At 45.5% G+C, this 576,716-nt stretch overlaps 11 protein-coding genes across 17 annotated transcripts; 5 read left to right on the forward strand and 6 right to left on the reverse strand.

Annotated features, from left to right (window-relative positions):
* Positions 1-46,791: 46,791 nt before the first annotated feature.
* On the forward strand, positions 46,792-268,978 carry Kcnd3 (potassium voltage-gated channel subfamily D member 3). 4 transcript variants are annotated; one of them, XM_057793208.1, is made up of 9 exons: positions 47,427-47,996; positions 53,521-53,608; positions 54,533-55,710; positions 252,357-252,519; positions 259,807-259,908; positions 260,239-260,328; positions 261,776-261,832; positions 262,889-263,136; positions 264,015-268,978. In XM_057793208.1, exons 3-9 carry the CDS (start codon positions 54,605-54,607, stop codon positions 264,214-264,216), a joined length of 1,968 nt encoding a protein of 655 aa, XP_057649191.1. In that variant the 5' UTR covers positions 47,427-47,996; positions 53,521-53,608; positions 54,533-54,604; the 3' UTR covers positions 264,217-268,978. The 4 variants fall into 4 exon arrangements, with proteins under 4 accessions (XP_057649193.1, XP_057649191.1, XP_057649194.1 ...); XM_057793210.1 differs by lacking the exons at positions 47,427-47,996; positions 53,521-53,608 and adding an exon at positions 46,792-46,838; XM_057793211.1 differs by lacking the exon at positions 261,776-261,832.
* Positions 192,792-193,244, reverse strand: LOC130889461 (60S ribosomal protein L31-like). Its single transcript, XM_057793212.1, has one exon. The coding sequence runs from the start codon at positions 193,197-193,199 to the stop codon at positions 192,822-192,824; it is 378 nt and encodes a 125-aa protein (XP_057649195.1). The 5' UTR covers positions 193,200-193,244; the 3' UTR covers positions 192,792-192,821.
* Positions 268,979-273,075: 4,097 nt separating the features above from the next.
* Ddx20 (DEAD-box helicase 20) lies at positions 273,076-281,974 on the reverse strand. The gene is made up of 11 exons (XM_057794234.1): positions 281,670-281,974; positions 281,235-281,329; positions 278,866-279,034; positions 278,195-278,309; positions 277,938-278,080; positions 277,658-277,796; positions 277,507-277,565; positions 275,836-275,918; positions 275,412-275,517; positions 275,205-275,306; positions 273,076-274,539 (listed from the first exon to the last, which is right to left on the reverse strand). Exons 1-11 carry the CDS (start codon positions 281,968-281,970, stop codon positions 273,374-273,376), a joined length of 2,478 nt encoding a protein of 825 aa, XP_057650217.1. The 5' UTR covers positions 281,971-281,974; the 3' UTR covers positions 273,076-273,373.
* Positions 281,975-282,197: 223 nt separating this feature from the next.
* Positions 282,198-298,668, reverse strand: LOC130889329 (G patch domain-containing protein 4-like). Its single transcript, XM_057792981.1, is given in 6 exon segments — positions 282,198-282,494; positions 288,927-289,577; positions 289,580-289,803; positions 289,806-290,229; positions 296,747-296,858; positions 298,544-298,668. Coding segments are annotated over 6 exon segments (1,833 nt in total).
* Positions 298,669-305,737: 7,069 nt separating this feature from the next.
* Positions 305,738-322,253, forward strand: Inka2 (inka box actin regulator 2). 2 transcript variants are annotated; one of them, XM_057794029.1, is made up of 2 exons: positions 305,738-305,903; positions 316,942-322,253. In XM_057794029.1, exons 1-2 carry the CDS (start codon positions 305,847-305,849, stop codon positions 317,782-317,784), a joined length of 900 nt encoding a protein of 299 aa, XP_057650012.1. In that variant the 5' UTR covers positions 305,738-305,846; the 3' UTR covers positions 317,785-322,253. The 2 variants fall into 2 exon arrangements, with proteins under 2 accessions (XP_057650012.1, XP_057650013.1); XM_057794030.1 differs by lacking the exon at positions 305,738-305,903 and adding an exon at positions 305,921-306,028.
* A 4,450-nt stretch (positions 322,254-326,703) lies between these two features.
* Rap1a (RAP1A, member of RAS oncogene family) lies at positions 326,704-396,230 on the reverse strand. Of its 2 annotated transcripts, none has more exons than XM_057793641.1 (8): positions 396,114-396,230; positions 346,720-346,803; positions 344,615-344,683; positions 342,182-342,238; positions 340,971-341,111; positions 338,695-338,838; positions 332,757-332,872; positions 326,704-329,499 (listed from the first exon to the last, which is right to left on the reverse strand). In XM_057793641.1, exons 2-7 carry the CDS (start codon positions 346,774-346,776, stop codon positions 332,786-332,788), a joined length of 555 nt encoding a protein of 184 aa, XP_057649624.1. In that variant the 5' UTR covers positions 346,777-346,803; positions 396,114-396,230; the 3' UTR covers positions 326,704-329,499; positions 332,757-332,785. The 2 variants fall into 2 exon arrangements, with proteins under 2 accessions (XP_057649624.1, XP_057649625.1); XM_057793642.1 differs by lacking the exon at positions 396,114-396,230 and adding an exon at positions 347,988-348,030.
* Positions 396,231-497,835: 101,605 nt separating this feature from the next.
* On the forward strand, positions 497,836-516,447 carry LOC130889330 (melatonin-related receptor-like). The gene is given in 8 exon segments (XM_057792982.1): positions 497,836-498,188; positions 500,180-500,828; positions 504,480-505,091; positions 510,932-510,941; positions 512,677-513,030; positions 514,606-514,672; positions 516,010-516,119; positions 516,422-516,447. Coding segments are annotated over 8 exon segments (2,181 nt in total).
* A 5,279-nt stretch (positions 516,448-521,726) lies between these two features.
* Positions 521,727-524,670, reverse strand: C18H1orf162 (chromosome 18 C1orf162 homolog). The gene is made up of 5 exons (XM_057792984.1): positions 524,655-524,670; positions 523,084-523,144; positions 522,435-522,529; positions 522,153-522,202; positions 521,727-521,885 (listed from the first exon to the last, which is right to left on the reverse strand). Exons 1-5 carry the CDS (start codon positions 524,668-524,670, stop codon positions 521,727-521,729), a joined length of 381 nt encoding a protein of 126 aa, XP_057648967.1.
* A 6,592-nt stretch (positions 524,671-531,262) lies between these two features.
* Atp5pb (ATP synthase peripheral stalk-membrane subunit b) lies at positions 531,263-546,154 on the reverse strand. The gene is made up of 7 exons (XM_057793690.1): positions 546,015-546,154; positions 545,745-545,781; positions 540,587-540,732; positions 538,402-538,565; positions 536,229-536,354; positions 532,806-532,985; positions 531,263-531,652 (listed from the first exon to the last, which is right to left on the reverse strand). Exons 1-7 carry the CDS (start codon positions 546,052-546,054, stop codon positions 531,575-531,577), a joined length of 771 nt encoding a protein of 256 aa, XP_057649673.1. The 5' UTR covers positions 546,055-546,154; the 3' UTR covers positions 531,263-531,574.
* A 173-nt stretch (positions 546,155-546,327) lies between these two features.
* Positions 546,328-553,201, forward strand: Wdr77 (WD repeat domain 77). The gene is made up of 10 exons (XM_057793350.1): positions 546,328-546,531; positions 546,783-546,968; positions 548,193-548,334; positions 548,618-548,667; positions 549,536-549,606; positions 549,729-549,783; positions 550,220-550,291; positions 550,930-551,038; positions 551,548-551,616; positions 552,495-553,201. Exons 1-10 carry the CDS (start codon positions 546,417-546,419, stop codon positions 552,652-552,654), a joined length of 1,029 nt encoding a protein of 342 aa, XP_057649333.1. The 5' UTR covers positions 546,328-546,416; the 3' UTR covers positions 552,655-553,201.
* Positions 553,202-553,338: 137 nt separating this feature from the next.
* Positions 553,339-571,176, forward strand: Ovgp1 (oviductal glycoprotein 1). 2 transcript variants are annotated; one of them, XM_057793348.1, is made up of 11 exons: positions 553,339-553,554; positions 559,310-559,339; positions 559,719-559,923; positions 560,562-560,618; positions 562,024-562,189; positions 562,594-562,718; positions 564,356-564,464; positions 564,545-564,730; positions 566,273-566,389; positions 568,792-568,927; positions 569,828-571,176. In XM_057793348.1, exons 2-11 carry the CDS (start codon positions 559,324-559,326, stop codon positions 570,790-570,792), a joined length of 2,082 nt encoding a protein of 693 aa, XP_057649331.1. In that variant the 5' UTR covers positions 553,339-553,554; positions 559,310-559,323; the 3' UTR covers positions 570,793-571,176. The 2 variants fall into 2 exon arrangements, with proteins under 2 accessions (XP_057649331.1, XP_057649330.1); XM_057793347.1 differs by lacking the exon at positions 553,339-553,554 and adding an exon at positions 558,545-558,778.
* The last annotated feature ends 5,540 nt before the right edge of the window (positions 571,177-576,716 follow it).

The following is a 576,716-nucleotide window of genomic DNA, read 5'->3' on the forward strand; positions in this document are numbered from 1 at the left end:
CAAACACTACACTAAACATGGCATGAAAGTTATTTTAACTGCAGGGGACCAAAGCAAGAGTCTTCAGAATTCTGGTATTGTTTCTTTCTTATTCTGGTTGCTGGTTGAGGACAGCATTCAATTTGTGAAAATTAATTCAACACTTTTTAGGACATGAGACTTTTCTCACTGCATATATTATTTTGGAAAAAAATTGGAGAAAGTTACCTTATGTAATCCTCACCAGCATTCACAAGGCAGGTCTGCCTCATTTTACAAGTGATGACACCGATGTACGGAAAGGTTAAAGAACTTGGCCAAAGTCATATAGTTACAGCAACCCAGTGCAACACTGTTAGGCTCCAGCTGAGTTTTATCTGGCTGGAAAGCAGGTCCTTTTCTCCACACTCATGCCCTCTCTCCCCACCCCCACCACTACACAGGAACTGTGGCCTTCAGACACCCTCTTGTCCTCAGCCTCCTCAGGCCTTACATATGGTCCAGGAGTGTGAAAACCCAAGTTTAGTCTTGGAACCCATACTAAAAGTTAGGCTTGGTGGTTAGCACTTGCAATTCAAATGCTGGGGAGGTTGAGGTAGGTAAGTCCCTGGGGTTCACTGGCTAGTCAGCTTAGCCTACTCTATGAGTCCTTAAACCAATTTGAGATGCTCTCCTTTAAAAAGAAGAAAGATAGATGGCTTCTGGAGAACAACAGCTGAGGCTCACCTCCACCCTTCATACAGGTGTGCATACATATGTGCACACTCACACACGCACACATGTTTAAGTACATACACATACAACCACTCCAAAACTGGAAGGCATAGAGGGAGTGGGAAGGGGAGACAGGGTAGCTACAATGGTTAAGAAGCTCTGACCTGTGCTCAAAAAAGCATTTGGTCTGCCAGGAAAGGTAATCACAGAGCAGTAACAGGAGACTGTGTGCTGCGTGGGTTAACACAGACACCAGCAGGCAAGGTTTCCCTTGGCCTCCCAGTTTGAGGCTGCTATGGAGAGGAACTGGTTCGCATGCCCTCTAGTGGATGGAGGTCAAATCTGGAGCTAGGTATCTTTTTAACTACTTCCTGGGGGTTATGGGAGGGCTGCCGCCAAGGTGGTGGATGGGCTCCATATCCCCAATGACATCGCAGGGTGGCGTGACCAGATTAATTAGGTTTTATTAATAGGCAAGCACTTCATGAATTGTAATTAAGTAGATGTGCATCTGGTGGCCCTGGTGACCGAGGGTGGGGAGAGGTGGCTCTGGCAAGCCCCGGGAGCCTCATTCAATATGAATGCCTTGGCACAGGTCACAGAGCAAACTCGCCCACACGCCGTTGTTAAGTAGCCTGCCTGAGCATCAAGGGGTCTGAAGCCCTGATTTATTCAGGAAATAAGTCTGGACCTACTAGATACTGTGTTCTGCAGGCGGAACACAACTGTGGGTGAAGATGTAGAGAGCGGAAGGAGTTCAGTGTCCAGATCTTTCCAGAAACAAGAAGGCCATGAGGTACTGGGGTCCAGACAGAGACTGGGCAGAGGCCAGCAGATGTGAGACTCCTCTCTCTCTCTCTCTCTCTCTCTCTCTCTCTCTCTCTCTCTCTCTCTCTCTCTCTCTCTCCCTCTCTCTCTCCCTCCCTCCCTCTCTCTCTCTGTCTCTCTGTCTCTGTCTGTCTGTCTCTCCCTCCCTCCCTTTCTCTCTCTCTCTCTCTCTCTCTCTCTCTCTCTCTCTGTCTCTCTCTCTGTCTCTCTCTCTCTCTGTCTCTGCTCTGTCTGTCTGTCTCTCTCTCCTCTCTCGTCTCTCTCTCTCCTTTTTGAACAAGGCAAAAGTCTTTGTGTACCAAGAGGCCACAGGCGCTGCCCTGGCATGCAGCCGAGGAGGCAAGAAGAGACATGGCTGGAGCTGGGCCCAAACCCCACACAGGGTGCAGCCTGGGAGATGGAGAAGACAGGTCGCTCGGCCGGGAGGGAGCCTGGAAGCAAGTGTTTAGACAAGAGGAGGAGGCATATTTAGCTTATGGAAAAACAGAGTGCAGAATGATAAAGTGGATGATGGAAAAAGAGGTCTGAACAATGACATCGGCCCCCGTTGCTTGCATTTCTGAGAGCATGAGGGATTCGAAGGATAAACTTCCATCTAAACCCATCCTGACTTTCCATTTGATCTCTGGGAAATATCCCAGAAACACGTTTTGCATTTTAGAACCTAAGATTGTTTTAAGTTTGCCTTCATGCTGCCTTGCAACTGCGTGTTCCTGTGTATCCTACAACACAGCCTGCCAGAGGACACTGGAATGTTCTATGTATCTTCTCTAGTGTTTTATTATGAAAAACCCTTTCACCTCTCTGTCAATGTAACCTGCTCATTCCCTAACCTCAGTTCTCATGAAAGCCCCTCAAGGAAGCCTTCCCTGGCACCAGACAGAACCATCCACAGCATAGTTTCTGCGTTCGGGGTTGTAACGGGGGAAGTAGAACCAAAGGCCCCAGCCAGGGTCTCTCTGGGCAGAAAGTCTAACAAAGGCTCTCAACCTCAGTTTTCTTGAATTCAGGATGGGGAAGAAGACAGCTCCTTCCTCAAAGGGTTGTGAACTGTAAGGTCCATGTCCACTACAAGCCTGTTGAGGACTCTATATTCCTTGATTATCAGTTCTTATGTGACAGGAGGTGGCAGGTGCTCTCTCTGTGTGGTTGGTGGCCCTCGCTGCTTAGCCTCTATGCTAGCACTGGTGCGGTTGGTGGCAGAGGAGGGATGCTTTGACTCGGCTGGTTGCAGTGGCAGTTTATTTCCTTTCACAGGATCTTGGGGGCTTGTGTCTTGGCCAAGTAGTCACCCCGGGCACAGAGAAAGTGAAATGAAATATTTGGGGTGGCATAGGCATGTATGCCAACCTCAAAGGCCTGTGTGTTTTAATTAGTTTAATTAATGACGGCACCAACTGGCTCATTACTTGATGGAATTAATGGGGATCATTTGTCTCCCCAAAGCAACCGCTTGGTGCTGCAGAGGCTGCTGTGGAGAGGAGAAGAGAGGGCACGTTCCCTGCCCTCGCTCGTTTCTTGACTCCCAGCCTGATCCACCGGCTCCCCAGACAGCTCCCTCCTGCCTCTTCCTCCCTGCAGCTTCCTCCCAAGTCGTAGCTTTTGCCATCAGTTCAGAGCTCAGTTTCACTTGCTTTGCTTCGGGCCAAACATTTCATACCTAAGTACAAATGTGCGCAAGCATTTTAATAAACAACAGATACGACGCCAGGCAGAGTGGTGTGTGCCTGTACTCTCAGCATTTGGGAGGCAGACGCAAGAGGATCGAAAGGTCAATGTCATCGTTCGGTATGTAGCAAGTTCAAGGCTAACCTGAGACAACATGAGATCCTATCTCAAAGAAAAATGCCCCACATGATGATGGTGATGGCAGCAGCTGCTGCAGAACCCTCGATCTGTCCTTTAATATTCTCCTCCCCTGATATGTGACCAAGTCCACACTGGCCTCATCCTCATCTTGTGCCATCAAAGCCTCACAGCCCTCTGGGAGCTCTCTGGAAACTGTCTTAAGAGGAGCCAGTCTCTTGCCTCAAAGGCCAATTTAGGGATAAGTTTGAGGCAAAGTGATTAAGCTGTGAAGTCAGATTCCACTTTGAGACACAGGGACTGTCTCTTTCCCTCCATCTGATGCCTCGGTGCCAAGCTCTTCTCCCTGTCAGCTGGGAAGAATCGCCTTCTGCGGCCAACGCTGAATCCTCCCTTCCTTATCTGGGAGCAGAATCAGAGCATGCTCAGGAAGGACCCGTGTCCTTTCTGAGAATTCCAGAACACACATTCTGGGCGAAAGAAAATTCTGCCTGGAATCCTTAGGCCCCTGGAGCTCACAACTGTGTGCAGCTGTTTGTGGGAAGACACTGAAACTCTCGACCCCCCTTAAGGGCATGTGATGGCCAGATCGGAGCAAGGACTCCTGTGGGAGGGAATCAGACTGTAAATCTCTCCACAGAAATCCTCAACTGGCCCTGCATACTTCCAGCAGTGAATGGCTGGCCACCCAGAAGGCAATGCCTACCACAGAGCGTGAATGAGCCAGAAGCTGTGATGATATAATGATGGGATATACTATCTGACATATTCTAATCACATTTACAGCCTGCTGGTGTTGCTTTATGGATGGGTTCCTTTGTGTGTGTGTGTGTGTGTGTGTGTGTGTGTGTGTTTGTGCGTGTGTATTGTGGGTTTACTCATGAATATATGTTTTATGGCATAAAGACATGGCTCTGTTTCTATGTCCCAGTGTGTCTCTGCCCAGGACTGGATGTCTCTGGGAATGGGTGAGTGCCCATGGCTACTATAAACCTCTCCCTGTGGGTGGTTCCCTTGATCTCTGGGTAGAAATGTGACGATTTTGATTAATCACTCCACATATGAGAGACTGTAAGGAAACAAAATACCTCATGAGTTCAGAATAAATCTCCCACTCTCCTTTAGTGAGAGCTTGAACATTCACTGTCTAGTCCTCAATTACTCCACAGAGCCATGGTTCAAGAGCGGGGCCCATCAAGAGCAACGTTCTGAGGGAACCACCAGGCCATGAGTGTGCATGCTTATGATGGGTTCTGCAAAGGTACACTGTGGTGTTTATTAGAGCAGAAGCTGTCCCCATGGACAGTTTTATGCATGAGTGACAGTGGAAAGCCTGGGGCCTATAAGGTCCAGAAGCAGCTTTGAGAAAAGGAAGAGGCAAGGTGTGTGTGTGTGTGTGTGTGTGTGTGAGAGAGAGAGAGAGAGAGAGAGAGAGAGAGAGAGAGAGAGAGAGCACTCATTGTCCAACTCCCAACTCTAAGGACCCAATTTTCTGTGTCTTCCAAGACACAGTGGATCACACACATAGAATCCAAAGGGGGAGATGGGGTGACATAGACAGTGGTAGACACCAGGCCTGTTTCCCGTCCTTGCTTCCCAATAGTCCAGCTCCTGTGCTGAGCCAGTGTTGCAACAGCAGGTTCTTTGTTAGTATATTTCTCTGACTGGAGGCTTGGGCTTCATTCCCAGTGGCTCTGGTCTCCAGGGATGGAAGCACAGCTAAAAGCAAGCCTTTTTCCCTTGCAAGGTTACAGTGACTCGTTAGGAAAAAGTTCAGCCACTGGATGGGAAAAGAAATCGAATGGAAAGGAAGAAGAAAACAAAACAAAGAAGAAAAATCAAAACTGACTTTCACTTTGGAAAGGCCAGCTGTCTCGCCACGCGAAGCCGGTACTCATGCTCAGCAGTCTCTCTCTCGATCAACTGGACACTGATCGCCTCATAAAGCAGTGTTGAGGCAGCAGGGGCCGGCGGAGAAGCCGCTGGAGGGAGCTTTGCCTACCACACCAGTGCAGATCTCTGCAGGACACAGCTGCTAGCTGAGCCCCACACTGCCTGCCTCTGCCTGCACACTGTTCTCTCATTGCCTCAGGAACCAGAGGATACCAGCTCCTCATTCCAGGGAATGCAGCCTAGAGATAATGTGATATCCTCACCATGGGTAGCATGTGCCCTTGCTATCAAATGCCCACCCCAGTCTTCCAAGGCCACTATACATCAGTGACACAATTGGTTCCCAGAAAGAGTTGAAATTCCAGAGGGAAAACCGGAGCATCTTATCAATTGGAGTCTCTTGCAGAGCTGAGGGAGGGAGAAGTTGCAGAGTAGGGGGAGCACTGACCTTCCTTCCAGAACCCTCTGTACACATGCTCAGCCTGCAAGGGATTCATCTGGTATCCTCAGATGAACAACTCTGACATTTGCTGCCAGCATGAGCCATAAGGCATGGGGCAGAACGGTCCACAGGCTCTGGGGTATGAGGGCCAGGAAAGGGGGATGGCGACACCTTCAAAGAGTGGAAGATGCTGTTAGCACGTCAGTCCAATTATGGTAATGTGCTGGAGTAATTGGCCCTCCAAGGGCGCAGGGGCTGCACATGAGTACAGTAATTGCAGGTTCACTTGGCTCTGCATTCTTTATCCCACTTTGGTGACTAATTATTAGTATTTAGCAAGTGGATATTGTCATCTTTGGAGCAGGTGCAGCTGTGGCGCAGGCACTAGAGCTGGGGCCAGCTAAAGGTCAGCTTCTGCTTGGGGATAATTAATTTTTCTTTTGCAGATCTCAAATTCACGGCAAGCTTGTCTCTGCTGTTTTGCTTCTAAGCCAACAAACAAACAAACCCAAGTCAGGGGAATGAACCTTGCAGTTTATTTCAATGCCCTTTCCATTAAAAGGCCAGAATCAACAAATAGCTGGAAACAACTGGAGGGGGACCATTTGTGTGCCTCTATTCTTTCTAAGGAGAAAGTCAGAGCTGATTCTAGAAAGATACACATGAATAGGGAAGTTAAATGGCCAGGGGTCACCATCAACAGATGAGTATTTTCCTTGAGCTTGTGATATCTTATTTAGTTATTATAACTCTCTATCAGGCACCAGGACATTCTGTTTATGAAAAGGACTATTGGGGATTGGATAATACATTCGTGAGCAAAGTACTTGCTGGACAAGCGTGAGGACTTGAGTGCAGTTCCGCAGCACCCATGTATAAAGGGCTGGGCTCACCAATGTGTGCCCGTGACCCCACCGACTACTGGAAAAGTAGAGAGAGAAAAAAAAATTCAGGGGATCACTGGCCAATCAGGTTAGCCAATCCATGGACTTCAAGCTTGGTGAGACACCCTGTTCAAAAGATAAGGTGGTGAGTAATAGAGCAAGATACCCTATGTAGACCTCTGGCCTCCACATGTATACCCTGGTGGGTGCACCTGCACATGCACATACATGCACACACATGTATGCAACACAGTCAACTTGTGCATACACATGTGCACCCCACACATACATACTATAATAAAATAGGATTAATGTTGAGGGGACTGGCAACGGCAGACTGCTACTGAATTACTACTGTATATCAGATCCTATGTTGGTGAACACCCCTACTTCACCCATACAGTAGCTCTAAACCATAGATTATTTTATTATTCTCATTTCATAGTTGAGAAGTAGAGGCTCTAAGAATTTAAATGTCTCTTAAACTTCACCCCTGGGATAGAAGATGTCCATCAGCACCCCTTACTCAACTGTTATGTTATATTTAGCCTCTAACCTGCTGGGGAGGCTGTTACTAACTTTCCTTTATGGAAGATCTTTATCTACACCAGCAGAGCCTTCTGGTATACCTCAGGAAGCTCAGAGTCTAAGAATATAAGCATCATCCCAAGGGCGTGATGCTTGACAGAATTAATCAGTATAGAAATAGGAAAAGAAATTGCTATAATTCGATCTGAAGCATTCCCCAACAACCAATGTTTTAAAAGTGAAGTCCCCAACTTGGCACTGTTGAGAGTGGTAGGACCTGTAGGAGATGGGACCTAATAGGAGGCATGGCCATTAGGATGTCTTTGGAATGGTTTAAGAACCTTTGCTCCTTCATTTCCTGGTAGCCATGAGGTAACAAGCTGTACTCAATGTGTGTGTCTATCATTTGATGTGGTTGTCCCAGCTACAGGCCCCAAAGCAGTGAGACCAACTTAGCATGGATGGAAACCTCCTAACTATGAGCCCAAACAAAACTTTGCTCCTTTTAGTTGTCATAAGTATTTTGTTACAGTAGTCGAAAACTTACTCAGCAAACATGGCAATGGTGTAGAAATTCCTTCTGTTTGTTTGTTGCTTTCATTGGTTAATGAATAAAGAAACTGCCTTGCCTTTTGATAGGGCAGAACTTAGGTAGGCCCGGAAAACAGAACTGAATGCTGGGAGGAAGAAGGGCAGAGTCAGAGAAGCCATGGCTCCTCTGACTGAGACAGATGCTGGTTAGAATCTTTTCCAGTAAGCCAATTCCACATGGCGATATACAAATTAATAAAAATGGGTTAAATCAATATGTGAGACTTAGCCAATAAGAGACAAGAACAAATGGGCCAAGAAGTGTTTTAATTAATATGGTTTCTGTATGCTTATTTCGGAGCTAAGCTAGCTGGGCAGCCGGGACGAAGAAGCGGGTCCTCCACCCTGCAACACCTGGCCCTGCCTCTTTCCAGAAGCTCTTTTCTTGTCTCAGTCGCCTCACAGCCTTTTGGTACTCAGCTGGAGTCCCACTCATCTTCATGAACTTTCTTACATTTTTCTCTGTTTATATCTCTTTGACTCGCCAACAAAGAGCCAACCGTATTTAAGTCACGGAGATGGCTACATGTGCTTTTGGCTCTGCCCTAGGTACCCAATGACGCCCAGCTGAAACAAAGCTGGGGGGTGGTAGTGATGGGTTGGGCAAGGCTCTTCCTTTTTTAGTTGGGTTGGCACAGGAAGGTCCCTGCTTTCAGGTTAGCTAAGTAAATGGAGGATATTTTTGGAAAGTTTCCTACGATCCACCTGCCTTGTTAAATGGAATCTATCATGGCATATCATTTTGGAGGATGGTTGATGAGACAAAAGAGGGGAGTGAGTAGGCAGGACTGAAAGGTGGGTGGTCTTTTAGAGTGCAGATCTGTGTCCAGGGCTTATTGTTATGGTGGGGCCACAATATTTCCTTCTGAGACTCCTGCTGCAGCCTACATATTGATGTAGCCAAACGAATTTCCCTCTTTGCAACCTGACCTCCTTCTTACTATGAAATGATCTCATTTCAAGGCTAACCACAAGAGGCTTGGCTGAGCACCGGGCATGCCGTATGCCTGGCATTTGCAAATCTTCATGCAAAGTGCAAGTTTTTTTTTTTTTAAGACAGTAAATAATCCTGCCCAGAGAAAGCTTGGAAAGGTCTGCTCTGAGCTATAAGGTGAACAGAGAAGCAATCGCTCTGCCTACCCTCACAACCATTATCTGCTGCTCTTCTCCAAAGCAAAGGCTTAAGTCGCTTTTAATTTTAGATCAGGAACAATCTGATTTGGGGCCAAGGTCTTTCTTCACTGTCCTTCAAAATGTATTAAGCTGTGGTGTTTTTCCACCTCCAGTCTGCTCTGCTTTGGTTTCTTGAATGCCAATAGCTGAAGATCCACCAAGAATTCTGCCTACTGCCAAGATATGCAATACGATTACACTCAGTAAAGATTTAACCCCTCCCTGCTGCCACAGGAGCAGCAGGAGTGGGAGTTACGTATGACCTTCCTGGGATCCAGGATTAGAGTACTTCTAACCCCCTTGAGATAAGGTACTGAAGCCTATGTGGCTGCTCCTGTGAATGACCAGAGACTAAGCCAATAGACATGGCTTTCAGAGTTCAAGCCACTACTCCCCAATTCTTCCTAGCTTCCCCTCTGGCTTTCCTCCCCAATCCCTGTTACACAGAAAACAGCTAGACCCCTGTAAATCACGCAGCCCATGATCAGCATAAACACATTTCCAGGCTCCTGCAGCATCAGCAGACCCCCAAAGCATGTATATAACTCCTCCCAGGCAAAAGGACTAGATTGTGGGACAAATGTCAACATGGCTTCATTTCTGATTCTGTGGGATTCTGTAGACAGAAGCCTGGCTGTTCTCTCGGCTTTATTTGTAACACTCCAACTGGGTGCCCTGGGATTTACTCCTATCTGGAAGCTCTACTGGGATAGATGTGCAAACACACCGGGAGTGAGCCCAGGAGAGCGCCTGTGACTAAGCAGGCTCTACCTTGCTATACACAACATCGAGGCTCTGGTCTGACTCCTTCCAGATCTTCCCCATCCCGGGAGCCGTTCTGAGTCTTTGCTTTGGCTTACTCTAGACTCCTGTTGAACGCTGCACTTCCTGGGTCTGATTCCATCTGTGACCATGGCATCCTGTGTCACATGACCTGGGAATCCTTGTGGCCTTCTCACACTGGATATAGTCCTCTGATAAAAACCCTTTTTGGAACAAGATGCCTCAAAATGGGAGTAACTTCAGAAAATGTCCTGTTTCTGTCTCCCCACCAGCCTCTCTCTCCAGGCCCCTGACAACCAAGAACAGGATGGGGGAGTAGACATGAACTGGAGGGTGGAGATCGGAAGGCCTTAACTCTATGCAGTGCAGGCCCCTTGGGATTCCAGGCCCTGAAAAAGAACCTAAAAAAAATATAACAAAATATTTATGTTTTTCCCTTCCTCCAGACACAGCCTTTCTTGAGAACATCTGACAAGGTTGCCGGTGAACATGCATACCCAGTGAGCAGCCTGCCGGGCTGGCACAGTGCCCAGAAGAGCAACGGTGGCAGCATCAGCCATGGAGGGTACAGCCTTCCTTTACGGAAGCAAGGCGCTGCTCCTTCACTATGCAGCCCACTGGAGGGACAAGAAAGAAATGTCATGAACCCGTCTGAGTATTGTAGGTGCCACGTTTGCCTGGCTGAACTCGGTCCAGGTAGGAGAGCAGCTTCGCAAAACTCTGACTATGTTTCGTGCTTGACTCAGTGTAACTGGGTCTTCAGAGAGATGTGGTGACTCACCTGATTCAAAGAAACAGCATAAGATTTGGACCAGAGGACACCTCTGTGTCAGTCCTGGTACCAGCCTCTCCCCTTAGGGAGACACTGTTGGGGGAGACAAGGTACTGTTTTCTCAGTCCTGATGCTCATTTGAACTGACACGTCATCCCACATACGGCCCTGCCCTCATCAGACTTCATTAGACTCAACACGGAGGAGGGGAAAGGGCACTGGGACACACACACACACACACACACACACACACACACACACGGTAGGAAGTCTGTACTCCATCCCTAAACAGCTATCTGCAGGGCATGTGATGCACTCCTTGGCTCCCCTGGACTAGAAAGCCTGTTCTTTATATGGCTCTCATACCCAACTACTAGCTTCTAAGTTGCCTCTCAAGAATTCTCTACTTCTCTGAAATATCTTTTCTGTCTAGAATCTTGGTTAGAGTATTCAATTACTCATTTTTTGTAGGGGAGGACAGGACAGACTCATGTAGACCCAAGCAGGCACTTCTAAACTTGTTATGTAGCTTGAATTCTTTATCCTCCTGCCTCCACCTCCCATGTGCTGGGACTATAGGTGTACACTGTCATGCCTGGCTTAGGTGACCGAGAATTAAACTCTGGTTTTTGTGCACTAGGCCAACACACTGCCATCTTAGCTGCATCCCAATTCTGTGTTAGAGCACTTTCCAGAAAGTATTTATTGCTTTTAGTGTGTGTGTGTGTGTGTGTCACACGTGTGCATATGCCCAAGAAGGCCAGAGGAGTTACAGGTCCTCTGGAAGAGCAGCAAGTGTTCTTACCCGCTGAGTTGTCTTTCCAGCCCCAAGTAGGACATTTAAATGTCAGTTCTCTCCTAACCACATAGCACTTTCCTGACATTTGTGAAGGATTTTAGTCCATTTCTTTTCTTCTTGGATTTGAGCTTCCAAAGTCCCATGACACACTTTTACACTCACTACCTTTGTCTTCCCTTGTTACTGGGCTCTGGCCCTCAGGCCTCACACAAGGTGAGCATTCTGCCTCTGAGCCAGGTGCCCATCCGGAAGTTATCTTTGAACTCAGTCTTCCTGCCTTAGTCTCCTGACGAACTAGGTTTACAGATCCATATTTTTTTCCTTCTCTCTCTCTCTCTTTCTCTCTCTCTCTCTCTCTCTCTCTCTGTCTCTGTCTCTCTCTCTCTCTCTCTCTGTCTCTCTCTTTATTTGGTGTATTAAGTTCTTGCTATATAGCCCAGGCTGACCTCAAGCTCACCTTTTGCCTTACCTTCTTACCTTCCTTGGGCACTGGGATTACCAACATATACCAGCGAAGTCAGAACCCTCTCTACTTCTTTTATTTTCTTGGACCAAAATTGATTCACTCACCAAATATTTAGTGTGCTTTTTAGTGGTTGCCCATGTAGTAGTCAGCTATTTTTGTAACAATGCTCCATAAGAAACTACCCCCAAATTAACAGTGTGCATCAACAGCAAATGTTTGTTTTTATTGCCCAGAAAGTAACAGGCTGGCTGCATTGGAGCTTCTCCAACTTCCGTGACTGGGCTTAAGTCTGCTTCTCAGTTCTTCACTGTGGTCCTAGGAAGTAGAAACTAGCCATGCAGGAGGTTCTTCTTGTAACAGAGAGAAGCAGCATCGAGAAATCCCATGAAGCCGTGCAAGTCTGAAAGCCTGGGGTCAAATGCAGTAATTCCACTTATACTAACATCTTAGTCAAAGCAAGCCATAGGGCAGCACAGAAAAGCAGCGAGGCCATACTACTGGCCTCACCAGGAAGCCGTGCCGCCCTGGAAGTAAAGAGGGTGGCGAATCAGAAGTGATGCTGAGCAGTTTCTACCAAACTGCAGATAAGCGTGCAAACAAGCAAACCGCTCCTGTGACAAGCTGGGGAAAGTGATATAAAGGAAACCAAGAACACGAGGGATCCATGTTAGAGTGGATGTCCTGAGAGGTCCTTTATCCAAAGTAGTACCTCTTCAGCTGGGGTTTGAGAGATAAAAAAAATGGAGCCAGGTATACAGATAAAGGGCCAAGTGCTTTCCAGCTCGTGGGGGTGGTTTGTCCCAAGGCCCTGAGGAAATAACAATCCTGATGAGACTGAATTGATCCAGTGTGCCTAGAGAGCAGAAAGGATGAAGCAGAAGATGGCCACAGGCGTCCAGTCTTACAGGGCCCCAATTTGCCACTGTCCTTCAGATTTACCAACTTTTTCAATTATGCTCAAACTTTGCGCATACACATACGCACTTCCTTCTTGAAGTCCCTTTATGCTAATGTGTTGTAGCCACTTATATATTGCTGAACAGGCATAAAGAGGGAAGGGAAAAAGAGAAAGGGAGAGGGCAGATTGAGAGGAGGGGGAGGGAGGAAGGCAGATTGAGAGGAGGGGGAGAGGGAGGAAGGGAGAGAGAGACTGAGACTCTAGGCCAGGGTTCTTCAGCCTGGGGAGCTGAGAGGTTTCTGCCCCCATCAAACAACAGTGGTTTTCTGTTGGGAATCAGCCTAAAACATAGACCAGGCCTGACAGACTGCACCTGATCAAGTTCGGAGCAGGCAGTTTTGCACGGGTGCGGAGGTGGGTGGAGTGTATGCACACATTGTCTAAATTCTGTTACTCTAGAAAACCCCGACGAAGACAGGGAGAATTGCATCACAGCAACGGGAAAGGACTCTAAGACAGGAGCTGCAGCTGTCCTTTCTCTACAGCCAGGGCTAGTGGGAAAATGGGCTCAGGTGACCAGATTGATTGCTCTTGAGGTCTTCTTACACCTCACTGTCCTCAAGGAAGAAGCCAGCTGCTGTGAGGTCTTCAGCAACAGGAGGAGAATAGAGGCCACAGCAGGTCTGGACTTCTAGGTGGAGCTGAGAGCCACTCTCTGAATGAGAACCGTGGGAATGAGAGGTCTTGTTTCCGTGGATGTGAAAAGCTCGGGGGCCTCAAATTGCATCCATATTTTAAAAGTCAAGCTCTAGGGTAAGCGTCCATGTTCTTTTATCTCCAAGACCACAGGAAGGCGTGCTTGTATCTCGTCAACCGCTGCCCCTTGTGCTTCTGTTTTCACACAGTATGAGGGTTACATTTAGGGACGTCGTTTTCGTTCAAGGGACCTGCAATATTTTCTTATTCTGTTTATTTCCGCTTCCTGTAACTTCTCAGACCAGCAGAGTAGAGTATTTTACATGGCAACTTCTGTAATTTGCAACAAAAGTAGCTGGTATCTCAAGTCCTGTATTTCAAACCACACATTCCTTCCCCTTTTCCTTGAAGCACCTCCTCCTCCCACTGACCTTAGATAAACAGGTTTCATCTGACTGACAATTGCTTTGGAAACTGACAATTGCTTTGGAAAGGAGCAGTTTATACCTAAAAGAAATAAAGGCGTATAGCTTAGTAGTTGCCATCTGCTGAAGGAGTAAATACATCTACAAAACTTGAGCTTGTGCCTTGTACAAAGGTAAGACTCGGGGCATTTCAGCTACTCACCACTATGATGGCCTTAGTAATCAAACAGTTTGGTTCAATAGATATTTCTCAAGTGTGTGATTGTTCTATGCCCAGAACAGTTGTAGGTGCTTGGGAACAAAACATAGAAAATTAGTCCTTAACCTTAAAAGTTAATTTAACATCCTTGCTGGTAAAGACAGTTGCTGTGGTTATTTGAACGAAAACGGCCTTCATAGACTCATGTGTTTGAATTCTTGGTTCTCGGTTGGTGGAACTGTTTGGGAAGGATTAGGAGGTGTGGCCTTTGTTGGAGGAGGCATGTTATGAGGGTGGGTTTCAAAAGCCTCCTGCCATCTGCAATGTGCCCTCTGCTTCCCGCTTGCCAACCAAAATGGGAACCCTCAGCTGTTCCCGCTGCCATGTTTTTTGCTGCGACATCATGGACTCTAACCCTCTGAAACTGCAAAGCCAACCCAATAGTTTCCTTTATGAGTTGCCTTAGTCACAGCATTTTATCACAGCAACAGGAAGGTAAGCAATTCCATAGTGAGTAATCAAGGTTAGAGACAGGTGGGCTGCATAGAATGCTGGGAGATGGTGAGTGCAGAGGGTGAAGGAAAGGGAAAAACAGCTAGATATAATAACCAGACTATTCCGGGGTCAGTCCCCAAGGAAAAGGTATGATTTGAAAGGGGTAGCTGCCAGTGTAGTGGCAATGAAAAGGACCTATGTGGCATATAGTCCGTTAGGAATGGTATCTTAGTCTATTTGTGCTGCTAGAACAGCTGATCATAGTCCGAGAGGCTTATAGCAGTAGAAATTCATTTGTCATAGCTCTGGAAAATTCAAGATCAAAGCCCCCGCAGTGCCAGTGTCTGGTTGAGGATCCACTTTCTGATATCTAGACATTATCTTTTGGCCTGTCATGACCGAGATGATTTCTGGGACTTTATGTGTAAGGACATTAATTCCATTGACAAGGGACATTGATGACCTTTTCATTTCCTCAACCTCTGTGTTCAAATAGCATCACAGTAAGGATTACATTTCAACATGAGTTTTTAGGGGGCACACAGACATTCCATCTTGGCAAAAGGGCTGGTGTGGAGGAAGTAGAGAAGGAGAGGCAGGAGAAGACACATCCTTCAGCATCTCTGGAGGATTGTTTCCCAAGAACCCCATGGTGTCCAAACCACTGGTGTTCAAGGCTCTTATAGAATGGGACTAAGACATCCTATCTAGGTTATTTTCATACCCATTGTAACGTAAATGCTGTGTAAATGGTTGCTATGCTGTACAGTTCAGGAGAAAGTGGAAAGAAGTCTGTACAGGTTCACAGCAGGTGCAGCTTCTTTCTTTCTTTCAAATATTTTCTAACCATGCTTTATTAATCAGAAGGTAGGCCACAGTGGGTCACAGACAAGAAGATCTAAGGATTAACAAAGAGCCAGGAACCCCTAGGAGTAAATGCCTGGTTTAGGAACAGGAGTAAATGCCCAACTACGGAGGGTCTTCCTCTGCAGGCCTTCCTTAGAAATGCAAGTTAATCATTTGGTTGGTATTCACATTCAAGTTTGAGGCACAGCTCGAAGAGAGGGTCATTGGTTATAATATTGGTTACAGTCACAGTCATGGTAAAGCTCAGGTAACCCTGCCTGAAAGTGTTGGAGAAACAGGTGGAAAAAGGAAGTCAATGATTCTCAGAGGAACTTAGGTATCAGCAGTGGAGAAATAACAGGCTCACACCTTCAAAAAAATGGAGAGAACACAGACTGGTGAAAGACAACAGACATCTTAGAAACTTAATTTTTGCGGGGGAGGTTGGTTTGAATTGATTTTGTGGCAGGAGATAGTTAGCTCAGGCTGGCCTCAAACTTACTACACAGCTGAGGATAATTATGAATGTCTTATCCTCCAATTTCCTCTTCCCAAGTGCTGGGTTTACAGGCATGTGCTTCTTCTACCCACCCACTATCCAGTTTTAACTGGTGCTGGGGATTGAACTCAGAGCTCTGTGAATGCTAGGTAAGCGTTCTATCAGCTGAGCTTTGTCCCTAGTTCAGAACTTTGATTTAGAATAGCAAATCTGAGAAATGAGAAGAGATGAGTACGAAAAGTCTTTTACACAGGCCTGTGCAAAAGAAAGAAGTCGTGTTAGCTAAAAACACATAGTTAAGCATTAAAGATGGGGCTGGACTAGTGGCTTAGTGATTAAGAGTGCTGGCTGCTCTTTCAGAGGGTCCGGGTTCAATTCCCAGGACCCATGTGGCAGCTTACAACTGCCTATAATCTACCTCTGGGGGATCTGACACCCTTGTACAAACATACATGCCGGCAGAACAAAGTAAAAATAAACAAATCATTTTAAAAAATCATAATAAATCCAAGCAGATGGCATTTCAAAGTTTATTGTTAATTTTTACTGTGTGTGTTAGATTGAACCCAGGGCTACGTACAAGTAAATGCTTTGACGGCAAGCTGCATCCCCAGACCCTGCCCCACCTTGCTTCCCACCCCTCCTTTTTTTATCTTTACTTTGAAATAAGCTATCACTAAGTTGCTCAGGCTGGCCTCAAACTCTCTATGTAGTCTGGGCTGGCCTTGAACTTGAGACCCACTTGCCTCAGCCTCCTTACTATACGAGATTACAGATGGCAACTAACATATTCAACTTAAAGTTTAATTTCTTAAAGAAGTCTCTTTCATATCTCAACATCATGTTTAGCATTCTTTCAATAATAGAACTTTTATTTAAGGAGGAAAAGAAAATAATGTAGGCATAGCATTGAGAGCACACCAGGCTTCTGGACTCTTACCTATACTTTAGGACCTTTGGGGAAGATTCTGGAGTATCTGGGTCTCAGTGTTCTCTGTGAAATGAGAGAAAGCTAGAGGGCAGGGTTACAAGTTCTCTTTTGGTTTTTGGAGTTTGTGTGGCATTTAAGTGAGTAGTTCCTTCTCCCAGAGGACACTTAGAGTCAAGATGGAGAACATGAGCAAGCTGCTCATCAAGCCATCCATGGCTCCTGATGGTGAGTGGAGAACGCGACTCTCAACCTGAGTTTGTTTCATGACAAGGAACAGCCCACTCAGAGGACAAAGGGAATCAGACCCTGTCAAGCTCTATTTTTTCCTTGGGCTGACACCCATCTCTTGCCTATGACACCATGTAGAGGTCTTGCCATGTCATTAAGCTTCCCTTGAACATTTTCCATCCCATGTCCTTTCAGCTGCTCCTGGCCACGTCCTGGGGTTGCGGGTGGTGGTGGTGGTACAGATGAGAACAGAATCCAAGGCGGTGTCTGCCTGGTGACATTCACAGTCTAATGGGGAAAACAGGCATTAAACAACAGCTATGAATGATTTATTATAAAGCCGTGAGCATGCCAAGTGCTGCAGAAAGAAATACCAAGGACTGCCGTGGCACTTACCAGAGGAGCTTAATTTAGTCCCTCAGACTGAAGAAGTGATATTTCAACTGACCCCTCAAAGAGGAGCTACAGTGAGATGGAGAGAGACGAACATTCTGGATCAGGATGCAGCTAGGGGAGGGCCTCCTCTTGGATCCGTCCTTTCTCTGTGCTGCCACACTGCCCGAGACTTCAGATGGCAAGCGGCATTTAGGGCGTGGCGTTCAGCTGTTCCTAGTTAACAGACACTGGCTATATTCAAATGTCGCAGTAAATAACCACATCTTCTCATCCACTATGTGTATCTGCCCTAAGAGAACTTGGTTTCCAGCAGAAGGTATGGGCACACACACACACACATGAACGTACACGTGCACGCGCGCACGCACACACACACACACACACACACACGCATGAGTATGACATGATAAAGATGGAAAAGGGAAGGCAGGAAATGGGTATAAGAACCTGCAAAGGAAAGTGTCAAAAGAAACCACCACCAAGGAGACCTTAATGTCTCAAACTTTGTTCTTAACAAGCCCTTTCCCTCTCCTCTTAGCTCCATGCCAGCATCCTCTACATCCGACGTCTGACTCACGCGCATGTCCCGCCATGGCCACGTGCACTCAGTGCTATCACCCAATTCCTTTGTGCTCTGTATCCAGAGTAGAACTGGGATCGTGCAAAGCCCCTTCCTAGCCATGCTGCGGGCTTAGACAGAGCCCGGGGAGACTATCTCCCTGGCGATCAGCACCCTGCAATGTTGTTTTCATATCCCTTTCCTATTGTTGATTCTACTGATCACTGATAACACAGCTATGCTCGTGGGGGAATTACAGAGCAGAGATTTCCTGGACGGATTCACAACAATGTGAATTTGAAACCTAGCATGTGACTTTGAATACCAGAAAAACTACGAAAACCTCACATGAAAAGAATTAGACCTCTCCTTCATCCTCCTGCTCTGAAAATACCTAGATCTGCCCCAGGTGAGCAGAATGCGGTCTCTATGCTGTTCCTAGGCTCTCAAGCAGGCTTATGGCGGGAGATCTCTTGTGGTCATGACTGTGTGCAGACATCCATCAGCTATGGGGACTGTGTACGCAGGCATCAATCAGTTGTTGCCTGCAACTGTGAGCCCCTTTGTTTTGTTTTAATCTTCCAGTATGGTTTTCTTGCTGGAGGCACAAGGTCAGCCCTTTGCCTTACACTCAAAGAAACAGCCATTTGATCATCCTGTGACCTCTCGGGTGGTTGCCCAAGGTGCAGTTGTACACTGACCTGCTCATCTGTGTCTCAGTGTTCCAGGAGCAAACATGGTAGGCTAGTTAAAGAGCTACTGATTTGCTGACACAGAAAGGGCCACCCAGTGTCACAGTCATTGGCAGTGACATTCCTGAGAGGTGATGGAAGGGTATCAAAGTGAGCCCACCCACTCTGCAGGGAAGCCATTAATACCTGGGCCTCAGATGGAGCCCAGAGCAGAGGCAAGGAATTTCAATAGTCTGCTGTTCAATTTAAATCAAAGAGAACAAAAATTAGCAGCTTGGGAGCCTAGGATGGCTACATGGTCTCCTCCTTCCTGTGCTCTGTAAGCATTTTGGTAACAACAGAATGCCTATAAAACAGGGGTTTGGGAAGGAGAGAGCAGCTGCCAGAGGTGTCAATAAGCCAATTTGTGGCTTGTTAGAGTGTTACACTTGTTTATCGGCATTTAACGAGACAAGACATTGATGTTAACACAGTGGGAGGGAAGTGGCCTGGACCAATAGTATCTCTCACTGAAAATTAATTTAGACCCTCTTCTCTTTGTGTCAGAAATGGTAGAGCTAATTCATTACCAAAGTGTTGAAATGCCACTGAAAATGAGCTTGGGTAATAGGGGCAAGTCATCAGCAACTGAACAAAATCCCAATTTAGCTTTCTTTTGGTAACCTCTAGCAAATGAGACACCGTGAAATGATATGCTTCATGGCAGGGAAAAGAGCATCAAGGATTTATTTAATCTGGGGGATGGGAGGATTGCAGGGTTGGGAATGGGGGTGAGGGTGGGGCATGTGCAGATCTTTGGAAACCCTCAGAGCTGCTGCTGATATAGCCCATTGCTGGTAGCCCAGTTCTCAGCCGTGCCCACTGATGGAATTCAACAACTTGTGCTCAAAACCTGTTAGCCGGAAGTGTCCAGGGGCCTGGTAAGGCCTCACTCTTTTATTAGAATTCTGTGAAATCTCGGCCTGGATCATTTACAAGAGATCGTGGCTCCATGCGCTGGTCTCGAGTTGAGGTTGGGCATGCCATTACTCATCTCTCTGCTTCATGCCTCTCATTTAGCAGTAATGCGGGTCACATGACCCCCAAGTTGTAGCGTCTGTCTCCTATTTATTTGCTCTTGGCTCTGTTTTCCTCTGGCTGCTCTGTTTTCCCAGAGAAATTTCAGACATGGAAACTACAGCTTCTGAGGACCCAACTCTAACAAAATGGAAAGAATCATTCAGTTCAGTGCAGACTCCGCCTTGCTGTTCGCCGTGGAGGCACGTGCTGCAGGAAGGACGGGTCGGAGTCATGAGGTCAGCTTAGCCTGGACGACTGAGTTTCTTTTGGAGGGCCCTGTATATTTCCTCCATCCCAACAAGGGGTTATAAGAGCTCTGTTAAAGCCTCAGGGGACGGGGCCATGACCACGACAGCGTTCTGAGTGTCGAGTCTGTGTCATTAGCTCACGACTCCCCTACCCTCTCTCTTCGCCACTTGCTGCAGCTGTTTCCACTCAATTGCTGCGTTCCCTCTAGGTGATTGCGGGTGAGGCACGTGAGATTCACAGGGAATTTCATAGTCTCACAAGGCTCGGGAAACGTGCATGACTTTCAGGCTTCCCCCTGAGATTAGGGGTCCCTACCCCAGGCTTTGTAAAAAGAATGAAGTTTCTTGGCAGGGGAGACTCTTTGGTTGTGTAGCTGCTTGGAAGTTGCACAAGGAAGGTCAGGAGAGCAGAATTCCTGAGCTGTTACCCACGCTGGGGTAAAAACCCAGGATTTTCAGTGATGCAGCTGTGGGGTCATCCGGGCTTCCGTCACTAAACCCAACAAGCCCATTGGTTTGCCACATTGGACTTAGGTTGAACAGTTATTTTGGTTGGCCATTGTCTTTTTCATCTGGAGTTGATAAAATTAGACTCCTCAGAAGGTCGCTCTCTACTTTCAGGTCTTCCCATAAAGGAATGGAATACCCCTCTCCATTCCTTAGCTTAGTTTGGGGTCACGTGACAGTGTAGCAGTTCTGAGCCTAGGTTTTAAGAGGCACTGCATGCTTCTACTCACCAGCAGGTGTTTTAGCCATCCCCACTAGTTGGGACAGGAGGGACATGGCGCAGAAGCTGGCCACGCTCGGTTGACCGCAGGTGATCCTCAGAGCTGCAAGCTGAATAAAGGCTTTCCCTGTATGCTGCTGACCTCTGGGGTGGGCTGAGTTGCAGCAAAAGGCAAATGATAAAGTTCCCTTCGCACAAGGAAGAGATTCTTACATGCAAATAGACCAATTGGAAGGAATTATCTGAAAATAAGAGTCGGGTGTGTTTTCTGGCTGGGGCCGCCCTCTTACAGTAACCTAGGTGGCTGTTGTGTTACCAAGGCCTCTTTCTCTGCTTGGCCACAAAGGCTGCTGGTTAAATCTGTTTCACACACAGATGGCCTGGAAGACATTCCCCTCCCCTTCTGAAGTCTAGCCTCATTTGTCCTCATTCTCTCATGACCTCAAAAGAAAAATTGACCTCGTATCTGTTAGAGACTCCTCCTAGCTTAAAAAAAATAATAACAATTACGTATGGCTAGGTACACGTGAGTGCAGATGCCCATGGAGGCCAGAAGAGGGCGTTGAATCCATGGAGCTGGAGCTATAGGTCCCTGTGTGCTGCATGACTGAATTTAGGGAATCAAACTCTGGTCTGCAGCAAGAGCAGTGAGTATCCCTAACCACTAAGCCATCTCTCCTGTCCCCAGGGATTTGTTCTGAACAATAGTTCTCAAACGTCTGTAAGATTTTTTTTTCCCACTCATGATAGAAAGACAGGCTTCCAAATTAAAAGCTACAAGATCCAAAAGGAGGAGCATCGGAGAATCTTTGTGAATGGGCGGCCAGCAATTCAGACATCCTCCCCTCCCACACCTTCCCGCCACCAGACAGGACTGAGAGCCCAGGCAGCATCCCCTTGGCCCGGAAAGGTGATACGTCTTTGACAAAGCTTTCATGATGTGAACACAGGTCCACGCAGTTTGAATGTGAGCTGCTTGGGATAAATGCCTCCATTATTCACCTTCCTGCTCACGAAAGGCAGCCATGCCTACGTTTTCAATAAGCACAGTTGGCATGCAACACGCGGCCCCCTCTTTCCTGCCGCTTGTGGAAGCGGCCTCTCCCTGGCCAGGCTCCCTGCTGCAAATGTGTGATTACAGGATTAGAAAGGTGATGGAAATAGTAATCATGCCTGTTTTCAGACAGAGCTTTCCCTCGAGGGACCTCGAACCGCTGTGTTCTTATTCATACCTGCAAGGAAAGAAAACCTAGGGGGCACTGCCATAGTTGGGCAAATAAGGCTGCAGAAAGGGCGACAGAGCCAGCTGCTGCTGGCCCTCCAGGCTGGTGGAGAGACGGCTGTCAAGGCAGAGTTTAGGGCCTACAGACAATCAAAGCTCCAGGCTATGCAAACTGGGCCTGGGGTTGAGACATTACCCATTGTGATGGGGGAGCAGCTTTGGGGTAAAGTCAGCAGCAGTGAGCATGCCAGCAGGCAAATGAACTGGCAAACAAGCAGGAGGTGGACAGCCATCCTGACTTGTGGTTGACATTCAAAGAAGTCTAACAGAAGCTCTCTAGATGTTGAGCGGAAGAGAGAAAAGGGGACCTAGAAACAAACAGAGCACAATGGCTCAGGAAGGAGAGGTTTTGGCTAGGACAGGAATCCTCAGAAAGTAAGGACTCTGAAGAACAAGGTAGGTCCAGGCTCAGACAAGCCAAGAGAAGAGGTACGGAGGGTAATCGAGGGAGTCCAGCATGCTCACCGAACCAGGAAAATGTCCTACTGCAGCTTCATCAAAGGCCAGAGCAGGTCCTGCAGTCAGATTGATTGGCCCTGAGTCACCAAAACTAGACTAGACTGATTCTATGGAAACTAGTCTCATTCTATGGAAAGAAAGGTTTGCTTCCAGCATCAAGAGAAAGGCCTATTACTCTGCTGGGGAATGGTGAGAGAGGAGAAGTGGCGGCACAAGGGCCATCTAAGTGTGGGCTTCTGGAGGTCATGGGAACTTCAGATTAGTCCCAGCTAGAACGATGCCTTCTATGCAAAACATCAGATATCAGGCTACAGTCTTGGATCCAGTCCACCCTGTTTCACCATGGATCTTAAGCCAGAAGCCTACATTGGTTGCGCCTCAGTTCTGCCTCAGTTCCTTCATCCCCAGAAGAGACTAGAAACCACCTAACTACCTCCTTCCCTTCATTGCTATGGGGAAAACATGAAATAACACACTCAGTCACTTCGGAAAAAGAAAACTACAACGCTTAGCCACTATTACTCATGTGCCACAGCAGCATGTCTCTACAGGAGTTTCCCAAGGCTGGCTAGCTTAAGGATCATCTAGCCCTTGTTCCTGAGGTTCCAACCCTAGCAAGCCCTTGTACTTCCTCTCCTAGTAAGGACCTCTGTGATATCAGAAAGAGACAGAGAGCCAGAGCGGTATGTTTTTGTAGTTGTTGTTGTTTTACTCTTTGCTTTTTTGGTGGTCCACTACCCAGCTCCCAAATTAATACATAGGGACTTATTCTTACTTATGAATGCCCAGCCTTAGCTTGTCTTGTTTCTAGCCAGCTGTTCTTAAATTATCCTGTCTGCCTTTTGCCTCTGGGCTTTTACCTTTCTCTAGTCTATATATCTTCTTTTTCTTCTTACTCTGTTGCTGGCTGTGTGGCTAGGGGGCTGGGCCCCTGGTGTCCTCCTCTCCTTTTTTTCACTCCCCCCTCTTTTCTCCTACTTATTGTCTCTGCCTGGCAGCCCCATCTATCCTTTCTCCTGCCTTACTATTGGCTGTCAGACCAATTGTTATTAGACCAATCAGGTGTTGGAGACAGTCAAATTAACACAGCTTCACAGAGTTAAACAAATGCAACATAAAAGAATGCAGCACATCTTTGCATCATTAAACAAATGTGCCATAGCATAAACACATATAACACATCTTAAAATAATATTGCACATCACAGAGCCATGCCTGTGGAACTGGTGAGGAGCTGTAGTCATCTGGTCACTATTCTTATGTTAGCTGTGGACAACAATGTACATGTGATGTTATCCACCTGTAGTCACACTGCTAGTTGATCGCAGATCCAGAAAATCGTGTCAGGTGCACAGGAACTCAGTACGCCACTACCGTGCTTACCACCTCCCACCACCAACACCATTGTCCAGCTCTGATGTACTTTCACTGAGTAATTCAATTTCCTACCTATGAAGAATTTTTTGGAATGGGAAATAGTGAGAGGGAAGTCATGGGTAATCTTTAAAAGGGCATTTTTTAGATGATCTAAGGACACTTAAATACCTCTTCCTTTGGGAGCCTCTGCTAAGTACCCATCCCAGACTGCCATTGTACCTCATCTCTCATCCAAATTCCACCATGTTAAGAGTAAATTGCTTCCTTCCTTGCCTCTCTCATCTTCCAGAATACAGGTTTGCTTTCATGTAAGGGAATATGTTTATTTTTCAAAATTCAGTTCACATTGCAAAACATTGTATGTGAAGCCATAGATTTTCTTATAATCTAGAAATCTGTCCCAGATTACTTTAAGCCCATTGCTTAGAAATTGTTAAACAAACAAACAAACAAAACCATTGATTCTAGCTAGGCATGGTTGTATACCTTTAATACCAGTACTTGGGAGGCAGAGGTAGGTTGATCTCTGTGAGTTTGAAGCCATCCTGATCTAGATATTGAATTTTAGGTCAGTCAGAAATACATACATAGTAAGACACCACTAAAACAAAACAACAAAAGCACTAATTCTTATACCGGTTGTGTTTTGGATTTTGTTTTGCTTTGTTAGATATAGGGACTCACTTTGTAGCCCAGGTTGTTCTTGAACTCATGGCAATCCTGCTGGGTCAGGCTCTGAAGTTCTGGGATTATAGCTGTGAACCACTATGCTGTAGATGGAAACTGCACTTTCGTTTCCAGTCATCCAGACCCGAATAATCACACAAAACTATAATAATTATAACACTGGCTAATGGTTCAGGCATATTTCTACCTAGCTCTTACATATTCAAATAACCTATTTCCATTAATCTGTGTATCGTCATGAGGCTGTAGCTCACCAGTAAGGTTCCGATGTCTTTCTCTTTGGGCAGCTACATGGCTTCTCTCTGACTCTGCCTTCTTTCCTCCTATTTCTCTGCTTAGATTTTCTGCTTTGCTATATTCTGCCCTGCCATAGGCCAAAGCAGTTTCTTTATTAACCAATGGTAATAAAACATATTCACAGCATCCAGAGGGGATCCCACATCACTATGCTCAGCTCTAGGTGTTTTATTTAGGGTCTACATGACTGGTCAAGTCGCTTGCCCTCTGGGAGTTTCAGATTTACCAATTCTAATAAGTGGGAGGAGCTACCTGTGAGACTGGTTTTCAATAGTTAATAAAATTCTCTGTGGAAAAACCATTGACCAAAAAATTCCTCTTGTAGAGAGTCATTTTGTGATGCACTCACAACTAACCTGTAGCTATTCATAATGGCTTTATTTGTGAAAGCTAATGATTGGAAACATTGTAAGTAAGCTTGTTAAATAAACTGCTTTTTATAACACAATCTAAGGCATCCACTAAAGCAATAGTGTAAGTACATGTATTCTGAAACAGCACAAACACCAAAATATATTAAGTGGAAAAAAAGTACAAGGTATGTAACACTGTATAAAGCAAGCGTTCTCTCTATGTCAGCAATGGAGAATGTATGTGTGTGTTTACGTAAGATAACTCCAGTTCACTCTGGGAGTTGGTGACATTTGATTGAGCCATGTGCAAATAAAGGATATATTTTCAAAGACTGCCAAAGCAAAGGAGGGAGAATTGAAACACCGCTCACCCACTTGTGTTCTGTAAGAAGCATCTGGGATTATCCCTGTGGTCAGCAGCATGGGCGGTACCAATGGGGGCTACTGCAGCTCTCGGGTCTTCATTTGCCTCTTCTTCTGAGCTGGAACGGAGTAACTTGGCTCTATTGAGATTTGGTCTTGATCATCCATAGCAAATTCATATCCCGACTGTCCAGCAATGTTTGAATAAAGTATTTCCACTCTCCATTACCAGAGCTCTCTAATGAGGTGTGGAAGAGAGCAACGCTCTCCCCATGAGAGCCTGGCACTTGAGTCTAGAAGGATCCTCATTGTGCCTGGGCTCAGTTCCGCCTCCTGCAGTGTTCAGTCTCCCTGTCTAGTAGTGGACAGCCCACTTGACTTTAGAGCCTCAGCCTTTCCAAAGATTGTGATGACTAGGGCCCCAGGTAGGACCCAGGAAGTACTGCTTTTAAAGCAGGAAATACGGTCTCCAGAGCTGGCAGTTTCCTCTGATCCTTTACTGCTTTGCTGGTTCTTTCTAACATTTTATTGCTTCTGTTACAGTTAAGGAGGAGATTCAGCCCCAGGGAAAAGAACAACGAGCTACTGACCTGGACATCAGAGCTAGCCATGTTACTAGGAACTGACCACCAGATTAAACAGAAAGCAAAGTGGGAAGAAATGTTGATTGGAAATCACCGCCCCATAGATGCTGAAATCATACCATTAGTTATGTAAGTTTTAAGCATGGTTATCAACATGTAGGTCATCTCTTTAAATTGAAAAACCTTTGGAATAATAAGCCTAAAAGACCATTTATTCATCTATTCAAGATTATTGAATGTTTATTCGTGCCAGACACTTTACCTAGTATCTAAGCATACAAGCAAATAAGATTATCACTGATTTTAATAGGAAATAGTAAACATAGTAATATATTTAATAGCAAATACAGCAACAGCAGTGGCTAGCATTAGATGTTTATTTATGTGGTAGGAAGATTTCTAAGCGTTTTGTGTGCCTCTTCATTGAATTAGTTTAATAACTATGTAATGGATGTCACCTCTATTTATTGGAATGAGGAAACAGGCACAGCGATGGTAAGAAATTCACCCAAGGTCTCATAGCAGGCAAGTAGGTTAGCTGAAATGTAAACTTCACATCCAGCAGACATTTTTCTAGGAAGTAGCAGTAGCCAGGGGTTGTGTTACTAGATGCTGGCTCTCTGTGGGTGTAGAGAGAAGATAAATGATTTGGTGGTCCTTCGGGACAATTCTTCTCCAGGTTACATTGGGAAGAGCTCATATCTGCATAAGAATTTGAAGAGACAAAAGATATCGCTCAATTGAAGGGAAAATTGCTGGGGAATCAATAAGGGTGGCCGGGTATCCATGAGACAGAAAGGTCAAGCCAGGACAAGGACCTGGTGGTCGGTGCTATGTAGAAAGAAAATTTTATCCAAAAATAACATGATGGGTCTCAGACATTCCAGCTACCTGGGGGAACTAAAGAACTAAATCTGTCATTCGCAACAGTGGAACAAATTAACAAGGAAGGACAGAGTGACAGAAAGAACCCAACTACATGGGTCATCAGCTAAGGAGAGCCTTCAAATACTCAATCACACTTCTACGTCAAGCGTAGCCAAGCTGGGTGGAACTGACCTGAGAAGATGTGGCATAGAGCTTGGCTGAGTGTCCCTAAACTCATCCTAAGTAGCTTGGAGATAGGTTCACTTGTAGACAGCCCAACACATGAATTCAGTGAATTCAGGCTGGTCAGGGGGCACTTTAGTGCCTTCAATTTTGGACATGCTACCATCCTTCCTATGCTACTTCCTGAGATATGGAATTGAGTTTTGAGTAACAACTGCATTCATTTTTCAAATTCTGTCCTAGCTCTTCCTGGCTGGAGTAGAAGTTATATGCTTATAAGAGAAGGTCAGACCTCCATCCCTCTGGGCTCAGTCTTCTAGGAACTGGAATGTGGAAACTGGCAGCTGGGAGAAGCTGGGGAGTGGGAGTAAAAGGCTAAGCTGTCATGATGTCGCACTCAGAAAAGTTAGTGGCCCTTGTTTGAGGAATATGAAAGGCGGAGGACGGGATGGGCTTTAGTCTGCTCTAGAAGAAAATGAAGCCTGTTTTTTCCTTCCTGATTAGCATTTTTATTGCATCCTTCCTATTTGCTCTGCCTGCTCATAATTAAATACTGCCCATGGTGTCTCGTCTATTTTGGTAATGTGCTCTTGGACAGCGATGGATTGGATTTAGATTTGCTTTATGGGCTTCCTTTACTGGTACAGAATGAGACATAAGCTTAGGGTCTCCATGGCAAGGTGGGCTGGATAGGGAAGGGAGACTAGCTCTGGGGTCAGGAGCCTCCTTACCCTACTGCTGGGGTCCGAACTGGTAGCTTGGATGAAAAATAGAAGAAGTGTGTGTTCTTCCTGTCCTCAGAGCAACTTCTATTCATGATGGTATAAGACACAAGGTAGCTCCCTCTGTGCCGAGGGTAAGGTTGAGGCCCAGAGACTAACAGTGACACTTGAAGGTTGAAAGACAAAGGTGAGGAAAAGTAACAAGATTCTCCTGGGTGGAAACACCATACATCGGCCAAAGCCTGATGCTTGTTCCAGTCGCCATACTTTTTGCCCTCTACATGTAACCTAAAGTCACATCTATGTAGTCAAGGCCACCTGCCTTGGGCCATCATATTCCTTTGCCCTTCCATTCCCGTGCCAAGCCTCCAGCATCTTCTCTCTTCCTCTTCCTCCCGTTCTTGGTAGCACCCATTCTATTTCCAGGGAGTCGGCTCACACACCCCACCTCTATTCTTTACTCAAAGCCCATCTTCCTCCTCTCATCAGGTCAAACCTGAGTCACAATAAGAAGGAATGCATTAGATAGCTGAACCTTATTGAGTATAGGTTTGGCCATCTAGATCAGCAGCTCACAAAGTATTGTTCCCACAACCTCAGCAGCAACTTGGCATTTGCTAGACATGCAAATTCCCGGATTCTACCTCGTGGGGACAGTGTCCTGCCATTCTATCTTAATCAGGCACCAGGGTTTCTAGGCACTCTCACTTCTGAGAGCCACCTCTCCTTACCGTTTTCCCACAACTTTCCCTCAGTGGAATCTTTACTGAAATCACATCACCTGTGAACCAGCCTTCTCCCACTGACCCCAGACTCCAGGCTGTTCCACCATCCGCTGGAAAGACCACGGTCTGAAGAGTTGTCATTGTCTACGCTGGCATCTGTGACACTTCCTCCTGGGAGTGTGGCTGTCTCCCACAGTTCCAGTTCTCACCTCTATTCTGATGATCTCCGTGTGTTTACTCCCTGTCCTCAGTTCTAGAAATTTACTCTGACTGCCTATCAGGTACTTGACTTTGAATATTCTAGACAGCTCATTCACATTTTCCAAACAGAACTCCCCAAGTTCACGTCTGAGGTTCCTAATTTCACTTCGTTTCCCATTCTACTTTGTACGGTTCCTCCTCCTGTGTGGTCCAGTGACCACAGTTTCTGCTGCTACCCATCCTTAGGTGGGCTTCCTTCCTCCATGGCTCGGAAGCTCCAGTTTAGGCTGCATGTCCTCTACTTCTACCCTCTCTGCTCAGCACTGTCAGCATTGTTGTGCAAATGCACAGTTCTTTCACAGAAGGGTCTCTGGCCTCTTGCAGTACAGACCTCTTAAGGACTTCCCACCATCTGCTTTCCTGACTGGCTCGCTTCCTGTCTCTCCTTGCTCAGTCTTCTCTGTCGTCATTAGACACACTGGTCATGGTCATACTTCTGAGTACTCGTTCACATCCTTGTCTGCACAAAATGACTTTGGTCTCAGAGAGCCTCCTCGCATCACCCATCTAAGTCAGCAAGTCTTGCCTTATATGCATCCTTCCCAGATGTCTCTCCCCTTTTCTCCCAGTGCTGGGCTTCCAGAGCACACAGCCCTTGCCAGGGTTCTAGCACACATCTCTTTGTACCGCTCATTTGCCATCCTCCTTGACTGTGGCTTCTCCGAGTCTTGGCAGAGCTTCAGTGGCTGTGGCTTCTCAGCCCTTAGTGTGACTGCTGACGCATGGCTGCAGCTACATACATGTTCCATTGCTGGTTTCATTCGGTGACGACACAAGGCTGGGCTCTTGCACAGCTGTAAGAGTGGTGAAAGAACCTGCCCATCGCAAGCCCTCAGCCTCCATGATTTGTCTCCCACCCTTGCTGCTAGTCTTTGCGTGTTAGTTTCACCAGCTCTAGTGTGGTCAGTGGAAGGAACTGCTTGGAATCACTACTCAAGTCCCCTACTGACAGCCCAGCCCACCGCTTAGATTTGAGACTCTCTGCTCCTTCTTTTGGGTTTTTAGCAGTCGGGGCTACCTGATGAATCTCCCTTATGCAGAGAAAATGGGGAAAGGCAGTTCCCCACAACCCCTAGCCTCTTTATCAGTTCCTGCCTCTCACTGGTCCTTCTCCTGAATCTCAGAGCAGTAGCCAAACGGCAATACAGGATTTGGGAGTACTTCCTGCAGTTCTGGATGCTGAGGTATGAAACCTCCGCAGCCAGCGACAAGCAGCGGTACCTGAACAGCTCTCAGTGAGTGTTTGGTGACTAACAGAATACCAAAGAATGTAAGATGCTCTCAAAGTGTTTTCCACTGTTGCTGGCCATGCTTTTCTACACAGAAAGGAGTGAAAGGCAGCAGAAAGGAACATGGAGAGACATGGAAAGAACATTTCTCCACAATTTTCTGTTCACTTCCAAGGAGGACCTCTAGATCAGAAAAAAAAAAAAAAAAAAAAACACAGAGGTCCCCAAGGTGCCAATTCCTCCTGTGTCTTGCTATTAGCCCTAGGCCGTATCCTTCCAAGTTGCAGGCAGACAGACGTAGACAAACTAGCTTGGAGACACCTCTAAGTGAATTCAATTACCATAGCAACCAAAACTACCAGCATGGAGATTCGGCTCTAAACAGCAGCAATCCCTGCATCCCAGAGAAGCAGTCAGTCAAGGGCCACTGCTGGGAGACCAGGGGGTAAGGGAGGGCAGAGGCATCTCCTAATTCACTTAGGCTTGAGGGGTTGTACAGATCTCTTATCAGACTGAAGCAAGCATCTGTTGTCCTTACCCTACGTGGACCTAGAGCAACAAGCACATGCTGGCCTCTTCTTTCCAGGTGTCCTTCCGAGGGTGGGCAGGAGATCAGCCTTCCTACTGCACCTCTTTGAAGTGTAGAACTTCAGAGTCAGAGCTCCCTGACTGGGAGATGGCTCAGCTGGCAAAGGTGCTTGTTGCCAAGCCTGCCAGCCTGAGTTTGATCTCCAGAACCATTGTGGTGGAAGGAGAGCACCCAGACAGAGAGGAGAGAAGGCGGAGGAGAGGAAGACAGAGACCCAGGCAGAGTGGTGACAGTCAGGGTAGAATCTGCCAATCTCACACATCCTCAGGCTCTGTGACTTTGACTTCCACCCTCGCTGTTCATCTTACACATCTACTTCCCGGCAAGTGGTCTTCTAACCATCATACATGTGCAATAGTGCGTGCACGCACGCGCACACACACACACACCTCAAATAAATACTTTTTTTTTTTTTTTTTTGGTTTTTCGAGACAAGGTTTCTCTGTAGCTTTGGTGCCTGTCCCGGAACTGGCTCTTATAGACCAGGCTGGCCTCGAACTCCCAGAGATCCGCCTGCCTCTGCCTCCCGAGTGCTAGGATTAAAGGTGTGCGCCACCACCACCCGGCGTTCCAAATAAATACTTTTAAAGTAATTTTTAAAAAAATGAACAGGAGCGGGCACTCAGAAATCAGATTCCAGCATTTTAAGCCCAGCCCTTGTAAGGGGTCTTGCGCAAACCACTCAGCCCTTCTGCATCTGCTTTGCTCATCTGATTTACGGGCATGACTGCACCTGCTTCATAGAAGTGTTGACACAACTGAGAAACCGAGAACACAGAGAAAAGACCTTAGTGCTGTGTGGTCCACGATGAACAGCAGCTAAGAGTTTGTCATTGCACCCGTCATTGCTATTGTTAATGTCCCTACGGGGTGATGATCCCAGGCTCAAGTTCTCCTGTCCCACAGACACTTCCCAGAGATGCCAAGTTGGTTCACAGCAGGTAATTCCTTCCTTCCCCGGAAGCCAGCTAGAAACCAGAGGGCTGCAAATGACTGGAAGCCTTACTCTCTGGAGGCCTGATCTGAGCGTGTCACCTATGGTCATGCTGAGAAGTTTCTGTGAGGGCAGATCCCAGAAGATTGGAGGCTTCATTCATCTGCTTCTGTCTCCATAAATGTGTTAAACAAGTGCTAGACTCTAAGGCCATTGGGTTAGGGCAGTGGTTCTCAACCTATGTGTCACCTAAGATCATTGGAAAGCACAGATATTTGCATTATGATTCATAACAGTAGCAAAATCACAGTTATGAAGTAGCAACAAAAAGAATTTTATGGTTGGGGATTACTACAACATGAGAAACTACATTAAAGGGTCTAACATCAGGAAGGTTGAGAACCATTGGGCTAGAGCCTTGGTCCCCAGCGAGCCCTTTAAGGGAATGATGGGACCTTAAAGGGGCAAGTTCTAGAAGGGGGAGGTCTGGTTTACAGCAGTACACCCTTGAAGGTGGGAGTGGGACCCGCCCCTTACTTTGTTGACTGACCATGAAATAAGCAGGTTTTTCTCTGCCACAGCGTGCTGCCTCTCCAGAGGTCCAAACACAGCTGGCTGGACCAGCCATCTGCAACTGTGAGCCGAAAGAAGCGTTTTCTCATTCTAAGTTAATCGTCCTGAGCCCTTGCTATGTAATGGAAAGCTGACTGGCACAAGCCTGTGGTCACTACAGTATGAGAGAGCTGCTACATTTGATGAAGGCAGACTCTTCCTCAGTAAAGAGGAAAGCCAATAAAGAACAGTCTCGGAGAAACAAAGGCCTGCTCATGAGAATGGAAGGTGAAGGTGGGCGCCACCTTTGTGCCCTTGTCTCCCGTGTGCCCCAATTTTATTTCCCATGTGGCATGTGAACATCAGGAGGGCAAAGGTGATTCTCTTCAATAAAGCAACGGCCGTTGATGGCGTCTTGTGTCCTCCTCTGGGACATGTGCTCTTTCATTCCCTCAACAATTGTTTTTAATCGTGGCGATGAACCAGACCTTCTGTCAGCTGCTGGGAACTGCAAGACAAATACAATTTGGGGAGCTCAGCTCGGCAGCCAAGAAGACCTCAGACTCCGAGGTCTCAGAGAAACCTGATGTGGTACCATTTGGTAGGGGAGCGTGTAGTGAAGTTGAATGAGGGCAGAACAATTAATTCCATACTGGGCAATGGGGCCAGGCATCCTATGTCTGGCTCTGGAATATAGTTCTGCTCACTGGAGAACTGAGATGGGGGAGTGCAGGCGAGAACAGCAGGTACAAAGAGAAAGTGTGAAAGGCCTGTTGTGCAGAATAAGAAGAGGTGTTTAGGGAGGAAAAAGAATAGGCGTGTGCATTGCGTATGTGTGTGTACAGGCGTGCATGTGCATTTGAGGGGATAAGGGAGAGGATAGAAGACGGGCAAGGGATGAGATCCAAGAGTTAATCTCTCTTCTTATCTCTCAAGCAATCAGCAGTTCTCTAAGCCCTAGATAGTGTGGCCTGCACTGCTAGGATTTGTACAGCTTTATTTTAAAAAATTCTGCCTCCTGAAAGCAGGAGAGCTGTTGGGCTTGTTTGGGGTTAAGCCCAGCCCATTTCTGAAGGTTTGCTTTGCTCTTGGGGCTTAACTGTCCCCAGCTGACAGCTTTTTCCAGCCCAGCCTTGAGAATCCCGCTGGACAGCACTCAGAGAGAGCTCCGACCTCCTTCCTCCCTAAAGGGTCCCTAACTACTCCACCCGCCAACACTTACCCCACTCCCACCTTGCCGGCCCTCATGCCCGAGACCAGCAGCACCGTCTTCCCAGGCAGCAGAGGCCCGACCTGGGCCCTTCTGTGCTCTTCCACACCCAGCCAATCAGAGTCCTGATTTCTTTTACCGCTAACACATTTCTCGCATGCTTCATTTGTCCGTCCGCACTAGTCGAGGCCCTCATCAGCTCTCCTCTGGAAAGCTGCAAGTCTGCTAATTGGTCCCCCTGCTTCCTATCTAGTCCTGCTCAAATCCACCCTCCACACTCCACACTACTGGGTCAGAGTGGGCTTGCAAACACAGATCTGATTGTATTATGCATTTGCCCTAAGCCCAGGGTAGTTCCCTGTGGCTGGCAAGATAGAGTCCAGTTCTTCCACTTGCCACCAGAGATCTTCGTTGACGGACTGACCTTCTTGCTAGTCTTTGCCATGCTGTGTGTGCCCTGCTTCATTCCTCGGTGTCTGCTCTGCTTGGTGTTCACATCATCCCAAGTACCGCCCCCTTTCTGGACTCAGCTCAAGTGTCATCTCTTCCAGGGTAGCTTTCACTCAGGGTGGGCCACAAGCTGCCCTGGAGTCTAGGCTCACCCTAGCGCACACGTACTAACTAGCTCTGTCACTACTACCAACATTCCTGCGTGAGGCTCATTTCTGGTTCCTCCTACGAATAAGTGTACTCCATTCGATTGTTTCAAGTATTTGTAAAGCAGGGGCTGGAAGATGGCTTAGTTGGTAAAGTGCACCAGGACCTGAGTTTGAATCCCCAGCATGCACATAAAAGCTGGGCTGTAGTGGGAGCTGCAGGCCTCTTCCCACAGCCCGGCACATGGCTGCCTGGCTAGCTTATGCCCCAAAATAGCAACACACAAACTATCTTCTTTTAAACACTGCTTGGCCCATTTCTATTCATGTGTGTAGCACCCCAAGGTGCGCTTACCGGGAAGATTCTAGCCTACGTCCATCCTGGGTCGGAGCTTCATCGCGCCTGCTCTGGAGAGGAGAGTATGGCGTCTGTCTCTCAGAGGAGCTGCCCTGCATCTGAGCTCTCTTCTTCTTCCTCCCAGCATTCTATTCTGTCTACTCCACCCACCTAAGGGATGGCCTATCAAATGGGCCAAGGCAGTTTGTTTATTGACAAATGATCTCCCTCCATCACTGGGCACAGTGGTACACATTTGTATCGCCAGTACTGGGGGACAGAGGGCAAAGATGGGGCAAAGAAATGTATTGGCCAGCCAACCTGGTCAAACTGATGAGCTCAAAGTTGAGTGAGAGACCCTGTCTCAAGGTGGAAACTGATCCACGAATATACATTACATCAGCCTCTGGCCTCCACACACGCACAGACACACACACACACCAAATATACATACACACACCTAGCTTCTCTTCACCCTCAATCTTCACTGACTTTCCAGTGAGTTTTTTGTTAAACCTGTACATTAAACCGGAGTGAAGACTTACACCCGACTCACTTTTTGCCATGAGCTTTGTTCCAACAGGGTAGGTCCTCCTAGCTCCCTCACTAGCATACTCCTAGCAGTTAGGAGACATTCAATAAGGAAATGTTAGATAAGTGGATGAATTGTTTAGTTTTTAATCTTTAACTACGTGGAGGGGGCACATACCACAGTGAGCATGTGGAGGTCTGGGGACAGTTTTGTGGAGTAAATTCTCTCCTACCAATTGTGTTCCCTGTTTTTGAGCTCAGGTAGTCATATACTTGGCAGCAAGTGTCTTTACCTGCTGAGCCTTCTTACTGGCCTCAATTATTTATTTATTATTATTTTTTATTGGTGGTTTTTTTTTTTTTTTTTTTGAGACAGGGTTTCTCTGTGTAGCTCTGGAGCCTGTCCTGGAACTCACATTGTAGACCAGGCTGGCCTTGAACTCACTGAGATCTGCCTGTTTGTCTCACAAGTGCTGGGATTAAATGCGTGCGCCACTACTACTCCGCTGGCCTCAATTATTTTAATAAGTGCTTTTCTGAATCAGTATGAATGAACAAAGACTCATTAGTTATTTGTTCACATAAAATATGTATTGCATTCCAGGTTTATTAGTTAAGGATCCCTAGATTATATTATATATAAAGGGGATTTATAAAGATGGCTTACTAGCCAGGTCCAGCTAGTCTCACAATGGCTGTCTACCAACAGAAGGTCCAAGAATCCAGGAGTTGTTCATCCTATGAGGCTGAAAGTCTCAGCTGGTCCTGAGTACATGATGAAATCCCAAAGCAGGCTCCAATGAAGGAAAGGATTTTCCACTGAGATCAAGAGAAAGCAGGCAGAGAGCCAACTTCCTTCTCCCATGTCCTTAAAACAGGCTTCCAGTGGAAAGTATGACCTGCCAACTCAAAAAATCTGGATTAAAAGTGGGTCTTCTCACATGGAATGACTTCATTAAGAACAATCCCTCACAGGTGTACCCAGCCACTTGGGTTTTACTTCATTTCAAATGTGGTCAAGTTGATAACCAAGAATAGCCAGACCCATGGCACCTGCAGGGTGACATGGGAAGGGAAAGAAAGCTTCCAGGAGAATGGTGCCCAGTGGGAATTCCCACGCTCCCTTCTCATCATCATTCCACTTGGCTGCCATTCACCAACGAGGCTGCCAGATATTTCCTTTTTTGCCCACTTCAGACATCTGGAACACATGGGAACCAGTGAACAGTGAACCCGTGTTTGCAAAATGGACTTGAGCATTGCTTGAGAAGCCAGGAGCTTCGGGGATGGCAGCCTGCCTAGGAGGGAAGAAGCTCCAGGGATCTTCACACTCATAACACAGGGCAGCACTGTTCTGTCTAGCTACTTTGAGCTTGCGGCTGCTTGCTGTTGTTTTCCTCACACCAAGGCAGGCCGTCTCCTTTCTTTATGACTCCGAGTTTGATTTAGCACACACACTTAAAAAGTGGAAGAACAACTTCTTAAATTTGCAGTAAATGTATTGTTCAATAGATTTGATTTATTAGTTGGGAGCCATATAAGAGCAGCCGTTGGCGATTTATTGTAGTGTCTCAGGAACCGGAGTAGCTGTCTGGATCTGCTTAGGGTCCCATGAAAAACACCCATGAAAGAAAAGACTCTCAGATCATTGGCATCAGTGGGATTGTAACTGCCTTCCTTTATTCTGTATGACATGTGTTGGCAATGGAAGGAGGTGGGAAGACTGAAGCCCATGGTAAAATGATTCTTGTTTCCACATGGTTGGTTGGTTGGTTGGGGCCAAGAAACAGAGTGGTTTCCAGGCATCCCAACTTGTAAGAGATAGACTCCACTTGTCTCTGTAGTGACTCTGCAGAGAAATTAAGTAGATGGAGTGTGTGTGTGTGTGTGTGTGTGTGTGTGTGGTGATGGGAGGGTGAATCAAGGCTTATACTTTAGGAGGATTCAGAAGGACCTTCTTCGAGACAGTTTTCTTTCCATTCCTGCCCTGACTACACTGTTCTTCTCTCTGGATGGCTGGAAAGTATGGAGAAGTCCTTTGCAGGGAGGGGTGGGGAAGTCTGCAAATGACCTCCATTTAAGTGTTAGATAAGCAGAGTGGGGGAAGAAGGGCAAAATTGCTCCAGAGGGAAGAGCCTGCACAAACCCCCAACAGCTGAAGTAAGAAAAAAAAGTGATGTTTAGCACCTGTATGGGGCAAAGGCAGATGTTTTAGTTAGGCTTTCTATTGCTGAGAAGAAATACCATGACCACAGCAATTCTTATATGGAAAACATTTAATTCATGCTGGCTTAGTTTCAGAGGTTTAGCCCATTATCTTCATGGCAACATGCAGACAGACATGGTACTGGAGAAAGAGCTGAGAGTCCTATATCTTGATCTGCACGCAGCAGGAAGTGAACTGAGTGCTACACTGTGGATAGCTTGAGCATAGGAGACCTCAAACCCCACCTCCACAGTGACACACTTCCTCCAAAATACCACACCTCCTAATAGTGTCACTCCTTAATGGGGGGCATTTTCTTTCAAACCACCACAGTGGGAACAAGGTACTTGCCCTGCTCCCAGAAGATACCATCCATGCCATGTGGGCCATCTAGGACTCACTCTGCTTGAGGGAGTTATATCTAAAGTTTGTTACTGGTTAATTCAGAAAACACAAGACTATAACCAGAAGAGTCACTGGGAAAGGTGAGAACAAAGGCCCAGGAGGCAGGGGAGAGGGCTTTACACATGAGATGACCTCACTGCGGATTTTGGAGAGCAGAGACCATGGCTTCTCCCAGCCTTTCTGTGGGTTCTTGGGAAGGGAAGAGGGTGAATGCAGGTCTTCATAAAACAGCACTGCCTAGGTTAACATTCTATGGTGGTGGAAAAGTTTCTATCTGCTCTATCCAGTGCAGTAACCATGAACTCCACTTGGTGATTTAATACTGAAAGCATGACTCAAACAGTTAAAAACAAAGCATTTAATTTAAAAAATAATTTAAATAGTCCCATGTGGCTAGTGGCTATCATACCAGAAAGCACAAATCTAAGATGTGAGATTCTTGAATGAGGTTCCATCAGATGCTGAGGATGTAAAAGATTCTTAGAAGGGATTCATATTTGTTGTGCCCAAAAGCAGTGACGTGTAGGGAAGTCTAGGCAGTGGCATAGTCAGACTTAGGGCTTATAGCTTCTGTAGAGCACTGTACTGATAAGGGCAGACATGTTATTCCAATGCGCAGCACCCACATTACAACAGTTCCCATGACAGTTTATGTTGTTGCTCATTTCACAGGCCGCAGAAGGCTAGGAAGGTTCTCTCTATGTTCCACACAGTCACCTAGGAATCCAAGCTCCTTTCTTCTTGTGGCTGGGCCTTCATTACATCCTCTGAAACCCTGTTTAGCCACTGGATCAAGATAAAGACAGGGTGTACACAGGGTCATCCTGGGAGTTTTGAGAAGACTGGCCTGTGTTACCTTGACCAAAACTTGGTCACACAGCCAAAACTGACTTCAAATGACCCTGGAAAATGAAATAATCCATCAGTGTCTATTAAAAATAAACAGTTTAATTGGCAGCTGCTACAGTACTCTGTGTGGCTTCTTGTCTCAGTTTTCTGTGAAATAGAAGTAAAGTTAGATTTGAAAAAAGCTAAGGGAAATATAAAGAGCTGTTTTGGTTGATTTTTGTTTCTGTTTTTGTCTCTTTGCTTTGTTTTGTCAACTTCACACTAGTTAGAGTTGTCTGAGAAGGGGGAATTTCAACTGACAAAATGCTTCCATAAGATTGGCCTCTATGGAAGCCTGTAGGACCTTGTCTTAATCAGTGACTGATGTAGGAGGGCCCCGTCTATTATGAATAATGCTGTTCCTGGGCTGGTGGTCCTAGGGCCTAAAAGAAAGCAGGCTGAACAAGTTATGGTGAGCAAGTCAGTAAGCAGCACCCCTCCATGGTCTCTGCTTCAGTTCCTGCCTCCAGGTTCCTGTCTTGAGTTCCATGCTAACTTTGCTCTGCAATGGTGGGACCTGAGAGCTATAAGCTGGAACAAACCCTTTCCTCTCCGAGCTGCTTTTGGTCCTGGTGTGCTTCACAGTAATAGGCGTCCTAACCAAGACGGGAGCCCGGCTGTGCTCTGAATTGACTCCAGCCTCTTAGCTTAGGCCTCATCATAGCACACCTACTGATGCCAAGATGCTTACACATGGAGATATCATTGGCAAGCATAAGTGTGTGTCCCTTTGACCCAAAGGACAGAAGAGAACGTTGGACAGAGTGCAGGAAATTCCAGAGCTTTCCCAAGACCACATTTGGTACACAAAGATACAAGTATCAGGCATTCTCAGTTTCATGGAAAAGAGGCAAGAAGGATGTCTCCTTTGAAAAGGTGGCTTTTGTTGACCATAATAATGGTGGGGTTGCTGAACTATTTACTGATGATATCATATGACACCTGGAATGTGCCTTGAAGTTGTGGAATAGAGGCCTTAGGACACAGATGAACATGCTGGGTCATGAGTTTCTAATGTTCAATGCTAAAATGAGGGGTCATGGAGTGGATCATACAATTTTATCATATATAAAGATTCAAACTGTTTTGAAAAGTTTTGAGAACCCATCTTAACAACAGTTTTGCAGAGAACTAAAAGCCTAAGACCTTGGAGTATAGATATGGGAGCTGGCCTGTCTCTGTTTACCTGTCCATACACAAGAGCAACGAATGAGTTTGTAGCCGAGTCTCCGACAAACTCATGGAGGCAGCCAATGCAGGCTTTAAGCTCTGGACAGCAAATATTTAGTTGTAAGTATCACAGATGTGTAGACGGGAAGGGGTTGGATTCTTATGAAATGTGTCTGTTAGTTTGCCAAAGGAAGTAGGTGGATAAAATTGGTGAACAAATCCCTTTATTACGATTTTTTTCAAAGGCTAGAGACTTAGTTTTTCTAGCTTCAGAATTCAGAAACAGCCCACCTCATGGCATATAATCACATCATTTGGTTCAGTGGACAGAAATCTGTGGAGTTAAGAAACAGCTCCTGGGCTCCTCAAGTTTTCTTTCATTACTTTGGTGAATGCTAGAAATCTCATTGAGTCTCTTTGACTGTCTTGGCTTGTGTTCTGTCCCATTTACGTCTGAAAACTGTTTCACTGGACACGGCAGTCACTTGTATGTTAGTCTAAATGATTTATCAGTTCTTACTGGAGAGGAGGGGGTGGGTAGAAATGGAGCCCTTGAAGAGCTGAATAGATGACTCAGTTGGTAAGAGCATTCATTGCACAATCATAATCACGCACAACCTGAATTCAGACCGCAGAATGCACGCAGAAAGTGGGGAGTGTCTGTGCCAGTCAGTAACCCTAGTGTGGTGGAGATGGAGACAGAAGGATCGCTGGTACTTGCTGGTTGCCAGCTCCAGGTTCAGTAAGACCCTATCTCAGAGGAATAGGCAGACAGCGATAGCGCAGAACATCCCACATCCTTCTCTAGCCAAACACACATGCATACATAGGTGCACACATCTGCACATGTGCACAGATACACACACACACACACACACAAAGGGAAAATAAAAGGAAAGATGGCCAATGGGATAGCTCAGCAAGTAAAGGTACTTGTCACCAAGCCTGGTGACCTGAGTTTAATCCTGCAGTCCCACATAGTGGAAGGAGCAAACCAATTCCCTCAAGCTGTCCTCTAACCTTGAGTATGTTCACACACACACAAACTATATAAATTGTAAATAAATAATTATAATAAATATTTTAAAAAAGAAAACAGCCCTTAAAGTGTACGGTTGCAGAAACAGGGTACCAGAGAATAGAAAGAGGTGGCAATGGGAGAAATGTCTAGGAGGTAGACTCTGATTTCGCACATCCTGAGGTACAGGTGCACACTCATCAAAGAGCTTGGATGACCTGCCTGAGTTCATACACACTGTTTGGGGAGCTCTACCGAATATTATAAGGAGCTGGTTTCAGACTCGTCTAGACTCAGCTACAATGCCCTAACAGCTAACATTTTTATTTGTAATTGAATGTAAGACATGTTTTCATAATCTGACACCATCCTTATGCGCCCTGTGGAATAATGTCGTCATCAGAACCCTTTCAGACAAGGGGGTAATCCTTAGAGAAGTGAAGTGCCTTGCCTAAAGTCACCCAGTCGGTAAATGACAGAGTCAAACTTTGAAACCAGGTCCATCCAGGGAGACTGCTCTTCCCACTAAGCTTCCACTGTCCGGGATTTGTTGCTCTGGTTCTCACACAAGGCTATACTGCAAATCCAGCAGCCTTTGGTCTTGGCGTCTTTAAGCCATGCTTGTCTTTATGACCGCAGCTGCAAATAATCAGGGACATTGCAATTGGCTGTGTCCTGGCTGTTCCCAAGGAGGTGATGTTCTGAGGATGTGATTCACTTCTTGCCAGGGTGGGAAGAAAGGAGCCCCCACACACCAATCTGGCTGAACACTGGCCTGGTCTGCACAGGCAGGAGCAGTTGGATCTCATGTTGTAGCCTTTCCCTGGAAGGGGGTATCATGGGGCTCTTTTCATCTAGGATTGACGCAAATTGAATACCCATGTTCTTTTTCTCTGCCCATCCCCATTATGTCCTCGTGTTCTTGCTTGAGATCTATCAGAAAGGGACCAGGAGACTGACCAGATGGCAAACTTGTGCTATATTCCGTCACTGTAATCAAGGGAACCACAGGACTCACTGTTAGAACAAACCATAATCCAGATGCACTGAGTAGCTCCCTAGAGCCACGCACTGTGTCAGGAATCAGTTGGTTGACACATAATCCTTGCCTTCCAGCACACAAAGGCTAGAATGAGACACCCCTGTGCAGACAGCTAAGCCCACACAGGTAGAAAGAACCATGCTTGGGACACACAGGAAGGACTGTAGAACACCCGAAGGGGGAATAGGTAATTCATCTGGGATACAGGAAAAGTTTTTACCAAAACTTAGCACATGAACCTTGTACTGGGTATTTAAGGTTTGAGTCTGCTAAGAAGAGATTGTTCGGTAGCTACTCCCTCGGAATTGAGACCGAGATTCTCTCCTGGAAGGAAAAGAGAGACTCATAGGAATAAAAAGTTAATGAGCTTAAAGGTGCGGAAAATACAGAGACTTGCAGAGTCACAAGCATATACCCCGAATCCCACCACACCCCATCAACCCCGAGGCTGCAAAAGCAGTGAATGCTTCCTCGGAAAGGAAGCTGTCTGGTGGAGCTGGCTTCAAGTTGGGCAAAGACCTCTAAGGATGCAGTGTTGCCAAGTCCCCTCCCCGCAAGCTGGGTTAGCCTTCCTGATAATCAGCTCCTTTGTGTTACCCATGCTCCTGTATATTATGACAATAAACTTACCGCTTTGCCAACTGCACTTGAGTGGAATCAATCGCTGGTCAGTCACCAGTCCCCTGGCTGGGGTGAATAAACATTTGGTCACTTCTCCCCTCAATGTGGGAACAAACAGAAAGCAGAGGTGGGCATTTCTGGAAAATGCAACAGCATGTACAAAGGCTTGAAGGTGTGACAGGACAAGGTGCCATCAGAAAGACAGCGGAAGAACAGTGTAAGTGAAGGTCAGGGAGGACTGGTGAGAGAGAGGGCACTGATGGTGACAGTCCACCAGGAGAGGGTAGTGAGATGTAGCAAAGAGGCAGGGTGGTCAAGGATGGAACCAGGGTGAGCTCGGAAAGAATCCTTGGCATGAGAAGAAACTTAAACCACAAATCTGTATAAACGCTCCCTGGAAAAGGACAGACAGAGAACCAAGGAAGAATAAGAAATCATCCTGGAAACATGCAGGAGGAGGCACCTGGAGTAGAGAACAGCTCGGTTGGTAAGATGCTTGCCACACAAGCACGAGGACATGAGTTTACTATCTGAAGCCCCCATAAAAAGCCAGGTGCAGTAGTGTGTGCTTACAATCCCCTCTGGGGAGGTGAAGATAGGAGGATCCCTGGGCTTGTTGACCAAACATCCTAGCCTAATTGGTGAGCCCCAAGTTCTAATTATGAGCCCTGTCTCAAAGAATGAGGTGAATGCTATAGAAGCCCCTCCCACCCACCATCTCCCTTCATGCATCTGTAAGTGGTAATGTCTACCATGAGGGCACAGAAGACACAGCCAGTAGCCAGTATGGGGCCGTTCCCCAGATCAAAGTGGACATGCAGAGCTAGATGCGGTGGTTTGAGTGAAAATACTCACTCATAGATACATATGTTTGCATAGTTGGTCCCCAGTTGGTGAAACAATTTGGGAAGAATTAGGATATGCGGTCTTGTTGCAGGTGTGTCCTGGGGAGGGGTAGGTTTGGAGATTTCAAAAGACCACACCATTCCCAGGTCTCCCCCCGCCCCCAACAATGCTGCCGCCCTGCTCTTTGTGCTTGTGGATCAGATGTAAAGTCTCAGTTACTGCTCTAGCACCACGCTTACCTGTCTGCTGCCATGCTCCCCACCATGGTAGCCATGGGCCATAACCCTCTGAAACCATGAGCCCCAAAGTAAATGCTTTCTTCGCTAAGTTGCCTTGATCACGGTGTTTTAGCACAGCATTAGAAACGTAACTAAGACACCGCATATACCCCAAGATTTGCGAGGTAGTACTGGATCCCTCAGAGAGCCTATAGTGCTTACAGCCCCTCTTCCTGCTTATGGTCTACTGTGTCCCTCCTCGTACGCTCATATTCTTTTGAACTGAGAGAAATGGACTCTAAGAGTTAATTCATCAGTTCCTCTGCCCAGTGGTGAGATGGGGGTGGGGGTGAGAGACAGGGATAGGACCAAAGAAAGTGACACCAAGAACAAGGGGCTACCTGTTGAGCACCCCCTTTGCAGCTTCATTACACGGATCCCAGCTGTGCATATGGGTAAGGCAGGGAGGTGGGAGCATTGTGGGCTCCTTCTTCCTGCATAAAACTGACCCCTAGGACATTGGCCTGGCAATCCCCTTTCTTTTCCCTGTCCATACAACCCTGCCTCTGTTCTTTTATTGTCTTCTGGAGATTAGGGACTCAGCTATGCCAGTGAGGTAAATTTGACACAGTCAGCTGTGGCCTGGCATTTGTATTGTCATGTGCACATTGACTTAATGTATATGCACGCACACCCGCACACGCACACAATCTGGCAGTTCTAACTCCTTCCCTAGACAGATTTCTCTGTACTTCCTATCTTGAAAAACCACCAACTGCCCAAATTTCATGCATTGTTCTAAGTATGTTCGCTATGATATTTACTGAAGTGCCACAATTCTATCATTAGACATTGTAGAGTCGAGGGAAAAAAAACAAAACAAAACCAAGGCACAGAGAGGTCAAGCATGCTCCCTAGGGTCCCACGGCTAGGTAACAGCAGAGGCAGGTTCAAACCTAATCACCATGACCTCAAAGTCTATTTTTTTTTCCTTCAAGGCTCACCGCACTCTGACAGGTATAAAGCTTGCAACCCTCAGAAGAGTCCCAACTCCAAAATGCTTGCCCAGCATGGGACAAACAGCCAAAGTAGGACAGGCACAAGGAGTGCGGGGGGTGAGAGTGACCCTTCAGGAAGCTCAAGCCAGCTTCAAAGAGCAAGTTTGAGTACAAAGAGCTGCACAGACAATAACAGCCTGGCATGTCAGCAAAGACAAAGCTGACTTCGAGCAAAGCTGTTCCTTCCTCTAACAGACGCCAGGATGACAGGCTCTGCAAACAGTGGCCAGAGCCTCGGGACTAGTGAAGAATCCTCCCTTGTGCAGCGCTTGGAAAGGACACAGACACACATACGTGCACATGTGTGCATGCACACATACACACTCAGAGTCTTCTATAGGAACACTATCTTTAAATAGAAAAGATAACCTGAAATACACCCTGAGCTTGCAGGGCACATGTACACACGCACACGCGCACTCGCACATGCACACTCACTGGGGCCAGAGTGACTGAACCAACACTTCAGCAGAGCCAGTGGTGAGACGCGCACACGCACACGCGCACACACACACACACACACGCACACTCACTGGGGCCGGAGTGACTGAACCAACACTTCAGCAGAGCCAGTGGTGAGACACGCATGCGCGCGCGCACACACACACACACACACACACACACACGCACATGCGCACGCACACTCACTGGGGCCGGAGTGACTGAACCAACACTTCAGCAGAGCCAGTGGTGAGACGCTCACACGCACACGCGCACACACACACACGCTCACACATGCACGCACACACACTCACTGGGGCCGGAGTGACTGAACCAACACTTCAGCAGAGCCAGTGGTGAGACACGCGCACGCGCGCACACACACACACACAAACGTGCACACGCACACGGGCACGCACACTCACTGGGGCCAGAGTGACTGAACCAACACTTCAGCTGAGCCAGTGGTGAGAGGAGGAAACCTAGTGCCCTGGCAGCTCCTGACTTTCAGTTCCTATTTAAAATGTCTGAATTGGGAGCATCGACAGGCTCCCAAATTAGCTTTTTAAATAGAAGCCGAGAGTTAAAGGAAAAGCGGCCGTGTCATGGGGGAAAAGCAAATGAAAAATCCCGGCCAGGCTGGGCCAGAGGCAGAGGGGGGAAGGAACCAGCAGGCATGGCTGAGGAGATTCCGGTAAGGGGTGGAGGGCGGGTACCCAAAGTCTCCTGGACAATGGCTCTCCCGTCAGCGTCTCGGGTCCAGTACCTCCTTCCTCCTCTACCTGTCCCATTTTCCTCAGCATCTGTAAACAAAACCCACACTGGCTTGAACTAGAAATCCAAGCCTCCCTTACTTTTTGCCAGTTATTGATGACAAAAAGAGCAGTTCACAGACACTTCTTAGACTAGCAGGTAGGAGCATCTGAGGGACAGGATTGGAGAAGGTGGGGCAGGGTGTCCAGTGAGTGTCCTGGCTTCAACTAGGGTTTCCAAAACCCCGGAGGGCACATGTTGTCTCATTAATAGATCACTCCAAGAGTCTACTGCTGTTCCCAGGTAACCATTTGTTTCCTGACAGTTTGGAAGACTTGACTCCGGAACTACCTTCCCACTGCAGAACAACAGCCGGAATGTAAAGGAAATCCTAACCTAGGCAGAAATAAAATTTTGAATTTCCACTGTCGGGCAGAAGGTGGAAAACCAAAGGAAAGTGTCCCTGTTGGACCAGACCATTTCAGAGACAGAGTACCTTCCCTCAGGGGTCATAGCAACTATTAAAAAGTAACAAATTAAAAAAACAAAAACAAAACCCAACATCAAAAACTCTTTTCCAAGGAGAAGAGGGAGGGAGAATCCCTGCCAGGGCCTTCCCTGAATTCTTCCTGGGTTGGCCAGGGAGTGGCAGTGTTGTTAATCATTATTACTGTATGCAAATTAGTATGCAAATCCCTCAGGGTTCTAGGACTCTTGGCAAATGCTAATAGGGTCCACGCCCACCTCCTGAAGGGCCAATTGTGCACCTTTCAGACTGACTACTTGAGGAAGCTTTGGTTAGAGTAAAAGAGCCTATGAGAAGCTCCAAGCTACCAGAGGCCCAGAGTAGCTGACACCTCAAAAACTGCTCTTCACCCTGTACTTCTGGAGCGGGCTCGGTTTGCCACAAGTCAGAAGCGCTACTCTGGACTCAGGAAGGTCTTTTCCAGCCACAGTGCATGCCCTGCCAAGTCCACTGTCACCCTTGCCGCGCATTTCGCATTTCTCTCCATTTGTGTCTCAGCATACACCTCTCCACACTTCAGAACTGCGATCCCCGAAGCCAAAGCGTTCCGGTCCCTGCAGAGGCACGAAGCTGCCTGCTTTGCGATCTCCAGGCCCGGGATTCCCAGCACCCAGGCCAGAGACACAGGGAAAGCCAGTTGGCTCAGCTGCCTGGGCAGCACTACAAACGTACCGCCCCGGTGACGGGGGGACTACTGCCTGGACACTACGCCCCATGGGCGCCCATCAAACTCCCACTCCACATCCTGGGTCGAAGTATTAAGCAATAGGGATCTTTGGGTTTCTGGAAAGGTCCGAAGGCCTGGGCCCGCACTGGGAAGATAGGAAAGTGAGAGTTCACATTCCCAAATCCTCGATCTTAATTCTGAACAACCGTGGTGGAGGACTGGAGCAAATCCCGACTATCTGGCCACGACCTCTCACTCCTGTAGGAAAGCGGCTCTGATGTGAAGGTAAAGGCAGTTTGACACCCCTGAGACCTTTCCAGCTTTGGCACATGCAGCTGACAGTTCAGGGTCAGCTTGGAAGCTTGCGCGGAGACGGGCAGAGCCTCACTAGATGACCAAGAAGAGTTGCTCTGCGGCGTGGACAGTGAATGGGAAACGGACATCCAGTTAAGTGTACACACCCCATGCGCACACACGCCGGTGTTCCCTGCTACCTCTTTCCAAGTCCCCAGCCACACACGCCCCCGAACTCACGATCACGCCGCGCGCCCAGCTCCTCCCCCACTCCCAAGCCACGCTCACCTTGCCACGCTCGCCCCATGCCCACCCTCGCCGGCACACGCGCTCACACCCGAGTCGGCGGCACACTCCACCACCACCTCCAGGCACACCCTAAGATTCCTCCACTCTCCTGGGAAGACGCACCAGGCTCTGCCTAGTCTCCCCGCCCCCCCTCCCCGCTACACCCCCCACTCACGCGAGCGCCCCTGTACACACACACACACACACACACACACACACACACACACACACCCTCGCGCAGAGTCACTCCCCCTCGCACGCCCTCGCCCTGGGCACCCTCCCGCAGCGAGGCTCCCGCGTCCTCCTCCTCGCTCCCTCCGCTGCCTGGTGGCTCTGCGCTCTCGGGCCCGGCCTGGGGCCGCTCGACCCGTGGGGGATCGGTGGGGAGCGGAGGGCGCAGCCTCGCCGCCTCCCCCGGACTCTCCTCTCCGCCCCGCCCGCGCCGCGCCCCCCACCGCCTCCTCAGGAGAGGGACCTCGGGAGAGGCAGCCCCGTGGCCGGCCCGGCTCCGCTCCGCGCGGCACCGGCAGCAGCAGCGGCGGGGGCAGGGAACAAGCGAACCGGAGCTCACGAGCCCGAGAGCGGAGCGGCTAGGCGGGGAGGGGACGCGCTGCCGAGCTGGGGCTGGAGCGGCGGTGGCGGCGGCGACGGCTGGGGAAGGACGGCCCCCCGGACGGACCGACGCACGAACCGACCGAGTGAGGGAGGGACGAGCGAGACTTCGCCGGCGAGGAGGAGCCGCCCGAGCGGCGGCTGCTGGGCGCTTCCCCGCGCTGCTGGGCGCTCTGCGCCTCGGCGGCCCCCCGGCCGCAGCTTCCTCGCGCGCGCGGGGCGCGGGGCCTGGGGCTGGCTTCGGCGAAGGTAAGAGGGAAGCGACCGAGCCTTCGGGAGCCAGCGAGTGCGAGGAGCGCTGCTCCCACGCCTGTTGCTCCAGCTGCCCACGCGGCACCCTCCCACTCCCGCGCCCGGGTGGGTGGGCGCTGGGTCGCCGGAAGGATTGGGGGTGGGGCCGTGACCGTGGGGGAGCAGGCAGCGGGCCTGGGGGCGTTGGTTCCCTTGGCTGCGGAGCCACCTCTGGGCACCCAGGCTCTGAGAGGTTTGGGGGTGGGGGTGTGAACCTCTGCCCTCTTGCCATTGGCCTGCCTTCCCTTGCTGGGTGCCAGAAGCAGCGCCCCGGGATCTGTCTGCAGGTGGCGACGGTTTGCTCCGTCCCTGCTCTTTGTGAGCCTGCTCTTTAGGAGAGAAATGGCTGAGAGTGGAAGCTGGGAGCCGTTTGGGGCGCTTCGCAAAGTTCTCCAGCCAGCGAGCCTGTGGTGCGCCTGCCAGAGGCTGGGGGCTGGTCCAGCTGGTCCTGCCTGTCACATCTTCCACCCTGTGGACCCTAGGAAAGGTCTCTGAAGTGTTATGAACGGCCTCAGAGAAGGGGTTTCAAAGACTCTTTTTCTTTACAAGGTGTTTACACAGGGGATGGGCAGAGAAGTTACCTAGAATCAACTAAATTCCTGCACTTGCTTAGTGCTGGCATTTTATTCGGCCTACGGTATTCTCCTTTCATTCGGGGGCAGCCTTGATAAGTCAGCAACAGGCTGAGGTTCCAGACCTGAAATCAAGGCAAAGAGAAGTCTCCGTGTATTTGACGGAGCCTCTGAACTTTCACAGGGGGATAGACACAATGCAATCCGTAATCAGGTTTTACAGAGTCGTCATGCATTCATGAATCGATGCATTACTTACTCTTACTTCAAGGGAGTCTGAATGTTTATCTAAGAGAAAGGGGCTTCTGGGCGTTCATTCAGTGCAAAGCATGTGTACATTTGCCCATGTGGACACATACTGGCCGGCAGAAAGGAGTTGATGTGTTTAGTTTTTCGTGGTGCTTCTTGAATGCTATAAGACTCCAGAGGAGGAAGGATTAGCAACTTGCTCCCTTTTGCTGTTGAGAAGGCTGAAACAAAAAGAGTTCGGAGGAAACTGCCCTGGCCGTCCTAGGAGTGGCACTGTGGAGAAGGCGATCTGTGTGTCCTAGGCCCATGCCCCAAGGATCTCCAGCTTGGTTCCCGCACCCATTTCATACCTAACAAAATCACACCAACAGACGCAGGGCAGACTCCCTGGGAGCGTGAACCGGTCCCTCAGACCAGCTCCAGTTTCTGGAGGCTCTCTCCTGAGGTCATTGAAGGGCAGATCTTGGTGGTGTGACATTTTTGCAGTTTTTTCATCTGTGCTCAGGTGAGGTATCAGACCCCAGGAAGAGAGGTCTGCCCCCTTTTGATCCTCTGCCTCCAAAACCGAAGCTGTTTAGCAGGGCAGCTGACTTTTTAAAGCAAGATAAAGTGGTTTCTTTTTCCAAGATTTTTCTGCGATCGTCATTTCTGAGTTTTCCTGGTTTTTAATCTCCCTCCTGCATCTCTCCCTTACCCCACTGCTGAGTCTTTCCCACTGTCGAATTCTTTTGCCACAAACAAAAATAGCTTCAGAGTTTTCATTTGTAAGGCATCCACGTCCTAGTAAAACCGTGGTATGGGAGGTGTGTGCGGTGTCATTGGCTGGAAATGGGGCCGCACTGTCGTGCCTGTTGCAGGGTCCATACCCAGGCAAGCTCCAAGAGGCGCTGGCACTGTTAGCGGTGAGTGTTGCATCGACAGCCTTCAGAAGTCCTGTTTGAGCCAGGTCATCCCTACAGGGTTGTGTGGTGGGTGTGGCTGGTATGGGCTCGGGCATGGTGTCTGGTGGGATGGTTGTCCTCTTCCAGACTCAGACGTGTACGGCATATGACCATGCGCACACACATACGAAGGCACACAAAAAGTGGCAAAAGGGTAATTGCTATTTTCTTGGTACTTTTAACCAGAAGGATGGGTTCTGAGTCTCTGGAGACAGTCTGGCACTTGCATGACCTTCTTGAGAAAGGTGGTTCTGGATTATTAGACAGGGTAAAAGTTCACCCTTGAGACAAGAGACTTCAGGATAGATAGGGAGGGGATTAGTGTTGCCTCTCTCTGAACTTTCGGTTATCCATCAGAAAGCAGATTGTGCATTACTCGTGGCCTTGGAAAAGAAGAATTGACTCAGTGAAGAGGGTGAGGGATGGAGCTCAGGGCCGTGTGTCTGGCTGACAAGGTTCTCCAGGGTACCTCCTGAATCCGCAATCTCTTAATCTTTGCCATTTGAACCCCTGCCAGGGCCCATCTCTTTGATAAGGCAGGGATGTTAGGGGTCATGAGTCAAGGGGCCAGCAAGGACCTGAAGCCTTAGCCCTCTTTCCTTCCTAGGAGGGTGAGGGGATTTCTGTGGGCAGACTAGGCCTTGGATTGCCTTGGGTTCCAACTGATGCAGGTTGTGTGTCCTGTTCTGGGCACCAGCCTCATCAGGAATTCCCAGAACTCCCTCTGCTGAGATGAGGCTCAGGCTAATTGCATCCCCACAGCAACCAAGCCAGATGCTCTACTTCCCGCTCTGCATGGGCAGCCGTCATGAGGCTGTCTCAGAGAGACAGGAGATGGAGCGTCTGTGTCCTGGATCCAGGAGAACATTTGAATCAAAAGGTCCTCCTTCACTTTCTCTTTAGGCTCTCGTGTTACAGACGAAGATTCTGAACCCAGAAAGTTAACGGTGGCTTGCTTTCAAAAGTTAAGGGTAGTACTAAAACAGACGGAAAGGTCCCTGGAGCCTGCGCTCTCGGCTGCCTACTTCTTCTAAGGGAACATTAGGATTGGGCTGTACCTAGTTCAGGGAATCCATTTGACAGGGAGCCAGACAATGGTCTGGTTTGAAAACCATCCAACCCTATATGTATTAATTAACTTAACCACTTGGAAGGAAACTTCTGAGGCTTCGACATTTTTTCCTGTCACCAATAGGCAAAAACATCACGGGTTTTTTTTGTGGGAGTAAACTAGACGTTCTATGATGTGGAAAGGTGCCTTGGATAGTGCATGACCTGAGTCAGAATCAGAACTATCTATAACTAATGTTTAGCTTATCTTCGTTTCCCAGGCCCTCACCCCTTGGAAACCTAGCTAAGTATACACTGGGGAGGGGGTGGGGGGCAGGGGTCTCTCCTGGTCCAAAGAAAACACAGTTCATTGTAAGGGCGAATGCTTTGAAGACAACTATGCAATGCAGAGTGTGTTTCTGAATCGTCTCTCAACGGTGTGTGGATTACCTGCTGTCGCGGATGAATGACCTCCACTCTCCTCCCTTCCCTCAGTTCCTATAATCAAGGGCTCATCAGACCCGTGCTGTTTTTCTATCCTCAAAGCAGTGACATCTATAGGAAACGGCATTGTCATTCTCTTTGTCTTCTGCAGCATCTAAACAACCTTTCAGGAAGAGAGGCACTTACGAAGATCCCCCCCCCAGCATGTAGATGGGGAAACTGAGGCAGAAATCAACTCCTCAAGGACACTTATCTAACCTACAATGAGTCTGCAGACACTTAATTCTCAGGATTTCAATTCAGCTCTGTCTTCAGAGTTTACTGTTTAGAGAGAGAACAGCCACCCTTGACAGCCCCAGGAAACAGCAGCAAGGCATAGAGTTAAACAGAGAGCGCAAGCAGCATAAGCCAAATAGCGGTCCTGGCTCGGGTACCTGCTCAAGCACTACATACACTATTGCTATTTGCTGGGCTAGATGGAAAGCCTTTGCCCTGAAAGATCTTTGTGGTTCCCAGGGAATGTCCTGCCTAGCGTGACTCCCAACCAGTTCTGACTATTTATTAATCATTTAGGAAGTCACAGCCACTCCTTAGCTCTCATTTTCCTTATGTGCAAGATGAGGACTACAGTGGTGTCTACTTCAAAAGCAGGGGTTGTTTTGGTGACTTGATGGAAACCGTCCATGAGTGCATAAGGTACGGGAGCCTGGTGTGGTCAGTGCTCAGTCATCCATTCAAGGTCAAATCCCGGACCTGTGTTTCAGGGTTATCAGAATGCTAGGTATCGATAGGCCTTAGATTCTCTTATTCATGAAATGAAAGGCATCATAGACGCTTCTGACTGGGGTTGCTTTGAGGATGAAATGAGATAGCCACGGGAGACAGTGCAATACCTTGCATTGAGTATCTGGCCATTTCTTACTGTTGATACCACCACTGTTAATGAAAGGGATAGAAAGCACCTGTAATCCAAACTTGGCATGGCAGGTGCTTGAACAGAGAGGCAGAGTGCAGAGAGCCTAAAGGAAGGAGAGTCTTGGGAGAAGAGAAAGCATCATCAAGAAGAAGAACAGGTAGGATTTTAATGAGTGGAGGGACAGGGGAGATACTCCAGAGACAGATATCCAGGGTTTGTTTGTGAGCCCGTCTCTGCTCTTGTTGTTGGAGGCCAGGGAGGTACCTGGACTGCCTAGCTGATATGTTAAGCTGGGTCCCTGGATGAAGGTGCTGGAATGTCAGGCCAAGGAGTTAGGGTTTTATTTCACAGGCTACAGAGTGAAGCCCAATCAGAAACTTGCTCTAAGGAGATTGCTCTGAGTAGAATGAATTCCAAGGAAAAGGGAGGAATGTAGGAATGGGGAGGGGAGAGTGAAACCAGAATGCCGGCAGGAGGGAGGACCAAGGGAGCCAATCTTTCATGGTGTTTCATTATTTGGCAATCCTTGGAATAGAGTACAAAAAACATGGTCAGGTGCTGGGTGGTGGTGGTGCATGCCTTTAATCCCAGCCCCCGGAAGGCAGAGGCAGGCGGATCTCTGTGAGTTCAAGGCCAGCCTGGTCTACAGAGCAAGTTCCAGGACAGCCAGGTTTCCATAGAGAAACCTTGTCTTGAAAAACTAAAACTAAAACAAACCATGGCCAGGGTAAGTGGCCTAGGGTGAGGGATGCTGTAGGCAGGAGGTGAAGAGCAGCATTCGGGATGGAGAGAATGTAAGCTTTTCTGTCTCAGAGGTATCCGGGTAGGAAAGACCAGTAGCAGCTCAGGAGCAAAAGCATCATCAGAGAGAGCCTGGAGAAGCGGGTGAAGTGGCATTCCTGGAGAGAGGAAGGCCAAAGTTCATCACAAGTCTGTGTAATAAGTCACCCAACTCCAAAACCAGGCCGACAAACAACACCACAGACTCCCAAAGTCACCTCTGCCTCGTTGATTTCAATACAGAAATAAACCAAGTGCGTTCTAGAGAATCCAAATAACTGAGCTAGGATTTGGCTCTGCGCAGTGCGATCAGTTTAGGATTAGTGGAGTTGAGTGTGCCAACCCCAAACAATTTCCCGTCACTGTTACGTGTGTTTCTGTGTCACCACATGGCTTCCCACAGATGGTATACATTTGGGGATTGCAGAGTCATTTCACTATCATCTTTAAAAAGCCAAATCTGGGAAGGTAAATCTGCTTCCCCAAGCCAAATATAGTTCTCCATGCCATTGTTCCCTCCATCCTCACAGGTGATAGGGAATGTGGTGCACAGAGCTGCGCATGAGGGGCAAGGGTGCCCAGCCCTGAAGAAGCTTCGAAGGGTGCAGTAGAGGACAGGTGAGGGAGCCTGGCATGGGATGGTGTGTTGTTATATAATGGGGAACTCTGGGTTCTGGGCAGATGGAGACAGGAGGCGAGGGAGCTAGGGAAGGCAGTGAGCGTGGCTCAGCTTGCTCTGGGGTGGGAGAGGGACAGTGTGGAAGTCAGGTGGACCAAGAACCCAAGAATGCCTTCATTTGGTTGAGAGAGAGAGAGAGACACGGTACAACCTCACAACCATTCCCTGTCTGTTCATCGTGCTTCTGACGGCTGCAATTGGACAGTAGGTTGCTAGGGCAAGGATCCAGGCCGAGCATCCTCAAGAGTAAGTAGCAATTTGCCAGTGAAAGCTTTCTCCAAGGGAGTCAGAGGGAGAACTTCACTGGGCTCTTGGCTTGCTGGGGTCCCCCACCTTGACAGAATTTTCTAAACCCAGCCTCAGTCTCCTTCCCACCAGGGAGAAATAGAAAGGATGTGTTTACTTGATCTCCTTCATTGGCACCCCAATTTCTGATTACCCCGGTGGATGAAGAGTGAAATAAAAATTAGCATGTTTATCCCACTTTTAAATTCGTTTAATGAGAACTCATTTACCCTCTCCCAATTTAAATTCGCAATAACACCCATAACCTTTCAGAGCTAATTATTACCCATCTTCCCAGATCTCCCTGTTAAAGGCTTTCCTTCCCAAGTACTCCTGGACCCCGCCCCACCCCCACCCCAGCTTGACACTTTATCAGTCAGCTGCCTCTGATGAACTGGCCCTTTGCACAGCCCCTGTGAGGTACTATCCTTGCATCACTATCAGAGTTCCCTATTTGGGTGCTTTCAGTTTTATCTTGCCTTGGAGGCTTGCTGTTTCACTCAATGACCCTCCCCTTGTCCCATCCTCCAACAATCAAAGAAGACTCAGCTCTTTCTCTGATCTTTCCTATCCCCCAGGGGTCACTGAACTAACTTCAAGCTGGTGTGCACAGTGTCTGAGCAGCTACCAGCCCAAAAGCTGGAGTCACCATGGCGGCGGGAGTTGCAGCCTGGCTGCCTTTTGCCCGGGCTGCAGCCATTGGGTGGATGCCAGTGGCCAATTGCCCCATGCCCCTCGCTCCAGCAGACAAGAACAAGCGGCAAGACGAGCTGATCGTCCTCAATGTGAGCGGAAGACGGTTCCAGACCTGGAGGACCACTCTGGAGCGCTACCCCGACACCCTGCTTGGTAGCACAGAGAAAGAGTTCTTCTTTAATGAGGACACCAAGGAGTACTTCTTTGACCGCGACCCAGAAGTGTTCCGCTGCGTGCTCAACTTCTACCGCACGGGGAAACTGCACTACCCGCGCTACGAGTGCATCTCTGCCTACGACGATGAGTTGGCCTTCTATGGCATCCTCCCTGAGATCATTGGGGACTGCTGCTATGAGGAGTACAAAGACCGCAAGCGGGAGAATGCGGAGCGGCTCATGGACGACAATGACTCTGAGAATAACCAGGAGTCCATGCCCTCGCTCAGCTTCCGCCAGACCATGTGGCGGGCATTCGAGAACCCACACACCAGCACCCTGGCCCTGGTCTTCTACTACGTGACTGGTTTCTTCATTGCTGTCTCAGTCATCACCAACGTGGTGGAGACGGTGCCATGCGGCACGGTGCCAGGGAGCAAGGAGCTGCCATGTGGAGAACGCTACTCGGTAGCCTTCTTCTGCCTGGACACTGCCTGCGTTATGATCTTCACGGTGGAGTACCTCCTCCGGCTTTTCGCGGCACCCAGTCGATACCGTTTCATTCGCAGTGTGATGAGCATCATCGACGTGGTGGCCATCATGCCCTATTACATCGGCCTGGTCATGACCAACAATGAGGATGTATCTGGGGCCTTTGTCACGCTCCGGGTCTTCCGTGTCTTCAGGATCTTCAAGTTCTCCCGACACTCCCAGGGCCTACGGATCCTGGGCTACACCCTGAAGAGCTGTGCCTCGGAACTGGGCTTTCTCCTCTTCTCCCTCACCATGGCCATAATCATCTTTGCCACTGTGATGTTTTATGCCGAGAAGGGCTCCTCTGCCAGCAAATTCACAAGCATCCCTGCATCTTTCTGGTACACCATCGTCACCATGACTACACTGGGGTAAGTCGGTGTCACTGGCCTGCCTAGGGTGAAGTTGGATTGGTTGATCACAAAGCTTTAGGTGGTGTATCACGATTGAGGGGAGGAGGTTTGGAGACAAAAGTCCTTCACTCAACTCTTGGAAACCAGGGGAGTGGAGCAGACAGAAAAGGAACGAGTGATTTGTTTGTGGGTGGTGACTTGATCTGAGTTGATTCTATTGGGGCAGGGTGAGGCATGTGTTTTATAAAACATGGGAAATTAAGTCACTATGTCTTTCCTCAAGCAGTGTGGTGTGTGTGATGGCAGGGTGGAGTGTCTCTAAGAACTGTGCAGGGAAGGAAGACAGAGCAGGCGGGTGGTGGGGCAGAAGGCTGGGAGAAGTTGGGTGAATGATACGCAATCTGCACATGCAGATCCCTTCCTGCATTGCTCCTTGGTAGCATAGTTGCAAGCTGCTTTCTCTTCTGCCTCATTTTTCTCTTTTGCTGCCACAGACACTCATGGGTTCAGTAGCTCTTATTAGAATTTCTCCCAATGACCCTGATTTGGGGATTTTTTTTGCAGAGCAAGGCACCAGTTTCTTTTTTTCTCACTAAAGGAGGAGCAGGCTTGTTTTTATCAACTGGAGACAGAAGGGGAATGACCCAGCCTACTTGTGTGCTGGCCAGACAGCACTATCTTCAGAGGGAGAGACAAGTGCTCAGTGCGGTGCGAACTCGGGTGCGAACTCGGGCGACATTTCCCTTCCAGATCTCTGAGTCCTCCACTCCACTGAGGTCACAAAAATACATTTATGGTGCTGGTGTGTGAAGCTTTCCATTAGACAAAGGGGTCCCAGGAAGGAGATTAAAGCCTTCATCCTAACAGGATTAGAGAAAAATAAAGGCAGATTTATGGAGACATAGATTTCAGAGGGGTTCTGCCTCAGCCTCAGAGACGAATGAAAAATCCCTCCACAATTCATACGCCGGCTCTAGATTTGCTTAGAAAAGGAAGCATTATATTGCTGATGGAGAATTCATGAAGCTTTTTATTTGGTCTTTGACAATTCAGTTGGTGGCATCCTGGTAATTCAATTTTTTTTTCCTAGCTGAAACCCTGTTGTGGTGATATAGGTTTATTCCATAGTGCTGCATGTGCTCATTGGGACCAGCTGAGCAGGTGATTGGCTCTTCTAAAGTGATTGCATTTGTCGTTCTGCCACAGGAGAGGAGCAGGGAGGAGCAAGGGATGTCACCGTCCATTTGTGATGGCTATGTTTGATCCAGGCATTCATTCCCTTTACCTCTGTCTGTCGAAAGAAAACTATACAGCCATTCTTCCAAACACCACACACACACACTCACACCATACATCATGCATACACAGGCGAACACACGCCCACATATGTGCTCATCAAATAACTAGCTGCCCACCAGAGTGAATGTCTAACTCAGACTGTGCCTTTCTTGGATCAAATGGCAGATGTGAGCTTTGGGCACCATGAGATATTTGGGATAAAGTGACCTAGGGACTTGGCTTCATGTTTGTTCCTTCTATGCAGACCCTACCCATCCTTCACCTTCCTAAAGAAACCCAGGTATCTCATCACAAACCTCAAGCATGATCCTGATGGGGGATCTATGACTCCCCAGTTGCCTCTTGATGGGACTCGTGACCCCAAAGGGAGGAACTTGTATTGCGATAAATACTAGGCAGATTGATGGGTGTCAGAATTAAAATGGGATCAATAGGAGCGCCACTGGCCATCTGCCCATTAATTTTTATTAGTAGTATAATAGCATCTGGGTGTCTACTGCGTGTCAGCAGTGTGCTGAGCACTTCGCATATATTATCTTTAAGTCCTCTCAGCAGCCTTGCAAGGTAGGAGAAGTTCTGTACTCTTTAAAGATACAGAAGGTGAGGCTCAGAGGGAGTCAGTAAATTTCCCAGAGTCACAGCTGATTTTCAAATACCGCTATACACCTTCAATGTCCTTTCTCCTTGTCCCATGTCCCACTATCCCCGCTCCATCGTGGCCTCCAGTAGAAGCCAGACTTGGGGCTTATTACTTTTTTAGATGACCTCTGAATGTGATATTCCATTCTAGTCACATGATTGGTCAAGAAAGCATCAGCTTGGTGAGTATTGTGTGCCAGGCACTATCTTGGGCGTGCAGAGACTTTACCCGTCACACATTTCCTTCTAGACAGACCAGAAGACTGCATTGGAGATCAATGGCTGTTTTCATAGCTAAACTTGGGATTTTACTGCTAGTTTTACTGTGGGGTAATGGTTGATTTCTTTCAGTGTTCAGCATCAGGGGGTGGGGTAGGCAGTGTTGGCCTCTCGTTTATTTTCTCAGAGGTAGAGCAGGGTGCCGGAAGACTGCAGGAGAAGGCACGGGAGGAGGAAAAGACTCTGCCCACACTGGGCACAGGTGTGGCTCCCTTGCGAGCCCTGAACCTCCTCACTCCACCCCCAAGTGATTAACAGGCTTGGCTCTCTGTCCCAATACATTGAAATGTCTAGCTTCCGAGAGGCAACTAAACGGGCCAGAAAGGAAGCCTTTATTTAGTCTTCTCTTTCTTCTATGCAGACAAGTTACAAGACAGCAGTCTCGTTTCCTTCCTTCCACTCTGACCGTAGCTCCGTGCTAGATTAAGCTACTTTGACTTTGACCTGAGCTGGCGGTTGGCACCATTACCTGGCTCGTTTGTTTAGTTCTACATAGCAGGTGCTTGGCAAAATGCATTTTAATGGAGGGGTCAGTGTAAATGGGGCACTTTCCTCATTTACTTGGCCTGATATTGTCCTCAGTCTCTTCTAGATGTATCTGTCCTTTCTTGAGAGTAAATTGAATATTTGAGCCTGCAGCCCTGCAGCAACTCCAGCCCTGGATGCTGTGTCTCAGCTCTGCTGCTCTGGGAGACAGGAGAGCAGACTTGACTGATCTGTCCACTGAGATGCTACAGGACCACATGCAGCTTCTTGCCCTTACTAGGGGACTTTCTAGCTCAACGCTGGAACGTTTTCCCTCTCTCCTGGCTGGCTTCTATCCAAACCACATTCACTGGATAGTTTTTAGTCCTGATCGACCATTGAAGGAAGTTCTTTTTTTTTTCTGTATGTTGAATTTGAGCTTCATGTGACCAGGAAGGATGAAGGATCAGTTCTGCAGTGGTCCAGTTGCTTCCAGGAGCTCCCAGCATATACCCACCACATCTGTGGCTCCCCTTGCCCTTCTCCTCCCTGAGCTCCCATCTCTAATCAACGATACTGTCTTCAGCTCCTTCTCAAAGCAGTGCCAGCCAACCGATACAAGTGAAAGTGTCTCCTCTGCCAGGCTCCGGTTGCCATTTCTGCCTGCTTCCCACTACCTCACTCAGGTATCAGTAGATGTCCCCCAGGGAAGGATATCCTGAAGCCAATTATCACCATTTATTTAATATTTCAAAATACTTTACGCACACAAGAACAAATGACAGCCCAAATTATCACCCAGGCTTGAAGATGTCTTTCCTTGGCAGGCTCCTGTGCTGGTAGGAAAGACCCCTGAGCTGTGCCCAGGTTTCCCTTCTGCTCCCTTGACAGTTGAGATCCCAAATGCACCATTCAAGGATTAATTTCCGTGTTCATAATTGATGCTATAAATAAAACAAATCCCCAATTATCTCAGTTAATAGAGGAAAGGGATAACGTGGAACTCCCAATATTAAATAAGACCAACATAACTAGTTTGGGAATGTATTATATGAGGTGAGTTATGTCAAAGCAAATTTCCCTTCTTAATTTCGCTTGGCTTTGCTTAGCACTGTGGCTGACCTGGAGCAAGTCCCGAGTAGGTCCTTGAGGTACCTCAGGTTAGGATGTGGGGGAAAGAGATGCTGGGAGCCTTTGGGTGTGCATTCTCAAAAGGGGGGGGTTGCTGACTTCAGGACATCTGAAGTGGACTGCTCTTGAACTTCTTAAAGAGGGCAGTTGGGCTTGAGAAAGGTGGGGGAAGGTATGGAGCAGCCTGCTCCTGACTTACATAATTGTCATCGGCAACCTGTCTGTCACCCCGTGCTCTGAGATGAGAGCATTTCTGACAGTATCCAAAAATCACTTTAACAAAAGCAGAATCGATTGTTTTGTTTTTTTACTTCTTCCAAGTGTGAAGCAGTCTCCAGGTGATTTGCAGTTCCCTTTAAAACCTTATCCTGGAGGGCGGCTGTCTGAGGTCCCAGGAGGCAGGAAGACTCGGGAAGTCAGGGGTGGAGAGAGAACACTGCGGGTTGGGGTTCTGGGTCAGGCTCTCCAGTGCCAGAAATGGAGCTTTGTCTGAGATGTGTTTTTATGAACTCTTCCATTTTCAGTGTTCTGTCTGTACTTCCCCAGGGATCACCATACCTCAGTCTAGATACTGTGTGGGGTGGAGCCCTGACCCCAGTACTGCTCACAGAACATTCTGAGAATGAGTGACCTTTGGGTTGTTTGTTCGTTGGCATTTCTTAACTGATAGTTCCCTGGTGTTGAAATTCCCAAGAGAGGATACAACTTACATCTCAACAAGGAGACTTTGGTTCTTTCCACGTCTGTGGATGCTTCCTGTGCACCAGAGAGCATTGCCGACTCTGAGAATACACAAGTACTATGATCCCATTCCAGCCCAATGTGAATTTGCAAGATAAATCAAACAAGGTGCATCTCCCTTCTTCGGGACAATCTTCCAAAAGCAAAGTTCCACTGTTTTCTCCAAGAAGTCTTCCTAGCTAGTGAAGATCTGGGATTCCTCTTGCCTCCTGTGACAGCCCCGGTGTCCTACCCTGCTGCCAGCACCTCCTGGTGTCCTACCCTGCCGCCACCAGCTCCCATCACAGCCCTGATGTCCTACCCTGTCATCACCTCCTCCCATCACAGTCCTGGTGCCCTACCCTGTTGTCACCACCTCCCATCACAGCCCTGATGTCCTACCCTGCCACCACCAGCTCCCATCACAGCCCTGATGTCCAACCCTGCCACCACCACCTCCCATCACAGCCCTGATGTCCAACCCTACCACCACCACCTCCCATCACAGCCCTGATGTCCAACCCTGCCACCACCACCTCCCATCACAGCCCTGTCGTCCTACCCTGTCACCACCACCTCCCACCACAGTCCTGATGTCCAACCCTGCCGCCACCAGCTCCCATCACAGCCCTGATGTCCAACCCTGCCACCACCACCTCCCATCACAGCCCTGATGTCCTACCCTGTCACCACCTCCTCCCATCACAGCCCTGGTGTCCTACCCTGTCACCACCACCTCCCATCACAGCCCTGATGTCCTACCCTGTCACCACCTCTTCCCATCACAGTCCTGGTGTCCTACCCTGTCACCACCACCTCCCATCACAGCCCTGGTGTCCTACCCTGCCATCATTTTCTTGACTTTGTTTCTGCATTTCCCCCCTAGATTGTGAAGGCTTGAAGTGCATATCTTCAAAGATCACAGGGCGTGATAGTGTAGTGAGCATCCATCCCAATCGCTTGACTAAACAGATTTGTGCTTTGGCTTCCCCAGCTTCAACTTCCCCATTCACAAACCACTTCTGGCCATGTGAGAACCAAACACAGGCCTCTCCAGATATCATCCATGCTGTCATGTCAGGCAGGATGTTTGTGGGCAGAGCAGACAGGGAGAACAAACACTGAATGAAACTTCAGCCTTAGGAGGGCTGAGACTTCTTGCAAAGAGTGTTTGCCGTGAGCCCTTATATAGTATTTGACTACTTAGCCATGGTCACCTTGAGACACTGCAGGGCCAGGGAGGAGCATAAAGGGAACCTAGGTAAGTTCCTACCCAACACTGTTTCCTTCATGCCACTGTTTATTCCCTCAAATACTGATTAAGTTCTAGGCACTAGATTTCAACAGTAAAGAAACCATTCTGTGCAGCTTGCATTCTAATGGGAAGGGCAATACAGTAAGTAAATAAACAAACAAACACACTATTAGGATCCATAGAAGAATAAAACATGGCAGGACACGTAGGGAGTGCTGGGTATACTTACTCTCCAGCAGCCAGATCCCTGGGAAACTGAGCAGAGGCTTAAAATGCTTGAGGGACTTCCTGTTCAGAGCCATGGTGGTATGGTGGTCACACACAGCGTGCTTGAAAGATTCTCCCATTGACTTTCTGATCTCCTGCCCCCTCCGTGCAGAAACTGTATTAGGAATTTCCTTGCTATCCCTCGAATAGCATATTAACGACCCTTCTACCTGACGACTTTTGCATGTATTGTTCCTTCTGACTGGAACGCTCTTCTCTATATTGTGTATATCCCTTCAGGTCTCTGCTCAGCATCTGTGAGGTCTTCTTGGTCCCTTAACATAAAATAGCATGGGTGAGTGCAGCAGAGATCAGGGACTGAAAGATCCTTGTCTATTTAGAGGCAGAGGGCCAGAACATTAGCTCAGTGACTGTTGTGTAAGCATGGGGGCTTGAGTTCAGAGCCCCAGAACCTGCGTAAAATCTAGACACAAGCCGGGCGGTGGTGGCGCACGCCTTTAATCCCAGCACTTGGGAGGCAGAGGCAGGCGGATCTCTGTGAGTTCGAGACCAGCCTGGTCTACAAGAGCTAGTTCCAGGACAGGCTCCAAAACCACAGAGAAACCCTGTCTCGAAAAACAAAAAAAAAAACCAAAAACAAAAAAAAAAAAAAAAAAAAAAAAAAAAATCTAGGCACAGTGGCACACTTATGCCCCAGCACGGGGCGGGAGGGGAGTGTGAAGACAGGTAGGTCCCTGTAAACTCATTGGACAATCAACAAAGTTGGGTTGAGGCACTTGAGGTAAGAAACTTCATCTTAAAAAGTAAAGATGGAGGGAGATCGAGGAAAGGTTGACCGCTGTTTTCTACTCTCTCTTACACACACACACACTTATATGCACTAACAAGTAGACTGCCCCCCCCACAAGCACACTTTAAAAGTAGAAACATCAGGAAGTTTCTCAGGAAGTATTCAATAACCCTTTTCCCATTAAGCCAGCTGAAAAGTTACAGCAGATTAGCCATGAAGATCTTCCATACCCTTGGGGAAAGCATTTGGCAAGAAGTGGCTTGTAGGGAGATTCAAAGCCTGGGGCAGCTAAGACATCAGCTGGGAACAAGCAAGCCTAGAGCACCAACTTGGAGTCGCAACATCAGAAAGAGGGATAGTGCAGGCTGGTGGCAGGGTGGAAAACTGGATGGAACTCACCCTTTCTCCTGCCCAGGCCATAGTGCGAAGTGTGTGATCAGCTGGCCTGTGCTTACACTATCATGAGGAGCCAGCCATGGCTCTGACATGGAGACCTCTCTGAGACTGAACTGCAGAAAAGATTAACTGGCTGGGATGACGCTTGAGTCACTCAGGTGCCTCATACGGTGGGGGGTGGGGTGGGGAGGTCTTGCCACGCCTTTGCTTTCTGAGCTGGCAATTCAGATCACCGCAGTTTTTGGAAAAGGGTTTCCACGCTGGTGTTCATTTCACAGCCTCCCTTCCGGGATGTCTGGAAATCAATCCCAACCTCTCTCTGCTCGGCTTTTTTTTGTGCTTCTTTCTTTAAACACACCAGTAAACACAAACATGATTCTTCCCGAGGAACCACAATTATTCTGCCTTGAAATACTGTAAACAAAAAGCAGAGGGCCCTCCTTCTCCCTCCTCAGCCAGGGGAGAGCCCCTCATCGAGGGCCTGAATGTGTTCAGTTCTCACACCCACCAAGGAATGCTCGTCCTGGGGCGTACATGGCTCCAGACCACACCCCACAAGGGCTGGGAGTTCTGCGCCAAGGACTGAAGTAGAGTAACTTTCCACCATTTTTGGGCACATGAGCCTGCATACAACTAGCTGTTTCAAGGACGCTAACACTGGAATACCCGTTCACAAAGATTCTTCTTTCGGTGATGTTCAAGTCCCTGTTTTTCTTCCGGGAAGTAGCAGACCCCCCCCCCGAGATTTCCTTTGGAAAGAGTGGGTACTGTTGACCTCAGACTAGCTTCTAGAAAAGATTCGCTTTGAGAAAGGAGTTCCTCCTATGTTTGGGGGTATCCGCTCTACTGATCCATGTTTGGTTTCCTGTTTGTCCGTCATGCTTCCTTCAGAGCACACCAGTACAAATGGCAGGCGTGTGGGAAGGTGGGACTGTATGGGAAGAGATCCCAGCCTTGGCAGACCATGACTGGGCACAAGAAGATTGCACTTAACTCATGTAATCATATTCTGGGTGCCAGGACTTGAATGAGTGTCATTAAACTGAATCAGAAAAATCATTTTAACATGAGTGCCACCTCACACGCAAGCTAGTTGATGGAGAGATGGATGAGGCTGGGGACGCCTTCTTTGTAATGTGATGCTGTAAAACCCATCACCTTCATTACTTCCCACCAAACCAATGCATCATAATGCCCGTGAGTGGCAGAACAGCTTGAATTTAATATACAGAAAGTCCAATCAAACAATGAATGGATGGAACTATATAAAGAAACCATTTTCTGGGAGGCTGGCTCCATTCTCTGGGATTCAGCTCTCTGACACATGAAATGCGCATCAATTTTCACCAACTAATGCAGCTGCCGAAATCGCCACATGCGATATTTGCTTCAGAAGTGGCAAAGGGGACCTTTCCCTCCTACGTTAACTGGCTATCAATGCAAAATTGCAAATCTCATTTTCTTGGATTTGCATCCAGCGGCTCCCAGTGGCACAGCAAGGTGCCTTGCAATGGCAGTAAAAGTAGAAGCATGGTCCTGCCTCCATCCGGGAACCTTATCACCCTCAGTAGCACCTCATCATCTTTGAACGATTGGACAGTCACCAGAGTGAGCATTGTAAAAGGCTAGGTAGGAGTCTATCTGTTAAGCAATAATTGTAGAGAAAGGGACATATCTTTGAGGAATGTTGCCAAACTTTGAATGTCTGTGACATTGCTGTCATGGCCAAAGTTGTTTGGACAAATGTTTTATTCTCCATTGGGTTCCTCCTCCCACCATGGCCCTGCGCTTTGTCTTCCACTCCTCTCTCCCAACCAGTTATTGAGCGATTACAAACAGAAATATCAATAGATCAGTCAAACAGAAGAAATGAAAACTGGCTGCTCAACAATCATACAATACTGTCAAAGGCTGCTAGAAAATATTTTTTTTCCCTTCTGGCATGAGATCCTTTTCAAAGCTCTTTTTCCAATGATGTGAATGGCAGAGAGCAAACCATAATGATAGGCTTATAGCCTCTAAGCGGCATCACGAGTTTACCTTCACTTCTCTCTGGACATGTGTACGTTAGCAGTGGGGGATCGTAGAAGAGTTAAACTAGCCAGTATCAAAACCATGCATGTCATAAATCTCATTTGTTTCAGTAAGCATTATTGAATACCCAGTATTTGCAAGGTAAAGTATCAGGAAATGTTGGAGATATAAAAATAAACAAGAGAGTTCAGAGGTACAGTGTTCGCCTAGTATGGGCAAGGTCCATGGTTCAGTTCCCAGTACTGCTAAATTGAATAGGATAGCAGAGAGGGAGGAGGGAGGAAAGGAGAGAGAGAGGAAGGAAGGGAGAGAGGGAAGGAAGGAAAGGGAGGGAAGAGGAGAGAAATCTTGAGAAGTCTGTGATATTGCAGGGGATATGAGTATGTTCACAAGAGTGTACAGGGAAGAAAGTCATGCTCTGAAAAGACCTGGTGTGTATTGGAGAATAAATATTTAATATTTGCTGAGGAATGAGTGATTGGCCTCACAGAAGAGGTGACATTTTTCGCCAGACCAACAATGGCAAGTAGGATTTGAACAAGTGCGAATGGGAGACCCAAGTAAATCGTGAAAGGGCGTGATGCACGGGAAACTTAACTACTGTTTGTTGGTGTTTAGGATAGAAAACCAGGAAAATGGTTTACAATAGGTAGGAACAAAAGGTTTGTTAGAGACTCAGAGGACCCAAAATAGGAGGGCAAGGAGCTCATTTGGTAGGCATTAGGAGTCACGCAAGATGTTCTGGGCGCATTGATAAAGCAGTGCAGGTTCCTGGATGAATGCTAGAAGACATCTTAGATGCAAGATGGCCATCCGTGGAGTGATCAAGTGAGAGGTAAAGGAGGCCTGATCTGAGGCATCTACAGCAGAACTAGAGGACTCAGATGGAAACACAGCCAGGATCTCTGGCGTAAGACTGGCTACAAACAAACACGAAGCTGCAGATACTAGAGAAGGAACAGGTTGGTGAGAACTCACGAGGAAAGGACCATGGCCTTGGTTTTGGATCTGTGTTGCTTGCTAATAAGTCCCGATGGTCTCTGGGCAGAAATGGCTCTAGGGAGAACAAAGGCTGAGAGTAGTTTTTCAAATCCTTGGTTGAAGTGAGAAAACTGGAAGAGATGATTGAAGGGGAAATGAAGGCTGAGCCAAGGAAAGAACCTTGAGGAATTCTTCTTGTCCTGTATCTTACTTGGGTGCTCAGCCCCATCAGGTACATTGTCACTATTTGTAAATAACTTTGTTAAAGATTCTGTCTAGTCTGTCTTCCTGGCCTAAGAAAGTTCACTTAGTTCTGCTGTAACTAAAAGGGAAGACTGGTCCTCTGAGTAAAACAAGGTTTTATTTTTTAGTGTCCTACAATGGTAAGTAAATAACAGCACCCACCAGGGAAATGTTTGTTTATGGGTTTTGCAATAGCAAATAAATGTGTCTGCCCTTACGTTGCCATGTGGATAGGAGATAGGATTGAAATGGTCACGGAGAGACCAAGACCATCTCCGCCGGGCTCAGGGTGATGCTGATATAGAGTGGCCCAGCTTTCCTGGTCTTCTGCAGTGTCAGACTCAGCAACCAAGTTTCAAGAATTTGAGACATTTCTTCTCCCACTTGATTTATTGTTCCCCTTGGAAGAAAATGTTTCCTGCACCTACTGTGTCACTAGAGCTATCCTCTGACATGACCATCATTTGGGCCTTTGGAAAGCAACTAGGGAACACGATACTTTGATTATGCAGTAAACATCCCTCATAGCAAACAAGACACAAGTCAAGTCGTATTAGGAACTTCAAAGAGAGAGGAGAAGTAGGGCTCAAACCCCTGTGAGGTGGGTGTTTGGTCACATGAGAGGGCCATGACAATGTGCCCAAGCTCCCACACTGCAGCCACACTGAGGGTTTTTGGTGCCATTTGAGTTCACTGGGCCTCTAATGACCTACAGTCCAGTAACAGATATCTGTGCTCACAGAGCTGTATTCCAGGCCTTGGAAAGGCAAGGGACATGAATGAGAGGAAGGGGACAGTGAAGGTAGCATGTTAATCGGGACTCTGTAGAGGCTATGGCATTTCAGCTAGACCTTGGAAAACACTGGTGTAAGATAAAATACGTTGGTTTGATCATTTACGTAACAGCTATAGTGAGACTGCCACGCATCCTACCCAGAAGTAAGGAAGAATTTGTAGACAGGACAGAAAAATCCTTAGAATTGGCATTCTAGTAGGAACTAATAATAAACAAATAAATGTGTAAAATAAGAATGAAATATTGAAGTAAAAGCTATAAAGACACTGGACCTCATAGAAGAAAAAGTGGGAAGTACACTTGAAAGCATTGGCATAGGAAACCACTTCCCAAATATAATCCTAGTAGCGTAGACACTGAGAGCAACTATTATAAATGGGACCTCCTGAAACTGAGAAGCTTCTATAAAGCAGAGGACATGGTCAACAAGACAAAAAGACAGACTACAGCATGGGAAAAGATCTTCACCAACCCCACATCAGACAGAGGGTTGATCTCCAAAATATACAAAGAACTCAAGAAATTGGTCATCAAAAAAAAAAAAATCCAATAAAAAATGGGGCACAGACCTAAACAGAGAACTCTCAACAGAGGAATCTAAAATGGCTGAAAGACACTTAAGGAAATGTTCAACATCATTAGTCATCAAAGACATGCAAATCAAAACAACTCTGAGATTACATCTTACACCTGTAAGAATGGCCAACATCAAAAACACTGATGACAGCTTATGCTGGAGAGGATGTAGGGTAAAGGGAAGACTCCTCCATTGCTGGTGGGAGTGCAAACTGGTACAGCCCCTTTGGATATCTGTATGGTGATTTCTCAGAAAAATTAGGAAACAACCTTCCTCAAGACCCAGCAATACCACTTTTGGGTATATATCCAAAGGATGCTCAATCATACCACAAGGGCATGTGCTCAACTGTGTTTATAGCAGCATTATTTGTCATAAGCAGAACCAGGAAACAACCTGAATGCCCCTTGACTCAAGAATGGATAAGGGAAATGTGGTACATTTACACAATGGAGTACTACACAGCAGAAAAAAATCTTGAAATTTGAGGGCCAATGGATCCATCTAGGAAAAAGCTATCCTCAGTGAGGTAACCTAGACTCAGAAAGACAAATATAATATGTACTCACTCATAAGTGGCTTATAGATATAAAGCAAAGAAAAAGCAGCCTACAATTCACAATCCCAGAGAACCTAGACAACAAAGAGAACCCTAAGAGAGACATACGTGGATCTAATCTACATGGGAAGTAGAAAAAGACAAGATCTCCTGAATAAATTGGGAGCATGGGGATCATGGGAGAGAATAGAAGAGGAGGGTGAAGGGAGGGAGGGGAGTGGAGAAAAATACATAGCTCAATAAAAACAATTTAAAAGGCTATAAAGAAAAGGATAACGCTGGGAAGGAAGAGAGAGGGGAGGCCTGCTGTGCAGGGAAGCCTGAGAGGTCTCAGAACAGAGAGGCAAAGGGGACAGCAGCTGCTCCTCGTTTCCTGGGTGAAGGCCCCCACTCAGGTCCTCCAATTGGTTAGGAGTCCAGCAGTTGGTTAGAAGTTGGAGAGTGGCTGTGTCCAGGGTGCAGTGATGACTGAAGAGCTGTGATTGAGCCTCTTTAGGGCCGTAATTCAACAGCGCAGAAGTGACTGTTTGCCATCTGTGCTGAAGACTGAATGAGTCAGAACAGGTTCACCCTGATTGTGAGGGATGACTGTCATTACCCTTAACAACAGTAGCTGATGATGCTCAGCTTTAACAATGGCCTAGGCCTAAGCTCAGTGCAGGCTGTTTAGATGCATCTAAACCCTCCCATTTGCCTGAGGAAAGAGGTTTCACGATTGCACCTGGCTTGTAGTTAAGTCTTTAGGCCCGCTCAAGATTGATGGCTTGTCTGTAGAGAGCCTGGGATCCCCTTAGCACTGGTGTGTGCAACATCCACTCTTGTCCTGTCTGCCTCCGGCCTCTTCTGTCCAAAGGAAACCGGAGTGTTTCCTCAGAAGAGGAAAGAAAAGTCACCTTCCCAGCTTTCTCATGTGCAAAGGAGAGAGATAGAGAGACAGAAGCACCCCAAACTTCCTAACAGGGCAGGGCTGAAGAGTTCAGGTTTTGTGTACAAAAGATGAGAGGGAGGGATGAGCACAGAGTGTAGCAAAGGAAATGTCCAAGGCCAGGGAGAGCACGCCGATGGCCCTAGGCATGTGGGAGTTAGGCTTGCCGGGGCTCATGGAGACACGGACACTGGTGGCAAACGGGTGGCAAAGGAGGGAGGACAGCGAAGACAGGGGTGTGAACTTTCAAAATATTGCAAACTCTCCCTTTCCCCAAAACAAATATGAGAGGAATATCCATACTGCACAAATATCTTCGATAATAACTTTGTCACGATCTCAGACTATTTCTTCCCTGGAGAATTTCTGGTCCCAAGTTGCCTTGTTGTTGGACACCTCTGACTATTCCAGAGGCCTTCTAGCTGGGCCCTCACGGTCCACTAATGGTGTCTTAGCTCTGCCTAATTCTGAGGTGTGGGACACTGGCCCATTAGGTAAGACACTGTGCTCTTAACTGACCCTAGGCCTCCTATTCCTGGTTTTCCACACCCCTTAGGAACTGGCCCTTTGTAGTGATCCGTGGCTACTTTTACTTCCAGAAAGATGGGGCGGGGGAGTAGAGGAGCCCCCTGGGGGATGTAACCCCCGAGGTATCACAGCCAACGCTGGACCCTTCTTGATGAAGCCTTGTGCCTGGTGCGGATGGATCTTTCTTCAGGATAGCCTCATTCCCACTCTGCTCTTGTCTTCAGCAGTGTGGCTATTCCCTTAGCTACATGCCTCTTCTGTGCCATTCCTCCATAGAGAGATGAGAAAGGGCAACACACAGTATGTGAGCCTAGGGTGTTTCTGTGTTACCTTCCTTCCCAGCCCCCCTCTCTTCTTCCTGCAAAAACTGCTGGGAGTTCCCCAAGATTTCTGACCCAGAGAAAACCCCCGTGCTTGTTTTCTGAGCTGTAACTCTCTTGGTTTTACCTCCATCCCCGTCTTCCCCCTTCAACAGAAATTTGTTTCAAGCAAGCAAAGGCCGTGGTGTCAGTTAATAAAATATTCTCCTGCAGCTGGACTGGCATGCTCAGAGCTTGGGCAGAGTTTAGAGAGAGATTAAGAAGCTAAATGCCCACTCCCCTTTCCCCACCCCACACCATGCCTGACTTCCGAATATCTCCATGTAAGGGCAACTTCTCATCTGAGGAGGAGAGACTGCAGAGTCCACACTCAACCTGAGCTGGCTTATGTGGATTGGCCAAGTCCTGTGGCTGGGGTGGGGCTCTAAGGGACTGTGGAAAGGCCCCCAGATTAGAAACCAGGGGAGGTGGGTGTAGGACTAGCTTTGGGGAGTCGTGTGACCTTGGCAAGGTTAGCTCTCCTCTCCGGTCATCAGTGTCTTCTTCTGAACGGTGAGAGGTTTGCACTGGGTAAGTTCTCAGTTTCTAACCAGCTACTAGAAAGCCCCGAGCCTTTCCTGCGTCCAAAGAAAAAGGCTCGTTAGCCTAGTAGCCTGGGTTATCCACAGCTGGAAACACTAGCCTTTAAACGGTCAGATGCTTGGCAACCTTCCCATTCCGTTTCTTTTTCTCTAAAAAGGCAGAAGTTAAGAGTCCTTGACCAAAGTGCCCATAAGCAATGCAAGTCCACAGGGAGGCCTGGCAGGCCTTGCTTGGAGATCCCCATCCTAGGAAGGCTTTAGGAACTTGGTGCTAAGCAGGTAGGTTACAGTCAAGGTCAATGGCTATTGAGGCCCCAGGGCAGAGGTCCTACTGGGGAAAAAAGCAAGGAGTTGCAAATCCAGCTCCATGGGATGACCGATATGACCAAGTGAGTGGCAGCATCAAACATCAACTCCGGGAACAAGGGCCTTTAAAGGGTGAGGTTGGGTAGGCATTCAAGCCTATGAATATTAAACTCAGAGAGTCTAGTTCACTATCTCTCTTCAGCACTGAACTCACCCACCCCAGCAGATGGCATCAGGTCTGCCTACATGATTCTGGGCATGGGAAGCTGCCCCTGTTTGCTGTAACCCATTTCTTTGGAGGGAGAGTCAGTGATTACAGGCCTTTTTTATACAGAACCGGTTCTCCTCCTTTAATCCGGAAGGACAAGGGCTTAGAGGAGTCAGAAAATAGTTCTGGAAAGCAGGAATAATTCTGATCGCAGAAGTCACTTGGAGACTCAGAGATCTGTCCTGGGACAGACTTAGTTGACTGGGTCCCACTGGAGAGTGTGTGGAGACTTCTAGGGTGTGAACCATCACCCGGGATCATTGCTAGGTTTGTGGGGTAAGCAATCAAGAACCTGTGTGCTATGGCTGGCTGACTTCTGCGGGTGACTAGATGCACCCACTTCCACAGTCTTCCACTACTCACTCTATAGACACCTTTATCTCTTCCATGCCCTACCCTCATCACCAACTTATTTTTTGTTTACTGTTATCCTGATGATCTGTGAATGGCCCTTCCTTTTTCTACTTCCCTTATTTCATTACAAGAGCTTCCCACAGGAGCTCGGGGGAAATCTATAGGATGCTATATGCATCTATATATAGTGTAAGCAGCATGACTTACCTTAGTTTAAGTAGTTTGAATGAAACCAACCATTAAATGATCACAGAGGACTGGGGAGACAGCAATCTTGTAGTCTCCCTTGGGGCTGTAAGCATCCCATTGACTTTCTTCTCAGTACAGGGAGATGATGAAAGCCAAATTGGCCGAGGTGGTGACAGTGAAGGGGAAACATGGTAGACATGGGTCTCGGTCTCTCTCTCTCTCTCTCTCTCTCTCTCTCTCTCTCTCTCTCTCTCTCTCTCTCCCAAAGACCTGAATTAAACAGTTCCTGCTTTCAAGCAGCTCTGACTCCTCAGCATGAGAGGCTCTGGTCCTGCATCCAGTTGTCTTTTTGGATGGGAGGAGGTTCTCTGTGCTGCGTTGGAGCCTGTCCTGGAACTAGCGATTGTAGACCAGGCTGGCCTCGAACTCACAGACATCCACCTGCCTCTGCCTCCCGAGTGCTGAGATTAAAGGCTGCACCACCACTACCACCCTGCACTCTGACTCTAAGCAGAGTTCCCAGCGTGTGTAAGGAGCTCAGTGGATGGCCACTGGCTCATTGTAGCCTCATTGTGACCACGTGATCAGCAATGGTCTGATAAACACACTGAGCACAGAACCTTAAACTGAGCAAGATCAGACAGTGAACCCAAAGTGCAGGGGCTGTGCATTTCAGAGCGTGAAGTCGAGGAGGAGCTGCCCATCCAGATAGGGTGGGGCCAAGGGATCTTTAGATTCACTCCACTCTGAGGAATCACAAAGAGATAGAGATGAGCCCATGAACCTGGCCGGAAAGGTGGTTTTGTAGAGCTGAAAAGGAAAGATAATTCCAGGCAGAAAGCGAAAACTGGAGGGGAGAGAGAAATGGGTACCATGCTTACAGGTGTGTGTGTATGTGTGCGTGCGCGCGTGCGCGTGCATGCACGTGCATGTACAGGAGAAGGCCTCCCAGCTATGAGAGTGCCAGGTAAGGTAGAGAAAATTCTTGGGTAACCTGGGCTATCGTCCAAAGTGGACATTGTTTTCTTTTGGCCATCAGGAGTTCCTCTGTTCTTGGGACTGCTGAGAGGTGACCCTTTTCCTGTTCCTCACCCAGGGATTCATCCTCTGGTCCTTAGATGAAATGAACCCCTATATCCCTCCTTTTGTCACAGTGTGCCTCTGTGCCTGGAGAATCCAGAGACAATTGTTGGGTGGCAAGAGAGATTGTTCCTTGAATTTTCAGTCTTGTTTATGAAAATCCAGAGTGCTAGGCTGGGTGGGCTGGGGCAACAGTCTCCAGCTGCTGCTGGAGCTCCAGTGTGCTCTGGCAACAAATCTCCTGCCATGTGGCTGTGCATTCATTCAGAGCTTACACAATGATGAACAGCTGTCAGGTCTGGTCACCAGGCACAGAAGATGACCAAGACGACCTGGAGAAAGCATCACGTCAGCCAAGGAAGGAGGTGAAGTGCAAAGCAAGGAAACAGCTAGCCCCCAATACTCAAGTACCACAGGAGTCCTTTCTCCTGATGGAGTCTGCCTTGGTTAGAAGGCTGATGCCCCTCCTTCCCTAATTTCCAGAAAGCCATTGTCAGTCCTGGCTCCATCCTATCCCCGTGTCTCCCTCTTAGTAACAGCAAACATTTTGAAAATATCACTTTAATCCTACTTAAAAACCCACTCACCCCCAATTTGTGTCACCTTCTCAAATCAACTTGAATGGAATTTCCCATAGAACTGTGTTTCCCAGTGTGGTTACCTGGCTTTGCCTTTGACCTTGCTCTTAACCTGAGGCCACCCAGGCCTCTTGAGGGAGGAAGGCACTGTCAAGGGCTGTTTCCACTCCTCTTGGTCTCCTTGGAAGCTGAGGAGTCCGTGTCTCCCCCATACCTGTATCTCTATCCTTACTGTGTGTTGTGGCCCACAAGTCAGGTGTTGCTTCCGTATACTGAGCTTAGTCTGTCTGAGGGATCATCTCACCCACCTGCTCTCAGGGTCCCAACTGGGAGTCCACAGTGAAAATCTGCTTTGGCGCAGCCCTGTGTGCAAGGGAGGCAGGTCCCGGAGCCTAATCCTGTGACCCAAGAGGATTCTTGGCCCCTCTCCCCTCCCTGCTGGGCCCTGGCCAGTAGCCCAGGCATCTCTATTGGTGTGTAAGTGTTCATTTCTCTCCTGAACAGCAATAGAGTTATAACCAGAGGCAGTTTAAAGACACCGACTGTGGGTAGCATTAGAAATATCCAGGATAGGGTCACGCTCTCTCTCTTCTTCCTGTACACACTGAGATGGTGATTCTAGGAGGATAACAAGCTTATTCCAAGAGCAACCAAGAGTACGCATTGGTAGTAAATCTTTCAAAGAAGAATAAACCATATGTGTGTGATGCTTCCACAGTGGGCGAGCAAAGCCACCCGCCTGGGCTCATCTCAGCCCCGGAAAGCTGCCTAGAAGATAATTGCGATGATTACTGTTGGTTGTTACCTTGACAGGGTCTAGCATGCCCTAGAAGACAAATCTCTGAGCACATCTAGGAGGGAGTTTCTAAATTGGGTTGAAACTTCACTAAATGTGGTTGGTACCATCCTATAGAGGTGGTGGTGTACCATATCCTATATGGAGGTGGTGGCGTGTCACATCCTATGGAGGTTGTGGTGGTGTACCAGACTGGATAGAAGGAGAAAGAAAGCTTAAAACCAGCGTTCATTTTTTTTCTGCTTCTTGACTGCAGATGCAGTGTGACCAGCCATATCATGTTCATGCTGCCACCATCCCTTCCCTGCCATGATAGACTCTTTAACTGTGAGCCAAAATAATCCCTTCCTCCATTTAGTTTCTTCCTGCCAGGGATTTGGACATAGCAGAGAAAAAAAGTAGCAGATAGAATCATTCACAACTTTTGTTTGTCAAGCTCCCATCTCTGTCAGAGCAACTCCCCAGCTCCCCATCTTCCACCTTCCATCTTCCATGACAGCACCGTTTCTGTGCCTCTTCAACCCTACCGGAGCTGGTGATGTGACGGTCAGCGTGCTTCCTCCACACGTGAACTCCCCGGCAGTCGGCAATAGAAGGGCTATTTGTTGGAATAGTAATAGGAAAACCCCTATATGGTAGCCCTCGCGGTGCTCTGGGTGTTCACTATTAACTCACTGTCATGCAGCCCCATCAAGAGGCATTGCCATCTCTGCCTTACGGCTAAGAAGACTGGGGCACAGAGAGATTAAGTGACTTCTCCAAGGTCACACAAGTTCTCAGTGGTGAAGCAAGGTTTGAAACTCGGGCTTTCTGCCTTTGTGGCCCTGGAACCTCTACACCAGACGACACTCCCATGGTCACAGTGCCATGAAGGGGAGCAGGGCTTCTTTTCTGGCACCTTCATCAGCTCCCTTGTGAGAACCTGAATCAGCTAGCTCTTACCTCACAGGTCATCACCCTTAGTATGCAGTGGTTTAAACTTTAAACACTGATTGCTTCTCATGAATCTATGATTTGAGTGGACAGCATAGTTGCCCTAGTCCAACTGCTCTTCTCCCAGGGCCATCTGTGGTCTCCTAAGGATAGTCCAGCATGGGCTTACTCACAGTTCTGGCAACAGATGAGTGAGCACCTGAGGCATCTGGGATGAATGGCTTAGCTCTGGCCCCATATCACCCAGAAGAGCTGAGCAGGGTAGAGCCCTCCATTGATGGCAGTGGCAAAGTTCCCCATCACCGCACCAAAGGTCTAACTCTTGGTGCACAAGTTCTTTTCAAGCTTCTACTCTATCGATTTCACTAATGTGTAGTGGCCAAGTCTCCATTCAAAGGACAGAGAAATCAATCACACCTTTTGACAGAAGGAGGTGTGATGTCACATTGCACAGGGGTGAGGAATGTTGGTGGCCATTTTTTGTGACCTGTCACAGCTGATAAAGACTTCCCATGAACCTCATGGATTGAATTTCATAGTGGGAAACAGCAGGGAGGAATGACAGGATGGGGGGTCTACATGGGAAAAGGCCAAGTGTTTCCACCGAGGTCCACAAGCCCACATAAATGTGGTCTTTCCATCCCTAAGTGTGAATATATATCAGCCATGATGGGACTCCTTTGGTTGGGACTGGGAACACAGGAATGTCCAGAGAATGGATTCTCCTCTCTGCCCTAAGCCAGGGGGTGAGGAGCCATGGATTTACCTAATACTGATTTTATGATTGTACCCAAACCATACCTTATGTTTCTAGCTGGCCTAGCTTCTCACAAGGGGCCTTAGTTACTGGCAAGGGCAGATTGATAAGACATGTTTGAGGGCCACCATGGCTCTGCTCTGTCACCCTTTTACTATATGACCAGGCAGAAATCAATGTGGGAACCTCATTTTTTTCCTCTGACAAATGAAGATTGTCACGGGGGTTAAAATAATGATGTTTATTAAGTGCCTAATATGGAGACAGGCAGTAGTGCATGCTCAACATCAGCCATCCCTGGGGCTTGGGTGAGCTCTGCCGCCCTTGTCCATGGGTGGCAATAGCCAGATGAACAGAGTTGTCACTGGCAAATAACTCTTGGCTCACCCAGAATGCCAGATGGCATGCCAGCAACTCAGGCCAAGGAAACACACACAGGACAAAAGCTATGGGAAGAGGAGAAATGGCACGAGAGCCACCCAAAGACTCTACGGACATCATTCTCACAGCCTGGTGAGATCTGGTTGGGTCCTGTCATACACATGAAGAAGGTGAGAAAGCACCCCAATCAGACTGGACCCCAGAACAATCCACTTCATGGAGGATGGCCTTCAGGTGCCCTCCTTAACATCCTCTCTTCCTACACATCTTCAGCACAGGGAGAGAGAGAGAAGATGTTTAGACAGGAGGAAGGGAGGCAGAAAGGGAAGGTGTTTAGTAAATGCTGGCAGCTGCCAGGGATGTGATGGGACTCACAGAACAGCCTGTGCCCCTTCACTAAACAGAGGTCACCTAGCCTTCAGACACCAGGGAACCAAAGAAAGGACCAGTCCTTATCAGACCAGTCTCCATCCTTCGCTTGAGTAGAGCTGCCTAGAATAAGCGAGGAAACAATTATTTATCAGGGATGAGTTGGGCAGGGAACTGGACATACTCAACAAAGACCAGGAAGCATTATGCCAACTAGGTCTGTTGAGGGTGACGGGGCTTCTCAGAGCACAATAGCCTTGCTGGCGCCAATGCTTGCTTTGTGAGGGACGGCCGAAGACACACACTGCATTTCTGATGAGCACAAGTGGACAGGCCCTCTCTAGACAGCCAGAATCCTGGCCTTCAGCCCCTGGTGGCTGACCAGGAAGAAGCAAAGGAGGCCAGACTATAGCCCAAGTTCCTGAATAGAGAGAGATCTTTGCCTCTGAACTGTACCACCAAAACTCTTTCCAAGGCGTGAGGGTAGGTAAGGCTGCCCCTAACCAGGTCCACCTCCTACTGTTTAGTCTAGGAGAGGGGAAGGGGTAAGGCTGCCCTCGAAAAGAGGGGGCTTCCCTGGAGAAGGAAGCTGGCATTTGAATGGGGTTCCCCCATCACTTGCTAACCTCACTCACTGCCAAGGCCCCAGGCTCCCCTTGGGCTTCTAATTAAGAACTAGAAAGAGGAGCGCTGAGGAAAGTGCTCTGGAAACAGTCTGTTCTGTTCTCTTTCCATCCCTGGGGACTCATACTCATTCCCATCGTAACAGGAGGGTGGGGGTTGGAGAATGAGTCTCTAAAATCAAGGCAATGTCTAGAGTTCATCAGACTTCGCCCCTCACAGCCTGGATCCCCATGTTCTCCACCTCACCACTGTCCCAGACTTCCAAAGGATGGCCCAAGTGTTCTGCTCTTGCCTACTTCCTGGCTTGAAGAGGGTTTTTCACAGGCCATGCTCCTAGTGACCCTTGACTTGAGGCTATTGTGGAGAGAGAGGCAGAGGGCACTGGACCTTATCTGGTCTTTTACTTATATAGTGCCTCTACCCTAGGATGGACTCTGTGTCTGGAGGGTGACTAAGGGCTATGACATGTCCTCAGGGTTGCTCAGTAGGGCTTTATCCAGCACTCTAAGACTGGTGATCAGCTCTCCTAATGAGAAAGGATCATCAGCTCTAGACTATATTCTCTGGCCTTGAAATTTCAAGCCCTAAGTATTTAGCAGGACCCTAGAGGGCTTATCCGGGGTCTTCTGTAAAGCCAGCTCAGGCAGACACAAAGTGTCTGGCTATAGAGTGCTTGAAGTAGGGAAAGGAGAAATTACTAGGGCGCTGAGATCATTTGTGAAGCTTTTATACCTCGGGCGTCTGAGGAAGGTCTTATGCCATCAATCTACCGTGTACCTACCGTGTGTCTCTCTGCACCCAGCATGGACAGCCCAATGTGTCTGTTGCTACAGTTGCTGGTCTCTTGAGTTCCATCTCCCTCCCAGAAGTAGGCAGGAAGAGAATGCCATGTCTGATCTCTGCTGGCTTTTGGAAGCAGGAGCCAATGAGCCCTGCCAGTGTCTTCAGCTTAGATCATAGGAACCTTTGGGAGCTTCTCACTCCTGGGACTCCTGAGAGAGGCCCTTGCCTATTTGAGAGTGGGAAGTGATGGGGGGTGACATGCCTGGGGCAACAGGGAGCAGCGAGACCCCAGTTAATGAGCAGGGGAGCTTTGGCCTCAGGGTACCCAGTGTGGAGCATTTAAACAACAGAAGAAACGACCGCCTGCTTGTAGTCTTTATTCATCCTTGGAAGGAAATATCCTTCTTTGAGTAATTACAGCTAGAATGCTGAGGATTTTATGTAGAGTTGAGAGGGAGCTTATAGGCGTGGGAAAGTGCTTCTGGAGGTATGGGCCACTCTGTCCACTCAAATGCACACTCAGTAACCACAGCCTGAACACTACTGGACATGGTCTCTCTCTCTCTCTCTCTCTCTCTCTCTCTCTCTCTCTCTCTCTCTCTCTCTCTGTGTGTGTGTGTGTGTGTGTGTGTGTGTGTGTGTTTTCCTTTTCCTGTATGCATCTGTCATTGAGTGATAAAATAGAACATGATGAGTGTCATTCTAAAGCAATTACAAGCAAGATACGTAATGGCAGAGCTGGAGAATACGGCATATGGCCTCCGGCAGCCTCTGTGTAAAAACTAATTGGGAGGTTTTGTTTCCCTACTGCTACCCCAGAAAACCAGATCAGCTTCATACTGAGGGAAAGAAGACCCCACCAGAGCCTGACACACCCACTGGGCGGGTGTTGAGGACTCCTGGGCTGTTGGACACTGTTGTCAACCAGAATGGATGTCAGGTGCAGGGTCTTACCAGCTACAGAGGGGTGAAAGATGGGGAGCAATAGGAATACCCCTGAAGAAACAAAGCTAAGCAGCTCAAGTCAAGCATTTGGGGGTCTTTGGGGATCACAGAGAATGGAGCTAAATGCAATGTGCTTTTATTTCATCCGTTTTGATTCTACTTAATGTCTCCATTTCCTCCCTCTGGCTCCAGACACTTCCTCCCCCCTCCCTAGTTCTCTGGCAGTTCCTCTGCTCTTTTCATATATCAAAGAGCTAAGGGAAGCTCTCAGGCCTCCTCCGGGCTCAGTCTGTTGATGACCAACTTTTCCTCCTCTTGCTGGGAATGGCCCCATTTCTGAGAGCCTACAAATGGGACCAGAGCGATATCTTAGTTGAACTTTATCTCAGGGCTTCACCGAGGACTGGGAACATTTCCTGAGAAGAACAGCCATGGGTGTGGCAAGGGTGGGCACAGCTGGTCAGGAAGGCTGCCCTTTATACACTAAGTTAGGATCTTTACTCTGTTACAGGCATCCTCAGCCCATTTCACTCCACCACCCCCATGTCTGCAGTGAGTGGGTATGTGGACATGCACGCCTCTATCTTTCTATGCATACATGCTCGTGGTCTGGGGACAGCGTATCTTCAGGTTGCCAAGCCAATGGCCAGAGTCCATAGAGGATCAAGTTTCCTTTAACTGTATCTTCTGGAAGGATACTTTGATTTGCAAGACAGTGGAGAATTGAAGTCTTCTTTGCTGGGAGCTCCCCAAATCTGACCTCAACTGTGAGAACTCTCTTCTGCCCCTTTCCCTACTCCAACATGTCCTAAGAGAGGCTTGAAAACTCCTATTGGAAACAGCCAGAGCATAAATCATTTTAGGCTCTATGGGTTCTGTATTATATGCCAAGTACTTGGGCTTTGCTGTGGTGGGTGCAAAAGCAGCCACAGATGCCAGGAGAAGGAACAAGCATGGGTATTTTCAGAGGGAGCAGATTCGGCCATGGTTTGCCCTCTAGAGAGGAAAGCTAGTATCTGGTTTCATGCTGCTGTGTGGTGACAGAGGTGGGATCGTGTGAAGCCTGGCAGCTCCAGAGCAGATCCCACCAGGCTACCATACAACTGCTTCATCACGACCCTAGGATGGAGCGGACAAACCAGAGCCAAGAACCAGAGAATCATCTGGGCTAAGCAGCACCTTGTGTGTGTTTGGTGGCTATTAGTAGAGATGGCATTGCATGAAATTGGGAAGTAGCCTCAAGGCAAGAACCCTGTTGCCTTCTGGGGAGCAACTGCATGGTGTCTAGTAGAGGAGAAGGGAGGTATTCCACCTGGTGCCTTTAAAAGCTGAGTTTGTAACTGTGCTGCACAGAGGAGTCATAATCAATGCACTTTGCTGTGGTTGCTTCCTCTTATCCCTCTGTCCTATCCTATTATAGTATGGCTAAACTATATTGGTTATACTTCTGTTAAGGATGAAGAAGAGGAGAAGACAACCCTAGTTGTGAGTTAGTTTCCTCTCTAGAGACTTGTAAGCAGGAGCTTCACCTATTTGGGCCTCAGTTTCCCTATAGCAAGGTGCCTGACCACAGTAGAGAGAGGCAGGGATGTTTTCAGAGAAGGGGGAAGACTGATCCTGGGATGGGTTAGTTGGAAGGAATGTGCTGCCCTCAAGCCTGGTCTTGGGCTAGACCTGCCCTTGAAACCAGGAATGCTGCACGGCGGAGGAGAAAAGTGGGACTCGTGAGCTCAGGCCAGGTTGGAAAGGCTCCCGGAGGGTGCTGAGCTCACAGCCTAGACCCTCCAATCAATAGGGCATGGCTATTTATAGCATCAGCCTGAGAGAAACTTAATTATGATCAAAAGGAGCTATTTAATACCGTGCTTGCCGAAGACGCAACCTCTTGTCAGAGGAAATTAATCAGCACCAGCCGCTGCCCTGGGCTCCCGCCCCCTCAGGTTCCGAACTCGGGATGCACCTGACAGAGCACTGATGATGTCGTCCACTCTCCAGCAAAGTCAACTCACATCCGTGGTCCCCCCAGGGCAACAGACACCTGGGGATGAGGAAGACAAAGTGAGGGTGGGGGGGATTCTTCCTTCATTTCAAGGCCTGCCCCTTTCCTAGCTGTTCCTAGCTATGCACCCTCTTTTCCCCCATTCTCTTCTCTCCTTTCCCGAGGGATTAGGGACCCGCCCTACAAGTTTGGTGCCCTGGCTCAGCTCTGTGAGACACTTCCTGGCTAGGTAGGTTTACACTGCAGTCTCCTCATCTGCAGGTCAGAGATAATAATAGCACCTTTCCTGTTGGGTGGTGATGAGTTATCATAGTCGCTGTGTGAACTGTATCTGACACATACTAAACATTTTAAACCACCAGAAAACTCTGGTTGATATTCTTACCACATCACTTCAGCTGTCTGGGTGTCTGCTACCTCTGCCATCTCAGCCAGATCATGAGCCTCGAGGAAGTAGGGGCGGGGCCCATCTCAATGCCTACTGTAATGTTGGTCATGTAGAGGGTATTTAAGATGTGTTGGCTGCTCAGTTCATTTCATCCAAAGTAAAGGTCGTCCCTATCTTATCGATTCAACTCATTAATTTATTATAGGAACTGTTTTTGAATCCTCAAAACCTTTGCACTAGACATTAAAGATATTAAAACCATTAAATACAAATGAGCCTTGTATTCAAAGCTGCATGGCACTCACTAAGCCCAACATGTGTGTACACGGATTATTATTATAGGGCAATAATAGGACTGTGGCCAACCTCTAGCAGAAACACAGTGGTCACAGGAAGCCTCTTGGTGTAGACGCCCCAGGATAGACTTGAACAATTATAAGTGATAGTGGGGAACACGGAGGCAGAAGAAAAAGTGTGTGCAAAGAAAGGCCTAGATTAATGAAGGCTGGTGCATAAAGTATTGGTGACCATTTTGGCTAGACTCTTAGAACAGCACCAAGGTCAGCATGAGACAACTCTGGCTGAGCTGTCATCAAAGGCAGATTTGGGGGTACAAAGCAGTGAGAGAGAAGGGGGACCCCTGTCACTGTCACTCCCTAGAGATACTAAAGGAATTTCCCCAAATGACAGACTTGGATTTTGGAAACCCAGTGGAGAGAGGCAGCATTCTGATGGGAGACTTCTGCAGGAGCCGGGGGTCTGTTTGCAGTAGGCACCGAGAGCAAAACTAGATCTCACTTGTGGAATAACTGACCTGTGAGAAACCACACAGAAACAACTAGAACACAGCCTGGGGCAGGAACCCGAGTTTGACACACAGGCTGAACTAAATAGGCACAATGACCCAGGGCATCAGAGAGCATCTTTGTTTTTATCTCCCACGGGCCCCAAGCCAAGTTTACTGCCCTGGAGGAAATCTGGGCCAATCTCATGGCTCTTCTGGACACGTATAGGCAGCCCAGGCAATCTCAGCTCTGTGCATCAAGCTCCGAAACCACAGCTTTAACCACCACTAAATGTGACCTACTGCCTGTTCCCCAGTTCTGCGTGAAGGTGAACCAAAAATGCCACCCCTTTTTCTTCCCCTGGGTGTCGGTTAAGGTCCCACAGGGAAACAGCTGGAAGTTAGGTCCTTTAAGGGGGGGGTATTTGCAAAGGACTGGAACCTAAAAAAGAGAACTACATGAATGAGCCACCTGAGGGAGCTGCCATCTCTGGGAGAGAGACACAGAAACAAACGGTGACCCACTGGGTCCCGGGCAGAGAGAATGCTTCTGTCTCTTTGTCCATGGTACCTTGTTGGAGGGCAAAGGAGCCCCTATGTGCTATGGGCATGGCAGAAAGTGATGATGGAGAGGTGAGCTGGAGGGCCAGATGATTCCCCACTGCAGCTCTCTCACTTGCATGGCTTCCCCATGAGCCACCACCCAGCCCTGAAACTTGCTCCTTCCCCAAGACACACATTCAGTAATTCTTTGGAGACCTTTGTCCACACTTTCACCTTGAGACTTATCATCTTTTCCGCGTGAGTGTTCAGCCTCCGTCTCTGCCCTAAGCTTTGGGGTTTCCTTCCAGACATGCACCTCTGAGATGGGACCCTACTCGGTTCCATAGGCAGCACTCCCTCTGCCTGGAAACATGGAGAAGTTGCGGGCCCCTTTCCCCTGCTGACTTAGTGGCCTGTGAGCACAGCTTTCCTGTCTGTATCTGGGCACTAGGAAGGTACCACCGGCTTTCCGTTTCTCCCCATGCAATCCCAGAGGCTTCTTCAGCCCCCAGTTCTTGCCTTAATTGGCAGTCACGGTAACTCCTTCCAACTAACTTCTTTCAACCTCCAGCAACCTTTTTGTCCATTGGTTCCTCGGTGGACTGGAGTGAGTAGACAGTTCAGATCATCTGAAGCTGAAGAAGGTGGCTTGTAGTTCTTGATGCATGGCCTTGTCTGAAACCCAGGTTTTAAAATCCTGGCATAAATTTGTGGTGCTGAGTACCTTTTAAAATTTTTTATTTTCTCTGTTATTACGGGAAGTAGCGTGTGTGTGTCATAGCACACGTGTGAAGGTCAGACGACAGCTCTGAGAAGTCACCTCTCTGCTCCTACTGTGGGTCCCTCAAATCAAACTCAGGCTTTCAAGTTTGTGCAGTGAACTCCTTCACCGCTGAGCTGTCTCAATGGCCTGGAGCAGCTCATTAGCCCCTCAGAGCCTCGTCTGGCATCTCCTTGGCTTTTGCAAAGATTTAGTGAATTTGTTCATTGAAAACATTTAGAATAATGATGAGAATATATTGCGGTAAATGTCCAGCAAAATGCAGTTGATAGCACTATTGTGTTCTTTTTCATCTGATTGAGAAAAGCTTGTGGGGAGGGTCGCCTGCAAAGTGAAGATGCGAAAAAGGGAAGAAGAGTCTCCACACCCACCCCGTCTCTCTGGCTTTCAAAATCCAGTGTGGGTAGCTAGGCTGTGATGGTCCCTTTGTCAAGAGAAGGCAGAAGTTTCTGGGTTTCTCATACTTAGGATTGCACACCCTCAGGGAAGGAGCAGTCTTGCCCCTTTATATGTGAATGGGAGGAGCCAAGAGGGCACACCCTCCTTTTCCAGTAGCCTCTTCCCCTCATCCAGATGTCAACTCTGGTAGAAGATGAAGGCACCTGAGCCGGATAAGATGGGTCCATATCGGGGTTGCCCTGCTTCCATCTCAAGGGTCCTTTCTATCTTCTCAGACACTGCCCAGGGGTGAGACTGCAGCACCCACCTGTGTGGAGAGAATGGAATGGATGAGAACCCTTTTGAAGACAACTCTCCCAACCCCTACAGCCATGCTCAGTACCTCTGCAGGGTCCAGGGACTACAGGGTCTAGGCTGAGAGCAGTTCTTATCTCACTGAGATGCTAGAGCCCAGCAGCGGACTCTAGACCTTTTGCAAGGTGGTTGTGTCCTGTCAGTGGGTCAAACCAGTCCCTAGGCTAAGATGCAGGTGTGTTTGGTTGATTGCAGCCCCCGCTGAGTGGTGCTTTGTCGGAGATATCCTCCAGAACCCTCCTGGCTCCTGGCTTTTATTCTGTTCCTGGACCTGGCTTCTTGATGTCTTTCTGGAGGGACTTTGCTCTTGACCAGCATTTCCTTCACTCTCCTTATTGTGCTTCTTTTGCTTGCCCACCTTTATGGTCCCTGGAGCTTTTCCTGCTGTCCCTTCAGATGCCTTCTCCTAGAGAGGCCTTCCTTTCTACCCATCTATAGCCACTCAGCCCTAGCCCTGTTCTCCTCTCCACACGTGCTGCCACTGCCTCCTGACCCATTCCTTGCTTCCTCCCTCCCTTTTTGAGAATGGGATCTTTGCAAGTGCAAGCGACCTTGTTTTGCTCAACAGGCTGTCTTCTTCAGCACCATGGCTAGTTCCTGCCACATAAAAGATGCTCAGCAAATGTTTGGTGAATGTTCTGTGTCTCCTTCCTTCTCGGTACCTACACTTGAGGGGTTCAACACAGGTGCTAACTTTGGCTTACCCATCGAACCCCCACATACATATGTCTCCCCACCTGATGATGTAAGTTCCCAACTCTAGGTAAATTCATATGCAGATGTCTGGAGAGGGCAGAGTGAGCTGGCATAGGGGCAGGGTGGTAGAGAGAATGTATATGTGTATATAATGTAGACTCAGGCCCATCTGACTCTAGTTCACTTTGGGCCACTCACCAGCTGTGACCTTAAGCCTGTGGGTGCAGACAAGAGATGTATGCAAAAGTCCAATGCCTGCACACAGTGTGTGCTCACTAAATGCAAGCTGTTCCAGACTCTATTAAATTGTAGGGATCAGCAGAGCATCCATTGTAGGGCATTCCATCCTGAGACTGGAGACTTGCTTTCTGATCCCTGGATCTCTGACATAAAGCCTGTAACCTCTATCTGGCTCCAAAGAATCTAAGAAAGAGTCCTTTCTTATGGCCAGTCATTCCCTGCCCTGCTCAATAATTAACTTATTCAACTCTCTAAAAGTACCTGCTGGGTCCAAAGTGCCCAGGGTTGGTTTGGGGGAAAGCCAGGTAAGATGCATGTCCACAGAGTTTGCCACCCAGCCAGAGACACAGCTGTCCAGAGTAGGGAATAAGACAGCAGTATGAGTGGAGGCAGTGTTATCAAGCAGTGGTTTTCAGCCATTAGTGGGTCATGGAATTAACTTAATGGGTCACGACAAGAATTTTTAGAGCAGAATAGAAATATCATAGAATGTGTTGTACCCAGGAAAGAAAGTGATTTCTTATACAGATATTATTGCCATTAGATAGATAGATAGATAGATAGATAGATAGATAGATAGACAGACAGACAGATAGATATGAGTGGATGGATGGATGGATATACAGTGTGTATGATATAAAGCATATTTCTTATTTTGAGTCACAATACAAGTAGACAAGGTGCCTGGTGACCACCATTCTTGAGAATCACACAAAGCTTCCCTGAAGGAAGGTCCTCTACATAAGGCCTGGGATATTAATACCTAGACTAAAAGAGGGGAGGAAAGCCTCTTCTGGGTGGAGGATATTACCCAGAAATTTCAGAGCAGGGAAAGAGTGAACAAGCACAAAAACAACAAAAAAGAAGAAGACTATAGTTTTAATTGTCCCGTAGTTCAGACAGATGTATTCATTCTTACCCACATACTTGGGGTTTTGGGCATGTGTCCTCCTTGTCCTGTCTGCATCTGATTGCTCCCTGGAACAGCCACAGGCCCTTACCTCCATGCTCCTCCCCCTTGTAACTGCCTCCTGGTACCACTGTCACTGTTCCTTGTGTCCCATGTAGCTACTGAGCTGTAGACTCTTGGCTGCATCTCCACCAATCGTGTCCACTCTGCATGTCCTGGTGGCCATGTAAGGTCAGCAGGACATTCCACTGTATCTCTGCTTTTACAGAAGGAAAACTGAGGTTTGGGGAGGGTCAGCTCAAACACAGACTCATCGAGTGAATGGTGAATGAGAACCATCACCATATTTCTAATGTCTTGGAGGTATATGACCATAATGACCCTTGAATGTACAATACACCAAACCTGAAACCAGATCAACCATTCGCCCCTTTGGGATGAGGGTCTGTGAGTTATCCGTGCACCTCCCCTACCAGGCTAGACACCCAGACAAAAACCAAGAGGTACTTGCTGTGGTTTTCTATCTATGTTGAAATATCAGCTTAGGCTCCATGGAAAGGCTCCCAGTGATAGCTAAGTCTCTACTTCTTTTTTCTGCCTTTACTATGTGTGACTGCCCCCTCACCTCTGCTCTTGCTCTTCCTCCTATTCTTGCTTTTCCTTTCCCTTCTCATCAGGTACCCCCCTTATTTCTTCCCCCATTTCCCTTTCCTTCTTCACATTCCCATGGCCCCTCACTGCCTTTCTATGCTGCACATAGTCAGTTGCTCACTGCTGTGGACAGACGGTACCAACCAGGTGTGGTGGTCAGGAAACTTTACTCAGGCACCATCTGCAGAGGGGCTGAACCAGGTCCCCAGAGAGGAGCAGCAGAGCTCCTGACCGAGGAGGGAGGAATGGGATGCATATGTTCTGTGAGTCAGTTTGGCCCTCTAGGGAGACAATCTGGACAGCTGGCATAGAAATTCCCTCTAGGCCTGGGGCACGGTGGGAAGATGTAAGCAGAAGGGCCCCAGAAGGTTCTGAAGTAGGGAGGAGATAAATGCTGCCCTTAAGTGTGGACAGAGTCCTGAGTGCCTCCAGACAAGTCCCCAGGCTTCTGCTTCCCTGTGTACCTCAGGAGGCTGGCTCCCTGCCCTGTGAGTCACAGGCTCAGCGGGTAGTGATCTATTTGCTGCTAAGCACTCAGCTGTGGCTGCTTTTCCAGGAGCTAGAGCCATTTACAGATGGGAACAGTGCTCATCTCTGGCAGGGGAGTCCCAAGCCCAGCACCAGCTCAGTGCCTCGAAATAGAGCTTCCTGTAGGGGCCAGGCAGACATGGAGCCCAGCTGAGGTCTTCCACGTGATTGCAGCCGGCCGGTTCTGTTTGTCCGGTGGGCCTGGTGAAGGAAGTTGCCCAAAGCACCAGGTCATCTTGCTTTGGTCACTTTGTGCTTCAGGGCACACTGGGAACCCACCAAGCATCTGTGAGAGGCACAAGTAGTGTCTGAACTGGTTCTTAGAGATCAAACCATCACCTTCTGCCATTCCTTACGTCTTCCTGTCTCCTGATTCTCTTTCGGCATGCGTAAACATACTGTTCCCACTGAAGAAATATCATCGCACCCCACAACAAGGGTCACATAGCAAAGCAAAATAACATAACGAGTAAAGAAGCAATCACATAATTATTGTCTGAACATAAGATTTTGTGTTCTTTTGATGATTCTTAAGCAGTCGGCCTACCGAGTTATTTGTTAGCATAGGAATATATAAAGCCCCTCCCACCTCAGCATCTTCTTGGAGGAAGAAAAGTCCCCATGATGAGTGTCTTACTCCTGTCAGCTCCTCAGATTGGCAACTGTTCTGCTTCAAAAATACAGGCTCTTTTGTGTCTGAAAAATGCCTGTTAGTCTCCGGTCTCAGGAGTACTAGTGGTGTGATGTAGGAGAAGTCATTTAATCTAAGTCTGAATTTCTTCATTCATAATACAGGAAAAGAACAGAAACAGTTGTCATGGGACTTCAGTGAACGTTCATTGAGATAATGTTTGAAAAAGTATAATATAAACTTCTAAGTGCTGTGCAGATGTTTTATTTAATTATTTAACTCACTTCTGAGAAGTCCTTGCCCTAAGTACTTTGAATGCAAGTGGATTAAACTTTCCAACCAAAAGCCATAGAGTGGGTTAGTAGATCCTGAAAGCAAAACCCAACTGTGTGCTGCCTACAAGACTCACTTTACCTTAAAGGAATTGAAAGCGATACTCCACACAGGCAGAAACGGAGATAGAGAATGGTCCTGATGTTCTCACCGTAACTTGCTTAGCCCAGCTGAGCTTCTGACCCACACTGTCCTAACTTGCATACTCGTTATGCCGTGCTCGTTGGGGGAATGCAGGAGTCGGAGCGAGAACGGAATAGCCGTCTTCTTGACCTTCTCCAGTGTGATCTGAGGTAGGGTGGTGCGTGAGGACAAGAAACATCTCTGGCTGGATATAGCAAAGCCCTTTGCAAACACAAAGAGCAACATAACCTTCAGAGTTATTGTGGCTGGATATTTAATAATAATCTGCCTGTCTCTGGGGGAGTATTGCAAGTAGGGTGTGCTGTCTCCATACAATGAGGTTAAAGGAAACAGGAATGTACCACCCGTGGGGGTGTGGAGGCTTGGGGAAGGTCTGTCAGGTCGCGAGGCCTGGAGACCCTGAACTGTCTTCCCCAAAAGCCTAGCTCGCTACCTGGCTGTTACCTGTAGCTCAGACCACATCTTCCCTATCATGACCACTTAATAAGTACCATTCCAGGCACCATTTTGTTCCCAGCTTTTGCTCAGCACTGGATCTCTGCTCTGTTCAGTTCCCATCTAAAGCACATCTCCTCTCTGTACACACACACACACACACACACACACACACACACGGCAGTTGAAACTGTGTCCCCTGGTGAACCCACTACACTGAGAGCATAGGTCTGCCACAGCCTGTATCACAGTCTGCTCTTCGTACATGACTCCAATCTTCTCTTCGTACATCATACATGACTTTATGTGAGCTAACAGAAATAACAGCTCTAGTTTCTTGAGTTTCACCAGATGCTGGGCGGGAGGGCTGTGTGCGTAGAAACACAGTCGATCCCAAGAGCCCCAATGAGTGGGTAACGTTCTCTTTTCTCAGCCCAAACTGTCCACGGTCACAAAGTGACGTAGTGGAACCAGGGCCAGAGCCCAGTCCATTCAGTACCAAAGCCCAGGCTCCTTATACCACGTGTTCAATGTAGAGAGAGGCTGAAGTGGGTTTGATGCACAGTGCTTGGGAAGACCTCCTTGCTGTAGGTATGAGTCAGTGACATGGTTTCCTCGCCCGGGTCATGGCCCAGGACCTTATTCTAGGTTCTTTCTTGGTAGCTTCTGGTACCTCTTGAGCTCTGAAGCTAAAGTAAGACCCCTGGAACCTCATAGCTCTGAGAAGTGGGAACAGAGAAAGTTGAGAGACTTGGCCAAGACCTGAATCTGTTATTTCCGTATAAATGGCTGCCCTTGGTAGCCCAGAGCACCCGTACTTTCTGTGATTATTATTTTCCTTCCACGGCGGTGTGCAGGGTCAGTCTCTGCGTGGGCTGTTGTGGCTCTAAAGTTAGTACTCCACCTAGCTTTCTTCTTTCGACTGATGCCAATGGAGACCTAGTGCGTGCCACGCACTATTATTCTAATCCTGGGACGCGGCCCAGGTACCCCGGGTACACAGTGTTGAGTAGCAGAGTTGAACCTGTAGAGGGTGACAGCCGGGACTGCCGAGGTTGGCAGGCAGCTGCTGTTAAATGCACTGCCAGTCAAGCCCAGCTTCTACCGTGGCAATGGCTGAAGTACCCATATTTGTTTTCCCTCCCTCCCCTCCCACCGTAATCATCCCCAGGGAACGCATTCATATGTTTGAGAAGGAACATTTACTGGCTTCCCTGTATATGCCAGGCACCATGGGGGGCACACAAACAGCATCAAGCCCACGTCGTGGCAATAGGGGACTGTGGGACACTGTAAGCTGATCCTCTGTCATCAGATCCACTTTGGATAGACACACACACACACACACCTATGCACACACATGCAAACACGCTGGTCAGAAGCCTAAGCCTAGAAGGGAGTGCTGAGGCTCTCTCCAGGCCCAGGACAGGGTCATCTGACTCTATCTTCTCAAAGCCTCTATTGTTCCACTGAAGAGTGTTGGGGCCCCTGAGAAAGGGCCTTCGAAGCCATGTTCCCACGGTAGCAACCAAGAGCACCCTTTGACTGTTATGATTGTGCCCTACGTTTTCACTAACTCAGAACAGGTCTGTAAGCTGAGCGTCGCACAGCCCCGGCTACCTGCATACACTTCTGAGTGTTTCTTCTGCCGCTCTGGAGGCTCCCACTCTGGTGCTCTTCTTCCATCAGGTGGAATGCTAAGAGTGACCCAGGGATCCGACCTCCTTCCTCCTCCCCTGTGATCTCCCTGCCATTGCCCCTGCTTAATTGGATTTTTTTTTAAATGTAGCTTCCCCTCCTCTTTTGTATTTACATAATAATAAGTCTAATAAATAGTTGTCCAGAAGATGGATGAGGTGCTGCCTCTCTGTTTTCCTGACAGATTGAGCCCCTTATGAAACTCGCCAAAGCAGAGGCTTTGCTGCAGCTAATGAAAGGTAATCACTGTGAAACCTGGCTGCCTGGTTCTTGGCGTGACTGCAAGGAGCACGCAACTTGCTCCTGGATTTGGGTTCTAGTCACACCGTTCTTGAGCTTCAGTTTGTTCCGCTGGAAAGTGGGCTGAATGATGGCTGCCCACCAGCATCAAGAGTTCGGGGAGCCTGCAAGAAAATGCTTTGTCAGCTAATTGCAGTGAGGACATGTGGAAGACCCCTGCTTTCCTCAGAGTCCTCCCAAACATTGCCCTGTCTGGGTAATGCGTGGGAGGCATGAGCAGGCAACAGGCTGCAGGCTATAACTCCTCTCCAGGGAGACAGCAGGTCTTCTGGAAGCACCAAGAAATGCAAGTTCTAGCCTCCCCTTGGCTCCTTGATTGCCCTTTGTGCGCCTACGACTTCCCCTATAAAATGAGAGCATGCCATGAGCCACTGCCTTAGTGTCCCCCACTCTGATGGATAGGAGAGAGGACAGCAGTGCCCTGTATTGATGTCGATATTGTCATCCGTGGCCAGTTCAAGCTGTGCAGGGTGCTCACAGTAGCCAAAGCTAGGTAGGAACATGAAAGCTGAAAGGCCTTTGCTCTGTAACTTGTTTTGTTTGCAGGGTCCCCTGGCTGCCTCTGAGTTCACACTAAAGCATAGATTTTTTTTTTTTAATGTTCCCTTCTAAGGAACAGTTTTCCTTCAGTCAACCTGAAATGTCACCTGCCCTGGCCAGACACTCACATCCACATCTGGTACCTCTGCTTCCCTGCTCATAGCTCACTTCTCTGGAAGTCCTGCCGCCTGGGCTTTGCCCACACATTCGTAGCTTGTGGTACAAGGTCAGTGGTTAAGTTCCTTTGCCACCATGGGGCCAGAAAGAGGACAGGAAAGTCCAAGTTCTGTCCCTTCCTACCTAGCTTTGACCAAGCCATTTAATCAGGGTCAGCACAGGAGATCAGTTTCTTCCTGATTTATAATACAGCCCTCCTCCTTCCTTCTGCTACACATGTATCACCTTGTATCTTAGTTTTGGGTTCTCTGAAAACAGAACCAAGAGCAGTATGGGTAGTTCCACACAGCAGGCACAAGACTGACAGGAATAAAGGTGGCGGGCATGGTAGTTCAGTGAGCTATTCATCTTGCCAGATACAGGGGATCAACCCCATGGGCACTTCTGAGAAACCATGTTGCATGGATTAGAGCGCATGGAACTTAGAGCATTGGACTCCTGTCTCCGTTGGCTATCCATAGTGTATGAGGAAGCACCAGACAAGGAAACAAACAAAAATTATCCCGGGTTCCCACTGATATGGATCCAGGGTGGATTTCAGCACTGCATCAAGTCTGTACCATGGGGTGTGCAGTGTGGTCCTCATTGTCAACCACACCATTTGACTCTCTGCTAGATGCACTTTTCTCTTTTCTTTTTTTTTATATATTTGACTTTTATTATTTTATTTTTAATAGTATTAGTTATCACACATGCTAGGTAAGTACCAGGGATTGAACCCACGACCTTGAGGATGCTAGGTAAGCTCTCTACCACTAACCTGCATCCCCAAACCCTAGATATGTTCCTTATTTATTTACTCCATAGTTTTTACTCATGTCCACTGCATACAGACCTGAACCTTTCCAGCGCAGGGTTCATCTGTTCACTCTATACTGTACTTAGAAGAGCACCAGGTATGTGACCGAGAGTAACATCTGCTTTTGAATGAATGTGCAGATTCAAAGGAAAAATACATATCAAATTCTCAGTACAGATAAGATATACAAAGGGCCTGAAGAACACAGTTTCCAGCTCCTGTCCACTTGGGTCCAGGTGGCCAAAGGGCTGAGGCATTTTTCTCACAGCCCAGACCCCCAGGGCAAAGTAAACAGAGCCACAGAAGTCCCCATGAGTGATCTGATGACTTCTGGCAGTAGGTTGAAGCTCCAGTATGGAGGGCCTTCCATCCTCATCACCCCTGATAAACTGAGTGGTGAGGCCTCTGTGACCACACCTTGGGGAACCTTTGTCCTTGCTGATTATGTGTCAGAGGAAAGCAGCTTTCTAGGTCAGAGGCAGTTCCTGCTCCTCTCTCGGAAACTCAAAAGGCCAGATTCCAGCCAGGAGTGGGGAGGCAGGGTGCCTAGAGGTTGCCTTTCAGGAGTCAAGGCAGTGTGGTCCCCGGGTCACCTCCCCAGGGCCCAGGGCTGCTGGAGCAGGCCTGCCCCTGGCTGCCTGTCATCAGCTGGGGATTATGGTGCCATTTGTTCTAATTCTTGTTGACATTTCATTTCACACACTATTAAATGAACCTCTCCAGAAGGGATGAAAGAAAAGTTTGCTTTGGCGAGAGAGGGAAAGTAATGTGTACTCTGGGGTAAAACAAGGCCCTGATTTATTGCTGTGAGGAAAACCCCAGTAGATACGGTGCCAGCCTCCAGACCCCAGGACTCTGGGCTGGGGATCTGAGCCTGGGCTCTTCCTGGTTCTATTTCACTTGAGGACCTGCTTAGCCCTACAGGAAAGAGGAAGGAACTGAGGAAGACTCCAGCCTAAAAGAGGGACCCTACCGGCAGGGAAATCCCCTAGACTTCATGGGAGCCTGAGCAGGCCCCCAGAAGGTCTGTTGGCTTTCCAGAGCTGGACCTGGTGAAAGGGAAAGAGAAAATGTTAGGTTTTATGTGAGAGGCTGGACGGCAGCTCTGTGCAGGCCCTGGTCTGTTTTAGTTAACCCTGAAGATGCTGCAGAGTCTGGACAGAGCAGAACACCTGTCTGCCCGCTGCTCTCCCTCCTCCTCTTCCTCATGCCTCCTCGCTTGTTTTGGGAAGTCTTCATAGAGTACCTACTGTGTGCCTGCTCCCTGGAACCTGGAGCTGAGGACAGCAGTAGCAAAACTATTTCAAATCCTGCTCTTGAGGGCCTTGTGCTCAGAAGGGGAACCGAAGCTGGACAGCAGAGATGCAAGGGTGCTGATGTGGGGTGGGTCCATGAAGGGAAAGCCTGGTTCTCAACCCCAGGGGTTCACTGATGAGGAGTGTGGTTGCTATTAGCTCTTCTTAGCTCTCAGGTGATCTTAATGGGCTCAAGCTTGCAGGGTTCCTCGGGTTTCTCAGGGGGAATAGAATCATGGCTGGGACCTTATTGGGGAGGAAGGTAGGAGGAAGCATGTCTTGCTTGAGATTAAGAACAAGACCTTGCAAGGTGTAGTGGTTCTCTGTACATACCCAGAGGGCTTTGCTCAAATACACATTTTGGCTTGACCCAGTAGGCCCGAGTGAGGCCTGCAGTTCTTCTGACAAGTCCCCAGCCCTGCTAGTTCTGCTGCTCTGGAGACATTGTCTGTGCAGTCATAACCTAGAGAATGATCAGGAATGACCTGCTTCCCCACATCATGTGGCTGCTCCCCTTGTTATTAAGGCACACTGCATCTGTCTATCTGCCGTTCCCCTTGTACAGATGTTAGCTATGTTCTTCCTCTGGTTAGGACCCACTGGTGCCTCATGTCACCTGACAGAGGGGTGGAAGTTCTAGCTGGAGCATTTCCCTCTTCATCCCTGCAGTTATTGGTGTTGCTCTCTTCCTAACTGCCCAGTGCCTGCGGTCTTCCCACTGCCCCTCTTGCCAGCGGAGTGTGCTAACCCAGAGCCTTGGTATGCGTGCTGCTCTTACATTTCTGGTCAGAAGTACACTATTGAAAGAGTCCACACACTATGGGAACTTTCCCCACTCCCCATTACTGTCTATTCTTCCCCTTCCCCTGTGCTATCTCCATCTCTCTCATTGCCATCAGATGTGCGCCCCTCCTATTCGTTGTCTAGTCCCCTGTGTGCTGAAATGCAGGGACTTTTTCTTTTGTTTCTGTTGGATCTTGACTCCCAGCTAAAAACATTATTTGTTAAATGCCTAAGTAGGTTCCATGTTCTTGTGCAAACTAGGCTAGTATCTGGCAGCAGATGGGCGTCCAATACATGTTGAATGAGCGAGTGGACGGACTAATAATAGATGGAGGAGTATTTTCCTGATGTAGCTCAGACACTGCCTCAAGCAGACCTCTTATCTTTTCTCAGGGCTGATGCTTTTGTCTATAGTATGCAAGGCTTCATTTGATGACTTCCAAGGTTTGTCCCTCGCTGGAAGTTCAGGATTCTGCTTTTATGAGGTTTTGAGTCAGTGCGACTTGTCTGGTTGCAGTGAATTATCTTTAGGGAAGAGAGATGACAGATTAAGAAGACGGGTCAGGTCAGACTAAAGGAGTTTGGACTTCAGCTTCGTTCCAAAGGCAGCAAGGAGCCACTGAAGTTTGCCGAGCAGGAGAGTCGCCTGATCAGTGTGGCACTGCAGAGACCGACTCAGCAGGGCAGGCTGCGAGGTAGGGAGAGGACTCCACCTCTGCCCAGCCCTCCATCTGGCTGCTCTACCTAATTGTTTACGGATCCTCCCGTGGCACGGAGGGTTCCATCTATGCAGCAGGCATCCCTGCATCCTAGCAACGTCAATCACTTTGGGCCAGGCCTCTCTTGCCCTTCCCCAAGGAGTCTGCTGACCCCCGCTGACCCAGAGGATGAAAAAGTGCTGGAGCTGGTTGTCTGTTTCAGGACTGGCATGTATGCAAACCTTCCTGAGGAAGAGAGGAGTTACTGTCTGTTTCCAGGAAGGGAATGTCCTGAGCCTCTGGGAACTCAGACTCAAGTCATCGTGTCCCTGGTGTCCTCAACACTCCCCTCCCCAACACACCATTTTCTTTCCTCCCAGAAACCTGCTTCTCTCTTGCTCCTCCGTTCAGCACAGGAGAATCCAGAGTACTCCTCCCCTCCCCCATGTAAGCCAGGTCAGCACCTGCCTCTTGACTGATGCTTGAGTATTGTTTCCACTAGCTCCTGCCTTCTAATTTAGTCCATTGTCATCCTCCAGGCAACAGTATGCCCCAGCCTTCCAACAGGTCTTCCACCCTCCAGTCTCGCCCCATCCATCCATCTCCCGAGTTGCTTCAAGAATCACTCATTAGCCATTCACTCACTCAACGCCTCCGAGTGACTCATGTGTACTGGGAGCTGCATAAGGCACCGGGGAGGTGGCGATAAGCAGGAAAGCCCACTGTGTCTGATGGAGAAGTCAGTGCTCCCCAGCCCTCCTGACAGCATTAGGACTCCGGGTGGCACCGGAAGTGCTAAGTTATGAGTAGAGGGCAGATGGAGAGCTTTGAGAGCGGTCTCTGACGTCGTCAAAGGAGAGAATGGGAAAAGGTCTCTGAGTAAATGAGCCATATTTGTAGGGTTCGGGGACTTGCAGCCATCCCTATTCTCTCAGTGAAGGGGAGATGCTAGGGGAGGTGGCCAGGCGGTCCTTTCTTTTCTGGTCTGGCTCCCCATCCTGGCCTCAGCTTTCTCCTGCCTGACCACATGCCTTGATGACAGCAAGCATCTCCTTGTACACAGCATTGTTGCTTTTGCTGTTGCCTCTACCTAGAATGCCATTCTAGCCTTGCTCCCATGAGCTCTACACAACACGCTGTCTCTTAAGTCCCAGCCCCTTCTATCAGGAATCCCACCTGCTCCTCCACACAGCAATGGGGTCACCCCAGTGTGATCCCTGTTAGCTTCTTCTACCAAACCCTACCTCCTGCCTAGGTACTCTCTGCTTGCCTATACTGACTTATCTCAGAGACAATGGAAATATAAATGTGCCAGGCCAGGTTTAACCAGGACCAGCCTTGTCAGCAGGCTCTGGCCACGGCCTGAAAGATCGCTGAGAGCACCCTGGCCTTCAACACTTTCTTAGGTCTTCACCGAAACCTAAAGCAGTACTGTGGAAAGACACAGAGGGGCAATCTGTGTGTGCCTGTGAGAGAGAGTGTGTGTGCGCTTATATGTATGAGTATGTGTGTGATCGGCAAATCCAGCTGAAGCCCGAAAAGCACAGTTTATCGGGATGATATGTTTCTATGTTTTCTGCATGAATTATACAGAGCAGGCCTGTGCTGTGCATTTTGCTATTTTTATAAGTCAGTCTTGCAGAGTTTATTTTTCTTGAGCTCATTTGTTGGGATAATGACATGTCGTCTGAAAACGTGGATAATTGAAAGGTTGTTAGGGACGGGGATTGGGTCCACCCGGGACCTGGAGTGAGCAGGGATTCCAGTTGGACGCTCACACCCTCTGAGCCCCCAGTCCCTCTCCCTCACACCTCCACGGGGCACGCTCGCTCATTACTTGCTGCAAAGAGGCAGTCCCCCTCTGCTGCTAACACTGGACAAGCAAATGCCCCTAGGGATTGAGTACCCTGGCCACACGTATTCGCCAAAAGATAGAGGCTGCCGCCATACTCATCGTTACTATCATTATGGTTGTTGCCATTTTAATTATTTAATAATTCGGTATTATTGTCATTGAGTGTGTCACCAAAATACCCAAAATTTGTATCTCCCAAGGGAGAAGGACAGGTTTTTCTCTCTCGGAGCAATTACAACCAAAAAAGGATAAGATATTAAAATGATTTCATTTATGTAGATATCGTTCTGTGTTAATGAGTAAAAACAGGCAATTCAATTATTTGGGAGTAAGAGAAGCAAGTGGTTTCACAAATAACCCAAAAGCCAAGAGCGCCGGCAATGAAATCGATTCAGAAAGCTGTCTGCAATCAAACCGGAAAGCATGAGGTGAGTCCGACTGGGCCAATTTAAGGCTTCGGCTGATGAAGTATCAGAAGGACCTTGCAGTGAAGTGTTGAATAAATTAAAGGCCCCAGTGGCATGGGCTGTGTTGGTTGCACGTCTATGGAAAGTCTTTCTTGTTAATTTGAGAAACTACTTAAAAGTATAGGGCTTGAATTTCCCTGCACGCTCCATGCTTATGCATAGATGGATGGGTTTGGCTGTCAGTCTGGCAACCTCCAGCAATACCCACGCTCCTCCTATAAGAATCAAGACGAGGGAACAGAGAGTAAGCAGTTGACCTGGAGAGATAAACAGATAATAATAAATGCAGCTGGGTCACTGAGCATCAAGAATGTGTCAAGCTTGAGATCTCTTCAGTAGCCCTCTTATCAACAGAAGATACGTTCTAAGGCCAACTGTGGCACAAGCCAAGGGGACTAATGAACTCTGTATATGCTATGCTATCTTATGAATACATACTTGTGATAAAATTTTAATTTACAAATCAGACATACTAAGAGGCTGATAATAATTGTTAATAAAATATAGCAGTTACAACAATATAATAGCACTTATGTGAATATGAGCTCTCTCAAAATATTTGACTGCACGATCGTTACCCTCATGAGATGAAATCATGTCTGTATGATGAGCTGAATTGTGACAGGCCATTTCCTTTATTAACTTGATTGGAGTCAGAAATGTATAGGGCATTAGTGAGGTACAGCTTTGGAAGTATTTGTGATAGTATTTTAATGCGGGTGGCACCACCCCCCAGGGCCAGGTCCTGAAATGAATGAAAAGGGGGAAAGGAGAAAGCCACCTGAGCACCAGTGTTATCCTTTTGCAACCTGTCAAGATGTGAAAAGCAGTCTCTCGATCCCGCTGCCATGCCTCCTCCTGAAAGATGGAACATAGCCTCTAACTGTAAGTGCAGATAACCCACACACACACCTTGTGTTGCCTCCTGCCATCTGCTTGGTCACAGCAAGGAGTAAAGTAACGAATGCAGAATTTTAAGTGTTCAGCTACTACATAAAGGCTCCTTGAAAACAAGAACTGCAATACATTGTCAGCCAATCTGGCAGAACAAGGGACTAACAGATAGGCTGTCTATAATCATATAGTGTTCACGGGGATGATTCCTGTCCAGGGTGGGACAGCATAAGACTCACTAAGCCACTCAGAATGCTGTGTAATTTAAACCTTAGGGCTCATTACATTTGGGCTGTGATTGACCCCATGCAGCAGAAAGCACAGGGTGTGAGACCTCACATCCAGGAAGGCTACCAGAAGTGTGTGGACTTGTTTAATAGCTGCAGCAACCCCATGAACTAAGTACTGTAACAATCTAAACATTGTCACACAACTGAGACCACACAGAAGAGCACATTGTTCCAAATGCATCCAACTGGTAGACCACCAAACCAGGGTCCAGGTGCAAATTCTAGAGATTAGACCATCACCCTACTGTTTACATCATTACCGTCATCATCCACACACACAGAATTGTAAATACACATGTATGCATGTGCACACACACACACACACACACACTTATACATTTCTTTATCTGACTTTTGAGAATATTCAGAAATTGGGCAGGATAATGGTCTGATATTATTTACAAATTTGGATTAACTTAGACAATTGGGCATTCACTTGGGCTTCTGAGGTTTTCTTGCCTGGCTGTGGTCAGTCTCTTCCTGCTGCAGTAACCCTGATCCTAGTGCCCTGATTCCTTAGCAGGCAAGGACTTTGGAGGAACTTGACAGCTAATTTTCTAAGGCTTCTGACTGTGCTGTACCTTTGACTTTGGTGACCCATCAATCTAGAGAACAGTTAGCTGAGCTGGGGAAGTAAACTCCTTTGGTGGACTTTACCACTGAAGCTTGTACCCTTGGAGTACAAGCTTGAAGCTCCTTGGGGAGCTGAGTCAGGAAAACTGCCTCCTGTGGCCCTAGCATTACATCCAAATTGTCCTATTCTTCATAGGCCAATTATGGGAAGAGAAACAGTTTACTGTGGAGAATGGCTGTGGTTATGGCTCTCACCAGGATAAAGACAATACTCACCTGCAGGGAAAACAGTCCACTAGAGCTCATAGCATCAACAAGATAGCACAGTGCCCAGAGCTGTGGAGCACATGTGGGCACTGGTAAGAGGTCTTTACTCTGTTGTCCTCTGCCTTGGCCTGGGCCACCCCAGCTAGCTGGAAGACATGTCTCCACCCAACCCGACCCCTTGTCCAGCTCACAAGCCCAAGGTAACCTTGACTTCTCCGTAAGCATGGTCTCCCTCCCACTCAGCCTTCGACTCTGATTCTGTCGGTTCTCCGCTGTCCTGGAAGGCTGTTTCATATCGTGCTAAGTCCCAGGCAGCTTCCCATACACCCAGGGGCATGAAGGCCGAGAAAATAAAAATTCATCTTAGTAGCTGCCTTCAGAGATGTATAATCAAGAGGATAAATCTGCCTCTAAAAACCATAAAATACATTGTAAACATGAGAGAAAAACAGAAAGGAATTTGGTCAATCTACGGGGCTATAGTGACAGAGATAAACGAGAGTTGACTGTGTATTTTAGGGCTGGGTTCCACAGCCCTGGGTGGTCAGGGCAGCTGCCTCTTGTCACACAGAAGGAAGAGCAATATTCCAGTCCTCATGCCCCATTAGTGCCAGTGGCTCTAGGCACCTTCTCTCTCCATGGAGTCACCAGACAAATTGTACTTCTGTGACTTAGTTTCCTAACCTGTGATGCAAGAATGTGCCTATGGATTAAGGTGACAAATGAGATTAAATAAAGTCTCTGACATATACTCAGGTCTTCCCAAGTCTCAAGTCTGTTCTCGGTGCAGCAACCTACACAAGTGTGTATTTAGGTCTCATTTCCTTGAACACAGGAGAGCTACTGAGAGTGGAGAGGAAGATGAGGTAGGAGATGCCTGGATGATGTACTGGAGTAGAGCCAGAGTTAAGCGTTGTGTGTAGTCACACTGGCTTAGTTCTGTTTCTTTGTTGGAAGGGGATTCCATTAGCGTTGACCCTATCCATGGATAGGGGAGATGGAGGCAGAGGCTAAAAAACAGGGTCAGTGCTTTACAGTTCAAGTACATGGCCAATCTAAGTAGTTATAGCTGGACTCCTCTTTATCTTCTTTGGAAAAATAAATAGAAAAGACAAAACGGGGAGAAGGAAGGAAGGAATTTTTAGAGGCCTGAAGGACTAGGGAATGGAAAATTATTGTTCTGCTCCTGCCTCCTCCCTGAGGGTCTTCAGGTGGGTAGCAACCCAGGGGAGCACACTTCTAGGTGTGCCATAGCAACCGAGCCGATCTTCCATCCATTGGCTCCTCTCTCGGGTGCGACACTTTCCGTGGGGATAGCCCGGTCTCTCACGCTAGTGTTCGAGGCAAAGTGCAGTCAGGTTCAACCCAAAAGGTTCCCATTTGGGACTGAGGATTGCTCTTGATGAATGACACAGTCTTTTCCATGCTCTGCTCCCATGACCTGCGAAGGCCCTGAAGCCACATCTAATGGTCCTGGGAACCACATCCGACCTTATTCAAGCCTATACAGAGACACAGTGGTTCCATTAACATATCACATTTTTTCTTTTCTTTAACCCTTATGCAAATCCTGTATGGTAGGGAACTTGGCCTTGAGAAAATTCTCAATGAGATTTTGTGCTGCCGCATGGCAAAGTCTGGAGCCTGACCCCTGTATGGTAACTCTAGCTATACCCCGTCATGTCTGGGTTCTTTTGAAATCTTTTGAAAGCTACCTGTGGTCAAGCTTTCATGTAAAAATCCCCTTCTCATTAGCGACTTCCTGTAGCACTGGCCTTTGGGTGGATGGGTGAACCAGGGAGGCTGGGTTGTTATAAAATAAGTCACCATGTAAGCCTTGAGAACTTATGGATACTGTATGTTTTCTTCTACAGACAAGCAAAATCACACCAAGGCAGCTGTGTGGGTCTACACAGACGAGGTCCCTGGGTCAGACTCATGGATATAGAAAGCAGAAGGGTGGCTTCAAGGGCTGGGATAGTGGCGAGGGACAAGGAGCTAGTGCTAGCCTGGGAAGATGAAGACCTCCTGGATAGCTGATAGCAATTCCATTGTAGAATTGTACTCGATGCCACCAAGATGAACACTCCTAAACATGGGAATACATTGAAAGCAAAACCCTCAATTCAAATGAAGGAGGAGAAGCAAGTCAGGAGTTATGTTTTATGGGTGGGGTATGATGCCCCTCAGTGGTATCCGTATATGAACCCCAGCATCTGTGACTATTCCCTCCATGGCCAAGAAGGCTTAGGCTAGGCGGGTGGTCCTGATGCTGCATAGCAGCTCCGTAAGAAGAACAGAGTAGCCTGGGTTATCCAGATGGGCCGTTGCAACCACGGGGTACTTAAAAGTGGAAGAGGGAGCAGCAGAGCAAAGTCAGAGGAAACACTCATCAGCCCTAGCTAAGGAATGCCAGTGTGGTGCCCTGGGAGGTGAGAGCCCCCTTTGCCTCTGGGGCATCTAGAGCAGCAAGCTGGGGAGCGGAGAGCCATGAGACCCTTTTCCAAGGTCCCCTTCAGCCCCAGGATTCACAGACTACTCATGTGGGGAGGCTTTCTGGTTATTGTCACCTGTGTTTGCAGGTTACTTGGCTACAAGTACAAAGTCCAGGCCCGGTACAACTTACTGCTTTAAACAGAGAGCCCCATCCAGCAAATTGCATTAAATCACCAGGCTTTGTCCGCATTCTGACACCCTTTCTAAATCTGCCTACCTAATTAGCTTCTTCTCAGAACCCCAAATATGATTAAATCTGTATTAAAAATATCTGTGCGGTGTAGGATCAGACACACCTGAGCATTTTCTAAATTTAGCAGAAGGACAATAGGCTCTGGGTGACTTTAATTGGGTGCGTGATTGCTGCGGGAATACATTTTAATTTGGATTTCCAGTGTGTTTCGCGGTCTCTTGTCTTTAAATTTGTAGCCGAGGAAGGGGGAGCCGAGCAGCCGGGCCGTTCATAAGTATCTTCCCTCAGAGCTGAATGAACAACCCACTGTGGCCATCCAGTGGAGGAGGGGACAGCTGCTTATGTGTTCCCTTCCCTCGGCTCAAAGCTCCTGAGCTCGGCTTTGACAGATACCGAGGCCGAGGCTGGGTAGAAATGGGAAAAGCAGCTAACGGACCCTTGCAGGGTCTCCTGTCACCTGGTTTCCTTGGGAGTCCCCAGTAGTTCTCTCTGGTTTCGATGCTTGGGAGGAAGCTTTGCTCAGAGGGGTGTGTGGTTGTTGGGACAGGTGGAGAAAAGGAACCAGGAACTTCATCTCCCAAGCTCTGGTGGGTCTCTGGCTGAGCCATAAAACGGTGCCGTTCTAGAACAACTAACAGTAACGACATTCCTACAGGAGGCACAGGGCTTGGATAACTTCCCTGATTGTATCTGTCACCTTCCATCAGGAAGGAAAAAAGACTGTGTGAGTACCAGGCAGGAACCGTGGTATGGTCAGCCTGTGGTAGGAAGCCTAGAGCCATTTTCTATGGGGTCGAGGAAGTCAAAGAAGAGCAAGGTTTGCACACCCAAGGACCAGAGATGGGACCGGATGAGCAAGTCTGGGCACTGGGGGCTGCTGTGAGGATGCATGGTTTCCCTTCAGGGTGCTCAGCATCCTGCTGGAATTATTACACCAGGTGCTTGCAACTGATTTTCAATTTGCAAAGCAAAACAAATTTGCATTAATCAGAAAAATCCGCAGGAAAGACTGTTTAGATTGTAATGCAGCTGCCAGAGCCATTTGGATTCCAGGTTTGCAGGAGGCTCTATTAACCCCGATGCCATTGCAGGCTTGTTACCACTCCCTCCAAACAGGCACGTCGGAGGGGCACAGATGTCCTTCCTGGTTCCAGTCTGTGTGGCCTTTTCCTCCAGAATACTGGAAAACAGAAGGTGGGGCCATAGGAGACGGATCCATCATGCTGTGACACCACCCCAAGGAAGGGCAGTGATGTGAAGTTTAGCCAGGGCTGTCCCAATGTCTGAGGTCCAAGACACCAAGGGTCATCATCTGTGAGTCAAACTCAGATCCTCTTCTGGGAACTCAGTTCTCACTGCCGCTTTCCCTCCAGGGCTGGTTGCTGTCTGCACATTGCTTGCTTCTGGCGGGTGGAGATCTGTCTTAGCCTGGGCTTATGCAAAGGCAACAGGTGAGGATGGTGGTTCCAAGCCAACGGCAGCCTCTTCTGAAGCCTTGAAGGGGTGTGTTCCATAGCTAAGTCCTCTGCTTTGGTCAAACTTATTTCTGAGTGGAGGACCTCCGTCCAGTGGAGGTTTCTAGAGATTGGGCTTCACAGAGAGGAGTTGTTTCAGTGCCTGTCTCCTGATGTGAAATGGCTGTGTCCTCACACAACAGGTGTTTGGTGGGCACCATTCTAATCTCTTGGTACTAGAGTAATGAGCGCGGTAGAATGAACTCGCTCCCCAATTGGAACCCATATGATAGTGGAGGTTGATATTCTAGAGATAGACAGGCAAGAAAAAATGTCAAGGGGAAATAGAATTATGTAATGTGCAATTCTCTTTGTGTCCCTGTGGTAAAAAGCAAAGAAAAACAGCTTCAAAGAAGAGTGTTTTATTTTATTTGGGCTCACAACAACAGAGGGTTCTCAAGGTCACTTGGTCACATGGTGATGGGAGCATGTGGTAGGAGCTGGGCATTCTGTACCTTGTGACAGACAGAAAAGGACCAGGACAAGAGAAATACTTTAAAGGCAAGGCCTGAGGACCCACTTCCTCCAACCCGGGCCCACCTTTCACAAGCCTGCTAGCTCCCCATGGTCTATGCACATTTTGATTCTATCCGTGAACTAAACCATGGATTTGGTCAGAGTCTTCATAATCTAGAAACATCCTCCCAGACACACCCAGAGGTATGCTTTGTTAATCTGCTAGGGGATTCTCAGTCAATCAGGTTGACAATGAAGATTAATCATCACACTAGAGAAGACTGCTGGGGTAGTGTTGTTAAAGGGAGGGCAGGCAGGGGGAAAATAGCCAAGGCAGGGCAAGTTGTCCTACCACAGAAGAAAAAGCCACTGCCGCAGGCGAGCAGTGATCTCATGGAAAAGAATGACTGAGCAACCCTTTTACCAAGGAAGAGAAACTTTCCAGATAGAGAACAGCCCTGCAAGCAGGAGCAAGCCAGGTTCTTCACATCCAGGAGGGGAGGAAAGCAGGACTGGTCCCATGCGGCCTCCGAGGCCACCGTATGCTGCCCCGTGAGTTGCAGCAGCCCTTCCTGTCACGCCGTCTATGACACACTCGTCCCGTGGGCTCTCAGCTCATATCCATATCTTTGGGGCCTAGCGCAACGCTGGCCTATAGTAAGGATGAGAGACTGCTTGCTGCACGAATGGAGGGAGGAGAAGAGAAGGAAGAAGCTGGGGCTTGCGGTCCTTACATGTAATTCCACTCTCAGGAGGTTGATGTGGGAAGACTGTGGCCAGCTTGGACCGCACAGTGAGTTTCAGGCCTGTCTGGACTGTAGAATAAAACTCTGTCTCTAATCAACTCTGCCATTCACGGTTCATCTTGGAGGGTCTACCTCAGGGCTCCCCCTCTCTGTGTACAGAGAAGTTACGAGTGCCCTTTCACCTGGAAAGGAGTCAGTGACACAGGAGGACACCTGTTAGCAGTCACTTTCCTGGCCCCGTTCCTGGTGAATAGTGGCTGTTGTCAAAAGAGGGAGGTATGTGCACTTGGATATTTCTAAAAAGTGTGTGATAAAATGATGGTCTGTGTTCATGACTTTTCCCGCTGTTGCAACTACATACTTGACAAAGGCGACTTCAGGAGTAGTGAATTTATTCTGGCTGAGGATACAGCGCATCGTGGCGGAGAAGGCATGGCAGTAGGAACAGGAGGCGGCTTAGTCTGTAGTAAGGAAACAGAGACAGGAATGCTGGCACTCAGCTCCCTCCTTCTTATTCAGCCCAAGACCTTAGCCCTGTCCTTCCACATTTAGGGTGAGATTCTGACTTCAGTTAACCCAATCTAGAAACTCCCTCACAAGCCGCCCTGGTGTTAGTGTCCTGGGTGGTTCTGTATCCTGTCAATCAGACAGCATCAACCATTATAGTGCCCATAGCGGAGCCCAGGTTTCAACTGAGAACTGTATGAAGATAGGCTTCTGCGGTTCAGCTGAGCCTTGTGTTTGCCTGCAGATCTTTGGAGGGCCACCTACATGGAAGGGCCCCTTGGCAGGTTAAGTTCAACACCCAGAAGGCAGTGGGGCAAGGAGTCCTAAGTTAGATCCAGGATGAATCCCAACCCAAACTGAAATGCCCTTGCTTCTCCATGTTGCTAAGTCTAATGACAGGCAAGCAAAGGAGGTCCCTTCCATTTCCTGATACCCAGCGCTGGAACCAGAGACAGAGGGCCTGTGACTTCTTCCAGAAACTCTCCTTCCATCCTGGCTCTTTTCCTACAGTGACCAGCGCTGGCCATGCCCAAAGTTTTAACGAGGTAGCAAAGCTCTGGAGAAGTTTTGATCTTTGGGCTCGGCACTCGAGTATTTGCTTTTTTCTGCTTAGCCCAGAAAAGGATGTGTAAGGCCGTTCTGGCCAGCAGGTGGTATCAAGAAAGATCACCCTGAAACCTGGCCTAAGGGAGCAGGCTCTGGGGCCAGGTACACTGGGTCTTGGATCATGACCTGACGTGGCCGGTGGTGTCACTTTGGGCATGTCCTTTCACCACTCTGAACCTTCAGTCCTTGCCTGGGAAATGGAGAGGTGATGATAATTTCTCTGGCTCCCTCTTAGAAGTATAGTGAAGAGTAAGTGGGAAAAAAATCAAGATAAGGCACTTAGCGTGATGATCGACCCATGCTAAGTGCTTCCTAAGTGATTCCTGCCTTTGAGGGAAGATAACAGAAGGAATGAAGAGAAAGGCATGTTTAGGAAAGAAAGGACAGCCCAGGGAGGGACCAGGCATCATCCCAAAGGATGCTTCCTTCGAAAGCAGGTCAGCGGCAAGAAGTAGTGCAAGCCCACTGTTATTGTTGGCCAGGCTGACGATCTAGCCCAGGATGCGGATTGCCTACATCAGCCTGAGTGCTGAGCAGGAGTTCAGAGATGCTGCTTCTGCCTTGGGGCACTCTAAAGGCTTCTCCCAGAATTCTAGAGGGAAAGTCAAACGTCAGAAGATGAAGCTTCCTATGGGACTGTCCCTGCCTGGCTGGCAAGGCGGGGGCAAGCTGTGTCTCCATTGAAACCTCACACTTGCCTCCTAGAGATTGGAAAGAGTGGCCTAGCTAGCCTCCCTGGTTCCTGCTCCCCACACCAGGACTCACCTTATACCCTCCCATCAGGTTCAAGGATCCTAAGCCTTTGAATTTGAACCCTAAACCTGCCAGGGCCTGACTGAGTGACCGTGTGTGATAATTAACCACTGTGTCTCATAGGCCTCATCTTTACTGATAAGATGGCCATAAAGCTCAAATATTACAGTGTGCATAATACCATGCAGTACACAAACTCAGTCAATTGTGGGGATTACTGCTGCTGCCTCTCGTGGTACTGTGCCCATAAACCTCCAAAGAGTGAGAACGGTGTGACTCACCCCAATGTCCCCAACTCGGCTGAGGGAGCTGTTTTGCTAAAGAGCATAGTGAAGAATCACCTACTAATCATCTGGTACAGAACTTAAATAAGTTTGCCAGAGTTACCCCGGTACATCCTTAATGGAATGCGTAATAGTTTCAGAGATGCACAGTAATTAGGCATAAATGGTAAGCTAGGCATGTAAATGAAAATAATTAGTATATATAATAATTAGGAAAAGAAGGCATTTTTGAGATCAGTGGAGAGGAAGGGAGATGCTAAGACTGGGAAATGAGATAGATAGGGTAGGGGTAAGGAAGGCTAATGTGCCTCCGGAAGCCCCTCCTTTATTGCACAGGGAAGGGCTGGTCCATTTTCCAAGTGACGTCATGGCTGGAGCTTACCCCAGCTTACCATATCCAGAAGCTACTTGAACACACATTCCTAAAACACTGGGCTGTGATGTGAGAGGGAACATGGCCAGCTGTCCACGGAAGCACCCATGTGCTACGATAGGAAGGCACTTTTCCCTCTGAGGACAGCCGACTAACGGGGCCTGGAGTGTTGTCGTCCTCAGCACATCTGTGTGGAGTGACTGTACAGGATGGGTGGGAGAGCCTCGGGGGCCGGAGTAGAGAAGAAGCTGGTGGAGACACCTCTGGTCTTCGGGAGGATGGAGAACAAGGAGGCTAACAAAGGAGGTTCTGGAGCCAGGCTCTTGGTCTGGGGCTGCCAGTTGATTAGCAGTTCATGCCTAGGCTTTCTGCCCCATGAACTGGAAATTACCAGGTTTGGATGGGGACTCAAAGAGCTAATATAGTTGACGTGCATAAAGTGCTCAGCCCGGGGCCAGGCACTCAGTCAGCGCTAAATAAGCCTCTCATTAGCCCTTCATGTAACCTCTTCTGTAAACTTGTGGTACCTTTTGAAACCTAATCATGTTTCTCCAAAGCCTCACAGTGGAGGAGTGGGCAGATGGGGAGAATGGCAGAGAGCACGGTGGGAGTCCAGGGCAGAAAGGGGAGCCTGGCGCTCTGATGCTTCCCATTCCTTCCTTCCTTATCCTGTGTTTACTTTGCACCTCCTGTGTTAGGCTGTTCTAGGAGCTGGGGATTTAGCAGTGACCAACATAAGCCAGCTCCTGCCTTCTTGGAATGTGTGGCATAGTTGGGGGACATGGTTAACAAGACATTCTGCCAGCTGCTGGCAAGTACTATGGAGAAGAAAAAATGGGGAGAAAAGAAATGAGTGTCTAGGGCTGGGGAGGAAGAGCCATACTGGCAGATCATAGACTGCACATCTGTGCAGATGTGTGGGTGCTTCAAGGCCATTCTCTGACAGTGTTCTAAGCCACGGGCCAGTAGAATCTGCCGTCTCCTTGCTGCCCACTGGGCTTGCTCAGGGAATGTGTTAGGCTTCAGATGTTCCCATTGCTTTCCAGGTGGGAAGACAGGTGTGAGATGGCCTGCCAGGGCCACCTAACCAGGGATCTGATATCAGATCATGAGAAAGGCCCCTATTACATGCTTGTAGAATGATCATCACTAATGTCCTGTGGGTGTTAATCAGTCAAAGACACTGCACTGAGCATATTATTATTGTGTTTTTGTCTCTTTTAAATTAATCTTTAGTGTAAACTGTGGGTCTCATTATGACATTTTCACACACACCGTCACTGTATTCTGCACGTATTTCCCACTACTCAGGCCCATCCCTCCTCCCCCTCACTGGCCCCTTCCTCCTCCTCCTCAACAATTCCCCTTCTGCTCCCTTGTCACATGCCCATACCAAATCCATATTCGCATGAGATGTATTATCGTCCACCATGGCCCTCTCTTGTTTCCTTTACTTCCTTTTGGACTCCTTCCTCCCCCTCCAGGGTCCTCCTACTTTCATTAAACACATGCACATACACTCACAAATCCATACACACAAACACACACACACACACGTATACATATAAATCCATATACATTTTTAAATCCAGATTCTGTCTATGAGGGAAAACAGTATTTGTATTTATCTTTCTGAGACTGTTTTATTTCCCTTTAGGTAGTGATCTCTAGTACCATCCATTTTTTCCTGTAAGTGACATTATTTTATCTTTATAGCTGCATATTGTGAAATAGAGCACATTTTCTTTACCCATTCATCTGCTGAACAGCATCTAGGTTGGTCCCCTGTCTTTGCTATTGTGAGTAGTAAGTTGGAACCCTTGTACAACGCTGGTAGGAATATAACTTAGTGCATACACTGTGGAAATCACAGTGGAAGTTCTTCAAGAAACTAAAAGGGGGGGGGGCATATAATCCAGCAATACCATTCCTGGGTCCATACCCACAGAGATAATCGCGTATTTTAACCCCTTTAATATTTTTTATTTGGTTTTGGTTTTTTAGAGTTAGAGTCTTATCACACTGTAGCCCAGGCTATCCTGAAATTCTCTGTGTAGCCCAGGCTGGCCTCAAACTTGTAGCAATCCTCCAGAGTGCTAGGATTGCATACCTGAGCCAGCCTCCAGTTTGCCCCTTTAGACAGATCTTCTTATCCTACTTGCAAAACATCATCCCGCTATATGAAACCGAGGCCCCCTGGAGAGCCCTGAAGGTCATACAGTTAGAGCCATGTCTGCCGCCTTTTGACCCCAGCACCTTTCCTGTTAGTCACTAGAGTCTTTGCCTGCCTATGGCATTAAATGAAGAATTCCAGAGAGTGCAATGTGCTTAGAAGCACCAGGTTACATTCCAATTCCTAGGGCTTAGACTTTGACCTAGGGCCTACTACTGGGTTACACTGAACTAGCCCCATCACCTTGCACTGCCCATAATGCAATAGTAAAAGGGCTGTGAGGATCAGATGAACTAAAGTGTCTAGCTCGTAGCAGAGTGTGTGATATAGTGTGAGCTGCAAGTCAGCCTCTGCCCCTTCCATTCAACAACCAGAGCACGAGCCAGCTGCCTGGGTCAGAGGTGACCTCCTCCCCCAGAGGAACTGGTCAGTCTCGGACACTAGGTAAGAGACCTTGGCTTGCTATAAGTCTTGATCGGCATGTCTCGTGGAAACTCGCACCGGGGAGTGCCCACACAAGGGGCTGTTCCTGCAGCAACAAAAGCATGGACAGCTATACAAGGGGACTGCAGCAGGTTTGCCCCTTCCTTGTCTTGCCTGGATCCCTGTCATTCATTTGAGCACAAAGGTCAAAGGGGTATTTGAGGAGAGGATGAAGCATCACCCACCCTCTGAATCTGGGTGGTCATGGGTGGTCGTGAGGTAGAGATAAGATTGCCTTCACCTGGCTTGGCTCCATGAACCCGTCTCTCAGAAATGTTCCCTGGCAGAGGGGGGACATGCAGGGAGGACAGGGCTGTCAGGCAGGAGGATGCTCTTGTCCCTCTCAGGGTCATAGCCAGAAGCAGAATGTGTCCCCTCCAGGGAAATTAAAGAAGCCAGTGCAAAGGAGCCCGAGCCTGGAGGACAGGTCAGGATGTGATTTCTTGAGTGTTCTGTGCCCTAAAAGAGCTCAGAGCAACAACAGCCAGACCTTGGCTCTTCCCAGACCAAGGCCATCCAGAGCCACCTTTGTTCTGGCTCTGAAGTCTGACAAAGTCCTGGTTGGAGTGAATTTCCTAAGCACTGAGCCCCTTGACCATTCTGTTGAGGTGGCTCTGTCCTACCTTGTCCTTGGGTAGCACTGAGACCTGCCCCCACACTTCTAACCTGTGGTTTGGCTTCCTATGTACACGTGGACAACCATGAAAGAAAACTTCAGGACCTGAGCACAAAGGAAGAAATCCTCTTGGGCAATCTGATGAAGCTGCTTCTGCTACCTGAGTCTGCAGACATGTTTTCCAGAAACATCCATTTTCCCTAAGCATGGCACTAGCATACACTGCTGAAACTATTTTATTTATGTATCTAGGATATTTCCTTCCAGACTGTGGACTCCTTGGAAGAAGGTGTTCACTATAGCTCCCTCTCAGATACAAGCTTCCTCTCCATGCCTGAAACGCAGGTACTTGATGAGCCTTTGCCAGGTGGGTATGACCAGGGACAGAGAGAAGGATGGAAGTGCTACGCCCAGCCCTCAGTAGCCAGTGCCAACACAGGCCATCTGCTCGCAACTGATCATGGACCAAGAACAGCCTGATGCAGGTTGCACTGGTGAGCCTTGCCCCAGGGCACATTAAGGGGGTCAGCTCAGGAATTCTGCCGGTCATTGGGTCATTGTCCTCTGACTGTCAGACTTCCCACACCTTCACACACAAAAAAAAGCTTGTGACTCCAGGAGGCTGGTCAAGTAAGGTAAGGGGGCTGTCACTTGCTGCCCAGGATAGAGGCCCCAAGGACCTTCTCTATTGAGGTATGCAAAATAAGGTCATAGGCCTGGATGGCTCTAATATGCAAACATGTGTGGCCTCCCTAGCTGATGGCATAGAAATAAATCACCAAGATGTTACCTTGGATGGTAGAATGGCAGAAGTTAGGACTTGGGCAATGGGAGTGAGAAGATCACATGTGCACCTGGGTGGGATTTCTGTCTGAGCTCCATGGTAGGCCAGGTACATAGCAAGCTCCTAAGTCCTGGACCTCCCATAGGACACTGCCCAAAGCAAGCCGGAGAAGCAGACATGATTACGATGAAGCAGGACACAGAATGAAGACTGTAGCAGGTCTTGGACTTCCAGTCTTAGGCAATAATGAGAAGCCAGGAGAGCCCTCTGCCAGGTATTCACTGACATTAATGCGGGCTGTAGGCTGGTCTGCCCTGTGAACTGTTCCCACCCCATTCTGCACACTGATCTCAAGACAAGGCAGGACTGTGGAGGCAGAGAAAATGGAAGGATGTCATATGCCTCATGAGATGATTGAGCTGAAAGAACCCCTAGGGATCATAAGCCCCAGCCCCTTTGTTTTTCCAATGTAGAACCTGCTGTTGCAAGATCAAACATTTGCCTGTGGATACACAGCTAAGGACAGAGCCAGGCAGGATCACATCTCATGCCTAGAATACCAGTGTTTAATGGAGCCTACAGGGATGATCAGCCCTGAGTATGTGAGCCTGGCTATCCCCAAACATTAGCCTTAAGGGCTGGGCTGTTGGGCCAGTAGAGGACTCCAGGGATGTAAACGTCGATTCTCACGACTACCATACAAAGCAGGAACTCATCGGTAGATGAAGAGTCGTGGTGCAGAGAGGTTAAGGAACTTGTCTAAAGCCATCCAGCTACCAGCTACTAGAATTAGAGCTCCAACCCAGATCTGTCCTCAGAGCCCAGCAAGGTTTCAGCATGCTTCCTGTAAGCCAATCACCGTTCCGAGCTCCTGCATGTGTTAATGTAGCTCTCTCAACATGAGACAAATGCTATCATGTGTAAAAGAAACACGTTAGGCACAGGGAGGTTGGGTATCTTTCCCAAGGTTCTAAATTGACTGTAGAGCAGAGGGCAGATTTAAACCTCGATTCTCGGAACAGAGGAACTCACTGTTAATTCTGGAGTACACTTGGTGAGCAGTTGTTGCATGGATGCGTGAATGGAGGCAGAGACGGATGCAGGGATGGATGGAGAGACGGACAATGTCGTCAGTGCTGACAGTGCACAGTGGTCTGCTGGGTAGCTGAGTCCCTCCATCCCTGACACCAGCATGTGGCCTTTCCTCGTGCACAAACTGAATCTGCTAGCTGTGCCAGACCTGGCTGGAGTCTCAATTTACTCTAGGATTCTAGGCAACCCATCTCAATGCCTCCCTCCAGTCCTTCCTCCTGCTGCTGTACCCCTACCCCCAACCCTACTCATGAGTTAAAGATGCCAAAGGAGGTCGTGATTCACAATGGAGACACTTCCTTAATGCTCATCTTGGATGAATCAGGGCTGCCTAGGAGCATTACTGGGCTGTAAGGCAACAAATGATTGGAGCCAGTGAAACTTCAGAGTGAGTTTCCAGGTGCCTGAGAACCCGCAGCGGAAGCAGGAACTGAGGGGGTTTTACCATTGTTGTGCATGTGCAGGTTGCATAGGCACCGCGTGGTGTCACTCGTTCCTCCACCCTGATATCATAGCGTTAGACATTCACAGATGTTGGCAGGAACTCAGTGCCTTAGGTTAGCCCGCCATCTCCCAACAGTTCGAGGAGGGTAGGGCCAGGATGCCTTTCAGTTCCAAGACAAGGAGGGAAAGTTAGCTATAAAAAGAATCAGGGGCCTACCAAAGGCCAGCAGGAAACACGGGGTGATAGTATCAGAGAGGGAACACTCCACGGGAAAAGCGGGGACCTGTCCATTGAGTTACTCCACTATGAACTAAATAGTAACCTTGGGCAAGTTACTCCCCAATTCTGGGCCTTAGTCAAGCAAGAAATTGAGACCTAGATGATTTCTGACTTAAGATCTAGCAAAGGAAAGTAGAATTCAGAGACCTGAACTTGAATCCCAGCCTTGCCTTATACAGTCAGCTTGGGCCTGAACAGCATTCAATCCGGTCCAAGTTCAAACTGAAAAAGCAGAGGACACTACTCTAAATATTTGGGTTTTGTTGTTATTTGGTTGGTTAGTGTTTTGAGAAAGAGGTCGCACACTGTAGCTCTGGCGAGCCTTGAACTCATAGTGGTCCTCCTGCCTCTACCTCCCAAGTACTCTACCACACAAGAGTGTGCCACATTCTGAATGTTTGAAAGAGAGGAAACTTAATCCAGAGAGTTGGTGACTGGGTATTGGAAACAATGCTGGGTTGGGGACAGGAAAAGTAACAGGAGGTTAAAAGGAAGCCATGGCTCCCAGGACAAAGCTGCACCAGGGCCCCACTTTCCTCCAGGGCCTGCATCTTGAAGCACAGGGGCCCCTCTAAAGCAGACGCATAGAGGGAGTGAGAGCCCCTGGCCTCTTCCTTCCAATCTTGTCCAGTGTCTCCCACGCTGGCTCTAGCTGGACGCCAGCTGATGTGGCAGAGGGGCCTCTGAAGGTGCACCCTATCTACCTGCTTCCTCCCCTGTGGAATGGGGACAGAAGCATCACCCCATCTTCCCACTGTGAGTATTACAAACACAGACATGAAGTCCTGCCTTGATGTTACCCATGGAGCAATGGTCACTGCTCAGTTAGGCTTTGGTGGTTCTGTGGCCATGTGGGAAATGCTTCTGCTGGGAGCACAGGTCTGTGCTCGAACAACCAAGGAGGAGAGCAAGAGTGGAGAAGGCCCTTCCACTGCTCCACAGCCAACACATGACACTAAGCAGTAGATGCCGTACTCAGCCCCGGGGACAGGAGTGAAGATGGTTTAAGACGGTGGCAGACAATAGACTGGATGGTAATTTTTTGCACTAGAATGTTTTTAAAAACAATTACAAAATAATTTGTAAAATTGAAAGTGTGCACAAAGAGACCCAGCTGACCGGCTGTTTCATTGTATTTCCTCCTTTTCCCCCTCTTGTAGTGGGTGCTTCCTGTGGCCCCAGCTTTCCTACCAGTTTCCCTGACTCTGGCTTAGGGAGCTCTGAGCACCCAGGGGGACTTTGCCCCGCGTGTTTTCACGCCCTCTTCCAGTCATGAACATTCCATCCATCCCTCTGTTCTCTGCCTCCCCAGCCTACTCTGTGCCCTGCATGGTCTCCTTGGTGCTCCCTCCTGACCTGCTGACCTTAGCCAATGGGAGCAAGGCAAGAGAGAGGCTAGGTCTGTGCGCCCCTCTGCCCCTTGCCTCTGGGAATGGCTGTGATGAACGCCCCAGCCAGGCCTCTCCTTTTCCCGTTCCCTTTCCACTTCCACAGGCCTATGAGTGGTCACTATCCCAGCACTCCTCTCCCCTGCAGGCCTCCACACCTCATCCCGGTCCCTCCATCCAGGCTTTGACTCTATAAATAGCCCTCTCAACACAGTCACAGGTACCACCTGATGGCGGGTGCTGTGGCTGGGTAGAGAGAGTGCAGGGCCCGTATGCCACGGGGTGGGAGAAGCGGAGTCTAGCTACACTTCTCAGCTAGGACTGCCTCACTTGCATGGTGCCTATAAGCTGCTTTCCTCAGTTAGTTTGCTGCGCTCATGGTAAGAATAACATAATATGTTTGTAGAGATAAGAACACCTCCTTTGTGGGCTCATTACAGAGGCTGAATAGCAAACAAATGAGACAACTCGTAAGAGTCACTTAGCAAAGTGGCTGGTGTGTTCATCATCTTGTGCCCAGGAATTCCTGTGCAGGGTATGCTACCCAACATGGAGTTAGTTACACAGTCAGCTTCCTACTAGGTGCGGGAGATGGGGCTAAACAGTTAAGATAGAGTGGACATTTATTTGGGCCCCCTTCCTCTAGGGTCTTAAAGCACAGTTGAGTCAAAATAAAGGGGATTATGGTTAGTGTCTTATTCTAGTCAAAAGAAGAACCAGCGCGGCGAGGTAGCCCTGCTCTAGTCATGAAAGAAGAAACCGGTTGCTTGGTGATAGGAAACGCAGCTCCTGGGGAGTTGGACGTGGCTAGACTCGGTTGGACAGTCAGGTTTTGAATATTGCATGGGGGAGGACATGCTGGGTGGGACAAGGAAGGAACTAGAAATGGCTGCAGTGGCTTTAGTACCCAGGTTTGACTAACCCTGGGGATGGGCACAAGACCACAGCTGCCCCTCCAACTCCTGCCCTGGCTGGGGTGTTCCGCAGCAAGAGCTGGTTTCGGGAACTGGGGAGGGAAGAGGAGGCAGCACTCCACCAGAGAGGCTCCAGCCTGCCAAGCAAGCTGGTACTGGAATTATTTGCACTCCATATGCCAATTTGCTTTGTCATTGCCTGGCTATTTTTAGAAGCCTCTGGCGTATCTAGGAAACCAGAATCTGTTGACTGTGTTTCTTCAGGGCGAGGAGTGTGATTATTTCTCAGAGATGCAGGAGGAACGTGCGAGGTCGAGCTGTGGGAAGGTAACCTCTCCCCCTTGGGTCAGGGCTGCTGTCCCGTCCTCCCCAGGGGCTCATTTCTGACCTCTCTGCTGTGAGTCCATGGTCTGAGTGAACACAGGCAGGGGTTGGGAGCCTTCATTTGGCCGATAGTCAGAGAGTTCAGGCAGGTTCCCCTCTTATGCCCCCCTCCCTACATCCCAGGACATCAGGTAGAGTTTGCTCCAGGAGCCTCAGGGTTATCCTTGGCTCATTTTTCCCACAAGGAAAAGTAAAGAGCGGAGAGAGGGTTCATGACTGGTGGGGTCAGATGTTTTTAGGTCCATGGCCTCTTACTCAGGGTATTGAAATAAACACCCAGATTAGTGAAAGTAACAAGAGAACTTTATTAAAGCTAAGCAATAAAAAAGATCAAGGTGCACTGTAAGGCAGCAGCAGCCAGATGAGTGAAGACACTCAGGGCCTCTGATGCTTGTTTGTGGATTCCCTTTATGGCGGTCAAGAGGAGGCGGAGTCTGACGACAATGAGAGCAATGCTCTGTTTTGATTATAGAAGGTCATATCATCATTCTTCTACTAGGCATGACTGTTCCCATAAGGAATCTGATTTTAATCATACGCTGCCCAATTATGCATAGGCATGAGATAGTAAATCAGGGGTTCTCCCTAAAGGTCACTTGAGGACATAGTTTTGCCTTATATTACCTATATCCCAAACTGATTCAAACTGGATTGGCCCTCTTATTCTGGGGATGAGGTGTCTTGTGAATATGTTTGGAAAGAAACTGTCCCAAGTTCAGTGGTCATTAAGAAGAGACATTAATTAGAAGGTGTTCTATTATTCAGAAGGGGTATACCAATAGCCTGGCGTAGATGGCACAGGAGGGGTGTATTACGTAGCCCATGCAGGTAAAGGTAGACTGTCAAATGCTTCACCTAATTCAAGAAGAGCCCCAGGTTGCTACACTATTCCCTGTGCATGCTTTGGGTTTTAGATAATTTTGAGTGCGAAAACTTATCTAGGGAAGAACGTGAAATGTCATGTTCCTTCCATCCCATAGCGGCTCTCCCCATTCACACCCTCACAGTTGTCTCAGAGGCAAGGAAGCATTTCCTCTCAGCCCTCCCTTTAGCCAGAACAGGCTCCCATAACATGATCTCGGTTCTGTCCCCATTTGAATCAGAAGCAGAACATCTGCTGAATAGGTATCAGGTGTCAGGAGCTTTTCTAGACGCTTGCAGCCCAGTCCTCATAATGCAATCTCTATAGTTTTCCCTGAGAGCAGGGACTTGCACAGATGAGCAGGAAGTCTGCCAATAGAGACAGTGTGTTTCTTCTACATTGCTAACCCAGTGCTTTTCATTTCTTTTTCTTGCCTTATTACGTTGGCTGCAATGGTTTCAGTACAGCGTGGAATACGGTGGTGAACAGACGTGGCGAAAGCAGATGCTCTTTGTCTTCACCTTTAAGTGTGATGCTAGATGGAGGGATTCGTAGAGCCTATTTTCTAGTTGATAAAATTTGCCAATGTGTATTGTAGTTTTTGGTCATAAATGAGTATAGGATTTTGCTGAAAGCTTTTGCCATACCTACTGAAATGAGCAAATGGGCTTCTTTTTTATCCACTAACAAAATGAACTATACCGAGGAATTTATATGGAATTGGTATTATTTCATCTCTAAATAACTGGTAGAGTTGTTTAATGAAATAATTTGTACCTGAATTTGTGGAAAGGATGTAAATTAGACATATGATTTATTTAATAAAGATATAGGGTCTTCTACTTATTTATTTTATTTTATTTTTGGTTTGGTTTGGTTTTTTGAGATAGGGTTTCTCTGTTTAGCTCTGCCTGTCCTGGAATTTGCTTTATAAACCAGCTGGCCTCGAACTCACAGAGATCTGTTTGCATCTCCCTCCCAAGTGCAGGGATTAAAGGTGTGTGTCACCACTGCCTGGCTTATCTGAGTTCCTCTATGAATGAGTTTTGGTAGTGCTGTATGTAATGTCTTTCAAGAAATTTCATCTACATTTTCAGATTTGTTGATATGAAGTTATTTTTTACAACACCCAGCTTTTGTTTTGCCTTAGGATTTATTTTCACTTGGGCGTGTTGGTGTGTATGTCGTGCGTATACAGGTGGGAAGGTGTCAAATCCGCTGGAGCTGGAGTCGCAGGTGGCTGTGATCTGTTCTCTATAGGTGTGGGAACCAAATTCAAGTCCTCTTGAAGAGCAGCAAGTGCTCTTCATGCTTGAGTCATCTCTCCAGCCCCATGATTAACATCTATTTATTTATTTGTGTGCATATGAGTGTGTGTGTGTGAGTGTGTGTTTCTATGTGTCGGAAGCACATTGCTACAGTGCCTGCGTAGAGTTCAGAAAACAATTTGTAGGAACCAGTTTCTCCTCCCACTCTGTGGGACTTGGGATTCCAATCAACTGCATCCTTACCCGCTGAACCATCTCACTGGGCTGCACGGACCCCTGTGAAGGATGCAGAAGCTATAGTGAAAAATAGCAGGACTTCCTGTTCATCTTTATAAGGAAAACTTTTTGGTCATATTTGCCTTTGCATTTCTGTTTTCTGTTTCCATGCCTTTATTATTTCTTTTCTACTGATACTTTGGTTTTACTTGTCTTTTTCTAGTTTCTTAAGGTAGAGGCTTAAATCATTGATTTTAAGTCCTTTTTCATAGCACAGTTATCTCCTGTCTTGAATTAATCCCTAACTGCTGCTTTAGCTGTTGTAGAGGAGTAAATCTCATGCCCTGTGTTCATTTTTCCCAGTTCCAAATTTTTTCATTTTTCTTTTGATTTTTTTCTTTGATTCATGAGAAGTGCATTATTTATTCTGCTAATATCTGACTACTTTCCAGCTAGCTCTCTAAATCTTATCTCTTGCTGATGTTTTTATGGTTGAAGGAAAGACTTTGTAGTTTTTATTCCATTTTTAGAACTTGACTGGTCTTATAGCCTACTCTATGGCCTGTCTAGGGCAATGATTTCACACACATGCACCTGTGGATTGTGCAATTTAGGGGTAGAGTCCTAACCTAACTTCAGATGGTGGATGGGATTGTTCGAATCTTCCACAATCCTGCTGATTGACACTCTTCTTTCTCTGTCTTTGGCTGAGGGAAGACTGTCTAACTCTAGTGATGGTTTCTTCATTTCTCCTCCATTTCTATCAGTTTAGGCTTCATGCGATTTGAAGTCATATTATAGGTGCATATGCAGTTAGTATTGTTACATTCTCTTGATGGAGTGACCTGGTTTTTAAATCATAACAATATTCCTCTATACCTCTGATAATAGTTATTGTTCTAACATCTGTCAGATATAGGATCTCTAGTTTTGTTTTGATATATGTTCTTGTATCTTTTCCTGTCCATTGAACTTATTGATATCTTTGTTTCAAGTATTTTTCTTTCTTTTTTGTTAAGCTTTTTAAAAATTGCTTTTATCGAGCTATATATTTATCTCCGTTCCCCTCCCTTCCTCTCCCTTCCCCTTCTACCCTCTCCCAATGTCCCCATGGTTCTAATTTACTCAGGAGATCTTGTCCTTTTCTACTTTCCATGTAGATTAGATCCATGTATGTTTCTCGTAGGGTCCTCTTTGTTGTCTAGATTCTCTGAGATTGTGAATTATAGGCTGGTTTTTCTTTGCTTTATGTATAAAAGCACATTATGACTGAGTACATATGATAATTGTCTTTCTGGTTCTGGGTTACCTCACTCTATATGATGTTATCTAGATCGATCCATTTGCCGCAAATTTCAAGATTTTTTTTCCGCTGTGTAGTACTCCATTGTGTAAATGTAACACATTTTCCTTATCCAGGGGCATCCAGGGGCATTCAGGTTGTTTCCAGGTTCTGGCTATGACAAACAATGCTGCTATGAACATAGTTGAGTGCATGTCCTTGTGGTGCGATTGAGCATCCTTTGGGTATATACCCAAAAATGGTATTGCTGGGTATTTTTTGTTTGTTTGTTTGTTTTGTTTTTCGAGACAGGATTTTTCTGTGGCTTTTGAGCCTGTCTTGCAACTAGCTCTTGTAGACCAGGCTGGCCTTGAACTCACAGAGATCCGCCTGCCTCTACCTCCCGAGTGCTGGGATTAAAGGCGTGCGCCACCACCGCCAGGTCTATTGCTGGGTATTGACATAGGTTGTTTTCTAATTTTCTGAGAAATTGCCCTACTGATATCCAAAGGAATTTTACCAGTTTGCACTCCCACCAGCAATGGAAGAGTGTTCCCTTTACCCCACATCCTCTCCAGCATAAACTGTCATCAGTGTTTTTGATCTTGGCCATTCTTACAGGTGTAAGATGGAATCTCAGAGTTGTTTTGATTTGCATTTCCTTAAGTGTCTTTCAGCCATTTTAGATTCCTCTGTTTAGGTCTGTGACCCATTTTTTTATTGGATTATTTGTTCTTTTGATGTCAAGTTTCTTGAGTTCTTTGTATATTTTGGAGATCAGCCCTCTGTTCTATATGGGGTTGGGGAAGATCCTTTTCCATTCTGTAGACTGCCATTTTGTCTTATTGACCATGCCTTTGCTTTACAGAAGCTTCTCAATTTCAGAATGTCCTATTTATTGTTTCTCTCAGTGTCTGTGATACTGGGGTTCTATTTAGGAAGTAGACTCCTGTGCCAATTTGTCAAGTGTACTTCCCACTTTCTCTTCTGTGAGGTTCAGTGTGGTTGGTTTTATGTTGAGGTCTTCAATCCATTTGGACTTGAGTTTTGTGCATGGTGATAGATATGGATCTATTTTCATTCTTCTATATGTTGAAATCCAGTTATGCCAGCACCATTTGTTGAATATGCTTTCTTTTTTCTATTTTATATTTTTTGCTTCTTTGTCAAAAATCAGGTATTTGTAGGTGTGTGTATTGATATCTGGGTCTTTGATTTGGTTCCATTGGTCCTCCTGTCTGTTTTTATGCCAATACCAGGCAGTTTTCAGTACTGTGGCTCTGTAGTAGACTTTGAAGTCAGGGATTGTGATGCTTCCAGAAGTTCCTTTATTGTACAGGATTGTTTTGGCTATCCTGGATTTTTTTGCTTTTCGATATGTTGAGTATTATTCTTTTGAGATCTGTGAAGAATTTTGCTGGGCATTTCATTGAATCTGTAGGTTGCTTTTGGTAAGATAGCCATTTTTACTATGTTAATTCTACCTACCCAAGAGTATAAAAGATCTTTCCATTTTCTGGTGTCTTCTTCAATTTCTTTCTTCAAAAATTTAAAGTTCTTGTCATACAAGTCTTCCACTTGTTTGGTTAGAGTTACTCCGAGATATTTTATGCTATTTGTGTCTATTGTAAAGAGTGATGTTTCTCTGATTTCTTTTTCAGCCCATTTATCATCTGTGTAAAAAAGGGCTACAGATTTTTTTGAGTTCATCTTGTATCCTGTTACGTTACTGAAGGTGTTTATGAGTTGTAGAAGTTCCTTGGTAGAATTTTTGGGATCACTTATGTAAACTATCACATCATCAGCAAATAGTGAGAGTTTGATCTCTTCTTTTTTAATTTGTGTCCCCTTGATCTCCATTTGTTGTCTCATTGCTCTGGCTAGAACCTCAAGGACTGTATTTAATAGACGTGGAGAGAGTGGACAACCTTGTCTTGCTCCTGATTTCAGTGGGATCACTTTGAGTTTCTCTCCATTTAGTTTGATGTTAGTTGTTGGCTTTCTGTATATTGCCTTTATTATGTTTAGCTATGTTCCTTGTATCCCTGTCAAGCATTTTTCTTATAGATAGCATGCAGTTGGGTCTTGCTTTTTATCATCCAATGTGATAACCTCCTCTGATTTTTTAATTGAAATTTTAGACCATTTATATTTAATGAAATATTGACTTAGATTAGTTTAACTCTAATATCTTGCTATTTACTTTTAGCTCTTGATTTCCTTTTTATATATTGGATATTCTATTTAATCATATTGTTGGTATGTTAGCTGTGTCTTTTCACTTTGTTTTTAAGTTCTGTTCTGTGATTTCCAATATACCTAACAACATATCAGCATCTATCTTCATATATTAAAATATTTTGTGTGAATTATAAAAGATCTTACAACTACATATTCTGTTTTGTACCTTTTTTTATTTTGTGATATAGTCATGTTTTTACTGTCTCATAAATCTTACAATACAATAAAAACTTTCCTCTCTAAATAGACAACATTTCAAAGAAAATTATAAAATGAATGAAAATGTATTTCGATTTATTCACATATCTTTTATTCCCAGTGATTTCAATTCCATTGAAAAGATGCAAATTTCTAACTTGTATCATTTTCTTTTTCCCTGGAGAACTTCCTTTAGTTTCTTATTGGCAAATCTAGTGGTGACAAATTACCTCAGCTTTAATATGAAGGAGTATTTGCTTTTCTTCTGAATTTACTTTTCCTGGATATAGAATTCTAGGTTGCCAGGTCTTCCCATTAGTCTTTAAAGATATAATTGTCTTCTGTCTTGAATACTTTATGGTAATGAAGTCTTCCACCTTGCCTTTGTTCCTTTATATACTCCATGTATTTATAATGGCCCTTTCCCACTGACCAATTTCAAGAATTTTCTCTTTATCACTGTTTTTTGGTGCTTTGATTATAATGTGCCTTTGTGTGGTTTGCTTTTTCTTTGCCTTGAATGATCAGTAAATTTCCTGAATGAGTGGATTTGTAGATTCTGCCAATTCTAATCATTTCTTCATTTTTTTCCTTTGTTTCCTTTCTGCCTTGGATTCCACTTGCATGCATATTAGATTATTTGTTAATTTCCTAGGTTACTGATGCGATATATGTTTCTTTTTATTCTTCTACTCTTTGCTTCCTTTTGGATTTCTTTTAAATTTCTGTTTCTTCACACTTGCTAATTCTTCTGGTGTGTCTGATCTGCTGTTTATCTCATTTTTACAGTTTTTCTTTCCAGCTACTATATTTTTGATTCCTATACATTCATTGGGTTTTTTTCTTTTTGATGTTTGTATATATGTGGTATATATCTCTGTGCGTGTGCACATGTGCATGTGTGTGCACACGCATGTATGTAAACATGAAGTTCAGAGTTGATGTCAGGTGTCCTCCTCAACCACTCTCCAGCTTATTCTTTGCGACAAGGTCTCTCACTAAACCTGTAGCTGGACTAGCTGGACAGTGAGTGCCAGAAAGATTCATTTTAAACCCCAGCACTTAAGTTATGGTCTTGTATCACTGGTCCAGCTTCTGCGTGTATACTGGGGATCTGAACACAGGTCTCCATGCTTTCTTGGCTAGCACTTAACCAACTGAGCCATCTTCCCTACCACCTAGGGGCATTTCTATCTTCCATTTTTATTTCCATCATGTCCATGTTTTTCTCTAATTCTTGAGCACTCAGGCTATGTTTGTTATAGACATTTTAAGATTCTCCAGTGCCATCATCTCTGTCATACCTGGATCATTTTTAGTGGATTGATTTTTTTTCTTCAGGTTACTGGTCAGTTTTTTTTTCTTTTATTATTTTTTTCTTTCTTTCTTTTATTTTTTTACACACTTGTTTGTTTGTGTGGTGTTTTGGTTTGATTTGTTTTTTATGGCAGGATCTCATTCTGTCATGCTAGCTGGCCTCAAACCCACTATGTAGTACAAGCTAACCTCTAATTATCCCCAGACCTCAGGTCTCAGTTGCTGACATGATAGATACATGCCACCATGCCTGTACTTTTTTTCATTATATGCTAGAATGTGAATTTGTTTTGTTGGATGTTGGTCTCCACTTCCTTATCTCCTTAAAGGACATCATTATTATCTTTTGGGGCACATATAAGTGAGATCAGTTTGATACTTTTAAAACCTAACTAGGGAATCTGGTGTCTTCCCTGTTTGAGGCTACTTTAGTCCTATTCCATATGGTGGCCATTCTGTGTTGTTTTCTGTTGCTGTGAGAAACACTATAGCCAAAGACAACTTGGGGAAGAAGGGGTTTATTTCATCTTATAGTGGGTGGAAGTCAAGGCTGGAACTCAAAGCAGAAGTTTGAAGCAGAGCCCATGGAGAGATGCTGCTCACTGGCTTGCTTTCAATTGCAAGCTCAGCTACTTGTCTTATACAGCCCAGGTCCTACCTGCCCAGAAATGATAGCATGCACACTGGGATCAGGAACGTGTCCCACAGTCAAATGTGCCAAGGTGTGTTGAGTTGACAATGAAAACTATCTCAAATATAACTTTCTGAGTGTTATTTGATGCTTTGAAAAACTGACGGTGAGGCTCAGCCATTCTGGCTCTGGGGTCATGAACTTCCCAGCCACAGTTCAGCTGGAGATTGTCCTGCTTCTTCAGTGGGTCTTTCTCCAGCTTGGCGGAGTTTCACTCCATGTGTGTTCCAAAGATGTACGCTAAGAGAACACTTTCAGATCTCCAGAGAACATGTTGGCATTCCTCTTTGAGCATTCCGGCATTCTTGTCTTCTTGAACTCCCAAAATCCTGGGCTGTGTTTGTTTGGGTTCTCTTTCTTTGTGCTGAGCCTAGAAATTGGGTAATGGCAGAAAAATGGGGGAAATTATTGCTCATTGTTTGAAAATGTCTCTCTCGTCTACTACACACGACACTTTAGTTGTTTAAGGATGAGAAGGTAGACTCAGCCTCGTCATGGCATTGCGGTAGCACATACTTTCATTTCTCCTTATTGGAGAATTGAAGAAACCAAGGCGCAGAGAGCTGAAGTAATTTTCCCAAAATGACACTCTTCATAAATGGCAGAGTTCTTATTTGAGCCCTGGTCAACTCTCTTCACTAAATTGTCACCTCCTCAAGGTCAAGGACCTTGCTTGTCTTGGCACAGGGAAGTGGTACGCAGTAACTGTTAAATGGATAAATAAATGATCGATCTAAGACTGAAGAAACCCTTCTCGGGAAGGAGAGAAGAAGCAGCCTTTCTTATCCCATACCCAGATCGTGGTTAGGTTTACGTGGTCCGACCAGAATGCCTGGGCTGATTAACAAGCCGTGGAGGCTTCGAGCTGCAGCAAATATTTCTCAACTTCCTCCTCTCTCCACCTTGTAGACACCCCTGTGTGTAAGCAGCAGCTGCTGCTGCTTTCGAATACCAAATCTGCTGTCTGGCTCCCACATTGAAACATATCATTTTAATCATGTTCTTTCAAGCCAGGAAGCCAATTTGCATTACAAAAGTCAAATTCCTTTCCCTGGTGGCAGCCATGCAAAAGGCCTGGCTTCCTTTTCACTTTTGCCCCGGGTGGAAGTTCTAGACATGCTTGAGCTTACCTCGGTCCAAGCCAGCGCCACCTTACAGAGCACACGGGCTCCCCACCCTCCCTACTTCCTACCCTGCATTCTTCAGGATGAAGGAGGAAAGGAAGCCAGAATCCTCTCCCAGTGTTCTTATTCTGAACCACAGATCTATTTCAGATGATGCCAGAGCAATTGATTGAAAATTATATGCCCATTTTCCCATCTGCATAATTTTGCATATTTATTTAATGGTCAAGTAAACTCATTTCAAGTCCCTCATTGCTTCTCTTTCCCTCCTACTATTGACTTATCTCCTAGGTCTGGCTCAGCTCTTGTGGTCTCTGTTCTTACAAGGGAAACAGGCACCTCCCAGGAGGCCTCTAGAAGCAACCCTGGTCCAACATCCCAGAGTTCAACTCTTTGTCCTGTGACCCGAAGTTGTACAGGTCAGCTAAGATCTGAACCAGACTAAATGACTGAAAAAAGTGGATGGTGAGGCTGGGCCTGCTTCTCAGGAAGATTTCAAGTAGACAGGTTGTCCGGCCACCCTGCAGACAAGTGTGTCCCTGGGGACGAAGCTGCTGTCACTGTGGGTAATTGGATTCCTGCTCCCCAGCAGGACAGGCACTGGTAACCTTTAGGATTAATTACTCCAGTCGACCTCAGCTGCCTGATCTGGCTGGCTGTCTTCCCTGTTCTTGATCAGAATGCCCCAGGGGCTCAACGGTGAGCAACTGTGTTGGGACTGAAGCAAGCCCAGAGATGCTGGCATGAAGTCTGCTTGAAGATGCTGTGCCTAGCTCTGAAGCTCATTTCACCCACAGGCCTTCCTGAGGCAATTAAAGGGACTATTATGCAGTAAGGTATAATGAAGTCAATGGCTATCCTAAAAAGGAATGTCAAGCTGACACCTCCCCTCGCCAATCCAACCCCCATGTGCTCAGAGGAGGGGCCAGGGGCTATATTTCTTAGGTAGGTGGCTGAGTTTGGGAGTCTCTTGCAGTGAAAACCGATAGCTGGCTCCCAGGCCACCAGGAGTTCACGCCTGCTGTGTTCATTCCCCAGGGCATAGATTTGAAATAGGGAGCTATGGAGCCAGTGCCAGAGTAGCGTGCCAAGAGCACTGAGATCCGAGGCCAGGTATAACAGTGGTGGCTGAAATCCGTCAAGTGCTTATTAGGAGCAGACACCTAGCCTGCCATTACCTCATTCCAGCCTCCCAACAGGCCTCTCGAGGGCATGCTGCGACAACCCGCATGTCCTAAAGGAGAAAACAAAAACAAACTGAGCACCGTTGCCAGTCAAGACCGGAAAGCCTCTCATGCAGGGTATTCAAAGCACAGCATGTCTGTCACCAGGCCTCCTGACCCTGGGAGATCCTGCAGTGAGACTTTTCCATTGGGAGCCACGGGTGCAGGAAAAAAGCAGGGGCCATGGTGGTGTTGGGTTCTGTAACCTTTGTCACAGAAAACAACTTGCGTCTCTCATGCATTGTGAATCCTGAGACAGTCCAAGCACTAAGGTCCCTGTGCTCTCCAGCTGACCACTTTCTCTGTCTCCCTCCTCAAGCAGATCAATAATCTGTCAGTCAGCAAATTCATGTTGACACCAAGTGTCCCTCTGTCTTTGTCCCTCAGTTTAATTGGGAGGGGCGCCAACATTTTGCCCATCACCAGGGCCCTCCTACACTACCCTCTTTTCCATCCGGCCTCCACAGTTGGCAGTGAGCAGTGTATCACGAAAAGACTTTCCTGGAAAGCCTGATTGGCCACTCATTTGTTTCCGCTGCCACCTCCCCAGCCCCCAGATGGCAATGGGCGTTTCCATGACAACATAATGGGAAGCAATCACACCTATTGTGGGGCAGGACTGTTGACTTGCATGAAAGAACATGTGTGGGGCTGAGGAGAAGAGAGAAACATAGACCTTCTTGTGCCCAGGAAGAAAGGATGTTAATTCTGAATTGGGAAGCTGTCTTTGGGATTCTAAACGCCACCCATGCTGATGGAAACCTCATCACTGGCCAGCTCACAGTTTTCTCCTGCTGTCAGAGAAAAGGAGAGCGTGCGCACAGAAGGGGCAGAGGAAGAAGAAAAAAGGCACAGGACCTGGAGTTTACACTTATTTTAACCCAAAACTTAGCCTGTTGAGAAGCTCCCTGTTGCTTAGGGATTTTCTAAAAACCGTTACTTTATTCTTATATCTTCTCCCATCCGTATATCTACGTGTATCTGTCCCTAACATCAGGATGGCTAGTAGACCTGATGGGGAGGGCTCCCCATAGAATAAGAGAGTTCTGATTTCTCTCTCTCTCCCTCATGTCTATGTGTGGTGTGTGCATGTGTTATGAATATGTGCACACCTGTACATGTGTACTCCTATCAATGTTGAGTGTCTTCCTCTATCCATCTCTTAGTTCTAGACACGAGGGTCTCCCACAGACCTGGTGCTTGATTAGACAGACTGACTGGCCAGCAAGCTCCAGGAATCCACCTGCTATGTCCTCCCACCCCCAGTATTAGAGTTACGGATGTATGCCACTGTGCCTGGATTTTCATGGGTACCAGGGATCTCCCCAACCCTGCTTTCTTTATTTTTGAAGGGGGGAAAAAAAGGAATGAAATGAAATCAAAGAATGACTCAAAAGAAGTAAATCGGAGTTATATTGGAAGGTATCACTGGCTCCCAAGGATAGAACTCAGGTGGGTGAGTGGAGGAAGCAGGGCAGGGAAAAGAAAGCAGGATGGGGTGGGACGGGGTCCACACGTCACTTGTAATTACAGCTCTGTCCCCACTCTTCCCGCCATTAAGAATAACAGCACCAAGCCCAGTGAAATGGTAAAGCAGGTAAAATCACTTAGCTCCAAGCCTGACAACTTAAGTAGTCCCATCCCCAGAACTCACACAGTAAAGGAAAGAGCTGGCCCCCATAAATTCTCCCCTCTCTCTCACAGGTACACCACAGCACGTGTGCACGCCACTCTGCCACACACGACTCCGCCATACACACACTAAATAAATCATATTAAAGACAAACACGAGAAGGCAGCAGCGGCAGACAGGCCCCCAGACTCTGCTGCCACACAGTAGCCCGCAAGTGTCCGTGTGGGCTCTTCACCCAATTTCTGTTTGCCTCCATCTTTGCTAGAGGAGAACTGAGAAGTAAGCTTGCTCAGACCATTCCGCTAGTGTTGACTGTTAGTCTTATTGTGTCCCATGAGCCCCTTCTCCCCCCACTAAGCCTTGATTTACCCGCCGATGAAATAGGAAACGTATTTACCCCAAAAGCAGTTTCTTTGAGAACAAAATTCACTAACATTTAGTGGGAAGGTCTTGCTTGCCTCAGACATATAATAGATGTTAGATGTCAATCAGATAGCTCTCAAACGCCCACACTTTTGTCCCTGCATGTGTCTTTAAAATGCCTCTGACAAGCAATCCTTCATATCCTCGTCTTGGATTATTAAATATTTGCAGAATGCTGAACTGTGGGCTGGGTGTTGTGGGGAGGCAGCAGTGCAGAAAGGATGTCCTACCTCAAGATGCATCCTGGGTCACCTAGAAAAGCACCGTGCAAGCAACAACTCTGTCCGTGCTGTGAAATGCAGGAGCCCTGTTCTGCACACAGCTGGTCCAGAGAAACTGCTTTCCGTGTATTAGTTGAAGAAATGAGTGTTTGAATTTCAAGATAATGATGTACAAAGACACGAGTATATTCTGGAGACATGACAGGGGTGGGAAGAGCTTGGCTTTGAGCTTTTGAATGGTAGGCAGAACACCAGCAAACTGGTTGCCTTCTGCAGGCTGCTGCTTCCTCTCAGGATCCATAGCTATCCCTCTGGTCTGTTGGCTTGCTGTAAGGCCCTTGAGTGGGTCAGGAATGCAGATATTGACCGGTGGTATTTGCATGCCTCTGGCTCAAGTGGCTGAGGTCAAAATGTCAGTTAGATCTGTAACCATCTAATGGCTTGATTCGTGCGGTTCTTAAGTAGCGTCAGTCCTTCACCATGTGGCCTGCTTCTTGACAGGGGGCTGGCAGGTGATTCCAGAGCAACTGATCTGAGAGACAGAGAGAGAGAGAGAGAGAGAGAGAGAGAGAGAGAGAGAGAGAGCAGCCCCCATCCCTAGTATGGATGCCATAGTCTTCTTATAACCACCAAAGTGAGCTGCCAACATTTCTGCCAAATTCACCTAGTGAAAAGCCAACAAGACCAGTCACCATACAGAGACAGTGCCCTAGATGTAAACACCCAGAGACCACAGGGCACCTAGTGGTGAGGCTTTACCCCTGCCCCATCATTTTGCCCATGTCGAGAAAAAGGATTGGCTTCTCATTCCTCTAAAGACAACTGCTAGGACTCTCTGCCTGCAGCTCTGTGGCCAGCTGTCTTCTTGTTCGTTCATGGATCTTTATTGCGCACTTGTGCCCCATGAAGTACTGCAGGTAGCTGGATAAATAATTGCATTTGGGGGACAGGAGCCCAGAATGAGAGGACACAGGGCAAGAGGCCAGAGATGTTACCCACTAAGTGAATTCTCAGGCTGAGGACAAAGAGATGTCAGTCAGCAGTGAGCGTGGATGTCTAGCTAGCAGGGAGAGGGAAAGCAAGACGTCGGAAGAAAGAAAGAATGGGGTACAGATCCGAAGCTGATGGAAGTGGTGTAGCGGTTACCTGAGCAGGAGGAGGGTGCCACACAGGTGAATGGGACTCAGGAAAAAATTAACCCTCAACACAATTTGGACTGAGGATGAGGGCGCCTCTCTAAAGTTTAGGAGGAAGCCAGGTTTGAACATCTGCAGAGCCTAGAGAGAAAAACAGGTCAGGACCAGTCCACCGGTACATACAGGGTTAGTGTGATAGTGATGGTTCTGCACACACCACAAGCAAATGTCTGTGCCAGCAATTGATACTACAGCAAAGGACAGGAGAGCCAAGGAGATAGAAACACTCCTTTGGCTGACCTTGAACTCAGAGATCCTCCTGCCTCTGCCTCCTGAACGTCGTGATTAAAGGTGTGAGCTACCACCGCTAAGCCACAGCTCCGTAAACTTTGACTCACAACATCTTTTACCTGAGAAATTTGTATTTAACCCCAAGTATACAAATATATAAAATAGACAGGCAAATCAAACATTTAAAGATAATAAACCATGAAATTACTTTAAAATAATTCATAGGTAAAATGCATAATATATATGTAATTTTAACACTTACTAAAGGCAAAAACAAATTGGCACACTAGTGAAACATATGTGTCTATTTTTACATAAGGTATGAATGTTTAGTATCAGACTGAAGGGCATAGAGAGTCTTCCGTGGTTTCAGGGATTGGTATATATCTTTATTTTGTTTTTTAAATATGTGCTTATCTTTTTGTTGGTTCATGCACTTGCCTTCAGTACCCTCAGGATGTCAGAAGAGGGTGTCAGATCCCACGGAGCTGAGGTTACAGACAGCTGTGACCCTCCTGGCACTGGGGCAGGGAATCAGATACACTGCGAGACCAGTATGAACTCTTAAACGCTTGGCCATCTCCAGCCCTGGGTATATTGACCTTATAATTATCAGCACTGACAATATGTTCACATAAATATGCAATGCGAAATAGCAGAAGTATCTTTAGCACTTGTTACAGAAATTGTTGGGAAGTCTATCCTAATCTCAAGCCAAAAGTGAGCTTTATGAAACTCAAGTCAGCAGCTCAAATAAGTTTTAAAATGTTTAAATGTATTATTATTGGTACATGTCAAAGGAAAATTTTAGAACCTTTAAATTGATCATTTTGGGGGTGTGTGTGTGTGTGTGGTATGTATGCAGGCGTTCATACCACACTCGCTGTATGTGTGGAAGTCAGAAGACAACTTTGTGGGACCATTTCTCTCTATCCATCTTTACAAGGGTTCTAGGAATTGAACTCAGGTCACCAGTCTTGCCTGTCAAGCACCTCTACTGGCTGAGCTATCTTGCTGGCCCATTAAACAGCAATCTTTAAAATCAAACAGTCTAACACAATATAATCCGAAAACATAATAATTGCAAACTTGCCCTCCGAGGAATGACAATAAAAAAAAGCATCAAAAGTTTTTATTTTCTGTAAGTAAACCATTACCCTTCTATAAGAGCATAAAACTACGTGTGTGCAGTAAAAACAACACAAGTCATAACATGCTGTAGTCTGAAATCTGAGCTGACGCTTTTTTATTCCATGTTGCATGGTTTGGCAGTATGCACATTGGGTTCAGAACCCAGGCCGCAGTGAAGCCACACAATGCCACGTTGGCAGGTGATGCCAGAACTACCTCAGATCTGTTACAAATTTGATTCAGAAATAATTTGGGGGCATTGCTTGTTCAGAAACTTTTTACCGTTACCAATTTTTCACACATTGAGTTATGAGACTTTCCTACGGATTCACATGCCAGTTTAAGAGTCTGGTGTTTGGACAATTGTTGCATTACTATTCATTATTATTATTATCACCATCGTGTGTGTGTGTGTGTGTGTGTGCCAGTGCACAGGAGTGTTTAGATGTGACAGCATGTAGGTGGAGGCTATAGATCAATCTCCAGTGAGGTTACCCTGTGTTGTGCTTTTTTTTTCCCCGAGACAGGGTTCCTCCCTAGCCTGGAGCTCTCCAAGGCGTCTAGGCTGACCAGCCAGAGAACTCCAGAGATCAGCCTTTCCCTGCCTGGCTTTTTAAAATGGGTTCTGGGGATGGGACTCAGTCTCTCTACTTACAAGGCCCACACTTGACTGATGGAGCCATCTCCTCAGTCCCCAAGTTCTGATTTGAATGGGCTCCAGAACACAAGCCAGGTATTGCCAGGCAAGATGCACCATCCCCTAGAAGGAAAATGTACTCATAGTCACAGATGCTGATTCCACAAGCTGGGAGTCAGAAGGTTTGATGGAGATGCTCTGTTTCCACACTGACCTTAAACAGGGAGGTCACCTCCATGTTTCATGCTCTGCTAGTTCTTCTTCAGACTTAAGGGTCTAGGGAAGGTTAATGAGCGTACTCCCCCAAGCCCTTGCTTACTATTTGAGTGCTTGGCTCTGTGGCTCCTCCTGAGCTTACAGTCCCAAGAACACAGAGCAATAAAGAGGACCGGGCTTTGAAATACACGCCCTCCCCCCACCGCTTCCGCACCTGGGTGGTGATTGCTGACAACTCGCTCCTGCTGTTAGAGCTGAGGGTCTCAACTGCAAACACTGCACTTGAGAATTACCTAGGATAGCCCACACATACACACACTGCCCTCTCTCCTTAGACGGGTCTTTCCCAAGTTGACCTCAACTTGCAGTCCTGTTTCCTCAGCCTCCTGAATGCTTGGATTGCAGGCATGTGCTACCATGCCCAGCTACCCAACAAACCTTCCAAAGTCAGCAGCTGAGGCTCCCTCCCAAAGGATGGTGTGATTCTGCTTCTCAGGGGGCTGGGGTGGGGGCTGGATGGGGCTCAGCCTCACTGTTTCTTTAAACAAACCAAGGGACCCAAAGACCTGCTGAGCGGGAGACCCACCTGTCTCTCCAGAACAATGACAGTTGTTCAGGAGTTGCCCAAGGAAGGCTGTCTACCACAGTCCCCTGACTGATGGAGCCATCATCTCTTACCCACTCTGTGTCAGAGTCAAGCCCAACGACCTGTACCTAAGACTCCCTAGCTGGCCAGATGCTACAGGTTTGTGTTCATTGCCCAGCAGGGGAGCTAGAAAACTCAACACCCTTCTGTCCCTGGGGTCCTTTGGGAAGGCAATGGACCCCTCTGCTCTCATTATTTCGGCTAGAATCATAGCGGTTACTCACAGGTGATGGCTGAGGCGTTGGTACACAGGGTTTCTTTGTTTGGCCCACTGCCTGAGTGTTCTCGGTGTGTGTCTCCCATCAATGCGTTCTGCTCTGGTCTCTTCGGTGGGGTACAGTATACAGGGCACAGCCCTGTGTGGTCACAGATGCCCCATCAAAGGGTGTGCGTGGAGATAAGAAGACCTGGGCTTGCTCTGGAGTGTGCCTCAGAAATCCACTCAAAGAACAAAACCACGCAGTTTCTAAATCAGTCATTTGGGCTGGTTCAGCATGAAAGGCTCTGATGAGCGGGGACTGATTCATCCATTCTTGGTGTTCAGAAGAACCCTGAGAATGCCGTGGACTTCCGGTGTGAATAACATAGCTTCCCCCATAGTTGCCAACAAGGCCACCCCTGAAGTCACACTGTTCCATGACTTGGTGTGGCTATGGTAGAGACACAGGACCCCTGTTTGTCTAGCTGGGAGCCTGTGAAGTTGGTAGCTCAATGTGTCCTGAGTCAGCCTCACACAGCCAAGCCTCTGTCTTCTCCCTCGCTCTGCTTTGCAAGGTCGCCATGGTGACTTCCTGTCCTCAGTATGTCAGGGTCTATCAGAGCCAATCGGCGGCGGCAGGTGCAGATAAGGGTCTCTAAGCAGGAGTGGCTGTCGTGCAGCCTGCCACCGCCAAACACAGCATTGATTCTCGCCCGTGCCAGTGCCCATGAGGACAAGGGAGGCTGTGGGAGGAGGGAGCCCTTTCTATATTTAGCTCCTGCACTGGGTTCGTCCCAGTGGACGCTTAGAAAGAGGCTGACTTCCAGCCGTGAGAAGGTTTAACATCCCTGAATTAGGCACAGCCTACAGAGGGCTGCGGTTTGCCCATTGAGAGGGTTAGAAGAGGTGTATATGAAGAGAGCAAGGGCATGAGAACAACCAGAGCAACTGCCCCTGAAAGCTCCTCCCCCACCTCAGAATCCACACTGCTGGACTTGGATGGAGGCTCTGGGGGGAGGAGGGGCAGCAGAGAGGGCTCAGGGCCTGAGCATGGAGAAACCCAGGAGGGGCTGTTTAGGGGTCAGTTTGGTTCCTGAAGCACTGCCCCCAGTGGAGGCAGAGCTGGGGGCAATTGAGCATTTGCCCTCGGTCCTAGTAATGACCCTCAGGGAGATCCCAACTTCGGGAGGGCAGGGCAGGCTTGAGTGGTTGGAAATTGAGGTTAATGGCCAACTAGCCTGAAAGTTGTGCTCCGAATGCCCCATTTCACACCCTCCAAAGACACATGAAAAGGGTTTAGCACACCAAAGTCAGTAAATTGTTTATTTGCCTGAATTCACCAGGTAATTGCATGTCCCTCTGCTTGCTTCTGTTGTCTGCACTGGGCTTTCTAGAGAGATAAGCAAAGGCGAAATGAGGGTTCTGGTCTCCTGAGGCTCTTAAGCTCTCAGTAACAGAGCAAGGGAAGCGAAAGGATAGGCCAAGGCAGAGGCTCATGATGGGAACTGGAGGAGGAACCGAAAGAGGAGCTTCCAATGGGTCTGCGGGCCTCATAGTCCCTCCTGCCTGTCTAGGGCATGTGGTGTCCCCAGCAGGCCTGGCATTCTGCTGGGATATTGACCATGCCAGGTGAAGGGTTCTCAGCACATAAGACTTGTCCATAGTGGCGAGTGACCTGTACTTTGAAGAACAAGCAGTTCCGTGTGTGTGTGAGTGAGAGAGAGTGTTAATTGTATATCCATAGGTTTCAATGTGTGCAAATATGTATTGTTAGTGATACTTATTGAATGTCCACTGTTCCATCACTCCACTGTGTTGAAGATCGGCAGGGAAATATATGAAGGTAGCAATCATTATTTACTAAACATCTGCACTATATTAGACGCATGACTTTCAGCACATCTAATTGACACCGCACAACAACCTCAAGGTGTATGCTGTATCTCTACTTGACCACTGGAAAAACTAAGGGTCAGACAGGTTAAACTTGCCCAAGGGCACAGAAGACAGAGAGGAGCTAATGCCGCTCAGATTTGAATATAAAAGATACCCTGGCTCCAAAGCTCCAAACCACTGACGGCCATGCCAGAGAGCTGTGAGCACACAGGACAGGCACATTCTCACACTGCTGTGCCCACCAAACCATGAGCAGGTGGGAGTGGGAGTGGAATCTACTGGTCTCTACCCAGGAAGGCGCTGTCAAAGGCAGCATCCTGCCAAGAGCTGCGAGGGAGATTCTGGAGCCCTGTCTTACCCACACTTCCTGTCTTCCTTCTCATCCATGCTTTCCTTTATCCCAGGACAGCTCCTCTTCCTCCAAACTGCTACTCATTGCCACGGCCTCCTTTCCCTGAGAACCGCTGGTTTCAAGTGTCCTGTTAAGTCACTTGCCCCTCACCTGCTCCTTCCTCCACCCTTCCAGCCCCTGAATGCTACATTCTTGAATTTCAGTATACAATGCTCCATATATTCTCTCCCCAAAGACCAGGGCCCAGTTTGAGACTGGCTTCCCCGCCTTATCAGTTTGAGCCCTGATCTGTCTTGGGGTGCTGTCCAGACACCGAGAGCAGGTTCCCACTGCTCTCCATTCTCCTGTGGCTCCTGCATGAGACTGGGCTATGGGAGAGTCTGTATCTTGTGCCTGTGCTTTAGTCCAAGCACACTGGCCAGGCTGGGATTCACTGTCTTATTTGGCTTTGTTGCTGTCTGATAGAGTAGTTTCTGGTTCCTCCACTGTTGCTGCCACAAAATAAAGCTGTATCTTCATTCAGATCTCCCCGAGCTCATGTGGGAGTGCACGTCAATAAACTCAGCACTCAGGAGGTTGCAGAGGAGGATCAGGAGTTCACAACCACCCTTGGCTGCATAGAGAGTGAAGCCAGTCTGAGCTCAGGCCATGCCTCAAAAAACCAACTCAAACCAAAAGCACATGCTAAGTTTCCTTCTTATCAGATCTGAGCAGATATCCAGATGCTTCCAGGTTATTTAAGGCTCTGGAGTGTCTTGGGGAACATGGGGATGCTGCTTTCAGAGACTGGCCATGAGGGCTTATATAACATGTAGGTTCTCCAGCCTCGAGTCAGGTGAAGACTAAGACTTTGGGACTCTGTGTCCCTCCCTTCTTCCACCCTTTTCTCGGATATTTTGAAGACGAAACTCCTGGCTCAGCACAGAGGTAGTATCCTAAACTTGATGCTCTGCTGTTACGTTCATTATCCTGACCTATGGTTCATCTCTCATCTTGGAGCAGCAGCTCATCAAATTCACTAAATTTATCTTGGGGTCCCTATTGCCCAGTTAGGGACCTTCTGTATGTAGCAAGGACACTAGGAATATTGCTGAAGGAATAAATGAAATGCCTTGGTCTCTCAGAATGCAGGCCTGGTTTTCTGTTACAGATGGAAACTTATGCTAATAAGTGTTGATCTTGCCTCAAACTACAAATCAAGCCTTTCGGAAGGGCAGCTGATCTCGCTGCGTGTTGCATAGAATATCATCAATTCTGGGCACACAAGACTTGCTCAATAGAAGCTTGTTAAAATAAATGGAATAGAATACAACATATCACCCTTTGGACTCTGGGGCAACTGCCTAGATACTTAGGGGCAAGTGGCCATTTAGCGCTAAGCACCTGACTTTCTATTGGCTCTGGGAACCGACCTGGCTGAACCGTGGGATTTTGCTCGTGGATAATAGCTAACAGTAACTGCTTTTATACTGGATGTTTAATATGTGACATTGCTGTGGCAAATGCCTTACTTCTCTCATCTCATTTAATCCCAATAACAATCCTTCTACATTCTCTTACTCATCCAGCCAGCCGGTATTTCCTGAGCATTCAGTGTTTGCCAGGCACTGGGCATTTGGTGGTATACAAGATAAACAGTTTTGTTCTCCCTGTTGTACAGATGAGAAAATAGACTCAGGGACTCAGTAACTTGCCTGCAAACTTGTAAGAGGCAAGACTGCACCTATGGTCAGGCAGAAGGGCAGATGCCAGTAATCCCAGCTGCTCACATGGCTGAGGCAGGAAGAGTACTGACTCCCAGGAGAGCAAGGCAGCCTGGGCAACATAGAAAGATTTCATTAAAAATAAGATGGAGGAGGGAGATCCACACGTTTTTCTCCTCCACATGATCTGTGTCGTTTGTAAGTTTGTGGTGGTTTTGGAAGACGGAGATTGCAGTTTGGCTCCTCTAGGCTCTAGCAGGACTTTGTGTTACAGGTGCTTGGCAGGGAACCACACCTGTCACTAGCCCCTTAAGTGATTTCCCTGCATTCTGGAAGGTGATACAGGCTACGCTGCTAGACCCTGTCTGGGGCACAGCATCACAGGTGCCTCCAAGACAGAAAAGAGAAAGCTGTTTTCTGCCAAACACTACCCAATAAAGTGAAAGAGGGAGGGAAGGCTTGGCAAGTCTGCAGAGAGGGGCATAGCACCCTCCGAGTGCTATACCAATAGCACCCTCCGAGATCTCTTCAGAGCATAGCACGGATGCTGCGGTCCTCCCCCAAGAGCTCACATGGAAACTTCAGTCTGCTGCCTTGGAGCATCACCCTCCCCTGCCAGCTATGGGGCAAACCATACCCAAGTGCTATGGCATGTACACACACGCACACGCACTCACACACACACACACACACACACACACTTCAATACGTATCTGGGAAATTCAAAGCAACTTTCCAGGTTTGACTCCTAAGGGAGTCTGGGAGGCAGCTTGTGGGATTCAATCTCCTCTTTGTGTTAGATCCATTGTAGTTGGCCTCGCAAGCATGAACTCATAGAACTCGTGTCTGTACTGTGGTCAGTGTGAATGGTGCTTGGCCTTTTTGCAGACACATCCTTGTTGTCACCTAGAATGGGATGCATAATACCAGCGAGGCCCCACCTCCCCAACCCCAGCCCGAGCTCCAGGCTGAGAAGCAGAACACCGAGCGGTTTCCAGACTCTTCAAGCAGAAGGATGAGAAGCAGAGGGTGGATGGGGCTACCCTGCTAGAGGGTACTGTGGACTGAGCGTCAGTCCTTTTCTGCTCCTCACACTGAACCACCCATGGGATCAGGATTCTAGCAGCATTTCATAGTAGAGGCACTCTAGGCTCAGGAGTCTGTTGTGGCAACAGTGACAAACGAGGAACTGGGCGAATGAGCCAGGAGACTGCATGAATTTTAACAGCAATCCCCATGCTCACGATAAAGCCGTCCTGGGGCTAGTCGTGGGCTAGAGGTTCTTTAGGGGTCACTAAGGATGGGAGGCCTGGCAGAGATTGGACGGCACTCTCTCCTACCACAGCTGTGAAAGGGATGGGCCTAGATAATGTCACCCTGTCCTTTGTGCTCATATGACAGTCAGCCTCACTGTTGACAGGGAAAAGACCGTTTGAGAGGGTGCTGATCCCTCACAAAGCTTAGTCCATAATGAGGGAGACAAAGGGGCTGCCACGTTAGGGGCTGGTTATGTCGTTGAGAACTGAAGCCACCATGATTGTAGGAGTGTCCCTACCCAGACTCCTGCTCCCCAACTTGCTGCTGAACTCCATGACCTCAGCCTTTTCCAAGAAAGTGTCTAGGGTCTCCTCTACCTTTTCTCGTTGTGCGCCCCTGTCCATCTCCCTTGGACCTCAGCTCCTACCTGGCAAGACCTTTAGTTTGTCCTTTGTTAAACAGCAACAAGAACCCAGACTTACTGCCACAGTGCTGACCCACTGGAATTTTTACAACCACATGCTTACATCTTATGCCAACCCCAGGACCTGAAAACAACAGATCCATCCTGGCCCTCAGGAAGCCCTAAAGGTAGATGGCCCTGTGCCTCCAGTGGTAATCTTGGGCATCATTGTCCCGAGATGACTGGAGCAGCCACAGGTATCACGTGTGCCAGGATCTCAGAGGTGTAGCCTTGGAGGTATGATGAGCAGCTTGGGATTGGTTGCCTCTGGCAGGTAGTCCCCAGAGGGCACCTCCAACAGCTGGCTAGACAGGCAGTCCTGGGAGGGCAACTCCAACAGCTGGCTGAACTTCGCAAATTCAGTTTTGTTTCCCATTCTGCTCTGATAAAGACAAGGGAAGACTAAGATGATGAGTTGGAAGAAATAGAGGCCTTCGCTCTCAAAGTGCTCCATCCATCGTCACCACCTCAGGGAGGACCGTTGTGGTCCCTTACTTGACAGACAAGGCCAATGAGAGGATCCATAGCTTGCTGAAGCTGGGATACAAACCCGGCAGTCCAGTTTCGACCGGTGTTCTTGTAAGAACACTCTGAGTTACTATTCTTGTTGCTGACAAGAAGTGGCTAATGAAGGAGCATTTGTATTGGCTCAAAGCTCAAGAGATGTGGTCCATCATGATGGTAAGGCAAGTACTGAGTGGGAACCCACTAGATCATACCTTAGTCAACCCCAAAGCAGAGGAAGTGGAGTCCCAGTACTCAGCTGACTGTCCCCTTTTCTCTTTCTTGCCAGTCGGGCCCTAGCCCATAGGATGATAGTGGCGCTCACATTCAGGGAAGTCCTTCAATGAATCCTTTCAGAAACATCCTCAACAACACTCCCGAAGTCAGGCCTCACTAATGGCCTGCCTGTTTCTTAATGAAATCAAGTTAGTGATCAAAACTGATGATCACAAGTATCTGTAGACTGAGGAGGCTGGATAGCAAGACAGGTTGTATTTGAAGATGGAAGACCTCTGACATCCCAACTTATTTGGTGATCTAAGGCATTTTTTTAAAATAAAAGGTATATCATATTTAACCAGCCTTCGGATTCCTTATGGGGAGAGGGTACTGGGTGTATTTCTCTGTGCACAGATCGTTTAGTCTCTTCCTGTATCTCAGTTGTGATATATTGACCCCTCCACCTTTGACGTTTCAGCTCTGCATCCCAGACCTGTTCAGCTATCCGTTCCAGACCTGAATGCATACCTAGTCCTTCACAGTCACACGCGGAGCCACACACTCCCCAGCCAGTGCTCCTGGATAGCCTTATGCTTGCATTGGCACTTGACATCCACCTGCTGCATATATTCACATAAGGCCTGTGTGCCCACACAGAAGTGCAAGCATCTAAACGTTCACGTCCCTTCAGAACAGTAAGAAGAGGCCACAGAACTAGAGACAGTCGAGAAGATGCTCAGGATCGAGGCCCAGGAGCCTGGTCAAGGCCTAGGGGAGTGAAATTTTTTCTGAGAGCTGAGACAGGACCCAGAACTAACTCTCTTCACTATTCTGTAAGAACCACTGGGCAGAAAAGCAGAAGCCAGGGCTGGGGCCTTCTGTGAGGTGTCGGGCAACTCTCACCAAAAATGTCCCAAACACTGACATAATGCTGACGAGGACTTAAGTCTCTTGCAGTTACTGGGCAGGGCACATGCTGGTAGATGCTGGTGCATGCCCTTTATTAACCAGCAAGAGTTGAATGTCGTTGTGTGCATGTCCGTTTTCTAAGCACAGGGATACAATGGACAGGACACTTCCTGCTACCTCAAGGACCTTGCAGTTGGGTGTAGAGTTGATGGCAGTAGTAGCAGCTTCTTAAGCCCAGAACTTGAACCACTTATATGTGTTGGTGGATTTGGTCCTAGTTATAAACCATAAGGAAAACATTAATAGTATCAATAATACTATATTAATAGTATAGATGGTATTTTGAGGCACAGAGAGGTTAAGTGACATGTCTGAAGTTTTATATTTCATAAATAAAGGGCCAGCATTAGAATCCAAACAACGATTCTCACATTCTCACAAGCCACACAGTGTTAGCCAATATTTGATGACAGTGCTCAGGGAAGATCTCGCCTCCCTTTTTGGCACAATGCTTCAAAGGTTACTGAGCCTTTAAACATACTTTCTTAAGCTCACTTGAGCCCACCAGCTGTCCTCTGAAGCTGAACTCATGATTCCCATTTTAGAGAGGAAATGGATCTAGAAGTTTTAAGTAAAATGCTGTCTTCTAGATAGCTAGTAAATACCAAAGATGGGACTCCAGCCAAGCTGTAAGGTCCAAATGGTGCCATGCTCTCCGTCAGAATCAGGCCCGCTCATTCTTTCTGGGCCTCAGAAGGACCATGCCTGCTTTCTTTTGACCTCTCATCTATGCGCTGCAAACTATGCACTATAGCGTATAAGGGAGGGGTTGTCAAACCCAGTTTTATTTTGTATCCATCCACTACATTCCTAACTTCTGAGCCCTTTTCCGTGCTGCAGGGCGATCACACCTCCTTCCCTGTGCCAAGGGAGGGACTCAAGCCATGAGCTGAATGTGTCCCACAGTGAGCAGTCCTCTAGCCATTAAATATCCTCCTTAGGATGTCTGAAAGTGATTTCGCCCGAGAGTGCGGACAGCAAGGTGGCTTCCTGTACTCTTCCTCCTGGCATTTGACCAAGCTTTCTTTGAAGAAATGCTTTTGCACACCGGATGTGGCGACAGATCCTGGACTCTCCTCACCCCAGGAGCTCTCAGGAGGCATGGTGTGCCAAGCCTTCACGCTGAGCCTGGAAAGGAGCTTGTACCATTCACAGCTTCCGGGCCACCCACTGGGTCCCAGGCTATCCCCAGGGAAGCAAAGGAAGCCGTGGAGAGCAGATGGAGAAGGGCCTCTCAGCAGCCCCCTGACTCACGCCAAATAACCCACTAAGGTGACTGACATAGGAAACATGCCAGGGTTGATATCAAGGCCCAAGAGCTAGAATTCAGCTCCCCAGGGAAAGGAAAATGAAAAATAAGACTAAACTGTCCTCCCACACGGCTGTCATTAAAACAGTGCTTGGTATGTCACAGATATTTTTGCTTCGTCTCCAAATAATTTGTTCTTCCAACTTAAATTTTTTTTAATTTAATTTCTATTGCTTCTTCCTCCACCTCCCCATTTGTTCTATGAGGCCAAGGAGACTGTGGTGTGTATTCCATGTCCCGAGGGCCTCCCCTGAGCATCATAGTTAAAACTTATGCAGTCCCCGCCCCCAGGCTGCTTTTCCCATGAGGCTGAGTCCTCTGTCCTCCCCTTCCTGCTCTGTCTCCTCCTCCCGCATCTTGCTCCTGTTCCTCTCTGTTCCCCTCTCTTCTCTCCAACCTCCTTTATTCTTCTTCCTTTTCCATAACTCCTTCACTTTACCCTTTTCTTCCTTCCTCCCCCCTCTTCTGATTTTATTCCTCCCCTCTCTCCTCCTTAATCTCTTCTCTGTTTCTCCCCTCTCCCTTCTAATTCTTCATCCTTGTTCCTCCTTTCCATTTTTCTCCTCCTTTTCATTGTCCTCCCTCCTCTTCTTCCTTTGCTTTTTAAAAATTTCGTTGTGTGTGTGTGTGTGTGTGTGTGTGTGTGTGTGTGTGTGTGCATGTAGTGGTCAGAAGACAAGTTGTGGGAGTCAGTTTTCTCCTTCTACCTTGTGAGTCCCAGGGATTGAACTCAGGTCATCCTCAGTCTTGGCAGCAAGTACCTTTACCCTCCTCCTCTTTCTTTTTCTCCTGTTCTTCCTCTTCCTCTTTCTAGGTCTTAGGAAGAAAGTCTGTCAGCATTTTCCAGGTACCAGCTACTGTCCTAGCCACATAAAACTGAGTTCCTTTTGTTAACAAGGGGCACACGTGTGCGCGCACACACACACATACACACACACACACACTCAATGCACATGACTGAGTAGCTTCAAGTCAAGTGCCAAGAAAGAGATGAACCTGTGTAGAGTGGGAAGCAAGGCAGCTTTAGCCAGAACTATGAAGCCAGACCTCTGAGGAAGGACTGACAGAAAGTCAGTAGCAGTGGAAAGTTGGGGAACCCTCCAGATAGAAAGGGAGCACTCCACACAGTGAGATCCCCACCCTGGAAGTGAGATGGCATGCCTGTGAAAATAGGGAAGTCTCTCTGCTGCAGAAAGAGTGAGAGGAGCAGGGAAGAAGCTGCTGGCAACAGGAGAAGTCAACCAGACAACAGGGCCTCCTGCTAGCCACAGGCCCACCAAGAGTATGTGTGAGGTGTCATGACATTGGCTGGAAGGCTTCAAGTTGGGTGATTTGACCAGGTTTGTGTGTGAAAAGCCCACTACAGCTGATGAGTGCAAATTGACTTGCGGAGAGCCAGAAGGGTCGGAAGACCCAGCAGGAAGACTAACTACGGGTGGCCTGGCTCTCTGTTGTCATCTCCTCCCCGCAACAAGCTGCAGCTGCCTGTCTTGTTCAGTACCGTTTCCCTCGTGCCCAGGATAGTGGAGGCACTCACAATTCTTTTCTAAGTGCAGAACTCCCGCCTCTGACCAGGTATGAAGTGCTGCTGGAGGCCCCGTGGCCCTTCTCTCAGAGGCACTTGTACAGAGGTCTGAAGACAGGGTCTCAGAAAGTTGGCCAACAGTTCAGGACAAGGCTACTATGTGGTAGGTACATCAAGAGCCCAAACAGAGAGAGAATCAGGGCCCAGATGAGCTTTCTGAACAGGACCAGAGTAAGCTGGAGATTCTGTCTGCCAGGGCTTTGTCCACATGGCTCCTCCGCCTATTACACTTATTCCAACTCTCATCTCACTTGATCACAGCTAGAATGTTCTTCAATCCCAGATTCTCTCTGTTGCGAAGCTTGACCCAGTCCATATGCCCCAGCTTGTGAGACCCTGGCCTTTCTTTCTTTTAAGGCTTTTTCACACAGCTTTTAAATTGTCTTGTACATTTTTTTTTTTTTTACCTCGTGCACACTCCCTCCCAAGGAAGCTGGCTGAGGGAAGACAAAGGTGGCATCTGATTCATCCCTCAGCTCCCCAGAATGTAACGCAGTTCCTGGAACATAGATGCTCAAAAAGTATTTGTGCCAGTGAAGAAGGAAGCTTGTCTCCCCAGTGAAAATAGACAAGGAGACAGACCCTCCCCACAGTTACGAATGCACTGCTCATCCGGCAATTGTGTATTGAGGACTTGCTATGTACCAGGCATTATACCAGGCTCTTGGAGGCACAACTGTCAGCAAGGCAGACAGGTTTCTGCACGTACAGAGCTTATGCAGTGATGAGGGGCCAGACAAAGCCCCGCAAGTAAGCTAGCAAACCAAATGGCGATCAGTATAGTAAAGCAAGGGCCCAAGCATGTTGCGGGTGGAATACTGATGAATCTCCTGAGAAGAAGTTGATGGGATGCCCTAAAGGACATACAGGAGCCACATGGAGCTTCTGTGCCATGGAGTTCACCCCTCCAGCAAGACAGCCCATTCAGTGAGTCCCCATCTCCCTTCTGTATCAATGAGCCTCTTTAAAGCACTCAATGCTTCCGTCCTCTCTCCTACATCAAATGCAGTCCTTTACTCCCCTTCTCTACTTTTCCCTGTCTTTGTTTCTCTTGACCGCCAAACCTCTTTGAAAGAACGGTTGGACTCATCTGCTCAGATTCTCCGCTTTTGTCTATTTCACCTGGTAAACATGTATTGTGTCGCCATGTGTGTGGCGCTTCACGAACACTGCTAAGCGGTTTCATCACCCCTCTGTGAAGTAGGAGGTCTCGGATTAGGAAACAGAACAAAGAATGGCTGAATAACCTAGCAATAGACACAGCACTAGCTCGTGTCAAAGTGCCAAGGCAAGCTGGGCCCGCTCCTGAACTCTCCAGTGTAACTTTTCAATGCCCCGGCTCCCCAGAGCCCGCATGATCAGGGCTTCAGATGCAGCGCTCTCCTGAGGTTTCTCTTCGTGAGCAGTCAGGTCCTGGAGGGTGTGGGCCCTGCAGTCTCATGCCTTGTCTTCCCTGATATATCTCAGCAGTACTTAAGCCACCTCCCTGGTCCTTCCTTCCTCCTTGATGCTCTCTCTTCTCCAGGCTCTGGGGCAGCATGTTGTCCTCATCCCCCTGCTTCATTGTTTGCTCCCCACCAACGGCTTGCTAACTTCTCTTTTTCTCCACCCAGGGATGTGGAGGAGCCTGAGCCTTTGCTCCAGCAGTGCCTACTACTCAGCCATCCCTTCTAGTCCTTTGTCTTGGGATACTCCAGCCACTGAAATGTTGGCAGGTTCAGGCCCACTGAGGAAGGAGAGCAGTCTGTCACTGGGGAGGTCACAGCGATGCAGAACAGTTGGACTCCTGGTGACAGTCAGGCAGCAGAGAAAGGGCTATGCCATGGTCACCCAGCATTTTCTTTCTGCCTTTGTAGTCAGTCTAGGACCCTAACACAAGAGTTAGTGCTGCCCACAGTCAGGTGGGTTCTCCCTCCACAGGTAAACCGTTCAGGAAATGCTCTCGCAGGCACACCCAAAGCTGGGCTCTATTAATGTGCTGTATTTCTTACTCCAATCAAGCTGTCAACAAAAATTTATCACCGCAGCCTTTCTTTCCCAAACTTGACACTTACCGAAACTCTCTGAGCTCTTAGCATCTCTATTTAGGGATCTGGTAAATGTCTCAAACTGAACTTGTGCTCTCTGCCCCGCCCCCACTACACTTCCTGCCCCTCTCATTTATCTCCCGAATGGAAAACTCCATGCGCTCAGGTAGACAAGCCGAAAGTCCTGGAGTCATCCTTCACTGGTCTGCTATCTGGCCCTCCATTTCCAACCTCTCAGAAACGCTGTGTTCCTTCTTTCCGGGCACATGCAAAACCTGACTATGTTTCTCATCCCTGTTCCTACCGCACCGGAGAAAACCACTGTCATTGCTGTATCAGTGTATGAGCACCACGGCCGCCACCGCCACCACCGCCACCACCACCACCACCAGCATCCTGGACATCTTCCCTACTCATCACAGCAGCCAATGTAGCCATTTCCAAATTTAAATAAGAGAGTATCCCTGTGTTCAGGTACAGAGATGAGGTTGTCACCATCTTTGCAGTGTCCCTAACATCCTCCATGATGTGACTCCCATGGCCTCTCGAAATTCATCTCCTGCAGCACTTTTTTGGGTGTGTCTACCTTGATACTTTTTAGGTAGTCATGTCCTCATTAACGGTAATGTGTGTGCTTCATGGCCTGGCCCAGGGAAGAGCAGCAGCATGCTGAAACATGACCCAAAAAACCCAGTCCAGTAGCCATGTTAAACCCAGACAAATCCATCACATCCCCTGACATAAAGAGCCCTGATCTAAAGAGGTCCTGGTGAACAGCTGACCTCTGCCTCCCTCCAGCTTCCCTGCAAACACATCCAAAGAGAAGTTCTGTGCCAGCAAAGCTGCCATCTGTGAGTGACAGGACACCAGGCTGCAATGGCCACCTTTAGGGGGCTGCAGGGCTTCTGTCCTCTGGGTCCCCACCTCACCAGACCCAGGGTTCAGCTTTTGTTCTCTTCTTTCTCTCAGAACTTGTTCCTTTCAAGCCTCCCTTCTCTTCATGCTGTAAAGAGGGTCCAGCCCCCGAGTCTTTGGTTTCTCCACATCTGTGTCTCCTCATTGTCTGTGCTTCCCTGCACACTCACTGTCTGTCCGTTTGTCTGCCTCCTCTACAAACCCTGTTTCTCATCTCTGTCTTTCACCCGCATCCAGTTCTTTTTCACAAGCTGCCTTTTCCATTCTCTTCCCGTTTCACTCCTTCCTCTTCTGTCCCTACCCTACCGCCCCTGCTCTGGTGTCTGTCCTTGGCCTCTGGCCTTTGAAATCAATGATTCAGGTCCTCTGGCAGGTTTCTGGAAAGCCTTGCGCTTCTTCCTTCCCACACCACAGGTTTTACTCTGTCCATGACTCTCTGATCGGGGGCCAGCCCATTGCCAGTCCTGTCCTCCTAGCTCCTTCCCTTAATATGGTGAGTTCAGGAAATACTCTTGTCCCTCCTGTCAAGATGACCTTGACCTAGGCCCACTGTGTTGACTTTTTTGGTGGCCTGTGGTCTCTTCACTGGGGTGGGGATTTTCCCCCTGCTGTTAAGGGGACTACAATGCCATTGTTCTTCAAGGCTTTCTGCCAACTCCCTAAGTCCCCTGCATAAATGGTTTTCTAAGAGTCCATCCACATGACACCTTCCCAGGTCTTTCCAAATGTTGCTCCAGAGCACTTCCGTCTCATAGAGAAACCCTGGGTACCATCTTTTCTCTTTTACAGCCAGTGTATCAGGCAGCTTTCTAAGACATGGTTCATCTCTTTCTCTTCGGTCAGTTTGGAATCTGGCTTGTTTGCTGCCCCTTCCTTTTCCAGAGCCACGAGTTTCCACAATGCCACAAAGGAAAGAGGGCTTCTTCGCTGCTCTTTAGTTTTGGAATCTGGTTAGCTTAGCAGTGCCTGGCAGCGCTATAGGCTGCTGAGCAGGTCTGTCTGGACCCTCACATATGGCTAGAAAGAGTGACCTGTTTTCTGCCTTCGTCCGGATTCACCATTCTCTCTATGATGCCCACTGACTGTATTGTCATTCTTCCCTGCCATCTCTGGGGAAACTTCTCCTGTCCCCTCATACTTCCAGCCCTGCCAGAGTGATAATTTCTTACTGATAAATTAAATGGGATTGTGCTGATGAAGGGGCCTTAGAAACTGGAAAGCATGGTATGTAGCAGTTGCCCTATGGGGTGGTAGGAGATACGTCCTAAAAATCCTTCATGGAAGCCTGAAGCCGGAGATAGTTCCAGCCCTGAACACGGTATTTTTCCCATAAATATACACATAAGTTTTGTGCCTTTTTCATCTTAACTAAGCAGCACCGAGGCTGCAACTTTTGCAGTTTGAGGTACGACTGCAAGACTAGCATAAATCTCTTTTTCCTTCTTCATAATTTCACAGATGGAAAATTTTGTTCTCACCACCGATCTTAGCAGTCTCAGTGTACAGTTCTTTCTCTTTCCTTATTAAAGAGAGAACGTTTAACTCAAGGGAAAAGCTTTGCATTGACCTTTCAATGTATTTGGACTGCTGGCATTAATAATTTTACACTTTGGTCGTTACGTATAGTGTGAGTTCCTGAAGCACAAGCACTGTGGTATCAATTCTCTCTAGTAGCTGAGACAGCAACTGAGTGAGTAACGGGCGGGGGGGGGGGGGGGAAGAGGGGGTAGCATATACAGCATAGATACACATAACAAAAGAATGGTTTGCATCCCAGCAGGATTAGAGTAGTGTGCCCGTTAGTTTTATGTCAACCTAACACAAGCTAGAGCTATCAGAAAGGAGGGAACCTCTACTAAGAATAATGTATCTATAAGATCCAGCCGTAAGGCTTTTTTTCTTCTTCTTCTTCTTTTTTGGGCAGGGTTTCTCTGTGTAACCCTGGCCTTCCTGGAACTCACTCTGTAGACTAGGCTGGTTTTGAACTCAGAGATCTACCTGCTCTGCTTCCCAAGTGCTGGGATTCAATGGGGAGGGCCCAGCCCATTGTGAGTGGTGTCATCCCTGGGCTGATGATCCTGGGTTCTATAAGAAAGTCATGAGGAGCAAGCCAGTAAGCAGCATCCCTCTATGGCCTCTGCATCAGCCCCTGCCTCCAGGTTCTTGCCCTGTCTTTAGTTTCTGCCCTGACTTCTCTCAGTGATGAACAGTGATGTGGAAACACAAGCCAAATAAACCCTTTCCACCCCAGGTTGCTTTTGGCCATGGTGTTTCACCACAGCAATGGTAACCTGACTCTTATTTCATCCTACTACTCAGAGCGATGTGCAATTTTAAATTGGTAGATTAATTTATTTCTAGAATAGTCCATGTGTATTTTTGGACCCAGATTGACTATAGCTAACTAAAGTTACAAAACAGAAGACAGCGTAAGAAGGGATACCTCTGCACGGTGGCTTAAATGTGCTGTCGTAAGCCAACTGTCTAGGCCTGTGTGGTGTTTCAAGTTGGCTTACCCTTCACTGATATTTTACTAATCTTCACTCAGAGCAATTTTACTTCCTGATGGCTGTGAGCAGGAGCGTGCTTGCTCCCCTCCCGGCTCTCTCACAGGCCTGGAGCTTAGCTTTCCGGAGGGCTCTGCATTAAGGGTGAAACATGGGTCTCTGCTCTCTGCAGGGATTTCCTCACGTTGCTGTGGCCCAGCATGGTTGACATCTCAGTTGGATGGTGCTCATCTTGGATGCCTCAGCCCCTTTACACAACAGGCTTAGTGGTGCACATTAGATGTGTTGGGGGGGTCACAGCTGTCAACGATTTGCTTATTGTGTCACCCCCAGCACGTTGACTGAACCCCCCTATTTTCCATCTTGTTAAAATGACAAGCCTGTTGTGAAAAGTCAGGTAGATAATGAGCAAAGTGTGTATTCCATGCCTAGGATGTAGGTACTCAGTAAGTGTAACTATTTTAATATTATCTCACAAGGCAGCCTCTGCAGGGCTCTGAGCTGGAACTGGCCTCCCAATAAATTGAAGAGGGCCTGTTTCTGCAGTGTGGAGCCACACGGAAGTCTCTAATCCTTCTTGCACAAACCCTTCAAATGTCTAGAGGCATCTTTCATGTCCTCTCTGTGTCTTCCGCCATAGAAGTGTCTTCAGTTTTCTCCCCTGGTCCTCATATTTCCCACGGTTTCCGGACCCTTTGTCATCTAGGTCACTGCCTTTTGTGAACATTTGTCAATGCCTCTCCAAAAATATAGCCGGCAGAACTGAAGGCAAGGCTTTGAATTTGGTCTCACCTGCCCAAAGGACAATGGGACAGTGACCTCGATCTGGATCCCGGGAAAAGGCGAAGCTCTCATTAGCGCGTGCCGGTGGGTCTCTCTGTTGAATGGGGACTTAATGGTCTGCAACCAACTGAAAGGTTTTCCTATGACCCCGCTGAGCCCGTCCGCATCATACTTGCCAAGCTAACTTTTCCATGGCTGTGGTATTGGTGAGCATGTGTTCAGCTGCGCTCTATTAATTTTGACTATGAGTTGAGATCTCTTTTTAATCTCAGTGCATGAGCAGATCAACACATTTCCATGTTCAAAAATCAAAAAAGATATAAAGGCAGACAATGAGAAGTCCCTCACAACATCTTGTTCCAGTCTGTCTGGTATTCCCTCTTACTACCTTGATCATGACTACAACACTCTTAGTTTCTGATGTATCCTCTGGTGTCTCCTTTTACAGGTATAAAAGCACACCAATATTAGCCCCTATCTTTCACATCTGTTTTACGTAACTGGTAGCATAGGATACATATAGCTCTGAATTTTGTGGTGGTGAGCAAGATTTCGCCAAACAATACCTGAGGTCCCTTTGACTCTTCCTTCTTTTATCTGACATAGTTGCATGTTTCCCAGGCTTGTGACACTTGTATATATTGTAAGCATGCCATCAGTGTCTTTCTCCAAATGTTGATAGAATTGTTTAGAAAGCTGGGGATCTCTCACCATGTGATGGAGGAGTTACTTTCATTTAATAAAGAAACTGCCTTGGCCCATTTATAGGCCAGCCCTTAGGTGGGTGGAGTAAACAGACAGAATGCTGGGAGAAAGAAGCCGAGTCATAGAGTCGCCATGATTCTCCCATTCCAGACAGACGCAGGTTAAGATCTTTCCTGGTAAGCCAGCTCATGGTGCTACACAGAATATTAGAAATGGGTTAGATCAATATGTAAGAGCTAGCCAATAAGAGGTTGGTACTAATGGGCCAGGCAGTGATTAAAAGAATACAGTTTCCGTGTAATTATTTTGGGGCATAAGCCATGCGGGCGGCCGGGTGCCGGGGACACAGCCCCACCGCTCCTTATTACAACAACCATGGGCTTATCCCAGGCTTGGGATATCATTTATCTGCAAACCCACTCTGAGGTGTATAGGGTCCTGCCGTTCACTGGCACAACAATCAGGCTTGTTTTTAGTCCACGTCTCTTCTTATTCACTGGATAGAACACAAATCCATCTAATATCTCATTAAAGAACTAGCTTCCTACCTGGGTGTGGTAGCACACACCTTTAATTCCAGTACTCCAGAGGCAGGCAGAGCTCTATGAATTCAAGGCCAGTGAGTTCCAGGATATCCAGGGCTACAGAAAGAGACCCATTTAAAAGAGGGGAGGGAAAAGAAAGAAAGAAAGAAAGAAAGAAAGAAAGAAAGAAAGAAAGAAGAGAGAGAGAGGGAGAGAGAGAGGGGGGGAGAGAGAGAGAGAGAGAGGGGGGAGAAAAGAAATGACAAACTTCTTGGGGTTGAGGAAATGACTCACTCAGTGAAGTTCTCCGCATGCAAGCATGAGGACCTGAGTTCAATCCCCAGCCCCCACATAAAACTTGAAACATTGGCCTAAACCTATGATGCCAATACTGGGGAAGCAGAGACAGGAAGACACATGGCACTCATTAGTCAGACAGCACAACAGAATCAGCAAGCTTGGGTTGTGAGAGAATCTATCCTAAGGATAAGGTGGAAAATGGTCGGAGAGCATGCCTGGGGTCACCCTCTAGCCTTTGCACACATGCACACGTGTCCGCACGCACGCACACACACTCACATGCATACATGAATATGTGCAAACACACCCATGTGCAGAACTATCTTACCAATCTATCAGTTTAAAGTAAAAGTTGTCAGCTAGGAAAGTTTTTTTTTCTCTCCTAAAGGACATACGGCAGTGCCTGGAGACGTTTTTGGTTGTCAGCTAACAAGGTTTGAAGGAAACTACAGGGCAAGAGGCCAGGGTATTGTTACATATTTTACAAAGAACAAGGTTTCCCACTGTCTCACATGTACACACCAAAGAATCTCCAGTCTCAGTGTCTTTAGTGCCAAGATTAAGAAGTCTTGACTTAGAAAAAATTACCAAAATTAATTTTGAATTCGAAGATTAATGCCACTTGGCCTTGATGAATCTATGTTGGTCTTTATAATCATTACTTTCAAAAGTTAGGCCAACATCCAATTGAGTTTTAGCAAAAGAGTATCCTCCAATTAAATTCGAACAGCATAGAGCCGGGCATATAACTCCACAGCAGAGAATTTACACAGGATGTATGAGGCAGAATCCCCAACATAAAAAGAGAAAAATCAACTAACTAACTAAGCCAGAACATCATCTAGACTTGTGTATACCTCTCCTCTCTTGGGAAACAGCTCCCCCATGGATACCCTTCTCCACAGGGATGCCTCATGTCTGTGGTGACAGCTTCAGTTTGGGCTCCTTTCACACCACTGCCCCCAACTCCAGCCAGAAATGACATCAAATTCATGGAGAGTTAGGAAGTCATGGGGAGATGCTAGTAACGAGGGAGTAGGTGTCGGGAAGGAGGCTCTTGTGGCTCTTGTTCAGACTTTGTAAATGGCTGTTTCTCAGCTAAGTGACTGTCCCTGATGTAGCATCTCAAAAGCCTTGGCAGGGCTGCAGAAATAGCTCAACTGATAAAGTGCTTGCCTGAGAGGATCTGAGTTTGATCCACAGGATGTACGGAAAAAAAAAAAAAGCCAGATGCCGTGGCATATGCTTGTAATCCCAGCTCCAGGGAAGCCGAGAAAGGCAGATTCCCAGGCCTTGCTAGCCAAACAGTCCAGCCTAACTATCGAGTTCCAGATCAAATGAGAGACCCTGTCGCAAAAACCAAAGTAGATGGCACCATAGAAATGACACTTCGGGTTGACCTGTGGCCTCTACATATACCGGTATGCATATGCGTACCCCCACACAAGTGCATGTCCCCTCCCCCCACAAAATACCTTGACAAACAAAGGAGGTGGAGAACATCCTACGCTTTCTTAAGGAAGTGTTGAAATATTCAAGAAAGATCCACTGGTAGCCAGCACATCCCACAGAGCCCTGGCTCCCTAAGGAGGACATGGTCATCATGCTCCTATCCAGGCATGCCTGTCTCCATAGCCACAGAGCTCCTATGCCATCCACACCTTATTAGGGTCTCATCCATTCAGAGAGAAACAGGGCATTGACCAAGCTGTTGAAGAGCCTACAAGAGGCAGCCTTCAGAGTAGGACAAGCTTGAATACAGGAAAGATCTGCATCAAAATCCTACAGACCTGGTAAAACTAATGAAACAAGGTCTGGTTCTTAATGCCTTCAAAGACCTGCTTCTCCTCCATAAGGACAGAGATAGCAATACCTATCTCCCAGCTTCAAAGGCAGAAAGAATAGTTGCCCTCCATGACTTAGGCATGCAGTCTAACAATACTGAAATTACTGAGTGCTCACAGAAGGTCTTCGATGTACCCTCTAACCCTAAATACAATCCCAAGCAAAGGACCATGGATGTATAAAAGGTCATTGGTGTGACCGAAAATGCTTTGAAAGCACCGCACTTGCGTTCATCAAGGGACACAGCTTTGAATTCCCATTCTGTCGCTCACTGGCTGTGCACACAGACCTTTCTTCCATTCTCTTACTTTTCTGTTTTCTTAGCTCGAAAATGGGGATAATGCTACCTATGCAAAAAATAAAGATCAAATAAATGTTTATTGAGCCCTTGGTTGTATCCTGCCAAGGAGGCAGGCTTCTTGTCATAAATGGCATCTGAGATGGGCCCTGAAGGCTGAGAGGTTGTGAAAACGGAAGCAAAAGAGAAGACACACACACCCCCAAGGAGGGAGGAGCTGGAAGAGCCTAGACTGTCCTGAATACCCGTGGGACTGTCCAGGAGGCTTAGGAGCAAACATGAGCAGTAGACAGATCAGAGTAATCTAACTTCTCCAAGTTTCAACTCCTTCATCTATAAAATAAGAAGAAGGAGAAGGAAAAGGAGGAGAAGCAGCAGAAGCAGCAGCTGCTACAGAGTGAAAAGAAACAATGAAGTCATCTTTGACAGCTTAACTCCGTGGTTAAGGTTCCCTGCAGGTGGTTAATGGCCTGAGATGCAGCAGCAGTAGATGTTTGTCTCACACATTTCGAAATCCCAGATTCCATTCCTAATACTGCTAGAAAAACAAAGAAGACAAACAGTGTGGTACCCAGAGTCCCAAGATGGAGAAGGGCCAGTTCTCCAGGGTTTTGTGTGCCAGGCCAAGGAAGAGGGCGATAGTTTGGGCCGTGAGAAGCTTTGACTTGTGTTTGAGAAAAGGCACATGAATCAAACTGTTACAGGTTAGCTTTTGGTACCTCTAAGAGGTAGGCTGTCAAAGAGGGCCACATAGAGAGGCAGAGAGACCAGCCAGCCTAGAAAATGGTGCCAAGTTTGGTTTTCACCATGTTTTCGTTAGAGACACTGAAGCAAGCAACAGAGACTTAGCAAGGCCCCAGGCCCACAGCTGGCTATACCAAGGTCCTAGGCGAGAGTGTGGGGTTCTCGCCCCTCCCTGTTGGACTCTCTTCTGCCACCCTCTTCTAGCCTCCCTATGACAGCTGCGGTGCCCACCCCCAGTCCCTGTTTGGAGCTGTGATTAATACAGGTTTAAAATAATCTTTGTCTTCTCCCTTTGTCCGCCCCCAGTGAAGCCGCTGCTCTCCTCCCATCCCCTACATCCTTACCCTCTGCTGAATTAGCCACACCCCACAAACCAGCCTGGGTGCTACTTTAGCCTGGTGCCAGTCCCCTCTGCATGCATTCAGACTAGGAGCCAATGACAGAGTTGCCCTTCCAGGTCCTTTCCTGGTCTCCAAAGCTCCACAGTAGTCTCTTCCTAAGAGCTTTGGGTGTGGAGCAGGGGGGCACCAGATGATGACCTTGAAAAGCGCCTGGCCCTGGATGGATATCCCCACTGGGTGCAGGAAATGTTAGCTCACCCTAGTGTGGCGTCATCGTCAGTAATTCCTGCCTTACATAGGACTGTATACCTCAGTTTCTCCACCCATCCTCTGGTTTTGTTTTTCCTTTCTTTCTTTCTTAAAGGAAAATTATTTTCCTTTCTCTGCTAGTAGTTCCAAGCTGAGGGTGTAAGAAAGGCCACCCCATGAAACAGAAGAAGAAAGCTAAAGTGAAGTGACTTTGAGAAACTGTGCAGGCGGCCACTGGATCTAGCAACCTGTGCCGAGTAACTAGCAGTCAGCCTCCCCGGGAGAGGTCATCCACCTCTACCCCACAAAGCCTTTGAACCTCAACACGTACATCCTGCATCTGCCTAGGCACCATGGCACTTTCTTTCTCTCCCAGGAGTAAACCTGATAATTAGCAGACAGTTGCCCCTTAGAGCCACGTGACTGAGTGAACTACGTGCTTTCATATGGCTCCGTGTGTTTATACTCACGGATGGCCATGCAGGCATGGCTAAGGGAAGTCATTGTAAGATGGAGTAGAGGGTATGGACCATCGAGCTATGGGTTGCTAAAAGTTGAAGAGACACAAAGGTCTTTTTTTTCCACGCCTTTTGTTCTACAAAGAATGAAACTGAGGTACTCAGAGCCATCAGGAAACTAATGTACAGGGAGCACTCAGAGTCGTCAGGAAACTGAGGTAGAGAGAGCAGGGAGCACTCAGAGTCATCAGGAAACTGAAGTAGAGAGAACAGGGAGCACTCAGAATCATCAGGAAACTGAGGTAGAGAGAACAGGGAGCACTCAGAGTCATCAGGAAACTGAGGTAGAGAGAACAGGGAGCACTCAGAGTAATCAGGAAACTGAGGTACAGAGAGCAGGGAGCACTCAGAGCCATCAGGAAACTGAGGTAGAGAGAACAGGGAGTACTCAGAGCCATCAGCCTTAGAATGATGGGTCAACTTTCAAGGCCTTGCTCTCTAACCTGCCCTAGAGGCTGTCCAGGGCTCCTGCTGTGCCATCTGAGGTCTAAAAGCTGCTGCTATAACCTGTCTACTGCAGTGACATTGGAGGTGACGCAGCATAGAGAATAGGTTTTCCCATACACAGTGGCCAGAGACAGAGGATTGGGGAAAGATGACGTGCTGGAGAAACAAGCCCTGACTTAGAACCCAAGAAACCAGATATTTGGGCGAAGTAAGGTGCAGACAACTGGCAGGGACTTGTGCCCACCCGGCACGTGGATAGGTGCTCACTTGACTTCAGGCTGAACTGGGCACCCAACAACATACAGGTCACCTCTCTGCTCTGGTGGGTGAGAGAGAGCCAAGGAGCTTGAGTTTGTATCAGCCAGGCTGATAAATGCTCAGTTAATCCTGAATTGCTTGCTTGGGGAAAACAAAAACCTGGAGATGGGGGAAGATGGGGGAAAGGTGTCCCTTTGGGTAGAAAGGAGACTGAGTGTGTTTGATGGCCTGGATGGAGTCAAGCTAAATATTTAATGTTCTTGACAGAGACCTGGAGGATCTGTCCCCTTCTCTAAACAGTAACACGCCAGGCTCCCAGGCTGGGAGACAGAGGAGCTGGCAGCTGCATCCCTGGGAACTGCTTCCAGCTGCTGCTTGGAGAAAGCAGGAGGCCACGCTAGGGAATGTGACAGGGACATGGCAGTGAAGGAATGATGCAGACTGCGGTTGAGGCGCAGGGGGCCAGGACAGAATGAGAACGTTCTTTATTAAAAAAAAAAAAAAAATAGCAGTTCATTCTTTACATTTGGAATAAAAACCTGTTGTAATTACCTAGCAGTGGGAAGGCAATTTCCAGGCATCTTTATTGTTCTGCTCCCCAACCAAATGTGCAAGGAAACATCCACCAGGGACAGGCGAGAGCGAGGGCGCACCGCAGTAACTATGATATTTAAATGTTTCCACAGTAGAAATTTCAATAAGGCTTAAATGAACCATAAGTTGATTTCTCTCTGGATTATTCTTTTCTTCCTCTCCCTTCATTACTTAAGACATTGTGCTCCGAGGCTGTACTCGTATGGCCCTAGCAGTGCTGTCCCAGCGGGAAGCATTATCGGCTGCCCTTCAGAGTTACCTCCATCTTAGTCCAGGTCCCAAGGAACGCGCGCTCCTGACACCTGCCTGAGCCATCAGCTGGGTCACCTGAGGTTTCAGGGCTCCCGCCTCATATCCCAAAGGTGTCATGTGTAGGTTCACCCTGCATGGCTGCACATCCCTAGATCCTTGCCTTCCGCATGAGACAATTTCAAGACAAGAAAGGATCCGGTTCGAAGTCTTGGGCCATCAGGGCCGGTCAAGTGTGGCAGCTGAGAGTGTGGCGGTGAGGTGAGGCTGAAATCAAAATGTTTAGACTTCTCTTTGTCCTCACCATCAGGAGGGGTAGACTATTCCATCAATCTATGAATCTCCAATAGCAATAGCACTAAGGGTAGCTAAAATGCACGCTCACACAGAGAAGATTTATTCCCACCACAGTCCTGGTGGTGATCACCACAATCCCATTTTCAGATGAGTCAACAAAAGCAAAGCACTACTTCAGTCTCTGCCCCAAGCTCTTCCAGGCAGTGCTGGGAGTGGGAGTGATCCCAGATCCTGTTGTGAAGCCCTACTACCTCTTTACCTGCCTCAAGTCATTATCCCAGGAATACTGAACCCTTAGAAATCTGCATTTGAAATGTGGATGAGCTAACAGCAGAATAGGTATGAAGGGAATGGGGGCTTCCTTGGGGACGCTGCTGAGTAATTTTATGCCATCTGGACACAAGATAGAGTCATTTTGGAAGAGGGACCCTTACTTGAGAAAATGTCCCCATCAGATTGGCCTGTGGTCCATGCATTGTCTTGATTAGTGACTGATATGAAAGGGCCCAGCTACTGCGTACAGTGCCAACACTGGGCTGGTGGTCCTGGCTACTATAAACAAGTAGGCTGAGCAAGCCATGAGGAACAAACAGTAAACAGTGTTCCCTGGTGGCCTCTCTTGGAGTCCCTGTTTCTAGATTCCCTTGCCTGTCCTGACTTTCCTCAGTGATGGAGCCTTACTGGAGAGCTGTGTGCTGAATTAAACTCAACTTCCCAAGCTGCTTTTTGGTCATGCTGTTTTATCACAGCAACAGAAACATGAAGACAGGAACCTTGAAGAAATTCAGAGACTGCATACTTGGATGAGAGGCCAGAGGCTGCTCATGACAGTCCCTTGAATTCACCCACTCTTCCTCCAGACACTGCGTGCATCTGGTCACCCAGTAAGTTCCTCTCTGCAAGGCCGAGATAAGTCATGTTCAGCTGATCACACCTTGTGGTTCTTTAGAACAGGCAGAGCCGGGAAAGAACGAAGAGCCCTGAGCATGCCTTTTCATTTCAGGCTTTGAAAAACAGGCCATATCTATGAATGTTTGGCCTGAGAAATGCCTTCATGCTGAGTTTTCTGTTCAAGGCTATATTTCAGGGTCATTTAGGTAATCTCTGGAAGCTGAAAGGCAAGAATATGAATGCATTGACGCAGAACATTTGACTACATGCAGAAGCCCAGCCACCGAGCTCTGGCCGGGTCTCCACCAGCAAATACTTGTAGTGCAGGTATTACTCATATTCTCCAGATAAATAGAACCAAGGGCAACTGGGTAGGCAGATGGATGGATGGATGGATGGATGGATGGATGGATGGATGGTAGATGGATGAATGGGAGATGGATGGGTAGATAGATAGATAGATAGATAGATAGATAACAGATTATGAGGAATTTTTTCTTATAATTATAGTGAATCAGAACTCTCATCACCTGAAGTCAGCCAGCTGGAGATCTGAAAGAGCTGGTGCATGGTTCTAGGCCTACAGTTATCAGGAGGAAAACCTAAAAGCTAATTACTCAGCTAGGTTTTTTTTTCCTTTTTTTATTTATTTATTTTTTATTTTTTTTGAAAAAAAATTTTCCGCCTCTTCCCCGCCTCCCATTTCCCTCCCCCTCCTCCCGCCCCTCTCCCCCTCCCCCCACTCCTCTTTTCCTCCCTCTCCAGTCTGAAGAGCAGTCAGGGTTCCCTGCCCTGTAGAAAGTCCAAGGTCCTCCCCACTCCATCCAGGTCTAGGAAGGTGAACATCCAAACTGGCTAGGCTCCCACAAAGCCAGAACATGAAGTAGGATCAAAACCCCGTGCCATTGTCCTTGGCCTCTCATCATCTCTCATTGTCCGCCATGTTCAGAGAGTCCGGTTTTATCCCATGCTTTTTCAGTCACAGTCCATCAGCTAGGTTTCAAAACCTAGACAAGACCCATAGCTTAGCTTAGAACTGTCAGGCAGGAAGATGTCCTCCCATCCTGGTTTGTTTCTGCTTCTATAATAAAAAACCATGACCAAGAGCAGCGTGGGAAGAAAAGGGCTTATTTCATTTTATGCTTTAGAGCCCATCACTGAGAAGCCAAGGGCAGGAACTATAAAAGCAGAGACCATAGGAGACTGCTTACTGGCTTTCTCTCGATGGTTCGCTCTGCTCGCTTTTCTGTATACCCCAGGATCATTTGCCTACAGGTGACACAATCCACAATAGATTGGCCTTCCCCACATCAATCATTAATCAAGAAAATGTCTCACAGACATATCCACAGGCCAATCTGAGGGAGACAATTTCTCAATTAAGGTTCTGTCTTCCCAAGTAATGCTAGTTTGTGTTAAATTGATGAAAACTAACCTGCGTACCCTCTGATTGGAAGGACAGTCTTTTCTTTTTTCTCATTTTACTTGGATCTTCAAATGAGGGGATGAGCACCACCCCCACAGGGGCAGGCCATCTTCTCAGGCTGCTGCTGATTCAGATGTTGGTCTCATCTAGAAACATCCTCAAAGACAGACTAGAGTAATAGTGGACCAAAGACCTGGGCACCAATGGCCCAGTTGAGTTGGCATAGAAAGTTAACCATCACATTGCTCCTGTCTCGGTGCAGCCAACTCGATATTCTCTGTCCTCGGCCCATCAGCTTTGGTTCTAAGGGCTAAGAATCTAGGGAGGGTGGTTATAGCATCGCATCAGCCCCACTAATGAGCTTGCCCTTTCCTTCCGTTCCCCACAGCTGTTGGCTTCTGCAGCCAGCTGTGCAGGTTAAAGGCAGTGGGAGTGCTTCTCCCCAGTGCCCATCCTGTCCTTTGCCTCCCCAGAAGGAGCTGTTGTTACTGAGGGGAATACGGCAGAGAAGGTGACCACGGGCAGGTGACTATGCACTTGGGCTCCCCTAGTCCTTATTCTTGGCCCAGCTCTACTCCCCGGGAGGAGAGGAGGCTGGTGTAGAAGCAGGGTCTCCCATGTCTCCTCTCCCCTGTGCACAGCAGTCACTGAACTCCTGCTGACTGGAAGCCTGTGTCTTATTAGGCATAATAAGGCCATATTGTGGCTGGCAGGAGGGGAGCGCATTTCACACTCCAAGAAATGGGATTCGGCAGAGAGACAGGAAGAGGTTCCCAGTTCATGCTTCTCTGCCCACTCATCTGCAGGTTGGTGATGGCAACCAGCTAGGGGAGATAAGCGCAGACTTTCTTTCTATCCAGCAATCTGGGTGGCACAGCCCTGGGGCTCCGAGACGGATAGCTGTCCTGGGCACACGTCATCCCTCTCTACCAACTGCCTGACCTTGAACCAGGTGCTTAACTTTTCCATGTCATGTGATGCTTGTTTGGAAAAATGAAAACACAGCACCCACCTCCAAAGGATAGTTTTCGTGAGGATTCGACAAGTTAATATGTATGGAATGGGTGCCAGAGTGCTTGACCCCTGGGGCGGGGGAGCCGATAAATGCTGGCAGTTATGACTCCACTCGGTTTTATACTGGTGGAATATTTGTAACAAACTGGAAGCTGTGGACTAGTTTCACTAGCATCTAAGGACTGGATGCATACTCTGGAATGGATTCCCTTTGGCAGGAAGACATGGATTCTTCCTCTGCATCCATTACACATAGGATGCTGGTGTTCAAGTACCATGATCTTGGTGGTTTGGGAGGACTATAGAAGACCCTCCGTCATCACATCTGTCTCTGGATGTGGATAACTGAAGCAACACCTGTGGGTCCTCGAGGCATATGATGGAAACTGTCTGTTCCAGCCCCACAAACCCTGCACCCGCACTGTCTTCCTTGGGGTTTTTTGATGGTTACGAACAGAGAAAACGAGCCTCCTCCTCCTCCCCTCTTAGAGGCAACTCAGTATGCCCTCTCTTGGCCTCTCCATCTTTCAGGTCCTACATCCTTTCTTGAGTGTTCACATGTTAGCATACCTAAAGTAAGAGTGTTGAGGGAAATGGTTTGATGGAGTTCCAAGCATTTCTGGATGTAGGAGAACTTGAACTTAAACATATTTCTTACTAACTTCACTGTAAATCAGTGATACTCAAACGTTTAATATCTGGGCTTACTGATACAGGCCTGTGATTGCAGCTACCCAAGAAGCTGAGGCAGGAGAATTTCAAGTCCAAGGGCTGCCAGAGCAACAGAGTGATCACCCAGGCCAACCTGGGCAATGGAGTGAGGACTGGCTCAAAACTTAGAGTGACGAGAAGCGGGGAGATCTATCGCAGTAGTAGAGCTGGTACTTACCACATGCAGAGCCTGTGTTCAGTCCCTTGTACAAAAGAAAGGAGAGAAAAATATTCTAAGTGCCTCGCATAGTACATGGCACTTTTTGGGGGGGTACAATATGAGTCGTTTTTGTTTGCTTTTTCCTCTTTTACTCAACCAGTATACCTAGTTCTCTGAAATAGAGGGAATCTTAGAGTCATGACTATGAGGACAGGATCCCAACAAAACATGTTTACCTTCCCCGGAGCGTTTAGCTCAGTGCCCAGCACATGGCAGGTGCTCTTCTAAATGTGTCTGAATGAATGAGTGTGTGAATGAATGAATGAATGAATGAATGAATGAATGAATGAGCGAGCAAATGATGGAACTCTGAGACAGGGTCTCGATCAGTCCCTCTGTGTGTGGAGTTATTATACTTCACCTGAAGATAGAAAGTTGATCCCTGGAGCCAGACTTAGCAGGAGAAAGACCAGAGATTCAATTGGATGTCTAAGCCCCCACCCCCTGTCCACTCCTATTCTAGACAAGTACCATAGCCCATCTCCTCCTCCCGTCTGCTCCCTGTAGCTTTCTTCTCCTTCTCCCCCCAGCCCCCAAGTCCTCTGTTTTAGGAGTGCCTGGGCAGAAGGCAGAGAGCAAAATCAGAGTCTTTCTCTACTCCCTAGTTGGTCTGAAAATAGTAACTAATTCAAAAATCACTTTTCTTTAGCCTCAGAATAGTTGCCGTGAATGTTTAGAAGTGAATTGAGCCTGCGTGGTTTTATTTTGCTTGGGCTAGGATTTAAAATCCACTCACAATTACTGACTTCTAAGCAGCGGGAAGAAGAGATGTCAGTCGATGTGGGGAATTTCCTGAGATGTAAAATTCTCCCCTGAAGAGGGCCTGGGAAGTGAAAGACACACACACACACACACACACACACACGCAGGCAAGGTCCAGAGCAGCCATATAGCTGCAATGAATATTTCATAAGCACTCAGGAAATCGTGTGGTTTGGTTGCTTTGGGCTGCTGCCCACCCAAGCCCGTGGATTTGTCCTGTATCACTTACTCATCAGCAGCATTTAGAATTGAGGATGAACTCTATTGAGACGGTTGTTTTGCAGGTGAGGTTGACAGGTAAAAGGCTTTGCCCATTGGTAATGTGTAAGTTGGAGAGGTGGTCCAGGAGCCTGGTTCACCCCAAAATTTCAGCTTAGTACTCTTAGCCCCTGGACCATAAGCTTGGCCCAAGAAGGTAGCAAGCATTTGCCAGCTTCTGTACTAGGTTAATAGTGTCTTTCCTAAAACTGTGTGCTGCTCCCCTTCCCACCGTCTCTGGTACCTGCACCCCGAACTTAGAAGCCCAATAGCAGACAAGCTCAATGGCCCTGCTTTTCCACTGCCTCCAAGAACATCCATCAGCTGCAATTTCATGTTGAATGGGGCTGTGAGGAACTTCAAGGCCGAGATTATTACATTTTGTACATTACACTTCTGGCAGAGAGCTAAAAATACCCTCCTGGTGGTTGCTAAGTGCAGGTCTAATGGTTTTCCTTAGAGGAAAGAATGGAATTTTAGTTTCTCTGAATCTGGAAGCCCTGTGTCCAGGGAAATGATGATAAGGAAATTGCCAGGGAAGGTTAGGGTGCATCCTTGGGGATGGGGATAAGGCCTGAGGGACAACCCCAGAATTCATTTTTCTTAGGTGTCAGGAAGCATCTCCAGGGACCATTGTCCTCAGAGGGCCTGTGTCCCTGAAGGCACATGGAGGGAGCTGTAACTGTCGCAAAGAATGTCCCTGATCAGCAGGCTCCCTCCCCAGAGAGAGGATGGTCTGAACTTCCATTTTGAAAGCCTCTCTTTCAGTTGTGTGGGATAGCAGTTCGCAAAGCAGCTGCCACAGCCGGGATAATTTAAGGGAAATACAATGAGTGAGGGACAGTCTGGAGGGTCCTGGGGAGATTCACCTGCCTTCCTAGAGACACGAAGATCTAGAATGTCTCTTACCCATTAAATTCAACACAGATTTCCTAAGCGGATAGCCACCCCCACACTGCCTGCTTCCTCGCAGCTGCCCCAGCCTTCTCTCTGACTACAAACAAAAACGTTTGATTTATTATTGAACCAATACATCAGAACTCCCAAGTCTGAGTAGGAAGCTTGCCGTCCTCTGAGCGGTCCTCTTGGGAATGCACATGTTCTGGCTATTGCCATCTCGTGGAACAGCTTCACGCCCTTTCTTTGAAAAAAAAATGTCTAGTCCTCAGGTCACTGCAGCCCACATTGCACCTCTGGAACCAGAATGTCTCCCTGGGACGTTTGATTCGTTTGCTGGAGACTGTTGCCATGGTTTCATCCTCCTGATTACCTTGGACATTGACATGCATGTGAATTTGCCTTGCCTGGCACAGGGCAATGAGTGGCCCAGAGACTAGCTGACGATTGGCTAAGTGGCAGTCCACACTAGCCTGGAGCAAGGTGTGTAGGGCAGCTGCCCTACACAGTTTTAGCATCTGCACAAAGGACAGGTCTTGGGGGCTACTGAGATGTGCTGTACACATACGGCTCTAGGTGAGAGCCGAGGGCTCAGAAAAAAGAAGGGGTACACATGTCACTACTTGGGGGTGGTTGTAGTTTGTCTTGTTCAGAGGAGCACTGATGAGCTCACCCCTTGCTTAGGTCATGCTCCCAGATACAGAGTTCACCCCAAACTACTGGGGGAAAGAAAAGCATATACAAAGAAGTAGAAAACCAATCCGAGACATCATTCTGCACTCACTATACTTGGCTCAGAAGACTTTCTGAAAAATCAACTCTGCCCTCCTGAGGTGAAGATATGACCTCTCAGTAGCCCAGGGACACTTCAAAGAATGGACACCAAGCTCCACGGGCAATTTTGAAAACACAGAAGGAACTTCCAGGAGTATCTCCGGCTAGGATACCAAGCAATCCCAAGGCAGCCATTTGGAAAGAACAACACCGGTGTAGTGTGCCTATTTTGGTGTTTATTAGAACAGCCTGCCGGGCGATGTGGCTCCTTCTCATTGGAAGAACCAGGCAAGCAGTGGGAACGATTAATGCAAAAACGGTGGCTAATCAGAAAGCTCAGCGCTGTCTGGCTGTGGTAGGAAATGTGGGCATTGTACATACCTTACAGCGTGTTTGCCTTCCTAATTATGTTTTGCCTCCACTGCTATGGAAATGAACTGCCCGTCTGGGAGCACACACCAATTAATGGCTGGGTCAGGCTTCTTGGAAGGTTTTGGAGTCTGTGGAGCAATGGGAAAAATCTCCTGGGATTGAACATTTTTCTACAGACAGCTTACCCAGGGTGTAACCCATCTAGGTCAGATGGAGAGTTGGCTGCAATCAGATTCATTAGCAGCCCAAGAATTAAACTACCCCCATCTCCACCCCTGCTGGGTCATTCTCCATTCCCCTCCTGTTTCTGCCAGATAGTTCATGAATCTTGAGTACCAGAGGCTGCCAAGCAGGCAGCTTTGCTTCGGTGGCAAGGGGGCTGGCTAATCTATATTCGCATATTAACCATACTTCCCGGTGAATTTCAATAACTTGAAAATGGGCATTTAGCAGCTGGGGAAGAGAAGGCATGTTAAGTGCTCGGAACAAGTCTATAATAAACATCTGCTTGGGAGAGACCCTCTCCAGCCAGATGCCCTGGGCTTGACTGGAGCCCTGGGTTGGGGCAGCAGCCGCATAGTAAAGTACACTTAGCCTGCTTCTCCAGGTCCAGCGGACAGCCCCAATGTCCCTGTGGGATGGCTCAGGCCAAAGCAAGCACTCTCTTATTCATAAAACTGAATTTCCAAGGCAGACCTCCCCCTGCCTGCTACCCCAAATGAAGCCACTAGCTTAAGGCTTTTTTCTCTTGAAGTCCTCAGCCTGCCCCGTCATACCGTGGGTATATTATGCCCTGTGTCCACCGCTGAGGGTCTTGTGTATGTCCTGCTAAGCAGGAGTCATGAGGATGACATTGCCACATCTGACCTTGCTAAGATGGGTGTTGTTGGGAGCCAGTCTCTTCTTGTCTGAGGCAGAGCACCCCTCCACCACACACACACACACACACACACACCGCGCAAAGCACAGTCCTGAACACCCCACAAGGAGGTCTGGATCAGGAGTGATGGCCCAAACCTTTCCATTTCTCACAGGGGTTGTGGGACATATTAACCAGATGCTAGGAGGCAAGCTGTTCTCCTGGCTGACTCTAGAAAACACAAGTACACCAAGAAATCAGAGGTGAGCACAGGTTCAGACTGCAAAATCCAGAATGGTAAAGAGATAGCATCAGAGCGAGAACAGTGCCGGTCTATACCTGACCCAGGGTGAATGGCCTGCTGGGGTGTGATGGTGGATGAATTATATATAGATAAGGGGCTTCAGAGTATTAGACCTCTCCCTCAATCTCTAGGGTGTCTCCCTTCCAGAACTGGCAATGTTCTCTGGGAGTGCACAGGAATGGACAGCTGGTATTAGGAGCCTGAAGCAGAGCTCATAACAGCTTTCTCTCCCGTGGTCCCTCTTCTTAGAATCCAAGCTCTAAGTTCTCTGGGTTGATTTTCTGGTACCAAAATTTCTTGTTTCTCATTAGCACTCATTATCTTTCCATTAGCTCACTCTAAAATTTTAATGCCCTGTCTCCTCTCACCCCCTAAGATAAGTATCAGTACCCCATGACTACCTTGCTTTCCTTCCCCTGCAGATTCTGGCCATGATGTCATGAAGCCTGCCACACCCAGCATGCTTCCAAAGTCGGTGTAGATGTGAGATGTAAAATGTAGATGGGAAGGTTTGCAAGTCAAACATACTGAGAAAACATGGCATTTAACGAAAGTAAACAGGTTTCTACAGTGTAGGACTTCCATGTCTTTAATATGCTAATCCGGGCTCCTAGAAGAGGAAATGACAAATTTACTTAACCCCAAGCCCTTCTCCTCCACCTCTCACAGGACCGGGGCTCTCCTGAGCTCTCCCAGGAAATGTGCATCTTCCTTGCTTGTTTTCTGCAGGGCCCTGGCTCCCTTCTCTGTACAGTGGGGATGATAAGGCCAAGTCAATGTGTGATGTTTAGAATATGCTAGCGCTCCAGTGAGCCCCCAGTACAAGGCCTGGTAGTTATTCATTAATTTATTGGCTGTTTTCCATCTGGCTTTGGCCGGTTCCCCTCCACTGAACTTGCTCTCTGGTCAGTCCTGGCCGCAGCCTGGCCCCAGATTCTTTTCCTCTTCTCAGGCTCTGCTCCTTAGCTGCCCTCACCCTTGCATTTCCCTTGGCCTTGGCACCTCCTTTCCTCTATGTTAATAATTTTTATTTGAGCCAGCAGACGTTCCTTGGTTACTTTTCCTCTTTCATAGGAAATCACATCCTACTTCAGAGTTTTGCCTGCTGCAGTAATGAAGGCAGGCGCCCTCTCACAGAATCCATGCTGTCTTTTGTCAACACTGTTGGATATATTACAGTCCTCACACTTGGGGTGTCCAGAACTGGACTCCCAGCTCTGTCCCTTTCATCTTGTCCTTGGCATCCTCTCCATCCCCAGAATTTCGTTCCTCCATGCTGTCTGACAGGCCCTGCCAGTTGTCTTTCCAGACTCTGAGCTCAGTCTCCTCATCTGCATTTCTCTGCCTCTTTCACAGTTTTCTCTTCAGTATTCTTCATTGTCGTGACCATCATCACCACTTCTAGTTGGTATTCCTGCTCCCTGCTCCTAACCCATTTTCTGCTGTGCTTCTAGAAAACATTTCCCAAAGGCAACTCTCTCGTGTCATATCCTGAGTGAAATTTTCGATGACTCCCTACGACCTAGAGGACAAGGTTGTGACTTGAGTCTGTCTTTGATACAGCCCAGGCTCTCTCTCTCGTCTCACCTCTCAAAGCTTCTCTTCACAAGCCCTTCGCTTTACTCATGGGATTTCACACCGGTCCCCACACTTGCTCTACAAGTCCCTCACGACTGCAATCGCTTGCTGTCTTTGGGGAGTCACAAAATTGCTCCAGCTGAGAGCCGCCGGGTCCTCTCTCCTTGCTCCCACTGAACACGCAGTTAAGTGTGTCTCTGCAACATCACTTCTGGAGCTTAGAATCCTTGAAGGACTGGATCCATGGCTGACTAATCGCTGTTCCCATCTACATTTTTCACAGAAGAGTAACTCAATAGATGTTCACTAAGTGATGAATAAATGTATGAAATGGTGATGGGATGGATGAATGGGTGGTTGAATGGAAGCCACCTCTTTATTCTTTTTGTGTCTCTTTTTTTTTCCATTCACTAAGAAGCCTGTGCACTGACCTAGACAAGAGACCCTGTAACATCCTGCTCGTTGGTGTATGTGCTTACTGTATTTCATCTTGCTCTCAGTGGCCTCTATCTAGCCCACATCAAGGCTCTGGTAAAGCATCACAGCTAATGACTTTCCAAGCTGTGTCCTTTTCTGAGGCCTGATGGCCATGTCTTCTGAATGGTACCGGCATCAGCCGACCCTCTCACTGAAACCATAAGCCATGACTATCCCCCAAAATTCCCTTCAGTACCAAAGTCTTTGGAGTCTGACCTTGAACTCAGGCTGATTTTATCTCTAGGGCAGGGTGACTCTGATGTCCAGCATCAATGTAAGCCAGCCAGACTAGCAGTTCAGGATCCCAGTGCCCGGGGACCCTTCATTTGGATTCGTCGTCTGCACATTTGCAGTGAAGACCTGTGATCTGCAGGGAAACTGTAGTTGTTTGTTTGTAAAGAGTAGGTTGGTGTCAGAGGATGGTGGAGTTTGGGGGTATGAAATAATACAAGTGACTACTGGCTTTTACCTGCTGAGGTTTGAAGTGTCCACAGCTACTGACATCTAAGTAAAGAAGACCCTGGTGGTTGAGAAAACAGGCTCTGGAAACCAGCTTCTTCATTCAGGTACCAGAGTAGCCAGAGGATAGTCAGGTCAGAAAAGCCACCTGGGTATTTCAAAGAAAGGAGACTGAACACAGGGCTTGGTCCTCTGCCCAGTGGAAGCCTTGAGAGGCCAAAAAAAAAAAAAAAATACCACCTCAGGAAGCAGTCACCATCTCTAAGGCTGACAACACAAAAGTAAGTGTAGCCAGAGTTCAGGAGGCTGATGTTCTGGTTTAGGAGTGGAGGACTACTGCTGGCACCCCAGGGGCCAGTTCGGGAGTGATGCCTGAGGCAGTTAGAAGCAAAGGCTGTCTCAAGAGCTATGCTGACAGCAACAGGAAACAAGAAAAAAAGAAGCCTCTGCACCCTTCTGCTTAGAGTCTCTGAGATACCTGTTAGTGCCCCATAGAAGTCAGTCGTCAAGGAAATCCAGAGTCTCATCTCAGAATAGGAACAGAGGATGGCCGGAACAGGAACAAGCAGTGAATGGCTGCCACCAAGACTGGCTAGCTCTGTAACTCTGGTAAGATGTCTGTCTCCTCCATCAGTCTTCTCATCTTGACAATGGGAAAAGCATGTGCCTGCTTTATAGGTCTCAGTTTGCTGATGCATGGGAAACACTTGGGAGAATTCTCAGCACACACCAAAGCCCCATCACTTGGTCTGTTCTTGTGTTAGCACCTACCAGAGTTACTATCTTTGCTCTTCATCTCACTCTTCCAACAAAATGTGTAAGCTAAGCGTGGGAGCGTGTGTTTATAATCTGATCACCCTGGATGCTGAAGAGTTCAAGACTAGCCTGAGATGGTGAGAATACAGAATACAGTCTTTTGCTTGACATATATTGTTTTAGTTCCTAATTCTGGGTGTATATAACTCTTCTATGTGTGCATTCTTTTGGAAGACAATTTTACAGACACACACACATGAGTGAGTACCAGCACTTACAGTTTCATGTTCAACTTTGCAGATTTTTGTGTTCTTAACTGTAAAAGCAGGCTAATGATACTCTAAAATATGCTTAGATGAGGTGCTACACATAATACTGCCTGGTCCAGGTTTGAATGTGGTGGGTATTCTCTGTGTTGCTCTCTCTCTCCCTCCCTCCTTCCCTTCCTTCTTCCTCCTTCCCTTCCCCCTCCTCTCCCCTCCCAGACTGAGTACAGCTACTTGGAGCTCAGAGCTCTGAACCCCTGCGATGCCTCTGACAGTCTGCCCAGTGCTGTCTGTGAGCTGGGTCTCCCAGAGCCTATAGACTACACACAGAAATGGGAGAGAACCAGGAGAAGGACAAGACGAGGTTCAGCAGAGTCTGAGCTCTAGTCCCAGTTCTGCTTGCCGACCCCTCCCTGTTGACCATGTTTACCTTTTCTCTTAGCTCATGTCTTTCCAGTCTGTAAAAGAGAACTAGAGACATCCTGGAAGCATATGTGAACTAGTCCACAGTGTTTGGGCTGTGGAGAGATGTGGAGTGCAGCTTGGATAGAGCCTCTATCTCAGGTTCCTGGAGTCCCAGAGACTGGCTTGGAAGCCTAGGAGTTCTTCTGCCTGATAAAAACAACTCATATGTTCTCTATGTATATCTCTCTGTCTCGTGAGATAACTTGAAAGGTTCTGAAGTCCAAAAAGTCCACTGTTACATTCTTATTTATTTATTATTATGCAAGTGTAGGGTGTGTGAATGTAGGGGCAGGTGCCACGGCCAGCACGTGGAGGTCAAAGGGCAGCTCGGTAAAGTCCGCTCTCTCCTTCAGCCTCTGTGTGCGTTCTGGGATTGACCTTAAATTGTCAAGCTTGTGCCTAGGCAAGCACTTGCTGGATGAGCTGTCTCCCCAGCCCTGAAGCAGATATTTTTTTAAATGGAAGTCCAGATACAGAAAAGGAAAGGAGATTTTAGTCAGATACGGTTGTGACTTTCCTGTTGGGGGTGAGACTGGAGTGGATGGATGGAAAATGGAAGTACTGCTAAGAACTGGGGGGTACAGGCTTTGGAAACAAGGCTTCCAAGTTCAAAGCCTGACTTGCCACTTTGCCCTCTTGGATGTCCCTGGGAGGAAACGCTTCCATCCCTGGCCTTGGTGTTTTCCACTATAGAATGGGGATGAGCTGTTGTGCAGTTTAAAGAAAATGTATGCACAGAGCACTTTAGCAGTGTTTGGCAAATAGTAAGTGCTTAATAAATGGGAGCTATTATAGTCAGCTGCTTAAAATAATAATAGCAACCACTTATGGAGTGCAGAGGGTGCCAGGCACTCTGCTAAGTGCTTCGCCGGCTTTATTTCATTGAAATCGGAGAACTCAATGAGGCAGATGTGAGGATTATCCCCTGCTTGACAGATGAGGCAGTGGCTTTAAGCAGCTTCTTCAAGGTCAGTCAGCCAGTTTGGGGGGGTGGGAGTAGCCACAGCTGGAACTGGGGGTTTGTCTGATGCCAAAGCCCATGCTGCGTGCTCAGACATCCTGACTTATACAGAGCTAGGCGCTTTGCCACTGTGCTGAGGAGGGCTTCTGCCAATGGACCCAGAAGCGTCCTAGCCACTTCTGTCAAGGAAGCTGCCATGCTTCCTCTAACAGTTCCTTCTAGGAGTTTTTTTAAACCTTCCCTCTTAGACATGTGGATCACCTTCAGCAAGGGAAAGACTGTGTCTTGTGGACAAGCACAGCATCCCCATCCCTCCCCCACCTCCACTGTATGAGAGAAAGTGATTATCCGGAGTGAACCTGAGGCTGTCTGACTTCCAACTTCACAGTCTCACTCCAGCATGACCCGGGATGGCGGTGCTCCGCAATATTCAGGAAATATGTCAAACATATTGATCTCGGGAATCCAAGCAGGTTTTCTGTCTTCAGTAGCTCCTAATTAAATATTCTTCTGTTTCGATTGATAAATATATATTGAGTTCCCTGTCTGGCTCCAGGATCAGGACCAAGCTACTACCATGCCCTAACACAATGCATTTCCCTAGGGTGTACAGCTCAGGGGTAGAACCATCCAAAGCAGCCTGTTATCAGCCGAGGGCCCACTATGATCCAGTCATTGCTCTAGGCATATTTTACTTGTAGTAACTCATCTACAACTATGATGTTAGCCTTTTCTGAAGATAAAAAAAAAAAAAAAAAAAAACAGAGACACAGAAAGGTTAGGCATCTCAGTCAATATACTAAGTGTCAGAGCAGGACACAAAAAGAATATGTTTTAGCTCCTATACATAGGATCCCTTATATAGTAGATATTTAAAAGCTTTCAGTGCTTCCAAAAAGGCCTCTTTGGGAGACCACATCTTATAACCCAATTTTGTAGCATGCTGACTGGTTATACAGTACTTCTAGGGGAATAGCCATTAAATTCTACTCAGGAGTCAAATAAGAAAACCAGTATTGATACATTAGAGTCACGTCATGGTTTTGACCCCAAGTAGCACCATGGCTTGTCTGCTCATTTATTATATGTGTGCCAGGCAGTGGTGGGGTAGGGGGTGGGGGTTTAGGGGTGCTTGCATGCATATGTACACAAAATAAAATGGTGTCTGTTCAGTTTTACTGGGAACCTAAAACTGCACTAAAAAAGAAGGTGCCCTAAGAACATTCATGCTAAATACTAAAATTATTTAAGATTTTATTTTAAAAATAACATGTAGGCACAAAATGAAGACTCTTTGCAAGCAAACACACACAAACAAGTATATTTAAGGAAACAATGCAAAGTAGCCTAAGTTGTTTTTAACAATAGCAACATAATTGGGTTGGGTTCAATTCCTGGAATCTCTACTGTGAAGATTTCTCTTTTATACAGATCATTTTATGTTCTTTTATCAAATAATAGAATATGTAATAGCACCTAAAATTCCCAAAACTCTATCACCTATTACCAATATACATCTGCAGCATTGTGGAACACATTCCTTAGGAGATCTCCCAGAGTGTGGTGGCTTATGACTGTAATTCCTGTGTTCAAGAGGCTGACCTAGTAGGAAGATCATGAGTTTGAGGCCATCCTGGGGCATGTAGTGTGACCTGTATTTTAAAAAGAGATTGGTGGGAGGGGAGAGAGAAAGGTTAAAATGGAAGAGTAAATGGGAAACAAGAGAATGGGTTATGAATATGAGAAAGTGTATATATTAAAATCTCTTCATGAAATCTGTTCTTATGTACAATTAATAGACACTAAAAAGAGTAACAGTACTAGAACAAAAACCAAGTCCCACTAGCTCACTGCATAGCCCTCACTTCTTTGGTTGACATTTGACTATAACCAGAGACAAGCTCTCTCCTGTCTTCCTTTCCTGTTTTCAAGGCCCTCACAAGTAGAAGCCTCTGCCCACTTCTGTACTGCACTTAGAATAACTGAAGGTAAAGCCTGTGGAAGCTCTCTGAACTGTTGGATTAGAAAGTTACTGTGTGGTTGGATGAGATACGGAAAGGCAGTAGCAGAAACTAGCACACCTGAGTTCTCAGTGACTCTAACAGGGGAATACACAGGTTTAAATGTCCCCCCTCCACCTGGTGTCAGAGTCAGAGTTCAGCACCATGGCCAGAGACACTTTCTGACTAGAGGTTTTGCTTGCTGAATCTCTGCCAGTGCCTGTGCGCTCCTATTCCAGGGTCTCCAGCATCCCAAACAATGTCCATTTCTGGTGTCTTTATCTCCCCTGCATTAATCTCCACCCACTACCTCCTCTCTACCCCCTATCAGCATTTTACATATTACTAGGAAGGGAAAAAAAGGAAGGGAGGGAATAATTTGAAAGCTGTTCACACTAACCTCAATTAAGATAGAAAATCTTGTGATTTCCTGGGTCTAGAACTCTCCTCCTAAGAAGTACTGAAGGCTGTCCCACAAAGAATACCCTCTGGGGCACTGCTTCACCATTCCCAAAGTGGCTTCTCCAAGCTTGATGTACTGTTTCCCAACTCTTCTCAGTGAGTGCCACAGGGGGCTGAGAGAAAAGCGTGTGGTGTCTTCCACACGGCATCCTCTATCCTCATCACCCTGGCCCTCACCCAAGCCATGCTTGCTATGGCAAATCCTGCTCTCCTCTTCCATTCTTCCTAGCGGTTAGGACTCCCCAGTCAGCTCATTACTCAAGGCATCTCTCAAATCCTCCAGGATTCCATTCTTTCCTCCTTGTCTCCCCCTTCATCCCAGTGATCAAATCCAGCCAGCTACCGCCTCCATCTCCCTCAAATTTGTTCCCCATCCATCCCACTGCCTCTTTGGGAATCACTGTCATCACTTTTCCTCTGAATTATTTTTGTTGTCTTTCAAGACAGCCTGCCCACTTCCTGCCTCATTCACTTACTACTCCAACCTCCGCTACCCTACTGAAATCCTTTAAATATCCCCTCATTGCATGCACGATCAAGTTCAGACTCTCTACCTTGACCTCCCTGAGTCTACTGAGCCCTGCCTTTCCAACGTCCTTGACACCTTCTTGTCCTTACAGTCCTGCTGCAGCAAGTGACTGACTACTTTCAAAAGCATGGTGCTGTCGGATGCCTCTGAGGCTCTGCAAATGATATCCCTGATTCTAGGGTGAGTCCCCCCACCTTGCTCTCCCAGGATACCTGAGACCTATTTGTCCTCCAAGACTCCGAATAAGACTCTTCTCTTTGGCGAAGCCTCAGTTCTCCTAGCTTCCTCTATAGCACCACCTTGATGATTGGTTTAAATTCTTCCCCATTTAGACCATGAGTCCATTTTCTTGTTCTTTATCTTCCAAACAAATTAGGTTAGTAATTGTCCAACATATAATTGATACAGAAAAGAGAAGTAACTGATGGAAGAATGAACTTCTAATTAAGAAGTCTTAGTGGCCTTGAGTATCTCACCTGTCTTTTCTGAAATTTAATACCATTGGAGATAATGATGCCTACATTGCAGAGTGGACTGGGGTTTTATGGAGCAAATACATAAGGCCCCTAGCCTGTCCAGTCCATTGTAGTAACACATGCCATCAAAGTGTTTTCCTTGCCTTCCCACTTCCTTTTCTCTGCTGTACTTAGTCTCATTAGTAGTCTAATCAAAATGGGGAAGAAAACATCTTTCTCACACCTCAGCCTCCTCGTCTCCCAAGGTCAGCCAGCCCCTGCTCTGTGTTTACCTGAGGTTAACTGAGGGCTGACTCTATACTGGACACTTTTTCAATGTTGTAATAACTTTCACAGAATCCTGTGAGGATCCATTGGTCCTGTCCATGCTTTTGGAGGTAAGACCAGAGACAACAATGACCAAGGTCATATGACTCAAAAGTAGGATAAGGGCTAAAGTCAGTACAGGGAGCTGAAGACTGTGGTGCAGGTCTTCTCAGTGTTGATTAGGGCTACCAAGAGAGGGTGTCACTCCGCAGCCACAGAAGAGCCTATCTCACTGCTTCAGAGACTTGACAAAACATTTCCAGATGCACCCAGCCAGAATTCAGAGTAAACTCGCGTGGTCGGCACTGTTGCTCAGAGGTTTCTCATTGGAAAACCGTTCACTGCTCATTGGTAAATCTTGTTAGAGAGTGGAGGGTCTCCATATTCCCCGAGGATCTGGGCACTGTCCGTCAATCAGGGTCCATTCATCTGGATTTTATAAAGTTGTATTAGAACATGGCCATGTCAGCTCATGTATGTATTATGTGTGGCATCCTTTGTACTAAGTTAGCTGTGACAGAGACACTGAGACCTGCAAGCCTCAGATATCCCTGTCAGGCCCTTTATAGAGAAAGGTTGTTCATGCTTCAGTGCGTTCAGTCAGCACCCCACTGTCTGGCAGACTGGGCAGACCCAGTGATCTCAGCTATCTGGACAGAGTGTCCCAGTCAGCCCGGAGCACAAACACCGACAAAAGCCCCGAGGCTTAAGGACATGCCCCCACTTCTCTCAGGAGCTTGCTACTAAGCTCTGTGGGGAGTCTTCAGGGTTGAGCTCCCTCCCCTGGTTTAGGGGTCCTCTGGCAGACTCATACCACAGGGGTCCCAGTGGACTGTCAGGGCAATGCAGTCAAGACAGATTCCTTGAGTCTCAGAGGCTCTTGGCGACTGCCCCTTGATGAATGGCAGGAGGAAGAATTTCTCCCTTGGCATCTAATCTGCACTTGGGAAATCAATTGCTCTTGTCACTGGTGTCTGCCCTGGCCCTGCAGGGCCCTCTTCCCTGCTGAGCCTGCCCTGCAACCCTGTGCCTCCTCCACCAGCCTGGTGATGCAACCTCAGGAGGAGGAGGGGAAGGCTGAGGGAGCGGGAAGAGGACCAGGGGAGTCTGTCTGCGCTCCAAGCAGGTCCCCTCCTACCACTGGCTCTCCTCTGTGAACAGAGAGCAGGGCCTGCAGTGGCCCCGAGGCAAGTCTGCGACCCTCACTTTCTTATATGCAAGATGAGGTTTGGAAAGTGATCTGCAACTCTCTGAAAGACTATTCATCCAGTATCCAGAGCTGGGAGTGGAGATAGAAAGGGAAAAGGTTGCTAAGGCCAACGTCTCAACTAATGCTGCTCTGACCTACTTGGGTCCCTGTCCTGGAGCTGGATCAGCAATCGAGGCCATGCTGCAGACACAGGACACTCATCCTATGACCTCTGACATCCACCTCATACCTCCTACTCACCCCCACTTCCTTTCTCTGGCCTTCTCACTAACCATAATCTCAGAGCTAGTAGGGATGTCTCAAGACACCCTGAGCAAGTGGCAGGTGCTAGGATACCTCTGGTAGACAGGCCTCACTTGAAAGAGGACTTTCTTGCTGGGAGCTCAACCTTCCCAGTGACGTCCCTTTTGCCATTCAGGGATGGACACTGGCTAAGATGGGCTCATAGATCTCTCTCCCCCCCCCTCTCTCCCTCCCTCCCTCCCTCCCTCCCCTCCCTCCCTCCCTCCCTCCCTCCCTCCCTCCCCTCCCTCTCTCTCTCTCCCTCCCTCCCTCTCTCTCTCTCTCTCTCTCTCTCTCTCTCTCTCTTTCTCTCTCTCTCTCTCTCTCTCTCTCTCTCTCTCTCTCTCTTTCTCTCTCTCTCTCTCTCCCTCTCCCTCTCTCAGGATTGAAGGGTTTGTCTTCAGTTCACAGCCAACACCTAGTCAATCCTGGAGCCTTCATGGAAGGGGTGGTGTTTGAGGAGTTACCTGAATGACAAAGGAGAGCTGTTTGTTGTTGCCAAGGACAGATCGGGGGTCACCTCCCTGCTGAGGCAGACATCCTTGCAAGCTCATCTTGGGCACTAAACTGGATCTGTCACTGCGATTTCACAGCAGTCACTCAGGAGCAGAGAGAGCCGAGGAGGAAACTCAAGTAGGCCGTTTGCATTAGCAGTGGCATTTGTAAGTCTGGATCCAAGGGGAGAAGCTGGGCACTGTGGCCTCTTCCCCAAGACTTTGTGAGATTGATTTCGGTGTTTCCATCTTAGGTAGAGCTGTCTGCCCATGGCCCAGTTTTCATTGGCCATGTAACAAGTATTAAATCAGACATCAATGCAGTTAGAAGCAGGTCAGGCAGACCTGGGGACAAATCCCAGTTTTTATTCATTGTGTGGCCTTGTTTATATTGATTTTCTTGTGTGGCCTCATTCTCCCTGAACATCTATTTATCTGTTAGATGGAACCATTAGCTAGTTGGTAAGAATTGTTTGTGACTGTAATGAGACAATGAGTGTAAGTTATCATTTAGAATGCTAGCCCTAAATAGATGCTCAGTAAATTCATTTTTATGAGACTAGGGTCTCATATAGCCTAGGCTGGCCTCAAATTCACTACGTAGTCAAGGATGACTCTTAATTTTTGATCTTCCTGATTCTTCCAAGTGTGGGTAGTATAGATGTTTGCTACCATGCCTAATTGAGACTATACTGGGAATTGAACCTAGGGTTTCTTCCATGCTAGGTAAGTAGTCTATCAAATGAGCTTCAGCAGCAGCATAGCACCAAATATCCTTAAGTATTCATCATATCCCAGGCACTGCTCTGATAGCCTTTGCCTGAGATAGTAGACCTTGTGTCACCTCAGATATAATCATATCAGAATACCATCAGTGAGGTCCTCTCCTCGGGGTTGCCCCTTCTTGTCCTGGGAGTGCAGGTTCTCCTTCTCAAAAGTGCCGGAGTAGAGACAGGCATTCCCCATGCCTAGTGCCCCAGCCTCATCAACTCCAAACTCTCATATCAGCAAGTGGTGCCTACCTTTAGGCACTACTATATGACAAGCATGTAGCACAGTGCATGGGGGTAAGGGGGCTAATAATTGACACATGACACAGGCTTGGTAATGTCTCACTTTTTATCACATGCTTGGCACCCACAGGCATAAATGTATCATGGGTAAAGATCTCTTGGCTCTCACTTTCACCATTGAGATTATGGCATGTAGCCGGTTCCCTGCACACACAGAGATTCTATAAGTTCTGCACACTAGAACTTCTGCTTAGCACCAGGGAGCCCTGGAGAGTGTCCATAACGGAAAGGACATGTGGCCAAGTAGGCCAAGTAGGTCCCTGATACTGCTGCCCTGACCACCTGGGCTATGGAGTCTCCACAGTTCTTACGTGGCCTTTGGGGGCAGGGAGTAAACTCCTAGCTGACAGAGCCCTCTGCAGTCATTCCATCCACCCTTCTCCTTTCTCTCATCACCATCCCCAACCCTCCCTAGACGGTTAAGACCTCTCTTCCTTCTAAATGAAGATGTTGTCAGGCTTTGGTGACCCTAGGAGCTTCTCACAGGCATCCAGCACAGGGCCTCAGGAGAAAAACTTGAGAACTTGAGAAGGGTCAGAATATGGGCCCCAACCAGAGAATCCTTGAAGCATAAGCCTAGATCATGGCATTGTTCATCATAGAACATAGCATCATTCATCACAGAACACAGCATAGTTCCATCATAAGCATAGCATCATCCCATTCTAGAACATAGCATTGTTCCATCATAGAGCATAGCATCATCCCATCCTAGAACACATCATAGAACATAGCATCATTCCATTATAAAGCATAGCATAATTCCAGCATAAAACATAGCATCATTCATCATAGAGTACAATATCATTCCATCATAGAACATAGCATCATTCCATCACAGAGCATAGCACCATTCCATCACAGAGCATAGCACTATTGCATAACATAACATAGCATTATTCCATCATATAACATAGCATCATTCCATAATTCATAATTCATAACACCATTATTCCACCATAGAGCATAGCATCCTTCCATCATAGAACATAGCATTGTTCCTTCATAGAGCATAGCATCATTCTACCGTAGGGCATAGCATTGTTCCATCAGAACCTTGGAGTCTTTCTAAAGGCAATGGGAAACAAGCACTTTTAAGTAGACACAGATATGAATAAATCAGCTGTCTGAAAGGCCATTTTTAATGCTGTGTGTTGAAAGGACAGGAGCCATAAGGAAAAAGAGAGACCAGTGAGGGGCTGTTGCTCTGGTTGTCACAGAATGTGATGCCATTAAGATAACCTCTGAAGGAAGTTAGAGGAGGCAGTACAAAGTGCTGGAGTAGAGTGTTCTCATGAGAACAAGCTGTAAGGCTTGAGGGGTTTCCTGTGACTCTGGGATTTTCAGTGTCAAGTCAACAGCCTTATCCACCAGCCATAGAAGACAGTGCATAGGACCCATAGTACTTTCAGAGCCCATGAAAATGCTTTAATATCACAAGAAAATGTGGCAAGGAAATGAATGCCTATATGCATAGCAGTTACCTAAATTGTTCTAGTATTAATAAAAACTTGGTAGTAAGAAATCAAGATCAAAACCTGATAAAAATCCAAGGAACAGCAGAGGGCCAGTCACCTGACCCTACTCTCCATGTTTTTCTTATCCAAAATAACTTGGAAATCTACCCCCTCCAGTCCCTCAGTCTCTCTGTCCCTCTCATCAAACTTCCTCAGTCCTCTAACATCTAAATGGCTAATCTTAATCAGCCAGTCAGTCACTTTGTCTTTAACTCAAGGTGGCTTTATTGGCACAAGAGGACTAGCAATGCAAGCAGTTCTTCCACAACATATATGGAATTTTTGTTGCTGTGTGACTTTTTGGGTTTGTGTTTGGTTTGATTTTGTCTTGCCTTAAATTCCTGAATTAAAGCAATCTTCTTACTTTGGCTTCCTGAAAAGCTTCTGGGGCTATAGGCATATACCAGTGTTAGTCATGAAAAAAGCATATTGAACTAGCAAAGATTATTCTTGTCTTTATACAAATGCCCCTTGGGAAATGATGAGGTGACCTAGGAGACTGGCAGGAGAGACTTTGAGTGTAGCTCTTCTATAGAACACATGCTTATCAGTCCTCAGCATCCAACATGAAGGAAAAGGAAGAGAGAGGGGAGGATTGGTGGATGAATGGAATCAACAGGTGTTCCAGTGGTAGGACTGATAGACCGTAGGGCTGCTTCACAATAAACCTTGGAATAAGAAGGATGGAGGGAGGAGGAGTATGTGTAACCGCTCATTCACTTGGTCAGCCGTGTGTGTGAAGATTCCTTTTAGTGGGATGCAGAACATTGTCATCCATAGCCTTGGACATGTCATGTCTCCCTGTCAAGCCTCCCTTTCCTCATCTCCAGAATGGGGCCTTTTAAAACTCTCAGAGGATTATTCTTACAATCAAAAGAAGTTTTCTTCATGACCAAAGTAGAAGAACCTTGCTCATAATGCTCATCAGCATGAGTTGAACCTTGCCAACAGACGTTGCCCAGTGTCATTCATTCACACTTAGCCTCTTGCTGTGGGAGCCCATCCCCTATGGAACTCGTGTGCTAAGGGAAGATTCACCATTCAGGAATGAAAATTGTGTGACACCAGAGTTCCCGTGTGCCCAGCACAAGTCATACAAAAAGGCAGAGGTTTGCAGAGGGACTCTTCAGAGATATGGTCAGCCTAGGAAGGTAGCCAGGGTGGCTTTCCAGAGAAGAAGGTATGCCGATGAATATTCTGTTACTCTGAGTACAGTGGCAAGAAGACAGCTGGTGCTCTCTGGAGTCCCAAGCAAGCTGCTCTCCGAGACAACAGTTCCCACATTGCTCCCAGAGACTTGCCAGTATCTCTCCTGCCCCAACGCCAGTGACGAAGCATTTGTTTTTCTTCTGCTGTACTGCTGTCGAAGGAGCTCCTGGAGCTTGTCCCAAAGATATCCTCTCTGTCTGTTCATACGACTCCTGTCCTGTCCCCCCTCTAAGTCAGTAAACTAGAACCCGTGTGTCCAGTGAGCAGGTGCAGAATTGTCAAGTTTCCATCCATCCTTGACTGCCCACGGCAAACCTATGCCCAGGGCTGTACCCACAGACTGCCTCCCCCTCTACCTTAGGGATCGTAGAGCCTGGAGCATCTGTAGAATGGGTTGGCAGTTGTAGACACCATTAAAGTCATGTGTAACTTCCCAAAAAAAAAAAAACATGTGAGAAGTGGTTTGTAAACTGTTAAGACTTTATACAGATGTTCATTCGCCATTTGAAATGAGTCAAGAAGGTGCCAGTACTCACTCAGGAGCAAAGCAGAAAGAGAGGATGAAAGGAGGACCGGCGGCCACAAAGCACCTCCAGGAACTGTGGACTGTACAGAAAGACAGTGTGTCACCGCTCATGAATAAGCATGAGCCGTCCTTGACTCCTGACAGCCTTGATTGTTCTCCGGTTAACAAGGTAGCTAGCAGCTGCTGTTTTCCTCAGGCTGGAGGGGCCCTCCCCTCTCTTCCTGCCCTTCTCAGCTGCCTGCCCAGGGTGCAGGGCACGGAATACTGCAGAGTGGGCCACTAGGCAGCCCCTAGCTCCTTCTTCTTCCTTTGGCATCCAGCAGTGCAGTCGCTTGAGGCACGGAGCCAGCGCAGGAAGCTGAGACTGGCTGAGTGCTGGGGAGCTTTGCGATTGGCAGGTGGGACTGGCAGCCTGCTTCCTGGAGCAGACCCCAGGCTGGGCAGAGGCTTCGTATTCATCATGGGGAGGAGAAGAGTGACTGAGAGGAGACAACAGGCAGCAATCCTGGGATTGGAAGGGATGCCAAGATCACCAGGAGACCTCCAGCTGCCGCTGAGATTCGGGTTTTACTACAGCTGTGACAGGCTCTGCATCGTGATGGGGATTTGCATGCTTATTGTCTTGCGGGTTCAACACAGCAGTCCTGTGCCATCATAGCTATCAGTGTCAACACTGCCACCAGCCCAAGAGCTGAACGACTTGACCAGGTTCATGAGAGGTGAACGTCTGAGGCTTCGCAGAGAACCTGTGTGCTCCTTGGACTGGAACGTCAGGCTGCTGTCCACACCCCAGTCAGTGCCCCCACAGTGTCTTCACCCTCTTATTTCTTACCACACGGCAGGTACAGACTAGGGACGTGACTTCCATGTTGTGCATCACAGAAGACCTTCCAGACAGGGTTCACAGTGGTCCCCGGCCAGCTCCACATCATCCCTCTCCACCTGGCTTCTGGTGGAGTCTGGCCTATGAGCAAACCCAATCAAGCGTGTGGAGAGAGACCAGGCATGGTGGCACACACCTTTCATCCCCTAGCACTCAGGAGGCAGAGGCAGGCAGGTATCTGTGAGTTTGAAGCCAACCTGATCTACATAGTGAGTTCCAGGAGACCTAAAACTACATAGACTGTGTCTCCAAAAAAAATTAAAAATAGAATTTAGAGGAAAGAAGGAAATTGGATGAGGCAGGAGGGTTCCCTCAGTTGCCTCCTCATGGTTACCTTAGCTAACAAGGCTCTTGCCAGCCTCTGAAGATCATGGCTGCTCTAGAGGGTGCTTTCCACCCGATTCTATTTCCCTCCACTCAACATTTAGCCTACAGTTGTAACAGCTGCTCTTTCAGCCCCTCTTTTCCTGAGGATTTCGCCCACAACTCTGCACACAGGATCTAGAGAGGCCTCTCCTTAACCTTGATCAAGCTGCCTCAGTCTGGGGTGATGGGCATAGAATGCAGAGCTATGGAAAGGGTCCAAGGTGAGAGAGTGTGTTCTCCTAGACTCATATGAAGAGAATGTCACCAACTTCAATTCATTCCCTAAGACCATCCCCTTCCCATCATTCAAGTCCCAGAAGCTCCTTGAAAATCCAATGCCTAGTTCCAGCTCTATGCCTTCCCATCCCAGCCTGGGATGTGGTCATTAGCATCACACACACACTCGGTTGAGGAGGACCATTGAGATGTAACCAAGGTGTGAAAAGTAATTATAGAAGGGATATTAGCAATTAGCATCACCCTTGGATTTCACTTGCTGGAACATGCCTTCTTGTCCATAGAGCCTGGAGTTTGTGGCTGAGGTTAGTATTTAGATAGCAGTGGCCATGCAGGGACACTGCAGGATCAAGAGTAGCCTAGGCCTTGGCATCAGGGGTCTGGGGAGGCCACATTCTAAACTGAGGCCCTCTGTAGGACATAAGCCAACCTTGGTGTAGAAACCTCACAGCCTCGTATTTCAACACAACTGTCCTTTTGCCACACTCGAGGAACCTTCGAACAATAATCAATTCAGCAGGTATCTAGTGCGCATCTATCTAATGCCTGGAGTTCTAATAGTGAGCAGAATATAAATGAGTCACTTGTCTCACAACCATCATATCTGAAGAAGTACCAAACGTCAGACTCCTTGGATACAATCCCTGTAACCCTCAGAAGGAGGAAGAGGAGGAGGAAGAGGGAGGAAGAGGAGGAGAAGTGGTGATAATGATTTTCCTGATAAGAAGTCTAGGTTTGTTCAAGTTAACCATCCCGTCATTCATTCGCAAATATTTGGGGGGTGGGGGGCATTGTCAGGCACTGTCCTTCATGCTAGATCAGCAGTGAACAAAACAAATAGCCCTACCCCTTCCTGGAATGGAGCTTAACGTGGATGGGAAACATAAACGGTAAAACGAATAGCAAACGAGGAGATGGCATGTTAGTTAGCTTTTCATTACTGCGATACATACCCAAGAGAAAGTTTAAAAGAGGAACGAGTAGGCAGAGCCTCCTGATGGAGCTAGCGACCCCTCCCCCACCTCTAACAGTCCCACCACGTCGAATCCATCAGTAGGTTAACTCATGGGTGGTGTTGGAGCCCTCCTCTTTTAATGATCTCTGAAAACACCCTCACAGACACACCAGAAGTGTGTTTTACTAATCTGGGCGTTTCGCGATTCAATCAAGGTTAACTATCACAGGTGGTAAGTGTGGGAGACATAGAAGGCAGTTCTGTGCAGTGCCGGGATTGGGATGTCAAGACACACCCTTAGCGAGGTGGCGTTGGTGAAAAGATGAGAATCAAGGAGGGTGGGACCAGAGGCGCGAGGCAAGCTTCAAACCCCACCTGATTCTGGAGCTGGGTTCCCACTCGCCACATGTTGCTGCCTCCAGACCTCAACCGAGGGTCTGAACCTGCCTGTTCCATTCAAATATGAGAGTTCACTTAATCCCCGTGTCGGAACAGCCCTGAAGGCAGGTTTTTTTTTTTATCATGATTTCCCAGAGAGGGAAGATGAAATGGCTTGCCCAGAGTGCTAATCCTGGAAATGCAAGCCTGAGGTTTGCCACCCAAGGCGGCAAAGCATGAAGGAAAGACACTGGGCTGCCTGTTTGGCAGCCTGGCACAACTTCCTGACCCTTGATTTCCCCATCTGAAAAACACATTTAATATTTTCGTCTACCTCCTAGCATTGCTGAATTACTGCGGATTTGTAGGTACTGCCTAATAGCATACCAGGCTCCCTGCATTTAGGCCTTTTAAATTTGTTAACTTTTATTTATTTATTTTGAGTTTGTGTATTCTAGGCTGTCCACAAACTGGTTATGTAGCTAAGGATGACCTTGAGTTTATGACTCTCTTGCCTCCACTCCCCCCAGTGCTTAGGTCACAGACCTACAGGCATGTGCCACCACATCCTGGTTATACACGACTATGGATGGCCCCAGTCTGAGGTTTTGTACACACTAAGCAAGCACTCTCCACCGGAGCTACATCCTCAACCCTTGGCTGGCCATTACTGTCCTAAAAGCAATGCTTTACTTTTCAAATGACCCTGGAAGATCCGGTGCGGGAGTAGACAGAAGATGCCCTGGGGGAACAGAGGCCTGGAAATGGAGGACTCGCCCCTCAGCACGAAGCTGGCAAGGCAGGCAGGTTTACCTGCGGGACAATGGGATGTGTGAGTGCTTCTTAAACCAAGGGGTGAGACTTCCTGATTGTAATTACCCTGAGTTGAGGTTATGACTTCAGCAATTTTATTCTTCTTTTGGAAGTACTGGCTCATTTTTTATGCATGCACAGGGCCTAATTGCATCCAGAGAATGCTCCCTGCCTGTTGGTCTGGAGGTGCGCTGCCATATGCTTGATGTGCGCACGACTAACCCACTGCAGCTGCGCTCCCCTCTGGCTGGATTATGGATTCCATTTCAGTACGGCTCTCAGGCACGAGTTCCACAATTTATACTTATTAACACGATCGCCTTTTAAACAGGGTGCTGAGGGCAGAGTTCAGCACTGTGCAGGCAGCCTTCTGGGCCAGGCACGTGCAGACAGCACCCTCGGCCAAGTTTGTGTAGCTCAGGCTCTGGCCAGAAAAGATGCCCATCCTGCTAGATAGGTCTCTAAGCTCACCCCACAGAGAACTCTGGGCTTCCTTGAAGATAGTGGGGATCTTTTCCCTGTCTCCATCCATCCGTTGTTCCTGAACTTCCTAGGCGGTGCAGCCCTGACTGAATCGTGGCCTCACAAACCTTCCTTCAAATCCTGACAGCCACTGACCATTCGGGTCCTCTCGCCAGAAACCGCTGCCTTCCAGCGCCTGCAATGGGGACTGAGACACAGTGGGCATCTGATTAATATCGAGCAAGGGATGCTTAGGAATCCATCAGTCTTCCGAAGTAGGCACCTGCACCTGTGACCCACATATTCCATGACCTCCACAAATAGTCACTTGCCCGCACAGTGGCAGCTGCAGAGATTGATGGGTCAAGTGCTCCTTGAGCTTAATAACAGGAGCAAGCAGAAGCCAGCAGGAGCCAACCCCAGAGCCAGGCATCTTTGCCAGCTTTCCCCGCACTCTGCTTTTCTCAGCGAGGGGGAGCAGTGACTCCGGCATGGCTCTTGGGAGAACCCAGAGCCCCAACACTCCCATTCCAAGGTCCCCATCCACCTGCGAGTCACTCCTGGCCTCAGAATCACACCCCTCTTGGTAGCCGTCCGTTCCACGTGCAGGCCCTGAGCACCTGCGTCCTGCCAGATATTCTGCTAGGTTCGGGATATGAAGAAGAAGGAGACTCATGCTTGGTCCCCTGGGAGCTTATGTCTAGTGTGAGAGACAGAGCTGTAGACAATTGGCTGTGGTTCAGTGGAATAAACACCCTAATGCCTCATGTTTACAAAGGCTTGAGCACAGAGGAGGGAGGGACCAAATCCACCAGGGGGAATCACTGAGATCTTCACTGAGTTCCAGTGACTAGGAGGAGACTGGGAGCAATGACACCTCTAACCCCCACAGGTGCATTAGACTGAACCAATCTGAGAAGACGCATAGGCTTAGCCACAGAGAACCTGCAAGCTAGGCAGAAGATTCCCTGTGTGCCTGTTTGTTCAATAAACAACTACTGAACACTTACTGAACAACAGGTGCTGTGCTAGACTCAGGAGATACAAAGATGATCAGACACATCGCTACCCTGTGTGAGTGAGGAATCAAACAAAGGTAACCCATTATGAGCCAGAAGATGTCCATCTTCGTGGGAAAAGCCTTTGCACAATACAAAGAGAAAGGAATTATTACAGGGATGGAGAGCTAAGAGCTCGGGGCAAACAACTGAGGGGTCACTATGGCCAGGATGGGTTTTAAAGCATGATCAGGAGTTTCCAGATAAAGGGGTGGGGTAAGGTAGGAGCCATAAGCTTAGTGGGAGTGATTAGGTGGACGTTTATAATTGAGTAATACAGGAACCCAATGGCGATATAAATGAGAGACATGTGAGATATCCCAGTGTTGGATATGAACCCCCTAAGCTCTGAATCACCACTATGAAGAATGAACCCTACAGAAGGTTTCTCTGTGTATGAGACACACACCCGACTGAGTCTGAGCCACTGGCCTGGGCCTTATGCCAAGGTGCATGGGCCATTTGGACTAGGAGCCAGACCTCAGCAATACCATCACTCTTCCAAGCCCTGGACCACTTCCAGCGCTTCAACAAACAGGAAAAAAACCCACCTGATCCACTGTGTTCTCCCCAGCGGCCCCAGACTCTGACTCACCCTTGTCAACATACTGTAAAAGTCCTCTTAGCACACCTCTCTTGGAGTCTTCCATTGTATCCAAGCTGCAACCAGGCAACCAGACTCCGTATCCTGAGCTCCCGGGAGAGATTGTGGTGAAGCCTAGCTGAGTGGAGGGCAGAGCAGAAATGATCCTCCACGCCTTAGCCGTTTATAAGGGAAGGAAGGTTAGCTAGCTTTGGGCACGCTCCAAAGGGAGAGGAGGCCTGTGGATTAGCTGTGAGAGTCCCCAGATGGAGTCACAGCCTCCAGGCATTCCTAAGGGAGCAGAAGCTCTCAGGAGATGTGTGCCCAAGCATGCTGGAACAAGGGGTGGGGAATTGGGTGCTGTCTGCCAGGTTATTTAGTCACTAATGACGTTGCTATTCTTAGGTACTCAGGCAATTTGGGCTTCTCTAATCAGGGAGCAGAGAGCAGGCCAACTGAGGGAGCCAGAAGATTTGAAATTCTCTTCAGGCCCTGCCAGAAGTAGACCAAGAGGATAGCATTGATGAGCAGGGGTTGGTTGGATAAGAGTCCAACATCCTTTGTGCCTACACAGAAGAGGGCAGGAGTTGCAGGGGCTAAGATGCAGCAGGAAGGAATGCAATGATGTGTCTGCTAGGTTTGGGGCTCTCCAGCTGGTTCCACTGAAAAGAAAATAGATTATCCTTTGCCTTAAGAGGGAATTGCATGGAAGACATGAAGGGCCCAAGTCAAGGACACTATAGCTCAAATCAGGAGTCCTGTCATAAGAAAACCGGAGCACAAGGTGGGGACTTAGGTCCCTAAAGAAGGGACAGAAGGACAGAGAAGTGTAGTCACAGAGGAAACTAAGCAAGGAACCAAGTTGTAAGGAGAAAGCAGGAAATGGCATCTGAGTGTCAGTTAGGAAAGGTCCAAGATGGTTATGGCCTTTGTCATTTGGGCTGGATTTAGAGTCACCTAGGAGACACACCTCTGGGCACCGTCACTGAGGAGAGAAGATGTGCTCTCTATGCTCTCGCTGCCATGCCTTCCCCCACAGTATGCCCTCTTACACCACAAGCCAGAACCCCCCTTCCCTTAACTTTCCTCTGCCAGGAAAGTTTCCTTTGTCACAGCAGTGAGAAAGGTAATCAGAGGTACTATCCTGCCTCCACAGGTAGCCATGCAGCTACCTGCCACCTCTTTTCTGGACCATGCACAGTAGTACACAACAGCCTGGAGGCTGTGCTCCAAGGAACTTGACTTTAGACCTGGGAATGCCCAGGTGAGAAGGAAGCTGGAATATTCTCTTTCCTCACTCTTCCTCCCCAACTGCTGTGAACAATTAAACCCCGGACAGCCATTAGGTAGAGCTGAAGGACCTGTATTGATTAAGGATAATTATGTTTACTCTTTAGCAGTGTGAAGCGGGGCAGGAATTTCTTTTGATAATTTGCAGCTGTTTAGCCTCAGAAAAGGGGACCAATATTCCAGTCTTAGCTACATGCCCCCCCAACAGGAGCCCACATACATGTACACACTTGCCACACACACATGGTCCTTATCGCTCAGTTACCGTGAAAGCTCAGGTAAGGCCCCGGCACCCCAAACAGCTTCTACTCCAGAGGAGAACATGGAAATGTCGAAACGTTGTTGTGGCTACCATTATCTTAGGGGCACAAGATAAGCCCAAGTGGCCACAACACACACACACACACAAACACACACACTGACAAATATACTCTCATCCTTCTTTCTCCCTAGTAGATTGTTAAAACCTAAAATCTAGGAGGAGTGTTTTTTTCTGTTGCTGTCCTACAAACCCCAGTCCTGTGGGAAAGGCCCTGAAGCCCTCCACCCTAGTGTAGACAATCCTCCCAGACAGCTCTACCTCCTGACAACTCTCTCCTGATGTTCTGTTTGGGTCAGGCAGAAGCACCCTTTTCCAGTTGTCAGTCACAACCACCTTCCTCCACTCTAGGCAGGCTCTGGGCTCAGGCCAAGATGTAAAGTACCCTCAGTGTAGGAAGGGAGGCCAACTGGGCACACCCAGGCATCTTCAGGGCTAGAAAACTCACGCTCAGGCCTCCGCCTATCACGCAGGCAAGAAGCTTCCCTAGGATGCTGTTCCTCAGCTGTGAAATGAAGGTGATTAGAAAGCCCGCCTGACGGAACTGCTGTGGCCGATGGCACGTGTGTCACATGTAGAGAGTGCTCAGCCAGGCCTGGAATGGTGCAAGTGAGTGCTCAGAATGAATGCTAGTGACTGCAGCAAGTGGTGACTGCACCCCTGGAGATACTGTGCAGACTGGCTTACGCTGTCCTCTAAGGGACCGTGCGAGCAAAAGCAGGCAAGAAGATGCTACCTAGTAAGCTGAGATCGAACCCCAGCAGTCTGGGACCAAGGTCCTTGTACTTGACACCATTGCCAGCTCCCAGCTCAGTACACTATGGATTAACATTGACCACCATTCTTTGTATCAGTACTGGCAGCATTGGACACCATGGGTGACAGAGGGAATGTACCTTACATAACCCGGGGAACGCTCTGAAGAGAGAATAAATAGGTTAGTTCCGGGTGTGGGAACTGTGTAGTCAGGAGCCCAGGGGTGAAAGACCACAGCATGTTGGGAAGACAGTGAATATTTCAAATAAGAGCATGGTAGGTAGACTGGCTCTACCCTAGCCTGCCTGGGACTGTTCTGGTTTATTATTTCTTGGCCCAACTTCATTATAAATTGTCCCCTATTCGCTCCCAGATGGTCCCAGTTAGAACGATAAATTATATGGTCACTATAATTTTATATACCTGTAGGAGGGGGGAAGAACAGAGAACATGTTTTTACAAAATGGGACTTATTACCACACCTAAAGACTGACTTTATACCAAAGGAGATGGGGACCCAGTGAGGATGTCTAAAGAAGGTTCAGCCTTGGCATCCATCATCAGTTGATGGCAGTGGCTGGCGTCAAGGGGAAGAAGCACTGGGGAGCTGCAACCCTTACATTGTAGGTGGAGCAGAAGAACACATCATGGTTTTTGGAAGGCAGGGGAACCAAGAGAGAATTACTTCCTAAGAGTTATGAAACAATTGAATTTCAGCCTGGGAGGCGGGGGGTCAACAGTGTCCGATGCTGCAGGGAGCCGCAGCTGCATTGCTCTTCAAAAACCGAAGAGCCCCTGCTGGATTTCACAGCAGAGGCTCTCCTCAGCCTGAATGGACACATTTCATTCACGTAGACGCTGTGCTGAGCACAGCGAAGCAGGAAACCACTGTTTTCTCTGGAACGTGAGAGGAAAGATCTTCTGCTTGAAATGAATATGTGGAAATGAGGAGGGCTGAGGAGAAGGGTCCCCTCCTGAAAATCTGTGTGAGAATAATGACTGTTTCAGTCAGAAGACAGTAGACAGCCAGGAGCTCTGCTGTTAGACCAGCCCCCCTGGGTACTAGATACCAGCAAGGCTCAGAACGGAGTTAGATGAAATGTGACTTGCAGTGGTTGAGAAGTTGATAAAGATGGAGACCAAGGCCGGGCGATGGTGGCGCACGCCTTTAATCCCAGCACTCGGGAGGCAGAGGCAGGCGGATCTCTGTGAGTTCGAGACCAGCCTGGTCTACAGAGCTAGTTCCAGGACAGGCTCCAAAGCCACAGAGAAACCCTGTCTCGAAAAACCAAAAAAAAAAAAAAAAGATGGAGACCAAAAGTAAGAGGGAAGAGGTGTGGGCCAAGCATCCAAGAAGCTTGATTTTCCTTCTTGTTTGACACAAAAAGATAATTCTGGAGCAGCCCTGGCTATAGAGGAGAGGGACCGCCTCTTTGAAAGTGAGCTTCCATTTTTGCAAGGTGTACCAGACACAATGCCTCGAAGGTCTGTGTCTGTGTCCCACTTGTCCTTCTGTCGCTTCCTCACCCACCCACTCGTGTGCCTGACCTATGAACTGTAATTGGCTGAGTGGTGGAGAGAGAGCGAGCGAGTGAATGAGGCTGTCGCTCATACCTAAGAGGCACCTCCTCCCTGTGAGCCAGTGCTTCCTGCATGGCGTGGAGCCCTTCTCATCCCTCTGGTGTGCTCACCTCAATGCTGCTGTGTGCGCCTCTGCTCTTCTCAGAAGACACAGGAGGGATGAAAGACAAACAGGCGTAAAAGCCATGTTTGCTATGACTCCTTAAATGTACCAAAATTTCAGGGAACGTGAAGCCTGCTCCCAACAGAGCTGCACTTCCAGAACCTATCTGTGCCAGCCTGGAATGGTTTAGACATTGTTTAGAAACACTTGGGTTCCCAGAACAGTGACCCTGCACCCCAGTCTTGTCAGTGTTCTGTTGCTGTGAAGAGACACCATGGCCATAGCAACACTTATCAAGGAATGCATTTCACTGGGGCTTGCTTATAGTTTTAGAGGCATAGTCTATCATCAGCATGGTGTGTGTGGGGGGGGGGGGGCATGACGGCTTTCAGGCAGCCATGGTGCTGGAGGAGCTGAGAGTTCTGCATGTGGATCCTCAGGCAGCAGGAAGAGAGAGACACTGGGCTTGGCTTTAGCAGCTGCAACCCCAAAGGCCGCCTCCAGTGAAACACTTCCTCCAACAAGACCACACCTACTCTACTCCAACAAAACCATAGTTCATAATCCCTGTCAAGTAGCAACACTTCAGAATGGCCAAGCATCCAAATGTATGAGCCTACAGGAGCCATTTCTATTCAGACCACCACACTTGGGGTTCCAGGATGGTACCCCCACCCCAATCCTTTCCCCATTCACAGAAGTCTTTACCTGAGAGTTTGCTTCCTGTCACCTATAGTCATCCTTGATCTGAATGTATTAATTCGAAAATTCCAGAAATAGATAGTTCATAAGTTTAAATTGTGAATTGCACTTTAAAATTTGAGAAGCGTGTTGGTATTTCCTTCTATGCCAATCCATCCCACTCAGGACCCGAATTGTTTCTTTGTTCGGTAATCCTACCTGGTGTGCATTCTTTACCACCTTGATCGCTGAGTAGGTGTCTCCATTACCAGAGGAACTTCTGTAGTGGCGTCTCCATCATCAGAGGAACGGCTGTAGGGTGGCAGTCTTGAGTTCAAGTACTTTAATTGATAATGATCCCCAAACCCAAGAACAGTGGTACAAAGGAGACACCAGGGCATAAAGTAGGGACGGACAGATGAATTCTGGTGCTGCATGTAACACTGGGGCATATAGGAAAAACACACGATGTGTAGAAGGCTGGCATTGTCTACAGATACAGGCACTCACCAAGGGATTGCTTCACGAGGACAAGGTTACCTCTAAAATGGCATAGCAAAGGGTCTCCAGAGAAGCAGTGACACCACAGGAAGGAGAGCCGTGAAGCCCTAATTTTAGAGGCTTAGACTATGAATATACACATATACATATGTGTGTATGCGTGTATATTCATATGTGCGCATCTCTGTGTGGATGCCAGAGGTCCATGTTAGGTATTTCCTCCCTCTCTCTCTACCTTATTTTTACAGACAGTCTCTCACTGCAACCATAGCTCACCAGTCTGGTTAGCCTGACTAGCAAGCTTGCCGTCTACCTTCCTGCACTCCCCAGCTCCATTCCCAGGCTTCCGTGCTGGGGAGTGCAGGAAGACCCATGCTGCTGGGCCTGGCTATTGTATGGGTACTGGGTGTCTGAAGTCAGGTCACAGCAACCACCTTGCCAGCTGAGCCTTCTCCTCATGCCAGTTCTAGTTTATCATCATCATCATTATCATAATTGGTATTATTATTGTTATTAGTACTGCTGCTGCTAGTGGTGGGGGTCCGTGTGTGTGTGTGTGTGTGTGTGTGTGTGTGTGTGTGTGTGTGTGTCAGAGGATGCTTTCAGGAGTTAGTTTGATCCTCCCACCGTGTGAGTTCCTGGGTTGGAACTAAGGTCTTGGTGACAAGTGTCTTTACCTTGTTAACCATCTCCCCACCTTGGTTCTAATTTCTTGATGAAGCTCATCATGTCCTTCTCACAGGTTCTTCCTTACTTCCAAGTCTAGCACCATTGGCTTCATCATCTAACACTGAAACACAGGGCAGAGGGGGCCCTTCTGGCTCCCATTACCAAACAAAACAGGACTCAGAAGGAGGACCATAGCTTGTGTGTTCCCAGAGGCCATCCAGGTTTCCACAAGGGAGCAGAAACAGACAGGCTTTATTTTTAGATTCCCTGTGGGCCCCTGAGCCGTGCCCCACTTTCTGAAACAGAGCTCAGGGCCCAAGCCATCTGGCTCTACTGCCAGAATTGGCCAGGCGAGTGTGGCCCTTGCCACGTCCACATTTCAGGTCCTGCAGTGGCACTCCTGCTGTCCTATGCTCAGGTCTTTAGCTGAATGGAGTTCCAAGGATCTTGCTTTGTACCCTAGGGCTTCTGACTCCACAGTCCCCTTTGAACCCCGCCCCACCCTGCACCATCTCTGAGCTCCAGTTGAGCTTTCCCACGTTTCTGAGATGGAATCTACAACTCAGAGAGTGAACAGCCATAAAAGCAAGAAAGAGGGTCCCAGCTGAACGCTAGACAGAGCATCAGTCTTTCATCTGCTTACAAAGAGGGCAACTCATGCCTTTGAGTATGAATAGAAATGAGCATGGTCTCATCTCTGTTCTCAAGATGCTGTGCACGCCATTGTCATCTGTTTCACAACTGATCTCAAGGGCTGCCATGAATCAATGACCAAACCAGAGGAGGTGGTGAGTGGGACCAAAGAGTTAAGACTTTTTTCTTCCCGAGTGGAAACTCCAAGCTGGCAGTTTCTCCCGTTTTTTTCCACTGCTCTTCCAGTGCCCCTTGGTTCATCCTATGCTTGCCACATGCACGAAACTGACCTGGGAGGGCATCTGCCCAACACACATCATTCTGCAGATGGAAGTGGGTACCAGTCACCTTGGCAGTGAGCTGCTGCATTTGCTGGCTGCTTCGTAGAACCCCATCTCTCCTGGGAATCATTTTCTGCTTTTTTTTTTTTTTTGGCAGTTCTCCAACTTTATTTGAGATTCAGTAGGTTAGTTCTCATCCACATTGACTGTCTGTAGATTTTTGAATGTGGTAACAGGCACGTAAGTTACCAATGTGTAGAGTTTGTTTGGTGAGTCCTCATCCTCATTACGTTTTCTGGACAAACGTACCCGGATACGATATGGAACATTCCTTATTCCTTTGGCCCAGATGGCTTTATTGAGCCTGGTATCAATCCGCACATCTGGAGTCCCCATCTCCTTCATGGCAAATTTCCGGATTTCTTTGAGTGCCCTAGGAGCACGCTTCTTGAAGCCCACGCCATGGATGCGCTTGTGAATGTTGATGGTGTATTCTCGGGTCACCACCTCGTTGATGGCAGAACGGCCCTTCTTCTTCTCGCCACCCTTCTTTGCGGGAGCCATTCTGCCGGGCCCAAGCTGGAAAGGACGGGCGTGAGGGATTGTGGGAAGGAAAGCCCTTTTCTGCTTTTCTTATTAGTAACCTAGACTTAGCCTGGACATGAAATCTTTTTATCCAATTCCTTCAGACCCAGATGGGTCTTTTGCAGCCTGAATACCATTAACTGGCTTTTTTTTCCCCTCACGACCTTTTTTGTACCTCCCTGTGAACAGTGGCATTTGGTTTTCCATTCTTAGACTCCAACATCTATTAAGAGTTATTCCTGTGACTATAGGGATACTAACATGGAGAAACTGGCTGAAAGGGTCGCCCAGACTGCTTGGAGAGTAGAGAAGCGAGGTCTATTTGGAGTGCAGTTCTAATCTGGCCTCCCCATGGGCACTTCTGCCAAGCCTCCTATGAGTCCCGTGGGCGCTGTGAATACCCAGCTTATCAGGATTAGCCCTGGCTCCAGAACACCTGGGATCTTCCTGGCCAGTGTTTGGGGCCCAGACTGCTGCCCATATGGCTTCTCAGATGCTGTGCTTCCCAGCTGCCCTCCCTCTCACCAGGATCTGTCTCTGTACTGCAAAGCACCAGGCATGCCTTGGCCTAAAGGCAAGGGCTGAGCATCAGCGACTCTTGGAAACAGTGTATATGGATGAAGAGTTCTCTCGGGGGCCTCCTGAACCTGTTTTTAGGGTACCTGGACAAAGTCTCCTACCACTCTGACTTTTTTAGGATATGCTTATAGATTCTCTTTTTTCCTTGCTGAGCTCTAATAAAGAAGATAATGAAATAAGACTTCAGAATGATACACTCAAACGGGGTCTGGGCCCTGGAGGGAGCAGGCAGGCCAGAGCAAGGCAAGGAGTGCATCACTGCAGTTGACACACACATGGAGGCAACTCTTGATTAGCTTGCCCAGAGCTGCGTGCACACTGATTCTACTGAAAAAGTTTTTTTTAAGATTAATTTTTATTTATGTGTGTGTCCGTGTGTGGGTGCCCTCGAGGCCAGAAGATAGCTTTGTATCCCCTGGAGCTTGAGTTCTAAGAGCTCATGAGCTACCCAGGGTAGGTGCTGAGAGGCAAATTTGGGTCCTCTGAGAGGACCGCAAGTGCTCTTAACTGCTGAGCCATCTCTCCAGCCTCCGGAAAGAAAGTTACTAGAAACTGTGCCTAGGAAGGTATGAGCAATAGAAGGTGGAGAGTTGGGAGAAGGTGTCTCCTCTGACATCTGACATTATGTCTTCCTACTCATAAACAAAAGGGAAAGCAAGAGAACTTGCAACTTTGTAGATTCTTTGTAGACTCTTCTGCCTGGGGGCAGAACTGATGCCCAGAGTGTAAAGTACATAAATCCCCAGTGCACAGGAAGAGACCTCCAGGAAGCAGCGAATGTGGTCTGGGAGCCGGGGAGCCTGGGAGTGGGTGGCCCACAGGAGAGGGCCTGAGGGAGGTGTGCTGTGCGCTGCTCGCCAGGCCAGACCTGGGAGCAACACCCAGCTGCAGAATGGCAGGAACAGAGAGCAGGGCTGGAGCCGGGGCCTGATTAGAAGCCCGCACACAGGAGTCTGCTAAAAGCAGAAGAACTAATGAATTTTTAACTTGGTCCACTAATAATCTTTTTCCTTGAGAGGTAGAACAGACAAATAGGGGAATCCAGGAGAACCAAGTCTAGACGTCAGTGAGAGTCACAAGAAGAATAACTTGTTAAGGGTGGGGCTCTCTGACTGAAGGAGCATGCACAGGGCCTGCACCAGTCTGCACCGGGTCCTCTGCATATATGTCATGGCTTCCCATTTAGTGTCGTTATGGGATTTCTAAGTGTGCAAATAAGTGGGTCTCTGATTCTTGGGCCTTCTCTTAGGCTCTTTTCCTTCTGTTTGCTTGTCATGTCCAACTCTGACGTGATAGGTTTTGTTCTACCTTATTATGCTATGTTTTATATTCTGTTATCTCTTAGAAACCTGTTCTTTTCTAATGAGACATAGAAAGGGAATGGATCTGGAGGGGAGGGGAACTGGGGAGGAGCTGGGAGGAGTAAAAGGAAGGAGATATGGCAATCAGGATGTATTAGTGAGAAAAGCGGGCGGGGGGAGAATGCTGTCTCTCCAAGAGCAAGGCTACTCTTGTTCACCCTGCCTGTAACTGCCCCTGGCCATTGTGGTTGCTGAATTATTTGCACAGTGAACACAAAGCATAGGGCGAGGGACACAGAGTAGGTGGTCATGTCATCCTGGCATGGCCACGAGCCAGGGCGGGTCACCCCCAAGTAGCTTCAGATATGAGCCAGAGCCCAAATGAAGGGAGAATCAAGAGGCGCAGTGCAGCAGGAAGTGATCCCATCCCATACCAGGAACCAGAGGGGGCAGAACTCTGGTGGATGAGAGGATAAAGAAAACCGGACTCGCTGTTCATAGCGGACAATGAGGACTACTGAGAACTCAAGAACAATGGCAATGGGTTTTTGATCCTACTGCAGAACTGGCTTTGTGGGAGCCTAGGCAGTTTGGATGCTCACCTTACTAGACCTGGATGGAGGTGGGTGGTCCTTGGACTTCCCACAGGGCAGGGAACCCTGATTGCTCTTAAGGCTGACGAGGAAGGGGGACTTGATCGAGGGAGGGGGAGGGAAATGGGAGGCGGTGGCAGGGAGGAGGCAGAAATCTTTAATAAATAAATAAATAAAAGAAATGAAATGTCTGTTGCACAGTCACAAACAGTCCATGTTGGAGAAAAAAGACTTCGGAAGAAATGCCATACGTTTTTCTATGGGGCAAGGAGAGTGGATAATAAAACGCTTTGAGAATCTAATAAAATCTATAGTTCCTTTCTTCCATAAATGCCACACATACCACACTTTACATCTGTACAGTGTTTTCTCTATAATGTAGAAAACATTGATGGACCTTGTGTTGAGATCTACTGCAGAGTTGAGATTGTAACTCAGTGGCAGACCGCTTACCGAGCATGCACGAGTACCTGGGTTTGAGCCTCGGTGTAAGTAAATAAGTAAGTAAGAAGGGAGGACATTTCTAATACAAAAGAACCAATGTAGGTTTAAAGAACTCCTCTAAGGGTTCCTGCATAGAGAGGGTATAGGCCATGTCAAGAGGCAGGGGGACATCATACTCTGTCAGAACTTTCTTGTTGGGGCGTGAAAAAGCGCATTGTCGGTGTTTCCTCCAAAAGATATATATTAAAGCTTGATCCCCAGTACTATACTGTTAAAGGGGTGGGGGCTGTTGCATACCTGTACTCTTTGCATTGGGGAGGGTGAAGCAGGAGAATCAAGAGTTCAAAGACAGCCGAACTGTATAACAAGACCTTGTCTCAAAGAGAGAGAGAGGTGGCAGCAGGCACCTTAGAAGATGATTAGGTCCTGAGGGCGGGATCCTCACAAATAACATTAGAGCCTTTATGTGTCAGTGCCTTTATGGAAGAGGACCCATGGTCCTCCTACCACATGAGGGCGCGACAGGAAGACACTGAGGAACAGACCTTCAAAAAGCGCTGTATTCGCCAACACTTTGATCTTGGAGTTTCCAGCCTCTATAAATAGGACAGATAAATGGTTTTTTATAAGCCTCTTAGTTTATGGCATTTTGTTACAGAAGCCCAAATAGACTCAGATACGTAGAATAAAGTATCAATTTTTTTCTGGGAAAAAAAAGGCACTTTTATATTTCTGTACTGACTTTCAGTTGTGAAGACAGGGTCTTGCTGTGTAGCTCTAGCTAGCCTCAAACTTGTGATCTGCCTGCCTCGGCCTCCCAAGTGCTAGAACTTCAGGTGTTTCCCTCTGTGCTCTGCTGTCTTTGCAGCTGTTATTACTAAGAAACCCACCAGATTTGAATCACGCGAAGCTTCAGTTTCCTTGTCTATAAAATAGGGAGGATATCTATCATAACTGGTTATTATTTTTAAAAAATGGAATACTTCATGTCAAATGCTTGGCCTAGTGCCTGGCACATTTGAGCCAACATGTTTTAACCATCATTATTAAGATTATTATCATTTCCTGCTGGTAATGCCCTCGCTCTCCTTTGCTGACGGTTAAACCCTTAAATAAAGGTTAGCCTTTATGTGATTTGTTATTTTTAAGTAATGCCTCAAGCAGGAAAAATGAAAAAGGCAAAGGACTGCTCCTTGGAGATGATGATGTAATATTAGCTTTGTACAAAGGAGTAGCTAACAAAGGGCGTGAGGATGGAGCTGAAGGGCAGGGGAGGAACATGGCCCCTGCACCTGGGAGGGGAACTTCGCCTCTGGGAAGGAGTGAGGACCACTGAAAGGCCTGCCCCTTGCTTTGCTTCTGTCTTCCCATCAGTAAGTGCAGATCTAGTATCCACCCGTGAGGTCAGACTCCAGACCTGCGCCCTTGAAGTCGTGAAACTGAAAGGATTTACAGGTGAGCAGCTAGCACCTTGCTGGCCATCACTGAGACATCACAAGGGACATAGAAGGTTCCCAGAGGACGGTCCCGAAGGGTCTGCACTGACCACACTGATGTCAACCTGACAAAACTCTGAAAACAATAGCATAGCAGATATATAGTGATTTTAGATGCAAGAGACGTGACAGTTGGATTATCTGAGGGTCCCCTGGCAGCAGGACCAGGATCTATCTCTAGTGCGTGAGTTATCTTATTGGAGCCCATTCCCTATGGTGGGATGCCATGCTCAGCCTTAATGCCGTGGGGAGGGGCTTGGTCCTGCCTCAACTTAATGTGCCAGACTTTGTTGACTCCCCATCAGAGCCCTTACCCGTTGGGAGGAGTAGATGGAGAGTGGCCCGGAAGGGAGGAAGAACTGTGATTAGAATCTAAAATAAAAAAAAATTAAAAAGAAAAAAAGAGAGAGATGTCATACCCAGAAGTCAGTAGGAGATTACCAATTAAACTGAGTAAAATCAAAAACGATTCCCTTTTCTTAGTATGGTGAATTGTTTTTTTTTTTTCTTCTAGAATGTCAAGGAAGTACCATTGGCATATAGTTTATTTCAGAAAAATAATGAAGTCATTCCTTATCGCCTTAGGCTAACTAGAGAAATGTGACATGGACAACAATAAAATTGTGACTTCAGTAATGCCCCCTGCCGAAGGTCCAGGTGTTCTCCCCCAGTGTCAAGAGGATCCTGGCACTTGGTCCTAGCCAGATGGCCAGAAGCCATATCAAGAGAATCTCTGAGCAGGTGGCATGCACACAGGTCTCCAGGTTTGACTTTCTCCGTGTGTTTGTAAGTGACAGCAGGCAGGCTTGTCGACACAGGTACCACATGCCTGGGAAGGTGAATTACTAGATGGGGGCAGTGCCAGAGTTCCAACACATCTCCAGCACCTGAAATGGTGGGTTCGTGCTGAGTGAAGTGTAATGGAGGTGGGCGAAAGAAGAACAGGTACTTTGTGTAGATGCTCTTTCGAGAGGGCCGAGCACTCACCTCATTCCTTAAGTGTGTCTGCTCCTGGCCACATTCCTTCCACGTAAGCTCCACAGTGGAGAAACCTAGCACGCACTGCCAAGGGAGTGGGATCCCATCTACAGACAAGACAGGTGCGTGGATGGACCCTTGGTACAGCACCTCTGTTTTCTTCCAGGGGAGTGGGATCCCATCCTCAGACAAGACAGGTGCGTGGATGGACCCTTGGTACAGCACCTCTGTTGTCTTCCAGGAGAGTGGGATCCCATCCTCAGACAAGACAGGTGGGTGGATGGACCCTTGGTACAGCACCTCTGTTGTCTTCCAGGAGAGTGGGATCCCATCCTCAGACAAGACAGGTGGGTGGATGGACCCTTGGTACAGCACCTCTGTTGTCTTCCAGGAGAGTGGGATCCCATCCTCAGACAAGACAGGTGGGTGGATGGACCCTTGGTACAGCACCTCTGTTGTCTTCCAGGAGAGTGGGATCCCATCCTCAGACAAGACAGGTGGGTGGATGGACCCTTGGTACGGCACCTCTGTTGTCTTCCAGGAGAGTGGGATCCCATCCTCAGACAAGACAGGTGGGTGGATGGACCCTTAGTACGGCACCTCTGTTGTCCCCCCCACCAAACCCAGTCTCACTGTGAGGAAAAGCAGGAGACAAATGCCAGTAAAGGAATGCTCTTCAGAATACCTGACTACGAAGCTTCAGAACTGGCCCAGTTATCAAAAACAAAGAAAGTCTAAGAAACAGACAAGGACCAGAAGAACCTAAATACAACTGAAAAAAAAAAACAAAAACAGGACCCTAGGGACAGATGCGGTCCTAGGCAAAGCTAAGGAAACCTGAATATATAACAGGCTTTGAATACTCAAATATCAATATTTGTTGCCTAATAATGAAACAATTAGACACTACAATGTCAGTAAATGTAATAATCGGGGAGTCTGTGGGTATATAAGATCTCCATACCAGTTTCGTGATTCCTCTGTGACCATAAAGCCATTATAAGATATTTTTATAAACTATAATAGACCTAATGTATAAATTCCTGCGTTTAGTACAAAAATATTTTGTGCTTGGTGAGGACACCTACTCTAAGCTTAGCCTATGGGAAAGATACCTAGAATGTTTTGCTGTTTGCCTGGCTCTGGCTGTGTGGTTGTTACAAAGTTTGAGCAAACATACAGTAATGCCTATGTATCCAGACCCGTGGAATCCAAATGCAGTTGTCATGTGCTATCTGTGTGATCTGGTCAAGACCCCTAGTCTCTTTGGTGGCCATTCCCTCATCTGCAAACTAGGCTAGAGATAGAACTATCTCATAAGGTAGAGCAAGACCCTGGCCTGAAACAACTGCTCAGTAAGTAGGTCTCTCTCTACACATAGCAGAGGTCTGACCAAGGCAGGAGAGGGCCTGCATCTTATTCTTTGGAGCAAGCATCATTTCAAGGGGTGGTTAGTATCTCAGAGAGAATGCTGAAGAACTCAAAATCTTCACCCTGAAGAACTGACTGAGGTAGGTACCACTTCAAAGGGTCTAGCAGGAGCCAGCAGATGAAAGGGACATTCTTGATTATTTACAGACACTCTGAGTATGTCCCTGGACATAAGCCTGTCTAGACCTTTGCTTGCCATGACAAAGTACCAGACATACACGCTTTAGGGAAGAATTATTCATCTTGGCTCACAGTTTCAGAGGTTTCCATCTATGCCTGACTGACTTCATTGCTATTGGCCCGAGGTGAAGCTGAGCATCATTGTGTGTGGTAGAGCAAAGCAGACGATCTAGTGACAGACAGGAAATGAAGTCAAAGCAAGGAGCCTCAGGAAAGATTTGCCTTCCAAAGACATGCATCCAGTGACTTACTACCTCCAACTGGGCCCCACGTCCTGATGTCTCCTTCAGCAAATGAGCCGGTGGGAGGCACTTCCTACTCAAACTATAATATTTCCCTCTCCTCAGAAACGTACAAGGATACTTTCTGGTCAGTTTCTGCAGAGTGCCTAGAGGGTGGATGTGAGAAATAGGGAAGTGAGCTGAATAAAGACAGCTAAGATGAACAGACATGCCGTTACTAAAACCAGACATTAACTTTGTGCCAGGGCAGGATTGTGGGGAGACAGTGCAGCATTTGGGAGAAACTTTTAAAACTTTAAAGCAACCCAGGGCAAGTCAAGGACACAGGCTTTTCGTCAAGGATGAAGAATGATTCCAAGAGAAGTGGAGAGGAGACAGCTCTTGAAAACAAGGGTAGGATGTTGGAAATTTTACCTAGGTTCATCCCATCTGTAAATTCACCCTCCCAGCATTGTTAGAGGATCATGTCCATGAAGGCCAGCACTCTGGAAACATGCTCCGCGATCACAGCTATTGTAATCTGCCTGGGTAGTTAGTAGCAATGGGAAACCATGAGGTTCTAAGAAACCCAATCCATTGATCTGTAGGTGAAATGGTCACTTCCCTTGGAAGCTTCTGGGGCTCAGAGAAGAAAATCCCACTCTCCCAGATGGAAACTAAAATAGAGTTCAGGTCTATAGAAGGAAGACAGGGAATGGCAATCCATCGTCTTCCAGAGGCGCTTGACATCAAAACTCTTGCCGACTGCTGAGATTTTGGGTGAAAACAGCCAGAAGAATGGGATGACTGAGGAAGAGGGAAATCGGGCTGGTAGTTACAAAACTCCCCTGTGTTCAGTGAGGTAGGGAGCCTCGAGAAGGCAAAGGATCCAAGATGGCTGCACAGTCCCAGAGGCAGCAAGATGACTGGGGCATGGCAGAAGGAGAACACCGAGGTATTCCTTCAGGATTCTTGCTCATCTTTCATGGGTCTTGGATGAGACAAAGTCTCTGTTATGTATCCTGGATGATGAATATGAACCTCAACATCATTCAGAGCTTAAAGTTCCCATGTTATGCTAAAATCTCCAGTCCCCGGAGACTTCTAAAGGATGGAGCCACATGCCTAGGAGAAAAAACTAACAGCTATGTATTCAAAATTTTACAGTCTGGAGTTACAATAGACACTGACAGATGGGTCTGGATTTACATAAAATGACACAGACACTGGTTTTCTGAGTATTTGTTGGTGAAATCAACAGCAACTAAAATGGATCCCTCACCCACTCACACACACACAAGCATTCCACACAGCAGAGGCTCCCAGCAGCAGCCGACAGAGAGATCAGAAACTGTTTCCAGGTCAGAAGTTCAACCCTCATTAGGTATGGTCCCTTTCCCTTCTAGTTCCTGCCCTGCTGGTATGACCTCAAGCGCTGGAGGATGATTAACCTTGAGTCCCTTAGAGAAACAGCTTTCAGTTTGACTCTCACACGAACCAAGCATCCTTTGAGCCTCAAATACCCAGAGTACTGCCTGTCTTTCCAGTTTGGCCTGAGCCCAGTAAATCCAAATAGCTTGGTTGATCTGTATTCAGAATTAGAGCCCCTGATTTTAAGGATATTGGCAGTCTGAAGAATGTCCAAAGATGTGTAAACTGGTTACTTGAAGCCCAGACTGTATCCTGCTGAGAAAGGGAGTCGTTGCACACATGCAGGGTTGCCATATAAAAGACACAATAAAACTCTGCTGCATTTTTGCACAGCCCCAGGGACACACCTGATGGGGTGGTGAGGGAATGAAGAAAAGACAAACACATGGGCATACAGAAGTCGGGATCAGGTAGAGTGAGTTTTCTATTGGAGAAACCACAGCATCCTGGAAGCTCAATATGTTTACTACATACAGAGTTATTGTATATAGGTAAACAAGGAGGTGAGGCATTATACACAAATAAACAAAGAGTCAGGGCTGTTCTACACAGCTGAACAAGGAGGCAGGTTTAGCTAATCTTAGTAGGAGCGGTCTGTAAGGGAGCAGTCTTCATGGCAGAAATATAGAGGGAAGGGGCTCTATGGTGAACATTGTTTATGCACAGTATCCACGTGAGAACCAGAGGAATACTTTGCCATTCCACTGAGCCTCACTCTGGGGCGAGGAAGGGACTTCACCACTTTCTCATGGGTCTGGAGCTATGGTCCGTGGTATGACTGAACCCATGTCAGTAACACACGTTCATTCGGGACTCAGGGCTTCCTACAAAACTCCTCTGGATATCCTCATGAAACTGTTCAAGTTAGAACCCAGATACACGAATTTTAAAAAGGTTGTTTGAGCTCAGTGCTGAAGCAGATTCTCAGTTGGTGTCTCTAATAAGCTGGTTGCATGGAAAAGTAATTACCTGGGCTCTTTATTGTTGCGGGGTTCAGAGAGAGATGCCTGCTGCTGTGGCTGCTGTCGGGGGGCTCCTCCTTGGATGGAGAATGGAACTTGGAGGTCTCAAGGTTTCTTTCTAGACCTTGTGTGATATAAGTTCACGTTCTGTAAGTAGAGCACGCAGAGAGTCGGGATTATAGTTTAATCAGAAAGGACTAATACAGACACGCACAACTGGGAGAAATCCAGAAGCTCCGGATGTCTGAGTCTGGGGTTTGCAGGCTGTTTTTCTTAAGTAAATATGAGTCTGAATAAAAGAAAAAAGAAGTGTGAGTCCCAGTTCAGACTTGGCTTCTGCTTTCATGTTTAAAAACCTCTTCCTGTTATAGAATGGCAGTTTAAACCCCAGTGGGACGGTGGCCCTCTATCACGGGAAGCTTTCATAACTGTCTTGGGTGTGTACTGTCCTTTTCCTGAGTACCTTTCTCACCCCTCATGCCTTGCTTAAATAAGTATTAAAATGGTTTCTTAAACCTGGCTCTAGAAAAATTCCCAGTAATCCACAAGGATGACCCCAGCTAAGACCCTAAGCAATAGAGGAGAGGGTGCCCGAACTGGCCTTGCCCTGTAGTCAGACTGATGAGTATCTTAAATATCACTGTAGAACCTTCATTCAACAACAGATGGAAACAGAGACAGAGACCCACATCGGAGCACTGAACTGAGCTCCCAAGGTCCAGTTGAAGAGTGGGAGGAATGAGAATATGAGCAAAGAGGTCAAGACCATGAAGGGTTCATCCACTGAAACAGTTTACCTGAGCTAACAGGAGCTCACCAACTCCAGCTGGACTGGGAAGGAACAAGCACAGGATCAAACTAGTCCCTTTGAATGTGGCTGACAGTTGATGGCTGGAGCAGACTGGGGGCCACTGGGATGTTTATCTACTGCATGTACTGGCTTTTTGGGATCCTATTCTCTTTGGATGTATACCTTGCTCAGCTTAGATATAGTAGGGAGAGCCTTGGACTTTCCACAAAGCAAAGTTACCCTCTCTTAGGAGTAGAGGGGGGTGGACTGGAAGGATGTGTGGAGGGATTGGAAGGAGGGGAGGGAGTGGGAATTTGGATTGGTATTTTAAAAAAAGAACTAATAAATAAAATTGTTTCTTAGTAAATTCCATATTTTGTTTAAAAAGAGAAACAATAATTCCAGTGGGCATCCGTAGCTACTTTCATTCCCTATATCCTCTTTCCCAACTTTAAGCTGATCACAAGAGCAGGGGGAGAGATGGGTGTAGAGACCTAACCCTTTCTGTATGTCAAATCCTTCATCTGATCCCATCCAAATCCATGGGGTAAGCATATGGACGCATCTCAGTGGCCATGTGAAAAGCCCTGCTTCTTAGTGTACCAAGTGTACATCCGTACATAGATGGATAACTGAACTTCCTGCCCCCCGCAATTGTCCATCCCAACCCTGGACAATTCACCTCTCTCCCAGCATAGTACCGGTTCAGCGCAGCTTCTTGTGGTACCTTCTTTTTCAATCTGTTTGTTCAGATGATTTGATTCTATCTGACGATTGTCAGTCACCGCTGACCACTGCCATCCTTCCTTAACACAACCTGCGAACCACGCATTAGCTCTGTCTTTGGGGAGATACGCCCCAGTTAAGAGCTCAAGAAAGAGAGGCTGGAGGGATGGTTCAGCTGTTAAGAGCGCTGACTGCTCTTCCAGTGGGACCTGGGTTCCTGTCCCAGCACCCATATGGCAGTTCAAAAGCTGTAACTGCAGGCCCAGGGGATCAAAGACCCTCTTTAAGCCTCCTCGGGCACCAAGCACACATGTGATGCATAGACATACATGTGGGCAAAACACTCGTCTACATAGAATAAAATAAAACGAAAAGAAAGAAACTAAGAAAAGAAGTGATATTAAGAGACCCTATTTTAGACTTCTTGGCCTTCATGTACAAACAGCAGAAGGAGGAGTAATTGTGCCAGAACTCAGCACCGCTGCGACTTGGACAGCGTCCCCCTTAATTTGTTCTTCTACTCATCCAACAAATTCAGACTGGCTTGCTGTTCTTGCTCTGACCTGCCTAGATTTCTTATTTTGAGCTTGATTCCTGTGGAACCAAACCTTGTTACCAGCTTGAAGTATAATTTCGAGCAAGCCACCTCTCCTTTCTGGCCATCAGCTTCCTTATCACTAAGCCTTCTCCTGCCCCATGGGCCATGTCAGGAAAGGCCATTCATTAAGGATACACTGGTTGCTGACAAAACAGGTACAAGGGTGCCAGGCTGCTTGCAAGCCAGGGAAAGGTCTGCACTAATCATCCCACAGTCTTAAAAAGCTTCCAGCATCTGTCAAGATCCAAGTGTAAGCTGGGCACTATAATTGGGCCCTTAGTATCTCCAGCAAGTTTTCTTGACACCTCCGCTGAACAGTGGATGGATTAGACATGGTGTCAAGCGGTGAGCCTGTTAATGTGCAAAGCAGAGAGGTGTCAAAGCTGGCAAAAAGCAAAGCCTCCAGCTCTTCTCCATCTCTATAAAAACAAGTGAATGTGGCTGCTCGGCTGTCACTGGGAATCAGGGACCAAGGCCAGCATGGCAATACTGCCAATGTATGGTCCTACTGTCTTCCTGGCTCCCTCCCAACTTGCCTCCCACCTGCCCCTGAAGCTTTAATTACCTCCCGGGCCCAAGAGGATGCCTGCTTGCTGATGGTAAGCCAGAGGAGGGAGGAGAGATGGCTCCCTTGGAAATACAGAAGCCCGTCAGCCTTCACAGTGACCATGGGGAACTGAGTGCCTGTCTCTAGTTATAAAGGCATCTTGGTGGGAAGATTTACCAGAGATATATTTATTCCATTAGAGCTACGCCTCCCTTCGGCCTCGTTATCCCCAGTACCAAATCGATCACTCTGCCATTGCATTCTGGGGGGATGTAGACATACTCCATCTGGGATGGAGCTGGATGTTTAGTAAGATACCCCTTCCATTGCTCTTCCCTGGCCTTGGAAATAGTTCCAGCTGTCTACTCACGTAGGGGGAACTGTGGGTGGTGATCTTTCCAGAACAGAGGAAAAGAACGGAGAGAATGAAGGAATATGTGAGTAGATTATATTAATAATAGAAACAATTGGATAAGTACACTGATGGTTATCAAAGATGATCTGGGGGTTTGAGAGATGGCGTAGAAATTAAGGGTACTTGTCCTTGCAAAGGACCCAGGTTTGATTCCCAGAACCCATGTGATGGCATACAACCATCCTGGGGATCCAATACCCTCTTATGTCTGCAGTGGGCACCAGGCACACATGAGACACAGACATACATGTAGGTAAAGCACTCACACACACACACACACAAATAAAATTTTAAAAAATATTTTTAAGGATGACTTGGGTGGACAAAATCCTCCTTTGAAAGTTCTGGTAATTAGTATCCAGAAAGGGACAAAAGAAAAGTTTCCAGATCAGGCCCACACTGTCACGGGATAGTCCAGGCTTGTTTAAAACTCTGCCTTCTGGTGCCTATGTTCTTGATCTGGCTCATGGCAGGAGTTCTGTACCTCTGCTTGGGAAAGTTTCTTGTCCTGCCTTCTGGTAGAACTTGCAGACTCTATGTCTTCAGTTTTCTGGATGTTTCCTAAGAAGATCCAGGCCAGCAATGCAGGGATCAGGGTGACGACTGAATGGAAAGAACAGTCCAGTTAGGGTGGTGCTGGGAGAGCTGGAGTGGAGCTCAGAGGTAGAGCTCCTCCCTACCGTAAGGAGGCCTCGGGTTTAATCCCTAACACGGCAACAGCAAAAGGTGGGATTAGGAAGTCTACTCCCAGCTCTCTGTGCCCTTCCATGGAGCTGGGCACAGCTCTGTGCCCTATTCTAGGCATATAAAGTAGACATTCTTGTTGTTGTGTAGATGTGTGTGTGTCAGGAGGTATGTGTGTATGCACATGTGTGCACAGGCATGAGGAAGAGGCCAGAGCCCACTGATCTCTCACTAGGGTGTGGGCTCACCAGTTAGGTGAGACTGAATGGCCCATAAGCCCCAAAGACAGCTGAGCTGTCTACCTCCCACTCTTCACTGCTGGGAATGCAAGCACACGCTACTCCATGCATTGCTTGAGTGCTGGAGTTCGAACCCGCTGATCTATCTCCATAGGCCAGGAAGGGGATAACTGTGTGTTCAGAAGATTGCAGCCTCTTACTTAACAGTCTCAGAAATCCCAGTGTTGGCCACGAGAATCTCATTGCCTTGGTCTTGTAAATCAGGATTTCTGGCATACACTGGACTTGGGGAGTCTTTATATTTTGACAACACCCCAAATGGGTCTCCTAGAGTGAGACCCTGTCTCAAAATAGATAAAGTAAAATTTAAGACACATATAAATTTTAAGATACATGTAACTGTGTTACCCAAACCATAAAAACATAAAAATAGCATTGTTTCACATTTTAAAAAAAATCTCTTTCATCTCTTATTCAATAGAAGACAACTGGATTCCACATCTGCATTTTGGCTTTTGTTATCTGTGCTTTTGGTTGAAACAGACGAAAAAGCACAGTTTCAGACAGCAGAGTCCAACCTAGAGTTGGGCAGCCAAGGTTCCCAGGATCCACAGTGGAGGAGGCACCTCTCTTTACAGTCATGCAGTAAAGGGCTCTCCCTTTTGTCTCACTTGAGTCTCTTAGTCCTATCACGTAGATATGTGATTGGAAAGCTACTGGTGCTTTACCAGCCTTGTCAGGTAGTGCCGGCCACTCTCTTTCAGTACCACACCAAGATGCAAAGTGTAGGGTTAGCGCTACTGTGGAGTCACAACTGTACCCTCCTCCTCCTCCTCCTCTTCTCCCCCTCCTCTCCCTCTCCTCCTCCTCTCCCTCTTCCTCCTCCTCTTCTTCTCCTTCTCCTCTTCTCCTCCTCCTCCCCTTCTTCTTCCTTCTTCTTATTTCTTCTTCTTCTTCTTCTTCTTCTTCTTCTTCTTCTTCTTCTTCTTCTTCTTCTTCTTCTTCTTCTTCTTCTTCTTCTTCTTCTTCCTCCTCCTCCTCCTCCTCCTCCTCCTCCTCCTCCTCCTCCTCCCCCCTCCTCCTCCTCCTCCTCCTCCTCCTCCTTCCTCCTCCTCCTCCTCCTCCTCCCTCACCTGCTTCTCCTTCTTCCTGTCCCGGAACTCACTCTGTAGACCAGGCTGGCCTCAAACTCCAAGATCCGCCAACTTCTGCCTCCCAAGTGCTAGGATCAAAGGCGTGTGCCACCACTATCTGGCCCAATACTTTTCATATCATTTATTTTTAAAATCTATTGGCTTGCTTACATATTGAATGAATCTTTTAGTCATGTTTATGAACCCAGTCAGGGAACCCTAGGATTCCCAGAAATCTACAAATCATATTTTAGCCACGGTTGACCTCCTTGCTTTGGGAACCACAAGGAGGTTAGAGCTAACATATAAGCCAATGAGAGGAATAAATGAATACCAGGGGATGAAGAATTGCCCTGTGGTCTGAGTTGGGTAAATCTTCAATACTGCACCAAGAAACCATCTTTGACCTGCAAGAGGGAGCAGAAAAAAGGCTTAGTCAGGAAATGATGGGCTTGGGCTTGCGTGTTTAGAGCCATTTGTCTGCTCAACTGATGTTTATTGAGATCCTCAGATCCTAGCCACGGGGATGACAGTGGGCATATGTGGTTTCTGTCTTCGTGGAACTTGCAGGCCAATGAAGAATTGGGTAATATAGAGATATAGATAGACTCCCTGTGACATGGAAGAATGAACCAGAGCACAGTCAGACCTGGAAGAATAGGGTTAAGGCAGTTGTCACATGGAAAAGACCATGGTAACCAGGGAAAGGGCGGGGGAGAGAAAGAGTAGTGGAGAGCAGTGGTAAATAGGAGCCACACTGAGATAATAGCCAGTGTCACTGTGGGAATATCAAAGATGATACCCAACTTCTCGTTGTTCCCTGATATGGGATACCCATGAGGAGAAATGGCTTGGGGAGGACATGATGATGTTTTAAATGTGAGGTGTTTGAAGGGGTGAATGTTGTGGGATCTTGATTCATTTGGCCAATGACGTTTGGGGTGACTAGCCCTGTGGGCGTGGTTTTCTCCAGACATCCATGGGTTTCACACTTTAGGGGACGACATGACAAGATATTAAACGTGAGTTGTTTGAAGGAGCAGGCCATGCCACTGGAGATATTCCGTGGGTCAATGTTATGTGGACCTGACTCTGAAGGTAGCAGATAGACTGGAGAATAAGATGGGAAGGTGCTCACAGGACCCGAGACATCAACATCTAGCCACCCATTTCTGCCACCCTCCCTGAACTACAGTGTGTTTAAAATCAGAGTTGGTACTTGATTGGGGGAGGGGGAGGGAAATGGCAGGCGGTGGCGGGGAGGAGGCAGAAATTTTTAATAAATAAATAAAATAAAATTTTTTTAAAAAAGGTAGTAATAAGCCTGAGCAATGGTCAGTTTTTAATTTAAAAAAAAAATCAGAGTTGGTATCGTCTCCCACCTTTAAAGATAGTTCTACATTTCCACTATTGATAAGCCAGTAACTCTCTGCCGTTAGAACTGATGGCCCGCAGTTCACCAAGGAGATCCCCTGCCACACCACCCCTGCTGCCATGGCCAGCTCTCCCTTTCTCTGCCCTCTGCACCTAGAGGATGCTGGCTGACTTCTCCACCCTGTCCTCCCTGCCTCAAATATCCATTCGTGTGTCACTATTCTGGCAGCATAAGGGCCTTGTTTGCTCGGAGGATTATTTCTCATTCTGCAAGATCTGGACGTGAATCTGCCCATTTCATTTTAGATTTTCTCTCAGCCACACATCATGAGATAATCAGACATCATCTTATCTTCTTGCTTCATTTTTGTCTCTTGTTTTATTTGGGTTTTGAGGCAGGCTTTCATGTAGTCTCGGTTAGCCTTGAACTCCCTCCATAGTCACGGTGACCTAGAACTCGTGATCCTCCTGCCCTCACCTCCCAAGTGCATATGTCACCATGTTCAGTCTACAGTCAGTCCTTGTAGAATTTAGGTGATGTTGCATGAAGTCTCAGAACAATGTACTGCAACCATTTACTCTCAGAACTTTCTCTTTTGACTCTGTGAAGCCACATACATGACAGCAGAAAACAGGTAGAATTATCTTTGCACCCCTGGGTTCTGGGGTGATTCTAGAATGAATGCTAAGTCCCCAACCAAATGGGTTCAATGAGAAAAGAAGAGAAACAAAGCCAGGGTTTGGAAAGTACCTCTGCCCAGCCAACCTACCTCTCCTTGGGGTCAATGAGAGTCTAAGCTTGGAGTCAGCCAGACCCCAGAGGATTGTGGGCATCATGAGACTTGAACGCACAGAGAAGGTAGTGACTCGACTCTAGGTGCCTTGTTTGCTCAGAGCAAAAGTCCAGCAGAGTCCAGTACCTCTGGTGGCCAATAAATGACAACAAAGAGCAAGATTACCTGTCTAGACAAGAGGCAGTGTGCCAAGCAGGGCTGGTAGCTGGGCTCTCTCCACACCTTGAATTGAATGTATCTTCCCCAAATTTCATGCACTGAAAACTTAATTCCCCAAAATTCATGTTGATGATATTTGAAACTGAGGCCTTGGTAGGTAATTGGGGTTAAGTGGTGTCATAAGGGTGGGGCCCCTATGATAGCATCAGTGGCTTTATAAGAAGACAACCTTGATGGCATGGGTGCAGGAGAGCTGGTGAGCTACATTCCAGGCTCAGATCCAGGGCTTTGAGTTAGCCCCACCCAACATCTTCCCCATCTATGAACTGCTGGAGCATGTGAAGGGGCTGGGCCTGCAAATCCATTGCTGCAGGATCTCCATGACTCAAGGTAACAGCAGGATACCTGAGAGTCTCTATGAGGGCCCAGTATTGATGGTGTAGTAGGAGCAAAAGGCCTTGGACCAAACTAATAACTCATTGCAATGAACATTTGCAAGTAAAGCTGTTTGGGCCAAAGGGTATAATGTGTGACACACTGTAACTTTCAGTGCCACTAGAACTAAGAAATATGTGATGGAGAGGCAGGAAGGATGGAGGCATTGAATGGTACATGCACAGTAGGCTGTGATGGAGAGGCAGGAGAGATGGGGGAGTTGAATGGTACACATGCAGTAGGCTGTGATGGAGAGGCAGGAGAGATGGAGGAGCTGAATGGTATATGTGCAGTAGGCTGTGATGGAGAGGCAGGAGAGATGGAGGAGCTGAATGGTACATGTGCAGTAGGCTGTGATGGAGAAACAGGAGAGATAGAGGAGCTGAATGGTACATGTGCAGTAGGCTGTGATGAAGAGGCAGGAGAGATGGAGGAGCTGAATGGTACATGCACAGCAGGCTGTGATGGAGAGGCAGGAAGGATGAGGAGCTGAATGGTACATGTGCAGTAGGCTGTGATGGAGAGGCAGGAAGGATGAGGAGCTGAATGGTACATGCACAGCAGGCTGTGATGGAGAGGCAGGAGAGATAGAGGAGCTGAATGGTACATGCACAGAGCAGGCTGTGATGGAGAGGCAGGAAGGATGAGGAGCTGAATGGTACATGCACAGCAGGCTTTGGCTGATAGAAGAGGAGCAGGTCACTTCTCAGAAGGGTTGGTGAGATGGTGTTTTGGGATTTTGCTCATTTGTTTGTTGATTGGTTAGTTTTTCTTCTTCTTTTCTAATTTTTATTTATTTTCTTTGTGGGGGGGTTACAAGGGTAGAGGGTGGTTATGTAAGGACTGGGAAATGAGTGGGATTGGGGTGCATGATATGAAATTTCCGAAGATCCAATAAAAAATTATGTGAAGACGATGACAAAGCAACCAGCTCAAGCCAGCTCTGCCCTACCATGTGCTTCCCTCTATCAGGTATGACAGAGCAACATGGTTCTCAGCAGATGTTAGCACCTTGACATTGGACTGCCTGGCTCCTAGAACTGTAAGAAACAGAGTCCTTTGCTTTGTGTCTAGATCACACTATGGTGTTCTATTGCAGCAACACCAAACAGACTAAGATCCTGGGCCTGTGGTTCGTAACAAGCCCTGAGCTCACTGAAGGAAAACAGCCTGCTCTGAATGGTTCTTCCTGGCTCTGGGGAGTACTGGGCCTTCTCCATCAAAATACCCAGCAGCCTTCAGCCAGAGGGGATCGTTGTGGCAGCAGCTGGCAATGCCTGAGCTCACAGATGGCCTTTGTTTTCCAAGGGGACAGTGAGGGAGCTGGTCTCTGTAGGGCAGGCAGTTCATATTGGGGACTATTGACAGACGGAGCTGAATAATCTAAACACACCGTTTTCATCCATTCAAACAAGAGGAGTAGCAAGCCAAAAACAAAGGCAGAAACTTGGGGGCATTAGACAGTCTAAGACAGCCATAGGTGGGCAGAAGTGAAGGCTGGGTCCTGCCTCTGTTTGTGAACCTTAGGCAGAGTGTGGCTGTGAAACCCTGCGAGTGAAGAATCAAATTTTCATCACATCCTGCTGTTACCTCTGGGAGCCAAGCCAGTGTAGATGGAGCTTGAACTCTGGGAAAGAGGCTTCCCACTACCAACATGCCCCACGATAGGCTGCTTGGGCCAAGGAGTGATCCTGCTACTCTGAAATACTATTCTCAGAGACCCTGAGCAGAAGGAAGCTCCCTGCACCTTCCCTTCTGTGCCTCCAGAAATCGGCAGCCAGTCCCATGTGTATCAGTGGTGGGAAGAAACAGAACAGGACAGCCTAGAGTCATTAGTCTCTTCTTACTTATCCTCTGTGCTGGGCTCCAGAAAAAAAAATAACTGAAAGTTTTCTCCTACTAGGTTCTCTGGGGATCCATTTCTTCTCTGCTCAGTCCTGGACAATCCTCCTGAGGTCTCAGAACACAGGAGAGAGGGTACTGGATAAAGCCAGCGTTTCTTACCAGGGGGAAGCAGAGGAAAGTGACTGTAATGGATATCCATTTAGAGTCTCTGCCTCTCTTAGCCTGGAAGTCCTCGGGTATAAAATGGATGTAATAATAGGTGCCTCGTGATAGTGGAAGTGTGCAAAAGATCATGCACAGACGTTCTAGATGGGTTCAAGGTCGTTGTTGCTACCACTGTTATCCGTCTCCTTCCTTCACTGGCCTCAGAAACCCCAATGCTTAACTAGCAAGGTAGGCAGGTATTAGATGCATGTCTGGGAGCTGGGAATGTAGCTCAATTGGTAGAGTGCTGGCCTCATATGCAGAGGCCTGGATTTGTTCCCAAGTGCTGTATAAACCCCCTGGGATAGCACTTGGGAGGTGGGAGCAGAGGATCAGAAGTTTAAGATCATCCTAGGCTACATTGTAAGTGTGAGGCCAGCCTGAGCTATCTGAGATCCTATCTCAAAATAAGCGAATCAATTTAATTTAATAAAATCTCTGCCTGCCCAGAGGTGGTGGCACACTCCTTTAATTGCAGCACTCAGTGGGCAGAGGCAGACAAACCTCTGAGTTTAAGGCCAGTCTGATCTAAAGAGTGAGATCAGAGACAGCCAGGGCTGCACATGGAAACCTCAAAACAAAACAACAAAAAGGAAACAAATAAACAAATAAAATTCTGCCTGTTTGGTGTCCTGGCATTGTGGGTCCCTCGTAATAACTGTGACGTCTAGGCAAGATAAGTTCTTCAGAGTGAACCTGTCAAAAGTCAAGGACTAAGAGCAGGGTCGCAGGATGTGGGGTGCTTGCTGGGCTCCTCCTTCAGGCCAGCACCTTCTGCCATCCCCTTTCTCTTGGGCTTTCCCTGCCGCTAGCTTCAGCTTTCACTCAGTCTACGAAATTCAGGCTGCCACGCGCAGACCAATGGTTAGTATACTTAAAGCATCCTGAACGTGAGCTGTTGTCAGGTTGTCCATTATTGCTTTTCTCGGAAGTTCACGTCTCTCATAACTAAGGATTCCGATCTGAGGTGACACTGTCCCGTGAAAACCCTGAATGAACTCTTCTGCCTTGGAAACTTTCCAGAGGCTATGAATTCATTCAACGTAATAAATACTTACAAATGATCTTCTGACCCGAGCATTAACAACAGAGAGAGGAAAAGCCCTGACCCAATGGGAAGGCCTGGAGTGTCTCCGTGTGTCTGTGTCAGGTAGCAGGATTGTGTGCTGGCAAAGGGGAACATGTGGAGGAGAGCTGATCCAGATCCCCGACCTAGGAGCCCAGATGGAATTATGACAGTTCCCTGGCAGCAGATTCTCAAAGGAATCAGAGCTCACAAGGAATGAGAGGTTCTAAAAGTAGAATTATAGTGATCAAAATCACATCTAATTCCAACCAAGTAAAAGGGTCATCTAAACAAATCAATATGGCTACCTGGGAAACTTCTGAAAAACCTTAGGTTTTCAAAATCAGCTGGGAAAATACATTTACACCAAATACTGGAAAAATGGCTGATATCTTTAGCATATAGTGAATGCAAATCAACAATAAAACCCCAAAGACACAATAAAAGAGCTAGAAGCGCATGACCGTTCACGCGAGAAGAAATAGCCCTGGCTTCCCAGGAGATGAACTACCTTCAATCTTATCAGTCAGAATTAAAACTCAAACAACTAAACAGCTATGTTTGTCTTATAAATAATAACAATTTTAACTTTGATTTGTTTTCACGAGTACCCAATGCTGGTAAGAGTGAAGCTGAATAGTCCCATTCAGAGACTGCAGAGGGGCATGGTACCCGGGGGAGTTGCTTCGTGGATCTCTCCTGAGGAACCGCTGCTAGTTCAGGAACACTGTTGTTGCTAGTGATGTTATTTGTACAAGCAAAATTAGAAAGAACCCAAAGGCAGCCTTGGAAAATAATGCTTATGATGCTTCCATGGCATTGTGGAAAGGAGCAGGAGACAAAACTGTACCCCTTCGCCTCTATGATGTTTAGGAAGCAGTAAGACTGGAAAGGAGCAGCATTGACGATGGTCTCTTAGGTGGTGGAGCAATGGATGCTTTGTGTAGTTCTTTTTGTGTCTCTGCTTGGTGATCGTATTTTTTGCAGTGAGTGCTCATTACTGCTTTGGGGAAATAAACTACTGATTAAAAACACCGGAGGAGTGATAAAGGCCCAAAAAGGACGCACAAAAATAACAGACTAGTCCAGCAGACAAGGCGTGCTGGCGGGGCTGGGGGTGGGGGATGTGTTATGCTCTGATCAGGGCTTGCTATAGCGTCAAGCAGGTCTGTGCCATCATCCACAACATGAGGAACTTACCTCGGGTTCTCCCCAGACGTGGGAACAGTGGCAGGGATGACTGCTGGATGGGTGCTGCCCAAGAAACATGCCCAGAGTTTAGCAGAAATCTAAGCACGGAAGGATACCACCATTGGCCATTGTGCTGGAAGATGAGAAAACTCTTGGACCTCAGACTTGGGTTCCAAACATCCCTAGGCAGCAGTAACCATCCCAATGGTCCTATTGCTTGCTAAAGTGTGGACCCTGGAACATCACTGACTTAAATGATGTTTGAGGTAATTGAGTTGCGATGGTGATTTGAATAAGCATGGAACGGGTGTTTGAACTTTTCCTTGAGTGTCTGTCTTCAGTCTTTCGGATGAAGCCAAAGATAAAGTCTTAATTTGATGTCCTGTGTCTAACTCCTCTTTAACCTTCCATTCTCTCTGTTCCTGACAAAGCAGGAGCCAACCTTAGCCAACCTCAGGACCTCAGCAGACAGCAGAACGAGGCTAGACTTTCAGAATGTACGTGATGTGTAGATTCACAAAGTCTACCAGGGAAGCAAAAGAAAAGAATGGCTGAAGGCTGGTGAACACTGAGCAAGGCCTAGGCTCTGGATATTTGGAACACAAAGATCAGGGAGGCAGGTGGCAGGCTGTGAGTCACCCACCTGGCTAAGGCCAGATCATGCCTGCTTGCCCTGCTTCAGCTAAGGCTCTGTCCCCGGCTCTAGCCTCTAAGCTTCTCCCCCAGATCAGCGCTTCGTCACCTCCCTCCAGATCGGTGCTTAGTTCCATCTTGTTCCTTCCTGTCATCATTATTTCGTGTTGGGTTTGTTGTTTATGGTTGTGTGGGCCTTTCCCCTGGCCACAGAGAGGGCATGAGAGTACGCTATCAGCATAACTAAAAATGGTTTTCGTTTGCCTCTGCAGTTCCCCATGCCTCAGCTTTTCCTAAAAAGCCAGCATCTTCTGCGTCCTTCCCTAGGGGCTTCCAATTCAAGCAGTTTTGTTCTCAGGTTTTTGCTTTTCCAATGTGAACTTGTCAGAGCCCCCCAGTGTAACCACATTAGTGTCTCCAGATGCTCTCTGATTGGGGTCATTTGTGCTTGTGTCGTCAGAATTTCCCCTAACAGTCTGTGGTCCGAGCTCATCCTTCAACTCAGCCCGGGCCGCTAACTAGCTGGGGACCTCATGGAAGCCACTCAACCATGCTGAGTAGCTGCAGCCCTGTCCTACTTAGCTCGGAGGCTTGCAGCAAGGACTGCATAAGCAGGTAGTCTCACACACACACACACACCACAATAAAATGTTATTCTGTTCTCGGGTTTTTTTTTTTCTTTTTTACTTTTCCCGTTCAAGGAGAATGCTCTTCAAATTGGGATGGCCAAAGCAGGAATCACCAGAAAGAAGCAGCTCAAAATAGGAGCAAAGGTAGCCAGCACTTTGCCCTTTAAAGAGTTCAACCCCTGGGTGCTTTAGAACCAGAGCTGGTCTGTGAGGCTGTGATGTAATTGTTGGGCTATATTTTATTTGGAACCTGAGTAGTTTCAATAGAAAGAAAGCAGGAGGGATGGTGAGGGATACTGTCACACGTAAGAAACTGGGAAGGGGGCTGGAGAGATGGCTCAGAGGTTAAAAGCAGTGTCTACCCTTCTGAAGGTATTTAAAAAGAGAGAGAAAAGAAAAGAAACTGGGAAGGTTAGAAAAGTCCCAAATGATGGCATCCACGCCTCTGCAGGCTTACTGGGATTCTGCCAGAGGCGTCATGAAGAAGAGGGCCTCTCTAGGCTCAACACAGCTTTCCTGTCCCTGGGACACGCAACAGGACCCTTGGGGAAAGCTCTCTCTAGCAGACCAGAGGCGTGTTTGATCCAGATTTGCTTCCATTGTTACAGGCGCTGTGGCCTTGGGGGATGTGACTTGCCATTTGGATCTGCACCATGAAAGTGACACCTCCCTCATAGGCTTGCTTTCAGAGTTTAGATGCGTGACACAAAATTCTTAGCGCGAGGTGTATACTCTAAAGATGATTGTTTGTCCTCGGCTCTGCCCACTGACCACATCCCTGGGACTGACTATTAAAGGCTACTTTCAAAATACCAAACACAAACTTACCACGTGATCCAGCAATTCTAGCTTCTTGGTATATATCCAAAGAATTGAAAACCAATATTTACTCACTCATGTTCATGGCATTTGTCACAAGAGCCAGAAGATGGAAGCAGCCCAAGTATCCATCCATGGTGAAGAGATAAACAGAATATGGTATATCCATACAATAGATTATGACTGAGCTTTAAACTCGGGGAGGATCCTGACACACACTACAACGTGGGTAAACCTGGAGGCTCACCAAAGGCAGAACGCTCTCCTCCATTTTACAGCGTTCCCTGAGCTGATTCTCTGAGTGTGTGAAGAGAGTGTGCAGGTCTCTCCACAGAGCAATGAGAAGAGTGAGATGAGAAACCCCCCACCCCAGAGAGGACATTTATTTCCTAGGACTAGGGTACCAAAGTGCCACAAACCAGGTGGCCAAGAACAATAAAAACGTACTGTCATAGTACTAAAGGCGTGGGAGTCTAGGATCAAGATATTTGCAGATGCTAGCTGGGCCTCCTGCCTCTGCTTTAGAAGACTGGGAAGACCCTGTTCCCTGTCTTACTCCTGGCTAATGGCAGTGGCCAGCAGGTCTTGACTTGTGAACGCATCCCTCCCATCTGTGCCTCCATCTCCACATCACATCTCTGGGTGTCTAGATCCAACTGTTTCTTTCCCTTGAAGGGCACTAGTATGGACATTATCATCATCATCATCATAATCTTCATCATCATCATGCCACTAGTTATTGGATTTGTTCCCACCTTGTCCCACTGTGTCCTCATCTTGACTTCTTTACATTCACAGCGACACTGTTCCAAATAAGGTCTCACTGACCAGGGCCATGGCAGAGGTAGAGGGTAGAGCTTGTATATTTTTTAACAGGACACAGCTCAGGCAGTGGAGCTTCCACACGTGAAGACAATGTAGTAAAGAAGACCGCAAGACTTTGCAGCCAGATGGAGTTGGACTTTTAACCTCTCCAGAACCTACAGCTGATAGATGGGGTAACTGAGACCAGGCAGAAAGCATGCAAAACTAACAGACACATAGGAGGCAACCAGAAAGTAGAAGCTAATATTGTTATCACTGTGGTGATGATTGTTTGTTAGCTGGATGCTAAGGCACAAGAAAGCGGTGTGCCTAGGAGACCTATGAGCCAAATCCTTCGGGTGAGATCATGCCAGGTTGTGGGAAACGGGATCTAGTTTAATGGGAGAGATGATGGGGTAAGCTTAGTGGGAAAGATGCAGATGTTTCTGACAGTAGAACCAGCTGAGGAGGAAATTCCAGAGAGCAGGAGCCACACAAACAAGGTGAGCCTCGGCAGCAAGAAAGAATAGTGCAGCGTGGAGTGGAGCTGCTCTTTGCTCCATTTGGCTGGAACTCTGGGAAATGAATAAAAAGTAATGGTGATTGAGGTCATAAAGGAATGTTTGGACCACAGAGCACAAGGAGTTTGCATTTAATTCATAGGCAGTGGGGGAGCCAATGAATGCTTTTGTGAAGGCATGATGCAATTAACCCCGAGCTGTAGGAAATTAATCTGACCACGGTGTGCAGGATCGGAGAGCTCTGCAGACTCCAGAACAGGGTGTGATGAAGGCCCAGGTCCGAGAAGGCTCACTGAGGTGAGAACTCTCCTGGTCGAAGACTAGGGGTGGGTTGTAGAAAATGTGTGACTGAACTGGTCACCCTGGGTGCTCTGTGCACCCTCTTTGGTCTGGGTATCATAGATGGAAGAGAGCAGGGCATGCTGGGATTCAATACCCCTCTCCCCCAGACTCAGGAGAGAAAACTTCACTCGTGAGATGCTCTCACAGGATGGCCTGGGACATGGTGGGGGTGTTCTGCTCCCTTCCTCTGCCTCTCTGGGAGACAGGAATATTCCAGATCCCTAGGCTTTGGGGAAATAAATGAAAGTTAGAGCCGGTCAGGCTGCTCAGCAGTCTTGATTGTTCTGTATTAACTTTCACCTCCATCTTCCTTTAGAATTCTGTGAATATTTATGAGCGAGATCTTCCTTAATGAGGAGGGGAGGCAAAACATTAATGAGCTTTCTTTCCTAGTTGGGCTTGAGCTGTCTTCCCACCCTCCCCCCTTAATTCAGACTTCTAATTTGAATTCCAGCTATGCTTTTTCTTTCCTGGTTCCTCTTCCTCAAGGGTGAGAAGGGCCGCTGGGACTTTTCAGTGCCACATCCAGGGAGAATCAAGCTCACAGTGCAGAAGCTGAGGCAGTCGACATTCATGGCTCAGAAGGCCCTGTTCATGTGTGGGTGCGTGTGTGCGTGCGTGTGAAGTAAGGCCCAGCTGAGCTCAAGCGTGAAGGAACTTTGGCTCTGTGAGAAGCTTGAGAGAAGCCCGGCCCTCACTGGTTTTTAACTAAGAGAGAAGTGTTGTATATGTTTTAGGCATCCTCTGGGTCCTATGCCTTTTAGGTTCACCTCCAGGAATTCCCTAGAACAGGACAGAATCCTAGGTTTGTACTCTTGTTAGTGTGAACTGAGCTGTGTCTCCTCCAAGGGACAAGTGCCAACTTGACCCTCTGGACCTGTGGAGAAGGTAGAGAGCCTTGTAGAGGCTAGAGCCAAGCTTCACGTAAGGACAGGCAACAGAGGGAACAACAGGACATAAACCATTGTGTCCAATGGCCCATTGGGATGCTTGGAGACTCAACAGTCCTCTCATACATGCTTCCCCGTAAGGATGCAGAATCGCCAAGAAACATGACAATTGCAAAGTTGATAAATCAGTAAGAAAAAAACCAAGCAAGCCCCCAGAATGGTAGAAATCTGTCCCCTTCCTGGCAAACCACAAGTTCTCAGTTGCATCTTCCAAGCCGACCACAGACATGAAGGACCTTGCAGCCTTCATCCCAGCCGCTCTTGGCCTCTCTCTCTCTCTCTCTCTCTCTCTCTCTCTGTCTCTGTCTCTCTCTCCCTCTCCCTCTCTCTCTCTCTGTCTCTGATCAAGCACTGATCATGCTGCAGTTGAGTGCACTTTAGGTCGAAGCCAGTAGAAATTTGTTCTCAAGGACTCCCGCTGGGAAGGAGATGCATAACTAGGCCTCGAGTGGATAGGTCCACTTCCATACTCCTAGCCCTGATTCTCTCCCCCTATCCATGGACCACCTTCACCCCAGGTGGGAGAGAAGGAAAGCAGCCATTCACTGCCTTGTTTGCATAAACTCCTTTTCCCAGAACCTACTAACCCAAGGAAGAGGCCCATGAAGCCCCGCCCTGGACCCTGGCTGGTGAGACAGTCATCTCCTAATAATGTGTGTATGTGTGCATGCATCTGTGTCTGTGTGTGCACACATATATGTGTGCACACACCTGCAAGAACAGCTCACACCTGGCTGAACAGGCAGCCTCAATCTGCTTAGCAGATGCTAGAGCACTAGCGACAATGAAGAAAACTAACAAGGGGCTCGGCGGTATAAAAACCAAACTAACCACAGCTCTTTCTGGGAGTGCTCCGCTATTTATGTTTGGTCGTATATCCACAGCAGCTGCTTCTCATGTCCCTGACAGGCTGGGTAATTTCTGTTGTAGACTCGACTCAATCACATCATTAAGTTCTGTATTCGTGTACCCAGCTTCCTCTCGCTGAGTGACCTGCTCCCAACTTTTTCCACAGATGTTAGTTTTATTAGACACGGAAGCATGATGTTCTTTTGTTAAAAAAATATATATATTAATGGGGAAAAAATCAAAAATAAAAGACAGTTGGGTGGAAACTACAGAGTGGTCACCCACAGTCAGTCACTGTCAACATCATTGGGTTATTTTCTTCTTCAGTCATTTTCCTTTGTGGGACTTAATTAGCTCAGTCCCTACACTAAAGCATTTGGGTCAGTACCAAGCTTGTGCTACAATGGACAAGGCTGTGGTGAACGCTTCCATGCTTTTACTTCTGAATGACACTTGGGTAAAATTATTGGGTCATTTTAGTCTTGGGCAATTTCAGACCTCTTAATGAATATTGCCGAATGCCTTTCCCAAGGAGCTATGCCAATTGGCATTGAGTGAGGATGCCCATTTCCCTGCCTCTTACCAGAGCTATTCATATTCTCGTTCTTTCCTCCCCCTCCTCTTTCATGCCTATTTTAGATAATTTGATGGGCTGAAATGACAGTTGCTGCATTTTATTTTCAGCACATGTGGAGGTTAGCTATGTTTCAGTGTGTTTATTGATTAGTTGTAAAGTTCGCGGCGTTCAGGTCACTTGCTGGTGAAGGCGTGTGTGTGTGCGTAGCTTGGTTTGTCTGTGTGCAACTATGCCAACATCTGTCAGGGATTCCGGCTGCTGTGGACGAGTCTGTGGCGTGTAAATAGGGAAGGACGCAGGCGGCATGGTCCTTCAGGCTCCACGGTTCCACGTCAGTAGCTATATAGCTGGTGCAAATTGTTTCCGCTTGTGTTCAGATCTCTGCTTTCTCGCCTGTGCATCATACCTAGGACACAGAATTATAGAAAACACATCTTTAATCCCAGGTTTAGGAGTCAGAAAGACAGTTCTCGGTGCAAGGCCCCATGCTGGGAGAGGGATGCTCAACTGGTATTATTCACACAATGGGGATCCCCACAGCCGACCCCATCTTCCCCCCAGATTACTCTCCGGGATCCTCGGTAGCTGCTGGTGGGAGACAAGGGGCAGGATAAGGAGAAAAGTTTGTTGCAGGGTGGGGGCACATCTAAGACAAACCAGAAATTCCTTCCAAACTTCTATTCTTGTCCTCTCTGAGGAGTGGTACTTGAGGGCTACTGTGTGTTGATGGAAGCCAGGGCTACACAATGAAGCGGTAAGCTCAGATTTTATTCAAGACAGTTGAAACAGGAGGAAGAGAGGTTCAGGACTGAGACAGGCTCCATTTGAATACAGCAAAGATAACCGAGAATTTATAGCCTGGGGGAACGGGACTTGGTAGATAAAAACTTATGAAGAGGAAGTCTCTGGAGCAAGATGGAGTCTGACGAAGCCAGGCTGTAGGGATTCTTGCTGGAGGTAGGCCAGGGTGATCCGGAAGATGAGGAACTGATTGGACAGTGAGGGTACCTGACACTAATTTACTGGGACTTTTAGTAGAATTGGGCCATTCAGAGACAGACATAGATACTTAAAACTGGAGACCTAGCTGAGCAGGTGAGTCAGAGGAATCCCACTGGTGTGGTTTGAATGCGAACTCTCCCCACAGGTTCGTGTGTCTGAACACTTGGTTTCCTACAGTGACACTATCTTAGAAAGCTGTGGAACCACTGGGGGTGGATCTGTGCCGGAGGAAGTGGGTCACTAAGGGTCAGACTTTGAGGTTTCGATCCTGCTCTGATTTCCTCTCCCATCTCTGCTTCCTGTTCCCATGAAATGTGAGGTCATGAATCCCAGCAATATGGCTTCTGCCACTGTGGAGACATCTGCCATTCTAATGGACTGTCCCCTTTCATGTAACAGACTGTGGTCCTCTCCAACTGCAAGCCAAATAAATCTTTCTCACTTCAAATTGTTTCCTCGGAGTATTTGGTGATGGTGCTGAGAAAAGTAGCCAATACACTGAGTAAAGTTTGGTCAAGGAAAGCTTGTCATGTGGAGAGTCGTGACCGATGGAGCCCAAGAGAGAGGCAAAAGGAAGGGGAGAGGGGAAGAGGGAGCAGAAAGGGGAACAATATGGATGTGAACTTCCAAGGAGGTCAGCTGACTGGTCCTGTCAGAGCTGGAGGTGCTGCACAGAGGGGAGGGCACAGTGTCTACATGTACCCACTGACACAGCCACACTTCCAAAGGTGGTAGTCCATTCTCTGTTATTTCTCCCTTGGCCTTTCTGCCTCAGCTAGCACATTGAGAGAGCTACCTGTTCCTCACTGGTGCTAAACTGGTGAAATGTCTCCTGGCCATGCTTTTGTGTTCCAATCACAAAGCTATCCCAGGAGTTGAGGTGCAAATATTGCTGGACATAATGGTATAGCTTGATAAAGATGTTCATGCTTGGGGCCTCCCTCATATGGCCCAACAGACACACCCTGGGGTCTAAGACAAAGAACACGAGCAAGCGTGTGTCCTGAACAGCAAAGCCGAAGACTGTGAAGATGTTCCAACATCAAGAAAGTTGGTCACCATCTTGGCTGCAGAGCTTGCCCCCACATTCATCCCCACCAGTAGGGCCCTGGATGAAACACAAGCCTCAATATCAGCATCGCTTCTCTGACAGTAACTCCAAGCTCATAAGTATAGCAGATCTTTAGCCAGCAATTGGGGTTTCTGTAGTAATGAAGTCTCCGCTTGGAGCATTTGTTAAAACCAGATTCATCTGAGTGATAAGAAAATAAGAGGATGACAGGGGCAGCGCGATTACTTGTCTCCCTGCTAATCCTTGGTGCAGCATGTGTTCAGCAAGCACCTGCTGTTTGCAGAGCTCCTGCTGGGTTGCATCCGCCCAGTTCTGCTCAGGTCTCCGCACCAGGTCATGTGCATCACACCGGATGCACAGTTTGTTTGGGTTTTGTTTGTTTTGTTTGTTGTTCTGAGTTTTTCTTTTTTGTTTTGCTTTGTTTTGTTTTTGTCTTCTTACCAATGCATTGGGTTGTTATCTGTTTCTTTTCTTTTTTTTTTATTGATTTTTATTGAGCTCTACATTTTTCTCTGCTCCTCTCCTTGCCTCTCCCCTCCCCTTCAACCCTCTCCCAAGGTCTCCATGCTCCCAATTTACACAGGAGATCTTGTCTTTCTCTACTTCCCATGTAGATTAGATCCATGTATGTCTCTCTTAGGGTCCCCATTGTTGTCTAGGTTCTCTGGGATTGTGATTTGTAGGCTGGTTTTCTGTTTAAGTCACCGGAGTCTGATAGGTGTTCTCCCCCATCAGAAATGTTGGCTTCTGACTCTTGCTAGGTTTTGAGAATGACTGGGGCTCTCCCTGTAATTCCACTGGAATTCATTCCCCACGTCCCCTCCCCACTGTCCCCCGTGTGCTCTTCTCCACACAATGACTGGATTCTCAGAAGCCTGCAGTTTCTTGACTCAAATGGGGCATCAGGTCCCACACTCACTTTAGACCTGGATGAGCTTCCCGCCTCTACTGTGCTTTCCCAGGCTGCCCCAGCAAACTGTGGGCCTCCTCCCCCTCCAGATCCACTGCAGCTCATTGCTGCATTTATTGTGAAACTTCCCCCGACCACATGGTAATGCATCTGTTTACACGGTAATCTGCACTGTTCTATACTAAGCCCCAGGTCTTACTGCTTTTCATCCTTTGGGGCCCTGTGTCTGTGTAATCTGTATATATTACAGATATAAATATCCTCCCATGTCTGATGGCGTCGTGTCTATCTGTTCCACTACTTACTTTTGTTCCTGGAGACCTACACAAGGTCACTCATAACTGCTTTTCCTTTAGTGAGTGACAGGCACTTCCAGAACCTCACAGAAAAGCTCCGAAAAAGCACTTGCATGTCATGTGTTGAGGGAGCTAGGGCCCCTCAACCAAGGCATGCTTGCATATGAAGTACTTAGATAGCACATGCCTGATCAAGAACGGATGCTCATTGAATGGATACCTTGATAAAGTCAAGGCAGCTGAATGCCCGAGCCTCAGTTTCCTGGCCTAAGTATTGAAGAAGGAATTTGGCCACCACATGATTCCATGAGTGAGGTCTGCATGTGAGGTCTACTGCTCACATGTTATATGGTCAGTGCCAGTTTAACCCACTCAAGACCGTTGACCCTGATAGTGAGCCAGTATCCGATGCCCAGGCAGAGCTCTAATACAGGCATGAGCAACGTGGACCCGTTGGCTCCACAGTGCCTAAGCAAACCTGGGACGGCACGAGCCTCGGGCAGTTCTCAGCTGCAGTCGCGTCTGCTGACCCGGATGTTCTGGAGTTCTTCCACACGAGCTGTGCTGTGCACAGGGTCAGAAGGCTCTGTCTTAGAACACCAGACGGGCCCATACACGGGAGGGGCAACTCCAAGCTCACAAGCCAATGCTCAGCCTCTTCGTTGCCATGGCTCCTTGCTGACTCCTCATGTATTTTTTAGGAATGCGTAATTTCCTAAAGGGAAATTAAATTGGATTGTGCATTAATTTAAGCGACTGGAGGCCAATGTCCCTCCTCATCAGAACTATTGGCTTCTGATCCTTGCAAGGATCTAAGAGTGACCCAGGGCTTTTGGAAGCCCACCGTGACCCCTTCCCCACAGCCCCACCCCAGTGACCCCTGTGAGTTCCTCCTCACATATAACTGGATTTTCAGAAGCCTGTAGTTTCTCTGCTTAAAAAGAATGTCCAGGCCCTAAACACAGATAACCCTCCCTGTCTCTACTGGCTTCTGGTGGCAGCTTGTACCTTAGTGGGATAAAGGGCAGAAGAGGCTGGGAAGATATCCTTCTGGACACCCCAAGAGTTTAGCAAACAAAGCATAAACGCTGGAACTTTAGGTATGTGTGCATCAGGGCCTGTGTGAGCTGCTGCTCCCCTCCATGCCCAGCTGCCAGGGGCTATGCAGCAAGGACTTGGGCTCACTGTTCTTGTGAAGCAGGGCCTGGCTTAAGGCCTTTTTCTTCTGTTGATAAACAAGGCGACTCTGTGGAGTTCTGATTTCACCATCTGTGAACTGGGATCATAGACGAGAAGATCCTCCTTCACTAGGTCCTCGTGTCAGTTCAAATCTGAAGTTCCTTCGGAGGCGATGCTTAGCAGTGTTCTGCATGAATTAACGCTCACAAAATGTCCGCGGCCCTTATTTTCATTGTTGTCTACTTTGTGGAAAGGACTTTGCCCTGTACCTATGCCTTCTTACTGCTCCATGTTTGGTGGTGGTGGGTGCCCAGAGGTACCGCCACACCCATACTCTGTGTTTCCCGTAACCCTGAACGCGTAGTGTAGTACACAGAGGTCACACCACAAAGGAGAAAGTCCACTGAGTGGAGGATCCTCGGGGTGTGAGAGACAGTTCCGGTAGCATCCCCCACAGAGCCAGGGAGCTGGCTATGGCTGGGTCTCCCCTCCTTGCAGTCATTCTGATGCAAAGTTGCGAAGACCCTTTTCTCCACCACCAAGGCCGTTTAGCACTGAGCACTGAGCAGGGCCACCCAGCCCATCCCAGCTTCGCCCAGTGGTCTTCACTCTAACCCGTGATACAGTGGCAATGATGGAGCTTAAAGCTCTGGAGAGTCTTTCCCTGCTGCTGCTTGATCTGAGACAGGGTCTCGGAACTCTGTAGCTCTGGCCTGGAACTTAGCACACAGTCTAATCCTCCTGCCTCTGCCTCTGCCTCCTGTGTGCTAGGATTACGGCGAGAGCTCTCACCTGTTCTTGCCCTCTGCGCCATTTCGGATCTTCAGAACACTTCTGTGTAGGGCTCGGGAAGCAGGCAGGTGGGGAGGAAGGCAAAGGCATGTCTGCGCCTGAGTTCTGGGTCTCAAGATCTCAAAGAAAAATGCTAATGTCACTCACCTAGTTCCGGTGAGTACCATTCTGCAAGGGAAGTTTAAAATAGAACTCTAGTCATACCTAATGGAACCAATAGATTTTTAAATATAATTAAGCTTCAGCCTTACGCAGCCGAGTCTGGCTGGAGGTGCTAATGGAAGCTGGTGAGCCTAAAAGAACATTTGACTCTGGAATTCAGTGTGTGACACGGGGGCCCAGCAAGCCATACTCAAACCTTGCGTGAGGACTGGCCCTCCCACCTTTCCTCTCTCGTTCATTGACCAATCAGACCCACAGAACCCAGAGCTCAGGGGTGGAAGGAATGGATATTTCAGATAATCTATGACAGGCATTGTCAGGATTTCCTAGGTTTGAGTAGCCAGCAAGCAGTAAAAATATATCGACTTTCATATTGACGTATTTGTGGTTCTGTGTAAATTTCTTAGCCTTTCCTACCTCGTTTGAGCCTCACCGGCATCAGCTGGGCAGTGTGTGCTGAACATCTAGCCCCCGAGCAGGCACATTTCCCCCCTTATAGGCATGAGTCATCCTTTTCCTGTAGCTAGATGATGCGGGAATTGCCTGACCTAATGATCAGACACAGAGCGCAAGGTGCAGCGGGAGGTGACCTGCTGATACCTCCCACATAGCCCGCATAGTGACAAACAAGACCTTCTCGTTTCCACGGCCCCATCCCTGTCTCCCTCACTCATGGATCATACAGATGCAATCTGATAAAAGGAAATATTGACCTCAGTGACGGAAAGGTGTCACACCAGCTGGTGCGTGTCGGCCTGCCTGAGGCCCTGTAGCTGGAGAGGGTGACAGGCAGAGGCCAGAGGGAGCTTACATCCTGAGACCAATTATTTCAGCCCTTCGTTATTGGCTCGTTGGCTCTTCCAGCTGCCACAGACCCTTACAACGAGGCCACCAATTTGTTGGACCCCAAGGAGAGTTCCTGCTCTCTGCATGCACATACACAGGCAAACAACCACAGACCAACTGTGGAAGAGATAAGACCATCAAGGTTTGCACTTATTTTAAGCCGCCTTTTCTGTTATTAAAGCCTTCAGCCGACAGCTCTTTGGGCTCTCGGGGGCTTGCCTGCATCCCTGTTCTCCACAGAATTGCCTAGAAGAAACGCTGGGTTTTCTTTCGCTCCAGGGCCAGACAGAAGCATTTTCCACCTCCCTAAGTTCAGTAATTGGCTATGGATTCTCACTGAGAAGAGAAGGGATAGTTCTCAGACACCTGCTGTTTCTATAGTTGGGGTGGGAGCTTGGGGGGAAATCCAGGACCAGTGAGCCTACACCCAGTGTAACCTTTTAGGTGCAGTCGCTGGGCACACAAATGGGCAGAGCAGCTGAGCACACTTCTTCCTCAGCTCCACAGGTCCTAGGGTAACCAGAGGTCTGTCCTTCCAAGGCGGTGTCCTGCATAAGGGACCCACCCTCTTCCATGAGCAAAAGGCCTATTCAATAGGTCTAGGAACTAGGAACTAGAACAGACTAAGTAGTCAAGAAGTCCAGAACCTAACCTGGCTTTAGACCAGAAGAGAAATAAAAGCCATAAGGAACGCACGATACAACTACTCCCCCGGCTTATTCCAAATGGAGCTACAAATAGATTCGGAAAGCCTTCACATGCTGACCTCCATCCTCTCCCACTTCCCGGTCATGGGCAAACAATAGCTGCAGCAGGTCATCCATCTTTGACCTCATAATATCCTGTCTGCCCCGGGTGATGATGGACCAGGAAACTGCTTCTTGCTTGAAATTTCCTGCACTGTTTTTGGAGACCAGAAGGGAACTAAAAAACCATTCGCCTGGCTCAGTTGGTAAATGGAAGGAGTTCTAGAGTAGGCTGGGAGAAGGGAAGAGCCGTCAAGGTTGCCTGTGTTGTCTTGTAGCTGGTGCACCTTCCCTGGTGCAGAGCCTCAGGGCGTGCTGGAGAGCCTACGCCTTCGTCAGTTTTCAGTCTCTGGTACTGGTGCTCAGTCCAGTGCCTGACACACACCATTGATCACACAAAGACCATTGATTAATGCCATTTTACCCCAGTAAAATGAATGGGTCTGCGTATGTGCATGGGTATACAGACACACACACACACACACACACTGGAAATACGACATAATTTTTTCAGTTTTAAGAAATTTTTTGTTGTTGTTGTAGAAGTAGCACTGCTAAAAATGGAGTGTTGGACTCTGTAGGTCTTTTGGGCTCTACAAAGCACAGGTACCTCCGTTGATCTTTGTCACCTGCCCAGAACAACACCGCTGGCCTCCACACACTCCTGAAGCAGTAGTCCAGCCTTTTGCCCCGCTCAGCACTTCCATCAATCTTGTCTTGTCCAGAGCCCACTGACAAGCTTTCAAGGTTCTTCTTAGGGCTCATCCTTCTTCCTTATTCTTTGGAGCCTGTGAAGAGTGACAGGCCATCGGCCCTGGTCTGCTCAGGGCTTGCAGGTGACCCAGATTGGAGGTAGAAATGTTGTTAGTCGGGACACCTTTATCCCTATTGCTCCGATGCTTGAGAGTAATTCAACTTGATGCCAAAATCAGTGCACAGAACGAAGGCATCTCTAGCAGAAGTCACCTGAGCCTCCAAGTCCCTGGATGACTGAAGACTCTAGAACAGAGGTATACATGTCGGTGTGGACAGTTCTGCCTGTCTTATTAGCAGCAGTCTCCAGTATCTCTCACTAACTTTGTTCATCAGTGTTTCCAGATTGAGCCAAGATGGTAAGCTCTGAGGAAAGAGAAAAGAAAGAGTGTGTGTGCACATTCCATGTTTATTCTGAACCCTGGAACATTTGTGGTTGTCCTTAGCAGGCCCCCTGTTCCAGCATTCATCACAGGAAGCAGGCCACACTAGAAATTCACCTGATCCTTTATCCTTGTATTTATTTATTTGTCACCAGAGCTCGAGACAGGAACTGAACTCTCTTTGTGGAATGGAAAACATTTGACCAAGAGCCCTAAGTTTTGGGAGTGACTTAAGCTCTTCCACTAATTCATCTCAATAGAAAAACCAAGTACAGAGGTGCTGAGGAAATTCAGAGTGATAGAATGATCAATAAATGAATCTGAAAAGGTTTCCTGAGATAAGATTCTTTTTACAACCTGAAAGGAGGAAAGAGACATGCCCTTTATTGACTTCTACATGCTAAGCTTTGTACAAGGACATGTATGTTCCTCTGCATACTGTTTCTAGATCCTTTAACCCAAAGTATACTGATTTCCTTATAAGGTACATTTAACTAACATGCATACACATCCATTGAACTAATTTCAATTATTGTGCTGTTTAAATTCTAAAATTTCTGTTTGAAATTGTTTCCCAAAATTGCTAAGTCACTTTTAGCATTCCCAGCAAGTTTTTCAAGCTTTTATTTATTTGATTGTAAGCATAGTCTTCCAAGTTTGCCCATATTTCAATTATTCGTGGGTCCCTTTATTATAACTTCATCTGACTCTCACTTGTGGTGCCTTTGTCCTGTGTATACATAGATATATGTGTTCTGTGCTAGTGAGTGTGTTTGGAAACTGTTGGAACGAATCATCAGTAGTGAAATAGATGTTCTTTCTCTAGAAAGTCTTTGGTTTTCTGCTTGCAGACATGTGAGAGGGCTAACAGTCCAGGACTCCTTTAATCCAACTCAAAGCTCTAAGTCCAGCAAGGGAGATTTGCTTTCGACTTCAGACCTGCAAATGAAGGCTTTTAGTATTCCACCTTTGCCTGGCTGGAGAGGATGCATTCAGGCTGCTAACCCTGAGCAGGAAAGGGGAATCCGCAAAATTTCACTTTTCTTTTTTTTTGTCCCTATTACTTCTGAACTAATTGTGTTACTAAAAGGCAAGAGTGATGCTAAGTCCTGGGTTTATCCACCTTCCCTCTTCTTCAGAGAATATGACCCACTAGTTTCTATTGCTTTGCTCCCTCTGTTGGTTTTACTCTCTGTGTATTTCCTTCAGATTTTAAAATTATCTTTGGCAGATGAGTTTACTCAAAAGAATTTACTGATGCCCTTTTTTTCATTTTTCTTTCAACTATCTGAGGTGAGGACATAGTATTGTTTCCCTTTCACATATGAGAGAGTTAAAGTGAAAATTTTACCCAAGCCAAATTGTCCCCAAGGAGAAGACCTGAGTTGAGTCAAGGTTATTCTAAATCCAAATCCCATAATTTTCTCATTACACTATTCGTGGGCATGGAAAAGAGTAGGGTACTATTTACCATAGAAGTGTCTACAAAGAGGCAGATAAGAGAGTTGGACCAGGAGAGCCACTGGCAGGGGTGTCCTGTGAGCAGATCTTCCCATGGAAGTGAAGCAGAAAGTAGACCCCTGTTCTGGGATGGAGGGTCTCTGGAATGACCTGTGACAGTCCTCAGTTGACTCTGTTCTTACATCCCGTCTGGATCTGAGGAGCATCCCGGAAGGTGGAAGCCCATGTCAGCCAGTGCTTCCACAAAGCAAAGGCGATAGACAGTTGGGGAGATAACTAGATAGCTACCGAGTAGAAGGACATCAAAGGAAGGCCAGACTGAAGATCTGGGGCTCAGCCTGATAGCTGCCACTCATTCCTCTCTCCTTCAGGTTCTGTTGTCCTGTCCTATTGTTGCTACCATAGAGTGACCCAGCGGCCTCTTCAGAACACCTTGGTCCCAGACTTCCCCAGAGTTTATGAAAATATAAATGCATTCTGCAGTTATGTTTCCTTCCACAAGCCAGTTGCTGCCTTTTACTGAGCAGCAGGTGAATTCTCTACAGGCACTTCCTCTAAGCCAAGCCAAGGGCAGCATCTTGTTCTCCACAACCCTGCTCTCCCTTCCACATCTCTCCTCTCCTCTCCACAGCCCTACCATCCTCAGTACATCCCTGCCTCCCCGACTCCTGCAGTCACCTCAACACCCCTTACCCTCTTCTCCACCTACCTGGCCTCCTCCCCACCTCCGTCCCTAATCTACTTTCCACACCGCTACCTCCATGTCCGCAGCCCTCTTTCCTCCCAACCTTCCTCTCCAGCTCCCTGCCCTCATCTGTTTCTTCATTCCCACATCGCTACCCCTGTTTTTCAAGGAAAGTGTTAATAGTTTAAGGTCTCTGTTGAGCCAAGCTCCTTAAAAGGAATTGATTTATGTCCTTTGAGGACTCAGGGGTATTTCTACCATTCATTTCCAAACCATCCTTGCAGGCGGTGAATTAAAACAGACTAAGTATGCGTTGGCCTGCTAGAAAGCAAGAAAGACTGGGGAGGAGAGAAGGTGGCTTAGGGCAGGGCTAAGGACAAGAAAGAGGCTGGGCTGAAGCTCTTTGGCAAGCCTTGGAAGAGTTGTTTCCCAGTGTCCCCAAGTGCCCCTGTCCAGAACTGGACTAAGATGTATGCATTGTCTCCTTACAGGTTTTCTTACTCTTTTTATTTCACTGCTGGAGCTGATGTTCCATCGAGATTAATAGTCGATTGAGTCATTTGAAAAGGACCCTTTGACAAACAGAAAGCACATAAATAAGCTCTTGTCTGCCAGCCTCATCTGGCCTCCCTGCCATGCTACAGCCCTGCTCTGTAGCCAAAAACATCAGTGCCCTTTATTTGATCTATGCATCACTGTCACCCTGTAACATTCTGGAAGGATCTGCCATGTCCACTGCAGCCGAGTGCATTGGTCCTTGAGGGGACCAAATGGGTTGTGGGGATGGGTGTCGTCTTCTGGGAGCTGGAGTAGCATGCTGTCTTCTGATCTGATTGTGGCACCCCTCCCTCGTTGAACACTGGCCCGTGGACTCTGAGCCAGACTGCTTGGGCTCAGATCTTAGCACACTGGCTGATTAGCTATATAATTTGGTGCTTATTAGCTAACCTCTTTCCCGCCTTGGTTTCCTAGTCCATAGAATTAGGATAATCACAGAACCCATTTCCAGGACTTGTTAGGAGATTTAAATGAGCTAATGCAAAATACCAGGACCAGTGCCCGTCCCGTAGTAAATCTTTGTTTATATATAGTGTTTAGTAATATTCTCTCCCAGGACCAGCGCAAAGCTACCCCACCATCTCCTGATCTCCCTCAGGGGCTACAGATGTAGTTTCTATGGAAACTACAGTCGGGCCTGTGAGGAAAGTCATGAGGGACTCCAAGATTGACCCTATCCTCTCTTCCCTGAAGGTTGCAGCCACTTCAGGCCCACAACACAGAAGTTTAATCAAAAGACAGGGAGTGGAGGTATTAGAAAGTGGGGAGGTCAGTGAAAGAAACTCCATCACATGGATCGAGAGAGAGACAGAGACCCAATTGGGATCAACCGTCTGAGCTCTTAAGGTCCAAATGAGGAGCAGAAGGAGGGAGAACATGAGCAAGGAAATCAGGACCACGAGGGGTGCACCCACCCACTGTGACAGTGGAACTGATCTATTGGGAGCTCTCCAAGGCCAGCTGGACTGGGACTGAATAAGCATGGGTTGAAACTGGACTCTCTGAACAAGGCGGACAATGAAGGCTGATGAGAAGCCAAGGACAATGGCACTAGGTTTCGATCCTAATACATGAACTGGCTTTGTGGGAGCGTAGCCTGTTTGGATGCTCACCTTCCTGGACCTAGATAGAAGTGGGAGGACCTTGGTCTTCATGTAGAGCAGGGAATTTGGACTGCTCTTCAGTATCGAGAGGGAGGGGGAGTGGACTAGGGGGAGGAGAAGTGGAGTGGGGATAGGGGGAGGGGAACAGGGGGAGGGGGCAATATGTGGGAGGAGGGGGAGGGAAATGGGAAACGGGGAGCAGTTGGAAATTTTAAGTAAAAAAGAATAAAAAAAAAAAAGAAAAAGAAACTCCATCACAGCTAAATCTGTGTGGGGGCACATCAGATATAGGGGAGGCTGGGAGACCAGTCGCTTGCCAGCCCTGAAGCACTCCCCAAGACCTTGCCTGCATTAGAATCTAATTAAATACTGATCAACCAGAGGAGAGGCTCTGATTGCCCAGGAAACAAGGGAGTTATGCATATTGCAGTACCCCCATCTCACTAGGGGAGCCAGCGAGGAGCTGGGTGGGGTAGAGTGGAAGAGTAAAATACCAAGGACAATGAGACTAAAGATCTTGTCCATCAAGTGTTCTTGAAACCAGCTCTATTGTCAAGAAAGGGATGGAAGGCATAGCGGTGCCCTCAGAAGTAATTCAATGGCAAGAAAGTAACACATGAATTCAGAAAGTTACAGAGCAACAAGGGGCTTGCCTCCCTCCCTCTCTCCCTTCCTCCCTCCCTTCTATCCCTCCCTCCTTTCCTCCCTCTCTCCTTCCCAACCCTCCTTTCTTCCTTCCCTCCTTCCCTCCCTCCCTTCCTTCCATCCTTCCCTCCCTGCCTCCTGTTTTGTTTTACTGAGATGGAATCTCACTGCATAGACCTCCAACTCCAGACTCCACTGCCTCAAGCTCCCGAGTTCTGTGACTGCAGGTGGACACCAGCACTCGTGACTTGAACGGCTGTTTCTCGTGTGTGCACGCTGCCTAGGGAGTCCAAACACCAGGGGGGAAGGGGCTGACGACTCCTCTCTTAATTTTGGGTTTTACTTTGTATTGTGGGAAAGTTCGAGGATGTAAGGATGCACACGGAGAGGAGGTGACCCTCCCGACCCTACCACCTGCCTGCCCCCCAGTGTTGCCCTTTCCTCACCTGGAGTATTTTAAGTGAATTTCAGATAAGTGCCATTTCACCCGTGAATATTGAGCTCACACGAAACATGATATTTTCTTCTGCTTAAGCAGTAGCTCTACCTGTAGGTCATGCCTTTTTTATTATTATTAATTTTCTTGTTAGTGTACAAAGAAATTGGTTTAACTGTGACATTTCCACACACACACATCATTACACCTGTTCCTATTTGCCTCCCTCACTAACGTCTCCCGTACCTCTCTGCATCTTGCTGCTTTCCTTGCTTCTCCTACATCATCCTCCCTTCTGCTTCCATGCCACACTGTTCCATTGCCCTCTCTTGTTCCCCCTGCTCCCTTCAGACCGCTTCCTTTTCCTCTCTCAGTCCCCTTTCCACTTCCATTTAATATACACATAAATACACATACATATACACGGATGCATATATGAGTTTAAATTGAGATTCTGTATATAAAAGAAATGTGATATTTGTTTTTCTGGGTCTGGCTTATTTTACTTAACAAAATATTCGAGCGCTATCAATATTACTATAAACGTCATAATGGCTTTCTTTATGGCCGAATAAAATTCCTTTGTGTATCTGTACCACATTCTCTTTATCTGCTCATCTGTGGATGGGCATCTAGGCTTGCTCTATATCCTGGCTGTTGTGAGCAGCACTGACATAAGCATATGTGTGTGCAAGTTCATCTGCAATGTGCTGACTTAGAACCCCTCGGTTCATGCCCAGGGATGGTATCTATCAGTGGGTCCTATGGTGCCTCCAGTTTTAATTTTAATAAGATACTAATTTCCATAGTGGCTTCACCAATCTTCATTCCCACCAGCATTTAATAAGCATTCCTCTCTCCCCATATCCTTATCAGCAGCTGCTTTCTTGATGGTGGCCGCTCTAATTGGGAGGGGATGAAATTTCAGTGCTGTTTCTTGTTTGTTTGGATTTTCCTAAGGAGCCTTAATTTGCATTTTCATGATAGCGAAGGATATCGAACTCTTTTTCAAATATTTATTAGTCATGAACCCATTTATTGATTTGTATTTAATTTTTAGATTTCTTTATAGATTCTAAATATTAACACCCCCTCATCAAATATATAGCTGACAATTATTTTCTTCTACTCAAGGTATCTTTTAGCTCTGGCCTGTTGTGTGTGTGTGTGTGTGTGTGTGTGTGTGTGTGAGAGAGAGAGAGAGAGAGAGAGAGAGAGAGAGAGAGAGAGAGAGAGAATGTTAGAGGGTTTTCCTGAAAAGGTGAGAGAAATCCCTTACTCACTTGAGGGGCTGAGGGGCTTAGTCTCTCTCTCTCTCTCTCTCTCTCTCTCTCTCTCTCTCACACACACACACACACACACACACAGAGAGAGAGAGAGAGAGAGAGAGAGAGAGAGAGAGTGACTGACTGACTGACTGACTGACTGACTGACTGACTGACAGACAGAGGCAGAGACAGAGGAAGCATCCCCAAGGACTCCTGGTCTCTTCAGGAGCTGTTCAGATATCAGGTCTGACAGAGCTGGACCAGTGTGGACATGGGGAGCTGAGAGGCAGGGACTGAAAAAGAACCAGAGAAGCATCCATTTAGTCATAAAATTTATGATGAAACTTGACAGTGGCCAGCACTGGGGAGAGCACTAGAGAGGTAGAAAAGACCAGGGAGACCAAAGTCCCTGCTGTCACTAGCTTGCTTTTGGGGGGGCAGGCAGGAGGACACGGCGGAAATAGAAGAATGCTAAACTCTGGGATGTCACAGGAATCTTCTCCTCAGAACCAGAGAAGGGTAAGAGACAGAGAAGAGAAGCAAAGGCCTAGAGATCAGAGACTAAGGTCAAGAGACTGAAGAAACCCCTCCCCCATCTCCTGCTCCTGCCTCAATCTCCTCACCCCTGCATGGCCCCATGTGGCTTCATACAGACCAGTCCTCATATGTAGCTCCATCTCCACCTTCCAAAGAAAAAAGGGTTTAAAAAAAAAATACTTTGGGGAGGGATGGAGACCCAAATGAATTTATTGAGGTAAATCAAACCAAGCCCAGGAGCACTGAGCCCCAGGGCTGCTAGCTTGTAAGACGTGAAAGAACTCGCCGGAATCTCCTGCTACTCGCTGGAAACATTAAATTGGCCTCAGGCTCCGGAGGAGATTTAAGTACCCGAGATGATGTTAGAAGTAATCGCTAACAATTTGGGGGAGCCAGAAATTTAGTCCCGTTAGAAGTTCAAGGAAAACCTTGTCTCAGAAGTGTAGACTGGGTTTAGCCCTCCACCATAAAATGTCCTTTAAAGAGCTGGCCATGCACGTGCCGACCAAGCGCTGGAGCAACGCAGGGCTGTGGAGCCCTCTTCTGGCGACGGCATCGCACTGTGCCAGGTCTGCCCTGGTGGAGCGCACTTCTGGTAGCCAGGAAGACAGGACCCAAGCATCCCTCAAATGCTCCAATGAGGTCTGTAGAAGTTGCTGAAGCTTAGAGACCATGGATGCCCTCAAGTCACACAGCTAGAGGCTTGCATGTGGCCTCTGACTCCAGAGCTGAGAGCTGCGGGAAACAGGGGACCGGCAACCAGGAAACAGCCACTGCTGCTCGTGCCAAGAGATGAGGAATCAGGCTATGCCTGAGGAGTTTAGAGAACTGTCATGTTGGGAGAGGGACAGACATGCTGTGGAGTTCTCAAAGGCAGAACAGGAACTCACAGGTGTAAGGTAAAGAGGAACCGACAGCAAGGGCAGCCTAGCCGTGACCCAAGCTGCTGCTTCGTGCAGGCTCACTAGAAGCTGTCTTTCACTTCCCAGCTCAGAAAATGCCACGAGGCTCGACTTGCATTTAAAAAAAAACAAACAAACCTGTGAGGAAACTGTTCTTCATTTTTCAGATTAAGTAAATGAGACCAGGAAGCCTGTGACTGCTGGAAGTCTGTCAGCTGGAGAGAGACAGAGACAGAGAGAATTGACTTCGACACAGGCCTATCTAACTCTGGTCCACCAGGAGGGCAGGATAGGATAGAGAGGCTAGGGAGGGTGATCTGCCAGGCCTGTAAGTCTAAATAGTAGGAGTGGGAGAACTGGGCCTCAGAAGATGGGGATCAGAGAAGAAGAGAGAAGAGAACCCCCAAGGAGGCCGAAGGTGGTCTCAGAGCAGCTCCGAGCAGAGGAAAGGAATGCAGACAGGCTGTTAAAGCCTGGGTGGGGAGAAGCACAGTGCACGCAGAGGGCGCTACCTGATGGCCATGTGCAGGTCAGATGACCAATTGCTGAGCACTTTGACTTGATCCTTCTTATCCCAGCATCTTGCCCACTTTTGCCCCCTCTACCCATTTCAGCTGGACTCGCAGGAAACAATCAGAGGTGGTGCTAGCAGAGGCGAGACTGGAGCTCAGAGAAGATCCACACCAACAAAGGGCACCTAAGCCGTCACTCAGGCTTACCATCTAGCCCAGCATCTGCAGTCTCGCTCGCTATCACCCCGACAAGCTTGAACCTCAGTGCTCCACCCCTGAGGGTCACTGCTGTCTGACCTTGGCCCCATCGTCCCCATCTGTATAACATGCCCACCGTCCTTTTAACCAAAGGCTTGCTGTCCCGGTGCTTGCTCCACTGTGGAGACATGGTAGCACATTCATTTCTGAGATGTTTGTTGGCCCTGGGTGGCAGAAGGCCGAGCATCTGACCCAGCGAGAAGGGCGTCTGTGATGCCCATATGGAGAAAGAGGAGCAGATGGTACTTGCCTGTGGGACAAGGTCTCTAAGGGAGCGCCGTGATTTGACCAGACATGCACCGCTCCTCGCGGCTCTTCTGGGTCAACCCCTTCTCTCAGAAGTGTGAGAAGATACTGGTGAAAAGTTTCCTAGGACCTGAGGTTTGGGAGGATAAACTGAGCCAGGTATAAAAGTATGCCAGTCCAGATTGGACATGTGGACATTCCAATGTGGCTCAACCCCACTTGCCCTGCATCTATCTTGATGAGCCCAGCAGGAGCTGAAGGGCTTCCTGGCCTCTGAGATTTCAGCACATCCTCCTATTACTTCTTCCTCCAAGTACAAATGTCTCTGACAACCACACTCAAAGCAATCACAGCCAAGGCAGGGAACAACTGACGAGACACATAAGGGTCATCATTTTAAGCCAATCCCAGCTTCCACCTCGATTCCTCTCATTGAGAGGAGACCAGTAGTGAGCTTGCTTGACTGTGTCTCTTCGCGGTTTCTATCCACAGATAGATGGATGGCACTTGCTATTCCATCTCTAGTTTTCATTTGGTCTGCAGCCTGATCCCCATCTCTCCTGGTCCATGTCAGTACGCTCTCCAGGGGCCCAGAAGAGACTGAATTTCTGTAGTAACCCAGCCTTGCTCAGCTCTGCCGTGTGGCCACCACAATTGCCTCACTCAGGGACAGGGTTAGCCCAGGTACACACACACACACACACACGCACATACACGCACACACACACACACACACACACACACACTGATCTTTACTGTTCTCCTACTAGCCACAGTAGGAATGAGCTCGGATCCTAGAAGAACTACGTGGGAAGCGAAGCTCTCCTGCAGAAGACCCAGCCAAGATAGCCAGTTGGTATATAGCGTTATACTTCTAGAACTTTGGACTGATTCTTTTTCACATTCTCCTAGATGGTCCTGACAGGCTGGTTGGTTGGTTGGTTGGTTGGTTGAAGCTCAAAAAGAATTCATTAGAATTTCAAAGCCCCCAGAAGAGTCAAGCTATAAATCTCAGCAGCTGTCTGGCCCATGAGAATGGGAAAAGGTTGTGCTGTCTGAGTTAAGCATGGCGTGGAGGCAGGCAGCCACGTGGTCCAGGGGAGACGCTATAGACAAAGAGTAAAGGCTGGGTGTCAGAAAAAGTATTTAGGCTCTGGTCAGCACCTGAAAAAAAGAGACAGAACAGAAAGAAGAGAAAAGAAAAGAAAAGAAAAGAAAAGAAAAGAAAAGGAAAGGAAAGAAAAGAAAAGAAAAGAAAAGGGAAAGGGAAAGGGAAAGTTGTACCTTTCCATGTGAGGTGGGCCTACCCAACAGAACCTAGCAACATTTTTAGAAAACATTGCTCTAGGAGACTGGAATCCTGATCGAGAAAAGCGTGTTATCTCATTCAAGGACGAATTTGACCTGTTGTCTCTTTACTGCGGCTCAAGGCCAGCACCCCTTCCTTAAGGGTGTTCCCTGAACCAGGTCCCTTGAGCCGCTCATCCAGAATGTTAAGCAGGTTCTTACTCTTTACCAGAATTTTCCATGCCGTTCTCCACCCTGAAGCGGTGATGGACTGAAATTCGGGAACAGAAGTAGTCTATTTTCACATGGCCTTTGGCGTGTGGTCAGTGAGCAGTAGCTAAGAAGCCAGAGCTTCCCTGGGACGTTGCTGCCTAGAGAAGCAAGCAGCTTTCTGGAAGTGCTGGTTTGGGGTCCCTGCCCTGGACTGCCCATCTTTGTGACTTCAGCTTTGATTTTGCTACAGAGAACATTTCAATATCTACTCTGTATCAATAACACTAGTATCAGAAACTCTGGACAGGGGTGTCTGAAAGCCTGGATGGGGTGTCTGAAGGCCTGGATGGGGGTATCTGAGGACTGGATAGGGTGGGCGTCTGAGGGCCCTGATAGGGCATCTGAAGGCCTGGATCGGGGTGTCTGAAGGTCTGGATCGGGGTATCTGAAGGGCTGGAAGGGGGTGTCGTGTCAGAAGGCCTGGAGGGGTATGTGAATCTACTTCTTTCTGTTAGTCCTCATTCACGGCTGCTTGTGTCCTTCCCTGTGCCTTTTGTTTTCTTATTGTGTGGGAATTCTGGAGGCCCAGGTTAAAGAGTCTACCTGTGGGCAGAATTTAAATATGGTGTACCATCTGGGAGCCATTTAGCCCACTCCCAGGACTGAACTTGGTTTTCCGTCATCCTTTGTTGCTGTTGGTCCAGAAACAAACCACAAATCACTGAGCTCTTGCTGGCATGTGCCTCGGAGCAGCTGTGCGCTCTCTGCTCCCCGCTTGCTCCTCCAGCTGTGAGTCTGCCTTGTGATTGGTTCCTTTTTATTGGAATAAGAGATTTTTCTCTACTTCAAATGACCATGCATCTCATCAAAAAATATATCCAGGGGCTGGAGAGGTAGCTGAGAAGTTAGGAGTGCTTACTGTTTTTACAGAGGACTCAGTCTCAATTGCCAGCACCAGGCAGCTCACCACCACTCCAACTCCAGGGGATCCAACACTCTTTAGACCTTCTTGGCACCCGCAAGTACATGGTGTACATAAATACGTGTAGACACACACATACACATAAATATAAGTAAATAAATAAATAAAACTTTATTTAAATATATTTAGGAGGTAGACATCCTATAGCAAGAGAACCTTCTGGAGACCTAGTTGGCCAAAAGGGAAATCCCACTGAAAAATATACTTACAGTTTCTTCATTCAGCAAATATCTTGAGTGTCTGTCTTGTGCTATGTACACTTGTACAGATCTCTGCCTTCCTGAAGCTTGCAGTCTTGTTTAAGTCAGTCCCAAGGTCGTGCAAGCACACAGTAGGAGGAGCTTGCTTTATCTCTCCTGCCCTTGTGAATGGTTGGATCCTTACTGTGCACCATGCAACACAATGGGCACCAGGGATCCAGAAATACATAGTCCCACCCTCAGGCTGCTCTTAACCAATGAGGAAAACTGACATTTTGTGACGTCTCTTAGGGCATAATGGAGTGAATGCCCAGATGGTTGTGGAAGACAGGAATGGCTGCTGTGTTGACTGTCAAGTCAAGGAGAGCCCGAGGAGGTGACATTTGAGCAACATCTGGAAATACAAGTGGGAGCTGCCAGAGCAGAGCCTTCTCAGAGGAGAGAAGGACTTGGAGGGAGGTTAGAGGTCATGGAGAGGCCTGCAACATTTGGGAGCACAGATGTTCCAGTGTGGGAGAAGCATGAGCAGCAAGAGAAAGGGAGAGAAGGGGGCTGTTTTGTGTGTCTGTGTATCTGTCTGTGTTTATTGTGCCATTTATGTTTATGTGTGGATGTGTCTGTATTTGTGTGTGTGTGTACATACGTATATTTGTGTTAGTGTGTGCATTAAGTGCTGTTGGCAGCAAATCACTCTGGACCATCCGTCAGGCTCTCCTCTAACTTGGGAATTTTCTTAGTTTCCTCATTTGTACAGTGACTTACGTGGCCAGAAGCTGATGGTTATAGACCCTGCTCTCTTACATTCTGAGCCCAGAGATGTGTGGTCCATGCAGAAAACATGGTTCCGAGCTGTGTGGTTCCCAAATCACCAATATCCTTGTCACCTAGGAACCTCAAGTGCAGGTTCTCCAGTGCTCCCCTATATCTCCAGAATCAGAGGTCAGTGACTGGCCTAGAAGCCTATGGCTTCACTATGACTTCCGGTTCTTCCAGTACTAAAGTCTGAAACCTTGGGTTGAGGTATCAGCTTTGTTATCCAGCATGGCTTTTGAGACAGCAAAGCAAGATCATCGCCATAGCTTAAGAATGTCGCCCATCTCTTGCCATGAGCCTGCATCTATGACTGGTAGTAAATAAACCCTGCCTAGCAACACTAGTGCAGCACACGGCCTAGAAATTCACACAGCCCCTTCTCTGTGGTCTGTGTGGGTGGGCCTGGAACTTTCTCCTCTGCACTGAAGAGCCTTCCACTGGGCGCTTGGCTCCGCCCTTGCCATCTCGTCTTCCTCTCTCTAGGCTATCCTTTCTCCTTGACCGCATCCTCCTTTCCTACAGGAAAGGACAAGGGTGCCCTGAAGTCAGCCAGTTGTGGTGACCCCAAGTGTGTTAGCTGATCTTCAGTTAACTCACTTCAGAAGAAAGGCTGCTGAGGACCAAATGGCCCACAGTGATGCCCGATGAAAACGGATCATCCCTGGGTAAAATGGCACATGCCTATAATCCCGGCACTTGGGAGACGGAGGCAGGAGGGTCAAGAATTTAAGGCAAGTCTCAGCTCCGTAATGAGTTCAGGCCAGCTTGGGCTATACAATACCCTATCTCAAAATAAAATAAAAATAAATGAAACAAACACACACAAAAAAATTTGCTGAGCCCTTGTTGCTGTGGTCCCTCTCTGAGTCTCAGCTCTCCTCTGGGGCTCTACCCCAGGTGGGCATTAGCGCTACAGATGCAGCCCAAGTTCTCTGCTCCTTGTTGGAGCAGGGACCCAGTTAGCGGATGAGCACCAAAGGGCATCTCCCTTTGGATATATGAGCAGCAAGGTGTGCTTTTAGCTGAGGGAGCATTTGCTTCATTTTCCAGGCCCCTCAGGAATCCCTTCTAAAACATTTTCCCCTTACTCACTGCCTTGTTGGCCCCTCAGGACCATGGCTTTGCAGGGATGAGCAATTGTGCACAGGGACTCTGTAGTCAAAAAGAGACCCTTGGGATTCCTTCTGATTTCTTCATCTGTAACACGAGGATAATAATGTATCTCCTTCTTAGGGTTGTCGGGAGGAACAAATAGAGTGATGTGTGCTGTGCTAGATTTAACTCCACACATCTCAGCAACACAGCTTCACGGAAGGGGGTTTGGGCTTGGAAAGAGGCTTCAGCAATGTTTATCAAGAGAAAGCAGCCCAGGCTCATGTTTTTGGTTGCTTATTGTCCTCTGGGGTCATCCACCGTTGCATTGTCCATTAGCCCTGCACTCGGAGGAAGCCAAGAGGTCTGAAGTGTCCAGTCCAGCCCTTACAACTCTTTTCCCGGCCCCACCCAAAGAGGAAGACCACCGTCATTGCTTCCCAGAGAAGAAGGTGGCCTCGGAAGCAGGTGTGGCAGCACAGTCAAGACTTGTTCCTTATGAAAATTCATTAGGGCTGTGCCTCCTTGATTGAGCTCCTACAGTGGGGTACCAAAGGAACAGCGCCCTGGCATCCAATAATAGAGGACCCCCCCCCAGATGGTTCTCTGGCCCTACCTGCGAGGCAGGCAGAAGCAGCTGGGAGCTCAGCCGCACTTATCTCCTGGCACCTGGAGGAGGAAATGAAGGTGCAATTAACTGTACAAGGCAGGTGGTTTGTGCAGCTTAAGTTCAGATAAAAAGTTTAATTATCCCTAAGCCCTAATACAAATTAATTAGCCTCCCCGTATTAGGGAGGTAAGCCTCCCTGCTCTTGCCTCAGCCCAGACATCACTGGATTACTGAGGACATGCTGAAGGGGGCGGGGCAGGAAACAGAGAGCAGTGGGTCCTGGATGCTCACGTGGGCAACACAAACAGGTGGCCCCATGCTAGAGGGTCTAGGTGGATGCCCAAGTCCTGTGCCTAGAACGCTGCCTTTGTTTTACGTTTTATTTATGCTTGTTTATTTATTGGGAACCAGGACACACATGTCAGGGGACAACTTGACGGAGCCATTTTTTCATTCTTACCATGTGAATTAAACTCAGGGCATCAGGCTTGGCAGTGAGCACCTTGACCCACTGACCCATATCACCTGCCCCAGGAAAGGCTTTCTTACCCCTATAGTACCTACCCGCATAGCCAGGGTGGTGTTGGGGTGAGCTTGGAATGCAGATGAAGCTCTGGGGCTCCATGGCTTTCCAGACTCTGACTTTTCCAACTCTTTTTCCATAGCCCTCTCTTTTGAAATTCTACAGAGAGAGGAGGCCGCGTGTTTTCACTGGGACTCAGAGAACTGTTACCAACTGCCCCCCCCCATGCCTGACACATCTGCCCAGGTGGACACTTGCCCCTGGCCACCATGGTCATCACCACACCCATGGGCTGTTAAGTGACAGGCATGCCACCTCTGCATCACCATCACAAACATTCCACAAACGTCTCCTGAAACATTGTGAGCAGAGGGAATGGCATCCTTAGATGTGCATCTTAAGCACATGCATCTTTATGTCTCAAAGGAGAAAGGAAATAGACATAAGAAGTCACGTTCACAGGCCTTTGCAGAAGTTCAGTCTAAAAATAACAGTGACCTGAGTTCTTGACAAATACCCATGAAGGCCAAGCACTTTCACAAATAGAAACTCGTTTACTCCACCGTTCTAGAAATGCCAGGAAGCCAGGGAAAGGGAAGGCAAGCAATATGCCCAAAGCCACCAGCTAGTGGCAAAGCCAGGAGCTGGGCCCTCAGCAGGCAGGTTGGCACTCAGAACTCAGGCTTTTTATCACTATGCCATGCTACTTCTACTGGGGACATGAAGAGAGAAGAGAGAGCCATTTCCAGCTGAGTCCTTAGAGCTCTCTTCCTGAGCCATCATCTTCCCCAAACCAAACCCACTTCTTTCTTTCTTCTCCTACCTGGAGAAGCAGAAGGAGCGAGGAGGGCTATGGGATATAGTACAGGTCTAACCCCAGCAATCTACCTCTAGCTACTCAACTGACTTGGAGCATGGTCTTGTCCTCTTTAGACTTTGGCTTCTCATCCCTGCCTGAGATCAATGGGTTCCCATGAGCCCGACAGGTCCAGATAAAGTTCTCACCCAGCACATCTTTTATTTCACCCCTTCCCCCCATAAATCTCCTCCCCAGTCCCACTCCTTCAGGCAAAATGTTCCCATCGTTAACATGGAAGATTCCCTCGAAGCTCTCCAGCCTAGCCTCCTCTGTGTTGTATTCTGTTAGGCAGTTCTCCTATAGGAATGTAAGGTGCCTGACCCATAACACAGCCTGGAGATGCAGTGGTTTGCCTCCAGAGTGGAGGAGAACCAGTTCTCTGGACTACCGTCCTGGGATCTGTTCTCCTGTCAGTCCAGCCTAACATGGTGTTAGGAGTTCAGAAGCTATTACATTGATGGTGGTGCTGAAGTTAAATTCCCTAGTGATTGCTTTTTAAATATGTATATGTGTATATATATATATATATAATAGATAGATAGATAGATAGATAGATAGATAGATAGATAGATAGACAGATTCTCGTTAGCTATGTAAGTCATTGATTATTTGAATCAAATTCTGATGGTATCATTTATCTTTGTTGAAATTAATCTGGCTGATTTTACCCATGATTACAGCCTGTTAAAAATCCCTTTGACTCCTAAAGACTCTATTGCCCAGTAACTCTGTCATTTAGAAATTTGGAAACCTTACGGACAATCAGCAGTGGCAGCCTCTCCATCATCATCATTATTGGATCCAAATGAAAGAAGAGTAAACAAAACTGCTAGTGAGCTGGATGGGCGTGGGCGGGGGCACAGATAGAACAACCGAGACGTGGGAAAGTCAAGGGTACAGCTGGCCCTCAATAACAGCTAGGACTCAGCTCAGATGCCATCATATCCCACCTTGGATCTCTTTCTGTGCTTCAGCCCTTTCCCTTCCTAACAGCAAAGTCATGTTTCCCCATAGCAGAAAACACAGCTGCCAATAGCTCCGGAGACTGGCTTTTCGAAGCTTCAAATTCTTTAAAAGAAGATTGATTTGGTCCCAAAGGTATATTCTGTACAGTCCAAGAATGATCTACAATAGCCGTGCTTTGGGTTTTGAATGAGTGGGTTTATTGAGTCTGTCGCAAGCAAAAGGAAAAGGAGTAAATAGCAAGGAACAGACAGGTTGAAACAGCTGAGAGATGGCAAAACAACGTCAAATCGACTGAGAGAGCAAACAGTAGGTAAAAGGATCAAATCGTGGGCTTACAAACATCCAGCAGAAATTGACCGGGAAGCCCTGTTGAGGCAGCCAGCTGGAGTTCTCGATCGAGAGAGTCCTGGAAAGAACAGTGTCCCCTTGGGTGAGGCTTCCAAGTAGAAGAGCATAGCAACAGAGCATTACATCATCACATCAAGGCCTTACCCTCATCCAAGAGAAACAGACCGGGGAAACTGAGGCAGTCTGCTGGAGTTCCTGGTTGAGACAGTCTTGGGTGGAAAGGTGCCAGCATCAGAAGCCATCAGGAAAATGCAAACCAAACAGCACTGAGATACCACTTTAAACTCACTACAGAAGCCATCATGACAAAGACAAAAAATAGCAAGTGTTATCTTAGATAAAGACACATCTGACCCCACATTCATCACTGATAGGGTTGCAAAATATCATTCTGTGCAAAACAGCCTGGCTGTACCTCACACTGATAAACATTACCATGTGACCCCTAGCTCATGAGAACACAGTCATATAAAGTTAATACATAATTGTTCACCTGTTATGAAGAAGCAGCTTCCATAATAGGTAAAACGTGGAAACAACCCCATTGCCTGTCAGCTGATAAATCAGATAACAAAATGTGATCTATCCTCACATGTGAATATGATTGAGACATAAGAAGGAGTGAGGAGGTTTTGATACATGCTAGCCCGTGGTTGAGTCTTGAAAAGAAGTCAGACACAAAGACCACAAGTTCTGTGGTTCACGGGTGAAACATCCAAAGGAGAGAAAGCTTCAGAGAGACAGCATCAGTGGGCTGTGGGCAGTCTCAGACTGCTAATGAATGTGTGGTTTGGGTGGGTTTTAAAGATGTCCCATGGGTGGGATACAGCTCAATGGTAGGACGTTTGTGTAGCACGTAGGAAGGCATGGGTTCATTCTCCAACAAACACACACACACACACACACATACTCAACCAGAATTAAAAAGAAAAAAGAAGATGAAAAAGGAAGGAGGGAGAGAAAGAGGAAGAAGGAAAGGAATGAATATACTCTCAGGCTGGGGCTTCAGGCATAGCTCGGTGGTAGTGCGCTCCCTTCGGATATGTAGCCCCAGATTTGCTTCCTGGAAGAAACAGGTAATTAACCTGGGTGGTAGAAGCACAGCTGGGCAACTACAGTAGAAGCTGGCGGAGTATACTGCTTGGTGTGGTAACTGTATCTCAATAAAGTGGCCATTGACAAATCCAGGGTGGATACTCACTAACTCAGCTTAGGGAAGATGCCTTATTTTGAACTTGCCAGGACCTGAGGAAATGAGAGCAGTGTGGTCAGTGTGTGGTTGGCAGCTTTTCTAGACCGAGCTCATATATTGGTGAGGGAGGGGCACAGGGTAGACTCTGAAGAGAAAAGCAAGTCCCCCACACTATAGACAACTACAATCACCCAGGCATGAAACTAAACACTTTTCTGAATTATCATCACAGTTCCGGGAATATGAAGCCCATTCTATAGGTGGTGTAGGCTCAGATTAAATATTGTCCAGGGTCATTTAACTAGTCAGTGAGTCATAATGACCCAGGTATAAACCCAGGTCTGATTCCAGCTCTTCTCTCAATTATTAGGCCATGGCTGCCTCCCTCTGGCTTTATACAAGTTGCTGGAAAATTCTGGAACATACCACTGGAGACTTAACTTTAGATCCCTTCTTAAGTTCATTGGTATTTACTCCTTCAGTCAAGGGGACCCTGCTAGCAGAACTGTGTGCTTCCTTTGCTGGCACAGGAGCACTGTATCTTGAAAAAGTGCCAGAAGACTAGCAATGGTCACTCAGCCCCTCCTACCCACTCCTCCATCCAACTGCTTCCTGTAGCTAGTCAAGGACATGAAGAACTGGGGCAAGAAGGCATCCTGCGAAGCCTTGACAATGGGCCTCTAGCCATCCCCGATCTGCCAGCCGGTTAACCTCACTCTCAAAACAAGAAATAAGGTTAAGTTGGCAAGATGTGTGCATAACAAACCAAACACGGCTTATTTTCCAAGCGTTCGCAAGCTGTCTGCTTAATAATCTGCTTTTGAATTCTGCCAGCAAGCTGATGGCAGAAGTGATGGATGCCAAGCCCATTGGTCTGTGGTTTCTCACTTTAAAAATACCAGCAAAGCCATCTAGCCTCTAGCCTCGTGGTGTTTCTCTGCTGCGCTGTGGTCAGAGATCACAGAGAGTGGTTCTGCGCCTCCACTTGGACTCCCTCCCATCTCCTGGCAAGGGCCTTGCGCACCTCTGATGGGAATTCAGCAAGTCCAGCCAGGCACTTACCCACTCTCCCTCCCAGACTCCAGGCTCCAGACCCTTCTGATCTGCATCAGTACCAGCCTTCACCAGGTGAAACATATTCCTCTCCAGAGAGAAGGCAGAAGTCCCAGGGAGTGGAGTCATTCTGTTTTCCCCATCTTCCGCTCCCTCAGACCATCTGCCCAGCAGTGGGTATAGCTCCCCCTACCTTGTTCTTTCTTCAAACCTTTAAAACGACCACCGTGTTTTACTTAGCATTTCCGCCAGCTTCAGCTACTCTCAAAGGCTGCCTTCCATTCTCCCGCCATCTTTAGTGTCATCCGTGGTTGTGAACCCGCCAAGTACCTTTCAGCCAGTCATGTCGTCTGAAAAGCTCAACTAACGTGATCTATTGCATGGAAGCTGCTTGTCTCCATCACTGGGATTGCGTGATTTAAAACAATGGGACTGTTCTTAGAGCACTTCATCCCCAGCAGAAATCGTGGTTTCTAGGATGCCTGCAGAAAAGCTAGCGAGATTAATGTTCAGAAGCTACACATATCACAGTGAGATGCTAACATCGGTTACCTCTGTTACTTTCTTTTTATAAAGGAACCTGAGGCCCCAAGGGACACCCTTCCAAGGTCACACAGTTATTTAATGGTGGTCTCAGAGAGTCTAGAACCCAGATCATCATAGTAAAAAAGTCCAAGATCTCAGCCTCCCCACTTTTCTGAGTGTCAAGACTGAAGAGGCAAATGTGGTCACAAAAGAACCAGGTCCTAGTGGTAGTGTGTGCCTGGAAGTTTAAATCGGAACCCGGGTCCCTGAACCGTGAGAAAAACAGTCCTCAGAGCCTTCTTCATAAGGTTTTGGGGAACTTACATGGAGTTGTGCATTTATTTATTCATTCACCCTGTTCACCTTCAAGTATTCAGGTAAGGACCTCAGGCTTCCAATGTGGCTAACCTGTCTCCCTCCACATCCTCCGTGGAAACCCAGCACTCCTGAGTCCCCTCAGAATCAGTACCTTTAAGTTTCATCTTTTTAGCAGCCAAGATTCCGGGACATGCTAAGGCTGTTTCTGCTACGGACACAAAGGGCTCGTGGCTTTGGCCAATGGTATTACCAGAGTTCTTTCCTCCATAAGGCCTTTAAATTATCTCAGTAAAGAGGAGGCCAAACAGAACCGCTGTGGAGAGCATCTTACTGATTGCAGGAAGGAGGCTTGGGCCAGGCTGCCCAGGGCTGAGCAAAGGCCGGGCCACATTGGTCCCAAGGGCAGCTGCCAGCATGTGGAGCACGTGAGAGAGTTCCAAACTGAGAAGAGCCCAGCATTATTCCAAAGAGGCTAAAGGGCTGAGTGTCAGAGATCATACGCATCCCTGAGACAGTCAGTGGGAAGAAAGGAGATAAACTCAGGCGGGACAGGCTTCATCCCAGCTAAGAAACAACCAACATGCAAGGTCCTCAGGCCTCACTTCCCGCATGTGTACAACAGGGCAAAGAACCTGAAGTGTCAAGAACTTGTAGGCTCGTGCAAGGTAAACCCCTAAGAGCTTTGTAAGTTACAGTCTTCACGTGAACAGCTGAGCTCTGGTATCTTCGTTATCGTACTTGAGCACCTGGTGCTCTTCTGCATCAGGCTCACCTGTGGCTCCTTGTGTGCTTGGATGCTGATCCAAACCCCTCACCACCACATACTGGACGCTGGAGGCTATGTCCTGCCTGTCACCTTAGCCTCCTGTCATAACTCTCTCCCTCTCCATGTGCAGCCCTGCTGGCCCCTTGACAATTTCTGGAATGAGCTGTTTGTATTACCAAGGCCTCTCTGCTTTCCTTCTGCTGGGTCCACCCAGGCTCAGGTGTTCTGTGTGGCCGGAAGTTACACCTCATTTCTCAGGCCTTTCCCGACCACAGCGTTAACCTTTGTTCTCTTTGTGGAAACAGTCGTGTGCCAAAGAGTTGTTATGATTTCTAATAAATATTTTAATTCTTTGAGAATTTCATACAATGTATTTTGATCATATTTACCCAAATCCACCTTGTCTGAGTTAAAGCTTCTATTGATGTGATACAACACTATGATCAAAAGCAACTTGGGGAAGAAAGACTTAGTTTCAGCTCACAACCCACAGATCACACTCCATCACAGAAGGAAGTCAGGACAGAAACGCATGACAGGAACCTGAAGGCAGGAACTGAAGCTGAAGCCATGGAGGAACAGCACTTCCTCGCCTGTTCTTTCTGGCTTGCTCAGCCTGCTTTCTTATACAGCTCAGGGCCTCCTGCCCAGGTTGGCATAGCTAAAGTAGGCTGATCGTCCCCTCATTAATCTCTAATCAAGAAAGCACTGGACGGACTTGCCTATATCTGCTTTCTCAATTGACTTTAGCTTGTGTCAAGTTGACATAAAACTAACCAGCACACAATCCCCACCTTCCTACTTACCCCAAAACCCCCTTCCCCTTTGTCTGGTTGTTGTTAATTTAATAATTCATTAACTTCAATTTTTGCTGTCCATATATTTCTGGGTAGGGGGACATCCACTGGAGTGTGGTTGACTTACCAGGAACTATATTGTCAAAGAAAATTGACTGTCCCTCCCTCCCCCAAAGTCATGAGATGTCCGTATCTCCTCAGTTAGGGGTGGGAACTCATGAACCCCTTCTCACGCCATGCTCAAATGTTGTCTAGTTTGATCTTGTGGAGGCCATCACAGCCACCATGAGCTCAGGAGTGCCGCCATTCTGTGGTGGCCAAAAGACAGTCTTTGCTTCAGGCTTCCCCAGACTCTGGGTCTTAGGATCGTCTTGTCCCCTCATCCACGATGGTGGCTGAGCCTTGAGAAGGAAATATGATTTAGATGCCTCATGAGTGGCTGAGTACTCCACAGCCACTCATTCTCTGAACTTTGACCTCTTCTGAGTTTCTGCATTAACCACCGTCTACTCACAAAGAAACTTCCCTGGTGTTGTCTGAGGGGCTTCACCTATAACCTATGAGAGATCTGAATTTGGAGAGCAGTTTGATACCATGTCCATCTGGAGAAATAATAGCAGTAAGTTCACACCTTGGGTCTCAGCCATGAGTTCTTGGCCAGATTTACTGTACCAGGCATGTGTTTTCCAATGTGTGCTGTCTATATCCACATAGGGGTGTGGGACCACCCCTGGATTGTAGTTGACCTACCAGGAGCCATATCTTCACAGAAAACTGACTGTCCTTCCCCACCAAAAGCCATCAAGTGTCTATTGCTTCTCATTTAGGGGTGGGGACTCCTGTAGATCAGGCCTTAACTGCAAACAAAAGTTCTTGGTTACCCCCATAACATGCATTCTGTTTTGTCATCCATGGGCAGAGGACGACATGCCATGCTGGCCATTATTACAATTCACAGAGTTCACAGCTGAGTAAGACTGTTGCTGACTCCCCACCCCCGCCCCAGAAGCCCACATAGTGCTCTCGAGTGCTGTGAAAGCTGGCCAGCAGGGAGGAAACTTGCTGGTCAGTACCCACTTGACTTCTTCATACCCTATGACCAGTGTGTGTCGTGTCTTCAGCAAGAGTCTTACCGAGATCTGGTGGTCAGCCAAGAGCAATGGCAATTGGCTGTGTTGTTTCGGGGTGGTCTCCAGGACAGCCTTGACTGACAAGGGGGAGGTGTCCTATACTAGGTATTTTATTTGGCAGCGTATAGCTTCTGGGAGGAGCACTAATGCCTACACAGATAACTGCAATTAAACTTGTTTGTGTAATTATATCATATATATTATATTTATAAATTAGGAGGTTGCCACGTCACTTCTTCAAACATCTTTGGAGTTGGCCATCCCTCCCCCACCCCCTTGCCCTACATCCCTCTTCCCATGGAAACCCCTTTCCCTGTCATTCCCCTTTCCCCTTCACAGCACCTATGGTGCTCTCTCCTCCCTCCCTTAAGATCTTTCTTCCCCCTCCCCACCAATGGTCCCTCTCTGGTTTTCTGGATTCTCCAGATACTCCAAACTAAACACAGATCTAAGATTTGATGCCAAAACCCACGTATGGGTGAGAACACGTAATGCTGGCCTTTCGTGGTCTGCTTATCTTTTTACCACCAAGTTTTTTCATGCCATCATTTACCCATGTGTGGCCTTCCCTATAGAAACCCGGCTCCATGAGCATACAGGTTTGGCCTCTTGCTCTGAAACTGTATCACTAACCTCTGTAGATGCTGTGAAATATTGGTAAGTGGATGAATGTGTGTGAGAGTGTATGATTGGCTGGGAAGCCTTGCTTGTTTCCCAAATGGCCCCTTACGTCCTCTCTCTCCCCCGTCCCCCCTCCCTCTCTCTTACAGGTATGGAGACATGGTGCCTAAGACAATCGCCGGGAAGATATTTGGCTCCATCTGTTCCCTGAGTGGTGTCCTGGTCATTGCTCTGCCAGTCCCTGTGATAGTCTCCAACTTTAGCAGGATCTACCACCAGAACCAGAGAGCAGATAAACGCAGGGCACAGAAGGTAAGCCTTAGAAGCTGGGTTAAGGGGAGCTAGAGAGATGGCTCAGTGGTTAAGAGCACTGGGTGCTCTTCCAGAGGACCCAGGTTCAAATCCCAGCACCCACATGGCGGCTCAAAACTGTCTGTAATTCCAGTTTCAGGGGACCTGAAACTTCCATGGCAAAACACTAATATACATAAAATTTTTTTAAAAAAAAAAAACAGGGTTGGGGAGGGAGGAGCAGGAAGAGTGGGGGACTCAGGTAGGCTTGTCAGGCCTAGATTCTTTGGAGGATTCCTGCAAGACTCCCTCTGGCTTGGAGAGATAAGTCAACTTCATGTCCCCTCCTACCCACCAATGTCCTCAGTTCCAGCCCCAGGCTACGGCTTCAGAATGCAGCAAACCCTCACTATTGACACATAACTGGATTGTCCTTTTAAGGAATCCTCGAACTGACCCATAGCTCAACATCTACATGCCCAGTCATGGTCACCAAGCACGGCTCCTCCGTTTCCCATCCCAGAGCTTACCAGGAAACAAAATGTCATTTTCATATCCTGTTGAGGGGCGATACAAAAGTAAGTGACAAAATACATGTGCAGAAAAGAGAAATGCACGCTGTGACAGGAGAGCATTCCATGGCCACTGCGTTCTGGGTCAAGTGGCACAGTAAATGTTAGTAAGCACCGGGTGCCATGTAAAGTCACAGAACTCAACCGATGGCTGGAGAATCAGCATCAGGCCTGGGGAAAGTTCTCAGTTCTGTCAAGTCTGTACTTAGGATGACAGATAAGTAAAATATTTTCTGCCAGTACAGAGCAAGATGTCTACAGGCAGGTGTACTCAGAAGCCTTGTTTGCACTTGGCCTTCCGGCTTCTCTCTAGGACATTACAGCCATACCACCAAACCCATGGCATCTTCCAGAGATTTTCCTGCCAAGGACTTTTGCCAGGGTCCTATAGTATTAACATTTACATCTCTATGACAAATGCCTGTCATTTATAATGAAAATTAATTATTTTGACTCACAGTTTCAGAAGAATTAGTCTGTCTGCTTGCCCCCCAAACATCTTGGCAGCAGGGGGAGCACATGGTGGAGATTGTCCTTCACTCTTGGTGGACAGGTAGAAAGGGAGGAGATGCCAGCGCTCAGCTGTCTTTTTGGTTTTGCCTTTTGTTTTTCCACCTAAGCCCACAGCCCACAGTACCGCTCATACTGAAGTGGGTCTTCCTCAGTTAATTCTCTGTAAAAGCCGTCACAGACATTCCGAGAGTGTGTGTGTCTCACCAGTCTCCTGGGTGATTCTAAATTTGATCAAGTTGGCAAACACTAGAAGAGAAGGGATCTCTTGGGGGGAGAGGGGTTCTACTTCCCTTTTGGTCTGGGCTGAAAATGGTCCCCTTATTGTCTCAGGCTCTGGGGTCATGATCGGAGTCTCTGGGTACAAAGAAGAGAAAGGCACCTTGTTGGAAGATTAGCCTAGACACGACAGCGACTTTGCTCTCTGTATTTTATTCTTTCTTCCATTCCTTCACGTCTACAGACTTTTATGTAAGCACCTTCCCTGTGACAGGCCCTGCAGCTAAATTACTTACTTCCACTTGCAACAATAACCCCTGGGTAGCAGGACCTAGCACTGGACAAAGCAATCTAGAACCCCAGAATAGGTCTGCAGGTACTGACTATAACAAAGCCACAAGTTTAAGCTAACTCTAAAACAATGGTTGCATAACAATTTACATAGAACAGTAAATAATATAATCATATACTAAGCCTACTTGGTCCTGTATCCCAAATACGACCTCTTGTGTGTCCTTGTGTCACCTCCTTCTTACCTTCCTGTTTCCATATACCTGTGCCTGGTCAGTGATGTCACCAGCCTAAGGTCTCTCTCCTGACATCCTCATCGCCTACGGCATCTATCTTCCATCTCCTCACCCAAGGTCAAGGTCTCCCCACTCCCAGACACTCCAGAAATGGAAGTCTTATCTCTCCCTGCTCAAGTCAGCTGGCAAAGGCGAACAATGACTAAATTCATCACGCAGTTCTAAATAAAGAGGCAGAGGAAAAACTGGGCTCTCATATCCAAACTCTGAGGTCCTGAGGTCCAGGGATTCCTGTGGCACACACTCCGCCCTCACAGCTTTTAAAAGTGGGCAAGCACAAACTCGGGCTTTTTGCAGAGCTGGTAGGGTTCTCAGAAGTGCCAGGCTCAATGGTGACAGCCCCTCCAGAGGTAGCTATACTCTGCAGCTAACTTCTCCTTCCTGGCCGCACCATTCCCACTTCTCAGCGAAGCCCACCTGCAAAGACTTAACAGTGAGTGTTTCCCATAGAGAGTTTAAAGCTTATTGTGTGCGGATTAATATCCAGAAGGACCAATTCTGGCTTTGTCCTCTCTCTGAGCTACTCAGGATGAGCCCTGTCCAACCCCTTTCTCTCTCCTTTGAAATAAGTAAATATTTACAATGTTTTCCCTAGCCTGGATACTGTTTCTCCTCAAGGTTACACCACTCTGTCTCTTTCACCTTGGGCTTCCTGTGAGAGGAAAAAAACCAATACTGTCTGTTTCCAGCGCTCAGTCTGTCACGGTGAGCCAAGGCAGAGCGGGCCCAGGGGACTTGGTGAAAGTGGAGAGATCGGACAGGGAGGAGGTCAGGAGGCTAATGATAGCCCTCAGCTCTGACCATGCTTCTGATAGCTTCTTGGGCAGAAGAGAAGGCTCCAGAGAAGGTGCCTCGTGGATAAAAGCTCCAAAAGAAATTTGTGTCACATCTACCTGTGGGGACTGTCTTCCCTAGGCCAAGAGAACCAGAGATAAGTCAAGGTTGTCTAGCAGAGGCACCTGGGATAGAGCTGGAAAAGCCACCGCTTGTCCCAGCTCCACCCACTTTTTGGTTTCAAGGGAGATTGTTTTAGTTTTGCTTACATATTTATTGTTGTTGTGCTGGGGATGAAGCCTAGGGCCCTTGCGCGTGGTTGGTAGGCAAAAATACTCTATCCCTTAACTACACCCCCTGCGCCATATCCTTTGTTTTTGGTGGAACATTTTATTGGAATAATTATAGATTATGTAGTTGCACATGTAGTTCCAAAAAGATAGAGCCGGTTTGTACTCTGCCCAGCTTTATCTAATGGTAACATTTTAGAGAACCATACAGAGCACAAAGAGTATATGCCTCTCGCCCATCTTCCCCAGTGTGTGTACGTGCATGTGTGTACGTGCGTGTGTGTGTGTGTGTGTGTGTTACAGTTTCCTCACCCATGTAGGTTCCTACAGATCCAGCAGCTTCACAGCTGCGAGACTAGCCAGTTCCCACAAGAGAACCCGTGTGGCTTTTATAACTATGCTCCTGCTGTACTTCTGCCGGGTCCCTTACTCCTAGGAACTATTTCTCTGATCTCCACTTATAAAATGGTTTCATCTCTAAACTTACGTAAATGCACTCATGCAGCTTTGGGAGCTGGCCTTTTTCCTCCATATAATCCCCAGAGACTCATTCAAATTATATCACTAGTTTCTTATACCAGGCCTAGTGATTCAGGTCTGTGATCCCAGATGCTCAGGAGGCTGAAACAGGAGAATCCTAAGTTCCAGGTCAGCCTGGGCTACAGCATCATCCAAAGCCAGCCTAGGTAACTAATTAAGATTCTGTCTCAAAAAAAAAAAAAAAAAGTAAAAGCCCATTCACTTTTCTCACTCAGCCGTGTTCTGTTGGATGTTTGCCTGCTGAAGAGCTTCTGGGATAGAAATGGTTTCCAGCTATTACAAATAAGCATTCTCGTGTATGGGTTTCCATCAACATAAATCTTACTGTCACTCTGATGAATGTCTAAGTGTACAACTGCCTGTGTTTCCTTTTCTCCCTTGTCTTCCTTCTGCCTCTTTTGGGGCAAGAGATGCAAAGACTCATGTTCAGGCCGTGTTTGCCAGCTGCCAGCTAGGAGTCCCAGTTGTGCCAGGTTCCGCAGGGGTCCACCAAATGATCTTGATCAGTAATGGTGGCAGGCCATGTCCCAAGCTAACAGTGTTGTACCAGAACTCTCCTCCAACCCCAAAGCTTCACTTACACCTGTTGAAGATGCAGGTTCCTGGGCTTTGCCCTTCAAGTTTAAAGGAGGTGAACTCAAGGAGGAAGGAAGGAGAAAGACGCCGTGAAAGCTATGTTTGACTTCCTCATTGGAAGACACGACCTGAACCCTTTCTAATCCATTCTCTCACCCTGGCTGAGTGGCTCTCGTTATTTTAAATCAATTCATTAATAATTGTTCGGCCTTTGAAGCAGCCTAGATAAACTCTCCAGTCTCTTACCTTTCATAGTATCCTTATGGTTATGAAGGAGAGTACAAGCTGACCAGTCCGCACAAGGACTGAGCCATTACAAGGACTTTACGAGCATAGATGCCCAGCTAAGCATGCTTGGCATTCCTTCTTTGGCTAGCACAGTCTTTGCTTGAATTCCTGTTCGAGGCAGAGCATGCCCTGGATGCTGGCAATAAAAGAATGTGCATAAGACCCAGGCCCTGACCTTCAGGAGCACAAAACCAAGCAGAGAATGCCATCGGGTTTCACACCACACTGGCAGGTTCTGCCAACCTTCCTCAAACCTCTGTTTCCCGTTTGGGAATGATTAAACGATACGCTGTGTTTGATGTGACAGTCTCCTACCTTAATAGAATCCAGAGTGAGATAAGATTAAAAGAAGTGTCTCAGAGGGGAACAGGAGAAACTTTCATCTCTGGAAAGTAATAAAGACAGACCCTACATATGAGAAAGGTCCGCCTCTAAGTGGCAATCTGATTACATAAGGCTGTAATGAGCTTGACACAATTGGATTTCCATATGCAGCTCTCAACGCCCAGCCTTCTCCCAAAGTGACAGCAGCCAAGTCATGAACTAGGAGGAACTCACTTGACTGTAAACATCTGGCCGGGGGGGGGCGGGGCTGCAGCAGGACTGCTGGCCAGATTCATCCTAGACATGGAATGAATGAATGAATGTATTTTGCTCACAGACAGGGAGGATGACAGGGTTGACTTGCACGCCTTTCTGTCTCGTATCTTCCTCTTCATCCTCTCCATCTAGAGGAGCAGCCATCCTTGGACTTACTGGAAGACCTTCCAACTCGAGTTCTAGCCTCTGTCCCACATTTAAAGACCAGGGGAAAGAGTTTAATTGCGCTGCAAGGAGATACTGGTGGGTGGAGGAGTTCTCGGGGAACAGGGAACATAACGTAGCCTTTATGATCCTCTTGACAGTCCATGGCCTCTTAGCGGATGAACCAACCCATGCAGGATATCTGGGAGAGGATAACAAGAAATGAAAATTGCCACAATTTCCCAGAACCTATCGTCAGGGTCCAGGTTCAAGTTACATGTCACTGTACCCAGAGGCAGGAAGAGAATTCTACACTTCAGGGACTCTTCTGCTTGAAGCAATAGCATGGAACTGGTTCTGGATCTGTAGAGCCCAGGCTATGTACTCTAAGCCCACAGGGCTTTTTTCCAGTCCCAGACTGCTGAACTTCACGGTCTTCTTTCTGCTGTGATGTGGCTGGCGGTCATTAGACCAAAAAAAAAAGCAGCTAGCATATATCAGATGGCCATTCTCTCAGTATGCAAGTAAGATGAGCTTGGCCCAAGATGCTGTGCAACCCCCTGAAATGATATTTCATTTGTTTTAATAAATAAAGCTTGCCTGAAGATCAAAGAGTAAAACAGACCCACTGGTCAGCCTTACAGACCAGGCAGTGTGACGCTCACCTTCAATCTCAGTAGTCACACTAGTTGCCATAGAAACCGGGTGGTGCATGCCTTTAATCCCAGTGGTGCACACCTTTAATCCCAGCCCCAGAAGATGGGAGGAAACAGCTCGTAGACACAGTCTCATTCTGAAATTGCCGGAGGCAGGATCACCATTTTGGATTGAGGTAGAGGTAGGAGCCAGTGGCTGGCCGATTTTCTTTTCTGACCTTCAGGTTGAACCCCAATATCTGTCTCTGGATTTTTATTATTTGTGCTCCAGCCTCCATCTGGAGGAGGTTGTCTTCTGAGGGCTTTCCCAGGGAGGGTTTCAGTTCTGTGCTAGATAAAACCAATGTAGTATATTGAAATGTGTTCTTTTCTGTCATAAACATACCAGGCCACCTCTGTGTACAAAATACCCTTCCCATGCCTGTGCACAACACAGATGTGTATTGACACATCCATCGGCTCCCCAAGTCAGTTGTAAACCTGTAAATACATTTCTTAACTTTAAAAAGTTAAGTGAGTGGTGGTGCATGACTTTAATTCCAGCACTCAGGAAGCAGAGGCAGGCTGATCTCTGTGAGTTCGAAGCCAGCCTGGTCTGGTCTACAGAGTAAGTTCCATGACAGGCTCCAAAGATACGCAGAGAAACCTGTCTTGAAAAAAACAAACTAAATAAATAAATAATTTAAATTAATTAATTAAAAATAAAAAAATAAGAGCCTCCTGGTAACAAACAAAGCGAACTTCCTGCCCTCGAGGAGCTTACATTCTAGCACAGGAGAGGAACGGCAGCAAGACAAGTGTGTGTGCTACCCTAGTGATAAATGCCAGGAGACCAGCAGATGAGTGTGTGCTACCCTAGTACAAATGCCAGGAGACCAGCAGACAAGTGTGGGCTACCCTAGTGATAAATGCCAGGAGACCAGCAGACGTGTGTGTGTGTGTGTGTGTGTGTGTGTGTGTGTATGTGTGTGTGCGCGCACGCGCCACCCTAATGACAAATGCCAAGAGACCGACAGACGAGGGACGAGGGAGTTAAGAGGTGATGGTGGTGCCACTGCTCCCTTTGCTTTCTCTCGTAACTAACTGTTCTGTGGGAACCTATAGCACATGGAGAACCAACCACCCTGGAACCCAGGAGAGACTGAGAGCAGTTAGCAACACGGTGTCCTCTAGGAACCCTACAGTCCTTAGAGATAAGAAGTAATAGAACGGCTCATGCCATCATGCAATACCGAGTGGAAAATACTGGAAAAGCTTCAGGAGAAAGAACTTGAAAATGTTGTATTTCTTCCACCAGGACTCCACCCAGGCTGAAGATTTGTGAAGATTCCTAGAGCTCTGACCATGGCTAAACTGCAATAATGGGCACACAGGTCTCAGATCCATTCTGGGGGCTAGATACAGAGATGCATCAGGCTAAGACAGGGGAGGTTTTTTTCCCTTCTCACAGGATGCTAGGGAAAGCAGCCTCATTGGGGCAGCTGTTGTCACTGGTTTGCCAGGCTTCCTCTTCTTGTATCTTACTGTTTTTCTTATTGTCTACCCATCACAGAAGGCCCGCCTTGCCAGGATCCGTGTGGCCAAAACAGGAAGTTCCAATGCCTACCTGCACAGCAAGCGCAATGGGCTCCTCAATGAAGCCCTGGAGCTGACGGTAAGTGTCCAGAAGACTGCTCAGAGGAGATAAACTAGAAATGGGCTTCTCTGCTCATTCACTCCCCTAGAAAGCGCCAGTTTAGACTCTGACAGAAACATGTCTCCAGGGTTCCCACAAACATAGTGCTCTCAAAGAATTATCACTGCTGCCCATAAACCAGCTGCTGCAAAGGGCCCCCAGACCCAGGCCAGCAAGTTTTATAGTGGCCCTAAGATTTGGCTTATCAGGATTTTTCTCCTGCCCTCCTACCTTCTGTGAAGAAACGAAGAGGCTGAAGAGAGGGGAAAGCACCAGCTTTATTCTTAGCCCTTCTTTCTGTCTCCCTAGGGCACCCCAGAAGAGGAGCACATGGGCAAGACCACCTCGCTCATTGAGAGCCAGCACCACCACTTGCTGCACTGCCTAGAAAAGACCACTGTGAGTGCCAGCCTCCTGCCCCCTCCTGCTTCACCCCTGACCTCCCAAGGCTGTATTCGCTTTGTAGTCCTAGGCCAGATAGTCAGTCTGTCCCCTTCCAATCCAAAAGAGTAGTGGCAAGGTCTATAAACACCCCAGGGGGTGGGGCAAAGAATGAGAGATCAGCTGTGTCCTGCAGCTCTAGAGAAGAGGTCGGTCTTCCCATCCCCCCCCCCCCCCCCCCGCCAACAGCAGCATGTGTCTTAACAACTAAGAGTTTTGTTTTTCATTCTCAGTTCTGATGGGCACCACCCAACAAGATTCAGGCTGAATTTACACAGGACAGTAGAGAAGAGGGAAGATTTTTGTTCCATCCCCGTAGCTGGATTGAGGCAATCCATGGGTCCCCTTCCATGTGCATGAATGAAGGATGCAGTATACATATTCTTTAGCCAAGGGCTTATCAGTCCCAGTCCCACTTAGTAACCTTGCACTTTGGCAGGGAGTTCAGATTGTGAAAAGCTGATTGCTAAAGGAGATCATGATGGAGGGTGCCACAGCTGGAATGGGAATGATGCTTGTGCCTTACTGACAGCCTAAAAGGAAGGGGCAGTGGGGCCAACCCTGAACCCTTGGCAGAAGTGCCAGGAATCATAGGGTGGGAGAAGTCAGAACAGAAATGCTAAAGTGAGCCTATTCCCTGATCCTTTCCAAAAGATTCCTACTCAAAGAGCCTAGGGTCAGGGCTCATCCTACCCTTGAAAGGAGCTTCCTAGTTCCTAGTAGCCTGTAACCTGACCTCCCAGATGCTAGATTCCTCTTACTCTGGGCCAAAAGTGGACCCCATGGATGACCGTGGAAACCCAGTGAGATCTTCTAAATGAGAAAGTACTCTGCAAGCCCAGGTCCTAGGAACTATGATCAAAAACCACGCATGCATATCTCCCAAGTTCTCCCAAGGACACCGAGCTTGCCAGTGGGATGCCAGGGCCAGGCCCCACTGCCCTTCCCAAGTTGCATGTGCTGGGTGGAATGTGTACATTGAAAGGACATGGGTGAAAACACTGGGGTTTGAAGGGCTGGAATGTTGGCACTGGGGGACTGAGAGACAGAATGCTGGCATTAAAGGGGTGGAATGCTGAATCCGAGGGAATGTTGGATTGATTATAGGGACAGGATGTCGGAATGCTGGATTTGGGGGAAGGGATGTGGGACCCAGAGGTGGAATGTTGGGATAGGAAAGGAGGAATGTTGGTATGGAAAGAGTGTATGTTGGGTTAAGCAGTCTCCTGTCGGAACCAAGGGATGAAATGTTGGGACAATGGGAAGCAGAATGCTGGGAACGAGGGCTGGAATGTTGACTTCGGAGGGTGGAATGCTGGGGTTGAGGAACTGAATGTCCAAACTTGGAATGCTGGAATGTACAATCAATGGTGTTTCTATCTTCTGTTGGCATGTTGTCCTGTAGGGGTTATCCTATCTTGTGGATGATCCCCTGTTATCTGTACGAACCTCCACCATCAAGGTATCGCTTTATAAATTCAATTGTTCTCTCTGAATCTTGAGTCTGTGGATCTTCTCTGCTCACCCCTAGTCTGGTTTCTGCATGTGCTGCTGATCCTCCCTGGGCTTTTGCTGTCTCTGCTGCCACACCCAGTACCAGCTCAGGCTTCCAGTATTTCTGCACCCACACTACCCAATTTCCTTTCCTATCCTTTCCTTGGACACCCCCAGAGGGGTTGAGGGGGGCAGTGGAACTCCAAGGTCAGTTTCCTCTGGAATGCCCGTATGCCACGCATCTCTCTGCTACCTCCTCGGTTTCCTGGGAGCTCTGGTCTTGGCCACCAGGGGACATTCTCTGAACTCTGGTATTGGCCACCAGGGGACATTCTCTGAACTCTGCCCTCACACTTCTCTTGCTCCTCACACTGCCAGTGCCACAGGGTTCTTGGTCAAGCAGCCATTTTTCCATTGTTTGGGGTCTAGCTATAGGCCACCCTCATGGCCTACAGATCCAAAACCGTTAACATTCTTTCCCTAGCTTACATTTGACCTAGGGAATCCTGAACCGCCTGGTCGTTAAGGATCCATATGCTCTAATCAGGCCAAAAGAAGACAAAATTAGAAGAAATCTTATCCTTAGCAGCTTGGCCCCTTTGCAATCAAGAGCAATGCTCTCCCAGTTCTGTGACTGGTCCAAACTTTAACAAACTTTTGTCAAGACTGTAAGAGTCATCAGGTGTGCAAAGCTTCAGAGCTTACTAAGAAAAATTTGATTCTAACTCTGATGATGCCACTCAGACCCTCCACGTCCTCTGTGTCCCTTCTGCTCAACCTGTAGATGGAGCACATGACACACGATTTAACAACTGAGTCCCTGCCCAGTCTAATGGCCAGGGAGGCCAATTTGATACTTTTGACATTGACATCTGTGGAAATGAAACCCCTCTCAAACACTTACCTGTAATCCAGGCATTTGGGGGTCCTCCATTAAAGGCCCCAAACAGACAGGCAGCCATACAGGGACTGGGGCTCTCCCACCTCCCTTCTGCTTTTTCACTTCTTCTCCTTCCTCCTGCAGAACCACGAGTTTATCGACGAGCAGATGTTTGAGCAGAACTGCATGGAGAGCTCGATGCAGAACTACCCGTCCACCAGGAGCCCTTCTCTCTCCAGCCACTCGGGCCTCACCACCACCTGCTGCTCCCGGCGCAGTAAGAAGACCACACACCTGCCCAACTCCAACCTGCCGGCCACTCGCCTGCGCAGCATGCAAGAACTCAGCACGATCCACATCCAGGGCAGCGAGCAGCCCTCCCTCACCACCAGGTGGGTAGCTTCCAATCCTGCCAGCCCCAAAGTCTTGAGTCATTCGCTTTCCAGAATTAAACAATCTCCGCTTTAAAATCTCAGGGATCCCCGCTAGGGGTCCCCCTTATCCACTGCACGGGGCCCCTCTGCTTTCCTCTCCACCTTCTTTCTTATGTTCTGAAGTTAATCCAAGGGTCTTTGTGGGATATTAGATGGTACAGTTGCAGTTTAGCTCAATTGTGGCTTTAGGTAGTTGTGGGGGGGGACTAAAAAAGAACCCAAAAATTGAAAAGATGAACTATGATCATTTTCCTAAGAAAATACTTTCCCCAACTGTGTTACATATATGGCTTATGCCAGGCTAATTGTGAATCACAGGTGGACTTTTCCTCCTCGTCTCTGTTTATGGTTAAGCCATTTCCTGTTATTCTTTTTTAAAAAAAAAAGTATTTATTTATTTTATATGCATTGGTGTTTTGCCTGCATATATGTATGAGAGTGTCAGATCTTGGAGTTACAGATAGTTGTGAGCTGCCATGTGGGTGCTGGGAATTGAACCTGGGTCCTTTGGAAGAGCAGCCAGTGCAGTGTTAACCACTGAGCCACCTCTCCAGCCCCTCCTGTTATTCTTAATAAGTTGCAAAAAATTCGGGGAAAGCAACTGTTGTAACATCACAAGTGATAAGCCCCTGGGGGCTGGGAAGAAGTACTATCTGATCACTTAGTAATTGTTAATAGTGATTAGGGTGGTAATTATAAGCTGATTGTTAAAGGGAGACATACAGGGCCCTAGAGTTCCTTGACAGAGCATAGAGCAAAAACAATGCAGGGGGTCAAGGAAGATTTGGGGCGCCCCCTAGCAGGAACCACCACCAACTCCCTCTTTTCTATCCCAGTCGTTCCAGCCTTAATCTGAAAGCAGACGATGGACTGAGACCAAACTGCAAAACATCCCAGATAACCACGGCCATCATCAGCATCCCCACGCCCCCGGCTCTAACCCCAGAGGGAGAAAGTCGGCCCCCTCCTGCCAGCCCAGGACCCAACACGAACATTCCTTCCATAGCCAGCAATGTTGTCAAGGTCTCTGCCTTGTAAAAACACCGGACAGAGGGCCCAAGGGGTTAGTGGGGAGTAAAGGGGGCTGGCATGTTAGTGGGTGGTCACTGAGACCACTCCCTCCCCCTTTCCCACTATTTCTGCCTGCCCCGTTACACCCCTAGCACTGAGACTTGTGTGTGAAAGGGAAAGGAAGCAGCAAAGGGGACCCAAGGCTCCCTGCTGCTGGTGTGGACATAGCCCTGTGACATTGCATCTTGCTGGGGCCTGAGGAAGGAAGGGAGGGGGTGGGTAGGGAATAGGCCATTAGGAAGTGTAGGCCACTTGCCTGGACAGGGCCTGGTAGGGGCACCTCAGACCAAATAACAGTTGTTTCTGAAGACCCCAGTGAGGAAAACACAAGACCACAAGACCCAGAGGCCGAGTCGTCACATGCAAACAGGAAGAAAATATAACACTGTGTACTCAGCACCTTTTTCAAGGATCTTAATGGATAATATTTATTCATGGGAAAAGGTGGAAAACAAAATCAATGGATTTTTGTGAAATGTTTTTCTCCATGGACCCAACACCTTTAAACCAAAACGATGCATTTTGTGAGGTTGGTTTTTATTTTTCTCCTTTTATAGCAAAAGCTTTTAGAAGCTCAAAGTCAGTTATTGCTGAGTTCCCTCCCTAGTCCCAGGAGGAGTGAGGTCACTTTTGCTGGGCCTTCACTGCCCAGCCGACCTGCACAGAGCTGTCCAGCAACCACACAGCAACCCTTCTGCTCCGTCCGTCCGTCTCCTTTGTCTCTGTACCTATCTGCTTCACCTTGGCTGTTTCTGTGTCCAACCATCTGTCTCACCGTGGACAGTAAAGCCTTCTCTGTCACTGCCAAGTACTGCAGACCTGCGTCTGGGAGTCAGGCCGAGCAAACGCAAATACGGAAAGGAAAGGAAGCCAAGTGGGGGGGAGCTGAAGGGAGAGGTAAGTCTACCTTATGAACAGAGGTGCTTCCCTTGTCTTTGCAGTTTGGGTGTGTGTGGGGGGGGTGATGGTCACGTGTATCACACTGGGTCTTGAAAACGAAAACAGCAACTTCAGAAAGCAGTCGTTTCTGCTATACCCTGGTGAAGACAGAAGCACCAAGGCTCCCAGCTGCCAGAGCTCCAGGGCACCTTGCTACGTACCCTCCTTTAGGGCCCACCGTAAAGCCCACGCAGGCTGCTGAGAGGCTCCGCAAGCATCCTCAAATAAGGACGGTGGACTTACCGCCTGAGGCAATTCCTATATGAAGGGCATGAAGGGTAAACGCGCGTGCCTCCTGAGGGATGTTTCAAAGCAAGAAAGCAAGCAAGAAGCTCTAGATGATTCTTTCCTGGTCTGAGAGGCCCTGAGCTCCGAGTCGTCTTCGGGCATTATCTCTGAAGACAGCCCAAGTGGGTAACACTGATGACCTCCATAAGGGAGTGGGGATTACTTCTTGAAAATGTGGACAATGTGTTTGCTCAAGTTATTTACATGGTAGCAGGCCTGGGAACAGCATTTCTGGAATCTTCCTAATCATTTTCACCATTTAGAGTGGAGCAGGTGAGCCTCGGGTTAGTGACAAGGGCCCTTCCCAACCCCAACTATTTCCCTGCGGATCTCTGAAGCCTGGGATCTGAGGCACGTGAGCTGCCTAGGAACTTCTTATCCATTCTACAGTTCACAGATAAGCTGTTCATTAGCAAGTCAAAACTCTCTCTGCCCAGTACAGCTATCGAGATGAGTTTTACTAGCCAAGGACCTGAAAGCACCCGTGGGGCTTCTATGGCCTCAGCTCCAGTGACCCTGTACACAGAGGAGTCCAGGTGTTTTGAGGTGGTACCAAACAAGAAAGTAGTCAGAAAGGCGGAAGAAAAGTGCCCTTGTCTCCATCTCCATCTCCCTGTCCCATCTTCAGTGGCTCCTGCCAGTCCTTTCTCTAGATCTGGCCTCAGGATCTCCCCTTATCATGGAATGGAGCTATCCTTGCAATCCAGTAATTCCATCAGCCAAGGCAGAGAGCCAAGCTGGACCCAGTTTTGGCAGATACGCAAAGAACTAGAAAGGGATCTTCATTTTGAATGAATGGACCATGGGACAAAGGAATGTCTAGGTGCACGCGACATCCGAGTGGGATAAGGATACAGTTTAAAAGGAACACTGATGTTTCACATGCAAGCCACCGTTCTATTTAAGAGCAAGTCATTGCAGGGTTAGGATGACAACTCGACCAAGGATCTCCTTGTCACCTGGACAGTGCACCAACATAGCACGTTATGGTTCTCATGAAAAGAAATATATTTTAAAAACTGTGTTCCCCAAAATTCCATTTTTATTGACTTGAGTGAACTGAATTGTTTGTGTTGCTTCTATTTCATTTCCAAAGCCCGTATCATGCCAGTTCCCCCTGCCCCCCCAAAAAAAATCATTAGACCATCTTCATTTTCCTTCCCCCACTGCAGTCTTGGCAGGGGGTAAGGGACCCAGCTCGCCTGTGTTCAAAGGTATCAACCCAGGAAAACAGCTCACAGCCATATATCTCCTAAAAGGTATTTGTGATCAAGTACAGGGGCAAAAGTGTGCTGGATCAGTTTAGTAAGCCTGGCTCACCAGCTAGTAAGCAAAGAACCAGAATTATCGGAATCTTCTAGAGACCAATAGCTTTCTGGTGCAATTGACTCATGGTGCATAAACCATGTTAGAATAACGAAAAATTCCCCAAATCACCATTCAATTCAATCCTACTTAGCACTGGGGGAGAGGGTTTCAAAAAGACAAATATAAAAATCCTAAAACTACATTCAAATAATAAATGGGAATACCTTGGAAAATGTAATATTGGGTACACCAGACTAGAGAAGATTAAACAATCGCTAATTCATTTTACAGTGTAAAAAGCTGAGGCCCAGAGAACTTGACTCGCTTAAGGTAATGTAGTCATTTAAGGATAGACTAGGGACCAGAGCACAAGACCCTTGGCCACTAGTCTAATGTGCTTTTGTTTTGTTTTGGGTTTTTATTGTTGTTGTTGCTGTTTTAACACACCCTTTGCCTCGTGGAGTTGATATGTTGAGGAAGGCCCATCAAAGATGCCATGACATAACTAGAGACTCCTGTGTACATGTCAACACCTGATGGAGTCCTGGAGGTCACCTGACTACACTAATAATTATAGACATCAAAGCGACCGTTTCTTGGGTAGAGCAAGCCACAGGTGTTCAGGTCTGTAAGAAACAGGTGAAAAGGGAAGTCCAAGATCTTTCAGGCAAATGCTCGATTTTCTCAATGAAGAGGAGGCTTGGACAATGACCTTTCAAACCTTCGCTTCTCGCTGCATCTGTGAAGGTAGTCAACCTAGGAAATCCTTGATTCAGAGAAAGAAATGGACACAAAACTGAATGACTCCTCCTAGGTTTCATGCAAGTCAGTGGCAGAATTATGATGATCCAAGACTCAGGCATCATGTCCTGGGGGTGTCTTCTATATCCCACTCCATGGCTCTAAGGTTTGCTCACATTTTCAAAAGCTGGGTTTCCAGGGTGATGACTAGGGAAACCATTCCTGAAGTAGCAGGACCTCCTGAAACAGACCATTATTTCTTCCTAATTCCCATTTTTCCTAAGTAGTATCAAGCTCAGGACTAATTGTACAGAACCCCTTTCAAAAGACCAGTAGATTCTTAACAACTGAACATTATTAGTCTACGACCACATCATTTGATCAGATGTTAATGGGGACAGCAAATGATCCGTGGTTCACAAAAACCACATACAGACCTGCTGAGGATGTTATACAGTTGGCTTCTCTTCCCTGCAGTTTGGGATCAGGTCATTTTCTTATCAGAATGCAGGTTGGAAAAGTACCTGGGAGCTTTATATGCCTAGATCGTTTTCCTTGTCTTTTTAAAAATAGCAGTAGTGATTGAAATTGAGCTAGCATTAGATTTGAAATTATTAATGGATTCTAGTGATTCAGGCTCCCTCATTTCAATTACTAAGTACCTAAGTAAGGCAGAAGGATCCCAATACCATTCACTGGGAGTAATAGCTTCCCTTTCATGCTAGTTGGCATGGTAACCATCGTACGAGGAACATGAGACTTTTATTTTTTTCCTCTAATTTCCTAATGAATTCTCATCACTTGCAAAGCTTTAAAATGGGACAAAGGAAAAACAATGTCGTGACCCATGACACGTGGAGCCCAAACAGCATCATGAAAAGCATCAGAACCAAGGCAAAGTGGCTTTGAAAAAGGAAATGGCTTTTTAAAGGGGTTCCTTATGGGTCTTGTTTTTTATTCAGGATATTCTGTGTTTTCTCATCAAATATGGGAATGCCATTTCTCTTAGCAGGTTAAACTATGCTGGCTGATGACACATTGGCCAGTGCAGGGCACTGACCCAAGTCCTGGGGGACTCCTTGGACCAAGGGACTATTTTACAAGCCAGGGAGGTGGGAGGGGTGGTATATTTTTGATAACCAGACATTCCAATGTTTTCCTTAGAGGTCATGAGCTCCCATTAATGTTCTCGTGAGAAACATCAAGTGTGTTCTTTTCTATTTTCGTATAATTACTGGGCTTTGCTTAACAACATCACAATGGCAAAGAAATATACTGTACAAAACTGCAGGAAGACAAATGTGAAAACTTTCTGTGGGGGAAGAAAAAGCTCTTAAGTTTCTTGTCTTCTTTTGAAACCGTAGTGCATATGTTATAACATGTATATCATTTACAGTATCGAGTCCTGTGCCACGGCTGTACCTGATGTATCCAATCTGGATTAAACAAACTATGTGCCACAAGCCTTGGAGTGGGGCAGTTTCTTCTAAAACCAGTTCTTTCTCTTCCAAATCACAGCCTTCCATCAGGAAGCTTTCTATCCTGCTAGAGCAATGACATAATCTTACGGGTAAAGGCCTCGTCTAATCTGCCCCGTCTCCTTCTACATAAGCAATTCCACTGCTTCCCGGAGCTTGCCTGTCTACATGCACTAGGCAGGTTCTGTTTTAACAGTGGATCACTGGATTGAATTTGTCTATCGCTCTCTCTTAAGGGCCAATTACTAAACAAAAACCGTCTTTATACATCAGCATTGGCTCTACTGAGGCCTCCTCTGATATCTGCTCCACCGAGACCAAGGTCTGAAACAAACCACATACGTGCGTGACACACACACACACTCAACAGTAAATGCTATAGAGAATAAAAATCTCGACAGGCAATAGGAGCACAGCTAGGTTTGTCACATATTGTGACTTCACATCTGTCACTTTTTACTTCTTCCTTTCAGTTCCTTTCTTGACTTTGAAGGGGGTGTGAGCAGGATTAAGTACCCCTTAAGATCTAACCTTAACAATTCTGTTCGTGTGAGAGAAGCATTTTCATGTTCTGACATGCAACAGCACAAATTTAAATCCTTATCATTCTCCAAAACCACCAGATCCCAACCACTGAAAACAGTAAAAGAAAGGGGAAGCATACACAGTATGTTCTCAAGTCCAGGTCAAGTACAGAATTCACTGTAAGCACTGCTGCTCACATCCTTTCTACCCACTAGGTGTCACTAAAGACCCACAGCTCAAATAATCTGGACGAAAACTGCAAAGAACCTGCCCTCTGCAACTCTGCCTGCATTCAGCTTTCTTTTTCATTACTAAACAAAGTGTGACGCCTTTGCAGGTTTGATGCTGAGCTTTGATTCCCAGATTTACAACGTAAAAGGAGAGAACCGCCTCCTGTTAAGTTATCCTCTGACCTCCACCCATGTACCATGACATGCAGGAGCACACAAAAAAAATGTAACAAAACTGTTTTCTCACTATGTAATTCTGTCCTGGAACTATGTAGACCAGGCTGGGCTCGTACTCAGAGACCCACCTGCACCTGCCTCCTGAGTGTTGGGATTAAAGGCATATCCCACTATGCCCAGCTCCTAATAAAACTTTTAAAGCACTAAATGTCAAGTCGTACATATGCACTTGTTCAAAAGATACAAAACAAACGCATTCTGCCTTAAGACAAGACCTTTGTGATGGAGGTGTCAACAATAGCTATGAAAAAATGTAAATTATTTTATATTTCAAGGGAAATGGGAAAAGCCCTCAAAAATTTCTATTGTGAATCATTCCTTCTCTTCGTCATGACCCACAGTTCAATCGTTCTTCAATTACTTTTTGTGTTCTGGGACTGAAATTTACCTTAAAGATACATGCTCTTATTTTAAAGGTCACTAAAGAAGTAACTTGCATTCTTAGAATTATCCAAAGCGGAGGGTTGGAGAGATGGCTCGGTGGTTAAAAGCACTAGTTGCTTGCTCTGTAGAAGACCCAAGTTTTGTTCCCAGCTGTTGATAGAGGTTTCTGTCTCGCCTGGTCCCGCAGCCATTCAGTCACACAGAAACACACAGAGGCCTACATTAATCATAAACTGGTTGGCCTATTAGCTCAGGCTTCTTATTAACTAATTCTTACATCTTAAATTAGCCCATTATTCTTGTCTATATTAGCCACGTGGCATGGTACCTTTTATTAGCGAGGCATTCTCATCTTGCTCCCTGTGTCTGGCTTCCTCTGTCACAACTGCAGACTTGACTCTTTCTTCTTCCCAGAGTCCTCCTGTTCTCATCACCACATCTATACCTCCTGCCTGGCTACTGGCCAATCAGCATTTTATTAAAATAATACAAGTGACAGGATAAAAGGCCACTGTCCCACAGCACCCATGTTGGTCAGCTCACAACTGCCTTGAACTCCAGTTCTAAGGGATCCAACACCCTCTTCTAGCTTTGATGGGCTCTCACACACACAAATACACATAAGTAGAAGAAAAAAATACAAACTCTCCAAAGAAGCAGGTTTCCATAAGGTCTCGTATGTAATAATAAATGCCTAATTCATGCTGAACCTGAAGTTAAAGTAATGAATGGCCTGAAGATTTTGAAAGTTAAAGAATTACTTAAGACTACAGACTCTTATTTATAGATTTGAATTACTGTTCTCATAAAATACTTTCTCATGAGTCATATAAAAACTCAATCTTATAAGGAACCCTAAAAATCTAATGTCTCATTTTACTGAGAAAGCTGGATTCTGAGAGGTGACTGGTATAAAGTATAAAGTAGATAGAATGTCTTAACCAGGACAAGTTTTCTTTTATGATCCAAGTTCCCAGCTGACGTTACAGTAAACCCGTGCATGGTTCCAAACAGGTTACCCCCCCCCCCCCGCACTTCATGATCCCGCGCGTACGCATACACACACAGCAAGCCACGCACAGGGGGTGGCAGATGTCCTCCCACTTTCACCTCTGCACTACCACTACCTGGAATGGAAACAGCTCCAACTTCCCTGGTTCCAGCCCATGGATACGAAGTCCTTCAGCGCCTTCACAAAGACACATATGCTTGCATTCAAAGTGCCCCAAGTTTCTCTAATTTTAATTCATATACTTGCTATTGGATTTGGGAGTGTTTTTGTTGTTTTCCATTAACTCTCTCTCCAGCCCTGTGAAGCTTGAATCGGGCATTCAGTGTTAAACATTTACAGAGATCTTAAGGAAACCTGCTTCTCTGGATAACTTAAAAATGCACATTATTCTTGACTAACTAAAAGGAATTCTGTATCCAAAAAAAAAAAAAAAAAAAAAAAAGCAAACACAAAACAAACCTGGAGAGAATACAATTAATTTCAAGACTAATGGGTAGCCTCATCCCTAATTAAGATGCAGCAGTATTCTAATTAATCCCCTAGCAATGACAAACAATGAAGTTGGCTCTGTTGTGGCGGGGGAGGGTAGAAAGAGGTGAGTTCAATTACATAGTACTGACAGGAGCTTATTTAAGTGTGTAATTAAAATCTCTACAACTTAGTAATATATTGAACCTAACCTAGGTTTGCTAAATTATTTCATCTAACTTCACAATACATGTATAGTATTGATTTTTCTGTATACGACTGACCATGCCAAATCACAGAAATCCAAGCTGAACGCTTTAAGACTAAATGCTAGGGAAGTTTCACATGAAATGACAATGGCTGTGTGTTTGCTGACAACACTAGAATAAAGGGTCTACATGCTAAGTATGTACACAGAGAAGAACTTTGCTATTTTAAAGTAATTTCTCAATAAGGGATTCTCTTACCTCAAATCCAGTTCACAGCAAGATCCCGACCCCAAGTTTAGTGATAAAAAGAATGCTTAGCCTCTAAGTGCTATAACTTTCCTAAATCATAACTTAGAGAGCTTGGAAAAATGATAGCTCCTCTTAGATCCTAGCATTCAAGTAAAAAAATTCTTTGGCGCTGATTAAGGAGAATAGAACATACTATGGAAAGAGTCAGAACAGAATGGACTTGTCTTCTATCACACACTGAGCACTAAGAGCTAGGCCTTTCCATCAGCCTACCCGCAGAGCTAGTAGGTCCCATCTATGCAACTCACATCAAGTCTCAACCTGGGCTGCGTAAATGCACTTAAGAGGACCTACGAGTCCTTTGAAATTTCGTTCACAATCCCACTTACAGAATGAGAAATTTTCTTGGGTCAGCCTATCCATGGCTTCTAAGAGATTCATTTAGAACCCAAGAAACACTGAGGATAAGCTGCCCCGTGAGCACAAGGTAGCCACAGATGACACTGCCCTACTTAACAAAGTGAGATGTGGGCAGCCTTCAGTTTCTTCAGGAGGATGAACAGAAAGCATCCACAACATTGACCTAAATCTGTTTTCACAGCGGAAACTACCACGGGAAGCAGAGAGCATTGAAAGATTCCTTCCTACCTAAACCTCAAAGATCTACCATGATCAGATTCCCATGAGAATACAGTAATACAGAAATGTAGTGCAATCCTTTTGTAAGGAACTCCACAGAAAAACATTATATTCAAATTTTAACTATTTTTATTTAAGGAGTGCCATATACATCACCTTTTTAAAGGTTTCTTTTGGGAACGCCTACATGAAGTGGCACCTTGGGGGTCTTTGAATCCAAGTTCTAAAAATTCTCTTGCAAATCTGATGAAATTGGAAAAAAAAAGAATATTCCTGGACCAAGTCAAAATAATCTGAAAAATAGCTGTGCCCCAGTAGAAAGCCTCAAAGTCCTCTCAAGTTCCTCCAAAATGCCACCATCTCCCACTTACTCCAGGTGAAGAATGCACATCCATTACTGCTGACAGTCTATGGTCATCACTGGTTACTGCGCATCATTTCTTGGAGATACACTGTATTCATCTGGTAGGCAGCCATCCAACTGGGATGTCTCTGAGCATTCCAATAGTACGAGTGGGAAGCAACAGCATAATATTCTTGCCACGCCCTGTAATATGCCCTCCAGTACTCCTCATAATCCTGGTAGGTATCGGAGAAACTCGCATCTGTTTCCCTCTGACAGTCATACCAAGCCTCCTCCTGGGGTTCTGTCTGGGCTCGGTAAGAGGAGCGCCGTGGTGGATTTCTCCGACTCTGCTTAGATCTCTGGCTAGCTCCTTCTTTATGCCTTGCCTTCACTGGGGTTTCAGGAGACTCCTGACACCCCACTTGACTTGGGGCATCATTTCCACTCACAACCTGTTCCAAAGGGAGCGGTCCACCCACGGGTGTACATTCGGAGTCTTTCAACTGAGTGTCAGAAGAGCCTTCCAAATACGACTTAGTACCCTTGCTCTGGGAAGAAGTCCTTGAGCTGCAAGAATCGCTCTCACTCTCTGAGTCCCCAGACTGGCTACTACTCGCCAGTATCTGTGCTCTATCTTCAGAGATGCGATTCCGCACAAAACCATTGTGAGGATTCACAGTCTGAGCTCCAGGCCCCGTGTAGTGCCGGATAATTTCCACAGGCTTCTCTAACCCCTCTTTAATGTAGTGCTCATAATCCTCCACCAGTTCTGCAAAAGTCAAAGTACATGGCTGATGAACTTTGAAGGAAGAGAGACAAGGGATTTTGGGGAGGGACCCAGATGAGGCTTCTTTGGCCTGCTGCTGGCTGCTAGTGGAGAAGTCCTCAGCAGTGGTCTGATCAGAACTCTTCACTTGCTCTTCCGGTTGTGTGTTACAGCCCAACTCTTCCGATGGAGCAGCCTTTTCTATGATCCCACACTCTGAAGGGCTTTTCACAGGAGGTTTTTGTTTGCTACTATGCTTTGATTTGGCTGAGAGTGTAGGTACAGAAGTATTTCTAGGGAAAGGCATTTGGTTACCAGGAATTTTTTGAGTCTGGAAGGTTCTCTCTGGTTTCTGAACTTGCTTTTTGGGAGTCTGGGTAGGTAGACTTGGAACGCTGTGTGTATGCAGGGCAGCTTTGACCTCCACATCACAGTCCAAGCATTCTTCCATCAGGCCAGGAGGAATGGGGTCTATATACAAGGAAGAATACATATTAAAATTCTCAGCCCAGACATGGTGGTGCACATCTTTAATCCCAGCACCCCTGAGGATAGAGGCAGATGGATCTCTGTGAATTAGATGCCAGCCTGGTCTACACATCACATATCAGGCCAGACAGGGCTACATAGTGAAACACTGCCTCAAAAATAAAACTGCAAAGCCTATAGCTTTGGGTCTAATTCAGTAGAATACTCATGTTCCAAATAGTTACTTAACTTACCTTCTCTACTTATCAGCTATTAACATTTTTACTTAACCTACATCTTAAAGTATGCCTAAATATCCTAATCTACAAGAAACAAATTAAAAACAGCATGTACTCACAGGCCTGTGGTGAGAATTAAATGAATTAACATGCATACAGTAGACTATGTGCTATTATTTTTATAAGCCCACCATCACTACAACTGTAAAAACGTCAAAACTTTTGATTCACAAGGAAGCCAGGCATGGTGGTGCATGATTTTAACCCCAGACACACAACTTTAATCCCAGCAATTCAGAAGCAGAGGCAAGCAGTCCAACCTGGTCTACATAGTGAGTTTCAGGACAGAAAGAACTACAAAGAGACTGCCTCAAAATAAATTAACTAATTAAAAACAAACAAAAGAATGTCAAAAGGAAATGCACACACCTGGTAAAGGAAGAAGGTTGATGTTACATTTCTGGGCAATTTTCATCATCATATTTTCTTCTTCCCCCCTAGAGCAGTAGGTCACTGTCAGTCCCAAGGTACCTAAGAGTATGGAGTAACATAGAAACTCATTTCCACAGAAGCAGCAGTCCAAGTACCTTTCATATCAGACTTCTTGTGAAAGCACTAAACTTCCTTTTTCCTTACCAAAGCGGCCAGCTCTGCCAATCCGATGCATGTATGTCTCCCAGTCTAACGGCACATCCAGATTTACTACCAGATTCACCTTCTCAGCATCAATCCCACGGGAAGTCTTGAAGACAATTGTTTGTATTAATTATAGCATGGCTACCAGTGTATGCTCTTCTGGTATAACCAAAAGTCAGATTTAAAACAGGCAAATATTTAGCATTGAGAGGAAAAAAATCTATTTCCAATGACTAAGTAGGTCTAAACCATTTCAAAAATAATTTTAAATCAAACATTAAAGTTATTTTTAAGAAAGTACTTTCCCCAGAACTGGAAAGATAATTTATATCTCTGGCACCTACTAGATGTATAAAATAGGACAGCAATCTAATAACACCACACTCCAAGATGAACAATCAGCCAAACCTAGCAGGAGCCTTACCAAATCTGTAGAAATGAGGACTCTGCAATGAAACTGCTTCAGTTTAGCCATAGCATCAAGGCGCTGATTCTGGTTCATGTTACCTAGAAAGACCCCCCAAAAATTCTTAACACCTAAGCATGTCAGGTATGACGGCACACAGGTGCCATCTATCATCCTAGTACTCAGAGGCTGGGGCAAAAAGCCAGAGTTCAAGGCCAGCCTAGACTCCATAAGTTCCCATTTCAAAAACAGCAACAAAAACTTAAGCTAAGATACATTAGCTTAAGTATCAAATCCACAATAAGCAAGGATCATAACTCTCAGTCGTAATGTTTTAAAAGAAATAACCAAGTTAGTTGTATCCTGTTTACAAATGTGAGTGCTAAAATCTAAATTCAGCATTTTCAAAATATGGTTTAGGCAATCAATTTGAAATTCAAGAATCAATTTTAAATGGTGATATTACTAAGTCTAACAAATAGTTCTTAGGAAAAAAGTTCTTACCGACTGTTTACAAATCTTGTTTTAAGGGGGCTGGAGAGATGGCTCAGCGCTTAAGAGCACTGCCTGCTCTTCCAGAGGTCCTGAGTTCAATTCCCAGCAACCATATAGTGGCTCACAGTCAACTGTAGTAAGATCTAGTGCCCTCTTCTGGCCTGCAGGCACACATGCAGACAGAACACTGTATACATAATGAATAAATAAATCTTTAAAAACAAAAAAGGAAACAAATCTTGTTTTAAGAGTCTCTATATGCCTGTGTCTATGTGTCTGGCTATATACAGTTGCATGTGCCTATACATTCAGAGTCCAGGAGAGGGCATCAGATACCTAGGAGCAAAAACACCCACCTGGTTTGATATGTAGGTGCTGGGGTCCAAACTCCTGTGTACATGATTGCACAGGAAGTGCTTTTAACACTGAGTTCTTTCTACAGCCCACAAATCTGGTTTTGAATGTGACCCAGGGTTCAACTATCAGCCTACTAAGAAATTAATCTCTCTAGTACCTCATACTGAGTATGTACCAGCTAATAAGAATTACACTACATACAAAACTGAAGATAAAAATCAAATATTTCTTTTAAGTCTTTCCTACTAATCCAGCAATTAACTCTGTGGATGAAGTGAATGACTTCTGCCTTCCATCGCCCATTAAAGTCAATTCAACAGCTGGAGGTTCAGCTCCAAAGGAGAGTACTTACCAGGCATATGAGAGGCCAACGTAGGGGAGCAGAGGAGAAGATAACTCAGCTAGTCTTAGCATGCTTTTTTATGACAGGGTCTTGCTTATGCCACCCACACTGGTCTTAAAGTTAACATACTCAAATATGGCCTCAGGCCCATGACCTTTCTGCTCCAGCCTCTAGAGTACATGCAAAATCATACCCTGCTTAAATGTTGGCATTTTAATAATGGATTATTAAAGAATTTAAGAGAATTTAAGTATCTCTGATCACCAATTTTCTAAATTGTTACTACAGACCAAGTTATTCCTTTAAAAAAATTTAATTTAATTTAAAAAATTCCAGGAGACTGATATCAAATTCCAATGAAGAATAAGCCCAAATTTCCTTTATTATGAGTGCAGTCTTGCACTCGTGAAACAATTCAAGAAGTGATCTTTTTCTCCCTTGATGTGGAAGGCTTCAAGGCAATACATTAAACAAAGACAAAGAGCTGAACTTGCCTGAAATGCATTCAGTAGGAAAACCTTTAGAAGAAAGGATATCAGCCAAATGTTGAGCTCTACAAAAAAAAAAAGATTTACAACTTTCAACTATTGCCTCATGCCTATTCTTTGTTTTTGTTTTTTAAAATTCCCTGGATTAAGTTATTACCTGCTGTGCAAATTAGAAAACACCAAGGCTTGATTAAATGGGATTCTACTAAAAAGTTCCTGTAAATGCTGACTCTTTTCCTCAAAAATCTTATGAGCCAAAGGGTAAGAACTGACCACGTGGTAGTACTGCTTCAAACCTACAAAGAAGTCAAAAGTCCCCAGTTAAAACAAGCACATCTGGTGACTTCCAATGGCAACTATGACGCAGTCACAGTCAATCAGACAAGGGAAGCCCCACACAATGTCACAGACTAACACTAACTGAAACCTATACATACCTATGAGGCTTGGATCACTGGGATTCAACCTTACAAATGTGGGATCTCTCATATACCTTGTCAAAGCATTAGCCAAAAATTCAGGATAAGTAGCAGATACTGCCAACATCTGTTTACTAGCAGGTAAAGAAGAGTAAATCCAGCTGTAAAATACAAGAAAACATAGACAATGAAAACTATGCAGACAGCAAACACTACCTGGAAAAGTTAAAGACACATTTAGACACACATTTTTATAATCAAGTTAGTTCTCTTACTTTATTTGCTCCTGGAAACTGCCTTCTTCTAAAAGCTTATCTGCTTCATCAAGAATAAAGAGACGGATACTGCCCGGATTCAGGTAGTCAAGTTCTATGAGCTGTTTAATTCTACCTATATGCCAGGAAAACAACAAAACCTGAAATATTCATGACATATCAAATCTGTTCAAACCTCAAGAATGCTTTATAGTATTTATCCACAGGTTACACTGAAGAATTTTCTCAGTGTGCATTCACATACTCACAATCTTAGTACTCTTAAATTCTCATCTTGCCTGAATCCATTCTTTACCCCCCCCACTTCTCATTCCTGATAAATATGGAAAACAAACATCACTGTTATCAAGACTGAATGCAAAGACACTGAATTCTACATTGTGTGATTTATGAGCAAATCACCAGGGAAAACAACAAAAGTCTCAATCCATGACTTAGACAGGCTTCCTGAAAGTCACGTCATATGTCAGAAGCCTGTCCCACGTATTCTCAAACACACTTCAGGATGGAGATGAACAGATTCTGTTGATAATCTGGCCATGAGTCTCACTGGTCTAACGTTCTTCATTTCCAGTGAAAGTAATTATTCCCATCATCAAAGACTCCCGTTTAACTATGTCAATGCTCCACTCCTCAAGAACTTCAGCTACCGACAGATAGTAACAACTTACCAGGAGAGCCAACAGCAATATGACACTTTTTAAGTCTGGTTTTGTCTTGCGATAACGGGGTCCCTCCAATAAAGACGTGACATTCTAACCCTTCCATTTTTATTCCAATGGCTGTGATAACAGAATGTATCTGAACAGCAATTTCTCTTGTAGGAGCCAATATCAAAATCTAAAACAAATTGTAAAATATTACTTTAACAAGCCAGAGGAACACACGAGTGATACATTCATTGCATGTTATGCTACTTTTCATTTTAAAAGAGAAGCTTCAAGACCAAAAAAACCAGCAATCCATTTATTTATTCAGTTAATTATTAAGAACCTACTGTATGGGAGAAAACATACAAGTTGTGAAAGAATTGCTCTCCTAGCACTCTTCACATAAACAAGAAACATATATTTGTAATAACAAGTAATAAAAAGTATTCTTTAAAAAAAAATTCAAATAGTGCCAGGCAGTGGTAGCGCACACCTTTAATCCCAGCACTCGGGAGGCAGAGGTAGGCTGATCTCTGTGAGTTCGAGGCCAGTCTGGTCTACAAGAGCTAATTCTAGGTCAGGTGTCAAAGCTACAGAGAAACCCTATCTCAAATGAACCAAAACCAAAAAAAAAAAACAAAAAAAAAAAAACAAAAAAAAAAACAACAACTAGGTTTAGAATTTGGTCTGCTGCCAAGGATCTCAAGTCAAAACTCTCAAATACACCCTAATTTACAAATAGACTAGCCACTGTCCTTAAGAAGTATGTTCAGTATCTCCTAGAATTTGGTGGATACAGAACTACAGACCTCAAAGAGGTTCCTAGATGACAAATACATGGATTCTGGGTTTAAAAGCAAAACAACACTTTTAAAGATTCATCTTCATGGCAGCCACTTTATTTATTTTATTTATTTGTTTGTTTGTTTGTTTGTTTATTATGTATACAATGTTCTCAGTATTCTGTCTGCATGTATGCCTGTAGGCCAGAAGAGGGCACCAGATCTCATTATAGATGGTTGTGAGCCACTATGTGGTTGCTGAAATTGAACTCTGGACCTTTGTTTTTTTTTTTTTTTTTTTTTTTTCGAGACAGGGTTTCTCTGTGATTTTGGAGCCTGTCCTGGAACTAGCTCTTCTAGACCAGGCTGGTCTCGAACTCACAGAGATCCGCCTGCCTCTGCCTCCCAAGTGCTGGGATTAAAGGCGTGCGCCACCACCGCCCGGCCTACTCTGGACCTTTGGAAGAGCAGCCAGTGCTCTTAACCACTGAGCCATCTCTCCAGCCCGGCAGCCACTTCTTGAACTTGAAATAAAGTCAACCACAACTACTACACTCCAGAAGATGGTGGAAGGATCCTATCCAATTGACTGTTTAATTCCCAGTGCCTAATGTAGTATTTATATGTAATACTGGCTGAACAAATCTTTTTGAAGAATGATCTCCCAAACCCAAATTTCCTACTAATTTGAGTAGGACAATCTTTTTTTGTTTTGTTTTGTTTTTTGAAGCAGGGTTTCTCTGTAGCTTTGGACCCTGTCCTGGAACTAGGTCTTGTAGACCAGGCTGGCCTCAAACTCACAAGAGATCCGCCTGCCTCTGTCTCCCGAGTGCTGGGATTAAAGGTGTGCACCACCACCGCCCGGCTGACGATTGGACAATCTTAAAACCAATCCAAAACAACCTAAAATTGGAAAATTGGGAGATCAATACAATGCATACAAAAGACTTTAAGAACCACTGGGCAGGGGTAGGGGTGTGTCCTGGAGGCAACCACATGGTGGCTCACCATTATCTATAATGGGAACTGATGCCCTCTTCTGGCATGCAGGTGTACTTGCAGACAGAGCAATCATAACTTTTTTAGAAAAGAAAAAAGAACCACCTGAAGCCTGGTGGTGATGGCACACACCTTTAATCCTAGGAACTGGGAGACAGAGACAGGAGAATCTCTTGTGAGTTCGAGGCCAACCTGTCTACAGAGCAGGTTCTAGGTCAGCCAAGGCTACAAAGAGAAACCCTGTCTCAAAAAACAAACAAAAAAAAAAGCACAACCACACAAAATTTGCCATAGCATAGTATATAAACCAAAACTCTTACCTTCTAGGTCTAACCCCAGTTTATCAAGTGAAAGTTTTTAATTGCATAATGATTTTAGTTGACAAATGTTCAAGATGTTATTATAGAAAATTCCAAGTTTAAAAAACTAATAATGATATTCTTGGCCACAACTCAACGATCTTACCATCTAGTTTACTTCTGTAATTTTCAAATGGTTTGGCTTCATTCATCAAACTCACCATCTGTGTGGAATCAGTAGTTTTTCATAAGTCTAGCTAGAGTCCACGTGCCTACACACCCCCCTCTGGATCCTCAGTATTAAACTCACCTGAGTACTATAGTTTTCAAGAATAAGAGAGTCTAGAGCAATGGTGGAGAATACACAAGTTTTCCCAGTGCCAGACTTGGCTTGAACAATTAAATCTGAGGAAGAAACAAAATACTTATCATTAGCTAGATTCCCTGAAGAAACTAGAGATTAGTATGAGATCAGAGAATGACCAGGCTCTCTCCTAAGACCACCTAGGTGTCACCAGTACTTTCAGTTGACTCTCAAACGCGCACATAGCGTGCTTGATCCCTGACTCGACCAGAACCATTTCTCCAGCCCCTTGGTCCCCGAATCTCTACCGATGGCCGTCTCCAACGTGGACTCGAAGCTACAAAGTCTTAACCATCTTCAAACTCCATCGCGCGCCCGGAGTCTCGCCGAGCCCCGCCACGGCGCCGCCCCGGAGCTCCCCCGGCTGACCCAGGTCCTCACCGAGCCCGCAGCGCCCCAGCGGGATGGCCTTGAGCTGCACGGGAGACGGCCTCTCGAAGCCGGCCGCCCGCAGCCCCTCCAGCACGGGCCGCGACAGTAGCAGCGACTCGAAATCCGCCGGCTCCGCCAGCACCACGTCCCCTGTACGCGTCCGCGGCCCGCCGATGTCGTGAGCGGTCCGCAAGCTCCACGGGGAGCTGGGGGTTGGCTCCGCAGCCGGGACCGGCACGGCCAAAGGCTCCGCGGCCATAGCTGACTCCGCGGTTACCAGGGCCGCCGGGGCTTCAAATGCCGCCGCCATGGTAGCCGCGCCTCCAGATCTCGCGATAGTTAAAGTTGAGGCGGGGCTCCTGGGAGCGAGAAGAGAAAAAAACTTTATTGTCCGTATCCTGGAGAAGACACGGACACACCTGGCCTGGAAGTGGAGGGGACCGAACGGAAGTCGGAGGCTGACGCTCTGGCGTTGGGTGGGGTGCGGGGGGAAAATGTAGCCGGGGGAAGAGACGGGAAGAGCGGAGGAAGATGAAGCTACCCGTGTTGCCGCCTGCGGCCTGCAGAGGGCGTCGCGTGCCCGCGGTGGGCACCGCCCGCCTCCCGCGGCTTTGCTCCGGAATCGGGCGCCCACGGCGCGCTTTGTGACGCAGCACGCGCGTCGGTCTCGGTCTCGGCTGAGCCGCGCGGGTCTCGTTCGCCCGTGGCCACGCCGAAGTCTTCACTCTCGCACCCTTTTGCATTGTCTCTCAGTGCTCCCAGACAGCGCCCCCGAACCCAGCCAGACGGGGTTTGCCACTGTAGGCAGCCCTGTCGCCTCGGTGCCCCAGCCCCCTAGCACAGTGCGGGCGCGGGACGGGAGCCTGATGGTATTTCGAAGCGGAAGCCTAACTGGACGGCCGGTTCCCAGGCTCTGCTTGAGCACTCTCTCGAAAGTCTAGACCAACAGACGTCTCGGGTTCAACGCATCTTTTGTGTGCCCTTTGCCCTTGCTGATCTCGAGTGGACAACTAGCACACCACTTCTCCTTTCTCTAGACCCGCCCACATGACACCTGTTTAGAGGTTTTTTTTTTTTTTTTTTTTTATTCGAGACAGGGTTTCTCCGTAGCTTTTGGTTCCTGTCCTGGAACTAGCTCTTCTAGACCAGGCTGGCCTCGAACTCACAGAGATCCGCCTGCCTCTGCCTCCCAAGTGCTGGGATTAAAGGCGTGCGCCCACCACCGCCCGGCTAGAGATCTTTCTTGAAATCGTGAGTCACCACCATATGTCTATTCCTGGCCTTTCCCATTATTCTCATCACTAACCCCCTTGTTTGACTTTTGGTTTGAGTAGCTTAGTTAGTTGGGGCTTTTTTTTGTTTGTTTGTTTTTGCTTTTAAGACAAAGTCTTCCTATGCAGCTCAGGCTGGCCTCAAAATCCTCCTGCCTCAGCTTCCCAAATACTGAGATATGACAGGTGTGTGCCACACCACACGTGGTCACTCTTCATGATACAGCTACCCAAAATGTTTTTTGTCTCCCTCACCCTGAAGACGGGAACGAACCAATTCTGACTTGTTCTCTTTTGGCCTGATAGGAAAAAAAATTGACACTTTAAACAATATTGTCTTCCTCTCTCGAAATGCTCACAGAGACCTGCACAGAGTTTTGTCTCCTAGCCGATTCTAAATCTCAAGTTGAGAAGACTTATCACAATCCTCATTTGTCCTTAAGTTAATTCTGGTCTTGTTTTCCATACATGCACTGATGTCCCCACATCCCAATTGTGTAGAAATATCTTTGGCAAGAAAATTTCACTAGAAGAGGTTCGGAAGATGGATGCTGTCTGCTTACTAATTTACAAAACACGAAGCAAGAACCTACTATCCATATGAAAGAAGAGAAACTATTAAGGGACTAAGAATCACAGCTAATAAGGAACCAATATGGCACTAAAGATCTCAGGCTTCCTCTTAGTTGACCACATCTTTCATCCATTAATCCACAAATTACAAATCTGAGAATTCCTTTTTTATTATTTGGTTTTTTGAGACAGGGTTTCTCTGTAGCTTTGGAGCCTGTCCTGGAACTAGTTCTTGTAGACCAGGGTGGCCTCGAACTCACAGAGATCTGCCTGCCTCTGCCTCCTGAGGAGGATTCTTTTTTGCTTTGCTCTCACCCTCTTTCTAACAATTTACTGGCAGATAATGTCTCCGAATACTTCTTCCACTCCTTTTTAATTTATTTCTACTCTTTTGGTTGTCCTAACTATTGCAACCTTCTCTATTAGCTTCTTTGTCCAGAATCTTCTCTGTGCAGACCATGCACCCCAGAGGCATTGAAATGGCTTCCTTTGTCTGGTTTTATGTTTCCCAAGGGTTGAAACAGCCACTTTGCTTACAAGCCTTTACTATTCAAGAGCACTCCCAGTCAAGAGTGACTCATTCCTCACTTCTTCCTTCCTTTCCTAGTTTCTTCTCCTGTTCCTTTGACAAAATACTTGGACGAAAGCAACTTAAGGAAAAAGAGTTTTCTTTTGTTTTTCTGGACTGCAGCTCGAGATACAGTCCATTATACTGGCAACCTCAAGGCAGAAGGAGCTTGAAGCAGCTGGCCAGAGTACATCACGTTCAAGAAACAGGGAGCAATGAATGCTTGCTAGTGAGAAGCAACTTTCTCCACTTTATACATGCCAGGAACCCTGCCCAGAGAATGGTCCCACGCATAGTAAGATGGGTCTTCCCACAGCAATTCACCTAAAGGGTCATCACCCAGGGCTCAAAGGCCCACCCTCAGGTCATTCCAGGTCCTGTCAAGTTGACAGCTAATACTGATCATTACATGGCCTGTCCTTTTTTGAGATGTTTGCCCATTCATGTTCATACCATGTAGGCCCATATTTCCACATGGTGTGACAGCCAAGTTCTCAGGCCATGGTGGGTATCCCAAGCAGTCACGTCTCCTGCCAGACAGGCTGTCACTACCTAACAAAAAGTCAGGATGTGGTTTTGCTTCTTTCTCTGTAATTTGGAGGATGCCTGATAGAGATGTTAATTCAAGCCTACGTGACAGCTAGCATACACAGCAGACAGGTAGTTGTGGACATGACGAAAAGCCATTCACCTGGTTACCTAGGAGACAGAATGCTAATGTATTTCCCCTAAGTTAAGTTTTGGTATAAAGACTGTTTGGAGAATAAATGAGAGGAATTCTTCAAGATATAATGAGGGATCTCTGAGAACCTCCCTCCCGATGAAACCATGTGAGTTTTGTCTTTATTCCTGTCTCCTCACGCCAGTCCAGAGAGAGATAGTTTATGCTGGGGTCTGGTAGAGAAATAATTTATGATCCGGGCTAGCACCGGACTCTGTACCATAATGAGAAACCAAAGATTTTCTAAAATGGGTGGAAAGAGAAAGAAAATGTGGGGTTTACAGTGTGATGGTAAAGCAGCCTTATTATAAAGGAAGACAATTCTGATAAACACTACAAAATGGAAGAACCTTAAGGACCTTATGCCAAGTGAAGAAGTCAATCAGAGAAAGACAACTACCGTATTCTTCCATTTGTGTGAGCCCACGGAGTGAATCAAACTCACAGATGTAGAAAATAGAATGGTTGTTAGCCAGAGTAGGGAGATGAGCAAGAGCTGTTATTTAGTGGATGTAGAGTTTGGGATTTGGGGGACAAACAAGTGTGGGAGACCCTGTTTCACATCAACGTAACTCCACTTAACACTTGAACTGTACACCAAAAAAGCACCAAGATACTAAACTTGGTAAGTGTACTGACCACAAGGTTTTAAAATCATAACTTTTTTAAAAAGTTTCTACCACTATGGAAGATGGCTCCTCAGGTAAAGGTGCTTGCTTCCAAGTCTGACCACTTGAGTTCCAGTCATGGATCCACATGGTGGAGGGAGAGAACTAACTCCTGCAAGTTCTCTATGACCTCCACATGCATGCTGTCATGTGCACATACCACACCATACACATGCATGCTGTCATGTGCACTTACCACACCATACACATGCATGCTGTCATGTGCACATACCACACCATACACATGCATACTCAACTTTTTATTCTACCATTACAGAATATCCAGTATTCTGATTTTTAAATGTATAATGAAAAATAGCCAAAAGAATTAATACTGTATTAATAAAGGCATTTGCCCTTATGAAATGGGAGGAGAGGATTCAAGTACTCACTTCGTCTATTTTGATATTTGTTAGGCATTTTCAGAAGACATTTTGAATGTAGTTTTTAAAAACAATAAAAAGGAGGTTAACTGAACAGCTTGAACTGGCATTAGGTCAGTTAATGCAGCTGGATAAGGCAGTTTGTGCTGTCTAGTCCAGTGCTTGAGAAGCTGAGGCTGGGGGATCAGCACAAGTTTAAGGCCAACCTAGGGTACATAGTGAGTACCAGCCTGGGCTACAGAGTAAATACATGTCTGGAAACAATCACTGATAACATCTTTAAAAGGATCACTGATTTTGTCTTCAGGTATTCTATCTGTGCCCTGTGCTTCAGGACTGCAATTCCAGAAATAAAAACAGGATCCTATAAACGTGGGCCTCGAAGTTCTTCTGGTGGGATGCTCACTAGATGAACAGAAGCAAAGCAAACAGAAGAGCGATAGCACTGCTTTTAATCTTGATGATGATGGAGGATGGTTGATAGTGAAGAATGAGATGAGTGTGGTGATGGTGACAACGGGGCTCAGCTCATATTCTTGTGGGAAAATCACATCACATGAGATGGATACTGCCTTCTCCATTTCACAGTTAAAGAAGGCAAGACACGTAACCAGCTGCAATGCCTATGAAGCACAACGGTATTATGGCAAAATATCCATAAAGGCACAAGAGTGGCTCTCACATTGGTGGTAGCTAACAGCACTCAACAGCAGCAAAATCACACCCCGTGTTAGAAACCCTAGCCCAGCTTCCTGGGACTAATGAGGTCATGGATCATAGATGAGAATCTGTTGCAACCATTTTGTTAGACCAGCCTAACTCCCAATTATATTTTATTTATTTTTTAAAGATTTATTTATTATATATACTGTATTCTGTACCAGATCTTATTACAGATGGTGTGAGCCACCATGTGGTTGCAGGGAATTGAACTCAGGACCTTCGGAAGAACAGACAGTGCTCCTAACCTCTGAGCCATCTCTCCAGCCCTCCCAATTACATTTTAAATCGTATTCTTAAACTTGCAGGTAAAGGTAGCTACCACTCCTCATCAAAGAAGCCAGACAGTGGTGGCTCACACCTATAATCCCCACACTCGAAAGGGAGAGGTAGGTGGATCTCTAAGTTTGAGGCCAGTCTGGTCTAGAGAGGGAATTCCAGGATGGTCAGAGCTACACAGAGAAACCCTAGGAGGAAGCTTCTCTTTGCGGCAAATGAAGCCCACGGTGGAAAACACAGCTGGACACAATGTAGAGATCAGTGGATCTGCCCAGCCCCAGTGGAAACCGATACAGCACAGCTCCTGCGTCTACGGCTCAGGGAACATCACAGAAGAGGAAACAAAAAGATCGTAAGAACCAGCATGTCAGGAAGTCTGCTCTGAAACAGTCTCTCCTAGACAACGCCGGTATCAACAGACATGCTAACACAGAACTGGGGCTATCTCCTGGGTCCCATCCCTAGAAAAAGAACTGCTGAGAGGGAGAATTAGCCTCTTCCAGGGATGAGCCTCGTTACTGGGTATCCAACACAAAGTCGTCAGCCCTGAAGTCATATGCCCACAAACAATAAAAACAGACTCAGCAACTTGTATTTCATATATTTGTGCATACACACGTGTGCGAGTGTCTAACAACAATAAAAAGAGGCTATCAATTTAAGAGTGGGAGGTGTTAGCCGGGCGGTGGTGGCGCACGCCTTTAATCCCAGCACTTGGGAGGCAGAGGCAGGCGGATATCTGTGAGTTCGAGACCAGCCTGGTCTACAAGAGCTAGTTCCAGGACAAGGCTCCAAAGCCACAGAGAAACCCTGTCTCGAAAAACCAAAAAAAAAAAAAAAGAGTGGGAGGTGTGGAAGGAGCTTGAGGGAAGGGACTTGGGAGGGGCTAGAGGATAAAAAGGGAAGGGGGAAGTGACATAATTCTACTTTAGTTAAAACTATTTTGTAAAAAGGGAGGTAGAAAACTGAGATGACATCATTCCAAGTCCACATGGCTCTGGTCTCAGGCCCAGGCATAAGGACGATATCCGGGAGCCTCTTTCCTGAAGGCTCTTCCTAAGATTTACAGGAGCCCTGAAATTACCTCCTCAGCTACGGAACAGAAGTGACTGGGCAGAACAGAACAGAGTCTGGGCCAAGGATGGCTTCCAGTAGAAGGAATGGACTTCAAAGGCCTGTGCCCAGTGATGGCTCATAGACAACCACGAGCCGAGAGAAGTCCTCAGCAACCAGGTAAAACGTGCCCAACCCTCCAGTAGTCACGGGAATGTCATCGGGGATGGAGGGAAGAGGGCAGGCTCTTCTCCAAGCAGGTCTAAGGGTTACTAGGACTGTAATAGATTTGTGACCAAGAGTGCTCAGAGTGAAAATCCCCACAGTGTGCTCCATGCAAGGAGTGGAAATCAGTGAGGAAACCAAAAGGTGACTTTTGCAAAAACTTTTAAGGTTGTTTGGGTCCAGTTTCAGATTCTGCTCCTTTGGTGCCCTTTAACCCGCGCCCAAGACTTCATGCAGGGAGCAGTCCCAGGCCCTATCCTAGCTTCTTCCATTTGTTTACATTTCTGGGTCTCCCAGTAAATAAACTATCAGCCTCTCAAGGGATTTGGTCGCTTCAGGCTACCTATCCCAGCACCAGGTTTGGTGGATCTAGGAAATACTGAACGGATTGGCATTTTCCTGCTGAAATCTCTCTGCTGGGCCTTGTACCCACAGCAGCGGTTCTGTAAATTCATGCCCATCCCTGTCAAAGAAGCTTGCTCTCCCCCCAAGAGACCACTTTTCCTAAAGAAAGTAACATTTTACACTTTGTAGGTATTCTGTTAGGACATTTGTTGTGTATGATGTTTTTTTTTTTTTTTCACATATGTCTACATTTTTTAGACTTTTACCAGAGACACTTCTTCAAATAGAAACTCCTATCCTAATTTCTCTTCCACCATCCTTTAGCTGGGCACCAGGGTCTGTACTTTTTGGACAGGACATTGTTCAGAGAATGTCTCCCCTTCAGCGGACTGGTGCTCCTTAGCTGCTTGCAGAGGGGCAAACCCAGGCTACCCCTGAAGAGGAATCAGCAGGGCTGTACTGGAGACCTCCGGTCCCTCTTCTGCTTCTTCTTCTTGGCTCTCTGGTCAGTGTTGATACCAGCTCTCTCCTTTGGATGTGCCTGACTTCTCTCCCCTTCACTCTCTACTTCCCAAGTCCTGCTATCATCATCTTTATCGCTTACATCCAAGACCACCTCCTCAAGACACTTCTGTCTTTTCTTCTCGCCTCTTCTGACCTTTCTCTCTCTCTTTGTTAAGCCATCCTTCTCTTCTTCATCTTGGGTGTCCAGGTCCTCCCCACAGTGCTGCAGCTTCTTGCTGCTTCTCCACGGGTCTATGCCTGCACCACTGTCCACTGCCTTTGGCCTGCCTGTCACATTTCTGCCTCCTTTATCACAGACTTCCATCTCCCCCTCTTCTTCATGGCGCTGCCTCCTCTTTTTCTTCTTTTTCCTAGATGACTGATCAGACTGCACTGTGCTCAGCTCTCTAGGCCCACTTTCTCCTTCAGCTTCTTCCTCCCCACTTCCTACACCCATTCCCTCTTTCTCTTCTTTCTGCCTCCGTTTCTTCTTCCTGCTTTTCTTAACGCTCTGGTCAGTGTATTGTAGGAGTGCCTCACCTACATTCTTTTCAGGTGTTACAGCCTCTTCCTCCTCTCTCTGTTTCCTCTTTTGTTTCTTCTTTCTCAGGAGGGCTCCCTGTCAGTCTGTGGTTGAGAGGTGCCCACATCCTCCGAGCCTTTGAACGGAGCCAGGAAGGCCTGCTCTTGGGCCTCCAGGTGAGCAAATTTGGCCCTCATTGTGATTCCAATCTGGGCAGCCTTGTGTGCTGTTCGCCCCTTACAGGCTTTGAGTAGCATCTCATCAGTCAGAATCTTTGGAGGCAGAGGCTCGTGGCTGCCATCACTGCTGCTCGCTCTTCACCTGAGGTCAGTGTGGCTGTCTTCACAAACTTCTGGTATAGCAGATTGGGCTTGGGGTGATTTCGCTGGGTGGTCTCCGTGGAAAGACGCACTCCATCCTTCCCTGTGTCCACTACCAAGCTGGCTGCAGTCTTGTTGAAGAGATCACTCCACCAGTAGTTTGTAAACTCCTTGGCAGGGTCATGTCCCACCCCATGGGTGTCTTGCTTCAGGGTCACCTTGAGGGCCTGGGTGATGCCATTCTCGTTCCGGCCCAGGCCCTTGCCTTCAGTCCATCCATGTTTTAGCAGCTGCTCTTCAGCAAACTTCGTCCTGCGACTCTTGACCTTTGGGGTGACACTCACGGTGGGCAGAATCTTTGTCCTCAGATTCTCACCAGGGAAGACGTGGTACCATCCTTCAGTGCATGATCCTCTCTGTGGAAGCACGTGTCGCGCCAAGCATGGGCGTCGCCATCCTTGTGTATGATGTTTTGCAGATACAAATATTGTGTAGTTCTGCTGTTGAGATCAAATTGTGTCACTTATAGCTAAATCCACAAAATATTTTCCCTCAGGGGTTGAACTTGCAGCAACCATTGTGTGTTAAATATGGACTGGGGTTGGGCGTTGTAAGACAGAGGACAAGGCAAGCGATCATTTGATAAGCAGATGAAATGTGAGGGCAGTGACTATTGGGCGGACAGTGTCTGCCTTATGGCCTCTGGCAAGGTCACACCAAGGATCCAGCCTTCTGAAGTCACCTCCTCCAGTCAAACCAAAATCTTTAATTTCTCCTGAACTGCAAAGTCTCTGGTACTTTGTTCATGCCACGCCTTTGTTCATGCCAAGACTTTGCAGGACAAGCAGTGGTGAAGCACGCCTTTAATTCCAGCACTCAGGAGGCAGAGGCAGGCGGATCTTTGTGAGTTCGAGGCCAGCCTGGGCTACAAGAGCTAGTTCCAGGACAGGCTCCAAAGCTACAGAGAAACCCTGTCTCAAACAACAACAACAACAAAAAACAACAACAACAACAACAGCAACAAAAAACAAAACAAAAAACTTTGCAGGAACCCAGAGAGAGAGATTCCTGTGAACTGAAGAAATAAGAGTTAGGCCCAGAAGGGTGTAGATTCCTGTGAACTGAAGAAATAAGAGTTAGGCCCAGAAGGGTGTAGAGGTTCACAGGGATTACTTCTGAGCCCAGGAAGAGGCTAAAAGGATCTCACTCATTAGGAAAAAAAAAAAAAAAAAAAAAAAAAAAAAAAAAAAGCTTGTGTCTTCAGGCTTCCCCTGCATTTGAGGATCACTAGGGAAGGTGACAAGCAGAGAAGAAAACAAATATTGCAATCCCTTTTTTCTCATTTGACCCTCAAGCCAACAGCAGCGTATTTGGATTAATCCACCCATATTTCTTCATTCATCCATATAAATCTTCTGAACACCCCCTACAAAGTACTCAAATGCTGAAGATGTAAAAACAGTACAAAACAATTAAGGTAGTCACCAATCTGATTACAGAGGAAGGTCAGGTCAGGCACCCTCTCCATTATTGCTGGGAGTCTTAGCTGGGGTCATCCTTATGGGTTACTGGGTGTTTTCCTGGCACCAGGTTTCTCCCTAACCCCATAATGGCCCCCTGTATCAAGATATCTCTTTTATTATTCTCGCCTTTGTTCCACCCCCAACTTGACCATCCTGATTCCTCATGTTCTCATCCCCGGTCCCCTTTCCTCTACTCCCCAACCTCAGGTTACCCAGGACATCTCACCTGTCTTCTCTTCCCAGGGAGATCCATGCATCCCTCTTAGGCTCCTTCTTGTTACCTCGCTTCTCTGGAGCTGTGAACTGTAGTCTGCTTATCTTTTGCTTTACATCTAAAATCCACTCAGGAGTGAGTACGCACTGTGTTTGTCTTTCTAGGTCTGATTGCCTCACTCAGGATAGTTTTTTCTAGATCCATCTATTTGTCTGCAAATTTCATGCCACTCTGTTTCCCCCCATTGAGTAAAACTCAATTGTGTAGATATACCACATTTTCTTTATCCATTCTTCAGTTGAGGGGCATCTAGGTTGTTTCCAAGTTCATAATGCTTCTATGAACATAGTTGATCAAGTGTTCTTGTGGTATGATTTAGCATCCTTTGATGCCCAAGAGTAGTATCTCTGGGTCTTGAGGTAGATTGATCCCCAATTTTCTGAAAAAAACTACCATCCTGCTTTCCAAAGTGGCTGTACAAGTTTGCATTCCCAAGCCTTTAATTCCAGCACTTGTGAGGCAGAGACAGGCAGATCTTTGTCAATTTGAGGTCAGCCTGGTCTAAAAGAGCTAGTTCCGGGACAGGCTCCAAAGCTACAGAGAAACCCTGTCTCGGAAAAAAAAAAAAAAGTTTGCATTCCCACCAGCAGTGGAGGAATGTTCCTCTTACTCCACATCCTCTCCAGCATAGGCTGTCATTAGCATTTTTGATCTTAGCCATTCTCACAGGTGAAAGATGGTATCTCAGTTCTTTTGATTTGCATTTCCCTGATAGCTAAGGATGTTGAATACTTCTTTAAGTGTATCTCAGTCATTCGAGATTCTTCTGTTGAGAGTTCTTTGTTTAAATCTGTAGCCCATTTTTGAATGGGATTATTTGGTATTTTGGTGTCTAGTTTCTTGGGTTCGTTATATATTTTGGAGATCAGTCCTTTGTCAGATGTGGGATTGGTGCAGATCTTTTCCCATGCTGTAGGCTGCTGTATTGTCTTATGGACTGTGTCTTTTGCCTCGGTGTCTGTGTTGCTGGTGCCTTCATCCAAGAACTGTTGGAAGCAGACACAGAGATCCACAGTCAAGCACTGGGCCAAGCTCTGGGCATCTAGTTGAAGAGAGGGAGGAGGGATTATGTGGCCAAGGGGAGTCAAGATAATCACAGAGAAACCCAAAGAAACAGCTGACCTGAGCTTGTAGGAGCTCTCAGACTCTGGACCAACAGCTAGGGAGTAGACATGGGACCAGCATAAGCCCTCTGCATGTGTGTGACAATTGTGTAGCTTGGTCTTCTGTGGGGCCCCTAGCCCTGGGACCAGAACCTGTTCCCTAGCATATGAGCTGGCTCTTTGAAACCTATTCCCTAAGGTGGGATGCCTTGCCCAGCCTTGATGCAAGTGGGAGGAGCCTGGTCCTGCCTCAACTTGATATGTCATGCTTTGTTGACTCCCATGGGAGGCCTTACTCATTCTGAATGGAGACAGAGAAGTGAATGGGGTGGGGGGGGGAGGGTGTAAGAGGGAGGTGGTCAGGGGATGGGAGGAGGAGAGGAGGGAGGGGAAACTGTGGTTGGCATGTAAAATAAATAAAAAATAGAAGAAAACAATGGAAGTCACTGACCTCAAGCACAAAAAGATGGCCTCTTTCAGTGTAAAGCACAGAGTACTCTGGACGTCAAGGATATCCAGCTAATGCAGATATGAAGAATTAGGAAAGACCTAGGGGTCAAAATTAGGACTGATTGAAAATGAGACTCCAAGTTAGAAATTTAGTTCTCTGGGAAGTTCATTTTGCTCTAATGGAGAAGTCTGGGGTAAAAGTGACCTAGTAGCTTAAGACCACAAAGTTCACATGCTCCAGAGCTTCCATCCTGCTAACCAAATGGTTGCTCTAGCTCCAGCCATCGCCTTGTCTTCATTCCAGACATTAGGATGAAGGAAGTGTCAACACAGAACTAGAAAGAATAGAGGTCATCACGCCAGGTGCCCCCTTACATTGTTTGTTTTGTTTTATGATTATGATTGTTCTGTTGGCATGTGTGTCATGTATGTACCTCGTGTGTCCATAGTCCTGAAATTGGAGTTACGGTGGTTGTGGACCACCATGGAAGTGCTGGGACTCAAATCTAGGGCCTTTGCAAGAACAAGTGCTTTTAACTGCTGGGCCATTTCTCTAGCCGCAGAAGTCCTCTTTTCAAAAAGAATGTTCTCAAGAAGCAGCTACGCTCCTATATGGCATTTCACTAATCAGAACTTAACCCGTAGAGTCCTGCCTATCTTTAAGGAAATCTGGAAACTCTATCTGTATGAATCAGTTCTTTTCCTTCATCATGTGGGTCCTGGAAATTGAATTCAGATCATCAACCTTGGCAGCAAGCACGTTTACTAACTGAGCCATCTTGCTGGGTCCATTGGAAATATACTTATTCTTCTAAACAACCGATGCCCATTTAACTTGAACTACAGGCTACCAAAGGAGGTCTATTACTACAGAAGGGGGAGGGAATTACAGATGAGGCAATTAAGAGACTTCCATATCTTCCCAGAGTTAGTGAAATCTTAGAAAACTCTGGAGACTGGATAGAAGTTGTTGCTCTTATCGCAGAAAGAGAAACCAGAGGCCTTAAGATGCAGAAGACCACAGCACATTTCTTTTTTTTTTCCTTTTTTTTTTTTTTTTGTGAATGAGTGTTTTGCCTGCATGAGTGTCTGTGAATAGTTTGTGTTCCTGGTGCCTAAAGAGCCAGAAAAGGGTGCCAGATACCCGGGAACTGGAGTCACAGACGATTGTGAGCTGCTGTGTGGGTTCTGGGAATCGAATCTGAGTCTTCAATAAGAGCAGTCGGCATTTTAACCACTGAGCCATCTCTCCAGATGCCATAGCACATTCTAGAACTTCTTAGAATGAAAGTGGAGGGAGAGCGTTGGCTGCTTTTCTCATTGCTGTGGCAAAACACCTGACAGAAGCGGCTCCAGTGAGGAGAGATTTATCTGGTTCGTAAATTCAGTGGGTGCCATCCATCGTGGCCCAGAAAGCATGGCAGATGGAATGGCTGGAACAGGGCGGTCTGTGGCTTCAGGAGCTGTTGCTGCACGGTTTGTTCACACCTTGGCAAATCAGAAAGCAGACAGTAGGACCTGAAGGAGGACTGAGCCATAATCCTCAAGGCCCACTCTCGGTGGCCTTATCCAGGCCTCATGTCCTCCACCTCCCCAAAACTGCACCACACGCTGGGGACCAGAAACACATGAGCCTGTTGGGGACATTTCCCAGTCAAACTCTAACAAAGTGAACTTTGAGGAGGTAAGAGAGGTAAGCTGGAGGCCAGGCTTCATTACTCACAGAGACTTTCGAGAGCAATGGGAAACAGCCACTGCCCTCTGATAACTCCTCAGAAGAGAACCTGTTCAGGGTCCCAGAGCTCCTGAAGCCGACCAGATCCCAGATCTGCCTAAGCAGCAAAGCCCAGACTCCTACCTCTCCTGCCTGTCCTAAAAGAGCTGGCAGCCCAGCTGGGAAAAAGCGATCAAGTATGATCTATGCAAGCAGCCCAAGCTGGTATAACATCCTGTGCGGTACTGACATTTTTCAGGTCCTTCGTTGCTCAAAGTGGGGTTGTCATGTGGGAGTGAGAAGTTCTGAGAAATTGAGGGAAACAGCTTTGGGGATTCAGAGAGCAGCGGCTCTCTTTCTTCTCTGTTCTTCTCATCCTTTACACCAAGTCAAAGTGCTTTAAAGGGTGCCTGAAACTCAGAGGAAAACTGTCTTCATTCCCCGAGCCCAGCACTCAGGGGGCGGTGTCAGTACCTGGAGCTGAAACTGGTGTCCCTGGGAGAAGTGGGGCTGATATTCTCTACTTCCCGACCAGAATGCAGCTTCTCCCCACAACTTCTCAGGCATTGGGGGCGGCAGAAGACCTTAGCAGGCAGACAAGTCTCAAGAAGCTATTCTGGGTAACAGAACAGTCTGTGAAGGGGCGTGGAAGCATCAGGAACTTTAGAAGCTTAAAGAAGGTAAGTCCTCCAGGGTGAACGGAGGCTGGGATGGCTGGCCGCCGCTCCGGGAAATGAGGCTAGAGGGATGAACTGGCTCCAGGTTATGGAATGCCTCGTTCCTCACCGCGAGGAATAGCCAATGAGCTTGTCATGCTCTTCCAAAGAGGGCCGTGTTACATAACAGTGAAGAGAAACACGGTTGGAAATAGAAATGGGACTCGATTCGCCGGAAGCTGGAGGAGCTAGAACTTAATTTGCAAACCTGGGCACATCGCTAAGCTTCCTATCTGCTGAGGCAGATGATGGCAAGGCGCACTTTGCACCTGCCTTGCAGACCTGCCGGCTCCTGGGTCTGCTTTCTCAGCTCCAGCACTGGCTGTGTGCTGCTCACCCTGAACCTCCGCTGGCTTCTGTCCCCAGACTTTCCCACTTCCTCTGTCCCATTCTCCGTTCATGTGCTGTAAAGGAACACAACCTTGCCTCAAATTTATCAGTGCGTTGTCCCAAACCCGACTCAATACTGATTGTCCTTTCCTAACGAGGGGAATAACCTTTTTTACAAATGTCCCACGGCCACATCAATGGAATTTTCAGTACTTCCTCAGAATGGAACTGGGTATGGGCGATCTGCACCAGGCGTCTAAGCCCCTGCAGTTTGAACAACCACCTCTGGCTACGAGAATTTGCACTGCATGGCTGGCTTTGGGATCAGAGCCCTAGGCGGTCCTCCCACGTCTACTCTGACCAGATTCCCCTCTGCTCAAGACCCGAGTTGATTGATTGCCCCATTTAACACCACTGCCCCAATCTTTAGAGAGGAAGGCGGTGTGTTTGCTCTTCTTCTGAGAAAGGGGCCCAATTCATTCTTGTCCAAGCAGGATAATAAATAACCTGTCCCTTTTGGCAGGGAGTTTATTAGAGACTGACGGGACATTTAACAATAACCGGGGGGCCTGTGATTTATTAGGTAGGGAGATTTGTGGTGTCTCTAAAGCCGGGGATGTGGAATTTAATTGATAAAGCGGCTGTCACCCTCTATGAAGTGTGCTCAATAGAATATGCACCAGAAGAGATTCTCTCTGGGGCTGTCAGGAAGCATTTCTACTGATCATAGCCGCCTCCTAGGCATGGTGAGGTCTGCTGGATATCGGAGTGAGAGATAAGTGGCTCAGAGGGGACCCTGGAGAGGGCACAGAGATTGCTGCACCCGTCGGTTGCTGGGCCTATGGAAGAGTATGACACAGATGAGCAAAGGAAAAGGGATTTCACGATCCTCGGTGAAGACTCCGCTCAAGAGCCCTTTGCTTTTCTTCTGTGAACTGCTCAAGAGAGCGAGAGGCGCTTAGCACCTACAGCCTAGAAAGAGGGAGAAATGAAAGGGTTACAAGTCATGAAAGATTCATTGTGGAATTCTAAACTTTCTGGATCAGAGACACCTTTCTCTCCTCCGTTGCCCTGCCCTCCAGCCACTACCACCATCACCATCACCAACACACACACACCACCCACACACACACACCAGCATGACCACTACCACCATGCCACTTACTTCACACTCAAGTATTCCTGGAAGCCCTGGTAGCAGCTCCTGCTGTCACTCCTACTTTCTTGCTAAGAACAGAGCCACGGAAACCAGGATGGATAGAGCCTCACCTTGCTCCTGACATTGTCTTCCACCCTCAGATGTCCCAGAATCCAGGATGAGAGCCTGGACACAAATGCTTGCGCTGGGGTGGGGTGGTGTAGAGCACCCAACCACCTACCCACTCTTCCACCTCCGCCTGCCCGCTGTCAGGGAGACATTTCCATCAGAGAAGGCAGAGCTCTGTCCTTAGGCCGCCTTGAGCCTTTGCAAGGCAGCGCCACTCACGGTTTGCTCTCTCCCCACCCTCTGGGTTTCTGCTCAGCCTTAAACAAGGCCATGTAAGGCGCGGAGAGGGGCTTTCTGCAGCCAGAGCCTGTTTGCCTCCTCTGATCCTCCCGCAGCTATTCTTAGGTCCCAGGAGATTGGTCTGCCCCCTTGCTCCCTCCAGGGAAAGGGGGAGGGGGGAAGGCAATAGCCAGAAAGGAAATAATTGTCACTGTCTAATCTGCGCCTCGGTGGTGACACTGAGGGACCTCTGAGTGGGATAGATACAGCAACTGACTTGATCAAATCAATCCTCTCCTGCAACCTTGTTAAATTAAACTGACAGCTCCGAGAAGAGGAGGGAGGCGGCAGGATCATCGCCTCTGCTGCGGTGGGGCGGGCGCTGGTAAGAAGATCAGACAGAGGCAGAGCATCAGGTCCTTTCCCTTATTTGCTGACTGTAGGGAGGTGATGGGATTTGTGGCTGTGCCCTGCTGAAGGATCTGTCTGAGCCCAGGCTGTGGAAACTGATGCAGAGGCAGACTGCTGCCTCCCAGGAAGCCTGGCAAATTCCCCTGGCACTGAGGCCTCGCGCACATTTAGAACGCATCTTGTGACATTTCTAAGGGTCTTCGTGTACTTTCCCTCAGTGACAGGCAAGCAGCAATAGGAGGGCTAGCTTCACGCTGCTGCTAAAGAAACGGAGGCAGTAAAGACTAGGGAGCTGACCTACAGTCAACCCAGGAACCCAGGCTTCTTGCTTCCTAGTCCTGGCACACACTGCCTCTAGTTTTGCACCATATGGCAGGATTTCCTAGGATTTAGTCCCTAGAGATTGCCCTTTTCTTCCACCCACTAGAATGTAAGCTGCGCAGCCTGCATACTGGGCCATCAGGAAAATGCCAATTCCCAAACGGCCTTGCGCAGCCTACCTGCAAAACACATGGCTAGTTTCCAAAGATGAGGAAGCCATTCCAACATGCTCCTGTCCCTTGCTCACACGCCCAAGCCCTTCCGCATCATTTCCACTCACTCTAATTGTAATTAAGGGCAGGCAAGGTGGGAAGATATTGTTAGCAGCCCCAGCAAACGGCGAGAGTAGGCGGACAACACCGATACCCTGCTGGCTTCTTCACCTGTCACCCAGTTCCTCACCTGCCAAAGCTCATTTTCCACTCGCCAGTAGGTGTGAGCTCCTTGGGTGTCTGAGCCACGCATATGCTCTCACGCATGCACAGGGACAGAGCACCATTGTGAGCAGAGCCATTCCTCACCCGCATGGCCTGGTTCTCACTTCAGGTACACACCAATGACGCTGTTGACACATGGCCCCTCTCAATCTCTTCTTCAGTAGGGAGCACACGGGGCTGGGGATTCTGCCAAAGACGGCGAACACCAATCACTGGGCACAGCTGGGATCTTGTCACACCTTGTCTCCCAGGCACGCTCATTACACACCCCATGCTGCAGGCTAGTTAACGAGCAGCCTGCAGACAGAGCAGAGGTGGCAGATGTGCTTAGAGAAGATGTCCTTTCAGGAGGAAAGAATTATTTATTTGACTCTCAGTTTGCATCCCTTTATAGAAGGAAGTCAGGGCAGAAACACAAGGCAGGAACCTAGAGGCAGGAATGGAAGCAGAGGCCACAGAGGAACACGGTTTACTGGCTTGCTCTTCATGGCTTGCTCAGCCTTCTTGCTTATACAGCCCAGGACCACCTGCCCTGGGGTGCCATGGCCCACAGTGGCCTAGGCCCTCCCACGTCAGCCATTAATCGAGTAAATGCCTCACAGATTTACCTACAGGCCAGTCTCATAAGGACATTTTCTCAACTGAAGTTTCCTTCTTCCCAGATGACCTAAGCTTGTGTCAAGTTAACAAAACAAACAAACAAACAAAAAACTAACCACCACAGAAGACAAACAACTGGAAACGTCATCAAGGGGAGTGTGTGTGCCATGGCAGGCTTACATTAACCTCATTGCCCACGTCACCACTCATGCCCTGGAAAAGGCTAACAGTACACAGACAGGGGATATTAGACAAATACTACTAGCCTCTTAAATTCCGCCTTAGTGTTATGATTGGCTACACCCAACCCCAGCATCTCCAGTATAGCTGAAAACATTGAATAGGGCATTTCTAAGGAAAGGATTTGGATTCCTTTAGAACAGTGGTTCTCAACCTTCCTAATGCTGTGACCCTTTAATACAGTGCCTCTTATTGTGGTGACCCCCAACCGTAAAAGTATTTTCATTGGTATTTCATAACTGTAAGTTTACTACTGTTATGATTTGTAATGTAAATATCTGATATGCGACCTCCCAAGGGGTCTTGACCCACAGGTTGTGAATAGCTACTCTAGAGGGGAGATGGAAGGGAAGGAGGTCTTGTCTGGGGGGTCAGTGGTCACAGTCCATTGGGCATGATTCCTATGCTAATTCTATCATTAGCATCTTGGTAACCTTGGGCAGGTCACTAACACTCTGTACCTTGCTTTCCTGGCTTGTAAAATAATACAGTTAGGCAGGGAATTCAAACTGTTAAGAATGTTTAAACCTGCAACGGTCGTAGAGGACAAGCCTGAGACCCAAAGAAGTTATCTTATTGGTTCAAGGCCACACAATGAGCTGAATGGCTGAGAGAGTAGATTCTGGAGTGACGGTGGGTGGAGATAGCATCCCCTGAGGCAGGTGTCACTGTCTCATGTTTTCCCTCTCTCATCTGAAGAAAGGAGAACTGGAGGTCCACATCCCTAGTTTCAAAAATAAATAAATATGGGCCTGATACGAGGGAGGCTCCGTGCATGCCATGTCAGGACTCTTTCCATTGGCAGACTAGAGATTCAAGTTTGGTTATCATCTTTTCCAGCCTTCCCATGGAGTCACAAGCCTTGATTTTCCTATAAGGTCCTCTGTGGCTCCAAAATTCTATGTTGTACATCGGAAATCTCAAGTGCAAGTTGTTTTCAAAACTCTCCACGCAGAGACCCAAAAGACCATTTGGGGGAATCCATTACTCACTCTCCGTCACCTCCTTCATTTTCTACGGATGATGATTCACGGGGGGAATGATCACAGCAAAGGAAGCCTGCCCGATGCTGGGGAGGAGGAGGAGGCTGTCAAACTCCCCAGCGTTCAACTCCTGTGTGTGCTCAGCTCTGACGCTTTGGTGTGCACAGCCATTTGTAAAGTGTGACGGGATTTCTTGGCCGCCTGCCTTTCCTATCTGGGAACCCGAGTCTCTTGGTACAGACCATTGCTGACGGTAGTCACTGGAAACTCAGAAGAGAGTTCTGCCTGTCAGCTGTCATCCTTGGCTCTGCTTCCTTTCAGGGTGTCCTGGTTGAAATCTCTACTCTGCTTCAAGTTGACAAGTGATTAGCGCTTGCTCAGTTCCTTGGCCCCTACAAAATACCAGAAAGGACTGAGGAGCCAGCCTGGTAGAGGCCAAACCTGAGAACTGACCTCATTTTCTGCTTACCTCACAGCCTTGGGAGGAGCAGATAGCCTCCCTTAATCACTTGCTAACAAGTCTCTCCCTGACAGGCTGGCAACCCCTGGTGCTTGCTTACAGCTGGTGGAAGGGGCCAAGTAGTAGGTAGGAAAATAGCTTTTTACCTGGAGTTCCAGGGCCTGGTAAGATTACAGAAAAGCCAGTGCTGTGCCTCTAGTGAGGCAGACATCATAGAATGTCCACAGGAGGGCCCAGGAAGCAAGCCACTAGCCTTCTTGGTATAATAGACATCTACAGCATTGGTTTGCACAAATACCATAAGTATTTCCCTTAACCAACACGCCTCATTTTCTCTAACATTCTTTAGGTATTCTTTGTACTTGGGATTCTGACAACAAAAAAGTTGACAAAGTAGAAATATTTGTTCCCTAAGGAGTGAAGAAACCACAGCTTAGGCGCTGTAAGCACCAAGCCCGCAGCTACCAGTGATTCCAGATCATGACAATCAGCCTGCAGATTAAACATGTGTTATTTACACTAACTTATTTTTTACATTCCCAATGAGCTAAGCATGACTGTAATCTCAACATTTTAGAGGCAGAGGCAGGAGGATTGTTGCCTGGGCTATGTAAGGAATCCTACCAGGGCAACAAAACAAGATTCTCTCTCAAATAATGATAATAATAATAACAACAATAAATCTCACTGAATTGTTGAGGTAAGAGAGCTGGGAAGCCATGTATACATGCTTATTCAAAATGCTACCTTTTCTTCCTCCAACACCTTCCTTCCATTCCTCTCCCATAAGAATTAGCACCTGCATGACTGATCACCTGATCTTAAAGTCAAGTAGCCATGAGGAATCTAAAGTATGGATATGGTGATGTCTATCAGTACCAGGGGATCAGCCATGAAAGTTCCATGGACAAGGACCTACCAGGACTATCTTCTTGAGTGGGTCTCACCATTTTAGTGAAGTGCTACCTTAGGGCACACCCCTTCTTCTGTGTAGCTGTAGAAGCAGGGTACGACTGTCGCTCTGCCTGTAACTGGACAGAACAGATTACTGTCTTCTGACTGGTATGCAATGTGACTAGCTGCCCCATGCTTCCACCCTCATGCCTTCCTACGTTCAAAATATGAAGATGAACGAACTCAGTCTTCCATTACACAAATAAATAATGACAAACAAGGAGAACAGCATTCAACTTACAGAGCACTGGGACTGGAGAGATGGCTCAGCAGTTAAAAGTGATGGCTGTTCTTCTTCATGTCAAACTTCTGAGCCCCTGTAACCTTAGCTTTGGGAGATCTGAAGACTCTTAAATTCCTCAGGCACATACTCACACACAGACACACTCAAATAATAAACACAATAAACTAAATCTTTAAAGTTTTCTCGTGGAGCTTTATGTCCAGTGCCTTTGAGTCTTCTACCAAGTCATAAAGCCCTTTTTATTCAAACTCAGAGTGATGTTTTCTTCTAGATCCAAGAGGCTTCCCCACTGTAGAAGCCGCTTCACTCCCTTTGACCTTCCTGGCAACAAGAGGCCAGTCCTTCATCTCCAGTCAACAGAGGACGATGCCATGCTAGCCAGGAGTTAACCTCTTCCAAGAAGAGAGAAGTCTCTGTCTAGACTACCCCTCCCCAGTGTGTTCAAACAGACACCGGGCAGTCGTTCTGGAGTGGTATCTGAACACATTCCAACAACACATGTTTATCTCTAAGGTCAGCCTTTCCTGTTGATGCTCCAGAGGCCTATAAGGGGGAGGGGACTAATGGTCTCTGCAGCCACAGGAGGTGAGGAATGAGGGCAACAGGAACGCGGCTCCACCCTTTGGGAGGACGCTATTATGCTGAAGTTTCTAGAACATGTGTGGCCATGTACCTCCCAGCTCTTCTTTCGCCGGTGGAAATGAGAAGTTGGGAACCACCTCTTCCATGGCTAAGCCAGGACTTGACGGGTGGGAACCTTTCAGGTGGGGCCACAGGATCTGAATCCAGGAGAATGGCAGGATTTCCATTGTTTAGTGTAGGATGAGCTCTGTTGGGGCACAGCTGGCTCTACCTCTCCCTTGAAGCTCATCTATAGGTGCCAGGACCTTCAGGCTCTGGCAGTGGGAGCAAGAGGGCTACCCTCCCTAACTAATCTGAGGGCAAATCCCAAATGATTGACACTTTTGGACCCAGTTCCAGGAGGTGCACCCCCACCTCCATGAAATCTACAGACCACTTATCCCCACTAGCTGGGAGCAAATGCTCACATGCCTCCTGAGAGTTCCATTTCAGCTCTAGATGTCTTTAAGAAGGATGCCGACAGCCGGTCTCAAAACCTCTCATCCCTTTATATTTACTTTCATTTGAGAGAGCCACATTTTCTCTCTAGACTGAGTTTCAAGAGGTGGGAGGGTGTAGGCTGAAACATCTGATTCCTGTTCAGCAAAACTGAATCATGTCCCCCAGCCCCCGTCCTCAGGCCAGTGATATTTATCCATGTTTATATAACCATGGCAACAGGCTTTATTCTCTATCTCTTAGACCCTTAAAAAGGGAAGAAATAGAAAATCAGTTCATTTCCCTGCTATTGCTTCCTGCTCTGCCCCAAGAAGAGCTAGCTAGTTTCTCAGAAACAAGGGAAGAAGAAGCGATACAGAGAAAAAGAGAGAAGAGGAGAGGGGGGCACATTCATACTCTTGAATAACGTGAACCTCAGTCTTGCAACGGCCCAACATCATGGAAGGACTTCAGAGTTCGATTGTACTTGTGTTCCAAAGTCCCCAGGAGCCATGGAGCATCTCTGATTCATCTGGAAGTCTTCATGTAATATCTGTACAGAGTATGGTTATCAGTTATCTTCCTGCCATCTCCATCTTCAGAGTGGATGGAGTGTGTGCAGATCTTGCTAACGGTGTATTCTTCGTCTGCACAATGGGGTAATCATTCTTATGTCTTGGCTACTTCACAGGTGGCCATAGAAGGGAGTTTTGTGGAGCTGGAGAGATGACTCAGGGATTACGAGTGTTTGCTGCTCTTCTAGAGGTCCAAGGTTCTATTTCTAGCCCTGAGAGAGGGTGGATCACAGTCACCTGTAAATACCAACTTCGGGGTGGGGGATCTGTGCCTTCTGTTGGCTTCTGGGGACACCTACACACATGTGGGACCCACATAAATAAAAACAAATCTTTAAAAAGGAAGAGAAGTTTGTAAGGAGTGTGGCATGTTAGACTCACAGTTAGTTTAAATGATAAGCAGGAGAAATGGGTACCCGGGAAAAGGAAAGCACATGTTGTCAATAGTGTAGCCCCAAGAGGACTAGGTCCTTGTCAAGAGATCAGACAGCTTCTCCTGGCATTTCAAGCACAGCCAGTATCCTAAATTCCAAGGGAGGTTCTTGCCCAGGTTTCAGGGATGGAGAAAAAAACCACAGATCTGCAAATGTTTACGGAGCTCCTTACAACAGGCTGCTGTTCTGCAGGCTGGAAGTCTAAGCTGGCAAAAAAAAAAAAAAAAAAACCTTTGGAGTGGGGAACCCACCTCCACTCCTAGGTAGCGGTGGAGGAGAAAATGCACACCAGAACGTTCCTTTCCTTTCTGACCCACGGGGGCAGACTCACGGACCCATCAAGACAGAGATAGGAATCCCATTTTAGGTTCCCCCTGGCACGGGAAACTCTTGAACAGATTTTCAGCACCGTTCAGTCTAATCTTCTGAGTGATATGTCACTCTGAAGAGGAGTTCGAAGGGAAGCCGGGAGTGCGGTCACAGTCACGGGGTTCTGCACCTACCCCTCAACCTTCTGCTTGGCTGACCCCTAAGGAACACCAGCAGTGTCTGCCTTCTCCCTTGGCACCTTCTCTTGCGTCCTTTTGGTTCTGTCCCATGCAGACCACCAAAATCTTGCCAGGAGCAAACTTCCCCCTATTAATTATCTTGTAAAAACGCATAGCTAATTGCCCTAATTACTCCCGGCCTCTGCCGCACCACTGTTGGCTTTTGCTCACCAAGAGCAACTCAAGTTGGGCAAGCGGCCCGGAGGCCTGCTTAGGGAGTCCCGAATTGGGCTAGCCCGCAGAATCTCGTCCGCTGTGCCCCAATTCCACCCCTTGGGTTCAGTAGGAGTTGGTGCATCTTGGGGAGATTCCTGTTGACTACAATCAGAGCATTTTTAAGTTTTCCCTTCCTCTAGTTCAAGAAGGTCAGCAGGTTCAAGCAGGCCCCATCGCTACATTTTTTTTAATCTTTCCATTAAAACTCACTTTCTGAAATGATGACCCTTGCATTTATTTGTTTCATACTTCCTTCTCTTCCCACGATAAAAGTTCTGGAAGGCTGAGACTTTGTCTCTCTTATTCAGTATCTCCAGGTCTATCACCTTGCGGTGGGCACAGAAGACCCCCACATGAGCTGACACCCAGACACTTCCTTCTGCCGGCAAAGAGAGTGGGGAGGAGATGAAGTGGCGCCGCGCTTCCAAGGCTCTCTTGAGAAAGAAAAGGTTTCTGAGGGACTTCAGAGGGGCAGCAAAGGGGAACTGTTTCTTCTAGAAACCGAGTTCAATTAAGATTAAACACTGGGACCCTTCTCCCCGAGCCAGATACCGAGTTCTCACCCCTAAAACTCCGTTCTTCCTTTCTAATAGATTAAGACTTCACTGGGGGGCGTTGACAGTCTGAGGTTCCACCTCCTGACAGAGCCCAGAACCCAACCTCCTTGGGTCCCCAGTAGTTGCTGCTGGCCACGGCAAGGCCGGCAACAGACCTACTCAGGTCGCCCAGCCCGCGCCCCTCAGGCATCTCTTCTCATTGGTCGAAGACACCCCTTCTGATTTCTCATTGGCTGCTGCACTTTTCCTCCACCCCCAACCCGAACCGCGAGCGGCAGCGGCTGGGGACGTCGCTCTAAGTCCCCACGCTGGAGCAGAGGCTTGGCTCTGTGCGGCCAGGGACGAGGAGCGCACTGAGAACTCACTTTCTCGTGAGCCCGAGCCCAGCAAATGGGCGAATGAGGAAGGGGAGCAGGGACATGGATTGCTATCTGCGTCGCCTCAAACAGGAGCTGGTAAGAACGGAGCAGGAGCTGGGGGACAGGGAGGGCTGCTCCACCCAGACCTAGGTACCTGGCTTCGGCCCCACGCTCCATGCACCAGAGAGGCGCGGAGAGGAGAGGAGAGAAGATGCCAACTGGTAGGTAGACGCTATAAGGCCGTCGCTCAGAGGCAAGAAACTTTGGCAAAGATTTCTGATGAGATATGAACAAGTAACAGGGAGTGAGGGCAGCTAGCCAGGCTGAAATATGACAGAACAACCGAAGAAGAAAAGAGGGACACACCCAGAGAGGACAGGCACACATATGAAGCAAGGCTCAAGTGCCCAGAGTTGCAGGAGCGACAGGCATGCAGCGGGCCCTGGTGCTGGACTCTTGCAGCGCGCGGACAGATCCTTGTCCTGGGCAGGAGGTCAGGCTGGACTGCTCGCTCGCTCGTGGGGAGCTGGCACCGCCCGGGGCCCCCAGCTCTCCAGGGCTTGGCAGAGCTGGCGCGGCTGCGGGGGCAGGCTTGGCCTGCTGTCTGCCCGGGCTTGTCTGCCAGCAGGGAGGGGGGTGGCAGCTGTAATGACGGGGGAGGAGGGGCGCTGCCTGGCAGATCGCGAGCGGGAGTTGTGGAAGCCCAGCCAGATGTCAGGTCTGGGCTTGGGGAGTGTGCCGGGCCCCGGGGTGCTGAGAGTGAGTTGAGTATGCTACCCAGGGGAGGGGGAGTGAATCACCGAAGAGGGAGAAATGACTGCTAAGGCTGTGTTGGGGAGGTCAGGTTGAGTATGATTTCATGCACGCGCGCCTTCTCTCACGCTCCCCCACCACCCTCACCTTTAGTGTTCCTTTACCGCCAGGATTCAGGCATCGTATCTCATCTCTGGACTTCCCTTCTTCATCTAACCTCTCTTTGCCCCCTCCTCTCACTCCAGCTCTCCAGGTCTTTTTCATTTTGTCTCTCACAGCTGTGGGCTCCCCTGTCTCATTTTGTTACCCTCTTCTTACTTCGTTTCAGAGCCAGGTCACTAGGTATCCAACAGCAGACCTGAATCCAGAGAGCTCCCAGCTCAGGCCTCTTAGGATCCTAGGAGACCCTTCCCATTTGTGTCTGTAGAGACCCCACTCTGCCTGCCTGGCAGTGTCTTAGGGGCAGGCTTTGGTGGTAGAAGGGTGGGGAAAAGGGGCTGAAGTAGCAGGTGTTTGATGCTCCCTGACCAAGATGCCCTGGCACTAGTCAGTCCTGTCTGTCCCAGTCCATGCGTCTGTCTTCTCAGGTTGCTGTTCACTCCCTTAGTTCTCCCTCCGGAACCCTTTCTGTGATGACCCTCAGATGAGAAAGTCACTGCCTCCCCGGAACTATTTCTTTGGTGAGAGCCAGAGTGTCCAGTGATGCTCTTCGGAACCTGTACCATGTACCTTATCCTTTTTCACATGCTGGTCACGCTAGTTCAGGATGGTGGCCCTGGCCCATAAATATCCTGTGTTCATGTTCCCACTTCATGTGGCCAGAAAGAAAGACCAAGATCATTATGGACAATGGCTGACGATCAAAGCCCGTGTTGAGAAAAGAATCTAATAGGATCCTCTTTGTGCCAGGAACCTGGGACCACGCCACCTACATGAACATCTATAGAGAGGGTTTGTGGGTGTTCCTGGCATGGGAATGAATTTTCTAAATCTTCACTGATTTGCATTTTTTTTTTACATCACTCTAGGTGGGAGGTGGTGAGGGGAGGAAGACAGTCTGTGGATGTCAAAAGAATTTTAAAAAGAAAGGAAGGAAGGAAGTAGAAGGAAGGAAGAAATCTGCACGGAGCTGAGCTCCCAGATTTTGATCTGCAAACCCTCCACCAAGGCCTTGAGCCCCTGTGCCTGGGAGAAGGAAAGAGAAAGGCTAAAGTCACCCTGCTCCCCATCGGTTTTCATTTGGCCTTTTGTCTGAGCATCTCCAGCCTTTGACTGTCTTGGAGAGGAAGCCAACTGCCTGGCCCTGGGCCCAGAATGACACTCAGATGGGGGAGTTCTTCATCCCCATGGTACTCTGCTCCCTCCTTAGTGCCAGCTTACTGAAGAAGAGTCCTAGCAAGCGATAGGCAGAGCTTTTGGAGTCTCGTTCCCTCCCAGACACCTCCCCTCAGGGTTTAAGTAGCAAGTCAGAATCTCTGTGCCCGGGTACTGAGCAATTGGAGCAAAGAGGAAAGCAAAGTGCTAGCCTGGGCCCACCCTGAGCTGTCTTCCCCCAGGGACTGTAGGGATTGAATTTCATGGCTGTGTTGGGGGCATGGAACTTTGGGCTCCTTTAAACCCTAGGGCTGTATTGGAGTAAGCATCACCTACAGGCAGTTTATATTGTGAGTGGGGACTTTTGCCCTGTGGCTGTTTCACTCCAGGCGGGATCCCCTGTCCTATCCAAAAGGACTGTATATTTCCAGGTTCTGGCCCAGGAATGCCTCATGTAATTCAGATTAAGATCTACATTTGCTTGTTTTGTTAAATTCCCTTCAGGAACATCCTGTAGACACTGGTGGGATATAGCTGTTGCAGAAGGCAACCTTAGCAGGTTGTGAAATTGTCTTGGTCCAGGGTGTTCTGTGTTCCCCATTTTTATCCAGTTCCTTCCTTGGCACCGAAAACACAGCCACGAAAAGTTGTTCCTGAAATACGGCATAGCCAAAGCTTCAAATTTCCTGAAGCAAAAAGCTTGCATTGTAAAAATGTAGGAGGCAGAGAGTTCAGAGACCCTGGCGCAATTAAGTTGATAGCTAGAATATTGGCCCTTTCTCCCTGCCTGGAAGGGGAGGAGGGTCGAGTTTCAGGAACGAAACGTGGCTGAAAAAGCAGCAGCAGCTGACACACTTCTTAATGGGGGGGTGGGGGCTACAATGTCCAGCACTTCCCTTCCCCTCCAGCTGCCAAAGCGGGGCCTGCCTGAACATAGGCCTTGAGACCAGCTGTTCCTTACACACAGCTCTCTTGTAGGGTTCCAATGAGTGTGCAGACACAGACACACAAGGGGAGCAGACATAGGACACTCCCAGCACACTTTCTTGTGAGTTCAGATCAATTCTGAACAAACCAAATGCATAAAATTTGAGTGATCAGAACTCCTGAAGTCCAGCCAGACTGGGGAGGCTTCCTAGAGGATGGAGATGTTTGGGGAGGACACCATGAAAGGCTGGTCCTAGCTAAGCCCTGGGGAAGCAACCAAGGGGCTTCTCTTTCAGAGACTGGAGAAAGTCCATTCAGGGAGCCTGCATTCATTCCCAGAAGGCAGCTCTGTAGTCACTAGTGGCTCTAAGTTCTGGATGTCCTAGCACAGGACTAAGGAATAGGGCCTAAAGACAAACTAAAGAGAAGGAAGGGCGTGGGAAAGTTACCATGGAGCACTCGAGTCTTGAGCAAAACAGCAAATTTCTTTAGAACAAAGAAAAGCTTCTGCAGAAACATCTCGTTCTCTGTGTGTAAAGCCCACCCCCTTTTTCTCCCCAGGGGAAGATAGAAAGCTTCTGGGTCAGCTGGTCTGGGATCAGCTGGGACACATGATTCAGGGTCAGGTCAACTTGAACCCAAAGCTTGGCCCTGTCTGGCTCTGGCACACTAGTTGCTTTTCCCATCATTAGAATGGGTTGTTAAAAATACCTCCTTCTCCCCCTCCCCCCAAATCCTACTTCATATAGTGACTGTGAAGATTAAGTGACAATATAAGGAAAATCTGGCCCTAGACTTGAGTGTATCCTGCTCTTAGCCTTCCAAGGACAGGACATGCCACCAGACCCAGTCTGGGATAAACTGGATGTCGGCCTCGTCTGAAGGGTCAGACAGGTTTGCTGAGTTCAAACTGGTTCAAGGCACCAACGAGACACCAGTACTGTGGATACAAATCAAAAGAGATCCAGATTTTGTCTTTAGGGAAAGTATAATTATAGTTTAATAGCAAAAGATAACATATATTGATGTTGATGTTAAAATGCCAGGGTTGGTGTCATGACTCAGTATAGAACACTTGCCTAGCACATGGGACATCCTATGTTCAATTTTAGGTACTGATATAGCGAAATGCATGACACTGTCCAACTGTTAAAGAAACTTAATAAGTTGTAGTTTTACTATTGTCTTCTCTTTCACTCTCATTCTCTCTCTCTCTCTCTGTGCGTGTGTATGTGTGTGTGTGTATATGTGCGCGTGCAAGTACATGCAGACTATTTTTAGACAGGGTCTCACCACCTAAACTTAGCTAGTCTGGCTGAATCTCAGGTGGGAGCCACTATACCCAGATTTATTTTCATTTCTAAAACAAGAAAACAGAGGCCAGAGAAGGTTAGGTCCGAGGCCAAGGTCATAGAGATGATAAGCAATGAGGGTTGGATTCAGACCTAGACAGACGACTACAGAGCCGCTGTTCCTGCCTGCTCAGTGGGATGTACAAGGATGTATAGAAATGGGGATTATATGTTCTATAAGAGCATGGGTTCAGTGCTCTGAGCAAGGAGAAGCAACATGAGATGCAAACGTCCTATTGTGGAGAGACAGCACATATGAAGGGCCTTGAGGGAGCGACAGGGACACGCACAGGGGTAAGCAGCATTCCAGGCACATAATGAAATATCGGCAGATGACGCAGACGCCAAAGTCGTGTGGATATTTGAAGACCATAGACTGGACCATAGGCTATACGCAGGGAGATAGTGGTGACAAACTAAAATGGAGGCCTTGAGTGTCTTGTTAAGGATTGACGTTTTCCTCTGTGCACTGGAGAGGAGCATGGTCAGGAGTATTTCCTGAGACCTAGGAAGTCATGTGAGAGGGGAGGGAGCAAATGAGGAAGGAATAAGAATTAGAAGAGGCCAGGCAAGAGAATAAGGTGCTGTGAACCAGGAAGGAGAGAAGCAGGGAACTTCTTCAGGATCCTTAGGTGACTGCAGGTGAGAGGGGCTAAAGCTGGGAGAGAGAGGACGGCTGACTGAGGCTGAGAGACCAGCCTTCCAGAATAGGCAGAATTGGGCCTCTCCCCCTATCTGCCTCTCCCCTGACCACGTGACCCCTGAGAGGCGGTTCACTTGGGAAAGTAGGCTCATCATTTCTCACCCTTCCCTCCCGCAGCTCTTGGCAGGGTTTCCGTGTCACCTTCCTGTTGAAAATTCTAGCCAAGAGTCAAGAAGGTCCCTATTCACTGAGCTGGAGAATGGGTGGCTTGGCAAAGTGGGGCTTTTCCCATTTCCGGCCCAGAGCCTTCTTCTAGCTTCCCCAGGGGTTGAAAGGAACTGTGTAGGGATTCTGTGAGTAATGGGGTGGGGAAGAGAGGCAGGGCACACTGCCAAGTCCATGGGCAAAGCCGAGCCTGTGTCAAAGGATTCCGGCTGAGCTCCGAGAGGGCGTGAGATGGACGGAAAGAGGGCGCAGCTGCAGGATCAGTTAGGGGCCCAAGGCAGGACTTGGGAAGGGAGCCGAGGATGTTGGCATCTCCTTCGGCCTCCTCTCCACCCCCACCCCAAACGGCCCAGCCAGTGCTGATGGGAGGGTCTGTCCATAGACTGCAGACCCCAAACTCCTTCGTGCTCCGTGACTCAAGATGGTGGAACCTGCGGCCCAATGGCTGGCAGTTGTTTTTTTCTCTTAGGAACCCTTAGTGAGAAGGAACAGGACTGGGGTTAGAGGCCCTCAGGCCATGGTTTCCTGCTCTTCCTCCTCTTCTGATGGGAGCTCTTTCTTCCACCTCCTATTGGCTGGCCTGGCTGCTCATAGCACTCCAGGAAGCTAAGTAGTCCATGATGGCGAGGAGGCCCACGGGGGGCCGCCTTGGGCTCCCAGTTCTCCCACCAAACAGCCTTCGAACAGGAATCGTGGTGCCTACATACTTACAGCTCCCATCTGTTGATGGCTTGTGCTATACTTTTCATGTAAATTCCTTTATAAACACAGAAGTTAGAATAAACAATAAATAGGAATGTAAATCATATGAAGATACAGTGAAGAGAGTGAAGGCCTGGAAAAGAATGTTTGAGTAACAGTGGCTCTAGAAAAGAGGATCTGGGGGGATCTCTAGCTTCCTATTCTATCAAGTGGGGTCTCTTCCCCCGTCAGCCAGCCATCCAGAACAATAGTGGAGCTCAGTAATGCAAAAAAAAAAAAAAAAAAAAAGCGTACACTTCTTACACCGGAGGGTTGACATTGCACAAGTTCACAACCTAAAGAACTGGGTGAATCTGCCTAATGACAAGTGCCAAGCTTACCAGTTAGGACCCCATTAGGGTCCCCAAACTTTAGCGTGGGACTCTTGACCACACCAGGAAGGCCAGAGTAGATGGCAGCTAGAAAGACTAAAATCTGATATGCAGAAAATGTATAAGATAAAAGTCTGAATCCTAGGCAAGGCTAGCGGTAAGTGATGGACTGGGGATGACAAGAAGCCAAAGATGGGGTGAGGAGACCTTTCGAGCCTTTATCAAAACCATTTCACTGGGGTACGCTTCAGGACTTTGTATTTGATGGTATATAGCTGGGGGTGAGGTCGGGTCATTTCTACTCAGATGAGAACCAATCAGATCTTAGTATGTCTCCAGTTGACCCCAAGATCAAGGAGGGCGAGACTTGATCCTTGCAGGAGGAATGGCTCTGAAATACTAAGATGCTCCAGCATGAAGACTGGTACTCAGAGTTATTTATTTCTGGCTGTCTAAACTAACCCTACTCCTTTGCTCCCACTGCACACTGCTCCCCTTCCTCCCACTTTGGTCCTAAGACAAGAGAAGCCCTGGGATCCCAGATGGTCCCACGCTCTGAGTACAGAGAGCAATCTCTGGCTCTTTCTCCATGGATGACATCATCCCCTTGGGGTTGGTGGGAAAGGCTGTCCTTTTGGCTCCCCTCAGAGTCATGGCTCGGAGGATGCTCCTGTTTCCACTGCCCCTGGCCCTCCCAGCTTCCCATAGCTTCCTTCTGTTCTCATTCTGTCCTCTGCCTGAGACTGGGCTCCTGGAAGTCAGTGTGAGAGGTCAGGAGGAAGCCGGGGATTCCCCTTCCTCCCTTCCTCTGCCTGAGTAAGGTTGGGTTGGAGAATAAGGAGCTGGACAAAAGAGGAGCTCTCCTAGGTCAGACCAAACATGATGCATGGAATCCTGCCACGACGTGTGAAGATTCACCAAGGAAGAAATATTTTGAAGACACATTGGAAGTCTTAACAGCCAGTTTGCACTTGGTGCTTTCTTTCTGCCCTGTAGATAAAACCATTACCTCATCAAATCTGCACAGTGGCTATTGAGGCAGGGACTCTTACTCCTATTTTAAAGAATGGAGCTGTAGAGCTGACAATGAACTTCAGTTGTTAGAGTTCCTGCCTATGACAAAGCCCTGGATTTGATTCCCTGTACTGCATACAACTGGGCATAGAAGACAAACCTATAGTCTCAGCACTTGGGAGCCAGAGAATAGGATTTTCAAGATCACCTCCAGTGGATGAGAAATTGAGCTGGGTGTGATAACTCATCCCTAGAATGTCAATACTTGGGAGCTGAGGGAGGAGAATTTTGAGTTTGAAGCAGGGATGGGCTGCATAGCAAGACTCCGTCTAAGAAAACAGAACAAATCAACAAACACAACAAGACCTCACAGAAAATTTAAAATACAGCTACTAACAGCAGACCAGGGATTTGAACCCTATTCCTTTAGTTTCTAGACCCCAAGTTCTGAACTAATACAGAAAATTTTCAACAAGGACACAATTTCAGTTCTTGTCTTCTTTAAAAAAAAGAGCCTCTGTCTTACAGACAACCCTGAATTTATACATTCCCACCCACATTCAATTGCGCTGGAAACCTACAAAATGTCAGCATTATTTCTTATGGATTTTTCCACACTGGAAGACTGAATGGGGTCATTTCATTCCTCCCACTACCTCTGGCCTGACTGTATTCCTCCTTCTGGAAGAAAGCCTGCCAGCTTAGACTCCTTGTTGCTTGGTAAATCAAAACCTCGAGAAAGAAATGGCCCTGGCTCTCTCTTGCCCTGCCTAGCAAGAGACTTCAGGTAGCAAACAGTTCAGAGGGATGATATGGGGAGAGGAGCCAGTAGTTTCCATGCATGGTTTGTGAGTGTCATGCAAAGTAGCAGGTAGGTTCTGGGGTAAAGTGACATGCAGATCTCAGGCTCTACTTTTACTCAGTAGATACTCCATAAATATTTCACGAGCAACTGAGCATTTAAACCATGGAAGACATGGGCCCTGTACAGAAGTAGGACTTTGGGGATACATACCTTAAGGATCTGAGAGGAAGCCCTAACAGTAACATAGTGGGAACATCTATGGGATGTGGCTTCAAATTCCTGGAGTGAAAATTTCCATCATGGGTCTTTTGTTTGTTTTTGTTTTTGTTTTGTTTTGTTTTGTTTTGTTTTTCAAGACAGGGTTTCTCTGTAGCTTCGGAGCCTGTCCTGGAACTAGCTCTTGTAGACCAGGCTGGCCTTGAACTCACAGAACCGCCTGCCTCTGCCTCCCGAGTGCTGGGATTAAAGGCGTGCGCCACCACCCCCCGGCTCCATTGTGGCTCTTGACTAGAGGTCACAATAGTTTGGATACTCATAATAATTGAGTTTCAGTAATAGAAAGCCTCTGAGTGCAGTGATGGGATGTAGATGGGCGTCTAGAGGAGTGGCCGGGTACTGGTGGCCTGGGGGCGGGACAGAGTGACTGAATAGATGTTCCAGGTGACCGGAGAGTAGCTCAGACAGTGGGGGCGAAGAGGGCAACTGGAGGGTAAAGCAATTTGTCAGGAAGGGGCTGAGTGGGTTTGCGTCCCAGAATCTTCAGTTCCATTCAGAGCTATACCAATAGCAGCTGAGCATCTCTGAAAGGAAGGGGTCAGGACAAGGGCCACCAAGGACAGGGACATGTGTCTCCTGCGGCCACCGCGCCACCACTCCTGCCACTCAAATGGCACATATGTGCCCCAGCCAATCCCAGGGCTGTTGGGCTGTGCCGTTTCTTGCCCTGTCTCAGGAAAGTGCACAAAGCAAGGGCAATCTCTGCAGCCCAGCAAAGGCCTCCTGGCCCTCAGGGGCTGACAGTCCTCCACTGACCTTTATTGCTGCTGGTTCAAGGGAGCTTGGGCAGATCTCTCCCCACCAGGCTAGGGATGGCAGGAGGTTGACCCAGAAGCCACAGAAGGATAGTTGACAACCCACTCTCCAGTGCCTCTGTGTCCACCACGATTTTAGTTCCCCGCCCCCACCCCTTGGCCTTAGCTCTGGGCATTAAGACAAGCCTGGGAGGTAAGATGATCCCATGGGTCTCTGGGGCGGGTGGGGGGGGGGCTTAAAAACAGATGGTTCCCGAACAGAGGCTCGCTGTGAGTAACTTGATCAGGATGTGGGGAGGGAGCTGGCAGGCCCAAGGCAGCTTGGGCACAGGGGCTAGGAACTTTGTGAATGTTATCAGGGCAGTCTTTCCTCCCCAGGCTTCAAGCAGGGCCCTCACCCAAGTCAGTTAGCCCCTCAGCCCCTTCCAGATGGTACCTAGGACATGGGGCTGAAGGAACTGGCCCCAGAATCCCTGCTTCTGGCATGGCTAGGACAGAGCCAGCAAGGCGAAGAAGGCAGGAAGAATGCTAGATCCAAGCATGAGGGAACAGGTGCTTGGGGAGGGGGCGGGGCAGGGCTGGCCAGGGGCTTCTGGCACAAAGGAGTTCTCTGGCATCTCTCTCCCAACCAGTCATATGTGAAGAACAGTCAGAAGAAGCCCCCAGGCTTATGCTTTCTCTCTTATTCCCCTTACCCTTTCCTACTGCTCTATAGAGGACAGAGTAGCCTTCAAGTCTGGCCCGGTTGCCCAGCCATCTGCAGGCAATAGTTGCTAACTTGAGTCCTGGCTCTAAGAGCTGCATGGCTTTTGGTCCCTTGCTTCCGTCCTGCCCTAGCTTACTCATTTACTGAAGTGAGAAGAGCAGCCCTCCAGAGTTTATTGAATGATTCCCAGTACATAGTAAATGTTCTTAGGTGCTCATTGCCACCATTATCCACCAAGAAACAACAACATAGGACAAGAGTGGCTATTATAATTTTTTTAAAGAATTATTATTTGATGTGCATGGGTATTTTGCTCGAATGTTTCGTCTATACCTTACATGCGTGTAGTGCCCAAGGAAGCCAGAAGAGGGCATCAGAGCCCCCTGGAACTGGAGTTTCCTGTGGTTGTGAACTGCCACGTGGGTGTTGGGAATTGAACCTGGGTGTTCTGGAAGAGCAGCAAGTGCCCTTAAACTCTGAGCCATCTTTCTGGCTTCACTACTACCACTTTGTAAATCCTCAGACAATCTCAAAGAGCAGGTGGAAGGATTACATAGAGTAATTTATTAATATAAGCTGATATATACGTACACATATGCATCTTTATGTATATGTCTACACGCAAACACACACACACATCAGGCAACTAACCAACCAAACACATAAAATGCCAGTCTACGACTTCTGTGGGTTTGTTTGATTGATTGATTGATTGATTGATTGAGACAGAGTCTCACTCTATAGCTCAGTTTTGTCTGGAATTTACTACATATCCCTGACTCCTACATGCTGTAATTCAAAGCTAGTGCTGGGAATACAAGTATGAGCTACCATGGCCAAATGCTCTCTCTCTCTCTCTCTCTCTCTCTCTCTCTCTCTCGTGTGTGTGTGTGTGTGTGTTCAGTGCAGTAATGAAGTCAATACTTCATTCAGGTTTGTATTCGATAGGTTTTCCATCTGTAGGATAGTATAGGTTCTGAGCACTTTGACGTAGACCAAGCTGTGATATTTGATGGCCTAAGTGTATTGAAATGCATTTTCAACTTAATGATAATTTTAGTGTAATGTGGATTTAGCAAGTGGCAGAACATCGGAGCAGTTTTTAGGACAGTGCCTGTCTTGGTTAGTTCACTGCCCGGCTAATGCTGTTTCTCTTAACCAGCCGTAGCAGTGTTCAGATTCCTGCTCTCACGACACAGGTCTGCCCTACAGCAGGTTGAGGCTCAAGGCTGAGGGGTAACCCTCCCTGAAGCCCTAGCGTTCACTGGCCCCGTGTTTTCTCTCCTTGCAGATGTCCATGAAAGAGGTGGGGGATGGCTTACAGGATCAGATGAACTGCATGATGGGCGCGCTGCAAGAACTGAAGCTTCTCCAGGTGCAAACAGCGTTGGAACAGCTGGAGATTTCTGGAGCCGCGCCGGCCTTCAGCTGCTCCGAGAGCTCACAGAAACAGCCCGAGTGCCCTCGCTGGCAGGGTAGGGAAAGTCCTACCAGATCTGTGGCCTGTCCTTCCTCCAGCCAGCCTTCTTTTGACAGCAGCCCCAAGTTTCCACACCAAAGGACTGTCTGTGGGGAGGATCTTGTGGTCCTTCCCAAGACACAGCTGCCTGAGCACGAAAGCGGTACCCAACGGGGGCTGGAGTGGGTGGAACCAGATGACTGGACCTCTACGTTGATGTCACGGGGCAGAAATCGGCAGCCTCTGGTATTAGGGGACAATGTTTTTGCAGACCTGGTGGGCAACTGGCTAGACTTACCAGAACTGGAAAAGGGCGGGGAGAAGAGTGAGACTGGGGAACCCAGTGAGCCCAAAGGAGAAAAAAGCCAGTCCCGGGAGCTGGGTCGCAAGTTTGCCCTCACAGCTAACATTTTTAGGAAGTTCTTGCGCAGCGTGCGGCCTGACAGAGACAGGCTGCTCAAGGAGAAACCAGGCTGGATGACTCCCATGGTCTCAGAAGCACGAGCAGGGCGCTCGCAGAAAGTCAAGAAGAGGAGCCTTTCCAAGGGCTCCGGGCGGTTCCCATTCTCAAGCACGGGAGAGTCCAGACACATTGAAACCCCTGCCACAAGCAGCCCCAAGGCCTTAGAACCCTCCCGTGGGGGCTTTGACATTAACACAGCTGTCTGGGTCTGAATTCGAGAGACGCTTGCTGAATCTAAAAGGCGGTCTCATAACTGGGCCCTGGGAGGAGAGGGAGGGCAGATTGCATGGTCTTCAGGCCAGATGCAAGTTCCCATCCTCAGAAAGAAAGGAAAGCAGAGTTCTTAGTCAGGCCTCACCAGAACAGTGAGGAGAGGCTGTCACCGGGCAGGCTGAGGTAAGGTGTGTGTGTGTGTGTGTGTGTGTGTGTGTGTGTGTGTGGTATTCTTTTTAGGTTGGATGTGGCTGTAGTTGGGAGAGGCAGGGGAGGAGTCCAAGCCAAGCATGCATTCCTCTATTGCCTTCCCAAGACCTCAGTTGAACAGTCTATGTGGAAAGGTCCTTTGAGCCCTCTGGTTTCCCAGAGGAATTCCCAAGAAAAGACTTGTCTCGGGAGTCCCCAACCATTTTGACAATCTTCTTCCCTGACAAGGCACTGCTACTGGAGCACCAGAGAGAGGGAAAGCCCTACACACAGTCCTTCCTTCTTAGTACCAAGATTTCAACCCATAGCTGGGTGCTGGGGCAAAGGACATGTGGTGTGTGTGTGTGTGTGTGCGCGTGCGCATGTGTGCGGGTGTGGTGAGGAAGCCTGAGATGCTCTTGCATCTCTAAAGTGCAGATGGGGAGCAGTGTGCCTTCACCCAGGTGCTGTCCCATGCATCCAAGTAGGCATGCCCACTTTCCAGATGAAGCAGCAGTCTCCGGAGGTGTCCAAGAACACACTCACGGCTAGTAGGGGGCCAAAAAGGTCAGCGCAAGCTCAGGGTTATTACTGGACTCTGGAGTCACACACTGCCTGGCCCTGTAGGGAGACCCATCCTGATCCCTGTTGCTGGCCTTAATGCTCCTGCAGGGCAGTGAGTAGATGGTTGGGGTGAGCCCAGAAACAACACTCATGTTAAAAAAAAAATTCTAGTTCACATCTCACAGACACCCAGAGAATAGAACGAATCCCGACCTCATCTACCCTCATCACCCTGGAAATCAACAGGGTACCCTCATCACCCTGGAAATCAACGGGGTACCCTTAGGGTGGCGTTGATGCCAGGCACACTGTGTAGTGAGCCAGCAAGCAAGCCTGGGGCCACCTTGGTCCATAGAGGTGCCATGTTGGCCCTCCCCCCCCTTGGCCAAGAGAGAACAAAGTAGGTCCCTGTTCAAGCCCAGCCACCCTGGAGGGCGGCTCAGCTCCTCCCTCCCTCCTTCCCTCCCGCAGACCCAGCTCAGCTTGATGGGGTGTGACAACTGCAATTAGAGGCAGGCCGCCTGCTGCCCCCAGAGCATTAAGAGCAAATTGGAGAAGAAAAATAACAAGAGAAGCTCTTCTGCCTGCAGCCGGGCCCGAGGGACTTAGTGGAGGAAGGGGGAGCTCAGGCTAGAACTGGGTGTGGGGAGGTAACAGCAGCTATGGGGTGGGTCACCTGCAAGTTCCCACACAGTCAAATGACAGAGGGTCATTTTTTTTTTAAGTGGGGAAAGGCTTTTATTTTTATATTTGATCTGTCACTTTTTGCCAGGCAATGTGCTCATCTCTTTCAGACCTAGAATGACCTGGGATTATTTTTCTGATAAATCAATGGGTCAAAGAGTCATGGCACACAAGCTGCCCAGATCAGGCTGCTCGCAAAGGAAAGCAGCTCCCAGTTTGGATCCCTGGGCACCGGCCGATCTACCTTGGCCAGGAGATCAGCTGGGCTCACTCTTTCTGGCCAAGTAGGTCCTCGTCCATCCTGCCTCCTCTGAATTTCTTTAACGGTGGCTGTCTTTGGTAGCTGCAGCAATGTGTGTAAAGAAGGAATGTGTGAAAAACTTACGCCAATTCCTGTAGGGTGAAACACTCAAGAAATCATTCAAATCATGGACTATGATGGTATGGGAGCCCAATTTGCCTCTTCACCATCAACGTGCAACTCATTTGTTTCGTGGATAGTTAACATCGTCTAAATCCACTAACACGGCAGTCTCCTCTCCTGCCCGGGCATTGTGAGCCTGGCCAGAAAAGAGTCGAGGGACCCAAACAAAACAATTAGGAAGTCATTTTGGCTTCCAGGATAATCCACAGGTGCCGGGCACCTTTGCCGTTATTTCTCTTATTTCCTTTTTGTCATGCCCAGGAAATGGTTGTTCATTTTACCTGAACAGAGGCTCAGCGAAGTTAACTCCTTCAAGGTCACCCGGTACAAAGCTGGGATGGAAACAGTTTGCAATTGACTTTCAATCTTGTGTTCCTGCTACCTGGCAAACTGTCTGTATCTGCTCCCCAGCCAGCTCAAGAATAACAACATTTGTCCAATGAGATTATTCACATCTCTCCGTGATTGACAACTGTCCTGTCCATTATCTATTTGAGGAGTATCTATTGGAGGAATTTTGCCTGGGTCTCAAAGGGGCTGATGCAACGTCCCAACGACTGTTACTCTTTGCTGGCGAAAGCTTTTGGAAACCCAACCTCATATAATTTTGAGTTTTTTGTCCGCATTCTTGGCTCCTGCTGAGGCAGTGATAGAGACTGCTCCGCTGAAGTGGAGTCAAGGGTGACTAGTGATGCCTCGGGCCTTAATGATGCAGAGCGTGGGGCAATGTGTATGTGGAGAAGACAGTGAAAACACAGGCAGAGAAACTAACAGCTTAATTCTGCCTCTTGGGCTCATTTTATGGTTAATTAGGACACACAAATGATCTGGAAGCTCACTTAATATCCTCCTCGGCATGGAGGCCTGCCCCACATCTGGCCTAATTTCTTGGCAGGTACTGAGGGCTTCTGGTTGGGCTAGGCATATTCTCAGGGCTTGCTCCACCTGCCTCTCTGTGGTCAGTCTATAGATATTCTCCAGTCACAGCACCCACTGGGAGATCCCTCCACTGCTAGGCATGGCTGGTAGAACCTGCAGGATCTCTTTCCTTCCTCTTTGCAGGCTGCAGAGCCGAAAGCTCTTTCTTCTCTCCTCTGGGCGCTTCTGCAGCCTGCCCTCAGGGTGATCTCTAACCCAAACTGATCCTTGAGGAACAGACACTTGACTCACCCATTCCCTAGAGGCTCCATAGAAGAGGGTCCTGTCTTTCTCAAGTCACCCCAACGTTCTCTGCAGGGTAAAATCAAGAGTACAGCCTGTTTGGGGGAGCTGCAGCCTATCTGCAGCTTCTCTGGAGAAGTGTCCAGCTCACTTCAGGTGATCTCTCCAATCAGGGCAGTTAGGTGTTTCTGCCAGCCCCACACGTTTCTATGAATTCCTGACCTGGAGTCAAAGAGATAGGAATCCAGACCCAGGCCTATCATGGTGTGAGCCTGAGCATGATTCCTGACCTACAGGAGGCTCCTCCGCCCTCATGTGAAGCAGGGATGAAGCAGGACCCCTGTCAGGTGCAAAGCACAAAGGGCTGGGGTGGAGTCCACTGTTCCCAACACACGACTTCTACAGAAGTGGCACTCGCCACCCATTCCCTGCCCAATCACAGACCCCAAGGGACAATGCTGAAAATAAACAGTGCTTTCTCCGAGCCCTGGTGTTCCACTAAAGAAGTACAGTGACTCTCATTTTATCACGGGATTGTGGCAAGGATCAGAGGTGTGTGGATGTGGTTCTGTCCACTACAGATGTTGCGCATCTGGGCTGTTTTGCCAAATGTTACACTCATACTTTTTGTTAAGTGGGGAGGACAGCATCCTGGGCCAGGCTAGGAAGGTGCTTGGGATCCCCCACTACCTAAGAAGCTGCCCTAGGGCCGGGCGGTGGTGGCGCACGCCTTTAATCCCAGCACTTGGGAGGCAGAGGCAGGCGGATCTCTGTGAGTTCGAGACCAGCCTGGTCTACAAGAGCTAGTTCCAGGACAGGCTCCAAAACCACAGAGAAACCCTGTCTCGAAAAACCAAAATAATAATAATAGTAAGAAGAAGCTGCCCTAGGGACATACCCAATGTCTTATACACCCAATCCTCCCCCTCTGACAACCTGGGACCTCAGTTGCAGGTCAGGGATGGAGATAAATGAGGCAATTTCTGCTGACCAGCTGTTTCTCCTTAGTGGCCAGAGTTCCTTCTCTGCTAGGTCACACCACCCCTTTTCTCTAGGCACCCTGGGGGCCGTCCCTAAGAATCATCGTTTCCCCCATGAAGCCTGAATTTGACACGACCTACTCCTCGCCCTTCCCGTGACCTTTTCCATCAGTCCCAGCACATCCCTTCCATCTGCCTCCTCCAAGCCCAGTGCACACCCATGCAAGCCATCACCAAGGAATCATCTTTGTCCCTGGGACAATGTCCTCATTCTTACATTCCAGTCCCCCGCTGGAGTCCTCTCTCCCTCAGTGCTCCCTGAAAGCCTCTCTGTGTTGGTCACAGGCCACAGGTCAGTGTGCCCAGAGCTGGGGCAAATCACTCACAGAAAACCTTGGCAATTACTAGGTTTTTTTTCCTCTGCATCTCAAGCAGGATCCCTGACTGAACGTTATCCTGTCCAGGGACAGCAGGAATCAGTGTTCTACACTTCTGCTTAGTTTTAACTCTCCCTAATACTGCACCTTCTCCTCTCTGGCCTTCTGGCCAGACAGGGTGGTTTGGGCTGGTTCAGATGGTGGAAGCTGTCCTCATCGAAGTACGGTCCAGGATTTGTAAGGACAGCAATGGGATGTAGGAGCTGTTTGTGACTTCATCTCAGTCTGCCTGTCCCAAGTGTCAGAGGCCCAACCTTGCTCAAGTAGACTCCCACCTAGCTTGCTGGCCCTTATTTCTGGAACTTTTTACCCTCTTTACCCACCATGAAGATGGGTTACCTTTAGTGCTCCAAGCCTAGGTCTGACTGTGCCGTCCCAAATCCAGTTCCTGCCCAGACTTTTCTCAACTTGAAAGCCACCACGGAACCCTCCCATAGGCCTTGTCTGTGCCTTGGCCTAAACCCCAGTACTTACTCAGCTTGTTGAGTAACTTCTCTGTGAGCTTTCCTTCTCCTCCAGACCTCTGAGCACCTCCAAGGTAATGACTACTCAGTATTTCTGCTCCCAGTACTGAGCCCGGGCTGCTGGGCATGATTTCCATCACCCCCCCTCCCCCCAGTTTATCCTGCTTAGGGACAGCCAGTGGTCAAGCTTTTCTTAGCTCACCCCATCCTATTCTATTTTTCACAGCTTCAAAGTTCATTCTCTAGGAAAAAGGGGAGTCGTGACCAATTATTGTCAGAGCAGGAAACTTCAGTGATGCCCCACCCCCAAGCTGTTGTGCAGTCCCATCCCTGGTCCGCCGCTTGACTTCTCAAACAAACTCTATTTTAATTCTGGCTGGCTGTGGAGTGTCAGCCCATCTTTGCTGTCATGCTGTCACTGGGCTGCTCAGGTCTTTCAGATGATCACAGCCACTTCTCTCTCAGCTGCCACTGAAGACGCCGCCTTTGTCCCAGCCCCCACATTTTCTCCCTTTCTTGCCTGGCCTCTTTTCTCCAGCCTTTCTGACCTGGGTCACCTCCATGGATATCCTTTTTACCAACATCTGGTCCCAGACCTTCCTACCTCAGGATGTTTTCCTAAATTGCTATGCTCTAATGGGGACACCAAGTCTGCTAGATCCTCCTCCTCTTATTGTAACTACCAAGGGAGGGAAGGGGCGGGCAGGGTAGGAGGGAAGGAAACTGAGGCTGGGTGCTCAGCGCCTTCTCTATTCCAGTTCCACTTCTGGCCACACTCCAGGCATTGTTTCCCCATCAGGCACAAAAGGTGTGCAGGCTCTGGTGTGGAAGCTGTGGGGAGGGCTGGACACCAGGAACTTAGAAAGGTGGTGTGTGTTTGTGTGTGTGCTGGGGATGGACTCCCCAGCCTTGCTTATGCTAGATCCACACTCTACTACTGAGCCACCTCCTCCCTAACCCCGAAATCAAGCACTTGAAAAAAAAAAAGCAACAAAGTTTCTTCTAAATTAGGCAAGCACAGCAGAACCCATCCCTATCATCAGTTTCCTGGGCATCTCAGACCACAGCCATGGTCAACTCACACCCACCAGTGGACTAAGGACCTAGCTCATCATCACAGAGCCCTAGGCCAAACTGAGGGAAGTAACTGTTCAGACCCTCTGCCGAGGTTCCAAGCATCTGTCAAGGAAAACTCAGACTCCAGAAAATGGCTAAGTTTTGCATCAGTGGATCCAAGGGCCCAAAGACGCCAATGCTTCTGGTGTAGGCTTTAGAACCCTGCTGGGAGTACAGGGATCAAGCAGTGTCTCCAAGCTTCTGTTAGCATTACAGTTCACAAAGGACAGGAGACCTACTGTGCAAACTGGGAAGGCTGAATGCCTAGCACTCCCTTATTCCAGACTTTGCTTCAAATTACAGCCCATTGAACTGGAGAGGAAAATCTCAGTCATGCTTAGGCAAGTTGGGCCAGGAGCTACATTAATAACGGTGGCCTATAGACTTCACACCCACAGGGAAGGGCCTGACAATGAGGGAGCTGGCACTTACCTGACAGGACTAAAAACTGTGACACAGCACAACCCTAGAGGGTCAGAGGGGCTGCTGCCTCATCTATGGTAAAGACGGAGAGGGAACCAAGTAAGGCATAGCAGAGCTAGTAGTTACCAAATGTGAGAAGAACCAACCATGTCAGGTAACACGGAAATAAGAGCAAAAGCTTTTCATGATCCTAATATCCTTGTGGGCCAGTGTCAGGAACTGGTGGCTCATAAAGAACTGATAAATGTGATTTGTATGGGTGTTTTGTCTGCATTATGTTTGTTCACCACATGTATGCAGTGCCCATGGAACCAGAAAAGGGGTTGGTACCCTGGAACTAGAGTTATACAGCTGTGAGCTACCATTTGAGTTCTGGAACCTCTTCAGGAACAGGTGCTCTTAACTGCTGAGCCATCTCTCCAGCCCCCAACAGTATTCTTGATGACACACTATTGATTCTATGCTGTGCCTTTTGCTAAAATCCTTCCCAGACTACTGCTGGTTTCCATGTTCAACTCAGCCAATCCTATTATCTCTACAGTTCTCCCCCACCACACGGACCTCTTGGTTAGTCTTCCAGCATGCCCAGGATATGCCAGAGTAAGGCACTTGTCCTTACCCTTTCCCCGTGAAGACTGTCTCTCTCCCAGGCAGTTGGCATGGGCTCACATTTTCAGTGTTTCCTCACATAACTAACACAGGGACAAATAAACCTCTCACCCACTCATTTTTGTTGTCCTTTGTACTATATAATTTTTTTTACAGCATCCATCATAATAAACACGCAGGGGTTTTAACGGTTTTATTTATTTACGTGAGGTATGTGCACCATGTGTGTACATGCGCAAGTGCCTTGCATATGTCGGTGAAAGCCAGAGGTCAATGTTGAGTCTGCTCTCTCACTCTTCACTTTAAAGTGGGGTCTCTATGCTTGGCAGGAGCTCATTCTTGGCTGGACTTGATGGCCAGTCAGTCCCAGTCAGTCCCAGGACCATCTTTTTTCATTTGCTAGTGTTGGGACCACAAGAATTAGCAAGCCCCGCCTTTACACGGGTGTGCGAGTGCCAGGGAGCTGAGCTCAAGCCCTTATGTTCACACAGAAAACACTTGGGGTACCTGCTCGCTCATCTCCACAACACAATCTTTTGCCCTTTTCTAAAGATTAAAAGTCTACAAGGGAAGGACTGTGGGTGTGTTTGATTCACTGTTGTATCCCACGCATTCAGAGCAGTGCTGGTGTAGAGCACAAACAACAGGAACTGTTAGGCCCATAAAGTTCATGCACTGTTCTGCTCTGTAGGCCCTTCAACTTCAGTGTGAGAACTTGAACATGGATAGGATTAAAGAAAATCACTGAAAACAACAGTTCAAAGTAAGAAGCACACAGCAGTTTAAAGTGGGAGGTTTATTAAAGTTTTACTTTCTGGGAACAGCCAATCACTTGCATAAGCAATTAGCAGTTAGGCCTAGAACTATACTTGTCTGCTTCTTAACAAGCCCAAAGCACTTGCAACTTCTAAGTTTCTTTCGAAGGCTGTTAATGCCTGGAAAACAGAATCCATGTTGCCTTCCCCCCAAAAGAAGTAGGCATCCAGTTCAAAGCCTCTAGCTGTTCTTAAAGGAACATTTAAACATGAGAGAGTTAAAAGGACTGCACAGTCAATGAATCCATGATGAAACTGCAGGAAGAGAAACCCAAGATGAACCGAATAGCTGCCCTGTATTTGCAAGAGTATTTGTGTTTATATTCTAAGCAGCTAATAGCTGGGTCATCAAGACCTCTCAATGCTCACATTCATTGGCTTCTCACAAGACAGGCTCTTTGCAGACCCTAGAAGAACATGCAGACCAACCCGTCCTTTGATGTTTGGTGTGGACTCAGTGGGTCTACATTACTATATATTTAGCACCTTAAATAAGCACAAGACTCAAATAAAAGTATATTTTGAAAACTATTTTTTCTCCTTCAATTATGAGACGATTCCTTCATATGCTGGTTTCAACACATAATTTATAAGAGCATATTTTGTTTTCTAGCATCCTGTGAGTAATGGTCAGGGAGGAAAACATAACACTCATTAATTTTCTTTCTACCCCTTACTTCCTAGACCAAAACTCAAACATATGACTGGCAAGTATTTGTTGACCTGTGAGGGCACACAGGGAAGCTACTTTAAAGTGGTCAGACCTAAGACATGTAGACTATTTTATTACCATTCGTATGAGGAGAGAAATGACGCCAAATCACTTGTTTCAATGAAGTGAATATCAAAACAGCATTTTCTCTATGTAATTAACATTACCAAGTACATTACAATGTCAAAGAAGGGAACTGTCCTATTGAGGAGTAAAATGTGGCTTCTGACAGTAGTTACATGCCAATAGCCACTGTTTTTCCAAACATTAAAAAAAAACCTCAAGTGGCCACTGTTCACTAAATTAATGGTATCCCCACCCCTTCCCCTCACATTTTGTGTACCTTTCTCTCTTGATGGAGAGCTTCCATGCCTCTTTGTAAGGAATTTCTTTGTAGGAAATACTTTTGATACAATGCTGGTAGAGAAAAGCATCATCTGATACTGAAGCTCCCCCTAGTGGAGGGTAAGATGATATTCTAATATTTACTGTTAATTCTAAAACTTTATTGAAGGCATCAAGTCATTAAAGTTGCTTGTGGTCTAGCTGGGGGAAAAGAAAAACAACCAATTATAGCATCAAGCTTCCTTTAAATGAATGAATGTTTTCTACACACCTAAAGCTATTATATCTGAAACAGCCACAAACACTACTATGGAATTCATTCATGGATATGTGTCATGATATTCAAATTAATACCTAGAGACTCTTGATTTCTTGGCTACAAAAATGTATCTTGTCTTTGGGCACCCCTTCCAGAACCAAGGAGTTCACAAAAACACACCATAAAAAGGCAACTCTTTCTCTTAACAGGGCACCTTTCTGATTTGCTCAGCAAGTACAGATTTCCCTTAGATAACACTGCATTCCTGACTCCACTGGTGCTGCCTTGAATACCTGATTGCCGAAAAAGGGCATTTTTCTTGAATTTACCTTTAACCCAAGTGGCAACCGTCAGAGGTGACAAAAGAAGCTGATTAAAAAAAAAAATCAATTCATGCTACTGCTAAGACTTCAATTTAATGCAACAAATACCTACAGAATCCCATTTGACATAGGACAGACATTGTGCTGGTTTGTGGGGTCTATCTGTCCATGATTTTAAGTCCAAAGAAATGTGTGACAAGTATTTCAAAACATAATGACTTCAAAGGTCCTTAAAATATGGTGTGCCTCTCTAATTGCGCACACAGTGACATGTATCTGTAGTCCTAGTTACTTGAGATGCTAAGGCAGGAGGATCACCTGAACTTGGAAGCCAGCATGGGTAGTACGGTAAGACTCCATTTAAAAAACAAACACAAAGACACAATCAAGCAAAGAGTCCAGTTTTTCTCACTGGCACAAACTGGCCCTATCCTTCCACTTGCATTTTAGTTTATTTTAAGGTTTTACCCCTCAGTCACAGACATGCATAACTGCATCAAGAGAAGGGAAGTGTTAAGTAGCTAAGTTTATTAGAATATCAAAAGAATACAATTTCCAATTGTTCAAACAGTATTTTTTGACATTTCTTCAGGTTGGTCAGAGCTTACATTTGAAAGCTGACTTAGTTTACTGAAGGGCTGGACACATACCTGGCAATCTCAGCAAGGCATGAACACCTCTTCACAACTAGCTGCAATGAGACCGTATCTAGATCCCTGAGCAAAGATTGACTTTCTAGGACTGGTCTCCTTGATTTTCGGGGTCAAGGCACAGGGTTTCCTAAGCTTGCAATCTGCTTTCTTCTCCAGTATGCACCTGGCCAACAAGCCATTTGCTTTCCCTTTCTCCATGGAGAACACACAACGGTTATCACCCTGGGTCCATGTCCTACATAAGCCCCACCTTTATAAAATGAAAGTGAGAATGAAAAGAAAAGCACCTAAATACAGCTGGCTAAAACTGTGATGTAGCTCTCTTCATATCACTCCTGCTAACTAATCATATAGTCAAGTCACGCATCCCTTTTTGTGTTCTGAGTTGCAACCAGTTCCTTCATGTTCTTCGATCTATCAGAAAGCAAGTTTGAAAATGTTCACATAATACTTCATTGGTGAACTCACTCACACCAACAAATTAACAATGGCAAGGGTTCCCTGGATGAAATTACAAGCTGTGCAGGATTTGCAATAGTCAAAGTCAAACCCTGATACAGTATTAAACTTATCTTTTTACATATAAAAATAATACAGTGGGATATTTTATTCAATAAGATACAATCTTTAAGGTCAAGAGAGAATTTACAAAACTATTCTATGTCACCTGGTGTATTTTACTGTATAGTAGAATAAATATATCTAGAGCAGGAAGTGCGAGGTCTGTTTCTAGAGAAATCACCGATTAGTGTAGTTTAAAGCCAAGGGTTCTGCTGAATCCAGGCAGAAAGGAGCTACTGTTGCATTTTAAACAATGTGATCATTATAAAATAAAGGACAAATCTATAAACAATAACGAAAAGACACAAACCAAATGAAAATGTACTAAAATTTAATCATCCATAAAAGCTGTAATTTAATCTGACAGTAAAACACAAGAAGCAATATTAGAGTTGGTTTAGTATATTATATATTTTAGCTTTGAAAGCCATAGAAATCAGTTATCCCAGTTTTTTCCTATAAAAGACCCATTTTTCCAAAGCATTATGCACAAACAATTTTAATTAGAATATGACAGATGATATTTCATAATTTTTAAATATAAAATGAAGTCAATGACTCAAAAAAGTTATCTGCTGCAATGAGTTTGAGGGGATATTTCATAATCTATATCATTACGGATATAAAGTATGATGGTTCAACTTTTTAGTGCTTGATAGGGAGGAGTCATGATAAAAAGGTCAATATGAAATCATTTGATTATAGTAGTAACATCTAACATTTGAAATGCATCCATGCTCTTCTGTATAATTGCATTAGAGTCAAGTATCTTATTTCACATCTGTTATAACTGCTATTGCAAAGGAGAAATACTATGTCTTATTTCCAGGAGATATACACAGAGCAACTTTTTCTCCAGGGAACTTGTGCAAACCAATATAAGATCTAAATTCTTCACATAATATATAAAACAGGAGAAGCCTCTTCAGATTTAGTTTTTGAAGTCTGGAATGCTGGCACTTTCCAATTAGGCAACAGTTCTTCATTTCTGTAATCTGCAACATTGAACAGACACAGACACACATAGAGTTCTCTCGCTGTCAGAAGGTGGCAGTCAATAAACATATCTAATAACACACAAAGGATGACATCTATTGACCATTACTAAGGAACTAAATTATACCAAGCTACTTCAGTAGAAGAGCTATTTTACCTTCCCATTAAACATGTTCAAAAATAAGCCAAGTGAGCCGGGCGGTGGTGGCGCACGCCTTTAATCCCAGCACTTGGGAGGCAGAGGCAGGCGGATCTCTGTGAGTTCGAGACCAGCCTGGTCTACAAGAGCTAGTTCCAGGACAGGCTCCAAAACCACAGAGAAACCCTGTCTCGAAAAACCAAAAAAAAAAAAAAAAAAAAAAAAAAAAAATAAGCCAAGTGTGGCGGCATGAGGATCAGGAGTCCCAAGTATGACCTTGATTACAGTTTGGAGTACTTCAGACTATCTCAAAAGTTCAAAATCAAATATAGAAGACTGAGTTCACAAACAGCTATTAGTAATCAATTTTTGTTTGTCTCTGGTTTTACTACACTTGGTATTTCACATCTTATCTAATATAATACCCTGCCTATAAAGAGGTAGACAGCAATATCTCATTTGTATCCCATTATCTTTCAAGTTCAATATTTGTCTGAACTCTGGGAAATTCTATATTCAGTCATTTTCTGGTTCTCTATTAGGTACTATCATTTCTAACACAGCTGACAAGAGACAAGGCAGAAAGAACCCAGACTCAAAGGCAAAGAATCAGCAGGTACTACTACTCAATAGAATTTAATTAGTTTAGACAGTGAACTCCGGATGATTTCTCTAAGGTCTTTAAAATTGGAATACTGAAGAGGTTTACATGCTTTAATACAATTCTACTTAAAGGCTATAGACATGTAAGCTGCCCCCAAGGTTCAGCTACTCTTACTAAACATTGTAATTGTTATTTAAACCTACCCTGTTATCTTAGAACTTTACAGCTCTAGTCTTGTTATGTGGCCAGGATGGCCTCAAACTCCTGTGCTCAAGCAATCCTTCTACCTTAGTCTGAATAGCTGGGACTACAGGCATGTGCTACCACACTAAGCTTTAGCACTCCAAAAAATACAGGTGTAACATGGCATTGCAAATCACAACAAACATACTGCAAGGCATTCTGATCGATAAGGCCTCTATCATCGTATACCTACAAGATCTCAGGAGACTACATTTTAAGTTGAATTACATACAAGTCTAAGGATTAATACAAGCAATACGAATGGTTTATTGCCAGACCTAGGCAAGCTTTCTCTTCTCTAAGGTAAACTGTATGAATGCATTTTAAAATCATAATAGGTCAAGTGGTATCTTTTTCTTTAAGCTAAAGGAACATTTTCTGAGACGGCAAAGTTAAAACTCAGATTTGCCAAGGTAATGGTGTCAATAAGCCAGTCAACTATGAAAGAGTTAACAACACATTACCAACTTGGGTCCCTTTTCTTAAACACACACAAACATCAACAATAATAACTGCCAGGAAACTAAGGATTTAAAGTGTTTTAATAAATCAGTTTTAGGAAAAGTCACTTAGCTCTTCAGAAAAAGAAACCATTTGGCTAGAAGCTGACCTTCCAAGTTTGACCACCTAAGACAATCTATGCTTTTCCTCCTTTCTATTTGTCATTCTAAAGAGTTGAAGTTATTCAATTCTTTTCTCTAAGAGAGATACCTACTCATCCCTATCTCTAAGGAGCACAGATTAACTCATTAGGAGCTCAGAAAGCATAATCTACTAAATGGGCCCCAGAGATCAACAGTAGTTAGTGTCGTCAACTCTCAAGTGAGCAGAATTTATGTTCCTCCTCTAACTCCATCAATTTATTCATATTCACATAATTAGCCTCAGACTACACCATACATCTGCTTCAGGAAAGCATTCTGTTTGGTTTAATAGCTGACAAAGAAGAAACATCAGGGGATTTTAAAATGTAATTAAAGGAAAACAACTAACTGTTTCACAGGGCTTGGCTTCTTACCTGACTGGCAGTGCAAATGCCGCTATAAATTTCTTCCCAGTGGGTCCACTGAATGAAGCAGAATGCTACCTGAAGTCACCTACACTTGATGCAGACTGGTGTGACATTTGTTAGAGCAGCCACTCCTGAGCAGAGCTGACAAGCGGAACTACATACGCTACCATACATCACACAGAATGGCTCAGGTTTAACAAGTCTGAAAATACCAATACTTGGGAGGATATGGAACTCATGAACTGCTGGTGCATCTACCCTGGTACAATCACTTACAAAATCCACATATATAGCATATGACTGGCCATTATATCTCTAGACATGTGTATGTGCATAAGTCATGCACAGAGCTGCAAACTATCCATATATTTTGTTTGTTTTAAAGCCAGGGTCTCAAGCAGCCCTGGCCGTTCTGACTTCGCTATTTAAGGGAAGCTGGCTTTGAACTTCTAATCTTCCTGCCCTGTTCTTTTTCTGGGATAATAGCTGTGGGCTGCCAGGCTGGGCTCAGTATTATCCATCTTAATTCCCCAAAAGTCCCTCAATAGCAGAATACCCATTAGTCAAATAATAAATTAAGTATCGTCATATAATAAACATTAACTACTGACACATGTAACATGGACACTTCTAAACACACAACTCTAGCCTGGTGGAGGTGGCACACGCCTTTAATCCCAGCACTGGGAAGACAGAGACAGGAGGATCTCCAAGAGTTCAATGCCAACTTGGTCTACAAAGTGAGTTCCAGAACAGTCTCCAAAACTACAGAGAAACCCTGTCTCAAAAAAAAAAAAAAAAAAAAAAAAAAAAAAAACCACAACCAAAACCAACCAACTAACCAACCAAAACAAAAAACAAACAACAACAAAAAACCCCCAAAACCAAACAAACAAACAAAAAAAAACCCATAGCTTTGGGTAATAGATGGCAGATACAACACATCATATGTTTTCGCTAATGCTAAGCTCAAAGAGGAGCAAACAGAAAAGCTAACACTAGGTAAGTGCTCTACCCAGCCTCTATCATTATTTCTCAAATTCCACTTGTTAGCAGGTGTTGACAACACGGTGATGAGCAAATCACACACGATCCTCACTCTTAGAGTTTAGACACTCCTGGGGAGGAGGCAAATTATCCAACAGATACAGGTGTCTGTCTCATGTATAAGCAACAGAAGCTCAGAAACACTGAGTGTCAGTAAAATGGTTAGAGTTGGGAGAAACGAGGAAGGGTTTACTCTGCTTAAGTATCTTACCTGGCTCAGAGCTGCTGCTGACTTCAAGTCTAGAGCAGCAGACATGATTTCTTTTTAGGCTTCTTCTTTTCCACTGGTGTTTTTCTATTTATCTGTCTGACCAGGTCATAAAATATCTAGGTAAAAACAACAATAAAAAGTAGTGATGGCTTGTTTCACAAAATCATTTTGAAAGTATTAAGTATTACTTTTCCATTGGATCTGAACTTTACTGATTTCTTTTGAAGTTTCTTAGCTCCCCAAGCTAACGCTCAGAGTAAAGCAGGCCCTACCTATCCATAATGGATATGTTCTTGCTTAGACAGCCAGTAGTCAAAAAAAAAAAAAAAAAAAAAAAAGAAGAGAAAGGTAGCAAACACTTAAAAGCTATAATTATAACAACAGCACCAGAGAGCTTCTGTACATTCTTCCTATATCCGAGTAATAATTATGAACCATATGATAGTGGCATATATCCTTAAAGGGCTAAGTATGTATCTCCCAGAACAATATACTCTTTTGTTTTGTTTTTCAAGACAAGGTTTTTGTGTGTAGCCCTGGCTGTCTTGGAACTCACGCTGTACACCAGACTGGCCTCAAACTCTGATTCACCTGTCTCTGCCTCCCAAGTGTTGGAATCAAAGGTGTGAGTCACCTCACCCAGCAAGAGTACACTCTTATATAATCTTAACAAATGCTGATCCTAACAAGACATTTAAATATCAATACATTTTTTTGTAGTATCTTCAGTGTAAATTCCAATTTTGTCAATTATCTCAATGAGGCCCTACAAAGTTACTTTCCTCTTGGGCAAAAATCTACTAGGAGCCACACTGCATTTTGTTGCTTGATAATGTAGCACTCGTCTGTCTGTCTGTTATTATTTCCTTATTGTTTGAGATGGGTTCATTTCAAGCCCATGTTGGCTTCAAACTCACTGATTAGTCAAGGCTGGCTTTAAAATCCTGACCCTCCTGCCTCCATCTCCCAAGTGCTGGGGTTATAGACAATACTACCTCAAGAACTGCTTTCAGACTTTTAAAATTGGGAACAGTTCTTTAGTCTTTGTCTTCCAGGGTTTTGTCATTACTGAAAAAGTTTAATGAATGTATAGAATTTCCCTTAATTTTTAAAAAAGAATAAAAATAATAAAAAAAAGAAAAAAAAAGAATTTCCCTTAATTTGCATTTGATGACGGTGATGTACATTTTAGGCTGGGACAGGAAAAAGCATGTCTCTGTTCAGACAACACAAGATCAGGTACATGATATGTCCACCCCTTAACGATTTGTATTTTAAAGTAGTGCCTCACTATTCAGCCCTGGACAGCCTGAAACTCACTTTGTAGACCAGGCTGGCCCTGAACTCAAGAGGTTCATTTACCTCTACCGCCTGAGTGCTGGGATTAAAAGTGTGCACCTCCACAGTCAAAGCAAACAAGACAACAACATAACAGACAGGAAAAGTCCACTAATCCTTGATTTGAAGGCACAAAGAGTATAGTAATAATCTTGGAGATTCATCTTTGGAAGAGTAAAAAATCATCAAGGACAAAACCACAATACTTCGTATTTCATAAAAGTGGGTTATTAACTCTGGCATGTGTTGAGATGTTACCAGTCCATCCCTATTGTGTTCCTTAAAGCCAACTCTGCAAGAGTTATTCAGATGATGATGGTGAGAGCCTTCACTTTCATCTAAGGCCATTAGTGAGTGCTGTGGGACAATGGTCTTTTATCCTGTCACTTGCATTATTTTTAATAAAATGCTGATTGGTCAGTAGCCAGGCAGGAAGTATAGGTGGGACGACCAGACAGAAGTAGAGGAGGGGCAATGAGAATGCTGGGAAAAGGGAAGCGGAAGTGCAGCCCACAGTCTGACCCAGCCACAGAGGAAGCAAGATGTGACTGCCTCAGAGAAAGCCAGATGTGACTGCCTCACCGAAAAAGGTACCAAGCCAATGGCTAACACAGACAAGAATTATGGGCTAATATAAGTTATAAGAATTAGTTAAGAAGAGCCTGAGATACTGGGTCAATCAGTTTATAATTAATGTTGACCTCTGTGTGATTTCTTTGAGACTTAACGACTGCAGGAACTGGGCAGGACAGAAACCTCAGTCAACAAGTGAGTGCATTATTATAGCAAAGAACCAGACTCAGCTGACATGGTCTTTAACACATTGGCATAATTAACATAATAAAACTACAAATAAACAAAACAGTGTGGAAGGCAAGTTTCCTGACTTTACTTTCATTTTGCAGTGTTGGGAACTGAACTCAGGCCTTGCTCATACAGGCAAATGCTCTATAGCTGAGTTTTGCTTTAGCTGTATGATTTTAATAGTTCTGGTTTTGTTCAAGAATGCCCTTAAAATTTTTTTAGTGATTTTTTATTCCATATTTATGTATCTGTGTGGGTATCTGAGGAGTCCAGAAGTGTTAAATTAACTGCAGATGGACTTAAAGGAGGTTGTGAGCCGTGGGTACTGAACCTGAACTGATGGCCTTTCATAGAGTCCTATGAGCTCTTAACCATGGAGCAACCTCTACAGCCTGAGAATGCCTTTGATCGAAGGAAACACACACTAAAATATAAAAGAGTAAAGAAAAGTGATTTCTATAAATATGTTAACTAGTGAATTTAAGTGAAGAATAAACAGACTATTTTTCTTGTTCTTAGATTAAGTAAAGTTCAAAAGCAAGAGATTTTAACATCAGTGAATTATATTTATTTCCTTTGCTATAGTGGGAAATTAAACCCAGGGCCTCTGTATGTTAGGCAAGTCCTCCACCACTGAGCTATAGCCTAGCCTGTGTATTTTTTAAAATGATGACATGCTACATTTCTTTAAGATGATAATCATGTTACTTTTTCAAATGACTCAGAGATTACAAGACTAAGCTGTTGAAAAGAAAAAAAAGGAACAGATTCATTACAAAGCTATAAATAAATATATTATTTTCTGTTTGTCCTATCCATCTAAATCCCATTTCCTAAAAATACTCTACTCTCTATAATCTTATTTCTAAGAGAAGGTTAAAACTACAGCATTTATAAGCAAAATGGTAGCTATTTCCACCACTCTGAAGCCTTTAAGAACTTAATATATATGAGTCAGGAAAAAGTTCTCATTAGTACCCAAGGCTTAACATGCAAGCTATGATACAGAATAACAAAAAGATAAACCAGAGTAGTAAATTAATGAGACACATATGCAGTTCCTATTTCAGTTTCTTCATACCAGTCAATGTCCAGTTTCTGGCACACATTATAGACAGGTAACTGACTGTTTGTAGTATTATTCTAAATTATTTCTTTGGAAAATATTGCCTACCTCACAGCAGCAGAAGGTTCAATGATGAGGGCAAGTTCGAACTATAATATTTGGTTAGAAATGCTGAAAGTCCCCAGCCTAGGTTCTTCCTCATCTCTCTGAACTATAGAAAAATCTAGAGGGAACACAGAATAGAGTTTCTCAACCCCTCTCCCATTCCTAATTGGGATGTCTTTATTCCAATCATTACTCCAGCCTTAGCACAAAAAAAAAAAAAGAAAAAAAAAGAAAGAAAGAAAAAAGAAATTTGGAGCTAAGATTGAGGTAATTCCAGTGCATCATTTGCTACTTGCAGAATATAGAGAATTAGAGGGCTCTGGCCAACCACAGTATTCTTGCCTGTTTGCAAATTTAAAGTCAAGAGCTGAATCTTGTGGAATGATTATTCCCCTATTTTCATGCATTCAGAAACCACACAAGCATTTACAAAGCAGCACAAACTGTCTGAACAACTGTGAACTATCCAAGAAATTCTGCAGCTGAATTTTTAGGTTATGAAGAGTAAAATCTTTAAAAAAATGAAGCACTTCAAATTATATGCTCTTGTCTAGCATGCAGCCTGTGTGGTCTTACTATAAAATGACTATGACATTTTATATTGTTTTCTAGACCCCTATGTGAACTTTAGCAAGACTGCTATGAAAAAGTCAACTCTGCTGCATTAGAAACTTCAATCAAGGGAGCTCTAATAGCCTGTGTAGGTGTCCATAATCATGTAATGATTAAAGAGGAAGACTACCTACTTCCTCCCTACTAAACTCTGGCTCCTACAGGAAGAGGTCTTGTGTGGTGGACTCTGGTCCAACTCAGCCACAGCATACTTGATGAACTTCATAGATGGGACAGCAGTGACGGTGATGGAGACAGTAAGGAACCAGATTCCAAAGGCCAACCATATTACAGAAGGTGACATTGTACCACAATTCTGCTATTCAAGAGCACTCACCAACTGTAATATATTCTTCATTAAAATATTATTTGTTCATTTTAGTTAGGGTCCAGACTGGTCTAGAACTCATTCTCCTGCCTTGACCTCCAGCGTGCTGAGATTACAAGTGTATGCCACCATACCTGGGCTCCTTTTCTTGCTCCCTTATTCTTTCAAATAATACTATACCAAACAATAAATTTTTATTAGAGCTACATTTTAAAAAACAACCTCTAGGAAATTCTAATTCCACAACAAAGAAAGATGAATGGCTGGCTGGCTACCAATTTCTTCTCATTCACCTAGCACTGGATAACAAATAACTGTCATGGAGCCCTCAGCAGGACTCGTTCCCCAACTAGGACGTAAACTTCTTAAGGGTAGAAATAGTTCTGCCTGGATTACTGCCACCTGGGTGCAGAATAAAGTACCAGGCATACAACAGGTACTCAATATGTTTGCCAGAGAAATGGAATTAACAGATTTTTTTTATTTGTTAAAAGTGGTTTCAGCCGGGCGGTGGTGGCACACACCTTTAATCCCAGTACTTGGGAGGCAGAGGCAGGCAGATCTCTGTGACTTCGAGACCAGCCTGGTCTACAAGAGCTAGTTCCAGGACAGGCTCCAAAACCACAGAGAAACCCTGTCTCGAAAAACCAAAAAAAAAAAAAAAAAAAAAAAAAGCTTTAGCATTCTCTATTATTTGTAAAAAACACAATCTGTAGTAAGTTGGGTTTTTTCCTTGCTAGATGTTTAAAATAATTTAGCCATCTTAAAAGTCCAATAATAGGGGGGCTGGAGAGATGGCTCAGCGGTTAAGAGCATTGCCTGCTCTTCCAAAGGTCCTGAGTTCAATTCCCAGCAACCACATGGTGGCTCACAACCATCTGGATTGAGGTCTGGTGCCCTCTTCTGGCCTTCAGACATACACACAGACAGAATATTGTATACATAATAAATAAATATTAAAAAAAAAAGTCCAATAATAGTCTACAAGCATAGTCATGAAAAATGACTTACAGATTAGAGGCCAGAGAGGAACAGTGAGTGAAACCCCAGCCATGATGACCTAACCCACTCATTCTCACCTCTGTCTAGTTACCTAAGATGCTTCCCTGGGCCAGAGAAGGGCAAGAACTTTACTCTGCCTCTCTGCCCTCATTTCTTTCCTTTTTCAAAGGCTTTTGACAAAATTCCAAAAGCAAAAGGAATGTCATCGGTTTACCTGATTGGTGGTAGCAATTTGGGAACTGCACTAAAATTTTAGGGGCCCAGTCAACTATGGCTCTTTAAAATGAGGCACATATAGCCTATCTGAAAAGCTTTCTGTCCCACAGTTAATATCTTAAGATAGTGGGTGGAGTGCTTAAATCAGCTGTGTGCATCTGGACTATCAGCCTGAAAGGACTGAATGGTTTGAATTATATGTCCATTCATATACAACCCCACAATTTTAGGCATGCATCAAAAGTGAAACAAGAATAAAAAAGAATTCTATGATAGTATTATATATAACAAAAGACCATTATAATGGCAACCTTAATTTTTTTGTCCTTTCCTATTGGACTCTACCACCTATGTGCTATATTTAACTGAATAAGTAACTATTACAGAGATAATTATGTTTTCTTAAAAATTCTGGCTGTGGAAAATAAAAAGAGACTTGTTTGGATTGTCTAGTAGTTGTAGGTTACCTCATTAACATTGATCTTTGACTTTGCAGAAGATTCTAAAAAGGCACAGTTACACCACTGTCTTGCTAAATTCTGGCCTTGTTCTTTGCCAACTACCCGCTCATCTTCAAGGTCACATTTATTGCCAACCAAAATCATTGGAACCTGCAGGAAGGAAAAAAAAAACAAATAAATTACATACTCATTACTTATGCTCTTCTGACAAATAAGCAATTACCTGCTAACAACAGAAGCATACCAGTCTACAACTGTATGCTCTACCAAGTGCTTTAAAAATTGGGTGCTGTGTGTTGTAGTTGTTTGGAACAAGAAATGGAGGGGGAGAGGAAAGGAAGGAAGGAAGTCAAAATAGGAAGAACTCCTACTAGATTCATATACCAAATTATTTTAAAGGAAATGATCCCATTTTTTCTTAATTTCAATTTTTTATATGAATGTTCTGAACAATACTCATGTGTGGTACCTAGGGAGGCCAAAAGAGCTACAGATGGTTGTAAGCTGCCATGTGGATGCTGAGGATTGACCCCTGATTCTCTGGAAAAGTGTCAAGTACTTTAATCATTCAGCCATCTCGCCATCCCTTAATGATTCTAAAATTCTTATGTGGATTACTACAAAGAGCTGAATTTCAAGTAGAAAATTCTGAAGGAAAAGGAATTCCCTATAATACATGAAACATTATATTCATTTACCCTAAGTGGTTTAAATGCTTCATCTCACAGGTCTAATAAATGCCAAAAAATAGTGGCATTATTAGCAGCTTCTAGATCTAATTATTAGCTTTCTCTGTCTAATATTAGACTTAAAGACTGTAAGTCAAACAGTAAGGAGGATTAAGAATAAAAATAGGAGCTGGAGAGATGGCTCAGTGGTCAAGAGCACCTGCTGCTCTTTCAGAGGACTGAGCTCAGTTCCCAACACTCATGTCAGGTAGCTCCACAATCACCTGTACCCCCAGCTCTAGGGAATCAATAACCTCTTCTAGCCTCACCACATGGAATACACAGACACACATACATTAAAAAAAAAAAAAGTCACTAAGCAGCTGTGTCTTCCCTTGTACTCTATACCACAGATGCTTGACTATCCTGAAACACAACATCCACTTTCACAGCTAACAAACTGTGTGAGGCTCCTCAGCTAAAAGTTCAGAGAACAAAGTTAGGAAGTTGTAAGACAACAGCACTACACAAAAGAAAGAATGTAAGAGACAAGGTGAATCTTCTACCCCAAATAGGTTAAATAGTCTAGGCATCTTCACTCAAACGTTTGTCCTTTACTGACGGAATAAAGGGTATTAACATTACCGGAACTCACTAACTCACTAACTATTCATTAAGGACAGTCATGTGGTCATATGGCACAAATTCCGCCCATCTACAACGTTATCAAGGTTAAGGTCCTGAGCAGATGAATAGTTCCCATCAGAACACACAAAACCAGAAAGGTCTATCTGAAAATTTCTATCCTAGTTATATAATTGAAAAGGAACTTTTCTATAACCTCAAATTGATGGAAACGTGTAAAATATATTTCATATTTTACAAAAGGTAAGAAAAGGGTATATGCTACCAACAAATGTGGTGCATGCCTATAAACCCAGTACTGAGAAGGAGGGAGCAGGGCTGTCATGAGGCATGCCCTCAATCCCAGCACTCAGGAGGCAGAGGCAGACAGACCCCCGTGGGTTTGAAACTAGCCTGGTCTACAGAGTGAGTTCGAGGACAGCCAGGGCTATACAGAGACACCTTGTCTCAAAAAACCACCCCCCAACACAAAAAAAGAAGATGGAGATAGGAAGGTTAGGTACCCAAAGCTAGCCTGGGTGTGCGTGCACACGCATATGTGTGTGTGTGTGTGTGTGTGTGTGTACATACAGCAAGATAATGTTTAACGCATTATCAAACAAAAAAACCCAAAGAATATTTGTATGATAGAATACTAGAAAAAGGAACATTAATTATGGTTCTGTCAACACTACTTCTCACATTCAAAGCTCAACTTGAGTCCCACATCTTCCTTCTTCTGTGAAGTTTTCTGACTCATCTTTCCTGTGCTTTTTATCCACATGGCAATGCTCACTTTGCCATACACACCTCATCTTCTATACATCTCAGCATATGATTTGTAGGTTAATTTTGAAAGTCAAAATTTATTTCAGAGCCTGTTTTTGGCATGTTAGACACTTTCCAAACCTTATACTGATGGGAAAGCAGACACTTTTTCTTTGACTATGGAGGGATGGCAATATGTCTTAAAGAGAGAAAAATACTTACATCTTCTGTGTCTTTAACCCGTAAAATCTGTTCTCTCAAGTCCTGTAAGTCATTAAACGTAGACTGAGCTGTAATTGAATAAACTAGTGCAAACCCTTGGCCATTCTTCATATACAAATCCCTCATTGCTGTAAATTGTTCCTGTAGTATAAAAAAAGATCCAGTTATAATGCAGTTTTTTAATGGATGCTGGAATTATTTTAAATAGAATAAATCTCAAGTAAGGACATACATTTTAAATTATATATTGTCATAAGATTTCATACTAGTTTCTAGAAACTGAGAAGAAAGTTTGTGTTTGTTGACACAATTCCTTTAATATACAAACCTTAATTGTTTTTGTTTGGAAGATTTATAATACTCAAGTAGAAACAATCCAAAATGCAGATCTGGTACTGAATTATAAACATCCAACTATCTTTCTATTGATGTTTTATCATCTTGACAATCAGTACATTACCAACCCTAGATTAGACTCTTGAACTTTTTCATATATTTTTTTATTTCCCTGCTTGCTGCATTTCAAATTCTTAGAAAAGATCTGAGGATAGTACAGTGACTATTTTCTTCAGACTCACTAGCCATTAACACTGGTCACACAGCTATAGTCTCACTAAAATTAAATTAAATTAAAATGACTTCTGCTTGCTTAAAACCCATTTTCTTGTCTTTGGAGAATCATTATTGTATTTTATAATTATAGATAGTAATACAGAACAGAATCTTATCTAAAAAGTCTTGGATTTTATATGCAGTATTAAAAAAGTCACAAAAAGCAGAATATTAAAAACAATTTTTTTAACCGCTTTATCATTAACATACAAATCCACAAAGCTTCATAAACTTTTTGCTTCTTTGGCTTGCTGATTCCCATTGTCAAACCTCAATTTTTGTCTACTATATCAGAGTGACTGTCCACTGCACTCCATTTGTACTGCAAGACGTCAGCCGTGCTAACCCTTACCCACATCCTTAACCTTCAAGTTTAGCATTTTTGCGTATTTTTCATTTATAAACTTCAAACACAATTCAATTATGATATGTAAGCATCAATCACATCACAAAACAACTTTATATAGCAAGAAAATTTATAAAACCTTACATTTAGAGAATTAAGAATCAGAAATAACCACTTTACACAGAGAATTACTTAGATAGCAAAACCTGCTCACACACTAAAACTTGTTACATGAAAAGGAAAGAATCCTTACTGTTCCTGCAGTATCCAGGATTTCCAGCATACATTGTTGGCAATCTACTTCAACTTGCTGTGGGGGAGCAAAGAAGGAAAAAAAACAACAAAAAAGTAACATCAACATGTTTTCCCTTTTACCTCTTCAAAATACTTATTAACAACTACCAAGTGTTCTTCTACTTTGTACCACAATAAAAAACAGGGAGGGTCTCTGAGCACACCAGCATCACTCCAAAGGCAGGTGGTTAAAGTGAGCGTGGGTATTTTCTGACTGCCATAATGATGCTCATTTCTTATTGGATGGAAAAAAAAAAAACAGGTTTTGTAAATTAAGAAAAATGGTACATATAGTTCTAACAGAAAAAAATTCTAACCAAACAAAAATGATGGCATATATATGATACATGGTTGTGACAGATTTGTTTATGAGATCTATATATGATTGTCATGGAGAGCTAAGAATTAAAGAACCCAAGCTGGGTATGGTACTGCTTACCTATAATCTCAGTACTGGGAGGCTAGACAGGAAGATTTTGAATTTAAGGCCCTATGGGTGACGCAAAGAGACACTATCTCCAAGCAAAGGTGTCAGGCTTCATTGTACTATGTTAAATGGGTAACATTGAATAAAAAAAGATTTTGAGGAACAGAAATTTGGCCAACTTACTATATCTAAGCTGTTAAAAATTTTGCTAAAATATTTACAAAATTTGCAACATAAGGAAAACTCAGAAGCATTAAAATAGATAGCAATGAACTACTTATCCCTTAAGAATGTATGTATCCCTTAAGACTTTTAGGGCTCTCTAGGGAAAAAAAACTGTAGAACATGAAATATAAATATACTAATTCCATTTCTCCAGACTTCTAAAAAAAAGATTGGCCGAAAGAAAATATCAATTAGCAACTCTGTGGAAAATTATTATAGAAGGGACTAAGAACATTAGTTCTTTAGCATGTTAGGGACAGATCTTACTTAAAGACTTAACTAGCAATTTATTTGGGAGAAACTTGAGAAGAGCAGCAACACCGTCTCCTACAAATAAAAACATCGCCCTACAAGCTCTTCTGACCCTTGCCTCCCTGCCAGAGTGATGAGGAGGAATGCCTCTGGTGGGGCCACAAACTTATGACCCCACCCCATGTGAGGCAAACAGTTAAGAGGAAAATCTGTGCCAGAGCCTTCAGAAAATATGGAAACTAGAGCACGGCTGTGTTAATTTGGAAGAGAATGAAATCACTAATATTTCCTAAAAACCTTAATTCAACAAACGTTATAGTACTATGAAAGACAGATTCTAAAAACAGATATTTAACAGACCAAAGCTTGCCTCTGCTGAAATGAAAGGATTAGTCTTTGGAGCGAGAGCCTTGGCTCTTTTATGGTATTCTGCCACATGACTCACACCTGGATACGTGGAAAATAAACTCATGAAAGTTCTCATGGTTCTATCTAGTCTTAGAACCTATTTTTGTCAGGACCAACTATTTTGCTTCTTTTAAAAATAGATTACTCTTTCCTTTTCTTTTTCTTTTTTTAAAGATAGAGGTCTTTGTAGACTAGTTTGGCCTTGAACTTGCAGAGATCTACCTGCCTCTGTTTTCTGGGTGCTGGGATTAAATGTGTATACACCATGCCTGGTCAACTTCACTTCTTTAGGCGAAGTTTGGGGTTCACCACAAAATTAAGGGAAAAGAGAGACCCACATTATTTGTGCCTACACCATGTACAGCTGCCGTCTCTCTCTTATCAACAGGCTGCAGCGAAGTGAAAATTTGGCACAACCAATGAAGCTCCAGTGCCACACTGTCACTAGCAAGGCCAAAGTTTGCACTGTCCCTTCCCACACATGCCCCACAGATTCTGGAGACATGTGCTATTATGAGCTATTAGCCAGGCATGATGGCTCACACCTTTAACTCCAGCACTTAGGAGGCAGAGGCAGGTGGACTTCTGTGGATTCCAGGCTAGTCTTTTCTACAGAGTGAGTTCCAGGACAGCAAGGGCTATATAGAGAAACCCTACCTTGAGAAACAGAAACAAAAAAGAATGAAGAGAGAAGAAAGAAAGAAAGAAAGAAAGAAAGAAAGAAAGAAAGAAAGAAGGAAGGAAGGAAGGAAGGAAGGAAGGAAGGAAGGAAGGAAGGAAGGAAGGAAGGAAGGAAGGAAGGAAGGGAAAGAGAGAGGGAGGGAGGGAGGGAGGGAGGGAGGGAGGGAGGGAGGGAGGGAGGGAGGGAGGGAGGGAGGATTATTAAGCAGCAGTAGTATCAGCAGCAGATAAAATGCTCTCCTAAGCACGTTCGTTGAGGAATGCTTTATCCAGGTGAAACTTCTAAAAACAGACACAGCAGATTTGTCATTTCTCAAAATGTCTTTAAAGCAACACCATGCACCAAGTCTGAAAGCTGTGAGGACCACTCATAAGTGCACACACTGTTTCACATTTTACCTTTCTGTAGGAATCTTCTATCGTTGGGTCATATTTTTCAACAAAAATTCCCTGAACAAACTGAACTGTCTGAGAGGAGAAAACAAACAAACTAGAATTAAAGACTTGAAAGGAAAATCAAATGTTCCTAAGTGTTACTTAACCTTACAAACTTTAAAGAATGAAATTGTGCTGAAATTTTGAATAAACACAAATGCTAAGCATTAGTATTACTTTTCAATAAGAATGCATACAAAACTAAGAAGATATTTATTACAAAAATATATCAATACATCTGCTACATTGCTAAACATGATTATATTATACCTTAACAAGATTCTAGTTCATTAAAAATGAAACTATTCAAATGTAACTTCTTGTCTAAAAAGAGACAAAGGTTCTAAATGTTTATATCTTTTAAACTGTAAGGAAAAACAGGAAATTTAGTGTTTTGAACATCTGTTTGCTTCAATTTTTGACTGTAATCACACTCAAGTTACACTTTTACCCCAGAAGTACTTTTCCGATTTGCCAGGTGAACTTACAATACATCATCTTTCTGATTCCTAAGCCTTACTCTTTCCAGTGGAAAACACTACCTAGTCACAGGTAACAGACTACCCTAAGATACAGCAGAAAAAGATAATGAGGTAGTGTATATATCTGAATATGGATTCAGGAATCAACTGAGGGCCTTGGGACAGAATGACAGGGAGAACACTGTGCTTTTATCTGCAGTATACTGAATGGACATGTCTGAACGTATACTAAAAAGAACATTTATCAATTATTAAATTAATGGCAAGTATAGATGATAATTCTGAGAAGGTCCCCCCCCCCCCCCCCGGCCCTCCCCGAGACAGGGTTTCTCTGTGTTAACAGTCTCGGCAGTCCTGGAACTCTTTTTGTAGACCAGGTTGGCCATGAACTCACAGAGATCCACCTGCCTCTGTCTCCCAAGTGCTGGGATTAAAGGCATGCACCACCATCGCTTGGCCTCTAAAAAGTTTTAAAGCAGGGTCTGGAATATTCCTAGTTATAAACAAAGGCAAATATACAGACTAAGGTCATCTACACTTAAATTATTTAAAGGAACTTAAGCATATAATCACAGTAAAACTTCAGGTGTCCTACTCTCTTCTTCACTGTCATGGCCCTAATCCAAGCACACATAAGCAAGCTAGGGTGCTTAACAACCTCCCAACTTTCTCCCACTCTTCTAAACTACACAGTATAAAGTCCACTTGTTAAATAAAACATTTAGCTAATTCATTTAGTTAATTCCCTCAAGACATTCTATGTCTTACTGTTCTTGGACCTTACTTACAAGCTCTTACATAGTAATCTTTAAGTCAGCTGGGCTCCACCCCGTCACCTCATGCCTGGCTATTCTGACCTTTCTTGAAGTTGTCAAAGCCCAGGTCCACTTGTCCGTCACTCCCTTAAAATTCTGAATTTTTGTTTGAGAGCACTAAGTAGTTTTGTTTAATTGGTATTATTATTATTATTTTTTAAGATTTATTTATTTATTATGTATACAACATTCTGCCTAGGTGTATGCCCACACGCCAGAAGAGGGTGCCAGATCTCAGTACAGATGGTTGTGAGCCACCATGTGGTTGCTGGGAATTGAACTCAGGACCTCTGGAAGAGCAGTCAGTGCTCTTAACCTCTGAGCCATCTCTCCAGCCCCTTTAATTGGTATTTTTACATCTCCCTTTCTGCTACACAGTAAGCTCCATGAAAGACTTTTTATTTGCTGTTGTGACCCCAGAGGCTGGATGGTACCTCGTATAAAACAAAAAGTAGCTTTTATTCCATGCAAGCTTGGAGTCAGGCAAAGGAGAACAATCTGTAACACTCTTCCCCAGCAGAACATAAACTTCCTTGACAATAAAAATTATATTCCACTTTGACTCACAAATACTAGTGGCCAATAAGTAGCTGGCAGACAACTGAGTAGGTGAGTGACTAAACAGTATAGAGCTACACATTTCTGGCTACAGACAGCAGGTTTATAAAGAATAATGTTTCCCTTTTCCTTAGTGACTAGCAGCATGAAAACAAGCCAATGCCCACATCCTGGGTGTTGATACTGATTAGTTATATCTGGGTGGCTAACTTACCAGAGCAGACTTCCCCACGCCTCCTGAACCAAGGACCACTAGCTTGTACTCACGCATGATGTGCTCTGTTTAAATACTGACAACCTGAAAAACAAAAAAATGAAAATAAAAATTCACAAACATACAAAACAACTTAAGACTGTAACGTCAAATATAGGGTTTTGCCTAAAAGATTTTCCCTTGACGTCATCTAGCCAGAGCACTAGGATTACTGAGCAAAAATCAAATAGTTTTCAATAATAGATTTATAGGACCAGTGCCAGACACTTTAATTTATTGAAGATGACCTGCTACTAGGTATCAATCATCAAGTCTAATATAGTTTACAATTTATCTATTTACTCAAAGGGAGAAAACGGTTTTTTAAATTTAAATTTCATTTTTTATGTGCAAAAGTATTCTGATTGCTTGCATGTCTGTGCACTACATGTGTGCCCGATACCCGTGGAGGCTAGACGAGAGCACCAGATCCCCTGAAACTGTAGTTATTAATGGTTGTAAGCCACCATGTAGGTGCTGTCAATCAAACCTGAGTTATCTACAAAAACAGCCAGTGCTCTTAACCTCTGAGCCATCTTTCCAGTCCTGACACAGTGATCTTTTTAATATTATTATGGCTATGTTTATATTATACAACATATACTGAGGAAAGGAGATTAGTTAGGAAGCCACGTCTGTAGTTCAGTGAGAACTGATGGAGACCTGTATAGTCACACTATACACTGAGAAGGGAGCAGTGCTTTCTGAAGGCATGGGACTCTAATCAGACATAATAGTTGAGAGAAAAAAGAAAGGCAAGCATAACTTCTAATTATCTAGCTTGAACAAAAAAGTGGCTGATAGGACACCTGCAACTGAAGCAGGAACACTTCTTGGAGAAATTCCGTGTGAGAGTCCTGTGGGAAAAGTATGTAATAGAATTTGATGGCTAGTTTTGAAACTCAAGTTTGGAAGGGACTAGAAAGACAGTAGCAATTAAAACCACAGCAGCAGATGAAATCAACTAAAAAACACCCAGTGAAAAGAGAAGAAAGCTAAGAAGGAAGCTTGAAAATTAACTCCATGTTCTCACAGAGACAGAAGAAGGGAAAGGGGGAGGTGTGCTAAGTCCGTGCTTGACAAACTTATGTGGGCATCCTAAGCATGTATTAGATAGTGCTCTCATTTACCTGAGAACAATGCTGATGGCTAAATACAGAGCATAGAAGGTTCTACTCTTATTCAAGCCTCTTAGGGACTGCTATCATTATGACAATGTGTGAACTCACTAGTTCTCACGGCGTAATCACAATACAGCAACAGTGAACTTGCTTATATTTCCCAAATGCCTCCAGATTTTCTAGGGAAACAGGAATTAGGTAAAGAATTCAGAGATGATCAAATTACTTGAGGGAACTCTCCAATAACAGAGTATTTAGCTTCTGTTCCTTAACAAAATGGTTAAGATATCCAACTTTCAAAGTCATTTTTCACATACAGAATACTGGTTGTAGATATACATATATAGGCACATCCATAGAAATAATAAAACAGCTTGTCCAACAAGTACACACATACAAATTATCAGTAAGAGTAATTGGAGTTAACATTTTCCTTCTAAAGGGAGAGTTACTTCTAACACATCACTGCCAAGGAAGAAAACCACTATATTCTTCCAAGCAAACTCTATGTCTTTTTATGGAAATCTCTGCACTTCCAACAAGCACCAGAAAATGTCTTACTTTGGCTAAGACTACTGACAAATACAGAGGACAGGATAAACATGGCGCTCTGTTTAAGTTTTAAGTCAATCTCGACTCCTTAACGTTATGGTTCAAGTTCTAAATTTTTTTTCATTCTTCCTTTGGCAAAACTAGTCTTAGAAAATAGCATAACTTGGTTGTCAAAACAAATAAATCCTAAATTTTGTTTTCTACATTTTAAAAATACACAAACTAAAGAACTTTAAGACAACAGTTTTCCCTGAAAATTGAACCTAAAATATAAAATTCACTAAAGAAAATCAAGTATTTGGATGAGTTGAGAAATTTTAAGACACTTGAGCTAAACTTTAATAGTAGGGACCCCAAAGGTGCTTTCCTAGAAACGGCTTTCTATATTTAACCTTATCGTTTATTCATCCGTAGACAGTCTCATTATGCAGCCCAGGATGACATGATCTAGACTCTGTAGACCAGGCTGGCCTCTGACACAGAGATCTACCTGCCTCTGCCTCTGGAGTGCTGGGATTAAAAGTGTGTGCCACTTTTTATTAAGACTGGGCAAGGCAATCCAGTTTGAGGAACAGGGTCCCCAAAGCCAATAGAAGTGTCAGAGACAGCCCCTGCTACACAACTGTCACATATATGCCAAGGGCCTAGGTCTTAACACAAGGCGAGGTACTTAGTCTTCGTACAATTTGATATGCCATGTATTGTCAATATCCATGGGAGGCCCGCCCTTTTCCGAACAGAAATGGAGGAGGAGTGGATAGGAGAGGCAGGGGGAAGTGGGCAGAAGAGACTGGGAGGACAGGAGAGGGAAAACTGCGATCGGGAAGTAAAATGAATGAATGAATGAATGAGGAAATAATTGCAAAAAAAATGTGTGCCACACCATATCCCACCCCATGGTTCAATGTTTGCAGATATCAACAGCTTTCTTTCTTTCTTTCTTTCTTTCTTTCTTTCTTTCTTTCTTTCTTTCTTTCTTTCTTTCTTTCTTTCTTTCTTTCTCTTTCTTTCTTTCTGAGGCAGGGTCTCTCTATTATATAGCACTGGCTATCCTGCAACTCATTATGTATACCAGGCTGCCCTCAAACTCAGGATTCACCTGCCTCTCTCTCCCAAGTGCTAGGATTAAGGAAGGCATGCACCACAACACCTGAGTCAACTAGCAAATGGGGCAGAGGCTGGAGTTTATGGGTTGAACATGGCATGCAACTCTGGATTGGATTCTCAGCACTGCCAAACAAAACAGGACAAACAACTCTGACAAGTGACCACAGGATGTTTTAGGGAGGGAAAATTATACAGAAACCAGAACAAGATTTAACTTCCTAAAACAACCATTTTAATAGTGCAATATAGCAAAAACTCTAGTTTTCTGATATGAAACTGTATAATAACTATCTCACTGAAAGCATTCATCTTGAACCCCCTTTTCTCGTAGTTCCTAATATTCTCTAGACTAGGATACTTGGGGAAGGGAGTACACACACAGAAACTGAGGAGGAAAGGAAAGGGACCTTGTGGTGTATGGGACGGATTGGTGAGCACTTCTCATGCCCACCATGCACCAAAATCCACAAGTGTTCAAGTTCCTTATATGCCACAACATCTGCATGACTACATACATCTTATATACTTTAAACCCTTTCTAGATTACTTGTGACCCCTGACAAAATGCGAATGTATGTAAGTTGTTACCATCATGTGTTACTCGATACAAGATAAAAATGCAATGCTCAGTACAAATGCTATTTTTTTCATGATTAGTTGAAATCACTAATACAGAATCTAAGGATAATTCATGTCAACTGTATTTCATCAGACTATATGACCTAAAACACAAAACATTTATTATATAGCACCTTAAAAGAAAAGATTACTAATCCTTGCTTCAGTTTACCAGAGGAAATATTAATATATCCAGAGGACTGGGCAAGAAAAGGGTAAAAAATATCAGAACAGAATATAAAAGAAAAGGAAATTAACTGCAATGATTACTGTCTACCATGCTGTGTTAAGCACTTTATATGCTACTATTTTTAATTCCCACAACAGTCTTTATATTCTCATTTTCCGCATTTTAAAAAGATTTTTTATTTTATGTATAAAGGTGTTTTGGCTACATATGTGTCTGTGCACCATGTGCATGCAGTATCCAAGAAAACCAGGAGAGGGCAGTGGATCCCCTGGAACAGGATTATAGACAGGTGCATTACCATTTTTATAGATGAGTCAGAGAGGCTAACACTAAGTAAGCTCCTCAGAGATGAAGTGCTGACTTCATTTAGATGAGAAAGGGCAACCACAAATCAGAAAAACTATTTGAGACAAAAAAAATTAAGATTATAACAAAATCTAAAGAAAACAGGTAAGAGACCCTGTGGGAGGCTGTAAAATAAATGTTTAAAGACCTTTCCAGGTTATAATGTTTATATAAAAGATATAAAACATGATTATATAAAAAGTTGGTAGTTGGGGTGAAGAGGAAAGCAAGGTTAAAATAAGAGTCAGTTACTGAGTTTATATTCCGAGCCCAGAGTGTAGGACAGAGATAGGGAGTACACAGTATGAGTATGCTACGATTCGAATATCTGCCAATCTCATGCGCTGAAAACGTAATCCTCAAAGTCATATCTTTATTTGAGAGGTGGGAATGAATTATAAGGACTTCAATCATTAACAAAGAATTACCGGGTTGTCTGAGGATTGGCTTTGTTCTATAAGCATTTTCCTTTGCTTTAGAAAAGAATTTTTCTCTATACATAGAAAAATTTCAAGTCTAAACAACTGTGGAAAACTTAAAGCCAACAAACTAGATGAAAATACTTTCACAATAAGTAGGAAAGGTGCTAAGGAATGGCTCAGTGATAAAGTGTGTGCTGCACAAGCATAGATTCCCAGCATACAAATAAAAAGTCAAATGTGGTGTCTTGGGTCTGGTGGTGCATACTTCTAACTCCAGCACTAGTGAGGTTTGGATGGGCAGAAGGGGAGCTGGGGTGGCGGGTGGGGTGAGAGGCAACCAGTTTTACAAACACAGTGAGTTCAAGTTCAGTGGAAAACTATGTCCCCTCTAAATAAGGTGGAGAACAACACATGGATATCTGACATCAACCTCTAACACTAAACATACATAAGGCGCGCGCACGCACACACACACACACACACACACACACACACACACAAGCATACTTGTATCCTCCTATACGCCCACATCTACCCCACAAATTACTATCTACACACACACACGTAGGAAGGCCCAAAAAAATTCATTCAACTAGACTCAGAAACTAAAAAAATCAACATTAGGTCTAAATTGGGTCCCCAAAATGGCAGTGCTGATGACAATGTCTTAAATAGAAGGACTCCAACCCAGTGGACAGAAGGATTGTTATATTGGGTAAACAGAAGTTTAAAGTAAGCACTCAGGAAATCTCTGTACGGCAGATTTCTATTTACCAGGAAACCACTACCTCCCTTATCTACCCACAAGTCAACTACCTCAGACAGAGCATCTCTAAAGTCTGCATCAGCTCCAAGAGCCCACCTCCCCGCTGATTATCATTTAAAATCTGTTTGCTTTCCAGTAAACCACTGTCCTCTATTCTCGGACGCAGACTGGCAGTTTGTCCCCATTATTAAACTTTTCTTTCTACCCACAGAGTGGTCCAGTTTGGTGGTTTCACTGTATCCTCACTTAACAACAATAACAGAGTGTTAAACAAAGGTATTAAGAATAATGCAAAGACGGTCAGCAGTTACAACACAACGAAAAGAAACCCTAACTCCAATTCTGCAAACTACATATGGTGAACATTTATTTTATGAGACGTCAATGTGGACAAACACAACTCTTAGAAAATAATGTACTTAATTTAGATGTGGCAAACGTACAAAGAGCTGGGTTTTTTTGTCTCTTCTGGCTTCAAATATTAAAATTAAAATATAAGAACTTTTAAAAAAATTATTATGTATACAATATTCTGTCTGCATGTATGCCTGCCCGCCAGAAGAGGGCACCAGATCTCATTACAGATGGTTGTGAGCCACCATGTGGTTGCTGGGAATTGAACTCAGGACCTCTGGAAGAGCAGCCAGTGCTCTTAACCTCTGAGCCATCTCTCCAGCCCATAAGAACTTCTTTAGTGGCAAGCCAACAAAACCAGCACTAGACAGGGTCATCAAGCCTCCTGTTGTAAGAAGAGCGGGCTATGTCCTGCTGCCAGGCTGGCTTATGCCCAAAATAATCACTCAGAGATCTGTATTAATTAAATTGTTGCCTGGCCAATTAGCTCTAGCCTCTTACTGGCTAACTTTCACATCTTAATTTAACCCATTTTTAATAATCTGTATGTCACCACGAGGCTGTGGCTTACCAGGAAAGATTCAGCATGTCTGACCTGGCAGCTTCATGCCTGCCTTCTTCCTCCCAGAATTCTGTTCTGTCTACTCCACCCACCTAAGAGCAGCCCTATCAAACCCTATTCAACCAATAAAATCAACACAAATACAGAAGGATCTCCTCCACTAGCCTCCTCTGATCTCTACTTCACACAAAACTCAACTCCATTTCTGAGCAGCTGAGCGGTTAAATAGAGGTTTATTCCATTGTTCTGGGTCTTATAGTGGCCACTAGCTAGTTTCGGTTCTGACCACTGTTATAAACAAAGCAAAGAGAATTCCTCCTCCATTTCTATACTTCAAACATTTGAGAAGGTTTTTTATTTCTTTCTCAGTCTCTATATGTATTCCTCTGCAGTTTTATGTTTTAAAACCGTTTCTGGGGCTGGAGAGATGGCTCAGAGGTTAAGAGCACTGACTGCTCTTCCCGAGGTCCTGAGTTCAATTCCCAGCAACCACATGGTGGCTCACAGTCATCTATAATGAGATCTGGTGCCCTCTTCTGGCATATAGACATACATGGAAGGAATGTTGTATACATAATAAATAAATAAATCTTTAAAAAAAAAACCGTTTCTGTTCTTCTGTTACTGCTCTGGTCTCTTTTGGAAAAGCTTTAGTCCCTTATACTTGGTACTTGGGCTGCAGTTTGGTGGCAAGGTCATTTGCATACCCTGGCAGTGTGCAAACAAAAATCAAACCAACAACAAAACCATCATATGGTTGCTTAGTACTAGGAGGTACTATCTTTAAAAAAAAAAAAAAAAAAAAAAAGCGTGGTCGCTATTACCTTAACCTACAATTAAATTATTTGAGTATTTTCCTCTATAGTTCGTTTGCTTGGCTTTTTGTTTGTTTGTTTTTCAAGACAAGGTTTCTCTGTGTAGCTCTGGAACCTGTCCTGGCACTAGCTCTGTAGACCAGGCTGGCCTCAAACTCAGAGATCCGCCTGCCTCTACCTCCCAGGTGCTGAGATTAAAGGTGTGCGCCACCACTGCCCAGCTTCCTCTATATTTCTAAGAGTAATACTGCTGCCTCTTCATTTTTGGCTTTAGATGTCATGGTAAGAGCACTTATCATCCAAAATGCCTGGGCACTGAGGTGCCTCAGACTCTGAACTTGTGGAAATTGAAGCTCTGCTATTCAGTCCTCCTAAAGACACTGGCTCAGTACACTTACATCTTATGTAAGCTTTTTAGTTGAGGGAAAAGTAGAGATTGTTAGGCTGGTGACTGTGTCTGGTTTTTGTTTGTTTGTTTGCTTGCTTTTGCTGTTTTTAAGGGAAAATACTTAACTATAACTCGTTCCTAGTGTCATACTTTTTGGCGCAGGTATACAACTCTTAGCACTTTCCACTGATCCTTTGGTTCAAAGCATTTCTCTGCATTTTCCTTATATACATATTAACTAGAAACACAAATTATACTGTTTTTTAAAACCTTTTATTGTCATCTAACTAAGTCTTTGTCAAAATCTTTAACAGAGATTGGGAATAGTGGCACACACCTTTTAGTACCAGAACTTAGACAGCCGAGGAAGGTGGATCGGAGACCGTTTGGCCTACACAGCTGGTCCCAGGCCAGCCAAGGCTACATAGTGAGATTCTACCAAATAGAAAAACATATACCACCACTTGAATGATAGTTAGTTTATTAAATAAATCCTTGGAATCTAAATATTCAAGTAAAAGAGTTTCAAAGGTAACAGTAAAATTTCTGTCGTTTGATAAGTGGTCTTGAAAGTTTTAGCATACTATTGTAACAATAAAATAATCTATCACTGAACTTATTCACTGACCAAAAATGTTACCGTGTGACATTTTTTGGTTGTCAATTGATTGGTCTGTAATCAACTAAGAAACATGCCCCTGGAAAGGTTAAGGGTAATTGTCCGGAAGGGTAAGGAGAAATCCGCCACTGGAGTGGATAGTCCCCACCAGCAGAGGCTCAGGTAAAACATTCAGAAACTGTCGCTCTTTGTCTGCTTGCCTTTGCCCCTTGCTGGTGAGTGCTGCAGCTGCCATCTTCCACTGCCATCAGAGCTCAGCCTCTGGGACTTCTCCATGGTTCTCCAAGAATCTTTCAGGCCTTCAGTGTCAAGTCAGTAAGCTGAGACATCCACTCTTGTAGTTCAAACAGCTGGGCTCTCAGTCTCTCCAGTATGTAGACAGACATTGTTGAACTACACACCATGTTTCATGTAAACCAATCTAACCATCTCTTTTAGAATATATATCCACTCTATTGATTTTGTTCCCCTAGAGTACCCTACTACAATCTCAATCTCTGTCATATTTTTGGTGTTTTCTGTTTCTTCTTTTTTGGCAACCCACTGAGTTTAATTAGGACTGGCTGCATGGCACAGGAGAGGGGTTATTTAAAGAAACATGAGTAACTTTTCAGTTTTCATGAAGAAAACTCCCCCTGCCTCACCAACTATGAACTGTCAATATTGTTCATGACTATTTTTGTTTTTTAATACAAGGTCTTGTTCTGTAGTATAGGCTAGCCTAGAAATCACAGCAATCCTCCTGCACCAGCACCTAAATGCTGTGACTATAGGTATGTACCACAATGTTTGGCCCTCCTCTAATAATGTACCCTTCATCAGGTTACTTAATCTCTAAACTCTACTGTCAGTAATCTTCCTTTGGGATATACAAATACTCGGTTCCAGCTGGTTTTTAAAAGTTACATTGCTCTCCATTACCACCAATCTTGAAAGATATTTTAGCTTTGTTTGTTTGTTTTTAGAGGTTTCTCTGTGTTACAGCTCTAGCTGTCCTGGAATTAGCTTTGTAGACCAGGATGGCCCCAAACTCACATAGCACCTGTCTCTGCCTCCCAAGTGCTGGGATTAAAAGCCTGTGCCATAGCCTGGTGAAATTTTAGCTTTAATAGCTGTTACTTCCAGTACACTGTAGTTAGTGACTCTATTGTATTGGTTTCTATTTTCCTTTCACTAACTCAGCTGTTATAATGGCAAATCTTTTCAAAGTAATTTGCTTTCCCCCTCTGGCTATTTTGATTGTGGTTTTAACTGAGCTGTTTAGGCTTAGATTTCTATTTAGCTTGCTTAGGATCTAATGTCTTCAACTGGTGTTTTTCTGCTGTTTTGGAAATATTCAACCTTGATCTCCTTAAATATTATCTCTATTTGACTTTCCCTCATATCTGGAATTCTGGTTAGACAACTGCTAAATCTCTTCCTGTATTAGGATGTAGATTAAGCTGCTATAAACAAAATTCACACCTCCCCCACCCCGTTCATACAGTCTAGGGCTTCTCTGGCAGTTAGTTTAGTAATATGCAAGGCAAACTATTCAATCTGACTCTGCCATTCTTAAAGCATTACCTTCTATACAGCCCCACTCCCCCCAAAATAGCTCATCCACCACACTACATCCCTGTCAGTCCATGGGACAGAAGACAAGGAAAGAGAGCTCATACTTTTCCTCCTTATGCATGACCTAGAAGTTGCACAATTTTCCACTTGCATCCCAAATTGCTAAGAGTTTATCACAAGGACAGAGTTCACTTGTTGGAAGGCAATGGAATGGAAGTGTTAGCTGGGCAGCAAAGCATTCAACTAGACATCCTTTCATCACTCACAGGGCAAAGGTTATCAGGAAAATAACACTTTGTCATAATTTTCAAGTCGTTTTTTATTACATATTTTTATCTCTGTCTCTTTTAGTTAATCTGTTTTCCAGATTATCCCATTGTTCACCAGTTCTCTATCATAACTCGCCTAAATTTATTTATACAAATACATACATTACAAATATATTTGTAAACATATATATTTAGTTTTTAGATCTTTTTCCCTTCAAAGCTAAAGACAATACTTGATCATCTCAATTTTTTTTCCCCTGAGATAAGGTTTCTCTGTGGAGACCTAGCTGTCCTGGAACCAGCTATGTAGACCAGGTTGGCCTTGAACTAACTCACAGAGACCCGCCTGCCTCCCAAGGGCTGGGATTAAGGTGTGTGCCACCAACACCCGGTGTCATTTTTTTTTTTTCTTAAGTAGCACAGTGAAACAGTTAAAAGCCTGAACACAAGATCCACAGTGGTTCATTACTAACCCTGACCGTGTTACTCCCTCATTCTGTGCTTCAGTTAGTCACCTGTTAGGTGGTCCCTGTTTCATAGTTTAGAATTGATTGAATTAATCTGTACCAGAGATTAGAATATTGGGAGATTCACAGAAGCTCTAAAACGCTAAGTATAATGTTATCATCCTGATATTTTAATTTAAATTTTCCTAAACATGCTGTCCCATATGTAATAATGATAAAGTATGAACTCCATGGGGGATTTAATCTGCTGCTGTGTGTGGTTGGTCATTACTTTCAATCTCTTTTTCTTCTTTTCTTTCTTTGAGATAAGGTTCATCTGTGTAACAGTTCTGGCTGTCCTAGAACTCAATCTGTAGACCAGGCTGGCCTCAACCTCAGAAATCCGCCTGTCTTTGCCTCCCAAATTCTGAGATTAAAAGTGTGAGCTACCACCACCTAGCTATTTTTTCTTTTTAAACTGAGTAATTTTTTAAAAAAAAAAAAAAAAAAAAAAACCATGGCATGTGTTTGCTTCTGTGAAGGGGCTACCTCTGGCCAGAATTACTGTAAACCATATTCTTATCTTGGAACTATATACAAACTGACTTAGAGATGCAAATCTCAGAGACTGAGTTCTAACTATAAACTGCTCCCCTCCCCACCTCTACCACCAGTTCCACTTAATTTCCCTGTAGTTGTCCCAGGTTGGGGTCACATTAGACACACAATAGGTTGAGTTAGTCACCTTCCAAGACATCTCCAAGACAATGTAACCAACCCCAAAAGTTCAGTAAATGGCCTCATGACAAAAACAGGTCGTGGCAGTTGTTCTAGTTTCTACTTCTTACAGAGCATGACCTCTAAAACACCCACTCTGGGTCTGGGACATTAGCTCCATGATGGAATGCTTTCGTAGTGTGTGCCCAGATCCAGGACCAATCTGTAGCCCACAAGAAAAATACATGTATACATATATGTGTAGATGTGTGTGCGTATCTTACCATGGTCACTGTCTTAGTTAGAACTGTCTGTAGTGATATTTAATTTGTATTTTAATAAAGCTTGACTGAAGATCAGAATGCAAAGCTAAGCCACTAGAGCCCAAGGGGTACACGTACCTCTAATCCCAGAACTTGGGAGAGAGAGGCAGACAAATCTCTGTGAGTTCAAGGCTATCATGGGTTACACAAGATCAATCCAGGAATAGATCCACATGGTGGTGGCTCATACCTTTAATCCCAGTGTTTGGGAGTTACACACCTTTTAATCCCAGCACTAGGGAGGTAGAGACACGAACGATATGATTGGGCAGAGAGAGAAACATAAAGGGAAAGAAACAGGAACTCATTGGTGTGTAGAGTCTGAGGATTTGTGGACACAGGATCTTGTCCATTCAGCCTGAAGATTTGGTAGAGGTAAAAGGTCTCTCTAGTGGATGGCTGCTTTGCTTTCCTGATCTTCAGCTTGAACCCCTATATCTGGTCTCTGGGTTTTTAGTACTTATGCTACATCTGTCAACTTGACATAGCCTACAGTCACATGAGAGGAAAGCCTCCACTAAGGATAAGCATGAGCCTGTGAGCAATGCAGCCATATTCCGTATTCCCAGTGTATCACTGGGTGTGAGTTCTCTGGTTGGAGTCAATGCTGCACGGAATAGCAAGGTATCCTGTCTCCAGGTTCCCACTTTGAGTTCCTGCCATGACTTCCCTCAACGATGGACTGTGATCTGGAAATAAATAAGATAAACCCTTTCCTCCCCAGGTTGTTCTGATCAGTGTTTTATCACAGCAAGAGAAGAAACTGACAGTTATCATACTCCTTAGAGAATCAAAGGCCTTCCTTCCTTTTGTTCTTGGGATAAAGATTAAGCCCCAGAACCAGTCTCCAAAGCTCTCAATGACTGTCCCCTTTACACTATCTTATGCTGCACTCTACTCACCCACAGGCATCCTGGTTTTCCCTTCAGTTTGTGTAATCTGGCATGCTTGTCTTTTCCACGGGACTGTACAAAATCACAGTCATTTCTTTTTTCTTGAAATGCTTTTTATCTTCCTTATCCACTTAGCTAATGCTGACTGTCATCCTTAGATCTTAGCGTATTACTTCCATAAGATGTACTTTCTAGGGATGGGGGAATGGCTTAGTAGCCAAGAGCTTGTTATGCAAGCATTAGGGCCTATGTCTGAATCCCCAGAAACTATATCAAGAGGACACAGTAGAGTATCTGTAGTTCTACAGTAGGATAGAGGGCAAAGAAAGGAGACTCCCTGGGACACTAGGATTCCTCTGACCCGGTGTACCCTGCACAGAGACAAACAACGAGACTGCCTCAGGCAAAGCAGAAAGTGAGAAACAAAACCCGAGACTGCCCTCTGACCTCCATATACGTTCCACAGTCAGACTCTGTCTCAGAAAGGGAAAAAAGAACTTTTAAATCTCATTCTTAAAGCAATCTGATGCCATTGTTTTAATAATTCTAGATTTGAAGCAGAGAAGCTGATAAAGTTGTGCTGCATGGCTGAATCATCTTATCAAATACATATTCCCAAAATGTTTTTGTATCAAGTAATATATAATCTAATTTAGGGAGTAATTTATCATTTTAGATTTTTTTAAACCCCTGAAAGACAGCTAAGAGAACAGTTTTGGGAACAACTAAACAGGCTTGCTTCTTCCTACTATGACTTTCACGCTATGAAGCAAGTGAGGTGGCAAGATAGGTTTTGTCATTGTTTTCTGGTTTGTTTGCCTTTCTGAAATGACTTACAACATATCCCAGGCTGGCTCCAAACTCCAGCTCCTACCTCAGCCTCCTGAGTGATGGGTTTAGTGTACACCACTAAATCTACAAAAAAGCTGGTAACCTCCAATAACACTGAGATGGATTTGATGACTTGAAAAAGAACTAAGAAAGAAGGGCCAGGAGCACAGTTCACAAATTTGAAGTCCAGCACCAGAACAGAACGAAAGAAACAATATCATTTCTTTTATGTTTTGTTTGAGTGTTAAAAAGTCTCATTTATTAAGCGGAATGGTGATGGCACAAGCCTTTAATCCTAGCAGGCGGATCTCTGTGAGTTCAAGGCCAACCTGGTCTACAAGAGCTAGCCAGGACAGACTCCAAAGCTACAGAGAAACCCTGTCTTGAAAAAAATCAAAAAAGTCATTTATTAATAATGCAGTAGTTTAAACTGTACTCGGTGACTTAGGTTACACATTACATCATTAAATCATTAGAATGAGCTGTTTTCTAGAAACAAAAATACTTTAAAATGAAAATCTCAAATGTATTTTACATTAAATCAAATTACTAATCACAAGTAAAACATACTTCTCATATTGAAATGATTTAATATCATCCAGAAGGGAAGATCTTTGTCAAAGTGCCCATGACTGTAACTTTTCCTTCTCAATGTCTAGTACTGGGAATGCCTCTAATTAACAGAAGGGAGAACAGTACTATATCCAAAAATATACTGTACTCTGTCTTTGGGGACAACATGTGCTCTTGGATCCGTGAGCTATCAAAACCCTGTATCCTGTTTAGCAACATAGGAAATCATCCCAAAGCATAATGGTTTACTGATGGACATGGAGACGGGGCACAGACAAACAAGAACCCGTGTGTGTGTGTGTGTGTGTGTGTGTGTGTGTGTGTGTGTGTAAGAGCATATGCATATGCACACAACACAGGGCAATGCTGGATATCCACTGCATCTACCTTATTTTCTGAGACAGGGTCTCTCTCTCTGAACTGGAGCTCACTGGTTAGGTAAGACTAGCTGGCCAATGAACTCTAGGGATCCTGTTTCTGATTCCCCTGTAGGATTACAGGTATATACACCAGCCTAGCTTTTTCTATGGGTTCTGGGGATCCAAATTCAGGTCCTCATTACTATAAGGCAGGTACTGATTGGGCCATTTTCACAGTCCTCAATCTAAAAAAAATTTAATACTTGCAAGGCTGACTAAAACATTTTTTTTTTTTACTTTAAAAAGATATACTTGACCAAGTAAACTAAATTCTGCTAAGCGCAGCTAAATATGTCCAATTCTGGAATCCACTGGCAGATATTCTTCCATAAATGGGAGCATTTACTCTAATTTTGTTCCTTAGTGTGACTGCCAAATAAGCTACATATTTTTAATCTTAAAATGAAGAAGCCTGAGTTTGGAGTCATTTGGGGAGGGATCACTGTCACAAAGTTTCTAATAGATCTGTCTATTTTATTTTATTTTTTGAAGCAGATCCTAACTGACCCTGGGTCTCTCGAGTGCTAGAATTACATGCACGAAGTACCTCACCCAGCAATATATTTATTTTTCTAGTAGACTACTTCATTTCTTCTATCTAGCTGAAATGTTGTGTGACCTTGAAAAGGAAAGTGAAACCAGGTGACCACCAGCAACTGAGCTTTATGTAGCATTCTGCTATTTACAAAGCTTTTATGTAATCAAAAAACTTAAAACATATTATTTTCCCCATTATAAAGGGAAACCATAAAAGGGTTTTGTTGGGTTAAATGATTTAGGCATAAAATAAGTAGGAAGTCATATCCAAACCTGTTTCTAGTGTTTAAATGACATTTGCTTTTCAATATATTATGCTTTGTTATATAATAACAACAACCAATAATTCCAGCAAACATTTCCTGAGTGCTTAGTATAGATAATTCATAATAAGGGAACTGAGGACATAGCTTAGTGGCAATATATCTGCTTAGTGTAGGCAAGGCCATTGGTTCAACCCTCAGTATCATCTGGGAAGGAGGAAATCACAAGCTTAGGAGGTAGAAGCTAATTAATAAATAATTTGCACAAGAGTGCACATCTAGGAAGAAAAGCCATGATTCAAACTCAAGCAATTTGATTTCAGAGTTCATTGGTTAACACGCCAACTTGCCTCTACTCATCTGCACGTGTTCATAAACTTGTATTTATGTATTTGGAAAGAGACTGAGGAGAGGAGACATTTAAAGGGTCTGTATCACTGTGTCTTGTATGTATCACTTGAATGCCAGGAGAGGAAGGACGTATAGGTGGACAAGTAGAATAAATGTGAAATGTCAAGAGAAACAACGAAGCAGATTCAAGAGACTTGGAGTAAGCTATTGAGCTATTACTGTGCCGAGTAAGGGGAGGAATAACCACATGGGGCTTTTTTCTTTTTAAGATTTATTTATTCTGCATACAATGTTCTGTTAACATATATACACCAGAAGAGGCACCAGATCTCATTACAGATGGTTGTGAGCCACCATGTGGTTGCTGGGAATTGAACTCAGGACCTTTGGAAGAGCAGGTAATGCTCTTAACCACTGAGCCATCTCTCCAGTCCCTGGGGCTTTTTTCTTAAACATTTATTTTATTTATAAATACATATGTGTGTCTGTATGAGTGTATGGCATGTTGTGTGCTGGTGTGTGCCAGAAGAGAATGTCAGATCCTCTGAAGCTGGAGTCATAGGAGTTTATAAGACAGCACATGTGGGTGCTGGGCCCTGAACTCCAGTTCTCTGCAAGAGCAGCAAGCATGATTGATGGCTTGGCCATCTCTCCAGTCCCACACAGGTTGTTTCTAACAGCGGTTATCAAGTTACTGTGGTCTATCTATGATATCCTAAGAACCTGGAACATATGTATCACAAGGGCACAGTTTTATAGCAGGAATCCAAGAAGAAAAAAAGGAACCATATAAGCACCATGTAGGAACAGAGGAACGAGAAACTGGAGACCGGTAGGAAGGCAAGGAAACACAATTTTTTAAAGCTGCCTACTAATAATATATTTTAGCTTTTTAGCAGCTTCATGGTCAATATCCCACCCCACCCCGCATCGCTCCAAACAATACTTGGGAATGGTAGATGTTCAATAAATCTTTATTGTATGAGATCATTAAGGCTGGATTCAAAGCTAGACTTTGACAAACACTAATGTCTATCCCTTTTCTATTGAGTTCCTAGTTCAATAACCTTTAGAATTGGGTGAGAATGGAGCTGTGAACTGAGATAATGGTTAATCTTTTATCAGTTCAGCAGCACTGGTGTGAACAACAAATAAAATAATATATACATAAGTCAGCAACACTATCAATTAGGAGGCAGCTTAAGGGAACATATTGATTCTTTAACCTTGAATTGAAAGGTTCAGAATTGGTCTTGACTTGACTGAGGAAGCTGAAAAGTAGAAGGCCCTCTTCTGCCATAACATGGAGGGTGGCAAAGGAAGTGGCAACACAACCCAGAAGGCGTGGGGAGCAAGTTTTCTTACAGCTGAAAGGATAGACTGCTTGCAGGCTGACTTGGCTGGCATGATCCTCTTGTCTCCACATGTGAGTGTGGAACCTCAACATCTTTAGGATATGGAGGAGCTTATTCTGCCAGCTGGAGTTAATAAAACCCAGGGCAGAATTGAATTAACTTTCTCTTCCATTGGAAGATGTTATATGGAAGGGACAACACTGGAGGAAAGGAATGGTCTTCAGCTAGGACTGAAGGAAAACCAACAGGCCAGGTTAATGCCAAAGTGAATATGACAACTGGGTAAGGGGCCCTTTAGGGTATTCTCTAGGTTCTCTGAGAATCCTCAACTATACATCTTATGTTATTGTTGAGAAACTGTGTGGTACAAAAGATGATCTCAACACAGTAGCAGTTGGAAATATGGCAGACATGTATAAAAGTACAGGGAGTCTTCTATGGGTAGTATAATGTGGTGTGGTAAGACCAACACTTACCAGTCTCATTGTACTGTATAACAATGAGAACCTATATCAAGAGTCAATCTAAAGACTCTCAAATGGAGCACTTCAGTAGTCATCTTGTACCTACAAATATTCTGGACAAGTCAAGATGCTGGTTTGCTGTGCTGAAGATCACATTGGTTAGGCAAGACTGCACTCCTTGCCCCCAGTGAGTTGTAGCCACTGAGTATGTGTTTTCTTCTCCTTTGGAGATGACCTCACACCTGTTCTCTCTCCTACCCACTAAAATGGAAAACACCCACTCTTCCCAGAACTCAGGTCATACTTCCTGTCAACACTTTATCACCACACTTGGCTTAACAATCTGAAACTGCGATGTTGTTTCTCATTCCAAACAGAGGGTGAAAACAAAGGCAAAGTCTACTTCTAATGTAAAAGTTGAGGATGTCCTATAAAGCCATTACATAAGAGCAGAGATGCTTTATTTTGTGCTACATGTTAACAAATATACAGCTTTCTAGGATGCATACTGAAGATCTACACTGCATAAGACATTCTATTTTCTCATAGAGGAATCAAAAGACTATATAAAGTTGAAAAGCTCATTCTGATAATTAGGAGATATAAATTGCTGATTATAGATATTTATAAATATATTTCAATGAATATTTACTGCCTCAACATTCTTTTTACACGGCCATTAACCCAAGTAGACTAAGTAACCCATGAAAACTGACACCTATATTACTGGAACTAACTGCCATTTGATTATAATATATCAAATCTTTCCTGTGCTGGTTTGAATTAAAGTGGCCATTGTGGGCTCTTATGTTTGAACACTGGGTCCCCAGTTGGTAGAACTGTTTGGGAAGGATTAGGTATGTCGCAGGGTCAAACTGTGAGGCTTCAAAAGCCTCTTACTAACCCTAGTGTACTCTTTGTTTCTTGCTGTTTGAGATGTGAGCCCTCAGCTGCTGCTCTAACCAACATACCTGCTGCTTGGTACCACATTGCTCTGCTATGGCAGACTCTAAGCTATAAGCACAATTAAATGCTTTCTTTTCTTTTTTTTTTTTTCCGAGACAGGGTTTCTCTGTAGCTTTGGAGCCTGTCCTGGAACTAGCTCTTGTAGACGGGGCTGGCCTTGAACTCACAAAGTAAATGCTTTCTTTTATAAGTTGCTTTGGTCATGGTATTTTATCACAGCAAAAGAAAAGTGACTAAGACACCCCCTCAAGCCTATTCTCCACCAGGAAGCTAGGATGATTTTCACATATGACAAATTGGTCACATTAGTAAATACCTCCTTGCCATCCAGCCCCCATGTGAGTAAAATATTTTATTAGTGACTATCATTATCCTTAAAATAAAGAATGAAATACTAATAAGACCTAAGAAGTCTGTATAATTTGACCACTAAACCCCATGCTAAATTTGCCCTACAATGTGCACCTTTCAGTTCTCAACTGTCCATCCTAATTGCTTTCTTTCATTTTCTTCAGTATGCCATGCTCTCCTCTGCCAGAGACAAGTCTTCAGGGAAAGAGTTTTAGTGAGGAGATGGGGATATGCATCATCGGAGCCCTGTTTCAAACCCGAATACTGTAAACAGTTTGGTGAATAATGAAGCAGCAAATGGGGAAAGGAGTTCATGGAGTATATGCCTTAAATTTTCAAAAGTAGCATTTAATTGACTAAAGGCTAGGGAAGATTAAAGAACAGAGGTATGCCAAAAGAACAGGGTGGCAAAGCCTTGAGAAGACTGGTAACTTCCATGAGAACAAGGAGGGCCCTAGTACTGGAGAGCAATGGAGGTTAATTAGTAGGAGATCCGACGCAGAGCTAAATTCAGCCTACTGGTCATGGTAAGGACTTTGGCTACTAACTTGGTATGAGACAGGAAGCCACTGGTGACTCTGAACAGAGGATGACAAGTGTCCTCCAGCTATGAAAGAGATAAAGGGCAAAGGCAGGAAGAACAATGAAGGCAACGGCAGCCACCCAAGACAACATGGACTTAAGCAGCTGCAGTGGAGGTGTAAGAATTAGTTTGCAAATATAGCTGAAGACGAGGCCAAGCAAGAGAAGAGCTTGGGGTGTGTGTGTGGGGGGGATTGCTAAAACAAAAACAAAACACCCCAAAAATCTGCAGATACTCAAACTGCAAGCAAAAGAAACAAAGAGAAAAAATGGTCAAATAAACCAGAGGAAGGAGGAGCTAGGATAAGAATTACATCAGACTTCTCTTCCAACCTGTCAAGAGTAGAAAGTGAAATGCTTAAGTCATTCAAGCCACAATTCTGCGTCTAGGTCACTTATCCTTCAAAATGAGGGAGAATCTAAAAACAAAAACTGAAGGAATTTGTCACCAACATGCCTACCTTGTAAGAACTATAAAATTCTTCAGAAATGACAATGGTTTAAATCATAAACTTCATCTTTACTTTCCTTGGCTTATGGAATTGCATTTGCTAGAAGTGAATATCTAACACACCAAAATGCATAGAACAGGGAGACCAGAATCAAATCTCCCACATTTGCTTATAATCACAGTATTGCACTGATGGCAGCATCAATGACTAACACACAGATCTAGCTGGCACAGCCAGTAAGGACAGAGTTGACTGACATTTAAAGACCATTCTAACCAACAACAGGATATACAGTATTCATCAGCGGATATAAAACAAGTACTAACACAGGACATACTCTAAACTATAAATATAAATCTCAATAAATGTAAAGGAATTTAAATCCTACAAAATGCCCTTTATTTTCATCCAACTGCTGTGCTCTGTTGTGGCCCGTGGACCGCCCTCTGCTCTTCATCATCATCTTTCATCCTTTTATTTCACTTCATGGTTTCCTGGCCTCCTCTCTGTGACTGATCCCAATGAAGAATAGTTACCCATTTCATTTTGTAAGAAACAAAGCTGTTATGACCTAGTCTGGTTTCTTTTATTGCTTGACTATGTCAATGCTAAAAGTATAACTTCCAAAGATTGATTTAATAGTTTATAAACTGTATCAGAATGGAGTGGGAAGGAATGTATATTTAAATGTTCTAGTTTAAGTAGCATTTCTAAAAGGATCAATTCTTAAATTTATTTTCTTTTTCTATAATATAAAAATGTCACCACTGAATTATGTCACTAAGACATGATAGTCACACATATAGCAATTTTCTTCTTTCATCACATAAACAGTACTAATAAAATAGTCTTATAAGGCAAGGAACCAATAGTTAACGGCTTATATCCTGTATCAACTCTATACTTTCAAATAAGTGAACTGTAGAAAATCAATTTATTTGAGTATATAACAAATCTTTATGTTCATTACCTTACATAACTTCATTTTATTTATTATCTTCTCAGTACTAGTGGATACAATTTTTATTCTGTTAAGAAACTGTACCTAGTGTGTATACAATAAAAAATATCGGCATGAAAAAGAATATTTTCTACCTGATGGAATCAAATTTAGAATCACATAAAAAGATATGAGAATTTCCAAATATTTGGAAACAATGTATTTCTAATAACCCAAAGTTTAAAGAAGAAATCAAAAGAAGCTAGATTTGGTTGTTGTTATATGATTTTTTTTTATGTAGCTCTGGCCGGACTAGAATTCACTATGTAGTCTAGATTGGCATCAAATGTGCAGCGATCCTTTTGCTCTAGTGCCTCCTGAGTGCTGAGACTGGAGGCATGCACCACCACATCGGGACAGAACTTCACATTCTTAGCAGAGTGAAAATGAATATACGAACTAAATGTACAAAATAAGGATCCCAGAAACAAATCTTCACAAACACAGTCAAATATGTTTTATAGGAAACAGGTACATCCAGTCAGGAAAGAAAAATCTTTTCTTTTCAGTAAATTTCCTATGAAACTGATGTCTACATGCAAAAGAATGAAGCTGAACACTGATCCTATTCTGTACATTAAAACTGACTAAATGGGATCATCCTCTAAGTGACTTTAACTAAAGCTGCCCAGAAGAAAGCACAGAGGGAAGCCATATGACACTGGGGTTAGCAACAACTTTGGAGGCATGACACTTGAAACACAACCACTAAAAGGAAAAAAAAGATTAATTGGAGATCAAAATTCAAAATTTTTATGCACTAAAGACACACCAACAGGACCTCTGAGATGGCTCAGAGGGTAAAGGTTCTTGCCACCAATTCTGACAGAGTTCAATTCTCAGAACGCTTTCCATTTTTGTTTCTGTTTCATATCACCTGAATCCTGCTATTCTCCTCTCAAGTATTCCCTCCATGGTCCTTTTACACTCTCCTGGTTTCTGTGGTTATTCCATATTCTGTGCTCACATCTGAGGATTTGGAGCTAAGAACTACAGATGAGCAGGGCAGTGGTGGCACAGGCTTTTAATTCCAGCAATTTGAAGGCAGAGACAGGCAGATCTTTGTGAGTTCAAGGCCAGCCTGGTCTACAGAGCAAGTTCCAGGACAGCTACGGGTCTTACACACAGAGAAACCCTGTCTTGAAAAACAAAACAAAAGAACCACAGATGAGAGAGAACATGTAGCATTTGTGTTTCTGGGTTAGACTCATATATTTTTTTTCTAGGTCCATCCACTTACCTGGAAATCTGATGACTCCATTTTTCTTTATAGCTAAATGTTATTCCATTGTGTATACGTGCCACACTTTCATTATACACTCATCTGCTGAAGGACATTTAGGTTGTTTCCATTTTCTAGTTATTGTGAATAAGGCAGCAGGGAACACTGCTGAGCAAGTAGCTTGGGAGAAGGATGTTGAGTTCTTTGGGCACCTGCCAAAAAGGGGCATAGCTGGGCCAAATTATTTATTTATTTTAGGTTTTTGAGGATTCTCCACACTGACTTCCAGAGTGGCTATACCAATTTGCATTCCCACCAATGGTGAATGAGGGTTTCCCTTTCCCCACACCCTCACCAGCATTTGATGTCAGTTGTTCTGCTGACCTGAGTAGTTAATCTGCCTGGAGTGTTTTGATTTGTATTTCCCTAAGTGCTAAGGAATATAAGTATCTCTTCTTGTGGTGCTTCTTAGCCATCTTTATCTCTTCTACTAAGGAACTTTGCTTCGATTCCTGGTGTGGAAGAGTTGTCTATATGCTGTCAATTATGTTTTAAATAAATGCTGATTGGCCAGTAGCCAGGCAGGAAGTATAGGCGGGACAACCAGACAGGAAGTAGAGGTGGGTCAATGAGAACAGGAGAATTCTGGAAAGGAGGAAGCCCATTCCTCGGCACTCCCATCAAGACACTGAAGAAGCAGGATGTGATCACCCTGCTGAAAAAGGTACTGAGCCATGTGGCTAGCATAGATAAGAATAATGGGTCAATATAAGTTATAAGAGTTAATAAGAAGCCTGAGCTAATGGGCCAATCAGTTTATAACTTATGTAGACTTCTATGTAATTTCTTTGCTATTTACCAGCTGTGGGAACCGGGCAGGACAGAAACCCCAACAAGCAGGCCCCCATGTTACAGATTCCCAGTCACTTTTTAACTGGGTCATTTATTTCCTTAGACTCTTTTTGAGTCTTTGTATATTCTGGATAAGACACACTGCATACTTTGGACATAGGACTTGGATTATCTGAGTTGGATCTAACCCAAAAGCCTCTTTACTACAGTCTAGCTTCCAGACCAGAAAATATTATAAAATTTGCCAAGGAAGGGAAGCAATTAAGGGTTCTACCCAGCTGTGGCACCTGTGAATCACAATAATAACTAGCATGGCAAGGTGCAATAAATGACACTCATATTTTGATGGTAACCAACTGCTAATTGGACTTAAGATCAATTCAACAGGAGGAAAATCATGCCTTGTACTAATAACCTAGCCAGCTTTACAGAGTTAGTGAAGCCGTGGATCTTAGAAGAAAATCTATTATCACCATTTTGTTACAGTAGCATAATTCCTAACTACATGCTAGGTCTTATCCTATACATACACACAAGTGTAGCTATCACCCCTCATCAAACAGCTTCTTGTTATAGAAAATGGAGATCCCTGCAGAAAACTACAATTGAACACAATGCAGTGATCAATGGATTATGAGAAGCTCAGTCCCAATGTATGTGTGTGTATGATATATATAACACAGCTCCTGCATCTATGGTTCAATAAACATCACAGAAGAGGGGGCAGAAAGATTATAAAAGCCAGAATGCTAGGAAGCCAATGTAAAACAGTCTCCTTTGAAAACAGTTGAATAAATAAGAACAGAACAATGACAACAGCAGCAGACATACAATACTGAAAGGTAAAGATCTTGGAGTCCCCACCCTTACAGACAAAGAACTATAGGCAATGACTGTTGAGGGAGCGAATGAACAGGTTTACCAATGTGTACATACACACACACTTTACATAGTATCTTTTATGATATAAAATTTTATTTAGAATCAATTAATTGTTAAACATATATAAGTTGAAAAACTTCTGAATCAAATATTTCTGAATTTTAAAGCCACAAGTAATGTGAGAATTTTATCAATACATTGTGACAGAACTTACTACCTGTTTTTCTTCCTTGGTATACAGTCAAAACAAAAAGGGGAGTGTGGTAGTTTTGGGGGCAGAGATATTACTCAATACAATACTATAATGTGGATACACTGTCATTTACACATTTGTTCAAACCCATTGAGAAAGGGTGCCAATTTGCTCATCCGCCAGACAAGTGACTGACTCTCCTGGGAAACTGTTGAGAATGGAGAAGAGGTGCAACCAGTATGTGGGATCTTGAACTGTAGGCTGTACTGTACGCTCAGTTTTCTTGTGAACCTAAAAACTGTTCTACAAAGATTAAACTATTAACAACAACAGCAAAATACTTCTGGCAAACGTGAAAGAGCCAACAATTTCAGCTTCTCTGGACATGAAAAGTAGGTTACACAGCAAGAAGTGACTATACACAGAAGCTCTGTGATACTTGAGTGAAAACTAAGAGATGGCAGAATTAGCTTGCTACTCTGGAGAAGCTGCTGAACTTCATTCTCAGTGATGCTATCTGGTCTGCCTTTCACAGAACTCTGAAGATCCAATGAGACATACCATTACTCATATACAAAGCAGAAAGAATTGTAAACCAAGACCAAACTTTTATAATTAAAGTAAGCATAAACAAGAATCCCCTGGGTCTTCATTGATGTGGGAGAGATTTCTTTCTAATCTGTTGCTTTCATTGGTTAATTAATAAAAAAACTGCCTAGGCCCATTTGATAGGCCAACCCTTAGGTGGGTGGAGTAAACAGAACAGAATGCTGGGAGAAAGAAGCCGAGACAGTGAGTCGCCATGATTCTCCCACTCCAGACAGACGCAGGTTAAGATCTTTCCTGGTAAGCCAGCTCGTGGTGCTACACAGAATATTAGAAATGGGTTAGATCAAAATGTAAGAGCTAGCCAATAAGAGGCTGGAACTAATGGGCCAGGCAGTGTTTAAAAGAATACGGTTTCCGTGTAATTATTTTGGGTATAAAGCTAGCCATGCGGGAGCCGGGGCGGCCGGAACGCAGCCCACCACAGTTCATACTATACTTCATAGTCATAACAATTTTTTTCCTAACAGCTAATGTCACTGGTTTCCAAGATTCTTTAAATATTAAATTGCCTACTAAAACTTATGAAAACCAATCAATCATCTTATATACAAAATCAGAATCAGTGGTAAAGTTCTGATCATCAATAGCAAAATAAAGGGACTTTATATAGACCACATTTTATTTGCATGACCCTAAAATGGCACTATTATCAATCCTATCAACTTTCTAATTGACTCATAGAAAGTTGTTCATATCTGGATGATGGTATGTAATATCTTTTTTTCTTTTTGGGTGCTGGGATTAAAGGTGTGTGCCACTACCACCTGGCTGGCATGTGATATTTCAATGTGTGCTATCTCTTCAAATGTTTATTATCTCTGTAATAAGAACATTTAAATTCCCTTATTTAGCTTTTTTTGAAACACATGGTCATTATCTACTGTCTAGGATACCTGAGCTTCCTGTTTAGCTGTAACTTTGTATCATTAACCTACCATACTCTGCCCTTCTCTATGCTTCACTCCTCCAGTCTCTGGAAAACCACCACTGCATTCTCTGCCTCTAATAAACCAACTTGATTATATTCATGTGTGGATAAGAAAATGCAGTACTTGTTTGCCCAAGAATGACTTATTTCTCTTACCATAAGAACTGCCAATTCAGAGACAGAGTCCATAGCTCAGTTAGTAAAACGCTTAATCTGCAAGCATATGGACCTGAGTTTAAGTTGCTCCAGAACCCATAAACTCAAAAGCTGCCACAACAACAAAAACCAACCACCAGTATGTGTGGTGGCGTCGGGGTGGGGGAGGGTGGCTCACACACACAGATCAAGCAGTAGGGAAGCAGAGACAGAGTCCTGAGGCTAACCTACATGGTGAGTTCCACCCAGTGAACAACACTGCCTGAAGGAAAAAGGGTGGACCGCGCACAGCCCAAGAAAACCACTAGAGGTGGTCCTCTAGTCTCCACTTACAGGCACACTCGGAAGAAACACCTGTTCTACCAGCGCCACAGGTAACAACACTGCATCCTGTTAATGACATTCTTCATATCTTACAGCTAAAACAAAAGAAAAAGTCAAGCTAGAAAGCAGTGTGAAGTGCTTATACTCCCAGAGGAGTCTCCTGTAATTCCAGCTATTGAGAAACTGAGGCAGGAGAATCGCCACTATTTGAGGTCAGCTGGGTTACAGCTTGAGCTACAGAGTAGAAGCTTGTCTCAAAAAGTCAGTAGGTAAGTACAGATAGACGAGGGAGGGAGAGAAAGAAGGAGAGAGGGAAAGAGAGAGGGAGGGAGGAGGGAGGGAGGGAGGGAGGGAGGGAGGGAGGGAGGGAAAGCAGGGATGTCAGAGAAGAAGGAAAAGTCTCTTACCAAAGGTCATCCACAGGAATCTATGGAACTAGGATCAGAAGCCAGCAGCAAGACTGATATTCACAGGCTTAACTTAAACTTCCTATTATCTTTCATATAGACTAGTTAAATGGTGTGTTTACCAGTTTATCATTTTCTACAGTAAGAGCAAAACAAAAACACATAGCAAGAACAAGGCAAAGTTGCCAAATATGCACTTATCCATTTTCACCCCTTACTCAATGACCAGAATTAATAAAAGTATTTAATAATCAGAACCCCACAAAACAGAACAGGCTGGTCCATGAGGTTGTACTTCCTACACCTATTCACTCGCATTTATTACTTCTATTGATATCTTAAAGTTGAAAACCGGGCTTTGTTTCAGTAGGCTTCTTCATTCACAATGGTTGAATTCTTTATAAATAGAGCCCAACCCACAGACTTGAGGTTTGTTTTCATTGTGGCTGAAAATGTGCTACCATACTTGCTAAGCAGGAATACATCAAATCAAATACTTGAAATATTGTCTGTTGATAGAAATGGCACCAAGAATATTTGCATTTTAATTTAATAAGCTCCACTTATTTTCTTCAACAAAACCAACTACCCCTACCTCTGCTTTCTCTATCTTCCTGGTTATTTGTTTACATCAAGTATAGTTAGTACATGAGAGACTGTTTGCAAGTATTAATGTTATAAGAGCCTCTGAGAGCAAATATTTAAAAGACTTTTAACCATGAAAATAGTGGAGTAAAACATTTTGGTTAGAAATTTTATGTCTAAAAATAGAACATGAATCCTGGAAAGCACCTGCTTGATGAAAAGATCTGCGTAATCACATATAACTCCAGTTCTTAAAAAAGATCTGCTTAATCACAGATAACTCCAGTTCGTAAAAAATTTGTTTTATTTGTTTTTAGTTTATATACATTTGAGTGTTAGTCTGCATGTATAGGACAGCGCACTCTGCAGTTCCTACAGAGGTCAGAAGAAGGTGTCAATACCCTAGACTGGAAGTAAATGATTGTGAGCTAGCATGTGGTAGTGGGAAGTGAATCTGGGTCCTCTGGAAGAGTAGCCAATACTATTAAGCAATGAACCATCTCTCCAGTTCCTAATTCTAGATACTTCCATCTTAATGAACTATACCTTTCTTTCATCTGAAGAAAATATTAGATAGTAGCCTGGGAATTTAGTTTGGTTGTAGTATGCCTGGCCTAGCATGTGTAAGGCCCTATATCCAATTCCCAGAATGGTGGGGTTGGTGGAAATTAGATAAGGTAATAGAACACAAAACCTTGTATTTGACAACCAGTGTGTTGAAAGGCAGTGCCCGAGGGTCACAGACATGCAAACAATGGTACAGTCAGATGGCTTAGCGGGTGAAAACATTTGTCACCAAGGCTTGAACCTGAATTCCATCCTGGGACCCATACAGTATGGGAGAACTGACTCCAGCGACTTGTCCTGACCGTCACAGAGCATGTACATACAATATACAATAAACATAATAAATATTTCTTAAAAACATGCAAACAATGAAGGACACTAAAACTAGCAAATAAATAGCTCATAAAAGTAATAAAAATTATAAATGGTCATAATTATGAGAAAATAGAATATCATTTTGGCTGATTAAAAGAAGTACCATGTATTTTAAAAGGATAAAAATGTGATATATGAGAATAAACCCTAATTAACCAAGATTATTTTCGCATTAAATGATAAAGTTTAAGCACACAAGTATAAGCTCTACTAAATGGAAACTATGATAGATGAGTAGTCACACTGTTATAATACACATCTTAAAGAATGACGGCAAAGGAACTTATATGGAAATTCAGTTCTGAACACTAAGTATAACATCTATTTTTAATAAAGAGCAAATTCTTAACACGGTATAAACGAGAAAGACTAACAATGATATGTACAATATACACACACATTGATAAGGAAAAATTTCTCAGTATCCAAACCAACTTGTCTTAATTAAAAGTATCAAAATAATAACATATGCAAACTGTAAAACTTTAAAAATGTTTTGTACAAACACATGATGAAATGATCATCACTGAATGTGTGCCTGAGCCTATACTTGATTTTTCATAGACAAGTTGCTACAATCTTGTCATTGTAAACTACTTATTGATATAAATAAATCAGCAGTAAGAGGTATTCAGTCAATGAGGAAGTAAGTGCTAAATTATCTACAAGAATATGAACAGCTTGCTTAGAAGCCTAAATTTGACTGAAAATATTAACTGGGAAAAAGTGTTTATAGTTAAATTAAAAAAAAAAAACCCTACCTGAATACAAGGAGACACTTTAAGAGTCATTCAAAGTTTTAAGGGTTAGGATTCAAACAAAGGAATCAAAATTAAATATTTTTGTTACAAGCCATAATACGAGCATTTAACAGACTCTAACAGCACCATACACTGGTAAGAAGCAGTAATACGGCATTTAACAGACTCTAACAGTACCATACACTGGTAAGAAGCAGTAATGCGAGCATTTAACAGATTCTAACAGTACCATACACTGGTAAGAAGCAGTAATGCGAGCATTTAACAGATTCTAACAGTACCATACACTGGTAAGAAGCAGTAATGCAAGCATTTAACAGATTCTTACAGTACCATACACTGGTAAGAAGCAGTAATGCGAGCATTTAACAGATTCTAACAGCACCATACACTGGTAAGAAGCAGTAACTGCAGTATGAGTTCACATCAATCTGTAAGGCATTGTGAGTAGTTAGAGATTATTATTTTCATTATACATGAGGTAATGAAATTAACTAATTTGTCCAAAGTGAGCAGACATAAATTGCAAAACTGCGATTATAATCCAGGCTGCTTGATTTTAGCATCTGTGTGATTAACTTCAGTATCATACTGTTTTATCAACCACCTTGTCTATCTAATTTGCACTACACAAATGGTGTTGATTTTCCTTAAAAATGAATGTATAGTATTATATTAGCTTAAGGCAGTGATATGAGAAATTAAATCACCAGGTGGCCTCATTGTGAAGACATTATATTGCACTAACACATGCCTAGATGACATAGCCCTCTGCACATTTTAACTAAGTGGTGGTGATGGTGTGTGCATGTCTTTGTGTGGCATTATTTATTGTTTCTGGGACTATGATGAAGAAAATAACAAATGAAACCAAGCAAAAGATAAAATAAATCAAGAATTAAGGTTAGCATGAGGTCTATAGGGCAGTCGCTGGTATAACATGGCACCTTCTTTTACAATAAACAAACATAATTTAAGTAGGAAGAGCACAGAGTTGGAGATTCAACCTTGTCTTTGAATGAAAATATAAACACAATGCTAAAGCTCAACATTGCTAGTCCTCACATCAAACTTCTGAGCGTATAGCATAAGATGCATACACTATGCCAGCCAATCACTTATGGTTGTTATTCAAGTCTTACGTACTACATCTGCTGAAGCATTATGCAGTAGCTGTGCCATAATTTTCTAAGACTGACAAGGGGTTTACACAGCATTGCCACAAACATGTGAGCAAACAGCAGAGTTACAGTGTTATGTATGGTTATATTACTTGGTAACTCCACTCTAGTTGTATAATAATCTAAGGAGACCACTGTCAAACATGTGAACTATCATTGATTACAAAGTCATTATGTAGTACCTGACTACATCATAAAATGTAACTAAGCCAATACTGGAATAAACAAGCAAGTTTGCAATGGTACATATCTTAAAGAATTACAAGAATTATAAAGACTTCTACATCTATGTAGAACTTGCTAAAGAGAACCATAGTACCATGAACTTAATGACTACCTCACCCTTGACCAACAAGCCATCTGTCCAGCCCCAAGGTGAGTTTTTCTATAATGAATCCAATTAACCTAGTGGCAACTCAATTCCAAGAAAATCTGGTAGTCTTGGTAACAATCCTGTCTGATCTGAGATACTGAATATTATGTATTATATATGTATTACAAGCATCCTTTATCCTAGGTGTGAATATACTGGAACACTAGGAGCAACATTTGAAAAATCTCATTCTTTAAAAATATAGCAAACTCATTACATAATGGCTAGCCTCAAATTCTCATTTCTCTTGGCCCGCCCCTCTTTGGTATAAGAATTCTTTATTTGAAAGTTCTTCTTTAATTATATTTTTATTATTTAAAATAATTTTCAACTTTAAATATATTTTACCATTATTCCTTCCCCTCAAGTCCTCCAAATATTCTCCCCCTCTCTACCCATCCAATTTTAATTTTTTTTTCTCAAAAAACAAAAACCCTGATACAATAACAAAACCAAGAAAAGAAAAAACATCATCCCAAAATGAAATTTAACAAAAAATACCAAACTGTAACCAAATAAAAGCAGCAAGTACAAACACATGCACTCACACCAAAACAAAAACAAACAAACAACAACGAAACCCTGTAGAGTCCATTATATATTGATCAACTAACTCCTGAACATGAGGCCTGCCCCAAGTGGTTGATATGTCCAGGGTCATTCCGTTGAAGGAAACGGATTTTCCCTTTCCCAGCAGATATAAAAGACAGTTCAGCTATTAACCTTTACTCTAGTGGCTGGGTTTCCTTATTCACTCAATCATTTACTTTTTAAAAAATATAACTAAATAAAATGTAATAAAATAAAATAAAAACCACCACATTGAAGTCAGACAAGACAGACCAAAAGACATAAGAAAAAAGTCCAAGAGAGGGCACAAGAATTAGAGACCCACTTGTTCACACACTCCGTAATCCCAAAAAACACTAAACTGGAACCGATAATATAAGCATAGAGAACTTGGTGAAAACCCATGCAGTACCTGTGCAAGCTGCTTCAGTCTCTGTGAGTTCATGATAGCTTTGCTCATGTTTATTTAGTGGACCATGTTTTCTTGGTGCCCTCCATCCTCTTGAATCTTACAGTCTTTCTGCCTCCTCTTCCACATTGTTCTCTGATTGAGGGATTTGATAGAGACCTCTCATTTAGAGATGAGTGTTCCAAGGTCTCTACTCTCTGCATAATGTCTAGTTGTGGGTCTCTATATTGGTTCCCAGCTGCTTCAGTAGAAAGCTTCTCTGATGGTCTGTGTCTCTTGACTGTTGGGATTACAGTTGTGTGCTACTGAGCTAAGCTAGAAAACACACTTGAGGGTGTCCTTTAAAAGACATCCACAGGCTGGGCACGGCAGCACACACCTTTAGTCTCAGTACTTAGGACCAGGTGGATTTCTAGAGTTCAAGGTCTACCTTATCTACATAAACAGAGCCAGTCTAATAAAACAAAAAACAAATGTGTGTGTGTGTAATTACTAATAGTATCAGAATTAGCATTCAAAAATTTTAAAAATGGAACAAGCAGCTGAGTTTATATAGGAGAAATGGCTCTGAAAGAAATGAGTGTATTTCTAAAAACTAAGAGCATTTTTATTTTAAAAGCTAAAATATAATTCTTTTAAAATGTTTGTTGTTTTCCCATAAAGAAATCTGCTCGAATGTAGCAAATTACTAATTAGATTAAGATTGTATAAAAAAATCAAATATTAAGTCACAATCATCACCTAAGATAACTCTATTATGGTATTGGTCAAACTCTAAACTTCAAGAAAGCATAGAAATACCTGAAGGCAATACATCTATAACTCTATAAATAAGCAGAAAGAAAACAGTGTAAGATATCTAAAATAAACATCACCAGAAACTGGGGTGGGGGAATATATCTATCTTTAAACAAAATGAATTCCAAAACATGGTAAAAACCTAATTATTCAATCAATAAATATTAAAAGGTATAATAAGATAGTATGCTGTGGTTTTGGGTAGTCTTTTTATTTACTATGCTTACAAGTACTTTATAGTACAGATAATAAATGCAGTGACAGCTTTAGGCACTAAAAAGCTATCAAATACAAGTATTATTCTAGTCTGGTTAAAATATATATACTTGCCTTTAAAAAACAATTTTTAAAATTACAGCCAAAATTAATCTGTACATGGAAATTATACAGGTACACCTGCACATACACAAAAAATTTTCTATCTCCTTATTTAAAGAACTACAAAACTATTGCAATTAAAATCTGGTACCAACACACACACACAAAAACCATAATCTAATAATGAGCATACAAAGCACTTCCAATTCTTAAACGGTCCTGCATCTCTTCCACAAACAGGAATTTATAAGGCAGAAACAAGTAAACAAGAAGGTAGGACTCAAAGGATCCTTCAACACTTCAACAAAAGAAGGGACACTCTGCTTTAAAGAGTGAGGCAGGATTAGACATATAGTAGTATGAAAATATGACCAGCATACGTTCAACAAACAAGCACCTACTCAGAGTGAAGTTATAGTCTACTTTTCTGTTTCAAGAACATGGCTATATAAAACGATGTTAGAATATACATAGGAAACTGCTGGACTGGGTGGTGGCGCACGCCCTTAATTCCAGCACTAGGGAGGCAGAGTCAGGCAAACTTCTGTGAGTTGGAGGCCAGCTTGGTCTACAGAATGAGTTCCAGGACTGCCAGAGCTATACAAACCATCTCAAAAAACCAAGAGAGAGAGAGAGAGAGAGAGAGAGAGAGAGAGAGAGAGAGAGAGAGAGAGAGAGAGAAACTAACTGTTGGACAAATACTTTAATTTGACTTTCTAAGCCATATTTACCAAAAATATTAAAATAAATAATTCATATTTTTTGAAACTATCCTGAGGAAGTAACTTAGGTTGGATAAGGGGGGGCGGAAACCAACCAGAATATTCATTGAGTAACTTAAAAAAAAGGCATCATTTAAATAGCAATTTTGCACCTGTTATTTGTCTACTAAAAACAAAGTTAATATTTATTTGACATGAAAAAAGAAATATGAAATAATATTATATATATGATTTGGATTCTGTTTAAAAAAAGAACTACATCATATACATTTGAGAAAACTGTACACCAAAATATTAACAGGCTAGAAGGTGAAATTAAAGGTTTTGTTTGTTTTCTTTTAGCTCATTGAATCCATTCTTCGTGACAGAAAATTTAGTTCTTTGAGGCAAAAAATAAACCCTACTTTTCCATATAAAGCACAGATACATACAAAAGAAGTAAATGTTCACTATGTCTGCTTCACTGGTTATGTTTTTTGCTTCTCTTCTTTCCCTAACAATAAAGGACTTAGTGCATGGACCACAAGTACTTAATGACACAGGGACCAAACCCAGGACTTAGTGCATGGACCACAAGTACGCTACACTGAGACACAGCTCCAGCAACACTTTATTTCTCAAAATAAACTTGGTAAAACTTGAGTTTGAGCTGCATCTGTGTACATTTAATGAATTTAAAAGGTAAAAATGAGTAGAATATATAATGTATTATTGAATGCAAAATGTTCACTTTTATTTCTACAGCTTCAAAAATAAAACACAATCTGCTTGGAAAAGTACAGGTCTCTTCAGACTGGCTTAGGAGACTGAGGCAGAAAATGATAGGTCAAAGCAACACAATGAAAATCAAACTCCACCCCTTTCCCCCATACACACACAGACTCTCAATACCATCAAGCACACACACTCAATTTTAAAACTAAAATCATAGAGAGAAAAAAAAACTGAAAAAGTTTTACAACCATCGGAGAAGTACCAAGAAGAGTCAAACATAGCTGGCTTTCCTGGCTCTACTCCAGATCTTATTCAGTGTATGAGTACTACACACAAAACCAACACTGCCTATATTGTTACAGATTTTCCATGTTAAATATTTTAGTTCAAAAATGTGAAGATATAAATGCCAAAGATACATTTTCTACATTAAAAACCTGCCTAAATGTAACTGCTAACTAATGGGGACTGCTTGGGGGCAGTGCAGTTGGCAAAGTGCTCGCCTTGTAGGCATGAGGAACTAAGCTCAGGTTCACAGTATGCATGCAAAAGTTGGACACACACAGCAGGCAGCATCTGTAATTCCAGCACAGCATTGTGGGAGCGGGAAGAGAAGGGTAGATTCCTGAAACTCACTGGCTCGACTGGCTGTTCAATCTGTGAACTCTAGGTTCAATAAAGAGACACTTTTGAGAGCAAATGAGGGCAACATCTGTTGTTGACCTCTGACCTCCATGCATGTGTACACATACGATTCCAGTCTCTAAAGATCTTCTACTTCAGTGTTTGAGAGTCATGAATGCCAACTTTTGGGCAATATAGCAGCAGTCATGAAGTTTAAGTGCTTTTTGTATGCCAGGCATTCTTAAATTTCAAACATGCCTAAAGTATAGATATCATTATTTTTCCATTTCAGATGAGAAAACTGAAAAATTGGGTTATAAAGTACCTACCAAGTACTATATGCAAAGTTTTGCAAAATATTCTTTCTGTTGGTCACAATACATTATCAGATGAATCAGAGTGAGACTTAGCATACCGCTTATGTGAAAAGTTAAGTTCTGTAACTAACAGTTACTTACAGAGTGGTGAGAATCAACGTAACGGGGCAACTAGAATGATGGAAGTTTCCAAGCATGCTATCGTAAGACTTCAGACCTGTCCCAGTTCTCTCAGTCCTCGTTAGTTTTATCGCAAATTCTAATCATATAAGAATTCTCATTATTCTACTTCAAATATTGTATCTATTAAATTATGTACAGTGTTTAACTCATGTTATCTGAGAATCTTCATCTTTAAAGATTTATTAATTTCATACTCTATAAAGATTCATACCAGAGCTTTTATTTTTTTGAATATACAGTATATGAACAATGTACAAAGCTCCTAAAATAAAAGGTTAAAAGAATGTGTGAGCCAGAGATGGTAGGGTGCATGCCTGCAATGTCAGCAATCTGGAGGTTAAGGTAGAAGGACTTCCAGCTCAGGGCCACTGTGGGCTACACAATGAGATCCTGTATCCAAATAAATGCTGTTCATAATCCCATGATTTAGAGGTAACAATTTAGGGCCTTTTATTATTTCTTTGAATTCTATACCCTACACTAATACATATTTTGCAAAATATGGCAGTGAAAACTCTAATAGCACTGGTCATCTTTCTTCCCTTAACAACAGACACTTTTTATGGCTTACTGTCTACAAAACACAGTGGCTTATGTGACTAAAAACTAATTTAATATACTGTGAAAATTAACCATAGGATGGAAGGGATGATGGTTCTTCATATAAAGATAGTTCTTTTACAGGTATTTGATTATTATTTTTTTAAATAACTAACTTTTTTCCTGTTTAAGTACTTTCAAAAATATTTATCTGACCATCTTTCTGCATGTCAGCACAAAGGGGATACTAAACAATAGTCATGAAAGTACTATGTATGCTAAAGAAAGGTCTAAAGAGTGAAAACTCACTATAAGACACAAACTTAGCCCAGCACACGTAAACCTAAATAAAGCCAGCTAGGAACAATGAAGCACTGACTCTTTGTAGCCATTCTCTAAGGCCTACTATTTCTTATATACACATGTAATCAGATGGCACTGAGTGGTGACACAAACTCCAGCTTGTTCTATTGATGACGGCAGTCCAAGTCTAAAGCACAATGAGAACAGGAAAACTACAGCTTCTAGAACTGTACCTACCCACTGCTCCAAATGCAGGCTGGAGTTGGCTACTAAAAAGGGGTAGGGGGAAAGAGGGGAGAGAAGGAGGTGGGGGAGAGAGGGATGAGGGAGAGAGAGAAAGAGATTGATTTTATTTTATGTGTATATGCATCTGAGGCATGTACACGTGTGTACTGATGCCCGCAGAGGTCAAAAGAGGGTGTCAGAACTCCTACAACTAGAATTACAGAGCTATAGTACAGAGAGTGATGGCCACCAAAATTGGTAATGTGAAAGTTCCCAGGTGGTACTGGTTTTGAAGGCATCAAGGGGTCATGGAGAGCAGCTTTATTTGTTAGATCATAAACAAAATATCACCACATTTCTCCTTTTCTGTCTAATATAAAAAAGGTTATAACTAATATAAGAAAAACTGTAAGTATAATAACTTAAGTATAATACAATATATACAGGCAATAAGTACATCGACAATGTCTAGCCCATTTGCATTTGATAAACTTGGAGAAAATACTCCATTGTCTATCCTATTTTGGTGAGTCAAAAGGTTTTACCTATTTCACTTTTTGTTCTAATGTGCATTATCAAATTATCTTTTAATATCTCTCAATCTTTTACATTTTACACCTCTTTAGTGAGAAGCCACAGGTGAAGGTGAAGCTTCAGTTGTAGTAGAAGTCTCAGACTAGTGAGCCCCACAGAGAGAAGTTGAGGTTTGGTACCATACAACAGGCTTAAAGTCCTGACGAGATCACAGCAGGGGCTACTGATGAAGTACAGTTCAGTTGCAGGGAAGATTCTAGCATCTGGGAGATCCCAGTACCATGGGACCATGACCAAACACAGCAGAAGCCTTGGAGAGGACCTGGCCTTAATCCTAAGAAACAAACTGTGTGTGCTGCACAGGAGGGTGGAGTCAAAGAAGTGGTCCAAGCCCTTTGGAGTCCAGAGGATCATGAGTAACAACCCAGATGTGAAGTACTGAACTTTTTACACTGTTGAAGTTTGGTTCTGCTTTGATTTGATTGTACAGTGCCTTGGTTCTTCCCCCATGAAGTAGGAAGCATGCAACTTATTTTTGATTTTACAAGAGCCCAGATTAACAAGACTTTAGAATTTTAAAGGCACAATAATCTGACAGAGACTTAGGAATCTGAGAGAAAGTGGATACTTTAAAGAGGCTTTGAATATTTTAGAGATGCTCTAGATATTTTTGAGAAGGTTGGAACTTTAAAAGACTGCATACTTTAAAGGCAACTTTTAATGTGAACTCTTAAAAGATTGCAGGACTTTCAAAAATTGAAATGTTTTATATTTGTAGTAATAATAAGATGAGCTCCTAGAAAACAAGAAAGGAAAGCTTATGAGTTTTTTTTAAGACTTATTAATTATGTATACAGGGTTCTTCCTGCATGTACCCCTTCAGGCCAGAAGAGGGCACCAGATCTCATTACAGATGGTTGTGATACCATGAGGTTGCTGGGAATTGAACTCAGAACCTCTGGAAGAGCACACAGTACTCCCAACCTCTGAGCCATCTCTCCAGCCCAGAAAGTTTATGTTTAATAGTGGTATGTATGTATGTTGACTTAACAAGGACAATTAACAAGGACAATTTAAATTGTCCTTGTTGAGAGTGGTTTGTTTCTGTTTTGCAACTTGATACAAAATAAACTTATCTAGGAAGAGTAGCATCAATTGAGAAAATGCCTCCATCCAGATTGCCTGAAGAGATAGAGATAAGTCCAGAGGGCATTTTCTTGATTAATGATTGATGTAGGAGGCTGATGTACCCCTGGGCAGGTGGTTCTCAGATGTATAAGAAAACAGACTAAGCAAGTCAGAAGGAGCAAGCCTATGCTCCTCTTTGGTCTCTATTTCAGTTCCTGCCTCCAGGTTCCTGCCCCGACACCCTCAGGTGATGGAGTGCGAGCTGAGAGTTGTAAACTGAACTACACCTTTTCCCCCTCCATGACTGTATCACAACACTATCAAGCTAACTAAGACAACCAATACCCACTTCAGAGACTTACTATGCAATTTAAATGGAATGTTAAGAAGTCTATCAGTGGTTTCGAGCCTTTCTATGAAAATTTTTTTTTATTCTACATGGATTCTGTGTCCTTAAAGAGCTTTTTGTACCAAGTACATTGATATTTTACTAGTCAGATTAAGTAAAGGCTAATCAGAATTCTCAAATTTTCAGGCTTAAAACTAGTGTAATTCAATGCTAAATTCTCCATACCATAAACAACATTGTTTTCCCATACTGAGGAAGCAAACCCACTATGCTCTCACATGCTAGGCACACACTCTGCCACTTAACTATGAGCTAATGTGTGGGTATAAATCAGGTCCAAAGACTTGAGCCTACATATTACTGGTTAAAGGAAAGATAGCTCAGGGGTTAAGAGCACTGAATGCTGTTCCAGGGAACCCAGGTTCAACTCCCAGCATCCATATGGCAGCTCATACCTGTCTGTAACTCCAGTTTCAGGGGACCTGACACCCATGGCAAAAATACTAAGGCACATAAAAATAAAATATTAAAAAATAAATAATATACAATAGCTTGCCTATAAACATACATACATACATATATCTTAAAACACACACACATCTGGGGAGGGGGTGTTGCTTTTATTTCTGAAGATAGAATGTCTTCTATGTAGCTAGATAGCAATTGCTGATCTAGAACTCATTATGTAAACTATAATTACCTTGAATTCAGGAGATCCTCCTGAATCTGACTCCCAAGTGCTGAGATTACCAAAAACATACTATTTTATTAGGTTTTTGCAATACTTGAAGTAATTTATTCTGATCTCTGTAGACCCACAGGAAAACAGTGATGATGTATTCAAAAAAGTGATGTATTCTACAGGGGTGGGGAGAAGGCTCAGTTGAGCAAGTGAGACGACCTAAATTAAATCTCAAAACCCCACATAAAGCTATCCTGGGCAAGGGTCTCTGTAATCCCTATGGAGGGAAACAGGAGAATCCTCAAAGGCAAATCACAAGCCAGCTAGTCTGACATACACAATGACAAACAAGAGAGCCCTATCTCAAAACAAGGTGGAATGTGAAGACCAACACAAAAGGGTTCCACTTTCACACATGAGCCATTGCTTCATTTACCAGTGTTTGTACATGGGTGAATACACAGGGCGAGGGTGTAAAAAACAAAACTACTGTTGACTCTACAGATTTGGTTTTTAGCTAGTATTCTTAGTAACCCTGCCTTCAAATCCAAGAGTTATAGGTATTTATCCACACGGGAAGGTGGTGAAGAGTGCCTTCCCTTCGTATCTATCACAAAATCCAAACCATTTCCCATAATCCTGTGTGATTTGTCCCTCACTCATTTGCTTTGAAATTTTGGCATACAGAGGTTAGAGTCTGATTTCACATACTTCATGTCACCCCATGCAAAAATCAGACAAATAGCTGGGCGGTGGTGGCACACACCTTTAATCCCAGCACTTGGGAGGCAGAAGTGGGCAAATCTCTGTGAGTTTAAGGTCAGCCTGGTCTACAGAGCTGGTTACAGGACAGCTAGGACTGTTACACAGAGAAACTCTGTCTCAAAAAAAAAAAAAAAAAAGAAAAGAAAAAAAGGAAATTAAAGGAAGAAGAAAGAATGAGAGTATTAAAGTAATACTCTTCCTAAAGGCCTTTCACTCAACTTCCCTTTGTTGTTGTTGCTCTTCGTCTTCAAATTCTAAATTGTTGTCTATCACTGATTCTGCTGGACAAGCTTGCATCTGTGTTCAGGTGTGGTTGTTTATGTTCCTCCACCTCACCACAGCACTTTATTTTTGAGACAGAACCTCACTCTGCAGTCTAGGCTGCTCTAGAACTCATTTAGTCCAAACTGGCCTTGAACTCGAGATCCTTCTACTTGGGCTTCTGGGTACACCATGGCTGCCCTGCTGTTTTCCTGTGTTACACCATAAGATCCATGAAGAAAGGTGCTACCTATTTAGTTTGTCTTTGTAACCTCAGCACTACCACGTTCCTAGTTTGCAAAATGGAGGATGCATGGGTGGAGAGGTGGGTGGGACATGGGTGGATAGATGGATAGAAAACTCAGAAACGTATAGGAACAGGGAGAAAAATGTAGAGAGAAAAACTGGCTTGGGAAAACAATGTTGCCCAGGGTCCTATCTTAAAGAAGTGATGATAAATTCCTGAAAAAAAAAAAAAAAAACACAAACAAAAATTGTATCATAGAGGGAGTAGAACCAGACAAGCCCTGAGGAGTGTTGCTTTGGTCATATCCCTCACCTCCACTGTTCCCAAAGCTTCTAGGGCAAAAAGGCAGGAATGCTGTGGGAGCCATTCCTTTACTGTCTTAGATTGCTCTGTGGCTTTATGGGACCCAACCCGCACAGGTGTACCAAATGCATGCAGTGCCCACAGAGGCCAGAATACGGTGTTGAGTTCCCTGGAACTAGAGTTAAGCAGTGTGGGTTGCCATGTGTGTACTGGGTACCAAACCTGGGCCCTCTACAAAAGCAGCCAGTACTTAGTCACTAAATATCTCTCCAGCCAAATATATTTTCCTTTCAATAAATGAAATGCTTTTGTCAAGTAATAGTCCTCATATTAAAAATTCTTACATCCACAATCAGGTTTTCCCTTCTCAACCCAGCATTCAATGACTTAAAAAGAAAAAAAAATCTAACCCCAAACAAGCCTTATTTCATACTAAAGTTCATACCTCTATCAAATTAATAATCCTGTCGTTCATCTTCTGAACCTCCTAACACAAAAAATGTCTACGGCTCTCTTCTCAAGTCACTGTACACTCATTACTAATTTAGTACATCAGTTCTACATTAGTTCATGAGGTTACAAAAGTGAGGTACTCCCCCTTGCAAAAGAACTAACAAAAACAGTTGGCTATTTAATAAATGTCTATTATAACCCAAGCACTGTAATAGAGTTTGAAGTCAGGGATGGTAATGCCTCCAGACGATCCTTTATTGTATAAGATTGTTTTGGCTATCCTGGTTTTTTTTTTGTTTTGTTTTTCCATATAAAGTTGATTATTGTCTTCTCCAGATCTGTGAAGAATTTTGATGGGATTTTGATGGGGATTGCATTGAATCTATAGATTACTTTTGGTAGAATTGCCATTTTTACTATGTTGATCCTCCCAATCCAAGAGCAAGGGAGATCCTTCCATTTTCTGGTGTCCTCTTCAATTTCTTTCTTCAAAGACTTAAAGTTCTTGTCAAATAGATCTTTCACTTCCTTGGTCAGAGTTACCCCAAGATATTTTATGCTATTTGTGGCTATCATGAAAGGTGATGCTTCTCTGATTTCCCTCTCTGCTTCCTTATCCTTAGTGTATAGGAAGGCAACTGATTTTTTGGAGTTGATCTTGTATCCTGCCACATTACTAAAGGTGTTTATCAGCTGTAGGAGTTCTTTGGTAGAGTTTTTGGGGTCACTTATGTATACTATCATATCATCTGCAAATAACGAAAGCTTAACTTTTTCCTTTCCAATACGAATCCCCTTGATCTCCTTATGTTGTCTTATTGCTAGAACTTCAAGCACTATATTGAAGAGGTATGGAGAGAGTGGATGATCTATTGGGAACTTACCAAGGCCAGCTGGACTGGGTCTGAAAAAGCATGGGATAAAACCGGACTCGCTGAACATAACGGACAATGAGGACTGCTGAGAAGTCAAGAACAATGGCACTGGGTTTTGATCCTACTGCATGTCCTGGCTTTGTGGGAGCCTAGGCAGTTTGGATGCTCACCTTACTAGACCTGGAAGGAGGTGGGAGGTCCTTGGACTTCCCACAGGGCAGGGAACCCTGACTGCTCTTCGGGCTGATGAGGGAGGGGGACTTGATGGGGGAAGGGGGAGGGAAATGGGAGGCGGTGGCAGGGAGAAGGCAGAAATCTTTAATAATTAAATAAATAAATAAAATAAAATAAATTTAATTAGCATTAAAATCCGAATGTTTTCGCACCAATTTACAAACTAACAGAGATGCACATAGCGACTATTGTCAGTAGCAAATTAAATGGCTTTAAATAAAAGCAGATCTGGGCAAAAAAAAAAAAAAAAACCCAAGCACCCAAGCAGTCTAACACTTTATTTCTAACCTTTCAACAAACTTATGATGTAGGTAGTACTATTATTATTCTTTAAAAATAAGAAACCAATGCTTAGAAATATCAAATCATCAAGTTAATAAGTTGCCTCAAATCATGTACTCAGTAAGTGGTGAAGCAAGGTGGTGGCGCACGCTTTTAATCCCAGCACTCGGGAGGCAGAGGCAGGCGGATCTCTATGAATTCGAGGCCAGCCTGGTCTATAAGAGCTAGTTTCAGGACAAGCTCCAAAGTTACAGAGAAACCCTGCCTCCAAAAATAAAATATTTTAAGAAAAACTCATTGCAACTAACCTTTTCAAAAGAACTATTAAGTTTCCATGCATACACAATAATGTTGTTCCACATTCTTAGTAAAATGATGTCTGTAAATAACCACAAAGACCCTAACCAGGATTTATCCCACCAACAAGAACTATAAAAACTAACCTGTTTGATGCCACTGAAGGTGTAGCAAGACACTCATACAGGGCAACTACTCTCTGAGCCTGAGATCCCATTTCTGGGAACCTAGCCTAAAGCAAAGGGAGGAAGGAAAAGACAAAAACAGATGCAATCAAAGATAAATGTACAAAAATGTCTCTCCTTTAATTAAGTTAATAGTATCATAAAGATCAACCTTAAAGCTCTAAACCAAGGGACCAACATCCCACATAGACAAAAAAGGTCATACCTAAATAATATAAACACAATTCTAATGTTTCTAAAAATAATTCTATATACAAAAAGACCTGGAAAATACACGCTGAAACATTACTGGTAGTCTTCTCTGTGTAACTGGATCACCAATAATGCAAGATTTCTTTCCATTTATGTTCTTTTCAGAATTTCCAACAATGTAATATTGATCTCTCCCTCCCTCCCTCCCTCCCTCCCTCCCTCCCTCCCTCCCTCACACACACACACACACACACACACACACACACACACACAAATGGGGAGGGAATTTCATATCCACTGATAACAATCCTGAAGGCAAAAATGGTAGATTAATTGGAATAGGAACTACATTTCTCAGGACAAAGAAACATCAGCCTTGTTTTGTTGCCAGGTTCTATTATGTTCATGTTTACTTTTAGACTATATAAAGGATGTTGTCCAAAACTCAACAGTATTTATGAAGCTGCACAAGGCCTACCATTTAATGGACAGTCAAAATCCCAAAAGAAAGCACCACAGTTAAGCAGATTTTATGTGTATAATGATTGAAAGTAAAGTCAAATTAATTCTAACTCACAATGTGCAAAAACAAAAAAACCAGAATAACTATCCTCATTTTGCAAACTAAAGGCAGTATTGTTTCTTATAAGCATGCCACTCAGGTCTGAGGGAGAAACTTGAAAATAAAACTGGCCAGCTCCTAGTGCTCACTAAGAACATAAACTGATGCACTCTGTCTAGCCACACATCCAATCTAAGTAGACATTTTAGTGGCATAGGATGATTTTAATCAATGAAGGAAAAAAATAATTTGAAAAAATCTGTTCTACAAATCAAGAAAACCCTAAACCTTGATGTTAAACATAAAATTAAAATGGCTATCTTAACAAGAAAACAACTCCAGTACAATGTAGGTTTCTGTGTGGGTGTCTCTGTGTGTGTATATATGTGTGTGTGCACAAGCGTGAGGGGTGTATGTGTTGAGGACTGTGCTAGATCACAGTCTGTATTTTATATTACTATATTTTTGACAACTAAGGAATAGTATTTATGAAGCTGCACAGACCTACCATTTAATGGACAGCCAAGTACTAAAAAGCTGTTAGAAAACAAATATACAGTAATAGCTCACTAGTAAGAAGAATTTAACCTAAAAAAATTTACTTATATTTTTAATCCACTATGAAAATACATAGATTACTAGACTATAAACTCCTGGTTTAAAAAACACTACACATTTACATGTGTTCAGCAATGAGTTTAATTTTGACTCAAACAACTCAGCTGATGAGATGGTTAAGCTGATAAAGGTACTTGAGGAGTTTGATCCCTGAGAATCACGTGGTGGAAGGTGAGAACCAACTCCTACAAGTTGTCCTCTGACCTCCACACATGCATCATGGCATATGCATAACACACATGAGATCACAAATATAGGTAATAAAACATTCCAGGGGCTGGTGATAGCTGAGAGGTTAAGAATACTGACTGCCCTCCCAGAGAGCCTGGGTTCAGCTCCTAGCACCCATGTGGTGGGTATTAATCACCCATCACTCCAATTCCAGGGGACCTAACAACCTCTTCTAGCTTACTCCACCTGACATCCGTCTGGAGTACAGACGTACATGCAGGCAAAACACTCATAAATATAAAATAAGATACACTTTTAAAAAGTTAATTTAAAACATTGGTTCAATGGCCAAATGGGTCTGTTAATGTAAGTATACAATACTTTTATATTCAAACTTGAAGGATAATTCCAAACATATCTAGTAATTTTACATGTAATTGTAAAATTAGTAAAAAATGTCAACTATTAAAACAATTATGTTGCATAATAACACTAACCCGTCTGGAACAGAATGAATTTTATTTATAAATGAATTTAAAATATTACGAGAAATACAGTGCCAATGCTATTGTGGTTTTGTTCAACAGCTGCATCAGTTCTCTAACTTCTACAGTGTTGCTTTGAAAGCTAAAGCACAATCTTATCCTGAGCAAAATTATTTTTTTCACATGTACAGTAAGTTGGTATAAAACAGTAATGCAAAAAAATCATGAATAAGGGACAGAACACTGCTCTTCCAGAGAGCCCAGGTTCAATTCCTAGCACCTACATGATGGCTCACAACCAACTACAACTCCAGTCCTGGGGAGAGACACCTTTCTGACTCCCTTGGGAATCAGGCACACACATGGTTCACAACATACACTGAGGCAAAAATACAAACATACATAATTTTTTTTTTTTTTTTTTTTTTTTTTGGATTTTCGAGACATGGTTTCTCTGTAGCTTTTTGGTTCCTGTCCTGGAACTAGCTCTTCTAGACCAGGCTGGCCTCGAACTCACCGAGATCCTCCTGCCTCTGCCTCCCGAGTGCTGGGATTAAAGATGTGTGCCACCACCGCCCGGCACATAAAAAATTTTAAAGACTGATAAGTAACATGTTTGATACATACATGTGAATTCAAAGTGAGTTAGCAAAAGTGCTAACTAATTCAAAAGCATCTTTTACTAGTTATTTGTACTTTAATATATCAGGAAGTGTCTAAATTTTATTATGTCCCGAAACCAAACATATGACTTATACACTTTTAAGTTTTGTTAATTTTGCTACCTCACAATTTGAATCACTCCCTATCAATGTGAACTAAATAAGCTAAAGATACAAAACTGGCAAAATTAAATGCTTTCAGATTTATCTATGATAAATTTGCATGCCCTAAATAAATTAAGGACTCTTAAAAAGCCATTCCTTTGTACAATAATTCAAGTTTACTTCCTAAAACAAGCTAATTTCCCAGGTGTGCATCAGGTACTTCTGAAAATAATACTAAAAGGACTATTTTTATTCCTTTTATAAAAGTACACCATTTCTTGTTTCAGTTTTACCTTAAATAATCACACAACTTCCCCTTTTCCACTGGTGCAGGTATGGGTGCACGATGTATCCTCCCTTGCTCAGAAAGGCCTATTTTCAGCAGAAATGAGAGCATGGCACAGTTCTTTGCTGAACTGCTTTGCTGATCATAATAACGAAGAAAGTTAACATTACAGGCTCAGTTCTCATCAGGATCATTTAACTTGGAAATAAATTAGCCAGTCATCTCAAAATCAAATGCTCAGGGAGAGAGGCCATAATCACTCACTACAAACCCATAACTAATACTACCAAAAAAAAAAAACCCTCAAAATGTGAATTATCTAAAGTATATGGAATATTAAAAGGTACATAAAATTATTCCTTGTGATCACCACACAAAGGATGCTTCAAGTTCCTCTCGTTAACATATGAAAGCTTAAATATTTCTATTTAATGCTAGTATTTTCTACAAGATAAAAAGTACATTAAGTAATATAGTAATTCCATGACAATGAAATGTGCATAAAATACTTGAACTATGCAGTAACTTTTCATAAATGATTAGCTTAATTTGAAAAAGAACATTGGAAGGAAGTAAGTTTATATTCACAATTTAAATGTATCACAATAATAAATATAAATGCTTTATACAAATTATTCATATTGACATCTAAAACAAGAGCTGTTTGGAGTCAGGATCCTTGAAAACTGAGCTTTGGTGAACACCCCCTGGCTCTCTAGCACACGCCACAGTGCTAGGTGCTTCCTGGGGACTCAGCTGTTCTCCCTCCTTTACAGATGTCACAGCTTTGTCAGGCCAAGTCAAGCCATCTAGATCCCAGAGCCAGAAATGCTAAACAAAGTCTTGGTGGTATAATTTTCTATGAAAACAGTGGTATCATCCTCTTGTTAAACCTAAACAAAATGTCAGCACACTACAATTTAAAATTTCAATTGCTCTTAACTAAGAACTACTTGGTGTAACTTATTGTCAAACATATAAGATTCTAAAATATCATTAAAACATAATAACAGAGGTCAAAAACTCCTTATGAACAACTAAGTGCTTATTTTGTAGGAGACTATCAACATCCACTAGCAAAGTTCACAGCCACAGAAAACACTGGCAACACTCACAGTCATTTCACTATTAGATTTTTATGAAACACAGCAGAATGTAAAAGCTCCCTGAGAGCAAAGGCCCTCTAATTTACCTGTATCCCTAACAATTAGCACTGGGTAGTTAAAAGCTGAAGAGTGAGGTGAGCTAAATTCAATCTGTCTAAAAGATCTCATTTGGCGACCAAAACAACTGCTTGTGTTAAGAACACCCAATGAAAACCAGAAATTGTCATAAAACTTACACTCAACAACCATGGCTGTTGAAACTAGGATAACCAACTCTTTAAAGGCAATTTAGACATATACCAGATGAGTCTATTCATATATTGTGATCCTTTTAGAAATACATCACAAGGAAATATTCCAAAATGAAAAAAAATGCTTAGACTGCTGTAAAATTTCACTGCTGTCTTAATGAAGACGGGAAGATACCTACTACATGCCCAACAGAAAGAAGATGGATTGTTTCAAATGGTTAAAAGTTTGAAATGAAGACATAAGGGCAGGATGTAGCTTGGTTATTGAGCACTTACTTAACAAGTATAAGGACCTGGGTTCAATGCCCTGCACGTTTTTCTTGATTTTCCCCAACCCAAGCAGACTTCCACACAATAGTGAGAATGATGTTTACAAAATTAGGTCAGATCAGGTCTCTCTTCTACTCCAAGAGTTCCCCATCTCATTCAAAGTAAAATCCAAAAGATTTACTATGGGATCCAAGGTTTTAAAAGGGCCGCCGCAAGGCCTCTTTCTCTCTGTTTACTGTTCTTAGACCATACTAGCTGTTCTCAGAAAGGTCATGTACACTCTGGAGTCTGCACTAGAAGGCCTCTCTTCCTGTGATCTTTTTTAACACAAGGGAGTACACACCCCACACTTCCTTTCAGATCTCTGCTCTGGTCTTAAGTCTTCCCTGGCAGTGTTTTTCTCCAGTCCAAACCGGTCCTCACTCTTCCACACAGCTCTATCACCTAACACTACATTTACTCGGTCATGGTCTATCCCTCATGACCGAAGGGATGACAGCAAGAACTTTTTTATCCACACAGTATATCTGCTTACCAAATTAATATTGCAGGTCTTTAGAATTTTAACTACATGAAAACCATGTATACTAACAAGCTTGAAAGAAAGAGAAACCATTTGGTTTTAAAATTCTCATATTACTAAAAAGTACACTGTACAAGTAAAAGCCTGATTATTCATGCTTATAATTTTAAGGGCCAAAAGATACTAGGGAGTATTGGTTTTAAAATGACTGCTGGCTAGGGCTGGGGACACAGCTCAGTGGTAAAGTGCTTGCCAAATAACTATGCTTGAGATTCCAAGTTAGATTCCCAGTACTACAAACAAAATGACTGCTAACAGATCGATTATCTACCATGTATGAACTGGGTTTGATCCTCAGCACCACATAAACCAGGCATGGAAGCAAACACCTATCCAAGCACTCGAAGAGGCAAGAAAATCACAAGTTCAAGGTCTTCCTCAGCTATATTGAGCTATACATGAAACCTGTTTGAGGGGTAGTAGTTACTGAGAACTTCCCCCATAAAATTGTAAGAACAATCACTCTTAAACCTTATTCCCAGATCCCCAGAATTTAAGGTCAAGACACAATCACATCCAAAGGCCACCAAAAAAGTGTGCACTTTTAAAAAGTTCTAATGAGAAACTGAATATCTGGGACTTCAGTTCACTTTTAAAATAAATATAACTTATTTTAAAATACTGGTGAATTTAGAGGAGTCCAGAAACTGAATGCAAAATTTTGCGCAAAAATGTCTATTTTGTTTTTCCTGGGCAAAGAAAGAGTTCATATATTTCACCATAGTCTCAAAAGTATCAGCGGCCTGGAAAAGATTATGAATAACATTTTTATATAATGGAAGGGAAATGCAACATTTAACTGAAAGGTACCTCTCAAAAAGATATGAAATGTATGTAAATCAAGCACGAACCGAACCACTCAATTCATTCAACAAATTTTGGAACACATCTAATCGTTGATAATGAACACAATCATCCCAGAATTTGAAGAGGCAAGGAAGCTAAACGAGAGTCACTGAAACACCACACTAAAAAAGAATATTCAACAATATACATTTAATTCTGAAACAAAGTATTGCGGAAAAGCATAAAGACAGAAAGGAGTCTGGGGCCTGATCGAGCACTTACTGTATCAAAGTGTTGCAGAAATCAGTTACATCAAACGAAAAGAGAAACCGCTCAGAGGCATACCCACCCCCACACATTCTGACAGGAAACTCTGTAAAGAAAGTTTCCAAATCCTGTTTCCAGCATCATCTCTGGTAATTGGCTGCTTTGGAAGGCAAACTACCCTGGTTCATTTAGAGGGTCGACACTCCGACTCTACTGAAAACAGAACGGATCTTCTGCCACCCAAGAAGCAGAAAACGGTGGCTGGTACCTGTAACGCTTGGCCCATTAACCCCCTGCCCTTTTATTCCATTTCTTACACAGTACTTCCTTCAAAGCAGCGACAAAATGATTTTCCCTTCCCAACGTTCCTCAACGCTGGCTCTTTTTCCAAGGGATCAAAGGTTCCCTAAACTCTGGTTTTCCATCCTGTGAGGAAATCTCGGGTTTTTTTGGATTTTTGTTTTTTTAGGCACAAGTGTTCTGCCTCGCTCTTCTCCTTCCAACAGCAAATTACACAATTCAGCAGAAGCCACTGTCCTTAACTTTCTGAGTGAGGAGACAAGTCACAATCCCACCACCCCGACACTCCTCACACACCCTCGACGGAAGGAAGACAAGAATCACACCGTGGCCTCTACGATGACAAAATTCAAGGGAGGCAGCAGAAACCAGAGCGGAGGGCAACGCTGCAAAGGCGAACACATGGCAAGCCGCAGAAGACAGAGGGCAGGGAGGGCGGGAACCCGGCTGGCGGCGGACTGGGACGCGGAGGTGTCAGCGCTCGGCGGCGGGGCAAAGGCCGCACGGAAGGCACTGCACTTCCCCGGCCGCGGGGACAACACCTCGGAGCGGGCGCGGACACGCGTCCCCTCTCGCGGCCCGCCCCTTGCGCCCGGTCCCGCAGGCCCAGCCGGGCCGCCTCGGTTCGCGGGCGTGGCTGGCTCCGGCCTCCAGCCGCGGCCCCTCCCGCCCGCCAGGCCCCCGGCCACCGCCCCGGACTCGCGGGCGGCTGTGAAGAGGCCACCGAGGTGCGGCCAGCCCGCGCCCCCCCATTTGTGCCCCGCACTCACCCCGCGGCCCGGCGCCTCCTCCACCTCCTCCTCCCTCCTCTCGGCCGCGGCTCGGGCTCCGGCTCTGCGCGGCGGCGGCAGCGGCAGCGGCCTCGGGAGCGGCGGCGGCGCCTCCGGAACGCGCACGCACGCAGCACGCAGGCCCCGCCCCCAAGTCCGTGCTCCGCCTTCCCGGCCGCGTTTCCCGAGTCTATTTAAAGGAGCCGTGCTTCAAAGGGTGAGGACTGCAGTGGAATAACGTATAGAGAACTGGGGCCTCGCCATAGGGGAGGTGGTTAAGTCCAAAATTGAAATGAAGAAGGACGAAAAAATTCAGAGAGAGGAAAATTTTGAGGGGATGCAATCACTTGATAGTTACTAGTTGAGCACCAAATAGGGGTCTGTTGCTGTTCTAGGAATATATAGGGAAAATCACCTTCTAGAGCTTTCATTCTTCTGAGCTAGGAGAGGCAACACGAACAATAAGCAAGTAACAAAAATCGCAGGTCACCAGAGAGAGCTTTGCACACTTTTGCTCATGCTGTGAAGAAACAAGTCTAGCAAATCCAGGGGCCGGATGAGAGGAACAGCCCTTCCAGGATGAGAGAAAATCAGCCATAAACCCAGAGGTGGAGATGTGTCCGCCATATTGCATGCATGGCAAAAGGCAAGTGGAAGGATGGATGAACAGGGTCTGTGGTCAAAGAGCAGAGCAGTGAGACTCTTAGACGGGTGCGCGATTGTCCAGAACTATTGTAATGGCAACAGGAAGCCCTGAGGAGAGGGTGGGCCCAGAAACGACTACGTCTAGTTCACGTTTTCAGAGGTTAGCATTATGCAGGGTGTGGTGGCTCACTCCTGTAATCCCAGTATTGGGAAGAGTGGAGCAGGTGGATTGCCACAAATTTGAGGTTTAGCCTGGACTCCACAGTGTGTTCCAGGCCCTTTGGGGACTAGAGTGAGTCTCGTGTATGTGTGTGTGTGTGTGTGTGTGTGTGTGTGTGAAATGCACAATAGAAGCACAAATGTACGGGGGTGGGGGGGGCGTAGTAAGAGACTGTTGGTGTCAGAGTGGCAGCAGAGTGCAGGGTGTTCCTTTATTTTAGATTTTGTTTATTTTTGTTTTCTTAAATACATTTGAATCATGTTGGAGTTGGGCTTGAGAAGGCAGTGGGAAGAACAAAAAGATTGTGGATGACTCTTAGATTCAGGGGCTGTTGGCTGGTGTCATTTAGTGGGAGAGAAGATATGGTAAGAGCCAACCAAAAGGAGGAATCAGGATTTCTATTTTAGGGATCTGGAGAAAGCTCAATGATGCTGGGCACTTGTTCCTCTTGCAGAAGTTACTCCGGGCTGGGTTCCCAGCACCCACATGGCTGCTAACAACAGGCTATAACTCTGATGGGATCTGATGTCCTCTTCTGGCCTCTGTGGGCACTGCATGCTTGTGGTATACCATACCTACCTCCATACAGGCAAAACACCCATATACATAAAATAAAAATAAATAAATCTTTTAAAAAAAATCTTCCATTTTGCCTGTTTTCCATCCAAGTGGATGTACTGAATAAACAGCGGGAGTTATGAATCTGGAGATATAAACTTGAGGTATACCAGGACATAGAGCCTCAGGTTTGCATAAACTCCCCTAAGGAGGGTGTGTAGCTGGAAGAGAGGACCAAGAGACACTGCAGAAGTGGAGGTTAAAGAGACACGGAGCTGGCAGTCGGGTTAAAGGAACACCAAGGAAGGAAGGACAGAATCATAGTAGGAAGGAGGGAATAGTTAGTCCCATCGCCTACTGCTGAAATAGCTAAGGAGACACCCAAGTCTCAGTCTCCAGCCCCAGCAGCACAATCCTCACCCCCACCACCCTGACTTGCATGTGCTCCACAAGCTCTGCCACTGAGCCACATTCCTAGCCAAGAGTTAGGAGTTTACCCATTGGCTGAGTCTGGCCTGATGAAGGTTGCTGAGGGCTTGATGAAAACCCTCTCAGTGTGATCATATGGGAACTTGTCTGCCTAGGCCTTTCTGTGAGAGTGGGAGGCAAGGAAGACAGAGCTCTCTGAGAGGTTGTTGAGCCTAGCAATTGAGAAACAGGCAGCAGCAGGAAGGGGAAGGGAAAGGGGATCCAAGGAGGCTGTCTTAAAGTGGAGCTGCTCCCTTGTGGCGTTGGGATGGTCTTTAGAAAAGTAAAGTTACAGTACAGAAGAGACGAGAGGAGACAGCTAGAGAAAGACAGGAACTAAGAAGCATAGTGCTGAAGGAGCTGGCTGTGGATAGGAGCAAGGACAGCACGGTCAATTTGCCACAAAAGCACAGAACACCAGTGCAGATGTAGGTTAGCATGGATGAATATTTGTGGTGGGCACAGGACCCTGCAGAGCAGAGGGGACCAGTGAGAGCTAAAGTCTAGTCCTTGTTTTGCCCACCAAGCTGAGTACCCAGCACTCAATTCAGTTTTGGGGAAAGGACACTTTTCTAATTGTTCTCCTTTAGGAGTGGTACCTTTTGTCAATCCTCTGTGCAACACACACCACACACACACAGAGACACACACACACCTACCCACTCCTCACGTGTACATTTTCCCAGTTTGTACTAAGTACTGTCTGTGTTGGCTGCTGACAGATGGATGAATGAGGTAAGAGCTGGTGTGTGTACCTTTCTCTTACTCCTCGCTCTTAAGTTGGTGGCTATATGTCTAGATCAAGGTCACTCAAAAAGGCACCCTCCATTGCTGACGAAAGACACTGAGACAGAGATGAGGGGTAGGTAAGAGAGTGGTTGAGAGACTCTGAAACCTAACTTGAGAAAGAAAGGAGGTCAAGTAAAAAGCAGTGACCCCTGTGGGAAGGAATCTTTCCAGAGGAAGCAATCGAATAAGTGAGGGTGAGGGGACTTTCCTAGATCAAGCAGAAGTGAGCGAGGCAACCGGGGGAAAGGAAGTATGACGTGTCTGTGAAGAGGGTTCAGACTGGCACAGAAAAGCTTCAGAAATGGCACAGTCTTCGGGCTCCTGTCTTCGTCGTAGGTTGTGTCAGACACTGACCTGGTAGGGCTGAGGAACGGACCTCACACTCATAAGCATCGGAAGCGCCACAGTCCTGGGAGACAGTGAGCACAGGGAGGAATAAGCCAGCCTGCTCCACTGGGGCTCCCATACAAAGCTTTGGGAGACCCACTGGACGCTTAACATTCCTTGCACCTAGGGCTCATTTATTGTCCCTAGAGTCTGACAGGTGTGAAGTATCTGGTAGGTCCACCTGTCTTCCCATTGGCTACTCCTGTCACCACCTTCCTCAGTCACCAAGACATCAAGCCTTGGTGTCCTCTAATCCCTCATCTTTATCTTTATGCCAATCACCCTCGAAGCAATCTGCACTGTCCAATAGAATGCTCTGCCAGGACGGAAATTACTCTTCTGTCTTGATGGCAATGTTATTTATATTTAATATTATTTTTTGCTGCTGTTATTTTGCTTTGAAACCAGATCTTGTTTTGTAGCTCTAGCTGGCTTGGTACTTGCTGTGTAGTCCAGACTAGCCCCAAACTTAGGGAAGTCATTCTGCCTCCCCCTCTCAAGGGCTAGGTTTACAGGTTTGGGTCTTCACTCCTGACCTACACTGTTCTTTATCTGCATAATCCTCAGTAGCGACTAAATACTTAAAATGTGACCATGTGACTGAGGAGCTGTACTTTAAATCTGACTTAAATTTAATTAGATTTATATTTATATAGCTGCATATGGCTAGAGGCTGCTATATTGCTCAGCCCAGGAATAGATACTTCCTAGCCCGTAGCTCTCCCATCTGCCAGCTCTATCACCATCACCCTTGATTGGATATTGATTACCTCTGGTCTAGATTCTTGTTGCGTGTACTCTCTTTTTGGTCTCCTGCTCAATTGTTTTTCTTCCAGTCTTGTTTTCTTACAGAAACATCATCCCAAGTAATAGTCAAATCATGACCCACACTCCATTTTAAAAGGTTTCACTAGCTCAACACTAAATTAAGTACAAACTACACAATCCAACACTTAGTCACTCATACATCTCCAGCGTTTTTACCCACTTCACTAGTACATGTGTTGCGAGCTATAATTCCTCCTAACTTTTCAACCGCATCTCTGCCTGTTTCTGGTGCTTCCCAACCCTTGTACCAGCCCTAAGTCTGTCTCACACTGCAGCTCCTAACTGAAGGACTTTTCTTACCTAGGAAGTTTCTCTGTCCTTTTCAGTTTGTATCTCACTACGGCATCTAGAGCTGCCTTGGGGTATATTTTGCATTTTTATTTTCTTTTCTTTGTCTTGCTACTGAATATCACTCTGTTGAGTGAAGTTAGTATTCACAGCAGTGTGAGTCTTGTATCTTGTGGAATGAAGTACGGCTCAAAAGGCCATTGAGTGTGTTACATGCTTTCCTGAAACATGAAGAATAATTGCACTCCCTTCGAGCTCCGCCAGTAACACCACAACTCTCAGAGAGAATGTCTTTACACCCTAAGTGAATTTGGCAGTATGAAATTATTTGTTTTCATGTTATTACTGGCTGAGAAGTTCTTCCAAATGCTTCCCAAACCTAGCATGCTTTTACAATGCAGTTATAGCTTGTAACCCTAGAGAGCCTGATTATGCTGAGTCCTAACAGGACCAGTGTAGCTTTGTCGAGGACCAACTTCTGGAAAAGACCTTTAAGAAGCATGAAGACTGTGCTACACAGATCTCTAGAAAGAGCCTTTCATCTTCTGCGTGTTTACAAAGTGTGTTTTTACAGCTTGAACTCTCAGAAACACAAGTAGAATTGCATATGTTCAGGAATATTTCTTGCACTTTTTCTGGTTCTGTGTTGGATTTTAAACAACTGAAAAGTAAGTATAATACTTTACTAAGTAAATTCTGGGCTTTGGATCAAACTAATGACTAGGTGCGTACCAGGAAAGTACTATACCACTGACATGCCCCAGCCCCAGGTTAATATTTATTTATTTATTTATTTATTTATTTATTTATTATGTATACAATATTCTTTCTGTGTGTCCGCCTGTAGGCCAGAAGAGGGCATCAGATCTCATTTCAGATGGTTGTGAGCCACCATGTGGTTGCTGGGAATTGAACTCAGGACCTTTGGAAGAGCAGGCAATGCTGTTAACCACTGAGCCAACTCTCCAGCCCCCCAGGTTAACTTTTATAGACAAAATGTTGTCCACACATATAGGACCTCATCCACATCCACTCATCTACCCTAAACTGAGGAGTGTGTTTGCTAAGGACTTGTGCTTATTGCCAAGAATATAAAGATATGGTACTGATACTCAAAAATTATGACCTGGCATTGGTAGGCTACAACTAATTTAATCTGATGATTAACCATACCAAATAGATAGTTTTGGGTTCATTTTCCAAACGGAAAAATTTGTTCAGAGGGATTGAGTGAATTGCCAAGATGTGTAGAGTGAGTTATTTTAACAAGACCTGAAGCTTAAGCCATCGAAACTCTGGTGATTAAAAATGTAAATTCCCTAAAGGAAGCAACTTGATCTGTTTAGTTCATTTCCGTTTTCTCGGTAAATATTCAAGGAGTGGGAGGGATGACTCCTCAGTTTACAGCATTTATTGCTCTTACAGAGGAGCTGGGTTTAATTCCCAGCACCCAAATGGCACTTCCCAACCATCTGTTACTCCATCCAGCTCCAAGGGATCTGATACCCTCTCCTGTTCTCCATGGTACCAGGCACGCACAGGGTGTACATACACACATGCAGGCAAAACACTCATGCACATAAAATAATCTAATTTTAAAAACTCAAGACCATATATTCTTATATGGAGAAAATGGGGGAGACTATCAGCCAGCTAATTCACTAGTCAGGGGACAATTTTGATTGTGTGATAATAATTGTATATATAGTCGCACACTTAATATGTGTTCCACAGATTGTTACTCATCCACAAATTGTTTATTGTTAGGGAGCCTTGATTAATTTTTGTGTAAAGAAATGAGTAAGCATTTAGAATCCTTTATCAGCAATGCGACACAGCTGTGACATGCAAGCAAGTGGTCCGTGGGCCTCTGTGGTTGAACCTGGCCACAAATCAGTTCAGGTGTTGTCCAGCTCAAGCCGTGAGTCACAAGGGGGAAGGCTGTATTCCAGTCACAGCATCTAATTTAATCTTACCCAGGCCATTCACCGCCCACCTGCTCCTCCCTTGGAGAATGGGTCATGCCTTCGAAAGACAAGTCAGCAACACACGGGGTTTCTAAAAACTGCTTCTTTGGTGCAGAAGCTGTAGCTACGGCTCTTCTGCTACTGAAGCATCCTCGAGCAGTAATTACGTGTGTGGTTCCTGGAAGGAGGTGACACAGGTTTAAATGCAGTCTGTCACTGACCAACTGTGTGGCTTTGGACAGGTGCCTTAGCCTCGTAAAAACTCAGTTCAAAATTTCACAGGGCCTTAGTAAAAACTGAGATATGCAAAACACTTTTTCAATAAAATCTAAGAGAAATATGTCTTTTTTTCTTTCTTTCTTTTAAAGACAGTATCTCTATTATGTAGTCCTGGCTGTCCTGGAACTGGCTGTGTAGACCAGGCTGGCCTCAAATACCCGAATACTGGGATTAAAGGTGAGTGTCACCACATCTGGCTTAAAAACTAAAAGAAACATATAAAGTGCTGTTCATAGAAAATTACATATAATGACAAAATGTCATTTTTATGTCATAACACATATTATCATTGATATTTCATTTTGATGTCATAAAAATTCATGCTATTTGACAAAAGATTTTTCCTATTTTTTTATGGTCTATTTAACTTTATTTTATATGCATTGGTGTGAAGGTGTCAGATCCCCTGCAACTGGATCTTCACACAGTTGTGAGCTGCCATGTGGGTGCTGGGAATTGAACCTGGGTCCTTTGGAAGAGCAGTCAGTGCTCTTAACCACTGAGCCATCTCTCCAGCCCCTTGACGAGAGATTTTAAAAATCTTCACGTTAAAGGTAATTCTATAAATATCCAGGCTTGGGTATAGACATTCTTCTCAGTCATCTGCACTACCTTTCACATAAACTTTATTGTAAAAATCTTGCAAGCAAGTAACAACAATAACAACAGAAGTCACACACTGAAATTAACCAGCCCCAAAGTCTGTACGTTGAGATGTATAGCTTTGTAACCACATTATTCAAAGATAATAAAAATAAATTACGTTCCCAGTCTCTTGTGGGGTTTTTTCCTTTTCAAAGTACATTGTGTGTGATCTCGAAGGGCAAAGCATTTGACTTCTGGGTAGCTATTAAGAGCAGGCTATTCTCAAGCCAAATGTGGTGACATACACCCCTAATCACAGTCCTGGAGATTAGACAGGAGAAATAAGCAGTTCTAAATCATCCTTAGCTCCATGCAACTTTGCAGCTAGTCTGGGCTGCATGAAAGTCTGCCTTAAAATAATATAAAATAAATAAACCCTTCACAGTAGTAGTCAGAAGCTTTGTCGCATAGACTTTTATGTGAAATAGCGCTAAATAAATAATAACAGTGCCTGTTTCTTCAGCTGCTTTATCTGGGTGATGTCAGAAGGCAGGAAGGCAGGTGCATGATGTACAGAATGATAGGCACACACAGGCAAGTCAGAGCCCTTTATTGGGCTGGGATATAGCTCAAGCGTTGTGCAAAAACTTGTGTTCCATCCCCAGCACTGAATAAATAAAGTGTTGCTTGTTTGGTGGCATATATTTTGCCTATTGATATACTTTTGGCAACAGATTTCTACACACAAGATCCTTTCCCCTGTGCTTCAGCCTATTGGGTCATTTGCATTTCCTCCTGGTTACCTAGTAAGAAAGAGCTACAGAGCCATGGGGTTCTGAGCTCCTGGGAGTCAAGGATTCTAGGAACATGGAGGTTAGTACTGAGCACCCACAGGCAGGATACAGCTGGCCACTGGGGAGATAGTCCAGTGCAGGCAGGGGGGCAGAGTGTGCCAGGAGTCAGCAAAGCCTCCCTTATCAGGAGACACAAGCTTGCACTATCAGGGAACGGACAGTCACCAGGCCAACCCAACCCTCCAGAAATGGAGGGAAACAGAATCCAAAAGGGTTTGCCTAGCTTCACAGAAGTACCTAGCATTATTTACTCTGTAGCAAAATGCAGGCTCATGCAAAGGACCGATTAGTCTATCCCAATCAGAGGAACTTACAGTAGGCAGGAGACTGGGGGTAAGGTTGGTAGAAACACAAAGAAAAGCATAAGAGGCCTGGTTAAAGTTCCATTTCTGGAGAAATGAATACACTTTTTGTACAAATACATTTCATGTAATGCTTAAGATTTCTTTTTTAAATCTGAAATTCAATTATAACTCGGTATTTTGACTGTAAATCTGAAGGGTGGTTAACCGTGCAACATCTGGACTGTGAGTTCAAATTTTGTCACCTATTAGCCGTGTGACCTTGAACAGATTATTTAACATTTCTGAGCTTCAGTTTCTCTACATATAAATTGTGAATAAAATAGATCTTATAGAGTTGTTAATAAGACTAAATAATGACCATATTAACATGAGAACAGATACATAATTAATGCCCAAAGATATTAGCTTCTTTTATAGCAAATGTAAATGTTCTGGTAATCAAACTACCTTTTCAAACTTGGATTTATATTCCACATACCTTTTAAAAGATCTGAATGAAAGACTTTTCCCCCTCATGATTTCATGGTGCTTTCAACTAAACTAATATGACTTTTAGATTCACTATCATTATCCAGAAGGAACACACAGCCAATATCTAATAGTATCAATAAGCTTCCTAGTTCTCCCTTGATAGTTAATGACTGAGCTCAGTTTTAAAGGTGTCCTATGATTCAAATCTCAAGCAAGAGATCTGGTTAAATATTTGTGAAATATTCTTAAAGTGTTTACTAAACGGAAGTCTTAAGTCAGAGGACTGGGGACATAGCTCAGTAGTACTGTGCTTGTTTGTCTAACATGTGTAAGACCTTGGTTTCATCCCTAGAACAGGAAAAGAAAGAAAGGAAGAAAGAAAGAAAGAAAGAAAGAAAGAAAGAAAGAAAGAAAGAAAGAAAGAAAGAGGGGAGGAAGGGAAGGAAGGAAGAAAAAGAGAAAGAAGGGCAAAATAAGTAAAAAAAATTAAAAGAAGAAAAGAAAGAGAGGTACTAGTGATAGTTCTTGGGTGGAGACATTGCAGTAGGGTTTGTACTTTTCAAATCATTTAAAAAGTACCAACTTGAGCAGAACACCCCAGTTCTTGCTTATAGAATTCTATTAGCACACAAAATAGTACAATAGAAATAGCTGTAGGTTTAGACTCTAGAAACCGGGTTTCCTTACTCAGGGTCAGTCAACTGTATGCTTCTGTATATTTGCTTTCTGGTATGTAAGAATAACAATGTTTGCCTCAAAGAATCAATAAAGAATCCATCATTTCAGACACTATAGTATTGGGTATAGAGTTAGCACTCAATAAATGCTTGTTAGAATTAGTCTATTGATTCATAGAAAGATGCCAGACAGTCTTTAAAAAAGATTCAAGGAGTTTAAAAGAAGGCTCAGTCAGAGACATGCTTACCATGCCAGCAGGAGAATCTGAGTTCAACCCATAGAACCCATGGATTGTAAGGACTGCAGATGTGGAGACAGGTAGTTAGTTCCCTAAGGCTAGTCAGCCTAGTCTAACCAAGGAGCCCAAGGTGTCAATAAGAAACCCCATTTCAAAAAAACAAGGTGGAGGGCTCCTAAGGAATAGCACCAGAGATTTACTTCATGCACTCCAGCACATGTGTACCTGTGCACATTTAGGGATATGTGTGTGCAAGCATGAAGGAACCTGGAGCTCACTGCTTTATATGGCTAAGCTGAAACTCCCTACTCTGTACATGTCTAATTATGGATGAGGACCAGTAACTTGTAAACAATGATACAACCTAAGGGGAATGCAAGGAAGGACTCCATCCATATTCTTCATCTTCAGTACTTGTGTGTGTGTGTGTGTGTGCAAACACATATGTGTTGAGACAGCAGCATGGGGAGGCGGTAGTGGAATAGAGTTAGGATGTAAGATCAGAAAAGGGGTTAAAAACTGTCCTTTTGATAGCATGTTAAGCCAGACACTAAACTTGCAAATAGGATCCAGAAAGTGGAAAACGCAGCCAGTAAACTTATGACGTTAATTTTGAGCTGAAAAAAGCATATCTCAATTCAAACCAGATTCAGAATTTTTTTTCGGAGTTTCTACTGATTATGCTTCTTTTTTTGATTATGCTACTTATAGATTAACTAAGATAGAATATACTAGAAAGAGAAATAAAGAAAATAGAAAATTCATGAGGTATGAAAGTCAAAGAATGCAGAGCTCTGCGTTTGTATTTGCTGCTAACAAACGAGACTCACACAGCAGAGTATGCTATGTTCTAAGGAGAAGGGGTGTGTGTGTGAAGGGTTTACCAAGAGGGTTGGTCATTTTGAGTTGGGAGGTCATAAGGATTGCTTGGAATTTCAGGGCATTGCAGGGATGGTGGACTAAGGGAGCAGAGCTGGCAGCTGTGGAATGCACTGGAGGACAATTTTGAAAGTTAATGAGTCAGCACCTGTACATTGTGTCACAGCTGTGCATGCATTCATATGTCGTGGGAACGCTATGCTACATAGAGCATAGTGCTGGCTGGCATTCTAGGGGGAAAGCAACCTGCGTGAGTCAGGAGAAAGACGGAAGAGACGGGTAGAAGAAAGGATCAGTGACTAGAAGCTTAAGAAATATTGAGTCGTTTCAACAAATTGTCTGTGTGTGTGTGCACGCGTGTGCGTGCGTGTGTGTATGTACACATGTGCCAGAGTGTGCAGAGGTTAACCTCAGGTTTCACTTCTCGATGTCTGCATTGTTGGAGGCAGGGTCTCTGTTGTCTGCAGTCACCTGTGCCAGGCTAGCTGGATATGAGCTTCAGGGATTCTACTATTCTGCCTCTCAGCTCGTCATGGAAGCTTTGCAGTTACACATGTATGCTGTCACATAGTTTTGAATGAAAGTTCAGCTTTACATAGCTTTGGGAGAATTACACAGGTCCTTGAGCTTTGTCCCTGTGCCATCTCCCCAGCCTGGGATTAGTATTTGAGTTCAATAAAAAAGAATAAGGGCCAAATTCTCAAACAGATTAGAATTTGAATTTGCTATTAGAGAGAAAGCTGTTTTAGTGACAATGATGATGATGATGATATTCTAGGTACACATAGGATACAATTAAAGGCCTGCTTTGGGTTTTGAATATAGTCAGAAGCAGAGGTGACGCATGTCTCAAGTTTTCCCCTTTCCTCCTGCAACCTAGGCATGTGGTGTGAAGGGGAAAAGCCAGGGTGTGCATGTTTCTCATAGACATCCTCCCTCGGGTTGCAGGGTTTCTCAGTTCCCCCCTTTCAGCCCCTCAAGAACTGTAATTGCCAAAATAGATGAGCACAATTGCAGCCCGTGCAAGTATCTTACTAATGCTCATTTGCTGACTGCAGTGATTTCCAGAACCCCTTCTTGATCTTACCGGCAGCTCAGGTTCACCAGGAAAAGAAAGTCTGTAAGTGAGGTGTCAGAGGTCAGCTCCTCTGTGAGGCATTGATAGGGAAATGAATTCGAAGGAATTCTATGGATCCTTTTAAGACCTTAGTTCCCTAAGGCCCTTAAGCCCCAAAATGCTAGGTGTTGGATGTCCTGATGAGCTGGCTCTGGAAAATACCACTACTGTAAATAATACCCCTGAGTAGCCAGCCTTCCTTTCTCAAAGTTTCACAGCTTCCTCCAATCTGCCAAGAAGGAAAACTCACATCTCCCAGCTGTTACACTAAAACTATTGGCAGCCAGAAAAGTGAAAACAGGGCCTGGTCTTAACTTATCACACCACACAGATTTTTTTTTTAACACAATTTTTTTTTTTTTGTTTTTTGTTTTTTTTTACACAATGTTGCCGCCTGATAATCTCTCCTGTACCTAATACAAGTATCAGGGACAGAACACGGCTGGCCCTCCAGACCCTATATGTGCCGGGAGGCACAGCCTTTGCTTGAGATGTGGAGAGGAGGTGGTGTGACTGGGCTGTGCAGAGCCAAGATGCAATGCGAAGCGGTTGGGTAGATGTAATTCTCTGATAAGCAAGAACAGAAGCCATTTCCAGGTTCAGTGATAGAAGTGTTTCCACAGCTGCTTGTTGCCAGAGGAAAACAGCATTCCCCTGCTAACTTCTCTAAAAGGCCCCTCAATCTGGAATATGACAAGAGCTTAGTCTTTCCAAAGAGGTGGAGCCAGGTTTAGTTCTGGTTGTTTGTTGTCGTGTTTTGTTTTTGTTTTCAAGACAGTTTTCACTATAGCCCAAGCTTGCAACTGCCAATAGTTCTTATATCCCAGGCTCTCAAGTGCTGGGATTCCAGGCATAGACCAATCGTGTCTGACTGGGGAAGTCCTTCAAGGGTAGTTTCTCTGTCTTCAGACAGCACCACACTTCAAAGGACCTGAGTCTGGGGTTGGGGATGTAATTCAGTTGCTAGAGTGTTTGCCTAGCATGTTCAAAACCCTGGGCTTAATCCCCAGCATTGCATAAAACAGGTGTGGGGGTGTATACCTGTAATCCTGGCAGATTCAGAAATCCAAGGTTATTCCTGCCTAAATAGTGAATTCGAAGCCAACTTGGACTACACAAAACTTTATCTTTTTAAACCAAAACCAAAATGATCTGAGGCCATAGAAGTTAAGTCTAGTCCAAAAATAAAATATAAAATAAAATAAAAATACTGAAGAACAATTATCAAAGAGTCTTGGTTAAATACAAAGATACAGGGTCTCATTTCATGGCAGCCCACTTCCCCAGCTGCTGCCCTGCCTCTTCATCATAGCTCCCAAGTTGTGAAGGGTAGGATCAGTCCTGGCTGCTTCCAGGGCAGCTGTTTGGTGGCACTAAGCACTCAGCTCTCCCATGGTGATGACAGTGACATCTTCACAGAGGGCAGCATCCATCAGATGCGCCCTCCTGCTGCTTTCCTCCCTTCAGAAGCCTTTCATTCGAGTTTCTAATTTTTGAGATAATGGGAGGTTAATGGAGATTATTTTGATTTCCTCTTACCAATCAAAGCTTTTGTATCTGGATCCTGCTGCCCCAGCCAGGCTGTCTAAACAAACATATTCAGAGCAAGCAGAGGCTGGGCCCGGATACATCAATTCCACCTTAGAAGGCAACATCTAATTTGCTTTGGCCTATGATATGTTTGTGTCTCTGGCCATTTTGATAAGTACTTTGGGTCCTTCTCTTGTCACTCAATAAACATACATAAGAGGGATGGAGATGTGGCTCAGTGGTAGATTGCATGCCTGTCACACACAAGGGCCTGGAGTTTAATCACCAGCACCATAAAGAATCCTGTCTAAGACATACATGAGGTCTGTTTTGCATTCCTTTGTATCAGTCTGTGAGGTAAATTGGCCTTTAGGGATTTTTAACTTGCCCAAATCATTGACAGAACACAAAATTGTGAAACTCCACCATCCTCAGAAGACTGTATCCTCATAAAAACAGGGCTTGGGCCTCACTTTCTTGGCTACTAGCAATTAGGACCATTCAGACAAATCCTAAATCCTGTTAGCCTCTTCAGTTCTGTGGTCAGTAATTGCTTTCTGGCGGGATGCCATGTTGGTCTTCTGTGTGCGTCAGAGAGGAATTATTGTGACTGGGCTTGAACTCTGAGCAGTAGATCCGCACCTTGCACCTGAGCCAAGGGCAGTCCAGTCATACAGAGCCAGAGAGGCAGAGCGGAGCCACAGAAATGGAGAGGGACACTATCCTGAGGGCCCCAAAGAGTCAACAGACTCAGATGCTTTGAAATACCTTGATGTCGCTTTAGATAAAGAGCCTAAGACTGACTTTTGCCCTCATTTGGTTTTATGAGCTAGAGTCTCATGAAGTCCAGACTTCATGTTAAATCTGCTTCTCAAGTTCTGGGATTACACATGTGTACTACCATGCCCGGGCCGAGACTACCTTAATTCATGGTTATGAGGATTAATTCAGAAGACAGAAAAGTTGCCTCCAAATACTTGGTGACATAGTTGTCAATAGTTGATGCTATTTAGAAGAATAAGGAAAATGGGTACCAAGTGTTATGGAATATTAGCTTAAGATGTGTTACATTTGTTTATGCTTGGAACCTTTGTTTAATGATGCAAAGATGTGTTGCATTCCTTTATATGCATTTGTTTAACTTTGTGAAGCTGTGATTCTTTGCCTGTCTAAAACACCTGATGGTCTAATAAAGATGAACAGTCAACAGGGGTATGAGGGCCTGCCAGGCAGAGAGACTAAATAGAAAAACAAAGAAAAAGGAGTGAGGAAAGAGGAGAGGAGGATGCCAGGGGCCAGCTACCCAGCCATACAGTCAGTCATGGAGTAAGGAGGAAAGAAAGATATATAGACTAAAGCCAGATAAAAGCCCAGAGGCAAACCATAGTCAAACAGAAATGGGACAATTTAAATTAGAAAAGCTGGCTAGAAACAAGCCAAGTAGCCAAGTAAGGGTGGGCATTCATAAGTAAGAATAAGTCTTTATGTATTTATTTGGGAACTGGGTGGCAGGCCCCCAAAGAGTTAAAAAAAGTACAACCAAGGAAGACCACAATGGGTGGGAAGTGGGTAAAGCTTTGAAAGCCTTGTCAAAGATTTCAAACTCCAAATGTCAAGAGATGAGAACTCGCTTGTGTTGAACAATTTGGATGATGGTGATGTTTTGCTTTTGTTTCTAAGGGTGCAATTGAACTCTGGACATTCTACTAAAATTAATTCCTAGTATAAGCAGAGTATACCAGCAACCTCCCTTTAAGAATTTGAACCGAAGGATGGCAGCAAGTGGGGGTGGGGACAAGGAACAGTGACAAGGTGTGAACAAGGCAGAGGCTTTAGGCTGACAAGAAGCAGTTGCCAGACTTCAAAGCTCGCGGCAAGACTGACAGCACTGAGGATCTGCACAGGGACTTGGCTGCCGGCCCTTCTGATGGTCTTAGATAGGATGGCTTTCTTGCAGAACGCTGCACACATCCTGGGCCGGCTTCGTGGGTACGTGGATGCTGACGGTGCAGGTGGATTCATCTCCACAGCAGCCCCAGGCTCCTCCTGCTGTACCCACTTCCTCTTTTTCAAACTGCTTCTCATCAGAGAGGGGGGAGGGTTGGGGTGGGGAATGGGGGGGGGGCCCATTCCAGTGGCTTTGGGGGATGGCTCATTGCGAGTGAATCCTTGCAAAGTGCTCCTTTTATGCTTTCAAGCTTATCTCAAGAGAGATAAAGAGTAAGGACCTAGTATAAACAGATGCCTGCATCCACTTTAGGAGAGTCTGAAAAGAAGCTCACACAAGCATGACCTGGAGGCAAAGACCACTTCCAGGGTCCAGTTGAGCAGGAGTCTGGAGACACACAATCATGTTGTTTTGCTCCTTTTTTTTTTTAAACAAACAAACAGAACATAGATAATGTCTCCTTGATTAGCCCTGTACCCTGTGATTTTTAGATCACCACCCTGAGCAGCTCAAGTGTTTGTATTCTCAGATGTTCATGCCCCAAACTTGGAGAACAAGTGAGATTATTTTTATAAAGGAGAAGGTAACAATGGCACTCTACTAAACATTTCTACCTGAACAAAAATGGAAGGTTAATTTTTAAGGTATAGATACACTCTGTTGATACTCTGCTGCACCCCAGAATGCCCTGCTGAGCTCCTCAGCCCTGACCTAACTTGGGATCTTTCTACTTAGAACAGTAAACAGTAGTTAATTTACATACACAGCACCGTGAAGTTGGTCAGTTCACTCAAACATGGCCACAACTGGGCAGTTGTCACAGTTCCCTTTTGCTGTCATTCCTCTTCCCACGTGCTGGGAAGGACAGACTGGCAAGACTGGGCTTCAGGAGTCTGGACCAACTCCAGGAAGCCAGTCTCCAGCCCAGCTGTCGTCTGTGGGAAGTGACTCTTGGTTGAGCAGCGGTACTTTCCAGTGTCAGCACTTACATCGTGTCAGCAGCTCAGACTCTGCTCTGAGGGGCCCCACGTCCTCAGCCTCCTCAGTCGTCTTTCATCTTGGGAAAACGCTCGCTCTGGTGTAAAGAGCTCAGGCAGGAGGGAGGATGAGGCCTCAGTGAAGCAGATGGTTGGGTACTTGAACAGCAATCTAGAGCAGGAAGGGGAAGACTCTTAACTGAGGATTGACAAATGGGAGGTAACTGGGTTAGAAGTCATCTTCGTTTTTTGTTTTGTTTTGTTTTTTGCATTTTTTTTCAAGACAGGGTTTCTCTGTTGCTTTGGAGCCTGTCTTGGAACTCACTCTGTAGACCAGGCTGGCCTCAGATTCACAGAAATCTGCCTGTCTCTGTCTCCTGTATGCTGGGAATTAAAGGCATGTACCACCATCACTTGGCCTCATCTTTGTTCTTTTAACTCTGACAGAGACCTGACATGGCTTGCACTATGATCTCCCTTAGTAAAAGGCCTTTACCGTGCCATGACCCAACTCATTTGTCCTGCCCCGTACATGTTGGACACACCTTTCCCACTTTGAAAGAGTGTGTATTGGGGCAGATCTTCTTGAAGCTTTATTTCTGTCTTCCAGAGAGAGAGAGAGAGAGAGAGAGAGAGAGAGAGAGAGAGAGAACACTTGTATTCCAGGCAGACACAGTAGCTAAAAAATTCCAAGGCAATTGGACTTGGATTTTCTGAAGTAGGGAAAAAATAAGTTATATTGGCTAGGTAGAAAATGTGAGACCGATAAGTTCCTTGTCCCTTATCCCTCCTTCTCATGATCTCTTGCCTCAGAAGGAGAAGACTGAATGGGCAGTGAGTGTCCCTCACTCAGCACAGTCTAACCTGGCATCTCAGCAGGGTGATGGGAGGAGGAAGAGACAACTGACATTTACCTAGTGCTAACTCAAATTGCTTAAACACTTACGCTTTATCTAAATAATTGTGTTGAATACTTTGATACAAACCCCTCCTGGGTCGGCATTGCTGTTTCCATTTTAAAAGAGAGCTCTATTGGATGCTTGTGGCTAGCTAGGAAGTTATGGAGTCAAACTTTAAAGCCCAAGGCTTCCTGACTCTAAAGTCCACTTCATTTCCAGTTGTCCTGCTGAATGAATGAAGACGAACTGGATCCTTAAGTCTGTCCACGGTGAAGGCTGTGAGTGCTGTTCTCCTTGCTCACTATGCACCAGACCTGCCTTGATGTCAGGGAGGCAAGGGATGCTGCTTTCAAGTTCTGGTTGGCTGAGGGAAGCTGATGATTTGAATGAATGCTTTTTACCTGCAAAGTGTGAAGGTCTAGTCCTGGCATGCAAAAGTGGATGAACCTGTGACGGGAACATGCTATGACTTGTTTGTTGAAAATTTAGTTATTCTTAATGACTTGTCAGTAAATTTAAGAAGGCCTAAATGGTGGTGGCACACACCTTTAGTCCCAGCACTCGGGAGGCAGAGGCAGGCGCATCTCTGTGAGTTCAGAGTCAGCCTGGTCTACAAGAGCTAGTTCCAGGACATGCTCCAAAGCTGCAGAGAAACCCTGTCTTGAAAAACAAAAAACAAACAAACAAACAAACAAAAAACCAAAGAAAACAAAAAGCCTTAAATCATACCATTCTTACTCTTCTCATAAAAAGAATAAAACAGCTGAATTTATAAAAGACTGATCATCTGCCAGGCATTATTCTTTATGTTTATAAGGGTCATTCAGCACTGTGATGATCCTATCCAGAAGATATAGTTATTTTACAGCTGAAAGCCCAGGTAAAAAGCACAGACAGAAACTTGCCCAAGCTGACACAGGAAGGAAGTGACAACAGGACCTGCACTTCCAGTTTTGGACTTTTGTCCCCTGTTCTGCTACCCGCCATTGGGGAAGATCAGACAGAGAGGCAGGAAGGTCTGTTTCTATATTTGTAAAAAATTCTTCTTTCCTCTCTTTCCATTCATAGAGTAATAGCAATTTTTTTTTGCAGTACTGAGCCATACTAACTTCAAGACAAGTCTACAGATGATCACTCTTGAGTCCTTCATTATGTCTCCTTGTCTCTCTCTTTCTTCTCAGCCTGTCTCTAGCATCCTCCTCAGCCCTTGGGAATGAGGGATGACTCTGGATTGAGACCTCTTTTCCCAATAGTAGAATAGTCAATGCCTGAACACGGGCCACAGGAACTAGACAGAAGACTTCACTATCACCGTTGACCTCACCAGGGAGAGAAAAGACAACTCATTCATACTGAACACTGTGAGGGTGATGAGTGGGTTGGTCCCCCCCCCCCTTCACCTCAGGGTTTCTCTGTGTATCCCTGGCTATCATGGAACTCAAAGAGATCCACCTGCCTCTGCCTCCTGAGTGCTGGGATGAAAGTCCTGCTCCACCACTGCCTGACTCAAGTGAGTTCTTATGTTGTCTAAAAATTAGGACGTGGACCTCACTGGAAAGGGACTGAGCCCTTAGAGAGGCCTAACGCTGGCACCTGCTCCCCCATCGTGGAGCTGGAGAGAGACAAGCCTCAGCGGCTTGGTTTGACCTGAGCTTGGTTTGACCTGAGCAGCTGAAACTTGCATCTGCTCTGCTTTCGTCTGCAGATAGGGCTTGCAAAATTACTCATTCTGCCCAGATGTGTAAAGAAAACAGTTTCCTTTTCTTCTAAATCACTATGATGTTCTTTATAAACCCTCACCCGATGAGTAGCAAGAGGGAAAAGGCTAATTTTAGCTCCATGGGGTTTCAAACTTAGTCTGATTCAGCTATTTGAACAATGCCATTTGACTTCTGTGTCTTGGAGATAAGGTGAAGTCCTTCCGATTCTCCCATTCTGCTTGTTCCTTCCTAAATGGCACCCACTGTTCTGAGGTCACCTCCCCCACAACTCTGCCCTCATAAACATGGTAGTGTGGGGCTAGAACAGAGTGGTCTCCTAGCAAAGGAATCCAACACAGTGGGGCAAGAGCTCTCTTGCTCTTGGTGTTGTCAATGTACTTCAATCCCATGGGTAGAAACCTGAATGAGGGTGACATCAGAGACACAGACCTCCCTAGCTGGCATATGGCCGTCCCCTACTTTTTTTCTTAGCAGCAGCTGGAGAGGAGGTCTACTGGCTTCTGGCCCCGGCATAGGATATTCTTTTGATACCAGAGAAACCAAAAGACTAATTTGTGAACTTGAAACAAGTATTGCGGATCCCCCCTCTGATGGAGGAAGGTCATTGGTTAATTAATAAAGAAACTGCTTGGCCCTGATAGGTTAGAACATAGGTGGGTGGAGTAAACAGAACAGAATGCTGGGAGGAAGAGGAAGTGAGATAAGATGCCTCAGACAGACGCCATGCCTCTGCTCTCCAGGGCAGATGCGATAAAGCAAGTCGCCAGGTCAGACATGCTGAATCTTTCCTGGTAAGACTAGTGCTACACAGATTACTAAATATGGCTTAGGCAGATGTGAGAATTAGCCATTAAGAGGCTAGAACTAATGGGCCAAGCAGTGTTTAAAAGAATACAGTTTCCGTGTAATTATTTCGGGGCATAAGCTAGCCAAGGGGGCCGGGAGCCGGGCGTCAGGAATGCAGCCCGCAGCTCCTTCAACACCCCCCTCTTTTTTTAATTTTTTTCCTGCAGTAGGGGATCTCCTCCAGATCAGGCTTTCAGGGGGAAGTGGGCTAGAGGAACTCAGAGAGCAATGAAAATACAGTGTTTGGTGAATATTGTCTCCACCATGTCAAGGTAGCCTTGGGATGCTTGACTGGCTTGCTTACGTGTGTGTGTGTGTGTGTGTGTGTGTGTGTGTGTGTAGTAGTAGTAGAATATACTTCAAAATTCTCAAAGGGAAATGTAGTGTGCAAAGACAAGGGCTCTGCCATTTCCTTTTGTTTTACACAGTTTTTGTACTAGCCCAGTTTCCCTATCCTTAAAATGGTATAACCACAGTACGCACCTCGCTGCACAGTTCTGAAGTATGAGACTATTACCATACATCCACAACTTAAGACTTTTGCCTGTCTTGACGGAAGCACTCAAACAGCGTAGCTATTTGGATTCTAAAACTGAATACCATAAAAAAGTTGAATATTGTATACTTCAAACCTCAGAAACATGTATGATGCCGAAGAAAGTGAGCTTACAAAATAACTGAAGTTGTGTAAGCCCACAGAAGTTATGTGTCCACTGTGAGCCTTTCTGGGAAAGCCAGAGCATGCGTCATAGGATAAGTGTGTATGATGGTAACTCTTCCTTGTCAACCTGACTGGAGTTAGAATCACCCAGGAGACACACATCTAATACTTCCTGTGGGGGTGTTTCAAGAGAGGCTTACCTGGGTTTGGGCAGTGCCATCTTGTGGACTGGAGTCCTGAGTCAACTAAGGGAAGAAAGGAGAAAGAAAGCTAAGCCTCTCTCTCTGCTCCTTGCCTGTGGGTGCAATGTAACCAGCTCCCATCAGCAGGCCTTCACCACCACGATGACTGCTGCCCCAAACTGTGAACCAGAATTCCTTCCTTGCTTAAGCTGCTTCCAACAGGTATTTTTTTTTCCCACAACAAAAGTAACTTGTACACTGTAAGAAGCAAATTGCACACTGTCTATGGAGCATTTAGCGAAGAGTGACGCCCAGCTGAGGCTTGGTGCTCTTCCTCTGTCAGCGGTGTGCTGTCTCCTAACTAATGACTGTTAGGTTATCAGCCAGAGATCTTGAGATTTTGTTACTGCCGCAGTATCCTATAGCAGAAGTTCGGTAAAGATCTAAAGATTGTGTAACAGATTCAAACGAATCCCCAAAGCTCAGGGCTCCAAGCTATAACTTTTTCTCTGTTGAATGCTGCTGGTTGGAGGACAGACGACGATTCACGCCCCTCCAGCAACCTCTTCAGCCATCTTCGCCACATCTCCCTACAACCTAGTTTCTTCATTAAAATTACCCCAGGGCCTGTCGGAAGCATTTGTGTCTGCTTCAGTCGCATTGCTCAACGCACACTTGGAGAGAATAGTGTTTGCATAAATACAAGCAGATGAATTTTTTAAATATCACTTTTCTCTCCCGGCACTCTGTGAGGGAAATGAGCAAATATAAACAGACAAGTACGGCACTAGAAAGATAGCAGATGGGCGTTTGTGGGACCTGGACTTTCCTGGACTTTCCACATTCGGGAGCTGGAGGATTATGACAAAAATCTGCTCGCAATATTCTTGCTTTTGATTTCTCAGCCACGATATTAATTGCTTAAAGGTTTGGCTTAATCCGCACTTTCAGCCCAGGTTTCCCCTTGGGGAAACCAGCAGGAAGTTGGAAGCGCTCTCTCTAAAAGGGAGTGCCTGCTTGAGTCTAGCATAAACTCAGTTTGATGCGGGAATCATGGAAAAAAGAAAGGAGTTTATCTTCACCCCGTGCAAGAGCAAGGGAGAAAGAAGCCTTTGTTTCCTGTTTCAGATGGCTTCCTGTTTGTGATCTAGAGTCTATAATGGACGCTAAACATGGGAGCTGATTGCGCATACTCCCTCACTTTCCTTGATTTGGGCCACTTTGGTTTAAGCCACGCACCCCAGGAGGTGCATTTATCCATGAAGGACTGATCATGAGCTTTCCTTAACACCAACCCGTGCCTCTGGCCCAGATAATATTTTTAGTCATCCATACAACCAATTTCCTGGAGCATCTAGATTCTAGACTAACTAGTAATGTTCATCCCCTCTCCCAACTCATAGGTTGATACCCAGTCCCCACTGTTGATGGTATTGGCGGCAGGGCCTTTGGGAGGTAATTAGACCATGAGGTGCAACCCTGATGAATGGCTTTAACGTCTTTATAAAAGAGGACACAGGGCCAGCAAGATGGCTTACAGCTGCCAAAACTGATGACCTGTGTTTTATCCTGGGACCCACGTGGTGGAGGGGAAAGAACCAACGGCCACAAGTTGTCTTTGGACCTGCACATGCACACTGTGGCACATGCATGCATGGATGCCCATATGCACACAGAATAGATTAGATATCTCTCTTCTTCCTACCGTAGGAGCAAAGAGAAGGTTGCTGTCTGCAAACCAGAAACCAGCTGGCAGGAGACAGAGTTTCTTGGTACCTTAATCTTGGATTTCTTGGCTTCCAGAATTGTGAGAAAGGAGTTCCCGTTGGAGACGGCCAATCTGTACTATAGCCATTACACACCATCCTACGAATTGAAATGTAACGATGGAGAAGACAAGATGGTCCCTACTCTTACAAAACTGAACTCCAGCGGGAAAACAGCCACTCGTGTTATGAGCTAATGATTCATTTATAAACTGCAGCAGAAGCAATAGTTTCCATTACCATCAACCACAATATGTTCCAAGGACCAGTTTTTGAGTAAATGAGTGATAGATAGAAGCTGCCTTGTGGCTTCTTGTTACATCTTTTTGTTTATTATCTAGTTTTGTGGTGCTGGGAAGGAACCCAGGGCCTCTGCCCACTACCCAGGCAGGCAAGGGCACTAGCAAAATCCCAGCCCCGCCTTGCGGCCTCCTTGTTGTCAAAGTCTCCACAGGACAAAGGTTGTCCATGATTCATAGTTGACTTGGTTGACCTCTGTCTTCATGAGATGTCTTTAAAGTCCTCCCCGCAAGGGCTGGAGCGATGGCTCAGCTGTTAAGAGCACTGACTGATTTTCCAGAGAACCTGTGTTCAATTCACAGCACCTACATGGCAGCTCACAACTGTCTGTAACTCCAGTTCTAGGGAGCCTGACACTCTTACACAGACATGCACACAGGCAAAACATCAATGCACATGAAATAAAATAAATAAATAATTTTAAAAAGTTAAAAGAATAAAGTCCCCCCCACCCAAAGTCTGCAAACTATGTTGCGTATTATGGCACTGGGTCTTGCATAAAGTGTCACCTTGAGTGGAAAAGTGTTCATGAATTTCTTGAAGTTACAATGCTACTTATCTATCACGTTTAACAAGGGAGGTTCCACGATGTCATAGAAAGACCATAAGCTTTGAGGTCAGTCCTGGCTTCAAATCCTAGCTGAAATATTTCTTAGTCATGTGCTTTCCGACTAAGTAATTTTTATTTTTCTGCTCTTTAAAGACCTCACACGGAAAAAATGCTTATCTCTGGGATTCAGAGATTCTTATTTGAAATAGTCCTGAGAAGTGTTTAGCACAGAACACTACGATGGTTACTATTGACTGCCACCTTGATTGAATCTAGAATCACCGAGGAGTCAAACCTTGGGGCGCATCTGTGAGTAAGCCTAGATCAGGTCAACTGAGATAGGAGGCCACATCCCAGCTGCTGGTGTCATTGTTCTGTGCACTGGGATCCTTAACTGAATAAAAATGAGGAAGCGAGTTTAGCACCAACTACGAGGACATTTGGTTTTTCTCTGCTTTCTGACTCAAAGCAATTCATTGCTTCATGCTTCTGTCATCGTGCCTTCCCCACTTTGAGGGACTGTACCTTCAAACTGTGAACCCAAATACACCCCTCCTTCCTTGTTTTGGTCAGACATTTTCTTACAGCAATGAGAACAGTAACAAGTACACACTCGGGAGCTGTGCTCTGTATGACACCAAGTTCATCTTTAAAATAATTTATGACAACCATATAACTGGAAGTTCAGTGCTAATGAAAAGTTACACCCATAGCTGACTTTACCCCTTCCCAACGGTGCCAAATTCTACCTACTTCTATCAGCCTTTACTGGAACTCGAAAGCATAACTCTCCTGCAAGTGCTTCAACCAGGAAACCCAAAAGAAACGACACTCCAAAAAGAAATCAGAATAAGCAAGTCTGGCCCTCAGCCTTGCCGTGTCTGGCCCTTTACCTCTGCTTTATTGTGTTTTTCAGAGTGGAACTGGTATATTTGTTTTCTTTAATGTCCTTGAAAAATGTCAAGCTAGAGATCAGCTTTGTGGTCACAAATGCAAGTGGATACAAGCTGTGTGGCTTAGGCAATTACTGTGTTCTCAGGAGGCACTAGATTCCTCCACGAGTCTATCCTCAAGGTTCCTCAGCAACTCTTGCGTCTCTGAAACAGATACTAGTAGGATTTGCCAAATAGCTGAATTGTGAAGCTGATGTGAATTTTTTTTGAGTCTTCAAAGTTTGAACATCAAAGAAACAATACAACTTTTAAATCTGGAAATAAATTTAGTGTCTAAAACACAAAAGGTGATTAAGTTAAATATTGATTATTAGGTACCCAGTAATATCATAGGTGGTGGACCAGCAAAATAGCTTAGCAAGTAAAGATGCTTGTCATACAAGCCTGGCAACCTGAGTTCAATTGCCAGAATCCATGCAAAGGTGGAAGGAGAGACTGATTCTACATAGCATGCACCTACACATCATGCACACACAAAATAATAATAATTAAAAGTAATAAAGCAATCATGACTGGATAAGTTTCCATATAACAGAGGAAAAACTGTGTATAATTTTATATATTCCGAAGTAGTTTAACTGTGTTAAAAAGACTAAATCTGTGCCCATGACAAGATTGGAAGGAAATACTCAAAAAAAAAAAAAAAGTGTTCATGTGTGGCCAGGTGTGGTGGCACACGTATTTAATCCCATCAGACACAGGTGGATGCTTTTAGTTCAAGGCCAGCTGGTCTACCTAGCAAGTTCCAGGACAACAAGGGCTATGGAGCCAAACCTGGTTAAAAAAAAATTTGTATTTCCATTGCAAACATATATTGTTTAGTCTTGAAAAGCATTTTTAAATTGAGACCTCCAAAATGAAAAATAGACTTCCCCAAGATGATTTTCATGAACCATTTATGGTATGCAAAAGAAAGCAGTTTTCAGGAACTGTATAGGAGCCGGAAAGCAAGCCTTAGCCAGGTCTCTGGTCTGGGTTTTTTTTGCAGGGAAGAGAGTTGTTTTCGCTCTCGCTGCCAAGTCGTGTTGTCTTCTATCTTCCCACTCTCTGGTGAGATCAAGGTTTCTTCTTCCAAGTCATGGCATCTGGCTTTCTACTTATGCGGGCTAGGGGTGGGAGAGCTCCAGGAGATAAGCCTTAGCCTGACATCAGCCCCCGCGGCAGGGCAAGCCAAGCGGAACAGCACTGCTGGCTTAAAAGCCTGAATCAACTAACTTCATCTCTTCTTTAAAGTTAGCCCTGAAGTTCCTGGTTTTGAGCTAAAGGAGAAGCAAATAGCTGGTGATCAGACCCTATCTTCTCTGTGATCTTTCTCAGAGGACATTGAAGTTTTTTTTTTTCAAAATTCTCCTTGTGGTAATATCACATTAACAGTCCTGCATGCATCTTAGTGCTTACTCCTTGCCTTGCATAGGTACTTTTTTAGCTTTTGTCTGTCTTTTCCTTCCTTCCTTCCTTCCTTCCTTCCTTCCTTCCTTCCTTTTTCCCCTCCCTCTTTTCATCCCTCCCTCTCTCCTTTTCTTCCTCCCTCTCTTCCTTCCTTCTTCCCTTCCTTGTCTCTTCTTGTAGCAGTTTAGGTCTTATAGAAGTACAGTGGCAGACGAGGCTGGTCTCCATGAAATCATACTAGTACTAATGGCTTAGCCCACTCCACTCCTTTTATAGTTAGAAACACCAGGATGGATGCCCAGTAGGTTTTCAGGAAAGCTGGTCCTGATGAGGCAGCACCCAGAAATGTCTCAGCAACTTCTTAGCTAAATGGTCATCTCAACTGCTCTACTCTACTCCCAAGTTAAAGTTTTAGGCAAACAATGAATTCTAAAAAGCTTAACATGGGCTCATGAGATGGCCCAGCAGGTAAAGGCATTTTCTGCCTACCTTGTAGAACCTGACTTCCATCCCCAGAACCCACATGGTAGAAGGAAAGGACTGTTGTAGAGTGCTATTTTGAGATGTGCTGTGGAACTTTTTTATTGATACAAAGATGTATTATATTCTTTTATGTTGTGTTGTCTAACTCTGTGAAGTTGTGATTCTTTGCCTATCTAAAACTCCTGGCGGTCTCCTAAAGGGTTGAATGGCAAATAGTAAGGCAGGAGAAAGGATAGGCAGGGCTGGCAGGCAGAGAGACTCAAAAGGAGGAAAAGTCTGAGAGGGAAAAGAAGGAGGAACAAGGAAAGAAGGAGAGGAGGACATCAGGAGCCAGATACCTAGCTACACAGCAAGTCATGGAGTAAGAAGTAAAGAAAGGTATACAGAAATAGAGAAAAGCAAAAGGTAGATGGACTAATTAAGTTAAAAACTGGTAAGAAACAAGTCAAGGTAAGGCCAGACATTTATAAGAAAGAATAAGACTCCATAGTGATTGATTTGGGAGCTGGGTGGCAGACCCCCCCCCCAAAAAAAAAGCCAGAGTAAAAGGAGGCAAAGAGTAAAAAGTCCAACAACGTTTGGTGTTCCAACATGAGGCTAGAGTAGAAGAAAATCCAGCTACAGGGGACCAACTTCCCGAAGTTTTCCTATGCCATTCACATATGTGCAATATCATCCGTGCATGTGTGCACACATACACACACACACACAAACACAGGAAACGATCATTTCTAAAAGCTCAGTAAACAAAACAGTACAAAGGAAACTTAAATTTGGTCCTAATCCTTGATACTGAGATATTATAAATCTAGAAATGGGCTGGCCTGGAGAAATACCATTTTGGATCCCTACTTAGCAGCCTTGTAGCAGCTTTGAGAATTCCAGACTCTGGGACTCAGAGCTTAGAAACAGAAGAGGGGGATCAGTGAAGAGTCTTGTCCAGCTGAGGTTTACTAGACAGCCCCGTATTAGCAGTTCCCAAGGGGCCCGGCTTAGCTTGAGTCAGCCAGGGTGTGACAGGCCACAGTGCTGATCTCACCTTTTCGAGCCAACCAAGTTCCCTGCCTCCTCCATCCCCCTCAGCCTCTGTCATCCACCTCTACCTCCCCCACCCTTGCCGCTACCTCCTCTCTACTATTTACCCTCAACACAGGCAGCTGTGGAAGTTCTGTGACTCATTTATTACTTAGGTATTTGGGGTTCATTACTCTTCGGCCACTTTACTGAGAAGGGCCACTCCCAATGGTGCCAAAATAGAGAAGAGAGGAAGTAGGGCCAGCAGATGGGAGGGGGTGGGGCAGAGATCCAAGGACCGCTGTGGAAAAGTTCAGGGAGGTGCTGTTGTCAGTGCCAGAACTCCCGAGCAAGGCCACTCCAAAAGCAACAATGGAAAGGAAACAGGGCTTTGATTAAAACTTCATTGAGAGTCCTGGACACACAGCCCCAAGTTCTCAACAACAGAGACGATGTGTTCAGGAATCCAGAGGAAGCGTCATTGCTCCTTGGGAATATTTTTGAGTAACCACACCCAGACAATGCTGACTTGGCCAAGAACAGGGTGGAAGGCACAATTACAGGACAGTTAAGCACAGCTTACAACACACAGTCTGATCGTTCACCTTGTTCTTTGACCCCTGCTTCCATAATACACATGTGCCTTTTGCTCAATCATCTAGATTCAGTCTATGAACCACCTCTGGTATGGGGTGGCTGCTGTTCAGAACAGTCTGACATTGCTCATGTTATGAACAGAGGCATGTGTGGCACTGGGGTTACAGCTCAATAGGAGAGTGCTTGCCTACTATGCTTTAGGTTCAGTTCTCCAGCAAACAAGACCTAGAGACCATGTGTCAGGTCCTCCAGAAGGATGGTGAATATACATTTGAAAGGCTCCAGAATATTATTACAAATCGTTCTCCTTAGGAATGTGCCATGCCTGGTGCTTCTGCTGGTGCTGCAAACCTTTCTTGTGCTGGCTCCAGTTTCTTTGGAAAGAGTATTTATTGAATTACTGTTTGTGACATTTGTCATTCGATTGTAGTTTAAGGCTTGCGAAATGAATGCAGATCCACTGGGGGATATTCATTCCTTTCTAATTATGCATTCTTTTATCAGACAAATATTCTTTGAAATACCTAATGCTAGAGCCAGCCATCTAGGTCCAGAGCTGCTGGGGCATGGGCTAGAGGCCACTTCTGAGAAGTGATTGCAGAATTCAATGGAACTCTTGAGTTCTGAGAAAAAGAAGCTATTGAATACGATTCGTGATGAATTTTGAGGTCATTTACATTGGACTTTTCCTTCCTTCTTATGAGGCTGGTATGTTCACGCTTTAGAGAACATATATAGCTGCTAAGAGCAATCACTTTACTGGAAACTGAGAAATACAAAACGGTGTGCGACTGAAGCCGTGCATTTGATGAACTAGAAGAATGCAGGAGTTTGAGGACTCATGCCACTGTCACGGCCCAGGCAAAAAGACATTAGCATCATGTAGATTACATCCTTTGGTCAATAAAAATAACAACACCATACATTTAGAAATGTAAAAAAAAAATCACTTTCAGATAGCTTTAGGAGAATAGCATGCTTTAGAGATAAAGTGCAGTGGCAGAGGGCTTGCTGAGCCTCGTAAAACTCGAGGTTCAAACTCGGGGAAAAGAAAATGAACTCAACACAAAACCAAAATACTGTTTTTTTTAATTGTCTGTTCTGTTTTTAAGACAGGACCTCAGTATGTAGCCCTGACAGCCTGGAACTCCCTCCATAGACCAGGTTAACCTCTGTCAAGGTCCACCTGACTCTACCAATAAAGCACAATTTTAAGTAACTCTAGGAATAATCGTAATTGACAAGTGAAAGAACAAATCAAAACTAAAGTTAGAAAATGTATACAGTGGTAAATAACAAATAAAGATCTGTTTCAAGGTTCTACCAGGAGAAATGCTTGTTTACAAAATGAGAAACATCAGAAATTAAAGAGCTAAGTGCTGAGCTCAAGATACAGCAATAATAGCATACACACAGAGGAAGGCAGAAGAATACAAATAATAGATAATAGAAATCAATAACATTCAATAAGTTATAACAGAAAGGGTCAAGAAAAAGGTTGGCACACTGTAAAGACTAATAAAATCAAGAAGAATTAAAAAAGAAAATTCTTATATATGTAATAGAAATTATAAAACAAGAATGTCATAAACTTCACACACGTAAATTTGAACACTTACGTGAAGTACCCAGTTCCGTAGAAAAATGTAACTTACCAGAATGGACTCAAGAAGAAATAGAAAATCTAATTCAAGAACTATTGCTATTTTTAAGCGGTTGTGCTGGTAACTAACCTCTTACTGCAAAACGAAACAAAATAAAAGTAAAGCACATCAGGGCCCGAGGGTTTGTAAGGAAATGCAGTCAACTGCCTAAGAGCTCACCATAGTCTTGTAAAATCTAGCCCCGCACGTAGAAAATAAGGCACCGAAGAAAAAAAGCAAGAAAAAGAGGGACTGCCAAAACTTACTTTATGATGTTGGTAGAATCTTGGTCCCAAAGGAAAGAGAAGGAAAGAGAAATTATAGACTCAGTAGTAGAGTCATCCCTCATTTAATGCAGATGCTAAACTTTAGAAAAGTAAACTCAGCGGTGAATTCGAATTCCCATTTGTTTAGACTTCTCTCAGCGCACAATTAGAACATTAGAAAGCACATTAATTCACCGCTCTATATGAGAAGGGGGAAAAATGTCAAGCATTTCAATGTATGAAGAGGAAACATTTTCTGAAATTTAGCTCACAGTAAATAGTGTCAGCAAACTTAGAGAAGAAACTTCCTTCACTTGATAGGTGGTATACATTCGTATACAATAGAATATATACATATACTTAATAATGAAATATTTGTGAGACCATCCCTCGTATCTACTGGCTTACTCCTGGAGGTAGAAGAAAACTGTATATGAAAAGAAATTAAGCGTGTAAGGATTTGAAAGGAATTAATAAATAATTGTATTCACAATCAATATGGTTATCTACCTGGGAAATTTAAGACAACTCTTACTACAAATTATTAGTAAGAGTTTATTAAAACCCATACATACAAAGTTAAAATGTAAATGCTAGTTGTGTTCCGAAATAGGAGAAACCAATAATTGGAAACTGTAAGGTGTGTGTGCGCATGTGCGTGTGTGTACACATATATGAATTTTTTACTAGCCATAGTGGCATAGACATTTAATCCTAGCACTTGGGAAGCAGTGGCAGGCAGACCTCTGTTGATTTCCAGGCCAGCCTGACTTACATAGTGAGTCCCAGGTCACCTAAAACCACATACTTAGACCCAGTCTCAAACTCCTCACTCCTGCAGAAAAACATGTTTCTAGGATCTGGCCAGATGGCTCAATGGTCAAGACACTCACTACCCTTGCAGAAGACCCAGGTTTGATTCCTAACATCCACAACAGCCGGTAATGCCATCTCCAGGGGCTCTGATGTTTCTGGCTTCCTTGGGGTCCTGCACACACTTACACATACCCACTCCACACATACATACACATAATTTAAAAGTTTTTTTAATTATTAGAGATGTTTTCTAGCGAGTATGGCATCATATACTTGTGCCCTGGCACCAGAGAAACAAGAATCACAAGTTCAAGACCAGCCTGGATAACATACTGACACCCTATCTCAAAAAGCTCCCCAACAACAAACCTAAAAGGCATACTCATATTGGTGAATTAAAATTAGAAGTAACTGGTCAAGTGTATTAAGAAGTGGCTATAAGCTTAACTAAAATAGTCACATATCATTTTATACACCAGATTATTAAAACTAAGGAAGAAAGCGTCTGAATATATGCGGGAGCTTATAGCTCTATAGGTCATTATTTACATCCCACTCCATTTCCTTTAGAATGTATTTGCCTAAGACCAGGAACCTCCTTTTATTCACATCTAATCTTCACACCACATGAGAGTGCCTGGCACTGGGGGCAGTGTGGGAAGGATCTAGGAAAGTTGACAAAGCAGATAGAGCTCCCCATTAGCAGGAGTGTGAGTCCCCAAGAAAGCCGCAGGAAGCTTCTTTCACATCTGTACCAGGGATCATGCCCCAATATGTATACTGTGTCAAAACAGTGGCAAATGAAACTAGATAGATTATGTAGAATATGGAATATTCATATACTAGAGTAGTGTGTGCCAACTGGAATGAGTGATGTAGAGCTAAGGGTATCAACGTGAATTAGGATATTTTTCACTGTGCTTGAGAATTACATATTGTCTTTAAGAACTAAAATAGAGACTGGGTGTAGTGGCACACACTTTTAATCCCAGAATTGAGGAGGTAGAGGCAGGTGAACCTCTGTGTTTGAGACCAGCCTGGTCTACAGAGCAAATTCCATGACAGTCAGGGCTATACGGAGAAGCCCTGTCTCAAAATAAATAAATAAATAAATAAATAAATAAATAAATAAATAAATAAATAAATAAAATAATAAAAAAAAAAACAAAAACAAAAACCTCAAGTAGTTAAAAAAATAGCTTCAATATAAAATTAAAACTAATGATTTACAGTGACTTATTTTGGTCGTGCTGGGATTGAACCCGTGCCGTGTATGCACGGTAAACTACCACTCTGCTGCTGAGCTGCGTTCCTGGCCCAAGTTGCCATGGTTTTTGATGCAGAAAAGTTAAAAATGAAACTGAATATGGTAAGAGGTGCCAAATGGCATGTGAGTCTAGAGAAAGTAAAAATTGATCTGTCCAGAAGGAATAAGAGAAGTGCTAAGTCTCGAAGCTGGGCTTAATAGTTAAACAGGTGGGCATGAAGCAAAGGGACTCTCCATGGAGTGAATGGAGGCGCAGGCAGAGGAAATAGTTCATTGCAGAGGGCAGAGCAGCTCTGGAAAACCTGGGAAGTGCCTAGAAGCTCAGCTTCACTGGAATATGACCCAGCACAGAGTATTGGTGAAAGGTAGGTTGGGATAAAATCTTGGAGAAATTCAAATACATAGTTAAGGTGAGAAAACAGCAATGTACCTTAAGCCTGGAAACAACATTCTCTAGTTTCATATAAATTTTAGAAAGATTACTCTAGAAGTCATCTGGCCACCGGCATAGTGTGGCAGGTAGGTCAGAGAAAGAGCAATTAGTTGAGCACTATGATCCAAATGTCAGTGAACAAAGTCCTCAGCTTAAGTAGAAGCAACGAGAGTGGATCCAAAGATCTTAGGTCAGATCTTAGGTCACGGACCCTGATACCCATGTACCTGACCAGAGATGCGGGGCACAGAGGAGTGAATCCAAGGGAATGGTTGCATTTCCAACTTGTCCCTTGTGTGGATGGAGATGCTGAGCCCCTTGTATGAAGAGTAGCAGGGTGATGGGCAAAGATGATGCGTCTAACTTGAGACTTCTTGTCATCAATATAGGAAGAGTTTTTGGTTGGGCATGCAGGCTTGAAGCTGTAGGTGATATGCAGAATTCGTTTATTTGATAGAAGATCACCAAAGAAAGCCTTTAAATTGACCAGGCAGTGCCAAAAGCTGAAAGCAGAGAGTCTTGTCTGAGCAAGGAACAAAGTAGGGCTGGGAAGTTGACTTGGTTGCTAAAGCGCCTGTTTCTCAAACATGAGGACATGAATTTGGCTCCTCAGAATGCGTACAAAAAGCTGAAACCCCAGCACTGGTGATGGGATTGTCTGACAGGGACAGGCAAAACCCTGAAGCTCATTTGTGAGCAAGCATAGCCTACTAAATGAGCTGCATGTTAAGTGAAAGACCTTTTCTCGAAACATAAAGGGGGAGAATGACTGAGGATATACAGCAGAGGTTTATCTCTGACCTCCATATGCATCTGCACCTGAGTATGTGCACACAGCCACACACAGCAAGCATATATAGTGCACACACATGCACGCGTGTGCGCGCACGCAGACACACTCGAAACAGCAGAGAAATACAGGAAAAACGAAGAAAGAGCCAAAGGAAAGAAATGTCAAAGGGAAAGTTTGTAAAATTACTAAATACAACAGAGAGGACAGGTCAGGGAAAGATACACCAGGCCTAGGTGACTTGTTACCTTGGAGGACAACTTTCTCAGCAAAATGGGCACATTGACTTCTGAGTGAGTGGGAACTGACCATGAAGACAACAGTAAGAGACAGCAAAGTTGAAAGAGAAGCAGCTAGAATCAGGAGAGTAAAGGCCGACAGTTTTTATTTTATTTACTTTTTTTTTTTTTTTTTTTTTTTTTTTTGACGCAGGGTCTCTCTACATAGTCCTAACTGTTCTGGAATTTGCTCTGTAGTCCAGGCTGAGCTGGAACTCAGTGATCCACCCGCCTCTGCCTCCTGAGTGCTGGGATTAAAGGCATGTGCCACCACCGCCCGGCTGCTAGTCATGTTTTTAATGAGAGTAAAAATGGGAATATTTATATACTCTCGAAAACACCGAGCAAAGGGAAAAGTTGGAGGAAAAGAGCCGAGGGGTGAGTTCACAGAGCGAGTCATCTTGAGGCACAGGCACAGTTCAGGAGAGAAAAAGGAAAAGAGAATTTGATAGCATGGTTAGGTGCTGGCAGGGCAGTGGGGGGGGGGGGGGCGGAGTCAATTGAGTAATGGTCATTTTCTCATGAAATAGGAAGTAAGTTGATTTTCTCAACTTGAAAGTGACAGTGTTGGGTGCTTGAGGCAAAGCAGAGGTGGCTAAGCTAGCACTTGGGAAGGGAGGCGGGAAGAGCAGCTTAGAAGCCGCTCCAGGGTTACCCAAAGATAGAGCCTGTGCAGCAACGTGGCCCTTAACTGTATAATGTAGCTGTGAAGGGTTGAAAAAGTCAGGGAAGAAGAGATCTGAGAACTGGACAAGTCAAGGCTACTGGTGGAAGCAAGTTATCTAAGGTTACACTGTCACCTACACAGACCTTAGAGTTTCACAGTCTGTTCAAGTCATGGAGGGAGAGATAAGTAAAACTGTGACCCAGACGGGGGTGAATAGACCCCAGCTTGATCTGGTGACTTCAGGTTGGACGGCAATTTCCCATTGAAAAAGAGACTCTCATGGTGTGCTATCTCACATCTACAATCCCAGCACTCAGGAGGTTGATGCAGGACCACCATGAATTCCAGGTCGACTGCAGATTGAGAACCTGGAAAGCCAGGTGTGGTGTGCTTGATCCCAGCACTCAGGAGGCAGAGGCAGGAAGATTTCTATGAGTTCCAGGCCAGCCTGGTCTACAGAACAATTTCCCGACCAGCCAGAGCTTCAAAGAGAGATTGTGTTTAAAGGGGGATGGGATAAGGGTAGAGGACAGCAGGAGAAATGGCTCAGCAATTTGGAGTGATTGTGGCTCTTCCAGAAGACATGAGTTTGATTCTCAGTACCCATGTTCAATGGTTTACAATTACCTGTAAACCCAGCTCCAGGGGTTCTACAGTTCCCTTCTGGCCTTGTGAGCACTATCCTCATGCTCGCGTGCGCGCGCGCACACACACACAAGCATAATTTTAAAATAAAAATAAACCCATAAAAACACAGTAGAGGGGTGCTTTTTCAGAATTCCCCATCAATTGCTCCCTTGTTTGTTTACCCACCCTTTCATTCAGCCCTTCAACAACCTGAAAATGCTTGCTGAAAACTTACTCTTTGCCAGAATGCCATTACGGACGGTGAATAAGTCTTTGCTGTTCGTCGGTTTTAAAATACACTTGCAACTCTCCCCACATTGCTGTCCCACGCGTGCACCAACATCTCTGCAGTCAAACTGCTTATACAGACATCAGACTGCAGTCGTGACGTCATTGTCATGGTCTGCCCAGGCTTAAAGTTTAGTCATCGCCGTTCAGGCTGTCATAGCTTCAGTCGAGTTAAGTACACTGTTGTTAATAACATGTTGGGCTGAGTTACTGTTTAAATTACAAAAAAATTGCACCATGCGTTGGCATTAAGAGGCAAAGTCACTGTGTTTGCTGAAGGCAAATAAGTAATGGCATGTGGATTTGATGTTAATAAGGGAAATAGTCATGGAAGACATGATTAAAATTCTACAAATTATTATTTTTAAGCAAGAGCTAAATGTGTTAAGGGAACTGAAAAAGAAAGACACCCACAACTAAAATTGTGCTGTGCTTTGTTACCGAGATACACATACACAATAATCTTCTAAGAAACACAAGGCGATTCAGTAGAGAGTGAGTGGGAAGAGCCGGCTCCTGTTTCAGAGCGTGGAGGTAGTGGGTGTGACAGACTCCAGGGTGCTGGGGTTATAGGTAAAGCATTAGGCCACAGTTCTGTTGCTGGGGATTTTTCTTTGTTAGTGGTGCATAAAATCATAATGTGCTTTATAATTAAAAATCTCTTTAGAGAAAGTGTGACACAAAATCCATCCCCTTCACCTATCTAAACATTTCCTCTTGGAGAAACACAGATAATCAGAACTCAAAGAACCAGCTTCTCCCATTAGAGAATGAGGAAACTGAGTGGTTCGTGGTTGGCATGAGGACACCCACCACTTGCTAAAGGCAGGAGGAGATTTAGTCACTACAGAGAAAATTGTTTTGCCTGTGGCAAAAATAGATAAAAATTACAACATGTGTTGGTGGCCTATACCTCCATTAAAAACCCTATGATTGCTTTGCTTCCATCAGGGGGACGATAAACAGCTTCAGTAAGTATCTGTAACTACTAATCCTTAGCAACATGCTTCTGATTTAAGCTTTCCACCTCTATCTAATTCAACGCCCTAGTCACCAGCCTTGCTGGCTTTATAGTTTAAATATTTCATATAGCATACTCTCTCGGTGTTCCTTTCTTGTTTCCCCCATGACATTTTAAAATCACATGATGTAGTTTTAAAATAGCTTTAGATAGCAATTTTTTATTTGATGTGATTTTTTTCAATATCTAAAAAATTAAGTCTCTCACTCTCAGTCCTTCCCCTAGATCTCAGATAGGTAAGGAAAGCAGGCGTCCAGACTTGAAAGGGGAGGATTAAACCAAGACCAGAAATGACATCCATCCCCCACAACTAATGAGGCCAGCATGGAGCAACGAGGGACAGACTTATCTCTCAGTACTCATCCCCTCTGGTCCACACTAGCACAGACGCCATCTCTAATCACCCCTTACTGCTTCCAATATTAGAAAGAGAATATAGCGAAGAAGGGAAGAAGCTACTAGTTGCCTACTTTTCTAGGTTTTCAGTGGGAAGTTGCAGAGTCTCGTGGGGACAGCAGTGTAGAAAGTCCCTGGAACTGGAGGTCCAGATAGTCACGGGTGCCATCTGTGTGTTGGGAACTGAATACGAGAGCTCTTACTGCTGAGCTGTCTGTCTTTCCAGACCCATATAAAGAGCTTTTTATGATCAACAAATAGTTCATCCTTTCAGGTCCAGGATTTGATCTGAATGAGACTCAAATTTGGTGTTAACCTCCTCGGGTCTAAGAGATACTACTTTTCCTTCTTTTATAATAGGATGGCTTTCTGGTGACCCGCCATATACCAGAATTAACCAAGAGTTAGTCATAAATGCTTCCCTATTCATATATGAATTGCCCCAGAGGCATTAAAATCCATGAACCTTAGTTCATCCTTTTAAATGTATCGATTGAACGTTAACTTAATTATTATTGTTGTTACTGTTATTTTGAGATAATAGGTCTGATGTAGTCTAGGCTGGCCTAGTACTCACACAGCGGGGGAAGATGACCTTTAGTTTCTCATCCTGTTTCCACCTCCTGAGTGACCACGCCTGCTTTAGGTGGTTCTGGGGATTGAACAAAGGACTTTACGCATTCTGGGCAAGCCCTCTACAAACTAAGGTTACCACCAGTCTGATATCTTTTTAGCAAAATCTTGGGATTGGAACTCATTGATAAAGAGCTTGCCTAGTGTATGTGAAGCACTAATTCAATTCAAAGTAATGAAAAAAATCTTTCTAATAATTTTTCTGTGTTTTTTTCCCTGGTACTCACATCCAGGAGGGCCTTGGACGACTTGGCAAGCAAACTCCTGCTGCTAGCATCCCCAGCTTCTATGCACGGTTTCAGTTGCGTATCTTGTTTTGCTTACTCATTGTTATTATGCAACAGTTCCTTTAAAATTGTCATTATTATTGTGCATATGTGTGTATGATTGATATGTGTTGGTGCATTGCCATAGCTTGCATGCAGAGGTCAGGAACAACTTTGTACTCTTGGCTGTCTCCTTCCACCTTTGCATAGATGCCAGGGATGAGACTCAGGTCACCGGGTTTTTGTGGCAAATATCTTTACACACGGAGCTGTCTATCCTGCTGGTCTTCTTTGTTTTCTTTTGTACCAACCCCCTCCTAAGTACAACCTATTAGAACTGGGAAAAGATTTCACTGTTAATGTAACTTTTTTTTAAAACCCATTGACCTGTGATTATGAGTTTGTATTTATTTTTGCCACTTGCCTCAGTCTCCCAAACACTGGGATTATAGACAGGTATGCGCCACCAAGCCTGGTTTTAAATTTTAAAAATAAGCATAACAATTTACCCATTACTTCCAGGGGTGGACTCCTTGTTCCAGAGAATAAATAATTGGGCATGGCTCCAGAAGCCAGGGAAGTAGCCTGCTGTTTTGTACTTTTCCAGGGCAGAGAGACTGCCGTGAGAGAAAGCAGGGCCTGTTGAGAGGTTTAGTACTGACCTGTGCCTGGTAAATGCTGCTCAGCTGCCGTGAAATGCCGGACTTCCGTAAGAAAAAAATATAGTACCGTGAAATCCCTTGTTTCCGGTCTTTCCAATTCAATCATATGCTCCACAGAGGTTGACTGACCTCTGGACCTTCATGGGCCTGTTCTCCTCGTGGAGTTATCACAGGATGCTGTGGGTGTATCTCAGAACAGTTGGGAGGCCTGGTCTTAACCTCTGTGGGAGTAATCCCCAAGGTTGGCACCCAGGAACTTCAAAAGGCAAACTGATCCTGAAGCTCTTAGGCCACAATTTTTAACACAGCTGTTAGAATGTACACCCTGTAAACAGGAAATGTCTTAGGAAACACAACTGAATACTTGTCGTTTTTATTTTTAAAGAACTATTAAAAAGTCTGCGCCGAGAGTGACATTTATCTTGCATTATCATTAACAAGCTAGAGCTTCTCCCTAGTGGTTCTGGTTTTGTGTTTTGGGCCGTTGTGTGCCTGCTGTTGCTCAACAGGCGCTTAAATATCTCCAAATTAATCTATAACTCATTTTATCTTGTAATATGAGGAGCTCAGACAAGGGAGTTGGTTAGTCACATAGCTCGTTTTTGCTGTCACTGAACAGAAAAAGATTTACTAAAGGTCGGACCATTGTTTAGATACCTTGTTGTGGGGTATTCACCAGAGAAGACTGCTCAGATGTGGGTTTAAGCAGATAGAAAATCTTTATTAGCCAGCGGCAACTATCCTGGGTGTTTGGGATCCCAGTGTAGCGCTGAGTGTTTCTCAGGGTGAGTTTAAAAGCACAAATCCTCGTTCTGGGTTGATATACTGCAGTCAACAAGAACAGTTAGCCAGAAGCAGAACTGCAGAAGCTATAAAGCAAGGTTAGGGTCCCTCCCATGCTGGTCCCAGTGCCCCCTGGTTACCCGTTTGACCCAGAGACATTTCCAGAACTATGGACATTGATGGATTAGGTCTTTGTTTTGGCAAGTGATAACTGTCTGTGTGCTGAGTTTTATGGCCTGGATGGTACTTCCATCATGGAGTCAGTTGTGCTGAGGTCTGGGGACCAGCTAAGGTCTGGGCCCTGCTACAACCTCTGTGCTTAGAACACAAGGAAAGAGGAACATCATATAAAGCAGGACCTAGGAGGCTCCCACCAGTGGGATGCATCAGCCAAGGTCAGATAACTTCTAGAGAAGACCATAGCGTGACCATAAAACTTCTCACTCTTAGCTGGGTCTGGTGGCGCACACCTTTATTCCCAGCACTCGGAGGGCAGAAGCAGGCAGATCTCTGTGAGTTCAAGGCCAGCCTGGTCTACAGAGTGAGTTCCAGGATAGCCAGGGTGGTTACACAGAGAATCCCTGTCTCAAATAAACCCAAAGCAAAACAAAAATACCCCAAAACTTCTCCTTACCCAAGGGTCACCCTGCCCACTGTCTTTGACATGTGTGTGCCACCTGTTAGTCAGCCCCATCTCTAGGTCTTCGCGGGAGTTCTACATACATCTGGTTTGGGCCATTTCCTCCCTTTCTTGCTCTTGGTTTGGCAAATTCCTGATCATCCTTGACGGGGCTCTCACTTGGTTAATGTCTGAAAGCCTTGTACAGAGGAAAGAACTTGGATGTTGGGCCGAGCGAGATACAACTGTGTTCAAACTTCATTCCGTGTCACACTAGATGAGTCACCTTGTGATAGCGTAATCTCTGAGTCAACTTGCTTCTCTGCAAAGGGAGCTAATGTCTCGGGCACTAGACTGTGGTTAATATTATATCATACAACTGTATAAAATGCTCCTGTGAATTAAACACTCGGTCAGCGTCTCCGTCCTCCATGCGCATCTTCCAACCTCTCCCTGAATTCTCTAGTGGCATCGTTTTAGCCAAACTTTAAAGAATGAGCTTGTGTCTTATCCACAGTGGGATATCTGTGGTTGTCTGTATAGGATTCACATTCTTCTCCCTCTGCTTAAGGTACAGTTTCCCGATGAAAGAATATAGGATAAAGGTCTGGGTAGATGTTTTGTATTGGGAGTGGTCAGTCAGATTTCTGCCCCCAAAGGGGTGAATTTGACTGTTGGGAAGTTGGGGCTGGGTAGTTAATAGGAGAAGTTGATTGGGTCTTGACGATAATAGTCTCTCCTATAAGAGAGCTCACTGACTCATCAGGTAAAGGCACCTACTGCCTAGCCTGATGCCCTGAATTCAATCCCTAGGACCCACAAGGTAGAAGGAAAGTGACTCTCAAAAATTATCTTCTGACCTGAGTGTACGCACGCACGCACGCACGCGCGCGCGCACACACACACACACACAAACACTGAGTAAATAAACAAACAAGTAAGTGTTTTATTTTTTAAGTTACCTGATTAGTTTTAAAACCTCACCTGTGCAATACAGTAGCCACTTGTCACGGAGACTCACTCGTAAGCACTTGGCTGGGGCTCCAAGTATAAAATGGAGCTTTTGGTTTGACTTGGTTTTGATTAAGTGCAATGACGAAGCAGAATATTTTACTAGACTTAGTTCTAATTAGTTAAAATAAAACATTAAGAAAACATGCCACTTTGAAGACTTTGACATTTTATTTATTTAATGTTATGGAAAACCTCTAAGTATATGGGGAACGACTGGGTACGTGAATGAACCTACGTTTTCGTGTGTGTGTGTGTGTGTGTGTGTGTTCACAAAGAGGTGTAAAGTGGCCCTTGTTTGACATTAGGATGTCTTCATCACTACTTCTCCTTGCTTTTTGTAGACAGGGACTCGCTGAACTGAAACTTGGTTTCCAATGAGCCCATGGCCTCCCCCTATCTCGGTCACCCCCAGCACTGAGTTTGTGTGTGCATGTTGCCCCACTTGGCTTTCACATAGGTCCTGAGGACCCAAACTCAGCTCCTCACGATTGTGCCACAGTACTTTACCCACAGAGCCGTCTTTCCAGCTCAAATCTACATTTTCAACTGTAAGCTACATAAGATTTAAAAGATCAGATAAAAATGGAGACGCATATGCCCGGTGTCAAAAATGCTAGAAATACACAGCTCACACCAGAGCACAAAACTGCTTGTGAGTAAAAGACTGTGGATACTGAATCAGTTTTTGAGACAGGCTCTCAGATAGCCCAGGCTGGCCATGAACCCACTGCTCTACAGCCTGAAATGACCTTGAACTCCTTCCTGATCCTTTTGCCTCTACTCCCAAATATGGTGATTGCAGGTGTGTGCCACCCTACACTTAGCTGGTATTTTTTGATGCTGAGAATTAGCATTTTGATTACATTAGATTAAGTACATTGTCAAAAGTAATGTCAGCTGTTCATCTTTCTCCCTTTGTTTTTTTAGCTTTAGTACTGTGTGGGATGCCAGACGTTTCATTAGTTTTTCATACTGATTACAATCTGAAATTAACATCTCTTGGTTCTATTGGACTTAATGAATTATAAAAATTAATATTGTTGGTTTGTGGGGGGTGGGGTGAGGCAGGGTTTCTTTGTGTAGTGTTGGCTGGCCTGGAACTCAATCTGTAGACCAGCTTGGCCTTGAACTCAAAAGAGATCCACCTGCCTCTGTCTTCCAAGTGCTGGGATTAAAGAAGTGAGCAACGACCACCGACCACCCAGCAATTAATTGTATCTAAAAGTCTTCTTGTTTTTTTTAAATGATGACTACTAATTAATCATGTGGTAGACTATAGAAAAAGAGGTTCTGGTAGAACACAGCTGTGGGTCCCACTAAAGCAGGCATTCTGGCCATTTTACATAGTATGAATCCTGTTGGGGAGTCTTGAATCATGATGGGGAATCTTGCCTGAGAAAACAAGTTACAGAGCCCAGCCTCAACCCCTGGTCTGTCCCAAACTTGAACTCACATTTTTCAGAAATGCCGTCTTGAAACCTCATAGAGGCCCTTGAGGAGGCCAGAGTGGAATCTGAGCTAGGCACAAGTATGGGTGGGTATGCCAAGGAACTGCTGCCCTGTCTCCTTGATGTGTGAGCAGATCCTCACAGCAGACTCCCTGACCACTGGACTGTACAAACCAGGAGCCCCTCAGAAAAGCTTCCAGCAGTGTTCACCTGCTAAAGGACACCCGAAGTGCTCAACCTACCTTCTCTCTCCTCACACTCCACTTACCGTGTCAGCACCACATTTTGTCTTAACCTAAGATTTCTTCTTGTTGAATAAGGTGTCTTGATCTCAACACTTAACACTTGAGCCACGTTAACTCTTACATGTGAGGGTCTGGGGGTTTGTCCTGTGCACTGTGAGGCATTCATAGAAGGTCTGCTCACGACTTACCAAATGCTTGGTAGCAGCTGCCCTGCCTAGCTGTGACAACCAGAGTGTTTCCTGACACAGCCCTCGCTTAAGATCTTTCTCCTTGCTCACTCCTTCTCTAACCTCTATATTTATTATTCTATATCCAGGCTCCCTTCCTTCATAAAAATAGGCTATTTTCTCCAGTCCTTAAAAATGCAGCAAAATCAATTAACCACAAGAACCCTTCCTTCTCGGTCAAGTTTCCTAAAGAGCTGCAGGCTGAATTGACTGTCACTTTCCACCCACTTTTGCAGGCATGGTCTCTCGCCCTCTTTGTAAAAGCCTTGAGTCTGTTCTCTCTGCCATGATCACCTGATTGGCCTCTAGCCATCCAACACTTGATGATGTCCAGGATGTCTGGCTTCATGGTTCTTTTTTCACCCTCCCTTGCAGAGGAAGTCTCTAGTAAGGTCGCTCTGTGTTCTTCTTCTTAAATTATGACATGCCCTATTTTCTTTTCTTCCTGGGGCATGGCCATTTATTTTCAGTGTTTCTGTTCTAGGAGAAGTATCAACCCCAGTTTCTAGTTCAAGCCCAGATTTCTCTCCTGAGTATTAAATCTATACATTCACAGTTATCTCTCACATGATAATAAGTGCATGAAACTTATTATCCCATAGCCTTTTTTTTTTTATTTTTTTGCAAAGGTCCACCTTTCCATGCCCCATATCAAGTATTTCAGTAGTGCACACAGGCAGAGTGTCAAACTCTGGTGTTACAGATATGTGATATTTCAATAAAGATGTTCTTACGTTACCTAGAAATACAGCTCCAAAGCTCTGGTACACATGAACCAGGTAACTTAGTGTTGTGGTAAATATGAAAACATCTGTAATGAATCTTGTACACAGTAGGTACGCATAAGCTACATGAAGTAGGTTTGGTCTTTGTTCCTGACTCCTGTCACAGAGCTCCTACAACCCCTGGAATCTGCTAAGTGACCGGGTTCCCAGACCTATATAATGTACTTACCTAAAGTAGATGCGTTGATACTCAATCAGCCCTTTAAAGCCCCTGATTGTGTGTGGATGGGATGGTTTAGCATGGGTCCCCAGACAGCTCGGGAGGGGGCTAGACCCTAGAAAGACAGTGTGGTTAGAGGTTTGCCATTTTTGGCTCTACTCACCCTGCAGGGTCAGGGCTGGAGATCAAGCACTGTCAAAACTGTGGAGCAAGTTTCTCAGCAGCTGACAGTAAGTGTTGCCACGAGGGACCCAGGAAAACTGTGCACCCCACACCCCTCAACACCCTTCCCCAGCTGCTCATCATCATATTGTAATAAACCGGCAAGTGGGTGTTCCTCTGAGTCACGCGCCACCCTAGCAACTTAACTGAACTTAAGAAGGGCATTGAGGGAACCCTGATTTGTAGGTTGCTGCTTAGAAATATGGAAGGCTGGGACTTATAACCCACAGCTGAAGGGTGGGGGTTTGTGGGACCGAGCTCTCGGCCTATGGCAGAGTGTCAGAACTGAGTTGCTGAGTACCCAGTGGGTACCTGGTTGAGAACAGCTAGCTGTGGGGAAGACCGCAGCCACGCTGGGTGCTCTGTGTGGAATAGGTGGGAAGAGAGAAGGAAATAAGGTTGGCCTTTTCACCTAACTCCATGTTAGTCTCTATGAAAGGCACAACCCAGAACATTAAGAACTGTGTTTTGGTAGTGAGATTATAAGTGATGTTGAGTGTGTTCTCTGCATTTTTTCCTTTGAAAAGAAACTGTGCAACTAGAGATAAACATTTTATCAAAACACTTTTTTGCACATACACCTGACCACACCATTCCTTTTCTGCTGGCTGTTTGTTTACTTTCCTGGACAAGTACAAACCTCTAAATGTAGCTCGTAAGATCCCTCACGAGTGACTTTTGTCTAGTTATGAAATATTTTTAATTTTTTGGCTGTTTATTACTTGTATGAAATGCATTCTGATTGTATGTTCTTGTGTTTTTCCCAGTCCTGCTGAGTCTTCCTAACTGGTCTCTCCTAACTTTCATGGTGTGTGTGTGTGTGTGTGTGTGTACATGCAGGTGGTCACAGATGTTGCGTGCTTGTCATTGTAATCGCTACATCATATCTAGAAGACAACATTTTTAGCACTGTTTCCCATCTTCTGGTTCTTACATCTTTCCACCTTCTCTTCCATAAATTTCTCTGGGCCTTTAAGGGGGTGATGTAGATGTCCCAAATGGTGCACTCAGCAGTCCCTTATTCTCAGCATTTCAATGATTTACGATCTCTGCTTTGCCTGTTACCCAGTACGAAAAGAGGCTTCCCTGACCAAGGCCTGTGCCAGTCCATGGGTATAAGCATAAGTATTTAGAAGGCAGTTTAAGTGCATTAGTAAAACATCAGTAGTAGACTCTTCCCTAAGCTATAGGCTTTTGAGCAGGGTTACAGTAAGAGGCATGTATTTCTTCCCTTGGTGCGAGCCTCAGATCAGATCAGAAAGTGGTTGGGTAGCCACTCTTACACCAGTGAACGTATCTCGCCTGGCGGGTCCAGAGCTGGGTTAGATCACTGCTAACGTTTCTCCCCGCCAATGGCTTAAGTGGCACCTTCCAGCCCTATGAATGTTATTCAGCAAGTGATGTTTCCAGTTCAGTTCCGGCTCCATTCTTCTGTGCTCTGTATCCAAAGTGCGTGTTGTCTTCAGCAGCCAGGGCTTACTGTTTAGTTCTGGTGGGAAACCAAGAGCAGCAGCAATAGCCAACAGTTTGCAGGGTTTGGGGAGTACCGTTAGGGGCTCTTTGGCTAACAAAAAGTATTCCACACCTGGCAGATGTTGAAACCCTTCGATGCCCAGTGCTCACGCACCGGTTGGTACACGTACATACGTTCTGGATTTCTGGCTAATTCTCACTTTTTTCAAAACTCAGTCCAAGCCTGTCCTCTCCAAACTCTGTTATTATTGAAGTCTCCTAATCAAAAAGAGACATACTCTGTGTCGTCTCCATTGCCCACTTCTGTATTTGCCAGAGAACCTGGGGCACCGGTATTTATTTGAGTCACATTGTCTCCCTCTAAGAGACTATAAAATCTTTAAGGGGAAGGACTATGTTCTAATGTGGCTTATAGGAGATAGATAATTGAGTTTTAACAGAATACTAGGGAGTGTAGGTCAGGGTGGTGAGTTTGGCTGACATGCACAAGGCCCTACGGTCAATCCCCCAGCATACAAAATCAGTAAAATAAAATGAAACTTCAGGAGAAAAAGGAGGGGATAAGATAGGCCCACAGTGCCATCTGCTCTCGGGAGACTGTCAACCACTTCCTGAAGAAGACAGAAGAAACTATGATAAAGGTCAAGCACTAGGCCAGTGTGATAGCACAAGCCTGCAATTCTGGCATTTGGGAGGTGGATGGAGGAGAATCGGGTGTTCAAGGCCAGCCTGAGCTACATGAGCCTCAAAGATAAAAACAAAAAATGAAAACAAAAAAATGCAGCCAAACAACCAAAAATCTCCACACAATTTATATGTTTTAATCTTTTATTTAGTCCATGATTTATTTGGAAATGATTTTTGAGTTGTACTTTTTATTTTTTTATTAGTTCTCTGAAAGTTCCGTACAATGTGTTTTGATCGACACTCACCCACTTAATTCTTCCCAGATCCAACTCCCCTTCCCTCTCCACTCAACTCTGTGCACTTAAAATAAATAAATAAACAAAGCAAATGAAAACAAAAAATTCCCTCTAAGACAGATTTGTGCTGCCCAAATACTCTTGAATGTCTGGGCTTGCACTGGAGCATGGCTGATTTCCCAGCAACACTTAGATGAAACTGTCCCTCTCCCAGGAGCTGACAATTGCAAACAGATCCACGGCTAAGGGTAAGGTTGTGTGTTCAGTTCCTCTTTCCAAACTGGGGTTTGGTCTGGCTTGCGCTTGCCTAGGGTTTGCGAACGCTGCGCCAACTGCTGTTAGTTCTTATGTGCAGCTGCCCTGTTGTGTCCAGAAGACAATGTTTCCTGGTGGGCTTCACCACTACTGGCTCTTACTCTTTCTCCTCCCTCTTCTGCAATGACACCTGAGCCTTAGGAGACAAGACATACATACAATATGTATGCCGGTCATATTTTTTTTAATATGAGAAATTGAGGCTTCAGAGAGAGTAAGCAATTTGCCCAGGATGAAGCAGGTAGTAAGCTTTCAAAGTTAATGTAATTGACCCTGTCCATTGAATGAGCCCCTCAATTCTTGAGGGAAAATTTCCATCAGGGGTCAGGTCATTCTGACCACTCAGCACAGAAGAAACCTCTGGGTCCTTATGAAGTGCTCAGTGAGGGGCTAATGGATGTTGGTGTTCAGAGGCTGAGGTTTGGGCTATTTCCTAGGGTCTATCCTCCCACCTCCAAATTTAGAAAAACAGCCAAAATACAAGGTTCCCCCAGTTGCTGGATCCACATCTGTTTGGCCCATGGATCTTCCTGACTTTTGGAAAATCTCACTGTTCTGTGGTCAGGTTCATAGAAGGGACTACTTTTTTCGGAGCACAGAGAGAGTCTTAATGGTGATGTGGGGCCTCTGGCAAAGATGTTAATCCCAGGTAACTTGAGGTCAAGCGCCCCTTGGCACTCTCTTCCCACAGCCCTGACGGCAGACCCACAAGGAGGCCCTGGAGCTTCCTTAAGGACTTCAGGTTCTGATTGAGATCAGCTGGCCTCTCAGCTGGCACCAGCAGCCAGTATACTTTTCAAAGATAAGGAAACCAAATATTAGCTAGCAGGAGTGTAAACAGTGCCATAAACACACCCACACCGTCTTCTCCTCCCCTCTCCCAGCCCTGGAGAAGCAGCAACCTGTTACTCCTGTCCTGACTTAGGAAAATAAGACACTGAATAGAGCCTGGCTGAGAGACTCCTCTAGCCCAGATGGGTTCCCCTACAGAGAAACATTTCTTCATTCACCCTGGAATGGGGGTACATTCTTTGATTTCTTCATGACTCCCTCAAATAACCTCCCCCGTCTCAGCACCTTAACTTGGCCTCAAATTATAAGCATACCACAATGGGGCCCGCAATCTCTAATCGCTGTTTATATGGCTATAGGATCCGGTTTAGCTAGTGTTTTCCAACCCCTTTGATGTTGGTTCTGTCTTGTGTATCAAACAATAGCTCGCCTTTAGGACTCCATATCCTGTATCTCCAGAGTTGCCTGGTGCGGTCCTCTGCCTAGTACCCTAGAGTTCACTGGGAGCCTTTGAGAAATGTAGCCTCTCGGACTCCACCTCAGATTCACTGAGTCAGTTCACATTTTAACGTGGTTCCAGGTGACTCATCTGACATTTAAGATTTGAGGTGGCCAGGACTGGAATGGGACTTACAAATAAACAAGGTCTATGATCCTAAGTGTGCTAAATAGTAGTTAGGACCAGCTTGTCATCTTCTGTCCATCGAGGTTTTGGGTGTAGGCAATGCTACCACTCTCCTCTTTGCATGTCCTTGTAGATATTACACATGTATATATTATATATAATGGCACGTTCAGATATTTTCATTAGTAATAATAGTAAGTGTAAGAATGTAATGTTAGCATCTGGTTGCTGCCACTTGGCCACAATCCCGGCAGTGGTCCTTTCTGAAATGCACAGATACACACAGGCACCCGACCGAGACATTGTATGTGACCCTCTGGCTAACAGACTTCCTGTGCTGGAGGTTTCTCACCTGAGGAAGTGGGTTGACATCAAAAGGGGTACCAGTTGGGCATACATCCTGCTTCCCAACCCTCCCCTGCCTCCTGCCTGGAAAGCAGAGAGCCTGGCTAGAGGCATGTACTGTGGAACCTTCCCCATCCTCAGAAAGGTAAAAGGAGTGCTCAACTTTTGCCGTGAGGTCCATGATTTCCTTTCTTCAGAGTCTCTGCCATACTGTTTCTGGTGCTGGGCCCTAAACCCTTGTTGTTTATCTGTCTGTCCAGGGTGTTCATAATTTTTCTTTTCTTTTTTTTTTTTTTTTTTTTGGATTTTCGAGACAGGGTTTCTCTGTGGTTTTGGAGCCTGTCCTGGAACTAGCTCTTGTAGACCAGGCTGACCTCGAACTCACAGAGATCCACCTGCTTCTGCCTCCCGAGTGCTAGGATTAAAGACGTGCGCCACCACCGCCCGGCTAATAATTTTTCTAATTAACTTCATACCCCCAAATTCATATCAGTATCTCCTTGATTCCTCCGTCTGAGACCTTTCACATACTAAGGAATTTGTGTGTATTGTTTTTAAATCTCCATTGTACCTGTGTTTGCTTAGCATGCCGTAACAAAATACTGCAGGCAGGGAGTTTCAAGCAATATAAAGGTCCCACAGTTTTGGTAGTTAGCTGGTCAAAATCAAAGTGTGGGCAGGTTTGTTTTCACCTGAGGCTCCTCTCCTCTATGACTTGCTGGTGGCCCTATCTTCACTGAGTTCCTTTCTGTTGTTGTTTGGTTTTATTTTTATTTAGTTTGGAGATCGTGTCAAGTAGCCTAGGCTGGACTTGAATTCACTCTGTTGCTAAGGATGACCTTACACTTCTGATCCTCCTGCCTCCACATCCGTAGTGTAACCACTCCCAGTTTATATGGTGTTGGGGGATCTAACCCAAGGTCTCATGGGGTTACAAGCATTCTGCCAGCTGAGCTCTAGGCCCAGCCCCTTGCTGTATCCTGCATGCTCTCTCGTCTTTTTGTGCACGAATCTAGTGCCTGTGTGTCCAGATTTCCAGTTCTTACAAAGATATTGCTGGTTAAGACTTCAGTCTATGATTGGAGTAGGGGGACAGGAGTCAGCTCAAGATCATTACAAAGTGGCAGCAAATTCTTACCACCTTAAAAGTGAAACAGGCTTAAAGGTGTTCCATAACAATTAATGTCATAATGCCGGCGCTAGGAGTTCTTGTGAACTTGTGGATAGTCTTGATGTGTGCTTCGTGTTTATACAAGAATAAAGAATCGTGACTTCCATTTTCACAAAATTTACACTTTTACAGATACCCTTTCATTTCGGAGTCCATTTGCCTTCCCTCTCTTGCTGTAGAGATCTATTTTTGCATAGTCATGCATTATTGATTGCCAAATTCAAAGAACACTATGGCAGAGTCATTACCTTCCAAATAAAACTAGGCTCTGAGTGCAGCTTTAGGGAAACTTACCCGAGGCTGCGCTGGTTTTCTGCCAGTCTCAGCTGCTTCCAGTGGAATACATCTGAGTTTGCCTGCAACTGCCTTGGTTTCTTTTTAAAAGTTGCTACTTCAGCAAACCCACCTGCCCCAGGATAGTCAGTCCTTCTAAGTCCGGATGCTAACCTTGACAGGATAGGAGATGAGGAAGTAGCAGGCGCCAGTCTACACCCAGGGTAGATGCTGTCGGGTGGGGCAAGCTGTCCTCTCTGAGTTTGCCACCTCAAGGAAGACAGAGCTGCAGTTCCTGAGAGCAAGAGCTCTTGCTGAGTGATGAAGGCGCTGCTGAGAAGTCCCCAAACCCTGTTTCACAACCGAGCTCTGAGCACAGCCTGCTGACCCCTGGTGCTTTCCAGGTGCCGAAATCTTTCTACAGTCGCTCTCTTTGGGGTACTCAGATGCAGCTTCTGGCAAGTTCCAGCATATGGGAATCCCAGGGTTTCTGTCGTGCAGACATACTGAGCACCACTGGACGCCAACCAACTTTGTTGTTGCCTCTGTTTGCTTTCAAGTCTCCACTGAAGCAGGGAGGGAAAGGGCCTCTCTAGTCAGAGAACATCTTAATTAGCTAAAGCTATGGAAACCATCAAACAAAGACATTTAGCCCTTAACTCTGGTAGCAGTGGAGCACGCCATTAATCCTAGAACTCGGGAGGCAGAAGAGACAGGAAGATCTTTGAGTTCAAGGCCAGCCTGGTCTACGGAGCAAGTTCAGAACAGCCAGGGATACAGAGAAACCCTGTTTCAAAAAGCCAAAAGCCAGGAATACAGAGAAACCCTGTTTCAAAAAGTCAAAACCCTTAACCAACCAACCAACCAACCAATCAACCAACCAAAGATGAAGAAATTTAGCTCTTTTATAGCAATGACAACAAATAGTCAAAACGTATACCACTTTATATATTCGATCAACAAAATTCAAGGCTAGGTATGGAACTGGGGCTGTAAATTCTCCAGACAGAGGCATAAGGTTTCTCACAAAGTCAAAGGAAAAGGAGATTGCTTGGCCATGCTCGCCTTTCATCATGCTCTGTTTTATTATGGTTCTTTTCTCATTCTGTAGCCCAGGCTAGCCTGAAACTTTACTTTGTAGCCTAGGCTGGCCTTGCAGTCATAGTGATTTTCCTATCTTAACTTTCCAAGTGTTGCTTGTCATGCTTCTTTTGTTTTCAGTGTCTTTTCCCCCAGGGGACAGCTGTCACGGCCCGTGCAGCCAAGGCTGCCGTTGGACTCTTGTTGCTCCTGCTTCTGACTCCCACATCGTAGGATTACACGTGTGTGCTACAAATCCTGGCTGTTTTTGTTTTGATTTGTAGTACTCATAGATGCAAGACACTGTACCACTGAAATACAACTTAAAGTCAGGTGTGGTGGCGCACGCCTTTAATCCCAGCAGTCGGTAGGCAGGGGCAGGCGGATCTCTGTGAGTTTGAGGCCTGGTCTGTGGAGTGACAGACTACTGCACAATAGATAGTTCCTCTTTAGTTAGGTCTTTATAGAAATGCCCTTACAGACAGGCCCCAGAGTGTGTCTCCTAGGATGTCAATCTAGTCAAGCTGACAATGAAGATGGACTCTCACAACCATCCTTCTTTTCCTTTCAGGTGACTTGATTGCCCTTCCTCCCTGTACACATAATCCTTTGCTTGGAGCTCGTATTCATGAATTCATAATATAATTCTACACTCATATCTATCTCTTCGAAATGTAGGCTTTCTTTGTTTTGTTCTTTTAATTTTCTTTTCTTTCGTTTCTTTTTCTGTTTTTATGAGACAGGGTCTTATACATAGCCCTGGCTGGCCCAGCACTGAACTCATAATCTTCTTGTCTCTGCCCCACAAAAGTGCTGGGATTATAGCTTTGTACTGCAGCTGATAACATTGTGCATTTCTTTTCTTCTTTTATTTTATTTTATTTTTTTTAAAGATAGAGTTTGTCAATGAAGTCTTGACTGTCCTGGAAATCACTCTGTAGACCAGGTTGACCTTGAACTCACTGAGCTCTGCCTGCCCAGGCCTCCCTAGTGCTGAGATTAAAGGCCTTCACCACAACTTGCAGCTAGATTTCTTGATGGCAGTCACTCTGTAGTCTCATGTTTATCTACCCTCAGTGACATGTTCCCAGCCTATTCTAGTTTGCTTTCTGTTGCAGCGATAAAATACTGACCAAAACCAAGCTGGGGAGGAAAGGGTTTATTTGGTTTACATCTCCATGTCACAGCCCAACATTGAAGGAAGCCCGGGCAGAAGTTCAAGGCAGGAACCTTGAGGCCACAACGGAAGCTGAGACCATGGAGCAATGCTGCTTCCTGGTTATGCTTAGCTACTTTTCCTTTCCTATACACCCCAGGCCCAGGTCCACTTGCCTGAGGGTTGTACTACTTACAGTGGACTGGGCCCTTCTTCATTAATTAACAATTTAGAAAATGCCCCACAATCGTGTCCATGGGCCAATCCGATGGAGGAAATTTCTTAGCGGAGATCTTCTCATCCCAAGGTTGCCTAGGCTTGTGTAAGTTGACAAAAACTAATAAGAACACTGTCCATGTCCTAGGACCTATGATACATGATACAAGTTTGATTGATGGACGGGCTAAGAAACAAAACAAAGCAAGACCACTACTGATGCAGAGATAGATGTACTATGAGGGCAATGACACTGAAGACTCAGGGCCCCTCCTTTGTAAGGGGAGCAACCTGTGGACTTTGAATTTATAACTTGGTATTCTCTTCCATAAAAAGCCACATACATTCCAGCACAGCAACATGGAGACTGGAGGATCTTGTATTCAGAGACAGCCTGAGCTATGTATTGAGATTATGTTAAAACACACACACACACACAGAGAGAGAGAGAGAGAGAGAGAGAGAGAGAGAGAGAGAGAGAGAGAGAGAGAGGAGAGAGAGAGAGAGAGAGGAGAGAGAGAGAGTCACAGACAGAAAGACACAGAGAAATAGGGAAACGCACACAGATATATTTTAGGCTATACAAAATCTGGGGTGCCCTGGATTTGCTAATTCTCCGTATACTTAATATTTCTTCCTTACTTATCCCTGAAGCCGGGAGAAAGAAGCACCCTAGCTACCTCTCTCCTGCCCTGACAGTTTTGGAGAGATGTGACCCACAGTCAGCCACCCTTAGATCAAAGGAAATGAAAATGCTGGAGCTCTGTACCGGCAGCATGGACCGTATTGACTTCCATATCAAAGAGAGCGAGATGCCCAGTCCGATGATCCCAGGGAGTGTTTCTTCCCATTCATTACCGCTCAACATCTCTATAGAGAAGGAAGGTGTGGCCTCTTAGCACCCTGTGGTCCTTTAGGAGCTCAGTCATTTGCCTGGACCTTCTGTTTGGAGGGCCGTTTGCTCCTGAGAGCCTGAGGCGTTAGGGTCTTTAAGTTACTGTCCCCCTTCCTCTTTTAATTTGTTCTTCATTACTGTTTGGAGAGAAGCTAACCCAGCCTCCATCTGCCGTCACTCTGCTCCTCCCTCCTCGTCCATCACTCTACTGGTCCTCCTCATTTTTGTATGCGGCACTAACTGCTGTTTTTCCTTCTGTTCTACTTGTCTTCAATAGAGGTTCTATATGAGAGCCACACTGGCCTCTTTAAACAATTCCCGATGTCTGGGTGCCTTCCAAGGCTCCAGTCCTAGGTGACTTCCTGGTTATTCAGTTAAACCCAAGATGAAGCTCAGATTTTGCTCTGTTCTGTGGGAAGCCCTGTGCAAGCTCACCTTTCCTCCCTCTGCTGGCCTCTCCTCACTTGTCCTCGGGATGCTCTGAGCTGGGTTCTTATTCTTCAAGGATGGTGCTGTCTGCCGTCTGCATAGTAAACAGCAAGGCATACAGGTTTCCATGTCCCCAGCTGTACCTTACATTGTTTGTCCGAGGGGCTGGAGAGATGGCTCAGAGGGTAAGAGCACTGACTGCTCTTCCAGAGGTCCCGAGTTTGATTCCCAGCAACCACATGGTGGCTCACAACCATCTGTAATGAGACCTGGTGCCTTCTTTGCCAGCAGTACATTGTATGCTTAATAAATAAATAAATCTTTTTTTAAAAAAAGAAAGAAACATTGTCTGTCCTAATCAGTGCTATCCACTAGAAATATGATATGAGCCATGTCCTCACTTCACTACAAATTGTCGAGTAGGGACATTTTAATAAGTTAAAAGAGGGAAAATGTTGTAAAACAACAACTAAATCTCAGACATGGCAAAGGCAAAAGTGGACGAAGCCCTCCTGGTATTAGAGATTGTGCTGAATTTCTTCAGCCATACTATTCACTTCTTCATCTTAATAACACTGCTGGACTACGGCCACCTTCTTTTTTCCAATTTTAAAATATTTTATTTATTTATTTTAGGGGAAAAATATGTGGCAGTAAGAAAACCACGTGCCAAAGTCTGTTTTCTCCTCCCACCATCTGGTTGCCAACCTTCTTGATTATCAGATTTGGATGTCACTTGCTCCGACACTCCCTGGCCTGTATCAAGCACCCTTGTCTTTCACCACAGCGTCCCGTGTTTAACCTGATCACATTACTTACTGCACTGTGATGCAGCTGCCTGCTCGCTTGCCTTTGTTCCTTGTTAGACTCTGAGCTTCTTGACAATGAAGACTTTGTCTAATTCATTTCTGTATCATCAGCATTCAACAATTCAAGCCTAAAATATTTGCTTAGTTTGTTTGTTTGAAGGAGCTTGAATGCCTAAACAACAGCCCTCTATGGCCCAATACAGCACTGCAGGATTGGCCCCTCACTCACCATGACCTCATCTCCGACCACATGCCTTTTTGTTCTCTACCCCAAACACATTGGCCTCCTTTCGATTCTTTGAATAACTGAAGTCTGAGCTAACCTCAGGGCCTTTGCACTGTGGGCTTTTTTCTGGAAAGCCCTTCCAGTGAGGGTCTGTTGGTATGATGGGTTCTCTTATTGCCTCTGGCACCTCATTTAAAGCTTTCTTCATTGAAAGCTTTCTAAAGAAAACACCCATAACCAGTCACTTTTTAACTCTGTCACTATATTTTTATAAAGCATTTTTAAAAACCATTTGGAGTGTTGTTTTGTTGATCTGATCTCCCCACTAGAATACAAGTTTCCCAAGAGAAAGCTCATCTGCTGTGTTTGGTGATGTATTCTCCTCGTGTAGTGTCTGATATCTAGTAGATATATGCTCACACATACTGGTTGACAGCAAGAAAATGTATCTAGAATAGTGGAAATATTCTCAGAACCTGATTCCAGCTCCCTTATTTCTCTCATTTAAAGTTTCACAGTGTCCAAAGGGCTGGAAAGATCTGAGTGTGTCTGATTCTCTGACCCTTCAGCCAGTCTATGCCTGGTTCTCTGTAGAAGGGTTGGAGGGATGGAATGTGACCGCTGCAAGCTTCCGTGGCAGTTGGTAAGGATGACCAGATGGACGTGCAGGACTTCAGAAGGACTCACTGAACAAGAAGGGCAGGTAGGAGAGTCCTCATGCAGAGCAGCCACACTAGGGTTGGCTCCCCCCAGTCTTGACAAGCATTGACACAGTACAGAGAACACGGGAGCGGAGGGCCAGACTCTGTGTTGATCACTTGGGACAAGGGCAAGCGACTTCTTCAGTGCTCAGTGCTCTCTGCTAAGTAGAGACAATTTTGTTCACAGCACAGTGAAGACAGCCTGACATGACATATGTGAAGGCAGTCTGTGAGCCACAGAGTGACTGACAAAGTTATGAGAAACATATTTCATGAGTTTTCTTGTCTGCCCACCTTACACCTTTAATCGTTGACTTTATTGATTGCTTATAACTCAGGGCTCTGGTAAACTTTTATTTTGTTGTAGAACTCTAGCTTTTTCCTCCTCAATGCCCCTCAAAATTCAGAAAATCAAATGTCAACCTTCAGGAACCATCATACTTTGTGATTTCAGGAGCCATAACTAGTGTTGCAATGACTACCGTGTGTCAATTGTTTCTTATATGTATATCTTTCCTTCCCAGATTTAGACTGCTACATCATTTAGTTCTGTGTTTACAACTTTGTTTTCTTACTGGTGCTGTAGGACTTGAGTGAGGTTACTTAATCTCTTTCAGGGCTAATCCCCTCATCCAAGGTATTGACATGGGCCGGGCGGTGGTGGCGCACGCCTTTAATCCCAGCACTCGGGAGGCAGAGGCAGGCGGATCTCTGTGAGGTAGAGACCAGCCTGGTCTACAAGAGCTAGTTCCAGGACAGGCTCCAAAGCTATAGAGAAACCCTGTCTCGAAAAACCAAAAAAAAACAAACAAACAAAAAGAAAAACAAAAACAAAAAAACAAGGTATTGACATGGTAACATCTTTTGCAGAGTGGAAGTGCGAGAATTAAAAGATGTACTTGATGCATCTAAAGTATTGACCTGGACCTAGCACACAGCAAGGCACTAATCAATGATTCTTTATTAACGAGAGCTACTAGCATAAAGCCAGGTGATGCTAGAATTGGATTTTCCTCAAATTCTTGAATGAGAAGTAGAAATGAAACTGAGAAAGCAGAGCGACTCCAAGCCAAACCTGGCTTTAGTCAATACAAACAGAAAGGTTTATGGCTTCCTGACCCAGGCAGAGCCTTAAACAGCAATAAAAGGGCACTTTATTTTCTTGGTTTGACAAGTGATAAATCTCATTTGAAATAGGCTGTGGGTTTAGGTAGAGAGGGAATATTGCCAGCATTAGTCTCGAAATGTTGATGAGGTGGGGTTGTGGGGCATAGTGATGGATGTAGCAATGTCACCTAGTCTCTAGGGGCATTTTTGAAAAGGTCCCTGGACACCTCTCAGAAATGGCTAAATCCAACCTAGTAGAGGACAGGTGCTCAGAGGTGACAACATTCATCTTCCTTCCGGACTAGCCGGAGATCCAGTGTGGGCTTGAAAGAGGTACATAAGTTGGAGCTAATTGGGTCAGGTGCCCCACGGCAGGAAGAAAGGACTTGATGTGAGTTTGAGAGGATGCAGGGGAGTTGACATCCTCCTTGGTCTCCAAGGCAACCAACAGTATCTCTCAGGTGAGTTGTAACTGTACTAAGGTCTCTTTTCATCTTGTCTGAACAACCCATTCTTTGCTTTTAAACAAGTACTAAGAACCCACTGTTCAGCTACCCTCAGTGTCCAAGGAATATGAAATAAGAAATGAAGCCAGCATCATCAGCCTCTGCCTTCACTCTTTGCTAGCTTTAAGGCTGGCAGGACAAGGTGAGGCTACAGTGGGTGTGGAAGCCTCATTTTCATGACTCCCACATAATAAAGTGTGGAGAGAGAGTGCTAGGCACCTCCGTCAGCCTCACCCCTCAAACTGTGGTCTTTGAATTTCCAGTACAAGGGCTGTTACCGAGAAACGCTGAGTAAAAGGGTGTCTGTGATGACCAAGGCTGCTCTGAGGGTTGATTGGGAACTCGGTGTTTGATGTGACGAAAAATCTTAGTCTGAAATGAGGACAGTTGGCAGTATGTTTTAGCACGGTGGAAAAGCACTGTTCAGAGTCATAAGCATACACAAGAGTGGACCTAATCACCACCCAGGCCTTTAACATTTGAAGGCACCTCGTAAATCGATCTTTAAGATTTGAGGTGGGAGGTATTTATTCCTTGGAGGCCCTTCCGCTGTCATGAGTTCTTTCTCACTTTTTCTCGATGCATCTATTTTCATCCTGAAAACAACTGATATGTAGCTTAATTGTTTTGTCCTTAGATAACTTGATTAGTGGGGAACTGATTTCAACACATTAGAGCATAATTGATGATGTGGTGTATACTTAACATGCTCCAGTTTTTATTAAGAGTAATCTACGTGAGTAAAGACTATGTTTATATGCAATCAGTTTGAAGCCTATGGTGTTGTTTGAATAATCCCTTATTGATATTTTGGATAGCTGTTATGTCAACTAATGAAACTGGTATGCTAGAGATTGTTACTTCTATTTAGTTTGTTATGCCATTCTGTATTTTTTAAAACTTTATATAGTTTACAGCAATGTTATTAGTTATATAAGACTTTAAGATGTTTGTGTATCTTTAGGAAAAAAAGTGATGGTCATATAGTGCCCCATTTATTTCCATAAAGCAGGGGTTCTCAACCTGTGATTCGTGGCCCCTTTGAGGGTTGCGCAACCCTCTCACAAGGGTTACATGTCAGATATTTACATTAAGATTCATAACAGTAGCAAAATTACAGTTATATAGTAGCAATTAAAATAATTTATGGTTGAGGTCACCACAGCATGAGGAACTGTATTAAAGGGCCGTAGCATCATGAAGGTTGAGAACCATTGCCATGAGTTTTTATCAGATATTAATATAGGTAAACCAGCTTTCAGTGAGTACATTTCTCACTCTGTCTTCCTTCCTTCCTTCCTTCCTTCCTTCCTTCCTTCCTTCCTTCCTTCCTTCCTTCCTTCCTTTCTTCCTTCCTTCCTCCCCCCACCCACTTTGGTAGTGCTGGCTATGAAACACAAAATCTCATACATTCTAACCACATGCTCTTCCACAGAGCTACACCCTCAGCCTTCTCTTTGCTTTTCATATTCTAGTGTTTGTCTTGTAAATAGCAAAGAGAGTGGCCTTTTAAAGTCCTTAAAGGAAATTCCTCCTGTATTGACATTCCCTGCCTTGCTTGTAGTGTTTCATGCATGCTAGGCAAGCTCGGTATCACTGAGCTGCACCCCAGGTCCATATTCATTTTTTTTAAAATATTTATTTATTTATTATGTATACATTATTCTGTCTGTGTGCATGTCTGCAGGCCGGAAGAGGGCATCAGACCTCTTTCCAGATGGTTGTGAGCCACCATGTGGTTGCCGGGAATTGAACTCAGGACCTTTGGAAGAGCAGGCAATGCTCTTAACCACTGAGCCATCTCTCCAGCCCCCAGGTCCATATTCATTTTTAACCAAAAGAGTTTAGTCTGCTCACTGGAATTATTGCTTTGTTTATTTATTTGGTAGGCTCTCACTATGTAGCCCAGGGGACCTTGAACGTATGGCAATCCTCCTGCCTCAGTCTCCCAGGTGCTCAGATTACAGGCCTGAGTCACCATGCCCAACAGTCCAGTTTTTAGTTACTTGAAACTTTTCTCATTCCACGTTCATTTCTGTGGGATTATTTTTTATGAGGCACATGTGAGGTAGGTTTGGTTTTGTCTTGGTCCTTTGAAGAACTTGCACTTCTCTGCTTTGCTTTTCCTTATGGTGCTGGGGGCTTCCCAGTCCCCCTTCTCTAAGTGACAGCTTCACATCAACTGCTCTAGCATTTTCTCTTTGGAACATGGTTTTATGTAAATATTGTGTGAAGTATGAACCCACACTCGTGTGTGTGTGTGTGTGTGTGTACACTTATGCCACAGTATTGGTCAGACGTCAACTGTGGGAGTCAGTTCTCTTGCTCTACCATGTGAATCTTAATCTGCTAAACCATTTTGCCAGCCTCAAATTCTGTGTAATTTCATCTGTTCTTCCTTCCTTCCTTCCTTCCTTCCTTCCTTCCTTCCTTCCTTCCTTCCTTCCTTCCTTCCTTCCTTCCTTCCTTCCTTCTTTCTTTCTTTCTTTCTTTCTTTCGTCCTTTGAGACAGGGCTTCTCTGTGTAGCTCTGAAGCCTGTCCTAGCACTCGCTCTAGACCAGGCTGGCCTCAAACTCACAGAGATTCGCCTGCCTTTGCCTCTCGAGTGCTGGGATTAAAGGTGTGTGCCACCACCTCCCGGCCAGCTGTTTTTCAATTTGCTGATCCATTCTCTGAATGAGCCCACTATTTAACTTGCCCACGGAAGATGCAGACAGTGTTCAGGACTGACCCCTAGCCTTGCATACCCAGAGTGTGCACTACCATTAGGGTGCATTTCCAGCAGTGTCTCTGAGTTTTGTTTTTGGTTTTTTTTTTTTTTTTTTTTTTTTTTTTTTTTTTTTTTTTTTTTTTTTTTTTTGGTTTTTCGAGACAGGGTTTCTCTGTAGCTTTGGTGCCTGTTCCAGAACTAGCTCTTGTAGACCAGGCTGGCCTCGAACTTTCAGAGATCTGGCTGCCTCTGCCTCCCGAGTGCTGGAATTAAAGGTGTGCGCCACCACTGCCCGGCTCTGAGTTTTAAATTCAAGTAATATATTGTTTTACATTTCTGTTGGGTTTTCTCTCACATATATTTTGCAATTTTTGAGAGTCTCATTATTTTCTCATGCTTTTCAATTATTTCCCAGCTTATTTGGTATTCTATAGTCACTAATACCTACATTTATAGTCTTTGCAGGCCTATTGCTGTGATGTCTCTCCTCTCCATCTCCCTCAAAATATATATATTTTGGTTTTTCGAGACAGGGTTTCTCTGTGGCTTTGGAGCCTGTCCTGGAACTAGCTCTTGTAGACCAGGCTGGTCTCGAACTCACAGAGATCCGCCTGCCTCTGCCTCCCAAGTGCTGGGATTAAAGGTGTGCGCCACCACCGCCCGGCTCAAAATATTTTCTTGGGATTGTGTATGTGTGTGCCAGTGCTTGTATGTGTGTGTGTGTGAGAGAGAGAGAGAGACAGAGACAGAGACAGAGACAGAGAGAGACAGAGAGAGATTAAGAGAGAGGGATTGAGAGAGATTGAGTGATAGAGAGAGAGAGAGAGAGAGAGAGAGAGAGAGAGAGGTAACATCCTTCAGTATTTTGTGGGAACCAACCTGGAGACACTTTTAACAGAATTCTTGGTCTGGGTGTTTAGAAGCATGAAAAAAAAATATGGATTCAGGTTCCTATATCATGCTTGTCAGAATCCTTTGCAGGTCCTGAATAAATGGTTGGGTCTTCAATCTTACTTTTGAACTTATGTGGATCTGCAAATACCCTATCTCCTGGTACAACAAAAAAATCTAGATTACTGTGGACCAGAAAATATTCTAGAATAGCATTTGACCTACTCTTCAGGCTTGTATTATGGGCTCGTTTTTTGAGTTTTTAATATTTTCTTCATTTTTTCAAACAAAAGATATGTGCATAGGTTTACCTGGTAATTTGAGAGATTTATAAGAAAGGTATTTCTGACATGTTCTGGACCTTATATGTCCACAGGCCCTCAGACCTCTGAATTCTGTAACATGCCTGACTTAATATTCTGATATTTTATAAACATTGTTTTAATTATCTTAACAAGCGATTAAGATAAGCATTATCATTATCCCTGTTCCCACGTTAAAGACCAGAAAATGGAGGCACAAGAAAGCGGAGCAGTGTGCCAGAGGTCGGGGTCCATAAGGGGCGGGTGATTGAGTATGGAAACTCAGCGTCAGTATCCCTACCCTTAAGCCCTCCCGGCAGGCACATTCCATTTCTGCTGGGTACCCAGCATGTTCCCATTTTGTTTAAAACCAGAATAGGGAATCTGGGTGTGGTAGACTAGGCTTGTAATCTCAGAGGCAGGGGCATTGTTGTGAGTTTGAATCCAGCCTGGGCTGCGTAATGAGTAGCTCAGACCAGCCTGAGCTAAACACTGTGAGACCTTGCCTCAAAAAGCAAGCCAACACTGGGTGAGGGGGTCAGGACGAAGGGGATGCGTGGTCCTGCCTCAAGGAGGTGATGGGACAGACATAGTTGACTTCCCAGGGAAGGCCTTACCCTCTCTAAAGAGAAGATGGGGAGTGGAGTGGGGGAAGATGGAGGAAGTGGGAGGAGAGGAAGGAAGGGGAACTGGGATTAGTATATAAAAAAATTAAGAACTTAAAGTTGGAAAAAAAAAAAAAAGCAAGCCAGCAAACACCCCCAAACAATCAAGCAAACAGCCCGGAATGGGAAGAGAACCCAGAGCCTTGAGCATGCTCATCAAGCACTCTACTCCCAAGCAGTACCTCTCTCCTAGCCACGGGAGCATCTGTTTCTCCAACGCTGGGGATGGGAGCCAGGACCTCACACACACTGAGTGTGCACGCTACTCGTGAGCTCCACCTTCCAGACTTGGCACGCCTTTAACTTGCCTTAGTTCCATTTTCAGTTCACCAGGCCAATGGTGGCCTTGAAAACAACCGCTTCAATACTAAGACCAATGCCAGAGAGGGAATAATGAATGCCATTGTTTGTCCTCAGCGGATCATGCTGGTAACTCTGATAGCTCCCTAAAGGAACAGCTCAAATGGCAGGGTTTCTCTGGCCGTGACTTCCCCACACCTGATACCACTACCCAGGGACATCTCTTGAGACAGACAAATTGTTGTAACGTTAAGACGATGGATGACAGTTGAGGAAACCAAGGTATTTAAACCAAATACTCTGGGAAGAAAGGCTGGGGTGAGATGCTCTAGGGAATAAATGTATAGCAGGAAATGCAGGTAGCATGGCAAACTGCTTGGCTGAGTGTTGAAGGCATGACTCAGTAAAGACACAGACATCTTCTGAAAAGACTGGGAAATGTTCTTTTTTCCGGGTGTTTGTGGAAATCTTCATCCAACCATTACCTGACTACTACGTTAACAAAGCAGAGACCTTAGTGTGTGCAGATGACAAAGTCAATAAGGAAACATGCTACCAGTGTGGCACAGCCATACATGGGTATGGATCAGGGCAGTAGGCTTGGAATCCAGGACCTTGTCCATGTTGGGCAAGCATTCTATCACTGAACTACAGGTCCAGCTTCCCCGACCCCACCTTTCCCCGACAGTCTCATGAAGTATCCCATGCTGTTCCAAAAGTTCACTCCGTAGCCAAGGTGGGCCTGTGCTTGGTTTTAATTTTATAAAAGAAAATTGGGGGTGGGTACAGGCCTATAATCCCAATGCCCAAGAGGCTGAGGCATGAGGATCAGGAGCGCAAAGCTATTGTGGGCAACACTTGTGAGATCATCTCAACACAAAAAAGAAAGGAGTACGTTAACACGAGGATTCCAGCACGGGCAGTTCAGAGAATCACTTTCTGATAGAGATGAGCAAGTTTAGAAAGGGAATCTTGACTTTGGAGGGCAAATGGCAAAACTGACTTTGAAGCATGCCAGGCTCAAACTGAAGACTGTGTTTGGCTGAGGCGTCTGATAGATGCCTCGTGACAATGCAGGGCTAGACCTAGAATTTGGACTTCTAGCTCTCCTCAAGGCTGTGCCGCATCTTTTACTGAGATGGAACCCCTTTTCATTTCCCTAATGCACCGAGACATCAAGACACGGTGTCTGGGAGTTTTAAGCAAAAGAAGGATGTGGCCCAGATAAGTTTGTTTCTCCATGGTGCCTGGATCACTGAGTGGAAAACAGATGACGAGCTGTTTGTCGAGACGAGTGGTGGAGTGTGTTTTTGTTTCTGTGCTTTTCCTGTTGGCAGTGGCTCTCCGTGAAAACAAACTCATTCAGAGGAAAGTTTTTCTTTCGGGAAATCCCCTCAATCAGATTTTAGGATTTAAAAAACGCACCCACCTATATTTGAGTTCCCATGGAATCATTCTAGTTTCCTCTGGCTCCTGGGGGCGTGGCTGTGCAAAGGATCAAAGAACTCTCCCCCTAACTGTGTCTACAGGTAGACTTTAGTGTCAGTGTCTCACCACCTTCCAAATTTAGAGTTTTTACGTCTCCTCGTGAGGGTGTAGACACGCAGTTACACAGCCGCACCTGCCCTTCAGCAGGGCTGGAGTTCATACTAGACCAAATCCCCACAAAGTTCGTTAGTTTGAAACAAGAGTCTCACTACATAACCCAAGCCGTCCTTGAACTTATGCCAATTCTCCTGCCTCAGCCTCCCAAGTGCTGGGATGGCAGGCCTGAGCCACCACCCTCACCCATGCAGTTTTACAGTGAAATGCACAGAGGACATCCAGTAGCAAGGAGCTAAGACGTCGGAGGAGTCCATACTGTTCTGTCTATGCAGGTCTGGTTAGCTTTGAGGCCGGGCGGTGGTGGCGCACGCCTTTAATCCCAGCTACTTGGGAGGCAGAGGCAGGTGGATCTCTGTGAGTTCGAGACCAGCCAGGTCTACAAGAGCTAGTTCCAGGATAGGCTCCAAAACCACAGAGAAACCCTGTCTCGAAAAAAGCAAAAAAAAAAAAAAAAAAGTTAGACTTTGTCCTCAGGGAATAAGACATTTAAAATATTCATGACAATTTTTAAATCTTAGGGAAAAGTCTAGAAGCAAACACGTGACCAATATTGGTAAGTATTGTGTGTTGGAGAAAAGCTCCTGCCACAAGAGAAAAGGTACATACATGACTATGTTATATCCATCCAGACATCCCCACCCTCACACAACTCTTGTGTCCCCCTCCCCCCGAACTCTCTCTCCCTCAACTCTCATCTTCCTCTCTGAACAACTGCTTGATGCTCCACCCAGGAAACGGAGGCAGTGGCCAGCTGCCTGTTTCCACCCCTCAGCCAGGACAGCCTCCCACACTCATGGAAAAGAACCCTTCTTCAATTCTTTGTTCTTTCCCCAAGTAAAACAGCCCCAAGCGGTGCTTCTATTTAAAGAAAGGATGCGCGGTGGATGGACAGGTGTTCTTGTTGACACACACCTCCCAAAGTTACCCATCTTGCTCTCTTTTCCAGACCCTCTTTGGAAAGGGGTAGGCATTTTAAAATCTCTTTCAGTTTTAGCTTACCGCATTTATCGGCAGTAAGTATGTTTATAAACACACAGTTTAGGTCTTTGTCTGTTTTGATATGGAGGAGTCTTTCTGTGTAGCCTAAGCTGGTCTCAAACTCAAAATCTTTCTGCCTTTACCCACCCCACCCCCCAGTGCTCCGGTTACAGGTGCAAACCACCCGGCCCAAACCACGTCCAGTTTTATGGTAGTCACACAGCTTCTTTAGTTGCTGTTTCTTTGGCTTTGGCGGCACCATTCTCTACTGCGGTCTTTCAGTTTCAGCTCTTTTGTGGACGCTCTCTCACCTGCCTGTCTGGGCTCTCTTCCATGCCTGTGATAGTGACCATGGCCTCCATGGGAGGAGTTTCCAAACTGACACGTCTCCCAGAAGCGAAGGCTTCCTTTCCTGCCATCCTGCCTGCCAAGCATCTGCACTCAGATGGCTCCTACTTGGCATGCCATGGACTGCCTCCTCTGTGAACGCCTTACCCCTTGCCATCCAGCCTGCAAATCATCTGCTGACTCCGTTGCTCTCTTCACTGGATCTGTCAGGATTCTCTCGGGGGTTCTCGCTCACAGGGGAGCTCAGATTCCTTATATGGAGGGACCTTGAGCTCATCACTTTCCCGCCTCAAGTTCTTCAGTGCTCTCAGAAGCGATTAATCAATCCCATTATAGTTCATATTCTCACTGAGATACCCCACACCAGCTAGTGAGTCCTCCTTCCCAACTTTACCTTCTATGGTAGAAGTCTGCAAGCTGTGCCTCCTGGGTCAGATCTGGCTTGCTTCCTATTTTTGAAAATTAAGCTGTATTGGAACATATCCATGTCCGTTCATATACATATTGTCCATGGCTGTTTTCATGCTACAGTCATAGTGGCGAACAGTTGCTATGGAGACCATCTGGCTTACGAGATCTCACAGGCTAGCTGTCTGTCTCTTTTTAGAGGAAGCTGCCCTTCCCTGGTCTCTAGACATTTGATCAAAGGTGTCACTCTTTTGTCACTGCCTGCTGTACAACAGTAGTGTCCGCTTTGCCCCTGGAAACAGGACTCTAGTGCCTTTGAATCTAGTGCAGCCAGAGAATAAATTAACCCCAAACCCTGTTGACAGAGCTCATTTCTCCTCAAGGTTTCGTACCCCTGGATTTCTGATGGATGTCAAATTTCCCCATCAGGGTTAGATCAAAGTAGCCAAACCTCTTGAAATTTGATGTTATAGGATTTTGAGGCGTGTTGCCTTTGTGTCTGGTGCCGGAGTGTGAGGTTTGAAGAGCAAGCAGCCCAGAAGAGAAGATGGGTGTAAGGTGGGGAAGGGAAATAGGTCCACACAAAACTGGAAAGAGCCTCTTTTAGCAGGTCACTGTCCCCAGTATGTGGCTGTGGTGTCCACAGGAGCTAAGCAATTGCCTGACTCTGATGGCAGGAAGTTCTGGAAGGAGGTGGGGCAGCTATAGGTTATGATCTATATATGCCAAGTGGAGGAACTAGCAAGTGTCAGCATCAGTGGCTTAGTACTCCATCACTAACCTTCTCTGCACCAAGGCGTTATGGTTGCTGCTTCATCTCCACCTCCAAGGCTCCTGAAAAAAGTTGCTTATGATGACAAAAGCCAGAGACACACAAGGGAAAATGTTCTGAGAAAAATTTACAATTTTGCTAACAATTGCAAAATACCTTCTGGAGATGGTTCTGCATACCAATCATCCCAGCACCAAGAAGGTAGAGGCAGGGGCATTGTCACAAGTTCTAGACCAGGCTGGTCTACACAACATCAGGTCAGCTAGGGTTATAGAATTAGAAACAACCAAACAAACAAGCAGACAAACAAATGAGAAAAACACAACCACATTTTCAATGGTTAATTTTTATTTCATTTAATTGATTTTAAAGGATTTACTATAATTTCTGTGTGTATGAGCACATCATGTGCATACCCGTGCACATACATGGAAGCTAGAAGTGGGCGACCTTTTTTCACTTCCCATCTGTTCGCTTGAACTTGGGGCTTGCGTTTTGTCTCCTAGGCTGAAAGCCTTTAAGGCCCAGTGACTCTCTTGTCCCAGCGCCCCTTGGTGCAAGCAGCATGCCTAACTCCAGCTTTTAGGATTAGGCAGCAGGTGCTTTTAACCACTGAGCCATATCTCCAGCCACTAAATTTTAATTGAACTATTCTGAATTGTATTTGACAGAGTTCAGATGTCTTGTTAGGTGAGTGCTTTTGTTTCTCTATGTATTTGGCCATGGCCCATCTTTACCTCAGGGCATAGATATGGCCTCAGGGAGACCTTGTTAGCATCTGTGTGTTTCACTGTTGGTCCTCCTTTCTATACCTGGGAAGAACCCCACCCCCCACCTGCACTCCCATAGCACCCCCACCTACACCATGCACCAACAACCAGTACACTCTGCCATTCACTGCTTCAGAATTAATGCTGTGCTTGTGAGTGGAGCCTAGAAAGGGTAAGATGTTTCGCCTAGTTCTGTAGTTCCTGGGTTTTAAAAATTATTGAATCTAAATAACATAAAACTTACCATTAGTCTTTTTCAAATATGCAATGCACCGATATTTAGTGTGTATTCACTGCGGTGGAATCATTATAACTATCTGTCATTGGATTTTGTTCATCTTTCCTAGCTGCAATTTTGTATCTATCAGGCAACAAGCCTCTTCTCCTTCTCCTTTAGTCCCTTGAAATCACCATCCTGCTTTTTATCCTATGACTCGTGAGGCAAAGGCAGGTAGATTTTTGTGACTTCGAGGTCAGCCTGCTCTACAGAGTTCCAGGACTAATTGCATGGTTACTGGAAAATCCTGTCTTGAAAAACCAAAAAGAAAAAAAAAAAAGACAGGTTTGGTCACAGTTAGATAAATGTACGTGGGCTTATGAGAGAATACAGAAAGCCATAGATTAAAAGAGTAAATATTAAAAAGTAATTGAGTAAGAAAAAAATAAGACACATAAAGATGGAAAATACACAGAGAGTCTGGATTATGTGTGGAGTTTTTGGAAAAAATGTCTAATAATCTGTATATCACCATGAGGTCATGGCTTACCGGGAAAGATTCAGCATGTCTGACCTGGCGAATCCATGGCGGCTCTCTCTCTCTCTCTGATTCTGCTTTCTTCCTCCCAGAATTCAGTTCTGTCTACCGGCCTACCTAAGTTCTGCCCTATCACCAGGCTCAAAGCAGTTTCTTTATTAACCAATGAAAGCAACACAAGTACAGAAGGACCTCCTACACCATGTCATATTAAAAAAAAATGACTACCGGGTGGTGGTGGTGCACACCTTTAATCCCAGAACTCGGAGGCAGAGGCAGGCAGAGCTCTGTGAGTTTGAGGCCAGCCTGGTCTACAAGAGCTAGTTCCAGGACAGGCTTCAAAGCTACAGAGAAACCCTGTCTCGAAAAACCAAACAATAAAATAAAATAAAATAAAATCACTGACAAATTGAATGCCTGATGCTCCCCCTCTTTTTATCCAAGAGGTGTTAAGTTTTAGCACTTCCCCTTCAGTCTTTAATCCATTCAAGTTAACTTTTGTTGAGAATATTCAGTGCTCCAGTATTTCTGGAAATTATTCCCCCTTTGTCTTTCAATGTCCTTGGTACCCTTGTTGACAATAAATTGACTGTGTACATGATAGCTTGCTTCTGGCCTCTCTGTTCTTCTCAGTGGCTTGTAAATCTGTCTTGATGCTATTGCCATGTTGTTCAGATGACTGCAGTTTTGTAGTAATATTTGAAATCAAGAACTGTGAAACTTGACTTTCTTTTCATTTAAGGTTGATTTTGGCTATTCAGGGTTACCATTTTTACATGGGTTTGTCTTTAGCTTTTAAAAATCAAACGAATATTAACTTTATTAGTAACAAGCTACTAAAAGGCATATTTAACAGAAAGCTATAGCCAAATGACTCCCTATGTTACCAAACCATAATTCTCCAATAATTCCCACTCTGTACCAAATTAATTCTCCCCCATGCCCCCCACTGTGAAGTGATTCAAGCTCTCCACAGCTATCTTCTGCAGAGTTATTCTACCTTGTCACACCCTTTCTTTCTAACCTTTTCACTGATGCCTAGTCACTTTCAGATATTCTGACCATGGCTAGTTCTCTTCAGCACATCCTACGGGCCTGCGTCACCCGAGCCAACATGGCTAGTTCTCTCTGTATCACTGTGCCTTTGCTTCATTGTTCTCTCTGCCAAAAATGCTTCCCAGGTTTCCTCAGCCTCAAATTCTCCATAGCTTTTTCTTTAGGAATTAGGTTATCATGCTGTGTGGATAATAAATATTATGTGGTAATTTACCAGTAGTTCTTCAAAGCCAGAAGCTAGATTCTCTATTTTTTTCCAGTGTATAAATTTAGTCTATGGTATACAAATAACTTCTGTTAAACTCAACAGAACTAAAAGAGGTTGGAGTCACCCAGGAAAAGGCCTGCCCCTAAGAATGGATGTTGCCGCTATGGGCCAAAGGAAGGACAAGAGGGAGAGGCCTTGTGGTGCTCTGGGGATCAGGAACACCGGGATTCAGAATGTATGAATGCTGGCTACGTAATAGCAGTGTCTGCTGGCTTCTACAGAGCAGGCTTGGAACATTCCCCTCTTGCCAGGTCACCACACAGAACCTCTATTCAGAAAACCTATATAAAGTTCAAGGCCCTCCAAAGGCCACTGGGCAGCCATCCAATCATTCTCTGGTATAGTAGCCTTTCCCTGGAGGAATGCCAGAGCCCTGAAGACCTTTTGATTCTCCAATGCATAGGGATAGTGGAGACATGGTTTATGCAATTTTAGTTCTTGAGACTGTAGCTATTATGATTGTTATGTGGACGAAATGGTTTTAAATCAAAAGCAGACCCAATGGACTTGGTTCTTGGGACATCCAAGATGAAAATCAACACATGTAGGATACAGTGAGTGGTGGCAAGTGTCTAGCCCAAATATGAGGGGGGTAGGCTGGCTCAGCAACCAGGACGAGAGAAAGATGTGTAGTCACATGTTGACAGAGGTTTTCTATCCTGCCCAGACCCTCAGTCATTCAGTTCCGGAAACACACAGAGGCCTACATTAATTATAAACTGGCTAGCCTATTAGCTCAGGCTTTCTTATTAACTAATTCTTTTGTTTGTTTGTTTGTTTTTTCAAGACAGGGTTTCTCTGTAGTTTTGGAGCCTGTCCTGGAACTAGCTCTTATAGACCAGGCTGGCCTCAAACTCACAGAGATCCACCTGCCTCTGCCTCCCAAGTGCTGGGATTAAAGGTGTGCAACACCACTGCCCGACTAACTAATTCTTACATTAACCCATAATTCTTGTCTGTGTTAGCCACGTGGCTTGGTACCTTTTATCAGCGACGCATTCTCATCTTGCATCCTCTATGTCTGGGTGATGACTGCAGACTGAGCCTTTCCTCTTCCCAGAATTCTCCTGTTCTGGTCACCCCGCCTATACTTCCTGCCTGGCTACTGACCAGTCAATGTTTTATTAAACAGGTAGGAGACAAATCTTTACAGATTACAAGACCATTTTCCCAGAGCAGTCACAGGCCAGTAAGGGGTGTTTGCCAAGGAGGTGGTAACACAGAAGACACGCAGGCATATGTGGTGGCTTTCCCAGGCCACTAGCCCCCCTCACATATGGTAAATGAGAGTCAGAATGATTCTGTTGTTCAGTGAAGTTGATATCACTTGTGTACATGGCAGGGTGTGTGTGTGTGTGTGTGTGTGTGTGTGGTTTGTTTTTCAGCTGAGGACTTTTTTATGCAATCTAGACAGGAGGTCTAGGATGTACTTCAAGGCAGGAAGAGATCTTTTTATATAAAGGAAGAGAGAAAGAGGAGGGGGAGAGACAGGAAGAGTGGGGGGAATAGACAGGGAGAGAGACTTATGTATCTCATGATGATCTTGAATGCCTTTAGTCAAGGATGACCTTGAACTTTTGATCTTCCTTTTTATACCTTTTATGTATTGCAATTCCAGGCTGTATTTCTGTGTCTAGTGTACGTGGCACTGTAGACCAAAGCAGAGCTTTATGCATGCTGGGCAAGCACTCTACTGGCTAAAATGTATTTCCAGCCCAGGGGGTGAATTTTTAATTGCCAGTATCAACCTGGCATATTCAATTTTTGGCTCCACTCATTCTTTTTAAAAATTGAGAAAATGCCACAGGAACTAACAATGTTGTCTGAAGTAGTTTTTTGGTTTTTGGGTTTTTTTTTTTGGAATTTAAGAATGCTTTAATATTTAATTGTTTAAGGAAAATGATAGGACTGTGATAGTAGTAAGGAAGGGTACATGGTTAGAGGAATTCCCTTAAATAAATCATGAAGATCAGTTCTATTTTCACCCTGGTTATCACGGACCCCACGTATCTCATGTCTCTTATTATATTGCCTTTTTCCCCTTAACATTTATGAATTCCAGGTCAGACATGTCTTCCTTAGTCATGGTAAAATAAAACTGATTTTCTTGTGAATCCTATTTTGGACAGTGTAAGTGTAGTTTGCTCCCTTTCTAATTCTTCAAAGTAACTCTTGACAAAAAGCCTGGCGTCCTCAGACCATTGAAGAGTGTTCACAGTGCTGCTGGGGTTCTCAGCATCTTTGGCTTTGATTTTCCTCCAGAGAGAAGTCTCCTGTTTAAACCCCTGCTCTGTGACCAGGCACGTGTGTCACAATTGCTGTTGCCGTGCCAGCCTGCGTCACAGGAGGATGCTTGGGTGTCAGCTTGCCTTCGGGTGCTTAACTGGTCCTCATCAACACTCGTGGAGAGCTCAGTGTTAGGTTAACGCGCAGCCAGGAGACTTTTGTGAGGAAAGTATGGTCCCCGAGTCCAACAGCTCAGAACCCAGGTAAGAAAGACCGTAAACCAAGACGCTCACAGCAAGGTAAGCGGTCTGGAACTAGGAGTGATTGCTCACAGTGTGGGAAGCCATGACTCTGTGGTTGGAGAAAAAGAATTTTAAAGTGGGAGAGTGATGCCTGACCCTTGACCTGGAAGAATTAGTGTACCTCTACCAGGAAGTGTCAAGTTGTCCATCTGTAATCCCAGCACTCAAAGGCCAAGGCAGAGAATCATGAGTTCAAATCTGTCCATCCTGGGCTTTTCAGAGAGGTGGGGGTGGGAAGAGAAAGAGAGAGGGGGTGAATTATGGTAAAACAGGAGCTGGCTAGATGGCTCAGTAGGTACAGGTGCTTGCTCCCAGGCCTGAGGACTTGAGTTCAATCCTGGAGAAACCATAGAGGAAGGAGAGACTGAACTCCCGCCTCACGGGCACTATGGCATGCATGTGTGCACAAGTGTATACATACATACACACACACACACGTATACACGCACTCATAAACACAATAAGGAAAGAAATGTGATAAAATTTGGAAGGAGATAGTCTGAACCTGGAGGATGAGAGGGGCTGGCAGGTGTCTTCGCTGCTTTTCTGTTGCTCTACTGAAGCACCATGGCTAAGGCTGTTCGGAAGGGTTTATTTGGACATAGAGTTCTGGAGGGATAAGGGCCTCTGGCCATCACGGTGGAGAAGCAGGGCAGCAGGCATGGCAGCGGGAACAGGAAGCTGAGAGTGCTTATCTTGAGCTGCAAGCATGAAACAAAGAAAAAGAGAGAGCGAATTGGAAATGGTGGGTGTTTAAACTCTGTAGGCCTGCCTGCAGTGACTAACTTCCTCCAACAAGGCCACACCTCCCCAAACATCCTCACCACCATCCTCCAATGACAAAGTGAACTCATGTAGGAGCATGCGTGGGACATTCTCCTTCAAACCGCCACAGAGGGGAAGTGAGGGGGCTGTGTCTGGCCTGTGGGGGAAGGAAACTGTTGAGAGACTGGCCGAATACTAAGACATAGCCCACAGGCCCTGCTGCTGTTCTGAAAAGGGTGTCCTAGCTCACTTTCTCCTGCTCTGATAAGACACTCATCAAAACCAACTTAGAGATAAAGGGATTAATTTCATCTTAAAACTCCCAGCTCACAATCCATTGCTATGGGAAGCTATAGCAGGAACTCAGGGCAAGAACCTGGAGGCAGGAATGGAAGCGGAGGCCCTGGAGGAAGGCTGGGTACTCGGTGCTTCCTATGGCTTGCTCAGCTTGCTTTCTTATACAACCAGGGCCGCCTGCCTGCCCAGGGGTGGTACCACCACCCACAATGACCTGGGCCCTCCCACATCAATCATGAATCAAGAACGTGCCTCATAGACATGCCCACAGGGCAATCTGATGGAAGCAATTCCTCACTTGTAATTCTCTATTCCTAGATATGATGAGTTTTGTGTCAAGTTGACAAAAAATGAGCCACAGGGGTAGAACTGTAAAACATGACTTCACTTTAAGTTCACTTTAAGAATTCAAACCCGAGTGACACACACACACACACACACACACACACACACTCAGACACACTCACACAAAGTGCCAGGCTGAGAGATATGAGCCTGTGGATTCAAAGACGAAGAGATTAACCAGTCACTGTCGACTGTGCAGGGTAAAAATGTTCTCCTTTTCCCGAGCCCCGGACTTGGCACGCCCACTGAACAGCAAATGTTAACAAAGCTAACACGGAGTAAGCAGGGAGGACAGGGGTAGGGCATATCTCATGGGTTCTCCTCAAAGTGCGTTTTTGGCCTAGTTTCCTCATCGGAAAGACGCCGGAGCTGACGTGTGGCCGGCTAAGATTACTCTAGCGTTAGTAATCCGAAATTCAGTTCCTTTGCTGACCCTAAGCATCCTCCTAAAAGTAATCAAATAAACAGATAAACAAAGCTTTAAAAGCAGCCCCTCCTCACCAGGTCTCGCTCTTGCCCTAGCATGAGTGGAGGAGACAGATGCGCGCAGCACAGAGTCTAAAGGACTCCGTGCTGACAAGCTGTGTCTCCCTGGCGAAGAAGAGGATCCCATTGCCATAAATGGAAGTGGCGTTTGGAGTGCTGTTTTGGCCAGGTCTCCTGGACTTAAATGGAACTAAACGCTCTTGCAGAGATGGAGAGGAGAGTGAAGAAGAGGAGGGGGTTGTCTGGGCATGGGAGTTGGCTGCTAGCCCTTGCACTGGAGGTCCAAGTTCAAATATGCTTGCAGGCAAGCCTCTTAAGTTTTTCTGCCCTCATACAATGAAGCCGTTGTATGGCCAGAGGCTGGAGCAGGCAGCTGGATTTCCAACAGCCAGTACCTTTTGGACTCCCTTTTGATTCTCCCTCTGTTGGAGACATACCTCACAGGACACAGAGACCTCTGGTAAGGCACACTGTAAGCTGAAGGAAGCAGGGGAGGTGCTGCTCCTGCGTGGGAGTGTCGGCTCTGTTAGCACACTGCTTCCGAAAGTGGCAGAGCCATAAGAGAATGAAGATGCTCAGTAGACCAAGGAGCCATTGAACACTTTATCCCTCTTTTAAACATCTGCCCTGGCCCCAACAACCATTTTAGGTGACTGAATTCCTGGACTGCTTAGGTCCTTTTGCTATGTTATTTTAATTTTGTAAGCTCCCCCCACAGGAATGATTTGACTAGATGCCCATCTGATTTGCAAAGTCCAAAGGGATTTCTGTGCCTACTGCTTATGGGTTTAATCAGATGGTTCTTGAAATGGACCTGACCCTTTCATTGGGGACAATTTCTAAAGTGATAAATATTCTCCCCACTAAACTTCTGAGCATTTATATTCTCTCTCTCTTTCTGTATCTCTTTGTCTCTGTCTTTCTCTCTTCTCTCTGTGTGTGATTTCTCTTAAATTCTCTCTAAACAAAGTAAATCTTGCAGGGGAAGGTTGGTAGATGCATTTAGTTACAGTGATAATTAAATGAGCATTTGTTTGGTTCTGACTCTGCCAGGTGCTGTTAAAAGTACTTAACGAATTGAATTTGTATAACCCTCCATGTGACTCTATAAGTGTTATTATCGCCATCACCTTAAATATGGAGAAACTGAAGCACAGAAAGATTAAAGTAACGAAGTTGATCGATCATTGAGCCAGGTTCCCAAATCTGTTACCTACAGCCAAATGCTGGACTGATTTCCAGTGAATGGGATGTTCCCTAATTTTCATACCTCTTGAGTTCAGGCTAGCCCTGAATATTTTTCTGAATATAGCTCTTAACTGCTTGTTGCCTTTTTTTTTTCTGACTTCCAGGCTTAAGAAGGAAATAATGGAAAAATAAACTGGGTAGAGGGTAAGGGATAATCATGTCATTGAGAACATACACAGAACCATAGGTATATCCATGTGTATACTTTTATTTATTCTTCTAGAGTGTGTGTGTGTGTGTGTGTGTGTGCATATTCATGCATGTCCGCATGCATAATGTGTGCATGGGACCCTGAAATCAACCTCGGGTGCCATCTGACTTGTTTTTTTTTTTTTTTCTATTGAGACTGAGTTTCTCAGTGGACTGGAATGCACCTCACCAAGTTGGCTGGGTCAGATTCACAGCAAAGATCCAGTTTTCTCTGCCTCCTCAGTACCAGGATCTCAAGCAAATGCACCTGATCTTTATTTCTTCCCTTTCTCCCCCCCCCCCCCCCAAGCACAGTTCTGGGTATCAAACCCAGGTCTTCATGCTTTGTAAGGCTAACACATTCCAGACTGAACTATCTCGGTAGCATCCTTTTGTTGTTGTTTCTTTGAGACAGGTTCTCACATATCTTAGGCTGGCCTGGAACTTGCTATGTAGCCGAGACTACCCTTGAACTCCCAATGCTCTTGTCTCAGGAGCTGGGATCACCAGCATTCACCACCATGCCCAGATCTGCCTCTTAGTTTTGTATTCACATCATTATGGAGCTCCCAGAGGCTTTCTCGGCAGGTTAAACATAGCCCTTCCCCGAGGGATCAGTTTTTCCTACTTCAGGTCATGGGAAGGGGCAAGAGGGAGAAGACTTCCTTTTCCAGGAAGCCATGTTTGGAAAGGAACACATAAAAATTGATCAATAAGAACATTTGGCAGCTTACCAGGTCTCTGTGCGTGACAGGGTACACTCAGAAGCTTAGTGTATAGGAGGAGACAAGCCCTGTCCCTTAGGAACACAAAATTGAGAGAACCGCCAGGACCCCAAGATCACCCTCTCTGGCCACAGTCTGTGATATGATGTCATTTATCCCTTCTGTGTAGTATTAGGAGCGGCGGGCTACGTTCCTGGCACCTGGCTGCCCGCATGTCTAGCTTATGCCCCAAAATAATTACACAGAAACTGTATTCTTTTAAACACTGCCTGGCCCATTAGTTCCAGCCTCTTATTGGCTAGCTCTTACATTTTGATCTAACCCATTTCTAATATTCTGTGTAGTACCACGAGCTGGCTTACCAGGAAAGATCTTAACCTGCATCTGTCTGGAGTGAGAGAATCATGGCGACTGCCTGACTCGGCTTCTTTCTCCCAGCATTCTGTTCTATCTACTCCAACCACCTAAGGGTGGGCCTATCAAATGGGCCTAGGCAGTTTCTTTATTAATTAACCAATGAAAGCAACAGATTAGAAAGAAATCACTCCCACATCACTTCTGCTCTCTTTTAAAAGTTGTTGTAGACTTATTTGTTCTTATTGTATGTATATGAGTGTTTTGCCTGCACGTATGTACGCGCATCACATGCAGTGCCCACAGAGGTCAATTAAGGGCATCAGATCCCCTGGAACTAGAGTTACAGATGGTGATGAACTTCCCGGTGGGTGATGGAAATTGAACCCAAGTCCTCTGAAGAGTAGCAAATGCTCTTAACCACTGAGCCTTCTCTCCAGCCCACCTACCCCCTTGTGGAACAATTTGCATGCTATGGTCCTACTTGTGCAGCAAAGATTAAAAAAAAAATACATAAACATCAATAAAATGCATAATAATTATACCTACAGTATACTTATCATATACCAAACAGTATTCTAACTCATGGACCCTCCAAAGAACTCTGTGGGTGCAATCGATAGCTCAGTGGATAAAAGTGCTTGCCCCATGCCGGGCAGTGGTGGCACACGCCTTTAATCCCAGCTCTCAGGAGGCAAAGGCAGGCGGATCTCTGTAAATTCAAGGCCAGCCTGGTCTACAGAGCAAGTTCCACGACAGGCTCCAAAGCTGCACAGAGAAACCCTGTCTTGAAAAACAAACAAAATACTTGCCCCCTAGCCTGATGATCTGAGTTTTAGTCCTGTGTTCCACATTGTGGAAGGTGAGAACTGATTCTTCAAGTTTTCCACAGGTGGCATGTGCATTCTTACACACACACACACACACACACAGAGAGAGACATACAATTTTCTTAAAATGTGATTTATAAAAAAGGAACTCTATAAAGTAGATATTACTATTATACCAATTTTATATAAATAATGGATGTATAGAAATGTTGCCACATCTGTAAATTCCGTAACTAGTAAATGGCAGGGTCAGAATTCAGTCTCTGGTGTCCTGGCTCCCAAGTGTCTACTATTAACCAATAGGCTAACCTATAAATGGTGTGTATGTATAAACAAAATCTAGATAGACATACAACAAACTCCCAACTATTATTGATTAAGAGGTACGAAAATGGGTGGGGTGTAGGAAAGGGACATTTTCTTTTTACAGTACATATTTTTTTTCCTTTCTTTTGGCAGTGCGGAGATAGCAACCAGGGCCTCATGAAGGAAATTATTCTGAAATTAGATGGCAACTTATTTACAACTTTGTACCTCCATTAGGGGATGCAGATAGCTGTGGAGTCAGTGGTTCCTTAGGCAAAGGAACCCCTGGGATCCGTTTCTAGGTAGCAAGAATGAGAACTGGGTCAGGGTGATAAGTAAGAGGAAAAGCAGGATGTGAAGAGAGGGAGGAAGAACTGAGGAGCTGACAGGGACAGCCAAGAAGAGAAGGACTTGAACTTGAACACTGGGCCGGAGGTAGATATTTAACACACTCAACTTTAAGGACCCACACTTCAATATAAATTCTTGAGGTGGGGAGATCTGTGTATGGTATTCACAGAAATAAAATATTCAGCCCATTTATAAAGTTTATCTGGAATTATAATTCTCTAGATGGGATGGATGGGGAGGGTCGTCAGAGGGCCCTCTGGAGAATTGTAGTCTTACCAGGTTTGGCTCCGCTCTGAGGTCAAGAGTCCTTTTGGAAGGAAGGTTGACGATTCTGGATGAATAGGGCCTCCCACAGCCACAGAAGCCTGTCAGGGGCCACACATCAGCTGTCAGGACACTTGGTCGTCCCCCTAACAGGTTTCTTGACTTGGTCTCATGCCAGCAGATCCCAGTGGCTCTTAGGCCTGGTCTGCTCTCAAGCTTAACCACCTTCACCCTTTAACCAGGCTGAGGGCTCTGGAGGGCCCTTGGCACACACAGTGCCAGGCAATGCTCAGCCTTCGACAGGGAGCCAAAGTGGCCTTTGCCCTCCTTTCCAGAGCTGGAGCAGAGGCCACTGTCGTGAGGAAGACTGAGTCTTCAGGGAAAGGTAGACCTGAAAAGGCTGTCAGCTGGCCTGATGATAGCCATCCTCACAATATCCTGACAACTGGGGTTTTTCTGGCACATAAGACTGGGTTTTTTCTAGGCTTGGACGGACTTCGTTTCAGGACACTGCATGTCTTTATTCGTCAAGTGAAGAGCTGTCACCTTTGTCACCATTTCTTCCTCAAGTAACTGTCAGAATAGTGATAATAGCTATGTTTTCTGAGTGAATATGATGAGCCAAGACTCCCATAAAACATTCTTCACAACAAAATGCTACATTATTTTTAAAATGATGAAATGGAGACCAGAGATGCTAAGAGTCTCACTCATTTGTGTCAGAGGTGGGATTTGAATTCAGGTCTATTCAGCTCCACATCTCCTAATAGTTTACATTGTGCTCCCTGGGTGGTCCATTCAAATACGAACAGGAATGGCTAATCAGTGAGCAAACTGTAGTACAAACAGTTGTATCTTCAGGGCATAATGTCCGTTCTTCTGCACCTTGCCTGCTAAGAATGCCACTTGTTTATGTGTCTTAGAAGTGACATTCACTCAGCTACTAAGTGCCATGAGATCCTAGAAATGACTCAGAGCCTCAACATTCCCTACTTATGTCTAGACTATAAGTCATGCTAGTTTTTTCCGGAGGTCTGTGAGGAATGCCTGGCTGATCCTTCTCTCTTTCCCTTGCCAAGCCTGTTGGCCCTCTGAGTTCCTCCCTGCCTGGGCACGGCTGTCTTTCAAGTTGATTGGCACCTGAGACTTGCTTCTCTGTTGATGGTATCTACTCCCAGTAAAACTGATCTGTGCATTTGTAAGGGCTAGACTTGATTTCTCCTGGCCTTGAGTACAGGGTCTTAATTATTTAAGCCACTTAAACTCAAGCCTAATCTTTATATAAGCTACCGAGTCCCCAAGAGGTACAAGTTAGGACCGTTCTGAGAAAGGGTGGTATTCACACCTGGTTGAGCCTTTCTATGGGTGGAAATGCATTACTTGTGGATGTATGTCACAGATGGTACTGTTTATAATATATATCCAGACATACAAAGAATAATATATTTGAGATTTTTACTTCTGACCAAGATGGAATAAGAGCAGCCAAGTTTACCTTCCAAATAATAAACTGGACAAAATATGCAAAACAACAATATTCTGATGCTAATCTATTTTTATTTTTTAATTATTGATCTTTTTATGGAGCTATACATTTTTCTCTGCTCCCCTCCCCTTCAACCTTCTCCCAAGGTCCACATGTGCCCAATTTACTCAGGAGATCTTATCTTTTTCTGTTTCCCATGTAGATTAATTCTAGGTATGTCTCTCTTAGGATCCTCATTGTTGTGTAGGTTCTCTGGAACTGAATTAATCTTATTAGATTGTATTGAAAGGTGCTTCCTAAGGAAGAGAAATCAGAGTAAGTGAGCCCAAAAGTTAGCCAACTTACTCTTGGGGGAGGGAGTTTCCCACTGCAGTACAGGGAGGAGAAAGCCATGTAGGGTGGTTGAGGACACAGACCTGGGAGCTGAGGGAGACTGAGGGCAAAACAAAGCACTGGAAATGACAGTGGTGTCCCGAGGGAAAGCTCTGAAGGTCTCTCTGAAGTCTTTAGCTCAGTGCCTGTCAGCTCACACGAGTGAGGAAAGCAGCTGAAGTTGAGTGAAGAAAGCAGAACTCGGGAAGGACAGAGCCAAGAACTTCACGGTTAGTGGGGTTTGGGTGAGAGTGAAGGATACTATGATTTTAAGTCATGGGATAGAATTATTCCTAGACAAAAGGTGGTTGTGATCTCCCCTAATGCTGCAAGCCCGGGAAGGAGGGAATTATTCCCATGTTCTGGTGCTCCAGAACAATGCTCAGATGTATTTATGACACTACACTACAAAACTGTCTAACATTAACAGGACAAAGTCCTCCAGGCTTGGCATCCACTCCAAAACGTAGCTGGCATGGAAGGAAACATGAGTATGATTACCAATGGCTATCAAAGCGGAGACCAGATGGAACACTTCCGATAGAATCAGTAAAGAAAGCTTGTGTGGTTTTGCTTTTGATTTAGACAAGGTCTCCTACAATCTAGACTAACCTGAAGTCACAATCCTGCTGCGTCTCCTCAAGTGTTGGAAAAGATTGCAGGTGTGTGCCCCCATTCCTGGTGACAGTTTCCCAAATGGTGGTTCGAATGTATCCTACCTGCTAAGGAAGGCAAAGATGGAGCATGTAAGGACAGACAGGGGAGGCAGTCAAAACCCAAGCTGAGTGTGTTGAGATACACATGAAATCTTAGAGTTTGGGATGCTGAGGCAGAAGGATTGCCTCAGAGTGGATGCAGCCTGGGCTACATAGTTTCTCTTCCTGTTGCTGTGATCAAACTCTCTTAACAAAAATAACTTAAGGAAGACAGGGTTTATTCTGGCCCAGAGGGTGCAGTTCATCTTGGCAGGGAAGCCCAGGCTTCTTGGCTGATCCAAGAGATCTACAATCAGAGAGCAATGAGCACACGTGCTGTTGTTCAGTGCCCTTACTCTGTTGACACAGTGCAGGATTCAAGCCAAGGAATGGTGCCGCCCACAGGGGCGTGTCTTCCCAACCCAATTAACATAATCAGGAGCCACCTACCTAACCTACTTCAGTTAACATAGTCAAGATAAGCCCCCACAGGCATGCCCAGAGGCCTGTCTCTCAAGTAACTGTAGATTCTGTCAAGTTGATAATTAATACTAACCATCATACATAGCAAGTTCCAAACCAACTTGAGCTACGAAGACCTGGTCTTACCTTAACACCCCACCTCACCTCCCCACTGCCAAGAAAACCACAACCAAACAACAAACCAAGCAAGAAAGCAACCCAGTAAGCAAGCAAACACACCAAAAACCCAAACACTAAATTGGTCTAATCTGCTTTATTCGGCTAAAAAAGGATACCCAAGATGGGATGATTTTCACGTCTGAAGAGATTTCCTCCTTATATTGTTTTAGAAGTTAGGGTGTAATATTTCTTAAGACGAGCTTCTCTGCCGACGCAGATAATTCCAATCAGACCAAATGAGACCGAATAAAAGATGCCCATGTTTAATGCAGCGCTCCTGGGTGGCACCTGGGAAGCATGGTGAGGGGAAGAGAGAGAAGGGGAGACCACGCGAAATCCAGAGATCATGTGTACATTCTCTGGGGGACAGTTTAAGCAGCCTGTGGGAGTACTCTTGACCTTGGCAGGCTTTGTTGACCCTCCCTGGGGAGGGGTCTTATTCCAGGAGCTGGGGTGAAGCCCCCAGGCAAACAATCCAGACTCTGTCTAAAGGGTGTTAGGGAGCTGGGGTGATGCCTTTGACCAAACAGTCTAAGGCATGGAGACCAACTGGTGAGGGCCTCCCTGCTTACAAGATCCCTGGATGGGAAGAGGAAGAGGAAAAAGCATGTGACCGAGAGAAGGAAGAGAGTGGAACTCACCCTTTTATTAGAAACCCACCCCTATAATCCTGGCACTAATCCTCGCATGAGGGTGCCCTCATGACCATCCCTTACCTTCTCATTTCTCAACACCACTGTACATGAACCATGGGGAAAACATCCAAAGCATAGCAAAATGCAGCAACAAAGTGACTTTTCCAGGGGCTGGGGAGATATCTCGGTTGATAAATAGCCTGCTTGTGTAAGCGTGAGGACCTGAGTTTGGATTCCCAGAATTGTGTACAAAACCAGGCGTGGTAGCCTGCCTCTATAATCCCAGCACTAGGGAGGCAGAGAAAAGAGGGTTCCTGGGACTTCCTGATCAGCTGGTCTAGCTAAATTGGTAAGCTTCAAGTTCAAGTGAGAAACCCTGTCTGGAAAAATAAGAATGGAGAGTCAGCAAGAAAGCTCCCCGGGTAAAGGCACTTGCTGTGCAGACCTGGCAACCTGAGTTAGGTTCCTAGGACTCATGTAGAAAGGTAGGAAAGAACCTCTGACCACCACATGCATGCCGATGCATGAACACAAACACACGTCATGTACACACATATAAAAATAATAAAAATAAGGTGGAAAGTGATTGAGCAAGACATCCACCAGTTACTTCTGATGCTTTAACACACACACATATAGACACACATATTATTAAAAATATTTCCCAATTGCATGCTAATGGAAGGAATTGATTGATAACTACACATGAAGCCATGTTAAATCATTGTTAGAAATTGGCTTCTTGGTTGAGCACATGTGTAATGTATACAAGCCTGAGTTCGATCATCACAAAAGGAAAAAAAATCTAAGAAATCTTAAAGGAATATCTACATGTAGGAGAGAATACTGGAAAATCTACATATATAAAAGAGAATAAAGACCACTGGCACTGTCAATATATTGTTAATATTAACATTATTTATTATTGAAAAATTCAAACTACCTTATGGTGAGAAGCAAAAATAGTAACAATGTATTAGTTTATATTACATAAAATTATGGCAATTAGGCCAAGACCAGAAATGACAAAGACCAAAATGTACATAGACTGTTTTAAGAGGGCTGTTACTCTAGATGTGGAATGGTATAATGTTGAGGGTAGCCCGTATACTATAAATGTTTTACTATAAAACTGCAGGGCAAAGAATTATTGCTGATTATATAATGAGTGGAATCAAGTAAAAACTACTAAATAAAGTCATTAATGATAATTATAGGGCCAAGGCGAAGATGTCTCTCTCCTTTTCAGCGTTGTACTAGAAGTCTTAGTGTAGGAAGACAAGAAAAGGAAATAAAAATAAAGGTTGAAAAAGAACTAAAGTTGTGTTGCAGATTACATGACTGTTGATATGGAATAATCCTCTCAAATCAAACCAAACCAAACTCTGGATTAATAAATGATTGTAGTAAAGATGAAGGATACAAGGTCAATATCATAAAAGTAAATCATTTCTGTATGCTAATGTCAAGTAATTGGATTTTGGAAATAGAAACGCATTATCATATTAGCATGCTCAGTGGTGAGTACTTATATATTAACAGCATATGCCTAATGTCTGTGTGAGGCAGGGAATTGTGGTGCAGACCATTGATCCTAGCAGTTGTGAGGCAGGCCTCTGAGTGTGAGGCCACCCTTGTCTACATGAGAGTTCAAAGTTCCAGGGCAGTTAGGGATAGATAAGGTCCTGACTCAAAAAACAAACAAACAACAATAAAAAAAAATCTATATGAGAACTATAAAACACAGATGAAAAGAATTAAAGGGAAAAAAAGGTTGGAGTAAGCTGAGTCTCAGCTGTGAAAACTTCCCTAAGAAGTGAAAGTCCTGAGTTCTTTCCCAAGAATTGAGAAGGGGAAATGGGGGAGACACAGGGTGAGGGAACAACAATCTAAAACAGAAAACAAAACCAACCCAATATTAAAGAACTGGAAAAATATTCTATGTTCCTGAAAAGAAAGGACTCAATACTATCAAGACTTCCATTCTTCATAGTTTGATCTATAGATTAAATCCAATTTCAAAGGAAAACCTACCAACTGTTTTGTAGATAACAAACATAAAGAGACAAATGGCCCCTTGTGATAGAGGCCAACACAATAGGAAAAGAATAAAGTCACAGACTGCCACAGTCAGGTTCAGGACTTACTACAATGCTGCTGTAATCAAGAATGTGGGGCAGCTGCAATAATACAAATAATACACACCTTTAATTCCAGCCACAGAAGGCAGAGGCGGATAGATACAGATCTGTGAGTCCAAGGCTAACCTGTTCTAGTGGTGAGTCCCAAGCTAGAACTACAAAATGAGTCTCTCTCTCTCTCTCTCTCTCTCTCTCTCTGTCTGCCTCTGTCTGTCTCTCTCTGTCTCTCTGCCTCTCTCTGTCTCTGTTTCTCTCTGTCTCTCTCTCTCTCACACACACACACACACACACACTCACGAAAAAGAATGTAAAATGTTGTACACCCCATTTACATCATTAAACAAAGCCCTAGAATTAACACACATAAATACAGACCGTGTTTTTTTGACAAAGGAACGAAAGCAATACAGTGAAGACTGTCTTTTCAGGGCCAAGGAGGATGTGGTTCAGATGGTAGCGCTGGCTAAGGATGCATACAACCCAGAGTTCAATCCTCAGCACCACATAAAGCAGGTGTGGTGACTCACCAGCATCCCAGCGCTTGGGAAGTGGGGGAGGAGGTTCAGAAACTCAAGGCTATCCTTAGCTACATAGCAAGCTTAAGACCCGCCTATGCTGCATTGAGACTCTAAATTTTAAAGTGTATTTCAATAAGTGGTAATAAGAAACTGTACATTCCTATACAAGACAAAGAAAGAAAGAAAGAAAGAAAGAAAGAAAGAAAGAAAGAAAGAAAGAAAGAAAGAAAGAAAGAAATTGCTTTCTTCCTAAAAGTCAGATCAAGGTAATTACAAGTTGAAATGCAAAACACAAGGCTGTAAGACTCCTGGCTGATAACATAAGCAAATCTAGATGACCTATGGGTTTGACAGTGATGGTTTTCGTTACCTACAACTTCAAAGACACGATTCATGAAGAGATCACTGATAAGCAGGGCTTAATTAAGATGAAAGTTTTTTGCTCTACAAATTGCAATGGAAAAACCTTAGACTTGGGGGTGGGGTGCGCCTTTGCAAAGATGTCTGTTCACTGTTCCATTCCGTGAAGAGACACTGTGACCAAGGCGATTCTTATAAAGGAAAGCATTTTATTACTTACAGTATCAGAGGTTTAGTCCATTATCATCACGGCAGGAAATATGGCAGCAGACAGACAGACATGGTGCTGGAGAAGTAGTTGAGAGTTACATCCTGACCTGCAGAGGTAGAGAAAGAGAGAGAAGAGAGGGAGGGAGACAGACAGACAGACAGACAGACATTGATTGATCCTGGGTTTAGCATGCGTTTTTGAAATCTCAAAGCCTACCCCCAGTGACTCACTTCCTCCAACAAGGCCACACCTCCTAATCCTGTGAAATGGTATCACTCTCTGGTCATTAAGCATTCAAATACATGAGACTATGGGGCAATTCTTATTCAAATCACCACAACATACCCGATAAAGTGCTACTATTTAAAACATACAAAGAGCTCTTAAAATTAAATAATAAGAGAATTAACAACCCTATAGCAAGTGGACCAGAGCTCTCCAAAAGAGATACAAAAGATATCAAACCAGCAGGTGAGCAATGATGTACCTCCTATGCCATCAGAGGGTGGCCGACTAACAGGACAACATCACACAGCTGTTGGAATGATCAGGACCCAAACTCTGACCAAAAGCCTGTGAGGATACAGGGCAAGACTGGTTAAAAAAATATGTGTGTTTTCACCAAACCCCACTCTCCTGATAGCCTCCAAAGAAATCCACTTATGCAAATTAATTGAATGTATCTCAGGATTATAAACTGATCTTTGGCGTTTATTCAAATGTGTCCGAAAACTTGAGTCCACAAATGAAGCTGTACGTGGAGGCAAAGTTTGGAAGCAACCTTCTAGAATGCCCTTTGGGAGCTGGCTAGGTTAATGCCCCATGTGGACCAGTTGCCAGCGGGACTGAAAAGGAATCAGCTCCAAAGCAATGGAAATACACGGAGAAGGCGTAAGTGCACAGTGAGAGCCAATCTGGAAGGCCATAGACTGACCTCAGCTACATGGCGCTCTAGAGATGCCAAGATGGCGGAAATAGTAGTAAAGTGATCAATGGTTTCCATGAATTGGGGGCAGATGGGGGTTTAATATGTGGGACATGGAGATGTTTTTAGGGCTGTGAAATTACCCTGTGTGCTAGCATAACGGAGGATGCATGTAATTATGCTTCTGTCAAAATCCTTTGGTAAAACACCCAGAAGGCACCTTAATGCAATGCTTATGAACTTTGGGGGATGGTGCTGTCCCCAGTAACATTGCATGGTTGAGAAGCTGGTGACAGGAGACTGTATGTGGAGGGGTGGGTCAGGAGGTCACTGTGCACCCTCTGTACGATCCATCCCTGTGAGGTTGAAACTGCCTTAAGGAATGAAGACTTTAGAAGACACTAACAGCGATCAAGATACTGTGGTACTGGTGTGAAGACGGACAAATAGGCTGGCGGAACTGCACACAGAACACACGCGGAAATGACGCCACATTTGCAGCTCACGGATTTTTATGAATAGTGCCAAAGTACCTGAGTGGGCAGAGGGGAATCTTCCCAGTCAACAGCGCAGCATGCAGTAGGGCGAAGCTCAACCGTCACCTCGCAGCAGCTACAAAAACTAACTTGAAGTGGACGTAGGCATGAGCGGAAGGCTAAAACCATGGAAGTTCTAGGAGAAAACACAGGGGAAAGCTTTGTGGCTTTGACTTTGGCAAAGATTTCTTAAACATTAAGTAAGCAGCAATTGTAGAAGAGAAAGGAAATGCCCACAGCGAAGTCTGCTTTCTTCCCAAAGGCACACTATAAAGAAAATGGTTAGCCACAGGCTGAGGAAAAATATTTGCTAGTCTCGTATTTATCTGACAGGGATATGTATCAAAAATACGTAAAAAGCAACTCCACTAAAAACTTGAATAACCCTGGGTTTATGTTGTGCAAGGTGTCTTTCTATACCTAATTTGCCCAATTAAGTGGTTATTAAACACATAATACAAAAGGAATTTCCCCTCGCCACATGGGCACAGATTGAAAGGGAGGGGGTGAGTGTACATGATTTGTCTACAAAATATTCTTTTATAGAATATTGTTAATTTGTGGTTTTCTTTTTTTAAAAAATGAGAGTGGGTTGTTAGTTTTCATTTTCGTTTTTTAAAATATTTTTGAGAATTTCATATGCACATACAATGTATTTTGAGACCATTCATCCCTCACTCCTCTCCCGACTCCTTCAAGAAACCTTTACCCTTCCACACTGTGCACAGTTGCTAAAGGGGGCCAAAGTCTTCAGATTGGAGACGCCTCCTCTTGGCTGCTGTTTCTCCTGAAACAGCTTAGTGGTTTCCTAGAGAATTTACTTTCATTTGTGAGAAACCTAGGCTCGTGGGATAGCCTCATTCCTCCATGACTTAGTGTTCCTGCAACTTGATAATTACGGCCTAGTGGTCCCTTCAATTACACATCTCTCTGGGTCACAAGCAGCGGTGTAATCTGCACATTAAGTCTGAATTAGCTTGGGCAGGGCGGCACATGCCTGTAGTCCTAGAATTTGTCAAGCCAAGGCAGAAGGACTGGGCTAGAAGGTAGAGCCTCATCTAGATACTTTCTCTGCCAAAAGTCCATTTCGTGTCCAATTTTCATACACAGTCTGAAACCTAAGGGGATGAAACTGGGCAGAAGTTAGAGTGATGGCTCCGGCTTTGGCTTTTTTAAATTTTAAACAGTGCCTGAAGATGTCAAAGTTAAGAATGGTCACTGTTTCCCAAAACCTTTGTAGAAATCCTAGAAATTACCAGTAGGATAGATGGATGCTCGGGCCAGATTCTGTGGCACACCCAAAGGACACAAGATTGAAAATGACAGCTTAAACTCCTAGGCTTGGCAGGATGGCCTCACTCACAGTTCAGAGCTGATTTCCCTCTCAATAGCTTATACTTAGATCATGCTCTGGTGAGTAGTCGCCAGAGCTTGTGAATTTGGACCGTGCTGGGGGAGGGAGATCATGGTGTATTAATACCACTGGTTTTGGGGAAACACATTACAGTACCATGTTTGAATTTTCTTTATTTAGGAACTGAAAGGGTGGTTCCAGAGTAAACATTTAGTCCTTGGCTCAGATTCAGTGTAGGGCAGCCTTTGTGATCTTGGGAAACAGCCTAACCTCGGTAAAGTTCAGACGTTGTGATCAGAACAGCACTTCCCAAACAGTAGTGACTTTGCCCCCCACCCTGAAACACTTGGCAATATCTGAGGACATTCTGATGGGGAACAGGGACTGCTATTAGTATTTTTGGGTAGAAGCCACAGGCAATGGTAACATCCAGCAACCCAGTAATGCACAGTGGACATCTTAACCTCATAAGACAAGAATTACATAGTCCAAACTGGCAGTGGAGTGGAAACCAAATAATCTTAAAGACTTAGGTGCTTTAAGAGTCTGACACAAGATGGGTAGGTGCCAAACCAACCATAACTGTCATCAGCAAATAATCAGTTTAGTGCGGCTTTGATAAAGCAAACAACTTCTGAAAAAGTAAGGACTGCATCCACTTCTGGATAGAGTTCAAAAAATTCTCTTCTCGGTGGTACCCAGCCCATTCCATTCCACTACAGCACAGTCCCAGCCAAGAGGTTTAAAGTGGGGGCTCAGAGCCCTGACTCTACCATTGAGTACACGTCTCGGGAAAACCATTCAGCTCAGCCCACTTGTCTATAAAATAGCAATCATCATACCCACCACATCAGACATGCATTAAGGCATGCACAGGACCAGTCCTCACAGCATAGCAAGCGTTCAACTGGTGCTTGCTATTCTTGCAGGGAAGTAGTTAGGGAGAATGTTCTGAGGGATTTTCTTTAACCTTTATTTGCAGTTGAGCGTGTGTGGGCATGCGTGTGCAGCGCACCTGTGTGGAGGTCAGAGCTCAACCTGCAGGAGTCAGGAATCAGTTCTTTCCTTCTACCATGTGGATTCTGGGGACAAAACCCCAGTTGTCAGGCTTGACTGTGAGTGCCGTTGCCTGCTGAGCCCTCTTGTCAGCTCAGAAGAGCAGTGATTTTAATAAGGAACTCGTTTGTATTTAATACGGTGTATGAAGCCTACATAAACCAAGCAAACAGGGAATCCACAGAGTCATAGATAGCATCAGAGGACCTGGTGGCCAGGAGCTGGGGGTTCATAAACGTCACCTCCATGACTTTCCTCACAGCTCTTTGAAGTGGCTTTTATGAGCCCACTTTTTGGGTCTCATTTGGCAGTTACGGGAATGGGCTCGCAGCAGTCAGTCACTCCCTTAAGATGACACAGCTGGAGCAGGGCAGAGTGGGGCTTCTGGATCCCCAGGGTGACTCCAGCCTGGGTTTCCGTGGGCTGACGCTCAGCAGGGCTCAACGCAGGGCAAATTCCCAGAAGATAAAACTCGAACAAGTTAGGAGGCGTCTACGTTGAGGGAAAGGAAGACTGAAAAGTCCAGCGTCTGTGTCTTGGCCGGAGCAGGGAGCTGGGTATGCAGTGCTAAGAGCAGGAGGCCGCTGGCAGAAGTCCGGCAGCTGCTGGTTCCCGGGCAAACCGCCCTGCAATGTCAGGCAGCACACAGTTACCCATAGAGCAACGGTTTTAGCAATGTCAGGCCTGCTGGCTGGAGACAAGGAATATGGGTTCCGAAGTTTCTCAGGGTCATTTCCCACCCCAAGGAAAGATTTTTCTTGAAGGTCCTGGCGACAATTCCCAGCAAGTGTTCTGTGTGCTAAGATAGGGCCACAAACACCTGAATGACCTAGACTGGAGAACTGGAGAGTGATGGTGGCCTTCCTCCAAACAGCTCCATTTAGTGGAGTAGGAAATGGAGCCAGGAATAGCCTGGAGTCCTGAGGGTCCAGCCGTGAAGAGGCTGAGCTGAGAGCCCTTGGAATTGTGCAGTAGGTGACAATATCTGCATCTCTGGTGTCCTGCAGGGCCCCTTTGCCTCTCCTGGTGTTGGACAAATGCTTGAGTTATGTTTCTCACTGTTTCAATGAAATACCAAACAGAAGAACTTAGAGAAAATAACAGTTCTGGCTCGTGACTTCAGACGGGTTTCAGGCCACTGTGGCAGGGAAGTTGAGGCAGCAGCAATGCTCTTTTCTCGGGACGCAGTGGCGGTGTAGAACCTGGGACAGGTATGACCTTCAAAAGTCCAGACACACTGATACATCTGCTGAAGCTGAACAGTCTTCACCTTGTTCTGTAGCCTTGAAATGATCAAAGCTGGGAAATTGGGAATTAAAACATGAGCTCGTGGAGGGTAGTTCACATTCAAATTATAGCCGTAGGAGTCACACACTGTCCACAGTAGGACATCATCTGGGCCGATCTCCCAGCTGCTTGCTCATCCCCCCCTCCGGATGGGTCACAAAGTAATGGAGCTGGAAACTGTCTCAGGATGCCTGGGCCCCACATATCCAGCAGAGAAGCCTGGCAGCAGCAGAACTGGCTACGGGGGTCTCTGTGTCAATGTGGGCCCATGTGCTCTCTGAAAGGCCCTGCTCTACCCTGGTGGAAAAAAAATGCATTGAAAGTTCACTAACCTGGTGTTAAATATAGGAGAGGAAACAGATGCTGGCTGGGCGGAAGTATCTGAGGAGAGCAGAGGCTCAGGCAGTGGCTTGCCCAAGCTGATAAGGAGGTGGGGGCTGGAAGTCCAAACCCTCTGATTGGCTGTGGGAGTCTTTCCGACATTACTGTGGGCTATATCGCCCTCAGAACTTGGCTTCTCTGCAAACTCCTCCTTATGATTGACATGAGAGGGTTATTTTTAAACTGATCTTTGTGACTTCCTTTTGGCTTGTGTCCTCTGCTTCCTTGGTCGACCAATTCTGGCCCAGCCTGCCAGTCTATGGGAGGTGAGGACTGTCTCTGTATGGGCAATGGCAATGGCTGAGGAGGGTGCTGACCCTGGCAGGCTGAACACAAACCACTGGGCTCGCGACAGGCCAGTGTGGAAGAGTCCCAGCTTTTCAGGCCTAGATCTTAGTCTCAGAGTGGAGAGATAGCCAGAGCACTCACTGAGGGATCCCGTGACCCAGTTTGCAGTGCCCAGATAAATATAAGAACGCCTCAGTATCAACTGGTCTGTCCTCAGGCAGCTCTCCTTTCTGGGGCCAGACTGGGCTACGCTCTGTGGTGTGTGAGGGTACCTGTCCCTCTAGAGTCACTGAGTTCCAGGGGAGTATGTCTGGTCAGGTGCACCATCAGCTGAATCAGAGCAGTGGTCCCATTACTCCCTCCGCCGTTCACAAGGTGCAAAGGAGAGGAGCTGAGATCACCTTGGCTCCTGTGGGGCTGCCCCAGGGTAAATCACTACTGGGAGACCTCAGAGTTGTTGACAGCTTGCTCAAGTTCTCAGTGCATAGTGAAGACCCTGAAGTGTGGCTGGCACCCCACAGCAATTCTGCATCTCTGTGGCCTCTGGTAGAAGGGTTGGCTACCTCCCGGCAGGGCCCCTCTCCTTGGCGTTCTCTTGAGCTCCTATCAGAGATCATGGAGCCCCGCCCTCTTCTGATTTCAAAGATCTCTCTCTGGCTCATTATACATGCAAGCTGTGGCCTGGCAGGGGATAGTTTAGAAATTAGTACTTTTCTTGCCAAGGCCCAAGGGAACGCAGCTCAGTTCTGGCAGGTGGCAGTCCCGGTCTGAGTAGCCCCTGTGAACTAAGGCAGAGCAAGCTGGTCTGTGTCCCTTCAGAGTAACTCTCTGGTTGATACCTGGAAAATTCCTTCCAGGAGAGAAATAGGTCTGCCCTCTGTAGCCGAAGAGCTGGCTCTAGGTTGTCTTTCTGTTGAATCCAGGCTTCTGATGCTCAACCTCAGGTATTGTAGAACTGAAGAAAATCCAGCTCTCAAAGTTGCAGTTGGAGTAAATGATCTGCTCTGGGTAGACAGGCCCAGAGGTCAGAGATGTGAGAGCCTCAGCTTCCCTCCTCTAGCAGCTGCTAGCCAACCCACCATGGGCAAGCTCCTTAACTTGGTGCGATGTCAGTTTCCGTAACAGTTAAAGAAGATGTCGTGAAGGGAATGATAGGCTCCGTGGACCAAGCATCAGGGAAACACTAGCAACAGAGATTTAAAGCATGGTGAGCATGTCAGGCTCAGAGAGCCGGGAGTTAGCACAGTCCTGAATAGGGCTGTCCTCAGGCTTGGCTTTAAGGGAGGCCAGGCTGACTGACAGCAACGTTAAGGAAGGTGATACGGTACTGTGTATGTGTTCAGGAACACGTATCCCTCCTACCTGTGTCCTCGCAGACTCGCTCAGTGCAGACTGCTTGTCTCTCCCTGCACCTGCGGCCTCTCGTCTGTGAAAGGAGAGCCACCTCGGCTTTGCCGCCTCTCACACCTCAATGGCGTTTAGGAGAGGGGCTGCACAGCTCCCTTGATCTGGTCAGGACCCGGCAAGGAGTTCCTCTTCTGTAAGTGAAAGGAGAGGAGGGTTGTAAGGCAAACCTTAAAAATGGTGTTAATTAATTTTTTGAGAATTATACACACACACATACATAAACACACAACACATACACATTCACACACACTCACACATTCACAATACACTCACACATTCACACAGACACACATATACACACACATTCACACAGACACACACATATACACACATTCGCACACACATATACATATACACACACTCACACACACATTCACACACTCACACATATATACACACATTTGCACATACACATTTGCACATATATACATATATACACACTCACACACACATTCACACACACATATACATATACACACACTCACACACACAATGTGTTTCAATCATATTCATTCTAACTTCTTCCCTTAACTCCTCCCAAGTCTACTCCCACCCCCACCCCTCCTAATTTAATGTCCTTTAGAATATTTTTATAACCCATTGAGTCTAGTTTGTGCTATCCATATATCCACTGGTGTGGGCCCATCCACTGGAGTGTGGTTGACCTTCCAGAGGTCATGGCCTTAGAGAAAACTGACTTTCCTTCTCCCAGAAGGACCTGCAGGTTTCTGGAGCAGTCCCTGCCTCTGTGGACCTCAGGCAGCTCCCTGTAGCCCTGCCCAGCCAGCAGCTGCCCTTGCCTCCCTGCCTGGCTGCAGATGTTTTCAGTTTGCAGATTGCATTAGGTTCACGTCGGTCATTTGTTCCATTCGCTCAGAAACAACAGCCAGCATTATTGTCAGGAAGTGAGAGAGTGCCAACTTCAGGATGACACAAAAAGCCCCAGTCATGGGCACTAGATAGGGGTGGGGGGAGGGTTGGCAAGGACCAGAGACTGGACCATCTGCAATGACCTAGACTCCTGCTGCCCCTGGGGAAGTCGCGGCCACTGAAACAACATCTATCCAGCTTCCCTCTGGGAGGGCCCCGGGTGGGTCGGTTGAGTCAATCTTGGAGGGACCAGGTCGTCAGGAGGAGTCATTTTCCTGGAGGCCTGGGAGTGACTGGAGAGTCTGGCTCTGAGGAGAAAGCATTCTGCTCTCTTGCCCCTTAACAACCAGGAATCATTCCAGGGTTAATGGAAGATTAGAGGGTGTTTGGTATTCGGGATCAAGTGTAAACACAAATAAATGTAATGCACACCAAATCATAAGCTGCGTGTGCTTCGTGTTTGTCAAGCGGCTATTTTGGCAGGAGCTGACCATAATATTCAGCAACCTTCACACCCTACCCTGGAGGTGGCCTTTTTATAGCGGTGAAGAGTGCCAAGCACTCTGCCAGGCTCCTTAGAATGAGTGACAGGTGAGACACGGAGACTGTGATTATGGTTCTGAATAGGGCTGGCTCTTGAGATAGCCCTGGGAAGGCTTCACCTGCAGCAACTGAGGGGCCCCTGCAGCTGCAGGAGCTCCATCCTGCCTGCCTCGAAACTGCCTGCAGTCAGACCCCCAGGCTGTCCTCCGAGGCTCACAAAGGAGGGTGGGGCCATGGTTGAACTCTGGCGTAAACCTCTTCACGCTGACAAGCTACTCACTTCCTGGCAAGTGGAAAAGATAGGAGAAGACGTCACTGCCTTCCTGTCATCGCCTTTGGGTGAGTCCAGTTTCTGAAACCAGGAGAACCAAAGAGGATTTGGAGCAAAGAGCTTCTCCAGTAATCTTCTCGAGAGATAGGTGTCAGGGAAAGCCAAATGTAGACAGGGAGACCCCTAGGTGCCCAGAAAGCCTGCAGCACACGGAGGGGTGGTTTGTATAGAGTTTCTGTTGGTTCAGCTTCCACCAAGCACCTCACAAAGAGTTACTGGCTGAGTGCCAATGAGGCCCACGCGGAAGAACATGGAGGCAGGATTCTGGTAACCACCCAAGTGGTCAGGCCCCTGTTGTAGCTGTTTGGCCTTTTTTACTTCAGTCTCAAGGGAATAATCTTCCCCTCCTTCACCAAAGAGGAAATTAAGATATGGGAGATTAGGCAGTGTGGCCAAGGTTGTCCGTGCAGAAAAAGAACTCACAAAACAAGACAAGGCGTGGGACCTGTTCAACTTCTGAGTTACCTGCTGACAGCCCAGAATGATTTCTTCCCTGGGGCTGGTCCTCGGGGTATGAAGACTGCAGGACAGATCTGCCACCCAGAGGCAGAAGTGTGGTGTGCACACTGTGTGAGCCAGGGATGGCTGCAGGCATCTCGCTGAGGCAGAGGAGAACTCTTGGCACAGCTTTGAGTGTTGAAGGCCTGGAAGGTGCTGCCAATCTGAGGCGGCGTGACTAGCTGGCACAGAACCCTGCACAGTAAATTAGGAGAAAGCACCAGCTGCATGCCTGGCTGGGAGACCCCAGGGTTTTCAGTTGGGGGTTCAGAGAGGTGAACACCAGAATGGGAAAGGGGCTAAACTTGCTAGCGAGCCATGAAACCAGACTGCGTCCCGGTTTTGACCTTGAACGAGTCACTCTAGACAGCAGTTTCCTCTCCTGCTCAAGTCACCGTGACTGTGGAATTGGGACAAGAAAGGCAATGAGCACAGCAACGGGCCAGGTTAAACCACAAACCGCCAGAAGCAGCTCTGAGCCCCACAGAAAGAGCATGAAGCAGACAAGAGAACAGCATCAAGACTACAAACAAAGCAGCTCTGATCGTGGAGCGTGGAGCCTAGAAAACAAGGTGCCGGTGGCATCGTGTTAGACAGGTCACAGAGATGAGAACAAACTCTGTTATGGTAATCAAACATGCAGAAGCCACCAACAGTTTTGTTAGACACTCTCTCCAAGGGCCTCTTAAGTAAGTCTCATGATATTTTCTACCTGCATTGGTTTAGGACTGAAGTAAAAAGATGCAATAAACCTTGCCTTCTTTGCTCCTCCCAGTTTCTATTGAACACGTGACACTGTGAGCACGCTTACGGGTGGGAGAGGACAGACGTGAGGCTCATAGTCTACACATCAGCTTGAACATGAGGTAGCTCTCCCACGTGCCAGGTGCTGTTCTAGGCTCTCAGTGCTTTTAGGATAATGAAATAAGGGAGTTGGTTTGGGCCAAAGTTGAACAAGAAGTAGACCAGCTAGTAGGAGAAGCAGTATAAACAAGCCGCTCCAAAGTAGACTAAAGTGCTCAAAGAGAGGACCACATAAGCTGCCGAGGGATCCTGTTCAGAGGGAGGAGCCACTGACTGCCCGGCAGTGACTTTGCTCCTTCCCGGGAGTGGTGTGCACTCGCAATGATGAGTTTTTGCCCTGAGGACCATCGTATTGTGCTGCAGGTGGCATCGTCCTGGGCACTGCTTGGCATCAGTACCCTGTGTTGAATCCTCTCCTAAACGCTATGGAGCTGTTTGTTTTTATTTCTTGTTTCTTGAGATGAGGTCTCACTTTGTAACCTTGGCTGACTTGAACTTGCTACACAGTCCAAGCTGGCATTGATCTTACTGAGATCAACCTGCCTCTGCCTTCCAAGTTCTGGGACTACACGTGTGCTTACTGCATCTGGCTGGGTATTTTATTTTTATAATTGCACAAATCCCTATAGCGCAGTGGCAACAAACGCTAATTCTCCTTTTATGTGTTCATTATTTGTGACTTGCATCCTTCCAAAAAGCGTGTGACACTTTTAAAAGAACAGAGCACGACAGAGCAAAGACAGCAGGAACCAGGCCTGGACAGTTGGCTCAGCGCGGTTAGGAGCACTTGCCACTCTTTCAGAGGACCTGAGCTCAGTTCCCAACGCCCACACCAGGTGGTTCACAATCTCTTGTAGCTCCAGTTGCAAGGGGGCCAGTGAAGACTTCTGGTTTTCATGGTATCCTCATATAAGTACGCACACATACACATGAGTAGGAATAAAAACTTAACAATCTTTTAAAAGACACTAGGAGTCCGAAATTGAGAAGATGCATATAGATTTTCTAAAAAGTCTTAAGTGCAACATCGTTGCTGAAAGCCTGGCTTGGGCTGCCTCACTAAGTCTCCTGGCTGCCCATGGCACAAGTGACCCCCATGAAGCTTCTTTACAGACCTGATGAACAGAACAGGGGAAGTAATAAGAAAAACAATCTCCTCCCTAGCCCTAAATTCCTTAGGGAAATCGGTCTCTGAGACCTTATATAGGCAATAACAATACAGTACCTTTAATCATAATCAAATGCTGAGACATACTCCATATAATCGCTTTAATGAAAAGCAGAGGGAAATAAAGTTATCGAGAACGCTTCAGAAGGAAGTAAAGTAATGTGGTTTCCTGGTGTTGTCTGACCATGGACTAGATGGAGGGGTCTGGAGTGGAGAGGGATGAGGGGTTGGCTGCCTGTCCCCCACCACCCAGCAACCTCAGCGGAGGAGCCAGAAACTAGAAAACTGGCAAAATATCCTGTCCCCAGTAGCTGGCCCCACCCATGAATCACCCACACCCACACAGACAATGAAGAGTTTCTGCCCGACAGCGGTTTAGGTTTGGTATAATTGATGTTGGTCTATTTTTGTCTAATTCACTGCAATGGGCTTGGGTTTGGAACTTAGATAGTTTGGGCTCTGTGGAGTCAAGACTGTCGCTGTGACAATCTAGATTCAGCTGAGAGACGTGTCTGTGAGAGTTTCTAGATTGGGAGGGCCCACTCTAACCGTGGGCGGCATGACTCTATGGGTTGGGGTCCCAGACTGACTGAAATGGGGGGGGGCAGCACTGAGAATGAGCACTCTTCATTCTCTCTTAAGTGTGGGTGAAATATGCCGGCTGCTTCATATTCCTGCCACGTTTTCCCGCCATGCTTAACTGCACCCATAAACTGGGAGCCAAAACAATCCTCCCTTCCTTCCTTAGGTTACTTTGGCTGAGGATTTTGTCAAAGAAATGTGAGCAGTCACTAACATGGGTTCGGATCCTGGCTCTGCCGCTTGCTAGCCCAAAGTCACCACCGCTCCTCAAGCCTTAGTGTCCTTGCCTGTGAAATGGGATAGCTATGCTTACTACTAGGTTCGGCAAATGATTATAAGGGATATGCATAAAGCTCCTATCAAGGAGCCTGGTATGTGTCTGTTAACATTAATCAATGTCAGATTTCATACGCTAATTATAGGACCTTGTCTAGTAGCAGGGAAAGACATGTCATCAAAGTAGTTGAGGCTGCAGATTCTTGCTGTAGCAGGGAGACCTATTCATTAAGGATAGGATATGTTACGATGCGTAGCCCTGAGGCATCTATGACGTTTTTACCTTGAATTTAACCCTGAGTTTATTCCCGAGTTTTACCCTGAGTTCATTCCTGCCAGTGTTTACATAAAGAGGACTGAAAGCGACCTCAGGACCCATAGTTGACCTGTGTAAGTCAGATGAGCCTCAGACACCGTGGGTGTCCGTGACTGGAGTGAGAAATACCAGCGTGGGTACTTGGAAGCCCGAGTCTGGCTATGAAGAGACCCAAGGACATCTGAAGAAATCACCGGCTTTGGAAGGATGTTCTCTAGAAAATGCGAGTGGCCAGAGGGCTCTGTGTCCACAGAAGGATAGATTAGGGACCAGAGGCTATTAAGGGAAGGACCGATGACGCACACCCAGCGAGACCTCCTTATGGCAGGTATCTCATGGTAGCAGACCCCTCATGAGTCCTCCCTGTTGGTAAGTCGGGAGACCGGACAGAACTGGTCTCCATCCTGGAACGGGCTCTTTACCAGAACGGGCCTAAACAGATTCCTCCTCTGAGAGGTAAGGGTAATTGTGTCTGTCTTTTGGAGCAAAAAGCAAAATTTTTTTGTTAGGACGACTGTTGCTTGCCAACCTTCTTGAGTTCAGAGGATCACAACACTGTGGGACTACTGGACTGACCATAGGCAGACCTCCTCGCTCCTGCCTTCCCCTAGCCCTTGCTTCTAACTACAACAAGTCTGAGATTGTCTAAGGCCAACTTGGAGCTCCAATTGTCTTTTCTTGGCAGGGGGAAGCGGGGGGGGGGGTACGGAAGGGGGTACGACGACGACGGGGGGCACGAGACGACGACAGCCAATTCCACTAGACGATGGAAATGTGCTGCCACCTGGTGGCCATTTTGAGCATAGCGCCTTAGCCAGAAAAACACTCAAACTAATGCTCCACCCCTACCCTTGTAAGACCCAGCTAGTTTAAAAACATACGTTTTTAGAGTCTATAATCTGGAAGAACGTTAGGGGTAGGTGAACCCTCTAGACTCTTTCTTGGGCTTGAAGGCCTCATTCGCTAGGGTGTGGGTACCTGGGATGGAGCAGTTCCCTTTCCCAGAGCAGGATTTTCTGTAACTCCAGTTACGGGAACCTTGACCTAGGTTTCTGAGCCTCATGGATACCTCTCACTTTCACTGATACCTAGCAAGCTCTGCACATTGACTGCCGAGCCCTGTAAATTGAAGGGGTCTTGGTGTGGAAACCTAGATCAGCGCCTGTGGAAAGTTGCCTGAAAGACTCCCTTTGACTTGGCAGAGAGGGGCAAAGCAGCCTGTTTGGGGGGGGGGGGGGCAAGGAGAAGGCGTCTTCAAGGATGACGGGCCCTGGTTCCTCCTAAGCCCCTGTTGTTCGCTGGCACATGGAAAAGTCTATAAAAGTATAAGGCTTTGGGGGAAGTGGTAACAGTGTCAAGAGGAAGCGAGTAGACTGGTTTTATGCAAGTATGCCCGCAGCATCGAGTCAGTGAGGGCTCCGAGCCGCGGTTTCTACCTTCGGGCTGCCAGACATCCTGTCTTGGCTCTGGGTTAGGCCAGCTCTGGGTTCCGGAGACCTAACTCTGGTCTCCTTGCTGTTGAAGACTGGAATCTGAGGTTTTCTAGGGTTTTCCGAGAAGCTACCAAAGAGCCAATGAGTTTCTCTCTCTGGTCAGCCTTCTTCAGATGTTATGCAGCCTGTGGTTGAATTGTGTTCTGTTGCTCCAGGCCGGAGCTCTGGAGGGGGCCTTTTCCCTGGATAAACTTCACTTTGTTAGGCTGGTGATTCTCCACAGCCCATTGTCCCCTTGAAGAGATAGAGCTCCTCCAGTAGAACTGAAAGTCGTGATGGCCCCTTTTTATGGGACAGAACGGTAGGGAAATATGAGTTGCAGTTCACTTACTCTTCAATTCACTATTAAAAACTTATCTTTTGGTGTTCTGGCCCTAGAAATGGTTATCTGTGTGACTCAGAGGCTCACCAGTGGCCTGCTTATGTGACCCTCTCTCTGGCCCTGCCATCTCTTCCTGACTCAGAGAAGACCCTGCATCTACTTTATATGTGAGCTTTACTCTCATGGTCTTGGTGGCCAAGACACCTACATTTTGTAATATTAATTTCTTGCTAATATTGATCACAACGTGCCATCAAAACTAGAGGCTCCTTGTGCTTGTGACGGCTTCACATTGTGGTTGGTCATTTGCTTATCCGCTTTCTGAAGGCTACCATTCAGAGCACAGGCTCTGAAGCTAGCCATATGGGTTCAAATGTCAGCTTGTCACCTCCTCACTGTGCTATCTGGGCCAAGGTATTTAACCTTTCTGAGGCTCTATTTGCTCATCATTAACAGGGGGTATCTCCACCCCCAGAAGACCACAAATAATCACCTGTTTACCACCCCCACCCCCAGTAGCTGGTGTCTGGAAGAGTACCTAAGAAAGAGGTCCTAGCTGAGGGTTTCCGTCATTGTGAGCCCAGGGACAGGTTTCTGCCACCTGACTTGCCAAGAAAGATCTCTGGTCATCCATTTAACAATAGTGTGCTGTTCTCTGCCAGGCATTGTGGTGCAGAAACCAAAGAGGTTCTGGTCTGGTCACGGGGAACTACAGGCTTACGGGATAGGGACAGGGCGACTGTGAAGGCGGCATGATGGGACCCACATGACAGAGAGGTGGTGTAGGAAGTTTCCTTTAAGGTCTTGCTGGAGAACTGTCTTGAAGAGAAACCTTTTGTTGTCCTAGATGGGCCAAGAAAGAGGCCCTCCAGCTAGACTAAGAGTGTGTGCACAGGAGGAAGTGAAAGAGAATGAACAAGCCGGGCATTGGTGGCGCACGCCTTTAATCCCAGCACTCGGGAGGCAGAGGCAGGCGGATCTCTGTGAGTTCAAGTCCAGACTGGTCTACAAGAGCTAGTTCCAGGACAGGCTCCAAAACCACAGAGAAACCCTGTCTCGAAAAACCAAAAAAAAAAAAAAAAAAAAAAAAAAAAGAGAATGAACAAGCCATGAATTTTTAGGTGTCGTGGGGCTTCTGGCTTCTGGGAGAGATGCAGATGGCAGGAGCCTGCAGAGGCTGAGACCTCAGAACCCTGGGACTTGTAACAACAGCAATTTCAAGGAGCCAGGACTTGATGGTAGGGAATGGGAGGAGATGCGCCCATGGGTACCAGTGAGGGACGAAGGTTGTGAGGTGGCTGCCTATCCTCGTCTCTCTCTGTCTTCTCTTCTAGACTGCTGCCTTTTAGATTTCACTCTCCAGCGAGCAGACAGCCCAGTCATAGGCCAAGCATGGTGCTCTGTTTATTCAGAAAACAGAAAAGGCTTTTGTCCTTCAAGGAAAACCCCAAGACATTGCAAAGATCTCCGGGAGTCATGCTTCTAGGTGGGATGAGGTTTTGTTGGTGGCCGTAGGTGTGTCCCCTGTCCCTCTTCACTCAGTGGGTTGGTCTCTCATAGCGTGTGTGGTCTTAGACCTAGGCCGTCCCCCTCACTTCCCCAACCCAGTGGGAATGAATTGGTTTCAAAAGAACTCAGTCTCCACAAGAGAATGAAGTGGGGCAGGGAGGAGGATCTGAAATCACAGGTGGCCAGGTTTTTCGATCCACCTGTCTTTAACTACGTCCTTTAACTATGTCTTTAATATGTCCTTCCGCTTCCAGTGGGCTAGAGCTATGTTCATGGTGCCTGCCATCATCTTCACTTCCTTTCAACTGAAAAACAATGTTTTTATTGCATGTGTATGGGTGTTTTGCTTTCATGTATGTCTGTGCATGGCATGTATGAAGCACCCTTGGAGGACAGAAGAGGAAGCCTGACCCCTTGAAATTGCAGTTACATGTGGTTATGAGCTCACATCTGGGTGCTGGGAATTGAACCTGGGTCTTCTGGAAGGGTATCCGGTATTCGTAATGTTGGAGCCACGTCTCTAGCCTGTTCACTCAGCTTTTGTGGTCACAGAATGTGGACTTCCATCTTGTTTCTGCTGGTGTTTATGTAGGAGCTGCCTATTGCATGACCAGCATGCCTTACATAGAGACGGAAGTCTCATCTCTACCACCTCCGTCCATGCTCACTCCTAAAGCTGGGCTGCCAGCCATGCCTGGAGATGCTGAACCTCCCCAGAAAGATGCTCTTTGATGTACAATGGCCACAACATCCAGGTGGTATGAACCATCCATGCCCAGGAAGGTATGTCTCTCACAAGAGGTTGCTTTGTGGTACTGAGCGGCAAAGGATGGAGAAGTTTAACAGAAACTGACCAAGCAAGATTCATCTTGCTTTTGGTAAGAAAGATATTTTTCTTGCCACTTGGTAGAAATTGCTCTCAGTAACTTTCTCCAGTGAAGGAGAGACAAAGAAAACAGAGCAGAAGTAAGATGACAGCCACAAGGGAGGCTAATGAAACCTTCAAAACAATGACAACAAAAGCCAAAGCAAAAACCAAACCAAACCAAACAACAACAAAAACCAACCCAATTAAGCATTGGGGCTGGAGAGATGATTCAGTGGTTTAAATCTGCCTGCTGCTATTACTGAGGGGAAACTAATACCCTCTTCCAGCCTCCATGGGCACCTGCACACATCTGTGCATACACACAAAAACATATATACAAACACAGAGAGGTGTGTGTGTGTGTACATTGTTTTGATTCTGTCCTTGACTGACATGAGCTTTAGGTAGACCTGGATGGCCTCAAACTCACGGTGTCTGTCTGCCTCTGACTCCCCAGTGCTGGAATTAAAGGCATGCACTGCCACCACTTTCCTTGTCACAAGAAAGTCCTTTGTCACTTTGTGCTAAGTAGGCAGAGTGTGGAAATATTACCTATTTGGTGTTTCCATTTCTTCTTCTACCCAATCCTATCCCTACACTCATCTGGTCCCTGATTCCACTCTGCACCCCGTGTGTGTGTGTGTGTGTGTGTGTGTGTGTGTCTGTGATGTATGTCTGTTGTGATGGGGTGGTACACAGGCTCTGATACATGCCAAACAATCATTCTACTACTAAGATAAATCTCTAGCTCCCCATGGCCCCACTTGAGATTTTTTTTTTTGAGAAATGTCTGTTGAGTTACTTAGGCTGGCCTTAAATCCACACTGTAACAGACAGGCATTGAACCTATGATCTCCCTGCCTTAGACTTCCATGTAGCTAAGAGTATCAACTTTCACTACCAGACCCCAGCTGGCATCTTCTCTTTGGACTGTCTGCACGCGACTGGTGCCAACCTTCTCTGCTTCTCCCATCATTTTTTCCCCCTGAGGGTTCCTGGCCCCCTACTTCCTCATGGCCTATCTCACTTCTTTAAAGAGGGGCGCTTATCTTGATGGAGCTTGAAAAGCCCTCTGGGGGCGGAGCAGGGGGGAAGGCAGAAGCCTTGACCGTGTCTGGGGAAGTAAGAAGGGTAGCACTTTCAGATTTAGCTGCACAGAACCGTGTCCTCCAGGTTCCTGGGAGACCAGGGATGCGCGGCTGAAGCTGATGGTCCAAGAGAGCATCACCCTGGATGGATTGAGCGAACTGTGAGTTCTCACCGGCTGCTGCATGTGGACTTACGGGCAGATGTCCGGCAAGAGCTAGGTCCTCTGTCCCATCCGTGCCCTGCTAACAAACCCACAGCGTCTCCGAGACAGCATGACACCTGACAACACCACAGCAATGTCGTGGTTGAAAATCACCTACATCTCCATGGAGGTTATCATCGGGCTCTGCGCTGTCGTGGGCAACATGCTGGTCATCTGGGTGGTCAAGCTGAACCCCAGTCTGAGGACCACCACCTTCTATTTCATAGTCTCCCTAGCGCTAGCTGACATTGCCGTTGGGATACTGGTCATGCCTTTGGCTATTGCTGTCAGCCTGGAAGTGAAGATGTACTTCTATACCTGCCTTTTCATGGCCTGCGTGATTCTGATCTTCACCCACGCCTCCATTATGTCCTTGCTGGCCATCGCTGTAGACCGTTACCTGCGGGTCAAGCTGACAGTCAGGTAACCTGCTTGAAGAAGGGTGGGGCAGCTGTGTGTGTGTGTGTGTGTGTGTGTGTGTGAAGGGGGGGCAGGAAAGTAGAGCTATCAAGTTTGTCTTCTAGACCTGTTCAGTAGAAATGAACCCAAACTGGCCCTTGATGTTTACAAAGGGCAGCAAATGTCTTTGCACCATACAGTTTGTGAAGAGGTTAGGCATGAAGAGCTGGGATTCAGGAATAGGAAACGGGCACTCTGAGCCCTTCTCCGTTGAGCATGGCTGTCTACTCCTGTCCAAGATAGCCAAAGATGACGAAAGCCTGATGTATTTTCAGTTTTTAAAAATCTGATCTCAATTTTTCAAGATAATAGAGCCTTAGTAGATAGACTATCTTGTTTTAGGAGAAGTAGAAAGATGGGTGTAAGAAGAGATAAGCAGCTGGCTGGGTGGTCTTGCAGATATAGGTTAGATTTTAACGTTGCTTCTGTCTCTGTCCAGATATTGAAAAAAAAAGGTTCTAAAAATGCATATCCATTGCCGGTGGTGGTGACACACACCTTTAATCCTAGCACTCAGGAGGCAGAGACAGGCAGATCTCTGTAACTTTGAGGCCAGCCTGGTCTACAGAGTGAGTTACAAGACAGTCAGGGCTACACAGTGAAACTCTGCCTCAAGGAATGTAAAAAAAAAATGTATATATATTTTCCTTTTCATCTTTTTTTAATGATGTCTAAAGCACTTCTTAGACAAAGATAGTTTTGGAATATGTGTAAAAATGCTGTGCAAAATGGCAGCAGCTTCCTATGACCTTGCAGAGAGAGCAGGCAGCCAATGAGAAATCACATTTCCTGGTTTCTTTCCGGCTCCTCTTGGGGAAAGAGCATGAGGAAACTACAAAGAAGCCGGAGGCGAAAATGAGTCTGGGGTCTTCTCCCTGGTCTTGTTATCTGGCGTTGGGCAAGTTATTTAGCTTTCTCTGCTTCAGTCTCCACGTCTCTGAGTAGCTGTGCATCTGAACCAGACTTTCAGTTGTACCACCTCTGGCTGCTGTATGTTACCTAACGCTGTTTTCAAATCTAAAATCTAAAATGAAGATGATAATTTCATCTTTATAAGGCAAAGCCACTAAAGTTAATAAATGCAAAGTTCTCAGAAAAATCCTGCTACAGAGTCTGTGTTCAATAAATGGTAGCTACACCACTGTCACCAGTAAAATAGAGATTGTCATAAAATCTCTCTAGTTTGCTTTGCGGATAGTTGAGGTGAGTCTTACTTTCTTTCTTTTGTAGTCTGTTTGAGGCCATTTAGGAAGGATGATTTAAGGAGAAATTCTGCCTCCCCAGGATGAAACTATAAGCACTTGAGCATAACCTTAAGAAAACACTAAAAAAAAAAAAAAAAGAAAAGAAAAGAAAACACTGATTAACTCAAAGAGCAGCATCGATGCCCATGCGAAAGATGGGGCGGGTACAGGTAGAGAGAAGCGTGGAGGGGCAGTGTAACTTGTGAGCTCCAATTCCATAGCCAGTCCAAACAGTGCAGAGTGCAGCACACCAGCAAGCTTTGGGGAGATTCTCATCAGCTCTGGGATCCAAAAACTTAGGTAATGCTTACATTGCAGGACAGAGAAGTGCTGGACAGCTGGCTCAATAGAGAAAAGCACTTGCTGTTCTTAGAGAGGACTTGGATTCCATTCCCAGCACCCAGCACTGTCCGTAACTCCAGTTCCAGGAGATCCAGTGCCTTCTTCTGACTACCCTGACCACCAGGCATACACGTGGTACATAGACACACATGCAAGCAAAACATTCATATACACAAAATAAATATGGAAAAAAAAATTCTTGGAGCCACAATTGAGCGGAGGCATGTAGGCACCTGATTCTTAGAAACATATTGCTGATCATTCTAGTTTTTTTTTTTAATGTCACCTAACACTGTGGGTATTTCATCTTTCAGCAGAAGATGAGGGAATTGGAAAGCTTATTATCTTTTCCTCCATTTTCCCAGCTAGTTGTTTCCTGTTTCTGTGAACTCACCAACTTTTTTTTTTCCATTCAAACAGATACAGGGCAGTCACCACTCAAAGAAGAATATGGCTCTCCCTGGGCCTTTGCTGGGTAGTATCTTTCCTGGTGGGACTGACCCCTATGTTTGGCTGGAATGAAAAAGTGCTCTCAGGGCCCTCCCAAAATATCACCACCCTTTTGTGCCATTTCCGTTCGGTCGTGTCTCTGGATTACATGGCCTTCTTCAGTTTCATCACCTGGATCCTCATCCCCCTCCTTGTCATGTGCGCCATCTATCTGGACATCTTCTACATCCTCCGCAAGAAACTCAGCCAGAACTTATCTGGCTTCCGAGAGACACGCGCATTCTACGGACGGGAGTTCAAGACAGCCAAGTCCCTGTTCCTGGTTCTCTTCTTGTTTGCTTTGTGTTGGCTGCCGCTGTCCATCATCAACTTTGTTTCCTACTTTAAAGTTAATATACCAGAGGTAGCAAGGTGCCTGGGCATCTTGTTGTCCCACGCGAACTCAATGATGAACCCTATTGTCTACGCTTGTAAAATAAAAAAGTTCAAGGAAACCTACCTTGTGATTCTCAAAACTTTTAGGGTCTGTCAGAGCTCAGTTTCCTTGGACTCCAACTCTGAACAGACTACTGACACATAAGCCATCTTACAGCCTTCACGGACAGCACCAGCGAGCCCCATAGGCCTTATCATACCTTCCTGTTTCCTTCCACTGCCGTGGGATCAGCTGACTGGTGGCCACACAGTTCCACTCCTCCGGGTCTCTGCTTCAGTTATTTTCTTGCTCAGTTCTGCGGGAGCCTGACATGAAGACCATGCATCACGTGCTGTGTTCTTCCTTCCCAGACACAAGAAGAAATGGGATCTCGAGGGTGTCTCAACTTACTGAGGAAAAATTCTAGCTAAGCTGGATGTACAGAATCTGCTTGGAAAGATTCCTAAGACACTGAGAACAGAGGGAGTGGGCTGAGTTTAAAGAGGGCTTGACTGGCTAAGCTGATCTGTGTGGGTGTATTTAGGCAAATAAAAGACGATGGCCAACTGTTGTACAGCTCTTGGCTGGGATCCTTTGGGGTTTGGAGCCACAGGTGACTGCTCTCGGCATTGGTCCTGCTCGCTTCCTGGAACAACTGTTCCAAGGTGCAGCCTCACCATAGGTGATTGTCCTCTCTGGAAGGTTGTCTGCCATGCGCGGCTCTGATGTTCTTGGAATCCAAGGCAACTGGGGGTTTAGGACCACTGGAGATGTTTAAGTCTGGAACAGGACATTTAAGGAAGCTGGCACTGAGATGTTAACCCATGGCTTTGTGATTTCAGCCTGGAAGGGGGAGTGAAAGTTGGGTATCTAGATTTTACACAGCGGCTCTATTTTGGTTACTTCTCTGTTGCTATCACAAAGTGTCATGACCAAGACAGCAGAGAGGGAAGAGCTAATTTGGGCTTCTGGTTCCAGAGGGATAAGAGGCTGTGATGGTGGGGAGGTGGCATAGCATCAAGGGGCAGGCATGGCGATGTAGCTCGTCCATAAGCGGGAAACAGAGTGAACTGTTTAGAAGGCTTTAGACTCTCAAGTCTGTCGTCAGCACCATGCTCCTCTCTATAAGGCTGCATCTTTCCATACCCTCTCAAAACAATGCCCCCGAGAGAGAGAAGATCAAGTGTTTAAATGCCTGAGCCTATGGGGAAACATTCCTAATCCAAACCGCCACACACTCCTTGAGAGTAATTAACAGTCCATACACACCGGGCGGTGGTGGCGCACGCCTTTAATTCCAGCAGAGAGGCAGAGGCAGGTGGATCTTTGTGAGTTCAAGGCCAGCCTGGTCTACAAGAGCTAGTTCCAGGACAGGCTCCAAAGCTACAGAGAAACCCTGTCTTGAAAAACCAAAAAATAAAATAAAATAAACAAAACAAAACAAAACAAAACAAAAAAAAAAGTCCATACGCAAAGGTAAGCAGATTGCCCAAATCTTGCTTACCAAAAATGAAGGCAGAGTACCAGGCTCCTAGTTATTTATAATCCCAAATGAAGAGTCCCCTCTTTTTAGCAAAAACAATGTTTAGGTGCCTGTTATAATTCTGACACTGGCTATAAGGCAAAAAGAGACAACTGAAAGCTCCCATCACTTTTGTGTGTGTGCATGTTACTGGGTGTGAAGGTGCATGTCTTGGGGCAGGGGGTGGGTGTACACAAAATTTTGCATATGGAGACCAGAGGACAAACTCAGATATCCTTTTTCCTCAAGTGCTATTAACCTCCTTACTTTTTGAAATAAATTCCCTTACTAGCTCGAGGCTCAACAGTTACTGTAGGTCAGCAAGGCCCAGGTATCAGCCTACCTCGGCTTCCCAAGGGCTATGATTATGACCATAGGCCTTAGTGTCCAGTTTTGTGTGTGTGTGTGTGTGTGTGTGTGTACTTGTGTATTAAACTCTCCCTAGTCCTGCCAATCATTTTCTAGGCACTGAGATCTTAGGTGCCCGTTAGACTCTGAAGCTGAAGTGGGTAAAACAATTATTTTTATCTCCGTGTGAGGGTGCAGTCGATCATGGTAGGTAAGGCATGATGGTGTGGATGTAAGGCAGCTGGTCACATTGTCTCTTCAGTTTGGAAAACAGGTTGACCACTGACCAAGCATGGACACGCCAGGTGCGGGTGGGGGGGTGAAGCAGAGAACTCTGGGAGTCCAAGGCCAGCCTTGTCTGCATATGAAGTACTAGGCCAACCAGGGCTACATGGTGAGACCTTGGGATTGAGCAGGGAGGAAAATGAGAGAAGGTTGATCATCACAGTGCCCCTGTGGCTCCTTCCTTGGCCGCTAACCCCATCCTCTGGTTCATCAGGATGGGTGCTGGACAGGGTCAGCCACATCATCTGAGCCCCGCAGCTCCAGACAGTGCCCACCCTTGATTTTCCTGTCCAAATCTGAAGCTCCCCGTAGAGTTTCATTCCCAAGATAAAGTGTTGGTTTGATGAGAGCCTCAAGATGACAGTTCTAACTAAGCAAAGAGAAGCGGGGACCCGAAAGTGGAATTAGACCATAGCTATCCCTGAAGTTTGTCTGGATCCTAATGCCAGCCCAGAGCTATCATTTCAGCAGAAGCCCCTCATTCTCCTCCTGTTGCCCCAGAAGAGTCAAGCATTCAAGGCTTCCCCTTACTGAATCTCTGGTTTGGTTTGCGTCTGCCTCCAGGAAGAGGCCCTGGGTTTGCTGTAAGGCTTCACAACCTCTGTCCAGTTAGCTGGACAGTAAGGGGGAAGTGCTGTAGATTCTTGGTTTCCTGATCATCTTCACTCTGTTGTAACAACACTCAGTCTCCCCTTTTTAAAAGAAAATTTAAAGTGAACACTTCCTTCAAAACTGAAGAGCAATCTGGGCTGGGCCTGTAGGTATCGTTAGGTCATGGCTAGGAAGTTTGAGAACTGCTTTTACTTTACTTCTTTGTCCCTCTGATTGTCACTGGTGGCTTGCTGGGAGCTGGGCTGTCTCATTTTTGCCAAGTGGGAATATCCTGAGATACAGGACTGTTCCAGCTCGGAAGAAGCTAAAGGCAAAGTCAGAAGCTGAAGCCTTGACGTGTGAAGATACCCTTTTAGCATGAAGCCAAGAATAAGGTGAACCCAAAACTTTGGCAACATCCTGAGCTGAGTGTCTGTGGTTACCATGTGCTGCCAACGGCCTTGTCTGGGTCCATGATCCTATAATGGCCAGGGTCTGGATTGACATATATGGCTCCTGTTGCCACTGAGGGCCATAAGGATGCCCAGGGTCAGGTCAGTGACCTAAGCCCAGGTTAGTGTCCAAGGGCCTTGATGCACGCAGATCTAGGGGGCCTGTGCTGCTACTCAATGCCATGGTGACATCCCAGGCAGAGCTGCAGCTGAGGTCATATCAGGGTCTGTGGTCCTACTGCAGCCAGGGTCTGTGCTGATGACCGAGGTTCCTGTTAACCACTGAAGGCTGTGCAGACATCAGAGGTCTAAGGTGATGTCGGTGTCCCAGGGCCACACTACCTCTGGGACCATGCCAATCTTCGTGACCTGAACTGCCACCTTGAGAATTGGTGACATCCAGACCAAGGGCCATGTCTGGGTTTGTGGCCCTACCGAGTTGGGATCTGTCTGAGTTCCACATTGCCCCCAAAGCTCACATAGGAGCCCAGGATTGGGGCTGCAACCTGAGGCCTCTACTGGGAGAGCCATGTCTGGGTCCGTGGTTCAGCTGCAGTTGGGGTCTGTGTTGATGTCTGTGGCCTGTGTTACCTCAGGGGGCCTTAGGAACCAATAGAGATAAAATCACAGGGCCATGCTGAGCCGGCCTACCCTTTGCTGGCCCAGGGAAAGCTGGCCTTACCTCTCATGGGACACTGCAGCAAGAGAGCTGGCTCTGAGGCCTGCAGGAGAGCTGGCCCCTGCAATCCAGAGAGCTGGCCCCTGCAATCCAGAGAGCTGGCCCCTGCAATCCGGAGAGCCGGCCCCTGCAATCCGGAGAGCTGGCCCCTGCAATCCAGAGAGCTGGCCCCTGCAATCCGGAGAGCCGGCCCCTGCAATCCAGAGAGCTGGCCCCTGCAATCCAGAGAGCTGGCCCCTGCAATCCGGAGAGCCGGCCCCTGCAATCCGGAGAGCCGGCCCCTGCAATCCGGAGAGCTGGCCCCTGCAATCCGGAGAGCCGGCCCCTGCAATCCGGAGAGCCGGCCCCTGCAATCCGGAGAGCCGGCCCCTGCAATCCGGAGAGCCGGCCCCTGCAATCCGGAGAGCCGGCCCCTGCAATCCGGAGAGCCGGCCCCTGCAATCCGGAGAGCCGGCCCCTGCAATCCGGAGAGCCGGCCCCTGCAATCCGGAGAGCCGGCCCCTGCAATCCGGAGAGCCGGCCCCACTCCTCACCAGAGGGTGAACCAACCCTGAGGGAATGGATGTAGGGGAGCTGACTCTGACCCTTCGCCTGAGGCAGGTGGCCCCAGAGTCCTGAGCTGACCAGCTGACCACCCAGGCCCACAGCCAGGCCTTGGGCTGGCCCACACCATCTAGCCCATCTAGGACTTGCCAGAGCTTGTGAAGGGACTGGTGCTGGGGAACAACACCTTCAGGATCTCTACAACTTGGAGCAGCTGCAGGATAGCCCTCCCAGAGGAGTTCCGGTGAGGATCCAGTGACGATGGTGTACCAGACACCAGAGGCCTTGAACCAGACCAGTGGCTCATTGCAGTGAACATTTACTAGTAAGGCTGATAGGACAAAAGGGTTATACTGTATAACAAACACTCCAAGGTCCCCAATGGCAGCAGCGTGAATGACGAGGTGCTGGACGAGGTGCTGGAGAGTCAAGAAAGAAAGAGGTTTTAATGTGGAGGGGGAGGTGCTGCAAGGGTGAGAGATATGGGGGTGACCAGGAGGTGGGTGGAATTGGGGTGCATGATGTGAAACTCTCCAAAAAATAAATAAAGAAGTCAAATGTAAAAAAAAAAAAAGAAAACATTGGCTACAAGTAAGTAGAGACCCACCCTGGTTTCAGGTTTGGAGATGAGTGTGGCAGGGATCTTCCCATGAAGTCTGCCTCTGCCAACACCCTCTCAGTAAAACCAGAAAGCTAACTAGGGCTTTTTATCTAAATGGAAAAGGTACAGAGACGCCCAGACAAATTCAGAGATGGCTTTCTCCTCTTCCCTGTGAAGACACTGAACAAATGTAGATGCCAACCAAGTACATAACTTTATTACTTGGATTTTTTTTAAAAAAATAAATCAAGTAGAAATAGAGACTAGCCTACCAAATGTCACCAAATGGCTGTTTTATTCTCTCTCTCTCTCTCTCTCTCTCTCTCTCTCTCTCTCTCTGTGTGTGTGTGTGTTAGAGATTCTGCAGCTCAGATAAGACTGAAGTTCACTATGTAGCCTAATCTATTATTAGAACTCATGGTAGTCCTCCTGCCTCAGGCTCCCCAGTACTAGGATTATAGGCACGAGCTACCACACCTAGTTTATTCTGAACTTGCTGTAGCGCTTGGCCCTCCCCCAGAAGAGTAGGCAAGCTTTGTGTGGTGTTTAAGAGAGACTCAGAGGCCAGGTGTAGCGGTGCCCACCTGTAATCAGAGGCACTCAGTAGCCTGAGGCAGGAGAGCAAGAGAACAGACTGTGTAAGAGCACCATTCTCTCCTATAAAAAAATAAATAAAACACACTGAAAAAAGATTTTTTTGAGACAGGGTTTCTCTGTAGCTTTGGAGCCTATCCTGGAACTAGCTCTTGTAGACCAGGTTGGCCTAGAACTCGCAGAGATCTGCCTGCCTCTGCCTCTGCCTCCCAAGTGCTAGGATCACCATCCGGCCCATACTGAATTTTTTTAAAATGTATTTTATGTATCAGTATTCTATCTGCATGTATGCTTGCATGCCAGAAGAGGGCATCAGACCCCATTAGATGGTCGTGAGCTGCTGTGTGATTGCTGGGAATTGAACTCATGACTCTGGAAGAGCAGCTAGTGCTCTTAACCATTGAGCCATCTTTCCTGCCCAACACACTGAAATTTTAACAAGTTTGTCTTGAGTATTCGAGGACTCATGAACAGAGCATCTGCAGACTGCAAGTGGCTCTGCCACGGGGGCAGGTGGAGAGCTTTTACTGAGTCTTGGCAACACTGCAAAGAAAATGTGTTTAATTGGTTAGGTGGTAAGCCTATTGCTGGAAGGTCAGTTGGGCAGTTGGTCCATTAACTTTGGTGGTAGCTGACAGATTAAGTGGTAAGTGTGATTCTACAGTGTACATGGAGTTGATCTTCAATTTGATGATGTAGGAGCCCAAGGTGTTGGGGCCATTTCAATACATTAAGTTTTTTAAAGCAGAACTGGGGGGAGGACCTTGAGCTGTGCCCTTGTTGGAGGGTGTGGGACATTTAGATGCTTCTGAACAGCTTGGAGGATGAGGCACCGGGACATCCAGACGCCTCTGAACAGGGAGCACATCTGCTTGGTTCTAAACTGCAATGAGAACCACAATAGAGGAAGCCACCGCTTACTCTACAAGTCTTGGTGATTTGAGGATATATGTGAGCAGTTAGTGCCTGACTTCCGGAGACTGTTGTTAGAGATAATAATCCGACTCCCTAAAAGTCCCTCTGACTGCAGGCTGGTCTGCTGCTTATTGTGGGTGATTGGCTGCTTTCCTGGGCAGCGTGCTGCAGGTTGTCGATCAGAATCTTATGCTGATAATCATCATTCATCTGCATAATTTCCAGGCATGTTTTCAAGAGAAATCCTTCTGCTAACCACGATAGCTGGGTAGGAGAGGAGTGAGAAAGCTGGCTTCCTCAGACAACAGTGTGCATGTAATTCTCTTGGCTAACTCTAAAGTGCCCTACAGTTTTGCAGGATTATTGCTCTCTCTCTCTCTCTCTCTCTCTCTCTCTCTCTCTCTCTCTCTCTGTGTGTGTGTGTGTGTGTGTGTGAGAGAGAGAGAGAGAGAGAGAGAGGAGATATAACACAATGGAAAGAGGTTTTATTGCTGTTATTTTCCAAACCAGATAGATTTCACATCAGATCACACTGACTCTACTCTACTGACTCAGTGAACTTGGACCCCTTAAACTCCTGTGTCTGCTCTCATTTGTAACAAGGGACTAATAACATTTATGTCAGAGTCCTTTTGTTTCTTAAACAATGTATATTATTAGTCAATGTGTGTGTGTGTGTGTGTGTGTGAAGGGGCATATGCGACAGCACTCATGTGGAGGTCAGAGGACAGCTTTGTAGAGCTGGTTCTCTCCATTTACCATGTGGGTTCTGGTGTCAAACCTATACTGGCTGAACCATCTTCCTGGGCCCTCATTGTGCTACTTTTCATTTTGTCAGAATCAAAAGTCATAAAGTGGAATGAGTAGAAGAATGAGCTCTGATTTACCTATTATCCTGTTTTAGTACTTATTAATTTATGGTCTCTCTTGTTGCATTTATTAACCCTGCCTTGTTTATCTTAGACTTTGGGGCTTCAAGTTATTTCCTCTATAAAAACTTATAAAAAATGTTCTAAAAAGTATTGCTCGGTTTATTCTCCATACCTATGTATTTTCTCCTTCCCTGAATCTAAAGATTAATTGTATCCTTAAGAGAGAGGAACAGGAGTACTGGTATCAGCTAACACTGACTACCGGCATCTGCATACCACATCTTCTTATCTGTTTTATTTATTTGATTCTTCAGTGGGAGACAGAATCTCATGTACTCCAGGCTGGCCTTGAGCTTGATATCTAACAGAGGATGAACCTGAACTCATGATCCTCCTGCTTCCATCTCTGAAGTTCTGGAATTGCAGTGGGTGTCACCTCACCCAGTACTCTCATTATTTATAAAGTAACTTTTCCATTGTCTTGGGCAGTTTGCTGATATTTACCATATTCTCTTCTTTTCTATTTCTAATGACATTTTCTTTGGCCATTTTGTGCCATCTCTGAACAAACGAATCAGTTTTGCATATAAGTATTGACAGAGCTAAGGACCGTATTTTAAAAACTTAGAATTATTATTTGCTGGAGAACCTAAGACAACAAGCCTTTGTTATCTGCTCCTGGTCTGTATGGGTCAGGAATTCAGGAACATCTTCTTGGACTGTTCATGTTCATGACATCGCATGAGATCACCGGGTCAGACACCTGAAAGTTTGATCATGGCCACTCCCACGGTGACTCTGGCATTAGTGATAAGGTGACGTTGGCAAGGTGTTTTCTTTTCACGTAAGTCTTTCTGTTGCTTGCTTGAGTCCTCATAAATGGTGGCCGACTCACTCAAGGTACAAGAGACTGGGGCAGAAGCTGGACCGTGTTTCAAAGGCACACATCATACTTCTGCCAAATTTTGTTTATCCTGAAAGCCAGCCCAGACTCACCTTCAGATGGGCTACATAAGATCATTTATATCAAAGGACATCTGGTATGCCTGACAGGTGTGATTGGTTAGTTTTTTATCAACATAAACCTAGATATATCTGAGAGTAAGAAATCTCAGTTGAGGACTTGGTTCCATCAAATTGTCTTGTGAGCAAAATCTGTGTTCCCTTTCTTTCTTTCGCTCTCTTTTTTTTTTTTCTTTTTTGAGACAGAGTTTTTCTGTAGCTTTTGGAGCCTATCCTGGAACGAGCTCTTTGTAGACCAGGCTGGCCTCCAACTCACAGAGATCTGCCTGCCTCTGCCTCCCAAGTGCTGGGATTAAAGGTGGGTGCCACCACTGCCCAGCTGAGGGTATTTTCTTGACTGTCAGCTAATGTTTCAGGGTCCAGTTCACTGTGGGTGGTGCCATCCTTGGGCATGTGGTCTTGGGCTATATAAGAAGGTAGCTGATCAAGCTAGGAAGAAGAGAAGACCAGAAGTGGCTTTTCTAGGTATTCTCTGCTTTAGTGCACGCCTTGAGCTCCTGCCCAGCTCTTCTCAACAACATACTGTAATCTCTAAGCTTAAATAAACCCTTTTCTCCCCCTAGTTGCTTTTGGCCAGTTTTTTTGACCCTAGCAACAGAGAGGCTAACTAGAATAGGCTGGGACGAAACCATTAACATACCTAAAACAAAATGAACAATGAACAGCATCAACTGTCTCGGCAACGTAATGAGTTTCATATGTTGTCATTAGCCAATACATTTCACTCAACTTCACTGAATCTATTGATCCTTCTTTCTAGCCTTCTTTTTCTCCAACGCATTTTATTGGTTGAGACAGAGATCACCAATGAGGAGTAGATAATGTAATGTAAGTAAAAAAAAAACAAAAACAAAAACAAAAACAAAAAAAAACCATTGTGGTGCAAGCTTGGCGCGAGCGCGTATGCTGAATTCCCGTGAATTAAAGGGAGGCTCCCCTTTTCTCAGGAAAGGATGATATTGCACAGTATAGAAAAGTCATCTCCATCTGTCCCTCGGAAGGAAGTGCTAGCTCTAGGGTGTGATAAGGAGCACCCAGTTTAAATTTGGGAATTTAGGGTGGTTCAAGAATTCGAACTTGCAAAACTAGTGGTCAGAAGGCATGCATCTGTCAGGAATCAGAAGCTGCTGCTGCTGCCGCATGGAAAGGCCTCTTTGATGGGTCCCAGTTCTATTCAGAAAAGCTTTCCAGAGTCTGGAATCCCCAGCCCTGGATGCTGACTGCTCTACTCATGTATTCTGGCTTGCAGGCATACGTGCTTCTGGCAGCTGGCATGAGCTTCACCTCTAACCACACTCGCTAGGTCTTCACTGTAGCTTGGGACTCAAGTTACTTAAGGATTTCTTTGCTGGAATTCCTCCCATGTGAAAATGAACTGGGCCTCTCAGAATGATGGAGGGACAAGAGGCACAGCCACACATGTCAAGAGAGGGTACAGTTGCCCACATGAACATGTTCTAGTAGCGATGTGTATACCTCTTCTGGGTGTCTGTAAAGTGTGTACGCCAAGTGGATTTAATCAAGGTTCTCCTGCTGCTCTGGGCAGCGCTGGGAGCGCAGATTTTCGCAGTTGATGCAAAGACAACATCTTATTTATGAGTGATATCCCTCTGGTGTGTCCCAGGACACAACCCGGCTGGCTCTGCACAACGGCACTGCTTAGAATAACCGGCGGTTCTCCCTTCACGTGGGTTAAAACCACCTTAAATCTAAACATATGTTTCCCTCATGCAGATCCAGCATCCCTGAGATCCTCTGTTCTTAACAGCTGAAGTTTGCTTCCTTCTCACCATGGAGCTTGTTGTCATGTTCTCCTTGACCCTCTTTTCAGGTAAATGTCGGTAAGGAACACATCGCCTTCTAAGCCACAACCTTCTGGGGCAGCTTTATTCTCCTCTACTTAACCCCCCCTCAGTGTAGCCGTTTAAAGCACCCCAGCTGTTTTTGGGATAAGAGAAGGTGAAAATATGTCTTGTTAACTGGTCCTATTACGAATTCTTAGATCCTTACCTCTGATAGAGGAGTTGTGGGGAACTTGTATCCCTTGACTAAAATTGGAGCTCTGCGGTACTTCCCCCCTCCTCCCCGAATGACCCCAATTCCCATTCTCTTCTCCTTTCCTCCCTCATATGTCTGCCTGGATCTAGGCAGACATGCTTAGGCTTTCTGCCTAAGTCTGGCACCCAGAAATGGGACTTGCCCCAAGCTATCTCACCTCCCAGTTGCGCTCCCTTTAGACCTAACTGCAGCTCTCTGGGTCAGCATCCTTGTCTATGAACTGAGGATCACAAGATCCTCTTGTCTGGTTATGATGAGAGGAGACTGACACTTGGAGGAATGTGTTATCTCCTGTAAGACACATCGGAAGCAGCCTCTTGGTGGGTGGGTGTGGGTTCTTCACAGAACACACTTGGAAGGCTGAGAGCGATGGGCTCTGCTGTCTCATCTCTCCTTTCTGATCAGATATTTTCCCAGCTACGGTAAAGCCGGATGTTGCATGTGTGACTTCCTCTTTATACAACGTCTTGACATGATAAAGATGCCCACACTGCTCTTGCATGGCAAGCTCTCAGCCCCTAAAATCACAGGTCCCTTTTTTTTAGTCCTTTACAGTCAGAGCGAGCCTCCTAACCTTTCGCTTCCCTTTAGTGGCTGCCTTTAGGGGCAGAGCTAAGGGGCTAGATGGCAAAACAAACCTCAAGTTCTTCAAGGCTCCTTGCATCTCACGCATTCTCAGGCTAGTAGAAGAGACTTCTCCAACAGTCATGGGTTCTAAGCGCATGAATTGGGGCTGCCTACGTTTAGGGGAGGTCTTTCCCCCTTAGCTAGTTTTCTCTGGAAACACCCACATAGAAGCACCCAGAAATATGCTTGATTAATCTAGGCATCCCAAATCCAATCAAGCCCACATCAAGATCAACTCTCACAGATCTTCAAATTAAAGGTTTCTTCAGAGTTGATGTCATTCTGGGGACTCTCTCTGCCTTGAAGATGGCTGCCTTCTTGTGTGTTCACATGATTTTGTCTAACTTCATCTGTTTTTAAATTTTTAAATAAGAATACCAGTCATATTAAATTTAGAACTATCATAATGGGGACCGGAGAGATGGCTCAACAGGTAGCTTACAACCATCTACAATTTCAGTTCCAGGAGATTGGACATGTTTTTATGATCTTGGGCTCCAGGCATACGTGTGGTGCACTTATATACATGTGATATACTTACACACATGTGTTGCACTCACATACATGTGCCGCACTTATATACATGCAGAAAAAACACCTATGCACATAAAATACAACAAAAAAACCTTAAAAATTTTTCTTAAAGCGAGCCACCCTAATTTTCTAATTTTAAATAATTTCTTCTTAAAAGTCTTGTGTCCAAATGCAGTCACCTCACATTCTGTATAGGGACTAAGGGATCAACATGTGAAGGATACTCATATTAGTCACCAAATTCAAATGGACAAAACCCAAATTTCAATTAACCATCTTCCAGGAGAGCAGGGGGTTCAGTGTGTTTCCAAGAATAATGAACTCTGTGTGTATGTGTGTGTGCTTGTGTGTTCACAGACACCATGGTCATGGATGAAAAGGTGAAGACAGGTGTTGAACTGGATACAGTTTCTGCTAATTGTAGCTATGATGCCCACTACAAGAACCACACCAAGTACTGGTGCCGAGGCTATTTCAGGGACTCGTGCAACGTTATCGCCTTTACCCCTAACAGCACCAACCGTGTGGCCCTGGAGGACACAGGAAGCCAACTCATCATCACTATGTCCTACCTGGTCAAGGAGGACACAGGCTGGTACTGGTGTGGCATCCAACGGAACTTTGCCAGAGATGTCATGGACTTTACACAGCTGATTGTAACCGACAGCAGAGACAGCCGGGCCAGTGGTTTTCCACCTGGTAAAGAGACTGGCAAGGGATGGTTGAAGGACAATAAGTGTTTGTTGAGGCAGTAAAAACTCACCAAAGGGTCCAGGTCTGGTGGCGCACACCTTTAATCCCCACACTCAGAAGGCAGAGGCAGGTGAATCTCTGGGTGTTCGAGGCCACCTGGTCTACGAGTGAGTTCCAAACGAGGCAGAGCTATATAAAGTGAGACCCTGTCTCAAAATAAAGACACAAAAACCACCTCACTGAAGGCAGAGGCCACCAACTCAAGTTCCTCTTGTATTACTTGAGGTAACCAGCTCTCTCAATTCCACTCTGTGGTGGGGGGTGAGAGCTGGGTAGAATTTCGTAGGAAAGAAGCGCATCTGAGCCCTGGGTGTGCTTGTAACTTCCCTTTCTTCACAACAGTCTGGCTCGCAGACCTTGGAAGGTTCTGGAAGGTCTCATAGGCATGAGATCTTTGACCTGATGGTAAAGGCTTTGAGATTGTAGTGAAATCTCAGCCTTGCAGGTCTAGAACCTTGGAGATTGGCTTGAGAAGTAACTGAGGCCGCAAAGAGAAACTGGAAAGCTTAAAAGAATTAGTTATTAATATAAGTTAAATAGAGCGGTCAAACTTGCCAGCACCCATCTTTACGCATGTGGAATGCAGGAGGATCCTGGGAGGGACAGGAACCAGGGGGTAAAGTCTGCCTAAGCCAGACTGGGATTTGAGCTGGAGCTAACTCTCGGACTCTCCCAGTGTTCTCGTGTTCTCAGGACCCTTCTCCGGAGCCTGGAAAACTCTTTAGTACCAGTGAGCCCCTGCCTTCCAGGCTCTAGCTGTTCTCCCGTTGTTCCCATTTAGAAAAGTGATGTGATTTCAGTTGCTGGAGCGCAGTGACCACAGGAAACCCCACCAGAAGGACTTGTGGGAAGCCTCACAGCCACACCACCTCTCCAGTTCTCATGCTGGGAAGAGCCTTGCTCACATTTAGTCTACTGGTAACTGATGCGGCTAGCATCCCACTGAGTGGGTAACATCCACACTGGCTGTGATTTCACTTTGTATGTGTCTTTTTATAGAGTTTCTTGAGTTTTTAGTTCAGGAAGAAAGGGGTCTTGTTTAAATTTGCTCCTTTAAAGAAACATGGAGGAGATGATGTGAGACTCCCCGATGGGTTGTTGGTATCTATCAGAGGAACTATGTCACAGATTGACTCATTCCCTAAGGATGGGTGTGGCTATTTGATACATCAAGACTTTTTTCCCTTGGGAGTGACCCTAGTCTGGGTCTCCAACCATGAATGCTTTTAGACTGCACAGGGCCTTTGTGCAAATCTGGGAAAGGTGTCCCTTCTTCTGAGTGCAGAGGATCAAGTAGCAGGGTGTATGACTTAGCTAGCGCACTGTGAGTTGGATTCCAGCCCTTACTTCTCTCCCCAGACTTGCTCCCTGTCCAGGGCATGTCACTACAATAGTGTTGTCATTGTCTTATGCGAAAAGCCAGCAAGGCACTTCCTCTCTGGAGAGCAAGAGAAAGACGGGGTGGGGTGCAGCTGGAGCCAAAGGAAGGGCCCCCAAATGGTCTTTATTCTCAACACTTTCTTCCTGATTCAGACCTTCCAGGGAACAGGACCCGGAGCTATAAAATTTCCAAAACTATCCAAAAGGCAGAGGAATCCAAGTGAGTATGGATCTGAGGAGATGATGGGGTAGGGGTGGGGTGGGATGGGATGGGATGGGTGGGATGAACCACGACACAGTAGTTCACACCTTCTACTTTTCATCTGTGTATTGTTTCTCTGCCTAAACAAAGTATCTTACTTGTAATTGTTTGGTTTCTTAAAAATGACTATTTCTGTTTGAAAGCAGAAAATAGCTTCTGGTTACTTTAATTGTTTTTTGTTTTCGTTTTTTTTGTTGTTGTTGTTTTTGTTTTTTTGACAGGTTTTCTCTGTGTAGCCCTGGCTGTTCTGGGACTTGCTCTGTAGAGCAGGCTGATCTTGAACTCACAGATGTCTGCCTGCCTCTGCCTCTCGAGTGCTGGGATTAAAGGCGTGTGCCACTGCCGCCCGGCTTAGTTATTTTAATTTTGAAAGGGGGCATTATACCCCCCAGAGGGAGAGAATACATGTCTGAAACACAGGACAGGCATGCAGGCAAAAGAGGAGCCAAGGACTCACTAGGACTATATCTTCATCTATAGCTGTTTCCATCTGATGATCTCGAGTGTGTTTGCTTCCTTCTCCATGTCAGTCTCGGCTAATTCTAGTTTCTTTTTTAAAAAGGTCTGATTCATTTTTATTTTGTGTGTATGAATGTTTTATCCATGTATATGTATATGTGCAACACGTTTGTGCATGGAACCTTGTGGAGTCAAGAAAAGAGAGTCCGATCCTCTGGAACTGGAGCTAAAGATACTCATGGGCTGCAGTGTGGGTGCTGGGAACTGAACCTCTGAGCTTTCTCTCTAGGCCTCTGTTTCTTTTGTTTTGTTTTGAGACTTAAAAAGTTCCCCCCAAGTTCCTAGGTAGACTTAAACCTTTGTTCCCCCTGCTTCCTCCTCCTGAGCAATGGGATACAGGTGTGTGCTGTCACCCCCAGCTCACAAGCACTCCGCCAACTGAGCTACATCCTCCAGCGTGTATTATTTTCTCTCTTTCCATCTCCCTCTCTCTCCCGCCCTCCTCCTTCCCTCCATCTTTCTTTTTCTCTTTGACACAGTAGGTTTCACCCATTTATAGTTGCTCCGTTTATTTCTCCCCATTCAAGAGAATGACCGAAGACTGTAGTTTTTCCACTTCTCGTCCCTACTTCATTTCTGGGGAAGGACTCACTGGCCCAGCTTGGTTAGCTGCCCATTCGATCCAAGGAATGAATTACTCACACAAGGACAGAGTTACTCTTTACAGGCTGGAGCTGTCAGGAGCTACTGGGGCTGGGATGGGCGTGACGGTGGGAGAAGAAAACCAAAAGGGGTTTCCTTCCAAACGACCTGATATCTGATGTGATTTCTTCTAGACTGTCCCTTATGGGCCTTTGCATACTGATTGTTCATTTGGGGATCATCTTTATAATGAGTGTTTGCCCAAGGGAAGGAAAAGCCAGAGGAATGAGGAATAGAGGAGAAGGTAAGCAAGCCGGGGTGTAGAGTCATGAATAAATGTGACCCTCCTCTTGATGCCTGGTCACGTAGGTACCAAGGCAGTTGGTCAGTCCACAGGCTGAGGAGGATAGAGCCTCCTCATAGTGACAAAGGCATCATGGGAAGCAACTGAAGGAACACTTTAGTCTTAAGTGGAAGTAGGTGCGGGCTGGAAAGAAGGAAGATAACCACACTGCAGGACCCGTATCTGTGGGGCTCCTTGACACCACGGCACAAGCATCGGGGAATAGCCTTACTCTTTGTTTGAAACTTTTTGTTCGCCTGTAGGGATTGGGGTCAAGGCTCTTGTCTAACGATGGGGTTTCTGTAACGCCCTCCCCCAGTTTGGCAGGTGGATGGTCCCAGGGACCTCAGCTTTCTGTCTTTGTTTTTCCTTGGATAGTTACTGTTAAAAGCATCACTAGAAGCCCTCAGCCAAACCAAGGTCCTTCTGTGATCTCCATACCCTTGGTAAGTTCCCTCCTTGATTCCTCAGAACTGAGTCGTGAGTGCCTTCGGAACTCAGTCATTGTTCTTTCCACTCAGAGAGAGGAGACTGTGTGGTCGTCTGTCTTTACCTGTGACGCAGGCAGGTCCTATCATCTGGAAAGTTCTCTAGGTCACCATAAAGAACTGAAAAGAACACCATGAACACCTTTGTTTGGTCAAGGCGATGCTGTTAGCTTTTGGCTTTTTATGATTGGACACCATGGAAACACCTTGGGCAAAGAAGAGACTGTAGCCATAGTTACAAAATGGATTCCAGTCACCCTTCCTGGGTTTAGAAACATAGAAAAACAATACTTCAAAGAAATAATGAATAATATGAAGGAAACAAACAAAAGCCTCAGACTAGAAATCCAATACTGTCACCAAATCCAAGTAGCATCTGAATGTTGGGAGGCCTGTTAGTGACACATGAGGGGCCAGGGCCAGCAGGATCTGAAATGTGATCACAGGCTACAGGGTCTCAGGCTGCCTCTGTGCTGGCTGGGTTCCATGAAGTGACAGAACAAGCTATCTAAAACAGTTAAGGAGCGGCTCCCACAGCGTACCTGCCTTTTTGCCCTAGAAGCTTTGGGAACAGTGGAGGGGAGGGAAATGACCAAAGCAACACTCCTCAGGGCTTGCCTACGCTCCTTCTAGGTTACAAGTTTTGTTTGTTTGTTTTTTGTTTGTTTGAGATAGGGTTTCACTGTTTTAGAACCTGTCCTGGAACTAGCTCTTGTAGACCAGGCTGGCCTCGAACTCACAGAGATCTGCCTGCCTCTGCCTCCCGAGTGCTGGGATTAAAGGCATGTGCCACCACCGGCCGGCTGTTTGTATTTTTTTTCTTCAGGAATTTATCATCACTTCTTTAAGATAGGACCCTGGGCAACATTGTTTTCCCAAGCCAGTTTTTCTCTCTACATTTTCCTCCCTGTTCCTATACGTTTCTGAGTTTTCTATCCATCTATCTACCCATGTCCCACCCACCTCCCCACCCATGCATCCTCCATTTTGCAAACTAGGAACGTGGTAGTGCTGAGGTTACAAAGACAAACTAAATAGGTAGCACCTGTCTTCGTGGATCTTATGGTGTAACACAGGAAAACAGCAGGGCAGCCATGGTGCACCCAGAAGCCCAAGTTCTCGAGTTCAAGGCCAGTTTGGACTAAATGAGTTCTAGAGCAGCCTAGACTGCAGAGTGAGGTTCTGTCTCAAAAATAAAGTGCTGTGGTGAGGTGGAGGAACACAAGCAACCACACCTGAACACAGACGCAAGCTTGTGCAGCAGAATCAGTGAAGGTGATAGGATGCTGTATAATAGGAAAGAACAGAACCCAGTGCCGTTCTCTCAGCAAGAAGCCAGCAGCGTGTTCTAGCCTTGCCCTGTTGCTCATACTTGGACACACTTAGCAGGCTGGACTAAAGCCCCTTCTAGTTTTGTTATTCTTGGGCCCTGCAGTTCAGATGTATTCATACCATCAAAACTCAGCGAGAGAAGGGCAAACCCTGGGTACCCAGCTTTGCCTATAGTCTTGCAGAGATGACATCAAACTCCAGCCCTGAAAGCAAACTTTAGTGTTTGCAGGGCTGCCAAAGTGGCTCAGCAGGTAAAGGTGCTTGTCACCAGTCCTGTTGAAGCCCCAGGACTCACATGGCAGGAAGAGAAGCAACTACTGCAAGCTGTCCTCTGACTTCCACATGTGTGCTGGGAACACACAGCCCTTGTGTATCCTCCACTCTCCCCTACATGAGGGGGTGGGGGAAGAGGGGAAGAGAGATATACAGAGACAGAGAGGCAGAGAGAAACACACACACACACACACAGAGAGAGAGAGAGAGAGAGAGGAGAGAGAGGAGAGAGAGAGAGGAGAGAGAAATACATAAGTAAATAAGTAATCCAAACGTGGATGTTTTGTGCACAGGCAGCCAGCTCAGGAGTGCCAGGAGTGGTTCCCACAGCATCCCTTGCCTTTTGCAGTCTGGAAACTTTGGAAAGTGTGGAGGCTGGGGATACTTAGGCTTGTTTGAAAAAAAATTCCTGAGTATGAGAATAATCTTTAATTTAGAAGAGAGGAAAATAGACTCAGAAAAGTGAAGTTTGTAGGGTTTTTTTTTTTTTTTTTTGGCTGACACTTTGGCAAGAACCTCCAACTCCGTTTTCCTATTCTATTTCCCAACAATGTAGGCTACGATTTGAAGTTCTTTCCACATGTCCTGACTCGAGGAAATGGCTCAAAGTGGACACATGTGACTGAAGATTTCCTTTATTTAGTTCCCAAATAGAATAATATCATTACAGTTGAATCTCCAAGACAACCAACCTGCATCTCAGAGACTGATTCTGACCTTTCTGGATTTCTAAAGCAACCTTCCGTGGCAAGGTGACAGCAGCGGTGGTCAGGGAAGCTATGATAGATTCTGCCAAGCAAGGCTGCCACTGAATAATATCTCCAGGCCTTAGCTCCCATGCATTAGATTCACTGACGTGAAGAAGAGAATCCAGGACAAGGGGGAAATGACTTGTATTTTATCAGCCAATAAATATATGAATAGTGTTGAAAGAGCCCCCTTGTATGACTGACTTCTCCTAGCCCATCACTGGAAAAGCATTTCTTGGCATTTTCCTAAAAAGCATAACATTCCAATACATTTCTGAATGGGTATTAAATGCTGTTCTATCCAAATTATCACAGATTGAGTCTGTGGTTCTCATAGCCCCTTGGTGAAAAGACGGTGCCCCTCCCCAATACATCCTCAATGGGAACCAGTCACCAGAGTAACGGGCGCTGCTCTGACCAATAAGCAACCAAAGGGTTGTTCAAATCAGGAAACACAAGGCAAGAATGAGGCATCGTCATCTGCGGGAGCCAGCAGAGCAGCATCATTGGTGCAGGATTACTGCTACCCCACGTGCTTCCTTGCAACCTGCAACCCTCTCCTCATACGGTGTCCCTCCGGCTGCTTCATCATGGCCTTCACTGCTCTCCTGAGGGGGAAAGTGCACATTCATGTGTGCGCTTGTACACGTGGAGGCTGGAGGATTACCTTAGATGTCGTTCTTCTGGAGCTGCCCACCTTGTAAGAAACAGTCTCTCTCACTGGCCTGGAGCTTTCTGAATAAGCTAGGCTAGCTGAACCATGAAGCCCAGGGACACTCCAGACTCTACCTCTCCAGGGCTAGAATGACAAGCAGGCCCTACGACTACCATGCCCCACATTTTTACACAAGTTCTGGGGATCAAAGTCAGGTTCCCGTTCCTGCAAGACAAGCTCTTTACTGATTGAGGCATTTCCCTAGTTTCAGAAACGCACAGGTTAATATGCCAAGGTCCAGTCTGATGGAGTATAGGTCCACCAGGCTCAGACTCAGAATCCTCAAGTGGTCTGCTGGGTCAGAACGGGGTTGGAATGGAGATTGGGGGTTGACCAGATTCTGTGTGTATCTCGTCAGATTAGCTCGTGCCTCTTACAAAGCCTTTGATGAGGATACTTTGGGCTTTGTTCCAGTTCCTTCCTATTGGGAGGAAACTCCAAGTCTCTCAGCAGCCCGAGAAGGGAAAGGTTACGGATATCACACCTGCATACTTGTAGCCTTCCTCCACTTGAGTCTCAAGCACCAAGAAATGCTCTCCTTCTGCCCCTGACCAGTCCCAGTCGTGCCCAGTGGCCACGGATTGAATTTATACATGGTCAGTTTATCAGGTACTGTACTCTTAGAGAAAACTGTTTGTTTCCCAGCAGTTAATAATTGCCCAGAGTTCTTCAGTTAGAGGTGGGATTGTACCCAATTTACCTCTCCGTGCTTGGTCTTGCTCAGGTGTTAAGAATGCTATCACCAGGTGGTGGTGGCGCACACCTTTAATCCCAGCACTCAGGAGGCAGAGGCAGGTGGATCTCTGTGAGTTCGAGGCCAGCCTGGTCTACAAAGTGAGTTCCAGGACAGCCAGGACTGTTTCCCAAAGAAACCCTGTTTCGAAAAACCAAAAACTAAAAACCAAAAGATAAAGCTGTCACAATAGCCAAGTTGATATTTATTGTGTGTGTGTGTGTGTGTGTGCGTATGCATGTGTGTGTACATGCACACACACGACAGAGTAAACGTGAAGGTTATATGGTGACTTTCAAGAGTCAGGTTCTCTCTGTCCACCATGCAGGTCCCAGGGCTCGAACTCAAGCTGTCAGGGGTGGTGGCAGATGTCCTCATCTACCTCACCAGGCCTCACATTTATTTTATCATTTTTTTTTCTTTTTCTTTTTTTGGTTTTTCGAGACAGGGTTTCTCTGTGGCTTTGGAGCCTGTCCTGGAACTAGCTCTTGTAGACCAGGCTGGTCTCGAACTCACAGAGATCCGCCTGCCTCTGCCTCCCAAGTGCTGGGATTAAAGGCGTGCGCCACCACCGCCCGGCCTTATTTTATCATTTTTTTCTTCCAGTTTAGTACTTACACTTTAAAGTACGCTTGCCTGATTAAAGAGCCCCTTCCCGATATTTTTAATGGGGCCGTCTATGATTGTCCCTTTGTTCTGGGGGTAAATTAATTAAAATTATCTTTAATTTGGCTCTCAACCAAGGTTGTCACACACATCTCTAATGCTCTACAGAGGAGAGAGAAACCCGCACTTGACTAGTGTTTTACACAGTATGGACTTGGTGTTGGTTTAGAACTCTGATATTGACTTCTGGAGAAGATGATGGGAAGAGTACTAACTGAGGAAGAAGGGGCCAACCCTGGAGGAGGAGCTGCCGTTATTTGAAAATCTTAGACTGTTCGCTAGGGTTGGCTCCTCCCTGGTTATCATCAGTGAATTTCTTTATCTCGAACTCCGTGCCCCTTTGGAAAGTGCAGGGGAGTTGCTCAAGGAGTTGTTGCTGCTGCCAGTTGGAGTAAAAGCATCCACAGCCTCTCGTCTGGCGGGGAAAGTAAGTAGCCAGTGGTTTCCCACACAGAAGACAGCGCTGCCAGAACAAGTCTGTATGCCTCTGACTGCAGCTGTCCATAGGCTGTGCTCCTAAGTCTGTAGGAAACAAACAACCAAAGCAAACACACAGAACAAAGCCAGAAAGCAGTACGTAGCTGGAGCTGAGTTGAGGTCCTGTGTTCGGACTCACTGGAGAGGCAGGGATGGGCCTGCTACTTTAATCTCAGAGTAGACGGTGGGCTCCAAGCCTGTGGAGCTGTTTCCAGTCAAGCCGTTGCTGCTTTCTCCCGAGGGCTTGAAAGTCATGCTGGCGTAGGTAAGTGACTCCTTTGATGTGGATGAAAGCTTATGAGGAGAAAGAGGAGGAATGGTGAATTTGCAGTAAAAGGTGTTCCTTTGAAGGTGTCCTGAAAGCTTCCATAACTGGGGACCCAAAGAAGAACCCATAAAAGCGTCACTTGCCCAGAGTCCAGAAAGTAACACCAATATCTCAGCCCGTAACCCAGTATGTAGATGACACAGAATAAACCAACTCCCCCCAAATAAATTTCATGCCACCTTCATCACTCTCCATTCCCCTCTTGCAGCCCTAAAACAACGGCATGGTCTTACCTTGATGGGAGGCTCTGAGAGAGAGTCCTGGGCCTGGGTGCTGGAGTTACCTGCAGCAGAGGCCAGGAAGAAGAGGGTTATACTCTCACTGTGGGGTCTAGAGCAGCGGGGAGCCTTTCCCTTCAACCTTGGGTGAAGGTTAGTAAGGTAGGGGTGTAGGGGGAGAGAAGCCAGGAAGAGCAGGGAGGGCCTCGAGGTGGATCTGCGGGAAGGGTGGGCTGAGCAGGCCTTCTCTCCATCACTTCCCCCTCACTCGTTGCTCATCTCCCAGAGACCACTCACTTCTTCTGCAGCTCTTGATGATGAAGAAAATAAGGGCCATGAGTAGCAGTGTCAGCAGAACCCCAGCAAAAAAGGCCAAGATCAAATGTTCCTTTCTGTTTTGGCAAAGAGAGGGAGTAGATGAACTGCTGGCAGGGGCCTCTTGGCGTCTTTCCTGGCAACCAGGCATAACTGTCTTGCTTAGGCTCTCTCATGGGCTGATGGACTTGCTCCCACCCGCTGCTTGGGAAGAAACATTTTGCTTTTGGGTTCCAGGGGCATCTGAGACTCTCCCAGTCCTACCCTCAAGACTCCACACCTCAGCACTGTATAGCTCTGGGGACTCGTGATCTCTCCAATCTTGGGCAATGCTGAGTTCATACCACTTAGAAACCAGCACTTGGGAAGCTGAGGCAGGAAGATTGTGGCAAATGGAAGCCAGAAAAAAAAAAAAAAAAAAACTGGGCTACGTTGTGAGATGTGCCCAATCTCTCTCCTCCCCCGCACTCAAAACAGCAGAACTATATACTCCTAAGATCAAACACTGAGTTCTTTCACTGTTCCTGGTCTCTTTTCACACCCAGACTGCCCTTCATAAGACCCCAAGACAAAATAGTCAACAAAAAAAAAAAAACAGTGCCACATGACTTGGATAAATGTGTTCCTTTACTTGGGGCTGGAGCAAGAAGAGGGTGCAGAGCTGGTCACTGGGGTTGTCGTGGAGACTGTGCCTGCAGAGAACATGAGAGGGATCAGTTTGGGGGGATCAGTGTCCCTGCCCCTTCTCCTGCCATTCAGTCCTGGATAAGACCCCAAGTACCTCCACCACCCGTGGGGACTTACAAGTGGGCTACTGCTCCGTAGAGGGGAGGACAGTGGGTCTTTTTTTGCCAGAGCAGGGCAAGTGAACCCAGAGCCTTTTGCACACCAGCGCAAGCCCTCCACCACTGAGCTACACCCCAACTGACTGACCTTTAAGATGAGATGAAGAATTAGAATGAAATGGTATAGGAACTAAAAAAGCAAGGGCTAGTATCCAAAGCTCTGTGTCCCTTATGCGAACAAATAACATACCGCATTTCCCTAAGGCCTAGTGGGAAGCCCTGGGGAGATGTGGATCCTTTGACCTCAGTAGGCACTCCCCAAACTCCTCCTGACATCTCCCCCAACCGTGTGTGTGGTGTGTGTGCGTGTGTCTGTCTGTCTGTCTGTGTCTTTTCTAGTGCCTAACCCACAGGGAGAAGAACAAGAAGAAACATGAACTAGATTTTCATAAACTACTAGCCGATCTACTCAGTTTGGAGAGCCAGTACGGTCTTTCTGATTCCTTTTTCTATTCCTTGGGGGCACAGATTTCTGCATTATGGTAAACTTGAATGCCAACTCAGAAATGCTCCAGCGAACACTGTCCCCTGTGGGGTTTTCAACACAATTCCTTCTTTTGTAAGTGCCAAGGGAAGCGGTGACTTCTGTCCCGGACTCACTGGTTTTGGATTTAGATGTAGAGAAGGGAGATCCCATGCTGTCTTCTCCTGAGAATAAAACAGGTACTGTTGAGTTTGGTATGGAGTCTGGGCATGGCGGCGCATTCCCTGGGGTGTAGCTCAGAATGGGCTAATCCTACTGCGGAGGTGCAATGGGGCATCTTAGGTGCTTTGTTCACCTGGATATGTTCAGTGACCAGAGAAGCTAGATCTGAACCCTTCAGCATAGCATTGCTTTCTGTGCTTTTAGGGATATACAGCTGCTGGGTGTAGTGGGCTGTGTCTCTAATCCCAGCACTGGGTAGGTGGTAGGTCGAGGATCAGGAGTTCAAGGTCAACCTTTACTAAGCAGCAAATTTCCAAGTTAGCCCAGGTAACATTTGAGACCCTATTGCAAACAAACAAAACTAAGGAGCTGGAGAGATGATGGATCAGTGACTACGAGCATTTACTGTTCTTCTAGAGGACAAGGATTCAGGTCACATCTACAACTCCAGTCTCAGGGGATCTGATACCATCTTCCGGCCTGCACCAATACTGCATGCACATACATAAAAATAAAACAAACAAACAAATAAATAAAACCAAGAAAAATCCTAGCTGTTAGGTTATATAAGACCCAACGTCAATCAATCAATCATTCATTCAATCAATCAGTTTGTCAACCAACCAATCTATCTATCACTCAAAAAATACAAAGCAACATCCAGAACTTTGGGGGGCACCAACCCACTACCACTGTGTGGCTTTGACACACCTGGTGACTCCTCCATTGTTACACAGAATGACATACGGTACTTCTTTAATCTGAGATACATGGTGGCTTTTCAGACATGTATGCATCTCACTAAACAGTCTCTAGGTATTATTAAAATGAATGCAAAGATGAGACTGGAGAGATGGCTCGGTGGTTAAGACCATTGACTGCTGCTCTTCCAGAGGACCCAGGTATGATCCACAACACTCACATGGCAGCTCACAACCATCTGTGACTCTAATTCCCAGGGAGCAGATGCCCTCTCCTGACCTCTGTGGGCACCAGACAAGCACGTGGTGCACAGCGTTACATCTAGGGAAAACGCAGAAACGATAGAGCATCTAAGGGCAGGAAAGCAGTATCTCCTGGGTCCCTAGCGCACATTGCTAGCTGAGTGGATGCCTTTTAGCCACGCCATGCACTTTATTAAAGTCGCCTGAAACACTGTTTCCCGTACAAGGCCAGATCTGGGCTTTGCTCAACGTTTTATGTCCGTGCTTTCACACTTCTAAAACCCTCATAGAACAGTTTTAGGGGGACTGTCCTTTCTGCTGCAGTACTTCTCCAGCCTGTTTGTGAGAGATACTTTGCAAGATGTTGCACATGTGTCAAAGACCAAAGACAGTTCCCAAACCTGGACAGCCTAGACCATGCTTTTTCTTATACATGTCGTCTTCCTTACTGTTACTAACGAAGTTGGAGAGGAAAGGATTTCTTTGGCTTACACTGCCACCTTACTCTTCATCATTAGTGATGAAGTCAGGACAGAAACTCAAACAGGGCAGGAACCTGGAGGCAGGAGCTGATGCAAAGGCCATGGAGGGGTGCTGCTTACTGACTTACTTCCATTGCCTTGCTCGGGCTGCCTTATAGCATTCAGGACCACCAGCCCAGAGATGACACCACTCACCGTGGGCTGGACCCTCCCCCATTGATCACTAGATGAGAAAATGCCTTACAGCTGGATCTCATGAAGGCATTTCCTCAAGTGAGGCTCCTTCCTCTCTGATGACTCTAGCACATCATTAAGTTGACGCACAGAACCAACCGGTACACATGCCATACCTGTGAAGTTTCCTTTAGAAAGTATTACAGAGAGGGATTGGCTACAAAACTAAAATAAAACACGGTAATCACAGCAATATACCATGGTAAAAGCTATTTAAAACATAGTTGTTATTTATGGGAATTTCCCGTTCGTGTTTTCAAATCAGAGTTGACCGGAAAGAACTGAAACTCTGGCAGCAGACTCATGTGCTAGCATGTTATTGAGCACAGATGGACGTTCTTAACCAGTTCCCAGCTTACACAAATGTTTCCCGATGTGTTAATAACTGACAATGAGACTGGTGCTTGTATGCATAAAATTTTGGCTACAACCCTGGTTATTTTTTTGGTGACCCCAATTTTAATTAGTATTTAGGCAAACCTGTGACAAAAAAAAATGGGCTCTACAATTTCTGCTGAATTTAAAGGTGATTTATTTAGACAGAAAATGTCATAAACGGTTCACATGTTTTAAGCCATCAGCTCTCATAAGTGATTGTTCCCAATCCTTAGACAAGGGAAGACTTTTGTGGGGTGTGTGTGTGTGTGGGGGGGTACTTGTCAAGGAAAACTTTCAAGTCAGTCCTTTCCTTTCACCTTTACAAGGGAATCAAACTCGGTTTTCTGTCCCCAAGAGTCATTAAAACAGTAGCAAGGCAGCGCTTTAACGCATCCGGTCACTCAGCAAGCACTTTCAGATCTGCCACTGTCAGATCAAAAGGAAATACTGACAGGAAAATTTGGGGAGAAGTCTGAACTATGAAAACAGAAAGACCATAGTCCATGCAGAATCAGCAGGGATCATGATTTTTCCATCAATCGTTGGTTCTTTTTGAAATTTATGTTGGTCGTGTGAGGTGGTACATGCTTTTAATTCCAGCACTTGGGAAAGCAGAGGCAAAGGGATGTCTGTGAGTTCGAGGTCAGCCTGGTCTACATAGTGAGTTCTAGGACAGTCAGGGCTAGATCATGTCTCAAAATAAAATAAAATAAAAATAAAACAAGTCAATAGTATTCATTTCAGAACATCATAAAATATTAGCACATCTTTATTTTATTATAATATATATTTGTAATTTCTATAAATATATAGTTAAATTGTTGAAATGTTTTCTTCCCGAGGAATGGGGATTTCCACTACATCTTACATTAAAAGCTACTCATGACTTTCTGCTTTCGTAGCAGTGGCTTTATACAAACAGGCAATCCAAATAAATAATATCACATAAAAACAACTTAGGCCACTCTACCCTGCAGACGAAACCATCTTACAGCACCACAGAGAAACAGCTACTTACAAATCCAGGTGGCAAAAACAATAATGCATCCAGAGGTGGTAGCACACACTTGTAATCCCAGCACTTGAGAGACTGACTGCCTGAGGCAGGAGACTTGCCATGAGGTTAAGGCTAGCATGGATTACACAGGCTGTCCCCAAAATCTAAAACAAGTCGGGCATGGTTGACTCACATTTTTAATCCCAGCATTTGGTAGAGGCAGGTAGATCTCTTGGAGCTCAAGGACAGCCTGAGTTCTAGGCCAGGCAGGGCTACATAGTGAGACCCTGCCTCAGAACAAAAGCAACAACAAAAAAAACTACCAACATAAGGGCCAGCGAAATGGCTCAGCAGGTAAAGGCACATACCCCACAACTCTAGAAACCGGAGTTAAATTCCTGGATCCCATGTAAAGGTGAAAGGAAAGAACTGACCTTAAAATTGTCCTTGACATGTATACACACACACACATACACACACACCACAAATATTTTTTTTTTTATTTCATAAGAAAATAATGGTAATCCAAACATGTGACAGAAGCAGGAAGTTGAGCCAGAAACAATGGTGTTTGCAGTCTGATCTGGCACAAGAGACTTACGAGACTTACCTACGAGACCTGTGCCACACACTCATTCCAATGCAATCCTTCACCCACCAAATAAGAAACCAGAAACCACCAAGTAAAAAATAAAATGTCCTTTGATGAGAAATTACTTCGTATGGATTAGAAGGGCCTTGAATTTACCTTTCCAGAAAAATTTCAGTCAAAAGATGCAGTTGTCGAAGACGAAACTTGCTTCTCTTTCTCGTCGTCTTTTTCAGAAATGGTGAAACAGGGTTTGCTTCCACTGCCACTGTCACCATCTAGCTGTGTCGCAAAGATATGTTTAAGTCCAAGCCACAGACTTCCTCTTTGAAACCAATGCTATTTTTTTCCCATTCCCTGGCTTCTCTGTCTTTAGAATGGGTCTCTTCTCACAGAGGCTAGGCTGGCCTTAAACTGGTATGGATGACAATGACCTTCCGGTCCCCCCTCCCCCCACCTCCACCATGCCAGGATTACAGCACATAACAATGCCTGGTTTATGTGGTGCTGGGATTAAACTCAGACCTTCAAGCATGCTGGCCAAACTCTCTACCAATAAAGCCACACCCCCACCCCAGTTTCACATTTGTAAAGGCCCCATAACCATGACATTTGTTGGCATACATTTTTACACACAAATGCCATACCGCAGAGGAAAGTTCACTTCTAGAGAAGAGTTTATTGCTTGACCTCCCTGAAGCTACTGACAGCAGCATGAATGACATCATCATCATCATCAAGGACTTCAAAATTTGCATCAGGTCTGATTAAGGAGAGGACGCTGACATAGAAAAATGAAGAGTCAAATGTTAAACAGGCTGAGAACTCAAGTGTGTTCAGAGCATTGAAATCCCTTTTGAGGGGGCAAGAAGATTCATTTATTTATAAGCATTTATTAATAAAATGATTAAACCCACGCATTTAAAGATGCCATAGACCACCTAAGGATTGGTGGCTGGGGTTAGGCAGTGTTTGAAGGAGACACTAAACACAGATAGGCTAGAGCCAGGAGAGTATGGAGGTCTTTGGAATCTAGCAACTATGCAGCTATCAGGGTTCATTGTGTGAAGATGAGACTGTACTCATACAAACCCTAGACTCATACAAACTCAAGATGGTGCATCACTCAGTATGGCCTCCAGATGCAATCAAGAGAGTAGATAAGCCGGGTGTGAGGAGGGATCTATGAATTCTGTACTCAGGAGGGAGAAAGGAAGATCTACAAGCTTAAGGCCTGGGCTATATAGCCAGACCTTTTCTCAGAGTGGGCAGATTTGACAAACATAAATGAAGTTGCTACCAGCGTAAAACAGCATACTATTTCAGCGTAAACTTTCTAAGTAGTACAGTCTGAAATGGTGGTCAAAGCTACAGTATTGTAAAGCCTTTTATCACTTTCCAGTCTTGGGCACTGTGTCAGATGTATGTGCTGTATTTTTGCAGCACGTTTGTTTACACTGGCATCACTGCCAACATATAAGTAATGGTCTGAAGTATGACATTACCATAGACGTCACTAGATGCTAATAATTTTCAGACTCTTTAAAATCTATGGGACTATAACATATATTATTGTTAGCTAATATGTGCTATGTGACTGCATTTATAGTTTATAAAATAGAAACGTGTGGAAGATTAAATTTTTATGTGGAAGTTTTGCCTGTGTACTACATGCATAGCTGGTGCCTGTGGAGATTCCCTGGAACTGGCGTTATGAACAATTGTGAGCTCCAATATGGGTATTGGGAATTGAACCTACATCCCCAGAAAGAGTAGTCAGTGCTCTTAAGTGCTGAGACATTTCTGCAGCCTAAGAGTTTTTTTTTTTTTTTTTTAATTTTAGAGTTGTTTTTATTTGCATTTACCTGGTGACTAAGGATGTTAAACATTAAAATATTTCTCCATCATTTGAGATTCTTCTGCTGAGACTCTTCAGCCTAAGAGTTTTAAAATACATTTTTGCTGAGAATTACATACGTACAATTTTTTGATCACTGCTCTTAACTCTAACCCACTCCTTCCCAACTTTATGTCCTTTATTTAAAAAGTAATTAATCTAGTCTAATTTGTGTTGCTCATATTCTCATGGGTGTGGGGCAGTCCACTGGAGCATGGTCAGCTTACTAGGGGCTACACCCTTTAAGAAGATTGACTCTTCCTTTCCCGGAGGCTATCAGTTATCAATAGCTCCCCAGCTGGAGTGAACGATTACAAGGCCCTCCCTCCTGCATGGAAGAGTTTTGATTGGGATACAATTTGAAAATACAGTTCTTAAGGAAGGTTATACCACATCATATAAAAACCGTGATTGGAGAGATAGGGAAATGAGCAGGGCTCATTTAGTAAAGATGCAGGCAAAAGGAATGGTAGAAAACCACAGTATGATTGATTGCACACTGGCTGGTCAAAGTGACCTTCCTAGCCTAAGAGAAACTATGGGATTTGTGTTGTGAGAATGGGTTGAAAAGTGTAACATATAATTGTTCAGATTTCTGGCTGTGAGAACTGGACAGAGGGTACTGGGCAGAGCGATAACAGGGACTATGTAGAGCCAATTAGGGAGCTGTAAAAACTAATTAGCGATGTGAAGAGAGTCTCAGAGGATTATTTAAGGTAAAGGAAAAGAGAAAGTTACCATTAGAAAGCATCTGTGTTTATTTATTCCTCTCCTACAGGGAAAGTCTAGCATTCAGATAGGTTTTTCTCCTAATCCCTCGCTACTCTGAAGTCTTCTTTCACAATGCCCTGGAGCAGATTGTGGGAGCTGGCCTCCCACAGTCTGCGTTAAGGGCTCTTATGGAGGCTGTGATGAGCTAGTAAGACTGACACAGGTCTAAAAGTAGATCTGAGTTCTCTATGTGGAGGACAGTTTCTCCGGGAGGAGTCACCCAAAACTACGCAAGATTCTCTAGGCAAAAGCCAAATTCTTCCATGTTTATCTGTTTAAATTTGGGGAAATTTTGTACACTGGCCATCTGATTAAATTTTTGACAAGGAAGCCATTTGTATACATGTAATAGAAATTGTGGCCTGGGTACTATCAAGGTAGAACATGCAGTACAATTCTAAGGATGGGATTTGGAGTAACCATAGTAATTAGGAAAAGTAGACAGATAGTGGAGTTGATTAAGGAAACTCTGCATAAGATGTATTTGTCCAGATACCACTATAACTCATTACAGCACACCCATAAACCCCTGAGTAAAATTAAATTCAAGCCATATTTATGTGCCTACCAGCTAGTTTTTTCTGCCATTCCTGATCAACATCTTTGAATACTGGTATTCTTTCGTGGTTCTTTAATTCAGTACTATGCTCTCTCCTGAAACAGCTCATAAGCAAGATACTAATTAGTTCAGTGACATCTTTAAAAATTTTTAACTTACATGTATGTACATGTCAGTTTGTATGTACACGTGTGGAGATAAGAAGACAACCTTGCATCTTTTGCTGCTGTGTATACCATCCTGGTTCACAAGCCTTCTGGGGATTCTTCTGTCTCTGCCTCTCACCGTCTTCACAGGAGTGCCAGGATTACAGATGGGTGTTATCACACACAGCTTTTACATGGGCCTGGGCATTTAAAGTCAGTCCTCATGAACACACGGCAAGAATTCTTTACCCAGGACATTTTTTATCATATAATTCTTACTCAGAATAACTAAAGTGCTACTTCAAAGTATGAAACTTACAGATTCTGTTTCAAATGTCATTTTATTGCAAGATGGTATAACTAATTACAAGTTTAAACTATAACTTGGTAATTTTAGTCGGGCAGCAAGTTACTGCAAGTTACTTATTCAAAAGTGATCTTCAGTCAACTCCAGATACACAACAAGGATCAGAAATACCTGACTGGACAATAGGGTTAAGTCACTAAATAAATGAATCTCGATCATTTCTCAGGAAAGGTACACTGTGATTTCAACAGACAGCAATACAGGAAGAGTTCTTCACACAGACTACTTCCCATTTCTCTCTGGCCATCTCAACTGAGATAGCTACATTCACATAACTGGCTGAGCTTGAGCCTTCTTAGCAAGCAGCTTTAGATCTGAAATGCACTTGGCAATGGTCTCCTTTTCCTGTGACAAGGAAAAAGAAATTCGGTTAAATCTCTGAAGAACATAAAGGTGACATAATCCCTACTAGAATAGAACCTCAAGATTACTGCTTATTTTCTACTGAACTGAAAAAAAAAAAAAAAAGATTACTGCTTAATGTGGAAAGCTTACTAAAAAAGTTTATAAGAGAAAATAATTATATAACATAGGGAAGATGTAATTTATTTTAGAAGCAAATCCTGGGAGCTAAACTTCCTTGGCCCACAGCTTTTAAGAGTAAAATCTACAGAGAACTAAGGCCAGATATGCTTATAATACCTTTACCTGATGCTAGTTTGGGTAATCATAGTTCATTGAAGAAGACCAACCAACAAATACTAGTAATAAAAAATTATTAATAATGAAAATAATTGGGGCTGGAGAGATGGCTCAACAGTCAAGGGCACTTCCTACTCTTCCAAAGGACCCGAGTTCGGTTTTCAGCACCCACATCAGGTAATTCCAGAGGATTTTAGGTACATCCATGCACACACACATGAACTCCTAATAAAAACACTTAAAGAAAGAAAATAATTATCGGTCTTTTTCCATTATATTTTTTTGGGGTATTTTCTAAGTATTTAAAATAAGGTACATGTTACAATCCATCAAATTCTGATAGACCTTGTTTTTCTTCTTTTTCATCACCTTTTTAAAATAAGATTTATTTTATGTGTATAAATGTTTTGCCACTGTGGTAGGCTTTGAAGTTTCAAAATTTCATGCCAGGCCCAGCCCTTTTCTCTGTTTTATGTTGTGGCTCAGATGTAAGCTCTCAGCTACTGCCATGCCTGCCACCTACCATGATGCCATGGAGTCTACTACCCTCTGGAACCATGAGCCCCATATTAAACCTTTTATAAGTTGGCTTGGTCATGGTGCTTTGTCAAAGAAGAAGAAAAGTAACTACGACCATAGACAAAAACACTTGCCTCCAAACCTGAAAACCTCCTGAGTGTACTCCCTGGGAACTGCACGGTAGAGGGAAGGAACTGCCTCCACCCCAACCCCTGCAACTACACACACACACACACACACACACACACACACACACACACACACACACACACACATTAAACAGCATATTATTGCCAGAATACCAGTCCACCCACAGATGCTACAAAAGGTCACGTACCTGCTGTGCAGAAATGCTCTGCACCACATGCTTTTCCACCCAGTCTATCATGTGCTCTTGCTCCTTGCGACGCATCATGTTCTGTACAGAAATGTGGTAGTCCAGGCGATTCTTTACCTCCTTATATGCTCTATGGAGCCGTTCCCGGTAGGTGACTTCCAAGGCCAAGGCAATATTATTCTGAGGGGAAGAATTAAATGGTTTGCATTTAATTAAGAAATGTTTTGCACCCATGAAAGAGTACTTCTGTTCTGGGAGATTTTCTAGCTAGCATACTCCATTTCTCATGTTTATGTAAAATTCTTCTAATATGCAGGTAGTAAAACAGCACGTGGCACAGGCTATCATTTTCCTGCATTTCTTACATTCTTCCCCAGAAATATTTAACAAACCCAACAGAGATACATGCATACACATATCACTTTCCTAATGATATTCCACCCTCCTCAACTTTAAAGTACACTGGATTCATGTACCCAAAATCTAATAGGTTAGGCTGTTTCCAATGTTTTCTACTACAAATAGTGCAGTCTCTCGCTCTCTCATGCATTCTCTCTCTGTATATATGTTTGAATAGTAGCTCATATTTACTAAGTAACTACTATGTTCTAAACATGCTTGTGTTTGTGTCAATTTAGTCCAGTTTTATAAATACATCAGTGTATGTATTTTACAGAGAGAAACTAAGGCAGAAAGTTGAACTTGCCCAAGGTTACAGAGCCAATAAATTGTGAAGCTAAAATCTGAACACATGAAATCAGGCTACAAACGCCCATACTCTTTTGTTTATATTGCATTTGTTTAACTCTGTGAAGCTGTGGTTCTTGGCCTGCCTAAAACACCTGATGGTCTAATCAAGAGATGAACAGCCAATAGTGAGGCAGGAGTAAGGATAGGTGGGACTGGCAGGCAGAGAGTATAAATAGGAGACATCTAGAAAGAGGAGGAGTAAGAAAACAAGAAGAGGAGGACACTAGGGGCCAAGCACCCAGCCACAGAGTAAAAAGGAAAGAAAGATATACAGAAATAGAGAAAGGTAAAAGCCCAGAAGCAAAGGTAGATGATATAATTTAAGTTGAGGAAAGTTGGCTAGAAACAAGTCAAGCTAAGAATGGTCATAAATAAGAAAGATTAAGTCTTTCCATGTATAATTCATTTGGGAGCTTGGAGACAGACCCCCTGACCCCGCCAAAAGAGTAAAAAAGCCAACATTTTTGCATTCCAATCCAACAACACCTGAGTTAAGAGCATTGTTGCTCTCAACTGCAGAAGCATCTCTTTAGCCCCACACTGTGTGCTTCTTTAATGTACAATTTCAATATGAGACAACTTACCTTTAAGTATTAGGCACAAAATACTAAGCTCAAAAAAAAAAAAAAAAGACAAAATATCTGACACATTTCTAATTTTAGAACCTAATTAAGCTCTGGGTACAATTAAAAGCTCTACTGCTTCCTAGATATACTTTCTGAGTGTATGTTAAGAATCAAATTATTTAATAGCAAATGTTAAGATTTTCTTCTTGGAAGTTCTGGTAGAATTCTGCATTGAAACCATCTGGTCCTGGGCTTTTTTTGGTAGGGAGGTTTTTGATAACAGCTTCTAATTCTTTGCGACTAACAGGTCTATTTAAATTGTTCTCCTGGTCTTGGTTTAACTTTGGTATATGGTACTTATCTAAAAAAAAAAAAATGTCAATTTCTTTTACATTTTCCAATTTTGTGGCATACAGGCTTTTGTAGTAAGATCTAATGATTCTCTGCATTTCCTCTGTGTCTGTAGTTATGTCCCCCTTTTCATTTCTGATCTTACCAATTTGCGTGTTCTCTCTCTACCGTTTGATTAGTTTGGATAGGGGTTTGTCAATCTTGTTGATTTTCTCCAAGAACCAGCTTTTTGTTTCATTGATTCTTTGAATTGTTTTGTGTTTCTAGTTTGTTGATTTCAGCCCTCAGTTTGATTATTTCCAGTCTTCTACTCCTCCTAGGTGAGTCTGCTTTTTTTTTTCCTAGAGCTTTCAGGTGGGCTATTAAGTCTCCAATGTGTGCTTTCTCCGTTTTCTTTAAGTGGGCATTTAGTGCTATGAACTTTCCTCTTAGCACTGCTTTCATCGTGTCCCATAGGTTTGAGTATGTTGAGTCTTCGTTTTCATTGAATTCAAGAAAGACTTTAATTTCTTTCTTTATTTCTTCCTTGACCCAGGTGTGGTTCAGTAGTTGACTATTCAGTTTCTACGAGTTTTTAGGCTTTCTGGGGGGTAGCATTGTTGTTGAATTCTAACTTTCATCAATGGTGATCCGATAAGACACAGGTGGTTACTAATATTTTTTTGTAACTGTGGAAGTTTGTTTTGTTACCGAGTATGTGGTCAATTTTCGAGAAGGTTCCATGAGCTGCAGAGAAGAAGGTATATTCTCTCCTATTTGGGTGGAATGATCTATGGATGTCTGTTAAGTCCATTTGATTCATTCATTACCTCCATAAATTCTCTTATTTCTCTGTTAGGTTTCTGCCTGATTGACCTGTCCATTGGTGAGAGAGGTGTGTTGAATTCTCCTATTATTAGTGTGTGGTTTGATGTCTGCCTTGGGTTCTAGTAGTGTTACTTTTGGGGTGCACCCACCCACTGAGACGGTGGGGCTAACCTAATGGGAGCTCACCAAGGCCAGCTGGACTGGGACTGAAAAAGCATGGGATAAAACCGGTCTCTCTGAATATGGCGGACAACGAGGGCTGACTGAGAAGCCAAGGACAATGGCACTGGGTTTTGATCCTACTGCATGTACTGGCTTTGTGGGAGCCTAGTCTGTTTGGATGCTCACCTTCCTAGACCTGGATAGAGGGGGGAGGACCTTGGACTTCCCACATGGCAGGGAACCCTGACTGCTCTCTTAGGACTGGAGAGGGAGGGGGGTGCAGGGGGAGGGAGAGGGAAATGGGAGGCAGGGAGGAGGCGGAAATTTTTAAAAATAAATAAAAAGATTTTCTTATTCAAGTATGTATGAAATACACAGAATGTATTTCACCTTTGGCCTTTTTTACACAGTGCATGCCTTTTAAAAAAATCAGCCCTAACTTATTATTTTCCTTTTGTATGAATCAAAATATATTCTTTTATACCTTATACTGTTTCTAATTTTAGAACAATCCTATGTAGTTTTTCACTTAGCAGTTCTTAAATAGCTACATAATTATAACTGCTAACTTCTAGTCAAATCTTTGTTTTTATATAAAATAAAACCCATCTCAAAAATTTAATCATTCCTCAAAATATTCTGAATTTCTGATAGTGTTAAGGCTTTCTTGCCCACGGAAGAGAAGTGATCTACTGTTGAGCTTCATTCTCTCCTCAGACAGTAGTGTGTGTTCTCTCTCTCTCTCTCTCTCTCAACGTCACTATCCTTAGAAGTTACTGAAACCTACCCTCTGAACATCGAAGAGGTAGTGGCGCTTCTGAACCAGTGCCTGCTGTGCCTTCTCCATGTCAATTGCATCCTGGATTTGTTTGATAGTTGCTTGCTTTACTTCTTCTAGTTGAGCAATTTTTTCCTGTAATTATGATAGTACAATGTCAGTAGAAGCATAAATGGTACGAAAAAGATTCATTTTATGCTCTGTTTTAGCCTTCATTTATGAAAATGCCCATGAAGAAAGACACATACAGGGAAACACACAAATCTTCAGAAGTATTGCCTATGAGTGATATATAACATTGACTGAAAAAGACCAAGGTAGGAGGATGTAGGATTAATTCAAACTATGGATATTGGAAAAGTCACACAAAAACTTGCTATTCTGCAAGTTAATTAAAGTATTATTATAATAATGGTAATAATAATGAAAGAGCTTGAACAGAGATAGCCTGCATAGGTGGATCATATCGCTCCTAGAAGTCCTTGGACTTAAAAACAAAAATCCCAGTGCCAGGTATGAGACACGAAGTTGTTGGTCATGAAGGCTTCAGAACCCCAATACAATCTATTTCCAATGCTCTTGACTGAGCACTAGAATGAGATAGTTAAGATGCTACTGCTGAGGACACTTTGGTTGCAGGACAGAGAAATATAGCTTGAACTAAGATGGGAATTTTTTTCTCTGCTGGCTAGCTTTTACAATGCCTGAAAGTGCTAGGTAGACTGCTGAGGAAGAAAAGTCATCAGTGGTTTTTTTCCTAGATCTAAATCCTTCAATCTGCAACACCAACCTGCCAAGGAAGCTATGTTCAATGTCACAATATGAACTATTATGGCAGTAATCAACCATTTTTTAATTGCATTTGACCATTGCATTTTCTATTGCACAGGAAGGAATTTAAGCATGAGTCTGTAAATCTAGTCAATATTCCATGGCTGAGGAGGATATAACATATTCTTGTTTTTTTATTTTAAAATGAATATAGCGTCCAACTGCTTTCTGCATATTTATGCTATACCCATAGATAAGTGCAGCTCTTAGCCTTCGTCAGAGAAACTTGCTTTCAGTGGGTGGTAACTATGAGACTCATTACTCAGTCAAAGTGCCAAGACCACATGACTGTGGAGTGCTCAGCCCTAAACGCGACATCTGTATCACTTTCACCAAGGCTCAGGGAACACCAAGGAAGAGGAAGTGGGATGAATCTAGTAGCTGGTAGATATGGAGGAATGCTAGGACATGACACGGTTATTGCACTAATGAATTAACAGCAGCTGTGATTATTTTACCTGTGCAAGACTGAGCTGTCAACATTCAGTCATGGGTGGGGAGGGACTCATGAAGCCCCACACTTCACTACGGCAGTGAATGGTTGCCGAGGGAGAGCCATTCTCTATTACCAGTATTCCTACTGGTAACTGCCCATGCTTCTCTACACAAACCCCACCTATGCTCACGCAAGCAACACTAAACTACATGAGTCACAAAAACAAAAGCAGGAAAAGGACTTGTTTGGGAGGAGGGATGGAAGCAGGTAATGAAGAATGAATACAATCAAAGGACATAAAGGTAACTGTCAGAAGCAGAATGTCCCCATGTTCAAGATCAGCCTGGTCCACATAGTGGCTAGCAATGGATACATAGAGACCTTGTCTTAAAAAATTAAAGAAAATTCTGTCACCAGGGAGACAGACGTTAAGGAATTCAGGAATTCAAGGTCAGCCTTGACTTTACAGAAAAGTGTAAGGTCAGTCTGTGCTATGCGAGAGCCCTTACCAGGGTCCCACCACCACCAACCAACCAAACACAATGGAAGCATAGTTTTTAAGTCTAAAGTAATAACTGTGTTCCAATTTATCCCAGTTGATACACAATATAGAGAATTAAGCATGCTTTTAAAATGTATTATTTGGCAATTTTATACATTTTTTTTTACTAAAAAGAGGCAAAATAAATATACTCTCATTTTTAGAAATGAGAAAAACATTAGTAAAATCTGAAGACTTCAGTAAATTTCAATTTTACATCAAAGCAGTAACTAACTGCAACATGACTGTAACCATGGTAACAATAGTTATTGGGGTACTTTTTCCTCTAACATTCCTATAAATAATAATTGTATTAGATAACTGGGATGTTTATGCTATAGTCAAAAGTGGGAAACAAAGTTAAAGATTCTTACCTCATTAAGTTTATCAAGAAATTCTCCAATAGAAGCACCATATTTCTTAATCACATAGACAATCAACCCTACTACTGTTATGGTAGAGAAGGTCTCTGGGGTAATCACATATATTTCTTTGGACAGAAAATACAAGCTAAGCCCAGTTCCAAGCACGTAGGGTCCTAGAAGAACAAAGAGTTACCTTATATGTTATGCCTACTGTGCATTTGGTTACTTCCAGGCAAAGTTAAAGATAATAATCAGATTATACACATACAGTTTTAGTAGTACCCAGAGCTGAAAGAATAAAGATTTGAACTGAAGGAAATCTGTATCATGACTATACAACCCATCAGAAACAAATCAAAATAAACTCTGAACTTTGTTTCCTCAAATGGGAAAGAGTACCTTCTTCTCAATGCTGATAAAACAGAAATAATATAAAGTACAGAAACCATAAGAGAAAAACCGATTATTATAAAATATATATACACATAAAAAGAATTATGTTCTCAAAATTCTCAACTTCTTTAGGCAACTAATTATATAGTTACTTAAGAAAAAAAAGACTGAATTTAGAAAGAGGATTTAGGACACACATTATACCCCCCGCCTCCGACTTTTCAAGACAAAGTTTTTCTGTGTAGCCCTGGTTGTCTTGGAGCTTGCCCTGTAGATCAGACCATCCTTGAACTCAGAGACCTGTCTTCCCCTGCCACCCAAGTGCTGGGATTAAGGCATATACCACCTCTGCCAGGCTTCAGAATTCTTATTGATGTCTGGCATTCTTTTTAGGTTTTTAAAAGTTGGAATTTATGGGGTTGGAAAAATGGCTTAGTGGTTAAGAGCATATGCTGCTCTTGCAGAGAGCCTAGGCTTGAATTAACACCCACATGGCGGCTCACAATCTTTGGTAACTCCAGTTCTAACACCCTCTTCTGGCCTCCAAGAACACTGCTTGCAAAACACACACATAAAAATATAAATCTTAAAAAGTTGAAATTTATACCAGTGCATAGAGTGGAACTAAAGTGATCCTCCCTGCCTCACACCTCCCAGGCAGTCTTGCTCTGTAACCCTGTTTGACACTGAACTTCCTGTGGCAATCTTCTGGTTGGGATCACAGGGGTGCCACCATGTACACCTAAGTGTCTACACTATCAGGATTTTTAAGTTATAGTGTTTAGAACACAAATATTTACATAACATTTCCCTTGGTATCTTACCAGATGTTAGGATGGGACACAAGGCTTGTAAGAACAGCCCTGTAGTCTGAGCTGCAGTAGGGACAAATAATTTGACAAGTATCACAACAGTGAGAGTTATAGTTCCAACTATACCGAACCCAGATTTCTGAAAGTTTCAGGTTCCTTTGCCTCCACTGTCTTTAGTTTATGAATTTTAAATATGAGTTCATAAAAAAAGGCCCACTATATTAACATTTTAATAATTTATGAAGATCTGAAGACACCCATTTTCTTCAATGTCTGATAAAGAAGTGCTATTTTAGACCAGTCTACAACTAAAAACAAATTTTGGGTTTCCAGTGTTCCATGGAAGAAAGGCAGTGTGCAGAGACAAAGAAAGGTAGCTCAGCCAAGAGACCTAAGCTGCAATCGAGTTCAGCCACAAGTGGGGAACATCCTTACAAATCACTTTTCTAGGTCTTCCAGACAATAAAAACGTTCTCATGGGAATGTCTAAGTATTAAATAATGAAAGTGAAATCAGCCATTATAAAAAGCATGATTCTAAAGTTTATGCCTTTTTATAAAAGCAATCAATGAGGGAGGATGTTCCTACTTGTTGAAATGTGCACATATACCCTATCTCTAAGTCTCACCTGCCGTATTTTTAGTTATAGCCCCTTTTGTCACCTGACTGTATAACATACAGGTATTATTTTTAAAATAGTTATCCTATAATATATGTTGTACAATATCAGAAACTTAAACTTAGTTCAGTACTGTATGGTTAGAACAATGCCTGCAAGGAAATCAAAGAAATCAGTATGATTAGCATGTCAATAAATAGAAACAAAGGTATAAAAGTAAATTAAAATCATGAAACAAAATTTCAAAGAGAAGTTAAAGGGTTTTATTTTTATAAATATATGGAAACACTATAATTTCTTCTGATAAAAGAACTGACTTGATTTTAACAGAAGCACTCAAATGTATTACTAAAGCCTGGGCAATGCTCACCTGTTACGCCAGTTTTAGGGTAAAGGAACTGGAAAAATTCTTCAGGAATCAGCCCAAGACGTACTTTTCCTCCATATTCAGGAAGAGGTGGTACAGGGGCGAGACGTGGCTGTCCTGTGTGAAAGACCCTTGTCGCCTGTACTACCCTACAAAGAATCATTATACAAATTTAAAACCAAATTTTCAGAGAAAACACAATGTATGAACAATTAACAAAAATAACGAATGGGGATAAAGATTGAGGTGCTACCTATTGTCACAACAGAAAGAGAAGAGAAATAGGAAGGTCCAGGGCAGTGACTTAATAAGACACTTGAAACCTCCACTGAAATCTTTGTGTAAGGCTATGGATCATTTACCGAGGACGTTGTATGTCAATCAGGAGCAATGAAACACAATAGAAAGGAATACAGGCAGATGCCCTGAGTTAAAAATCTTAGACCAACCACTAGGTTTTGAGCAAAGAATTTTAAGTTTTTAAAAATTTCTATTCTTCCTTTTTGTATTGTTTGTGTCTACACACACACACCACCACCACATGAGGATCAGAGGACAACATGCAGGAGCTGTTTCTCTCCTTCCACCACATGGGTCTGGGAAACAGAACTCAGGATTACCTGTCAGGCTTAGAGACAGGTATCTTAACCTGAACCAGCTTACCAGCACCCAGAACTTAAGTTTGTGTAAGCTCAGATTTCTTTATGTAAGATATAAAACATAATTTTACAAGGCCACTGTGAAGAGTGAGTTCATATACACAACATTCTTAGAATGGAACTTGTCAGGTAGTAGGGTTCCCCAGCAGTGTCGGCAACCTGATGCTGAGAATAGTGACTCTGAATATTATTCCCTTTGATGGACTGCTCTGTGAAACAGGCCTTTTCAGTTTGCCAAGGTTATCTCAGTTGAAGCCTTCATTTTCTCTTTCTTAAACTATTTTAACATCCCCAAACCTGATGGCTCTTCTTGCCAAATACTCCTTTAAGGTAGCTCCTTCTTCCCTATTACTGCCCATGCTTCTAAAACAAGAACCTGACAGCAGGCTGACCTCAGCATGCTCTTTTCTATTCACAGGAAACAAACAATATAGCACAGCTGACCCAGTTCCTGCAAACTGGGCATCTTCACCTTTCGTTGGTGCCCTACCTTTACTCATATGACTATTCACATCTCTCAAAAGCACTTGCCTTATTTTGCTGCTTCTGCTTGGAATGCCTTTATTTAATGACAGCCAAATCCAAATAGTCTTCCAGATACCTCAAAGCATATCCTCTACAAAGAAACACTTCAACAAATGATGCTGGGAGAAATGGATATCCACATGCAGAGGAATGAAGCTAGATCGCTATTTCTCAGCCTGTACAAAAACCTATCCTAAACTAACAAAAGCTTTCAGACAAACACAGGCAAGTACTTTCTGCGGGAGTTAATTATTCAGGAAATAATGCCAAGAACTGACATGAAATTTTATAAAATTAAAAAGCTTCTTTACAGCAAAGGAAGAAACTGAATGAAGAGACAGTTACAGAATGAGGAAATCTTGGTAATTCTAACATAATTAGTATCTAGAAAATAAAAAATAAAATGACAAATTCCCCCCCAAAACAAAACCCCTAAATTATAAGAAATACACCTTAGTCAATTAATGGGCCAATGAAATGGCCAAACTCAAAAGGCGAATAAACATAGAAAAAAGCTGGGCCTTTAATCAAGGAAGGTGAATCTCCTTGAGAGCAGCCTGGTTTACTACATAGCAATTTTCAGGCCAGCCAGTGCTACAGAGGGAAGCTCTGCCTCAAAGAAAAATGGTTCAATATCACCAGCCACAGGAACATAAAAACCACAATGAAGCTGGGGTGACACACGCCTTTAATCCCAGCACTCAGGAGGCAGAGGTAGGCAAACCTCTGAGTTTGAGACCAGCCTGATCCACAAAGTAAGCTCCACAACAGTGCAAAGGCTGCACCCGAAAAACCAAAGTCCCCCCCGCAAAAACAAACAAAAAAACCCCAAAAACCCAACCCAAACACCAAAACCAACCAAACAAGAACTCTACCACATTGCCCCCCTCCTCTCCAATCAATGCCTGAAGCAGGTGGGAAAGCTGGTCCTGAGGTCATAGGAGAGGGGGGAGTTGTCCCTACTCATCAGCTGCAGTGATATTTCATTTGTATTTTAATAAAGCTTGCCTGAAGTTCAGAGAGTAAAACAGCCCCACTGGTCAGCCTTACAGTCCAGGCAGACACACCTTTAATCCCTGCACTAGACAGGAATAGAGATGGGAGGAGACAGTTCTCACACAGTCTCATTCTGAGATTCCTGAAGACAGGATCACCACTATGGCCTAAGGTAGAGATAAGAGATAAGAACCAGTGACTGGCTGTTTTGCTTTTCAGACCTTCAGGTAGAACACCAATACCAGTCTCTGGGTTTTTATTAATTGTGCTATAATCAGCTACAACACTTGGGAGAGAGGCCCCCAGGCAACACAGTAGACTGACTTTGGAAGTGTGGGTGTGGGAGAATCAACCCTGAGGACATGAAGGCAGAACTAGCCAGGGCAATGCAGGAGAGCTGGTGGTGAGGACAAGGGAGAGCTGGTGGGCTTTCCTGCAACTATAACCTGCAACTACCCAGGCCCAGAACTAGGGTTATGAACTGGTCCATCCCAATATCCACCCCATCTATGATCTGCTGGAGCACATGAAGGGACCTGTCCTGCAAACCCAAAGCTGCAGGATCTCCACACCATAGGGCAACAGTGGGCTAGCCAAGATGAGTTCCAGTGAGGACCCAGCACTGATAGTGTAAGAAAGCAGAGGCCTTGAACCAGACCAATGACTCTTTGTAAAGAACACTTGTGAGAAAGGATATACGAATAAAAGGTTACTGAACGACTCACTGTGTCACACTACAGCTTCCATGAGATTGATTTTTCCTTCTTCTCTTAAGTTTTATTATATTTAGGGGGGAGGTTACAAGGTCAGAGGGCAGATAGGAAGAGATGGGAAAATGAAGGCAATGGAGATACATGTTATGAAAGACACAGAGAATAAATAAAAAGAAAGTTAGAAATGTTATACACTGCTGGTGGGAATGAAGTCCAGCCCCCCAAAAAGATCAATATGAAGGGCGCATAAAAAACTAAAAATAGATCATGACTCAGCTAGACCACTCCTATATATTTATGCCAAGATATCCAAGTCAGCACACCACAGAAACACTTGTACATCAGTGCTTAACGCAGCACTATTCACAATAGCTAAATTATAAAGGCCATCTAGGTGCCTGCCAACAGAGGAATGGATGGACGGAGAAAATGTGCTATATGCACAGTGAAATTTTATTCAACTATACAGGATGAGAAAACAGATATAACTGGAGATTATCATAAGACAAATTCAGTCTCAGAAAAATAAAAATATCATGTTTGCTTTCATTTGTAGATATCAGATTTTACATAGATACACACAGCATGTACATAACATGAAAGTCGAAGCCAAACTGTACAGAAGAATGAAGACTAATGGGGTAGGGGAGAGAAAAAGATGAGCAAAGGGGGGCTATGCTTGCTCAAGCTACATTATACACTTGTATAAAAATGTCCTTATAAAAGCTAGTATTTCATACAAAAACAAATGGCAACCAAAATAAGCATAGGGCTGAAAAGATGACAAATAAGCATAGGGCTGAAAAGATGACCCAGCAGTCAAGAGTGTTTGCTGTGCTTCCATAGGACCAGAGTTCAGTTCCCTGCACCTATGCTGGGTTGCTCACAACCACTCTTAAATCCAGCTCCAGATCTAACAGCCTCTTGCCTTTGCAAGCATTTGTGTAGAAACACTTGTGTGCAAGCAAGTGCACACACATACATGCATGCACACACATATGCACATAAATAAAAACGTAATTCTCAAAGGGAAAAAAGAAGGAGCTTGGCATTTCCTCAGAGAAATAGCAAGGCTGGTACGACTAGAACATAAAGCAAAACATGGAAGGATGAGGACAACCAAGATATAGATGCGGTTGATTCCAGTGGAGTTTCTTGGTTTTGCTAAGTTTCGATTTTATTTCAAGAGGGATATGAGCTCCGAAGGTTTTAGGTGGGGGACTGTCATAATTTCTGTTACATCGAGAATGTACATTTATCTGTACCAGGATAAAACCAGAAGACTAAAGGGTCCTTAACTGCTCCTGCCATAGTAATGGTAGTGGGCATAGTCAGAGCGAAAGCACAGCTCGAGGCCAAGCCTTGCTGATGCGCTAGAGAACACAGGGTGACAGAGGAGAAACGGAGGTGCTTCTTGTATCTTCTGCACGTAATTCACTTATCGCTTGTGCCATAATTTATATCTGGCAGTGCTAAGGCCCACACTGCGATTTTTCAATGTTTGGCGTGGCTTTTCCGTTAAGTCAAAAGCAGTCAATTGCAGTCTCACTTTATTGCACACACAAGACAATCACACCTAAACGAGGCCAGCTTTTTCAAGCATTCTGTAGTTAGTAAACTTTGAAAGCTGTATGATTAAGTTTGGGAGTTAAAACACTTCATGCACACCCTGATATGTTTTAAGAAAAGAATTTTACCTGCAGCAGCGCCAATATTTCTGATACACACAATGTACTAAGCACCGTTTTGAGTTTTACAAGAATTAATTCTCTTATATTTCATAAACTATTATATACGGCTCTAAGTGAGGTGTCACAGCTAAGAGGAGGAGCCAGGTGTAGCCCGCTCTACCTTTGGAGCCTGTAAACTGTTAGACATAGCTGTGGTGTAAGTTACTCAGTTTTCCTCATTCTGTGATAGTCAAGACAAACATTACCAAACAACGCATGATTTCTGACTCCTGATATGGTAACAGAAGGCAGAAATCTGGGAGACAATCAAAACAACATAATGTGTTATATTTAACCAGATCTGTTCTTGAGTGTGAGCTAGTGACTGATTCTGAGCTGGGTGTTGCTGAAGGTCACAGTGCGGGGCGAGCCTTACCGTCTCCGGGTGTCTGTCACAGGGGGAGATGACAACGTTCAAGGCAATTAGAAGAACAAGCGTCTGAATGAGGATTTAGGTTCGCCAAATGGAAGGAAAAAAGTAATTTCTGGCTTAAAGCTAAGAAAAGGAAACGGAGTAATAGGTCACGGCGACACTTACCCTGGTCCCAGGACAGCCGCGTTCTTCAGGCACGGGGCTGCAAACAACACAAGGCGCAGGTTAGCAAAGTCAAGGTGAAATTCAGTTTCCACCTTCCTCGGTCCCACGCATCCCTTCTCGACGTCCCCCGAGATCCTACATGGTCAGGCAGCTCTGCTCAGGCCCAAACGACGAGGTCCTTTCTTCACCCGCTTTCCGCCTCCCTGTTGCCCCAGGCCTAGCTTCTTCCCAGTCATCCTGACAGACCAGCCCGGGGTCTACATGTCTCACCCGCTGCGGCGGCGGCAGAAAGTACCACCCGGGACAGCATGGTCTGCAAAGGTCCAGGCAGCGGACTTCACGTCCCTGTGACCCCGACCGGAGACTGTCAGGGGCAGGAGCAAGATGGCCGCTCACAAATCTCGCGAGAAGAGAGCGGAGTGCTTTCTGTCCTGCTCGATTTTATTTTTTTCCTCGCGAGAAGAAGAAGAAGGGAAAAAAAAAAAAAGCCGAAATCCCATTGCGGGAAGGGCTGAAGGAAAGTGAGCTGGGAGTGCGGACGCAATTCTCGCGAGAAGTAGAGCGTAGCCCTTGGAGAGGGGCGGAGGCGCAGAGGTGCACCACGTGGGGGTTCCGCCAGCGCGGAGTCGGTGTCGCTTAGCTTGGGTCTAGGTTGGAGCTGGAACCGTGGAGATGCGGAAGGAAACCCCACCTCCACTCGTGCCCCCGGCGGCCCGCGAGTGGAACCTGCCCCCCAATGCTCCCGCCTGCATGGAACGGCAGTTGGAAGCTGCACGGTACCGGTCTGGTGAGCCGAGATTCCGGGCCTGGAAGCCCCCTTCCCCAGCCCCGGGCGCCCTTTCCGGGCACTGACCCTGCCAAGTCCACCCAGCGCGTGTGCCCTTCCGATCCCTACCCGGCGTTCGGGAGCTGCCCATCCCTGCCCCACAAACCTGATCTCAAATCCAGATGCGCCTCGCGTTGGATTCTATGAGGTTACCATAGAAACATGCCGGGCCTTCCATCTGACACCTTATGACTTCCCTTTCCCCACCGTAGATGGTTCCCTTCTGCTCGGGGCCTCCAGTCTGAGTGGTCGCTGCTGGGCTGGCTCTCTGTGGTTTTTCAAGGATCCGAGTGCGGCCCCCAACGAAGGCTTCTGCTCTGCGGGCGTCCAGACCGAGGCCGGAGTAGCTGACCTCACTTGGGTGGGGGACAAAGGTATCCTAGTGGCCTCAGATTCAGGTGAGTAACCCACTTCCCTGGAAGGAGGTGATGGGGGGTGAATCTTGGACAAGTTAGGAGTGAATATGCTCTACGTTGTCAGAGAATCGAACATTATATTAAAATGACATTAAATGAAACTTATATTAAATTTAGAAGTTGGTGGGCACTGGCCGTGAGTGCTGCTTATCCTAGCAGAAGCAGGCAGAGCTCTGTGATTTGGAGGCCAGCGTCTTCTACTTAGCGAGTTCCAGGCTATCCAAGGTTACTTATGGAGACCCTGTCTCAAAAATTATAGTAAAAAGATTGATTTTGGGTCTGGAAAGATGACCTGGTGGTTACAAGTGGGCCAAAGTTGGATTCCCAGCACCCACATAACACTAATCTAGTGCTCTTTTTGCCTCCAAGGGCACTACGTGCTCTTGTTGAATAGACATGAAGACAAAACAACTATACAGTTAAAATAAAAATATCTGTGTGTGTAGCCGGGCGTTGGTGGCACACGCCTTTAATCCCAGCACTCGGGAGGCAGAGGCAGGCGAATCTCTGTGAGTTCAAGTCCAGACTGGTCTACAAGAGCTAGTTCCAGGACAGGCTCCAAAACCACAGAGAAACCCTGTCTCGAAAAACCAAAAAAAAAAAAAAAAAAAAATATATATATAGGTATATATATATATATCTATATCTGTGTGTGTATTTTGTTGTTGTTTAGGTTTTTTGAGACAGGGATTCTCTGTGTAGCTCTGGCTGCCCTGGAACTCACTTTGTAGACCAGGCTGGCCTAGAATTCACAGAGATCTGCCTGCCTCTGCCTCGGGAGTGTTGGGATCAAAGGTGTGTGCCACCATGCCTGTCATATGTATGTATTCTTAAATTGTTAGGTAGGACATGGAAGTTGGAAGTAGGACATTAGAGATTGAGCCTCTCTGGCATTGCAAGTATTTTTTCAGGCAGTTGAATCAAATATTAACTAGATAGTTGATATAGTGATCTCGCTGTCTTTTTCTAGGAGTTTTCCTCACATAGTCGTCTGGGCTGTTGTGAGGAAAGCAGTAAGGTAACATAAAACCAAATGGCCTAGAAGTGAGCTAAGCCCTTTAATGATATGGACTTTGCTTTTACAGGAATAACTTCTGTTAGCTCAGTAATGACACCTGCTTGAGTCCTAGGCATGCATTACTACCTGGGTCTAACCCAGGCTTGGGCTTCCCTCACCTACACCTCACCCCACTCTGTCCTCAACAGGTGCTGTTGAATTGTGGGAGCTAGATGAGAATGAGACACTTATTGTCAGCAAGTTCTGCAAGTATGAGCATGATGACATTGTGTCTACAGTCACAGTCCTGAGCTCTGGTACACAAGCCGTCAGTGGTAGCAAAGACTTCTGGTGGGTCCCTGCTTTCATTACCCCCATCCCTAGGCTTCCTGTGGATATCATTACTATCCCCTTAGTTTCATTGATTACTGTTTTGGGCTGTTTTTAGAGGCTAGTGAGTAATGGCATGTCTGTTTGAGTATTGGTAGTGATTTATAAATAAGACGGCAAGAGTCTAGGAGGCAGATAAGGGACATGTTGGTCAAACATGTTCTTGTTTGAGTACATTTTTATGTTAATAGTGCAAGTCAAGATTTCTTTCTTTTTTATTTACTTATTTATTTTTTTATCGTAGCATCAAAATTTGGGATCTGGCTCAGCAGATGTCACTGAATTCATACCGAGGTAAGTATTCCTTCTTGATTGGTACTGGGATCTTTTTATTTTTATTTTCTCCTTTGGGATCTTTGAACTTTGTTTGGATAATAATAATACCAAGTCTGTGTTCTCTTGGTTGCCTTTTCCTTACGCCCAACTACAATCAGGTTCCATTATGTGCCACCTGCCTATTTCTCTGTGGTTTTGTTTGTGTTGTTGGCTTCATGACGTTTTGGCCAATGGGTGTCTTAATTGCTGTTTTATTGCTGTGAAACACTATGATCAAGGCAACTTGTAGGAAAAAGCATTTAGTTGAAGGCTTGCTTACAGTTGCAGAGGGTTAGTTCATGACTATCGTCATGAGAAGAATGGGGACAAGCAGGCAGGCAGTCATGGTGCGGGAGCAGTAGCTAAGAGCTTACATCCCAATTCACAAGCATGTGGCAGAAAGATGATAGCAAGCTGGCCTGGCTTTGTGCCCCTCAGTGACACACCTCCTCCAACAAGGCCACACCCCTAATCCTTCCTAAATAGTCCACCAATTGGGAGCCAAATGTTTTAAACCGCAGTGGCCAGCAGCCCCTATCTTTTATACTCAGGGTTCATCGGGTTCTTTTGAGTCTCCATTTTGTTCAGTCCCCTTCCTGCCCGCTTCTTACATTCCATTCGTCATCCAGCTTTAGCAGTAGTCAGTCTCCCTCATCTCTCCACCTGTGATCTTTAACTCTTGCTTCTTCATTGGTTTCTTGTAAGCTGCCTCAGGTTTTTATAGTGACCAGCTTCTCCTGTGGTGGTGGTTCTGGTTTATAATCTATCATGATATTTACAAAGTTATACAATAAACATAGGCCTATTTCTTATATTCTCCTTTCTCTGCCATGTTTCTCCTTTGCAGCTCATGCAGGACCAGTCACGTGTGTTGCTGCCTCTCCCCACAAGGACTCGGTGTTTCTTTCATGCAGTGAGGTGAGATCCAGTGGCTTCTTTCCAACCACAGCTGAGCTTCAATAGACCCAATCCCTGCTGTGGAGACTGGCCAGCAGCTGTTCTTTTGGATTATGAAACCCTTTTTCTATTTCTCTTCCTAGGACAGTAGAATTTTGCTCTGGGATACCCGCTGTCCCAAGCCAGCATCACAGATAGGTGAGTCTGAGACCAGTGATGAGGAGAAAATGGTAATAGATCCCACTTGGAAGAGGCTTTCTTTGCCCAGAGTCAGCAGAGTTGCCAGATGCCCACCCTCTGTGGCGTCATTTTCTGTCACTGAGGTTCTGCTGACCATAGTGCAGCATGTACCAAGAGGAAGGGCTAGCTGCTGGGTGGGTGGTTTTCTCTGCAAACAGACAAAAGGACTAGGGTTATTGTTGTTAGACATTGTGGCTTAAATGTGAACCCCCAAATGACTGGAGACTGATGGGTAGATGTGGGTGGTGAGGCTCAGGGACGGAGACCTGCATGGCTGCCGTAACAGCAGTTAAGAAACGCAGTGAAAGTGTTCCCAGGACTCCTTGACTTCTTTTGAAAAACTGTTTCTTTTACGTGTGGCTCTTGTTCCAAACCACATTTTTTTCCTTTCTAGGCTGTAACGCCTCTGGATTCCTTCCTACCTCCCTGGCTTGGCATCCTCAGCAGAGTGAAGTCTTTGTCTTTGGTAAGGCAGCATGGCATCTTGACTCTTAGAATGGGGAGGAGGAGAAAGGGCTCCCTTCATGGTGTACATGCTCTTGTTAGTACACTTAGGCACTACATGAATTGTGCCAGTTTTGTTTAGCTTTGGAGAACATACTTTTTTCCTAGTTGATTCGATTCCTCATTGTTCCAGCTCTCCTATTCTGGGCATGGTTAGAAGTCAATGAGCCGCTTAGCAAGCAGCTTGCTCTTAGAGAATTATGCTTTGCTGTAGGTGTGGCTGCATATAGTAAGAGCTTGTAGTTAAAGTAATAGCTTTATCTAGTAATCGTCACAGCCACACAATGACTTACTGATCTTGCCTTGCAAAAGGAAACTGGTGCTCAGGGTGGCGAATTTGTCCCTATCTTGAGGAACTAAGATTCTTTCAAATCCAGGTCTGACCGATATCAAAGCTATGTGTTTTTTGTTTGTTTTTTTGTTGTTGTTAAGACAGGGTCTTAGCTCTGGCTATCCTGGAACTTGGTGTGTCTGGCCTTGAACTCGTGGAGATCTTCCGGCCAGCCTCTGCCTCCTGCCTGCTAGGATTAAAGACTGCTTGACCATGCACAGCCTGAAGTATATGTTCTTAACCACTGCAACATGCTGTTTCCTCTCCAGGTGATGAGAATGGATCTGTCTCCCTTGTGGACACCAAGAATGCAAGCTGTACCCTCAGCTCAGCTGTGCACTCCCAGTGTGTCACTAGGCTGGTGTTCTCTCCACACAGGTACTGTTTGTCACCAGGGACCTGGAAGCGATGATGGGGGACAATGGTGAAGGAGTAGGAATGGAGTGATGAGGGATGTAACTATGGGCAAAGCATTAGCTGGTTACTTTGTTCCTTAGACGGGACAGTACTCTAGCCTGGTTTTCCTAAGTAGTCCGTGTAGTCCTTATTAGGGTTGTGTAGTCTGAAAACAGCCAAAATTGATCTCGTTCCTGTTCAGCACAGCTTGACCAATGTAGTAGGCTTCTGGCACCATGTAATTGAGAGTGTGAGTCTGGGTAACTGCTAATGTAGAGAGGGACCCACTGGGATAGTTGGACGCCAGGATGGTTTCTGTGAGCACTGACTTCTCCTTACAAGTGTAATGGCAGCAAGACCTTAACCCAAAGTGGGCATCAGGCTGCCTTCTGCCCTGGATCAGTTTATGGTGGGGATGGGGCTGGCCCAGTCAGATTTTGTTTGTGGTATCTGTGGCCTTTATCTTCTCTTCCCTTTGTGTCCTCCCCTAGTGTTCCCTTTCTGGCCTCTCTCAGTGAAGACTGTTCACTTGCTGTGCTGGATTCAAGTCTTTCTGAGGTGTAAGTTTGAAGTAGAATTCCATGATCACGTGTCAGGGATCAAGACCAATGGGCAGACAGTCTATTTTCAGTAACTGGCATGTTGAATTCTTCCTTTGGGTCTGGAGAAATGGCTCAGCAGTTGAGAACACTTCCTTTTGTTCCCAGCATTCATGTCATTCTGCTCACAGCTGTGTGTCACTCCAGATCCAAGTCTTACATGCCTCTGATTTCTCACACATTATTAAAAATAAAAATAAAGGCTGGGCGGTGGTGGCGCACGCCTTTAATCCCAGCACTCGGGAGGCAGAGGCAGGCGGATCTCTGTGAGTTCGAGACCAGCCTGGTCTACAAGAGCTAGTTCCAGGACAGGCTCCAAAACCACAGAAAAACCCTGTCTCGAAAAACCAAAAAAAAAGAAAAATAAATAGAAGAAAATTCTCCATTTTTGTCTGTAGAGGGTTTTTCACCCCCAACACCCAAGGAATTCTCTCCATTTGTGTCCTATGTCTGCAGAGACTGAGCCCTGGAAGCTGTCTGGTTCAGGCTAAGTCTAGCTAGCATTCCAGCTTCACGTAGGGAACCACTTCTGTGAAGTGGAACCTGCTGTAGAGTGAAAGGCATGGGTGGGAGACCTGGGTCTACGTCTTCCTTTGCTGTGATTTCCTGCTTGGCTGTGGATATATCACTTCCTTGCTGCTCTGCCCACTATTTCTTCATCTAGGAAAGTAGATTGGATTGGATGATTGAACAACCACTGTCCTGGTGATGAGGCTGTACAGGTGTTGAAGTATTTCAAAAAATGTGTCCTAGTTATGTTAGGTTTTCTTTCTGTGTTCTTCTCACATGGGTTTTTGTCTCTCCTCTTACCACACCCTATATCCCCTTCTTTGTTTTAGGTTTAGAAGTCGAGCCCACAGAGACTTCGTGAGAGATGCTACGTGGTCTCCACTCAACCACTCCCTCCTTACCACAGTTGGCTGGGACCATCAAGTCATCCACCATGTTGTGCCCATAGAGCCTCTACCGGCCCCTGGACCTGAGAATGTTGCGGAGTAGAATGGATTTCAGAAAACAAGCTCTCTACTCGCAAGAATCTACTTGCTAGCCCTTGCCTTCCGGTTGTGAGAGCACAGGAGCCTTGGAGAGCATGTTTACTCCCCAGTCCTGTGCAGTAAATAGAATAGGAAATTCTCAGCTTGAGGGAGGCTGCAGCCCGTGTGACTAGGAGGAAAACTCCTTTATAAATGGATGTGTGAGAGCACAAGTGTATGAGTGTACTGAGTAGTTGGGGTGGGGGAAATTAGCCTTCAGCTTTCCCAAAGCGGTGCTCCTTATTCCCCACAAAGTGACCAGAAGTTTTCATGTTTCTCAAGTCCAAGAATTGGCTATATTGTTTGGGTTATGGGATGTGGGTATTCCTAGATTTTCTGACTCAGAGATGGGGTAACTTATTTTTATATACATTAATTCATTATTAAGGGAAATACTTCCGTTCGCAGAAGTCCAGCCCAGTGTCCCTTGAGAAGACACAAGAATACCACAAATTTCTGTTAAAGTGAATCAAATTCATTTTCGGGTGAATAAATTTAGCTGTTGTAATGTAGTTCTTGTTCGCCCTTTTTCCTCCTTGTGCTATATGAGAGATATGAGTGTTTTCCTGTCCTGAATTTCACAGAAAGTTTTAGGGATGATGAGCACTTAAAGGTGTTTCAGTGAATTCAGAAAACTGACTTGATTTGTTACAGAGAAATCTTTGTCATTTTTTTTTTCTACTTAAAGATTTCCTGAGGCCTGATGACCTCTGGGCACCTTCCTCTGAGATATGAAGTCTAAATGCTGTGTTTGTGGAGATTTGAGATCTGGTATGGGGACTCAGAAATGCTGAGAGGAGACATAAAGGCCTTCATTGTTGATCTTTCCCCACCTAAGCTGTTATTTTTTACCTGCTTCACTTAGGTGAGTCACCAGAGTGTCAGTCTTACTGCCCAGTGTCTGTTTTCCTCCATCCCCAACACAGCTAGTTAAAAAGAACTTAAACATGTATTTATACTTGCTATTGGTCTAGCCACTCCATTTAGAGTGTTGATAAATACTGCTTATATTGGAACTTAGGATTTGGTTATATACTTTGGAGCTTTAGGGGAAAAAAAAGTTATACTTTTCCAGTTTTAGGAAAAAACACATAAAGTGGTTTCCCCCAAAGAATATGGGCTTCCATTCTGTACTTGGTAGTCATGAGGCTCTGAGTAAAACACTTGGGAATATGCAGTCACAGTCAACCAGGGCTGGGACTGGGAGGGAGTATGGATTTCTATTAAGTTACAAGGAAAAAATCAGATGGGTAGGTGGACTTACTGTATGCTGCTTGTGTTTGTGGTCACCTAGGGAAGAAGAGCAGATAGTACATTTATATGGCTTGTTTCTTGGGCTTAAGACTGATGGTGGTGGGTGGGACTTTAAAGAAATAAGACTTAAAAAATGACACAAAAGAAGAGAAGTTTTTGAAGAACTGTTACTAGTCATTGTTTAGAAATGAAGAGTGGGGTGGATAAGAGCACGTTCTTATGCTCCAGAGAGCCTAAGTTTGATTCCCAGGCTCATGACCACCTTAACTCCACATCAGGTGCCTCTGGCCTGCACATAAAAGTCTTTTAGAAGTTTCCTTTTAGGCCTGTATTAATAAAAAGTAGTTCACATTGATTAATACTTGTCACAGATGTATGAACTCAGTCAAAGCCACAAATAATAACCAGCATAATTTTGAGTGATTGTATATTATCAGTAAAGAAGATAGTTCAAAATAAAAGATCTGGAAATAACCAGGACTATGGCTGGAGTTGCAGCAGGTCATTCATTGTCTGAAGAATTGTGCCAGTCCTGCAAGGCCCAGTGGCTGGGAACAATGGGGGCATTTTGCTTGTTGAAAAACAGTTTGATTTAGGTTAGTGTTACTGTTCAAATGTCTCAACACAAGTGACTGCTTTTCCTCAGCCACTGTTAAACTGCTGTCCCACTGTGGTCTGAGACAACCTGGAGTGCTGAGTTCTTGGGATGTGAAACACTGAAGGTCTGTATGGTCCTGGGTGACATCAGACATTACTGATTCTTTAGGTACCTCACTGTAGAACAGATGGTCCCAGGTTCTTTAGTAAAGAGCCATGTGGACATTTCTTGTGGCTCACTGTTACAGCTCAAAAATACCCAAACTCGGGCAGAAGATTGTGTAGTGGGTAAAAGTGCCATCATGTCTGACGGCCCGAGTTCAATCTCTGCTACCCACATGGTGAAAAGACTACTCAGCAAGTTGTCCTCTGCCCACCTCTCTGCACATAAAGAATGTGCCCAAAACTCAAACTGCTTTGGGCTTCTATAGCTTTAGCTTATAAGGAAGGGCAGGATATTGGGGAAGAGGCCTGTGTTCTAAAAGTCATCAGCTTCAGAGGACGTCATGACATCACTGTTTCTAGACAGGAGAGTAAAGATACTGGCTTTTGAAAGGTACTGGATTTGGACAGAATGAGTGATGTCCTGTATTTGTGTTTTGATTATTGTTTGCCTTAGCTTTGAGTTCACCAAATAAATGTGAATAGAAAAAGACAATATACTAATTTGCATGAGCGTGTGTGTATATTGTGAAGATTTGGAGCATGTAAACAAAGTCCATGTGTGGGAGAAGAGAAGAGAATTTGTATTTAGTCAGCCTTTTGTAGTGAGCAGCTTATTGCCAATGTGGATAATCCTGGGGGAAAACTCAGAACCCGTAAATTGCTTTTGTTTGGGAAAGCAAGCACTAGTCAGTGTCAGAAATTCTCTCCAGAACATCATCTCTAGTCTGCACAACTGTTGGGAAGTGAGCAAGGCAAGTAGACCACTGTTGAATATCCAAACATTTCCTTGTGAGGTTTTTCACGACTGTTGGGCTTTGGGCTTTTTTTGGAAGCATGGATATTTTAATCTTTACTGTGTGGTAATAATTCAAAAGCTCAGTAGTTGAGTTTAGTCCCTAACATGGTTCTGGTAGAAACCAGCCAATATCATTGGTTGAAAAGTCACTCATGATAACGGATTTCATTTCATTTGTCCCTGTGATGTTGAAGTGTCAGATTCTAGACAAGCATTTTATTGTAGAGGCATTGTTCTAAAAGAATTAAGAATTAGTTTTAAATGAAAAATGTCCACTTTGGTAGTAGTTCTCACTTGGATTCTCAGCATCGCAATGAAGGTTGGACCTGGGATACATTGTATGTCTACAAGCTAAATTATGTTCGGGTTCTACACACTACAATTTTTCATGACATTGGCAGGCTTAGAAACATTAAGCTGAGTATACCTGCTTTCCCTGGTTGTGCATCTTTTCATTCCTAAGGCAGATGGCTTAACTTTTGAATCTGAGGTACCTGTCATGAGTCCTTCAGTAAAGAACTTACATCAACAAAACAAAATAAGAAACAGTGCTTAACTTTTTAAATCCAGTTTTATATAAGTAGTGGCATACTCTCAAACGTGGAATAAAAGACTCAGGAGGTAGAGGCAGGAGGATCTGAGTTTGAGGCCAACCTGATCTACAAGAGCTAGTTCCAGGACAGGCTCTAAAGCTACAGAGAAATCCTGTCTCGAAACCCCCCCCCCCCAAAAAAAAAGGAACATGATCTATCTATGAAAACATTGCTTTATGTGATTAATGTACATTTTCCAATACAAGAAACATGAATATGAAGATTGAAGATAAAAGCCTGCATGCTTAACCAACAATACTGGAAAATAGCCTTCGCTTTAAAGATGAGGTAATTGGCTAGAAACTGAAATATGGACAATATTAAGAACTTTGTTCTTTCACACAACTGATTTACTTTAAACATACATCCTTCTGTAATTCCTCTACAAAAGTGTCAAAAGGTTTTAGTCAAATGCTTTGCTCAAGTGACTTCACATCCGTGTTCCTGCCTTCATCTCCATTAGTCTAATGAAATATGAGAGAGGTCATGCTGCTTTTGAAAATTCATCAGTTACCCAAGTATGATACATTAGTAACTATCTTTCCGCATAAGAATAGGCTAAGCACAAAGGAATACATTCTAAATGCCCGCGGGTGTTTCACGTGAACATTGGCTGGTTTGGTTTTAAAGCAAGAACTGACAGAATAAGATTGTGAACAAACAGATTGGTACAGCACACTGATAATTTAATTCTTATTTAATATGATTATCAACCACTGTGTATACAGGTTTTTGGCATGGTCACTCCTGAATTAGGCAGAGGTCATTGCTGGCAACCATTGTTCTGTCTTGTCTTCTCAGCATCATAGTTCCTCATGTGGAAGTGGAGAGATCAGGTACAACCTGTAGGCAAGCACATTACTCTGCCTGCAGCAGAGTGATTTGAAGGGCACAAATCTAGTGGGGCATCTCAGCCCTGCAGAAAGGCAGAAGTCACAGTGGAGGAAGGCTCAGAGATCAACATTCCTTAAGGTCTTAAAAGGGAATCATTAGAGCTTCAGGGCAAGATAGCCTGACAAGACTGAGGCCCCAGAAACCAACTGTAGTTCCAATAATTTATAGATTAGGTTGCAAAGTTGTAGAACCAATAACAAGAATATTCGTGTGCCATAGCACACGGGTAGTGACTGGAAAACGAAAGCATGGTCATTAGAGCTGAACTTCTGATTTAGGTTAACAGTAGCCCACGGAATGGAAGCTATGTGAAGCAAGGGACCCCAGGGATGATACAGTGCAGGAAGGAAGGGGCCCTGGAGTCTGTTTGATATTAAAGTCCATGCTTTCTCACTGCAATCATTGTTGCTTTCCAAACACACACTCCTGGTTTAAAAATTAAGAGTTTTGTCTTTATTTCATCTCATAAATGAAGGACAGATGTTCAGCAAACTTGACCACTGGGCACTGTGATTTCTCTGAATCCATTGCATTGAGAACAGCTTAGCGTCTATACATACACAGCAGCATCTGTCTCAGAGAGGGCACACAGTCTGAGACCATCTGGAACAGAGAAAGGGAAAGAAATCAGATGGATCAGAGCAACATTTCATGTACAGACTTAAAAAAAAACCTTTTGCATTGTTGTTGCATTTCTTTAAAATTGGCTCTCGGGTGTCCATAATCATATTCATATTCCTGAAGCTCAGGTCCCATTCTCATGGTTGCCTCATACACTTGCCCAAATATTGTCTTACAAAGTTTCAGGGTTCTTTTTGTTTTCCCCCTGAGAAAGTAATGGGTCTATCAACTCCAGGCCCATTTCCCATGAGGACAGCCAAGAGCTGCTGCTCAAGAGTGCTGTCCCCTACCATACCACATGCTGTCCCCTCCTGACCACGTTTCATGTCAGCCAGCAACAAAAGGTCAGAGGAAAAGGATAATTCTTCAGGCTGGCTGCACATTAGACACTGGGTCTGAACTCCTTGTATTATGCAGAGAACACGCTGTTTTCGTGTGTTTACTCCGCCTGTTGACATGAGCTGTCTGGCGAGTGTCAGTATGAGTTTGAGCATCCTGCTCTTTTGCCCAACTTCCTAATAACGTCTGTAGTTAACTAAGCTTTTAGTTTATGCAAACCACAATTTCCACACTATCACTTCCATCCCAATATATTCCTGGGAGGTAAGAATGAGCTATTTACTTCAGGGAAAACAGGTTTTTCTTTGTGTGTGGAAACTTCAGGGGCTCAGTAATTCATCCAAAACTATAACGCTTCTAAATGGTATAACAGGGATTGCTACCTTGGCCCTTAAGTCTGAATCCAAACTGAGGCTTTGAGGCTTCATGATACGCTGCTTTCCTGATAATCTTTGTGGACATATCCCATCATGCAATGTTTCTCCTCCACCTCAGCTGTGGGAAACGGAATACCAGCAATTGGGGCCAGCCAGACAAGGCTCAGGATCACTGCCCTTGTCTTTGTTATAGCCTGTGGTGAACACTGACTCTCTGATCTTGTCAGGCCAGAGATATGGCTTCGTTGGCCCTGAGAACTCTGGCTATTCTGAAGAGGGAGTACAAGTATTTCTGAGGTCATTGTGACTCTTGAGTCATCGTTTCTGGCATGGCACGTATGAGTAGCTGGGCTCTCCCCATGCTGCACATAGGCCAACTCCTATTAAAGGGTCCTGAGCTCCATCTCCGTAGCTGCCAGACAGTTGAGATGGGGAGGCTGCTGCTGTTGGCTGGTGAGTATGGCGGATCCTAGCAATGCCACAAAGTTCAGGAGATGCCAGTTTGTCATTTCTCTGGTGCCCAGTAGAGCAGTCCGGGACTCGGAGAGTCTGGATTAACAAATATGAGATAAGACATAACAAAGAGTCAGAGGCACTAAATGGGGAAGAGCCAGAGAAGCAGGTCTCCAACCAAGTTGTTTTCTTGCTTGGGCTTCCTCTTGGACCAGTTTATTCAGAATTTCTGAGAAGAGGGCTTTGATTTATAGCCAGAAGTGAGAACCGCTGGCTGAGCGCTTTAGCAGGACTTCTGCCATCGACCCTATGCAGAGTGTGTGCAGGTACATGGTGATAGCTACTAGGAAAGGGGCTTAGACTAGCTCCACTATTAACTAGGAAGGAGAGGAAACCAGTGACTGATGTGCGCCACCATCGGTGCATCTGCATGTGTACATGGTGTTGAGCTGGAGGGGTCACTTGCATATCGGAGGGTGTGCAGGGGCATGCCACAGTGCGTGTGTACATGAATTTCTTCATTTCCTGCAGGGCTGGTTCTTCTGATGAAACACAGTGATGGTAAGGAAACCACCTTCTCTCCTCCATAGCCAAGGAGATTCTCTGGCTAGGAAATCTCCCTTCAGTGTTTCCTGGACCCTACCTGACTTGGCTCCTTGGTCAGAGGTTATTAAATCCAATGGAATTCAGCACAGGATGCTGGTCACTTGCTGTTTGTATGGCTCAATAGGTCCCCAGATCTAGACTAATAAGGGCTTCTCTCTTCTTCCAGCAGCGAAGACAAGAGTTTTAGGGGCATGTGGAGGAGGTGTTGATGTATGTGGGTGGGATGGAAACTGTTACAGTGGCCTGGTCCCTTTGGCTGTGCTTTCTCTACCCTCCAGAAGCCGAGCTCCCTCCTTGCCCCATACTCTTTGCTAATACTTGCTGTCCTTGCCAGGTACTGCCTACAAGCTGGTGTGTTATTTCACCAACTGGGCTCACAGTCGGCCAGGCCCTGCCTCCATCTTGCCCCGTGACCTGGACCCCTTTCTTTGTACACACCTGATATTTGCCTTTGCCTCAATGAGCAACAATCAGATTGTTGCCAAAAATCTCCAGGATGAGAACGTTCTCTACCCAGAGTTCAACAAACTCAAGGAGAGGTATGTTAGATGTGCTGCTGGGGTCTCAGATTTGAGAGCTAGAGGAAATTTCAGCCCATTTCTCTTACTAACATTAAGCTTTTCTGGTCTTTCTAATCCTACCTTTCTCTCAAGTGGGGATCTGAGCATTAACTAAGAGCTCTCTGTTGACCAGCCCCCTGAGCTGCTTCTTGCCTTGATGACTTGGTAGTTAGTGTCGCCTGTCCGTGGATGGCTTCACACTCCTCCTGGTAAACCCTGGCTCCCCCTTTGAGGGGTTAGGTGCTTCAAAGAGGCGTGGGGTGCTTGCCTATGTGTTTGCTGTTGCATTTCAGTCAAAGGCACATTGTCATTGCTCAGTGAATGGGAAGATGAGTGACGAGAGATTTTTAGATTCTTTTCTGAAAATGTTATTGGGAAGTGAGGGAGCTTGGGGTGCTTTGTAGTCTTGCTGCACAGGGCTGTAAGGGTCTTTGGAGTGATTATTCATCTCCATTTCCTTTATTTCTGTGGTCTCCTCCACATGCCCTCTCCTATTCTTCTCATGTCCCCTTCTCCATTTCCCATTGTTTTCCCGATGCCCAGAAGAAAGAAGAGCAGTGACCTCTGCCACCCCTAGAGTAAGGACCTACTTACCCCCTTCTCCCCCCACATCCCAGGAACAGGGCCCTGAAAACACTGCTGTCCATCGGAGGCTGGAACTTCGGCACATCACGGTGAGCTGCTCTGCCACTGTCTTCTCTCTGGGAGGTAGAGCAAGATGAGCTGGAAGTGAGAATAATGGTGTGTGTATATGTGTGTGTGTATGTGCGTGTGTGAGTGTGTGTCTGAAAGCCAGCTTGGATATGAGAAGAGGGGCGGGGAACATGACAGACAATATGGATAATATGGTACATTAACACTGGGAGTGCGGCCAAGTGGTAGAGAACATGACCACGATAAGACAAGACCCTGGGTCTGACCCTTGGTACCATCTGAAAATATACCCAAAACAAACCAAACAAAACCAAACAAAACAAAACACAAGACCACTTGGAGATACAAATCCATAGGAAAATATGCCAAGGAGTATAGGCATCAGATGTGAAACTTAGGACCGGAAATGAGCGACAGGTAAATTGGGACACCCACAAATAAATCTTTAATTACCTTTGTTGGAGACAGCACCTTTATTTCTGAAGAAAGTTTTATATAGGACAGGAAGAGCAACCCCCAAACCTCACAGGCCCTGGGCTTTTCCCACTCTGTGCATGGAGCTGGCTGTGTTAGCGATAAAGAAGCAACCCAGGATATGCTGGTACAATTGCAGGGACTCACAGCACGCATCCTTCAGCATCCTTCACGCAGTGGCCAATTTTGTTAGTGACCCCATCCAAGATACAATAGGGAAATGACAAACTACCTTCATATTCTCAGAAGGAAAGTTTCCTTGCTTCCTAGCTAAGGTCTGGGGGCAGAGCCTGCCTTTCAGCCTTGGAGAGAGACCTAATAATCTGGGACCCCCAGGTAGGATGGAGGATTCCAGGTGTGAGGTGTTTAGCAACTAGCTCTGTCCAACCCCAGGCCTCATCTCTGTTTCTTTGACTTGCTGTGAGCCTAAAGTCAAATGAGATGCCACATGTATTTATGTATTCATGTATGCATGCATGTATATATGTATGTATGAATGATGTCTTGTGAAATGGCTGTATTTTAAATTATTAGGAAAAGAAAGCAAGAGTCACAAGTATTAAGGAACTTGTAAGGTTTCTTCCAGGTGTCCTTGCCCCTCACGAGGGCCCAGCTGAGTGGTGACTGATAGACAATGGAGCCCAGGGCCATTTATTTCTAGGTCTACTTATTTTATAATCACTTTATTTTATTTTCACAAGGTTAATCTGGATTTGCTTCAAGTTCAGCTCTGATAAACAAGAATTACTCTTGAGTGTTTTGCTATGGAAATGAAAACAAACAAAAAAATCAAATAAAGACAAAGAATAAAAGGGCCAAGGGTGGGAGTTCTTCTTGAGACCACTTTGCCTCTTGTGACAATTTAAGTCATGAGATGGGAACATTTCTAGGGGCTCAGAGATCACTGATTTTGAGGACAGTGTTCTTTGCCTTACCCTGGTCTCCCTGCAGGTTCACCTCTATGCTATCCACAATTGCCAGCCGTGAGGAGTTTATTGATTCAGTGATATCCTTCCTGAGAACACATGGCTTTGATGGGCTTGATCTCTTCTTCTTGTACCCTGGACTACGAGGCAGTCCCGCAAATGACCGGTGGAATTTTCTCTTCTTAGTTGAAGTAAGGCCAATAAGAAAATGGTTTTACTTTTCATTTGGGGTCATAAGTTTGGGGCAGAGGAAAGGAACAGAATATTCTTCTACAGACATTCCCTGGGCATGCTGCATTACACTGTTGTGGAGCGGTTGCCCTGTGGCTGTTTCTGTCTCCCTCTGGATCTTGCCCCAGCTCTGTAGCCTAAGGGACACTTTCTCTCTGGAGTTTCCTGGCCTTGTTCCCAGTCTGCTCTCTTTCTCTGTGTTAACTCAAGTATCATGCTGGTATGCTGTCTGTCTTCACATAGCCTGTGTTCTCTTTCTGAACCAGGCCTGGCTTAAAGAGTATAAAAAAAATTTCTGCATGTGGCCTCTCTCTCTCTCTCTCTCTCTCTCTCTCTCTCTCTCTCTCTCTCCCTCCCTCCTTAGGAGCTCCAGTTTGCCTTTGAGAAGGAGGCACTGCTTACCCAGCGCCCAAGGCTGCTGCTGTCGGCTGCTGTCTCTGGTATTCCATACATCATTCAGACGTCTTATGATGTGCGCTTTTTAGGAAGGTGAGTGGATGTTGCTCCAAAGTGGCTAGAGGACTGTCCGAGCCTCTATTTGCTGTTCCCATGCTGGTAAGGTTCTGGGGTAAGCTGAGGAGTAGAGTGAGGAGCTAATGAGGTGAGGATAGGAGTGATATGCTACCCATCCCTGGGCTTTTATCCAAAAACTCAGAACTGGGTTTTGTACTACTGACTTATAACACCATTACCAAAGGCAGAGTCTTCTTCAGGGCCCATTGCTGGAACGCATAGATGGAGAACGCCATGGGCCCGGCCTCTTCCTCCCCCTGAGCACATGAATAGACATATAACATGCAATCGACGATAGTGTCAGAGGGCAGGTGAGTAGCATGCAATGCCATGGAAAGCAACACAGGAATGCCTAGCCGGACTCACATTTCAGAGGAGATATTTTTGCAAAAGTTAAAAAAGCAGACAAAAATAGGTAGGTTATAAATCTTTCTAGACATGCTGGCTCTGAACTCATTTTCTTGACTCACAATGAAGTATTAAAGATAAAGAAACCAAGGTTCATGCGGAGAAAGAGAGGACATGCTGCCCCTGTGTAATCGCAGGAGGGAGGGTGTTTTCATGTGGGAGGAAAAGAGAGACCCAACAGGGAAGAAAGCTTATTAATGCTCATTGTGTTGCCAGGTAACAATGAGAGAGTGCTGCCTTTACCTAACTGGGTGACTTTCAAAAAATTTGTTAATATGAGTTCCCAATGATTTACCTTTAAACTGTAAAATGTGTAAAATGTTGGTTGCATATGATATTATAGACTCAGCTGTAATCACAGCATCAGGGAGGTAGAGGAAGGACGATCACGAGTTTGAGATCAGCGTGGGTTGCATAGTCAGTTCTAGACCAGCATGGGTTATATAATAAGACAGTGCCAGCTGGGCGGTGGTGGCACATGCCTTTAATCCCAGTACTCCGGAGGCAGAGATAGGTGGATCTCTGTGAGTTCGAGGTCAGCCTGGTCTACAAGAGCCAGTACCAGGTCAGGATAGGCTCCAAAAACTACAGAGAAAACCTGTCTCAAAACAAACAAACAAACAAACAAACAAAAAACTCCAAAAAACCAAACCAAACAAAACAAGAAGGACACTGCCATGAAAGACAGACAGATAGACAGGCAAGCAGACAGACAGAGAGGGCAAGTCTATTTATGACATTCACCAGATTAAATTAGACAACCAGCATAAACCCTTACATTCTGGCACGATACATACTCAGGTAACATTCGGCCATTATGATTATGAAAGCATTCTGGGAGAGTGGGCATCAGCGGTTCTTTGGCATACATCTGTTTTCCTCCTATGGGACGGCACTGTGGTTCGATTCCTGACAGTTTATTCAAACCTCTGCCCGCACTCTGTCAGGCCTTCATGTCTTCACTACCTTGTCTGAGCTCTTTCCACCTCCACATATCCTCCCAAGATGCACAGCGCTTGGTGTGCATCTATCCCTAGCCAGCAATTCATTACATCCCAAGGTGCCTTGCTGACCCTGGGCAGGTCCGCCAGAGCAAAAAGCTTTGATGGTTGACTTACAGCTGTTTAGTTGAATAGTGCTGTGATGATCTGAACTGGGTAGTTTACTTAGTCTGACGTCCATATCTGCTCCTCTGTTCCTCACAGACGTCTGGATTTCATTAGTGTCTTGTCTTATGACTTACACGGAAGTTGGGAAAAGTTTACAGGACACAACAGTCCTCTGTTCTCTCTTCCTGAAGACTCCAAATCTTCGGTAAGGGAAGACCTCAGGTGATCTAGATTTTCGTCCTTGAGCCCAGGCAGCTGGTGAGTTTATCTTCTTTCCACCTACAGGCATATGCTATGAATTACTGGAGAAATCTTGGGGCACCCGCAGAGAAACTACTCATGGGCTTCCCCACCTATGGACGTACCTTTCACCTCCTCAGCGCATCTAAGAATGGACTGCAGGCTGCCTCCACGGGACCAGCATCTCCTGGGAAGTACACCAAGCAGGCTGGCTTCCTGGCTTACTATGAGGTGATGGGATTAGAGACCTCGGTCTAGTAGTTGGGGCTTCTCCCTCAGGCTGGGGCAAGAGCTAGTGCAAGAGCTGCGGTGCGTGAGAGCATGAGCGCTAGACACAGGGCAGAGAGACAGTTTTTTTTTTTTTCAGACAAGGGAAATTCACTGAAAAATTTTTCTCAGTTGGGGTTGTGCAGTCCTTTGTGAGAGGTAAGAGGCCAGGGAGAATATGGATGGAAAGGAAAATCTTAAATGTTAAATAGGTAAATTGGCCTATGGCCTAAATAAAGTGCAGGCCTTTTAAATAGACACACACACACTCACTTACTAACGCACACACACACACACATAAGCACACACGTACACAAGAATTTTGGGGCTAAGTAGAGGACAGCAGGGTGCCAGTTGAAGAGTTATCCCCTCCTTTAGGGAGGGGTGGAGCTGCTGCATGGGCCTCTAAGCTCTGCTCCCCATTGGATCACTGGAACTATTTTCCTGATAATTTTATGAAACATGGCTGTGCATGATAACACAGTTGAAAGAATGTTTTTTGAGGGCATGATAGATTATGGAAACTTCAGCACACAAAACCTTTAAAGTACGACCAACCGAACAACCAAACAACTTCACCACCACCACCACCAACAACAACCAAAAAATCCTCACGAAGTATGACTTAGATGTTAACTTCTGTAGCAGAACTTGAATACCTATATGTCTCTGCAACATTCGGTTTCTAGCACAATGCTGGGATTTCAATGGCACTCAAGAGTGTGGTGGGTTCTAACAACCTAGTCTACTCTGCCTTTAAGAGCATTAATAGTAATAGTAAGATAGCTGCCTAGATGGGGCAGCTGGTTCTGAGCTTTAAGCAACACAAGAGAAACTTGTTTCTGAAGACAGCAGAACAGATGCAGTCCTGGTCACTGGTCAGGTTTATTTGTCTTAGTGTTGTGGCACTGGTGTTATTTACCAAATCCTGACTTACTTTGTTTCTGGTGAATGTCAGTCATTTTTCTACCTTCTTTCTTTCTTTCTTTCTTTCTTTCTTTCTTTCTTTCTTTCTTTCTTTCTTTCTTTCTTTCTTTCTTTCCTTCTTCTTCTTCTTCTTCTTCTTCTTCTTCTTCTTCTTCTTCTTCTTCTTCTTCTTCTTCTTCTTCTTCTTCTTCTTCTCCTTCTCCTTCTCCTTCTCCTTCTCCTCCTCCTCCTCCTCCTCCTCCTCCTCCTCCTCCTCCTCCTCCTCCTCCTCCTCCTCCTCCTTCTCCCCTTCCTTCCTTCCTTCCTTCCTTCCTTCCTTCCTTCCTTCCTTCCTTCCTTCCTTCCTTCCTTCCTTCCTTCCTTTCTTTCTTTTTTTTGTGTAAACCATGGACACTAGAGGAAGGGCCATGTAACAGAAGGGACATAGTCAGTATGTAGAGGAAACCCTCTGTGAACAGTTTGCTCGCTCCCTCCCTAGGAAAGGTTTCCCCTGGATCCTTTCTCCTGACAAGAAGCAACTGAGTCTCCTGGTGCTTCTCTTGAAGGCATTTCATGGATCTTACTGTGTCCTCCTGGCAGGTCTGTTCCTTCATCCAGAGCGCAGAAAAGCACTGGATTGATTATCAATATGTCCCCTATGCCTACCAGGGGCAGGAGTGGGTTGGCTACGATGACGCCATCAGCTTCAGTTACAAGGTGAGACGCTTGTTCTTTCCTGTTCCAGCAATCAGATTCTCATTCGCTTTGATGGGACTCTCCTGTATACTGTGTGCGTATGCGCATGTGCACATGTGTGCAGACAGGGTTCATAGTACACCAGGCATCCATGGATGTTACTGATAGGTGTCAGGAATGAGGAAGGGCTTCCCGAGGGAGGAGGGGCAGGAAGAAATGATGAATTTTGAGCGACATCTTCTCACAGGTTTAAAGTAGAATTGGGGTGAGGCAGGATATTTCTATGAAGAGTCTAAAATACGGGTGAGAGTTTAATCCTTCACAGGGAGTATGTGGCTTGGTGTATGACTTTCAGTTTGGAAGCTTGGAGCCATTATTGAGACATAACTACTTCTCCCAGAGCCACTTGCCTGTGCTCAAAGCCCTCCCCTCCCTCATCACCACCCCAGTGTTGACACAGAAACAGACTGGACTGTTCATTCCAGTGGAGAGGGAAGCCAGGCAGTTTAGCCCTTCTGTCTAAGCTCCAAATTTCACAATGTCCAGCCTGCTCTGTGGTCCAAACCTCATGCACAGCCAGGAGAAGCATCAGTTTGTCACAGTGCCTTAAAGTTTTCTAGACTGGTTTATTTTATGGATATGAATGTTTTTCCTGCTTGTATGTGTGTGTACCATTAGCATGGTTAGTCCTCTTGACGGTTAGGAGAGGGTGTTGTTTTCCCTGAAACTGGAATTACAGATGATCATGAGCCACTGTGTATGTGTTGGGACGCAAACCTGGGTCCTCTGTAAGAGCCGTAAGTGGTCTTAAGATTTGAACTATCTCTCCAGCTCCTCACACTAGGCAATGAAGAGAGGACATTTATGACTATAATCTGCATTGAACTCTAGCCTCTACTTCTCATTAGCTATGGAATCTTAGAAATTTCATATGACTCTTATCTTCCTTGGCCACCTTAATCAAGAAAAATAAATAATATTGCCAATATTTTTAGGCCTGAAAGAATACCTATATACTACAACGTGAATAAGTTTTTGAAGCTATTATGCTAAGTAGAATAATCAGTCAAAAGAAAACTCATAAATTCTGTATGATTCCACTTATTGTGCTTAGTATTTAAAGGGGCAAACCCACAGAGCAGGGGGACTAGGGTAGGGAGCCAATTCAGGATGTGGTTCTGGCTTCTCATTTCACTATGAATAGTTTGTTCCCTGGTCCAAGGAAACTTATAGCTTGTAGGTAGGATATGCTTCTAGAACCCTTAGAGCTTCAAACTAATAGTCACTCTTCACCTCCTTTCTTGTATTTTACATTTCTGGAAAATAAATCTCACAAAAGAGCAAAATGACTCAGCAATGTCACACATATATTTAAATAGGATAGAATCTTTGGGGACATGTTTGTTTGTTTCTACCAGAAAACACCAGCAAAATAACAACAGGTCCAGAATTTGAGTGCAAATACTGCCATTTAGTTATAGCTAAACTTTAAAAGTCATGGAGGATAGCCTTTTAATCTTCACATCTGTATAAAGGGCGCACAGTATCTGTTTCATGGTTACTTTTCAACAGCACTGTAACATTAAAAATGTGGAAGATTTTAAAAGATAAAATGATCTCGTAGTTCAGTTTGATGGTGACGATGGTAGCAGGCGAGGGATATGGAAACAGTAGCTAACATCAGGAAACGTTAGCTCTGTGCCTGCTAAAGTGAAGGAGTATTCCTACCTACATAAATCATAAGGCTTACCATTTTATCTATTGTTTAATGGTGGGGGTGTTGAGACAGGGTCACATGTAGGCACTCACTTGTAACCATGACTAGATTTGAACTTCTGCTTTCCTGCTGCTGAGTGCTGAGATTCCAAGCACAAACCGGCATGTCTTCCCTGCATTTTAGCCATGTTGAAACCCACAAGTCAGTGCCATTAAATGTGCTCACATGTCGTTTAACTCTCTTACTGTTCGTCTTTACAGCCCCTCCATCTTCCCCAATTCAAACCCTGAACCCATAAACATTAACTCCCTTCCTCCCCCTCCACAGCACCTGGCAATGACTAGTGTACTTCTTGCCTCTGTAGGTTCGACCGCTTTAAATACTTAGCACAATATGTGAAATCATATAGATTTCATCATTTTTCTTTTATCTGATTATTTTACTTAGTATATAGTATCTTCAAAACATGTTCATGTTGTAGTATGTAGTCATTCTTTTGGTCTTGGAAATATTATTTTTCTTGAATGAGGTGATCAAGGAAGAAAAGAGTCATATAAAAATTTAAGATTCCATAGCTAATGAGAAATAGAGGTGATTCTTTTTATAAACATCCTCCTTCATTGCCTTCTGCAGATTTGCTCATCTTCTGTTCTTCCCCCTATACCCAGACTGGAGGGTGGTTAGTAACTGATTGTTACTTTTGCAGGCAATGTTCGTGAAAAAGGAACATTTTGGGGGTGCCATGGTGTGGACACTGGATATGGATGACGTCAGTGGCACTTTCTGTGGCAATGGCCCTTTCCCCCTTGTCCATATATTGAATGAGCTCTTGGTACAGACAGGTAAGTAACTAGGACCAGGAAGGCAGGGTTCGAAGTGGCAGACCAGACACTGGAGGGTCTATTCTGCTGGGTGTAACTCCTTTGACATGACATTGAGGGAAGACAGCAAACTTTAATATCAACCAAATTTGACCTCTTTGATCTTTCTTTGCCTTATCTGAAAGTGAGATAATCCCAGACGCAGGGCATTTTGACAAACTAAATGAGCTAACGGCCGAACAGCATATTGTTTCCTAGTTAATGTTCATTTCTGTTTTTTCTTCTCATTTCTTGAACAAGGGGACTAGAAAAGGTGTACACACACACACACACACACACACACACACACCTTTTGATAGTAACAGCTACACTGGCAGTTGGGACATCGAATGTAAGAGCTGCATTCCCTTAGAGATTCAGGGCTGAAGCTCAGCCAGGCCAAGCACTTACACGGGTTCTAATCTAAGGTTTACCACTTGTGGTCTGGAGTCTCCAGGCCTCAGCTTTGTTTCTGACACCTCCTCCAGTGTGGCTATGGACGGCCTCTCTTCGAGGTGTTCTAACGACAAATTAGGCCTTGAACAATGGGTCTGGCTAGAGGTACCCAGAGAGGTTAAAGTGAGGGTATAAACAAAGGGACCTAAGAGCCTCCATGAATTAGCCACCAGAAATGCAGCAAATTCACAGAAGGCCCAGTTTGGGTTTATGCTAACACTTCAGAGTAAGGGAACAGATCTTCAGTGTGCTGGGATTTTTATCTTTTCCCTCTGGGAAGTAAATCTTGAAATTCTTCAATGCTGGATTTTTGGGTCAGATTTTTCAGCTTTGGAGTGGCTTTAGAGTTGTTGGGAGTTGATAAAGGAAAGGAGAGGTGGAAATCTTACCTTTTTTTTTTTTTTTTTTTTGATAATTTTTCTCCAGAGTTCAACTCAACCCCTTTGCCACGATTTTGGTTTACATTGCCTGTGAATACCTCAGGACCTGGCTCTGAGAGTCTGCCTGTGACAGAGGAGTTGACCACTGATGCTGTAAAGATTCTGCCGCCAGGAGGAGAGGCTATGGCTGCTGAGGGTCCCGGAAAGTATGAAAATGTGACTACAATCCCTAATGGTGGATTCGTGACCCCTGGGAGAACAATGTCTCCTGCAACACATACTGTAGGAAGTAACACCATGGCTCCTTGGGCAAATGCTACAACCTCACTGGGCCTTCTGTCTGAGACCACCACTGAGATGACAGTGATAGTCCAGACACAGATACCAGGGGGAGAGACCACGGTCACAGTGGACAATCAGTCTGTGACCCCTGGGGGAGAGACCACGGCCACAGTGGGCAATCAGTCTGTGACCCCTAGGGGAGAGACCACGGTCACAGTGTGCAATCAGTCTGTGACCCCTAGGGGAGAGACCACTGTCACAGTGGGCAATCAGTCTGTGACCCCTAAGGGAGAGACCATGGTCACAGTGGGCAGTCAGTCTGTGACCCTTGGGGGAGAGACTACGGTCACAGTGGGCAATCAGTCTGTGACCCCTGGGGGAGAGACCATGGCTACAGTGGGCAATCAGTCTGTGACCCCTAGGGGAGAGACCACGGCCACAGTGGGCAATCAGTCTGTGACCCCTGGGGGAGAGACCACGGCCACAGTGCACAATCAGTCTGTGACCCTTGGGGGAGAGACCACAGCCACAGTGGGCAATCAGTCTGTGACCCCTGGGGGAGAGACCATGGCCACAGTGGGTAATCATTCTGTGACCCTTGGGGGAGAGACCACGGCCACAGTGGGCAATCAGTCTGTGACCTCTGCGGAGATGGTTACAACTCTTGCCTATCTTCAGACTATGACTCCCATAGAGGAGGAAACTTCTAGGAAGAAAGGGTCACCTTGAAAGGGTCACTGTTCCCCCTAGAGAGATGTCAGTTACCCCCAATGGGCAGAATACATCTCTAGAGTGGGGGAATTTGATTACTGAGGTGGAAACGTACTCCCAGCATGGGTGAACTGGTCCTTGCATAGAAGTGGAGAACAGGATGCTGCCCTCCGGCTCCATCGTCCTGTCCCCTGGATATGCTCATTTCTCTTTTGAAAATGGATTCACTCTTTACTGATGGAAACTCTCCTTTGTCAACTCAACAACTCTTCTAACGAATCTCTCTCTTAAGAAAAAGAAAATTCAGGACACATTGTTATGGATCAATGAACTCTCTTGGTGGCAAATCCTAGGGGAAAACCCTTGCTTTTTCTTCTATATGATATGACAGAAGCCACTTCAGGCTGCCACCCATGAGCATTTTGTGGGGCTAAGCTGGCATCAAAGCCACCATAGGGCAATTTCCTTTCTGTCGAATAAACTGGAAGCATGAGAATCTTCCTGTGGTCCCTCCATTTATTTTATTTTTCTTTATGTTTTATGTGTGTGTGCCCCACACATTCATGTGCCTGTGGAGGCCAGAAGAGGGCATTGACTTCTTGGAATCAAAGTTCTAGGCGGTTCTGAATTGCCTGGCATGGGTGCTACAAACCCAATTCTTGGGCTGTACAAGAGCAGCAAGTACTTTTAATTTTGGAGTGATTTCTGCAGCTCACGCTGAGATTCTTAAAATGTTGTCAACAATCCAATTGTCAGCTTCTTTCTTTCAAGGTGAATTCCCTCCATTGCTGGTTTCGGAAACATCTTTGAGTCTAGTCTACAGAGATGTTTCTCTTTGTAGATTATGAGTTTCCTTCTCTAACACGAGCACCCACACACCATCACTGGGCGCCAGAGCCAAAATCTATCTCATCTAGATAGGTTTCCCACAATCCTCGAGGGGAGCTGTGAGAGGGAGGAAGAAAGTGGATTTCCAAGGACATTTTCTGTTTGGAAAATTTTATTTTATTTTATGAAAACACCCTCACTTACTTGCTCCTCAAGAAGATGATGAGAAAACAAAACATTAATTTAAAACTATTTTTATTGGGGCTGGAAGGATGGGTTAGCAATTAAGAGAAACGGCTATTTTCCAGAGAATAGGATTTTGTTCTCAGAACCCAGACTTAAAACTGTTTCTAATTCCAGCACTAGGTGAAGGTGCACACATGGACCACATGCATACAGGCGGGCTCTTCATGTGAGTTCTTTGCTCAAACTCGGGTTGTCAGGCTTATGTGTTAAACCTTTTTACCACTGGAGTCATCTCCCTTGCCCATCTCTATGGTCTTAATGCAACATGCCAGTCTCTAGAACTTTCTCCTTAGGTGTGGCTTAGTGCCTACTACAACATAGATTCTGAGAAGAGTTTCCCTTGGGAAGCAAGTTGGAATTTATTCAAAGCAGGCCATCATCAAGTGGGAGATGGGAGTTTGTTTAAAATGATTGTTGGTGGCATTCTGAAGTCTCTAGATCTAAGTGCCGTGAGTTAGTTGGGCACCACTTTGTGGGAAATGGACTATATTCTGATGATACCAAGGGAAATTTGTAAATTTTGTGCCTGTGATAAAAAAAAAACTTTAGTAGCCAGGGTTTATACCAAGGCTACATTAATAACTTACCAGAACCCCAATGATTACTGTTAAGACTCTGACCTTTTGAAGTCATGTATCATATTCTATTTAAGTCTCATTGTTTTTCACATATCTTAAATCACTTCCTTAGACCTTTACAACTTGCATAAACTTTTTTTTTCCTTCTGGAAACATCTAATAATTTACTATGAGACATAAGCGCTTGATTGTTGAGAACAATCATTGAAAAGCAAGTTCTTTTAAATGAAAGTAAACATTTGAGTAATAGCATGGTAGCTTCAATTTGTGTTTACACTGAAGCTTGTCTTGTGAGTTTCCCTCTCTCAGCATTAAGCCTGCCATCAGGGTAAACCTGTAGGTGGGTTTGCCTTTATCAGCAGGAGACCTAGTAGGTGGAGAAAAAGCAAGATCTGGTTTTTACTTACAAAATGGACTGACCTGGTCGCTGCAGCCTTTGTGGGAGAACCTGGTGTTGGCTGCTGTTAAACTGAGAAAACAGGGCAAACAATCAACACCACCAGTGAGATCTGAGAAGGAAAATTTGAGTAGGAAGCATAAACCAGATGACGTCTGTAACAGCTAAAATGACAGAGGCTTACCTGCTGCCTGGACAGCCAGCCTGCGATCCTCTATGGTGATCTTGATAGTGTTGTTTGGGGTAGAGGTCTTCCATCTTTGGCTGCCACACAGGGCAGTATCAGCCTTTGGCCTCTAGACCCAGAAGGTCTGAGAGATTTTCCTGTGTAGGGTGGACTTGGGAAAACTGACCTCCCTTGGGAAGTTAGAGTAGGGCGGTGAACCCAACAGTGTCCAGGGCTTGGGTGGGGGCTGGATGGTGGGTTAGTCATGGGGGCAGTTCTTTTCCTAGAGGTTAACATTACCACCTTCAAAGCAAGGCACAGATGGAGTCCCTTGCTGCCCATCTTCTTTGGAGATAGCCTCTGTTGCTGCCACCAGAGCTGATATTTTTGTCTATTAGGGTGTTAGGTCCCCAAAATTCCATTTCCTAAAGTCTGTTATTTAGACAAACACCAGCATTCCCTCAGAGACAATACGGCTCCTCCATTAACCTATGTCTGTGGTGCCTATTAGCATATCAAGGTCTATGCTAGGCTCTAGGCTCCCTAAGTCCCTACTTATTTGACTCCTCTTACAGAATCATCTGGCTGGCATACCCCACCCTGTACCCTAAACCTCTCCGGCCCCCGAGCTTCACTGCCCCCTGTCTTCCCTATATGATGCAGCCATTTTAGCTGTGTACTCTCTCAGTTCTGCTCTTGGCTCTGCTCCTTGTCCTCTCATCTGTTTCCCCTCTCTCCTCTTTCCTCTCCTTCCCTACTCTCCCCACCTCCTCTCATGGCCTGGTCTATTCTACTGGCCATGTTCAGTCTGGACTCTTCTGGATGCTTCTGGTTGTCCTCTTCCTCGAGTCTATAATAAAAATGTTTGCAACCATACCTAGTAGGGATCATGTCCTCATTTTCATTTACAAGGGAGGGGATTGAGGGCTATTAATCTGTTAAGTATACCTGATTTCAAGCAAACTTTACTTTTCATTTTTTTACTTGCTTCAGGTTTAGCTTTCACATATGCAGAAGGTCAAAGTCTGCCCCTGCAAATGAGTTGTATTTCTATTTGGCATTCTGTACTTCTGAACACATTAAAGAATATGATCATTTATAAGGTGACTGACTGACCATACTTGCATGTCTCAATTACCTTTAACACTTTGCAACAAATCAGTAGCTTTTTAGTAGATGAGGATTTTACAATTTTATCTCTGTTAATTTTGAGCTTTATAAATTTGAATGAAGGTTTAACTGAGATTCTTTATCATTAAAATCAAACTTTAAACCATAAAGACAGCCCACAGAGAGACAAGGAACCTTGTCTTTCTGATGTTTAAACATTAGTGTACTTTTATAGAATATTGCAGTTTTTTTTAAATATGACTTCAGCCCACAAAGAGACTGGGAACCTTGTCTTTCTGATTGTTTAACAATGCACTTTTATAGAATATTGCAGTTTTATTACATGACTTAGTTTCTCCAAATAGCTAAAGCTTCACAAAATTAGCAAAGACTAAGGTTAGACATGTGGAGGTCAGAAGCAACTTTCAGGATTTGATTTTCCTTTTCCACTGTGGGTCGTGGGGATCAAACTCAGGTCATCAGGCTTGTGTGTGTGACAAATACTTTTACCTTTTGAGCAATATCACCAACTTCAGTACCACTCACAGCAGAAAGGGTCAGGATAGCCGTGTTGGGAACGGGCTGTTCTTTGGTTCCATACATGCATGCAGGTTTATACGCAGGCTGGGAATGCAGAGAGGGTCAGGATAACAGTGTTAGGAGTGAACTGTTCTATGGTTTCATACATACATGCAGGTTTATTCGCAGCCTGGAGTGCGGTTCTTTTGCCATCCTCTCAAAAAACCTTTGGAACTTGGGGATTTTCGAAGTTCAAAGTAAAAATGAAAGATACAACTGTGAAAAACAAGCACCATTTATTTCTTTAGATGAAAGCGAATCTAATTCTGTGCAGGTGTGGATGTGTTACAGAGACAGTGGGGAGTGAAGCTGTCTAGGTTCCAAGAGCATGAGTTTCTATCTCTCTCTGATTTGTCTGTAGAAGGTATTTGATTAGCAAGATTGATAGCTATTCAGGCTGCGTGCTGAAGGGGCCCTGCTCAAGGCTGGCTGGTAATAGGTGAAGAAGAAGCCTACAGCTAACCCTACTAATGTAAACATGAAGGAGACATGGGAGGAACTCTGTTCACGACTGTCTAGATGCAGAAATAAAGTTTCCATACACAGTATGCTCCTCCCCAGGAAGACATTAGCTGATTTACCTGGCAAGATGCCCGGGATTTTCCCCAGCACGTTCCACTGCTCCAGCCTGTGCAGGGACAGAATGTTGACTGTGCAGGGTGTTTGTGTAAGTTTGTGGGTTTCCTCTTTGGTAAGAATGCTTGCTGGGGGCGGGGTTGAGGTTTTGTTTTGTTTTGTACAGGGTTCACATTCTCTCTGTCACCAAAAGGTGCCCAATAATCTTGCTGCTGGGAGGAAAACACCCCTTGTTTCATCAGCTCAGCATGGAGTTCTGGAGACCCTGGATGTAGTCAGGTCCTGGGCACTGGCCAAGATCTAGACAGAGCAGAAGAATCTAAGTATGCCAGGAAAGTGACTAACAAAGATTCCAATCCAAATGAGAACATTCTAGAATGAATGTAGTTTAATATTGCATATATAGTAAGAGGCTAAGTTAGACTTCTTATTTCAAGAAAAACTTATATCCTTCTTTGGATTTTCCTGAGACTCCTACACAAAGTTCCATTCTGGTTTCCCCAGCACCATCACTGATTTGCTTAGGACTTTGTCCTTGCCTCTCCTGCTTCTCCCTGAAGATGTGTCCAGCCCTTCTCATCCCATCCCCGCCTCCTATGAGAAACTACAGGCAACATAACGAGAGCTCTTTAGTGATCAAAGCAGGTAGAATACAGTTTAATTTTTATATTAAATTTAGTTTATTATTGCTATTTTTTATTCTGTATGTGGGGTGTGTACATGCTACAGCACAAGTGTGGAGGTCGGACGACAACTTGTGGGAGTCAATTCTTTGACATCATTTGGGTCCTGGAATCAAACTTAGATGGTCAGTTTTGATGACAGGGACTTTTGCCCATTTAACTACCTTGCTGGTTCAAAATATGTGTATTTTAATAGGACATTTCAGAGTTCTACTGCCTTCTCTCAGTTAGATAGTTAGCTCTATAACTTGCAGACTGTTGACTAAAAATTTGTAGTGGAGAAGGTGGAAGAAGAAATACAAATTTTATGACTTATTCCATATATACTTGTGTGTGCCTACTACGTGGACACCTCCATTAAATGCAGTGGTGACCTTAGAAACCTGATTATTGGTGACTTTATATAAATTACATTTGCTTATTTATTTCATGTGTGTTCAGACACCTCCCACCGTGCACCTGTGGAGGTCAAAGGACAACTTGAGGGAGTTGGTCCCCTCCCTTCACTCTGTGGATTCCAGGGTCCGAACTCAGGTCACCAGGCTCAGTGCTGTCATCCTCTGAGCCATCTCACCAGCCCACTGATGACGAGTACTTAAATGATGAAGCCAAGAACAGTGTGGAGCTTACGCCTTGCACACATTATTCCATGTTGTGTCAGGGACACAGACTCAGTGCTTATGCTTGTATATGCTGAAACACAAGCTTTCTATTTGTACTAAGAAAGTCTGGGTGTTCAGAGACTGACAGTGGACAGAGACATGGATGTCAAATGGGAG

This window comes from Chionomys nivalis, chromosome 18 (assembly GCF_950005125.1).
Source record: "Chionomys nivalis chromosome 18, mChiNiv1.1, whole genome shotgun sequence".
Taxonomy (NCBI): domain Eukaryota; kingdom Metazoa; phylum Chordata; class Mammalia; order Rodentia; family Cricetidae; genus Chionomys; species Chionomys nivalis.

Bases quoted from the DNA above. Each gene is read 5' to 3' on its own strand.
- Ddx20 (XM_057794234.1), bottom strand. From the start codon at position 281,970: ATGGCGGCGGCATTTGAAGCCCCGGCGGCCCTGGTAACCGCGGAGTCA. The intron at 281,330-281,669 runs GTGAGGACCTGG...TTTCTTCCTCAG, and splicing joins GCTGGGGCGCTGCGGGCTCG to ATTTAATTGTTCAAGCCAAG. The intron at 275,518-275,835 runs GTAAGGCTCCTG...ATTGTCTTCAAG, and splicing joins TCCTCATTTCTACAGATTTG to ACTTCCCGTGGGATTGATGC.
- Rap1a (XM_057793641.1), bottom strand. From the start codon at position 346,776: ATGCGTGAGTACAAGCTAGTGGTCCTTGGTTCAGGAGGCGTGGGGAAG. The intron at 342,239-344,614 runs GTAAAATGTGAA...GCTCCCCCACAG, and splicing joins TAGAAGATTCCTACAGAAAG to CAAGTTGAAGTAGATTGCCA. The intron at 332,873-338,694 runs GTAACCTACAAC...GTTTTTACCTAG, and splicing joins CAAAGATCAATGTTAATGAG to ATATTTTATGACCTGGTCAG.
- LOC130889461 (XM_057793212.1), bottom strand. From the start codon at position 193,199: ATGGCTCCCGCAAAGAAGGGTGGCGAGAAGAAGAAGGGCCGTTCTGCC.
- Ovgp1 (XM_057793347.1), top strand. From the start codon at position 558,655: ATGGCACGTATGAGTAGCTGGGCTCTCCCCATGCTGCACATAGGCCAA. The intron at 564,465-564,544 runs GTAAGGGAAGAC...TTCCACCTACAG, and splicing joins CTGAAGACTCCAAATCTTCG to GCATATGCTATGAATTACTG. The intron at 568,928-569,827 runs GTAAGTAACTAG...ATTTTTCTCCAG, and splicing joins TGAGCTCTTGGTACAGACAG to AGTTCAACTCAACCCCTTTG.
- Kcnd3 (XM_057793210.1), top strand. From the start codon at position 54,605: ATGGCGGCGGGAGTTGCAGCCTGGCTGCCTTTTGCCCGGGCTGCAGCC. The intron at 252,520-259,806 runs GTAAGCCTTAGA...TACCCATCACAG, and splicing joins ATAAACGCAGGGCACAGAAG to AAGGCCCGCCTTGCCAGGAT. The intron at 260,329-261,775 runs GTGAGTGCCAGC...GTTGTCCTGTAG, and splicing joins ACTGCCTAGAAAAGACCACT to GGGTTATCCTATCTTGTGGA.
- Wdr77 (XM_057793350.1), top strand. From the start codon at position 546,417: ATGCGGAAGGAAACCCCACCTCCACTCGTGCCCCCGGCGGCCCGCGAG. The intron at 549,607-549,728 runs GTGAGATCCAGT...TTCTCTTCCTAG, and splicing joins TGTTTCTTTCATGCAGTGAG to GACAGTAGAATTTTGCTCTG. The intron at 551,039-551,547 runs GTACTGTTTGTC...GTCCTCCCCTAG, and splicing joins CTGGTGTTCTCTCCACACAG to TGTTCCCTTTCTGGCCTCTC.
- C18H1orf162 (XM_057792984.1), bottom strand. The intron at 522,530-523,083 runs GTAAAGGAACAC...TTGCCAAAACAG, and splicing joins TCTTCTTGCTCCAGCCCCAA to AAAGGAACATTTGATCTTGG. The intron at 521,886-522,152 runs GTAAGACCATGC...TCTCCTCATAAG, and splicing joins TCTCAGAGCCTCCCATCAAG to CTTTCATCCACATCAAAGGA.
- Inka2 (XM_057794029.1), top strand. From the start codon at position 305,847: ATGAGGAAGGGGAGCAGGGACATGGATTGCTATCTGCGTCGCCTCAAA. The intron at 305,904-316,941 runs GTAAGAACGGAG...CTCTCCTTGCAG, and splicing joins GTCGCCTCAAACAGGAGCTG to ATGTCCATGAAAGAGGTGGG.
- Atp5pb (XM_057793690.1), bottom strand. From the start codon at position 546,054: ATGCTGTCCCGGGTGGTACTTTCTGCCGCCGCCGCAGCGG. The intron at 538,566-540,586 runs GTGAGCATTGCC...TTGTTCTTCTAG, and splicing joins CCCTAAAACTGGCGTAACAG to GACCCTACGTGCTTGGAACT. The intron at 531,653-532,805 runs GTACGTGACCTT...TCCTTGTCACAG, and splicing joins AGAGCATTTCTGCACAGCAG to GAAAAGGAGACCATTGCCAA.